Source organism: Chiloscyllium plagiosum, unplaced genomic scaffold (assembly GCF_037043375.1).
Source record: "Chiloscyllium plagiosum isolate Xiang-an unplaced genomic scaffold, Cpla_swu_hap1 HiC_scaffold_2, whole genome shotgun sequence".
NCBI classification, from domain to species: domain Eukaryota; kingdom Metazoa; phylum Chordata; class Chondrichthyes; order Orectolobiformes; family Hemiscylliidae; genus Chiloscyllium; species Chiloscyllium plagiosum.
Window position 1 is genome coordinate 164,510,916 of NW_028270140.1, and position 576,716 is coordinate 165,087,631.

Here is a 576,716-nt window from a genome sequence, read left to right on the forward strand (position 1 = left end):
AAGCTTTCTGTAGGTATTTAAGAAATAAAGATTAGGGCCAATCAAAGATAGTAGTGGGAAGTTGTGTGTGGAGTCAGAAGAGATAGGGGAAGCACTTAATGAATATTGTTTTGACAGTATTCACTCTAGAAAATGACAATGTTGTCGAGGAGAATACTGAGATACAGGCTACTAGACTGGATGTGATTGAGGTTCACAAGGAAGGGGTATTAGAAATCCTGCAGTGTGTGAAAATAGATAAGTCCCCTGGGGCAGATGGGATTTATCCCAGGATCCTCTGGGAAGCCAGGGAGGAGATTGCCGAGCCTTTGGCATTGATCTTTAAATCGTCATTGTCTACAGGAATAGTGCCAGAAGACTGGAGGATAGCAAATGTGGTTCCCCTGTTCAAGAAGGGGAGTAGAGACAACCCTGGTAATTATAGATCAGTGAGCCTTACTTCAGCTGTTGGTAAAGTGTTGGAAAAGGTTATAAGAGATAGGATTTATAATCATCTAGAAAAGAATAATTTGATTAGGGATAGTCAGCAGTTTTGTGAAGGGTAGGTCGTGCCTCACAAACCTTATTGAGTTCTTTGAGAAGGTGACCAAACAGGTAGATGAGAGTAAACCGGTTGAAGTGGAGTATATGGATTTCAGCAAGGCGTTCGATAAGGTTCCCCACAGTAGGCTATTGTACAAAATGCGGAGGAATGGGATTGTGGGAGATATAGCAGTTTGGATCAGTAATTGGCTTGCTGAAAGAAGACAGAGGGTGGTGGTTGATGGGAAATGTTCATCCTGTAGTCCAGTTACCAGTGGTGTACCGCAAGGGTCGGCGTTGGGTCCACTGCTGTTCGTCATTTTTATAAACGACCTGGATAAGGGCGTAGAAGGGTGGGTTAGTAAATTTGCAGACAACACTAAGGTCGGTGCAGTTGTAAATAGTGACGAAGGATGTTGTAGGTTACAGAGAGACATAGATAAGCTGCAGAGCTGGGCTGAGAGGTGGCCAATGGAGTTTAATGCGGACAAGTGTGAGGTGATTCACTTTGGTCGGAGTAACCGGAATGCAAAGTACTGGGCTAATGGTAAGATTCTTGGTAGTTTACATGAGTAGAGAGATCTCGGTGTATAGGTACACAGATCCTTGAAAGTTGCCACCCAGGTTGACAGGGTTGTTAAGAAGGCATACAGTGTTTTGGCTTTTATTAATAGAGGGATCGAGTTCCAGAACCATGAGGTTATGCTGCAGCTGTACAAAACTCTGGTGCGGCCGCACTTGGAGTATTGTATACAGTTCTGGTCACCGCATTATAAGAAGGATGTGGAAGCTTTGGAAAGGGTGCAGAGGAGATTTACTAGGATGTTGCCTGATATGGAAGGAAGGTCTTAAGAGGAAAGGCTGAGGGACTTGAGGCTGTTTTCATTAGAGAGAAAAAGGTTGAGAGGTGACTTAATATAAGATAATGAGAGGGTTAGATAGGGTGGACAGGGGGAGCCTTTTTCCAAGTATGGTGACGGCGAGCACGAGGGGGCATAGCTTTAAATTGAGGGGTGATAGGTATAGGACAGATGTCAGAGGTAGTTTCATTATTCAGAGAGTAGTAAGGTATGGAATGCTTTGCCTGCAACGGTAGTAGATTCGCCAACTTTAAGCATATTTAAGTTGTCATTGGACAAGCATATGGACGTACATGGACTAGTGTAGGTGGGATGGGCTTCAGATTGGTCTGACAAGTCGACGCAACATCGAGGGCCGAAGGGCCTGTACTGCGCTGTAATGTTCTATGTTCTATGTTAAGTTCAAATCACTGCTATGATGGGATTCAAACACATGTCCCGAGAACATTGACCTGGATTTCTCGATCACTGTTGCAGTGATTTACTCCCCCCCTTCCACCACACACATGGCCATTCCTTTAGTATCACTTGTTGAAACTCTGTAATGTGCTCCCCAAGGGCATTGTGGGTTTGCGTACACACGTGGACTGCAGTGATTCAAGAAGGCAGCTCACTACCACCTTGTCAAGGGGCAACTAGGGACGGGCAATAAACGCTGGCCCAGCCAATAACACACATATTCCCTGAATTAGTTTAAAATGTTTCTCTGTTCCTGTGTGTAATTTAAAATTAAACATTTCTGTTGCCATTGCCTCTCCTAAATGTTTGCATTTAGTTAAATCCCTTCACATTTCTCTGCATCAGATTTCATCAGTAATTTTGCCACATCTTCCTTGCCTGTTTGTTATTGCTCTTTATATCATGGTAACTATTTATTATTATTCATTGCTCTCAGACTTAAGTGCTTTTGACAATCTCAAGTCCATGGTTTCCATTGCCCCCTTAATCCCTTTCCTTCAGGACTGCTAACTAATCTTTTGGGTTAAAGTTTGACATTTCTCTTGGAAGTTGATAGGGGCAACATTGACTGTGTGTCCGTCAGCATGTGGATGGATGTGCATGGATACAGGATTGGCTAACCAAGAGAAGACAGAGAGTTAGGATAAGTTGGGGGGGGGGGGTGCGGGGAGCATTTTCAGGATGATAACCTGTAACTAGTGATGTGCCACAGGGATCAGTGCTGGGGCTATAATTATTTACATATTAATAATCTGGATGAGGTAAGTGTTGGTACTCTAGTCAAATCTCCTCTCAGTCGTTTACTGCCCGAGGAGAACTGTCCCAACATCTTCCATCTATCCCCATAACTGAATATCCTCATTCCAGGAGCCACCTTCAATGACCTGAACACACATTTCTCTCTGTCTCTCTGCCCCTTCAAATGCTTTTGAACAGCATCCCATTTTATATTGTCTTACAATGTTCTTAATGGGACCTAATTTTAGGAATTGGTATCCTCTGCCATGAAGATTGATGCTTTGTACGTATTCAACTCTTAGAAACAGACTATAAGAGCAGGAATATGCCATTCAGCCCATCAAGCCTGCATTGCCATTCATCATGATCATGGCTGATCATCCAACTCAATAGCCTGTCCCTGCCTTTCCCACATATCCTTTGATCCTTGTAGACCCAAGTATTAGATCCAACCCTTTCTTGAAATGTTTTGGCATTAATTGCTTTCTGTAGAGCATTAGTCATTGGGGATTCCATAGTCAGGGGGACAGACAGGAGGTTCTGTGAGAATGAGAAAGACTCCCAGTTAGCGTGTTACCTCCCAGGTGCCAGGGTCCGTGATGTCTCAGATCGTGTTTTCGGGATCCTTGTGGGAGAGAGGGAGCAGCCCCAAATCATAGGTACCAATGACATAGGTAGGAAAAGGGATAGGGATTTAAGGCAGAAATTCAGGGAGCTAGGTTGGAAGCTTAGAGCTAGAACAAACAGAGTTGTTATCTCTGGTTTGTTGCCTGTGCCACGTGCTAGCGGGGCGAGGAATAGAGGGAGAGAGGAGTTGAACACGTGGCTACAGGGATCATGCAGGATGGAGGGTTTTGGATTCTTGGATAATTGGGGCTCTTTCTGGGGAAGGTGGGATTTCCACAAACAGGACGGTCTTCACCTGAACCAGAGCGCTACCAATATCCTGGGGGGAAATTTGCTAATGCTCTTTGGGTGGGTTTAAACTAAATCAGCGGGAGGATGGGAACCAAAATTGTAGTTCCAGTGTCCAGGAGGTTGAGTAGTGAGGTCAGAAATATGGTTGCAAGAGTTCACCCGCAAGCCGGAGGTCTACTTCAATGCCAGGAGCATCCAGAATAAGGTGAGTGAACTTGCAGCATGCGTTAGTACCTGGGACTTTGACTTTGATGTTCAGAGACATGGATAGAGCAGGGACAGGAATGGTTGTTACAGGTTCTGGAATTTAGATGTTCCAGTGAGAACAGAGAAGGTGGTAAAAGATGGGGAGGTGGGGCATTGTTAGTCAAGAACAGTATTGCAGTGGGAGAAAGGACTTTTGACGTCTCGTCTACTAAGGTAGTATTGGCTGAGGTTAGAAACAGGAAAGGTGAGGTCACCCTGTTGGGAGTTTTCTATAGGCCTCTGAATAGTTCCAGAGATGTAGAGGAAAGAATAGCAAAAAGAGGGTCATGTCGTTTTGTGGCTAGTTGATGTTAATTAGAAGCCTTACATACAGATAAGGAAGGACACTACTTCGACTAGGACAACACATCCATCCTTGGACCAGCCAAACAGAGACACTCACGAGAATTCCTAGAAGCGTGGCATTTGAACTGGAACTCTATCAACAAACACATCGAGTTAGACCCCACCTACCACTCCCTGAGAAAAAGAATAGTAAATTACATCACCACAGGAAATAACATCACCACCGGAAATGACATCACCAACCCAAAGAAACCCAAACATATAAATAGAAAGTAGGAATCATCAGTAGTGCTTCGCTCAGAGGCCCACTGAAGATGTTACCTAGTATGGTGACAAAACATCTGGAAATGAACCTTCTAGCTCAGCGAGCAAACCTACATCCAGAACCTCAACCTAAGCTACAAATCTTCTCAAAACTCGCTAAGAAAGGAGATGCTGTGAGTGGCGCATGAGCTACCACTTAGAGGTCATTTAGGAGCGAGGAAAACACAGGCTAAAATACAAAGACATTGTTACTGGCCTGGACTACACAAAGATGGAGTTGAATTTTGCCAGATGTGTCATACATGTCAGCTAATCAGAACACCACAGGTACTAATAAAACCTGCACCTTTAATACCTATTCCAGCATTTGAGGAACATTTCACAAGAGTCTTGATTGATTGTGTAGGTCCCCTACCTCAAACAAAAAGTGGGAGTCAGTATTTATTAACAATAATGGACATGTCGACCAGATTTCCAGAGGCAATCCCATTACACAACATCACAGGGTTGTAGAAGAATTAATTAAATATTTTACTAGATACGGACTGCCAATAGAAATCCAGTCAGATCAAGGATCCAACTTCAGATCCAAACTATTCCAGGAGGTTATGGATAACCTGGGAATAAAGCAATTCAAACCTACTGTGTACCATCCGGAATCGCAGAGAGTGCTAGAGAGATGACATCAAACACTAAAGACCATGTTGAGGGTTTATGGTCAGGATTATCCCGATGATTGGGATAAGGGAATTCTGTTTGTATTTTTTGCGATCAGAGATGCACCAAAAAAATCAACCAGATTCAGTCCATTTGGATTAAACTTTGGGCATGAAGTAAGAGGATCGTTAAAATTGATGAAGGAGAAATTAATAAATCAGAATTCAGGGATCACCCATTTGGACGATGTGTCACATTTTAGAGAATGATTAAACAGAGCTGGAGAGTTGGCTGGACAGCATTTAAAAGTATCACAGCATACAATGAAACAGGAAGTGGATAAGAAATCACAAATTCACAACTTTGCAACTGGGGATAAGGTATTGGTGTTATTTCCAGTAACAGGTAAGCTTTTAAAAGCAAGGTTTAGTGGACTGTATCACATTGAGAAGAATTTGAGTGAGGGGTGAACTACTTGATAAGGACTCCAGACGGAAAGAAGTCTCACAGAGTGTGTCATGGAGGTCATGTGATGGCTGTACAGGACATTGGTTAGGTCACTGTTGGAATATTGCGTGCAATTCTGGTCTCCTTCCTATCGGAAAGATGTTGTGAAACTTGAAAGGGTTCAGAAAATATTTACATGGCTGTTGCCAGGGTTGGAGAGTTTGAGCTACAGGGAGAGGCTGAACCGGCTGGGGCTGTTTTCTCTGGAACATCGGAGGTTGTGAAGTGACCCTATAGAGGTTTACAAAATTATGAGGGGCATGGATAGGATAAATAGGCAAAGTCTTTTCCCTGGGGTGGGGGAGTCCAGAACTAGAGAGCATAGGTTTAGGGTGAGAGGGGAAAGATATAAAAGAAACCTAAGGGGCAACTTTTTCACACAGAGGGTGGTACGTGTATGGAATGAGCTGCCAGAGGAAGTGATGGAGGCTGGTACAAATGCAACATTTAAGAGGCATTTGGATGGGTATATGAATAGGAAGGGTTTGGAGGGATGTGGGGCAGGTGCTGGCAGGTGGGACTAGCTTGGGTTGGGATATCTGGTTGGCATGGACGGGTTGGACCGAATGGTCTGTTTCCATGCTGTACAATTCTATGACTCTATGTGAATATGCTCAAAAGGTATTTTGAGAGGGAAGGAAAGCAAGAGAAGAAGGTGTTAATGATGACAGCACAAAAGGAAGAACCAAGCTCAGAGGATTCTGAATTGGACATTCCTCAAATCAAATTGGACAGTGAGGAAGTTGTCAAAAATTGTGATAATTATTGACTTCCCTTCCACAAGAAAATCAAAATGACTTGAAAGAGTTATTACTATCACATGGGGAGACATGTGAAAATAAACTGGGAGGTACTAACCTAATTGTACATGATATAGATATTGGAGATGCTGTTTCAATTAAGCAACATCCTTATAGACATAACCCCCTAAAGTTAGCACAGGTTCAGAAGGAGATAGAGTGCATGCTCCAAGATGGCATAATCGCAGTGAGTTACAGTGACTGGAGCTCATCCACAGTCATGGTGCCAAAGCCAGATGGTACCCAACGGTTATGTGTGGACTATCGCAAAGTCAGCACCGTTACAGAGACAGATGCATATCCAATTCCACGGTTGGAGGTCTGTGTCGAAAAGGTGGGACAAGTAACTTACATTTCTAAGTTGGACTTGCTCAGAGGCTACTGACAAGTCCGTCTGTCAGAGAGAGTGAAGGCAATTTCAGCTTTCGGAACGCCACATGGACTATATCAGTTCAAAGTCATGCCATTTGGTAGGAAAAACGCTCCAGCCACATTTCAGTGACTGACTAATAAGGTCATTGTGCGATTACCCAACTGTGTGGTATATATTGATTACCTGGTGATTTTTAGTCACTCATGGAAGCAACATTTACAGCATTTATCGGACTGGTTTGATCGACTTCGGAAGGCAGGTTTGGTGGTAAAGCTAGATAGAAGTGAATTTGGGCTGAAAATGTGTTGCTGGAGAAGCGCAGCAGGTCAGGCAGCATCCAGGGAACAGGAGAATCGACGTTTCGGGCATAAGCCCTTCTTCAGGAAAGAGAAGTGAATTTGCCAAAGCCCAAGTCACCTTCCTGGGCCATGTTATTGGACATTGACAAATAGCTCCACAGGATGCCAAAATGAAAGTACTTGGGGAATTTCCCACGCCATCGACAAAAAAAGCAGTACTATGGTTCCTGGGATTGAGTGGATTTTACTGAAGGTTTGTGCCGAACTTTAGCAGTGTGGCTGCTCCACTCGCTGAATTGTTAAAAAAGGGCAAGAAGTTTCAGTGGACAGCGGACTATCAAAAGGCATTTGACAGCCTAAAGACTGTGTTAACCATTGCCCTAGTATTAGCCACACCGGATTACATGAAGCCTTTCAAGGTGGCTATCGATGCCAGTGATGTAGTGATGCCAGTGCCAGTGCGGTGCTCCTGCAGCAGGATGACGAGGGAATAGAAAGACCCATTGGGTATTTTTCCAGGAAGTTGTACGTTCATTAACAGAAATATTCAATGGTGGAAAAAGAGACTTTGAGATTTCAGTGTTTATATTACCAGCAATGTACCTGAGACAATCGTACACACTGATCACAACCAATTGACATTTGTCGAAAATTTTAAGGACAAAAACACCAGCCTGTTTAGACGGAACTTGTTGTTACAGCTGTTCACTTTGACAATTGTACACGTGGCTGGTCGTGGAAACGTGATTGACGATCCATTATCGAGACTCGAATGCGATACGGAGGTGTTCGGTGGTGGGTGTACCGCGACCTGAATTTGCATGTGGTTGAACATGTTTGCATGTTTATAGATAGTATAGTGTACATGTGTGTTTAGACTACTAACCGGGTTTTGAAGGGTTAAAACTGAAGCCATCTTTTGGTATTGATGGTTCATTTTTTTAAGGGGGGTGTGTCACAAAGCTAGTCCCTTTTTTTTCTAAAAGCTGTTCCTTGGCTCAAGGAGACTCTGTCCTTGGTATTTTCTCAGAGGGATAATAAACCAGGCTGGGCTCCGATCAGACTGGTTTGGGACAGAGATAAAAAGGATTTTGAGAGGCCTTTTGTTTATGTGTAAACAGATGAGACTTCAGGCCAAAGTGGTCATGTTTTAGAAGTGACCTGTATAATGGAAGGGGAGTGGTCAGCTCTCTAGCTGAGCTGAGCATTTTTCATTCAGTCTTGAACTGGGAAATTCAACAGGGAGCTGAGTGGAAACTCTCTCTTTCTCTCTCTGTCCTTCAATTTCAACCTGTACGTGCTCCATTTATACTGGGTTTTAAAGAGAGTTTGCTTATTGGGACTGTTGTCTATATTCAGAACAGCATCATTTCGTCTGGCTGGATAGGTTGAGTTCTGTAAGGGTTGTTTATTCTGTTCTTTGTGTTTCATTGTGTAACTTTGGGAAGACATTTTTGTCTGCTTTAAAATCAGTAGTCAACCTAGCTAACGTAATCCGGGCAATTTTCATTGTACACTTACCGAAACAAATTGCAAAGTTAAGATCTGGGGCTGCCTACTTAAGAATGCTTTGAGTGGTCTGGTTTAGTCCATAACAGTACGACCTGGTTGGTCAATGGGAGGAATGAATCCAGTTGGTGGCAGGGAGCAGTGGAAGGGAGGGGGAGGGGCTGGGAAGGGAGTCAGGGGATGGGAAGGAAGATTATTTGAAATTGAAGAACTCAATATTGAGTCCTCCGGGCTGTACGATGTCCAGGCGGAAGATGAGGTGTTGTTCCTCAATTTGCAGTTTGGTTCGTTGCGGCAATGGAGGAGGCCGAGGATGGTCATGTCAGAGAGGGAGTGGGAAGGGGAATTAAAATAGGCAGTGACTGGGAGGTCCAGTTGGCCCCTGCAGACCCAACTGAGATGATTGGGAAACCGTTCCCTAAGTTTGGTCTCCCGATGTAGAGAAGACCACACCGGGAGCACCTGATGCAGTAAACTCGGTTGGAGGAGAGGCAGGTGAACTTCTGTCTCACCTGGAAGGGCTGTTTGGAGCCCCGAATGGAGGTGAGGGGGTTGGTGTGCTGGCAGGTTTTGCATCTTTTCTGTTTGTAGGGGAAGGTTCCTGGGGGTTTGGGGAGGGGGTTGGGGGGGGATAGTGGCACAAACCAAAGATTGGCAAAGGGAATGATCCTTGCAGAATGAAGAGAGGGGTGGGGAGGGGAAGATGTTCTTGGTGGGGCCTAGTTGGAGATCGCGGAAATGTTTAAGGATGATGTGTTGTATGTGGAGACTGTGTGGGATGGTAGGGGAGGACAAGGGGGACTCTGTCTTTATTGTATTTGTGGGTGAAGGGTTTAGAGCATGGAATGGAGAATAGAGACAGTGTGGTGGAGGGCTGTTTGGATGACCGAGGAGGGGGAAGCACATTGTTCAAAATAGGTGGACATCTAGGATGCTTGGGAGTGGAATGTCTCCCTGTCCGAGCACATGAGCAGGAGGTGGGGGAATTGGGAGAACAGGATGGAGTTCTTGCATGATACTGATACCACCAATACCCTTCTCTGCCTCACTGAACCAGTGCTCACCCTTACTAACTTTTCCTTTAACTCCTCCCATTTCCTCCAAATCCAGGGGGTGGCCATTGGCGACCTTAGTTGAGAAACTGCACACAGTACCCCAGGTGTGGCCTCACCAGCACCCTGTACAGCTGTAACATAACCTCCCTGCTTTTAAACTCAATCCCTTCAGCAATGAAGGACAAAATTCCACTTGCTTTCCTAATTACCTGTTGTACCTGCAGACCAACCTTCTGTGATTCATGCACAAGGACACCCAGGGTCCCTCTGCATAGCAGCATGCTGCAACTTTTTACCATTCAAGTAATAATCCTTTTTACTGTTACTCCTACCAAAATGGATGACTTCACATTTATCAACATTGTATTCCATCTGCCAGACCTTTGCCCAATCACTTAAACCATCTATATTCTCTGCAAAGTTTCACAGTTCCCTACCTCCCAGTCGTAACCAACTTGTAACCATGTTTCTGTAATGTTTACTAAATCATATTCATTCACAAAGATTTGTGCCATTAACTCATCAATCTTGTTTCAAATACTACAAGCATTCAAATAAAGTGCCTTCATGCTAGTATTAATACCTTCTTATTTAAGTCTAACATCTACATTAATAATATCTCCTGAGTTTTCCTTCCTTTAACTTCTTTCATAGACTTTGATGTAGTTAAACCCTCCTGCACATGTTAATCTGCTGCTTTCTTTTCTATTTGCCATTATACTTCCTGTTGTTTTCCCCTTCCTTCCCTCCAATTCACTAGTTTAAAGTGTCAGTTGCCATCTACATAATTTACCTTCCTGAATACCTGCTGCACCTACATCCTTACCTTCAGTGAGTGGTGTACCAGGATACCCACATTCCTCTCTCTCAATTTATAGCCATTCAGATAATAACCTGCCCTCCTGTTTTTCTACACAAGGTTTTCAAATAAGGGTGCTACACTGGCAATTTTCTGATCCTCTGGGTCTTATCCAGAATCTAAGGATTCTTGGACACTTACTATCATTACATTGACTATCTCTGTAGCCACTTCCTTTAATATCCAGGGGACTTATTGGCTATTAGTCCCATTAGTTTCCCCTCACAGTTTTTCTCTTGTGATAGTTATTGTTATTTTTCCTCTCCTTTTGTTGTCCCTTTGATTATTTAGGAGTGAAGGATAGAGTTGAATCAGTCACGGAATGTCAAGGAGAAGGTGGCTATTCAGATCATTGTAAACACATATCTCACCTTTGTTCATATTGTACTGCCTTGCATTTACCCACTCCCTCAGCCTGTCCAAATCACACTGAAGTGTTTCTGCATCCTCCTCACAGCTCACCCTCCTTCACACCTTTGTGTCATCCACAAACTTGGAGATATTATATTTAGTTCCCTCACCTAAATCATTAATAAATATTGTGAACAGGTGGGGACCTCGCAGTGACCCTTGTGGTACTGTACTCGTCACTGCCTGCCATTTGGAGAAAGACCTGTTTATTCCTACTCTTTGTTTCCTGTCGACCAACAAGTTTTCTATCCACCTCAATATATAACACACAGTCCCATGTGCTTTAATTTGTCAAAATCTTTCTGAAAATCCAAATAAACCACATCCATCAACTGTATTAGCTGCATCCCCAAATAATTCCAGTACATTTGTCAAAGCATGATTTCCCTTTCATCAATCCATGCTGATTCTGTCGGAGCCTGGCCACTGCTTTCCAAGTGCTCATCTATTAATTTTTTTATAATGGATTCTAACATTTTCCCATGTGCCAACATTGCCATTTCCTGGTTCCCTATTATCATTTCCCCTGCATCATTTTCCAAGGGCGCTATGTCCACATTTTTCTGCCTCATCCTTTTTATATATTTTAAAACAATCTTCTTGTCCATTTTGGTATCACTTGTAAGTTTACCCTAAATGTTTATCTTTACCCTCTTTATATTTTTTAGTCATCTTTGTTGATTCTTAAAACATTACTGATCCTTTTGTTTATCACTAATCTTTCCATTCCACATTGCATTTTTTTCTTTCAATTTGATGCAATCCTTAATTTTTCTGGTTAAATTCTGCCATGTTATGGTCACTGTTTCCTCGGGGATCTTTTACTTTGACTCATTTATTAAACCGGCCTCATTACACATCAGCTGATCCAAAATAACCCGATCTCTGGTTGAATCCATCACATACTGTTCTGGGAAACTGCTCTATGAATTCTTCTTCATGGCTACCTCGACTAATCTGAATATCCAAATCTATACGATGATTTGAGTAACCCCTGATTAGTGCACTGACTTTTTTTTACATGCTTTCATTATCTCTTGATTTATTCTCTGTCTATCATATAGCTGCTATTAGGAGTACTATAGTCTACACCTACCACTGGGTTTTTCACCTTGTTGTTGTTAACCTTCACAATTATGGATTCTACAAGCTCTTATGCAAGACCTTGAAATACTGAATATAATGCAAGATCTTACTGCAATAGAGTTAGTCTTTCCCTCTTCTTCTTGTTACCCTCCACTAATCCTCTATTCCTTGCTTGACATCGGCTGGGGGTTTCTGTAGAAGTGTATTTTTAGTAGAACACAAAGGCAAACTACCAAAAACTAACATAAAAATGGAAAAGCTCCAATATGTATTTAAAAAGGAAATGTTTGGTTTGATGTAATGTTTTAACTATTATCAGAATTAGGGAACTGTATCATGAATAATAGTGAAATGGCAGAGAAACTCAATGATTACTTTGTACCTGCTTTTGCAGAGGAAGACCCAACAAATCTCCCAAAATTAGAGACCCAAGAGAATAAGGAGAATGTGGTGTTGAAAGAAATTAGTTGAAAGAAATAAATAAGGTTGTGCTGGGGAAATTAATGGAGCTGAGGGTTAATAAGTCTTCGGGAAATTGTAACCTACATCACAGAAGGTTGAAGGAAGTGGCTGTACACATAATTGATACTTTGGTTATTACCTTCCAAAATTACATAGATTTTGGAATAATTCCTGCAGATAGAAATTTCAAATGTCACCACTATTTAAGAAAGAAGCAAGGTAATAAAAACTTAACTGCAGACTTGTCAGTCAACGGGAAAATGCTGGAATCTATCATAAAGAATGTGATAAATGGTCACTTGGCTAAAACGTGATCTGATTGGGCACAGGCAGCGTGGATTTGTGAATGGGATATTTCATTTAACAACTTTATTCGAATTTTCTAAGGATGTTAGGAGCAAAATTGGTAAAGGAGAATCAATGGATATGGTATATTTAGGTCTTCAGAAAGTTTTTGATCAGGTCCCTTGCAGGAGGTTAGTTAGCAAAACTAAAGCAGATGATATAAGAGGAAATGTACCGGCATGGATTAATGATTGCTAATCGACAGAAAACTGACAGTAGGAATAAATGGGTCATTCTCGCATTGGCAGGCTGTGACCAGTGCAGTACAACTGGATCAGTACTCGAGCCTTTGCTGCTCTCTCTCTATATTTTTTTTAAAAAATGATTTGAAGGTGGGTCAAAAGGTAATATTTACAAATTTTTAGATGATTCAAATCTAAGTGGGAATGTATGTTGTTAGGAAGATGTCAAGTGGCTTCAGGAGAATTTGGACAGGCTTGGTGATTGGTCCAGAATATGGTCACCATACTATCAGAAGGATATGAAGACTTTGGATAGGGTATATATACAGGACATAGAAGAAAATATGGAGCGGGGGCGGGGTGGGGTGTCGTTGGTAACTTTATGGGTGACAGAAAGATTTGCCGAGTGGATGACAGTGAGAAAGAAGGTTTTAGGTTGCAGCAGGTTATTAGTTGGTCAGATAGACAGCTCAAAGGCAGATGGAATTAAACCTGGAGAAATGTGAGGGGATGCACTTTGGAAGAAGGAACAAGACAAGGGAATACTCTGAATGACAGGACACCAGGAAGTTCAAATAGTTTGGATGTAACAGTTTCTGTCAGGTGTGTCCAGGAAGGGTTCCTGATGCAATATGTAGATAGGCTGACTAGAGGGGAGGCCATATTGGATTTGGTGCTTGGCAATGAACCTTGCCAGGTGTCAGATCTCTCAGTGGTAGAGCATTTCGGTGATAGTGATCACAACTCCCTGACCTTTACTATTCCAATGGAGAGGGATAGGAGCAAATGGTATGGGAAAGTATTTCATTGGCGGAGGGGAAATTACAATAATTTTGGGGAGGAACTGGGGCATCTAAATTGGGACAGATATTCTCAGGAAAATGCACAACAGAACTGTGGAGTTTGCTTAGGAAGCACTTGCTGTGAATGCTGAGGTATGAGGTAAGGAAGGGAGGGTAGAGTGAAGAAACCATGTTTCTTGGGTGACGATGGGTGTGGAACATCTAATCAAGAGGAAGAAGGAAACTTACTTAAGGTAGAGGAAACAGGGATCAGACAGGGCTCTAAAGGATTACAAGGTAGCCAGGAAGGAACTGAAGAATGGACTTAGGAAAGCTAGAAGAGGCAGGAAAAAGCTTAAGCAGGTGGAAAACCCTAAGGCATTCTACACTTAGGAGGAACAAGAGGATGGCCAGAATGAGGGTAGGGCTGATCAGGGAGAGTGAAGGGAACTTGTGCCTGAATGTGGCAAAAGTAGGGGAGACCTTTAATAAATACTTTGCGTCAGTATTCACTACTAAGAGGGACCTTGATGTTTCTGAGGACAGCATGAAACAGACTGATATGCTTGAACAGGTTGATGTTAGGAAAGTGAATGTGCTGAAAATTTTGAAAAACCTAAAGATAGGTAAGTCCCCTAGACCAAACAGGATATATCCTAAGTTAATACCAAAAGCGAGGGAAGAGATTGCTGTGCCTTTGGCAATGATCTTTGCATCCTCACTGACCACTGGAGTAGGGCCAGATGATTGTAGGGTGGCAAATGTTATTCTCTTGTTCAAGAAAGGGAATAGGGATAATCCTGGGAATTAGAGACCAGTCAGTCTTCCATCTGTGGTGTGCAAATTATTGAAGAGGACTCTGAGAGACAGGATTTATGCTTACTTGGAAAACCACAGTTCATTAGAGATAGTCAGTGTGGCTTTGTGAGGGGCAGGTCCTGTCTTACAAACTTTATTGAATTCTTTGAGGATGTGACAAAACACATTGATGAAGGTAGAGCAGTGGATGTGATGTACATTGATTTTAGCAAGGCGTTTGATAAGGTTCCCCATGGTAGGCTCATTCAGAAAGTAAGGAGGCATGGGATACAGGGAAACCTGTCTGTCTGGATACAGAATTGGCTGGCCCATATGTCACAAAGCTAGTCCTTTTTTTCCTAAAAGCTGTTCCTTGGCTCAGGGAGACTCTGTCCTTGATTTTTATTAAACCAGGCCGGCTCCGATCAGACAAAGATGAAAAGGCCTTTAGTTTATATGTAAATAGATGAGACTTCAGGCCAAATTGGTCATGTTTTAGAAGTGACCTATATAATGAAAGGGGAGCTGAGCAGTTTTAGTTCAGTCTTGAACTGGGAAGTTCAAGAGGGAGCTGAGTAGCAACTCTCTCTCTCTCTGCCCTTCAACTTCAACTGTAAGCATGTGTTCCATTTATACTGGGTTTTAAAGGGAGTTTGCTTATTGGGACTGTTGTGTATATTCAGAACAGCATCATTGTCTGGCTGGATAGACTGGGTTCTGTAGGGGTTCATTATTCTGTTCTTTGTGTTTCATTGTGTAACTTTGTGAATAAATTTTCTGTCTGTTTTAAAACCTAGTCGTCAACCTAGTTACCTTAATCGGGTAATTTTCACTATACTCTTGCTGAAACAAATTGTAAAGTTAGATCTTGGGCTGCCTGCTTAAGAGTGTCTATAACACATAGAAGACAGAGGGTGGTAGTAAATGGAAAGTATTCAGCCTGGAGCTCGGTGACCAGTGGTGTTCTGCAGGGATCTCTTCTGGGACCTCTGCTCTTTGTGATGTTTATAAATGACTTTGATGAGGAAGTGGAAGGGTGGGTTAGTAAGTTTGCCGATGACACAAAGGTTGGTGAAGTTGTGAAAGTCTGTTGAAGTTGCAATGGGACATTGACAGGGTGCAGAACTGGGCTGATAAAATGGCAGATGGAGTTGAACCTGGAAAAGTTCATTTTGGAACGTGGAGTTTGAGAGAATACAGGGTTAAATGCAGAATTCTTGGCAGTGTGGTAGAACAGAGGGATCTTGGTGCCCATGGCCATAGATCCCTCAAAGTTTCCAGCCAAGTTGATAGGGTTGTTAAGAAGGTGTACGGTGTGTTTGTTTACATTAGCAGCGGGATTGAGTGTAAGGGCTGCAAGGTTATGCTGCAGCTCTGTCGAGCCCTGGTTAGACTACATTTGGAATATTGTGTTCTGTTCTGGTCGCCTCATTATAGGAAATATGTGGAAGCTTTATTGAGGGTGCAGAGGAGATGTCCCAGAATGCTGCCTGGACTGGAGGGCATGTGTTATGAAGAAAAGTTAAGGGAGCTAGGGCTTTTCTCATTGGAGCAAAGATGGTTGAGAGGTGGCCTGATAGAGATGTACAAAAGGCTTATAATGGATAGCTAGAGACTTTTTCCCATGGCGGAAATGGCTATCATGCAGGGGCATCATTTTAAGGTGATTGGAGGAAGGTTTAGGGAAGATGTTAGGGGTAGGTTCTTTACACAGAGTGTGGTGGATGTGTGGAATGCACTGCCAGTAGTGTCAGTAGAGTCAGAGACATTAGGGATATTTAAGCGACTCTTGGATAGGCAGATGGAAGATAGTACAATGAAGGGTATGTAGGTTAGTCTGGTCTTAGAGCAGGATAGATGGCTGGCAAAACATCAAGGGCCGAACCGCCTGTACTGTACTGTACTGTTCTATGTTCTAGCTACAGGGCCACCCTATCCATTTTACTTGTTCGGTCTTTGAAGAACTCCAGCAAATTAGTCAAGCACGATGTATCCTTTATAAAACCACGCTGACTCTGACGGTGAAATAACTCTCCAAACACTGGTATCCCATCACCAAGTCACCCTTTATTCACACATGAACACACCCAGAGACTTGTAACCACACTGCCATACATCAAAGACATCTCAGAGATGACTACCAGACTACTCCGGCCCCTTAGCATCATGGTATCCACAAACCTACCAACACACTGAAACAGCTCCTGATGATCAACCAGCAAAATGAATGTCATTTATAAAATGCCCTGCAGGACTGTAATAAACACTACATCGGACAGACAGGCAGAAAACTAGCCACCAGGATATACCAACACCAACTAGCCATCAAAAGACATGACCCACTCTCACTAGTATCCTTACACACAGACAAAGAAGGACACCACTTAGACTGGGACAACACATCCATCCTGGGGCAGGCTAAACAGAGACACACATGAGAATTCCTAATGGCCTGGCATTTAAACTGGACTTCCATCAATAAACACATCGCGTTGGACACCACTTACCAACCTCTGAGAAAAAGAACCAGAAATAATATCACCTACCTTCAGAGACCAAGACACATAAATAGAAAGTGGGAGATAACACCAGCGCTTCACTGGAGGCTCACTGATGATGTTACCTAGCATGGTAATAAAATGTCTGAGAACAAACTTGCCAACTCAGTGAGCAAACTTACGACCTGAACCTCAACCTGAACTACAAATCTCCTCAAAAATTGTCGTGTCTTTCATCTCCACAGGAGCAAAGACTAGAAAATTCACAGTCATACTGACTCACTCAGCAGTGGGGGGGGTAGATATAGGACTGAAGTTAGGGGTAGGTTCTTCACTCAGCGAGTCGTAAGTTCATGGAATGCCCTGCCAGTAGCAGTGGTGGACTCTCCCTCTTTATGGGCATTTAAGCGGGCATTGGATAGGTATATGGAGGATAGTGGGTTAGTATAGGTTAGGTGGGCTTGGATCGGCGCAACATCGAGGGCCAAAGGGCCTGTACTGCGCTGTATTCTTCTATGTTCTATATTCTTCTTCAGTGCTGATTTACTGACATTAGTTTTTTTCAAATTAATTCTCAGCTGTATCTAAGGCAAGGTGCTCCTTTCAAATGCCAAGGTTCATGTGCAGATTTTTATGGTTTCTGCTTCCAAATTGAAAGTAACTGCCAGAATTCACACGTTTCTCAAATGATGGCTGATTCATGTAATAGCATGAAAATCGGTGTTTTCAAGTCATACTAAGTCATGGGGATGGCACAGTGGCTCAGTAGTTAGCTGTGGTCAGGGATTCGATTCCAGCCACAGGTAACTGTGTGGAGTTTGCACATTCTCCCCCTGACTGTGTGCATTTTCTCCAGGTGCTCCAGTTTCCTCCCATGGTCCAAAGATGTGCAGGTTAGGTGTATTGGCCATGCTAAATTACCCATAGTCTTCAGGAATGTGTTGGTTAGGTGCATTAGTCTGGGGTAAATATAGAGTAATAGGGTAGGGGAATGGACCTGGGTGGGTTGGTCTTTGGAGAGTTGGTGTGGACGTGTTGGGCAGAAGGGCCTGTTTCCACAGTGGCGGGATTCTAAGATAGGCATTGGAAACAGATCCAATAGTAGCCAAAAGAGAACTGGATAAAGATTTGAAGGTGGTACGGGGGGAGGAATTACAGGGCCACTGGGAAAGCACAGGAGAATGGAATTAATCTGTTAATTAATTCAGTAGTTCCAAAGAATCAACACAAGCCTGACAGACTGAATATCCATCTGTAATATATCGACTTTTCTATGATTTCATCATTCCCTAAGTCCAGTGTACTTGCTCATCCTGTAAATGGCTGTGATTCTGTGGATGGCACAGTGAGAGTGATTGCAATGATCACCCATGGCTAACTAGTACTCAGAGCACTTTACTGTTTAATTCACGTGAGGTATAAAGGGTGTGAACACAGTCTGATTGTACTCTGGCTTTTCTCTGACCTTTGTTTTTCAGTTGATTCAGACAAGTCTCACGGGCTTGGGCACTCCCTAACCAGCTGAAAGAGTTGAGTTTGGGATAATGTAAGGAAGATCCTTTTACACAAATACTGAGGTGGGACTCTCTCACATTGCAAAATAATCTGATTCCCACTAAAGCCAGAACTTTATTTGAACAGATCAGGACTGCTTTTCATCTTTAAATTAAAGGCCTTCAGTGAATCCTTTGTGATTTAGGACATACAATAAGAACAGATTAAAACATGTCAATATAAAAGCAGCTTTGGAGTTTAAGAAATAAAAATGCAAACACAAACTGGGTGTTTTATGCACAGAGACTGAAAGTCATCAGTGAGATGCCAAAGGGAGGAATTACCGAGAATGATCAAAGCTGATGTGAATAGGTGAGAAAATGAACAATGAATCTAAATAGTGATCTGATATCATCATTGCATTTCACAGTCACAGACTGTAGCTCATTTCAGGAGTTTGATAATTCACAGAGTCTTCTCTAAAAGAAATACAGAGACTGCACTGTAAACAAGAAACATGGTCTCAGAGAAACATGGAAACGTAGAAACCAGGAGCAGGCCACTCTGCCATTCAATATACTCCCCTCACTCCCATACTCCATGATGCCTTTAATGTCTAGAAATCTATCAATTTCTGTCTTAAATACATTCAGTGACTTGACCCCACAGTTTTCTGAGGTAGAGAATGCCACTGGCTCATCACTTCCTCTGGAAGGTCATTCCACACGTGAACCATGTTTAAATGTAACAAGTCTGGACAACATCTCAGGGAAAATGAGGACAGCAGATGCTGAAGATTAGAGTCAAAATGGGTAGCACTGGAAAAGCACAGCCGTTCAGGCAGCATCCAAGGAGCAGGAGAATCAACGTTTTGGGCATAAGCCCTTCATCAGGAATGTGGGGTGGGGGATGCCAAGGGGGCTGAGAGCTAAATAGGAGAAGCGGGGTGGAGCTGTGGGAAAGATAATTGGAATAAAATAAGTGAATGAAGGTGGAGGTGATGGTGATAGATCAGAGAGGACGGTAGAGCAGATATGTGGGAAGGAAGATGGACAGGTAGGTCAGTTCGAGAGAGTGGTGCCGAGTTGGAGGGTTGGATTTTGGGCGGCACGGTGGCACAGTGGTTAGCACTGCTGCCTCACAGCGCCAGAGACCCGGGTTCAATTCCCGCCTCAGGCAACTGTCTGTGTGGAGTTTGCACATTCTCCCCGTGTCTGCGTGGGTTTCCTCCGGGTGCTCCGGTTTCCTCCCACAATCCAAAAATGTGCAGGTCAGGTGAATTGGCCATGCTAAATTGCCCGTAGTGTTAGGTGAAGGGGTAAATGTAGGGGAATGGGTCTGGGTGGGTTACACTTCAGCGGGTCGGTGTGGACTTGTTGGGCCGAAGGGCCTGTTTCCACACTGTAAGTAATCTAATCTAATCTAATCATAAAGTGGGGGGAGGGGAGATGACGAAACTGGTGAAATCGAGATTGATTCCGTGTGGTTGGAGGTTCCCAAGGTGGAAGATGAGGTGTCGGGTGGCTAAGATTTGGCAATGGAGGAGGCCCAGGACTTGCATGTCCTCGGCAGAGTGGGTGGGGGAGTTACAGTGTTCGGCCACAGGGCAGTGGGGTTGTTGAGTGTAGGTGTCCCAGAAATGTTCCCTGAAACATTCCACAAGTTGGCGTCCTGAGTCCCCAATATAGAGGAGACCACATCGGAGCAATGGACACAGTAGATGATGTGTGTGGAAGTAAAGGTAAATCTCTGTTGGATGTGGAAGGATCCTTTGGGGCCTTGGATGGAGGTGAGGTGGGGGAACGTGTAAAACTTGGGCCCACACTTCTCCCCTCAACCTCCAACCACACAGATTTAATGTCAATTTCATCAGTTTCCTCATCTCCCGTTCTTCCACTTATCTCAGATCCAACTCTCCAACTCAGCACCATCCCCTTGAACTGTCCTACCTGTCCGTCTTCCTTCCCACCGATCTGCTCCACCCTCCTCTCCAAACTATCATCTTCACCCTCACTTTCACCTATCACATTCCCAGTTACTTTCCCCCCCCAGCCCCATCTTCTTCCTATTTATCTTCCACCTCTCCTTGCCCACATTCCTGATTATGCTCCTGCTCCTCGGATGCTGCCTGGCCTGCTGTGCTTTTCCAACATCACACTCTCGGCTCTAAGCTCCAGCATCTGCAATCCTCACTTTTGCTTACCATCCAAGATACAGCAGTCACTCGATTGGCACCACATCCACAAACATTCACTCCCTCCACCACCGACGCTCAGTAGCAGCAGTGTGTACTATCTGCAAGATGCAGAAACTCACCAAAGATCCTCAGGCAGCACCTTCCAAACGCATGACCACTCCCATCCAGAAGGACAAGGACAACAGATACATGGGAACACCATTCCCTGCAAGTTCCTCTCTAAGCCACTCAACACCCTGACTTGGAAATTTATCATCATTCCTTCACTGTCACTGGGTCAAAATTCTGGAATTTCCTCCCTAATGGACTGTATCGGTTCAAGAAGTCAGCTCATAGGAGAAAGTGAGGAATCCAAACCCTAACCCTTTCAAGGGGCAACTAGGGACAGGCATTAAATGCTGGCCAACCAGCGATGCCCAAATCTCACGAGTCAATATAAAACAAATCCTGGAGAGTGGTGAGCTTGTGGAAGTTGCTACCACAGAAAGAAGCCAACCCTTTAAATGCTTTCCAGAAGAAGTTAGTTCTAGCTCTTGGGACTAAAGGGACCGAAAGGTAATAGGTTGGAAATGGGCACTGAATTGGATGATCAGACATGATTGTATTGAATGACAGAACAGGCTTTTGGGCTGAATGGACTTCTCTTGTTCCTATTTTCTATACTTCTATGCAATGAAGGCCACATACCATTTGCCTTCCTGTTTGCTGTACCTGCATGAATGCTTTCAGTGACCACCCCAGCTCCCTTTGTCAATTTAACACAATGTAAATATTACTGTCATTTCGGTTTTTCCCACAGAAGTGGATAACTTTACATACACCCGTGTTACGCTGCATCTGCCATGTTTTGCCCTTTCATTCTTTAGATCCTTCTCACCAATCACACTCCCGTCAAGTTTTGGGTTGTCACCAAACCCAAGCCTTAGGGTTACTTCACTGGTCGCCACCTTTCACTCCAAAAATGACCCAATTATTCCTGCTCTCTGTTTCTTATCTGCAAACCAGTTCTCAGTAGCTGCTGTAAGTTATCACCATGTACGTTAGTTTTCACCTAATATCTTATGTGGATTTTTATTAAAATCTTCCTGAAAATCTATATCCATCATATCCACTAGTTCTCCCTTACCTGTTCTACTCGTGACATCCTCAAAAACTCCAGTAGATTTGACTCACTAAAACCTTATACAACTGCAGTAAGATTTGAGTAAAGGGCTGGAATAAGGATTGGAGTCTTAGTTCAAACATGAACGAAACAGCTGAATTCTGAAGGTGATGTGTAACTGACAACCCTTGACCTCAACGTCATATTCAACTGAGTGTAGCATCAAGGAGCCCTGGCAAAACTGGAGTCAATGGGAATCAGGGACAACTCACCACTGGTTGGAGTCTTATCTGGAACAAAGGAGCTGTAATTTTGCATTTGGAGGCCAGTCATTTCAGCTCCAGGACATCTCTGCAGGAGCTCCTCAGGGTAGTGTCCAAGGCCAAACCATCTTCAGTTGCTTCATCAATGACCTTCCCTCCATCATAAGGTCAGAAGTGGGAATGTTCATAGAATCATAGAGTTCAGAAAGGCCCCTACGACCCATCAAGTCTGCACTAATACGTGAGAAAATCTGACCTTCAACCTAATCCCATTTTCCAGCACTTGACCCATAGCTTTGAATATTATGATCTGCCAAGGTCTCATCCAGGCACTTTTTAAATAATGTAAGGCAATTTGCTACAGGACTACTACAGTCCAAAGATGTGCAGGTTAGGTGGATTGGCGATGGGGAATGCAGGGTTACAGGGAGAGGGTGGGATGGTCTTTGGAGGAACAGACTTCTTCATCTCATCATATTCCGAGAATGTTCCTCCAACAGGGACCTCTTGTGCTTTACCAGTCAATTTTTTTGACATGGGCAAAACAATCCAATCTGTTTTTGGCCACCTCATCTGCATCACTCTCTTCTCAAATGATGTCAAAATACTTCCACATCCTTCTCTTCACATTTTGACAAAGTCTGCGCAACATTAAACATCATATGACTGAACAGCGGATTATGACTAGGAATTTCCTCTTCTAAGTCTTCCCAATCATCTGGTTTAACTTGACTAAGCTGCATCATTTTTCATTTAAATTCCCTTCTTCCTTTCTCACTTCCTATTTTCCTGTCTTTTTCTTTCTCTTTTATCTTTTTCTTTTGTTTTTTGTCCTGCCCTTTGGAATTCTAGTTTTTAAGCTTTAATTCCATTTGAAACTCCATCATTAATTTTCTCATTTCTGTTTGTCTGGACTCAGAGTTCATTAATGCATCCAATGAACTGTCCATACTATCTAGCCTCTCTATTTCCACAAAACCCAAACATTTCATTCTTAAATCTATAACGTCTTAGCTTGCTCTGGCAACTTTATTTTCAATCTTCTGGGTAATTCTGCTAGTTTATCTATGCTCATATCCTAGAACAGCACCAGGGAAATTTCTGATGTTCAACAATGCTTAAATAATTTCCAGTGCCGTCTTAAGTCTGAGTACAAACCTAGTGTCTGGTTATCCACTCTAAATACCAGAATCCAATTCCAGACTTATGTTGTCTATGTTTCAAGATTCTGGACTAGCCCCTAGTTATGTTATGACTCAGAAACACTCAGCCAAACCAAATCAGCCATTCTACATCTGAATTCACAACACGGTAAATTGAAACCTCAAAAGATTCTCAAAATTGAATCAACAGCTTCAAACCAGACTTTTTGAATAACCAATCCCAGACATCGTGAGTAATCAATTGTCAACACCAGGTTTGTAGCTTAAACAAAAGACTTAACAATTTACTAACAATACAATAACTCCAACAGAACAAAAATAAAACAACAAAGATATTTAATTGCTCTATGCTTTAAATTCAATGGCATTTGTTTTCAGCTCCATTCACATAAAAGACAGACAGACAGACAGACACAGGTAAGGCAGCCAGATTCACTTTGATGTCTCTCTTTTTATATATTTAAAGAAACTATTATCTAGATGATGGAACTGTGGTTATTGTTGCGAGGTTTGCAGGTGACACAAACTTAGGTGGGGGGACAGGTCGTGTTGAGGAAGCAGGGAGGATGCAGAAGGACTTGGACAAGCTGGGAGTGTGGGCAAAGAAACAGCAGATGGAATACAATGTGGGAAATATAAAGTTATGCACTTTGTTAGGAAGACTTAAGAGTCCTCATTCTGGATTCTCTGAAGGTTAACATGCAGGTTCAGTTGGCAGTTAGGGAGGCAAATGTGACGTTGACGCGTATTTCAAGAGCGTTAAAATAAGGGATCCAAGATGGCAGTGATCCAAGAGGACTGCTTTGTTGAGCTTTGCATCTCAGTTCAGGCAAAGTAGCACTCTCACCTCCCCACTTAAGTTATTTCTATGAAAGTTCAGCATTTAAAAGAACTGTAGAACTTAGAGACTTACACAATTTTTTTTAACAAATTCTGTTTTATTAAGGAAACATGACAAAAGGTAAAGGTTCCAGCAAGTCCCAACACACGGGACACTCACCTGAGAAGTCGGTCACTTCAACGGCTGCAGCTATAGCTCCTTCCACTCGTCCATCGGAGTTGCTCACCCACCAGGCCCTGGTTACGGAGTTTGCGAAACTGCGAGATACGATCGAGTCGGTGATTGAGGAGAAGTTCCGTGTTAGGCTGGACCTGCTTGCAGCTATGCTCCAGAATCACAAGGAGCAGCTGGAAGGCCTTGGACACCGAGTGGAGGAGGTTGAAAGAAGGACCGCAGCTTGGAAACTGAGATTGACTCTTTACAGGAACGAATTTGACCTCTCGAGAAGCAGGTAATTCTTACTGGAACATGTTGTTGACCACGATGTCTGCATCGTGGGGCTGCCAGAGGGAGTAGTAGGCCACCAGCCAGCAAGTTTCTTTGAGAGCTGCCAGCCACGATTTCTTAGTCTGGTGGCCATGTCAGACTAGGTGAAAGGTGAAAGGGCCCATCGGGTTGCATGCGCAGGCCCAGCTCGGACCAGCGCCCCATACGGTCCTAGTGCGACTCCACAACTGCAGGGACAAAGTTAAAATTATGGAGGCCTCCTGAATAAAGAGAAAGGATCCACAGGCCTTAACTTACAAAGGTTCCAGGATAATGTTGTTTCAGGACTTCTCTGCAGCTGTAACTCATAAAAGGAAGACCTTTGATGAAGACAAGAGAGACCTTGGGATCCAGTAATCCCTGAGGTATCCAGTGGTGCTTTGCTTCATGTTCCATGGGTCTGTGTGCTCTTCAGAAAAAGTGAAAACATTTTGAACACTTTAAAATAGATGGGATAACTTAAAGGATGGGGACAATAGTGTTTCTGTTTTCTTTTTCTCTCTCCTGTTCTTTAAGAAATTGTTGCTGATTTTATTCTGATATTAATGGGTGTTAATGTATATTTGGGGATGGGTAGAGTATCTACTTTTAATTTTCTTGTTAATATTATATTTTTTCTCTCTCCTTTTCTGGCCTGGGCCTGGGATGCGGCTCAAGCTAGGAGGAGGTATGAAGGTATAAAAGCAAATTACTGCGGATGCTGGAATCTGAAACCAAAAGAGAAAATGCTGGAAAATCTCAGCAGGTCTGGCAGCATCTGTAAGGAGAGAAAATAGCTGTCGTTTCAAGTCTAACTGACCCTCACATTTTTGATAGATGCATTCTCCAAATTGATGGCTCTTGCACCGCGGCAGATTATTATAGGGGGAGACTTTAATTGCCTCATGGATCCCGCGGTGGATAGAATTCCTACAGGCCCCTCGACATGTTCTTCACAACCTAATCAACTAATGGACTTATGTGCAGAATTGGGATTGGTGGGTGTCTGGAGGCATCTCCACCCCAAGGGTATGGACTTTACATTCTTTTCTAATCCGCACAAATGTCATACTAGGATTGATCTTTTCCTAAGCCCTGTGTTACCCTTGGATTCAGTAAGATCCTGCATTATTGGAAGTGTCACTGTTTTGGATCACGCTGCAGTATATTTAGAGATTGAAGTTGAAGGTAATGCTACAGGCTCTTGGCACTGGCGAATGGATCCCTTTATTAAGGGCAAAGAATTTACAAGCATACTGTCGGGACCAATGTTAGATTTACTGTATAATTTTAATGTGTTGGGTTTCTGAGAACCCCCCCCCAGTCTGTCAGGTTGGCATAAGCTTACCGTGGAACATATCCCTCTGGACGTTTTTACAAATATGGTCCACCGGAAAACTGAAAACCTTTATAGAATATGGCAGCCCATTTTGGACTATCTGGATGTAGATTTATCTGCCGTTTTAACTAGGGCTTTTGTGTAGACATGATGGTTTGATCTAGTGTACTTGATGTTCTTGAAGGAAACATTTCAAAGAAATTCATGCATAAAAATCAATTAGTTGGGAACTAATGTTTTGTTGTGCTGAGCTGTTTTATTTATTTATATTACCTTTATTAATTTTCTTATTTTGCACATGAGTATGGTTGTTTTTTTTCATTGTTATGTACATATAATGTTTTTTGTTGTTGGTTTGTTGGTGCTGTAATTTTTTGTAATTTTATAAAGTATCTTTCTTCCAATAAAAATATCTATTTAAATAGAAAGAGCTAAAATAACAGAGCAGAGATGTGGTGCTGAGGCTGTATAACGCTCTGGTCTGACCGCATTCAGAATGTTGTGAGCAGTTCTGGGCCCTGAATCCAAGGAAGGGTTTACAAGAATGATCCCAAGGATGAAGGGCTTGTCATCTGAGGAGCTGTTGAGGACTCTGGGTCTACACAAGATGGAGTTCAGAAGAATGGGGGAGGATCTCAATGAATACCAAGAGGCCTGGATAGATTGCACATGGAGATGTTTCAACTGGTAGAAAAGACTAGGACCCGAGGGCACAGCCTCAGATGAAAGGACAACCCATTAGAACTGAGGTAAGGAGCAAATTCTTCAGTCAGAGGGTGGGGAATCTGTGTAACTCATTGCTGCAGAAGGCTGAAGAGGCCAAGTCACGTAGTGTATTTAAGACCGAGATAGAGAGATTCTTGATTAGTAAAGGGATCAAGGATGATGAGGAGAAGGGGACTGAAAAAGCTATCAGCCATGAGTGAATGACAGAGCAAACCCATGGGTTGAGTGGTCTAATTTCTACTCCTATAGCTTATCGTCTTATTGTCGGTTTTTAAATTCCTCGCTATTTTGCCTTTTAGCTTATTTTCTCTGTTTTTATCATCTTTTTAGTCTTCCTTTGCTGGATTCTGATATTATCCCTGTCTTTGGGGCTATGACTAACATTGGCCTCCCTACATGCTTTTGCTTTCAACTTAATACTTTCAGGACAGATACAGCATGGGGTTAGATACAAGGTCAAGCTCTCTATACACTGTCCCATTAAAAATAGGGAAGGAGGATGCGAGTATCGAATTCAAGAAGATGGCCTGCAAGGTTTTGAGCAGATTGATAGAAAAAGTGAGGAGGAATTGGAGGTTTCGATGGGTTTAAAGGTGAACAAATCCCTAGGTCTGGATGAGTTGGCTCTCAGACTGCAGTTGGGAACTTCAAGAAGGAAAGCTCACCTCCAGAGTGAGACACAGCCTGAGAGAGTGCATATTTCTGGGATTTTAGTGGGAATTTGGTGCTGAGGGAAAGGGGTGTTTTTGCTTGCAATTTTAGTTCATAGTTTGCATGATCATTTAAAAAAGATAAATTGTAACCCAGGCTCAGGGGGCCAGCACAAAACAGAAGGTAACTTCACAGTAAAACCACATGTTCATTGGTTGATAATAGCTATTTGACTATTATATTTGACTTTCAGATCAAAGCAACAAGAAAAAGAAGAAACATTATGCAGATTAAAAACTGTAAGACCAGTAGGAAATTTAAAAAGCAAACAAATTAAGAACTAAGAAAATAAAATAGATGCAGAGCCAAGTGATATTGTGCCTAGATGATGTGGGGACAGATGGACCCCACTGTGGTTAATATTGACCCTGCGTTTCAGGAGGCAGTCACACTCTTTAGATTAATGACTTTGAAATTTAGTCAGTAGAGAGGGACAGGAGGGTGTGACTATGAGTGAGGCAGATAGAGGGATCCAGGAGATAGTGTTGAAGAAGCCTCAGCCCTTGAGCTTGTCTAACAGCTTTGAGATTCTTGCTCCCCGTGTGGACGAGAGAGGGGACTATAGGGAAGTTGAATAAATTGACATTAGAACCATGGTACAGGGAGCAATTCAGGGGGGTGCAGAGAAAAGAGAAATATATTTGTAATTGAGGATAGTATAGTCAAAGGAAGAGACACTGTTCTCTGTTAGTGAGTTCTAGGAAGATTTGTAGCTCAGGTTTACGTTCTGGATGTAAGTTTACTCACTGAGCTGGAAAGTTCATTTTCAGACATTTCGTCATCATACTGGGTAACATCATCAGTGAGCCTCCAGTGAAGCGCTGGTGTTATAGCTTTAGGTTTAGGTTTCCTTGGGTTGATGATGTCATTTCCTATTCTTTGTGGCCAGGATTGAGATTCCTAAAGACTATGCTGTTTGCCTGTGCCTGGGGAGGGGAATGATACAACTATCTTGGTCCAAGTGGGTACCAATATCATCTCAGTAGGATGAGAAAAAAGGTTCTGCTGAAAGCTACGGGCTAAATTATAAACCACAATAAAAAAGGTAGTAATCGCCAGATTATGACCTGAGCTACAAGCTAATTGGTACAGGGTCAACAAAATTAAAGTAGTAAATACAAGGCTCAGTGATTGGAAGGAGGAAGTGTTCTAATGAGACATGCTCCAGCTGAATCATGCTTAGACCAGAGTCTAGGTGAATAACATAATCAGAGCTTTAATGTAAATAACTTGGTGGGGGTGGGGTATTGTAGTTATTTGGAAAATTGGAACATCAAAGGCAAAGAAGTTGGGATTGCAGGTCAGTGATGGGGCTGATTGTTATCAGAAAATAAAAGGGACAGAATATGTGAATGACATGTTGCATCAAGGAACCACAAAAGTCATAGAAACAGACCCTTCAGCTCACCATGTCCACACCAATTAATAAACATCAAACTATATTAATCCCATTTACCTGAACTTCATCCATATCCTACTCATTTCATACAGTGCAGAAAAGGCCCTTCAACTCTGCACCACCAATAACTATCACTAAAAGTTTTTAATCCCAATTTCCTGCACTTGTCCCATGTCCTTGAATGTTATGACATTTCAATTACTCATCCAAATATTTTTTAAAGACTGTAAGGTTGCCAGCCTCCACTAGCTTCCCAAGCAGTGCTTTCCCGCTATCCCCCACCAGCTGAGTGAAAATGTTTTTTCCCCAAATCCCCTTGCCTTTACCCTAAAATTCTGTCCTCTTGTGATTCACCCCTCAACTAAGTTGACCTACTGCTCTCTCGTCACTCTGTCCATACCCCTCATAATCTTTCACACCTTAGGCATGTCCCCTTTAGCCTTCTCTACTCTAAAGAAAACAATACAAGTTTATCTAGCCTCTCCTTTTAGCTCAGTTTTTCCATCCCAGGCAATATCCTGGTCAACCTCCTTTGCTTCTCCTATAGTGCCATCACATCCTTTCTGTAGTGAGGTGACCAGAACTGCACACAGCACTCCAGTTGTAGCCTGACCAATGCTCTGGACAACTCTAACATTATCTCCTTGCTCTATACTCCATGCCATGACTGATGAAAGCAAGTGTCCCATACGCCACCTTAACATGTGTTTTGCTGACTTCAGGGGTCTGTGATTAGATTAGATTAGATTAGATTAGATTAGATTACTTACAGGGTGGAAACAGGCCCTTCGGCCCAACAAGTCCACACTGACCCGCCGAAGCGCAACCCACCCATACCCCTACATTTACCCCTTTAACCTAACACTATGGGCAATTTAGCATGGCCAATTCACCTGACCTGCACATCTTTAGACTGTGGGAGGGAACCGGAGCACCCGGAGGAAACCCACGCAGACACGGGGAGAACGTGCAAACTCCACACAGTCAGTCGCCTGAGTCGGGAATTGAACCCGGGTCTCTGGCGCTGTGAGGCAGCAGTGCTAACCACTGTGCCACCGTGCCGCCCACCAAGGTCCCTCTGTTCCTCTAACCTACCCAGTGTCCTGCCATTCATCTTGTTTCTTCTTCCAAAGTGCAGCATCTCACACTTAACTGGATGAACTACCATCTGCCACTGGTCTGCCCATCTGACAAACCCATCTACATCTTCCTGTAACCTACTACCATCTTCTTCGCTATTAACCACACGACCAATCTTGGTGTTGTCTGCAAATTTGCTGAACATTACTCCCACTTGTTTTTTCTATATCTACAAGTACTGATCCTTCTGGTACACCACTGGATATAAGTCTCTGGTCACTCAAACAGCCTTCGTGTCCTATCATGGGGGAAGTATCTATCTGATACTTCCCCCATGATGAGAGAATTAAAACTTTGTGTCAGCGCCCCTGCAATTTCCTGCCTTGCGTCCGGCAGCAGCCTGGGATGCAATTCATCTGAGCCGGAGATTTGTCTGTTTTAAAGCCCCACAGAGCCTCCAATACCTTCCCATTTCCAATACCAAATCGTGCAAGTTCCTCACAGATCCCCTTTCCTGAATTAGAGAAGTATCCATTCAACACCCTTCCAGTATCCTGAGGTTGTCCCAGTGGCCCCTCGATAACCTCTTCTCTTTAAAGATTCTCCCTAATCCTGTTCACAAGTCCTTTTTCATGCCAGCATTTTGCTCTTCTAATTGCTTTCTTAAGTTCTCTCCTGAACTTTCTGTATTCTTCTCAAGCCGCAGCTGAGTTGTTCTCTTTGGACTTGCTAAAATCTCTACTCTTCTTTATCTAGTCCTGAATTGTCCTGGAGATCCAAGGTTCTCTAAATTTATTTCTTCCACATTTCTCTCGAAAGGCTACGTGTTGGACCTGTGCTCTCCCCAGCTCCTTTTTGAGTGCCCCCCCCACCATTGCTCTGCTATGGATGTTCATTCAAGACGCTTACCCCTAAGTCAACTGTGACAAGATCATGCTTTATTTTAGTACTGTGTTATGGTTGCTAATGCTAAAATATTCCCCCATTGCAACAGCGAACACATGTCTGGCTTCTTTCTCCAGAACCAGAGATACTTCCCTGCTGTCCCTTGTTGGGCCTTCTACATATTGATACAAAATGTTCCTCTGGATACATTTCAAGAAATCTGCCTCCTAAACCCTTAACACTACGCCTACCCCAATTTATGTTGGGAAAGTTGAAATCCCCGAGTATAATTACCTGATTATGATTCTCTCACACTCCTGTGAACTGTCTACATACTTGCTTTTCTATTTCCCACTGACTCTTTGGGGCCTATAATATACTCCCAGTAAAGTCGCTACCCCATTAATGTTCCTATGTTCTATCTACAAGGCCTTGTTTGAGGACCCTTCCAAGATATCATTAATTCATCAGTCTTACCGTTTACACTCCTAGAATTAAAGACCATCCAGCCTTGCTTTACTGTCTCAACACTCTACATAGCTGAACTCACTTCCTTTGCTGTAGCATGATGTGTCTGTTTTGTCAACATTCTGTTTCCCCTCCCTCTCCCATCAGTACTATCAAACCTATCATTGGAGAAAAGAAGGTTTAGGGGTGACTTGATAGAGGTGTACAAGATGATTAGGGGTTTAGATAGGGTTGACCATGAGAATCTTTTTCCACGTATGGAGTCAGCTATTACAAGGGGGCATAGCTTTAAATTAAGGGGGGGTAGGTATAGGACAGATGTTAGGGGTAGGTTCTATACTCAGCGAGTCGTGAGTTCATGGAATGCCCTGCCAGTAGCAGTGGTGGACTCTCCCTCTTTATGGGCATTTAAACGGGCATTGGATAGGCATATAGAGGATAGTGGGCTAGTGTAGGTTAGGTGGGCTTGGATCGGCGCAACATCGAGGGCCGAAGGGCCTGTACTGCGCTGTATTCTTCTAAGTTCTATGTTCTACCTGTAGGATGTTGCTCCCAAAGTGATTCAGGTACAGACTGTCCTATTTTTTGCAGGTCCTATCTTCCCCAAAAATGGTCCCAGTGATCCAGGAATCTAAAACCCTCCCGCTTGCACCGATTCTTGAGCTATGCATTTACCTGTCCTATTTTCCTATTTATAAACTTGCTAGCATATGACACTGGGAGTAATCCAGAGATTACTATCATTGAGGTCCTGTTTTTTAATCTACCAGCTGGCTCCCTGAATTCTTGATGATAGACCTAATTTCTCACTTTGCCCATATCATTGGTACCAACATTTACTATGACCTCTAACTCATCACCCTCCCATTTCAGGATGCCCTGCAACTGTTTTTGGCCGTGTCTCCCCTTCTGCTCCCCTGACTGAAGTATCCCTAATTATTGTTGCTCTTCTTTTCTTTTCTAGCCCTGCAGTCAAGCTGCTTGTGGTGCCAGAAGTTTGGCTCTGACTGCATTCCTCTGAGGTACCAGCTTCCCAAATGGAATACCGGTTAATGAATAGGACCCCAGGGGACTCCTGTATACCTGCCTGTTCTTTCTGGACTGTCTGGTGGTCCCCCATTCCTTTCTTCCCTCTGGTTCCTTGATCTGCTGTATGACCACCTCTCTAAACATACTATCCACATAACTCTCAGCTTTGTTCATGCGCCAAAATCTCCAACTGCTGTTTAAGCTCCGAGTCCTGGAGAGTGGTGACACTATTCAACACTATTCATTGTATTTTGTAACAAAATATATGACAATAAATAAATTAATCAAATCAAATCACAATCTGGTGGAGACAATTTTCCTCAAACCCCCTTTAAAGCACATTCTTCTCATTTTAATCTTATGCCTTCCGGTCTTAGACACATCTGCCATGGGAAGAAGATTCTCACGGTCTATGCCTGTTATAATTTTGTGGAGCCCAATCATATTTCCTCTCACAGCTGTCCAGTCTGTCCTCATAACTAAGAATTTTCATCCCAGGCAGCATTCTGGTGAATCTCCTCTGCACCCTCTCCAGTGCCATTATGTCTGTCTGACAGTGTAGCCACCAGATCTGAAACTAACATTTCATCTATGGCCTAACCAATGTTTATAAAGTTACAAGACTTCCCCGATCCTCAATATTATGCCCCTGCTAACGAAGAAAACTATTCCGTATGCCTTCTTCACCACCCTACCTACGCAGTTACACCTTTTGGAGATTCCAGAAAGGTGTTGAAAAACTTGATAATAGGACAAACTTAAAGGCTTTGTATCGTAATGCACAAACCATTCAGAATTAGATGATTTGCACCATCCTTTCAGCTAAGGTTAATCTTGTAGTCATTATAGAGATATGGTAACATGGAGATCAAAATTTGGAACTTAATATTTGGAGAAATTTCTCTTTTTGGAGGGTTAGAATGGATGAAAGGCCATTGGGGTAGCATTATTGATAAGAAATTAAGTGAGGACAGTTGTGAGAGACGGTCTACGCTCAGATGAAATAGAGTCCATTTGGGCTGAGATGAAAAACTTCAAAGGAGAAATGACATTGGTAGCAGAGTACAGACCATCAGAGAGTCGCCAATCTGCGAAAGGCTATAAATTAACAAAATATAGGGTCATTTCAGAAGAATAGAGCAATAATTGTGGGTGACATGAATCTTCATGTTGATTGGGTTAATCAAATTTGAAAGGGGGTAGCTAGAACAGAAAATTGATGGAGTGCGCTCAGGATAGTTTCCTAGAGAAACATAACACGGAGCCAAGCAGGGGGCAGGCTAAGTTAGTTGAAACTTTATTGCTGGAACAGCACAGCAGGTCAGGCAGCATCCAGGGAACAGGAGATTCGACGTTTCGGGCACAGGCCCTTCTTCAGGAATGAGCAGAGAGTGTTCAGCAGGAGAAGATAAAAGGTAGGGAGGAGGGACTTGGAGGAGGGGCGTTGGAAATGTGATAGGTGGAAAGAGGTCAAGGTGAGGGTGATAGGTCGGAGTAGGGTGGAGGCGGAGAGGTCAAGAAGAAGACTGCAGGTCAGGAAGGCGGTGCCAGGCTGGAGGGATCCGGCTGAGACAAGGTGGGGGGAGGGGGGGATGAAGAAACTGGTGAAGTCCAAGTTCATCCCCTGCGGTTGGAGGGTTCCCAGTCGGAAGATAAGACGCTCCTCCTCCGACCGTCGGGTTGTTGTGGTTTGGCGGTGGATGAGTCCAATGACCTGCATATCCTCGGTGGAGTGGGAGGGGGAGTTGAAATGCTGTGCTACAGGTTGGTTGGGTTGGTTCGTCCGGGTGGCCCAGAGGTGCTCTCTGAATCGCTCCGCAAGTAGGCGGCCTGTCTCCCCAATATAGAGGAGGCCACACCGGCTGCAGCGGATGCAGTAGATGATGTGGGTGGAGGTGCAGGTGAATCTGTGGCGGATATGGAAGTTTCCTTTGGGGCCTTGGAGAGAAGTGAGGGGGGAGGTGTGGGCGCAAGTGTTGCACCTCCTGCGGTTGCAAGGGAAGGTGCCGGGAGTGGTGGTTGGGTCGGTGGGGGGTGTGGATCTGACAAGGGAGTCGCGGAGGGAGTGGTCTCTACGGAAAGCTGATAGGGGAGGGGAGGGAAATATATCCTTGGTGCTGGGGTCTGTTTGGAGGTGGCGGAAGTGACGGCGGATGATGCGCTGTACATGGAGATTGGTGGGGTGGTAGGTGAGGACCAGTGGGGTTCTGTCCTGGTGGCGGTTGGAGGGGCGGGGCTCAAGGGCGGAGGAGCGGGAAGTGGAGGAGATGCGGTGGAGGGCACCGTCGACCACGTCGGGGGGGAAATTGCGGTCCTTGAAGAAGGAGGCCATCTGTGTTGTACGTATTTTGAACTGGTCCTCCTGGGAGCAGATGCGGCGGAGACGAAGGAATTGGGAGAATGGGATGGCGTTTTTACAGGGGGCAGGATGGGAGGAGGTGTAGTCCAGGTAGATGTGGGAGTCGGTTGGTTTGTAGTAGATGTCCGTGTTGATTTGGTCGCCTGAGATAGAAACAGAAAGGTCTAGGAAGGGGAGGGAGGAGTCCGAGACTGTCCAGGTGAATTTGAGGTCGGGGTGGAAGGTGTTAGTAATTTGAGGTCGGGGTAACACCTTCCACCCCGACCTCAAATTCACCTGGACAGTCTCGGACTCCTCCCTCCCCTTCCTAGACCTTTCTGTTTCTATCTCAGGCGACCAAATCAACACGGACATCTACTACAAACCTACCGACTCCCACAGCTACCTGGACTACACCTCCTCCCATCCTGCCCCCTGTAAAAACGCCATCCCATTCTCCCAATTCCTTTGTCTCCGCCGCATCTGCTCCCAGGAGGACCAGTTCAAAATACGTACAACCCAGATGGCCTCCTTCTTCAAGGACCGCAATTTCCCCCCCGACGTGGTCGACGGTGCCCTCCACCGCATCTCCTCCACTTCCCGCTCCTCCGCCCTTGAGCCCCGCCCCTCCAACCGCCACCAGGACAGAACCCCACTGGTCCTCACCTACCACCCCACCAATCTCCATGTACAGCGCATCATCCGCCGTCACTTCTGCCACCTCCAAACAGACCCCAGCACCAAGGATATATTTCCCTCCCCTCCCCTATCAGCTTTCCATAGAGACCACTCCCTCCGCGACTCCCTTGTCAGATCCACACCCCCCACCGACCCAACCTCCACTCCCGGCACCTTCCCTTGCAACCGCAGGAGGTGCAACACTTGCGCCCACACCTCCCCCCTCACTTCTCTCCAAGGCCCCAAAGGAAACTTCCATATCCGCCACAGATTCACCTGCACCTCCACCCACATCATCTACTGCATCCGCTGCAGCCGGTGTGGCCTCCTCTATATTGGGGAGACAGGCCGCCTACTTGCGGAGCGATTCAGAGAGCACCTCTGGGCCACCCGGACGAACCAACCCAACCAACCTGTAGCACAGCATTTCAACTCCCCCTCCCACTCCACCGAGGATATGCAGGTCATTGGACTCATCCACCGCCAAACCACAACAACCCGACGGTCGGAGGAGGAGCGTCTTATCTTCCGACTGGGAACCCTCCAACCACAGGGGATGAACTTGGACTTCACCAGTTTCTTCATCCCCCCTCCCCCCACCTTGTCTCAGCCGGATCCCTCCAGCCTGGCACCGCCTTCCTGACCTGCAGTCTTCTTCTTGACCTCTCCGCCTCCATCCTACTCCGACCTATCACCCTCACCTTGACCTCTTTCCACCTATCACATTTCCAACGCCCCTCCTCCAAGTCCCTCCTCCCTACCTTTTATCTTCTCCTGCTGAACACTCTCTGCTCATTCCTGAAGGGGGGCCTGTGCCCGAAACGTCGAATCTCCTGTTCCCTGGATGCTGCCTGACCTGCTGTGCTGTTCCAGCAATAAAGTTTCAACTTTGATCTCCAGCATCTGCAGACCTCACTTTCTCCTCGCAGGCTAAGTTAGATTTGGTAATGAGTAATGAATAAACTCAGAGTAAAAGATGCCTTAGGAAGTAGCGATCATAACGTAAGAGAATTTAATATTCAGTTTGAGAGTGAGGAACTTCGGTCAGCAACATCTGTATTTAATTTAAATGGAGTTACAATGGAATGAAGATAGATTAGATTAGATTACTTACAGTGTGGAAACAGGCCCTTCGGCCCAACAAGTCCATACCGACCCGCCGAAGCGTAACCCACCCATTCCCGTACATTTACTCCTTTACCTAACACTACGGGCAATTTAGCATGGCCAATTCACCTGACCTGCACATCTTTGGACTGTGGGAGGAAACCGGAGCACCCGGAGGAAACCCACACAGACACGGGGAGAATGTGCAAACTCCACACAGTCAGTCGCCTGAGTCAGGAATTGAACCCGGGTCTCTGGCTCTGTGAGGCAGCAGTGCTAACCACTGTGCCGCCATAGAGTGAGCTGAAGTGAACTGGGTGGACATGTGAGCAGGAATGACAGTAAGCAAGTCGTGTAGATAATTCATGACTCTCAGGAAAAATATATCGGAGTACGGCGGGAAGATTCTAAGAGAGGGATAAACCAACCATAGTTAACCAAGAAAATTATGGAGGGTATTAACTTGAAAGAAAACACATATAAAGAAATAAAAGTTACGATAACTCCAAAGACTGGGATACATTCAAAATCCAACAAAGGAAAGCTAAAAGGATAACAAAGTCAGAGAAAATAACCACAAGGGCAAAGTAGTGAGCAGTATAAACACAGGAAATAAGAGCTTCGTTAAATATAGAGAGGGCAAAGTGAATGTAGGCCCTTTTAATAAAAAATGAATCTGGGGAGATTGTTGGGGAGACAAAGAAATGGTAAAGGAGTTAAATAGATATTTTGTATCTGTCTTTCCAGTGGAAGATACTTCAAACATCCCATAATGCTAAAGAATATGGGGAAGGAATTAAGTGCCATCATTAGAGAAGCACTAAAAGGCAAACTAATGGGGTCAAAAGGTGAATATGTTCCCTGGATCTGATGGCTCACAACCTAGGATCCTAAGAGAAGTAAGCTACAGCGATAGTGAATGAATTGATCAAAGTGACCAATTTTACATAAACTCTTGGTGCAGGTTCACAGTTCCTTGAAAGTAGAGTCCCAGGTAGACAGGATAGTGAAGGCGGCATTTGGTATGCTTGCCTGTATTGGTCAGTGAATTGAGTATAGGAGTTGGGAGGTCATGTTGCAGCTGTACAGGACTTTGGTTAGGCCACTGTTGGAATATGGGGTGCAATTCTGGTCTCCTTTCTAATAGGTAAGGTGACGCACTTTATAAAAAATTAACAAGAAAAGGAGTACTGAATGAATGATAGGACACCATCAGAGGAATAGAGAGACCTTGGGGAGCTCGTCCACGGATACCTGAAGATGACTGGACAGTTAAGAAGGCATATGGGATGTGTTATAATATTGAAGGCATGCACTGTTCCTTTGAGAGCTATTCTGAACTGAGAGATTATAAGCACCTGGCAGTCCCTGGGTGTCCTGGAAAGTTGAAAATATGTAATATTTGGCTGTGAAATGGATACCTGAGTTTTGGTTGCTGTTTTGAGAACAATCTGAATTTAACCAGTTTAAATTATGCCCCAGGGATACTAAACCCCAAATGAGTTTGAACTTATTGATTTGCCAACATCGAACCAATGAGATGATCCGATGTTGGGGGTATAAAACACAGACCGTTTGAAAATTGGTCAGAGAGAGCAACTGCCACCGAGACAGATAAGCCTGGGGATCTAACATCTTGCTCTCCAAGAAATGAGGAAACACTCTCTATCAAAGGAACCTTCTCCTATGAAATGTATTTCGCTGTAAAAAACAAGACGATGACCCAGGGAGATCTTCAGCCAGAAGACAGACAGACACAGAAGATAATAGCGGCTGTGTGGTTTTGAAATTCATGTGGTGTAATGTTAATGTGCCTTGTTGGAACAGCATGTTGTTATACAGTTGGAGGCAGATAATAAGCAGTTAGAGAAAAGGGGGCTTAGAACTGTGAATAGTTGTTTAATGTTCACTTTTAGAGTTAAAAAATAAATTGATGTGATTTTCTTTAAACAGTGGAATTTGTGAGTTCTCTGTCACTCATACTTTAACAAGGCGAGGCGAGCTTTTCTGGGTGTTCGGTTTAATTAACAGAGGGGTTTACCGCCGTGTCATAACAGTTTGGGGGGCTCAGGTCTGAGATTTGTGTCAGTAAGGATGTTGTTGATAATGTTGTAAGTTTCCTCTAATTTGTTCCGTTTCATGATGTCAAAGGTGTCATCCACATGGTGGACCCACAGTTTTTTGTTCGAGTCTCTCTAGTAACCTCACCTTCAATGCAAGACCAACAAATAAGTCAATAGGACACTCAAAGGGATCACCAATATCAGGATTCTTAGCAGAAGCAGTAATGCAGAGCCCTTTCCACGATCCAACCCAACCCATCACAAAATGAAATTAGAGGAAATCTACAATATCTTTAACAACATCCTTACTGACATAAATTTCACCAAAGAGAAAGAGAATAATAACAGACTCCCATTCCTAGATGTTATAGTAGAACAAACAGTTAATGGAGAACTGCAGACCGGCGTCTACAGGAAAGCAACACACACACACCAGATACTTAACTACAGGAGCAATCATCCCAACACCCACAAACAGAGCTGCATCAGGACATTATTTAAACGGGCCACAACACACTGCAGTACCGAGGAACCACGAGCAGCAGAAGAAAAATACCTATACGGCATATTCAAGAACAATGAGTACCCGATAAACACAGTCTGCCAATTCTTAAATAGCAAACCCAAACAAGAAGACACAACACACCCAGAAACTCGAGCCACAATTCCATACATCTCGGAGATGATTACCAGAATACCCCAACCCCTTGGCATCATGGTAGCCCACAAACTTACCAACAGACTGAAACAGCTCCTGATGAACCTAAAGGACCCTGTACCAATAACCAACAAATCGAACGTCATTTACAAGATACTGTGCAAGGACTCTAACAAACACTGCATCGGACAGACAGGCAGGAAACGAGCCACCAGGATACACGAACACCAACTAGCCACTGAAAGACAAGACCAGCTATCACAAGTATCCTTACATACAGATAGAGGAGGACACCACTTCGACTGGGACAACACATCCATCCTGGGGCAGGCTAAACAGAGACACACGCGAGAATTCCTAGAGGCCTGGCATTCAAACTGGAACTCCATCAATAAACACATTGATTTGGACCCCATTTACCAACCTCTGGAAACAGAACTGGAAATGATATCACCCACCGTAACAGACCAAGACACACAAATACAAAAAGGGACAGAACACCAGTGCTTCACCGGAGGCTCACTGATGTTACCTGGCATGGTGACGAAACATCTGAGAACAACCCTACTGACTCAGTGAACAAACTTACATCCTGAGATTTGAACAGATTCGGGGTACAAAAGATTCCAGAGAATTTAAACACTTGTCGATTAGTGTCCATGATCTTTAAATAAAACGTTGGTGGGAAAATTTGTTTAATTTTGGTTAGTTGTGGCTCATTAAATTAAAAGTGAGGGAAATAGCTTTTAAGATTGCTGAAGAGGTTCTGGAGTTTGAAGATGCTTCTCAAATTTGTCAAGTAAGTTTAGAAAAATAGAGGAAAGACTTAGGTTAGAATTGGGTTTAACCAGGGACAAAAGGAAAGCTGAAATTGTAATGGGAGTCGGTCAAGCACTTAGGTGTATCAGAGAAACAGACAAGTGCAGTAGAGTTAGAAAACCTGAAATTACAATTTAGGCAAATGGATTTAGAAGATAAAGAAAGGGAAAGAAGAGCCATGTTAGAGGGAAAAGAAAGGGAGAGAAGGTTCTTAGCTGAGCAAAGAAAAAAAGAGAGAAAAGAAAGAGAAAGGGAGAGAATTTGAACTTCAGACATTGCGAATTAGTCAGGAAAGTCAGTTTATCAGGATGGAAATGAAGAGACAATATAGTGATGTACACAAATATGTTAAAACATTGCCACATTTTGATGAAAAAGATGTTGAAGCCTTCTTTATTTTATTTGAAAAATTGGCTAGGCAGATGAAGTGGCCAGAGAATTTGAGAGTAATGCCTGTTCAGGCTAAGCTGGTAGGCAGAGCCAGTGAGGTATTTGCAGTGCTGTCAGATGAGGGGGGAGCAGAGATTATGCAGATGTCAAACAGGCTATTTTGAGTGTCTATGAATTGGTACCAGACGCGTATAGACAGCGGTTCAGAAACATAAAGAAGTAACCAGGTCAGACTCACGTTGTGTTCAAAAGAATTAAACATATTAATTTTGATAGATTTGAGTGCCTTAAAAATAGATAAGACCTATGAGACTCTGAGAGATTATTCTGCTGGAGGAGCTTAAAAACTCCCAGAGATGATAAGAATTCATGTGGATGAACAGAAAGCTCAAAAATTGAGAAGTGTAGCAGAGACGGCAGATAAATATTCATTGGTGCGTAAGGTGAAATTTAGCTACTGACAGGAATTTAATCCTGCGAGGGATAGAAATTCGGAGAAAGGAAGGTCCCACACTACAAAGTGTAGGCCACACTGGAAATAATTTACCACAGGTGGAAAAAGCAGCCCAAGAGGCTGAAAAAGAGGTAAAAGGCCTCAGGTGTTTTCATTGTGGTAACGTGGGGACATGAAGTGCTAGTCATTGAAGAAAGGCATTGTGGGAAAAGATGTGGGAAAAGAAGTTAAGCCAGTGGGAATAGTGGAAGTAGTCAAGGACTTAACAGAAGACTTAAACAATCCAGGTCTTTTTCAACATATAATTTCTGTTACGTCACACTGTAAACTTTTGCTATAAATTCTGTGTCTTACAATTGTGTCCTCCACAACCACCTGATGAAGGAGCAGCGCTCGGAAAGCTAGTGCTTCCAAAAAAATCTGTTGGACTATAACCTAGTGTTGTGTATTTTATAACTTTACACCCCAGTCCAACACCGGCGTCTCCAAATGCAGGAGAGTGCACAGTCTAGGCAGGGGCTGGGTATTAAATTAGTGCCCCACCTCTAATAAAGACTTAACCTCTGTGGGTAAAGTTTACTCAGGAAAAACAGGGGGAGAAGGGAAAAAAGTTACAATTTTGAGAGATACGGGAGCTAATCAGTCTCTAATAGTAAGAGATGAATGTATTTGCACTCTTTCTGACATGTTACCTGAGAGACTGGTAATTTGTGGAATAGATGGACAAACATTTAGCATTGGAGAGCTAAATCAAAACTAGTGAAGTAACAGTGGGTGATTGACAGTGTAAGTTCCAGGAATACAGATTGTTCTTGGGAACGATTTAGCGAGATCCAAGGTGGGAGTGACACCCCTTGTTGTAGAGAAGCCAAAGGAAGACCAGGAAATTGAGGAGTTCAAAGAAAAATACCCTGGGAATTTTCCAGACTGTGTTGTAACAAGATCCCACTGTTGTATGTCACAGCAAGAAGCAAAAACTAAACAGAAAGATGAAGGGATTGAGGTTTAGCTAGCTGACACCCTGTTTGATGTAATGGTATAGGAAAACCCTAAACAGGTGGAGGGTCAAGGCTAATGGACTTATAACAGAAAGGTGAGACTATATAGTCAGAAAATGAATCAGAATGCATCCCTGAGGGACTCACAGCTGGTGTGTTGCATCCCAGGTGCCAGGGTTTGTGATGTCTCTGATCTTGTTTCCGGTATCATTGAGGGGGAGGGGGAACAAGTTGCAATCCAGATAGTCACCAACGACATAGATAGGAAAAGGGATGGGGATTTAAGGCAGAAATTCAGGGAGCTAGGAAGGAGGCTTAGAGCTAGAACAAACAGTTATCATCTCTGGTTCGTTGCCCGTGCCTCATGCTAGTGAGGCGAGGGATAGGGAGAGGGGAGTTGAACACGTGGCTCCAGGGAGGAAGGGGTTTGGATTCCGGGATAATTGGGGCTCTTTCTGAGATAGGTGGGACCTCTACAAACAGGACGGTCTTCAATTGAATCAGAGAGGTACCGGGGCTGGATTTGCTAATGCTCGTCAGGTGGGTTTAAACTAATTCAGCGGAGAACCTAAATTGTGGATCAAGTATACAGGAGATTGAGAGGAGTGAGGTCAGAACTAAGGTTTCAAGGTTGCAAGAAGGCACCAGCAAGCAAGAAGTTGGTTTGAAGTGTCTCTACTTCAACGCCACGAGCATCCGGAATAAGGTAGGTGAACTTGCAGCATGGGTTGGTACCTGGGTCTTCGATGTTGTGGCCATTTTGGACATATGGACAGAGCAGGGACAGGAATGGCTGTTGCAGGTTCCGGGATTTAGATGTTTCAGTAAGAACAGAGAAGATGGTAAAAGAAGGGGAGGTGTGGCATTGTTAATCAAGGACAGCATTACAGTGGCAGAAAGGACGTTTGAGGACTCGTCTACTGAGGGAGTACGGATTGAGATTAGAAACAGGAATGGAGAGGTCACCCTATTGGGAGCTTTCTATAGGGCTCTGAATAGGTCCAGAGATGTAGAGGACAGGATAGCAAAGATGATTCTTGATAGGAGCGGGAGTAACAGGATAGCTGTTATGGGGCGCTTTAACTTCCCAAATATTGACTGGGAATACTATAGTTTGAGTAATTTAGATGGGTCAGTTTTTATCCAATGTGTGCAGGAATGTTTCCTGACAGTAAGTAGATAGGCCAACAAGGGGCAAGGCCACTTGGATTTGGTAAAGTGTAATGAATCAGGCATGGTGTTAGATTTGGAGGTAGGTGAGCACTTTGGTTATGTTTACTTTAGCAATGGAAAAGGTGAGAGTTATAGCTGGGGGAAAGGAAATTATGATGCAATTAGGCAAGATTTAGGACACATAGGATGGGGAAGGAAACTGCAGGGGTTGGAATCTGGAGCTTATTCAAGGAACAGCTACTGCAGGTCCTTAATAAGTATATAACTGTCAGGCAGGGAGGAAGTGGTCGTGTGAGGGACCGTGGTTTACTAAGGAAGTTGAATCTCGTCAAGAGGAAGAAGGCTAGGAATGATGACATCAGCTTGTACGAGGGGGCATAACTACAAATTGAGGGGTGATAGATTTAAGACAGATGTCAGAGGCAAGTTCTTTACGCAGAGAGTGGTAAGGGCGTGGAATGCCCTACATGCTAATGTAGTCAACTCAGCCACATTAGGGAGATTTAAACACTCCTTAGATAAGTTCATGGACGATTTTGGGATAGTGTAGGGGGACAAGAATAGTTCACAGGTTGGCGCAACATTGAGGGCCGAAGGACCTGTTCTACGCTGTATTGTTCAATGTTCTAAGGCGGCTTATGTTATTTTCAGACGTGAAGGCTCAGTTAGGGCACTTGAGAGTTACACGTTAGCCATGAAAGACTTAAAGAGAGAGGAGAACCTTATCAAATGCCTTACTGAAATCCATATCAATAAGGGGACATGAGAAATCGCTGGCAGATAGGATCAAGGAAAACCCTAAGGCTTTCTACAGGTACATCAGGAATAAAAGAATGACTAGAGTAAGACTAGGACAGTAGTAGGAAGTTGTGTGTGGAGTCAGAGGACATAGGGGAAGAGCTAAATGAATATTTTTCGTCAGTATTCACACTGGAAAAAGAGATGTCACGGAGAACACTGAGATACAAGCTACTAGACTAGATGGGATTGAAGTTCACAAGGAGGAGGTGTTAACAATTCTGGAAAGTGTAAAAATAGATAAACCCTTGGGCTGGATGGGATTTATCCTTGGATTCTCTGGGAAGCCAGGGAGGAGATTGCAGAGCCTTAGGTTTTGATCTTTATGTTGTCATTGTCTACAGGAATAGTGCCAGAAGATTGAAGGATAGCAAATGCTGTTCCCTTGTTCAAGAAGGGGAGTTGAGAAAACTCTGGTAATTATCGACCAGTGAGCCTTACTTCGGTTGTGGGTAAAGTGTTGGAAAAGGTTATAAGAGATAGGATTTATAATCATCTCGAGGGGAATAAGTTGGTTAGGGATAGTCAACATGGGTTTGTGAAGGGTAGGTCGTACCTCACGAACCTTATTGAGTTCTTTGAGAAGGTGATAAAACAGGTGGATGAGGGTAAAGCAGTTGGTGTGGCGTATATGGATTTTAGTAAGGTATTTGATAAGGTTCTCCAAGGTAGGCTATTGCATAAAATACAGAGGCATGGGATTGAAGGTGATTTAGCGGTTTGGACTAGAAATTGACCAGCTGAAAGACAAAGATTTTTAGATTAGATTCCCTAGGGTGGTGGTTGATGGGAAATGTTCATCCTGGAGTTCAGTTGCTAACAGTGGACAGCAAGGATCTGTCTTGGGGCCACTGCTGTATGTCATTTTTATAAATGACCTGGATGAGAGCGGAGAAGGATGAGTTAGTAAATTTGTGGATGACACTAAGATCGGTGGAGTTGTGGACAATGCCGAAGGATGTTGTGGGTTACAGAGGGATATATATGAGCTGCAGAGCCAGGCTGAGAGGTGGCAAAATTCTGGTGCTGCCACACTTGGGAGTATTGCGTACAGTTCTGGTCACCACATTATAGGAAGGATGTGGAAACTTTGGAAAGGATTCAGAGGAGATTTACTAGGATGTTGCCTGGTATGGAGGGAAAGTCTTACAAGGAAAGTCTGAGGGACTTGAGGCTCTTTTCGTTGGAGAGAAGGTTGAGAGGTGACGTAATTGAGAAATATAAGATAATCAAAGGGTTAGATAGGGTGGACAGTGAGAGCCTTTTTCCTCGGATGGTGATGGCTAGCACAAGGGGACAGAGCTTTAAATTGAGGGGTGATAGATATAGGACAGATGTCGGAGGTAGCTTCTTTACTGAGATAGTAGTAGGGCATTGAACGCTCTGCCTGCAACAGTAGTAGACTTGCCAACTTTAAGGGCATTTAAATAGTCATTGGATAAACAACTGGATGAAAATGGAATAGTGTAGGATGGATAGGCTTCAGATTGGTTTCACAGGTCGGCACAATATTGAGAACTGAAGGGCCTGTACTGAGCTGTAACATTCTATGTTCAACGAAATAGAGACAGGGAACTGGAGAAGCAGGTGTTAGTTACTGCCCTGTCGAGTGAGGAATCAAATCCAGGTGTCATGGAGTTTGATGTGCCTCAAAATACGTTAAACAATGATGAAGTCCTTGAGGAGTGGGACAGGTTCGTGAGCTGTCTCAGGAGCAAAGAACAGAATTGAAAGGTTTGTGGCAACCATATGAGGACATATGCAGGAATAAGATGGGGAGGGCTAATACTATTGTGCATGAGGTGGAAGTATAAAACATCACCCCTACAGGCTTAATCTTCTCAGAGCCACGCAGATCCAGAAGGAAGTGGATGCGAGATTCAATGAAGACATCATCGAACCAAGTCAGATCGCGTTAGTTCCCAAGCGTAACAGGACTCAACGATTTCGTGTTGATTATCAGAAGGTCAATGCCATACAAGATCAGACTCATACCAAGATTGGAGGACTGTATAGATAACGTTGGACAAGCCACTTACATCACCAAGTTGGACTTACTGCATGGTTATTGGCAGGTACCTTTACCAGAGAAAGCGAAAGTTTCTGCATTCGTAACCCCAAATGGGATAGGTCAATTCAAAGTGATGCCCTTTGGAATGAAGAATGCACCAGCCACATTGCAAAGATGCACCAACAGAGTTGTGGCTGAATTAACAAACTGGGCAGTTTATCTGGATGATGTAGTGATCTTTAGCAAGTCATGGAAAGATCACATGGTACAATCAGCACTTTGAACGATTAAGAGAAGCAAAACTGGTAACAAACTGAAAGAAAACAGAATTCTCAAGGTCAGAGGTGATGTTCTTGGGACAAAACATTGGGCATGGAAGGTTGACCCCAAGGAACGTGAAGGCAAAGGCCAATAAGGAATTTGCACGACCAACGTGAAAGAAAGAGGTGCTTCTATGTTTGGGACTAAGCGGATTCTACCAGACATTTGTTCCAAACTTCAGCAGTGTGGTGACATCGCTAACAGATTTACTAAATGAACAACACAAATTTTCAGTGGACAAACAATGCGAGGAAGCATTTGCGAATTTAGAAGCAGTATTAACCACCACACCAGGTTTAGCTGCACCTAATTTTGTGAAATCCTTCAAAGTTGCAAACGATGCTAGTGATATAGGAGTTGGAGCTGTACAGTTCCAGGAAGATGATGATGGATTTGAACAGCCAATTGGCTACTTTTCAAAGAAACTCAACACCTATCAGAGAAAATTCTCTACCATCAATAAAGAATTATTGAGTTTGGTACCGGCCTTACAATATTTTAGTGTTTATATGACGAACAATGTTTTGGAGACAGTTGTGTACACTGACCATAGTTCTCTTACATTTTTGGAAATATTTAAAGACAAAAATGAGACTATTCATTGGAGTCTTATGTTACAGACTTTTAATTTACAAATCATACATGTTGCGGGTCGTAAAAATGTGACAGCAGATACATTATTTGTGTTTAAGAAAAAGTGTAGATAAGATTTGACAGATTCCAATGTTATATGTGTGCAGAAACTAATATGAAAAGTATAATTTAGCTTAATGACCTATTATTTCATCTTAATGGGATTAAGAATTAGAATTAAAAAAGCAATATTTTCATTATGGATGGTTCTTTTCTTCTCAAGGAGGAAAATGTTATGAAGTTGAAGGAGTGTATTGTACCTTTAAGAGAGAATGAATGCTGTTCTGAACTGACAGCTTCCAAGCACCTGTTATTATGACAAGATGGCAGTTCCAGAGTGTACTGGAAAATTAAAAATATGTAACCATTGGCTGTGAAATGGATACCTGAGTTTTGGTTGCTGCTTTGATTAAATTCAAATTGTTGTCAATAAGTTTAAATTATGCCCCAGGATACTAAAACCCAATCGAGTTTGAATTTATTGTTTGCCAACATCGAACCAATGAGGTCATCTGATGTTGAGGGGGATATAAAATGCAGACCATTTGAAAATTGGTCAGAGAGAGCAACAGCCATCAAGACAGATAAGCCTGGGGATCTAACATCTTGCTCTCCAAGAAATTAGGAAACACTCTCTATCAATGGTATATTTTCCTATGAAACATACTCGCAGTAAGAAGAAAGACGAGAAGCCAGGGAATTCAGCAGCTTGAAGAGTGAAGTCACAGAAGACGAGAACGGCTATATGGTTTGAAATTAAGGTGATGTAATTTTAATAAGTGTCTTATTGGAACAGCATATTGTTATAGAGTTGGAGGCAGATAATAAGCAGTCCAGAGAAAGGGGGGCTTGGAGTTGTTAATAGTTGTTTAATGTTCACTTTTAGAGTTAAAAAGTAAATTTAAGTAGTGGAATTTGTGAGTTCTCTGACACTAATATTTTAGCAAATTACAAGGCAAGATTAGTGGGCGGCACGGTGGCACAGTGGTTAGCACTGCTGCCTCGCAGCGCCAGAGACCCGGGTTCAATTCCCGCCTCAGGCGACTGACTGTGTGGAGTTTGCACATTCTCCCCGTGTCTGCGTGGGTTTCCTCCGGGTGCTCCGGTTTCCTCCCACACTCCAAAGATGTGCAAGTCAGGTGAATTGGCCATGCTAAATTGCCCGTAGTGTTAGGTAAAGGGGTAAATGTAGGGGTATGGGTGGGTTACGCTTCGGCGGGTCGGTGTGGACTTGTTGGGCCGAAGGGCCTGTTTCCACACTGTAAGTAATCTAATCTAAAAAAAAAAAAAATTAGCTTTTCTGGATGTTTGGTTCAACTAACAGAGGGGTTAACCTTAACAGATGCTTATCTTTATCTGTTAAGGTACAGGTTAGAAGAGCAGAGAGATTATGTTGGTGCTCTCCAGCAATCTGGCTAGGATAACTGTGCACGGTTATAGTCAGCACATTGTAGGGAGGATGTGACCGGACTGGTGCTTTGGGAGGTGAGGGGTTGGTGTAGAAGGCTGCCTCAGTTGGAGCATTTTAACTACAAGAAAGGCTGGATCAGCTCAGATTGTTTACTTTGAAGCAAAGGAGGTTGAAGGGTGAGACCTGGGTGTGATAGTGTGAATAGAGAGCAACTGTTCCCCTCAGTTGAAGTGCCAAGATCAAGAGGAGAAGTGCAATGTAGGAGGTTTGGAGGGGATTTGAGGAAATACTTTGCCAGCCAGAGTGGACCGGGGGACTGGTACACACTGCCTGGGAGGATGGTTGAGGCGAGAAACCTCACCACCTTTAAAAAGTACTTGGATAAGCCCTTGAAATATCATAATATTCAAGGCTGTGGGCCTAGTGTGGGAATGCGTGACTAGTGTAGATTGTCGTGGATTTTTGGCATTACAGATTGATGGGCATTTTTGGTCTATAAGATGATATGACAGGTTCACAGTATAGGTACAGCAAGAGGTTGATATAGAATAAGACTCCCTCTAAACTGTGTTTAGGACAGGACATTGATACAGCAGAACAGGATTGTGCTCCCATATTTCTGTAAAATGAAGCTTGTTTTTCCTTGGTGGTAAACCTATTGGCAACAAAGTCCTATCCTGCAGCATGTAAGAGTGCAAGAGAGCAGTTGTCTAAATATGTGTCTGACTGTGAGAGAGATTGAATCAGTGCCCTTGATTAAAACCAAACAATGTCAAACCCACTCCTGAAATAATCCAATTATACCTTTATTCAGTTTCTCATCTGCAAAGTACTTTACATTAAAACAATGAAATAATTTGTGTATCAAATACATAAAAACAAGTGTATTGAAAAGGACATTCTCCCTGGTGCAGTATCTTAAATGCAACAAGGTTAGTTTTATGTAACAAGGTGAATTTCTTCTTTGCAAGGAATTCTCAATAATATCCCTGAAACAGGAGGGCTCATTAAGTCCCTGTTATTAAGCTGTGTTATTCCAGATAAACTGCTCAATATCAGAGTCCATCTGACTGTGATCAACATGTTCAGACTGAACACTTCAACTTCTAGAAGGGAAATAGAAATTAATTTGAAGGCCAAACACGTATTAGATGACAGTGAGGACCTAAGGAATAAGCACAGAAAACTGAAATATAATAGTATAGGGACATATGTATGTATGTGAAGGGAAAGGATCAATGGAGGCGGTCCAGTTTAGCCTGCAATGATTTGAAATTTCCAATTGTTGCCTGTAAGGTATTGGTTGGGCTCATAGACTGAAGTTCAACAAGGAACCGGCCGACTGCATCCAAGCAACTATTGGTGAATTGCCGTCTGTAACAAAAGAAGACTTTGTAAGATCCAGTTGTCACACTCAGAGTAAGCTTCTCAACATTTATGTAACACTCTAAAATACTCTGCATTTCACGAGAGGAATAAAACTCACCTCTCATGGGCTGGAACTTTATTGGGTTCCTGCACATAGGCACTGAGAAGGACATGAATGCACTCGAGCAAATGAAGAGGCTTTTTGACCCGCTGCCAGTAAGGATCCTAAACAGACAGCATACGAGAAAGTCAGAAATAGCAGCTGCAACCACAGCCTCTCAAAACCATGACCCGCAGCACCGAAAATAGGCACATGCACATTGACAAATACAAACGTAAACACACAAGCTAACGTCACATGGAACACAACCACTCACTCGTAAATACTTCATAGGGGTAAAACAAAAATATCGACATACATTTGACTCCCTTGGACACTGCTGATATGGAGGTGGTGGCACAGTGGTCATGTCATAGAATTCGTAATGCAGAAGGCTAACATTCTAGCAGCATTGATTCAAATTCCACAATGGTCTCACTGTCAACAAAACAGCTGATTTTTCTGTCATTAGCAAAATGACTGTCAACCCCCATCATATTCTTATCTACAAACAATAAGGGACCCTTTGGTACGTCACTAGATATTGGCTTCCAGTCACACAAACAGCCTTCTACCACCACCGTCTGTCATCCTTAGCTGACCTGGCCTACATGTGCCTTCAGGCTCACAGCAATGTTGGTTGACTCTTAACTGCCCTCTGGACGATTAAGATGGACAGTAGATGCTTTTTTAGTCAGCAAAGCCCGCCTCCTAATGAATAAATAGAAAATTATTCTCCAATTCAGCCTTACCCGCGTCTTGAAGAGCTGATTATACACCTGAAGCAGTCTGGGTAAAGTTATTCCAATCTCTTGCATGGTGAAGGTGACAAAACCAGTGTCCCAATTGAGCACACAGGACTGCTGTTCCAGGTACTGAACCAAAAACTCTAGAAAAGGAATGAGAACAACCATGTATAATCCACCAACTCCAGTTCACTCCAGACACTTTCTTCAATTCTCCAGCTCCAAAAGTAGCTTCCCATCCCAACCATAGCTTGTTATAGGATTCCAGCTATTTAATACGTGTCCATGCATGAGATTGGAAGCGGAGAGAGTCAGGGTTGGAGAAGAGATGAGGTTAGGAGACTGTCCTGAGAGAGACAATATCTCTATCAGAGACGAAGGATCTCCATCTGTACTGTGACAAATATAGTGCCTCCATTTAATAACACATACATACCCAATGGAAAATAGCGAGGAGTCCCTGCATAAAGTTTTCCCAAAGACACAAGCTTCATACTCAGGGTCTGCATCCGGTCCATGCAACTCATCAACCTGCTGTCAGCCAATTCTGAAAACACAAGAACAGAAAGAATCAGAGGAACAGAAAAGAAAGATGGAAAGGCTGGAGATTTGAGCTTTCCCACAACACTCACCTTTCTCAATTATTTCTTGCCAAAGGGTTTGCACAAGGATGGTGTCTGAGTGACCTGCACAATGGATGATAGCCAGCTTACACTCCGAGAGACGGAAATGGTCAGCAAACTCTCCATACAACTGAGAAAAGCAGAGGAGAGAATCAACACAATGTTATCATACAGGACTGGGGAAAAGTATTTGGTTGTGAAAGAACTTCCCTTTGTCCTATTCTTCATTCTGCCCTTTCATAGAGTAAAAAACACCTGAGGAATAAATGGGGAGTCCAGGCTGGTGGACATGTATATGGACTGGCGATAGGTGGGCGAAGGTAGGTGATTGTGATAGGTCGGTGTCAAGTGTGAAGTGGATGGTGGGACAGGTACATCAGGTCAACAGAGCGCTGCTGAGTCAGAGAGGTTGGATTTGGGATGGAATGGTGGGGAGAGAAGGTTTGGAAACTGGTGAATTCAATGTTCGGGCCATGTGGTTGTTGACTCCTGAGGCGGAAAATGAGGGGGAAGGTAGCTGAGCATGCGATAGGAATATGAAAGTGGGGGAGAAGGTGATAGATCAGAGAGGAGGGTGGAGCAGATAGGTGGGAAGGAAGATGGACAAGTAGGACAGCTCAAGAAGGCGGTGCTGAGTTGCAAGGTTGGATCTGGATAAGGTAGGGGGAGTTAAAATGTTTGGCCACAGGGCGGTGTGGTTGTTTAGTGCATGTCCCCCAGAAATGTTCTCTGAAACGATCCTCAATTTGGCATCCTGTCTCCCCAATGTAGAGGAGACCACATCAGGTGCAATGGGTACAATCTCAGATGGCGACGAAACAGATTTTAGACAGGAGATGGAAGACCTGGAAAAATGGTGCACTGAGAACAACCGAGCTCTCAATGCCAGCAAAACCAAGGAACTCAATATTGACTTTTGGCGGGATGTTACTCAGACCACCCCCCCCACACATTAACAGCACAGAGGTGGAACGAGTGAAGAGTGTCAAGCTCCTGGGAGTGGTTATCCACAACAAGCTTTGTTGGACTCACGTGGACGCACTGGTTACAAAGGCCCAACAAAGTCTCTTCTTCCTCAGAAAGCTGAAGAAATTTGGCATGATGGTGAATACCCTTGCCAACTTTTATAGGTGCACCATTGAGAGCATTCTGTCTGGATGTATCACTACCTGGTATGGCAACTGTACCATTCAGGATTAGAGACAGTTACAGAGAGTGGTGAACTCGGCCCGGACAATTACAAAGGCCAACCTCCCATCTCCAGAATCCATCTACCAGGCCCACTGTCAGGGAAAGGCCGCCGGCATTCTCAAAGATCCACCCCACCCTGGCAATGTTTTTCTACAACCTCTACCATCGGGGAGAAGGTACAGAAACCTGAACACACGCACCAGCCGGTTTCTAAACAGTTTCTACCCTACTGTTGTTAGAATACTGAGTGCACCCAACAAGCTCTAACATTCGCCTGTCCCTGTGTTTTTGTTTTTGCCGCTGTTTACCTATTATTTACTATCTATGCTACTTTGTTATCTGCCTGTATTGCTCGCAAGACAAAGCTTTTCACTGTGCCTCGGTACACGTGACAATAAATTCAACTCAATTCAAGTACAGGTAAATTTCTGTCGGATGTGGAGGATTCTTTGGGGCCTTGGACGGAGGTGAGGAGGTGGTGTGGGAGCAGGTTTTGCACTTGTGGCTGTGTTTTACAGGTGCTGCTCTTTTACCTGTTACCCACATTCCAAAGCATCAAGAAATTGACAGATTCAGGCACTTATTGTTCCTTCTTAATTGTCCTCAAGAAGGTGGTGATATGTCCCTATCGTGAAGCAGTGCAATCCATCTGATTCAGGTGCTCCAACAACACTCAGAGACAGAGCCAAGACAAATGGGTGACAGGGACTAGACAAATGGGGGACAGGGTTGAGAAAGGGTATCAGACAGAATGCTGTTAAGCCATTTTATGACTGAGATTGTTTAAATAAACACAAGATTAACTTGCTTACCCAAGTCCTCCTGCGGTCTTTGTAGTAAGAAATAACATGCTACCAGCTCACCATGACCTTCTCAAAGAGAACTAGGGATGGCCCATACATCAAAACCTACATTCCATGAATGAATAAAAAAAAAAACTGTCCTTGACATCAATGTTGTTACTATCGTTGAATTCCCCATATCAACACCCTGTGGGTTTCAATCACCCAAAATCTTAACTGCCACAGCCTCAGACATACTATGGCTATAACAGCAGGTTATATGCTAGAAGGTAACACCTCCCGAATTCTCAAAGTTCAAAAGTATGATGGAATACTCCCCACATACCGAGATGGGCCTGGCTAGAACAATACTCAAAAAACTTAACCCTAACCAGGGAGCTGAGCCGATCGTTGTGAGGGTGATACCAGGGAGCCGAGCCGATCGTTGTGACGGTGACACCAGGGAGCCGAGCCGATCGTTGTGACGGTGACACCAGGGAGCCGAGCCGATCGTTGTGAGGGTAATACCAGGGAGCCGAGCCGATCGTTGTGACGGTGATACCAGGGAGCCGAGCCGATCGTTGTGACGGTGATACCAGGGAGCCGAGCCGATCGTTGTGACGGTGACACCAGGGAGCCGAGCCGATCGTTGTGACGGTGATACCAGGGAGCCGAGCCGATCGTTGTGACGGTGACACCAGGGAGCCGAGCCGATCGTTGTGACGGTGATACCAGGGAGCCGAGCCGATCGTTGTGACGGTGACACCAGGGAACCGAGCCGATCGTTGTGACGGTGACACCAGGGAGCCGAGCCGATCGTTGTGACGGTGACACCAGGGAGCCGAGCCGATCGTTGTGACGGTGACACCAGGGAGCCGAGCCGATTGTTGTGAGGGTGATACCAGGGAGCCGAGCCGATCGTTGTGACGGTGATACCAGGAAGCCGAGCCGATCGTTGTGACGGTGACACCAGGGAGCCGAGCCGATCGTTGTGAGGGTGATACCAGGGAGCTGAGCCGATCGTTGTGAGGGTGATACCAGGGAGCTGAGCCGATCGTTGTGACGGTGATACCAGGGAGCCGAGCCGATCGTTGTGACGGTGACACCAGGGAGCCGAGCCGATCGTTGTGAGGGTGATACCAGGGAGCCGAGCCGATCGTTGTGACGGTGATACCAGGAAGCCGAGCCGATCGTTGTGACGGTGACACCAGGGAGCCGAGCCGATCGTTGTGAGGGTGATACCAGGGAGCCGAGCCGATCGTTGTGACGGTGATACCAGGGAGCTGAGCCGATCGTTGTGACGGTGATACCAGGGAGCTGAGCCGATCGTTGTGAGGGTGACACCAGGGAGCTGAGCCGATCGTTGTGACGGTGATACCAGGGAGCTGAGCCGATCGTTGTGACGGTGATACCAGGGAGCTGAGCCGATCGTTGTGAGGGTGATACCAGGGAGCTGAGCCGATCGTTGTGACGGTGATACCAGGGAGCTGAGCCGATCGTTGTGACGGTGATACCAGGGAGCTGAGCCGATCGTTGTGACGGTGATACCAGGGAGCTGAGCCGATCGTTGTGACGGTGATACCAGGGAGCTGAGCCGATCGTTGTGAGGGTGATACCAGGGAGCCGAGCCGATCGTTGTGAGGGTGATACCAGGGAGCTGAGCCGATCGTTGTGACGGTGATACCAGGGAGCCGAGCCGATCGTTGTGAGGGTGATACCAGGGAGCTGAGCCGATCGTTGTGACGGTGACACCAGGGAGCCGAGCCGATCGTTGTGAGGGTGATACCAGTCAGTCACTTTACCACCATGTTCACATCTACAAGATGCCGTGCAGACAACCCTTAGGCAGCACCTTCAAAACACATGATCATTTCCATCCAGAAGGACAAGGGGAGTAAATCCATAATACCATGACAGCAAGTTTCCTCTAAGTCACTCATCATCCTGACTTGGAAATATAACCATTCCTTCACCGTCAATTGGTCAAAATCCTGGAATTGCCTCCCTTGTTTCAGTGTGGGTCTACTGACAGTTCATGAATTGCAGTGATTCAAGGCAGCACTCACCATCACCTTCTCAAGGGCAACTGGGACAGGCAATTACTGCTGGCCCAGCATTACCGAAAGCAATAGGTCCATGGCAGATGGCATCCGCCAGGAATATCTGGATAATGACACCTATGTCAGACTCCTAGTTATTGACTTTAGCTCAACCTTCAACATGATAATTCCCACCAAACTCATCTCCAAACTCATCTCCAAACTCATCTCCAAAATCCGAGAATCTGATCCTCCTTTTCAATTGGATTCTCAACATCTAGACACAGACTGTAATCAGTGAGGAGAAGTGACAGCCAGCACCCTCTCCACAATAACCCTCAACACCAGGGTCCCAGAAGGCTACCTACTCAGCCCCTTACTATATCCTTATACATTCACAACTGGATGGCCAAATTCTGCTCCAACTCCATTTACATGTTTGCCAATGACATCATCTTGGTGAGTCAACTCTCAAATAATGAGACAGAGACCAGGAGGAAGACAGCTCAGTGGCATGGTATAAGCAATCTTGCCCTCTATGTTTGCAAAATAAAGGAGCTGGTCATTGACTTCAGGAAGTGGATGGAGGACACACCCCTGACTGTATCAATGCTGAGATAGAGGAGGTTGAGAGTTTCAAGTTCCTAGGAATAAATATCACCTACAATCTATCCTAGTCCATCCATGTCAATAATACAGTCAAAAAAGCACACCAACATCTCTATTTTGACAGAAGGCGAAGAAAATTTGGCATGTCCACAATAACGCTTACAAGTTTTATATGTGCACAATAGAAAGCATCCTAACCAGATGCACCACAGCTTGGTAGGCAACTGCTCTGGCCTGCAAGAAATTACAGAGTTGTGAACGCAGCCCAGTCCACCACAAAAACCAGCCTTCCTGCCACTGACTCCGCCCACACTTCCTGCTGCCTCAGGAAAGAAACCAACATCATCAAAGACCACTCCTACCCCAGTTATAGTGTCTTCTATTGGACAGAAGACACAAAGATTTGAAAAGACAGACAGATTCAAGAACAGCTTCTTTCCTGCTGTTAGCAGACTTATGAACAGATTCTCATGTACTAGAGTTGATCTTTCTCTGCCAGTTCTCTGCCACTGTATCACCATATTTTATGCTCTGTTCTATTATCCTCATGTACTGATGTAAGGTATGATTTGTCGGGTTAGCATGCAAAACAATACTTGTCACTGTATCTTGTGACATGCAACAATAATAAAACAAATGAAATTAGCCAATGACATGTACATCCCATGAATGAACAAAATCAGATTTAGGATATTCTTCTTTCTATGTCTCCATATGATAAAAGGAAACACCCAGGATGAACTACCCTGTGATAAACACAAGCAAGACAATGTACACAATTATGCTAACGATCCGCATCCACGAACATCAACTAGCCACGAAACGACACGACCAGCTATCCCTAGTAGCCACACATGCAGACGACAAGCAACATGAATTTGACTGGGACAACACTACCATTATAGGGCAAGCCAAACAAAGAACAGCCAGGGAATTCCTAGAAGCATGGCACTCATCCACAAACTCCATCAACAAACACATCGACCTGGACCCAATATACCGGCCACTACAGCGGACAGCTGAAACTGACAACCGGAAGTGGCAGGGACAGGCCACTATAAATGCCGGAGGAAACACCACAGAAGCGCTTCACAGGAGGATCCCAAGCACTGAGGATGTCACCTAGACAGGGGACGAAACGTTTGCAACAAAAACTTCCAGCTCGGCGAACAGAACCACAGCAACGAGCACCCGAGCTACAAAGCTTCTCACAAACTTTGAATCTTCTGGAATATTTTGAGGATGTGACCAGCAGAGTGGACAAGGGTGAATCAGTGGATGTTGTGTATCTGAACTTTCAAAAGACTTTTGATAAGAGCTCATGCAAGAGATTAGATTAGATTAGATTAGATTACTTACAGTGTGGAAACAGGCCCTTCGGCCCAACAAGTCCACACCGACCCGCCGAAGCGTAACCCACCCATACCCCTACATTTACCCCTTTACCTAACACTACGGGCAATTTAGCATGGCCAATTCACCTGACCTGCACATCTTTGGACTGTGGGAGGAAACCGGAGCCCCCGGAGGAAACCCACGCAGACACGGGGAGAACGTGCAAACTCCACACAGTCAGTCGCCTGAGTCGGGAATTGAACCCGGATCTCTGGCGCTGCGAGGCAGCAGTGCTAACCACTGTGCCACCGTGCCGCCCACTAGTTGGCAAAATTAAAGCTCATGGTATTGGACGTAATGTACTGACATGGGTAGAGAACTGGTTGGTAGGCCGCAGGGTTCAGTGCTGAGACCCCAGCTGTTTCCAATATATATTAATGACTTGATGAAGAAATTGAAAGCAATATTTCCAAATTTGCACTGCAGAAATTCACCAAAGATCCTACGACAGCACCTTCCAAACCCCCGACCACTTCTATCTAGAAGGACAAGGGCAACAGGTACTTGGGAACACCACAACCTGCAAGCTCACCACCAAGCCACTCACCGTCCTGACTTGGAAATATACCGCTGTTCCTTCATAGCTGTTGGGCCAAAATCTTGGAATTCCCTCTCTACCGTCATTGTGGGTCAATCCACAGCAAATGGACTACAGTGATTCAAGAAGGCAGCTCACCACCACCTTCTCAAGGGGCAAATAGGGATGGTCTATCAATGCTGGCCCAGCCAGCGACACCCAAATCCCAGAAATGAATAAGAAAAAGTTAATACTTTACAATTAACATGGCTTTGTCAAGGACAGGTCATGTCTGACAAATTTAATTGAGTTCTTAGACAAAGTAACAGATGCAGTGGTTGAGAGTAGTGCTGTGGATTTCATATAAAACGGGATGAGCTGGGTTTGTTTTTTGGGAGCCAGTGTAGACATGATGGGTCAAATGGCCTCCTTCTACAGTGATATTGGTTCTATTTGCCTTTTTGATTATGTACTGGACCTGCAGACCAAGAGTTTGAGATTCATGCACTGGAAACCTAAATCCCTCCGCATTTTGGGATTCTGCAGTTGTTTCCTATTTAACTAACATGCTGTTTCTTTTATTCTTACTGATCTGTCCCCCTAATCTAGCATCCGAGTTTACTTCAGCTGGCTCAGCTTAAAAGAATGGTGAAGGCAGTAAATGGGAAACCTGCCTTTAAATCAGTCAAGGTTTAGATCATAAATACATTGACGTTATGTTGGAACTGGACAGAACATTGGTTGGGCCACAGCTGGATACCCTGTGCAGTTCTGGTTACCGCACTACATGAAGTATATAATTGCATTAGAGGAAATTAACCAGAATGTTGCCTGCGATGGGGTAGTTTAGTTGTGAAGAGAGACTAGATAAACTTTTGTTTTCTTTGGAGCTGAGCAGATTTTGAGGTGGGGGGCAGGAACCACCTGACTGAGGAACATAGAATATGATGAGGGACACAGACAGGGTGGAATGAAAACAGCTGCTCCCCTGAAATATCACTAATTAGAGTCATAATTTTAAGGTGAAAGGCAGGAAGTTTCATTGGGATTTGAGGAAGCATTCTTTCGCACAGAGTGATACTCACAAGGTTCAGTGACTGGGATAAGCAACTCTCTGATACTCAGTGGTCAGTGACCAGGATAAATTTCTCTCTCTTTGATTAACAGTGAAGAAGATAACAAAGAGATCTTGAATAATTAGGCCAACGGGCCAAAGATTGACAGATGAAAGTTTAATTTGGATAAATACGAGATATTGCATTTTGTTAAACGGACAAGGGCAGGACTTACACAGTTAATGACAGAGCCATGGGTAGTGCTGTCAAGCAGGGAGCTGAAAATGTGTTGCTGGAAAAGCGCAGCAGGTCAGGCAGCATCCAGGGAACAGGAGAATCGACGTTTCGGGAATAAGCCCTTCTTCAGGAATGAGGAAAGTTTGTCCAGCAGGCTAAGATAAAAGGTAGGGAGGAGGGACTTGGGGGAGGGGCGTCGGAAATGTGATAGGTGGAAAGAGGTCAAGGTGAGGGTGATAGGTCAGACTGGGGTGGGGGCGGAGAGGTCAGGAAGAAGATTGCAGGTTAGGAAGGAGGTGCTGAGTTCGATGGATTTGACTGAGACAAGGTGCGGGGAGGGGAAATGAGGAAACTGATGAAATCCGAGTTCATCCCTTGTGGTTGGAGGGTTCCTAGGCGGAAGATGAGGCGCTCTTCCTCCAACCGTCGTGTTGTTGTGGTCTGGCGATGGAGGAGTCCAAAGACCTGCATATCCTTGGTGGAGTGGGAGGGGGAGTTGAAGTGTTGAGCCACAGGGTGGTTGGGTTGGTTGGTCCGGGTGTCCCAGAGGTGTTCTCTGAAACGCTCCCCAAGTAGCCGGCCTGTCTCCCCAATATAGAGGAGGCCACATCGGGTGCAGAGGATGCAATAGATGATGTGTGTGGAGGTGCAGGTGAATCTGTGGCGGATATGGAAGTTTCCTTTGGGGCCTTGGAGGGAGGTGAGGGGGGAGGTGTGGGCGCAGTCTTGCACCTCCTGCGGTTGCAGGGGAAGGTGCCGGGAGTGGAGGTTGGGTTGGCAGGGAGACCTAGGGTTTCAGATACATAGTTTTTTCAAAAGGTGGACAGGGTGGTTAAGGCAGTTTTTGGGCATGCTTGCCTTCATTGCTCAGACAATTGAGTTGGGGACGTCATGTTGAGGTTGTATAGGTCATTGGTGAGGCCACTTTTGGAGTACTGTGTACAGTTCTGGTTATCCTGCTATAGGAAGGATATTATTAAATTGGAGAGGGTTCAGAAAAGATTTCCCAGGATGTTGCTGGGACTGGAGGGTTTGAATTATAAGGAGAGGCTGGATAGGCAGGGATCTTTTTCACTGGAGCAGAGGATGCTGAGGGATAACCTTGTAGAGGTTTATAAAATCATTAGGGGCTTAGATAAGGTGAATAGCAAAAGTCTTTTCCCTGGGATGGGTGATTTCAAAACTAGGGTGCATATTTTTAAGGTGAGAGGAGAAAGATTTAAGGAGGATCTTTGAGGCAACATTTTCACACAGAGGGAAGCTCGTATGTGGTACAAATTGTCAGACAAAGTGGTAGTTGTAGGTACAGTTACAACACTTAAAAGACATTCGGACAGGTACATAAAAGGGTTTACAGGTATCCGGGCCAAATGCAGGCAACTGGAACTAGTTTAGTTTGGGAAACTTGGTCGTCGTGGATGAGTTAGACCAAAGGGTCTGTTTCCGTGTTGCATGACTCTACTCATAGGAACCAGTGACAAGGGATAGATCTTCTTCCGATACTTCCAGACAACAGTGACGGGGAATATATCTCCCTGCTGCACACAAAGGAAGCACTGGCGTTGCAGTTGTAAAACTCACTTGTCAGCCATGCAACAGTTTAAAGTTATATGAATTCCATTGAGAATTTGAAATAGATTCTGAATCTTGGACAAGGCAGTGCAAGTGGTCTGTGATTTGGTGTTCCCTAGAGTAGTCTTTTCCTATCAGAGGTAGACTCATACACTTACCTTGGTGATATCCATGAGCTCCACATCAAGTTGGGAGATTGCTTCCTGCACAGAGGGATGTTGAGAATAATTGCGTGTTAAAGTGTCCTGAATCTGCAGCTGGATCCTGGCCACCTGTTGAGGGTGAAGGACAGAGGGATAGTTAGTCAGGAACATTTTTACAAAAGCAAAATTCTTGAGTACGCAATAAATCTGAATTAAGATCAGAAAATGCTGGAAATAGTCAGCAGATGAGGCAGCACTATGGAGACAAAATAGTTACAACTTCAGGTTGATTACCTTTCGTCGAAACCATTATCAGTGTAGCGGGGGCAAACCTTCTGCTGATCTACAAAGCATAAGTCAGGCATGGGATTGTTTACTCCCCACCTGCTTGGATGTGTGCCGCTCAAAAAACTTGATACCATTCAGAACAATGACGTGTTTGAAGAGATCTGGAGGTATTGGTCTTTGGAATGCTAAAAGGGGAAGGAAAGTTTCATTGGCACCAGATGTACAAACATCTACTCCCTCCCCCATTGATGTTCAATAGCAGCAATATTCTGTACAAGGTGCACTGCAGAAACTTGCAAAGAATCCTTGGACAGCACTTGAGAAATCCACGACCACTTCCACCTAGAAGGACAAGGGAAACAGAAACATGGGAATGCCAGCATCTACAAGTTTGCCTGCAAGCCACTCACCATCTCGACTAGGAAATATATAATGCTGTTCCTTCACTGTCACTGGGTCAAAATCCTGGAATTCTCTCCCTAACAGCATTGTAGGTCAACCCACAGCATGTGGACTGCAGCAGTTTAAAGGTGGCTGCTCACAATCACCTCATCAAAGGTAACTGCAGGAATAGTGCCAGAAGAGGAATAGATAGAGTAGACAGTCAGAAACTTTTTCCCCGGGTACAACAGAGTGTTACAAGGGGACATAAATTTAAGGTGAAGGGTGGAAGGTATAGGGGAGATGTCAGGGGTGGGTTCTTTACCCAGAGAGTGGTGGGGGCATGGAATGCGCTGCCCGTGGGAGTGGTAGAGTCGGAATCATTGGCGACCTTTAAGCGGCATTTGGATAGGTACATGGATGGGTACTTAATCTAGGTTAGAAGTTCGGCACAACATCGTGGGCCGAAGGGCCTGTTCTGTGCTGTATTGTTCTATGTTCTAAGACTGGAGGATAGCAAATGTGGGTCCCCTGTTCAAGAAGGGGAGTAGAGACAATCCTGGTAATTATAGACCAGTGAGCCTTAATTCAGCTGTTGGTAAAGTGCTGGAAAAGGTTATAAGAAATAGGATTTATAATCATCTAGAAAAGAATAATTTGATTAGGCATAGTCAGCACGGATTTGTGAAGGGTAGGTTGTGCCTCACAAACCTTATTGAGTTCTTTGAGAAGGTGACCAAACAGGTAGATGAGAGTAAACCGGTTGATGTGGTTTATATGGATTTCAGCAAGGCTTTCGATAAGGTTCCCCACAGTCGGCTATTGTATAAAATGCGGAGGAATGAGATTGTGGGAGATATAGCAGTTTGGATCAGTAATTGGCTTGCTGAAAGAAGGCAGAGGGTGGTGGTTGATGGGAAATGTTCATCCTGGAGTCCAGTTACCAGTGGTGTACCGCAAGGGTCGGTGTTGGGTCCACTGCTGTTCGTCATTTTTATAAACGACCTGGATGAGGACGTAGAAGGGTGGGGTAGTAAATTTGCAGATGACACTAAGGTCGGTGGAGTTGTGGATAGTGACGAAGGATGTTGTAGGTTACAGAGAGACATAGATAAGCTGCAGAGCTGGGCTGAGAGGTGGCAAATGGAGTTTAATGTGGACAAGTGTGAGGTGATTCACTTTGGTCGGAGTAACCGGAATGCAAAGTACTGGGCTAATGGTAAGATTCTTGGTAGTTTACATGAGCAGAGAGATCTCGGTGTCCAGGTACACAGATCCTTGAAAGTTGCCACCTAGGTTGACAGGGTTGTTAAGAAGGCATACAGTGTTTTAGCTTTTATTAATAGAGGGATCGAGTTCCAGAACCATGAGGTTATGCTACAGCTGTACAAAACTCTGGTGCGGCCGCATTTGGAGTATTGTGTACAGTTCTGGTCACCGCATTATAAGAAGGATGTGGAAGCTTTGGAAAGGGTGCAGAGGAGATTTACTAGGATGTTGCCTGGTATGGAGGGAAGGTCTTACGAGGAAAGGCTGAGGGACTTGAGGCTGTTTTCATTAGAGAGAAGAAGGTTGAGAGGTGACTTAACAGAGACATATAAGATAATCAGAGGGTTAGATAGGGTGGACAGGGAGAGCCTTTTTCAAAGTATGGTGACAGTGAGCACGAGGGGGCATAGCTTTAAATTGAGGGGTGATAGATATAGGACAGATGTCAGAGGTCGTTTCTTTACTCAAAGAGTAGTAAGGGTATGGATTGCTTTGCCTGCAACGGTAGAAGATTTGCCAACTTTAAGTATATTTAAGTTGTCATTGGACAAGCATATGGACGTACATGGAATAGTGTAGGTTAGATTAGATTAGATTAGATTACAGTGTGGAAACAGGCCCTTCGACCCAACAAGTCCACACCAACCCGCCGAAGCGCAACCCACCCATGCCCCTACATTTACCCCTTACCTAACACTACGGACAATTTAGCATGGCCAATTCACCTGACCTGCACATCTTTGGACTTCAGATTGGTATGACAGGTCAGGGCAACATAGAGGGCTGAAGGGCCTGTACTGCGCTGTAATGTTCTATGTTACTATGGGCAGGCAATAAATGCTGGCTCAGCCATTAATACCCTTGTCCCACAAATAAATTTAAAAACAAACTTGAGATGGAACAGAGTTCAAGCAAGCAGAGTAGGAAAAAATGAAGAACAAAAGAGAAGAAATGTTATCATGTGGAAGGCAGACGTGTTTTAAACTACCCCCTTTTAATATTCCGAAAAACATCACCTCCAGATCTCTTCAAACACCTCAGCAACTCTCTTCTCTTCCAAACCTGTTGACCTCAAATATTACTTGTAGAGAAAAATGACTTCATCCTTAATGAAATAAAATAAAGAATTGTGTATGTTGGAGATCTGAAACAAAAACAGAAACTGCTGGTGAAACTCAGAACTCTGGTATCAGAACTCTGAAAATGAGTCAGTGGATTCAAAATGTTAACTTTGCTTTCTTCTAACAGCTACTGCCAGACCTGCTAAGTTTTTGCAGCAATTTCTGGTTTTGTTCCTCATCCTTACTGATGTGCCAGCTATATCCTGAACAGTTTTGGAAACATTTCTTGTCTTCACATTGAGAACGCCCTCCAGTATGTTGTGTTGCACTAATTCAAACTGGGACAGAATTCGAACAGATGTTGCAACTCAAGAATGAGGCGCTGAGAGCCATCAACAGCAGAATATACTCCATAACAATCTGATCCTCACAGCCCAGCATATCCCTCAATCAGCCATTACAATCAAGTCAGGGGATCAATCCTGGTTCAATGGAGAGTGCAGGAGGGCATGCCAGGAGCAGCACCAGGCATACCTGAAAATGAGGTGGTAACCTGGTGAAGATGCCAAACATCATTAGTAGCAAGTGATAAATGTGTTAAGCAATCCCACAAACAATGGATCAGATCCAAGCTCTGCAGTCCATGTCACATCGTGTTACAAATGGTGGTCAATTAAACAACTCACTGGAGGAGGGTCCAAAGACATTCCCATTAGAAGTGATGATACATCCCTGCACTTCAGTGCAAAAGATAAGGCCAAATCATTCGCAGCAATCTTCAATCAGAACCAAGTGGATGGTTCACCTTGGCCTACTCCGTGGTCCCCAGCATCCCAGATGCCAGTCTTCAGCCTGTTCAATTCACTCAACATATTACCAAGAAACGTTTGGAGGTATTGGACACTGCAAAGGCTACGGTACCCTGACAACATTCTGGTAATACGCTGAAGACTTATGCTCCAGAATTTGTTGCGCTCCGAGTCAAGCTGTTCCAGTACACAGTCACAACACTGGCTACTACCAAATTGGAAAACTCCCCAGCCTGTGTCCTCCATACCAGAAACACAACAAACCCAACCCAGACAATTACTGCCCCATCAGTCCAATACTGATCATCAGTAAACTGTTGGAGGGTGCCATCAACAGTGCTGTCAAGCAGCACTTGCTTGGAAATAACCTGCTCCCAGTTTGGGTTCCACCAAGGCCACTCACCTCCAGACCTCATTAGAGCCTTTGTTCAAACATGGACAAATATGAGAGGTGAGATGAAAGTGACAGCCATTGACATGAAGGCCACATTCAACTCAATGTGGCGAAAAGCCTTAGGAAAACTGGGGCCAGTGGGAATCAGGGAGCAAATCCTCCACTAGTTGGAGTCATATCTGTCACATAGGAAGAGAGATATGGTTATTGGATGTCAGTCATCTCAGCTCCAGGACATCGCTCCAGATATTGCACATATCTGAAACAGATGGAACTTCAACATGGGTCTTTTGGCTCAAAGGTAGGGATGGTAGGGTAGTTTTCCCAGGTTTACTTGATGCCACATTCAGTCAAATGCAGCCCTCAAGTCAATTGCTGTTTGAACTGAGGCAACTATGCCAGAAGAACTCCAAATTCTTCAGGGTAATATCCTTGGCCTAAATATCTTCAGCTGCTTCAATGGCCTTCCCTCCATCATAAAGTCAGAAGTGGGGATGTTCACCAATGATTGCATGACGTTCAGCACCACTTACAACTCCACAGATAGTGAAGTGGTCTACACACAAGTGCAACAAGATCTGGACAATATCCAGACACACTTGGCAAGTAATATTTGCACCACATAAACGCCAGGCAATGACCATCTTCAATAAGGGACAACATAGCAACATGTTATCTAACAGTGTTACTATTACTGAATCCCCACTATCAACATCCCAGGGGTTACTATTGAGCAGAAACTGAACTGGACTTGTCACATAAACACTGTGACCACATGGGCAGGTCAGAGGCTAAGAATAGTGTGGCGAGTAACTCACCTTCTGACTCCCACTATCTACAGGGAACATGGACTGTAACAGTTCAAGAAGGCCTCTCACGACCACCTTCTCAAGGGTAACTAGAGGCAGGCAATAAATGCTTGCCAGTCAGCAAAGTCCATATTCCACAACTGATTTAAAAGAAACCATCAATGCAAGTTTACTTGTTTGAATATAGTGTGCTGAATTTACTGTTTACAATGCAGTTCTGTCTACCTGAGGGAGACTAAACACAAGCTTGTTGACCATTTTGTAGAACCACCTTTGTTCAGTGTCAAGGTGGCTCTTACTTTCCAGTCACCTGTTGTTATTTCAATTCTCAACTCCCTGTGATCTGTTGTTAGCCTCCTGCAATCATAGTGGGCTCAAGAAACACTGCCTCAGATTGTGGCCTGCAAGGTTCAGTAACAGAAAATATTGCAAACACTCAGCAGGACTAGCAGCATCTGTGGAGACAGAAACAAATCCGACCTTTTCAGATCAATGACTTTTCTTAAAACTTTTCAGATCGACAGTCAAATATTAACTCTGCTTTTCTCCACTGATGCTGCCAGTCCTGCTGATTTTTCTAGTATGTTCTGTTTTTATTTCAGAGTCATCTGTATTTTGCCTTTGCTTTGGATTCAAATTTCAAATCCAAATATCTCCAGTTTTTTTTGAGGGACAGCTGTTAATGATGCCACTCTCTTCCTCTAGTCCTATCTTTCATTTCTTCATTTCTCTCCATGACCTTCTCTTTTCCCTTGCACTAATGTTCTGTCATTTAATCACTCCTGCCTTTCACAGACCCTTCTCACATGTTTATTTTGTTTCCAACTGCTCCCACTTTGCTTGTTTCTGAAATTGTCACGTGGCTAACTTTTTCCAGTTATGATCAAAGATCACAGCCTGAAATGTTAATTCTGTCTCTCTCCACTGATGCTGCCAGACCTGCTAGGTTTCATACAACAGCAAAACTTGGTTGTGAAGTGCTTTCAGATGTCCTCAGGTCATGAAGGACTCAAGCGAAACCTAATTTCTCCATTTGTTGGACACATTTCAGGAAGATTTCCCAGCAGCATACCCTTGTCTTCTTTCACTGAGTGACTCACCTCCATTTTCTCCTCGAGCTCATGTAAAAACTCGCCATCAGCAGCCTGTGATGATGTTGCAGTGGAGCTTTTTGCACTGAGGATGGCCCGAGATATGTATTCGATCCTTTGCTGTAGTGAGATCTCGGTGCTGATTTAAGGGGGGAAAGAAATCATTACCATCAAAGTACTGAATAACCCACAAAATACACACTACTGAACAAACTGGAAAGTCTTAGCATTGTGATTGGTCAATTCCCTGAAGAAACCTCAAGCAAAGCTGTTCTAATGGAGCTATAATACTGGCATCAATGTGTCAAATTGCACAACAATACCCTGCTCGAGTTAGGTGAGAAATCCTATCCTAGCCTACCAGATGCCACCCATCAGTCAGTAATGGAAGTGAGACAAAAGACATAGGAGCAGAAATTAGGCCATTCAGCCCATCGAGTCTGCTCCACCATTCAATCATGGCTGATAAGTTTCTCAACTCCATTCTTCTGCTTTCTCCCTGTCACTCTTGATCCCCTTAACAATCAAGAACTTATACATCTCAGTCTTAAATATACTAAATGACCTGGTCTCCTCAGCCTTCTGTGGCAATGAATTCCATAGGTTCACCACTCTCTGGCTGAAGAAGTTTCTCCATATCTACGTTCTAAAAGGTCTTCCCTTTACTCTAAGGCTGTGCCCTTGGGTCCTAATCTCTCCTACCAATGGAATCATCTTCCCAACATCCATTCTGTCTAGGGCATTCAATATTCTACATGTTTCAATTAGATCCCCCCTCATCTTTCTAAACTCCGAGTATAGATCCAGCTTCCTCAAACATTCCTTAGATGTTAAGCTTTTCATTCCTCGGAGCCTTCTTACAAACCTCCTCTGAACACACTCCAGGGCCAGTACATCCTTCCTGAGATATGGGGCCCAAAACTGTGCACAATACTCCAAATGTGGTCTAACCAGAACCTTATAGAGCCCCAGAAATACATCCCTGCTTTTAGATTCAAGTCCTCTCAAGATAAATGCAATCATTGCATTTGTCTTCCTAACTACTGACTCAAAGTGCAAGGTTACGTTGAGAGAATCCTGGACGAGAATTCCCAAATCTCTTTGCACTTCAGACTTCTGAATTTTCTCCCCATTTAGAAAATAGTCTATGCTCCTATTTTTCCTATCAAAGTGCATGACCTCACACTTTCCCACATTGTACTCCATCTGCCACTTTACCCACTCTCTGAAACTGTCTAAATCCATCTGCAAGGGGACTGCAGATATTGGATTAGAGTCAAGATTAGAGTGGTGCTGGAAAAGCGCAGCAGGTCAGGCAGCATCAGAAGAGCAGGAAAATAGACGTTTTGTCTATGATGAAGGGCCTTTGCGTCGATTTTCCTGCTTCTCTGATGCTGTCTGACCTGCTGTGCTTTTCCAGCACCCACTTTAATTTTGACTCAAATCCTTCTGCAGCCTCCCCAATACTACCTGCCCCTCCACCTATCTTTGTATCACATGCAAATGTAGGCAGAATGCCCTCAGTTCTTTCATCTAGATCATTAATGTATAAAGTGGAAAGTGCAGTGCCAACACTGACCCTTGTGAAACACTTGTCACCAGCTGCCATCCTGAGAAGGACCCTTTCATTGCCACTCTGCTTTCTCAGAGACAGCCAAGCTTCTATCCATGTTGTCAAATGAGGCACTTAGCAATTTTGTAGTCATTTTGGGGCGACAGTGGCATGGTAATGAGATTGTTAGACCAGTAACCCAGAAATCCAGGCTAATTTTCAAATCCCTTCCCCCACCAAAGCGCAAATCTGGAATTGAAAGCCCTCGATCTCAGTAATAGTGATTGTTTTAAAAACGCATCTGGCTCAGAAACATCCTTTAGGAAAGGAAATCTGTTCACCTACTCATGATTTTAAATGCATAGCAAGGTGGTTGACTCTGAAATCATTTAACAATTCACTCATTTTAAGGGCAATCATAAACTGAAAACAAATGTTTACCATATCTGCGATGCCCAAATCTAATGAGAGGTGGCATCTTCCAGCGCCACTTCCTACCTGATTTGATTTGGTTCTGAAGAGTCATGGGTCTCGAATGCTAAGTTTATTTCTTTGTCCACAGATACTGCCAGGTCTGCTGAGTTTCTCCAGCATTTCAGCTTTTATTTCAGCGATCATTATAGCCTTGCTCCAAACACAGACAAAAGAGCAGAACGCAGGAGATGTGATGTGGGTGATTGCTCTTCACATCAAAAGTAGCATTTGATCAGGTATCGCATCAAAGAGTTCTACCAAAACTGGAATGAATTGGAACAGGGGAAAGCTCTTTGCTGTTTAGAATCATACCTGGCTCAAACAAAGATGGTTGTAGTTATTGGAGGTCATCTCAGCTCTCGGACACCTCTGCAGGAGATCCACAGGGTAATGTCCCATCCCCAACTATCTACAGCTGATCACCAAAGACATTCCTCCATCATAGAGTCAGAAATGGCGATGTTCGCTGATGATTGCACAATATTCAGTGCCATTCATGACTGCTCAGATTCTGAAGCAGACCATGTCTAAACACAGCAAGAACTGGACAACATATAGGGCTTGGGCTGATAAGCAGTAAGTCACATCTGAGCCATAAAAATGCCAGGCAAAGAGATGGTCTAAGCATGAAGCTTTAACAGTCAACAGTGTTGCCATCAGTGAATCCTTCCACTATCAACATTCTGGAGGTTACTACTGACCAGAAACTGAACTGGTCTAGCCATATAAAAGTTGTGACTGCAGGAGCAGTTCAGAGTCAAGGAACCTGGCAACAAATAACTCACATCCTGCCTCCTCAGAGTAAAGGCACAAGTCAGGAGTGTGTTGGAATACTCCCCACTTGCCTGGATGAATGGAGCTTCAACAATACTTAAGGACATTAGGGATATTTAAGCGACTCTTGGGTAAGCACATGGATGATGGTAAAATGAAGGGTAAGTAGGTTAGTTTGATCTTATAGGATAAAAGGTCAACACAATGTCGAGGGCCGAAGGGCCTGTACTATTTTGCGTTCTGACACTTAGATCCTGTGCAAACTAACTGGCGGAGGTATTCACTGACATCTTCAACCTCTCCCTCCTACAAAGCGAAATCACCACCTGCATCATCCCTGTATCAAAGAAAGTACATGCAATGTGCCTTAATGACTACTGCCCAGGGTCTCTGACCTCCATAATCATGAAGTGCTTTGAGAGGCTGGTCATGGCCCACATAAGCTCTAGCTTCCCAGCCTGCCTTGATTTGACATAATAGGTCATTAGCCCTGCCCATCCACGTCAGGGTCATACTCAATGACTACAGCTCTGCCTTCAATGCCACAATCGCTTCCAGACCAATCACAAAACTGAGACCGAGGTCTCTGCTATGCCCCCTGCAATTGGAACCTCAGCTTTCCGACCCACAAACCGCAACCAGTGAAGATAGGCAACTGTACCCCCTCCACAATAACTGTCAACACTGAAGCGCCCCAAGGATGCGCTCTCAGCCCCCTATTTTACTCCCTGTACGTCCACGACTGGTAACAGCGAACACTGCCCAGACAAGTCAACCTTCCATCCATTGACTCCATCTATACTTCTCGTTGCCACAGAAAGGCAGCCAACACCATTAAAGATCCCTCCCACAGTTTAAAATCTCTTGTAACCTAAGGGACTGTGTTTAAAAGCAGGGAGCTTATGTTACAGCTGCACAGGGTGCTGGTGAGGCTACACCTGGAGAAAGTGAGGACTGCAGATGCTAGAGATCAGAGTCAAAGAGTGGAGCTGGAAAAGCACAGTGGGTCAGGCAACATCCGAAAAGCAGGAGAGTCGACGTTTCGAGCATAAACCGTTGATCAGGAACAAGACTTTTGGGCTAGGGATGCTGAGAGATAAATGGGAGGATGGTGGGGCTGGGGGGAAGGTAGCTGGGAATGTGATAGATAGATGAAGTAGGGGGTGAACGTGATACGTCGGAGAGGAGGGTGGAACGGATAGATGGGAAGGCAGATGGACTGGTAGGACAGCTCAAGTGGACAATGCTGAGTTGGAAGGCTGGATCTGGGATAAGGTGGGGGGGGGGGAGGGGAAATGAGGAAACTGATGAAATCCACATTGATCCAGTGTGCCTGGAGGGCCGAATGCAGAAGATGAGGTGTTCTTCCTCCAGGCATTGGGTGGTCAGGGTTTGGTGGTGGAGGGGACCCAGAACATGCATGTTCTTGGCAGAATGGGAGGGAGAGTTAAAGTGTTCGGCCATGGAGTGATGGGGTTTTACTACTACCCTACTACAAACCCACCGACTCTCATAGCTACCTGAATACAACTCCTCCCACCCTAACTCCCCTAAAAATGATATCTCTTATCCCCTATTCCTCTGCCTCCGCTGCATCTGTTCCCAGGATGGCGAATTCCACCGCAGAACATCCCAGATGGCCTCTTTCTTCAAAGACCACAAATTCCCCTCCCACGTGGTTCACTATGTCCTCCAGCACATCTCATCCACTGCGTGCACCTCTGCCCATGAACTCCACCCCTCCAATCGCAATAAGAACAGAACTCCCCTGGTCCTTACCTCCACCCTACACCTCTCTTCCACCTTGGACCCAACAAGCACATTGGATCAATGTGGATTTCACCAGTTTCTTCATTTCCCCTCCCCCCATCGTATCCCAGTTCCAACCTTCCAACTTGGCACCGTTCTCTTGATCTATCCATCTTCCTTCCCACCAATCTGCTCCACCCTCCTCTCTGACCTATCACCTTCTCTCTCACCTTCATCTACCTATCACATTCCCAGGTACCTTCCCCGCCCTACCCCAGCCCCATCACCCTTCCATTTATCTCACAGCCCCCTTGGGCCACAAGCCTCATTCCTGATGAAGGACTTATGCTCGAAATGTCGATTCTCCTGCTCCTCGGATGTTGCCTGACCATTGTGCTTTTCCAGCACCACACCCCTTGACTACTCTATGATTTTTGTATATTATGATCTGCCTGTACTGCATACAAAATGAAACGTTTCACTGTACTGTGGTATATGAGATAATAATAAATCAAACCCTAACGACAATGTCGATCTACCTACAGCACACAAACTGCTATGGTTCAAGATGGCAGTTTACCACCAACTACTCAAAGGCAACTAGGGACATGCTTGAAATTCTGACCCAGCCAGTGAGTGAATAGAAAAGAACACCACCATCTTCTCAATCTGTTGCACCTCCAAAACTCCAAGTTAACTTGGCCCAAATGTTTCTTTCTCAAAGTTTCCCAATGCTGAATTTAAACTCACTGGCTTAAAATTTGCTGGGATGATCTTTACATGCTTTTGAACAAGGATGTAACATTTACAATTCTCCAATCTATTGGTACTACAAATGGAAAACTTATAGTCAGTGCCTTCATAATTTCCATGATTAGATGCAGCCAATATGGATTTATGAAGAGAAGTCATGTTTGACAAAACCAGTAGATCTTTTTGAGAATGATGTCAGCATAGTTGCTGAGGGGGAACCAGTCAATGTAATGTATTTGGATTTTCAGAGTCTGTGTTACCATAGACTGAAGATTGGTTAAGAAGTGAAAAGCAGGGAGCAGGGAGCAGGAACATTTCATCATTCTCAAGATGGCTGGCTGCAACCGGGGGCATAACACAAGGATCGGTGTTTGGACCTAAGCCATTCACATTCTATTTGAATAATGTGGATACAGAGACCAACTGAAATGTACCTAAGATTTTAGATCACACAAAACTTAGCAGGAATGAGAATTTTGAGGATTTCAAACATGTAACAGGTCTTAACCACAGTCGTAGCACAGTATGCCATCTTGACAAAATGCCCAATCAGTCAAATACTTGTCAAGGGCTGTTACAATCACTTTGCCTCGTCCTATCACCTCACCTTTAGGAGGCATCGACTCTGTAGACTTACAATTGGTGAACCTTACCCTGAACAGACAAGGTTCAATGGAGGTTAAGTATCCTTTGCTCCCTACCTGTGCATGTCTGCAAGGCGAGCTAGAATTCTTGCAGCATTGCTGAAATTGCGATTCTTCTCATAATATCTCCAAAGCAAGTCCATGTAACGAACTTTGTTCTGATCTTGCTTTGCCATTCGGACCAAATATGGCTCAAGAAATGGAGAATTAACCTGCAACAAAACGCTGACTGTATTAAATCTTCACTTATGTTGAGGTTCAGTTCTTGAAAAATACAAATTTAGGTGAAGCAATTTTAAATGAATCGTAGGTTGCCATAGAAATCACTGCTAAAATTGGACTAAAATTGATTTTTAACTTTGTACACCCCAGTATCTCCAAATCAAAACTGGACCTGACAGTGTCAAGTTTTAATGTCATTTAGCTAGTAATCCAGTGAACCAGGAAAATGCTCAGAGAACAAGTTCAAATCCCATCATAGCAGCTGTGCAATACAAACTAAAGTAATAAATTTGTAATATAAATTCTTGAATGGTGATCACAAAATCTTTTGATTGGAGTAAAAATGCATTGAATTCACAATTGTCCTTTAAGAAAAGAAATCTGCCTACATGTTACCCTGGGCACACAACAATGGGGTTGACTTTTAACCGCTCTCTGAAATGGCCCAATCACTCAGGACATTTGGGGATTGGCAACAAATACCCATATCTCATAAAAGAATAAAGAATGCCCCTCACACCCAGAAATTATTGGCAAAGGTTAACCCCTTTCCCAAATTACACACATATTCCTAAACATACAACCCCAGACACAGAGTGAAGGTAACCGGAACAAGAAGCATGGTTACATGAACAAACTTTACTGTAAACGCAGGAACTGACAATGATCTTGAAACTACTGGAACTTTTTGAGGATGTAACTAGTACAGTTGATGAGGGGGAACCAGTAAATGTGGTTTACTTGGACTTTAATAAGGCTTTTGATAAGATTTGATTTGATAAGCGGTTAGTATGTAAAACTGAAGTGCATGGGACTGGGGATAATGTAACAACATAGATAGGGAAGACAGTCAAGATGAGAGTGGTGTTGGAAAAGCACAGCAGGCCAGGCAGCATCCGAGGAGCAGGAAAATCGATGTTTTGGGCAAAAGCCCTTCATCAGGAATGAAGCTGATGAAGGGCTTTTTATCTGAAATGCTGATTTTTCCTGTTCCTCGGATGCTGCCTGGCCTGCTATGCTTTTCCAGCACCACTCTCATCTTCAGCATCTGCAGTACCCACTTTTGCCCTGGATAGAGAACAAACAGGCAAACAAGCAGCAAAGAATGAGACTAAGTGGATCTTTTTCACAGTGGCAGACCGGGACTAGTGGGGTACTGCAGGGATTGGTGCTACGTCGCCAGGTATTCATGATATATATTAATGATTTAGGTGAGAGAATTAAGTGATTTTACTAAATGTGCACATGGCACAAAACTGGGCAGGTGAGCGCATGTGTGTCGGGGTGGGAGGGAAGTGAGGTGTACTGTGAGGAGGATGCAGACATGTTTCATTGTGATTTGAACAAACTCAGAGGGAAAATACATGGCAGATGGAATGTGACATCAGTGATTGGAAAATTACTGGCAAAGATTCTGAAGGAAGGATAGGCAAAAACTCTTGGAAAAGCAGGGAGAGACAGCATGGATTTGTTAGAGGGAGATCCAGTCTGATTAACTTAAATGAATTTTTGGAAAAGATGATGAGTTAATGTGGTTTACATAGACTTCAATAAGGCCTTTAAATGTCCCACTCGGAAACCTGGTTCAAAAGGTAGGAGCTCATAGGATCCAAGGCAAGCTGGCAAACTGGATCGAAAACTAGCTTGCAAAAGGTAGACCAAGGGTGATGAGGGAGGGATGTTTCTGTGATTGGAAGCCTGTGACATGCAGCATACCACAGGGATCGGTGCTGGGATCCTTTCTGTTTGTTATGCACATGAATGACATGGATTTGAATGTACAGGGTGTAATTAGGAAATTTGCAGATGACACAAAAAAGGAATGTTGCTAATCATGAGGAGGAAGGTCTTATGCTATAATTGGATATTGATCAGCTGATAAATTAGGCAGTTAGAATTTAATCCTGACAAATGCAAGATGAAGCATTTTGGGAGGTCTTATAAGATAAGGATATAAACAATGAATGATAGGTGTCCACAGAATACTGAGGAACTAGTTCATAAACCTTAGGTGTCAGCATATTCCTGAAGAAGGGCTTATGCCCGTAACGTCGACTCTGCTGCTCCTCGGATGCTGCCTGACCTGCTGTGCTTTTCCAGCATCACACTCTTTGACTCTGATCTCCAGCATCTGCAGTCTTCACTTTCTCATGTCAGCACAGGTAGACAGGTTGCTGAAGGTGGTATACGGGATGCGTGCTTTCACCAGCCAGGAGGTCTTATTACAACTTTAGGAAACATTGATTAGGCCACAGGTAGAATACTGCGTGCCGTTCTGCTGGCTACACTACCTTAAGGATGTGAGTGCACTGGGAAGGATAAAGAGATTCACCATGGTGATGTCTGGGAGTAAAAGTCTCAGTTATGAGGAGAGGGTGGATAGGCTGGGCTTGGTTTCCTTGGACTAATGGAGGATCTGAATGAGGTATACAAAATTATGAGACACAGACAGATTGTGAGAATCTTTTTCCCAATGCAGATGTGTCTAAGACCAGAGGGTGAAGAGCAAGAAGGTTATAGATATAGGGAATGTGCTGCCTGAGAGGGTGATGGAGGCAGTATTCTCACGTTTAACCAGCATCTGGGTGAGAACTTAAAATACTGGGGCATAGCAGGCTATGGACTAAGTGCAGACAAATGAGATTTGTGTAGCGTAGATATTGGGGAGACTATGGCTTAGTGGAAATATAATTGGACTTTTAATCCAGAGATCCAGACAATGTTCTGGGGACCTGAGTTTCAATCCCACTGTGGCAGATGGTGCAATTTGAATTCAAGAGATGACCATGAATCTATTGGCAAATGCGGGAATAACCCACCTGTTTCACGAACGTCCTTTAGAGAAGGAAACTGCCATCCTTACCTGGTCTGGCCTACGTGTGGCTCCAGACCCACAGCAATGAGGTCAACTCAACTGCTCTCTGGGCAATTAAGGATGAGCAATAAATACTGCCTAGCCAGCGAAACCTTCATCCCGTGAATGAATTTAGAAAATGGTGGGCCAAAGGGCCTGGTTCTATGCTGTATGACTGTCCAAACTATAATGTGAATATAAGATGAAGTAGAAGGATAAATATGAGGTTATCCATTTTCAACCAAAAACAGGAAGACAGGTGAATATCTATCTAAATAGCTATAAATTTAGAGAGACGAATATGCAATGAGACCTGGGTGTCTTTGTACACCAGTCACTGAAGGTAAGCATGTAGGTGCTGTAGGCCTTCAAGAAGGTAAATAATATGCTGACCTCCATAGTGAGGGCATCTGAGTACAGGAACAGGCATGTCGCACTGTAATTGTACACGGCTTTGGTGAGACCAGACATAGAATACTGTGTGTGCAGTTTTGATCTCATTACCTGAAGAAGAATGTTCTTGGGGTGCAGCAGAAGTTTTCCAGACTGATATATTGGATGGGTGGACTGATGTATGAAACAGTCAGTTAGGATTATATTCAAGTTCAGAAGAATGAGGAGGGATCTCATGGAAGCCTATAAAATTCTAACTGGACCAGGCAGGGTAAACGCAGGAAGGATGTTCCAGGTGGCCGGGGAGTCCAGAACCAGGGGTCACCGTTTAATGATATGGAGTAGGTCATTTAGGGTTGCAATGCGGAGAAATTTCTTCACCCAGAGAGTGGTGAGCTTGCGGAATGCTTTGCACAGAAAGAGGTTGAGGTCAAAACACTTAACATTTTCAAGGCATTACATACAGTTCTTCAGGATAAAGGGATCAAAGGTCATTGAGAGAAAATGAGAACAGGGTCCTAAGTTGGATGATCTGCCATGATCATATGAAATGGTTGAGCAGGCTTGAAGGGCTGAATGGCCTTTTCCTGCTCCTGTTTTCCAAAGTTCAATGAGTTAGACTGTATCTTGCCTCCTCAAATGATAATATTAAAAAAGACCAGAAGATACTGTTAGATAATGAAGGCAGGGTGGTAGATTTGATCTATATGGACTTTGGTAAGGTGTTCGAAAAGGTTCCCCATGAGAGACTGATTAGCAAGGTTAGATCTCATGGAATACAGGGAGGCCTAACCATTTGGATACAGAACTGGCTCAAAGGTAGAAGACAGAGGGTGGTGGTGGAGGGTTGTTTTTCAGACTGGAGGCCTGTGACCAGTGGAGTGCCACAAGGAACGATGCTGGGTCCTCTACTTTTTGTCATTTAAATAAATGATTTCAATGTCAGCATAAGAGGTACAGTTAGTAAGTTTGCTGATGACACCAAAATTGGTGGTGTAGGTTACCTCAGATTACAACAGGATCTTGACCAGATGGGCCAATGGGCTGAGAAGTGGCAGGTGGAGTTTAATTCAGATAAATGTGAGGTGCTGCATTTTGGGAAAGCAAATCTTAGCAGGACTTATACACTTAATGATAAGGTCATAGGGAGTGTTGCTGAACAAAGAGACCTTGGAGTGCAGGTTCATAGCTCCTTGAAAGTGGAGTCGCAGGTAGATAGGATAGTGAAGAAGGCGTTTAGTATGCTTTCCTTTATTGGTCAGAGTATTGAGTACAGGAGTTGGGAGGTCATGTTGTGTCTGTGCAGGACATTTATTAGGCCACTGTTGGAATACTGTGTGCATTTCTGGTCTCCTTCCTATTGGGAAGATATTGTGAAACTTGAAAGGGATCAGAAAAGATTTACAAGGATGTTGCCAGGGTTGGAGGATCTGAGCTATAGGGAGAGGCTGAACGGGCTGGGGCTGTTTTCCTTGGAGCATCGGTGGCTGAGGGGTGACCTTATAGAAGTTTACAAAATTATGAGGGGCATGGATAGGATAAATAGACAAGGTCTTTTCCCTGGGGTTGGGGAATCCAGAATTAGAAGGTCAACATGGATGGGTTGGCCCAAGGGTCTGTTTCTGTGCTGTACATCTCTATGACTATTTTGTCAAAAACTCCAAATGTAACACAAGATATTCTTATTTCTTCACACTGGAAATTGTTACGATATGAAATTTACTGTCTGAATGGGTGATGGGAGCAGAATCAACACTTATGGTGAAAAACAAGTTGAATAATTACTTGAATTATACGGCTGTGGGGGTCAAGCAGTGCAACAATTTGAAGAATAGTTTCAAAGAACTTAGATCAGACTGAGAGGCCTTCCTTTCTGTTATTCCATTTTACAGACTGAGGCATAGAGACAGATGATGCAATATCTGTTGATGGAAATCTTTACAAAGAGGGTTGGTTAGTTGGTTAGAGGGCTTATTGTCAGAGGTGGTGTTAGTCAGAAATATGAGGAGGGGGATCTATTTTGGAATTGTTGGGTGGGTGGTCAGAGCTGTTCAGGTGGGGGATGAGTCGGGTAAAAGGAAGTGGAGCTTTGGGCAGGGGTGAGGTGGCATCCAGAGTCGGAGGTGGATGAAGCTGTTGTACAGAACGCTAAGGATTAGAAGGAGGCTCACAGAGAAATAATTGTGATGCTGTAAATCAGAAACAAAAACTGAAATTGCTGGAAAAGCTCAGTAGGTCTGGCAGCATTTGTGAAGTCAAAGCAGAGTTAACATTTTGGGAAGTGACCCTTCCACAGAACACAGAGGAAGGTTCACCAGACCCAAAATGTTAACTCTGATTTCTCTTCATAGATGCTGTCAGACCTGCTGAGCTTTTCCAGCAATTTCTGTTCCTTGTTTCTGATGGTAACATAACGATGGCTCCATGGACAGTTCAGAATTTGATGGAGAGAAACAAAGTCAAATGTTGCACAAAGAGCAGCCATGGTCAGTTAAGTTAGTTAGTATTTCTGACCAGGCATATAAGGAGCCGACATGGTCATGAACTTGGATCAAGTGATCATTTCGTTACACTTTCGATCTGGACTACAGTTACCAGCTCATTCGCACTTTGCCTCAGTTGCTTGACTTACCTCCAGCAGCTTGTCCATCAGGTCAGCCTGGATCAGCCAATTAAATAAAGCGATGTTGAAGAGTTCGTCTGTTGACCTTTGAGCAAGCTTCAACATTTGCTCAAACTGTGACAAAGTGAAGAAACAAAGTAATATCTTAATACCACACACAGATATCCATACACCCGTATACCAAAACACACTAAAACCAACTACCATCACTACTGAATACCAATTTGTGTACACATAATCTCCAAATCAGACACCAACGCGGGATGCATACAATACACCACATACACATGTGCTTTTAATTAGATATTCATATAACCAGACATTTCAGCTCAGAAGACTGCCCATGAGAGTGTGAGACAACTAAATAGAAAGGTGCTCAGATTAGGGATTTTACAAACTGGGATAGATAATGTCTGCTGCAGCCACAAACTCAAGGCCCAAAGGATGTGCAACCTACCCAATATCAGGTTTGTGAGAGAAGAATTTTAAAAATGTAATAAATTATGTTGGGTGGTCCATGTTTTCACAAACAACATAGGCAGGAACAGGGAGGAGGCCCTGCTGAGCAAATATCACCACTTGGGAATTCAAGTAAAAAGCATGATCTGAGAATTACAGCCTGAACAATGTGTGAATTGTCACAGAGAAACAAATCACATTGAATCAACATGTGGCTAAAGGACTGGTGTCAGAAAGAACATAGAACAATACAGCACAGAACAGGCCCTTCGGCCCACGATCTTGTGCCGAACATTTGTCCTAGCTTAAACTCCTATCCATGTACCTATCCAATTGCTGCTTAAAGGTCACCAATGATTCTGACTCTGCCACTCCCACAGGCAGCGCATTCCATGCCCCCACCACTCTCTGGGTAAAGAACCTACCCCTGACATCCCCCCCTATATCTTCCACCCTTCACCTTAAATTTATGTCCACATAAATACCAGTTAAACTGATTTACAGTCACGGACTTCTCGACCTGGCTGTGCTCTCCAGCTAGACTGAATATAATGAGGCCCCCATTTGCAGATCGATCACTCGTCAGCAAATCGCTGTGAGACTTATAGTCAGGGTCAGGGTGATAGTGACGCACTAAGTGTGACAGGGTCAGGGTGACAGTGACGCAGCAAGTGTGAGGGGGTAAGGGTGATAGTGACGCAGTAGGTGTGACAGGGTTAGGGTGACAGTGACGCAGCAAGTGTGAGGGGGTCGGCGTAAATTTATGTTAAGAGTTTAGCAACATAGGAACAGACCACTGAGACCCTCCAGTCTGTACCACTGCACAAGAGATCATGACTAATGTGCAATCTTATTCCAAATGTCTGTTTGGGTTCTGCTGTTTAGCATGCAACTCGTAAAGCAGACACTGTATGTAATGTACAGAACCATGTGATTGTACAACCAGTAAATCTGATTGAATACTTTACAGTCTGGCAAACATTAATGACAACTACATAACTCACTGGAGGAGTCTCAATAAATAACCCCATCCTCAGTGCAAAAGATAAGGCTCAAGCATTTTCAGCCAGAAACATTGACTGCATCTCCACAGGCTTCCAGCATCTCAGATGCCAGCCACAGAATTTCAGAGGTACGAAGATGAAGGAGGAGGCCATTTGCCCCATTGTGTCTGTTCTGGCTCTTGAATTGAGCATCTTGACTTAATGACAATTCTCCCTTCTCCCTTTACCTACCACATTGATTCTGTTCAAATAATCCTCTTGAATGTTTCAAATGAATCTGCCATACTTCCAAGCAATACATTCCAAACTCTATTTATGGAATAAAAAGTTCCCTCACTTCACATTTCCTTCTTCTTCAAATCTGTGCCCTCTTCATCTTAATAATTTGTCAAATTACTCTCCCCATTTATTCTATCCAGCCTGCACCATTTTGAAAAATCACAAACTCTCAAATCTACCCTCATAAGTGGAATTTCTCATTCCAGGAATGATTCTTGAAAATCAGAACAGCAATATATTTCCAACTCAGGATGGTGAGTGGCCTGGAGTGAAGCTTGCAGATGGTGGCAGCTCCATCTATCTGCTGTCCTTGTCCTTCTAAATGGAAGTGTCACGGCTTTGGAAGATGCTGAAGGAGCCTTGGAGAATTTCTGCAGTGCATCTTATAGAAAGTACACAGTACTGCAATTGAGTGTTGGTGGTGGAGTGACTGAATGATTCTTGATGGGATGCTTTAATCAGGCTGCGTTGTCCTGGATGGTGTCTTGTTATACCCATCCATACAAGGGGAGACTATTCTATTATACCATTGACTTGAGCCTTGTAGATGATGGACAAGCTTTGGGCAATCAAGAGGTGATTAACTCACTGCAGTATTTGTAGTCTCTGACCTCCTCTTGTAGCCACCATGTTTATATGGTGAGTCTAGCTGAGTGTTTGATCAATCGTAATTGCCACTATCTTAATAGTGGGGGATTCAGTGATGGTAACACCATCAAATGTCAAGGTGCTGTGATAAGATTAGATTAGATTAGATTACTTACAGTGTGGAAACAGGCCCTTCCTTCAACAAGTCCACACTGACCTGCCAAAGCGCAACCCACCCAGACCCATTCCCCTACATTTACCCTTTCACCTAACACTACGGGCAATTTAGCATGGTCAATTCACCTAACCTGCACATTTTTGGATTGTGGGAGGAAACTGGAGCACCCGGAGGAAACCCACGCAGACACGGGGAGAATGTGCAAACTCCACACAGAGAGTCGCCTGAGGCGGGAATTGAACCCGGGTCTCTGCCGCTGTGAGGCAGCAGTGCTAACCACTGTACCACCATGCTGCCCATGGAAATGGTCATGGCCTGACAATTGTGTGGTGCGAGCATTACTTGACACTTGTCAACACAAACCGAGATGTTATCCAGATCTTGCTGCATTTGAACAGAAACAGCTTCAGTATCGAAGAATTCTCAAATGGTGATGGACAATGTGCAATCATTAGCGAACGTCCCCACTTATGATCTTACGACGGATGCAAGATCGTTTGGACCAAAGACACTACCCTGAGGAACTCTGGCAGAGATGCCCTGGAGCTGAGATGACTGACCCCCAACAACCACAACCATCTTATTATACACCAGATATAATGCCAACCAGCAATTCATTTGCCACTTTAAAACTATTGATTCCAGTCTTGCTTGGGCACCTTAATACCATAGTCAGTCATAAACCCCCTTGATGTCAAGGGCTGCCATTCTCACCTCCGCTCTGGAAGTCAACTCTTTTGCCCATGTTTGAACCAAGTTTGTAAATGAGGACAAGAGCTAAGTGGCCTTAATGGAATCCAAACTATGCATCAGTGAACAAAACCATTTGTTTCTCAATTACATATCTGATGCAATTATATGCATAACACACACATTGTACGCACTCATACAGCTCACACAAATCCTAGTTCAATTGACAAGAGAAATGCACACACAATACCCAGATACTAACATGCTGCGTTGCCTCTTCATTACTCAACATGTTGGGGTCAGATGACAGGACTGGAGGACCTGGTAGCTTGGGGACACTGGGAGATTGTGGAGCAGCTTTACTCTGGTTCACCAGTTCTTGCAGTGTGTCCGAGATACATTTATAACAGTTCAGCCTGTAGAACACAACACAACTCAGGTTTAGCTATTAGGCAAAGAATGAATTCAGCAGGGTTTGAGTTTGGGGTCAAGCAGATCAGAGTAAGGTTTCCAAGATAAGGAAAGAGACATCATATTTAGAGTGAAACATATAGTTTGGGGATGAAGGGGTTGTTACATAGAAAATTATGGAAAAAGCAGAAAGGTAGGGAAGGACTCAGCAGAGATTATTACAGTTTCCAGAACAAGTAATAGCTTAGACAGTCTAGAAACGGTCAAGAATCTAACTTTGGGCACAACAGATCAGGGGACAACTATGAGAAAGGAGCAGTCATCGCAGGACTGAGGCAGTTGTACTCAGATACACGCAGTGATGAAAGGAAGTAATTGAGCTTGAGGCACAGATTGAAAAGTGATGGGAATGATGTTGTGAGTATCACAGAGACATTGCTGTAAGGAGATCAAGGCTGCAAACTAAATATCCAAGGATACGAGTCCTATCGAAAGACAGGCAGGTGGTCGCCTTGTTAATAAGAAATGAAATTAAATCGATAGCAAGCAGTGATATGGGGTCGGAAGGCGAAGAAAGTGTGCGTGCGTAGATTTGAAAAACCGCAAAGGAACCTGATGGGTATTATGTACAGGCCTTCCGAGCAGTAGTCACAGTCATACAGCAAGGAAACAGACCCTTCGGTCCAATTAGTCCATACCGACCGTGCTCCCAAACTAAACTAGTCCCATCTGCCTGCCTTTGGCCCACGTTCCTTCAAACCTTTCCTATTCATACACTTACCCAAATGCCTTTTAAACATCGAACTGTATGTGCATCCACCATTTCCTCTGGCAGTTCATTCCATACACTAAACACTCTAAAATGTTGGCCCTCAGGTCCTTCTCAATTCTTCCTCCTCTCACCTTGAAGCCCATGAGCTTTGAACTCCCCTCCTAAGGGAAAAGACCCTCGTTATTCATTCATCTGTACCTCTCATGATTTTTAAATGTCTATAAGATCACTCCACAACCTCATACATTCCAGTCATGGGGAGGCAATGGACCCGTGGTATTACCGCTGGTCTGTAAATGCAAAGGAGGGCTCCTGAAGAAGGGCTAATGCCCGAAACGTCGATTCTCCTGTTCCCTGGATGCTGCCTGACCTGCTGCGCTTCTCCAGCAACACATTTCCATCTCTGATCTCCAGCATCTGCAGACCTCATTTTCTCTGTAAATGCAAAGGCTCAGGTAAAGTTCTGGGGACCCAGGTGGTGGAATTTGAATTCGATAAATATCTGGAATTAAGAGTCTAATTATGACCACAAATCCATTGTCGATTGTCAGGAAAAACCCATCTGATTCACAAACGTCCTTCAGGGAAGGAAAGTGTCATCATCTTCTGGTCTGATCTGCATGTGACACCAGATCCACAGCAATGTGGCTGACTTTGAACTGCCCTCTGGATAATAAGGGATGGGCAATAGATGCTTGGCTAGCCAGAGACGCCCTCATCCCATGAATGACGAAAGAAAAAAAAAGTCCCACCCTATATTTATAAATCAAACCCTCCATTCTCAGCAACATGCTGGTAACTCTTTTATAAATCCTCTCCAACTTAATAATATCCTTCTGATAGCAGAGTGACCAGAATTGCACACAGTACTGGGTAAGAGCCCTCGCTAACATCCTGTACATCCTCAATGTGACAACTCAACTCCTGTACTCAAAGGTCTGAGCAATGACCTATTACAGCTATTACAAGGGGGCATAGTTTTAAATTAAGGGGGAGTAGGTATAGGACAGATGTTAGGGGTAGGTTCTTTACTCAGCGAGTCGTGAGTTCATGGAATGCCCTGCCAGTAGCAGTGGTGGACTCTCCCTCATTATGGGCATTTAAGCGGGCATTGGATAGGCATATGGAGGATAGTGGGCTAATGTAGGTTAGGTGGGCTTGGATCGGTGCAACATCGAGGGCCGAAGGGCCTGTACTGTGCTGTATTCTTCTATGTTCTATGTAAGTGTGTTAAGTGCCTTCTTAACCACCCTGTCTACCTGTGACACAAACTTCAAAAGTATTATGAAGCTGAACCCCTCGGTCTCTCTGTTCTACAACACTATCCAGGGCCCTACCATTCACTGTGTAACTCCTGCCCTTGTTTGTTTTACCAAAATGTATAACCTCGCATTTATCCAAATTAAACACCATCTGCCACTTCTCAGCCCATTGACCCAATTGATCAAAATCACTTTGCAATCTTAGATAACCTTTTGCACTCTTCACCAGACTACCAATTTTGGTGTCATTCGCAAACTTACTAACCATGTCTCCTACATTCTCATCCAAATAATTTATTTAAATGACAAACAATGGTGGATGTGGGCAAGAAAATAAATCAGGAGATAGGAAAGGCATGTAAGGAAGGTACAGGTAGACGAGCCTTTATCTGAAATCTGAAGGTTTTTTTTGTGAACTGCTTTCTCATTGTTTGTTTGGCATACAAACAGCTAACCCAAGTCGACACCCACTCGATGCGTGTCACTCAGACGTGATGTACGTCTGAGTGCGTGTGGGGGCATGGCCCAGCACTGGCAGGCCTGGATTCTCTCTCCTGGCCTGTTTTAGTTCGTAAGTCTGTCCTCCGGTAAGATGTTTTAAAATTTCACTATCAAACTGACACTTATTCTGAAATTTGAAAAAAGTCTGAATTCTAAAAAAAAGCTGGTCCCGATAATTTCGGATAAAGCATTGTCTACCTGTACTAATACAATAATCATGGGGGACTTCAATATGCAGGTGGACTGGGAAAATCTGGCTGGCAGTGGATCCCAAGAGAAAGAATTTGTGGAATTCTATGAGATAGTTTTTTTGGAGCAAATTGTGGAACAGACAATTCTGGATTTAGTGATATTTAATGAGGGAGACTTGGTTAGTAAGCTTAAGGGAAAAGAATCCCAGGTGGGCAGTGACCATACCATGACAGAACTCACCCTGCAGTTTGAGTGGGAGAAGCTAGAATCGGCTGTAACGGTATTGCAATGGAGTAAAAGGTAACTACAAAAACATGAGGGAGGAGCTGGTCAGAGTTGATTGTAATGGGAGCCTTGCAGGGAAGACAGTGGAGCAGCAATGGCAAGTGTTTCTGGGGGTAATTCGGGAGGCACAGCAGGAAGAAGAAACCCATGGCGGGGAGGATGAGGCAACTACGACTGACAAGGGAAGTTAGCGACAGCATAAAAGCAAAAGAAAAAGCATAGGAGAGACTGGGAAGCCTTTAAAAACTAGCAGAGGGTAATGAAAAATACATTGGGGGCAGGGAGTAGGGGCGGTTGACTGCGAGGAAGAAGAATGAAGTAGGAGGTTCAGTTAACTAGTAATATATAAAAAGACTGCAGATATACCAAGGGTAAGACAGAGGCAAGACTGGATATTAGACCAGCGAGAAATGAAACTAATGAAGTAGTAATGGTGGGAGAACTGAACTGTAGTTTGCATCAGTCTTCACAGTGAAAGACACCGACAGCATACCAGAACTTCGAGAACGTCAGGGGCAGAGGTTAGTGTGGTGGCCATCACTGGGGAGGGTGCTGGAGCAGTTGAAAGGTTTGAAGACAGATTCATCACCTGGGTTGGATTGATTACACCCCAGAGTTCTGAAGGAAATAGCTAAGGAGATGGTAGGGGCATTGATGGTAATCTTTCAGGAATCACTGCAGTCAGGGAGGGTCCCAAAAGGACTGGAAAGTGACTAACATACCACTCCCATTTAAGAGGGGAGGGAGGCAGAAGACAGGAAATTATAGCCTGATTTTGGTCATTGGTAAGATTTTAAAGTTCATTAGTGTTTGGTAAAATAGGGCTGAGTGAGCATAGGAGAAAGTGAGGACTGCAGATGCTGGAGTACCAGAGTTGAAAAATATGGTGCTGGAAAAACACAGCAGGCCATGCAGCATCCAAGGAGCAGGAGAATCGACGCTTCGGGCATAAGCCCTTCTTCAGGGCTTATGCCCGAAACGTCGATTCTCCTGCTCCTCGGATGCTGCCTGGCCTGCTGTGTTTTTCCAGCACCATATTTTTCAACTGAGTGAGCATAGCTTCATCAAGGAGAAATCAAGCTTGAAAAATCAGTTAGAATTCTCTGAAGAGCTAACGAGCAACTTAGACAAAAGGAGTGCCAATGGAAGCCAGAATCATAGAGATGGAAATTGACTCTTCAGTCCAACTCACCTGTGCCAAACAGACATCCCAATCTGACCTAGTCCCATTTGCCAGCATTTGGCCTAATTCCTCTAAACATTTCTATTTATATACCCTTCCAGATGCCTTTTGAATGTTATTGTACCATCCTCCACCACTTCCTCTGGCACCTCATTCCATTCACGTACCACCCTCTGCATGAATATGTTGCCCTCTAAGATCCCTGTTATATCTTTCCCCTCTTATCCTAAATCTTTGCCCTCTAGTTCTGGACTCCCCGATCCTGGGGAAAAAGATTTTGTCTATTCACCCTATCCATGCCCCTCATGATTTTATAAACTTCTATAAGGTCATCCCTCAGCCTCCAATGCTCAAGGGAAAATAACCGCAGCCTATTCAGCCCCTTCCCGTTGCAGGGAGACCAGAATTGGACACGGTATTCTAAAAGTGGCCGATTCAATGTCCTGTGCAGCCACAAAATGATCTCCCAACTCCTCTCCTCAATGCACTGACCAATAAAGGGGAGCATACCAAATGCCGCCTTCACTACCTTGTTTACCTGCAACTCTGCTTTCAAGAAACTATGAATCTGCATAACCCTCACCACCACCCTCTGTCTTCTACCTTCGAACCAGTTCTGTATCCAAATGGCTAGTTCTCCCTGCAGTCGATGTGATCTAACCTTGCTGACCAGTCTACCATGTGGAATCCTGTTGAATGCCTGACTGAAGATTATATCGATCACATCCGCCATTCTGCTTTCATCAGTCCTGTGTTACATCTTCAAAAAACTCAATTAAGGTAGTGAGACACAATTTCCCAAACACACAGCTATGTTGACTATCCCTAATCAGTCCTTGCCTTTCCAAATTCATATAAATCCTATCCCTCAGGATTCATCCAATATCATGCTCACTGACGTCAGGCTCACCAATCTACAGTTGCCTGGCTTGTCCTTACCACCTTTCTTAAACAATGGCACCATGATCGCCAAGCTCCAGTCCTCCAGCACTCACCTGTGGCTGTTGATGATACAAATATCTCAGCAAGGGCCCAGCAATCACTTCCCCAGCTCCCCACAAAACTCTAGGGTACACCTGATCAGGTCTGAGGGATTTATTCACCTCTATGCATTTTAAGACGTCCAGTACCACCTCCTTTCTAATGATGAAAATTTTTCAAGATGTTGCTATTTATTTCCCCAAGTTTGTGAGCTTCCATATCCTTCTCCAAAGTAAACACTGATGCAAAATACTCATTTAGTAATGCCCCCATCTCCTGCGGTTCCACACAAAGGCAGCACTTGCTGATCTTTAAGGGGCCTTATACTCTTCCTAGTTGCCCTTGATCTATTTGGATTTCCAGAGGGCCTTTGACAAGGTGCTGCACAGGAGGCTGCTAAAGACGACAAGAGTCCACGGTGCCAGGGGCAAGGCACTGGCGTGGGTAGAGGATTGCTGACTGGCAAAAAGCAGAGTAAGTCAAATGGGACAAGGGCTCCTGGGTCAGACAGGGCGTGTGTTCAGGGTCAGGTGTCGTCGCACTTCAGGAAAGCCAAGCAGAATTGAGGGGTGAGACTTCATGTTAAACAGGACAACAAATCTGGATTGCAACCTGAAGGTGAAACATCCAGACGGAGCATGAGCTCACCTCTCCTGGAAGGCTTGCTGTCCCACTGGATCCTCTTCTGGCTCTCCATTCTTATAATAATGAAGACCCAGTCCCTGTGGATCCTTTTTATCAGCAGCGGAGAGGCTCAACTCAGCCACAGCCTCATAGCAACGCACTGGAAAAACAGAGGGAACAGGAGCATTATCAAATCTTGCCAGAATTACTACTGTAAACATTCACATCCAGATAACATAGGAGAAAGTGAGGACTGCAGATGCTGGAGAATCAGAATTGATAGAGTGTGGAGCTGAAGAAAGCACAGGCCACCTTGTCTGAACAGCCTTGTAAACCAATGCTCTCACCTTGTCTGAACTGTGCACAGACACTGGGAAGGTCAACTTGGTGCCCGATCTCCTGATACAGGCACAGTGATTCTCTTAATGCTTTCTCTTTCTCTGCCTTGTTCTGAACCTGTCGTGCACTCTGCAACAGCTCATTTGCCTGGAAAATAAGCCAATCAGAAATACATAAGTAATAATAATTATTCAGTAAAACAGAATGGTCAATAATGGCCAACATCATTCACAAAGCCTCAGATGCCGAATAAGTCCATGTCCAAAAGATGCAAGTCCTGCTCAATAGCCTGGATTAGAGTGAAAAGTGAAGAGTAATGGCTATCTCCAAAAAGACATACTCCCAGTTTGCCTGGATGGGGGCAGCTCCAACAACACTTAAGAAGCTTGATGCCATCCAGGACGAAGCAGCCACTTGATTAGCACCACATCCACTCCCTCCATCATTGACACTCAGTAGCAGCAGTGCGCACAATCTATAAGATGCACTGCAGAAATTCACCAACGCTCTTTTACATACCACCTTCCCATCCTAAAACCACAGCCATCGTAAAAGCAACGGCACAAGATGTGTGGGAACAAATCCACCTGCAAGTTTTTCTCCAGGCCACCCACCTCCCTGACATGGAAATATATAACCATTTCATCACTGTCACTGGGTCAAATACTGGAACTCCCTTTCGAGCAGCCCAAGGACTGAATTTCAAGAAGGCAGTTCACCACCAAGTTCCCCAGTGAAGTTCGAGCCAGGAGTAAATGCTGGCCCAGCCAACAACACGCACATCCCTGTGATTGGAAGAGGATAGTCAGCTAATGGCTAGGCTGTCTACAGGGAGTGGAAGCATTCACATCTGTTGCTTCTTTAGCTCTGATTTTCATTACCTGTAAAATTCTGCCTTTAGTTTTAAGTTTCAGTGAAGCTTTGTTGGGAGGGAGCACAGTCCTCAGGATGAGGGACATTGATCAGTTCAGGGATTACTTGTCAGATAGACTGCACTGCTATTCACCAAGATAGCAAAATAGACACCCTGTACCATAACTGAGCCCATGCCTTCCAGATTCTTAAGCCATCCCCTAACTGACTGTACCTTGGAACAGACTGCATCGTCGTTGCTGTAGAGCAGGGGGCAAGTGTCCCTCAGGTGTTTACTGATGGCATCTACCGACGCATTGTCCCCAATGTATCGGTTAATGAGTGAAGTAATGAGTGCCCCACATAACTCCTTCCCTCGGATAACCAAGTCCCGGAACGGAGTTGATTTCAACTGTTCCTGGAGCTCCTGCAAAAAGGAAAACATGCTCAGGGTTGGTGCTCAAATTTCACGATGGATTTTATCCCGAGAAGGTTTAAAACAATTTCTAGGTTTTGCACCAATCTATTCATATTTTTCAATGGGAACAAATGCATTAGGTTTAGGGTTAGGATTAGGATTGGCAGACAGTTATAAATCACTTAATAAAGTGGGATCATAAGAATCATAAGAAAGCAGGAAACTATGGGCCTGTTAGCTCAACGTTTACCATCAAAACATACCAACAGGACTCCCAACACACAGTGTGTCAAGCCTGCTATGCCATTCTATTACATCAGGGCTGATTCTTTATCTCAAAGCCACATTCCTGCATTCCTTCAATGTCTTTAGTTCCCAGAAACCAACTGCCAACTTCGCACAATGTCTCTTGAACATTTACAATGAGCTTCCTCTGAGGTAGAGAATTCCAAATACTCCCATCCTCAGTCTTAAATGGCCTACCGATATCCTGATCCCTGGTTTCAGATTCACCAGCTGGGGAAAACCAATTTATCTACGCCCACTCGATCAACCCTTTCAGAGTTTGATAAGTTTCAAAGAGGCCATTCTTCAAAGCACTAGAGAGTACAAACCCAGTTTCCTCAATTTTTCCTCATAAGAAAATCCTGACATCCGTGGGATCAGTTTGGTGAACTTCAGTGTACTCCCTCATGAAACTACCTCCAAGTTTGCAGATGAAGTAGTGCTGGGTGGGAGGGTGAGCTGTGACTGGGACAAGTTAACTAACTGGGCAAAACACAATGGATAAAGTTTAATGTAGATAAATGAGTTTAATTGTATTGGCAGCAAAAACAGGAAGGCAGATTATCTGAATAGCGAAAAAGTGAAGAGAGGAATATGCAACAAGATCTCAGTGTCCTCGTACAACAGTAACTGAAGATAAGCATGCAGATGCAGTAGGCATTCAAGAAGGCAAATGGTATGTTGGCCTTCATGGTGACAGGATTAGAGTACAGGAACAAAGATCTCATGCTGCAATGGTACAGGGTCGTATCATGACTATATCTAGAATAGAAATAAAACATAGAACATTACAGCGCAGTACAGGCCCTTCGGCCCTCGATGTTGCGCTGACCTGTGGAACCAATCTGAAGCCCATCTAACTTATACTATTTCATTTTCATCTAGATGTTTGTCCAATGACCATTTAAATGCCTTAAAAGATGGCGAGTCTACTACTGTTACAGGCTGGGCATTCCACTCCCATAGTACTCTCTGAGTAAGGAACCTACCTCTGACATCTGTCCGATATCCATCACCTCTTGATTTAAAGCTATGTCCCTTTGTGCTAGCCATCAACATCCCAGGAATAAGGATTTCACTGTCCAAGCTATCTAATCCTCTGATTATCTTATATGTCCCTATTAAGTCTCTATTAACAAAGAGACCTTGGAGTACGGGTTCATAGTTCCTTGAAAGTGGAGTTGCAGGTAGATAGGATAGTGAAGTCAGCGTTCGGTATGCTTTCCTTTATTGGTCAGAGTATTGAGTACAGGAGTTGGCAGGTCATGTTGCGGCTGTACAGGACATTGGTTAGGCTACTGTTGGAATATTGCGTGCAATTCTGGTCTCCTTCCTATCAGAAAGATGTTGTGAAACTTGAAAGGGTTCAGAAAAGATTTACAAGCATGTTGCCAGGGTTGGAGGATCTGAGCTACAGGGAGGGGCTGAACAGGCTGGGGCTGTTTTCCCTGGAGCGTCGGAGGCTGAGGGGTGACCTTATAGAGGCTTACAAAATTATGAGGGGCATGGATATGATAAATAGACAAAGTCTTTTCCCTGGGATCGGGGAGTCCAGAACTATAGGGCATAGGTTTAGGGTGAGAGGGGAAAGGTATAAAAGAGACCTAAGGGGCAACTTTTTCACGCAGAGGGTGGTACGTGTATGGAATGAGCTGCCAGAGGATGTGGTGGAGGCTGGTATAATTGCAACATTTAAGAGGCATTTGGATGGGTATATGAATAGGAAGGGTTTGGAGGGATATGGGCCGGGTGCTAGCAGGTGGGATTAGATTGGGTTGGGATATCTGGTCGACATGGACAGGTTGGACCCAAGGGTCTGTTTCCATGCTGTATATCTCTATGACTGTAAGTCATCACTCAACCTTCTTCTCTTGAACGAAAACAGTCTAAAATCATTCAGCCTTTCCTCATAAGACCTTCCCTCCATACCAGGCAACATCTTGGTAAATCTCCTCTGCACCCTTTCCAAAGCTTCCACATCCTTTCTATAATGCAGTGACCAGAACTGTATGCAATACTGCATGTGCGGCCGCAACAGAGTTTTGTACAGCTACAGCATGACCTCATGGCGCCAAAACTCAATCCCTCTACCAATAAAAGCTAACACACCTTATGCCTTCTTAAAAACTCAATCAGCCTGTGTGGCAACCTTCAGGACACCAACATCTCTCTGCTCATCCACACGACCAACAATCTTAATATTAGCCCAGTATACTTTATTCCTGTTACTCCTCTGAAAGTGAATCACCTCACATTTTTCCACATTAAACTCCATTTGCCACCTCTCAGCCCAGCTATACAGCTTATCTATGTCCCTCTGCAACCTGCAACATCCTTCAGTACTGTTCACAACTCCACTGACCTTAGTATCATCTGCAAATTTACAAACCCATCCTTCTATGTCTTCAACCAGGTCATTTATAAAATTGAAGAACAGTGGCCCCAAAACATATCCTTGTGATACATCACAAGTGACTGGAGTCAGGCCTCAGGCGACTGACTGTGTGGAGTTTGCACGTTCTCCCCGTGTCTGCGTGGGTTTCCTCCGGGTGCTCCGGTTTCCTCCCACAGTCCAAAGATGTGCAGGTCAGGTGAATTGGCCATGCTAAATTGCCCGTAGTGTTAGGTAAGGGGTAAATGTAGGGGTATGGGTGGGTTTCGCTTCGGCGGGTCGGTGTAGACTTGTTGGGCCGAAGGGCCTGTTTCCACACTGTAATGTAGTCTAATCTAAGTCCAGGATTAACATTTCCCATCAACCACCCTCTGTCTCCTTTTGCTAGCCAATTTCTGACCCAAACCGTTGAATTGCCCTCAATCCCATGCCTCTGTATTTTGTGCAATAGGCTAGTGTGGGGAGCGCTATTAAATGCTTTAGTGAAATCCATATTCACCACATCAACTGCTTTAGCCTATTGCACAGTTTGGTCATCTTCTCAAAGAACTCAATAGGGTTGTGAGACATGACCTATCCTTCACAAAACCGTGTTGACTATCCCGAATCAAATTATTCCTTTCCAGATGATTATAAATCCTATCACTCAACACTACCCACAACTGGTCTATAATTACCAGAGTTGTCTCTACTTCCCTTTTTGAACAATGGGACAACACTTGCTATCCTCCAGTCTTCTGACACTATTCCTGTAGACAATGATGACATAAAGATCAAAGCCAAAGGCTCATCAATCTCCGCCCTGGCTTCCCAGAGAATCCTAGGATAAATCCCATCCAGCCTAGGGGACTAATCTATTTTCCCACTTTCCAAAATTGCTAATACCTCAATCTCATCTCGTCTAGTAGCGTGTATCTCAGTACTCTCCTCGTCAACATTGTCTTTTTCTAGTGTGAATACTGACAAGAAATATTCGTTTAGCCCCTCTCCCATCTCTTCAGACTCCACATACAACTTCCCACTGCTGTCCTTGACTGGCTCTAATTATTCCTGATATACCTATTGACAGCTTGATCCTACCCACCAAAGACTTCTCATGTCCCCTCCTGGCTCCCTCTTTAGGCCGTTCCTGGCTAACTTGTAACTCTCAAGCGCCCGAACTGAGCCTTCATGTCTCATCCTCATATAAGCCGACTCCTTCCCCTTGACAAGAGATTAAACTTCTTTGGTAAACCATGGCTGCCTCGCTTGACCACTTCCTCCCTGCCTGACAGGTACATACTTATCAAGGTCACGCAATAGCTGTTCCTTGAATAAGCTCCACATTTCAATTGTGCTCATCCCCTGCAGTTTCCTTCCCCATTCTATATATCCTAACTCTTGCCTAAACGCATCATAATTGCCCTTCCCCCAACCATAACTCTTGCCCTGCGGTATATACCTACACCTTTCCATCACTAAAGTAAACATAACTGAGTTGTGGATACTATCACCAAAGTGCTCACCTGCCTCCAAATCGAACACCCGGCCTGATTCATAACCCAGTACCAAATCCAATGTGGCCTCGCCCCTTGTTGGCCTGTCTACATACTGTATCAGGAAACCCTCCTGCACACACTGGACAAAAACTGACCCATATAAAATACTTGAACTACTGCATTTCCAGTCAACATTTGGAAAGTTAAAGTTCCCCATAACAACTACCCTGTCACTCTCGCTCCTATCCAGAAGCATCTTTGCAATCCCTTCCTCTACATCTTAGGAACTATTTGGAGGCCTATAGAAAACTCCCAATAGAGTGACCTCCCCTTTCCTATTTCTAACCTCAGCCCATATTACTTCAGTAGATGAGTCCTCATCAAACGTCCTTTCTGCTACTGTAATACTGTCCTTGATTAACAATGCCTCACCTCTCCCTCTTTTACCATCTTCTCTGTTCTGACTGAAACATCTAAATCCTGGAACCTGCAACAACCATTCCTGTCCCTGCTCTATCCATGTCTCCGAAATGGCCACAACATTGAAATCCCAGGTACCAACCCATGCTGCAAGCTCACCCACATTATTCCGGATGCTCCTGATGTTGAAGTAGACACACTTCAAACTACCTTCCTGCATGCCACTACACTCTTGCGACCTTGAAATCTTATTTATAACCTCACTCCTCTCATCCTCATGGACACTGGAGCTACACTTCAGGCTCCCATCTCCCTGCTGAATTAATTTAAATCTTCCCGAAGAGCAGTAATAATTTTACCTCCCAGGATATTGGTACCCCTGTGGTTCTGGTCTAGACCATCTTGTTTGTTGAGGTACCACCTACCCAAGAAAGAGCCCTAAGTATCCAGGTATCCAAATCCCTCCCTGCACCATCCCTGTCATCACATGTTCAACTGGAATGTGGGCGCAGGTTTGGTGCCCTTGTCTGAGGAAGAATGTTCAGGCTGTGAAGGATGATCAAGAAAGGATTCTTGAAAAAATCCAACAGGACTGGACAGGGAGATGCAGCAAGGGTATTCTGATTGCGGGGGAGATGGAACCGGGGTCACAATCTAAGGATACAGGGTAAACCATTTAGGATTAAAGTAAGGAGAAATTTCTTCACCTTGAGTGTGATGAGTATGTGGAATTCACAACCAAAAAAAGCAGGCAAGGCCAAATCATTAATATTTATACATGGAACTGGATATAGCACTTGAAGCTAAAGGGATCAAAGGATATGAGGGAAATGTAGGTACAGTCTATTGACTTGAAATATCAGCTACGATTACAAGGAATGGTCTAGCAGGCTCAAAGGGCTGAATAGCTTCCTTCTGCTTCTTTTTCCAATGTTTCCTATAGACATCTACAAAGTTCTAACAGGGCTACATACAGTAAACCATAGGAAGGGTGTTCCTGACGACCTGGGAGTCTGGAACTAGGAGCCACCATCTTAAGGATATGAGATAGGCAATTTATGACTGACATGAGGACACTTCTTTTCCATTCAGAAAGCAGTGAGCCTGTGGAATTCTTTGTCACAGAAAGCAAAGAGGCCAAAACATGAAATTTTTTTCAAGAAGTTAGATGTAGTTCTCAGGGCTAAAGTGCTAAAAGAGTATTTGGAGAAAGCGGGAACAGAGTACTGAATTGGATGATCAGCAGTGATGGAGCAGGTTCAAAGCGCCAAATGGTCAATCCTGATCTGACTGTCAATGTAACTTCAGAGAAAAAAAAAGTGCTTTTGACACGTGTCAGATAAAAAAACACAATGTAGAATGAACAAGAATGTCCAAGGTATGGCGACAGGAGAAAAGGGGAACAAAAGAATCAAACAGGAACTCTGAGAAAAGATTAGCAGCTAACACAAAAGAAGTCTTCTGTAAACATAAAAATATTAAGAGAGGTTAAAGGAGGAATAAGGCCAATCAGAGAATAGTAGTGTTGACACATGGAGGCATGGGGCCGAACTCAAATATTAAATAGACACCTTGCATGTGTCTTTACAGAAGAGGAATTTGGTGACAGAGAAAGGAACATGGGTGTTGGAGGTTGGGGCGAGGTGTGAAGGAAATTAGAAAACCCAAAGTTAAAGGAGGTAGTAAGAGTGCTGGTTAGGAATATGGCAGATGGTTACGAGACAATAAAGGTGAGGGACAGAATAGGTGAATGTTTTTATGCACAAAGGAATTATAAAAAAGTAGGGAAATTTACCAGCAGAACAAATTTAAAAGCTTTGCATCTAAGTACACAAGGAGAAAGTGAGGTCTGCAGATGCTGGAGATCAAAGTTGAAACTTTATTGCTGGAACAGCACAGCAGGTCAGGCAGCATCCAGGGAACAGGAGATTCGACGTTTCGGGCACAGGCCCTTCTTCAGGAATGAGCAGAGAGTGTTCAGCAGAAGATAAAAGGTAGGGAGGAGGGACTTGGAGGAGGGGCGTTGGAAATGTGATAGGTGTCTAAGTACACAAAGCATTCAAAACAAAATTGATGAGTTAATGGCACAAATAGAACATAGAACATTACAGCGCAGTACAGGCCTTTCAGCCCTCGATGTTGCGCCGACCTGTCATACCAATCTGAAGCCCATCTAACCTACACTATTCCATATATGTCCATATGCTTGTCCAATGACGACTTAAATGCACTTCAAGTTGGCAAAGCATTCCATACCCTTAATACTCTCTGAGTAAAGAAACTACCTCTCACATCTGCCCAATATCTATCACAAAAAGGAACAAAGGGCACAATTTGGTAGCAATTCCAAAAAGGAAGAAAGATCCTAGGAGGTGGCATGGGTGGCTGTGGCTGACAAGGGAAGTTAAGAAACATATAAAGTTTAAAGAGAAAAAGTATAACATAGCTAAGATAAGTGGGAAAACGGAGGACTGGGAAGCTTTTAAAGAACAACAGAGGATTACTAAGAAGTAAATACGCAGAAAAAAAATGAGGTACGAAGGTAAACTGGCCAATAATATAAAGGAGGATAGTAAAAGCTTTTTTAGATTAGATTAGATTACTTACAGTGTGGAAACAGGCCCTTCGGCCCAACAAGTCCACACCGACCCGCCGAAGCGCAACCCACCATACCCCTACATTTACCCCTTTAACCTAACAATACAGGCAATTTAGCATGGCCAATTCACCTGACGCGCACATCTTTGTGACTGTGGGAGGAAACCGGAGCACCCGGAGGAAACCCACGCAGACACGGGGAGAATGTGCAAACTCCACACAGTCAGTCGCCTGAGTCGGGAATTGAACCCAGGTCTCTGGCGCTGTGAGGCAGCAGTGCTAACCACTGTGCGCTAACCACTGTGCCACCGTGCCGCCCACGTGAAAAGGTATGTGAAAAGCAAAAAAATGGTTCAGACTAAAATTGGGCCCTTGAAGACAGAAACAGGGGAATATATTACAGGGAACAAAGAAATGGCAGAAGAATTGAATTGGTACTTCAGATCTGTGTTCACTGGGGAAGACACAAGCAATCTCCCTGAGGTAACAGTGGCTGAAGGACCTGAACTTAAGGGAATTTATATTTGCCAGGAATTGGTGTTGGAGAGACTGTTAGGTCTGAAGGTTGATAAGTCCCCGGGGCCTGATGGTCTACATCCCAGGGTACTGAAGGAGGTTGCTCGAGTAATCGTGGATGCGTTGGTGATTATTTTTCAGAGTTCGATAGATTCGGGATCAGTTCCTGCGGATTGGAGGGTGGCTAATGTTGTACCAGTTTTTAAGAAAGGTGGGAGAGTGAAAGCAGGAAATTATAGACCAGTTAGTCTGACCTCAGTGGTGGGAAAGATGCTGGAGTCAATTATTTGTGGGCGGCATGGTGGCACAGTGGCTAGCACTGCTGCCTCACAGCGCCGGAGTCCCGAGTTCAATTCCCGCCTCAGGCGACTGACTGTGTGGAGTTTGCACGTTCTCCCCGTGTCTGCGTGGGTTTCCTCCGGGTGCTCCGGTTTCCTCCCACAGTCCAAAGATGCGCAGGTCAGGTGAATTGGCTATGCTAAATTGCCCATAGTGTTAGGTAAGGGGTAAATGTAGGGGTATGGGTGGGTTGCACCTCGGCGGGTCGGTGTGGACTTGTTGGGCCGAAGGGCCTGTTTCCACACTGTAATGTAATCTAATCTATTCTATAAAGGATGAAATTATGACACATCTGGATAGTAGAAACTGAATAGGTCAGAGTCAGCATGGATTTATGAAGGGGAAATCATGCTTGACTAATCTTCTGGAATTTTTTGAGGATGTAACTCTGAAGGACGAGGGAGATCCAGTAGATATAGTGTACCTGGACTTACAGAAAGCTTTTGATAAAGTCCCACATAGGAGGTTAGTGAGCAAAATTAGGGCGCATGGTATTGGGGGCAAAGTACTAACTTGGATTGAAAGTTGGTTGACTGACAGGAAACAAAGAGTAGTGATAAACGGCTCCATTTCGGATTGGCAGGCAGTGACCAGTGGGGTACCGCAGAGATCAGTGCTGGGACCGCAGCTTTTTACAATATATGTTAATGATATAGAAGAAGGTATTAGTAAGTGATATTAAGCTGGATGGCAGGGTGAAATATGAGGAGGATGTTTGGAGATTACAGGGTGACCTGGATAGGTTAGGTGAGTGGTCAGATGCAGTTTAATGTGGATAAATGTATGGTTATCCACTTTGGTGGCAAGAACAGGAAGGCAGATTACTACCTAAATGGAATCAATTTAGGTAAAGGGGCAGTACAAAGAGATCTGGGTGTTCTTGTACACCAGTCAATGAAGGTAAGCATGCAGGTACAGCAGGTAGTGAAGGCTAATACCATGCTGGCCTTCATAACAAGAGGGATTGAGTATAGAAGCAATGAGGTTCTTCTGCAGCTGTACAGGGCCCTGGTGAGACCACACCTGGAGTACTGTGTGCAGTTCTGGTCTCCAAATTTGAGGAAAGACATTCTGGCTATTGAGGGAGTGCAGCGTAGGTTCACGAGGTCAATTCCTGGAATGGCGGGACTACCTTACGCTGAAAGACAGGAGCGACTGGACTTGTATACCCTTGAGTTTAGAAGACTGAGAGGGGATCTGACTGAGACATATAAGATTATTAAAGGATTGGACACGCTGGAGGCAGGAAACATGTTTCCGCTGATGGGTGAGTGCCGAACCAGAGGACACAGCTTAAAAATACGGGGTAGACCATTTAGGACAGAGATGAGGAGAAACTTCTTCACCCAGAGAGTGGTGGCTGTGTGGAATGCTCTGCCCTAGAGGGCAGTGGAGGCCCAGTCTCTGGATTCATTTAAGAAAGAGTTGGATGGAGCTCTCAAGGAGAGTGGAATCAAGGGTTATGGAGATAAGGCAGGAAAAGTATACTGATTAAGGATGATCAGCCATGATCATATTGAATGGTGGTGCAGGCTTAAAGGGCAGAATGGCCTACTCCTGCACCTATTGCCTATTGTCAATTACTGCGACATGGTTACAAGGAGACCAGTTCTGGAAATTGAATATCCCAGAGTACTCAGCATTTTGGAAAGGTAAGGGAAACAATGTTGAATTTGTACAGGATCACTTCATAAGAAAGAAGTGAATGTATTGGGGAAAGTGCAGAAGAGATTTACAAGAATGGTTTCAGGGATGAGAAAATTCAGTCATGAGGATAGACTGAAGAAGTTGGGACCATACTCCAGTAAGAGAAGACTTGAAGAAGAAAAGAACTTGAGAGGAGATTTGATAGAGGCATCCAAAATCATGTGTGATCTGGATAGAGGAGGATGTAATAACAGAACATTTGCAAGTACATAACATAATCAGGCAGAATCAGCAAAGCCTTTTGGCTAAACTATTAGAATTCTTGAGGAGGTAAAAGCAGGATAACTAAAGGGGAACCAGAAGATCCAAGACATTTGGATTTCCAGAAGACATTTGGTGAGAAACCAATCACCAGATTACTTAAGAGATTCAAAGTTCAAGGTGCTGGGGATAGTTTATGGTCCTTGGATAACATCTTCCAAACTCATAAGCATACCACCTGCCCAACCACCTAGGACAGCAGATACACAGGAACATCCTCATCTGCAAGTCCCCCTCCGCCACCTTGACTTGGAAATACATTGCTGTTCCTTCAATGGGTGCAAATCCTGGAATGCCTCCCTAATGACATTGTGGGTTTACCTCAGCCAATGGACTACAGCAAGAAGCTGTTCACCACCACCTTTAGGGCAGTTAGGGACAGGTAATAAATGCCCCCACATACCTGAATGAATAAAAATGATTCAACTTAATCAGCTCCACTCAAAACATGGCTTACTTATGCTTCTTCAAAGCAACAAACGTTCGTAAGCAGGGATCATTCTATACAAACAAAAGAAAATTTTCAATCTTCATACCTTTGTGGAGGTTGCTAGGAATTTGGGAGTCTATTGTTCCCTGTTGCTTTGTCATCACAACGATCTGATAAATTAAAACTGATTTACAAATATTGGAAGCTTTTCCTCTTCTTGTATTAGATGTTATCATTTGAAATTTGACATTTATGCATTTGCCCTGATCAGCGTAAGACAAAAAGTTTTGATAACATGTCATGTTTTTCAGGAATCTTCTAGACGAACTGTTCTCAAGTATGGTTGATCTGATTCTTCACTGTCAAATCCTGAAATTAGCCTCGTAGTATGGCTAGACTATTAATCCTGAGACCCAGGTAATGTTCTGGGAACCCGGATTCAAATCCCATTATGGCAGCTGGTGAAGTTTGAATTCAGAACAAGAAAATCTAGAATTAAGAGTCTAATGATGACTATGAGACCATTGTTGATTACTGGAAAGAACATAAAATAAAAGCAAATTACTGCGGATGCTGGAATCTGAAACCAAAAGAGAAAATGCTGGAAAATCTCAGCAGGTCTGGCAGCATCTGTCAGGAGAGAAAAGAGCTGACGTTTTGGATCTAACTGACCCTTTGTCAAAGCTGGAAAGAACGCGTTCATTAATGCCCTTTTGGGAAGGAAACTACTATCCTTACCGGTCAGAGACAGCCACAGTGAATTTTTAAAAAATTGTGATCAAGAATGGCCATTTTAGAATATTGATAGGGGGAGCTTTTGCTACGATATTGCTGTTGAACATTCAAATATATACCAAGATATCATTCTCAACAAGATGGAAGCTAACTGCTTGATATTTTTTTATTATGGTTGTTGGAATCAATTATCTAACTTAGGACAAAGCTGTAGGAATGCCTCACGGTTGAGTCCTTAACCAAACTATCTTCAATTGACATGCTCTCCAACATCATCGATACCTAAAATGTTCAGTAGCAGTCTGCAACATTGTACAAGACTCAGAATTTAGGCCTTCCCTAATAACTGGCAGGAAACATTTGCAAAACACAAGTGCAGTCAAAAACCACCCCCAATAAAAAGAAAGCAAATTATTTCTCAACAGTATTACCATCAGTGAATCTAACACCACCATCTTCATGGCAGCTCTCCATGAACAGAACTTAACGAGACCAACACACACAGACTTCTTGTAGAGAAGCATATTAAAGTCTCCTTTGACAATGCCTTCCAAACTAACAACCTCCACCATCTGAAAGAATAAAGGCAGCAAAATCACGGCAGGAGTATCACCTGCACTTTTTCCTGTAAGTCCCACAGCTTCCTCACCTCAAACCGTACTGCTGTCTTTCCATTATATTTGGGTCAAAATCCTGGAACTCCCTAACAGGAGCATGATATACCTTCATGGCATGGACCCTGGTGATTTAACAAAATAGCTTGCCACATTAAGCAATTAGGATGAGCAATACATTTTGGCCTTCTGTAACTCTCATACTCCATGAATGAATTAAAAATACCTTCTGTAAATCTGCAATGATAACGCCAAACTGGTGATCGCAGAGCATCTTCCAAAGAGTTAGAGTCTGACAGGTGTAATGGATCAGCTGCTGTATACCCTGTAGTGACAGCTTCTCATAAGCCTGTGCTTCGGCTGAGGAAAGAAGGAGCAGGTTAGTCCTGAGATCAGGTTTGAAGACTGCGAAGTTTAGAAATGAATGATATCACACAATCACAGATGTACACATAGAAACATTAGCAGGCTATTCAGCCCATTGAGCCTGCTCCACCATTCAATACCATCACGGGTGATCAAACACTTCAGTGCATTTATTCACCTCATTCAACTGATAATCAGAAATCAATCCCTACCTAAAACAAACTCAGAGACTGAGGTTCCACAGCTCTGTGGCTGAGAATTCCAAATATTCACAACCTTCTGCGTAAAAAAAATTCTTACCCTCAACTTAAATGTTACCCTTTTATTTTTAAATTGTGTCCCCTGGTTTTAAACCTTCCAATCTGGGAGAAGAATCATAATAGATTTTATTATTTATTATTTAGTATTACAGCTGTGGAAAGGACGATGGATGAAGACTCGCCATCTGAGGTAGTTTGGGTTGAGGTTAGGAATAGGAAAGGTGAGGTCACCCTGTTAGGAGTTTTTTACAGGCCTCCTAATAGTCCTAGAAACATAGAAGAAAGGATTGCGAGGATGATTCAAGAGAAGAGTGAAAGTAATAGGGTGGTTGTTATGGGGGACTTTAACTTTCCTGATATTAATTGGGAAAGCTATAGCTCAAGTTCGTAAGATGGGTCAGTGTTTGTCCAATGTGTGCAGGAGGGTTTCCTGACACAATATGTAGATAGGCCAACAAGAGGTGAGGCCATACTGGATTTGGTTCTGGGTAATGAACCAGGCCAGGTGTTAGAATTAGAGGTAGGTGAGCACTTTGGGGATAGTGACCACAATTCGGTGACCTTTACTCTAGTGATGGAGAGGGATAAATGTGCACTACAGGGCAAGAGTTATAGATGGGGGCAGGGAAATTATGATGCTGTGAGGCATGACTTAGGATGTGAGGCCTGGAAAAGTAAGCTTCAAGGCAAGGGCACAATTGATATGTGGAGCTTGTTCAAGGAGCAACTATTGAGTGTCCTTGATAAGTATGTGCCCGTCAGGCAGGGAGGAAAGGGTCGTGTGAGGGAGCCGTGGTTTAATAAGGAATTGGAATCCCTTGTTAAATGGAAGAGGGTGGCCTATGTAAAGATGAGGCGTGAAGGTTCAATTGGGGCGATTGAGAGTTATAAGGTAGCCAGGAAGGACCTGAAGAGAGAGCTAAGAGCAGCAAGGAGGGGACATGAAAGGTCCTTAGTTGGTAGGATTAGGGAAAACCCTAAGGCTTTCTATAGGTATGTCAGGAATAAAAGAATGACTAGGGTAGGAATAGGTCCAGTCAAGGATAGTAGTGGGAAGTTGCGTGTGGAGGCTGAAGAGATTGGGGAGACACTGAATGAATACTTTTCGTCAGTATTCAATCAGGAACAGGACATTGTTGTCAATGTGAGTACTGAGTCACAATTAAGTAGAATGGATGGCTTTGAGGTATGCAGAGAAGAGGTGTTGGAAATTCTGGAAAGGGTGAAAATAGATAAGTCCCCTGGGCCTGATGGCATTTATCCTAGGATTCTCTGGGAAGCAAGGGAGGAGATTGCAGAGCCATTGGCCTTGATTTTTATGTCCTCATTGTCTACAGGAGTAGTGCCAGAAGATTGGAGGCTAGCAAATGTGGTTCCCTTGTTCAAGAAGGGGAGTAGGGATAACCCTAGTAACTATAGGCCAGTGAGTCTCACTTCTGTTGTGGGCAAAATCTTAGAGAGAATTGTAAGGGATAGGATTTATGAACATCTGGATAGGAATAATGTGATCAAGGATAGTCAGCATGGTTTTGTGAAGGGCAGGTCGTGCCTCACAAACCTTATTGAATTCTTTGAGAAGTTGACTAAGGAGGTGGACGAGGGGAAAGCAGTAGATGTGGTGTATATGGATTTTAGTAAGGCGTTTGATAAGGTTCCCCATGGTAGACTACTGCAAAAAATACGGAAGTATGGCATTGAGGGTGAGTTGGAGGTTTGGATTAGGAGTTGGCTGGCTGGAAGAAGACAGAGGGTAGTAGTTGATGGCAAAGGTTCATCTTGGAGTGCCGTCACAAGCGGTGTTCCGCAAGGATCTGTTTTGGGACCATTGCTGTTTGTCATTTTTATAAATGACCTGGAGGAGGGGTTAGAAAGTTGGGTGAGCAAGTTTGCGGATGATACGAAAGTCGGAGGAGTTGTAGACAGTGAGGAAGGATGTGGCAGGTTACAGCGGGATATAGATATGCTGCAGAACTGGGCAGAAAGGTGGCAAATGGAGTTCAATGTAGCTAAGTGTGAGGTGATTCACTTTGGTAAGAGTAATAAAAAGATGGGGTACTGGGCTAACGGTCGGATACTTGGTAGTGTGGATGAGCAGAGGGATCTTGGTGTCCATGTACACAAATCTTTGAAAGTTGCCACCCAGGTAAATAGTGCGGTGAAGAAGGCATATGGCGTACTGGCTTTTATTGGTAGAGGAATTGAGTTCCGGAGTACTGAGGTCATGTTGCAGTTGTATAAGACTCTGGTGCGGCCGCATCTGGAATATTGTGTGCAGTTTTGGTCGCCATACTATAGGAAGGATGTGGAGGCACTGGAACGGGTGCAGAGGAGGTTTACCAGGATGTTGCCTGGTATGGTAGAAAGATCGTATGAGGAAAGGCTGAGGCACTTGGGGTTGTTTTCATTGGAGAAAAGAAGGTTTAGGGGAGACTTGATAGAGGTGTATAAGATGATTAGGGGTTTAGATAGGGTCGACAGTGAGAATCTTTTTCCTCGTATGGAGTCAGCTATTACAAGGGGGCATAGCTTTAAATTAAGGGGGGGTAGGTATAGGACAGATGTTAGGGGTAGGTTCTTTACTCAGCGAGTCGTGAGTTCATGGAATGCCCTGCCAATAGCAGTGGTGGACTCTCCCTCATTATGGGCATTTAAGCGGGCATTGGATAGGCATATGGAGGATAGTGGGCTAGTGTAGGTTAGGTGGGCTTGGATCGGCGCAACATCGAGGGCCGAAGGGCCTGTACTGCGCTGTATTCTTCTATGTTCTATAGATTTAAAATTATTGTCAGAGAGGAGGTTCTGAATGGTCTGGCAGACTTATAAGTTGATAAATGGAGAAAAACATGAGAAAGGTGCAAAACAAAAGGCTTTGGGAACACTTGTGCATGAAATGCAGAAAGCTGGCAAACGATGCAGCAGGTAATCAGCAAAGCTATTAGAATATTGACTTTTACTTCAGGGCGATTGGATTATAAGAGTAAGGAAGTCACTCCAACTGTACAAGATCCTGTTGAGATCACATCTGGAGCACAGAGGAGCTTTGGTTCACTTACTTTAGGAAATATATCATTTCAAAGGAAATACTAGAGAAAAGATTTACTAGGATTATCCCTCATTTGGGTGAATTGTCTTATGAGCAAAGGCTATGCAGGTTGGGAATCTAAGTTGAGAAGAATGAGAGGTGGTCTCATTGATTCTTAAAGGGTTTGACATGGTAAATGCTGGGGGAGGTGATGACCTAGTGATGTTATTGCTGAACTGTTAATCCAGAGACCGAGGTAATGTTCTGGGGACCTGGGTTCAAATCCTGCCTGCTCAGATGGTGCAATTTGAATTCAATAAAATTCTAGAATTAAGAGGCTAATGATGACTACAAATCCATTGTCGATTGTCAGAATAACCCAACTGCTTCACAAATGTCTTTTAGAAAAGGAAATTGCCACCCCTATCTGATCTGGTCTACATGTGACTCCAGACCGACAGCAATGTGGTTGACTCTGAACTGCTCTCTGGGCAATTAGGTATGGGCATTAAATGCTGGCTGAGCCAGCAACACCCTCATCCTGAGAGCGAATTTAAAAAAAGTCTCCCTCACTGTCTCAGAATAAAGAGGTACAAATCTAAGGCAGAGATGAGAAAGAACGATCTCTCTGCGATTTGAGCCTTTGGAACTCCTTGCTATAGAGAGTTGTGTGCAATTAAGGCTAAGATAGTTAGATTTTTGAACAGAAGGGGAATCAAGGGTTGTGGGTGTGAGGAATATCAAGTCAGCCATGATCTTATTGATTGACAGAGGAGGCTCAAGAGACCAAAAGGCCTACTTTTGTACCTTTACTGATGGAGTCATAAAGTTACACAACATAGGAACAGGACCTTCATTCCACCATGTCTATGCCAACTAATGGAGACCAAACTGATCCCATTTACCTGCATTTGGTCCATCACCAACAACATCCTGGCATTTTAAATGTTCGTCCAAGTGCTTCTTAAATGTTGCGAAAGTACTTGCTTACACCACCATGTCAGGCAGTCCGTTCCATATTTACTCCACCTTCTGGGTGGAAAAAAACTCTTCCTCAGACTTCCTCTAAATCATTTACTCCTCACCTTAATCTTAGGTCCTCTCGTCTTATAAATCTCCAGAGCTGGATGACATGCATCCCAAGCATTTGAGTGAGGCAAGACAGGAACTTTTAGGAGTACTGACAATATTTTTCAATTCCTGTAAGGCCATAGAAAAGGGGCCAAGGGACTTGAGGACAGCAATTATGGCATAATTACTCATCAAAAGTACAAAGGATAAATCTGGAAACTATAGACCAATCAATCCAACCTTAGTGGTGGGGAAACTATTGGAAGGAATTCTGAGGGATAGAAATAACCTGCGCTTGAACAGACAGGGAGTAATCAACAGTCAGCACGGGAGGTCATGGATGACCAACTTGATTTAATTTTCCGAAGAGGTGACCAGGTGAGTGGATGAGGACAATGCATTCAACATTGTCCACTTGGAGTTCCACAGGCTTTTCATAAGGTCCAACATGGGAGACTGATAGTGAAGCTTAAGACCCCATGAGATCCAAGGAAATCTGGTTACTTGGATCCAGAATTAGCTGACCAGCAGGAAACAGAGGGAGATGGTCAAGTGATGTTGATGTGACTGGAAGCCTGTCTACAGTAGGGTTCTACAGTGATCACTGTCAGAGTTCTTGCTGTTTCTGATCATATAAATGATTAAAACTTGAAAGTCGGGTGGTTGATCACTAAGTTTGCAGATGATACAACTTGATAGGGTGATAAACAGGGGTTCGCCTTATATGACTGGAGTATATAGATGCTGGTCAGATGGGCAATCTATGGCAAATGGAATGTAATCTGGATAAGTGTGAGGTGATGTACTTAGGCAGGACAATCAATCCAGGGAATACACGTGGAATGGAAGGACCATGGGAAGCACTGAGGAACAGATGGACCTTGGTGTGTATGTCCACTGGCCCTTTAAAGGAGCGGGACAGGGAGATGAAGTGATCAAGTCAAAGAGGATACTTGCCTTTATTAGCCGAGGCTTTAAGAGCAGAGAGGGTGTGTATTGGAACTCAGCCAATGTTCTAGGGACCTGGGTTCAAACGACACCACAGCAGATGGTGGAATTTGAATTCAATTAAAAAAAACTGGAATTAAAAGTCTTAAGGTGATGATGAAACCATTGCTGATTGTCAAAAAAACCAATGTGATTCATTAATGCTCTGTCGGGAAGGAAAATTGCCATCCTCACCCAGCCTGGCCCACATGTGATTTCACATCCGTAACAATGTTGTCGACTCTTAAATCCCCACAAAATGGTCCAGCAAGCCACTGAGTTGTAACAATTTCAACCAAATCTCAACAAAGAAATTAAACAGAATGGACGAACTGGAATCAACCTCAGCACGGGAAAAGACAACAGCAAGAAACAGTCTTAGATTAGATTAGATTACTTACAGTGTGGAAACAGGCCCTTCGGCCCAACAAGTCCACACCGACCCGCCGAAGCGCAACCCACCCATTCCCCTACATTTACCCCTTTTACCGAACACTACGGGCAATTTAGCATGGCCAATTCACCTGACCTGCACATCTTTGGACTGTGGGAGGAAACCGGAGCACCCGGAGGAAACCCACGCAGACACGGGGAGAATGTGCAAACTCCACACAGTCAGTCGCCCGAGTCGGGAATTGAACCCGGGTCTCTGGCGCTGTGAGGCAGCAGTGCTCACCACTGTGCCACCGTGCAAAGTCCTTCTTACTAACATCTGTGGATTGGTACCAAAATTGCGAGTGCTGTCTCAAAGACTACTCAAGCAACAGCATGGCATTGTGTAGTCATATTCACGGAACCATGCCTTATACACAGCTCTAACTCATTGGAGAAGGTAGTTCCACAAATATCCTCAACTGCTAGGAAAGGGGAGCCAAGCACGTGACACACCTTGGCCTCCTCCAGGGATGTCCAGCATCACAAATACCAGTCTTCAGACAATTTCATTCACTCCAATGTGATACCAAGAAACGGTTGGAGACACTGGATACAGCAAAGGCTATGGATCTGGACAACATTCCAGCAATGCTATTGAAGACTTGTGCTTCAGAACTTGGCGCACTCTCAGCCAAGTTATTTCAATACAGTTACAACACTGGCATCTACCTGACAATGTGGAACATATCCCAGTTATGTCCTGGACACACAGAGCAGGACAAATTCAACCTGGCCAATTACTGCCCCAGCACTTTACTACTGATCCCGAGAAAAGTGACAGAAGGAATCATCAGCTAGCAAGCAGCAGCTGCTCAGCGACACCCAGTTTGGGTATGGCCAGGGTGCCTCAGGTCCTGGCCTCATTAACAGCCTTGTTTCAAAATTGGGCTAAAGAGCTGAATTCCAGAGGAGAGGGGAGAGTGACTAACCTTGAGATCAAGGTCATCATTGCACCAAATGCGATCTTGGGGAAGTTGGGACCTCTACAAACAGGATGGTCTTCAATTGAACCAGAGGGGTACGAATATCCTGGGTGGGAAATTTGCTGGTGCTATTCAGGTGAGTTTAAACTAGTTCAGCAGGGGGAATAGAAACCTGAGGTGTAGTTCCAGTGCACAGGAGGATGAGAGTAGGGAGGACATGGTCAGGATTTCATGGTCACAAGAACGCGCTGGCAGACAGCAAGCTGGTTTGAAGTGTGTCTACTTCAATGCCTGGAGTATCCGAAAGAAGGTAGGTGAGCTTGCAGCATGGATAGGTAGCTGGGATTTTGATGTTGTGGCCATTTCGGAGACATGGATAGAGCAGGGTCAGGAATGAATGTTGCAGGTTCCAGGGTTTAGATCTTTCATTAAGAACAGGGAAGGCGGTAAAAGAGGGGGAGGTGTGGCCTTGTTAGTCAAGGACAGTATAACGGTGGCTGAAAGAATTTTGATGAGGGCTCATCTACTGAAGTGGTATGGGCTGAGGTTAGAAACAGGGGAGGAGAGGTCCTTTTATAGGCCTCTGCAGAGTTCCAGGGATGGGGATGAAAGGATTGACAAAATGATTATTATGGGGGATTTTAACTTCCCGAACATATAACTCAAGTACATCGGATAGATCAGTTTTTGTCCAATATATGCAGGAGGGTGTCCTGACACAGTACGTCGAAGGGCTGACAAGAGGGGAGACCACACTGGATCTGGTGCTTGGAAATGAACCAGGCCAGGTGTTTGATTTAGTTGTAGTCGAGCACTTTGGAGAGAGGGACCATAATTCGGTCATGTTTAATTTAGTGATGGAAAGGGATAGGTAAATGCTGCAGATCAAGAGTTATCGATGGGGCAAGGGCAATTATAATGCGATTAGGCAAGACTTAGGATGCAGAGAATGGGGTAGCAAAATGCAAGGGATGGGGACAATCAAAACGTGGAGCTGTTTTAAGAAACAGATATTGCGTGTCTTTGATAGGTATGTCCCTGTCAGGCAGGTAGGAAGCGATAAGGTAAGGGAACCATGATTTACAACAGAAACTGCATCTCTTGTTAAGTGGAAGACCGAGGCTTGTGTGGCGCCAAGACGAGATAGTTCAGATGAGGCGATAGAGAGTTACAGAATAGCTCGGAAGGATGTAAAGAGATAGTTAAGAAGAGCAAAGAGAGGACATGAGCAGTCTTTAGCAGGTAGAATAAAGGAGAACCCTAAAGCTTTCTATAGGTATATGAGGAATAAAAGAACAGGGAGGGTGGAAAAAGAGGAGGGGGTGTAGCATTGCTAATCAGAGAGTGCATCACAGCTACAGAAACGAAGGTTGTTGAGGAAGGTTTGTCTTCTGAGTCAGTATGGGTGGGAGTTAGAAACAGAAAGGGAACAGCCACCTCATTGGAGGTCTTCTCCAGATCCCCTAATAGCAGTAGGGAGATTGAAGAACTCATAGGTGGACAGCTTTTGGAAAAATGCAGATGGAGCAAGGTTACTGTTATGGATGACTTCAACTTTCCCCATATTGACTGGAGGAGAAAGTGAGGTCTGCAGATGCTGGAGATCAAAGTTGAAACTTTATTGCTGGAACAGCACAGCAGGTCAGGCAGCATCCAGGGAACAGGAGATTCCTGAAGAAGGGCCTGTGCCCGAAACGTCGAATCTCCTGTTCCCTGGATGCTGCCTGACCTGCTGTGCTGTTCCAGCAATAAAGTTTCAACCCATATTGACTGGAACCTCCTTAGTGCAGATGGTTTGGATGGTGCCGTTTTTGTCAGGCGTGTTCAGGAGGGTTTCCTTCCTCAGTATGTAGACAGATGGACGAGGGGAGAGGCCATTTTGGATTTGGTGCTTGGCAATGAGCCAGGACAGGTGTCAGATCTCGCCGTGGGAGAACACTTTGGGGACAGTGACCACAACTGCCTCACATTTACCATAACTTTGGAGATGGAAAGGAGCAGTTACCAAGGGAAGATATTTAATTGGGGAATAGGAAATTATGACGCTATCAGACAGGAGTTGGGAAGTACAGACTGGGAGCAATTGTTCCACAGAAAGACCACATCAAACATGTGGAAACTGTTCAAGAAGCAGTTATTGCGAGTGATGCACATATTTGTTCCTCTGAGACAGGTAAGAAGGGGTAAGATTAAGGAGCCTTGGATGACATGAACAGAGGAACTTCTCGTCCAAAGGAAGAAGGCAACTTATGTAAGGTGAAGGAAGTAAGGATTTAGAACAGCTTTAGAGGATTACAGGCTTATGAGAAAGGAGCTCAGAACTGAACTGAGGAGAACCAGGAGGGGGCATCACAAAGGCCTGGCAGGAAGGATTAGGGAGTCCCCAAAAGCATTTTACTCATATGTGAGGAATAACAGAATGATCAGGGAGAAGGTAGGGCCGATCAGGGATAGCATAGGGGACTTGTGCATGGAGTCTGAGCAGATAGGGGAAGCCCTCAATTAGTGTTTTGCTTTGGTTTTCAGTATGGAAAGGGACCTTGTTGTGAATCAGATCTTTGAGGAGCTGGGAAACAGGCTTAAACAGATCAAGATTGATGAAGTTGAAGTCCTGGAAATGTTGGCAAACATTAAGATTGATAAGTCCCCAGGGCCAGACCAGATTTATCCTAGGCTGCTCCGGGAAGTGAGAAAGGAAGTTGCTCCGCCACTGGCGAAGATCTTTGCCTCCTCACTCTCCACATGAGTTGGACCAGACGATTGGAAGGAGGTAAACGTTATTCCTGTTTTCAAGAAGGGGAATAGGGAAATCCCTGGCAATTACAGACTAGTCAGGCTTACGTCAGTGGTCAGCAAAGTTTTAAAAAGAATTTTGAGGGATAGGGTTTATAAGTATTTGAAAAAGCATAGCGTGATTAAAGGCAGTCAGTATGGCTTTGTGAGGGGCAGGACATGCCTCACAAATCTTATTGAGTTCTTTGAGGTGGTGACATGACAGGTCGATGACAGTCGAGCAGTGGATGTGGTGTATATGGACTTCAGCAAGGCATTTGATAAGGTTCCCCACAGTAGGCTCATTCATAAAGTCAGGAAGTATGGGATACAGGGAGATTTGGCTATCTGGATTCAGAATTGGTTGGCTGACTGAAGGCAGAGATTAGTTGTAGACGGAAGGTATTCTGCCTGGTGGTCAGTGGTGAGTGGTGTCCTGCAGGGCCTCTGCTCTTTGTAGTTTTTATAATTGACTTGGATGAGGAGGTTGAGGGGTGGTTTAGTAAATTTGCCAATGACACAAAGGTTGGAGGTGCCGTTGGTAGTATCGAGGGCTATTGCAGGCCGCAGCACGACATAGATAGGATGCAGAGCTGGGCTGAGAAATGGCAGATGGAGTTCAACCTGGATAATGCGAAGTGATGCAGTTTGGAAGGTTGAACTTGAATGCTGAATATAGGATTAAAGACAGGATTTTTGGCATAAACAGAGGGATCTTGGTGTTCAAGTGCATTGATCCCTCAAAGTTGCCACCCAAGTGGATACGGTTGTTAAGAAAGTATATGGCATTTTGGCTTTCATTAACAGGGGTATTGAGTTTAAGAGCCATGAGGTTTTGCCACAGCTCTACAAGACACTGTGAGACCACACTTGGAATATTGTGTCCAGTTCTGGTCACCCATTATAAAGAAGGTTTACCTGGAGGGCTTGTCTTTCGAAGAAAGGTTGACTAAGCTTGGACTTTTCTCTTTGGAGAGGAGGAGTAAAAGAGGCAACCTGATCGAGTTATCCAAGATATTGAGAGGAATGGATAGAGTCAATCGGAATTGGGGCAAACTCTCCGCTGATTGGGACCAAAGATCTTGGTACATCGAAAGATGGTTGTGGTTGCTGGAGGTCAGTCATCTCAGCAGGAGTTCCTCAGGGTAGTGTCCTCAGCCCAAACATCTCTAGCTACTTCAATAATAACCTTCCCTTCATCATAAGGTCAGATATGAGGAAGTTTGGTGAGTCCCAGTCTTTCCAGATCTCAAGTCTGGACGGCAAGGCATGGTGGCACAGTGGTTAGCACTGCTACTTCACAGCACCAGAGACCCGGGTTCAATTCCCGCCTCAGGTGACTGACTGTGTGGAGTTTGCACATTCTCCCCGTGTCTGCGTGGGTTTTCTCTGGGTGCTCCGGTTTCCTCCCACAGTCCAAAGATGTGCAGGTTAGGTGAATTGGCCATGCTAAATTGCCCATAGTGTTAGGTGAAGGGGTAAATGTAGGGGAATGGGTCTGGGTGGATTGCGCTTCAGTGGGTCGGTGTGGACTTGTTGGGCCAAAGGGCCTGTTTCCACACTGTAAGTAATCTAATCTAATCTAATCTAAAACAAAAGTCCTCCACTCCCAGCAACACCCTGGTAAACGTTTTCTATATGTTCTCCAGTTCAGTAAAGTATTCCAGTAGAGGCCTCACCAATGCCCTATGCAACCTCAACATGATATACTAATTCCTATACTCAAAGGTCTGAGGAATGAAGTCAAACATGCCAAATGTCTTCTCCACCACCCTGTCTACCTGCGACGCAAATTTCAAAGCATTATGTACTTAAATCCCTAAGTGTCTCTGTTCCATAACAATAAGTAGGGCCCTACAATTTATTGCACAATTCCTATCATGAACTATTTCTGAAATAGATGTCATTTTTCAATCATGTTTTCTGCTAAATTCCTTTCTGTCCACACCAGCCAACTATGTCATCATTGCTTTTTCATTACCCTGAAGTTTAGCAGAATTGTTTCCAACGTTTCTATTCTGTAACCATTTGATGATTGCAGTTTAAGTGAATCTATAAACTACTCACTGTGGTATTTCCTTTGTAGCTCCTGTTGAACTTGCTGTGAACCTCCGTCAGGACGTATGAAACCCAGCAGCCGCTGTGGTACATTGGAAGCACTAAAGCTGCAAAAGTAAATGTTAGCCAGTTCAGAAAACCAATGCTATCAATATGGGGTAACATTCTGACCAGATAGCATGGGGTAACAATCACTGCCTAGGTGCCACAGGGCAACATTCACCATAAAATGCAGGAGCAAAAATAAGTCATTCAGCCCATTGAGTCTGCTCTGCTATTCAATGAGATAATGGCTGACCTGATAATCCCCAACTTCATGTTGCTGCTCCTTCCCCATAATCCTTGACTCCCTTAATGATTAACAATCTGTCCATCTCAGCCTCAACAGCCCTGTGTGATAAACACTGTCACAGATTCAAGTCATCAACTTGATCCAATGGGACAACACTCACGGATTGCAGTGTGTGGGGAACACCCACTGACTGTTGAAAATGCTCACTGAGTGAGCTGTCTGACAAGGTAAAGGTATCAAATTTCCAGTTCTAAAGAACATCAGTGAACCTGATGTGCTTTTACAACAATGGTCAATATAAGACTGACAACCCCATACTGACTGCAGCGTGCTGGACATCATGTACTGATCATACAATGCAGAATGTTGCACATTGCCCGCACAGTGCAGGATTTCGCTGCTTGACTGCATAGTGTGGGAAGTTGAAAACTGAACACCGAATAGTGTCCCTCACTAACTGAGGGGTTTGGTGTTGGCATTACCTTCACTTCTGTTGCCCATTAATCTTACCTTGCATTTCCCAGAGTTCCAGATCCAAACTGGGAGTTTCTATCAAGGAATTCCCGCAATCCATTAAGTTCAAGCAGAATGCTCGCCAGACATTTTGCAGCAACACTGCTCTCAAACTGCAGGAAATCATGAATGAACCAGCATCAGCAAATTGCAAACTCAGTCCACTAAACACACCGTGACAGTTCGCAACACCTAAGAAAGGAGCTCACGTCAGCCCTGGCCACAAGACAGAGCTTCACAGGCCGGGGGACAGAGGGTCAGAGACCGGCGGACAGAGGTTTGGTTGATGAACAAAGGATTTTTGTCTAGCACAGGTCAGCAGACTGGGGGTTTCAAAACGACTATCCCAAGGGAGCATTAGCCTTACTGGGTGCCAGGGATTTTGCTGGGGCCAAAGGTCAGCTGTAACCAGGGCTGGAGGAGCTGTACATAGGAACATATGAAACAGAGGCAGAAGCAGACCAATCAGCCCCCAAAGCCTGTTCTGTTCTTGCATAAAATCATGGCCAATGTGTTGTTTTGATTTCTACATTTCCATCTATTGCAATAATCCTTGATTCCTTCATCATCTTACAAAAAATTTAACAGTCCTATCCCACCACCTGAGTGTACCAAAGTTGCGTAACCCTCTTCGGAAGGGTGGCCTTGGACTGAAGGATAGATGGGCTTGTCAGATGGGCAGTTATTTGGGTAGTTAAGGCAGCCTATGGGACTCTTTTGCCTTTATCAGGTGAAGCATACAGAGCAGTGAGATCATGTTGGAACTCAAGCCTTTGATTAGGAGTACGGTGGACTGGTTCGTGCATTCTCAAAAGGATGTGATTGTACTGAAGGGGCTGCAAAGTAGGCTCACCAGGATGTTACCGGGGAAGAGCATTTAAACTGTGAAGAGGCACTGAATAAGCAAGGGTGGTTTTCTTTGGAGCAGAGAAGGTTGAATGGGGACCTGACAGAACTAAGATAGATATAACATTATGAGGCGCATGGTCATTATGGATAGAAGGCAGCTGTTCCCCTTAGTTGAAGGGTCAGGAATAAGGTGGTGTATTGAGTCGGAAGAGATAGGAGAGGTCTTGAATGAGTACATTTCTTCAGTATTTACAAATGAGAGGGACCATATTGTTGAAGAGGAGAGTATGAAACGGCCTGGTAAGCGAGAGGAGATACTTGTTAGGAAGGAAGATGTGTTGGGCATTTTGAAAAACTTGAGGATAGACAGGTCCCCCGGACCTGACGGGATAATATCCTGGGATTATGTGGGAAGCAAGAGAGGAAATTGCAGAACCGTTGGCAATGATCTTTTCGTCTTCACTGTCAACGGGGGTGGTACCAGGGGACTGGAGAGTGGAGAATTTTGTGCCCCTGTTCAAAAAAGGGAATAGGGATAACCCCGGGAATTACAGGCCAGTTAGTTGCCCTCTGTTGGTCTTTATAAGCTTCAAAATCCTCTGGTTTCCCACTGTCGTTCATCAAATTATATGTTTTTTCTTTGCTTTTATGCTATCCCTGACTTACCTGGTCAGCCATGGTTGTCTCATCCTCCCTGTATCAGGCCTCGTTTTCCTCGAATGAATCTCTGCTTTGTCTCCTGAATTACTCCCAGAAACTCCTGCCATTGCTGTTCCACTGTCTTTCCTGCAAGGCTCCTCTCCCAGTCAATTCTACCCAGCTTCTCTGTTATGCCTCTGTAGTTGCCTTTCTTAAGCTGTAATACCGTTAGCTCTGATTCTATCTTCTCCCTCTCAAATTTCACAGTAAGTTCAATCATATTATGATCACTGCCTCCCAAGGGTTCTTTCATCTTAAGCTCGTTATCAATTCAGCCTCATTGCACAACAATAAATCCAGTATTGCCTATTCCCTAATGGGCTCCACCACAAGTCTTTCCTACACATCTTTTGTATCTCTTGGTGTATCCTGACTACAGTTTGGAGACCTGAACTATGTTTTTTTTTAATCTTTGCCACTTATTTTGTGCCAACTGCAAACTTTGAAATATTACATTTGGACCCTATCAATATTAGTGTGCACTCACTATTTCTACTTGTAAAAGTGTAAAGTGTTCAAGTGTGTCCACTCACGAGAATTTGCTGAAATGTTGTAGTCTATAACAATGCATGCACTCACCAGTACTGTCTGTTGCCTTAAATGAGGGACAGTCTCTTCCACTGCTATACTGCTGTCCCAGATATTCCTGCAAAACAAAATATACTCCTGCTTTACTTTTATCACAGCTCCCTATTTCAATACACCAGAAATTTAGCTGTTGTATAAAGAATCATCACACTCCTAATTTAAGACATAATTGAGATGCAAGATTATCCATTATGTATATCATAGTAGTTGCCACACTCCCACCTTAATGCTCAGGAAATAGGTATTTGCAGCCAATAGTCTGAAGCTCAACAAAATGGTCACTCCATTGACCAGACTGGATTATTATTACCATAATACAGTGGAAAAAGCTAATTCACAGAATCTGACAGCCCAGCAGTACAGAAAGAGACCACTCTACCCATTATGACTGCACTGGCTCTGCATGAGCATTTCATTTAAGACAATTCTCTAGACTTCTTCCCTTAACCCTGCATTTTGCTTTTCAAATCCTACTCATTGACTACAGTTCAGCCTTCAACATTATTATCCTCTGGGAACTGATGACTTGATCTCGGACTAAGCTCCACTCTCTGCAACTGGATCCTCAGTTTCCTGACCCACAGGCCACAATCAGTGAAGATTGGGGACAATATTTTATGCTCACTAACACTCAACACTGGAGTCCCCCAGAGATGCGTACTCAGCCCCCCTACTGTACTCACTGTATACCCATGACTGCGTCGCCAAATACCAGACTAATGACATTTACAAGTTTGCTGGTGACACCACCATAGTCAGTCGAATCTCAGATGGCGACGAAACAGACTATAGACAGGAGGTGGAAGACCTGAAAAAATGGTGCACTGAGAACAACCTAGCTCTCAATGCCGGCAAAACCAAGGAACTCAATATTGACTTTTGGCGGGATATTACTCAAGCCCCCCCCCCCACACATTAACAGCACAGAGGTGGAAGGAGTGGAAAGTGTCAAGCTCCTGGGAGTGGTCATCACCAACAAGCTTTCTTGGACTCTTCATGTGGACGCACTGGTTACAAAGGGCCAACAACGTCTCTTCTTCCTCAGGCAGCTGAGGAAATTTGGCATGACGGTGAATACCCTTGCCAACTTTTATAGATGTGCCATTGAGAACATTTTGTCTGGATGTATCACTACCTGGTATGGCAGCTGTACCATTCAGGATCGGAGACGGTTACAGAGATGGTGAACTCGGCCCGGACAATTACAAAGGCCAACCTCCCATCTGTAGAATCCATCTACCAGGTCCGCTGTCAAAGAAAGGCCGCCAGCGTTGATGAACAGAGAGATCTCAGTGCCCAGGTGCACAAATCCATCGAGGACAGGCATCTCAGTACCTCACTTCAACTCAAACCCATGGATAACCTCACGGTGGTGCACTTCTCTAGATTCCACCCTAAACACATTAAAACAGCCACCCACAACGGACAAGCCCTACGCGCACACAAAATCTGTTCAGATGCGGAGTGTTAGCCTTCATCGGTAGGAGGATTGAGTTTTGGAGCCATGAGGTCATGCTTCAGCAGTTCAAGACACTGATAAGGCTGCGCCTGGAATATTGCGTGCAGTTCTGGTCACCACATTTTAGGAAGGATGTGGTAGCTTTGGAAAGGGTTCAGAGAAGATTTATATGGATAATAATGGAATAGTTTAGTTTAGATGGGCATCAGATTAATTTCATAGATCAGCACAACATCAAGGGCCAAAGGACTTGTACTGCGCTGTACCGTTTTATGTTCTATGTACTTGAACTATAGTATTCCCAGAAAATATTTGGAAAGTTGAAGTCTCCCATAGCAACTACCCTGTCACTCTCGCTCCTATCGAGGATTATCTTTGCTATCGTATCCTCTATATCTCTGGAACTATTCGGAGACCTATAGAAAGCTCCCAACAGGTTGACCTCTCCTTTCCTGTTTTGAACCTCTGCCCATACTACCTCAGGAGACAAATTCTCAAGCGTCCTTTCTGCAACCGTAAAATAACCTAACCTACGCACCCCTCAATTCACTGCTATCCATTTGCATGTCCAGCAGTTGGTTCAATGTCCCTAATGACTTCGCTTCCACCACCACCGCTGGGAATGCATCTGCGTAAAGAACCTTCCTCTGACGTCCCCTCTATACTTTCCTCCGAATATCTCAAAACTTGGACCCCTCGTACCAGTCAATCCTGCCATGGGGGAGAAGTCTCTGGCTATTGACTCTATCCAAGCTTCTCACTACCTTGTACACTTCGATCAGGTCGCCTCTCTTCCTCCTTCTCTCCAGCGAGAAGAGTCCGAGCTTAGTCAACCTCTCTTCATAAGACAAGCCCTCAAGTGCAGGCAGCATCCTGATAAACCTTCTTTGCACCCTCTCCAAAGCCTCTGTATCTTTCCTATAATAGGTAGGCATAGTTGTGGATAGTTGGGAAGGATGCTGTGGGCTACAGAGAGACATAGATAAAATGCAGAGCTGATCTGAAAAGTGACAAATGGAGTTTAATGCAGAAAAGTGTGAGGCAGTTCACTTTGGAAGTAGTAACATGAATACAGAGTACTGGGCTAATGGTAAAAATCTTGGCAGTGTTGATGAACAGAGAGATCTCAGGGTCCAGGTGCATAAATCCCTGAAAGTTGCCACCCAGTTTGATAAGATTGTTAAGGCGGCATAAGGTGCATTGGTGTTTATTGGGAGAGGGATTGGCTTCGGAGCCACTAGGTCATGCTTCAGCTGTACAAAACTCTGGTGTGGCCACACCTGGGGTAATGCGTGCAGTTCTAGTCACCGCAATATAGAAAGGATGTGGAAGCTTTGGAAAGGGTTCAGAGGAGATTTACTAGGATGTTGCCTTGTATGGAGGGAAGGTCTTACGAGGAAAGGCTGAGGGAACGGAGGCTGTTTTTGTTAGAGAGAAGAAGGTTGAGAGGTGACTTAATCAAGATGTATAAGATAATCAGAGGGTTGGATAGAATGGACAGTGAGAACCTTTTTCTTCGAAGGGTGAAGGCTAACATGAGGGGACATAACTTTAAAGTGAGGGAGTAATTGATTTTGGACAGATATCAGGGGCAGCTTCTTTACTTAGAGAGAAGTAGGGGTGTGGAATGGCCTGCCTGCAACAGTAGCAGACTCACTGACGTTAACAGCATTTAAACGGGCACTGGACATACACATGGATAATAATGGAATGGTGTAGTCAGAGGGGCATCAGATTAATTTCGCAGATCGGTGCAACATCGAGGGCCGAAGGGCTGTATTGCGCTATACTGTTCGAGGTTCTAAAAAGACAATGTTGTCAAGAAAAATAATGAGATACAGGCTACTAGACTGGATGGGATTGAGATTCACAGGGAGGAGGTGTTAGCAACTCTGAAAAGTTAAAAGTAGATAAGTCCCCTGGGCTGGATGGGATTTAATCTTGCATTCCGTGGGAAGACAGGGAAGAGACTGCAGAGCCTTTGGCTTTGATCTTTTTGTCATCATTGTCTACTATTTTGGATACTGTGGGGGGGGGGGAATGACTTACCAGGGGAAAGCAATGGGGCACCTGCTGCTCAAAAGGGAAGGGGGACGAGGAGTAGAGCAGTAGTCATTGGGGACTCGATAGTTAGGGGGATAGATAGGAGGTTCTGTGGGGACGAGAGAGACTCACGGTTGGTGTGCTGCCTCCCGGGTGCCAAGGTCCGTGATGTCTCTGAGCGTGTTTTTGGGATCCTTAGGGGGGAGGGGGAGCAGCTCCAAGTCGTGGTCCATATTGGCACCAACGATATAGGTCGGAAGAGAGATGGGGACTTGAGGCAGAAATTCAGGGAGCTGGGATGGAAGCTTAGAGCTAGGACAAACAGAGTTGTTTTCTCTGGTTTGCTGCCCGTGCCACGTGCTAGTGAGGTGAGGAATAGGGAGAGAAAGGAGTTGAACATGTGGCTACAGGGATGGTGCAGGAGGGAGGGTTTCGGGTTTTTGGATAATTGGAGCTCTTTCTGGGGTAGGTGGGACCTCTACAAGCAGGATGGTCTTCATCTAAACCAGAGGGGTACCAATATTATGGGTGGGAAATTCGCTAAAGCTATTAAGGTGGATTTAAACTAATACAGCAGGGGGATGGGAACCAAAATTGTAGGACAGGTACAGAAGAGGTTGAGAGTAGGGAGCTCCAAAATCAAGTATCTGACACTGGCAAGCGAGAACCTGGTTTGAAGTGTGTACTTCAACGCGAGGAGCATCCGAAATAAAGTGGGTGAACTGGCAGGGTGGGTTGGTACCTGGGACTTTGATGTTGTGGCCATTACGGAGACATGGATAGAGCAGGGACAGGAATGGCTCTTGCCGGTTCCGGGATTCAGATGTTTCAGTAAGAACAGAGAAGTTGATAAAAGAGGGGTAGGTGTGGTATTGTTGATCAGGGACAATATTACAGTTGTAGAAAGGATGTTTGGGGACTCATTAACTGAGGGAGTATGGGCTGAGGTTAGAAATAGGAAAGGAGAAGTCACCATGCTGGGAGTTGTCTATAGGCCTCCGAACAGTCCCAGAGATGTAGTGGAAAGGATAGCAAAGATTATTCTCAATAGGAGTGAGAGAGGCAGGGTAGTTGTCATGGGGGACTTCAACTATCCAAATATTGACTGGGATCACTACAGTATGAGTACTATAGATGGGTCAGTTTTTGTCCAGTGTGTGCAGGAGGGCTTCCTGACACAGTATGTAGACAGGCCTACAAGGGGCGAAGCCACATTAGATTTAGTACTGGGTAACAAGCCTGGCCAGGTGTTAGAATTGTAAGTAGGTGAGCACTTTGGAGACAGTGATCACAATTCTGTCAGGTTTACTTGAGTGATGGAAAGGGATAGGTGTACTCCACCGAGCAAGAGTTACAGCTGGGGGAAGGGAAATTACGATGCAATTAGGCAAGATTTAGGAAGCGCAGAATGGGGAATGAAATTGCAGGGGATGAGCACATTAAAAATGTGGAACTTATTCAAGGAAAAGCTCCTGTGTGTCCTAGATAAGTATGTACCTGTCTACCTGTCTATAGAACGCATGAGCCGTGGTTTACTAAGGAAGTGGAATGTGTTGCTGGAAAAGTGCAGCAGGTCAGGCAGCATCCAAGGAGCAGGAAAATCGATGCTGCCTGACCTGCTGCGCTTTTCCAGCAAGACATTTTTCAGCTCTGATCTCCAGCATCTGCAGTCCTCACTTTCTCCGAAGGAAGTGGAATCCTTGGGAAAGAAGAAGGCGGCGGCTGATGTTAGGACAAAATGTGAAAACTCAGTTAGGGAGCTTCAGGGTTACAAGGAAGTCAGGAAAGACCTCAAGAGAGAGCTCAGAAGAGCCAGGAGGAGACATGAGAAGTTGTTGGTGGATAGGGCGGCACGGTGGCACAGTGGTTAGCACTGTTGCCTCACAGCGCCAGAGACCCGGGTTCAATTCCTGCCTCAGGCGACTGACTGTGTGGAGTTTGCACGTTCTCCCCGTGTCTGCGTGGGTTTCCTCCGGGTGCTCCGGTTTCCTCCCACAATCCAAAAAAATGTGCAGGTTAGGCAAATTGGCCATGCTAAATTGCCCGTAGTGTTAGATGAAGGGGTAAATATAGGGGAATGGGTCTGGGTGGGTTACGCTTCAGCGGGTCGGTGTGGACTTGTTGGGCCGAAGGGCCTGTTTCCACACTGTAAGTAATCTAATCTAATCTAAAAAAAAAGGATCAGGGTTAACCCTAAGGCTTTCCATAGGTATGTCAGGAATAAAAGAATGACAAGAGTTAAATTAGGGCCAATCAAGGATAATAGTGGGAGGTTGTGTGTGGACTCAGAGGAGATAGGGGAAGCACTAAATAAATATTTTTAGACAGTGTTCACTAGAGAAAATGTTGGTGAGGACTTGCATCTAGACTAGAAGAGATTAAGGTTCACAAGGAAGAGGTATTAGAAATCCTGCAGAGTATGAAAACAGACAAGTCCCCTGGGCAAGATGGGATCTATCCTGGGATCCTCTGGGAAGCAAGGGAAGAGATTGCCGAGCCTTTGGCATTGATCTTCAAATCATCATTGTCTACAGGAATAGTGCCCGAGGACTGGAGGATAGCAAATGTGGTTCCCTTGTTCAGAAAGGGTAGTAGAGACAACCCTAGTAATTATAGACCAGTGAGTTTCACTTCAGTTGTTGGTAAAGTGTTGGAAAAGGTTCTAAGAGATAGGATTTATAACCATCTGGAAAAGAATAATCTGATCAGGGACAGTCAGCGCAGTTTTGTGAAGGGTAGGTCGTGCCTAACGAATCTTATTGACTTTTTTGACAAAGTGACCAAACAGGTAGATGAGAGGAAACTGGTTGAAGTGGTGTACATGGATTTCAGCAAGGAATTCGATAAGGTTCCTCACAATAGGCTATTATACAAAATGCGGAGGAATAGGATTGTGGGAGACATAGCAGTTTGAATCAGTAATTGGCTTGCTGAAAGAAAACAGAGGGTTGTAGTTGATGGAACATGTTCATCTTGGTGTCCAGTTACTAGCGGCGTACCGCAAGGGTCGGTGTTGGGTCCGCTACTGTTCGTCATTTTTATAAATGACCTGGATGAGGGCTTAGAAGGGTGGGTTAGTAAATTTGCGGACGACACTAAGGTCGGTGGAGTTGCGGATAGTGACGAAGGATGTAGTAGGTTGCAGAGAGACATAGATAGGATGCAGAGCTGGGCTGAGAGGTGGCAAATGGAGTTTAATGTGGACAAGTGTGAGGTGATACACTTTGGACGGAGTAATCGGAATGCAAAGTACTGGGCTAATGGTAAGATTCTTGGGAGTGCAGATGAGCAGAGAGATCTCGGTGTCCATGTACACAGATCCCTGAAAGTTCCCACCCACATTGACAGGGTTGTTAAGGAGGCATAGAGTGTTTTGGCCTTTATTAATAGAGGGATTGAGTTCTGGAATCAGGAGGTTATGCTGCAGCTGTACAAAGCTCTGGTACGGCCACACTTGGAGTATTGTGTACAGTTCTGGTCACCGCATTATAAGAAGGATGTGGAAGCTTTGGAAAGGGTGCAGAGGAGATTTACTAGGATGTTGCCTGCTATGGAAGGAATGTCTTACAAGGAAAGGCTGAAGGACTTGAGGCTATTCTCGTTAGAGAGAAGAAGGTGACTTAATAGAGACATATAACATAATCAGAGGGTTAGATAGGGTGGACAGGGAGAGCCTTTTTCCAAGTATGTGGACGGCAAACACGAGGGGACACAACTTTAAAGTGAGGGGAGATAGGTATAAGACAGGTGTCAGAGGTAGTTTCTTTACTCAGAGAGTAGTAAGGGTATGGAATGCTTTGCCTGCATCGGTAGTAGATTTGCCAAATTTAAGTGCATTTAAGTCGTCATTGGACAGGCATAAGGACGTACATGGAATAGTGTAGGTGGGATGGGCTTCAGATTAGTATGACAGGGCGGCGCAACATCGAGGGCCGAAGGGCCTGTTCTGTGCTGTATTGTTCTATGTTCTATATCTCAGTGTCCAGGTACATAGATCCTTCAAAGTCGTCACCCAGGCTGATAGGGTCGTTAAGAAGGCAATGGTGTGTTAGCTTTTATTGGGAGAGGGATTGCGTTGTGTGTTCAGTTCTGATTACCACATTTTAGGAAGGATGTGGAAGCTCTGGAAAGGGTTCAGGGGAGATTTACTAGGATGTTGCCTGTATGGAGGGAAGTTATCATGAGGAAATGCTGAGGGACTTGAGGCTGTTTCAATAGAGAGATGAAGGTTGAGAGGTGACTTAATTGAGACATATAAGATATTCAGTGGGTTAGATAGCTCGGACAGTGAGAGCCTTTTTCATCCGATGGCGATGGCTAGCACAAGGGGAGTAGGGACGTGGAACGCACTGCTTGCAACTGTAGTAGACTCGCCAACTTTAAGGGCATTTAAATGGCCATTGGCTCGGACTAGAATAAAACAGTGCAGGTTAGATGGGCTTCGGATTGGTTTCACAGGTCAGCACTACATCGTGGGCGGAAGGATCTGTACTAAGCTGCAATGTTCTATGTTCTAATTTTACAGTGGAAGACGTAGCAACATAGCAGAATGCAAGAGAGTCAGGGACAGAAGTGAGTGTAATGACCATCACTGAGGTGGTGGTGCAGGGGAAGCTGAAAGGTCTGAAGGCGGATTCATCACCTGGGCTGGATTGACTATACTCTACAGTGCTTCAGGAGATTGCTGAGGAGATGACAGAGGCATTGGTGGTGATCTTTCAGGAATCACTGGAGTCAGGAAGGATCTCAAAGGATCTTAAAGTGACTGATGAAACACCCCTATTAAAGAAGGGAGTGAGGCATAAGGCAGGGAAGACTGGTTAGCCTGACCTTGGCATTGGTAATATTTTAGAATTTATTCAGGAGGGGATAGTAGAGTACTGAGAAGTGCACGACAAATTACAGCTGCGACAGCACAGCTTCATCAAAGGGAGGTCATGCCTGTAAAATCGATTACAATTCTTTGAATAGGTAATGAGCAAATTAGATAAAGGAGAGCAAATGGATATGCCTCTTCACATTTCCAGAAACCTTTCACAGGCCTTTTACACAGAAAGCTGGTAAATATGAAAAGGGCCCATGGTGTCAGGTGCAAGGTATTGGCATTATAGAGGATTGGTTGACATGGCAGAAGATGGAGAATAGGGACAATGGGGTCTTTTTCAGGATGGTCGGCAGTGACAACAGAGTTCTGCAGGGGTCAGTGTTGGGATTCATGTTGTATGTTTATATTTTACATGAACAATCTGCATGAAGGAACGGACGACATTGTTGCTAATCACACAAAGATATGTAGAAGGACAGGTAGCACTGAGGAAGTGGAGAGACTGCAGAAGGACTTGAACAGGCTCAGCAGAGGCAGATTGAATACCATGTGCGTCAGCATTTCCTGTCTAATCTGGCCTAGCCAGTGAAGTTCACATCCCACAGACAAATAATTTTTAATAATTCAATGTTTGGTCTAGATTTTCCCCATTTGAAACCTGTACCGGTTGTTCATTGTCATGGAGCATTCCTGATGAAGGGCTTTTGCCCGAAACATTGATTCTCCTGCTCCTCGGATGCTGCCTGACCTGCTGTGCTTTTCCAGCACCACTCTAATCTTGATATCAATTGATTTGTCAGCTTGGCAGTGCGGTGGCAACTGGAATTCAACCTGAAAAAGTGAGAGGTAATGCACTTGGGAAGGATTAACAAGGCAGGGTTTGTACCTGGAATGGTAGGAACCTAGAAAGCACTGAAGATCAGGGGAACCTTGCAGTCCGCAGAACTCTGAAGAGAGCAGCACATAAGGTGTTTTCAAAGGCACATAGAAAACAGTTGTTTTTATTAGCCAGGGCATGGTGTAAAAAAGCACAGAGGTTATGTTAGAATTATATAAAATGCTGGTTAGGTCACGCTGAGTGCTGCATACAGTTCTGGTTGCACTAGAGAGGGTGCAGATGTGATTCACTAGGATGACACCTGGGCTGGAGTGATTACATAGGAGAGAGAGAGAGATCAGCTGGGGTTGTTTTCCTTGGAGAGTGAAGGTTGAGAGGCAACTGATAGAGGTGTGTAAGCATATGAGGAGCCAAGATATGGTGGACAGGAGGGCACTTTTGCCATTAATAGAAAGGTATCATAACCATGGGCTGCAGATTTTACGAACTGCCAGAGGAAGTGATAAAGGCAAGTACAATTCCAATATTTAAAAAGATATTTGGACAGGTACATTCATAGGAATGGACATGGGCCAAATGCAGGCAAATGGGATGAGTTCAGTTCAGAAAACGTGGTCAGTATGGATGAGTTAGGCTGAAGGGTTAGTTTCAAGCTGTATGACTCCATTTAAGTGACATAGATTCGAAGAAGAGAATGGAAGAGAATTTTGGAGAATGTACGGAGTCTGGAATTTTCTGCTTAAAAAGATTGGTAGACTCAAAAGATCTTGTACATGAAACCAATATTTAGACATTCACTTGCATTGCCACAGCCTCCATGGCTATGGGCCAGAAGCTGGAAGACAGGTTAATGTTGTCAAAGTTTTATTGATTGTATGGATACATTCGTCCAAGACATCACTTTTAGTGCTGTAACCATCTATGAGTCCCTGCTGGCTGAATCTATACCTAGCTGTAGTTGTTGGATGTCTCTATCCATAGCGCGTTATTCCTTCGAAGAAGTCAAATAAATGTGTTGACCACGATTCCCTTTTAACAAGGTGACATTTCCTGATTACCTCGAGTTCTGTGAAGTGTACAGCTTTAATGATCAATTCTCTCACCTTTCTCACAACAGACTTCAAGCAAACTAACTTGCCTGTACAGCAGTTTCCTGTATGCTGCCTCCCTCTTCTTGAATAAATGGGTTATAGTTGTCACTTTGCATTGTACAGAACCTTTCAAGAATCAAGTAAATTTTGGAAAATTACCACCAATGCATCTACGGCCTCAGCAGCAACGTGTCTTAAGGCCTTGGGATAAAGTCCTGCTGGTCCCAGAGATTTGGCAAGCTACAGCTGCATCAGGTTGTTTCTCTGGTGATTGTAATATCATTAGGTTCCCCGCTTTCTCTGAACTTCTAATTTTACAGCTGGTACTGGAATGTATTTTGGATTCATGCAAAGAAAGAAGCAAAATATTTGTCCATATCCTACCCAATTCCTTATTATCTTCTGTTAATTCTACGTTCTCAGTTCGCAGAGGACAAACACTCATTTCCTTTTTGTTTGTTAAATACCTGGACAAATTCTTGCTGTTTTTACACTGCTACTGTGCATTTTCTTGGATTCTAATTTCTTCTTCCTGATGAACGTTTTACTAATTCGCTGCCTTATATTCTGACCAGCCATTGATCACATATCTAAAACAGTTTTATGCTTTTTCCTTCAGTTTGATGCTTTCCTACTTCCTATATTAAGTCATAGGTGGCCGGGTGACTCACCCATTATAATTTTTCATTATCACAGCAATTATCTGAAGTATTCTGAAATATTTCATAAAATATCTGCCACAGTGTCTCCATTGCTCGATCTCCAGTTCACTTCAGCCAGCGGAGCTTTCACGCCCACATAATTGCCTTTATTCACATTTAAATACAAGTCTTTGACCTACTTTGCTCTTCAAATTGGATGTAAACTTCAATCACACTGTGTTGCTGTTACCTTGGAGTACCTTCACTCGGAGGTCAACAATTAATTAGATTAGATTACATTAGATTACATTACAGTGTGGAAACAGGCCCTTCGGCCCAACAAGTCCACACCGACCCACCGAAGCGCAACCCACCCATACCCCTACATTTACCCCTTACCTAACACTACGGGCAATTTAGCATGGCCAATTCACCTGACCTGCACATCTTTGGACTGTGGGAGGAAACCGGAGCATCCGGAGGAAACCCACGCAGACACGGGGAGAACTTGCAAACTCCACACAGTCAGTCGCCTGAGGCGGGAATTGAACCCGGGTCTCTGGCGCTATGAGGCAGCAGTGCTAACCACTGTGCCACCGTGCCGCCCACTTAACTTTGAGTCAGGTGATCAGGATGTCATCTCTAACTATTGCACAAATGCCATCCTTAATTAACAATGCTCCCTCTGCATCTTTATTGAGCTGCTAATTCTACTTCAAGGTCAGCCACCTCTCTACTCCAGCCCCAATCCTGATTGGTGTTACATCCACAAGCATCCACTTCCTCCATCCATCATCAATACTCAGCAGGGTGCAACATGCAGTACAAAATGCACTGCAGACATTCACCAAAAATCCTTAGACAGCATCTTCCAAACTCTCTCACTTCCATCTAGAAAATCAACAGCAACAGATACATGGGAACATCTGCACATCAAGAATGTTAAAGGAAATTTGAAGGGCTCAATGGTCTCCTCATTGTACTCTTCAAAATACCAAATCCTTTCATATATGAATTGTTATACTATTATGTTATTTAGTTTTATTTCGTTAATTTATATATATTTTAACTCCTCTGGAATTCCTAGTTATACCTTTTACAAATACACTGGTCCCAGCAAGGTTCAAATGTGAGTAGAAACCCAAAACCCAGGCTCCTGTTCTGAGGACATGGGCTTGAATCTCACCGTGGCAGACAATGAAATCTGAATTAAATTGCAACAAGCTAGTCTAATGGCAAACATATAGCCAATGTCCATTGTTGTAAAGACCCATCGAGTTCATTATCATTCTGTATTAATGCCATCTTTATCAGTTTCATGTTCAAGTGACTCCAGACCCATAGCAATTGCCCTCTGGGCAATTATGAATGGACAATAAATGCTCTCCTCACCAGTGGTGCCCACACAAGAACCACCATCGCTAACCATTACAGATACTATTGCTCCTAACCTCCATGTCCCGTTATACCTCACTTACAGACACAGCTTCCCATCCTGATCAAACCCTCTTCAAAATGGTGTGACTCTTTTTTTTAGCACAAAGACTCCAAGTAACTTACTCCTTTCCCTGATGCATCCAGCATCTGGAGCTCAATCTCCAGCTCAAATTCTGAGAAGAAGTGCAAAGCTGAACCAAAACAGCAAGTTACAACCACAAAACAGGGCATAGAGTTTCTGCACTGAACAGTCATGGTGTGTTAAACGGAATCATGCATTGAGTTTCAAGCTTGGAAACTTACCCCAGGATCCTGGTAAAATAGATGCAGATGCCGTTATGCTTTCCAGAAAAGACCACCTCTGGTCCAGACATTGTCGTGACTGGAGGCAGAGGGGCCCCGCCATAGACTCCAGGACTTCCAGGGGAGAACAGAGGTGTTGACATGCCAACAGGCTTCAAACCTGAAGGGTGGGTTGGGGAAGAGAATTGAGTAGAGGGACAGAAAGGAAAGAGAAATAAAAGGGGGGAGAAGGGCAGAAGAGATTGTACAGAGAGAATGAAAAGGGAGACAGAGAGAGAGAGAGAAGAGTGTAATAGATAGGAAGAGAAAGCAAGAGAGAGAAGAGAGCAAGAGGAGAGAGAAAATTGAAAGGAGAGAAGGGGAGGAGAAGCGAGAGAGCGAAAGAATCAGGAGGGACAATAGAGAGAAAGACGAAGTGTGGATGGGGATGCAATCAGGGGGATTGGGAGAGAGAGAGAAAAAAAAAGTCAGAAATACAAACCCACAATACAGTTCGCCAGAAATTGGGTAACACATGGTAGGTGGGGGAGCAGAAAGCAAATCGCACATGTGACATCAGGAAAGTGGGGGACATGATATGCAACCTGCCACATGGTAAGAACAGTGTAAAATCAGTATCTTTAATTAGCAATACCTGACACTGGAATAGCCGACATACTGGGACTGGAGAAGGGGCTACCATAAGGCATCAAGGGCACTGCAGCAAAGAGAGAGCAGGTCACAAATGCTAGTTAGTGTCCAAGAAATGAACATTTGCTCTCATAATATACAACTATAACTCCTGTATCTTGCAGACTGAATAAATACGATCAGCAGGAACCCAATTCCCCAGTTTAACAGACACTAGGAGTCAGTGCTTAACTTATCTTTTCATTAGGAGAAAGTGAGGACTGCAGATGCTGGAGATCAGAGCTGAAAATGTATTGCTGGAAAAGTGCAGCAGGTCAGGCAGCATCCAAGGAGCAGGAGAATCGACGTTTCCTGAAGAAGGGCTCATGCCCGAAATGTCGATTCTCCTGCTCCTTGGATGCTGCCTGACCTGCTGCACTTATCTTTTCATTAGTGCATTAAAGTGAGACACTACATTTCAGTTCCCAAAAACACTGCCCAATCTCTTTGTCTCTTTCATCCCTGATTCTTCCTGTTATCCATTTTAACAGCAAGAGCAGCATAATTTCTCATTTAAATCTTAATAGCTGTAAAGTTTTGAAATGTTGCTATTTAAATTACATTGGTATACTCCCTGAAAGAAAACTGCAAGCTAGAGGTTAAATACTAATCAATCAAGAATTGAAAGGTTGTCAGCTTTTATTGCAAAGCAATTTTGTTACAAGTATAAGGCAGTCTTGCTGCTGTGGGTTTCCAGATTATTGGTCTCTTCACTAATCCACTCACAAGTGCTTTATGTTTACTCATTCATAACTTCTTACTATAATTTAGTCTCATTCATCCATTCACAATACCGCGGTTCGGTAATATATTTTACTATTGCAAAATAGACCAAATTAGGGTGGCACGGTGGCTAGCACTGCTGCCTCTCAGCACCAGAGTCCCAGGTTCGGTTCCAGCCTCGGACGACTGTCTGTGTGGAGTTTGCATATTCTCCCAGTGTCTGCGTGGGTTTCCTCCGGGTGCTCCAGCTTCCTCCCACAGTCACAAAGATGTGCAGGTGAGGTGAATTGGCCATGCTAAATTGCCCACAGTGCTGGGTGCATTAGTCAAAGGGAAATGGGTGGGTTACTTTTCAGAGGGTCGGTGTGGACTGGTTGGGCCGAAGGGTCTGTTTCCACACTGTAGGAAATCGAATCTAATCTAAAACAACCCATTATTGCAGTTGTGGGGTTCAGCAGAAACACACAGGGCAGGAAAGAATAAAAGGGCAGAATTGATTGAATGAGGGAAATGTCATTTGAGCAGAATCAATGTTTCCAGTGGCAACAACAGTGATAAAAAGGGAACTGAAGAGAGCAGGTAGGCTTGACCATCTAACATAGTTAAAGCCCTCGAGAGCACAACAGGAGGCAACCGCAGAGCATTTACATTTGATCTAAACCACTTAACTGAACAGACAATTCTCAAGTACCTGTCTGAATGGGTCCGTTTCAAGTACTTTACAGATAAAACAAACAAACCGTCTAAATCACAGAAAGGAGAGTTATTTCAATAAACTGATAACTGCACCCTGTAAATATTAGGCACATTAATAATACGTAAACTGTATCCTGTAAATGTTGAAGCTATGCATTTTGGGAAAGCAAATCTTAGCAGGACTTATACACTTAATGGTAAGGTCTTAGGGAGTGTTCCTGAACAAAGAGACCTTGGAGTGCAGGTTCATAGCTCCTTGAAAGTGGAGTCACAGGTAGATAGGATAGCGAAGAAGATGTTTGATATGCTTTCCTTTATTGGTCAGAGTATTCAGAACAGGAGTTGGGAGGTCATGTTGCAGCTGTACAGGACATTGGTTCGGCCACTGTTGGAATATTGTGTGCAATTCTGGTCTCTTTCCTATCGGAAAGATGTTGTGAAACTTGAAAGGGTTCAGAAAAGATTTACAAGGATGTTTCCAGGGTTGGAGGATCTGAGCTATAGGGAGAGCCTGAACAGGCTGGGGCTGTTTTCTCTGGAGCGTCGGAGGCTGAAGGGTGACCTTATAGAGGTTTTATAAAATTATGAGGGGCATGGATAGGATAAATAGGCAAAGTCTTTTCCCTGGGGTCGGAGAGTCCAGAACTAGAGGGCATAGGTTTAGGGTGAGAGGGGAAAGATATAAAAGAGACCTAAGGGGCAACTTTTTCATGCAGAGGGTGGTATGTGTATGGAATGAGCTGCCAGAGGATGTGGTGGAGGCTGGTACAATTGCAACATTTAAGAGGCATTTGGTTGGGTATATGAATAGGAAAGGTTTGGAGGGATATGGGCAGGGTGCTGGCAGGTGGGACTAGATTGGATTGGGATATTTGGTCGGCATAGACGGGTTGGACCGAAGGGTTTGTTTCCATGCTGTACATCTCTATGACTCTATTAATGTATTCATACTTGTATCCTGAAAATGTTGTTATCCTATTAATGAATGGTCTGTGAATGATATGGATTGGTATAAGAAAATCCATTTCCACTCAATGTTGCAGCTTCAGCTCAAACAGCAAGTTCCCCGAATAAAGACAACTGAATGTTATTTGATCACCTGTCTCACCCTGGCTCGTGGTCTAGAAAGAACCTGACACTGCTATTATACAAAGGCCTAATCCTGCTCCTATACCTTATGGTCACATCCAGCTCCTTCACAAACTTTCACGTGCTAATGAGCTGAACCTTCATTCTTTGAAGGTCTCAAGAATATAGATCTCCATATGTACTCAACCTCTTACCTTAGGACAGCCTTATCAATCCAGGGACCATTCGAGTGAACTAAAATGGCCCCTCGATGAGACCAGACTGCAGTCTTCTCCATATTTAAGGACAATGGGAGTTCAGTAGAATGGTCCCTGGATTGATACAGCATTCTTAAAATGAGGAGTTGAGAATGTATAAAGATCTATATTTGATTCCTTAAAAGAATGAGTATTCAGCTCACTGGAACTTCGAAGATACTGAAGGGGCTGGATATGACCACAAGATATAGGAGCAGATGGAATTATGAAATCCATGTTCACTCATCAACTACACTAACCTGATGTACTCTCCCTCCTTATCATTGAAAATTTAAACAAAATCAATTTGTTTTTCATCAGCCAAGCAGCTTGTTGTGGGTCTGGAGTCACATGTAGACCAGGCCAGGTCAGGATGGCAGTTGCCTCCCCTGAAGGACATTAGTGAATAAAATATGTTTTTTCCAACAATGGATTCATGATCATTGACAGACTCTTACTTGTAGATTTTCTCTTAATTCTGCATTTTGGGAAAACAAATCTTAGCAGGACTTATACACTTAATGGTAAGGTCCTAGGGAGTGTTGCTCAACAAAGAGACCTTGGCGTGCAGGTTCATAGCTCCTTGAAAGTGGAGTCGCAGGTAGATAGGATAGTGAAGAAGGCGTTTGGTATGCTTTCCTTTATTAGTCAGAGTACTGAGTATAGGAGTTGGGAGGTCATGTTGCAGCTGTACAGGATATTGGTTAGGCCACTGTTGGAATATTGCGTGCAATTCTGGTCTCCTTCTTATCGGAAAGATGTTGTGAAACTTGAAAGGGTTCAGAAAGGATTTACAAGGATGTTGCCAGGGTTGGAGGATCTGAGCTACAGGGAAAGGCTGAACAGGCCGGGGCTGTATTACCTGGAGCGTCGGAGGCTGAGGGGTGACCTTATAGAGGTTTACAAAATTATGAGGGGCATGGATAGGATAAATAGGCAAAGTCTTTTCCCTGGGGTCGGGGAGTCCAGAACTAGAGGGCATGGGTTTAGGGTGAGAGGGGAAAGATATAAAAGAGACCTAAGAGGCAACCTTTTCACGCAGAGGGTGGTACATGTACGGAATGAGCTGCCAGAGGATGTGGTGGAGGCTGGTACAATTGCAACATTTAAGAGGCATTTGGATGGGTATATGAATAGGAAGGGTTTGGAGGGACATGGGCCAGGTGCTGGCAGGTGGGACTAGATTGGGTTGGGATATCTGGTCGGTGTGGGCGGGTTGGATCGAAGGGTCTGTTTCCATGCTGTACATCTCTATGACTCTATGACTCTAATTAGGCTTTTCAGGACATCAAGTCTGCTCTGCCATTCTATCTCAGCTAATATGTCTGATAACCCCATTCTCCTGCCTTATCCCTGTAACCTTTGATCCTCCTACTACTCATAAACCTATCGAACTCTGCCTTAAATACACTAAATGACTTGGCTTCCACAGCCTTCTTGCACAATGAGTTCCACAGCATCACCATGTTCTGGCTGGAGAAATGCTTCTCATCTCAGTTGTGAAGTGTTGCCCTTTACTCTAGTTGTCCTACTCTTTCTAGTCTTTCCTACTCGTGGAAAGATCTTCCCCATACCCAGTCTCTTCAGGCCTCTCAATAATCTCCAAGTTTCAGTCAGATCTCCTTTCATCCTTCTAAATTTCATTAAGTACAGATCCAGAGCACTCAAACTTATCCTCCAAGTGCCACCAATCATCTCAGCCTATGTTCCTTAGGGAAGTGTGAGGGGCCAAACTATCTTCAGTCACCTTCCCTCTATCATAAGGCCAGAAATGGGGAAGCTCACTGACAACTGCACCATGTCAGCACCTCCTCAGATACTGAAGCATTCATGTCCAAATGCAGCAAGATCTCCAGGACCGCAATTTCCCTTCCCACGTGGTTAAAGATACCCTCCAACGCATCTCGTCCACATCCCGCACCTCCGCCCTCAGACCCCACCCCTCCAATCGTAACAAGAACAGAATGCCCCGATGCTCACCTTCCACCCTACCAACCTTCGCATAAACCAAATCATCCGCCGACATTTCCGCCACCTCCAAACAGACCCCACCACCAGGGATATTTCCCTCCCCACCCCTTTCCGCCTTCCACAAAGACCGTTCCCTCCGTGACTACCTGGTCAGATCCACGCCCCCCCTACGACCCACCCTCCCATCCTGGCACTTTCCCCTGCCACCGCAGGAACTGTAAAACCTGTGCCCACACCTCCTCCCTCACATTCATCCAAGGCCCTAAAGGAGCCTTCCACATCCATCAAAGTTTTATCTGCACATCCACCAATATCATTTATTGTATCCGTTGTTCCCGATGTGGTCTCCTCTACATTGGGGAGACTGGGCACCTCCTAGCAGAGTGCTTGAGGGAACATCTCTGGGACACCCGCACCAATCAACCACACCGCTCCGTGGCCCAACATTTCAACTCCCCTTGCCACTCTGCCGAGGACATGGAGGTCCTGGGCCTCCTTCACCGCAGCTCCCTCACCACCCGACGCCTGGAGAAAGAACGCCTCATCTTTCGCCTCGGAACACTTCAACCCCAGGGCATCGATGTGGACTTCAACAGTTTCCTCATTCCCCTTCCCCCACCTCACCCTGGTTCCAAACTTCCAGCTCAGCACTGTCCCCATGACTTGTCCTACTTGCCTATCTTCTTTTCCACCTATTCATTCAGCCCTCCTCCCTGACCTATCACCTGCATCCCCTCCCCCAAGCACCTATTGTACTCTATGCTACTTTCTCCCCACCCCCACCCTCCTCTCATTTCTCTCTCCACCCTTCAGGCATTCTGCCTGCATTCCTGATGAAGGGCTTTTGCCCGAAACGCCGATTTTACTGCTCCTCGGATGCTGCCTCAACTGCTGTGCTTTTCTAGCACCACTAATCCAAGATCTCCATTACATCCAGGCTTGGCTGACAACTGGAACATTACATTCATATCACATGAAGTGTCAGGCAAAGATTGTCTCCAACAACAGAGAAACTCACTATTCTTCCTTGACATTCAATGGTGTTAGTATCACAATCTCCCAGCGATCAATATCCTGGGGTTACCAATTGACCAGAAAGTGAACGAGATTAGTCATATAACTACAGTGGCTATGAGAACAGATCAAAGTCTAGGAAAACTGCAGCAAGTAACTCACCTCCTGACTCCCAAGAGCCTGTTCACCATCTACAGAGCCCAAGTCAGGAGTATAATGGAATACTCACCACTTCCCTGTTAGCCACTCTTGTCAAAAGGTTTCTTAAAATGTCACTTTGAAATTGCACTGCCTTTAACCACTTAGTACCTAGAAAGTACCCTAATCTAACCTTTTCCAGTCCAAAGTGGATCATCTCATACTTGCTTAGTGAAATCCATTTGCCACAGTTTTGTCTATTCATTTAGTCTATTGATGTTGCTTTATAATCTTATGCTATCATCTACACTGTTTACAGTGCTGCCTAACTTTGTGTCATCAGTAAATGCTATTATATGACTTTCCATGCCATTACAGTTGATTCTGCTAATAACATGAGTTTCTTCAGCACAACCTGGCTATAACATGATTGAAAAATTTAGACCAATATTAGTAGAACGTGAACGTTCTTTTCCTGTATTGGCCATAACACAATTCCCGCCCCATTAGATTAAATGGTGCTGCTATTAGACACTTTTCTTGTAACACAGGATTGCACAGGAATGGAACTATCGTGTTATAACAGAACAGACTATATTCAAGTCATAAATAAATAACGTGGAAAATCTAGAAACTAACAACATCAGTGTTTTTTTTATTTATATCGTTTTATCACATTTGGTTTGGAGCTGTGAATTGAGAACTCAAGATGACCTTTGGACTGACTGTGAGCAACAGCGTTTTAAACAAAAGGAGATAAACAAACTAAGTGCTTGTTTCTGAGGCTAGGCCTTGAAGTTAATTGCAGACTGATGTTATTCAAAGTACTCGACAGACATGTCAATTCCGGGGAGGCATTATGATCAGATAGCAGATGTTTTAATGTTTACAAGGGACTCTCAGTCTTAATTGGCACCCCTTGATTCTGAGACTATGCCCTCCAGTCCTAGATTCTACCACGAAGGGAAACATCCTCTCGGTACTGACTTGTCCAGCTCTATATGAATCCAATATGCTTCCATGAGATCACCTATCATCCTTCTAAAATCCAGTAAGTAGTGTCCCAATCTGTTTAACCTTTGCTATCCTTCCATATGAGGGATAATCCAAATGAACCTTCACTGATCTGCTTCCAACGAAACAGCATCTTGCCTTAAATAAGGCGACCAAAACAGCTCATCATACCCTGGATATAGTTAAAAATCACACAACACCAGGTTATAGTCGGAAGCACACTAGCATTCGGAGTGACGCTTCTTCATCAGGTGATTGAAGGAGCGTCACTCCGAAAGCTAGTGTGCTTCCAATTAAACCTGTTGGACTATAACCTGGTGTTGTGTGATTTTTAACTTTGTACATCCCAGTCCAACACCGGCATCTCCAAATCATACCCTGGATATGGTCTCAGCAGCACCTTTAAGTTGCAGAAAAACATCCCGACTCTTATCCTCTGACCCCATCAAATAAGGGGCAACATTCCAATAGCCTTCCTGATGAGCTGCAGTATTTATGTGCTAGCTGTGCTTGTGTATAAGTACCCCAAGTTCTTTCGAGTTTTCTGCATTTAAACAATGTTCTGTTCTTTTGCTCTTCTTTCTAAAGTGGTCAACTATGCATTTTTCCACTTTATACTTGATTGTTTTGCCCATTTACATAACCAATCAATATATCTCTGTAAACTGTTTATATCCCTCTCGCAATTTGCCTTGCCACCAATTTCAGCAACAGGCAAAGGACAGTGAGAGAGTTTCAAGTCAGGATGGTGACTGATTTCAAGGAGAACGCCCAGGTGTTTGCCATGTATCTGCTGCTCTTGTCCTGAGAAAAGGAGTTGAGACGGTCGAGTCTGTGGGGAGCAGTTTGAAGGTGGGGTCGCAGCAGCAGCACGGAGTGAGTATAAAACTCACTGAGCTTGGGGAGTGCGGCCTAATCATACATTGCCACTGCAAAAATTACTAGAGTGACATCACAGGGAAGCTGTGACCTAATTGGCTGGTAGGAAATCTGTAGCAAGTTTGAAAAAGAGAATAGCAGAGAAGTATTAGAAATTAATTAACTCAAATTTATATAAATTGATAAAGTAATTAAGTAGAGATGCCTGGGCAGGGGAAGTGCTGCAGCTATATGATGTGGGAGCTGGTTGATCCCATTATGAATTGCAGTAACCTGCACCAGGTGTTGGTTACTGGAGGAACTCCGACTCAGAATTGATGAGCTGGAATCTGACATTCAAACACTGCGGCGCTTTGTTTCAGGAGACGGTCACACCTGGTGGATTAAGTAATTCAAATTCAGTCAGTGATCAGGATAGCAGGGTGTGATTGCAAGTGAGGCAGATAAGGCGATCCTGAGTTCAGGAATGGAGGAGCCTCAGCTTGTGACCTTATCCAACAGGTATGAGGTACTTGCTCCCTGTGTAGATGAGGAAACGGACAGTGGACAGGATGAGCCAGCTGACCACATCACTATGGTGCAGAAGGCCATTCAAGAGGGGGGAGCAAGAAGACAGGTGGTAGTTGTAGGGGATTCTATAATTAGGGGGATAAATAGTATCCTTTGCAAACCGGATCGGGAGTCCCGCATGATGTGTTGCCTGCCAGTGTGCAGGACATCTCTGATTGGCTTGAACGAATATTGGAGCAGGAGGTGGAGGATCCAGTTGTTGTGGTCCATGTTGGGACTAACAACATAGGCTAGGAAGGAAGTCCTGTTTTGTGGATTATCAAACACTAGATATAAATCAAGGAACAGGTCCTCAAGGGTTATAATCTCCAGATTACTGCCCGAGCCACATGTAAATTGACCTAGGAATAAGAAAATTAGGGAAGTAAACACGTGGCTAAGGGAGTGGTGTGGGAAAGAGGAGCTCCATTTCATGGAGCATTGATATCAGTTTTGGAACAGAAGGGATCTGTACCAATGGGACGGTCTCCACCTGAACTGATCTGGAACCAGAGTTCTAGCAAAAAGGATAATACGGTGGTCACTACAACTTTAAAGTTGTAACTCGGAGGTGGGGGGGGGGGAAGAGAAGGAAAAGGGAAAGGGAAAGTGGCAGGACATATGATGATTAACAAAAAGGTAAGTAGTAGGTTAGCATGTGTGCCGGAGGGTTTAATTACAAGGCAGTTGAAACTTTATTGCTGGAACAGCACAGCAGGTCAGGCAGCATCCAGGGAACAGGAGATTCGACGTTTCGGGCACAGGCCCTTCTTCAGGAATTACAAGGCAGACTATGAAAGAAGTAAAAGGGAAGGATAACTCAGGAGATATTATTAGGCCACCCAATAGCAGCAGAGATGTGGAGGAACAGATTGGGAAACAGATTTTGGAAAGGTGCAGAAGCCTCAGGGTCGTAGTCATGGGCGACTTCAACTTCCCAAATATTGATTGGAAGCTCTTTAGATCAAGTAGATTGGATGGGGCGGTGTTTGTGCAGTGTGTCCAGGAAGCTTTTCTAACGCAGTATGTCGATTGTCCAACCAGAGGGGAGGCCATATTGGATTTGGTACTCGGTAATGAACCGGGACAAGTGGTGGGCTTGTTAGTGGGTGAACATTTTGGTGATGGTGACCACAATTCTGTGGCTTTCACCTTGGTTATGGAGAGAGATAGGTGCGCACAACAAGGTAGATTTTATAATTGGGGGAAGGGAAATTACGATGCTGTAAGGCAGGATTTGAGGAGCATACATTGGGAGCATAGGCTGTCAGGGAAGGATGTGGTGGAAATGTGGAACTTTTTCAAAGAGCAGATACGACGTGTCCATGATATGTATGTACCTATCAGGCAGGAAAGAAATGGTCGTGTGAGGGAGCCTTGGTTGACGAGAGAGGTTGAATGTCTGGTAAAGAGGAAGAAGGAGGCTTACATAAGGTTGAGGAAACAGGATTCAGACAGAGCAGTGGAGGGATACAGGATAGCCAGAAGGGACCTGAAGAAAGGGATTAGGAGAGCTAAGAGAGGGCATGAAAAATCGTTGGTAGTTAGGATCAAGGATAACCCCAAGGCATTTTATGCGTATGTGAGAAACCTGAGAATGACGAGAACGAGGGTAGGTGCGATCAAGGACAGTAGTGGGAGACTGTGTATTGAGTCGGAAGAGATAGGAGAGGTCTTGAACAAGTACTTCTCTTCAGTATTTACGAACGAGAGGGACCGTATTGTAGAAGAGGAGAGTGTGAAATGGACTGGTAAGCTAGAAGAGATACCTGTTAGGAAGGAAGATGTGTTGGACATTTTGAACAACTTGAGGATAGACAAGTCCCCCGGGCCTGACGGGATATATCCTAGGATTATGTGGGAAGCAAGAGAGGAAATTGCAGTACCGTTGGCAATGATCTTCTCGTCTTCACTGGCAACGGGGGTGGTACCAGGGGACTGGAGAGTAGCGAATGTTGTGCCCCTGTTCAAAAAAGGGAATAGGGATAACCCCGGGAATTACAGGCCTGTTAGTCTTACTTCTGTGGTAGGCAAAGTAATGGAAAGGGTACTGAGGGATAGGATTTATGAGTATCTGGAAAGACACTGCTTGATTAGGGACAGCCAGCACGGATTTGTGAAGGGTAGGTCTTGCCTTACAAGTCTTATTGAATTCTTCGAGGAGGTGACCAAGCATGTGGATGAGGGTAGAGCAGTGGATGTAGTGTACATGGATTTTAGTAAGGCATTTGATAAGGTTCCCCATGGTAGGCTTATGCGGAAAGTCAGGAGGCATGGGATAGAGGGAAATTTGGCCAATTGGAGAGAAAACTGGCTAACCGGTCGAAGGCAGAGAGTGGTGGTAGATGGTAAATATTCAGCCTGGAGCCCAGTTACAAGTGGAGTTCCGCAGGGATCAGTTCTGGGTCCTCTGCTGTTTGTAATTTTTATTAATGGCTTAGATGAGGGAGTCGAAGGGTGGGTCAGTAAATTTGCAGATGATACGAAGATAGGTGGAGTTGTGGACAGTGAGGAGGGCTGTTGTTGGCTGCAGAGGGACTTAGATATGATGCAGAGCTGGGCTGAGGAGTGGCAGATGGAGTTCAACCCTGCCAAGTGTGAGGTTGTCCATTTTGGAAGAACAAATAAGAATGCGGAATACAGGGTTAATGGTAGGGTTCTTAGTCAGGTGGAGGAACAGAGGGATCTTGGGGTCTATGTACATAGATCTTTGAAGGTTGCCACTCAGGTGGATAGAGTTTGTAAGAAGGCCTATGGAGTATTATCATTCATTAGCAGAGGGATTGAATTCAAGAGTTGTGAAGTGATGTTGCAGCTGTACAGGACTTTGGTTAGGCCACATTTGGAGTACTGTGTGCAGTTCTGGTCGCCTCACTTTAGGAAAGATGTGGAAGCTTTGGAAAGGGTGCAGAGAAGATTTACCAGGATGTTGCCTGGAATGGAGAGGAAGTCGTACGAGGATAGGTTGAGAGTTCTCGGCCTTTTCTCGTTGGAACGGCGAAGGATGAGGGGTGACTTGATAGAGGTTTATAAGATGATCAGAGGAATAGATAGAGTAGACAGTCAGAAACTTTTTCCCCGGGTGCAACAGAGTGTTACAAGGGGACATAAATTTAAGGTGAAGGGTGGAAGGTATAGGGTAGATGTCAGGGGTGGGTTCTTTACCCAGAGAGTGGTGGGAGCATGGAATGTGCTGCCCGTGGGAGTGGTAGAGTCGGAATCATTGGCGACCTTTAAGCGGCATTTGGATAGGTACATGGATGGGTACTTAATCTAGGTTAGAAGTTCGGCACAACATCGTGGGCCGAAGGGCCTGTTCTGTGCTGTATTGTTCTATGTTCTATGTTCTAGATGTTGGAAATCGTGAGGGTATGAAAACTAGCATTAGGACACTTTCCCTGAATGCTCGCAGCATTCGTAACAAGATTGATGAGTTAATGGTACAAATCTTCGTGAAAGAATATGAGTTAGTATCCATTACAGAGACATGGTTACAAGATGGTCACGACTGGGAGGTAAATATCCAGGAGTACCAGACCATTCAGAAGGACAGACAGGAAGGTAAGGGAAGTGGACACTCTGATATTCAAGGACGACATCAGGGCAGTACTCAAGAGATGATATAGGTTCTATGGAGAATAAGGTTGAATCCATTTGGGTGGAAATTAGAACTTCTAATAATAAAAAGTCACTGACAGGTATAGTCTATAGACGCCCGAATAATAACATCACTCTGGGACAGACAATAAACAAAGAAATAACTAGTGCCTGTAAAGATGGTACAGCAATTATCATGGGGGATTTTAATCTGCATGTTGATTGGTTGAACCAGGTTAGGGTAGCCTTGAGGAGGAGTTTGTTGAGTGCATCCGTGACAGTTTTCTTGCACAGTATGAAATGGGAGCGATAAGGGAGCAAACTATTCTAGATCTGGTTCTGTGTAATGAGACAGGAATAATTAATGACTTCATGGTTAGGGATCCTCTTGGAAGGAGCAATGACTATATGGTTGAATTTGGAATACAGGCGGAGAGTGTGAAGATAAAATTCAAGATAAAGTCCAAAAAAAGATTAAGTCCTAAAACAAGGGAGACGACAAGAGGCGGAGAGAGGAGTTGGCTCAAGTAGACTGGAAACAAAAACTTTTTGGTCTGTTGACAAGCAGTGGAGGACTATTAAAGCAATTTTTATCAAGTACTCAGCAAGAGTATATTCCAGAAAAAAGGAAGGACAAGAAAAGGGATAATCTGCCATGGGTAAAAATCAACAAGAAAAAAGTGAGGACTGCAGACGCTGGAGATCAGAGTTGGAAGTGTGGTGCTGGAAAAGCACAGCCGGTCAAGCAGCATCTGAGGAGCAGGAGAATTGACGTTTCAGGCATAAGCCCTTCATCAGGAATGAGGCTTGTGGGCTGGGGGGGGTTGAGAGATAAATGGGAGGGGGTGGGGCTGGGGGAAAGATAGTTGGGAATGCGATAGGTAGACGAAGGTGGGGGTGAAAACGATAGGTCAGAGAGGAGGGTAGAGCAGACAGGTGGGAAGGAAGATGGACAGGTAGGACAGGTCAAGGGGGCAAAGGATCCTTCAACATCTGACAGAAATTTACCTGTACTCACACACACGTCATCTACAGTATCTCCTCTACATCAGGGAGACAGGATGTCAACTTGCGGATCGTTTCAGAGAACAGCTCTGGGACACCCCCACACTGACCAACCCCACTGCCCTGTGGTTGAATACTTCAACTCCCCCTCCCCCAAGGACATGCAGGTCCTGGACCTCCTCCATTGCCAAACCCTAACCATCCAATGCCTGGAGGAACAACACCTCATCTTCTGCCTTGGGACCCTCCAACCACACGGGATCAAGTGGATTTCACCAGTTTCCCGATTTCCCTTTGCCCCCACCTTATCCCAGTCCCAACCATCCAACATGGTACCATCCCCTCGACATGTCCACCTTCCTACCCACCTATCGACTCCACCCTCCTCTCTGACGTTTCACTTTCACCCCCACTTTCATCTCCCAATCACATTCTCAGCTACCTTCCCCCCCCAGCCTCAACACTCTCCCACTCATCTCTTATCCCCCTTGGCCAACTAGCCTCATTCCTCATGAAGGGCTTATGCCTGAAACGTTGACACTCCTATTCCACAGATGCTGCCTGATCGGCTGTGCTTATTCTACCATGGGTATCCAAGGAAATAAGGGAGGCTATCAAACTGAAAGAGAAGAATACAATGTGGCCAAGATCAGCAGGAAATTAGTAGCTTTAAAGGTCAACAGAAACCCACAAAAAAAGCTATAAAATAAAAGAAAGATAGAACATGAAACTAGCACAGAACATAAAGACAGATAGCAAAAGTTTCTAGAAATATACAAAGCAAAAAAGTGTGGCTCAAGTAAACATTGGTTCTTTCGAGGATGACAAGGGGCATTTGGTCATGGGATACGATGAAGTGGCCGAGGCATTGATTAAGTATTTTGTATCAGAGTGGAGGACATGAATAACTTGCCAGTAATTGACAAAGCAATGAAGGTAGGTGAGGACCTGGAAACAACCATTATCATTGAAGAGGTAGTGTTAGGCAAGATAATGGAACTGAAGACAGACAAGTCTCCTGGCCCTGATGGAATGCATCCCAGGGTACTAAAAGAGATGGTGAGAGAAATAGCAAGTGCATTTGTGGTAATTTTTTAAAATTCAATGGTCTCTGGGGCAGTTCCAGCCGATTGGAAAACAGCAAACTTGACGCCTCTGTTTAAAAAGGGCAGTTTACAAAAGATGGGGAATTATTGACTGGCGAGCTTAACTTCTGTAGTGGGGAAGATGCTTGAGTCTATGATCAAGGAAGAAAAAGCAAGGCATCTAGATAGAAATTGTCCCGTTGGGCAGAAGCAGCATGAATTCATGAAGGGCAGGCCATGCTTAACTAATCTTTTGGAATTCTATGAAGACATTATGAGCAGGTGGACAATGGGGACCCAGCAAATGTGTATCTAGATTTCCAAAAGGCCTTCGACAAGGTGCTGCACAAAAGGCTGCTACATAAGATAAAGATGCATGGCATTACGGGTGAAGTATTAGCATGGATACAGGATTGGTTGACGAACAGGAAGCAAAGATGGAGGTAAATGAGTGCTAGTCTGGTTGGCAATTATTCACAATTTACACAGATGGTTCGGAGTTGGGGACCACGTGTAGTGTGTCAGAGTTTGCAGATGACACTAAGATGAGTGGCAGAGCAAAGTGTGCAGGGAACTGTGAAACTTTGCAGAGGAACATAGATACTTTGAGTGGGCAAAGGTCTGGCAGATGGAATACAATGTTGATAAATGTGAAGTCATCCATTTTGGTAGGAGTAACAGTAAAAAGGATTGTTATTTGAATGGTAAAACGTTGCAGCATGCTGCTATGCAGAGGGACCCTGGGTGTCCTTGTGCATGAATCACAGAAGGTTGGTCTGCAGGTACAACAGGTAATTAGGAAAGCAAGTGGAATTTAGTCCTTCATTGCTGAAGGGATTGAGTTTAAAAGCAGGAAGGTTAATGTTCCAGCTGTACAAGGTGCTGGTGAGGCCATGCCTGGAGTACTGTGTGCAGTTTTGGTTTCCTCACTTGAGAAAAATGTACTGGCACTGGAGGGGGTGCAGAGGAGGGTCACTGGGTCACTGGGTTGATTCCAGAATTGAGGAGGTTGACTTATGAGGAGAGACTGAGTAGATTAGGATCACATTCACTGGAATTTGGAAGAATGAGAGGGGATCTTATAGAATTATGAAGGGAATAGATAAGATAGAGAGGATATTTCCACTGGCAGGTGAAACTAGGACAAGAGGGCATAGCCTCAAAATTAGGGGGAGCAGATTTACGACTGAATTGAGAAGGAACTTCTTCACCCAGAGGGTTGTGAATGTGTGGAAGTCCCTGCCCAGTGAAGTAGTTGATGCTACTTCGGTAAATGCTTTTAACGCTGAGAGGTTTTTTTTGCACAATAAAGGAATCAAGGGTTGTGATGACGGGACAGGTAAGTAGAGCTGAGGCCGTGATCTTACTGAACTGTGGAGCAGGCTTGTAGGGCCAGGTGGCCCACTCCTGGTTCTTGTATTGATATTAAACATTGGCCTGTGCTGTCATAGGAAATGGAGCTGTTGCTGAGCAATTTATTGACAGACCACAACAACTAAACAGTTGTATGGATTATCTCCAACCACTGATCACAAAGTTAGCAAAACACACCTATGGCAGCTGTCTAAAAGTCCTTCATACGAAGACAAGAAAGGACACTAACCTGGGTGTGGAGTGCTGAAGATGGGCCCCACATTCACTGGCTGCTGAATGGCTGCAGGAAACCGCATTTGTGCTTCTCCACCATACCTGAAAGAAAGGCACCATAAATTAAACTGTGCACAGGGCTGAACAAACCCTTGCCCAGAACTCATCTCTGCGCCAAAGCTTTTCAGCACCTCAAGTGGCATACATTTTCATTTGTGTGCACTCAGTGGCAGTCAGTACTCCATCACAGAAAGCATCATGTCCAAGTCTAAATGGCCATTCACCCACCACTAGAAGTTGTTAAATTACCACAATGCTAATGGAACTCCATTTAACCCAAAGACACTGATCACACTTTCAACACCTACCATAGTTCAGCTGATTCGCAGCATGAACAACACATCAACCCTCAGTCTTGAGGAGCTCAAAACTCCCATTATTCAAATCTCCAAATGCAAATTTATTGGTGTCTGTAGCAGCCCCAAACCATGATGTGATCTGGACAGAGTGCCAGGACAGGGACGGACGCGGCCCAGGGACGGACGCGGCCCAGGGACGGACGCGGCCCAGGGACGGACGCGGCCCAGGGACGGACGCGGCCCAGGGACGGACGCGGCCCAGGGACGGACGCGGCCCAGGGACGGACGCGGCCCAGGGACGGACGCGGCCCAGGGACGGACGCGGCCCAGGGACGGACGCGGCCCAGGGACGGACACGGCCCAGGGACGGACACGGCCCAGGGACGGACACGGCCCAGGGACGGACACGGCCCAGGGACGGACACGGCCCAGGGACGGACACGGCCCAGGGACGGACACGGCCCAGGGACGGACACGGCCCAGGGACGGACACGGCCCAGGGACGGACACAGCCCAGGGACGGACACAGCCCAGGGACGGACACAGCCCAGGGACGGACACAGCCCAGGGACGGACACAGCCCAGGGACGGACACAGCCCAGGGACGGACACAGCCCAGGGACGGACACAGCCCAGGGACGGACACAGCCCAGGGACGGACACAGCCCAGGGACGGACACAGCCCAGGGACGGACACAGCCCAGGGACGGGAAGCCAGGACAGGTACGGACACAGCCCTGGGACGGGAAGCCAGGACAGGGACGGACACAGCCCTGGGACGGGAAGCCAGGACAGGGACGGACACAGCCCCGGGACAGAAGGCTGGGACAGGGATGGACATGGCCTGGGATTGGAATGGACACAGCCCTGGGACAGATGGCTGGGGATGGACGGGCCAGGGATTGGAATGGACACAGCCCTGGGACAGAAGGCTGGGGATGGACGGGCCAGGGACAGCTAACTAGGTGCGGACATGGCTCAGAAATGCAAATTGGATAGTGATACTACCTGACACAACAGAAAATGGCCTGAGACAACAGACTGGGGACAGATATGGCCTGGTAAAAGCAAAACATTACGGATGCCTGAAATCTGAAATATAAATGGAAAATGCTGGAGAAACACTGCATATCTGGGGGCATCTGTGCCGAAAGAAACAACATTAACATTGAGATTGATTCAGCTCTTTTCTTTAAAATGGACACCAGTCTGTAGTTCTCAAGAAAGGACCATATTCAACTTGAAATGTTAACTAGTAGAAAGTGAGGACTGCAGAGATCAGAGTTTTTGACTTTGAAATGTTAACTGTCTGTTTCTACAGTTGCTGCCAGATCTGATGGGTTTCGAATGAGCTTTATTTTACTGTGAATATTGCCCAACACTAAACTAAACTCTGATACAGAATCTGGTCTCTAGATAGCAGTTCCCAGTCATGATCAATGTGAAAATTTGTTCAGGTTTATCTCATCAGGAACATGTAACCCTAACAGGGGAAAAGGATGGAGAAAAGCAGAAATAGTGTTGAAAGGAAGAATAACAAAGTGAAAAAATGAAAAGGAAGACTATTTACGCAACAGGTTCTTCGTTATGTACCTGAAAAAAGCACGAGTTGCCCAGGCTGAAACTTCCCGATCATTTGCTGCTGTTGAACAGGCAAGAATGAGACATGAAGCACATGCCTGTTCCTCCTGAGTAGAAAAGGCATAATTAATCATTAAGTGAGCAGTTATCAATAAGCTGAAATTTGAGGAAATGCAAACAAACTGTCTTCAGTTTGACCAGTAAATCAAGTCTAGCTGAAATGGTTGAAAGCATCCCAGAGTTCTTGCTGAAAAACAACAGTTCAAGGACAGTACACCACTAAAGAGAAGCTGCTGGCCATGTCATTCTGGAATATTTTTGCAAACGGATAAAGTTATTCTACAAGCACTTCAGTGAAGGTTCACTTCACTGATCCTTGAGGTGAAGGATTCATTTTTTGAAGAAAGGTTGACCAGGTTAGGCCGATATCCTGTATAGTTGACAAGAACGAGTGGAGCAATTGTTACACAATATCGTGAGAGAAAATGGCAGGATGGACACTGGGTAGATTTTTCTTCTTGAGGGGGAAATTCAAACCAAAGAAGATGGTTGAAAACTAAGAGGTTGCTCTTTTAAGACGAAATGTTATATTTTACCCCTTCGTGTCGTTTGTGTCGAATTCTCTTTCGTAGAAAGTAGTAAAGAGTGATCTTATTCAAGGTTGTGTTAGGCAGACTTTTGAAAGACAAGGAGTTTAAAGGTGATAGTGTACGGAAACAAAATGGAACTGAGATCACAAGCACATTAGCCATCGTTCTACTGAATGTGGAAGTAGATTGGAGGGCCAAACAGCCCACTAATGTTCCTGTGTTCCTCTGGTCACCAGAGAAAAAATACTTGGTAAATAAAACAATCAGTTAGGGTATTGAATAATATGGGTGTTGGAGGGAATAGACAAGTACGGACACAGGATTGGCATCATTTTTTATTCACTCATGGGATGTGGGCATCGCTGCCCAGGCCAACATGTGTTGCCCATACCATATTGCCCAGAGAACAGTTAAGAGAACCACGTTGCTGTCGGCCAGCCCAGTTAAAGACAGCAATTACCTTCTCTAAAGGACAAGATTGGACCAGATGGGTTTTGTCCAATATGTAACAATGGTCATCATTAGACTCTTACTTCCAGACTTTTTAAATTGAATCCAAACTCCACCATCTACCACGGTCCACGGAACATGACCTGGGTCTCTGATTAATAATCTACCACGTCTTCAGCAAACTAACTAATCGAACACAGACAGTTGGGAGAAGGTGGGGTTTTCAGGATGGCAATGTGACATCAGTGAATGGATCTCTAATTTCCTATTTGATACAATCCCCAACCTCAACTACTGTTTGGTGGTCTGTTCACAACTCCCACTATATATATTTTTTTTAACCTTTGGTGTTCAGCTCGACATACACAGATTCCACATCATCCGGGCTAATGCCCTTCTTTCCTGTTGTGCTAATCGCCTCCTCAAACAGCAATGCTACCCCACCCCCCTTTCTTTTCTGTCTATCTTTCCAGAAAATTGAATACCCTGGACATTGAGTTCCCACCTTTGGTCACCCTGGTCTCTCTGATCCCATCTCCATTATATCCATTAACAATGGTCTGTGCAGTTCATTCATCCACCTTCGTGCAAATGCTCTTCGCATGGAGAGACAAAGCCTTATGGCTCTTTGTTGTTTTTTGATGGCCCTTTTGGAGTTATGTTGTATGTGACCCTTTCTGATTTGTGTCTTTGGTTTCTTTGCCTTTCACTTTCACGCATTTTGTCTTTTGTTTCTGTCCCCACTTTACTTCCCTCCAACCTCCTGCATTGGTTCCCATTCCCCTGTTATATCAGTTTAAACTCTCCCCAACAGCATTAGCAAACACTCCCCCCAGGACATTCGTTTGAGTCTTGCCCGGCTGCAGGCTGTCTGGTTTGTAATAGTCCCACCTCTCACAGAAACAGTCCCAGTGTCGCAGGAATTTGAATCCCTGTGTCTTGCACCATCCCTCAAGCCACATATTCATCTTAGCTATCCTACTATTCCTACTCTGACTGGCATGCGGTGTTGGTCGCAGTCCCGAGATTACTACATTTAAGGACCTACTTTTTAGTTTAACTCCCAATTGCCTAAATTCAGCTTCTTGGGCTTCATCCCATTTTTTTAAACCAATATCGTTGGTGCCTATATGCACCATTCTCCAGAATACCCCGCAGCTGCTCTGAGACTTTCTTGACCCTTGCACCAGAGAGGCAATATACCATCATGGACTCTCGTTTACAGCTGCAGAAATGCCTATCTATTCCCCATGCAATTGAATTCTCCTATACTCCAGCTCAGCCACTCTTTTTCCTGCCCTGTTGTGTAGCAGAGCCAGGCACAGTGCCATGAACCCAGCTGCTGCCGCCTTCCACAGGTGAGCCATCTCCCCAAACAGTATCCAAAACAGCCCATCTGTTTCAGAGGGAGATGACCACAAGGAACCCCTGAACTGCCTTATCCATTCCTCCTCTGTCTGGTGGTCACCATTTCCCATCTTCCTCAGTAATATTTATCTGTGGTGTGACCAATTTGCTGAACGTGCTATCCACGATTCCCTAAATCTCGCAGATGCTCTAAAGTGAATTCAGCCGCAGCTCCAGAGCCATCAAACAGTCAAACAGGAGCTGCAGCTGAACACACTTCCTGTACGTGAATGAGTCAGAGACATCAGAAGGGTTCCTTCAACTCTCATCCATTTTCCAGCACTTGGCCTGTAGCCTTGTATATGATCACACTTCAAGTGAGCATCAAAATACTTAACTGCTGTTTTGTTTCCTGCTGTTACAACCCTGCATTTTTAACCATTTTATCTGCCTGTTCCGCTACCTTGAGACACCAGTGGACATGCACGCCCATGTCCCCCTGATTCACCATGTTCTCCAGGGTTTTACCATTCATCATGTATTCCATTGCACTTTGGGAAGACAAACAAATCACCACCATGTGCCAGGATTTGAGGAAAAAAATATAGTGTCAAAAGAAAAGCAAAGATGGACAACAAAGGCAAAGCCAACAAGATGACACCAAAACACATGGATATCATTATGAGTGCTTCAAGAAAAGTAGATGAGTTACCTTGGTGACAACCTGTCATGGTCCATCAGTCACAAACCAACCTGAGCTTTAAGTTTTGCATAACTTTACTGCTTTTGTACACAATGCCTTTTTGAATGACATCCTGTATCGAGTTTGGCCTCTCCATACACATTGGCACTGTCAAAAGACCAATGCACATGAACCACACCGACAGTGCCTCTATCTCTGTATACCCCTTAAAATTGTTGCATTTAGTCAATACTGGTCCTCCTTTTCAATTTGCCATAATGCATCCGCTCATATTTCTCTGGATTACTTTCTATTTGTGAGTATTTATCAAAAGAGTCCTAAAAGCACAGTATCATCCACACTTGATTCCTAACTTCTGATGCACACAGGACCATCCATACTTGACATGCAGTGTCTGACACACACAGCAATGTTCACACAATACTATATGCCTTGCGAATACAACAATGCATTACCCGATGTAGTTTGAAGAATCGCTCAATATCCTCTCCCTCTCCACCTGCGCTGCTTACAAGGAGATGACGCAGTTGGTCCACAGGACGTAGTTTCTGGAAAAAATGGCTGCCCTGCAATGAGAGAGAACTTAGAAGAGGAGTCAAGAATGAGGAGGTATTGAAAATAGAAGTAGAGGGAGATGACAGAAGGGACATGAATCAAAGTGGGACAGGAAGACACAGTGCTTGGATTGCTGAGGCAGGGCAGATGGTTAGATGAACGCAGAATAGGTGGGAGCACATGGGGTGGATGTGGAGCATGAGACAGACAAGAGGAGGACAACCAACAGACTGGCTCTCTGGGAATGCTGGAATCACAGACAACATAGATCTTGTCATGTATGTTCTGATATGGCAATGTGTATGGCTGGTGAGGGTGAATCACGATCCAGCAAGGCACCAAGTCAAGAAGAGTGTGTCCTGGCAATCTGAGCTGAGGAGGGAGACTTGGTGGCACTTCTCTAGCTGGAGCTTTGTCAAGAACCCATGCATAGTTGGTCCCCAGGATGTCTCAGAACAGTTTGCCTGAGGAACTGCACAGACAGATCATTCAGCTCCCAAAGACTTGACTCTTGAGAGCCGATGAGATAACACTCCCCAAACACACAATCACTTCCCTCAAGAAGGACAAGGACAGCAGATATGTGGGAACAACACCACCACATGTGCCAAGTTCCCCTCCAAACCACTCACATCCTGACCTGGAAATGTAACACCATTTCTTTAATGTCCTTGAGTCAAAATATGAGAACTTCTGTTCTAAGAGCGTTGTGGGCCTACAGCTTGTGCACTGTTCAAGAAGGCAGTTCACCACTATCTTCTCAAATGACAGAGAGCATGAGAGTGAGAGCGTGCGTGTGTGACACACACACACACACACAGTAAGAGAGAAAAACCAACAGAATCACATTTTTCAATTTCTTCATGCATGACAGCATCGCTGGCTACACCAACATTTAGTGCCCATCCTAATTATCCAGAGAGTAATTAAGCGTCAATCGTATGTTGTGGGGTCATATGGAGGCCAGACATGGTAAGGATCATCGATTTCCTTCCCTCAAAGGCATTCAGGAGCCAGATTGTTTTTTAAATACATTCAATGTAGACTGAGAGACACAAAGAGAAACCCAGAGGCAGGGGAGAAAAAAAAGAGGAGAGAGAAAGGGAATTAGAGACAGAAAGAGAGTCAATGATAGAGAGATATACAGACCAATCACTGAATTAATTCCCACCACCTTCCCAATACATACCTGTGCTGTGAGCAGAATAAATCTTTTGGGAGGTGCCAAATGCTGGACTATTACAACTGGTGGATCGGTGAGGGGGACACGGTCTTTGTTGAGTGGAGTAACAATCTTTTGAAGCTGGGAGTGGTCAATGGAAGACAGAGCCCATGAGTGACCATCAATGTTTGCTGTCATCTGGAAGACAAATTGCATCAACTTAGCATGAGGAACATGCAAGATCTGAAAGATGAACCCCACGTTGACCCCAGCCAAAGTTCAGGCCCCAACCCTCACTTCAGGTCCGGAATCATCCCTGGTACCTTCCCGAGTTCTATCTCTGTCCCCAGGTCTGGAACCAGCCTCGTTCGCAGGTTTGGCCCCGGCCCCATCCCCACCTCAAGGCCTGGACTCAGACCAGCCGCGGATCCGGGTTTGTACTCAACCAAACTATATGAAACCTGGAAGCATTTCAAATTACAGAAATGGTAAAAGGGAACCTGAAATGGATGAAGATAAAGAGTCAATAAAATGGACGGAAATGTGCCGCATGAAATTCAACATAAAGAGTTACAGAATCATAATGTAGAGATCCTTTGGCCCATTAAGCCTACATGATAAACACAGCAGCATCCATATTTATTACCTAGCTTCTGATGCACACATTCCAGCACCTGCATGGAGTGCAACGGGATTAGTTTTTGTAGGAAAACAATAGAAAACAAAAAGGTACAATTCTAAAGGAGGTACATGAGAACGAAGCCCTGGGTGTATCTGTGCCCAGATCATTGAAGATGGCCAAAAATGTTGAGAGAGTAATTTGTAAAGCATACAGTGTCCTCAAGCTTTATTAATAGGGGCATAGATGACAAAAGAGGGCAGGTTATACTGAACTTCTTTAAGACACAAGCTTAACCTCAGCTGGAGCAATTTGCCCATTTTTGAGTGTTACATGGAACACAGAACAGTACAGTACAGTACAGGCCCTTCGTCCACAATGTTGTACCAAACATTTATCTTAATCTAAAATCAACCTAACCTTCACACCCCTCAATTTACGGCCGTCCAGCATGTGCTCGTCCAGCAGTCACTTAAATGTCCCTAATGTTTCTGACTCTACTACCACCGCTGGCAGTGCATTCCACTCACCCACCACTCTCTGTGTAAAAAACCTATCTCTGACATCTCTCCTATTACCTTCCTTCAATCACCCTAAAATTACGAACCCCTTGTGACAGCCATTTCTGCCCTGGGAAAAGTCTCTGGCTATCTACTCTGTCTATGCCTGTCATTACCCTGTACATCTCTATCAAGTCACCTCTCTTCCTTCGTCTCTCCAGTGTTAAAGCCCGAGCTCACTCAATCTCTCTTTACAAGACAAGCCCTCCAATCCAGGCAGCATCCTGGTAAATCTCCTCTGCACTCTCTCTAAAGCATCTACACATCCTTCCTCTGATGAGGCGACCAGAACACAATATTCAACTGTGGTCTAACCGGGTTTTATAGAGCTGCAGCAAAACCTCGCGGCTCTTAAACTCAATCCCCCCTGTTACTGAAAGACAAAACACCATACGCCTTCTTAACAACCCTATCAACTTGAGTGGAAAATGTGAGGGATCTATGTATGTGGACCCCAAGATCCCGCTGTTCCTCCACACTGCCAAGAATCCTGTCTTTAATGCTGTATTCAGCATTCAAATTTGACCTTGCAAAATGAATTACTTCGCATTTATGTCCAGGTTGAACTCCATCTGCTACTTCTCAGCCCAGCTCTGCATTCTGTCAATGTCTTGTTGTTGCCTGCAACAGACCTCAACACTATCGACAACTCCACCAACCTTCGTGTCATCAGTAAACAATAGACAATAGGTGCAGGAGTAGGCCATTCTGCCCTTCGAACCTGCACCACCATTCATTATGATCATGGCTGATCATCCTCAATCAGTATCCTGTTCCTGCCTTATCTCCATAACCCTTGATTCCACTATCCTTGAGAGCCCTATCCAACTCTTTCTTAAATGGATCTAGAGAATGGGCCTCCACTACCTTCTGGGGCAGAGCATTCCACACAACCACCACTCTCTGGGTGAAGAAGTTTCTCCTCATCTCTGTCCTAAATGGCCTACCCCTTATTTTTAAGCTGTGTCCTCTGGTGCTGGACTCACCCATCAGCGGAAACATGTTTCCTGCCTCCAGAGTGACCAATCCTTTAATAATCTTATATGTCTCAATCAGATCCCCTCTCAGTCTTCTAAACTCAAGGGTATACAAGCCCACTCGCTCTAGTCTTTCAACATAAGATAGTCCCGCCATTCCAGGAATTGACCTCGTGAACCTACGCTGTACTCACTCAATAGCCAGAATGTCTTTCCTCAAATTTGGAGACCAAACCTGCACACAGTACTCCAGGTGTGGTCTCACCAGGGCCCTTTACAGCTGCAGAAGCACCTCTTTGCTTCTATACTCAATCCCTCTTGTTATGAAGGCCAGCATGCTATTAACCTTCTTCACTGCCTGCTGTACCTGCATGCTTGCCTTCATTGACTGGTGTACAAGAACAACCAGATCTCGTTGTACTGCCCCTTTACCTAAATTGACTCCATTTAGGTAGTAATCTGCCTTCCTGTTCTTGCCACCAAAGTGGATAACCATACATTTATCCGCATTAAACTGCAAACTTACTAACCCAGCCTTCTACTTTCATCCAAGCTACATTATAGGATGAATGGGAAGGCATTGAGGAGTGCACAAACAAAGTTACAAAAACACATTGAACTACTGAGGAACTTCAGTTATGTGGCTAGATTAGAGAAAACAGGACACTTTTCTTTGGAGAAGAGAATGCTGGGAGGAAGATGTGACCAAGGTGTTGAAACTCATCAGTGGTCTGTGCCATGTAGATTAAGAAAGACTGTCCGCAAACCTAACAAGATTGAGCACACAAGGTCAAAGATTTAAACTAAAAACAAAGTCCTGAAAAAAACCTAGCAGGACTGGTAGTATCTGAGGAGATACAAACACTTATTATTTTGAGTTCAAAATGATTCTTCTTCAGTGCTTGACAAGAGGTGGAAATATATAAAGAAGGAGGAGTGAGGTGTGAGAGGAAAAGGGAACATTGGGCAATGATTAGAAGTCAAGAATGATTAGAGATCAAAGGTGTCACAAAGAACACAGTAGAGTAATGGTGTGAATAAGGGACAACACATTTGCTGAGATTGAGTATTAAGAACAAAATAAAGACTATCATTAATAGGAAGCAAAAACATGAAAAGCACATACATAATGCAGAGTCATAGAGATGTACAGCATGCAAACAGACCCTTCAGTCCAACCCGTCCATGCCGACCAGATATCCCAACCCAATCTAGTCCCACCTGTCAGCACCCGGCCCATATCCCTCCAAACCCTTCCTATTCATATAACCATCCAAATGCCTTTTAACTGTTGCAATTGTACCAGCCTCCGCCACATCCTCTGGCAGCTCATTCCATACACGTACCACCCTCTGCGTGAAAATGATGCCCCTTAGGTCCCTTTTATATCTTTCCCCTTTCACCCCAAACCTATGCCCTCTAGTTCTTGACTTCCCGAACCCAGGGAAAAGACTTTGTCTATTTATCCTATCCATGCCCCTCATGATTTTGTAAACCTCTATAAGGTCCCCCCTCAGCCTCCGATGCTCCAGGGAAAACAGCCCCAGCCTGTTCAGCCTCTCCTTATAGCTCAAATCCTCTAACCCTGCAACATCCTTGTAAATCTTTTCTGAACCCTTTCAAGTTTTACAACATCTTTCTGATAGGAAGGAGACCAAAATTGCATGCAATATTCCAACAATGTTCTAACCAATGTCCTGTACAGCCGCAACATGACCTCCCAACTCCTGTACTCAATACTCTGACCAATAAAAGAAATCATACCAAACGCCTTCTTCACTATCCTATCTACCTGCAACTCCACTTTCAAGGAGCTATAACCCTGCACTCCAAGGTCTCTTTGTTCAGCAACACTCACTAGGACCTCACCATTAAGTGTATAAGTCCTGCTAAGATTTGTTTTCCCAAAATACAGCACCTCGCATTTATCTGAATTAAACTCCATCTGCCACTTCTCAGCCCATTGGCCCATCTGGTCAAGATCCTGTTGTAATCTGAGGAACCCTCTTCGCTATCCACTACACTTCCAATTTTGATGTCATCTGCAAACTTACTAACTGTACCTCTTTTGCTCGCATCCAAATCATTAATGTAAATGACAAAAAGTAGAGGCCCCAGCACCGATCCTTGTGGCACTCCACTGGTCACAGACCTCCAATCTGAAAAACAACCCTCCACCACCAACCTCTGTCTTCTATCTTTGAGCCAGTTCTGTATCCAAATGGCTAGTTCTCCCTTATTCCATGAGATCTAACCTTGCTAATCAGTCTCCCAAGGGGAACCTTGTCGAACGCCTTACTGAGGTTCATATAGATCACATCTACTGCTCTGCCCTCATCAACCCTCTTTGTTACTTCTTCAAAACACTCAATCAAGTTTGTGAGATATGATTTCCCACGCACAAAGCCATGTTGACTATCCCTAATCAGTCCTTTCCTTTCTAAATACATGAACATCCTGTCCCCCAGGGTTCCCTCCAACAACTTGCCCACCACCGACATTACGCTCACTGGCCTATAGTTCCCTGGCTTGTCCTTACCACCCTTCTTAAATAGTGCCACCACATTTGCCAACCTCCAGTCTTCCAGCACCTCACCTGTGACTATCGATGATACAAATATCTCAGCAAGAAGCCCAGCCATCACTTCTCTAGCTTCCCACAGAGTTCTAGGGTACACCTGATCAGAATATTTATGCTTTTCAACACATCCAGCACTTCCTCCTCTGTAATCTGGACATTTTGCAAGGTGTCACCATCAATTCCCTACATTCTATACCTTCCATATCCTTTTCCACAGTAAATATCTCCCCCATTTTCTGTGGCTCCACACAAAGGCTGCCTTGCTGATCTTTGAGGGGCCATATTCTCTTCCTAGTTACCCTTTAGTCCTTAATATATTTGTAAAAACCCTTTGGATTCTCCTTAATTCTGTTTGCCAAAGCTATCTCATGTCCCCGTTTTGCCCTCCTGATTTCCCTCTTAAGTATACTCCTACTTCCTTTATACTCTTCTAAGGATTCACTCGATCTATCCTGTCTATACCTTACATATGTTTCCTTCTTTTTCTTAACCAAACCCTCAATTTCTTTAATCATCCAGCATTCCGTATACCTACCAGCCTTTCCTTTCACCTTAACAGGAATATACTTTCTCTGGATTCTCGTTATCTCATTTCTGAAGACTTCCCATTTTCCAGCCGTCCCTTTATCTACAAACATCTGCCCCCAATCAGCTTTTGAAAGTTCTTGCCTAATAACGTCAAATTGGCCTTTCTCCAATTTAGAACTTCAACTTTTAGATCTGGTCTATCCTTTTCCGTCACTATTTTAAATCTAATAGAATTATGGTCACTGGTCCCAAAGTATTCCCCCATTGACACCTCAGTGACCTGCCCTGCCTTATTTCCCAAGAGTAGGTCAAGTTTTGCACCATCTCTAGTAGGTACATCCACATACTGAATCAGAAAATTGTCTTGTACACACTTAACAAATTCCTCTCCGTCTAAACCTTTAACACTATGGCTGTCCCAGTTTATATTTGGAAAAGTTAAAAATCCCCTGAAAAGAAACTAAAATGGAGGACATAGTTCATGACATTGCTAAACTCAGTGCTGAATCCAGCAAGTTTAAACCAAATTGTAAAATGCTAAAAAAAAAGGCCTAATTAGAAAGTGAGGTGCTGTTCCTCCAGCCTGGAACAAACAGTGCAGCAGGCAGGGACAGAAATACAAGTCAATGTGCAAGGTAGTGGATTGAAATGGCAAAGTGAGCAGAAGGCTGGGATCGTACTTGAGGCCGAGCACACGTGTTCTCCAATATCTGTGGAGTTACCTGAATTTGGAAGAGACCACATTGTGGGCAGTGAATACAACAAACTATTTAAGTCAATTGCTGACTCATCCAGTGAAGCCTTGGACAGTGAGGAGAGGAGTTGTAAAAGGCTAAGTGTTACATCTCCTTGTGATTGTGTTAGAAGGGAGCATGGGAAGGGGAAATGAGAAGTTGAGTGTGACAGACGAGTGGACCAGGCTATCACAGGTATGGTCCCCACGGAATACTTGTAATTACTTCCACTAAAATTAATGTGGAGCCCAGTTGCAGCAGCAGTTGGAGAGGTGAGCAGTGGCGTAAACCTGGGGGTGAATCACAGCAGCAGGAGCTTCTGGTTAAAAAACTTAAGAAAGGCCCAGATCGAGCAAGAGTAGAGCAGTAGCACGAAAGGAGCAGAGCAAACCCGAACGTGGAGCTCCAGAGCTGACATCAGACAAAGGGATGTGGAGCAAGGGAATAAGCTGCTTGGGAACCTTTTTGAGAGACTGAGTAATACGAGGAGAGGGATAGTGTCTTTGATTTTTGTTGTTTGTAGTTTGGTAGGAATAGAGAGACAGAGAGAATCAAATAAAACTGCTTTGGCTAGTCGTGGCGAAGGTTGAGTAACTGGTGCCAAGTTTACTTTCCATAATTGATAAGGAGGACTTGGCCCAGTGAAATGGTCGTCCTGCAGTATGTGGGAATTCAGGAACACTTCCAGTATCCATGGTGACCATGTGTGCAAAAAGTGTGTTCAGCTGCAGCTCCTGATTGACTGCATAGTCTGGCAGGAGCAGTGGACTGACTCACTATGGAGCATCCAAGATGGGGAGGACACTGTGGATAACATGATTAATGTAGGGTTAAAATCAACTTGGTAAAAATAATGACTGCAGATGCTGGAAACTAGATTCTGGATTAGTGGTGCTGGAAGAGCACAGCAGTTCAGGCATCATCCGAGGAGCAGTAAAATCGACGTTTCAGGCAAAAGGGCTTTTGCCCGAAACGTCAATTTTACTGCTATTTGGATGCTGACTGAACTGCTGTGCTTTTCCAGCACCACTAATCCAGAACATGTTAATGAGCTGGTCACACCATCAGTAAGAGCTATACAAGCAGAAAGAAATTGGGTGATCACCAGGGAGAGAGGTATGCGTGGGTAGGCAGTGCAGCAGTCCACTGTGGTTATCACCCTTTCAAACAAATATAACACTGTGGATACTGATGTGTACGTGTGTGCGGTCTCTCTGGGGAAAGCAGCAACAGCCAAGTTTTTGGTACCGAGGCTGCTTTGCTGTGAAGCAGGGGAGGAAAAAGTCAGAGCTTTAATGATGGGGACTCAACCGGATGGTAAACTGACAGGCAGTTCTGTGGCAACAAAGGAGACTCTCAAATGCTTCCCTGATTCCAGAGTTGGGATGCCTCAATGCAACCGCTGAGCATTCTGAATGAGGAGGGTGAATAGCCAATAGTCATGGTGCATATTAGTACCAACAAAATGGGTCAAATAAGGACTCGTGGTCCTGCAGCAAGAATTTAGTGAGTTAGGTGGCAGATTTTAAAAAAAGACTACTAAATCTGCCATTTCCAGATTATTTTCATCAAGAGACATGTGTTAATGAGTAAGGAGGAAGGTCTGATGAACATGTGGCTAAAGACAAGAATCAGCACAGATCGAATGAATCTTCATCATTCACTCCTGATGAAAGGCTTATGCCTGATACATTGATTCTCCTGCTCCTCGGATGCTGCCTGACCTGCTGTAATTTTCCAGCGCCACACTCTCGACTCTGATCTCCAGCATCTACAGTCCTCACCTTCTCCTAGTTGATTTGAACCCTACTGCGAAGCATCTTACAAAGATGCTTACTTTGAAGTAGTTCTCCTCCGCTCTCTACAAAGATCTGCGAATCTCTCTCTCTCACTAGGTCATCTCCTTTGCCCTGAAGCTCTTCAGCCACATTCTGAAGTCGATTCGCTACCACAGCCACATCTCCTTCCTCAGTGCCTGCTTACAGAACCGACCTATCCCACATAACATTATGTCAGGTCTTGGATAGAATACTGTGTACAGTTCTGGCCATAACACAATTGGAAAGAGGGTACAGAGTAGATTGACCAGAATGTTGACAGGGATGGAAAGTCTCAATTAGGAGGAGAAACAGGAAGGGCCTGGGTTTTTCTTTGACCAGAGGAGGCTGATGGGGGATCTGAGGTATATAAAATATGAGGCATAAACTGGTAGATCATGATAATCTCTTTCCCATGGCAGTAGTGACTAAGACCATAAGTTTAAGATGAAGAGTAAGTGATTTCGAAGAGATCTGAAAAAAGAAATTCCACCCAAAGAGTGATAGATTTATAAAACATTCTGTCTAAGAGGTGGTGGAGAAAGGTACTCTTGCAACATTTAAGAAGCACTGGATGACGCCAGGTCACAGTAAGCTATGGAACAAGTGCAGATAATATGATTAGTGTAACTTGCAGTTTGTAGGTCATAGTAGAGAAATGAGCTGAAAAGCCCGTTTCCAGGCTGTATGCCTCTGTGATTCTGTAACCCTTACAAACATAGTCAGTTCCAACAGCAGCCCAGTCATAACCCTCACAAGCAGAGTCAGTCTCACCTGCACTTCCATGAGGGGTCTCTGGAATGGAAAGGAGTCATGATTAATACACCAGAGGACATCATTGTCATCATTCTCAGAGGCAGCCAGCAGCAGAATACCTGTGACAACAGATATTGGATCATATTAGTTTTTCTGCCTTACAATAGCATACAGCATGCCTACTCTCAGGTAAAAACTGAATGATATATGCAGTTCAATCAGGCAGGCACTGCCTGACTGGGATGGAAAATAATTGCACCAGCTCAGCATGAGGCAATTACAGACCATTGCACCATCTAAAAAAATGCTCTCTCTGGGACATTCCTGTGTGGGGGTAAATCTCTTCCTGGAGCCTGTGAATGTCGTTTAGTTCAATTCAAAAATGTACTTCATTAAGCAACAAACAAAGGTAACATGCAGTTTCAGGACTCGAGGAGTTAACGGTATTAGACTTGCATGGATTGAAGCTGGTTTTTTGTGGGCATGAAATAGGGAGCAGAGATAAACGGGCATTTGCAAGCTGTCAGGCTCCTTTATTCTTTCAAGGAATGGTAAAGCTGTGGGGAAGGTGGTTGCTAATCCCTTATCGTGAAAAACAGTCAGAATGGGCTTAAAACAGTGACTCGCTCTCTCCACAGACACTGACAGACCTGGGGAGGTTTGGAATCTTTTGCGAATGTTCAGCAGCAGAAAACAAACAGCCAATATTAGAAGAGACAGGGAGTGAGGAAGGTATAGACATTTTTGGCTGGTTAAGGCACAAGGGAGTTTGGCAAGATTGGATGTTAATTATCTTTATGCAAAGAGTCTGATGAACAAATCAGATGAGCTGAGGGTACAAATTAAAACATGAGAGTATGGTGTCATTGTTATCACTAAAACATGGTTGATAGTGGGGCAAGACTGGCATCTCCATATTCCAGGACAAAGGGTCTTTAATCAGGCAGGGAAGAGGGTAAAATGGGAGGGGTGTTGCAATTTTAATCAGGGAACCTATTAGAGCAGTAAGGATGGATGACATGTTCAGAGGCTACTCAAATGAAGCCATATGGGTTGAATTTACAAACTGAAACCATTGCTGGGAGTGTACTTTCGGCCCCTGACAGTCTGAAAGAATTGCAATAGCGAATATGTACATACATTTCGGGAAAATGTACAAGTAATAAGGTAGTGAGAATAGTGGATTGCAATTTCCCCAACATTAACTGGAGTGATCACAGTGTGAAAGGTTTAGAGGGAGCAGAATTCGTTAAATGCATCCATGAGAAGTTTCTAAGCCAGTATATAGAAGGCCTTACAAGTCAGGGGGTGGTCCTGCACTTAATTTTAGGTATTGAAGCTGGTAAAGTGGGGTAGTACTTTGGAGACAGCGACCAACTCTGTTAGATTCAAGATTGTAATAAAAAGGGCAAGGATAGGCCTGAAATCAAAGTTCTAAACTGGGATACGGCTGATTTTAACAGAATCAGGTATAATTTGGCCACAGTGGACGAGGAATCTATATTTTCAAGTAAAGCCATCTCAGAACAGTGGGATGCATTCAGAAGGAAATATGGCAAGTAGAACCAACATGATCCAATAAACTAAAAGGGGAAGACACTGGGGAAGACACGAGCAGTCTCCCAGATGTAATAGTGGCTGAAGGACTTGAACTGAAAGGAATTAATATTAGGCAGGAAATGGTGTTGGAGAGACTGTGAGGTCTGAAGGCTGATAAGTCCCCGGGACCTGATGGTCTACATCCCAGGGTACTGAGGGAGGTGGCTCTAGAATTCGTGGATGCATTGGTGATCATTTTCCAATGTTCTATAGATTCAGGAACAGTTCCTTCGGATTGGAGGGTGGATAATGTTGTACCACTTTTTAAGAAAGGAGGGAGAGAGAAAGCAGGAAATTATAGACCAGTTAGTCTGACCTCAGTGGTGGGAAAGATGCTGGAGTCAATTATAAAGGACGAAATTACTGTTAGCAGTAACAGGATAGGTCAGAGTCAGCATGGATTTATGAAGGGGAAATCATGCTTGACTAATCTTCTGGAATTTTTTGAGGATGTAGCTCTGAAGATGGACAAGGGAGATCCAGTGGATGTAGTGTACCTGGACTTTCAGAAAGCCTTTGATAAAGTCCCACATAGGAGGTTAGTGAGCAAAATTAGGGTGCATGATATTGGGGGCAAAATACTGACATGGATTGAAAATTGATTGGCTGACAGGAAACAAAGAGTAGTGATAAACGGCTCCATTTCAGAATGGCAGCCAGTGGTGTGCCACAGGGGTCAGTGCTGGGACCGCAGCTTTTTTACAATATACATTAATGGTATAGATGAAGGTATTAAAAGTAACATTAGCAAATTTGCTGATGACACCAAACTGGGTGGCAGGGTGAAATGTGAGGAGGATGTTAGGAGAATACAGGGTGACCTGGATAAGTTAGGTGAGTGGACAGATGCATGGCAGATGCAGTTTAATGTGGATAAATGTGTGGTTATCCACTTTGGCGGCAAGTACAGGAAGGCAGATTACTACCTAAATGGAGTCAAGTTAGGTAAAGGGGCAGAACAATGAGACCTAGATGTTCTTGTACATCAATCAATGAAAGCAAGCATGCAGGTACAGCAGGCAGTGAAGATAGGTAATAGCATGCTGGCCTTCGTAACAAGAGGAATTGAGCATAGAAGCAAAGAGGTCCTTCTGAGCTGTACAGGGCCCTGGTGAGACCGCACCTGGAATAGTGTGTGCAGTTTTGGTCTCCAAATCGGAGGAAAGAAATTTTGGCTATTGAGGGAGTGCAGCGTAGGGTCACGAGGTCAATTGCCGGAATGGCAGGACTGTCTTACACTGAAAGACTGGAGCGACTGGGCTTGTATATGCTTGAGTTTAGAAGACTGAGAAGGGATCTGATTGAGACGTATAAGATTATTAAAGGATTGGACATTCTGGATGCAGGAAGCATGTTTCCGCTGATGAACGAGTCCCGAACCAGAGGACACATCTTAAAAATAAGGGGTAGGCCATTTAAGACAGAGTTGAGGAGAAACATCTTCGCCCAGAGAGTGGTGGGTGTATGGAATGCTCTGCCCCAGAGGGCAGTGGAGGCCCAGTCTCTGGATACTTTCAAGAAAGAGTTGGATAGAGCTCTTAAGGATAGTGGGATGAAGGGTTATGGGGATAAGGCAGGAACAGGATACTGATTTAGGATGATCAGCCATGATCATAATGAATGGTGGTGCTGGCTCGAAGGGCAGAATGGCCTACTCCTGCCACTGTCTATTGTCATAAAAGAGTGGAACCATCAAATTCTGTGAACTCTAAATAAAGAGTGATATTCAGCATCAGATTAAGAGAAAATGGAGCATAACGTCTGATAGCGAGCGCTCAAAACAGCAGAAGCCCTAGACAAGTGTTCAATGTGCAAAAATGAACTTAAAAAGATTAGGACAGTGAAAAAAAACAGAAAATGACACTGGCAGGTAAAATGAAGGAACATCCTAAATTGTTTTACAGGTACATTAAGGGTAAACACAACATCGGTCAACACAACATCGTGGGCTGAAGGGCCGGTTCTGTGCTGTACCATTCTATGTTCTATGTAAAGGTTAATGAGGAGAGAAAGATGGCCCAGTAGGAACCACAGAAAGCACTTTGTAGAGCCAGAGTGTCTTTGTCGGTTTCAAAATGCATGTTCTGGGTTGATGTTCACTGATAGAACATTACAGCGCAGTACAGGCCCTTCAGCCCTCGATGTTGCGCCGACATGTCATACCAATCTGAAGCCCATCTAACCTACACTATTCCATGTACGTCCATATCGGAGGACAAAATGAGTAAACAAATCAGGGATAAGTTCAGTGCTACAAGTAAAGAAATGACCAGAGACAGAAAGGAGCTTGAGTGGTCTGACAGCCTTAAACGTTGATAAATATGCAGAGCCAGATGAAGCGTATCCCTGATTGTTCAGTGAGCCAAGGGAGGAATTAGCACCGGCCCTTGCAAAAACATCGAATTCCTCTCTGGTCATAGGAGATGTCCCAGAGGACAGGAGGACGGCCAATGCAGTTCCCATTATTCAAGAAGGGAGCAAGGGATAAACCAGGAAACTATAGGCCAGTCAGCCTAACCTGAATGGTGGGGAAATTACTGGAAGCAATTCTGATGGACAGAATTAAGTATAGGGAATGCTGGATGACTAAAGAAATTGAGGGTTTGGTTAAGAAAAAGAGGAAGCATATGTGAGGAATAGACAGCATAGATCAAGTGAATGCTTAGAATAGTAAAAAGGAAGTAGGAGTTTACTTAAGAGGGAAATCAGGAGGGCAAAAAGGGAACATGAGATAGCTTCGGCAAATAGAATTAAGGAGAATCCAAAGGGTTTTTACAACTATATTAAGGACAAAAGGGTAACTAGGGAGAGAATATGGCACCTCAAAGATCAGCAAGGCGGTCTTTGTGTGGAGCCACAGAAAATGGGGGAGATACTAAATGAGTATTTTGCATCAGTATTTACTGTGGAAAAGGATATGGAAGATATAGACTGTAGGGAAATAGATGGTGACACCTTGCAAAATGTCCAGATTACAGAGGAGGTAGTGCTGGATGTCTCAAAAAGCATAAAGGTGGATAAATCTCCAGGATCTAATCAGGTGTACCCGAGAACTCTGTGAGAAGCTGGAGAAGTGATTGCTAGGCCTCTTGCTGAGATATTTGTATCATCGATAGCCACAGGCGAGGTGCCGGAAGACTGGAGGTTGGCTAACATGGTGCCACTGTTTAAGAAGGACGGTAAGGACAAGCCAGGGAACTACAGACTGGTGAGCCTGACCTCAGTGGTGGGCAAGTTGTTGGAGGGAATCCTGGGGGACAGGATGTAAATGTATTTGGAAAGGCAAGGACTGATTAGGGATAGTCAACATGGCTTTGTGCGTGGGAAATCATGTCTCACAAACTTGATTGAGTTTTTTGAAGAAGTAACAAAGAGGATTGATGAGGGCTGAGCAGTAGATGTGATCTATATGGACTTCAGTAAGGCATTCAAAAAGGTTCCCCATGGGAGACTGATTAGCAAGGTTAGATCTCATGGAATACAGGGAGAACTAGCCATTTGGATACAGAACTGGCTCAAAGGTAGAAGACAGAGGGTGGTGGTGGAGGGTTGTTTTTCAGACTGGAGGCCTGTGACCAGTGGAGTGCCACAAGGATCGGTGCTGGATCCTCTACTTTTTGTCATTTACCTAAGTGATTTGGATGCGAGCATAAGAGGTACAGTTAGTAAGTTTGCAGATGACACCAAAATTGGAAGTGTAGTGGACAGCGAAGAGGATTACCTCAGATTACAACAGGATCTTGACCAGATGGGCCAATGGGCTGAGAAGTGGTAGATGGAGTTTAATTCAGATAAATGCAAAGTGCTACATTTCGGGGAAGCAAATCTTAGCAGGACTTATACACTTAATGGTAAGATCCTAGGGGATGTTGCTGAACAAAGTGACCTTGGAGTGCAGGTTCATAGTTCCTTGAAAGTGGAGTTGCAGGTAGATAGGATAGTGAAGGAGACATTTGGTATGCTTTCCTTTATCGGTCAGAGTATTGAGTACAGGAGTTGGGAGGTCATGTTGCGGCTGTACATGATATTCGTTAGGCCACTTTTGGAATATTGCGTGCAATTCTGGTCTCCTTCCTATCGGAAAGATGTTGTGGAACTTGAAAGGGTTCAGAAAAGATTTACAAGGATGTTGCCAGGGTTGGAGGATCTGAGCTATAGGGAGAGGATGAACCGGCTGGGGCTGTTTTCCCTGGAGCGTTGGAGGCTGAGGGGTGACCTTGTCCACGTTTATAAAATCATGTGGAGCATGGATAAGATAAATAGACAAAGTCTCTTCCCTGGGGTCGGGGAGTCCAGAACTAGAGGGCATAGGTTTAGGGTGAGAGGGGAAAAGATATAAAAGGGACCGAAGGGGCAACATTTTCACGCAGAGGATGATCCATGTATGGAATGAGCTGCCAGAGGAAGTGGTGGAGACATTTAAAAGGCATCTGGATGGGTATATGAATAGGAAGTGCTGGCAAATGGGACTAGATTAGGTTAGGATATCTGGTCGGCATGGACGAGGTGGTCGGAAATGTCTGTTTCCGTGCTGTACAGTTCCATGACTCAAAGTAGAGGATGTACCATAGAGGTCAGTGTTGGGACTTTTGCAGTTTGCGATGTATACAAATGATTTAGGCTGAAATGTAAGAGTGTTGATCAGAAAGCTTGTGGATTATACAAAAATTGGTAGGATGGCAAATAATGAGGGGGAGAGCCTTAGATTACAGGAGGACGACAGGATTAGATGGGCTGGAGTGACAGGCTTAGATGGGCTGGAGTGATAGGCTGATCAGTGCCAAATGGAATTTAATCCAGATATATGAGGTGATGCATCTGGGTCATAGAAACAAGGAGATAGTGAGGATTGAAGATGCTGGAAAAGTCAGACTCGATAAAGTGTCACGCTAAAAAAAGCACACCAAGTCAGGCAGTATCTGAGAAGCAACAGAGTAGACATTTCAGGCTTAACCCTTTATCAGGGCTGTGGAGGGGGCTGGGAAATCGGTGGGGGGAGTGGGGGGGGTGAGGCTAACAAAGGAAGTTGGAATGGCAATAGTTGGGTGAAGTTAGTAAGTTATTGTGATAGGAACTATGGAGTGGATAGGTGGCAGGGAAGAGGGACAGGCAGGAAATGTCAAGAGACCAGAGGTTGGAACTGAGAGGGGGTGGGGAGGGGCGATTTGGAAACTGGTGAATTCAACGTTGAGGCAGTTGTCGGCTCCCAAGGCGGAAGATGAGGTGCTCCTCTTCCAGTTTACAGCTAGCCATGTTTCTGCTGTGGAGGAGGCCCAGAATGGATGTCACTGGGGGGAGAGGGGGAGGTGCGATGGGCAGGGGTTTGAAATGGTTGGCCACTGGAAGGCGGGGTTGGTTGGTGTGTATGGACAAGAGACATTCCCTGAACTATTCCAGAAGTTTGCACTCGGTCCCTCCAATGTAGAGGAGACCACATTGAGAGCAACGGATCGGAATGCATAATAAATGGTAGGACCCTGGAAACCAATTCTGGTCACCACACTGAAGGAAGAATGTGACTGAAATGGAGAGGTTGCAAAGGCGAGTTACCTGGATGATGCCTGGTACGGAGTATTTCAGCCACGAGGAGAGGCTATTTCTCCTTGGAGCAGAGAAGTGTAGGAGAATCTCATACACTTCAATCTTTGATGCCTGAGGGGCATGGATTAGATTTAGGCTTAGAGTTAACTTCTGTCTCCCTTCAGTGAAAGGTCATTAGCAAGAGGGCATAATTTTCATAGGCGGGTGGTTCACAGGAAATTTGAGGAAAACTGATTTCACCCAATGGGTGACCGATGTTTGGAATGCACTTCCTGGAAGGGTAATCGATGCAGGAAATTTCACAACCTTTAAAGAGGACTTGGATGAATATCTATGGGATGAGTGTGACAAAGTAGGACAAGTCCCATCACCAAACCATCATCTCCCAGACCATGTACACAACCTCATCACCTCAGGGGATCTCCCACCCACTGCTTCCAACCTCATAGTTCGGGAACCCCACACCACACGGTTCTACCTCCTACCCAAGATTCACAAGCCTGACTGCCCCTGCCGACCTAATGTCTCGGCCTGCTCCTGCCCCACCAACCTCATCTCCACATACCTTGATACTGTCCTTTCTCCTCTGGTCCAGGAACTTTCCACATATGTTCGGGACACCACCTACGCCCTCCAACTCCTCCAAGACTTTCGCTTCCCTGGCCCCCAAAGCCTTATCTTCACAATGGACATCCAGTCCCTATACACCTCTATCACTATGATGTGGGCCTCCAAGACTTCCATTTCTTCCTCTCCCAACTTCCCCATCAGTACCCTTCCACCAACAATCTCATTCGTTTCGCCGAACTGATACTCACCCTCAATAATTTCTCCTTTGAATCCTCCCACTTCCTCCAAACCAAAGGGGTAGCCATGGGCATCTGCCTCAGCTACGCCTGTTTTTTTTGGTCAGTCACCCCTCCCCCATTTATCTCTCCACCCCCCTTGGCTCACAAGCCTTATTCCTGATGAAGGGCTTTTTGCCTGAAATATCGGTTCTTCTGCTCCTCAGGTGCTGCCTGACCTGCTGTGCTTTTCCAGCACCACACTCTCGACTCAAGTCTAGGTACGTCTGGTGGAACAGACTCAAAGGAGTGAAAGGGCTATTCTGTACTGTGATTCTTTGACCACTGGTTAGACTAGCATCTTCTACCGATCCCTAATTGCCCAGAAGGCAGTTAAGAGTCATTACATTGGAAGTCACATGAGAAGCAGAAGGGAAAGGGGAGCTGAGGCAGAAGATCAGCCATGATCACAATCAATGGCAGAGCAGATTCCAGATATCTGTTTATGCTCTTAACTGAGATCCATGCCACTGCACCAATTCAATGACCTTCAACTATCATCATACAGAGATCCAAAAGCAATGTCAATGTCAGAATGTGCAGTCTGTTTGCAGGATTGATAAAGATAACCTACTCACAGCAACTGACATCAGATATCAGTTCAGAATCCCAACATACTAACCACACAATATCCATTTCAGACTGACCCTACAGGCTATGATGACCCTTTGGCAAGGCGCAAGTATCACTCTGGTTTTGGAAAATGTTCTACACAGCAGATAATTAACAGAGGACACTGCTGTAGTTTCACCTGTGACAGACATACCTTTGGTGTAAAGAGCTTTGTGAACTTTGGAGGGCCTCTGAGGAGTAGCTGAGGCAGAAAATCCTGGAGGCAGACGGACATGTACAAGCACCAGTACACTGGGCCGTACACCTGGGTGCTTGAAGGGCATAGTGCTGAAATACAGTCGAACACCTGGACCCAAGAAAAGACAACAGTCAGTGCAGTTAGACAACAGATTACTATGGAGAGAGAGCAGTCAGTGCAGCTAAACAATGGAATATTGCTGGACAGCAGGCATTGTCACGTCACAGTACTACTGACCAGCTTCCTTTGGTTGGGGAGTTTCGAAGCAGGGGGACATTTAAAAATATGGGGGATAGCACTTAAGTCCAAGATGAAGACAATTTATTTTTACTCATGATGGCTGTAAACCTTAGGAATTCTGTAGCACAGAGAACTATGGAAGCTCAGTCTTTGACTATACTTAATGTAGAGATTGAGATTTCTGAGCACCAATGTGCAGAGGGTTGTGGGAATGGGGTGTGTAAAGGCATTCGAAAAGTTCAATGAGCCATGATAATAGTGAATGGCCTACTCCTGTTTCTATTTTGCTATGTTCCTATGTCAGTGCAGTTAGATGTGGACAAACAGAGACAGTAATCTGCATGGCTTGATGATAGACTCATCTAAAGGCAGCAGTGAACCAAATGTAGAGACAGCAGCCTGTGAATTAGACTATGGATCAATGCAGAGGCATCACGACAAGAAAGGAGGTCATACATTTTGTATAAAACTAAAACAGAACGCTTACAAAGTGGCCAGAAATAGTTATTATACAATGGACATCATGGCTGTACCACAAAAAAAATGAATTCCTACACTGGCCCCACTTTCCCACAATGGGCTCACAGTTTGAATGTTATGACAAAAAATCTTAAGAATGGGAAATATTAAAACAACAGCAAAAGAGGACCAAGAAACTGGTAAGGAAGAAATTGTTTCTTATCTCAGTTCTAAATGGCCGACACTGATCCTTAAAGGACTACTCCTATTTCTGGACTCCCTGGTCATTGAGAACATTCTTCCTGCATTGACCCTGTTTGGTTCTGTTTGAAGTTTATTGCTTCCTATGAAGATTCCCCCAACCCATTCTTCTGAACTCCAGATCAAATCTTTCGCCTGCCATCCCAGCCTGATAAACTTTTGTTGCATTCCCTCCATACCTAGGTTTAACTTGGAGGTCTGATTGTCCTGTATTACAATCAGCAGCGATCATTATAATACTAAGGTGAGATCAGCAATTCTCTCTTCCTCTGACATCCCCCATAAGCTTAAGGAAGACAAGAAAATTATGCCAGCACCTTGACTATATTCCTTCAAGTCACTCAGCATTCTCACCTAGATGCATCTCATCTGGTAAAGATCAGCAAGTCTGGCAGCATCTATGGAGAGTAATCAGAGTTAATACTTTGGCTCAAAAGACCCTTCCTCAGAACACCTCTGCACAAGAGTCATTTGACCTGAAACATTAACGCTGATTTCTCTCCATAGATGCTGCCAGATCTGCAGAGCTTTTCCAACAACTTCGATTTTTGTTTCTGATTGACAGCATCTGGAGTTCTTTAGTTTGCATCTCATCTGGTTTTGGTGACTTTAAACAAAGTACAGACAAACTTATCTCATACATTCCCCTTTATCAATTTTTAGCCCATTCTGTATTGCAACACTCTCTCCTTTCAACTCTTCCACAATGACTTAAACAATATCTCCATCCTTGCTCAAGAAAAATGCAAAGCACTCATTTGATACCTCAATAATTTCCACTACCTCCATTAGGGAAATTCATTTTTTTCTTCTCAGTTCAATCCACTCTGCCTTCGCCACATTTTCACTACTCAGATAGTGTTCCCACCTCTCTTTATAGGATTGTCTACAAATTTATTCATGATTTCAATCACCTCTATCAAGTATTTTTAAAAACTTACTCTGCTCTCAGGAGAACAATTATTGTTTATTCAGTATATCTACGTAACTAAAGAATTTATTGATTGAACTATTCAGTAAACTATTTTGCACGCTCTCCAAGGTGTTCACACCATTTGGTTGCAGAATGAAACATAGCACAGTCCCTACTGATCAGTTTTGGTGATTTCAAACATAACTACATTCACTGTGAAAACATCACCCACTCTCTTTAAATAATGGCAATCTGGCATCAAAAACTCAGTACTCCCTCATTATTGTATCTCAGAGGCATCATAATTTACTCAATTCCTGAACATGAGCACTACACTCAATGAATTAACCAATGTTGCACTGAACACCAGTAAAAACACTAGTACACAGGGCAGCACGATGACTCTGGTTAACACTGATGCTTCACAGTTCCAGAGACCCAAGTTCAATTCCACCCTTGGGTGACTGTCTGTGTGAGTTGTTTGCACATTCCCAGTGTCTGCTTGGGTTTCCGCTGGGTGCTCCGGTTTCCTCTCACAGTTCAAAGATGTGCAGATTAGATGGATTCGCTGTGAAAAATTGCCCACATAGGTATCTAGAATTGAGCAAGCTAGGTGGATTAGCCATGGGAAATGCAAGGTTACAGGGGTAGGGATAGTAGGGGTGGGATTAGATGGGATGCTGTTTGGATGGTCAGTACAGACTCAATGGCCCATTTCCATACTGTAGGAATTCTATGATTCTACTACATTCCACAAATTAACCAACTCTATCTTCTCACCTGCATGTGTCACAGCTAGCAGGTGGCAATCCACGGACTCTGAGCTCTCAATAACTGCTATGTGAACAATCGGTTTGAACACAGCTCGATCGATGGTTCTGAGAAAAACAAAAGGATCATTGAGAAGAAATAGCAACACTGTATTTCTAAAGCAAGAATATCCCAGAGACTGATGGGATACTCACATCACAAATCCCAGAGTGTTAGAATATGCATCCATCATAAATATCCCAGAAATTACATATAGACACGCAGAAATATCCCAGAAAGTATAAATGCACACACACAGGGATATTCCAAAAAGTATTAGGCATAATGCGCGAATGCCTCATAAAGTGTGAAGGGAGTTCTGCAAGTACAGGTCATTCTGCTATAAAGCCCACTTCATTAACGCGAAATCGCTGTCATGCAACTGACCAATTGGGGACACTGTTTCCATGGTGTATCTATTAAAACGAGTGTTGGCTGTGACTCGATTACATCACCAACACTTTAAGCCCTGCTTCTAAACCATGATTTTTCTATAATGTGGAGTTGCACAAGAACGCAGCCATTGTGTTATAGAAGAACCACCTGTTATAGAGAGTAGAACCCAGAAACACCTCAGTGAAGGGACAGCCTGTTGGAACGGAGATTAGGAGGAATGTTTTCAGCCAAAGGGTGGTGAATCTGTGGAACTCATTGCCACAGAAGGCTATGAACACCACGTGATTGAGTGTATTGAAGACAGACACAGATAGGTGTGTGTGTGTCTGTGTGAGAGAGGGAGAGAGAGAAATATCCCAGATAGTACATTCACACACACAGGCATATCCCAACAAGGATTTGCACACACATAGGAATACTCAACAGTGTGCACATACATACCAACTCAAATAAACTAGAGAAGGGAGATAAAACAAGTGCAGGTCATTCAGCCTATCAGACTTTGTCATTTAATATGATCAAAGCTCATCATCCACTTCAATGTCTTTTTATCAAATAACAAGGTCATAAAAGAAGGAAAAGGAGGATAACATGGTGAGGTCGGCTCACTAATAAGAGATGAAATGACTAGCAAGATACTAAGAAGCTCAGAGGAACAGAGGAACTTTGTTGTGCTTGACCACAGGCCCTTGGAGGCAACAGGCCAGGTTAATTGAAAAATTAAGACACTTAGAAGATATTTTCCTTTATCAGAGAGAAAGTGAGGACAGCAGATACTGGAGATCAGAGTTGTGATAGGTCAGAGGGGAGTGGATAGGCAGGAAGGAAGATGGACAGGTAGGACAGTTCAAGAGGGTGGTGACAAGTTGGAAGTCTGGATCTGCAATGAGGTGGGGGATGGGGAAATTGGTAAAGTCAACGCTGATGCCATATGGTTGGAGGGTACAAAGATGAGGCATTCTTCCTCCAGTCGATAAAGTCAATGTATGCCTCGTAAGTCAAAGCATACATTATAAGTGCTGGAAGGTTATGCTGAAGTTGTACTGGATTTAGATTAGGCTACAGCTGGACTACTATGTGCAGTTCTGGTCATTACACTGTAGGAAGGGTGTGATTATACTGAGCGGTGTTCAGAAAAGGATCACTGGGATGCTGCCTCGGATGGAGCAGTTTAGCTATGGTCAGAGTCATGTTGCTTTCTTCAGAGCAGAAAAGGCTGATTGAACATAGAACAGCACAGCACAATACAGGCCCTTCAGCCTTCAGTGGTGTGCTGACCTTTTATCCTACTTGAAGGTCAAACTAACCGACATACCCTTCATCGTATTATCATCTATATACCCATCCAAGAGTCGAGTTTAAATCTCCCTCATGTATCTGACTCTACTACAACCAAAGGCAGTGCATTCCACACACTGTGCAAAGAACTGACATCTCTCCTAAACCTCCCTCCAATCACCTTAAAATTATGCCCCTTCGTGATAATCATTTCTGCCCTGGGAAAAAGTCTCTGGCTATCCACTCTATGCCTCTCATCATCATGTACACCTTTATCAAGTAATCTCTCATCCTTTTTCACTCCAATGAGAAAAGCCCTTGTTTCCTCAACCTTTCTTCATAAGACATACTTTCCAGTCCAGGCAGCATCCTGGTAAATCTCCTCTGCACCCTGTCTAAACCTTCCACATCCTTCCTATAATGAGGTGACCAGAACTGAACACAATATTCCAAGTGTGGTCTAATCAGGTCTCCACAGAGCTGCAGGGTAACCTCACGGGTTCTTAAACTCAATCTCCCTGAGCATGAAAGCCAACACATCATACAACTTCTGAACAAACCTATCAACTTGGGTGGCAACTTTGAGAGTTCTATGGACATGGACCCCAAGATCCCTCTGGAAAGGGAGCGTACATAAGGTCTAGGCAGCTAAAAACAGTTTGGGCCCTGGAGGAATATCGGAAGAGTAGGACAAGTCTTCAACAAGGAATCAAGTGGGCTAAAAGGGGTCATGAAATAGCTTTAGCGAGCAGAATTAAGGAGAATCCCAATTCATTTTATTCTTATATAAGAAGCAAGAGGGGAACTAGAGAAAGGATTGGTTCACAAAAGGATAAGGAAGGAAGGCTGTGTGTCAAACCTGAGAGAATGGGTGAGATTCTGAATGATTACTTTGCATCAGTGTTCACTGAGGAGAGGGACATGATGAATGTTGAGATTAGAGATAGAAGTTTGATTAGTCTGGATCACGTTGATATAGATAGGGAAGATGTGTTGGGTAGAGGTTATTAAGGTGGACAAACCCCCAGGACCAGAGGATAGACAAGTCCCCCGGGCCTGACGGGATATATCCTAGGATTATGTGGGAAGCAAGAGAGGAAATTGCAGTACCGTTGGCAATGATCTTCTCGTCTTCACTGGCAACGGGGGTGGTACCAGGGGACTGGAGAGTAGCGAATGTTGTGCCCCTGTTCAAAAAAGGGAATAGGGATAACCCCGGGAATTACAGGCCTGTTAGTCTTACTTCTGTGGTAGGCAAAGTAATGGAAAGGGTACTGAGGGATAGGATTTATGAGTATCTGGAAAGACACTGCTTGATTAGGGACAGCCAGCACGGATTTGTGAAGGGTAGGTCTTGCCTTACAAGTCTTATTGAATTCTTCAAGGAGGTGACCAAGCATGTGGATGAGGGTAGAGCAGTGGATGTAGTGTACATGGATTTTAGTAAGGCATTTGATAAGGTTCCCCATGGTAGGCTTATGCGGAAAGTCAGGAGGCATGGGATAGAGGGAAATTTGGCCAATTGGATAGAAAACTGGCTAACCGGTCGAAGGCAGAGAGTGGTGGTAGATGGTAAATATTCAGCCTGGAGCCCAGTTACAAGTGGAGTTCCGCAGGGATCAGTTCTGGGTCCTCTGCTGTTTGTAATTTTTATTAATGACTTAGATGAGGGAGTCGAAGGGTGGATCAGTAAATTTGCAGATGATACGAAGATAGGTGGAGTTGTGGACAGTGAGGAGGGCTGTTGTCGGCTGCAGAGGGACTTAGATATGATGCAGAGCTGGGCTGAGGAGTGGCAGATGGAGTTCAACCCTGCCAAGTGTGAGGTTGTCCATTTTGGAAGAACAAATAAGAATGCGGAATACAGGGTTAATGGTAGGGTTCTTAGTCAGGTGGAGGAACAGAGGGATCTTGGGGTCTATGTACATAGATCTTTGAAGGTTGCCACTCAGGTGGATAGAGTTTGTAAGAAGGCCTATGGAGTATTATCGTTCATGAGCAGAGGGATTGAATTCAAGAGTCGTGAAGTGATGTTGCAGCTGTACAGGACTTTGGTTAGGCCACAGTTGGAGTACTGTGTGCAGTTCTGGTCGCCTCACTTTAGGAAAGATGTGGAAGCTTTGGAGAGGGTGCAGAGAAGATTTACCAGGATGTTGCCTGGAATGGAGAGGAAGTCGTACGAGGATAGGTTGAGAGTTCTCGGCCTTTTCTCGTTGGAACGGCGAAGGATGAGGGGTGACTTGATAGAGGTTTATAAGATGATCAGAGGAATAGATAGAGTAGACAGTCAGAAACTTTTTCCCCGGGTACAACAGAGTGTTACAAGGGGACATAAATTTAAGGTGAAGGGTGGAAGGTATAGGGGAGATGTCAGGGGTGGGTTCTTTACCCAGAGAGTGGTGGGGGCATGGAATGCGCTGCCCGTGGGAGTGGTAGAGTCGGAATCATTGGCGACCTTTAAGCGGCATTTGGATAGGTACATGGATGGGTACTTAATCTAGGTTAGAAGTTCGGCACAACATCGTGGGCCGAAGGGCCTGTTCTGTGCTGTATTGTTCTATGTTCAATGAATCTATCCTCGGTAGCTGAGGGAGGAGAGCGAGGAAATAGCTGGGGCCCTGACAGATATCTTTGCGGCATCCTTAAATACAGGTGAGGTGGCGGAGGACTGCGAAGTTGCTCATGTTGTACAAGAAGGGTAGTAGGGATATTCTGGGTAACTACAGACCAGTGAGCCTGACGTCAGTGGTGGGAAAGTTGCTGGAGAAGGGACTGAGGGATAAGGTCTATCTATATTTGGAAAAGAATGGGCTTATCAGTGATAGGCAACATGGTTTTGTGTCTTACCAACTTAATAGAGTTCTTCGAGGAAGTGATCAAGTTGATTGATGAAGGAAGGGCTGTTGATGTCATATACATGGACTTTAGTAAGGCATTTGATAAGGTTCCCCATGGTAAACTAATAGAGAAAAAGTCAGGATGGTGTGCAGGATGTTCTAGCTAGGTGGATAAGGAACTGGTTGAGCAACAGGAGACAGAGAGTAGTAGTTGAACGTAGTTTCTCGAAATGGAGAAAGGTAACCAGTGGTGTTCCACAGGGGTCAGTGTTGGGGCCACTGTTGTTTGTAATATACATAAATGATCGAGAAGAGGGCACTGCTGGTATGATCAGCAAGTTTGCAGATGACATGAAGATTAGTGGAGTAGCAGAAAGCATTAGGGACTGTCAAAGAATACAGGAGGGTATAGATAGCCTGGAGAGTTGGGCGGAGAAGGAGGAATTCAATCCAGGCAAATGTGAGGTGATGCATTTAGGAAAGTAATTCTAGAGCGAATTATACAATGAACGGAAGAGCCTTGGGAAAAGTTGATGGGCAGAGAGATCTGGGAGTGCAGGTCCATTGTACCCTGAAGGTTGCTGCACAGATGGATAGTCTGGTCAAGAAGGCATATGGTATGCTTGCCTTCATCGGACGGGGTATTGAGTATAAGGGCTGGCAAATCATGTTAAAATTGTACAAGACATTGGTTCAGTCGCATTTAGAATACTGTGTACAGTTCTGATTGCCACATTACCAAAAGGACATGGACACTTTGGAGAGGGTGCTGAGAAGGTTTACGAGGATGTTGCCTGGTATGGAAGGTGCTAGCTATGAAGAGAGGTTGAGTAGGTTAGAATCGTTTTCATTAGAAAAAAGGAGATTGAGGGGGGAGATTGAGGTTTACAAAATCATGCATGGTATAAGCAGGGTGGATAGAAATAAGCTTTTTCCCAGGGTGAAGGATTCCATCACGAGAGGTCATGCTTTCAAGGTGAGAGGTGAAAAGTTTAAGGGGGATATACACGGCAAGAGGGTGGTGGTCGTTTGGAACGTGTTGCCAGCAGATGTGGTAGAGGCAGACACGATAGATTCATTTCAGATGCATCTGGACAGATGCATGAGTAGGTGGAGAGCAGAGGGATACAGATGCTTAGGAATTGGGCAACAGGTTTAGACAATAGATTTGGATCGGCTCAGGTTTGGAGGGCCAAAGGGCCTGTTCCTGGGCTGTAAATTTTCTTTGTTCTCCATACTGCCAAGAAACCTGCCTTTAACCCTGTATTATGCATTCAAATTCGACTTTCCAAAGTGAATCACTTCACACTTTTCCAGGTTCAACTCCATCTGCCACTTCTCAGCCCAGTTCTACATCCTGTCAATGTCCCACTGCAACCTACAACAGCCCTCCACACTATCCACAACTCCACCAACCTTCATGTCATCGGCAAACTTACGAACCCACCCGTCTACTTCCTCACCCAAGTCATTTACAAAAGTCACAAACAGCAGAGGTCCCAGAACAGATCCCTGCAGAACACGACTGGTCACCGAGCTCCAGGCTGGACACTTGCCATCTACTACCACCCTCTGTCTTCTATTGGCTAGTCAATTCTGTATCCAGACACGAGCTGAAAATGTGTTGCTGGAAAGGCGCAGCAGGTCAGGCAGCATCGAGGGAACAGGAGAATCGACATTTCGGGCATAAGCCCTTCTTCAGGAATAAGGAAAGTTTGTCCAGCAGGCTAAGATAAAAGGTAGGGAGGAGGAACTTAGGGGAGGGGCGTCGGAAATGCAATAGGTGGAAAGAGGTCAAGGTGAGGGTGATAGGTCAGACTGGGGTGGGGGCGGAGAGGTCAGGAAGAAGATTGCAGGTTAGGAAGGCGGTGCTGAGTTCGATGGATTTGACTGAGACAAGGTGGGGGGAGGGGAAACGAGGAAACTGGTGAAATCCGAGTTCATCCCTTGTGGTTGGAGGGTTCCTAGGCGGAAGATGAGGTGCTCTTCCTCCAACCATCGTGTTGTTGTAGTCTGGCGATTTGGAAGAATACTGAAACAAACTATTAAGCACCTTCCCTACCTCCTCAGACTCCAGGCACAAGTTCCCTCCACTATACCTGATCAGCTTACTCTCATTCTGGCCATCCTCTTGCTCCTAAGTGTAGAATGCCTTCGGGTTTTCCTTAATTCCACCTGCTAAAGTTTGTTCATGCCCCCTTCTAGCTCTCCGAAGTGCATTCTTCAGTTCCTTCCTGGTTACCTTGTAACTCTTTAGAGCCCTGACTGATCCTTGCCTCCACAAGCTTCCTTCTTGCTCTTGACTAGATGTTCCACATCCTTTGCCATCTAAGGTTCCTTCATCATAGAACATAGAACAATACAGCACAGAACAGGCCCTTCGGCCCACGATGTTGTGCCGAACATTTGTCCTAGCTTAAGCACCCATCCATGTACCTATCCAATTGCCGCTTAAAGGTCATCCTCCTATCCCGTCCTGGCATCAGTGGGACAAACCTATCCAGCATTACCAGCAAGTGTTCCCTAAACTACTTCCAAATTTCTGTTGTGCATTTCCCTGAGCACATCTGTTCCCAATTTAGGTGCCCAGTTCCTGCCTAATAGCATTGTAATTCCCCCTCCCCCACATTAAATACTTTAGCACATTGCCTGCTCCTATCCCTCTCCATCACTATAGTAAAGGTCAGGGAGTTATGATCATGATCATCCAAATGCTCTCCCAACAAGAGACTGGACACCGGGTCTGGTTCGTTGCCAAGCACCAAATCCAGTATGGTCTCCCCTCGACTTGGTCTTCCTATATACTGAGTCAGGAATTCTTTCTGGACACACCTGACAAAAACTGCACCATTCAAAGGTGGACACAGTTAAAAATCTCACATCAGTTTATAGACCAACAGGTTTATTTTGAAGTACAAGCTTTGGGAGCACTGCTCCTTCGTCAGGTAGCTAATAGGTCAGGATCATAGGACACAGAATTTATAGTAAAAGATCAAAGTGTCAGACAACTGATGCCATGTACCGAACAAACCTAGATGCCATTAGGTCTTCAATCACTTAGAATGGGAATGCAGGTTTTGATTGATTAATCTGTAAATCCCAGAACTTCTTTCAAGTCACAGTCCCGAGTTAACTAATGTTTCATCAGTAAAACCAAAAAGGGTGACATCTCAGCTCAGACAATGCATTAAAGGTGCGAGGTTAGAGTCTGTCTGTATCCCAAAGTTGAGTTGGACTGGTTCAATTTCCAAAGTAGGAATTTATAAAATGTCACATTTTATGAGGGAACAAGGTTTGTGTGTGTGCGAGGGGGAGTGAGATCATATGTGTGTACACGGACTTGTTAGAGTGTGTGCACGAGTGTGACGGAATATATGTCTGTGCGAGGGTATGTAGGAGTGTGATCATGTGTAAAGAGTGTGTGTATGTGTGTTTGTGTGTGAGAGTGTTTATAGTATTGTGGGGTCAGCTGAAGTGTGGCATGAACCCAAGATCCCAGTTGAGGCCATCCTCATGGGTACCAAACTTGGCTATCTCTCAGAGCACAGCACTCTCTCAGCACTGTCTGGCACTTCGGCATTCCCTCAATACTTCTCTGTTTTACATGTTCAAGTGTTACAATGGCAATTGAAACCAAAGGATTTTGACCACTCTACCATGGCTTATAATGTTCCACATTGCACATGGAGTGCTTGTGACGCCCACCACCTTTCAAAATTTTTATTAAAAAGTACACTCAGTGCAGACAATGCATTACACAGAACAGACATGAGCTCAGAGTTGATACCGTCAGAATTTTCACTCACCGGGCTATGTTACCTGCTGCAGAGACTATGGAATTCTGGGATAAGGAAGCCACTCTGCCCATTCCCTGGCCATCAGCACCTAAGTCACACACCTGAAAATCAGAGAGAACCTATCACCACCACCAACTAGTAAAATAGAAGGCACATAGTCAAACAGGTGACCTGCATTAGAAACAAACAGATCCCTTTTAACAGCAGTTTCCTCAGATGACAAAGGAGATTTATAAAAATTAGACAGAAAGAGGGGTTATGACAGGTGTGAAGCAAAATAAGTAATTGAGAATCAACAGAAGTATCTCTGCTTTTTTTTGGGGGGGGTGATAAAGCAAATCAAAGAAGCAAACAGAAACTATGAGAAAAGTCTAACAGCTGACAGAAAAGGGAATCCCAAAAGTTTTAACAGGCATCTAAACAAAGAGAAAGCTAAAAGAGGAGTTAGGCAGATTGGACCAAAAAAGGGATTTATACATGGAGGCAGCAGGTATAACTGAAGTGTGAAATGAATATTTTGTACCCATCTTTATAGAAGAGGACCTCAGCCATGGTGCACAAGGGGAAACTCTCACTCAAAGGGTTCAAAAATCAATAAAGTAGTCATCGTGGATCGACTGTTGGTACTTAAGCTTGACAAGGCATAGAGATCAGCTGACATCGTCCAAGGTTTTTGAACAAAGTGAGGGTAGAAATTGCAGGGTCATTGGGCACAATCTTGCAGCCTTCCATGGATTCAGGGGGCTGCCATAACTGGCAAACTGACAACATTACAGCCTTATTCAAAAAGATTCTAAGACCATTCCTGGCAATTCCAGACCAGTAACTTTAACTTCAGTGGCGAGGAAGCTTTCAGAAACAACTATTTTGGACAGAATTAGTATTCACATGGAAAAAGGAAGGTTGATTAGGAAGATTCACATGAATTTCTAAACTGAAAGCTTTGTTCAACTAAATTCTTGGAGTGTTTGTGATGAGATAACAAAGAAGCTTGATGCAAATGATCTGGATCTTGGTGTGCAGGGGACAATTTTCAATTTTTCAGATGACACTAAACATGAAAGAGTTGTAAATTGTGAGGAGAGTGCAGAACTCCCAAAGGATATTGACATGTTCGTGGAACAGGTTGATAGATGGCCGATGGGGCTCTGTGCAGACAAGTGTGGAATGATGCAATATGGTACGAAGAAGATTAAACGACAACGTAAAAAGTGGGTATATTTATAAAAGTTTGCAGGATTTCAGGAACCAGAGTGTATATATGCACAGATTATTGAAGGTGGCAGCACAGATGGAGAGAGCAGTAAATAAAGCATATAGTGTTCTTAGCTTTATGAATGGGGCACATAAGAGCAAGGGGATAATGTTGAATTTGCACAAGACACTTGTTAGGCTTCTGCTGTAATATTGTGCAATTGTGGGCGCCACATTACAGAAAGGATGCAAATGTATTGGAAAGGGTACAGAAACAATATGCAAGAATGGTTCCAGGAATGGTTCAGTGAATAGCATCGACTGAAGAGTTAGGAATGTTCTCTGTGGAGAGAAGGCACCTGTGGGGAAATTTGATTGATGTTGTCAACATCACGAGGGAGCTGGATAAGCAGATAGGGAGAAGGTGTTCCTGCTCAGAAAAGGAAGAGGGCACAGATGAAAGTGATGTACAAACAAAGCGAAGGTGATGCAAGAAAATAACTTTTTCACACAGGGAATAGTTAAGACATTGATGAAGGCAGGTTCCATTGAGGCATCCAAGAAGGCATTGGATAATTATTTAGATAGTGATAGAGCACATGGCTATTGGAGACTAGCACTAAGTAATAATGCTGGTTTGAAGAGCCAGTACAGGTACTGAGTGGAAAGGTGCTTGTTGCATCGGAACAATTCTATGATTATGTGATACAACAGAAACAATGCAGAATGGCAGAGATAATCACACGAAGGAGAATTATCAAAACGTCTGCAAGCATTTCAGTGCTGACCAATTGGCAGTCACGAGTGGATCGAGAAGGGCAGCCTGAAGAGTAATCAGGCTTTTTCGATCATGATGAGACTGCAAATAGGTGTCAGTGTCACACAGCAACTGGATGTTAGCTGCACTGCGATGAAGCAAAGGATGTCAAGATTATGCAGTGAATGGGTGCAGTGTCACTGTAACGTAGCAATTGGTTGTCAGTGTAATCATAACACAAAAAGACCTACCTGTAGCACACCCTTTTCTGAGCGTGTGTACAAGATGCTCCTCGAGTTGTCAATGGCAATCTGAACAATTGGGTCTGGGTGAAAAATACGGAAACCATTAGCAAATGACATGGAAAGACAAAACAAAGGGCGAAGCAAGCCACTCAGTCTAGCTAATCCACTATTGACAAATCAAAAAATAAATCATCTGATTCCTCTGGAATCGCACTCTGCACGTCAAGTGTCAATGTCACTTCCAATGTCATAATCGTCTTACTAAAATCTGGCAGTTTGTGCCAAATTCAGGAGAACTGGTCCACAGACCAGTGAAGCAGCCACTGCACAGGGAGGCAACAGCCTAGTGGTATCACCACTAAGCTATTCATCCAGAGACCCAGGTAATGTTCTGAGGCCCTGCATTTGAATGTCGCCAGAGCAGACTGAAACCTGGAATTGAGGGTCCAATGATGTTGATTGCTACAAGAAACTTCCTGGATCAGTAAAATCCTTTAGAGAAGGGAGTCTGCTGTCCTTAATTAAATTAAACAAAGATACTGGCGATCTGAAACAAACAAAAACTGAAAATGCTAGAAAATCTCAGACAAAGCAGATGTGACATTTTAAGACCAGTGACTCTTCTTCAGAATTGACAGCAACTAGGAAACAGCTGATAATGGGGTGGGAAGCGTGTGGGCCAGTGTGTGTGTTATGGGGTGGAAACAGAGTCCGGAGATGAAGAGAAAAAGGTTCGGCAGTCAAAGGGATTGTTGATAGTAAGGCAGAGAAGAAAAGAAGCTAGGCAGGTGATAATAGGGACAATGAGTGGATGAAAATGGACTGCCTATGCTGAAAGCAACTCAATTTCACTACAAGACCTGTGGTAAGAAGTTGGTCAAAGATGTGGAGGAGATGTTACAGTTCTAAATTGATTTAACTCCTGAAGGTTCCAAAGTTCCCGAAGCAGAATATGAGGTGTTGTTCTTCCAGCTTGTGTTAAGACTCTCTTAAGCACTGTATTTGGACTCGGACAGAAATGCTGGGCAGTGGAGCACAGTGTTAGGTCGAAGCTGCAGGCAACTGGAAGTCTCGAGTCACTCTTGCAGAAGTAGGTGTTTCATGTCTTCAATGTACAGGAGGTCCCATTGTGAGCATAACTTCACTCACCCTTCCCTTCCTACTTTGACTTAGTTATTTTACAATGTGTCACCTGCTGCTTAATAAATTTACAAAATACTTCCTAATAGCAGATTCTGACCAGCCAATGAGTTTTGTTGGGAGTCACTTTTTTTTTCCCCAAACAACGGCAGGTGTCCCTTGAGGCAAAGTATCAGCATGGACAGGGTTGGAAAGACTGACATTCTGAACTTTTACCTTCTTGCTTTTTCTAATTCATTCCTATGGCCCACAATGATGGACTACCTGTTTCTTTACTTGTCTCATTTTTTTTTTGTTTCCAAAGAATTTGATCTATAACAAAAGCACAGCAGGTCAGGCAGCACCCGAGGAGCAGGAAAATCAATGTTTCGGGCAAAAGCCCTTCATCAGGAATGAAGGCAGAGAGCCTTCAGGGTGCAGAGATAAATGGGGGGAGTGAGGCTGGGGAGAAGGTAGCAAAGAGTACAATGTACCTAGTACAGAGTACCTTTGTAACTAAGATGGCACTGTAATGCGGCGACAATAGACAATAGGTGCAGGAGTAGGCCATTCTGCCCTTCGAGCCTGCACCACCATTCATTATGATCATGGCTGATCATCCTCAATCAGTATCCTGTTCCGGCCTTATCTCCATAACCCTTGATTCCACTATCCTTCGAGAGCTCTATCCAACTAACATGTATCCAGCAATGTCCATATGCCCAGTTATGCCCTGAACACAGAAAAGAGGAAAAATCTAACCCAGTCAATTACCACTCCATCAGTCTATTCTTGATCATTGTTAAAGTAATGGAAGGAGTCATCAACAGTGCTATCAAGCAGCAGCTGTTCAGCAAGTATCTAGTCTGATGCCCAGTTGGGGTTCTCCCAGGGCCACTCAGCTCCTGACCTCATTCCAGACTTGGTTGAAACACGGACAGAAGAGCTGAATTCCACAGGGGATGTGAGAGTGACAGCCCTTGACATCCAAGCCAAATTTGACAGACATCAAAGAGGCTGCACAGAATTGGGAATCAGGGGAAAACTCTCCACTGATTGAAGTCATAATTGGTAGTTTGGAAGATGGTTGTGGCTGTTGGAGGTCAGCCATCTCAGGTCCAGGACATCTCTGCAGAGTTCCTCGGGTTAATGTCCTCCACCCAACTTCAGCTGGTTCAATGACATAATTTCAGAAGTGGGGAAGTTGGCTAATGTACAATATTCAGCACTGTTTGCAACTCCTCAGATACTAAAGCAGTCTATGTCCAACTGGCACGAGAGGCTGAAAAGTGCCAAGTAACATTCGTGCCTTCCAAGTACCAGGAAATGGCCTTCTCCAACAACAGAGAATCCAACCATCATCCCTTGACATTCAATGGCATTATCATCATTGATAGTGAGGCATTCAATGTCCTCTGCATTACTATTGACCAGAAACTGAATTAGACTACACCACAAGAGCAAGTCAGGGGTGAGGAATCCTACAGCAAGCACCTCTTCCTTTGAATCCTCAAAGCCTATAAGGCACAAGTCATTCACAAACAATATGGATAAGTCAGATGAATGGCAGATGAAGTTTAACTTGGATATCTATTTTAGTTGGAAGAATAAATAGGCAAACTATCTGAATAACAACAGAAGCTTCTGTTTTTGCTATCTGAAGAGAAAAAGCCCAGTGAGGACAAATGTAGGTCCCTTACAGTTAGAATCAGTTGAATTCATAAAACTTTGGATCTGTCTTCACTAAGGGGGACACAAATGACCTTCTGGAACTCCTTGGGGACAGATGGTCAAGCTTGAAGGAGGAACTGAAGGAAATCCTTATTATTCAGAAATAAAGTGATGTTACATCTCTACAAATCATTGGTCAGCGCACATCTGGGGTATTATGTTCAGCTCTGGGCATTTTATTCAAGGAAGGATGAAGCAGCCCTAGAGAGAGTTCAAAGATGATTTGTTCGAATGATGTCAGGAATGAAGGATTTTAGATACAATGAAAAATTAGAGAAATTGGGCTTACTCTCTTTACAGCAGAGAAGATTAAGAGGTGACCTTAATGAGATGTTCAAAGTTATGAACAATTTTGACTGGGGAAAGGAGAACAACCTGTTTCCACCAGTTGGCATGTCAGTAATTAAGCGGCAATTTCAAGACTACCAGCAAGACAGCAAGGAATGAGATGAAGAAGAACTTATTTTCCCAGAGTTGTTAGGATTTGGAATGCGCTGCCTGGAAGAGTGGGAGAGGCGGATTCCATAGGATTTGAAAGGAGAACTGAATATGTATTTGAAAGTGATGAATTTAGAGTGCAACAGAGATTGTGCTAGAGAATGGTACAAACTGGAGAACTCTTTCAGGAGCTGACACAGACAAATTGGGCTGAATAGCCTCTTTGTGGACAGTAAATTCTATGATTTCATGTAACGTAGTTGCTGTTTACACTCTACTTACTTCATTATGGGATGCTGGCTTCAGTGGCTGAGCCAGTGGTTTTCACTGGTACTCGAGTGACACTGGGTCAAAATGCCTCCCAAATTATATTGGGAGGAATAAATAAAATGCAGCAATTGAGAATCACAAAGGGCAGCTAGGGATGGGAAATGAACACTGTTCCAGCCAGCAAAGCCTCATCCTCAGAATGAAGAAAATGATAAGAAAACTAATGGCTGTTTCTCAGGTTGGAATAAAGTTTAGAAGGATAGAAGGAGAGTAGAATGAGGGGTGATCGTTCAAAAACCTTTAAGATTCTGACAGGACAAGACAGGATAAATGCAGGAAGGATGTTTCCAATAACCGAGGAGTCCAGAAGTAGGGGTCACAGTCTAAAGATACAGGGATGAGGAGAAATTTCTTCACCCAGAGAGTTCGGAGTCTGGGGAATTCTCTACCACAGAAAGCAGTTGAGACACAAATTCACAATGCTTTCAAGGAGGAGTTATAGTCCTTTTGGCTAAAGGGATCCAAGGGTATGGGGGAACCAGGTACTTGGTCAAACAATCATGATCATTATTAACTGCTACTTTCTTGGAAAATTTATACGCCCCTTGCTGAGTTCCAATACAAACTCTAACATTCCTTCTTAACTCGGTCGGGCCATCTTTCCCATTTTATTTTTGTGCTCAACAGGAATGAGCAATTAGTACAGTTCCTCTATATGCCTTTTAAATGTTTGCCATTGCCTGTTCACCATCATCTTCAAGTAATGCTCTTCAATCCATCACAGCCAACTCACATCACACACCATCACAGTTTCCTTTATTTAGATTCAGGACCCTCTTCTCAGAATCAACTATATTAACTCAATTTTCATGGAAAATTCTACATTCTGCTCACTTTTCCCCCCCCCAAAGGGTCTTGGACAGCTAGCTTGTCAATTATTCTTTTCTCATTTCACAGCACTCAGGGCGGCATGTTTTCTGGTTGGTTCTTCAAAGTATTGGTTCAGAAAACCATCCTGTCCACATTTTAGGAATTCCTCCTCAACGGCACTGGTACGGATTTGGTTTGTCCAAACAATATGTAGATCATTTTTCAGACTGGAGACAGATAACTAGTGATTTCCACAGAGATCAGTCTTAGGTCCCCTGTTGTTTGCAGTATATATAAGTGATCTGGAGGAAAATATGAGTGGTCTGATTAGTAAGTTTGCAGGAGACTCAAACATTGGTGGAATTGTTGCCCGTGCTGACAACTAAAAGGATACAACAGAATATAGATAGATTAGCGACTTGGGCACAGAAGTAGCGGATGGAGTTTAATCCAGATAAATGCAATGTGATGCATTTGAATATCATTTGTGAATTATACTGTAAATGGCAGAACCCTTAGGAACGTTAATATACAGACAGATCTGGGCATGCAGCTACACGGGTTCCCTAAAAGTGGCCACACAGGTGGCCAAGGTGATCAAGAAGGTATATGGCACGCTTGCCTTCATTGGCAGGAGCATGGAGTACAAGAGTTCATAGAATCATAGAATCCCAACAGTGAGAAAACAGGCCCTTTGGCCCAACAAGTCCACACCAACCCGCCGAAGAGCAACCCCACCCAGACTCATTCCACTGCCCTATTATCCAACATTTCCCCTGCCTAATGCACCTACACCTAACCTACATATCCCTGAAGACGATGGGGCATGGCCAATCGTCTAACTTGCACATCTTGGAATTGTTGGAGGAAACTCGAGCATCCTGAGAAAGCCCACGCAGACACAAGGAGAATGTTCAAGCTCCACACAGACAGTTGCCAGAGGCTGGAATTGAATGTAGGTCCCTGATGCTGTGAGACAGCAGTGCTAATCACTGAGCCATCATGCCGTCCATGTTGTAATCTATATAAAACCCCTTGTTCGGCTGCATTTACAATACTGTGCGCAGTTTTGGTCACCACACTTCCAGAAGGATATGGAAGCTTTGGGGAGAATGCAGAGAAGGTTCACCAGGATGTTGCCTGGTCTGGAGGGCACAGGCTTTGAGGAAAGGTTAAAAAGACAAGGATTGATTTCACTGGGAAGAGAGGAGTGAGACAAGACCTGACAGAGGTCGACAAAGTTATGAGAGGCCTAGATAAGATGAATAGTCAGAGGCTTTTTCCCAGGGTTGAAGTTTCAATTACAAGGGGGCACAGGTGCAAGGTGAGAGGGACAAAGTTTAAGGGTGACAAGCGAGGGAAGTTTTTCACACAGAGTGGTAGGAGTCTGGAAGGCACTGCCAGAAGAGGTGGTGGAGTTAAGCACATTGGCAACATTTCAGAGATATCTGGATGGTTTCGCTCTTTTATTCAAGTCAACGACAATTACTGTGTCTTTCTTGTGCCACTATATTCCTATTTAATGCCTTCCCCGATATTATGACAACAGTTTGAACAATCTATATGCAACATCTATTATCACTTTCTGCCCCAAGGTTTCTAAGTTCCAACCACACAGATGTTACTTCACTGGAGCTGATACTCTTCCTCACTATTCTGTGAAGTGCCTTCTTTTGCCAACAGTGTTGTCGCACCTCTCCTCTCTTCTGTCCATCTTTGCTAACAACTAAATACATTTGGATAATCAGTTCCAATCCCTGGCTACCCAACAGCCTTGTCTCCGTTTTCTCAATCATACCAGATCTGTTTCTATCTATTGTGGAAGTACTTCAGTTTTTTTTATCATGAAATTCTTTTTTAATTAATTCAGAGATTGTGGACATTGCTGGCTAATCCAGTATTTATTGCCCAGAGGGCAGTTAAGAGTCAACCACATTTCTGTGGGTCACAGGTAAACCAGACCAGATGAGGCCAGCAATTTTCTTCCTTAAAGGACATTACGTGAAACAGATGGGTTTTTCTGAATGCTTCATGCACTAAAGCTTTCTATATTAAGGCTGGTCTTCAACATTGTTAAATTCACTTGAATTATTTTGTATAGTGGCCATGATGTACACCTTAGTACGCAAGCAACAACTACAGAATTTGCAGATGATGCAAAACTGAGCTGTGAGGAGGACAGTGTAGAACTTCAAAAGGACAGAGACAAGTTGACAAAGGGATCAGAAAGGTGGCAGATGAACTTCAACGGGGAGAAGTTGAGATGATGCATTTTATAACAAAGACAGACATATTAAAAAATGGGGTACAAAGCTCAAGGGGCTGCTGGAGCACAGGACCTGTGTGTATTTACGTATAGGTCACTGACCAAGGCAAGTGCAGAGAGCAATTAATACAGTATGAAGTGTGCTGAGCTTTATTCTGAAGTAAAAAAAGCAAGGAAGTTATGCTGAACTATGCAGGACACTTGTTAGACCTCAGCTGGAGCACGATGTATCCTAGTGGCACAGTAAAGTAAGGGTGTTAACACATTGGAGTGAATGCAATACAGAGTCAGGTGAGATATTCAAAAGGACATCAGCTGATTATTTAAATTGACGCAATGGACAAGGGTAGGGGAAAAAGTCAGGAGAGTGGCATTAAATCATAAAGCAACATGGGTGACCACCAGACAGAGCATGAGGGCTAAGCAGGCAATGCAGGAATCTCCTGTGGCTTTTCCCCTGCAGAACAGATACACTGTTGTTGACACTGTTGAGGGGAATGGATAACAGCAGCAGCCAAATTCATGGCACCATGGTTGGTTCTGCTGCAAAGGGAGGGAAAGATAGGCACAGAAATGCTATAGTCATAGGGGATTCAATCACAAGGGGAAACGATAGGCATATCTGTGGCTGCAAACGAGAGTCCAGGATGGTGTGTTGCCTCTCCTCTCTTGTTTCTAACTTCAGCCCATACCACCTCAGTAGACGAGTCCTTGTTAAAAGTTCTTTCAGCCACCGTTATACTATCCTTAACTAACAAGGCCACACCTCCCCTCTTTTACTGCCTTGCCTGTTCTTAATGAAAGATCTAAACCCTGGAACCTGCAACATCCATTCCTCACCCTTATTTCGGAAACTTCTGGCATTGAAGTAGACACACTTCAAACCAGTTTGTTGTCTGCCAGCACATTTCTGTGACCGTTAAATCCTGTCCACGCCCACAGAAAATGAGGAAGAAAGTTGAAATGTAGAACCTCAAAAGGTAGTTATCACAGGATTACTATAGTATCACGAGCTCATCAGGGTAGAAACAGCAGGATATATCGGATGAACCTGTGGCTGAAAAGATGGTGCAAGGGGAAGGGCATTCACATCTGTAGGGCATTCAGGTCTGTTCTGGGGCAGGTGAGACATATACAAACTGGACAGGTGACACCCGAGCATGAGTGGGACTGATGTCCTTTGGAGGATATTTGGTACAGTGGTTGGGGAGGGTTTAAACTAGTGCGGCAGGGGGAGGGTAGGCTAGCAGATGCAGAAATTGAGGGAGAGGTAGAAACCAGTGCACACATTACTAAAAACAAGAGCATGCAGGGAAACGGTGCTGCAAACAGCAAAGGAAGCAGTTAGAAATACATGTGCTTCAATACAAGAAGTATAGTAGGCAAGGTAGATTAGCTTAGCTTTGGTTAGTATTTGGAAAAAGACAGTACTGTGATTAGAGATTTGGCTGAAAGAGGGACAAGAGCTGAAAATGTGTTGCTGGAAAAGCGCAGCAGGTCAGGCAGCATCCAAGGAACAGGAGAATCGACGTTTCGGGCATAAGCCCTTCTTCAGGAATGAGAAAAGTGTGTCCAGCAGGCTAAGATAAAAGGTAGGGAGGAGGGACTTGTGGGAGGAGCGTTGGAAATGCGATAGATGGAAGGAGGTCAAGGTGAGGCCGGAGTGGGGTGGGGGCGGAGAGGTCAGGAAGAAGATTGCAGGTTAGGAAGGCGGTGCTGAATTCGAGGGATTTGACTGAGACAAGGTGGGGGGAGGGGAAATGAGGAAACTGGAGAAATCTGAGTTCTGCATCTGCAGTCCTCACTTTCTCCGGAAAGAGGGACAAGACTGGCAGCTGAATGTGTCAGGTTTTAGATGTTTCAGATGTGATAGAAAGTGAGGTAAAAGAGGTGGGGGAGTTGCATTACTGGTAAAGGACTATCTCACAGTTATATTGAGGGAGGATACATTAGAGGACTCGTGCAACGAGACAGTATGGGTAGAACTTGGGAATGGGAAAAGGTGAAATTACAATGCTGGGGTATACCACAGGCCTCCCATCAGCCAGCAGGAAATACAGGAGAGAATCTGTAGATAGATTTTGGAAAGATGTAAAATCAGCTGGGTTGTTGTGGTGGGTAATTTTTAACTCCCCCTATATTGACTCAGATTCACTATGTGCTCGGGCTTGGAATTTGTAGAGACCAATTCAGGAGGGACTCTGGACACAATACCTAAACAGTCCAACGAGGGAAGGAGTTATACTGGACCTGGTGTTGGGAAATAGGCCCTGCAAGGTGAGTGAAGTTTCAGTGGAGGAGCATTTCGGGGGGAGTGAGCACAATAACGTGAGTTTTAAGATACTCACAGATAAGGATAAAAGCAATCCTCAGGTGAAGGTGTTAAACTGGGGGAAGGCAAACCACAACAATATTGGGCAGGAAGAGGAGAATCTTGATTGGAGGCTGTTGCTTGAGGGTAAATCCATATCAGACATTGGGGAGTACTTAAATCAGCAGTTGATAAAGGGTGCCTGAGAGAATGAAGGATACGTATGGCAGATTAACTGAACCTTATATGACCAGTAACGCTATGAACTTGGTCAGAGAGAAAAAAGAAGCATATGTAAGGTCAAAGAGGATGGAAACTGGTGAAGTGCTTAAAGTAGACAAGGAAAGTAGGAACAAACTTAATTAGAAGGGCTAAAAGGCATCAGGAAAATTGTTAGTAAACAGGATTAAAGAGAATCCCAAGGTATTTTATACAGATATAAAAAGCAAGATGGTTGCCAGGGAAAGGGCTGGCCCATTCAAGGACAAAGGAGATCATCTATGTGTGGAGCCAGAAGAGGTAGGTGAGGTCCGAAGTGAATAAGGATAGCAAAGATGATTCTCGATAGGAGTGAGAGAGGCAGGGTGGTTGTCACGGGGGACTTCAACTTTCCAAATATTGACTGGGATCACTACAGTACGAGTACTATAGATGGGTCAAGTTTCTGTCCAGTGTGTGCAGGAGTGTTTCCTGACACAGTATGTAGACAGGCCTACAAGGGGCGAAGCCACATTAGATTTAGTGTTGGATAACAAGCCTGGCCAGGTGTTAGATTTGGAAGTAGGTGAGCACTTTGGAGACAGCGATCACAATTCTGTCAGGTTTACTTGAGTGATGGAAAGCGATGGGTGTACTCCACTGAGCAAGAGTTACAGCTGGGGGAAGGGAAATTACGATGCAATTAGGAAAGATTTAGGAAGCGTAGAATGGGGAAGGAAACTTCAGGGGATGAGCACATTAAAAATGTGGAGCTTATTCAAGGAAAAGCTCCTGTGTGTCCTAGATAAGTATGTACCTGTCAGGCAGAGAGGAAGATATAGAACGCGTGAGCTGTGGTTTACTAAGGAAGTGGAATCCCTGGTCAAGAAGAAGGAGGCGGCTGATGTTAGGGCAAAATGTGAAAACTCAGTTAGGGCGCTTGAGGGCTACAAGGAAGTCAGGAAAGACCTAAAAAGAGAGCTCATAAGAGGCAGGAGGCGACATGAGAAGTTGTTTACGGATAGGATCAGGGTAAACCCTAAGGCTTTCCATACGTATGTCAGGAATAAAAAAATGACGAGAGTTAAATTAGGGCCAATCAAGGATAATAGTGGGAAGTTGTGTGTGGACTCAGAGGAGATAGGGGAAGCACTAAATAAATATTTTTCAACAGTGTTCACTATAGAAAACGAAAATGTTGGCGAGGAAGATACAGAGATACTTGCATCTAGACTAGAAGAGATTGAGGATTAGTGGTGCTGGAAGAGCACAGCAGTTCAGGCAGCATCCAAGGAGCTTCGAAATCGACATTTCAGGCAAAAGCCCTTCATCAGGAAGGGCTTTTGCCTGAAACGTCAATTTCAAAGCTCCTTGGATGCTGCCTGAACTGCTGTGCTCTTCCAGCACCACTAATCCTCAATCTGGTTTCCAGCATCTGCAGTCATTGTTTTTACCTAAAAGAGATTGAGGTTCACAAGGAAGAGGTATTAGAAATACTGCAGAGTATGAAAACAGACAAGTCCCCTGGGCCGGATGGGATCTATCCTGGGATCCTCTGGGAAGCAACTGGAAGCTGGAGTTGGATGAACTTCGGATCATTCGGGAGGCAGAGGGGGTCATAGATCAGAGTTATAGGGAAGTAGTAACTCCAAAGATGGCAGATAGATGGGTGACAGTGAGGGGGACTGGGAGGAAACAGCCAGTGCAGGGACCCCCTGCGGCCGTTCCTCTCAAGAACAAGTATACCGTTTTGGATACTTGTGGGGGGGGGATGACTTACCAGGGGTAAGTAACGGGGCTCAGGTCTCTGGCACGGAGCCTGTCCCCGTTACTCAGAAGGGAAGGGTGAAGAAGAGCAGAGCAGTAGTAATTGGGGACTCGATAGTTCGGGGCACAGCTAGGCGGTTTTGTGGGAACGAGAGAGACTCACGTTTGGTATGTTGCCTTCCAGGTGCAAGGGTACGTGATGTCTCTGATCGTGTTTTCCGGGTCCTGGAGGGGGAGGGGGAGCAGCCCGAAGTCGTGGTCCATATTGGCACCAACGACATAGGTAGGAGGAGTGCCGAGGATGTTAGACAGGCTTTCAGGGAGCTAGGTTGGAAGCTCAGAGTTAGAACGAACAGAGTTGTTGTCTCTGGTTTGTTATCCGTGCCACGTGATAGAGATTCGAGGAATAGGGAAAGAGAACACTTAAATGCGTGGCTACAGGGATGGTGCAGGAGGGAGGGATTCCGGTTTTTGGATAACTGGGGTTCTTTCTGGGGACAGTGGGACCTCTATAAACAGGATGGTCTACACCTGAACCTGAGGGGCACCAGTATCCTTGGGGGGAGGTTTGCTAGTGCTCTTGGGGGGGGTTTAAACTAACTCTGCAGGGGCATGGGAACCCAGATTGTAGCTTCAGGGTGCAGGGCCTGGAGTGTAGGGAGGTTAGGAACATGGCATCAATTTCAAAGGAGGGTGCCTGTAAACAGGAAAGTGGTTTGAAGTGTGTATACTTCAATGCAAGAAGTATACGAAATAAGGTAGGTGAACTTGCAGCGTGGGTTGGTACCTGGGACTTCGATGTTGTGGCTATTACGGAGACATGGCTAGAACAGGGACAGGATTGGCATTTGCAGGTTCCAGGATTTAAATGTTTTAGTCGGGTCAGAGGTGGGGGTAAAAGAGGGGGAGGTGTGGCATTGCTTGTCAAAGATAGTATTTCAGTGGTGGAAAGGATGATGGATGAGGACTTGCCATCTGAGGTAGTTTGGGCTGAGGTTAGGAATAGGAAAGGTGAGGTCACCCTGTTAGGAGTCTTTTACAGGCCTCCTAATAGTCCTAGAATCATTGAAGAAAGGATAGGGAAGGTGATTCAGGAGATGAGTGACAGTAATAGGGTGGTTGTTATGGGGGACTTTAACTTTCCTGATATTGATTGGGAAAGCTATAGCTCAAGTTCGTTAGATGGGTCAGTGTTTGTTCAATGTGTGCAGGAGAGTTTCCTGACACAATATGTAGACAGGCCAACAAGAGGTGAGGCCATACTGGATTTGGTTCTGGGTAACGAACCAGGCCAGGTGTTAGAATTAGAGGTAGGTGAGCACTTTGGGGATAGTGACCATAATTCGGTGATTTTTACTCTCATGATGGAGAGGGATAAGTGTGTACTACAGGGCAAGAGTTATAGCTGGGGTCAGGGAAATTATGATGCGGTGAGGCATGACTTAGGATGTGTGGCTTGGAAAAGTAGACTCCAAGGCAAGAGTGTAAATGATATGTGGAGCTTGTTCAAGGAGCAACTATTGAGTGTCCTTGATAATTATGTACCTGTCAGGCATGGAGGAAAGGGTCGTGCGAGGGAGCCGTGGTTTAATAAGGAATTGGAATCCCTTGTTAAATGGAAGAGGGCGGCCTATCTCAAGATGAGACGTGAAGGTTCAATTGGGGCGATTGAGAGTTATAGGGTAGCCAGGAAGGACCTGAAGAGAGAGCTAAGAGCAGCAAGGAGGGGACATGAAAGGTCCTTAGTCGGTAGGATTAGGGAAAACCCTAAGGCTTTCTATAGGTATGTTAGGAATAAAAGAATGACTAGGGTAGGAATAGGTCCAGTCAAGGATAGTAGTGGGAAGTTGCGTGTGGAGGCGGAAGAGATTGGGGAGACACTGAATGAATACTTTTCTTCAGTATTTACTCAGGAACAGGGCATTGTCGTCGATGTGAATACTGAGTCACAAATAAGTAGAATGGATGGCTTTGAGGTATGTAGAGAAGAGGTGTTGGAAATCCTGGAAAAGGTGAAAATAGATAAGTCCCCTGGGCCTGATGACATTTATCCTAGGATTCTCTGGGAAGCAAGGGAGGAGATTGCAGAGCCATTGGCCTTGATTTTTATGTCCTCTTTGTCTACAGGAGTAGTGCCAGAAGACTGGAGGATAGCAAATGTGGTTCCCTTGTTCAAAAAGGGGAGTAGGGATAACCCTAGTAACTATAGGCCGGTGAGTCTCACTTCTGTTGTGGGCAAAGTCTTAGAGAGAATTGTAAGGGATAGGATTTATGCACATCTGGATAGGAATAATGTGATCAAGGAGAGTCAGCATGGTTTTGTGAAGGGCAGGTCGTGCCTCACAAACCTTATTGAATTCTTTGAAAAGGTGACGAAGGAGGTTGATGAGGGGAAAGCGGTAGATGTGGTATATATGGATTTTAGTAAGGCGTTTGATAAGGTTCCCCATGGTAGGCTACTGCAGAAAATACGGAGATATGGCATTGAGGGTGAGTTGGAGGTTTGGATTAGGAATTGGCTGGATGGAAGAAGACAGAGGGTAGTAGTTGATGGCAAAGTTTCTTCATGGAGTGCAGTCACTAGCGGTGTTCCGCAAGGATCTGTTTTGGGACCATTGCTGTTTGTCATTTTTATAAATGACCTGGAAGAGGGGTTAGAAGGTTGGGTGAGCAAGTTTGCGGATGATACGAAAGTCGGAGGAGTTGTTGACAGTGAGGAAGGATGTGGCAGGTTACAGCAGGATATAGAGAAGCTGCAGAGCTGGGCAGAAAGGTGGCAAATGGAATTCAATGTAGCTAAGTGTGAGGTGATTCACTTTGGGAAGAATAACAAAAAGATGGGGTACTGGGCTAATGGTCGGATACTTGGTAGTGTGGATGAGCAGAGGGATCTTGGTGTCCATGTACACAGATCTCTGAAAGTTGCCACCCAGGTAAATAGTGCGGTGAGGAAGGCATATGGCGTACTGGCTTTTATTGGTAGAGGAATTGAGTTCCGGAGTCCTGAGGTCATGATGCAGTTGTATAAGACTCTGGTGCGGCCGCATCTGGAATATTGTGTGCAGTTTTGGTCGCCATACTATAGGAAGGATGTGGAGGCACTGGAACGGGTGCAGAGGAGGTTTACCAGGATGTTGCCTGGTATGGAAGGAAGATCGTATGAGGAAAGACTGAGACACTTGGGGCTGTTTTCATTAGAGAAAAGAAGGTTTAGGGGTGACTTGATTGAGGTGTACAAGATGATTAGGGGGTTAGATAGGGTTGACAGTGTGAACCTTTTCCCGCGTATGGAGTCGGGTATTACAAGGGGGCATAGCTTTAAATTAAGGGGGGGGTAGATATAGGACTGAAGTTAGGGGTAGGTTCTTCACTCAGCGAGTCGTAAGTTCATGGAATGCCCTGCCAGTAGCAGTGGTGGACTCTTCCTCTTTATGGGCATTTAAGCGGGCATTGGATAGGTATATGGAGGATAGTGGGTTAGTATAGGTTAGGTGGGCTTGGATCGGCGCAACATCGAGGGCCAAAGGGCCTGTACTGCGCTGTATTCTTCTATGTTCTATGTTCTAAGAGATTGCCGAGCCTTTGGCATTGATCTTCAAATCATCATTGTATACAGGAATAGTGCCAGAAGATTGGAGGATAGCAAATGTGGTTCCCTTGTTCAGAAAGGGTAGTAGAGACAACGCTGGTAATTACAGACCAGTGAGTCTCACTTCAGTTGTTGGTAAAGTGTTGGAAAAGGTTATAAGAGATAGGATTTATAACCATCTAGAAAAGAATAATCTGATCAGGGACAGTCAGCGCAGTTTTGTGAAGGGTAGGTCGTGCCTAACGAATCTTATTGAGTTTTTTGACAAAGTGACCAAACAGGTAGATGAGGGTAAACCGGTTGAAGTGGTGTAAATGGATTTCAGCAAGGAATTCGATAAGGTTCCTCACAATAGGCTATTATACAAAATGCAGAGGAATGGGATTGTGGGAGACACAGCAGTTTGGATCAGTAATTGGCTTGCTGAAAGAAAACAGAGGGTTATAGTTGATGGAACATGTTCATCTTGGTGTCCAGTTACTAGCAGCGTACCGCAAGAGTCGGTGTTGGGTCCACTGCGGTTCGTCATTTTTATAAATGACCTGGATGAGGGCTTAAAAGGGTGGGTTAGTAAATTTGCAGACGACACTAAGGTCGGTGGAGTTGTGGATAGTGACGAAGGATGTCGTAGGTTGCAGAGAGACATTGATAGGATGCAGAGCTGGGCTGAGAGGTGGCAAATGGAGTTTAATGTGGACAAGTGTGAGGTGATACACTTTGGACGGAGTAATCGGAATGCAAAGTACTGGGCTAATGGTAGGATTCTTGGGAGTGCAGATGAGCAAAGAGATCTCGGTGTCCATGTTCACAGATCCCTGAAAATTGCCACCCAGATTGACAGGGTTGTTAAGGAGGCATACAGTGTTTTGGCCTTTATTAATAGAGGGATTGAGTTCTGGAATCAGGAGGTTATGCTGCAGCTGTACAAAGCTCTGGTACGGCCGCACTTGGAGTATTGTGTACAGTTCTGGTCACCGCATTATGAGGAGGATGTAGAAGCTTTGGAAACGGTGCAGAGGAGATTTACTAGGATGTTGCCCGGTATGGAAGGAATGTCTTACGAGGAAAGGCTGAGGGACTTGAGGCTATTTTCGTTAGAGAGAAGAAGGTTGAGAGGTGACTTAATAGAGACATATAAGATAATCAGAGGGTTAGATAGGGTGGACAGGGAGAGGCTTTTTCCAAGTATGGGGACGGCAAACACGAGGGGACACAACTTTAAAGTGAGGGGAGATAGGTATAAGACAGATGTCAGAGGTAGTTTCTTTACTCAGAGAGTAGTAAGGGCATGGAATGCTTTGCCTGCAACAGTAGTAGATTTGCCAAGTTTAAGTGCATTTAAGTCGTCATTGGACAGGCATATGGACATACATGGAATAGTGCAGGTGGGATGGGCTTCAGATTAGTATGACAGGGCGGCGCAGCATCGAGGGCCGAAGGGCCTGTACTGTGCTGTAATGTTCTATGTTAATACTTTGTGTCGGTATTCACCAAGAGAAGGTAGAGTATGGTCTCAGGGAAGAGAGCGTTGAGTTTCTAAGACAAGTTGCTATTAAAAAAGAAGAGGTGCTGTCTGTCTTAAAATGTATTAAGATAGTTAAGTCCCTTGGTCCTGTTGGGATCTATCCCAGTATATTGAGGAAGGCATAAAAACACATTACTTCACAGACACCGTTGCATCCATGATGGCCACAGGTGAGGTCCCAGAGGACAGGAGAATTCTCAATGTTGGCCCATTGTTTAAAAAGGTTAGCAGGGATAATCTGAGAAATTATAGGCCTGTGAGACGCTCAGTGGTGGTGAAATTATTAGAAAAGATTCTCAGGGACAAGGTCTGTACGCATTTCGAAGTGAATTGACTTATTAGCGATAGACAACATGGTTTGTGCAGGGGACGTCGTGCCTCACTAACGATCAAGTTTTGTGGAGGTGATGAAGACGACTGAAGAAGTAAAAGTGGCTGTTCTTGTCTACATGGACTTCAGTAAAGCCTTCGACAGGTCTCTCATGGCAGATTATAAAAAAGATGAAGTCACCTGGTATCGAGGTGAGCTGGCAAGATGGATACAGAACTGGTTTAGTGATAGGAGACAGAAAATAACAGTGGAAGGATGCTTTTTGGAATGGAGGGTTTATAGAGTCATAGAGATGCACAGCACAGAAACAGACTCTTTGGTTCAACTTGTCCATGCCAACCAGATATCCTGAGGTAATCTAGACCCATTTGCCAGCACCTGGCCCATACCCCTCTAAACCCTACCTATTTCATATACCCATCCAGATGTCTTGTAAATACCGTAATTGTACCAGTTGCCACCACTTCCTATGGCAGTTCATTCCATCTACACATCACCCTCTGCGTGAAAAAGTTGCCCCTTCGGTGTCCTTTTTATATCTGTTCCTTCTGTTCCTTTGTAGGCGGCACGGTGGCACAGTGGTTAGCACTGCTGCCTCACAGCGCCAGAGACCCGGGTTCAATTCCCGCCTCAGGCAACTGACTGTGTGGAGTTTGCACGTTCTCGCTGTGTCTGCGTGGGTTTCCTCCGGGTGCTCCGGTTTCCTCCCACAGTCCAAAGATGTGCAGGTCAGTTGAATTGGCCGTGCTAAATTGCCCTAGTGTTAGGTAAGGGGTAAATGTAGGGGTATGGGTGGGTTGCGCTTCGGCGGGTCGGTGTGGATTTGTTGGGCCGAAGGGCCTGTTTCCACACAGTAATGTAATCTAATTCTCACCCGAAACCTATGTCCTTTAGTTCTGGACTCCACCGGGGAAAAGAACTTGCCTATTTATCCTATCCATGTCCCTCACGATTTTATAAACCTCTACAAGGTCACCCCTCAGCCTCCAATGCTCCAGGGAAAATAGTCCCACCCTTTCAGCCTCTCCCTGTAGCTTAAATCCTCCAACCCTGGCAACATCATTGTAAATCTTCTCTGAAACCTTTCAACTTTCACAACATCCCTCTGATAGGAAGGAGACCAGAATTGCACGCAATATTCCAACAGTAGCCTAACCAATGTCCTAAACTACCACAACACGACCTCCCCCAACTCCTATACTCAATGCTCTGACCAATAAAGGAAAGTATACCAAACAACTTCTTCACTACCCTTTCTACCTGCAACTTGTCATTGAAGGAGCTATGAATCTGCACTCCAAGGTCTCTTAATTCAGCAACACTACTCAGGACCTTACCATTAAGTGGAAACGTCCTGCTAAGATTTGGTTTTCCAAAATGCTGCAACTCACACTTAGCAAGATTAAACTCCACTCCCTGGCCTGTCTGATCAAGATCCCGTTGTACTCTGAGGTAAACTTCTTCGCTGTCCACTATATCTCCAATTTTGGTGTCATCTGCAAAGTTACTAGCTATATTTCTCAGCACATCAAAATCATTTATATAAATGACCAATAGTTGTGGACCCAGCACTGATCCTTGTGGCACACCACTGGTCACAGGCCTCCAGTCTAAAAAGCAACCCTCCACCACCACCCTCTGTATCCAAATGGCTAGTTCTCCCTGTCTTCCAGGAGATCTACCCTTGCTAACCAGTCTCCCATGAGGAACCTTGTCGAACACCTTAATGAACTCCATATAGATCACACCTACAGCTCTGCCCTCATCAATCCTATTTGTTTCTGGATCTCTGCCCTCATCAATCCTATTTGTTTCTAGATCAGTGGTGCTGGAAGAGCACAGCAATTCAGGCAGCATCATTTTGCGGCTTGTCGGATGCTGCCTGAATTGCTGTGCTCTTCCAGCACCACTAATCCAGAATCTGGTTTCCAGCATCTGCAGTCATTATTTTTACCGAATCCTATTTGTTACTTGCTCAAAAAACTCAATCAAGTTTGTGAGATATGATTCCCTACGGACAAAGCCATGTTGACTATCCCTGATCAGTCCTTGCCTTTCCAAGTACATGTAAATCCTGTCCCTCAGATTCCGCCAACAACTTGCCCACCACTGACGTCAGGCTCATCGGTCTATTAATTCCCTGCCTTGTCCTTATCACCTTTCTTAAATAGGGACACCATGCTAGCCAACCTCCGGTCTTCCAACACCTCACCTGTGACTATCGATGATACAAATATCTCAGCAAAGGGGCCAGCAATCACTTCCCTAGCTTCCCACAGAAACTGATCATTTATCCACCTTTTTGTGTTTCAAGACATCCAGCAATTCCTCCTCTGTAATATGGTCATTTTTCAAGATGTCACCATCTATTTCCCCACATTCCATATCTTTCATGTTCTTCTCCATAGTAAACACTGATGCAAAATATTTGTTTAGTATCTCCTCTATCTCCTATCTCACATAGGGGCCCTCTTCTCTCCCCAGTTACCCTTTTGTCCTTAATGCCATTTTAAAAACCCTTCGGAGGTTTGCCTTAACCCTATTTGCCAAAGCTATCTCATGTCCCCTTTCTGCCCTCCTGATTTTCCTCTTAGGTGTACCCGTAATGCCTTTGTTCTGTAAGGATTCATCGGTCTCTCCTGTCTGCACCAGACATGTGCTTCCTTCTTTTCCTTAACCAAAACCTCAATTTCTCTTGTCATCCAGCATTCCCAAATGTGCCAGCCTTTCCTTTCACCCGAACAGGAATGTACTGTCTCTGCATTCTCGTTATCTCATTTCTCAAGGCTTCCTATTTTTCAGCCATCCCTTCACCTGCGAACATTTGCCCCCAGTTTTTGTAACTTCTTGCATAATTCTGTCAAAATTAGCCGAATACCATGAATTCCACCGGGGTCAGCGCTGGGACGTCTGCCATTTGTGGTCTACATAAATGACTAAGAAGAAAACGTGGCTGGTCTAACTGGTAAGTTTGTAAAAGAAACACAGTCTGGTGGAGTTGCAGTTAGTGTGGAGAACTGTCAGAGGATACAGCAGGATATAGATCAGTTGGAGGCATGGGTAGAAAAAAAGTGGATACAGTTTAATCCAGACAAATGTGAGGTAATGAACTTAGGAAGGTCAAGTACAGGTGGAAATTATACAGCAAATGCCAGAACCTTTAGGAGTATTGATATGAAGAGGGATCCACAAATCACTAAAGGTGGCAACACAAGTAGGTAAATAAGGGAGTAAAAAAGGCTTCTGGCATAATTGCCTTCATTGGAAGAGGCACTGAGTAGAAGGATAGATCAGTTATGCTGCAGCTTTACAGAACTCTAGTTAGGCCACACTTTGAACATTGCGTACAGTTCTGGTCAAATTACTAGAAGGACGTGGATGCTTTAGAAAGGGTACAGAAAAGGTTGACCAGGAGGAGTTTAACCAAGAAAGGTTGGATAGACTGGGTTTTCACGAGAATGCAGGAGGTGAGGGGTGACCTAATAGAAGTTCATAAGATTGTGAATGGCATGGAGAGAATGGAAAGTATGAGGCTTTTTCCCAGGGTGAAGGCGTCAATTACTAGGGGACAAAGGTACCTGGACAAATGTATGAATAGGAAGGGAAGAGAGGTATTCACATCCTGTAAATAAAGACAGTTTTAGTACGCAAAGGCAAATTGTGGCACCACAGGCTTGGAGTGCCAAAAAGGCTGTTCCTATGCTGTATTATTCTTTGTAAAGGTTAGGGTTAGAAGAGCCAGTGCAGTCACAAAGGGCAAACAGTCATCTTCTGATCCATAACACTTCCACGATTCTGAGATCACAGGGCAACAAGTGAAAGGGATGCCTCCTCATATTTTGGTATCCAGCCTTTCCAATATGAGATATATCACCCACACAATACAATTCCTTGTGGATTGTTACTGCTCCACCACACGGTGCTTACTTGATCCAACTCAACAGTGACAGTCTCCACCTGATTTGCAAGTCAAAGTCAGGTTATGGTTGGCTTCCATCATGTGACTTGGAGGCGGTGAAGTCAACGGACAAGCTCTGTACAGAGAGATATAACTAACTATTCGGTATTGCCCTCTAGCCCATGGTGATTTTTTTGCATTTTACTTACCATCTTCAGAGAAGGTGAACTGCAGAAATGAGGGAACAAGGAAGGAAAGAGAACTCTTTGAGTGATTTATCTTCCTACATCGCTGGCTAAACCAGCCAGCCTCAGCCTGCAAAATCAAGGATATCAGATTGTTAAACAAAAACTAAACTCAAACTTTTCCATCACAACCACTGTCATCATCTCTTTTTTTCATTTACAAGATGTCGGTACTGTTGGCTGGGCTGGCATTTATGACCCTTTCCTATTTGCTGTTAGCAAGGTGGTTGTGAGCTGCTTTCTCGAACTGTTACACACCAACAATACTGTGGGATCAGAGGATTTTGAGCCACCCACAGTGAAGGATCAGTGATTTACTTCCAAGTATCACGATATAGAGGTTGAACCCCTCTGCTAGTTCAAAGTAACATCACAGAAAAGTTCGCCTCGCCTTGTAATCTTGTAAAAGTGTGAGTGAGTGAAAGAAAATCCCTGATTTCCACTGTTCAAAAAAAATACACTATTTATTTTCCTAACTCTAACAGTGAGCACTAAACAGAAGCTATTAACAAATCCGAGCCCCATTTTTGTGAACTAATCACTACCTGGCCCCAATTCTTTGGGAATGCTGCTCCAATTATACAATTATTAAACATTAAATCAACTTAATCTCTCAAAGTCCATACACTCTCTTATATTGTCTTCATTCTGTCCTTTCAATTCTACTGTCTTCTCCCTGGGTCATTGTCTTAGGTTTTTCTGCGAATGCCTTTGTATACAATTTCTTGATACCTTTAATAGATTATGCCTTCCAAGAGATTTATTTTGAGAGCAAGATGTTTATTTCTTCGGGTGGCAGTTGGCTCTGACTAATCTTCGTTTTTACAACCCAACATTGTACCCTTGCATTGGTCCGATGCTGTCAGTACAATAAAATCCAAATTCAATTGATTTTTTGGTATTCTGGGCATTTAATTCAATTGGTTAAATTCAAATCCGGTTGCCTTAACATCAAAACACAATCCCAAGCTAATGGTTACATTCTCAGCACACTCTGCACATGTCAATTAGTCTCAGACACGTGTGCTGCCACAATCTTTCAACTTCATAACACAAGTCAGATGGTGAGTGTTTTGGAGAGGAACTAGCAGGTTATGATGACCTGTGTATCTGCTGTCCTTACTATGCCAATGTAGTACTTCACGTCAAAGGTTTGAAAACTGCTAATGTGGAGCCTTGACGAATTGCAGCAGTGCACCTTTTAGACAACACAGAGTGATGTGCTGACTACCATAACAATCACAATGATTTAAGGCAGTGGATAAGGTGTGAATCAAGCTTCATGGGTATCATCGAAGCTGCACACTCCCAGGCAAGTGAGGAGTATTCTACCAAACCTCTTACTTGTGCTTTGTAGATGACAGACCAGCTTTGGAGAATCAGGGGGGAAGTGTCACACAGCAGGATTACTCGCCTCTGACCTGTTGTCAGAAGCTTATGAATTCAGAGGAGGAGAAGAAAACTAAACCCCTCATGTGTCCCACAAAGGATGAAATTGAGAGAATACTAAAAGGTCTGATAGCTCCTCGAAGGTAGATTACTCCCCAAATGCCTGTAAATTGGGAGAGGGGAGTGTGCAGCAGGACGCGGGTGCCCTTATGTACCAGTCACTGAAGGAAGGTATGCAGGTGCAGTAGACAGTCAAGAAGGCAAATGATATGTTAACATAGAACATTACAGTGCAGTACAGGTCCTTCGGTATTCAATGTTGCGCCGACATGTGAAACCAATCTGAAGCCCATCTAATCTGCACTATTCCATTATCATCCATATGTTTATCCAATGACCATTTAAATGCCTTTAAAGCTGGGAAGTCGACTATTGTTGCAGGCTGTGCGTTCCATGCCCTTACTACTCTGAGTAAAGAACCTACTTCGGACATCTGTCCTATATCTATCACCCCTCAAATTAAAGCGAAATCCCTTGGTGTTAGCCATCACCACCCTGTCTAACCCTCTGATTATCTTATGTGTCTCTGTTAAGTCACATCTTAACCCTGTTCTCTCCAACGAAAACAGCCTAAAGCCCCTCAGCCTCTCCTCATAAGACCTTCCCTCCATACCAGGCAACATCCTGGTAAATCTGTACCCTTTCCAATGCATCCACATTCTTCCATGCAGTGACCAGAACTGTACGTTGTACTCCAAATGCGGCTGCACCAGAGTTCTGAAGAGCTGCAACATGACCTCACGGCTCTGAAACTCAATCTCGCTACCAATAAAACCTAACATACCGTACGCCTTCTAAACAACCCGATCAACCTGGGTGGCAACTTTGAGGGATTGATGCACATGGACACCAACTCAATAGCCTAATTCTGCATTGTCCCCATAACCTTTGGTCCCATTTGCCCCAAATGCTCTATCTAGCCAGCCCTTGAATATATTCAATGTTTTGGCATCAACTACCTCCTGTAGCAATGAATTCCACAGGCTCACCGCTCTTTGGGTGAAGAAATGTCTCCTCGTGTCTGTCCTAAAGGATCCACCCTGAATCCCCAGAGTGTGGGGAGGAAAGGGTTGTGTGAGGGAGCCGTGGTTTAATAAGGAATTGGAATCCCTTGTTAAATGGAAGAGGGCGGCCTATGTAAAGATGAGGCGTGAAGGTTCAATTGGGGCGATTGAGAGTTATAAGGTAGCCAGGAAGGACCTGAAGAGAGAGCTAAGAGCAGCAAGGAGGGGACATGAAAGGGCCTTAGTTGGTAGGATTAGGGAAAACCCTAAGGCTTTCTATAGGTATGTCAGGAATAAAAGAATGACTAGGGTAGGAATAGGTCCAGTCAAGGATAGTAGTGGGAAGTTGCGTGTGGAGGCTGAAGAGATTGGGGAGACACTGAATGAATACTTTTCGTCAGTATTCAATCAGGAACAAGACATTGTTGTCAATGTGAATACTGAGTCACAATTAAGTAGAATGGATGGCTTTGAGGTATGTAGAGAAGAGGTGTTGGAAATTCTGGAAAGGGTGAAAATAGATAAGTCCCCTGAGCCTGATGGCATTTATCCTAGGATTCTCTGGGAAGCAAGGGAGGAGATTGCAGAGCCATTGGCCTTGATTTTTATGTCCTCGTTGTCTACAGGAGTAGTGCCAGAAGATTGGAGGCTAGCAAATGTGGTTCCCTTGTTCAAGAAGGGGAGTAGGGATAACCCTAGTAACTATAGGCCGGTGAATCTCACTTCTGTTGTGGGCAAAGTCTTAGAGAGAATTGTAAGGGATAGGATTTATGAACATCTGGATAGGAATAATGTGATCAAGGATAGTCAGCATGGTTTTGTGAAGGGCAGGTCGTGCCTCACAAACCTTATTGAATTCTTTGAGAAGGTGACTAAGGAGGTGGACGAGGGGAAAGCGGTAGATGTGGTGTATATGGATTTTAGTAAGGTGTTTGATAAGGTTCCCCATGGTAGACTACTGCAAAAAATATGGAGGTATGGCATTGAGGGTGAGTTGGAGGTTTGGATTAGGAGTTGGCTGGCTGGAAGAAGACAGAGGGTAGTAGTTGATGGCAAAGGTTCATCTTGGAGTGCCATCACTAGCGGTGTTCCGCAAGGATCTGTTTTGGGACCATTGCTGTTTGTCATTTTTATAAATGACCTGGAGGAGGGGTTAGAAGGTTGGGTGAGCAAGTTTGTGGATGATACGAAAGTCGGAGGAGTTGTAGACAGTGAGGAAGGATGTGGCAGGTTACAGCGGGATATAGATAAGCTGCAGAACTGGGCAGAAAGGTGGCAAATGGAGTTCAATGTAGCTAAGTGTGAGGTGATTCACTTTGGTAAGAGTAACAAAAAGATGGGGTACTGGGCTAATGGTCGGATACTTGGTAGTGTGGATGAGCACAGAGATCTTGGTGTCCATGTACACAGATCTTTGAAAGTTGCCACCCAGGTGAATAGTGCGGTGAAGAAGGTATATGGCGTACTGGCTTTTATTGGTAGAGGAATTGAGTTCCGGAGTCCTGAGGTCATGTTGCAGTTGTATAAGACTCTGGTGCGGCCGCATCTGGAGTATTGTGTGCAGTTTTGGTCGCCATACTGTAGGAAGGATGTGGAAGCACTGGAACGGGTGCAGAGGAGGTTTACCAGGATGGTAGAAAGATCGTATGAGGAAAGGCTGAGGCACTTGGGGTTGTTTTCATTGGAGAAAAGAAGGTTTAGGGGTGACTTGATAGAGGTGTACAAGATGATTAGGGTTTAGATAGGGTCGACAGTGAGAATCTTTTTCCACGTATGGAGTCAGCTATTACAAGGGGGCATAGCTTTAAATTAAGGGGGGGGTAGGTATAGGACAGATGTTAGGGGTAGGTTCTTTACTCAGCGAGTCGTGAGTTCATGGAATGCCCTGCCAGTAGCAGTGGTGGACTTTCCCTCATTATGGGCATTTAAGCGGGCATTGGATAGGCATATGGAGGATAGTGGGCTAGTGTAGGTTAGGTGGGCTTGGATCGGCGCAACATCGAGGACGGAAGGGCCTGTACTGCGCTGTATTCTTCTATGTTCTATGTGACCCCTAGCTCTTGCAGACCATCGGGAACCACCCAACTGCGTCCCTCCCCATCCCTCCATCACACCACTGCCACAAGGTAACCTGTCGAGTCCTGTTAGAATTTAATAGGTTTTTGAGAACCCCTTATTTGTTTGAACCCCAGCAAAAACAATCCTCGCCTCATCAATCTTTCCTCATACATCAGTCTCTCCCACACTAACAAGAATCTCACCATTAACCCAGTACTCTTCATCCCTGTTGCTCCTTCCAAAATGAATCACCTCACACTTTTCCACATTAAACTCCATTTGCCGCCTCTCAGCCCAGCTCTGCAGCTTATCTCTGTCCCTCTGTAATCTGCACCATCTTTCCTCATTATCTACAACTCTACCAACCTCAGTGTCATCCACAAATTTACTAACCCAGCCTTCTATGCTCTTGTTCAGGTCATTTATAAAATGACAAACAGCAGTGGCCACAAAACAGATCCTTGCACTACACCACCACTAACTGAACTCCTGGATGAACATTTCCCATTAACCACCAACCTCTGTCTTCTTACAGCAAGTTAATTTCTGTTCCAAACCACTAAATCACCCTCAATCCCACACCTCCATAGTTTCTGCACGAGCCTAGCATGGGGAACCTGATCAAACGCTTTACTGAAATGTTGGCCTTCACTGTGACAGGTTTCAAGTACAGGAGCAGGGATGTGTTTTTGCAAATACACAGGGCCTTGGAGAACCCACACCTAGAATATTTTGCCCAGTTTTGGTCTCCTTTTCAAAGGAAAGATACTGTTGCTCTTGAGGGAGCGCAGTGAAGATTTACCAGGTTGAATCCGGGACTGTGGGACGAATGCATGAGGAGAGATTAATGAGGTTAGGATTGTTTTTGCTGGGGTTCAAATGAATGAGGGGGAATCTCAAAAATTTACCTGCGGCAGCAGCGGTGGAGGTGTGGGGGGTTCCCTGATGGTCCGCAAGAATCAGGGGTCACAGTCTGAGGATTTGGGGTGGATCATTTAGGACAGACACGAGGAGACATTTCTTCACTCAAAGAGCGGTGAGCCTGTGGAATTCATTGCTGCAGGAAGCAGTTGATGCCAAAACATTGAATATATTCAAGGGGCGGCTAGATAGAGCATTTGGGGCAAATGGGACCAAAGCTTATGAGGAGATTGCAGAATTAGGCTATTGAGTTGGTCACTCAGCCAGGATCGTGATGAATGGCAGAGCTACATTTTGCTTTTCCATACTCTAACTGCCTTCACTTACAGGATGTTTATCTCTCTACTCCCTTCCTATTCATGTATTCGTCCAAGAGCTTCTTGAATGTTGTGATTGTGTCTGCTCCCACTTCATCGGGTAGTGCGTCCCAGGTACACACCACCCTTTGTGTGAAAGACTTGTCTTGCACATCTCTTTTAAACTTCCCCCCCCAACGCACCTTGAACCTGTGTCCCTTAGAAACTGACCCCTCCACCCTGGGAAAAAGCCTCATGCTTGTCACTATATCCATGCCATTCACAATCTTATCCACTTCCATTAGGTCACCCCTCAACATCCTGCATTTTAGTGAAAACAAACCCAGTCTATCCAACCTTACTCAAGAGCTAAAATCCCCCAAACCAGGCAATATCCTGGTAAACCTTTTCTGTACACTCACAAAAGCATCCGTATCATTCCTGTAATGTGGTGACCAGAACTGAATGCAATATTTCAAGTGTGGCCTCACTAAAGTTCTGTAAAGCTGCAGCATAACTTGCTATCCTTATACTTAATGCTCCTTCCAATGAAGGCAAGCATGTCATCAGCCTTTTTTATGACCTTATCTACCGGTGATGCCACCTTCACTGATCTGTTGACATGAAGAGGGATCTGTGGACCTACACACCCAGATCCCTCTTCATATCAACACTCCGAAAGGTTCTGCCATTCACTGTGTAATTTCCATCTGTACTTGACATTCCAAAATGCATCACCTCACATCTATCCAGATTAAACTCCATCTGCCATTTTTCTGCCTATGCTCTGTATCTGTAACTGATCTGTATTCCACTGTGTCCTTTGACAATCCTCCACGCTATCCGCAACTCCACCAATCTTTGTATCTTACGCAAATTTACTAATTAGACCAGTTATGTTTTACATAGATCAATACAGTGCAGAACAGGTCCTTTGGCCTTTGATGTTGCGCTGACCTGTGAACTAATCTAAGCCCATCCCCCAACACCATCCCATCATCATCCACGGGCTTATCCAAGGACTGTTTAAATGCCCCTAATGTGGCTGAGTTAACGACATTGGCAGGTAGGGCATTCCACACCCTTACCACTCTCTGCGTAAAGAACCTGCCTCTGACATCTGTCTTAAATGTCTCACCCCTCAATTTGTAGTTATGCCCCCTCGTACAAGCAGATGTCATCATCCCAAGGAAAAGACTCTCACTGTCCACCCTATCTAATCCTGTGATCATCTTGTACGTCTTTATTAAATCGCCTCTTAGCCTTCTTCTTTCCAATGAGAACAGAACAGACCCAAGTCCCTCAGCTTTTCCTCATAAGGTTTTTGCTTCAGACCAGGCAACATCCTGGTAAATCTCCTCTGCACCTTTTTCAATGCTTCCACATCCTTCCTGTATTGGGGCGACCAGAACTGTACACAATACTCCAAGTGAGGCCGCAGTAGCGTTTTCATACAGTTGCAGCATGACATCATGGCTCTGGAACTCCATCCCTCTACCAATGAAACCTAACACACCGTATGCCTTCTTAACAGCACTATCCACCTGGGTGGCAACTTTCAGGGATCTATGTGCATGGACGCCAAGATCCTTCTGAACATCCATACTACCAAGAATCTTTCCATTGACCCAGTACTCTACCTTCCTGTTATTCTCCTCAAAGTGAAGCATCTCACATTTAGTTGCATTGAACTCCATTTGGCACCTCTCAGCCCAGTTCTGCAGTTTATCCAAGTCTACCTACTGCCTGCAACATTCTTCCACCCTGTCCACTACTCCACCGACCTTAGTGTCATCTGCAAACTTACTAACCCATCCACTTATGACTGCGTCCAAGCCATTTCTGAAACATCCAAGTCATTTTCCTCGAAATCATTTGTGTCGACCATGCACAGCAGAGGTCCAACCACTGATCCCTGTGGAACACCACCAGTCACAATCCTCCATTCCAAAATGCATCCTTCCAGCACTATCCTCTGTCTCCCACGACGTAGCCAGTCATAGAGGTCGACAGCATGGAAACAGGTCCTTCCAGCCAACTTGCCCACGAGACCCCATTTTAATACAATTAATCTAGAGGAAGAGAGCTCGGATTTCACCAGTTTCCTCATTTCCCCTCCCCCCACCCTGTCTCAGTCAAATCCATCAAATTCAGCACCGCCTTCCTAACCTGAGATCCTTTTCCCGACCTCTCCGCCCCCACCCCAGTCTGACCTATCACCCTCACCTTGACCTCTTTCCACCTATCACATTTCCGACGCCCCTCCCCCAAGTCCCTCCTCCCTACCTTTTATCTTAGCCTGCTGGACAAACTTTCCTCATTCCTGAAGAAGGGCTTATGCCCGAAACGTCGATTCTCCTGTTCCCTGGATGCTGTCTGACCTGCTGCGCTTTTCCAGCAACACATTTCCAGCTACAATTAATCTAGCCCCATTTGCCTGCGTTTGGTCCACATCCTTCTGTACCTATCTCACCCATGTCGCTGTCCAAATGTTTCTTAAATCAAAAAACTGTACCCTCTCCAACACTACCTCGAGTAACCCATTTCAGACAGTCACCACCCTCTCTTTGAAAACAAAACTGCCCCTCTGGACCCTACTGTGTATCTCTCCCTCTCACCTTAAACCCATGCCCTATAGTTTTAGATGCCCCTATCATGGGGGAAAAGCTGTTTGCTATCTACATTATCTAGGCCACTCCTGCTGTTACACACCTCTGTGAGGTCACACCTCAGTCAAAATCTGATTGGTAGTGGGCCTTCTGCTGGAGTTTGTTCAATGCGGATGCTAGTGGGATGAAAAGTGAGGACGAAGGGAACCAATCAAGCTGTTGTGAGTGACAGCAAGGGACAAAGGCAGAAGCACGGGCAATAAGTCGGATGTGGTCGACAGCCCTGTCAGCCACAGTTTGCTCCGGGACAATCCCCGTCCATTTCCCTCATTCCCCCATCTGTATTTCACAGCGATCGTTCCCTCCGTGACACCCTACTCCTTTTCACAACCACCACCAACCCCCGCTCCTTGGCAACTTCCCATGTAACCACAGAAGGTGCATCACCTGCTGCTTCACCTATTCCCCGCTCATCGTCCAAGGGTCTAAACAGGCCTTTCCAGATGATGCAGCCTTTCACCTGTACCGCCTCCAATCCTGTCTTCTGTATGTGCTGCACCCAACGCGGCCTCCTCTACATTGCAGAAACCGACGCAGACTGGGTGACCTCTTTGCATAACATGTCCAGTCTGTGTGCAAGCAGGACCCTGACCTTCCTGCAGCCATTTTAACACAGCGTCCTGTTCGCAGGCCACATTTGTCCTTGGCAAGCTGCAGTGTTCCAGTGAACAGCATAAACTGGAGGAACAACAAGTCATCTTCAGACTAAGCACTTTACAGCCTTCTGGGACTTAATACTGAGTTCAACACCTTCACATTGTGAACCATTTCTGATTAAGACCTAGACTCGAAACGTTAGCTTGCTCTCTCTCCTTGGATGCTGCCTGAACCACTGCGATCTCCAGCATTTGTTGCTTTCAGTCTAGATGCCAGCATGTGCAGTAGTTTGCTCCCACCACTGGTCCCTGTAGAATACCACTGGTCACAGATCTCCAATCAGAAAAACATCCTTCTACTGTTACTGTCTTCTCTGAATGATCCGTCTTACCAGCTCACTGCAAGTTAGCCAGTCAAATTTCTTGCTAAAGTAGAGGCGGTACGGTGGCTCAGTGGTTAGCACTGCTGCCTCACAGCACCAGGGTCCCAGGTTCGATTCAAGCCTCAGGCAACTGTCTGTGTGGAGTTTGCACGTTCTCCCCGTGTCTGCGTGGGTTTCCTCTGGGTGCTCCGGTTTCCTCCCACAGTCCAAAGATGTGCTGGTCAGGTGAATTGGCCATGCTAAATTATCCAAAGCGTTAGGTGCATTAGTCAGAGGGAAATGGGTCTGGGTGGGTTACTCTTCAGAGGGTCGGTGTGGACTGGTTGGGCCGAAGGGCCTGTTTTCACATTGTAAGGAATCTAATCTAACATCCATTCCTCTGCTCTCGATCATCTTTCTCACCACCTCAATCAACTTGGTGAGACATGATCTTCCCTGCTTTTAAACTCCATCCCTTTAGCAATGAAGGACCATATTCCATTTGCCTTCTTTATTTCCTACTGCATCTACAACCAATCTATTTTGTGGTTATCCCTACCAAAATGGATGAAAACACATTTACCAACATTGTACTCCATCTGTCAGACCTTTGCCCACTCACTTATTGATATCCCTCTGAAGACCTTCAATGGCTTCTGCACACTTGGCTCTACCACTCACGTTAGTATCATCTGCAAACTTTGATGCACTGTACTTCGTCCCAAACTTGGGAGATCATGTTGCGGCTGCACAGAATGTTTGTTAGGCCACTTTTGTAATATTGCGTGCAATTCTGGTCTCCTTCCTATCGGAAAGATGTTGTGAAACTTGAAAGGGTTCAGAAAAGATTTACAAGGATGTTGCCAGGGTTGGAGGATCTGAGCTATAGGGAGAGGCTGAACAGGCTGGGGCTGTTTTCCCTGGAGCGTCGGAGACTGAGGGGTGACCTTAAAGAAGTTAAAAAACAATTAGGGGCATGGATAGGGTAAATAGACAAGGTCTTTTCCCTAGGGTGGGTAATGCAGACCTGGAGGAACAGGTTTAGAGTGAAAGGGGAAAGATTTAAAAAGGACCTAAGGGGCAATTTTTCACACAAAGAGTTGTGTGTGAATGTAATGAGCTGCCAGAGGAATTACAGCATTTAAAAAAACGTCTGGATGGGTATATGAATAGGGAGGGTTTGGAGGGACATGGGCCAAGTACTGGTAAATGGGACTAGATTGGGTTGGGATTTCTGGTTGGTTATACCGAAAGGTCCGCTTCTGCATTGTACATCTCCATGACTCTTATGTAAATTGTAAACAATTGCAGTCCCAACATTGATCCATGAGGCACACCACTCGTCACTGATTGCTAACCAGAAAAACACCCATTTATCCCCACTCTTTGTTTTCTGTTAGCAAGCCAATCCCCTATCCATGCTAATACGTTGCCCATAACGCGATGCACCTTTATCTTATGCAGCAACTTGTTGAATGCCTTCTGTAAATCCAGATAAACCATACCAAACAGTTCCCCATTGTCCATCGAGCTCATAATGTCTGCAAAGAATTCCTGTAAATTAATTAAACGTGACCTGCCTTTCAGGAAACCATACTGCCTCTGCCCAATGGGACAATTTCTATCCATATGTCTCGCTATTTCTTCCTTGAAGACAGATTCAAGCATTTTCCCCACTACAGAAGTTCAGCTAACAGGCTTACAGTTACCCATCTTTTGTCTGCCTCCTTTTTAAACATTGATGTCACATTTGCTGTTTTCCAATCTGCTGGAACTGCCCAGGAATCCAGAGGTTTTGGTAAATTACCACAAGTGCACTTGCTATTTCTCCCACTATCTCTTTTAGTACCCTACCCTATTCCATCAGGGCTAGGAAACCTGCCTATCTTTGGCCCCACAGGCTTGTCCAATAATACCTCTTTCATGGTAATGACAGCTTCTAGATCTTCACGCATTATAGCCTCCCTTTCAATTACTGCAGCATTATTTGCGTCCCCTTCACTGTGAAGACCAACACAAAATACCTATTCACTACATGGGCTATTTCCTCATTTCCCACTCTTAAATGCCCCTTCACATCCTCTGAAGGACCTATTACCTAAGCTACTCTTTTTCATTTTATATATTTGGAAAAACTTTTGTTTTAATAGCCTGAGCTAGTTTACTTTCATAATCTATCTTACCTTTATTGCTTTTATCATGGCTTTCTGTTGATCTTTAAAGCTTTCCCAATCCTCTAATTTCCCACTAGTCTTCACCACTCTGTATGCATTTGCTTTCAATTTGATAATTTATTTCCTGTCTTTCCTTATTCATCCGTGGCTCATGATCCCTTTTCCTGCTGTCCTTCCTTCTCATTGGTATATACTTCTGCTCAGCACTGTGAAAAATGACTTTGAAAGTCCTCCACAATTGTTAATTTGGTTCCAGTCTACATTAGCCAAATCCTTCCTCATCCTGTTGTATTCTCCCTTGTTTTAAGCACAGGACCCTGGTATTGGATTTTAACTTCTCACCTTCCAACTGTATTCTAAATTCAACCATTCTGTGACCACTCCTTCTGAGGACCCCTAACTATGAGAATCATTAATTATTCCTGTTACATCGCACAGAACCAGATCGAGAATAGCTTGCTCCCTCATCGGTTCCATGACATATTGTTGGAAGAAACTATCTTGGATACAATTCTATGAACTCAAGGTCACCTTGGCAGACTTGGTTTGACCAATCAATGTGTGATTAAACTCCCCCAACATAACTGCTGTACCATTTTTACATCCATCAGTTATTTGCTTTTTTTGCACACCCCACCGTGATGTTATTATTTGGTAACCTGTAGACTACACTTGTCAGTAACTTTTCACCCTTACTATCACTAATTTTCACTCACACTGATTCAATCTTTTTCTTCAGGGAACCTCGATCATCTCTCACTAATACCCTGATGTCTCCCTTAAATATCAGAGCTTCACCACCTCCCTTTCCTTCCTGTCTGTCCTTCTAAATAGTCTAGAGTGTGGTGCTGGAAAAGCACAGCCAGTCAGGCAGCATCTGAGGAGCAGGAGAATCAACGTTTCGGCCATAAGCCCTTCATCAGGAATGAGGCTGGTTGGCCGGGGATGCAGAGAGATAAATGGGAAGGGGGTGGGGCGAGGAGGAAGGTATCTGAGAATGCAATAGTTTAAAGTTTCAACTCAACTTGTCCTGATTCCATGCCTCTGCCCCTATATCTCTTCTTGCTATCAATTTCATTTCATTTCTTATTAATAAGACAGCGGTGAGTAGTGTCTACAAGATGAAGGTAAGGGAGGAGGTGATAGGTCAGAGTGGGGGGTGGAGTGGATGGATGGGAATGGTGATGGACAGGTCAGGAGGGCAGTGCCGAGTTGGAGACTTGAGGAAACTGTTGAAATCTGCTCCACCCTCCTCTCCGACCTACCACCTTCTCTGTGACCTTCACTGACCTATTACATTTTTAGCTACCTTCCCCCTTCGGCCCACAAGCCTCATTCCCGATGAAGGGCTTATGCCTGAAATGTCGATCCTCCTGTTCCTCAGATGTTGTCTGACCACGCTCAGCTCTGATCTCCAGCATCTGCAGTCCTCGCTTTCTACTGTCCTACTAAATAGACTGATACCTCTGGGTATTTAACACCCAGTGGTGGCCACCCTGCAACCATGTGTCTGTAATGGCCATTAAATAATACCCATGCACAGTGATTTGCACCATCAATTCATTTACCTTGTTTCAAATGCTACACGCATTCAGATGAAGTGCCCTTCTTTTGGAATCCTAACCCCTCCACCAGAAGACCATTGTTTTTAAACAGTCTTTTTCTGTCACTACCTGATTTCCACTCATCTGCTTCTTGCTTGTTATTTACTATCTTGATTTGCTTTTCCCTGAAGCCCTCATCCACTGCAGCTAACTCAGCCTCCCCTTAGGTTCCCATCCCCCTGCCAAACTAGTTTAAAGTTTCAACTCTACTTGTCCTGATTCCATGCCTCTGCCCCTATATCTCTTCTTGCTATCGATTTCATTTCATTTCTTATTAATAAGACAGCGGTGAGTAGTGTCTACAAGATGCAACATAGAAATTCACTGAAGGTCCTTAGATGGTGCCTTCCAAACCCACGACCATTTCCATCCAGGAGGATGAGGGCAGCAGGTAGAGGGGAACACCACCAACTGCAAGTTCCCGTCCAAGCCACTTACCATCCTAACTTGCAAATGCATCTTCGTCCCTTCACTGTTACTGGGTCAAAGTCCTGGAATTGCCTTCCTCAGGGCATTGTGGATCAACCCACAGCATGTGGCCTGCAGCAACGCAAGAAGGCAGCACACCACCTTCTCAAGGGCAATTAAGCAAGGTCATGAAATGCTCGCCAGCCAGCAACATCCACATCCTATGAATGAATTTTTTAAAAATTAAAGCTGCTTCTCTTAGCAGAACTTCTGATCCATATTACTGGTACCGATATGGACGAGAACAACTGGATCTTTTGCCTCCCATCTGCAACCCAGATGAGTCCTGAACACAGCCTTCAGGACTCTTGATCCTGGTCTCAGAGAACAGTTTTCATTCCCCTCAGTACACTGTCCCAGTTACAACTACATTTCTCTTCCCTCTTGAATGGTTCCCTGTACCACGTTTCTATGGTCAGTTTGCTCATCTACCTGACAGCTCCCAATCATACCCACACAGGCAGCAAGAATCCCAAACTGCTCAATACTGCTTCCAGGACCCTTCTACCTGCCTCACTGGCAGTCACACCCTCCTGTCCCAGACTACTAACCAAATTCAAATTAGTTCATCTAAGGGGTGACACCACCTCATGAAACACACCGGCCAGGTTACTCTCTCCTGTATGTGTCAAATATTCAAAGCTTTGTGGGCGACACGGTGGCACAGTGGTTAGCACTGCTGCCTCACAGCGCCAGAGACCCGGGTTCAATTCCCGCCTCAGGCGACTGTGTGGAGTTTGCACATTCTCCCCGTGTCTGCGTGGGTTTCCTCCGGGTGCTCCGGTTTCCTCCCACACTCCAAAGATGTGCAGGTCAGGTGAATTGGCCATGCTAAATTGCCCGTAGTGTTAGGTGCAGGACTAAATGTAGGGGAATAGGTCTGGGTGGGTTGCCCTTCGGCGGGTCGGTGTGGACTTGTTGGGCCGAAGGGCCTGTTTCCACACTGTAAAGTAATCTAATCTAATCTCTGAGCCAGACTTCCTCAAACAACTAACACTTACGATAGACGTGATGACTATGAAGCACAATAGAGTCGAGCAGCTCCCACACCATGCAGGTACAACACATCACCTGACCTTCCATCTGTGATATTAAAGAGTTAACTTGCTCTGCTGACTTGCAGGAAATTGGATGTCCTGAGGCTAGGGTGGAATGCCTCTGACTTATAGATATGTTGTAAGAAAATTACATTATCATCTGTTATTCACAGCTATTTACATGGCCATTCCCTTGCCATGTGTTGAGAGTGTGGTGCTGGAAAAGCACAGCAGGTCAGGCAGCATCAGAGAAGCAGGAGAATCAACATTTCGAGCAGGAGCCCTTCATCAGACATGTTTCCTGATGAATGGCTCCGGCCCGAAACATAGATTCTCCTGCTCCTTGGATGCTGCCTGACCTGCTGTGATTTTCCAGCATCACACTCTCGACTCTGAGCTCCAGAATCTGCAGACCTCACCCATTCCCTTGCCATTCAGAGTCATTTGCATCATCATCCCCTATTCAGAAATCAATAAGAACATTAGAGTTGGAATTTGACTCCTCCCCTATAGTTACAAAAACAAAACTCACATCAGATGTGGCCATTGAAGGATGATTTGCATGACATTGTTTGTAGAGGTGAGGTGGTCACTGCACTGAGTCTTGAGTGGCATGTGACTGTGAGGGAGTGGCTCGGGGCTGTCTTGTGGACATTACTGACTGTTGTAAAGTTTTTGTATAAAGGAAGAACTGTTTCCTTGTTCAGAGAGACCTTTCGACATATTTCACAAGCATGGCGAAGAGTGTTAAGAGTTTCTCCACAGCTTGTATTGTGCTGTGCTTAATAAATTTTGCTTGTTCACACAAGTTGGTGTGTTGCAGTTATATCAAGTGTGTAAGGTTCTCAGAAAAAAAGAACTTAACCATTCTTATTTTATTCAGAGTCCTTAATTTGTTATTAAAAATTTGCTACAGGTCTTTTTGTTTGTAACCTGTAAATATTAATCTGATTTAACCAATCTAAAAGTAACCTATTACTTATCATTTTATGAGCAGTTATTACTAACGAACTCACAGCTATCCTGCAACGTCCCTTTGTTTTCTGTTAGACCCTCAAAGCAAAAAGTGTCTCTTCCCCTTACACCAAGTTCCCACGGTGCCTTTCAAATCCCCAAACTATATTCTCATTTGGACTGTGCCTCATTCAGAATTGGAGCTCTTCTTCTTGGCTGTGCAAAGCTTACTGATTATGTGCTCTCAACAGACCATCTCTTAAACAGACCTGATATGAGTTGAGATGACTCACAGCAGTTAAGCCTCAAGAGCGATCAAAACCTATTGAGGATCTCTTCAGACTCCAGGTGATTAACCAATAATTGTCCATTGGTCAGGTGTGTCGGCTATCTTACTAACCTTTTAACTTGACTACTGAATATCAAACTTTTAAAAGATAATTCCGTACATTATAAGAAGTTGAGCCATGCATATGAATGTGAGTGCATAGCACTTATTACATCTTGCTAACAAGCATCATATCCACTTATGCCTACTCTTTTTATTCTGTTCATGATCCAAAATTCTACCTATGCCAATATGTTACCTCTTGAGTCTGTAGTTTCTGCATCAACTTCTGATGTGGTACATTACCTTAAAGACATCCAAAGTACAGTGCATTGAGTGGGTTATCCACAGCACATATTACTTGGTCGAAGAACTTCTCAGCATGATTTCCCTTTTACTAATAACATTAACTGCCTGATTACCTTGCATTTATCTCAGTGCCCTGCTTTAATCTCTTTGATAATAGGTTTGAACAGTTTTCCCACAACAGACAGTAAACCAACTGGTCTCTAGTCTCCTGATTTGTGTCTACACTCTTTTGTAAACCAAGTATGCTGCCCATCCCAAGTTACCCTTAGAACATTGAACAATACAGCGCAGAACAGGCCCTTTGGCCCTCGATGTTGCGCAAACTTGTGAACTAATCTAAGTCCATCCCCCTACACTATCCCATCATCATCCATGTGCTTATCCAAGGACTGTTTAAATGCCCCTAATGTGGCTGAGTTAACTACATTGGCAGGTAGGGCATTCCACACCCTTGCCACTCTCTGAATAAAGAACCTGCCCCTGACATCTGTCTTAAATCCATCACCCCTCAAATTGTAGCTATGACCCCTCCCACACGCTGACGTCATCATCCGAAGAAAAAGACTCTCACTGTCCACCCTATCTAATCCTCTGATCATCTTGCATGTCTTTATCAATCCCCTCTTAGCCTTCTTCTCTCCGATGAGAACAGACCCAAGTCTCTTAGCCTTTCCTCATCAGATCTTCCCTCCAGACCAGGCAACATCCTGGTAAATCCTCTGCACCTTTTCCAATGCTTCCACATCCTCCCTGTAAAGAGGTGACCAAAACTGTATACAATATTCCAAATGAGGCTGTACAAGCGTTTTGTACAGTTGCAGCATAACATTACGGCTCCAGAACTCAATTCCTCTACCAATAAAATCTAACACACCATATGCCTTCTTAACAGCACTATCAACCTGGGTGGCACCTTTCAGGGATCTATTTACATGAACACCAAGATCCCTCCGCACATCCACACCATCAAGAATTTTTTCCCAAAGTGAATCACCTCACATTTGTCTGCACTGAACGCCAATTGCCACCTCTCAGCCCAATTCTGCTTACCCTTGGACTGAGCAGGTTGCTCGGTCATTTCCAAGGTAACATGGAACATAAAACAATATAGCACAGGAACAGGCCTTTCGCCCATAGTGCTGTGCCAAACATGACACCAAATTAAACTAATTCCTTCTGCTTTATCTTGTTCCATACTTCCATTCTTTGAATATGCCTTTGCTTATCTAAACACTCCTATCTTACCCGCCTCCATCACCACCCCTAGCATCAGGTTCCAGACTCCAACATTCTGTCTAAAAGAATTTGTCCCGTCATCTCCTTTGAATTTGCTCCCTCTCAGCTTAAATGCATGTCCTCTAGTTTTAGACATTTCAATTCTGGGAAAAAGATTCTGACCATCAACGTTATCTGCACATTTCATCACTTTTATAGATTTCTATCAAGTCATCCCTTAGCCTCGGGCGCTCCAGAGAAAACAACCTGAGCTTTTCTAGATTCTCGTTATAGCTCATATCCTCTAATCCAGGCAGCATCCTGATAAACCTCTTCTGAACCCTCTCCAAAGCAGCCACATCCTTTCTGTCGTGTGGCAATCAGAATTCAGTGCAATAGTCTTAAGGGCAGCCGAACCACAGTCTAATAAATGCTGCAGAATGACATACTGACTTTTGTACTCAATTTCCCCAATCAATAAAAGCAAACAAGGCATATGCCTTCTTTACCATCTAACACCTGCATGGTCACTTTCAGGGAGCTATGGACTTGAACCCTAAAATCCTCCTGTACATCAATGCTGTTCAGAGTCCTGCCATTAACTGTATACTTGCCCTTAACATTGAACTCCCAAAGTGCAGCACCTTACAGTTGCCTGGATTAAACTTCACCTGCCATTTCTCGGACCATATTTGTAATTGATCGAGATCCTGCTATATCCTTTGATAACTTTCTACATTATCCACAACTCCACCAATCTTTATATTGTCGGCAAACTTATTCACCTACTCAACTCCATTTGATCCAAGTTATTTACATATATCACAAACAGCAGAGGTCCCAGTATGAATCCCTGCAGAACATCACTAATCACAGACCTCTAGCCAGAAAAACACCCTTCTACCATTACCCTCTGCTTTCTATTGGCAAGCCAGTTCTGAATCCATACAGTCACGTCACCGTTGATCCCATGCATCTTAATCTTCTGGATGAGCCTATCTAGAAGGACCTTGTTGAAAGCCAAACTAAAATCCATCTGGACAACACCCACTGGCTCTACCCGCATGAATCACCTTCATCCTCTCTTCAAAAATTTCAATCAAGTTAATAAGAATGACCTGCCCCACATAAAGTCATGCTGACTGTCCCGAATTGGGCCATGCTTTTCCAAATGCACGTAAATCCTATCCCCATGAATTCTCTCCAATAGCTTCCCAATCACCAGGAAGTTACAACTCTACCACCTTGCTGAGAACCTGGAATGACACGTAGGCCGACCACCCAAGACAGCAGATCTCCTTTCCTAAAGAACATTAGTGAAGCAGGTGGGTTTCTTCAACAACCAATGATAGTAACGTGCCATAAAACTGAGCCTAGCTTTATACTCCAGAATGTTTTTGAATTCAAAAACATGAAGATCTTAATTAATTGAATTGAAATCCCACTAGCTGACATCATGGGATTCAAACATGTTTTTGTCATATGAGCCTGTGCCTCTTGACTACTTGACCAGTGACATTCCCATGATGCCACTGCCTCCCTCTATCGTCAGTCCAGATTCTGTTCAGTTATTGGTCAATGGTAACCCCCAGGCTTGTGATAGTGGGAAACTCAGAGATAATTATGTCATTAATATCAAAGGAAGATAGTTAGATAACTTCTTGAAATTGGTCAGGACCTGCCATGAGTAGGACAAATTTTTATTTGTTTTTCAATCCTTGATACAAACTTACGAAATAGGAGCAGAAGTCAGCCATTTGATCCCTTAAGTCTCTCCATCATTCACAGAGATCATGACGAGTTTGACTGTACTCCACATTCCAATCTCCGCCTAATTACCTTCGATTGCCAAACAAGAATTTATCCACTCCCCATGTTAAAAATATCCAAGTCTCACCTTCAGAAGCTTGAGGTAGAGCTCCAATATTCACATGACCTTTGGAGAAACAATTTCCTGGTCTTTGTCTTAAAAGTACATACTTCAATTATTTCTGAACTTACCCACAAGTCAAAACATCCCTTCCCTGACCACCTTGACAAGGCCATTCAAGATTTTCTCAACTTTAATCAAATCATCCCCTATTCTCCTTAACTCTAGCGAATAGGCCCGGCTTTGTCCAATGTTTCCTAATCAGAAAACCCACTCATTCTATGTGTTAACCTAGTAAAACCCATCTGCACAGCCTCAATTCTTTATTTAAATAACGAAACTACATCCAGATTCAAGATGTCACCTCACCAATGCTCTATATAACTGCAGGATAAAATCCTTACTTTTATGTAAAACTTCCACCATAATAAAGGCTAGTATCCCATTCACCTTCTTGATTACATGAAGCATTCACAAACTAACGTTTTGTGACTCAAATGAAAACATCCAGATCCCAGTACACCTCATAAACATTAAAGAGTTTTGTTTTTATTCTTCCCACTCAAGTGAACAAGTGCACATTTTACTTCATCAATCAGATTTTTGCCCATTCACTGAACTTGTTTATGTCGGTCTTTGGCTGTGTTATGTCAATTTCACAACACAGTTTCCAACTTATCTTTGCATCATATATCAATTAAACCACTCTACCTTCAATCTCCTCAACCAAGTTATGGCTATAAATTGTAAAAAGTTAAAAGCCCAGCTCCAACCATTTGCTGAATGCTGCCAATCTGAAATAACTCCATTTATGTGTACTCGCTTTTCTGCCAGTCATCCTTACTTTTAGCAACAGAAATGGAATACAGAAGTACATTCATTTGCGACACTTGTTTAGGGCATCAGTGAGATTATATCTGGCTTTGTGCAGTTTTGGTATATTTTTAAGAACAGACAATAGTAGATCAGAAGAGAACTGTAGGATACTGCAGGTTATCTTCGGAGGAAAGGCTGTACAGGCTGAGCCTGCATCTACTGGAGTTTAGAAAAACGAGAACTGCTCTTATTGAGACATACAAGATCCTGAGGGAACCCGACAGAGTGGATTCTAAAAGAATGTTTCCTTTCATTGGATGGCCAAGGACAAAGGGGCAAACTAAAGCATAAGAGGTCTCCCTTATAAGATAGAGGGGAATGTTCTTCTCCAAACCTTAGTTATCTGTGGAAGTCTCTTCCTCAGAAAACAGTGCAAGTTGAGTCACTGAATATATCCAAGGCTGAATTTGATAAAAATTTCGATAGGCAAGGGAGTCTGAATTGGGCCTGTTGGGCCAACGGAGTTGAAAACATAACCAAATCAGCCAAGATTGCAATGAATGGCGGAGTGGGCACCAAGAGCGGAATTGTTTACTCCTGCTCCCATGTATCATCAGTATTGTAGCACACAAGGACTTATCAGCCTTACATTCTTCTACTTTTCTCACTTTTGTCGCATTTTCCCTGGTGCTGGCAATTGTTTCAGACTTTTTAAATGTATCGGATTCTTATGGCTTTGACAGGGTAAATGCTGAGAGGATATTACCGTTATGGGAGAGCCTTGAATCAGAAGGCACAGTCTCAGGATAAAGGGGCACCAATATAAGTCTAAGGTGAGGAGGAACCTCTCTCCGAGGGTTGAGTCTTTACAGTTCCTTGTTCAGAGACCTGTGGGGACAAAGCCCTTGAGAATATTTCAGTCTGTAATAGATAGATTCTTGATCAGTAGGGGAATCAAGGATGACAGGGAATGGATTGTAAAATGGAGGAGAAGGCCCAAGAGGTCAAATGGCCCAATCCTGTATCTATTTCTTCTGGTTTAAGTTTCTCTCTTCCCTTTTACTTCATAACGTTTAAGTATTCTTGGTGCATTACTGGTTCTTTAAACATGAAGGCAGACACAAAGTCTGTTCACTCCTTAGTTTCATGATTAATTCCCCAGCCTTAATCTCTATGAGGCCAATACACACTTAAGTCCTGCAGCACAGTGAGGCCCTTCAGCCCAAACTGGTCCATGCCGACCAAAATCGCTATCTACGCTAATGGCATTTCACTGCACTTGACCAGTGTCCTTCTCAACCTTTCCTATCCACGTAATTGTCCAAATGCCTTTTTAATGCTGTTAATATACTTGCCTCAACCACTTCTGCTGGCAGCTCATTTCATATGCGTACCACCCTCTGTGTAAGAGAGTTGCCCCTCAGGTTCCCTTTTACTCTTTCCCCTCTAACCTTTAACTGATGCCCACTAGTCTTCGATTCCCCATCCTGGGAAAAGCAGAGTGCATTCACCCTATCTGGGCCTCTCATGATTTTTATATGCTTCTAAGACTCTAAGACTCTCCCCCCACCCCCCCACCCCCGCCACCCTCAGTCTCCTATGCTTGAAAGAAAAAAACGTCCTCGCTTGTCCAACCTCTCCCTATAACTGAAACCACTGAGTCCTGGCAATATCCTTGTAAATTTCTTCTGCACTCTTTCTAGTTTAATAACATCCTTCCTACAGCAAGGAGACCAAAACTGAACACAATACTCCAAGTGCGGCCTCACCAAAGTCCTGTACAACTGCAACATAACTTCCCAACTTCTATAGTCAATGCCCTGACTGATGAAGTCCAGTGTGCAAAAAGCCTTCATCACTGCCCTGTCTGGGAGAAAGTGAGGACTGCAGATGCTGGAGTACCAGAGCTAAAAAATGTGGTGCTGGCAATCATGAAAAATGTCGTGCTGGAAAAACACAGCAGGCCAGGCAGCATCCGAGAAGCAGGAGAATTGATGTTTCGGGTATAAGCCCCTCTTCAAGAATGAGGCTGGTGTGCCAAGCGGGCTGAGATAAAGGGGAGGGGACTTGGGGAAGGGGCGTTGGGAATGCAATAGGTGAAGGAGGTGAGGGTGAGAGGCCGGAGAGGGGGTGGGGGCGGAGAGGTCGGGAAGAAGATTGCAGGTCAAGAGGGCAGTGCTGAATCCGGGGATTGAGACTGAGATAAGGTGGGGGGAGGGGAAATGAGGAAGCTGGAGAAATCTACGGGATCAAAGTAGATTTCTCCAGCTTCCTCATTTCCCCTCTCCCCACCTTATCTCAGTCCCAACCCCCGGATTCAGCACCGCCCTCTTGACCTGCAATCTTCTTCCCGACCTCTCCGGCCTATCACCCTCACCCTCACCTCCTTCCATTTACCATTTTCCTACGCCCCTCCCCCGTATTCCCAGCGCCCCTCCCCCAAATTCCCTCCCCCGTACCCTTTATCTCGGCCCGCTTGGCACACCAGCCTCATTCCCGAAGAAGGGCTTATGCCCAAAACATCGATTCTCCTGCTTCTCGGATGCTGCCTGGCCTGCTGTGTTTTTCCAGCACGACATTTTTCATGATTGCCCTGTCTACCTGGGACTCCACTTTCAGAGAACTGTGAACCTGAAATCCAAGTTCCCTCTGTTCCATGACACTCCTTAAGGCCCTACCATTCACCATGAAACTCCAATCTTGATTTGACTCTCCAAAATGCAAGACCTCATCCTTAGCTGTATTAAACTCCACTTGCATTTCTCAGTGCACTTGTCCATCCTTTTGCAATTTCTAATAACCTTCCTCACTATCCATGATAGCACCTATTTTCGTATCATTTGCAATTATAAACTACAATGTAGCAATGGCTGAGAGCAACAAGAAAAAAAAATTACCTGATAGGCAACTTCGTACAGACAACCATCTTTTCCAGCCAGGAATATACGGCCAGTATCTGTGGCAGTGATTGCCAGCAGATAGGTATTGTCTGTGGGAATGGAGTACAGAGGATCTGGCAGGAGTTGCATCCCTCCACATACGTTGTCACTTAGGATTCCCAGCCCTAAAGAAAACAACAAGTGAATAATTGCAGATATAATAAAATATCATTTTAGCTTTGCTTTCCACAAAGCCACACTAATAGCCACATTATAGAAGGGTTGAGATAGCAGTGAAGAGGGTGCCAAAGAGATTTACCAGGATGTTGCCTCAACAGTTTTAGTTACAGACAGAGATTGGACAAACAGTTCTGACGAAGATTCACTGGATCCTAAACATTGACTTTGCTTTCATTCCACAGATGCTACCAGATTTGCTGAGTCACAGAGGCCTGACAATGCAGAATGAGGCCCATCGGGTCTGCACCAATCTTCCGAACAGCATCCCACCCAGACCTAGCCCATGATCTTATTCCTGCAACTCCACATTTACCTTGGCCAATACTGTACACCAAACGATCACATCTTTGGACTGTGGCAAATAAATCAGAGTGCCCGGAGCAAACCCATGCAGATACGGAGAGAACACGCAAACTTCCCAAGGCTGGAATTGAACCTGGGACCCTGGTACTTTGAGGCAGCAGTGATAACCACTGAGCCACCATGATGTCCCTCATAGTGACAGAGTTTCTCCAGCAATTTCTGTTTCCATTTTAGACATACTGGGATTGCCTTCCTAAAACAAAAGAGATTGAGAGGAGACCCTATTGAAATGTATAACATTAAAAGGCATAAATAGGGTAAATAGGAAGAAACTTTATCCTTTGATGGGGGGAATCAATGACCAGCGGCACATATTTAAGGTAAGGGACAGAAGGCTTAGAAGAGACATGCCGAAAAACGTTTTCACCCGGGAAATATTTACATGTGCACTTGTGGTGCCAAGGCTATGGTTCAAGTGCTGGAAAATGTGATTAGAATTGCTGGGTGTTTTTTTTTGACTGGTGCACAACAGGCCAAAGGTCATTTTCTTTGCTGTAGCTCTCCCTGACTCTATGACCCAAGGCAAACAGGTAATTACTGGTGCACGACATGTCCAGAGAGCTCTGCATCTCGAGTTCTTAAACAGAACCCAACAGCCCACAGTGATTCCCTTTCAATAATCTAAAGTTTAGAACAGAAGAGTGGCCATTTAGTCCTCCTGAGTGTGTTTTCCTATTCATGGTTGATCTGCAGCTAACTCCACACATCAACCCGGCCTTCGATATTTTTGGAAAATAGAAACCCATCAATATCAGTCTTCAAGTTTAACAACTAATCATTCTGCTGTAAGGTACAATTAAAATATATGGTAATATTATACATTTCAGATGTTTGGATTTTGAGGAAGTGGCACATGGATTCTCTAAGAGGTTTAATGATTAACTTGGAAGTATCTCTATAGCCATGGTGATTTACTTTAACGGTTTTGGAGACACACAATAATTAGAGTAATTGGGTTTTATTTATATTGTCTGTGATTGTATGAAGTAAATAGTACACTGCATTAGACTTTCAATTTAAAGATTATGAAATTGTTTCTTTTTGAGTTTGGAGAAACACCCATTTCTGGGTAAAAATTCTTTAGTTTCAGTTTTGGGCAATTTGCAAAAGTCTTGGCTGAACCAGGATGTGTAAAACAGTTGCTCCTGAGAAAGGGGAAGTGGTTTCGGACTACCAAGAGAAGTGTTATTTCATTATTGGGAGTTGTTTTAAAGTTCCTGACTGGATATGCATCGTATCTGAATGTCCAATAAACATATCAGCTGTAATTATCGATTGCCGTTCACAGCAAAGTGCCATACTTCAACCACTACAAGTATGTGTCAAATGTTTCCAAACTTCACTTTGGGAAGATCTGCTTATAATTTTTAAACACCACTCCATAAACGACATCACCAACCCAAGGAAACCTAAACACATCAATAAAAAGCAGGCCATACCACCAGTGCTCACCGATGATGTTACCTAGTTACCTGGTGATGAAACATCTGAAAACAAACCTTCCAGCTCAGCGAGCAAACTTACATTCAGAACCTCAACCTGAGCTACAAATCTTCTCAAAACTCACGAACAACGGTTTTTCAGGCTCCTGCTCCTCTAATGCTGCCTGACCTGCTGTGCTTTACCAGCACCATACTCTCGACCAATGGATTCATGGTCATCATTTGACTCTTAATTCCAGATTTCCATTCAGCTGAAATTCCACTCTCTGCAGTGGTGGGATTTGAACTCAGAAACCCAGAGCATCACCTGGGTCTCCGGATTAACAGTCAAATGTTAATACCATTACGCCACCGGCTCTCCCAAGCTTAACTAGAGGTTTTTTAATAGCTGACTCAGAGGATTACAGAAGTTACAGGAGACCATTCAGCCCATCTCCTTTGCAGCTCTCTGCAAAAGGAGTGCAGTTGCTTTCATTCCTCAGCCTTTTCCACTGAGCTCTGCAAGTAGTTTTCCCCTTCAGATAATGATCTTATTTCCATTTGAACCTATCTGTCAAGCAGTGCATTCTAGGCTCTAACCATGGACTATGGAAAAGTTTTTTTTCTCCTGTTGCTGTTCCTCTAACCAACAATGATCTTAAATTGCTTTTGTCTGCTTCTAGATCCTTCCAACAATAGGAACAGTTTCTTCCCAAGAATTCTGCCTGGATCCCTCATGATTTTGAATCAAATCTCCTTCTCTGCAGAGGTCTGTCCCTGCTTCCGCAATCAGTCCACAGAACCGAAATTGTTCACCTTAGAACCATTCTGGTGAATATCCTCTGCATTTTGTTTAATACCTTAAATGCAGTGTTCAGAACTGAATGAAGTTAAAGATTAGAATACAAAAGCCAGTGCTCCATTGAAAGATTAGAAATGATTTGTGCACCTGTCTGAGAATTGGTGAAGCTGACGCCAAGAATCACAATGTCAACAGGAGTGGTCAGTACAAGTAGCTGGCGGATGTGAGGCTGGAATATACCTAGAAACAAAAATTAGAATTCTCATTACAATGCTGAATAGAGGCAATGGACCTAATGTCAGGATCTCCAGCATCTAAAAGAGATTATTTCAAGTATATTCACAGCAAATCATCAAACTGGATCCACTTCTGTCACAGATTTCATCACAAGCAGCAGTGTTCAGTCCATTGCTCTGTCCTGAGCAGCGATCTCCAGTTGTACCCATAAATAGGAACATACTCAACATCACCATAGAAGGAGGGTAATAAACTCTCAACCCATGCTTCTGTGACAGAGTTACATAGAATCAACTCAGACTCCAGGTAAACAACTGTTCTGGTTGTGGATTACAAACATGACAAGCAGTTTTCTGATATCTGCTGTGCTCCTCAGAATCTGGGATCAGAACAGGTGACTTACCTCTTTTGGGTTTTACTAGTCCCACCGAGAGAATCGTTTCACTCAGTCCATCAAAATAAGCTAAATCACCCCTGAAAATAAAGCAATAAATGAACTTGAAGATAAAGAAACATATTGATAGACAAAGCCACACAACACCATTATTTCATGCAAATGCTTTTGCTGCACATAGACCTCCACCTCCTACAGTTGCCCTGTCCCAGCACGACCACAAAGCTGTCAGCCTACCTAAACCAAATGGCTGGAGTGTCAGAGAACAGTTCACTTGAGGAAGTGGCCTAAGAAGTAATGGATGTGTTGCTGGTCTTCTTTCAAGATTCTACAGACTCTGCAGTTCCCATGGTTTGGAAAGTAACCAATGTATTTGCACTACTTTAAAATAATTTTAGAATAGAAAATGAATGATAAATTAGGCAGTCTGACATTGGTAACGGGCAAAACTCTGGAGTCTGTCAAAAAGATTCAATAGCAGAGCATTTAGAAAACAGTGACTGGATTGGACAAAAAAAGCATGAATTTACTTCAGGAAATTATGTTTGCCAAATCAACTGGAATTTTGTGAGGCTACAATTCATGGAGTTGATTTGGATGGGGAGAGGAGCAGATGTGGTTTATTTAGACATTCAATAAAGGATTCAATAAAGTCCCACATAAGAGATAAGCATGTACAATGGTAGCTCATGAGATTGGAGGCCAAGGGTGAAATAGACTGCGAATTAACTGGGAGACAGGAAACAGTGTAGGAATGAACATGTTACTTGTTAAGTGGCAGCCAGTGACCAATGGGTAATGCAGTGCTTGGACCCTGACTGTCCACAAAATGAGGAAATGAAATGCAATATCTTCACATCTGAAGATGACACAAAGCTGGGTGGGAGGATGAACTATGAAGACGATGCAGAGGTGCTTTCAGATTTGGATACAAAAGAACAAAAGGGAAGTACAGTACAGGAACAGGCCCTTCAGCACAGAAGTCTCTACCGATCATTATGCCCTAACTAAACAACAAACTTTCTGCCCTTATTCGGTCCATAATCCCTCTATTCCCTCCCTATTCATGTAACTATTTTAAATGTCGCCAGCATGCTTGCTTCCACCACCTCTTCTGGCAATACGTTCCAGGCTTCTACCAATATATGTGAAAACCTTCTGTCGCACATCTCCCTCAAACTTTACCCCTCTCACCTTGAATCTGTGCCCCATTGTAATTGAAACTTCAACCCTGGGAAAAAGCTGCTGAGTATCTAGCCTAGCTCGGCCTCTCATAATTTTATAGATCTCTGGTTGCAAGTTTGCTTGCTGAGCTAGTGGATTTGTTCTCAGGCATGTTGTTACAATGCTAGGTAAATTCATCAGTGAACCTCTGGTGAAGTGTTTGTGTTCTGTCCCACTTTCTATTTACGTGTCTTGGTTTGTTGTGGTAAGTGATATCATTTCCAGTTTTGTTTCTGAGATGTTGATAAATGGGGTCCAAATCGATGTGTTTGTTGATGGAGTTCCGGTTTGAATGCCAGGCCTCTAGGAATTCCCGCCATGTCTTGGTTTAGCCTGCCCCAGTCAAACTGCTGTCCCTGTCCATCTGTATGTATGGATATCAGTGATAGTTGGTCATGTTTTTTGGTGGCTAGTTTCCTGCCAGTCTGTGCAATGTAATGTTTGTTGCAGTCCTTGCTGGGTATTTTGTGTATGACATTCATTCTGCTGGTATGGGTTTGCTTTGCAGTTCCTTTGCTAGCCTTATGGTTGGTGTGCCAGAAAGTGAGACTATGGGTCTGAGGGGGGGGGGGCCCTTAATTATGTACCTTTGGTAAACCATAGAAACAGGGTGTGCTGGATCCTTCAGGTTTCATTCTTTGAAGGTTTGTCTTGTTAATTTCACCTGTCTTGTGTAGTTGCCTCAGGGCTGCTGTAATGTGGTTTACTAACTGTGGAATCAGGTCCAATGCCACCTATTGGGAGGTGTCGGCAATGGTTGTATGAGACAACTCCCGTATCTGTGGGTCCGGTTACCGGAGTTTCAGTTACCCGCTGTTACTGCAACCTGTATATATAAAAGGGAATGTTCTAGGGACCAGGAGGCTGCCGAGGAGACACGTTTCCCATTTAAATGAATGGGTTGGCACTCATTAGCAGTAGGTTCTGTAATGTATCCCCCAAGACTACGTGGGGGGGTTACTGTAGTATGTTTGCTTTTTCAATGTACTGTGTTCTGTTCAGGGCAGCAGTCATATGTCATTTGTCTGCCAGTAGGTTTACAATATTTCTGTCTTTTCCAGGGCTTTCCTTTCCAGTGTGTTGAGGGTGTTGCCTTCTTTCTTACTGTTTAGTATTGGTGCTCCTGAGTATTGGTACTGTCTGATGGCCTGCTGGGTTTCTTCCCTAAGTCCATTGTCTTTCAGGATGGATGTCTGTGCTGCTAGGAAATCCTTTTAATTCACATCCCCGTGGTTGAAAAAAAGTTCATCCCTCATACTCGAATGGCTGTTTCAATGTCTGAGAGTGGGTGGTCAAACAGTTCTTTATCCAAGTCTCAGAGTTGCACATGTCATTGCTGTGAGAGAGCTTGGATAGTTTTTCTTGTCGGACTAGTCTTTTCTTCATCTTGGTCACACACACTGACCAGATACTCAACTACAAGAGCAACCATCACAACATCCACAACTGAAGCTGCATCAGGTCATAATTTAAATGAAGCCACAATACAATGCAACACCCAGGAACTAAGAAGCCAAGGAAAGCACCTATAGAGTGTAATCAGGAACAACAGTTAACCAAGTCTATCGATTTCTGCAAGGGACACCTCAACAGGAAGACGCAACATGCCCAGAGATTGTAGTCACCCGACCATACATTAAAGACATCTCAGATGAAGACCGGATTACACCAGCCCCGAAGCATCATGGTGGCCCAACTTACCACCACACTAAAACAGCTGATGAAGACTAGACAACATCCTGATGAACCTTCTCTGCACTCTCTCCAAAGCTTCCACATCCTTCTCATGGTGTGGCAACCAAAACTGCACACAATGCTCCAAATGCAGCCTAACAAGGGTTTTATATCGCTGCAACATGGCTCGCCTAGTCATGTACTCCATGCCCCAGCCGAAGAAGGCAAATGCCTTCTAAATCACCTTGGCCACCTGTGTGGTTACTTTTAGGCACACCTCGATCCATCTATACGCTAATGTTCCAAAGGTTCAGCCATTTACAGTATAATTCACACCTAATTTTGATCCTCCAAAACACATCACCTCACATTTATCTGGATTAAACTCCATGTGCCATTTCTGTATCCAAGTCGCCAATCTATCTATATTCTGTTGTATCCTCTCACAATCGTCAGCACTCCACTAATCTTCATGTCACTTGCAAGCTTACTAATCAGACCACATTTTCCTCCAGATCATCATTTATATATACTACAAATAGAGAACCTAAGACTAAACCCTGTGGAACACCACTGCAGGTAGTTCTTCTGTAATATGCGTCTTGTCAGCAAAAATTGGCAACAACAAGATTGACGAATTGTGGATGTTGTTTGCATAACGCAAACTTTCTGCTGAATGGGTATATCTGTGTTCCACAGCACAATCTTCTACAGCTGTTTCCCATAGCTCAATTTTGCAGAGGAACACCACTGTCTCATGGTAGTAGAACGACCTGTAGTTACCGGTCTCCATTCTGAAAAACACCCTTCCACCGCTACACTTTGTCTTCTCTGACTAAGCCAGTACTGTATGCATCTAGCTAGCTCACCCCGAATCCCATGTGATTTTAGTTTTCGTACTATGTGGGACTTCATCAAATGCCGTACTAAATTCCATATAAACTACATCACAACCCTTCCCTCATCAATTATCTTTGTCAGCTCTTCAAAAATTTCAGTCATGTTGGTGACATGTGACCTTCCCCATAGAAAATTACACTGCCTGTCACTAACTAGTCAATTTTCTTCCAAGCGTGCACATATCTTCTACAAGAGCTTCCCCACCACAGATGTCAGGCTCACTGGCCTATAATTTCCTGCTTCTTTTCTTAAACTCAGAGACTATACACATCTGCCATGCATGTGCCCAATGTGGATGAATGCAAGGTCAGAACAAAGAACAGTACAGCACGAATAGGCTATTCTGCCCAAGTCGGTGCCGATACACGACACCTTTCTAAACTAAAAAGTTTTTGCCTCCACGCAATCCGTACACCTCTATTCCCTGCCTCTTCACGATTTGGAAATTTCCAAATAAACCTGTCGGACTATAACCTGGTGTTGTGTGATTTTCAACTCTGCCTATTCATGTACCTCTCAAAATATCTCTTAAGTGTTGCTTTGTGTTGCCTCTCCCACCTTATCTGGCTGTACATTCCAGGTACTTAGTATCCTCTGCAAATAAAAACTTGCCTCTCATATGTTCTTGAATCTTTCCTTTTTTATCTTAAACCTATGTCCCCTAGTAATTGGCATTTCTACCCTGTGAAAAAAACTCAAATTATCTATTTTAACTATTTCTCCCATAATTTTGCAAACTTCTATCCGGTCACACCTTATCATTAACATTCAAGTGAAAACAAACCAAGTTTGTCCAATTTCTCCTAATTGCCTGTGTTTGGAAGGTATTAGCAACATTGTGGTAAACCATTGCTGCCCCCTCTCCAAAGCATTCACATGCTTCTAGTAGCATGACAACCAGAACTGTAGGAGAAAGTGAGGGTTGCAGTTGCTGGAGATCAGAGCCGAAAATGTGTTGCTGGAAAAGCGCAGCAGGTCAGGCAGCATCCAAGGAGCAGGAGAATCGACGTTTCGGGCATGAGATTTCCTGAAGAAGGGCTCATACCCGAAACGTCGATTCTCCTGCTCCTTGGATGCTGCCTGACATGCTGCGCTTTTCCAGCAACACATTTTCGGACCAGAACTGTACACAACATTCTAACTATGTCTAAACCAATGTTCTACAGAGCTGCAATATAACTTGGTTCTGGATCAGTGGTGCTGGAAGAGCACAGCAGTTCAGGCAGCATCCGAGGAGCTTCAGCAAAATCGACGTTTCGGGCAAAAGCCCTTCATCAGGAATAAAGGCAGAGAGCCTGAAGCGTGGAGAGATAAGCTAGAGGAGGGTGGGAGTGGGGATAGAGTGGCATAGAGTACAATAGGTCAGTGGGGGAGGAGATGAAGGTGATAGGTCAGGGAGGAGAGGGTGGAGTGGAAAAGGAGTGGGTGGAAAAGGAGCTGGGCAGGTCGGACAAGTCCGGACAAGTCAAGGGGACTGGAAGTTTGAAACTAGGATGAGGTGGGGGCAGGGGAAATGAGGAAGCTGTTGAAGTCCACATTGATGCTGTTGAAGTGTTCCGAGGCGGAAGATGAGGCGTTCTTCCTCCATGCGTCTGGTGGTGAGGGAGCGGCGGTGAAGGAGGCCCAGGACCTCCATGTCCTCGGCAGAGGGGGAGGGGGAGTTGAAATGTTGGGCCATGGGGCGGTTTGGTTGATTGGTGCGGGTGTCTCAGAGATGTTCCCTAAAGCGCTCTGCTAGGAGACGCCCAGTCTCCCCAATGTAGAGGAGACCGCATCGGGAGCAACGGATACAATAAATGATATTAGTGGATGTGCAGGTAAAATTTTGATGGATATGAAAGGCTCCTTTAGGGCCTTGGATAGAGGTGAGGGAGGAGGTGTGGGCACAGGTTTTACAGTTCCTGCGGTGGCAGGGGAAAGTGCCAGGATGGGAGGGTGGGTCATAGGGGGGTGTGGACCTGACCAGGTAGTCACGGAGGGAACGGTCTTTGCGGAAGGCGGAAAGGGGTGGGAAGGGAAATATATCCCTGGTGGTGGGGTCTGTTTGGAGGTGGCGGAAATGTCGGCGGATGATTTGGTTTATGCGAAGGTTGGTAGGGTGGAAGGTGAGCACCAGGGGCGTTCTGTCCTTGTTACGGTTGGAGGGGTGGGGTCTGAGGGCAGAGGTGCGGGATGTGGACGAGATGCGTTGGAGGGCATCTTTAACCACGTGGGAAGGGAAATTGCGGTCTCTAAAGGAGGAGGCCATCTGGTGTGTTCTGTGGTGGAACTGGTCCTCCTGGGAGCAGATACGGCGGAGGCGGAGGAATTTTTTACCTTGCAATATAACTTGTCAATTCTTCTTCCCAATGCGTCTATCAATGAAAGCAAGCATGCCATATGCCTTCTTGACCATCTTATCCAGTTATGTTGTCACTTTTGGGGAACTGTGGACCTGTACGCATAGATCTTTCAGTATGTTCATGTTTCTAAACATTTTACTGTATACTTGCCTCCTGCATCAGACCTTTCAAAATTTATTGCCCTGTATTTATCTGGATTAAATTCCACCTGCCATTTCTCCACCACTGTTTTTAACCTGTCTTTCTCCTGCTGTATCCTCTGACAATCGGTCGCTATCTGCAACTCCCTCCAACTTCTTATCATCTACAAATTTACAAGCCACATACATTCTCATTCAAACCAGTTATATGTATTACAAACAACACGGGTCTCAACATTGATCCCTGCAGATTATCAGTGGTAACAGATCCTGTCAGAAAAACACTCTTCCAACGCCACTGTCTTCTATGACTAAGCCAGTTCTGTATCCATCTTACCAGCTTCACTGCAGATTTCGTGTGACTTCACCTTTTGTATTGGCTTGTGAAAGGCCTTTCTAAAATCCACGTGGACAACATTCACCATTCTGCGCTCAATCATTTTTGTCACTTGTTCAAACAACTCAATCAAGTTAGAGTCACAACCTCCGCAATACAAAGCCAAGCTACTATGTCACGACTCAGTCCATGTTTTTCCAAATCTGAAAAAACCCTGTCTCTAAGAATCTTCTCCAATAACCTCACTACCAGTGACCAAAGGCACAACAAGACCTCAGCAATTTCCCCTCTCAGTATTCTGAGATAAATCCCTTTAGGATGTGGGGACCTGTCTACCTTGATGTGTTTCAAACCACCCAACAACAGGACTGTCTTCTTTGGGAGTAATAACAGGAAGGAATACTATCTTGTGGCAATAGATTGGAAAGGGGGACATACAACAAGACTTTAGATTCCTCACACACCTGTCACTAACAATAAGCATGCAGGTGCAACAGGTGGTGAGGAAACAAAGTGACGTGCTGGCCTTCATAGCATGGCAGTTCGAGTACAGCAGCAGGGCTCTCTTTCTGAAATTGTACTGCTTATTGTGGATTATTCCAACTCCAATACAAACATTATATCATCTCCATGGCTTTCATTCCTTTGTGATTTGTGACTCGAGCTACCCAACAAAGCCCACAGACAGGCCATTCTTGTTGAGGGCTCTACTTACCCATCCTCATAATTCCACATGAAGATGTCACTATCAATAGTGAGCCAAGCCTTGCCAATTTCAGGGAAAACCCCCATCATACAATTGCATTGCATATCTGCAATAGATGTAAGGAACTGACTAAATCACCAAGATGCAGAAGACAAAAACATGAGTGCCCAGGAGTGACACTGAACCCCAAGAGTGACCGAGGGTGACACGTGACAGAGTGCATGCACTAGAGTGAAAGATCGCATGGGCAAGACAGAAGGGGGTTTGGGTGGGCAGAAAGAGCACATGGTGGGGGAGAAAAAGACAACACGAGCGCAGGAGAGAGCAAGCGCCTGCAGGGGGAAGAGAGGGAGGGCACATGCAGGAAAGGAAGTCAGATAGGTCAACAGCACAGAAACAGGGCATTCGACGCAGATTGTGCATGTTGAACAGGTTTCCTGAACAGAACTGGTCCCAAATGCCTGAGTTTGGCCCATTTCACCCAAACCTTTCCTTTCCATGTACCTGTCCAAATCTCTTTAAAGTGTTACACTCAGACCGTAAGTGCACCTCGCTGTGAAAACGTTGCCTTTCATATCCCTTTTTAATCTTTCTCCTCTCACCTTCTATCTATGTCCTCTAGTTTTGGAAATGCCCTAGACAAAAAACCTGTCTATTCACCTTATCTAAGCCCTTCATGATTTTATAAATCTCTATAAGGTCACCGCTCAGCCTCCTATGTTCCAAGGAGAAAAGTCCAAGCCTATCCAGTTTCTCCTTATAACTCAAAGCTTCCAGTCTCAGTTACATTCTTGCGCCTTTTCCATTTTAATAACATAGAGCAAGGTGACCAGAATTGCATGCATGCTCCAAATTGGAGGGAGGGATTCCGGTATTTGGATAACTGGGGTTCTTTCTGGGGAAGGTGGGACCTCTATAAACAGGATGGTCTACACCTGAACCTGAGGGGCACCAGTATCCTTGGGGGGAGGTTTACTAGTGCTCTTGGGGGGGGTTTAAACGAACTGCAGGGGCATGGGAACCTAGACTGTAGCTTTAGGGTGCAGGACCTGGAGTGTAGGGAGGTTAGGAACATGGCATCAATCTCAAAGGAGGGTGCCTGTAAACAGGAAAGTGGCTTGAAGTGATGTTGTGGCTATTACGGAGACATGGGTAGAACAGGGACAGGATTGGCTGTTGCAGGTTCCAGGGTTTAAATGTTTTAGTAGGGTCAGAGGTTGGGGTAAAAGAGGGGGAGGTGTGGCATTGCTTGTCAAAGATAGTATTACAGCGGTGGAAAGGACGATGGATGAAGACTCGCCATCTGAGGTAGTTTGGGCTGAGGTTAGGAATAGGAAAGGTGAGCTCACCCTGTTAGGAGTTTTTTTACAGGCCTCCTAATAGTCCTAGAGACGTAGAAGAAAGGATTGCGAGGATTATTCAGGAGAAGAGTGAAAGTAATAGGGTGGTTGTTATGAGGGACTTTAACTTTCCAGATATTGACTGGGAAAGCTATAGCTCGAGTTCGTTAGATGGGTCGGTGTTTGTCCAATGTGTGCAGGAGGGTTTCCTGACACAATATGTAGACAGGCCAACAAGAGGTGAGGCCATACTGGATTTGGTTCTGGGTAACGAACCAGACCAGGTGTTAGAATTGGAGGTAGGTGAGCACTTTGGGGACAGTGACCATAATTCGGTGACTTTTACTCTAGTGATGGAGAGGGATAAGTGTGCACTACAGGGCAAGAATTATAGCTGGGGGCAGGGAAATTATGATGCAGTGAGGCACGACCTAGGATGCGTGGCTTGGAAAAGTAGGCTTCAAGGCATGGGCACAATTGATATGTGGAGCTTGTTCAAGGAGCAACTATTGAGTGTCCTTGATAAGTATGTACCTGTCAGCCAGGGAGGAAAGGGTCGTGTGAGGGAGCCGTGGTTTAATAAGGAATTGGAATCCCTTATTAAATGGAAGAGGGAGGCCTATGTAAAGATGAGGCGTGAAGGTTCAATTGGGGCGATTGAGAGTTATAAGGTAGCCAGAAAGGACCTGAAGAGAGAGCTAAGAGCAGCAAGGAGGGGACATGAAAGGTCCTTAGTTGGTAGGATTAGGGAAAACCCTAAGGCTTTCTATAGGTATGTCAGGAATAAAAGAATGACTAGGGTAGGAATAGGTCCAGTCAAGGATAGTAGTGGGATGTTGCGTGTGGAGGCTGAAGAGATTGGGGAGACACTGAATGAATACTTTTCGTCAGTATTCACTCAGGAACAGGACATTGTTGTCAATGTGAATATTGAGTCACAATTAATTAGAATGGACGGCTTTGAGGTATATAGGGAAGAGGTGTTGGAAATTCTGGAAAGGATGAAAATAGATAAGTCCCCTGGGCCTGATGGCATTTATCCTAGGATTTTCTGGGAAGCAAGGGAGGAGATTGCAGAGCCATTCGCCTTGATTTTTATGTCCTCGTTGTCTACAGGAGTAGTGCCAGAAGATTGGAGGCTAGCAAATGTGGTTCCCTTGTTCAAGAAGGGGAGTAGGGATAACCCTAGTAACTATAGGCCGGTGAGTCTCACTTCTGTTGTGGGCAAAGTCTTAGAGAGAATTGTAAGGGATAGGATTTATGAACACCTGGATAGGAATAATGTGATCAAGGATAGTCAGCATGGTTTTGTGAAGGGCAGGTCGTGCCTCACAAACCTTATTGAATTCTTTGAGAAGGTGACTAAGGAGGTGGACGAGGGTAAAGTGGTAGATGTGGTGTATATGGATTTTAGTAAGGCGTTTGATAAGGTTCCCCATGGTAGACTACTGCAAAAAATATGGAGGTATGGCATTGAGGGTGAGTTGGAGGTTTGGATTAGGAATTGGCTGGTTGGAAGAAGACAGAGGGTAGTAGTTGATGGTAAAGGTTCATCCTGGAGTGCAGTTACTAGCGGTGTTCCGCAAGGTTCTGTTTTGGGACCATTGCTGTTTGTCATTTTTATAAATGACCTGGAGGAGGGGTTAGAAGGTTGGGTGAGCAAGTTTGCGGATGATACGAAAGTTGGTGGAGTTGTTGACGGTGAGGAAGGATGTGTCAGGTTACAGCGGGATATAGATAAGTTGCAGAGCTGGGCAGAAAGGTGGCAGATGGAGTTCAATGTGGGTAAGTGTGAGGTGATTCACTTTGGTAAGAGTAACAAAAAGACGGGGTACTTGGTAGTGTGGATGAGCAGAGGGATCTTGGTGTTCATGTACACAGATCTCTGAAAGTTGCCACTCAGGTAAATAGTGTGGTGAAGAAGGCATATGGCGTACTGGCTTTTATCGGTAGAGGAATTGAGTTCCGGAGTCCTGAGATCATGTTGCAGTTATATAAGACTCTGGTGCGGCCGCATCTGGAATATTGTGTGCAGTTTTGGTCGCCATACAATAGGAAGGATGTGGAGGCACTGGAACGGGTGCAGAGGAGGTTTACCAGGATGTTGCCTGGTACGGTAGAAGATCGTATGAGGAAAGGCTGAGGCACTTGGGGCTGTTTTCATTAGAGAAAAGAAGGTTTAGGGGTGACTTGATTGAGGTGTACAAGATGATTAGGGGGTTAGATAGGGTTGACCATGAGAACCTTTTTCCATGTATGGAGTCAGCTATTACGAGGGGGCATAGCTTTAAATTAAGGGGTGGTAGGTATAGGATAGATGTTAGGGGTAGGTTCTTTACTCAGCGAGTCGTGAGTTCATGGAATGCCCTGCCAGTAGCAGTGGTGGACTCTCCCTCTTTATGGGCATTTAAGCGGGCATTGGATAGGCATATGGAGGATAGTGGGCTAGTGTATGTTAGGTGGGCATGAACCGGCGCAACATCGAAAGCCAAAGGGCCTGTACTGCGCTGTATTTTTCTATGTTCTAAATGTGGCCTTACCAATATGTTGTACAGCCGTAATATGACAATCTAACTCTTGTACTCAGTGCTCTGACCAATGAAGACAAGTGTGCCAAATGCCTTCTTCACCATCTTATCTGTCTGTGACACCACTTTCAAGGAACTATGTACTTGTATCCTGAAGCCTCTCTCTTTGGCGACACTGCCTAATCATTAACTGTGTGTCTGCCATGCATTGTCTTACCAAATTACAACGACTAACATTAAACTCCATCTGCCATTCCTCCGCCCACTGGTCCAGTTGATCAAGACCAAGTTGTACTCATAGACTTCTTTACTGCCCACTACAACACCAACTTTAGTATCAATCGCAAATTTGCTAACCATGCCTCCTATAGTCTCATCCAAATCATTTATATTAATGACAATTCAAGTACAAGAGAAAGAGCGTGCACAGGAGAGAGGGAGCATGTGACACCTGGTGAGGTAAAGAACGAGTGCAAAGTCAAGCATTGAAAGATGAAGCAGAAGGACAAGCTGCTACTACGGATGATTGACAGCCAGTGCAGCTTACACACACACACACACACACACACACACAAATTATTAATCTTTGCACATTATTACTATACACCAGCAGCAGTGCAAATGCCACATCGTGCTTCACTCCCTGACCGACAAACACAAAAAGATACGTCCAAACTGTTCCACCAATTCTGGGGGCAGGGGGACTCTCCGAATAGGGCTGATCTCTGGGAGGCTGGGGAGCGACAGCAGTCCAGGTCCTTGGAGAGGATAATCCATGTCAGCCATCCCAGACACAGATGGATTGTCTGTAATCGAAGAGAAAATGGTAAGAAAAACATCAAACACTTCAGCCGATATCATTCCACACAACAATTAATCCCAATTGTCAGAGTGCTCAGTGTTTTTTTCTGAATATCATAAAATCTTTGTTCGTCCTGGCCAAACGCATGTTTCTAGCAAGACATCAGCCATGATCTCATTGAATAATGGAACAGGCTTGAGGGGCTGAATGGTCTGCTTCTGTTCCTGTGTTCCCTGGGGAAGATTCACCAGGGAAGTGGGAGAGGCAAACAAGGAGGCACAGGGGCTGGCCATTCAGGAGCAGTGGTTGATCAGAGAGGAGAGGAGCCTATTTAGAGATGAGAAAGGCCTGGTCATAGTCAACTCATCCATGCCAACCAGATATCCAACCTAATCTGGTCCCATTTGCCAGCACATGGCCCATACCCCTCCAAACCCTTCCTATTCATATACCCATCCAGAGTGTGGTGGTGGAGGGTGACCTTTCAGACTGGAGGCCTGTGAACAGTGAAGTGCCACAAGGAGCGATGCTGGGTTCACTACTTTTTGTCATTTATATAAATGACGTGGATATGAATATAGGAGGTATAGTGAGTAAGTTTGCAGATGACATGAAAATTGAAGGTGCAGTGGACAGCGAAGAAGGTTATCTGTGAGTACAACAGGATCTTGATCAGATGGACCAATGTGCTGAGGATTGGTAGAACGACTTTAAGTCAGATAAATGCGGTGCTGCAATTTGGAAAAGAAAATCAGAGCAGGACTTGTACATGTAATTTAAGGTCCTGGGGAGTGTTGCTGAACAAGGAGACCTTGGAGTGCAGGTTCATAGTTCCTTGAAAGTGGAGTCGCAGGTAGATAGGATAGTGAAGAAGGCGTTTGGTATGCTTTCTTTTATTGGTCAGAGTATTGAGTACAGGAGTTGGGGGGTCATGTTGTGGCTGTACAGGACCTTGGTTAGGCCACTGTTGGAATGTTGCATGCAGTTCTGGTCTCCTTCCTATCGGAAAGATGTTGTGAAACTTGAAAGGGTTCAGAAAAGGAAATTATGATGCTATCAAACAGGAGTTGGGAAGTACAGGATGGATGTGTTGTCCCAGTCGAAGTGGTGTCTTTCCTCATCTGTATATAAGGATACTAGTGAGAGGGGGGTCATGTCTTTTTGTGGCGAGTTAGTGCTCAGGTATCCTGGTGGCTAGTTTTCTGTCTGTTTATCCAATGTAGTGTTTGTTCCAGTCCTTGCATGGTATTTTGTAAATGACATTCGTTTTGCTTGTTGTCTGTATAGGGTCTTTCAAGTTCATTAGCTGCTGTTTTAGTGTTGTGGGATATAGGTAAAACAGTGTTACTTCGGCAACCATAATTGCTTATTAACATCAGCAACCATAATTGCTTATTAACATCAGTATATAATTGTTTCAGCAAAGAGCTGAGTTAGCTAAAATGTGCATACACGAATGAAGACTATGTAAAGGGATACAGTTTCTTCTGAGCTAGCTAAAATGTGCATACAAGAATGAAACGTGCCTGCAAACAATGGAAGATGTTACAGATAAATAGATAAGGTGAAAAAGAACATCAAGATATGCCAAGCTCTGCAAATGTCCCTCATGTCGGCACTGAAGCGACCCAAGTCACTTATAGAGGGGAGGGTCGCCTGGCTTGGAATAGGGGGAGAAGTAAACAAGGGCGGAGCACAGCTGGGCAGGGGCAGAACACAGTAAGGAATATTGATAGGTTTGAAGGCCAATGAGGTAAACGGTGAAGTACCAAGAATTAAACTGTATAAATTGTAGAATAATTTGTGGATCGGGGTGCCTACTTGATAGACGCCCCTTCTTGCAAGACCATTTCAATAAAATTCGCTGCTTCAGAATTTAACTCGGACTGAAATTTATTATATTGTGAGCTTTGTTTCTCACAGTGTGTTGGTGGGTTTGTGGGCTACCATGATACAAAAAGATTTCCATCCAAGGACAAGCCAAACAGAGACATGCACTAAAATTCCTAGAAGCATGGCATTCCAACCGGAACTCTATCAACAAACACAGAGTTTGACCCCATCTACCAGCCTCTGAGAAAAAGAACAGGAAGTGACTTCACCACAGGAAATAACATCCCCAACCCAAAGAAACGCAAACATTTAAAAGAAAGCTGGAACTCTCAGCAGTGTTTCACCTGAGGCCCACTGAAGTTACCTAGTAGGGTGAATAACCATCTGGAAATGAACCTTCCAGCTCAGCGAGCAAACCCACATCCAGAACCTCAACCTGAGCTCCAAATCTTCTCAAAACTCATATTTTACTCAAACATGATGGATGAGGAGAAGGTAGGGCCGATCAGGGATAGCGTCGGGAACTTGTGCGTGGAGTCTGAGCGGATAGGGGAAGCCCTAAATTAGTGTTTTTGTTTTGGTTTTCACTAAGAAAAGGGATCTTGTTGTGAATGAGAACTTTGAGGAGCTGGGAAACAGGCTTGAACAGATCAAGGTTGAAACTTTATTGCTGGAACAGCACAGCAGGTCAGGCAGCATCCAGGGAACAGGAGATTCGACGTTTCGGGCACAGGCCCTTCTTCAGGAATGGGAAGGCTGAATCTCCTGTTCCCTGGATGCTGCCTGACCTGCTGTGCTGTTCCAGCAATAAAGTTTCAACTTTGATCTCCAGCATCTGCAGACCTCACTTTCTCCTTGAACAGATCAAGACTGATGAAGTTGATGTGCTGGAAATTTTAGCAATCAATAAGACTGACATGACCCCAGGGCTAGACCAGATTTATCCTATGCTACTCCAGGAAGCGAGAAAGGAAGTTGCTAAGCCGCTGGCAAAGGTCTTTGCTTCCTCACTCTCCATGGGAATTGTACCAGACGATTGGAAGGAGGCGAATGTTGTTCCTCTTTTCAAGAAAGGGAATAGGGAAATCCCTGGCAATCACAGGCTAGTCAGTCTTACGTCTGTGGTCAGCAAGGTTTTGGAGTGAACTCTGAGGGATAGGATTTAGGACTATTTGGAAAAGCATAGTGTGATTAAAGGCAGTCAGCATGGCTTTGTGAGGGGCAGGTCATGCCTCACAAATCTTATTGAGCTCTTTGAGACACGTCGACGATGGTCGAGCAGTGGATGTGGTGTATACGTACTTCAGCAAGGCAATTGATAAGGTTCCCAAGGGAAGGCTGATTCATAAAGTCAGGAGGTATGGGATACAGGGAGATTTGGGTATCTGGATTCAGAATTGGCTGGCTGATAGAAGGCAGAGTGGTTGTAGATGGGAAGTATTCTGCCTGGAGGTCAGTGGTGAGTGGGGTCCCGCAGGGCTCTGTTCTTAGGCCTCTACTCTTTGTAATTTTTATAAATGACTTGGACGAGGAGGTTGAGGGGTGGGTTAGTAAATTTGCCGATGACACAAAGGTTGGAGGTTCCGTTGACAGTATTGAGGGCGACTGCAGGCTGCAGCGCGACATAGACAGGATGCAGAGCTGGGTTGAGAAATAACAGATGGAGTTCAGCCTGGATAAATGTGAAGTGATGCATTTTGCAAAGAAGGTTTAGCAGGATGCTGCCTGGACTGGAGGGCTTGCCTTACGAAGAAAGATTGAATAAGCTCAGACTTTTTCCTCTGGAGAGAAGGAGGAAGAGAGGAGACCTGATCGAGGTATACAAGGTAATGAGAGGCTTGGATAGAGTCAACAGCCAGAGACTTTTCCCCAGGGCAGGATTGATTGGCACGAAGGGTCATCGTTTTAAAATATTAGGATGAAGGTATGGAGGAGACGTCAGTGGAAGGTTCTTTACGCAGAGATTTGTGAATGCATTGCCAGCGGTGGTGGTGGAAGCAGTGGTGGAGTCCAGAACTAGAGGGCATAGGTTTAGGGACATTTAAGCGAATGCTGTACATGCACATGGATAGCAGTGAATTGAGGAGTGCGTAGGTTAAGTTATTATATTTTACATTAGGATTAATCCTCAGCACAACATTGTGGGCCGAAGGGCCTGTTCTGTGCTGTAATTTTCTACGTTCTAAAAGATTTACAAGGATGTTGCCAGGGTTGGAGGATTTGAGCTATAGGAAGAGGCTGAATAGCCTGGGTTTGTTTTCCCTGGAGTGTCGGTGGCTGATGGATGACATATAGAAGTTTATAAAATCATGACGGACACTGATAGGGTAAATAGACAAGGTCCTTTCCCTGGGGTGGGGAGTCCAGAACTAGAGGGCATAGGTTTAGGGTGAGAGGGGAAAGATAGGAGAGATTAAAGTGCAACTTTTTCCACATGGTGGGTCGTACGTGTAATGCCAGAGGAAGTGATGGAGACGACTACAGCATTTAAAGGGCATCTTGATAAATAGTTGAATGGGAAGGATTTGGATGGATATGAATTGGGTGCTGGCAGGTGGGACTAGATTGGGTTGGTATATCTGGTCAGCATGGACCGAAGGGTCTGTTCAGTGCTGTACATCTCTATGACTCTATGAATGATGACCATAAATCCATTGTGGAAAAACCCATTTGGTTCACTAATCTTCTTTCGGAAGGAAACAGCCAATCCTTACCTGGTCTGGACTATGCGATTCCAGATCCCCAGTGGCTGACTCAAACTGCCTTTTGAGCAATTAAGGGATGGCCTAGCCAGCACGCCTTCACCTTCATCAATGATTTTTACAGAGCGGCGAGGAGAGAAGCGAGGGCTGCCAGGTAGGGTAAGTTTTCCCCCTTTTCCTGTCCGGGAGCAGCGGGAGACACAGCGGAGATGGAAACCAGGAGAGCACCAGGAAGGTAAGGAATTAGTATATATTTGGGCAGCGGCTAAACCAGAGGTACTACACATCTAGTATCTCCATCCCGCCCCCCTCCTCTGACCGGAAGAAAAAGACTCTATAAGGTAAGGCTTATATTCTTTCTTTTTCATATATTTAAGTGCATTGTTTGGTTTTAGTTAGGTGATATAAAGCTAAGCTGACAATGGCAGGGGATCTCAGACCCGTGGCATGTGCATCTTACACTTGCAAGAAGTGTGTCCAGTTGCAGCTGTTGTTTGACCATATGACGGCTCTGGAGCTGTGGATGGACTCACTGTGGAGCATCCGCGGTGCTGAGGAGGTCGTGGATAGCACGTTTAGTGAACTGGTCACACCGCAGGTTAGAATTGTGGAGGGAGGCAGTGAATGGTGACCAAAAGGCAGAAAAAGAATACGAAGGCAGTGTAGGTGTCCCCTGTGGTCATCTCCCTCCAAAACAGGTACACCGTTTTGGATACTGTCAGGGTGATGGCTCACCAGGGGAGGGCAGCAGGTGCCAAGGTCATGGCACCGTGGCAGGCACTGCTGTTCAGAAGGGCGGGAAAAAGGGCCATAGTCATGGGGATTCTATTGTAAGGGGAGTAGATAGGCAGTTGTGTGGCCAAAAATGGGACTCCCGGGTGTATGTTGCCTCCCAGGTGCTCGGGTCAGGGATGTCACCGATTGGCTGCAGAGCATTCTAAAAGGGGAGGGTGAACAGCCAGTTGTCTTGGTGCATATAGGCACCAACGATATAAGTAGAAAAATGAGATGAGGTCCTGAAAGAAGAATTCAATTAGCTCGGAGAGAAGTTAAAGTGGAGGGCCTCAAAGGTAGTGATCTCGGGATTACTACCAGTGCCACATGCTAGCCAGCGTAGAAATGAAAATATAGGCAGGATGAACACGTGACTTGAGAGATGGTGTAGGAGGGAGGACTTCAGATTTGTTGGACATTGGGACAAGTTCTGGGGAAGGTGGGACTATTAGAAAATGGATGGCCTACATCTGAACCAGAACTGAAAATGTGTTGCTGGAAAAGCGCAGCAGGTCAGACAGCATCCAAGGAGCAGGAGAATCGACGTTTCGGGCATGAGCCCTTCTTCAGGAAATCTCATGCCCGAAACGTTGATTCTCCTGCTCCTTGGATGCTGCCTGACCTGCTGCGCTTTTCCAGCAATACATTTTCAGCTCTGATCTCCAGCATCTGCAGTTCTCACTTTCTTCTACACCTGAACCAGATCGGAACCAATGTCCTTTGGGGAGATTTTGCTATTGCTGTTGGGGAGGTTTTAAACTAATGTGGCAGGGGACTGGGAACCAGAAGAGAAGACAAGTAGACAGCGAGGTGGAAACTAGAGACTCTAAGAGTCATGAAATTAGCATTAATAAGGGGAAGAGTAGGCAGAGAGAGGATGAATACAAAAGAACTGTTGGCTTGAAGTGCATCTACTTTAATGCAAGGAGCAAAGTGGGTAAGGCAGATGAACTTAGGGCTTGGATTGGTGCCTGGGAGTATGACGTTATTGCAATCACAGAGACTTGGTTGAAGGAAGGGCATGATTGGCAACTAAATGTTCCAGGATATAGATGCTTCAATTCAGGACAGGGAGGGAAGTAAAAGCAGGAAGGTTGAATTGCTGGTCAGGGATGATATCATGGCTGTGCTAAAGGAGGACATTATGGAGGGCTTGGGTAGTGAGGCATTATGGGTTAGCTGAGAAATAAGAAGGGTGCAGCTACATTGTTGGGGCTGTATTATATGCCTCCCAACAGTGAACATGAGATAGAAAAACAAATATGTAAGCAGATTATGGAAAGTTGTAGAGGTAACAGGGTAGTGGTGATGGGAGATTTTAATTTTCCCAACATTGACTGGGATATACTTAGCATCAGAGGTCTGGATCGGGCAGGATTTCTAAGAAGCGTCCAGGAGAGTTTTCTGGAGCAGCATATCAATCGCCCGACGAGGGAAGGGGCCATATTGGACCTGGTGTTGGGGAATGAGCCAGGCCAGGTGGTAGAGGTTGTGGTGGGGGATTTTTTTGGGAACAGTGACCACAATTCTGTAAGTTTTAGAATACTCGTAGACAAAGATGAGAGTGGTCCTAAGGAAGGAGTACTAAACTGGGCCAAAGCCAATTATATCAAAATGAGGCAGGAGCTGGGAAATGTGGATTGGACACAGCTATTTGAAGGGAAGTCCACATTTGATATGTGGGACACTTTCAAAGATAGGAAAAAAATAGTGCAGGATAGGCATGTCCCATTGAAGGCAAAGGATAGGAAAGGCAAGATTCATGAACCGTGGATGACAGGAGAAATCGTACAACAAGCCAAGAGGAAAAGGGAAGCATACATAAGCTAAGAACAGAATGGGCCCTGGAGGAATATCGGAAGAGTCGGACCAGTCTTAAACGAGGAATCAAGCAGGCTAAAAGGGGTCATGAAATAGCTTTAGCGAGCAGAATTAAGGAGAATCCCAAAGCATTTTATTCTTATATAAGAAGCAAGGGGGTAACTAGAGAAAAGGTTGGTCCACTAAAGGATAAGGAAGGAAAGCTGTGTGTCGAACCTGAGAAAATGGGTGAGATTCTGAATGATTACTTTGCATCAGTGTTTGAGGAGAGGGACATGATGAATGTTGAGATTAGAGATAGAAGTTTGATTAGTCTGGATCACGTTGACATAAGTAGGGAAGATGTGTTGGGTAGGCTAGAGGTTATTAAGGTGGACAAATCCCCAGGACCAGATGGAATCTATCCCAGGTTGCTGAGGGAGACGGGAGAGGAAATAGCTGGGGCCTGATAGATACCTTTGTGGCATCCTTAAACAAAGGTGAGGTGCTGGAGGACTGGAGGGTTGCTCATGTTGTCCCCCTGTGCAAGAAGGGCAGTAGGGATATTCCGGGTAACTACAGACCAGTAAGTCTGATATCGGTGGAAGGAAAGTTGCTGGAGAAGGTACAGAGGGATAGGATCTATTTATACTTAGAAAATAATGGGCTTATCAGTGATAGGCACCATGGTTTTGTGCAGGGGGGTGTGGGAGAGATCGTGCCTTACCAACTTAATAGAGTTATTTGATGAAGTGACCAAGTTGAGAAATGAAGGAAGGGCTGTTGATGTCATACACATGGACTTCAGTAAGGTGTTTGATAAGGTTCCCCATGGTAAACTAATGGAGCAAGTGAAGTCACATGGTGTGCAGGGTGTTCTAGCTAGGTGGATAAAGATCTGGATGAGCAACAGGAGACAGACAGTAGTAGTTGAAGGGAGTATCTCGAAATGGAGAAAGGTGACCAGTGGTGTTCCACAGGGGTCAGTGTTGGGGCCACTGTTGTTTGTGATATACATAAATGATCTGGGAGAGGGCACTGTTGGTATGATCAGCAAGTTTGCTGAGGACATGAAGGTTGGTGGAGTTGCAGAAAGTATAAGGGACTGTCAAAAAATACAGGAGGATATAGATAGACTGGAAAGTTGGGCGGAAAAGTGGCAGATGGAGTTCAATCCGGGCAAATGTGAGGTGATGCATTTTGGGAAGTCTAATCCTAGAGCAAATTACACCATGAACGGAAGAGCCTTGGAAAAAGTTGATGAGCAGAGAGATCTGGGAGTCCAGGTCCATTGTACCCAGAAGGTGGCTGCACAGGTCGATAGAGTGGTCAAGAAGGCATACAGAACATAGAACAGTACAGCCAGAGAACAGCACAGAACAGGCCCTTCAGCCCATGATGTTGTGCTGACCACTGATCCTCATGTATTCACCCTCAAATTTCTGTGACCATATGCATGTCCAGGAGTCTCTTAAATATCCCCAATGACCTCGCCCCCACAACTGCTGCTGGCAACACATTCCATGCTCTTACAACTCTCTGCGTAAAGAACCCGCCTCTGACATCCCCTCTGTACTTTCCGCTTAAAACTATGACCCCTCTGGTTAACAATTTCTGCCCTGGGAAATCGTCTCTGGCTATCAACTCGATCTATGCCTCTCATTACCTTGTATACCTCAATTAAGTCCCCTCTTCTCCTCCTTTTCTCCAATGATAAAAGTCCGAGCTCAGTCAACCTCTCTTCGTAAGATAAGCCCTCCATTCCAGGCAGCATCCTGGTAAACCTCCTCTGAACCCTCTCCAAAGCATCCACATCTTTCCTATTATTGGGCGACCAGAACTGGACGCAGTATTCCAAGTGCGGTCTAATCAAAATTTTATAGAGCTGCAACAAGATCTCACGACTCTTAAACTCAATACCCCTGTTGATGAAAGCCAAAACACCATATGCTTCCTTAACAACCCTGTCCACTTGGGTGGCAATTTTAAGGGATCTATATACTTGCACACCAAGATCCCTCTGTTCCTCCACTCTGCCAAGAATCCTGTCTTTAATCATGTATTCAACTTTCAAGTTCAATCTTCCAAAATGCATCACTTCACATTTATCCAGGTTGATCTCCATCTGCCACCTCCCAGCCCATCTCTGCATCCTGTCAATGTTACGCTGCAGCCTACAACAGTCCTCTATACTGTCAACCTTTGTGTCGTCTGCAAACTTGCTGACCCATCCTTCAATCTCCTCATCCAAGTCATTAATAAAAATTACAAAGGGTAGAGGCCCAAGAACAGAGCCCTGTGGAACACCACTCGCCACTGACTTCCAGGCAGAATACTTTCCTTCCACTACCACTCACTGTCTTCTGTCGACCAGCCAATTCTGTATCCAGACAGCTAAATTTCCCTGTATCCCATTCCTCCTGACCTTTTGATAAGCCTACCATGGGGAACCTTATCAAATGCCTTGCTGAAGTCTATATACACCACATCCACAGCTCGACCCTCATCAACTTTCCTAGTCATATCCTCAAAGAACTCGATAAGGTTTGTGAGGCATGACCTGCCCCTCACAAAGCCATGCTGACTGCATTTAATCAAGCCATGCTCTTCCAGATGGTCATAAATCCTATCCCTCAGAATCCTTTCTAACACCTTGCAGACGACAGACGTGAGACTGACTGGTCTGTAATTGCCGGGGATTTCCCTATTTCCTTTCTTGAAGAGAGGAATTACATTTGCCTCTCTCCAGTCCTCAGGTACGACTCCAGTGGAGAGCGAGGATGCAAAGATCTTCGCAAGCGGCAAAGCAATCACATTTCTCGTTTCCCAAAGGAACCAAAGACAAATCTGGTCTGGCCCTGGCGGCTTGACAATCTTAATGTTTGTCAAAATTTTCAGCACATCAGTTTCCTCAATCTCTATCCATTCCAGCATGCTTACCTGCTCCTCAATGGTTTCATTCACTACAAGGTCCTTTTCTTTAGTAAAGACAGAAGCAAAAAACTCATTTATGACTTCCCCTACCTCCTCAGACTCTATACACAAGTTCCCTATGCTATCCCTGATCGGCCCTACTCTTTCTTTGATCATTCTCTTATTCATCACATATGTGTAAAATGCCTGGATTCTCCCTAATCCTTCCTGCCAAGCCTTTTTCTTGCCCTCGCCTGCCTGTAATCCTCTAGAGCTGAGCAAGACCCTTGCTTCCTCCACCTTACATAAGCTGCCTTCTTTCTTTTGACGAGAAGCTCCTCCGCTCTCGTCATCCAAGGTTCCTTTATCTTACCACTTCTGGCCTGTCTCAGAGGGATATATTTATTCATCACTTGAAACAACTGTTCCGTAAACAGTCTCCACATGTCTATAGTGCCTTTACCATGGAACAATTGCTCCCAGTCCATGCTTCCCAACTCCCATCTGATAGCATCATAGTTTCCTTTTCCCCAATTAAGTAACCTCCCATTGTGCCTGCTTCTCTCCTTCTCCATAGCTATGTAGAATGTGAGGCGGTTGTGGTCACTATCACCAAAATGCTCTCCCACCACAAGATCTGATACCTGCCCCGGCTCATTTCCGAACACCAAGTCTAGAATGGCCTCTCCCCTCGTTGGCCTGTCAACATACTGAGTTAGGAAACCCTCCTGAACACACCTTACAAAAACAGCTCCTTCCAAACCATCTGCTCGAAGGAGGTTCCAATCAATATTGGGAAAGTTAAAATCATCCATTACAACAACCCTACTACATTCACACTTTTCCAAAAACTGCCGACCTATGCTTTCTTCCATCTCCCTGCTGCTATTGGGGGGGCCTGTCGTAAACTCCTAACGAGGTGACTGCTCCCTTGCTGTTCCTAATTTCCACCCGTACTGACTCGGTAGGCAGACCCTCCTCAACAACAGTAACTTCTGTAGCTGTGATACCCTCTCTGATCAGCAGTGCTACAACCCCTCCTCTTTTCCCCCCTCCCTATTCTTTTTAAATGTTCTCAACCCTGGAACATCCAGCAACCATTCCTGCCCCTGAGAAACCCACGTCTCTGTTATGGCCACAACACCATAGCACCAGGTACTGATCCATGCTCTAAGCTCATCGCTTTTATTTCTGATACTCCTTGCGTTAAAGCAAACACACTTTAACCGATCCCTTGGTTCTTTCCCAGGAAATTCCTTCCCACTAGCTGGTCTACCTCTTGCTATTGCCTCATCTGCATCAACTCTCACCACCTGTGTACAGCTCAGGTTCCCACCCCCCTGCCATACTAGTTTAAACCCTCCTGAACCACTCAAGCAAACCTTCCACCCAGGACATTGGTCCCCTTCCAGTTCAGATGCAACCCGTCCTTCTTGTACAGGTTCCACCTTCCCCAGAAGGCATCCCAATTATCTACATATCTGAAGCCCTCCCTCCTACACCAGCTGCGCAGCCACGTGTTAAGCTGCGCCCGCTCCCTGTTCCTTGCCTCGCTATCTCATAGCACCGGTAGTAAACTAGAGAACACTACTCTGTTCGTCCTGCTCTGCAGCTTCCACCCTAACTCCCTGAAATCACTTTTTATATCCTCAATTCTTTTCCTGGCTATATCATTATTGCCAATATGTAACACGATTTCTGACTGTTCTCCCTCCCCTTTCAGAATCTTATACACTCGATTGGAGACGTCCCAGACCCTGGCACCAGGGAGGCAACATACCTTTAAGGAATCCCGATCCTGACCACAGAATCTCCTGTCAATTCTCCTAACAATCGAGTCTCCTACCACTGGCGCTTTTCTATTCTGTCCCCTTCCTTTCTGGGCCACAGTGTCAGGCTCAGTGCCAGAGAACTGACTGGTATGGCTTTCCTCTGGTAGGTCATCCCCCCCAGCAGTATCCAAAACGAAATACTTATTGCTGAGGGGAATGTCCACAGGGGATCTCTACACTGTCTGTCTGTCCCCTTTCCTCCCCCTGACTGTAACCCATCTGTCCTTACCCTGAGCCTCAGGAGTGACCAACTGCCGGTAACTTCTCTCAATTACCCCCTTGCCTTCAATGGATGGGGTATTGAGTAAAAGAGCTGGCAGGTCATGTTAAAATTGTACAAGACATTGGTTCGGCTGCATTTAGAATACTGTGTACAGTTCTGGTTGCCACATTACCAAAAGGATGTGGACGCTTTGGAGAGGGTGCAGAGAAGGTTTATGAGGATGTTGAGGAGAAAGTGAGGTCTGCAGATGCTGGAGATCAGAGCTGAAAATGTGTTGCTGGAAAAGCGCAGCAGGTCAGGCAGCATCCAGGGAACAGGAGAATCGACGTTTCGGGCAGAAGCCCTTCTTCAGGAATTATGAGGATGTTGCCTGGTATGGAAGGTGCTAGCTATGGAGAGAGGTTTAATAGGTTTAGTTTGGTTTCACGAGAAAAAAGGAGATGGGGGGGGGGGGTGGACCTGATTGAGGTTTACAAAATCATGAAGGGTATAGACAGGGTGGATAGAGACAAGCTTTTTCCCAGGGTGAAGGATTCAATAACGAGAGGTCACGTTTTCAAGGTGAGAGGTGGAAAGTTTAAGGGGGATACACTTGGTAAGTACTTTACACAGAGGGTGGTGGGTGTCTGGAACGCGTTGCCAGCAGAGGTGGTTGAGGCAGGCATAGTAGATACATTTAAGATGCATCTGGACAGATGCAGGAGTAGGTGGGGAGCAGAGGAACGTAGATGCTTAGGAATTGAGCGATAGGTTTAGACAGTAGATTGGATCAGCTCAGGCTTGGAGGGCCAAAGGGCCTGTTCCTGGGCTGTAAATTTGGTTTCTTTGGATTGGGGATGCAGCATCGGGAGCGGTGCAGGCTAGATGGATTAGCCATGTCAATTTGGGGCTGCATGGATAGTGGCGGGTCTGGGTGGGATGCTCTTCGGAGGATTGATGCAGACTCAATGGGCTGAATGGTCTTAACCTGCCCATTCCTGAAAAAGAGCTTATGCCCGAAACATCGATTCTCCTGCTCCTCGGATGCTGCCTGGCCTGCTGTGTTTTTCCAGCACCACATATTTCAACTCTGGTACTCCAGCATCTGCAGTCCTCACTTTCTCCTACTTAATCTGCACATGACAAGATTCTATGTCTCTGATGACAGTGAAGCCCACAATATGGCAAACATTTAGGACTTAGGCGAGGTAAAACTTCATCACCCAGAAGGAAGTGAAAGTAGCCAAGGTTTCATCTGCACCTTTCAATGCACGAACGCATCATTCTGGAAGCCGCAGCTGCAGACGGATTGAGGACATCCATGCAGAAGAAAAGAATACAAGAGAGCATGCAGCTGTTGAGATTTGGTTAAGATAACAGACAGATTTTTAATCTGCAAGGGAACAAATGGTTTTGTGGAAAAGGCAGCAAAGCGTAGTTGAGCATTATTAGATCAGCCATGAACTCTCAGAATGGTGCTGCAGGTTTGATGGGTTAATTCTGCTACTGCGTATAATGGGCTTACAGCTGATTCCAGTAACAAGAGACACCATCACCCTGACCCTGGGGCGAGATAAAAGCAGAACTCACTGAAACTGGGGACATTGAGCAGCTCGGCCAGATCCGGGTAGAGGCGATCATCCAACAAGTGTTTGTCGATCAATCTGCCCGCATTCTCCAGTGAATCGATTGTCGTTGTCCCAGGGCTGTTGGGGCAGATCACAGGCGGCATCCTGCAACAAAACAGAGACTCAAACTAACAAACATTATCAGACACAGACGCAGGAGGGGAGGAAGCAGGAGCATTTAGTCGAGCAAAGAATGGAGAGAGGAGAAAGAAGTGAATACAGGGAGGGGGGGGGAGGGGGGGGGAGGGGGGGGAGGGGGGGGGGAGGGGGGGGAGGGGGGAGGGGGGGGGAGGGGGGGGGGGAGAGAGGGGGGGGGGAGAGGGGGGGGGAGGGGGGGGAAGGGGGTTTGTTCCGGGGGGGGGGTGAAGGAGGGTATTTTCTCACTTGCTCGGGTTCACGCTCCGGCTCTTCACCGCGCGCCGAGCTCCACAGGTCAAGGTTCAGCGCTAACAAGTGCACTCCAGGAGACAAGAGGGACCGCGGCAAACCACCGCCCCCTCCAGCCTTGGAGGAGGAACTGCAGCCTCCAACTGGAACTCCTCACACTGACTGTGGGAGAAGTCAAATAGAACTGTGAACAAACTGGGGAATTAGAAATGTAAAACCGGGTTATAGAGTTCTCACTTTACAATTCAGGTTTCTTCTTCACTTTAGCTAATTTATTTTAGAGTCATAGAGATGTACAGAATGGAAACAGACCCTTCAGTCCAACTCGTCGATGCCGACCGGATATCCTGAATTAATTGAGCCCCATTTGCCACGACTTCGCCAATCTCCCTCCAAACCCTTCCTATTCATATACCCATCCAGATGCCTTTTAAATGTTGTCATTGTACTAACCTCCACCACTTCCTCCGGCACCTAATGGTGACAAATATCAGACAATCACAAGAGAGGTTGGGCAAAAGCCGATTGTAACTGACTGCATTTTCCAACAGAGTTCCAGACAGTTAAGAAATGCCGATGAAATGGGATTGTCAGCTTAATTAACTGGACATGTTTTTTGATAATGCAGCATCCTATACTACAACCCACTGTGAAGAAATTAGATATCGGAAGTTCATAAAAATAAGGTCAGAATAGGTACCTCGTGACTCCACCTTCTCATTTGCTCTTCTGATAGAACTATACTGTTAAGACAGACATGTTCTGTGCTATTTCTCTTGCAGAGAGACAGTGGCACAATTTTGAGCTCAGTGTCTTAAAATTAGACAGAAAAAGCATAAATGGGTAGAATCAGGCTCACACAATCTGAGGTCTTAGTTTTACTTTCAGCTGGGAGTTGGAGTTGGCTGTTGAAGCTGATACTTATCTCACTCTACTATAGCAAAAAGAAAGCAGACTTAGACACCGATAAATGTGAGTGCAGTGATTGGAACAAGGTTGATCAGGTGGATCTAATTTAGTATGAGTTCCCTGATTAGGGCTATTAACCTGAGCCAATTAGGGAGTCCTGGCTAACAGACATAAACAGAAGTCTTGCCTGCCCCTCTTCCGCGGTTATGTTAGAGCCCGGGTGTCCTTGGAGAAGGAGCACGCGGTGTCCACCAACACCCTGGAGTTGTTCAGGGAGAGGTGGGCGCCGCAGGGAGTGGAGTGCATCATTTCTCCCTCCAACTCTATTTTGATTTAGTCCCTACCCACCCCTTCACTGTTTTGATCACACAGCACTGCCCTTTGATGCGAAGGGCAGTGTTTGTCACTGGCCACCCGGGTGTTTTCCTATCTTCCTGGTGGTGGAAATTGAATAAAAGATTGGTGCACTTTGTGTCTTTCACTGTGTCTCACACCTGCACACACACACCATGGGTGCTGGGGATAAAATAAGCACTACCGCACTTAGGCGGTAGTGTGGGGGTTAAAAAAAAAGAAAAAAAAAATAAACAGAAGTCTCCCCTTGCTGTGAAGGGCAGTGTTTGTCACTGGCCACCCGGGTGTTTTCCTATCTTCCTGGTGGTGGAAATTGAATAAAGATTGGTGCACTTTGTGTCTTTCACTGTGTCTCACACCTGCACACACACACCATGGGTGCTGGGGATAAAATAAGCACTACTGCACTTAGGTGGTAGTGTGGGGGTTAAATAAAACACAAAATAGAAAAAAAAAGGAAAAAAAAAAGAAAAAAAAAATATAATAAAATGGTTGACCATCTCCCAGAGCCATCCTGTGCGATAAGTGAATACCTCATGACTCTTCAATTCAACATGGCCCAGAAGCAGCAGACACAGTCATGAATGTGTTCACCCAATCCTTGAAGCAATAGATGAGGTCAAAGAGGAAGTCTACCCCAGCACTGATCAGTCACTCTCCTATATCACAGAGTGATGAATGAATTCTCTTTGGTAATTTCAAAGTCAGAACTCAAATACAAACCTCTGGAAAGACTTACTTGGCCAGGAAGATTTAAGAAAGTCTAACAGCAATGGAGTCATCCTCCTGATAAAAAAAAATAAATAAATAAACAGAAGTCTCCCCTTGCTGTGAAGGGCAGTGTTTGTCACTGGCCACCCGGGTGTTTTCCTATCTTCCTGGTGGTGGAAATTGAATAAAGATTGGTGCACTTTGTGTCTTTCACTGTGTCTCACACCTGCACACACGCACCATGGGTGCTGGGGAAAAAATAAGCACTACCGCACTTAGGTGGGAGTGTGGGGGTTAAAAGAAAATAAACAGGAGTGTCAACATGATGTTCTGGCTTAGTTGAAAAAAAAATATATCCAGGAAAGTACTGGGGAAAAAATAAGCACTACCGCACTTAGGTGGTAGTGTGGGGGTTAAAGGGGAAAAAAGAAAAGAAAAAGGGAAAAAAAAAATAAATAAACAGAAGTCTCCCCTTGCTGTGAAGGGCAGTGTTTGTCACTGGCCACCCGGGTGTTTTCCTATCTTCCTGGTGGTGGAAATTGAATAAAGATTGGTGCACTTTGTGTCTTTCACTGTGTCTCACACCTGCACACACACACCATGGATGCTGGGGATAAAATAAGCACTACCGCACTTAGGGGGTAGTGTGGTGGTTTTAAAAAATATATATATATATATAAAAAAAAAAGAAAAGAAACAGGGGAAAAAAAACAAAAAAAAAGAAAAAAAAAATAAACAGAAGTCTCAGGGATTGTCTTCATTCCAAGGAAAGGCTCTGAGTTAGCTCATCAGAGTCCATGTTCTGTGCATGGGTAAGTAAAGGGTGACTTAGTGACAGAATACCAGCCTCCATTGAGTTACTTGAGTGGCAATGAGAGAAAACAGTATGCTTCTGAAGAAAATTTGTTCCTGGCAGTTGTCTTTGAGGTGGGCTAAGTATTTCTGGCATCTTGCCTTTATTTGGGAAGCTTAGAGTCATAGAATGTACAGCATGGAAACAGACCCTTCGGTCCAACCCGGCTATGCCGACCAGATATCCCAACCCAATCTAGTCCCACCTGCCAGCACCCGGCCCATATCCCTCCAAACCCTTCCTATTCATATACCCATCCAAATGCCTCTTAAATGTTGTAATTGTACCAGCCTCCACCATTTCCTCTGGCAGCTCATTCCATACACGAACCACCCTCTGCGTGAAAAGGTTGCCCCTTAGGTCTCTTTTATATCTTTCCCCTCTCACCCGAAACCAATGCCGTCTAGTTCTGGACTCCCCAATCCCACAGAAAAGACTTTGTCTATTTATCCTATCCATGCCCCTCATAATTTTGTAAACCTCTATTATGTCACCCCCTCAGCCTCCGACGCTCCAGGGAAAACAGCCCCAGCCTGTTCAGCCTCTCCCTGTAGCTCAGATCCTCCAATCCTTGTAATCTTTTCTTAACCCTTTCAAGTTTCACAACATCTTTCCGGTAGGAAGGAGACCAGAATTGCACGCAATATTCCAAAAGTGGCCTGACCAATGTCCTGTACAGCCGCAGCATGACCTTCCAACTCCTGTACTCAACACTCTGACCAATAATGGAAAGCATACCAAACGCCTTCTTCACTATCTCCCTGCGACTCCACTTTCAAGGAGCTATGAACCTGCACTCCAAGGTCTCTTTGTTCAGCAACACTCCCTATGTCCTTACCATTAAGTGTATAAGTCCTGCTAAGATTTGCTTTCCCAAAATGCAGCATCTCGCATTTATCTGAATTAAACTCCATCTGCCACTTCTCAGCCCATTGGCCCATCTGGTCCAGATCCTGTTGTAATCTGAGGTAACCCTCTTCGCTGTCCACTACACCTCCAATTTTGTTGTCACCTGCAAACTTACTAACTGTATCTCTTATGCTCACATCCAAATCATTTATGTAAATGACAAAAAGTAGAGGACCCAGCACCGATCCTTGTGGCACTCCACTGGTCACAGGCCTCCAGTCTGAAAAACAACCCTCTACCTCTGTCTTCTATCTTTGAGCCAGTTCTGTATCCAAATGGCTAGTTCTCTCTGTATTCCATGAGATCTAACCTTGCTAATCAGTCTCCCATGGGGAACCTTGTCAAATGCCTTACTGAAGTCCAAAGATCACATCTACTGCTCTGCCCTCATTAATCTTCTTTGTTACTTCTTCAAAAAACTCAATCAAGTTTGTGAGACTTGATTTCCCACGCACAAAAGCCATGATGACTATCCCTAATCAGTCCTTGCCTTTCCAAATACATGTACATCCTGTCCCTCTGGATTCCCTCCAACAAGTTGCCCACCACCAAGGTCAGGCTCACCGGTCTATAGTTCACTGGCTTGTCTTTACCGCCCTTCTTAAACAGTGGCACCACGTTTGCCAACCTCCAGTCTTCCAGCATCTCACCTGTGACTATCGATGATACAAATAACTGAGCAAGAGGCCAGCAATCAGCTTTCGAAAGTTCTTGCCAAATACCATAAAAATTGGCCTTTCTCCAATTTAGGACTTCAACTTTTAGATCGGGTCTATCCTTTTCCATCACTATTTTAAAACAAATAGAATTATGGTCACTGGCCCCAAAGTGCTCCCCCACTGACACCTCAGTCACCTGCCCTGCCTTGTTTCCCAAGAGTAGGTCAAGATTTGCACTTTCTCTAGTCGGTACATCCACATACTGAATCAGAAAATTGTCTTGTACACACTTAAGATATTCCTCTCCACCTAAACCTTTAACACAATGGCAGTCCCAGTCGATGTTTGGAAAGTTAAAATCCCCTACCGTAACTACCCTATTATTCTTACAGATAGCTGAGATCTCCTTACAAGTTTGTTTCTCAATTTCCCTCTGACTATTGGGGGGTCTATAATACAATCCCAATAAGGTGATCATCCCTTTCTTATTTCTCAGTTCCACCCAAATAACTTCCCTGGATGTATTTCCGGGAATATCCTCCCTCAGCACAGCTGTAATGCTATCCCTTATCAAAAATGCCACTCCCCTTCCTCTCTTGCCTCCCTTTCTATCCTTCCTGTAGCATTTGTATCCTGGAACATTAAGCTGCCAGTCCTGCCCATCCATGAGGAGAAAGTGAGGACTGCAGATGCTGGAGATCAGAGCTTAAAAATGTGTTGCTGGAAAAGCGCAACAGGTCAGGCAGCATCAAAGGAGCAGGAGAATCGATGTTTCGGACATAAGTCCTTCTTCAGGAATGAGGAGAGTGTGCCAAGCAGGCTAAGATAAAAGTTATGGAGGAGGGACTTGGGGGAGGGGCGTTGGGAATGCGATAGGTGGAAGGAGGTTAAGGTGAGAGTGATAGGCCGGAGAGGGGGTGGGGGCGGAGAGGTCAGGAAGAAGATTGCAGATCAAGAAGGCGGTGCTCAGTCTGAGGGTTGGGACTGAGATAAGGTGGGGGGAGGGGAAATGAGGAAGCTGGAGAAATCTGCATTCATCCCTTGTGGTTGGAGGGTTCCTAGGTGGAAGATGAGGCGTTCTTCCTCCAGGCGTCGTGTTGCTATGGTCTGGCGATGGAGGAGGCCAAGGACCTGCATGTCCTTGGCGAAGTGGGAAGGGGAGTTAAAGTGTTCAGCCACAGGGTAGTTGGGTTGGTTGGTCTGGGTGTCCCAGAGGTGTTCTCTGAAACATTATGCAAGTAGGCGGCCTGTCTCCCCAATATAGAGGAGGCCACATCGGGTGCAGTAAATGATGTGTGTGGAGATGCAGGTGAATTTGTGGTGGATATGGAAGGATCCCTTGGGGCCTTGGAGGGAGGTGAGGGGGGAGGTGTGGGCGCAAGTTTTACATTTCTTGCGGTTGCAGGGGAAGGTGCCAGGAGTGGAGGTTGGGTTGGTGGGGGGTGTGGACCTGACGAGGGAGTCACGGAGGGAGTGGTCTTTTCGGAATGCTGATAGGGGAGGGGAGGGAAATATATCCCTGGTGGTGGGGTCCGTTTGGAGGTGGCGGAAATGCCGACGGATGATACAATGTATATGGAGGTTGGTGGGTGGTAGGTGAGGACCAGTGGGGTTCTGTCCTGGTGGCGATTGGAGGGGCGGGGTTCAAGGGCAGAGGAGCGGGAAGTGGAGGAGATGCGGTGGAGAGTATCGTCGATCACGTCTGAGGGGAAATTGCGGTCTTTGAAGAGGGAGGCCATCTGGGTTGTTCGGTATTGGAATTGGTCCTCCTGGGAAGCCTGCAATCTTCTTCCCGACCTCTCCGCCCCCAACCCCTCTCCGGCCTATCACCCTCACCTTAACCTCCTTCCACCTATCGCATTCCCAACGCCTCTCCACCAAGTCCCTCCTCCCTACCTTTTATCTTAGTCTGCTTGGCACACCCTCCTCATTCCTGAAGAAGGACTCATGTCCTTCCCTGAGCCATGTTTCTCTAATTGCTATGATATCCCAGTCCCATGTTCCTAACCATGTCCTGAGTTCATCTGCCTTCCCTATTAGGCCCCTTGCATTGAAATAAATGCAGTTTAATTTATTCGTCCTACCTTGTCCCTGCCTGCCCTGACTGTTTGATTCACTTCCATTCTCAGCTGTACCCGTCTCAGATTGATCTCTTTCCTCACTATCTCCCTGGGTCCCATCCTCACTATCTCCCTGGGTCCCACCCACCCCCCACCTTACTAGTTTAAAACCTCCCAAGCAGTTCTAGCAAATTTCCCTGCCAGTATATTAGTCCCCTTCCAATTTCAGTGCAATCCGTCCTTCTTGTACAGGTCACTTCTACCCCAAAAGAGATTCCAATGATCCAAAAATGAGAATCCTTCTCCCATACACCAGCTCCTCAGACATGCATTCATCTGCTCTATCCTCCTATTCCTGCCCTCACTAGCTCGAAGCACTGGGAGTAATCCAGATATTACTCCCCTTAAGGACCTCCTTTTTAAATTTCTGCCTAACTCTCTGTAATCTCCCTTCAGAACCTCAACCTTTTCCGTTCCAATGTCGTTGGTTCTAATGTGGACAATGACCTCCTGCTGGCCCCTCTCCCCCGTGAGAACATTCCGCACCCTCTCTGAGATATCCTTGATCCTGGCACCAGGGAAACAACTCACCATTCTGCTTTTTCTCTGCTGGCCACAGAAACGTCTGTCTGTACCTCTGACTACAGAATCCCCTAACACAATTGATCTCTTGGAAGCCGACGTACCCCTCGTTGCATTGAGCCAGTCTGGCACAGTGATTAGCACTGCTGCCTCACAGCGCCAGAGACCCGGGTTCAATTCCCGCCTCAGGCGACTGACTGTGTGGAGTTTGCACGTTCTCCCCGTGTCTGCGTGGGTTTCCTCCGGGTGCTCCGGTTTCCTCCCACAGTCCAAAGATGTGCAGGCCAGGTGAATTGGGCATGCTAAATTGCCCGTAGTGTTAGGTAAGGGGTAAATGTAGGGGTATGGGTGGGTTGCGATTCGGCGGGGCGGTGTGGACTTGTTGGGCCGAAGGGCCTGTTTCCACACTGTAAGTAATCTAATCTAATCAATACCAGAAACTTGGCTGTTCGTGCTACGTTCCCCTGAGAATCCATCACCCCCTACATTTTCCAAAACAGCATACCTGTTTGAAATGGGTATATCCACAAAAGACCCCTGCACTAGCTGCCTACCTCTCTTACCCTTCCTGGAGTTAACCCATCTATGTGACTGTACCTGAGACATTTCCCCCCTTCCTATAACTGCCATCCATCACATACTGTTGCTGTTGCAAATTCCTCATTGCTTCTATCTGTCTCTCCAAGCGATAAGATTTGCACCCAACAGCATTTATGGCTGAAATGTTCTTCAGGATCCAGGCAACCAGCCATTGTAGTTGCAGCTGGTACACGGACACGAGATGGCAATGAGGCCTGACTTTATTAAGAGAACTCAAAGGCCAGTATCCAGGAGAGTGCACATCCTGGGAAGTCCATCTACAGCTGGTTTGGAATCATTAAACGGCCATCAGGTTGTAATGGAAGTCGATACCCGCACAGCTGTATCAGTAATTACAGAAACAGTCATTAACAAAATTTGCTCTGGATTCCAACCCTTAAGTTTGGGTCACACCCAGCCTGAGAACCTATACTTGGGACTCTACACAAGTTAAGGGTACAACTTTGTTTCTGGTCTCTTATAGGAAGCAGTTGGTCTAGTTGGCACTAATTGTAGTAAAAGGCTCAGGCCCAATCTTGATGGGGCAGAATTGTTTGAGAAAGATAACCCTAGATTGGCTCAACAATTTTCAGTTAGAAAACGGCTGCCAGTGAAGTCCTAATTAAATACCCGTACGTTTTTCAGGAAGGTCAAGGGACTATCAGAGGAGCTAAGGCCACTTTACATGTTGACCTGGAAGCAATTCCATGATTTTGCAAGTGCCACCCAGTGCCATTTGCCTTACGGGCAAAAGTCGACGCAGAAATCAGGAAGCTGGAAAGCAAAGGAATTATCAAACCACTACAGTTTGCAGAATGGGTAACACTGGGTGTACCGATTATGAAGCCTGACGGGTCAATTTGCCTTTGTGGGGATTTTAAACAAACATCCAGTTCCTGCACCAGTGACAGTCAGTAGCAGCAGTATGTAGCACCTATGAGATGCACTGCTGAAATTCACCAAGGTTCCTCAGGCAGCACCTTTCAAAGCTACTGTTATGAAGATACAGGTGTGTACTATACCTTTAAGAGAAAGAGGAAGCTAGCAAGGACTGACTGAAAGCACATTGTGTGCTGAACAACTTAAAAATGTGACATTTGCTTGAAACAATTAGCTGGAGTTGTGTTGCTATGGAACAAAAATAAACTCAAATTTGGCCAATCAGTCTAAATTATGTCTGTTTGGGATGACATCAAACCAATGAAATGATCCGATGTTTTGAGGTATAACATTGGATATTTTGAACAATTAGGGGGAGAACTGCAAAGAGCAGCCAAGCAAAATATCTCTCTAAAAGATTCCTGTCCATAAGAAATTTGTGCAGCAGAAGACCGAAGCTGACCTCGAGAAATGTACAGAGAAAGTTTGACATCGAAGATGACAATTGGGTTTGAAAGTGATTTGCCATCAATTTAAGAGGGAATTTTTCAGGCCAGTATTGTCGAGTTGGAGTTAAAATATAGGTTTAAGAGAAAGGAGTTGTAAATAGTTGTTTAATGTTTTTTTTGGACTTAAGAATAAAATTGTTAATTTTTATGTTAAATAGTGAGATCTGGGATGGTTCTTTACCTCTTGACATTTAAGAGATTACGGTGCGAGGTCAGCTTCTCTGTGTCTCGGGTTTAAATTAGCAGAGGGGTTTACCCCATTCAATAGCACTTCTCCTCATCCTGACTTGGAATATATCAACGTTCTTTCACTGTCACTGGGTCAAAATCCTGGAAGTCCCTCCCAAAGAACATTGTGGGTCTACCTCCAGCAGGTGGTTCGCAATGCTTCGAGAACGTGGTTCAAAATGAAGCTCAGCACTGCTTTCTCAAGAACAAATAGGGATGAACAAGAAATGTTTACTTTCCAGTGATGTCCATGTCCTACATGTGAATAAAAAAAAGGTCAGGGTCAGAGTATTGAGTACAGGAGTTGGGAGGTCATGTTGCACTGTACAGGACATTGGTTAGGCCACTTTTGGAATAATGCACACAGTTCTGGTCTCCTTCCTATCGGAAAGGTGTTGTGAATCTTGAAAGGGTTCAGAAAAGATTTACAAGGATGTTGCCAGGGTTGGAGGATTTGAGCTACAGGGAGAGGCTGAACAGGCTGGGGCTGTTTTCCCTGGAGCGTCGGAGGCTGAGGGGTGACCTTATAAAATCATTAGGGACATGGATAGGATAAATGGGTTCAGGGAGTCCAGAACTAGAGGGCATAGGTTTAGGGTGAGAGGAGAAAGATATAAAAGAAACCTAAGGGGCAACATTTTCACGCAGAGGGTGGTACGTGCATGGAATGAGCTGCCAGAGGAAGTGGTGGAGGCTGATACAATTGCAACATTTAAAAGGCATCTGAATGGGTATATGAATAGGAAGGGTTTGGAGGGATATGAGCCAGGTGCTGACAGGTGGGACTAGATTGGGTTGGGATATCTGGTCGGCACGGATGTGTTGGACCGAGCTGTTTCGATGCTGTACATCTCTAGAACTCTCTGAATTTTGAATTCAATCAAAAATCAGAAATTAAAAGTCTCCTGATGACCATGGTCTATTGTTGTAAAAACCCACTTGGTTAATTAATGTCATAGGAATATAGGAATTAGAACATAGAACATAGAAGAATACAGCGCAGTACAGGCCCTTCGGCCCTCGATGTTGCGCCGATCCAAGCCCACCTAACCTACACTAGCCCACTATCCTCCATATGCCTATCCAATGCCCGCTTAAATGCCCATAATGAGGGAGAGTCCACCACTGCTACTGGCAGGGCATTCCATGAACTCACGACTCGCTGAGTAAAGAACCTACCCCTAACATCTGTCCTATTACCTACCCCCCCTTAATTTAAAGCTATGCCCCCTTGTAATAGCTGACTCCATTCGTGGAAAACGATTCTCACTGTCGACCCTATCTAAACCCCTAATCATCTTATACACCTCTATCAAGTCACCCCTAAACCTTCTTTTCTCCAATGAAAACAACCCCAAGTGCCTCAGCCTTTCCTCATACGATCTTTCTACCATACCAGGCAACATCCTGGTAAACCTCCTCTGCACCCGTTCCAGTGCCTCCACATCCTTCCTATAGTATGGCGACCAAAACTGCACACAATATTCCAGATGCGGCCGCACCAGAGTCTTATACAACTGCAACATGACCTCAGTACTCCGGAACTCAATTCCTCTACCAATAAAAGCCAGTACGCCATATGCCTTCTTCACCGCACTATTTACCTGGGTGGCAACTTTCAAGGATTTGTGTGCATGGACACCAAGATCCCTCTGCTCATCCACACTACCAAGTATCCGACCGTTAGCCCAGTACCCCATCTTTTTATTACTCTTACCAAAGTGAATCACCTCACACTTAGCTACATTGAACTCCATTTGCCACCTTTCTGCCCAGTTCTGCAGCTTATCTATATCCCGCTGTAACCTGCCACATCCTTCCTCACTGTCTACAACTCCTCCGACTTTCGTATCATCCGCAAACTTACTCACCCAACCTTCTAACCCCTCCTCCAGGTCATTTATAAAAATGACAAACAACAATGGTCCCAAAACAGATCCTTGCGGAACACCGCTAGTGACGGCACTCCAAGATGAACCTTTGCCATCAACTACGACCCTCTGTCTTCTTCCAGCCAGCCAACTCCTAATCCAAACCTCCAACTCACCCTCAATGCCATACCTCCGTATTTTTTGCAGTAGTCTACCATGGGAAACCTTATCAAACGCCTTACTAAAATCCATATACACCACATCTACTGCTTTCCCCTCGTCCACCTCCTTAGTCGCCTTCTCAAAGAATTCAATAAGGTTTGTGAGGCACGACCTGCCCTTCACAAAACCATGCTGACTATCCTTGATCACATTATTCCTATCCAGATGTTCATAAATCCTATCCCTTACAATTCTCTCTAAGATTTTGCCCACAACAGAAGTGAGACTCAACGGCCTATAGTTACTAGGGTTATCCCTACTCCCCTTCTTGAACAAGGGAACCACATTTGCTAGCCTCCAATCTTCTGGCACTACTCCTGTAGACAACGAGGACATAAAAATCAAGGCGAATGGCTCTGCAATCTCCTCCCTTGCTTCCCGGAGAATCCGAGGATAAATGCCATCAGGCCCAGGGGACGTATCTATTTTCACCCTTTCCAGAATTTCCAACACCTCTTCTCTACATACCTCAAAGCCATCCATTCTACTTAATTGTGACTCAGTACTCACATTGACAACAATGTCCTGTTCCTGATTGAATACTGACGAAAAGTATTCATTCAGTGTCTCCCCAATCTCTTCAGCCTCCACACGCAACTTCCCACTACTATCCTTGACTGGACCTATTCCTACCCTAGTCATTCTTTTATTCCTGACATACCTATAGAAAGCCTTAGGGTTTTCCCTAATCCTACCAACTAAGGACCTTTCATGACCCCTCCTTGCTGCTCTTAGCTCTCTCTTCAGGTCCTTCCTGGCTACCTTATAACTCTCAATCGCCCCAATTGAACCTTCACGCCTCATCTTTACATAGGCCGCCCTCTTCCATTTAACAAGGGATTCCAATTCCTTATTAAACCACGGCTCCCTCACACGACCCTTTCCTCCCTGCCTGACGGGCACATACTTATCAAGGACACTCAATATTTGCTCCTTGAACAAGCTCCACATATCAATTACACCCTTGCCTTGAAGCTTACCTTTCCAGGCCACACATCCTAAGTCATGCCTCACAGCATCATAATTTCCCTGCCCCCATCTATAACTCTTGCCCTATAGTGCACACTTATCCCTCTCCATCACTAGAGTAAAGGTCACCGAATTGTGGTTACTGTCCCCAAAGTGCTCACCTACCTCTAATTCTAACACCTGGCCTGGTTCATTACCCAGAACCAAATCCAGTATGGCCTCACCTCTTGTTGGCCTATCTACATATTGTGTCAGGAAACCCTCCTGCACACATTGGACAAACACTGACCCATCTAACGAACTTGAGCTATAGCTTTCCCAATTAATATCAGGAAAGTTAAAGTCCCCCATAACAACCACCCTATTACTTTCACTCTTCTCTTGAATCATCCTCGCAATCCTTTCTTCTACGTTTCTAGGACTATTAGGGGGCCTGTAAAAAACTCCTAACAGGGTGACCTCACCTTTCCTATTCCTAACCTCAGCCCAAACTACCTCAGATGGAGCTGATGTAAGCAATTCAGCCATTCAAAGCAGCTCTGCCATTTAACATAATCAAGGCTGATATTATCCTGGTCTCATTCCCACTTTCCTGCCTGCTCCCTACAGCTCTTTATCCCACTTTTCATCAGAAACATATCCATTTCTTTCTTGAATCTGCTGATTGATTCTGCTTCCACTGCACTCTGAAGTAGACAAGCAGGAGGCTAGAAGAACACAGCAAGCCAGGCAGCATCAGGAGGTGGAGAAGTCGATGTTTCAGGTGTAACCCTTCTTCAGGACTGGGGGTGGGTGTAGGGGGAGCTACAGATAACGAGGGTGGCAGAGGCATGTGAAGTAGAGATAAGTGAACACAAGCAGAGGGTACGACATGTTGGTCAATGGGAGGAATGAATCCAGTAGGTGGCTGGCAGGAGTGGATGAGAGGGTGAGGGGCTGGGAAGGGAGGTTATTTGAAATTGAAGAACTCAATGTTGAGTCCTCTGGAGTTGGAAGGAGAACTAAAATGAGCGGTGACTGGAAGGTCCGGTCGCCCTCTGCAGGCCCGGCTGAGATGCTTGGCGAAATGTTCCCCAAGTTTACGTCTGGTCTCCCCGATGTAGAGAAGATCACTCAGAAGCACTGGATACAGTTAGCTACGTTGGAAGAGAATCAGGTGAATCTCTGTCTCACCTGGAAGGACTGTTTGGGGCCCTGGTTGGAGGGGAGGGGGATTGTGTATCGGCAGGTTTTGTATCTTTTTATAGTTGCAGAGGAAGGTCCTTGGGCATTTGGGGGTTGGTGGTGAGATTGGCGCAGACCAAGTACTGTTGAAGGGAATGGTCCTTGCAGAAGGCAGAGAGAGGGGTGGGAGGTGAAGATGTTCTTGGTGGTGGGGTCTAGTTGGAGATGGTGGAAGTGTTTAAGGATGGTGCGTTGGATGCAGAGACTGGTGGGGTGGTAGCTGAGGACAAAGGGGACTCTGTCTTTATTGTGTTTGGCCGGGGGGAGTTTAGAGCAGTGGAATGGGAATGGAGGTGGTACGGTGGAGGGCTTTCTGGATGATAGATGGGGGAAAGCATGTTGTTCGAAATAGATGAAATAGCCTGGGCACCCGACAGCCTGGAGGATTCAACATTGAGTTCTCCAATTTGAAGTAACCTCCCTCCCCATGCCCTGACTACTGTCCCAGCCCCTCCCCCTCCCTTCCACTCCTCCCAGCCAACTACCGGATTCATTCCTCCCATTGACCAACCAGGCTGTACCCTCCACCTGTCTTCATCTGTTCCCACTTCACCACCCTGCCCTTGCCATGTCCTTTATCTGCAGCTCCCCTTACACTCACCCCAAGTCATGAAGAAGTGTAACAATTCTCCGCCTCCTGCCTAGCTTGCTGTGTTCTTTCAGCCTCCTGCCTGTCTACCTTGGATTCCAGCATCTGCAGTCATGTTGTCTTCTCTGCAGTCTGGGGCAGTGAGTTCCACAGATTCATAACCCTCTGAGAGAAGTAGTTTCTCCTCATCTCAGTTTTGAGCTGCCTCCTCTCATTGTTATATCTGTGACCTCTTGTTCAAGACTGAACAGATGATCCCCTGGTGGGATAATGTCCACCTTATCAATTCCCTTTAGTCTTTTATATACCTTAATCAGATACCGTCCTCTTTCTTCTGAACTCCGAGTAAGTACAAGCCCAAGGTTTTCAACATGTCTTTGTGCAAAAGCCTTTTTATCCCTGGAATCAGCGTGGTGAACCTCATCTGAACTGCTTCCATTGCCATCACGTCCTTCCTCGAGTCAGGAGATAAAAACTGGATACAATATTTCCAGGTGTGGTCTCACCAGTGCTTCTATAATTGTAACAACATTTCTTTATTTTTATAATCCAGGCCTTTTGCAATAAAAGCCAGGATTCCAAGTGCCTTTCTTATTAGATGCCACAATGCAGACCCACTTACTGTGACTAATGTGCAATGATGACCAGATCCCTCTGAACTGATACATTTTGAATCTGTTTCAAAGGAAAAGGATGGGAACTGCTTTCTTTACCTGGTCTGGCTCCCATGTAACTTCATACCCTTGGGGCAATTACAGCCCACAGCTCACACAATTAATTACACCAAATATTTGTTTATTGTTTGAAAGCATAAATGCAACTCACTATCTTCCTTCACCAATACTTAAATCAATTAATCGCTTTGGGTATTTCAGCTTTTTGTCATTTTTTTGAACTTATTAAATCTAAAAATGGACATTGCAGAAATTGGGCAGGTGTCAGGAGATGATGAGAGTTTGGGTGAAATGTCACCAGTCCTCCCTGCCGCAGGAGGGCGCTCAGGGCCGTCCCGACCGGAAGTGAAAACTTTGGCCTCGTTCTTCCGGGTCAGAGCATCTACCAGCGGGGGAAAGAAAATCGGTAAAGAACAGGGAAAGGTGAGATATTGGGGGGGATGGGGGATGGGGGATGGGGGATGGGGGATGGGGGATGGGGGATGGGGGATGGGGGAAGGGGGAAGGGGGATGGGGGAAGGGGGATGGGGGATGGGGGATGGGGGATGGGGGATGGGGGAAGGGGGATGGGGGAAGGGGGATGGGGGAAGGGGGATGGGGGAAGGGGGATGGGGGATGGGGGATGGGGGATGGGGGAAGGGGGATGGGGGATGGGGGATGGGGGAAGGGGGAAGGGGGATGGGGGATGGGGGAAGGGGGATGGGGGATGGGGATGGGGGATGGGGGATGGGGGATGGGGGATGGGGGATGGGGGAAGGGGGATGGGGGATGGGGGATGGGGGAAGGGGGATGGGGGAAGGGGGAAGGGGGATGGGGGAAGGGGGATGGGGGATGGGGATGCCGGTCCCTGCTCAGGGATGTGGATCACACAGTGACAGGGTCAGAGAGGTGTCGAGCACAGACTCACCCCAGTGTGGTGCCAGCTGCCAGCGCCCGGCCCATGCCCCCCCCCCCCCCCCGGCCCATGTCCCCCCGGCCCATGTCCCCCCCCCCTCACGGCCCCTCCCCCCCCTCATATACCACCCTGTGGAGGGGCTGCTGTTGGACTAACATCACACAACACCAGGTTTAATTGGAAGCACTGGCCCTCTGAGCACTGCCCCTTCATCAGGTAGTTGTGGAGGACACAATTATAAGACAGAGAATTTAGAGCAAATGTTTACAGTGTGATATAACAGGAGGTATACATGAAGGAGCGACGCTCTGAAAACTATCACTTCCAATTAAACCTGTTGTGTGTTTTTTTAAACTTTATTCATAAACCCATCTAAATGCCTTTTTAATGCTGTAATTGTACCAGCCTCCACCACTTCCTCTGGCAGCTCATTCCATACACGTACCACCCTCTGCATGAAAAAGTTGACCCTTAGGTTCCTTTTAAATGTTCAAAGTTTGTGCGAAGATTTGTAGCTCGGGTGCTCGTTGTTGTGGTTCTGTTCGCCGAGCTGGAAGTTTTTGTTGCAAACGTTTCGTCCCCTGGCTAGGCGACATCATCAGTGCTTGGGAGCCTCCTGCGAAGCGCATCTTTGATGTTTCCTCCGGTGTTTATAGTGGTCTGTCCCTGCCGCTTCCGGTTGTCAGTTTCAGCTGTCCGCTGTAGTGGTTGGTATATTGGGTCCAGGTCGATGTGTTTGTTGATGGAGTTTGTGGATGAATGCCATGCCTCTAGGAATTCCCTGGCTGTTCTCTGTCTGGCTTGCCCTATGATAGTAGTGTTGTCCCAGTCGAATTCATGTTGCTTGTTGTCTGCGTGTGTGGCTACTAAGGATAGCTGGTCATGTTGTTTCGTGGCTAGTTGATGTTCATGTATGCGGATTGTTAGCTGTCTTCCTGTTTGTCCTATATAGTGTTTTGTGCAGTCCTTGCATGGTATTTTGTACACTACATTCGTCTTGCTCATGTTGGGTATCGGGTCCTTCGTTCTGGTGAGTTGTTGTCTGAGCGTGGCTGTTGGTTTGTGTGCCGTTATGAGTCCTAGGGGTCGCAGTAGTCTGGCTGTCAGTTCTGATGTAGTGTAGCAAAACTAATGTAGGCACAGGGATCCCAGCAGGAGTCAGGGCGTGGGCAGAAAATAAATCAGCAGAAAGCAAATGCAAATTAAAAAAGCACTATTCCAATAATCATTGGAGATTTCTATATACAGGTGGACTGAGCAAATCAAGTTGTTAGCATTTCCAAAGAAAAGGAATTTCTAGAATGTTTCCAAGATTATTTTTTTGGAACAGCTTGTGGTAAAGGAGTTCTGGTTTCAGTGATGTGAAATGAAGCAGAATTGATTGGGGAGCTTAAGGTGAAGGAGCCCCTTGGTGGAAGTAACCATAACATTTCGAGAAGTATGGACTGATTTGGGACAGGCAGCATGGCTTTGTTCAGGGAAAATCAGCCTTATCAACTTGGGTTTTTTTGAGGTGGTGAGAAAGATGATTGAGAGCAGAGCAATGGATATTGTCTATTTGACTTCTTGACTGGCTAACTTGCAGTGAGCTGCTGAGATGGATCATTCAGAGAAGACGATAACCGTGGAAGAATGTTTTTCTGATTGGAGATCTGTGACCAGTGGTGGGAGCAAATTACTGCACATGCTGGCATCTGGACTGAAAGCAACAAATGCTGGAGATCGCAGTGGTTCAGGCAGCATCCAAGGAGAGAGAGCAAGCTAACGTTTAGGGACAAGGTCTTAATCAGAGCGGAAGTGAAGTGTGGAGGGGGCAGCATTTATGCTGTCGTTTGGGAGTTGGTGGTGGTGGAAAAAAGGTGTTAGTAATTTCCATAAAGTGATCAGAATGTGAGAATGGCAGAACGGTGGTGTGTCAGATTTGAAAGGACGTAAGTGGGATAAGGGAGGGGAGGACACGATAAGCTAAAAGAAAGGAAAGAAATGGTTCACAATGTGAAGGTGTTGAACTCAGTATTAAGTCCCAGAAGGCTGTAAAGTGCTTGGTCTGAAGATGACTTGTTGTTCCTCCAGTTTATGCTGTTCACTGGAACACTGCAACTTGCCAAGGACAAACGTGGCCTGCGAACAGGACGCTGTGTTAAAATGACTGGCTGCAGGAAGGTCAGGGTCCTGCTTGCACACAGACTGGACATGTTATGCAAAGAGGTCACCCAGTCTGCGTCGGTTTCTGCAATGTAGAGGAGGCCGCGTTGGGTGCAGCACATACAGAAGACAGGATTGGAGGCGGTACAGGTGAAGGGCTGCATCATCTGGAAAGGCCTGTTTAGACCCTTGGATGATGAGCGGGGAATAGGTGAAGCAGCAGGTGATGCACCTTCTGTGGTTACATGGGAAGTTGCCAAGGAGCGGGGGTGGATCATTTAGGACAGACACGAGGAGACATTTCTTCACTCAAAGAGCGGTGAGCCTGTGGAATTCATTGCTACAGGAGGTAGTTGATGCCAAAACATTGAATATATTCAAGGGGTGGCTAGATAGAGCATTTGGGGCAAATGGGACCAAAGGTTATGGGGACAATGCAGAATTAGGCTCTTGAGTTGGTGTCCATGTGCATCAATCCCTCAAAGTTGCCACCCAGGTTGATCGGGTTGTTTAGAAGGCGTACGGTGTGTTAGGTTTTATTGGTAAAGGGTTTGAGTTTCAGTGCCACAAGATCATGTTGCAGCTGTATAAAACTCTGGTGCGGTCACACTTGGAATATTGCGTACAGTTCTGGTCACCACATTATAGGAAGAATGTGGAGGCATTGGAAAGGGTACAAGAGAGATTTACCAGAATGTTGCCTGGTGTGGAGAGAAGGTCGTATGAGCAAAGACTGAGGTACTTGAGGCTGTTTTCATTAGAGAGAAGAAGGTTTAGAGGTGACTTAATAGAGTCAAACAAGAGGTTCAGAGGATTAGATAGGGTGGACAGTGAGTGCCGGCACACCATCCCTCTCACCTCCATCCACGGCCCAAAGCTGACCTTAGAGTTGAGACAGAGGTTCACCAACCTCAGTTCCAATTTAGTTTACCATATCCGGTGCTCCCGATGTGGTCTTCTCTACATCATTGAGTCTAAACATAAACTCAGGGCATGTTTCACTGAGCATCTCAGCCAGGCACATCGGGGCCAACTGGACCTCTCAGTCACCGTCCATTTTATTTCCCATTTCCACTCCCTTTCTGACATGACCATCCTTGCCTTCTCCATTGTCACAGCGAATCGGATCGCAAATTGGATGAACAATACCTCATTTTCTGCCTGGGCACCCTCCAGCCCAGAGGACTCAACACTGAGTTCTCCAATGTCAAATAACCTCCCTTCCCAACCCCTCCCCCTCCCTTCCATTCCTCTCATTGACCCTTTCTTCCATCCAGCTGCCAACCAGATCATACCCTCTACCTGTGTTTACCTATCCTGACCTCACCACCCCGCCCACTCCAAACCCTTTTATCTGCAGCCCAACATCCGCCCCCAGTCCTAAAGAAGGCTGACACCCGAAGCATTGACTTCTCCAGCTCCTGACGTTGCCTGGCTTGCTGTGTTCTTCCAGCCTCCTGCTTCAAAAAGTGACGCTGGAAAAACGCAGCGGGTCAAGCAACATCCGAGAAGCAGGAGAGGCGACATTTCGGGCAGAAACCCTTCTTCAGGAATTCAGGCATATGCCCGAAACATTGCCTCTCCTTGGATGCTGCCTGACCTGCTGTGCTTTTCCGGCGACACACTTTTTGACTCCATCATCTGCAGTTCTCACTTTCTCCCTGCGTCCTGCTTGTCTACCTTGACATGTATTTAGGATGTCTTTCTTTGACAGGCCAGAAGCTGCCTACTTCTGAAGCTTTCTTCTCACTGACTTCTAAGGAACTCAGGACCTCTTCCAGCCCTGACTGTTTGGAGACTGCTAATGACAGCATTTCTGCTGTTATGCTCTACCCTGGAGTGAATCTGTTTCCCTTTCTGTCTCTTGGGTGGTTTTAAACCTCAAGTAATCAAAGACCCCTGCAATTATCATCCCAGGTGGGGCACTGGTCATTTAGCTAAAATCCTATGAATTCTGTTAAGTGCTGTTTTGAACCAGAAAGCTAAAATCCAGTTTACCCCCACTTAAGAATTCAAGTTCCCGAACAATAATCATATATTATCATTCTTTGTAACACCCTACAAAAGTAGTAAAACTTCCCAGATGACAGCGATGGGATAGGAGGAAGATTGAAAGAGAAATCGAGGAAAGCAGAAGAGTGAGAAATTGAGGAGGAGTAAACAGGGAATAGGGTGGGGGGCCCAGGGGAAATGATCTGCCTGAACCCAGGACCAGGATCATACTTTTCGAACTCTTATCAGGCTGGGAAACATCGATGCAATGGTGTTCAGGGGATGATTAAAGGATGGAAGTGTTGTGTGCAAAAGGAATGGTGGGGAGATTGAGAGCAGTTCTCAGTGAGTGGTGGCATTCCTTGATTTGAACTCTTTGTTTTTAGGTTTCAGCTAACATTGAAATGACTGATCCTGACGTTGGGGCCGTAATGGGTTTCTCCGGCTTTGGTAAGTGGTGGTAAATGACATTAGTGGTAGGTGAAGGGATTAGATACAGAGTAAAGCTGTCTCTACACTTTTAAATTGAAAAGAAAGTTCTCTCAAAAGTGTCCACATCAAACACTCCCAAGGTCAGGCACAGCATGGCTTAGATAACAGAAGTTATACTTGCTCTATTCTTATAAACTGAAAGTGAAGCTTCCTTGATAGTGTCCATGAAACACTCCCAGGACAGGGACAGCAAAGGGTTAGATGCAGAGTAAATTCCCTTGACTTCTTGAGAATTGAAGTAAGCCTTCCTTTCCACGGTCCCCATCAAACACTGCCAAGAACAACACAATGCAGAGTTAGGCACAGAGTAAAACTATCTCTGTGTGAAAGTGACAGAAAGATGAAACTGGGTATGTATGACATTTGAGTTGAAAATACAAGAAAGGATCATGTGTTATAATCCCAGTTTATGTTATGACTGAACAAATTAGATCCCAGAATGAAATGTGGCTATATATGTTTGGTTATGGTTTTCTCAAAACATTGTCTCAAGAAACTTGTGTGAAATGTTACTGCTTTAATTGTTAAAATGAAACAGAAATATATTTTATTCATTTTATGTTACAAAACTAATGAAGATAAGGTAGGATAAATTAAACTAATTACACACAACACAAGTTTAATGGTATTGAAGCACCCTGTTGCCTGTCTATGAGAGACAACAGCTGAAAAATGTGTTGCTGGAAAAGTGCAGCAAGTCAGGCAGCATCCAAGGAGCAGGAGAATCGACGTTTCGGGCATAAGCCCTTCAGGATACCCTGGGTTCTGTAACAAATGGTGGGCGGCACAGTGGTTAGCACTGCTGCCTCACAGCGCCAGAGACCCGGGTTCAATTCCCGCCTCAGGCGACTGACTGTGTGGAGTTTGCACGTTCTCCCCGTGTCTGCGTGGGTTTCCTCCGGGTGCTCCGGTTTCCTCCCACAGTCCAAAGATGTGCAGGGTCAGGTGAATTGGCCATGCTAAATTGCCCGTAGTGTTAGGTAAGGGGTAAATGTAGGGGCGTGGGTGGGTTGCGCTTCGGCGGGTCGGTGTGGACTTGTTGGGCCGAAGGGCCTGTTTCCATACTGTAATGTAATGTAATGTAAAAACCCGAAATGTTATTGCCCAGGAGAGTTGGCAGTTGACCAGGCTGGAACTCTTCTCAGTGTCTTCAGTCCACTTCCTGACGTAGGGTACCCCTTTGTTATTCTTCAAAGTTCTGCTGTACAAAGGAACTTTCTCTGGCTCTTTATATACAGGTTTCTGTGCCAAGTGTATGTCTTCGTGCACATGACCAGTCCTGAATGTTTTGTCCAAATGCATGCCTTACTGATTTCTTGCAATCTTAGCTTTTAGCAGCCCTGAATTCAGCATAATTCCACTCATAGCAGCACGTTGTAAAATCTCTTATCAGTTCCGGTTATCTTCAGCCTTATCCGATATCCCTTCCCTTTTGATCCAAACGTTTGTGTGAGTATAGTCCCTCCTGGGTGTACTACATCCTCCAGGGCACCTCCAGACAGTGGTGAGCATTACCTTCTTAAAGCAATGTATTCTCAATAAAGCATGACTTTGTTTGTATTGTTTGAACTGCCATTTTGATCATTGTACTTAAACCATAATCATAAGTGTAATCCGAGTTCCAAATCAGTTTATGATATCTTACTGATTTTCCTTTTGTTCTGCAGCAACAATATTATATGCTTTTTGCATCTTGCAAGATACACAGAATATCAATATAAATGAACGATTCGTAAGAAATACCATGAACTAGCTATGTCTATGTTATTGTTACCCTATAATAACTAACTCTTACATATGAGCTATCTTTTGGTATCAAAGACCAATCCCTGTTGTGAGTCGCCTCCAATTCTTTCCGTTTCAACAAAACTAAATAAGATGATTACAACAATAAGTATAAAAAGTTGCAGTACAACCATCATGTGAGAGACAATTCTGATCCATGGATGGACCTCAATTCCAAGTTTTACTCCAGAAACTTGGAGCCTGTTAAGTCCCTCTCTGCTTCTTCTCTGTGAGTTTTAACCTCCTCATGAATAGCTCATTCATGGGTGACTTCCCTTACCTCAGAAATGATCTTCATCCAGTCTTCAGTGAAGCGTAGAACATGTGGAGGTTTTGTAGCTACGGACTGCTATAAATTTTCGTCTGTGGACGATTAAAGTCATGTGTAGTTTGTCATCAGGTTCTGGCTTAAACAGAATTTGGTCGTGAAAGGTTAAGGTGCTAATGTGCGGTGCTGCATTTTGGAAAGGCAAATCAGGGCAGGACTTATACACCTTAATGGTAAGGTCCTGGGGAGTGTTGCTGAACAAAGAGACCTTGGAGTGCTGGTTCATGGCTCCTTGAAAGTAGAGTGGCAGGTAGACAAAATAGTGAAGAAGGCATTTGGCCTTTTTTGGTCAGAGTATTGAGTTTAGGAGTTGGGAGGTCATGTTGCAACTGTACAGGACATTGATTGGGCCATTTTTGGAATATTGTGTGCATTTCTGGTCTCCTTCCCATCAGAAAGATGTTGTGAAACTTGAAAGGGTTCAGAAAAGATTTACAAGGATGTTGCCAGGATTGGAGGTTTGAGCTACAGGGAGAGGTTCAAAAGGCTGGGGCTGTTTTCCCTGGAGCATGAGAGGCTGAGGGGGTGACCTTATAGAGGTTTATAAAATCATGAGGGGCATAGGTTCGGTGAATAATCAAGGTCTTTTCCCCAGGTGTCCAAAACTAAGTTAAGGAGAGAGGGGAAAGATATAAAAGGGTACGAAGGGGCAACTTTTTCATGCAGAGGGTGGTGCGTGTTCAGAATGAGCTGCCAGAGGAAGTCGTGGAGATTGGTACAATCACACCATTTAAAAGGCATCTAGATGGTTATATGAATAGGAAGGGTTTAGAGGGATATGGGCTAAATGCTGGCAAATGGGACTAGATGAATTTCATAGAACACAGATAGAATATAGAACAATACAGCACAGAACAGAATAAGTATACCATTTTGGATACTGTTGAGAGGAGCAACAGGACCTACCAAGGGAAAGCCACAGCGGCCAGGTTTCTGGCACTAAGCCTGGTGTTAGGTTCTTTTCCTGAGATCTGAGGGGGGCTCCTGGTTTGGGAATTTTGGGAACATTAAGCAGGAAAAAGGAAGGAAACACACTTGACACACAAGAAAGGAAAGCTCGTGAAAGACTTAAAAAATTGTTATCCTATCTGCAGACCAAGGATGCTGGACAGTCCTTTTAAATCAAAGAGACCACATTGAGGAAGCAAACACACTACTTACAGGTACCAACACTAAGCAACAAATGGTGATAGACCCTACCCCACAACTAGAGAACCGAATCACAGCCCTACTCAAAAAATGTCAGAAATCTGGAGAAATAAATAAGATCAACTTCCAAAAAATGAAACCAGACGGATCCAACCCACCACGCTTCTTTGGATTCCCCAAAATTCACAAACCAGGAACCCCCTCAGTCCCATAGTCTTACTACCTGGAACACCAACTTACAGAGTGGCCAAGGAGCTAGACCAAAGATTAAAACACTCACGCCAGTCCGTCCACTCCACCCAAGTATTCCTGAAGACCATCAAAGACACTAAGATCGAAGAGAATGAAATAATGGTCTCCTTTGATGTAACAGCCCTGTTCACATCCATCAACATCAACCTGGCTAAGGAAACACTGACTACACTATTAGAAGAACCAAATACACATGTACCAAACACCCCCAACTTCATCATCAAGGAGAATATCATCATGCTAGTGGACCTCTGCCTTACCACATACTTCACTTTCAACAACAAAACCTACAGACAAACCAACGGAACGCCCATGGGATATCCGATATCAGGGTTCTTAGCAGAGGCAGTCATGCAGAGACTTGAACAAACACCTCTGCCAACTATCCAACCCAAACTTTGGGTCTGTTATGTGGATGAACCTTTGTCATCACTAAGCGAAACAAATTAGAGGAAACCTTCCAGACCATTAATAATAACCATTGCAGGCATAGAATTTACTGAAAAGGAGGAAAACAACAGCAAACTGCCATTCTGAGGTGTTGCAGTAGAGCGAACAACCAATGGGAAACTTCAAACCAGCGTCTACAGGAAAACAACGCATATGGACCAAATACTGAACTACAGAAGAGGTCATCCCAACACCAACTAATGAAACTGCATTAGAACATTATTCAAACAAGCCACCACACACTGCAGCACAGAGGAGCTACGAAGAGCAGAGGGGAATCACCTAGACAGTGTATTTAAAAAAAAGAGTACCCGATGAACATAGTCTGCCAATTTCAGAACAATAGACCCAAACAAGCAAACAAAACACATCCAGAAACCCGAGCCACTCTCCCCTGCATCAAAGACATCTCTGAAATGACTGCCAGACTACTTGCCCCTTGGCATCATGGTAGCCCACAAACCCACCAACACACTAAAACAGCAGCTAATGAACTTGAAAGACCCCTTACGGACAAGCAAAACTAATGTCATTTACAAAATACCGTGCAAGAATTATAACAAACGCTACATTGGATAAACAGGCAGAAAACTAGCCACCAGGATACATAAACACCAACTAACCACAAAAAGACATGACCCACTCTCACTAGTATCCTCACATACAGATGAGGAAGGACACCACTTCATCTTGGGACAAGATATCCATCCTACAACAAGCCAAACAGCGGCGAGAATTCCTAGAAGCATAGCATTCCAACCGGAACTCTATCAACAAACACATGGACGTGGATCCCATTTACTACCCCCGAAGAAAAAGAACAGGAAATGACATCACCAACCCAAAAAAACCCAAGCACGTAAATAGAAAGCAGGCTACACCTCTAGTGCTTCATCCGGAGGTTCACTGAAGATGTTACCTAGTATGGTGACAAAATGTCTGAAAGCGCACCTTCCAGCTCAGTGAGCAAAGCTGCATCCAGAACCTCAACCTGAGCTACACATCTTCTCAAAACTCACTAATTCTCAGGGAAATTCACAACAGAAATGTGGAGGTTTATTAGGGAGCACTTGTTGCAAATGCAAAATAGGTTTGTCCCACTGAGGCAAGCAAGGGACGATACGGTAAAGAAACCTTGAATGACAAGAGATGTGGAACATCTAGTCAATAGGAAGAAGGCAGCTTACTTAGGTTGAGGAAGCAAGGAACAGGCAGGGCTTTAGAGGGTTACAAGGTAGCCAGGAAGGAATTGAAGAATGGACTTGGGCGAGTTAGAAGGGGGCATGGAAAAGCCTTGGCTAGGATTAAGGATGGGATTTATCCGAGGTTCTCTGGGAAGCTAGGGAGGAGATAGCAGAGCCTTTGGCTTTGATATTTGAGTCATCATTGTCTATGGGTTTAGTACCTGAGGACTGGAGGATTGCAAATGTGCCCTTGTTCAAGAAGGGCAATAGAGATGACCCAGGTAATTATAGACCAGTGAGCCTTACTTCTGTTGTCGGAAAGGTTTTGGAAAGGATTATGAGAGATAAGATTTATAATCATTGAGCAAGCAACAATTTGATTTCAGATAGTCAACATGGCTTCGTCAAGGGCAGGCCGTGTCTCTCAAACCTCAAGTTTTTTGAGAAGGTGACCAAGCATGTAGATGAGGGTAGGGCAGTTGATGTGGTATACTTGGACTTCAGTAAAGCCTTTAATAAGGTTCCACATGGTAGACTGTTGGAGAAAATGCAGAGGTATGGAATTGAGGGTAATTTAGCAGTTTGGATTAGAAACTGGCTTTCTGTAAGAAGGCAGTGAGTGGTGGTTGATGGAAAATATTCAGCCTGGAGACCGGTTACTATTGGTGTTCCACAAGGATCTGTTTTGGGACCACTGCTGTTTGTCATTTTTATAAATTACTTAGACGCAGGCAGAGGTGGATGGATTAGTAAATTTGCAGACGACACTAAAGTCGGTGGAGTAGTGGACAGTGTGGAAGAATGTTACAAGTTGCAGGGGGATTTGGATAAACTGCAGAATTGGGCTGAGAGATGGCAAATGGAGTTCAATGCAGCTAAATGTGAGGTGATGCACTTTGGAAAGAATAACAGGAAGACAGAGTACTGGGTCGATGGAAAGATTCTTGGTAGTGTGGATGTGCTGAGGGATCTTGGAGTCTATGTACATAGATCCCTGAAAGTTGCTACCCAGGTGGATAGTGCTGTTAAGAAGGCATACGGTGTGTTAGGTTTCATTGGTAGAGGGATGGAGTTCCGGAGCCACAATATCATGCTACAACTATACAAAACACTAGTGCGGCCATACTTGGAATATTGTGTACAGTTCTGGTCCTCATATTTCGGGAAGGATGTGGAAGCATTGGAAAAGGTGCAGAGGAGATTTACCAGGATGTTCCCTGGTCTGGAGGGAAGGTCGTATGAGGAAAGTTTGGGAGACTTGGGTCTTTTCTCATTGGAAAGAAGGCGGCTAAGGGGGGATTTGATAGAGACATTCAAGATGATCAGAGGATTAGATAGGGTCGACAGAGAAAGACTTTTTCCTAGGATGATGACGTCAGCTTGTACGAGAGGGCATAGCTACAAATTGAGGGGTGATAGATTTAAGACCCTATGTCAGAGGCAAATTCTTTCCGCAGAGAGTGGTAAGGGCGTGGAATGCCCTATCTGCTGAGGTAGACAACTCAGCCACATTAGGGAGATTTAAACAATTCTTTTTAGATAAGCTCATGGATGATTTTGGGATAGTGTAGGGGGACTAGCTGAGAATAGTCCACAGGTCAGCACAACATCGAGGGCCGAAGGGCCTGTTCTGCACTGTATTGTTCTATGTTCTAAACCCCGAGGTGTTCAGCACTTAGGTGGATGGTGAGAGTATGGGTAGGGCCGATCAAGGATAATGGAGGGAACTTGTGCCTCGAGTTGGAAGAGGTAGGAGACGTCCTGAATGAATACTTTGTTTCAGTATTCACTAGTGAGAGGACCCTTGTCGTTTGTGAGAACAGCATAAGACAGGCTGTTACATTTGAACAGGTTGATGTTAAGGAGGAGGATGTCCTGGAAATTTTGAAAAACGTAAGAATAGATAAGTCCACTGGGCCAGACAGGATATACCCAAGGTTACTACGGGAAGCGAGGGAAGAAATTGTTGCCCCTTTGGTGATGATTTTTGTGTACTCACTGTCCACCGGAGTTGTACCAGATCATTGGAGTGTGGCAAATGTTTATTCCGTTGTCGCGAAAGGGAATAGGGATAATCTTGGGAATTACAGTCCAGTCAGTCTGACGTCAGTGGTAGGCAAATTATTGGAGAGGATTTTGAGAGACAGGACTTGGAAAAGCATAGCATGATTAGAGATCGTCAGCGTGGCTTTGTGAGGGGAAGGTCATGCCTCAGAAGCCTTATTGAATTCTTTGAGGATGTGACAAAACACATTGATGGTAGAGCAGTGGATGTGGTGTACATGGACTTAAGCAAGGCTCGTTGAGAAAGTAAGGAGGCATGGGATACAGGGAAATTTGGCTGTCTGGATACAGAATTGGCTGGCCCGTAGAAGGCAGAGTATGGTGGTTGATGGAATGACCTGGTACTCATCCTGGAGCTTGATGACCAGTGGTGTTCCTCAGGGATCTGTTCTTGGAGCTCTGATCTTTGTGATTTTTATAAATGACTTGGATGAAGAAGTGGAAGGGTGGGTTAGTAAGTTTGCCAATGACACAACCTTACAGAAGGTTGGTGGAGTTGTGATTAGTATGGAGGGCTGTTTAAGGTTGCAACGGGACATTGACAGGATGTAGAGCTGGGCTGAGAAGTGGCAGATGGAATTCAACATGGAAAAGTGTGAAGTGATTCACTTTGGAAAGCCGAATTTGAATGCAGATAACAGGGTTAAAAACGGGATTCTTGGCAGTGTGGAGGAACATCGGGATCTTTGGGTTTATGTCCATGGATCCATCAAAGTTGCCACCCAAGTTGATAGGGTTGTTAAGGCATACAGTATGTTGGCTTTCATTAGTAGAGAGGGCAAAGATATAAAAGAGACCTACGGGGCAACCTTTTCACAGGGTGGTACGTGTATGGAATGAGCTGCCAGAGGAGGTGGTGGAGGCTGGTACAATTGCAACATTTAAAAGGCATTTGGATGGGTATATGAATAGGAAGGGTTTGGAGGGATATGCTTCAGTTGTTGGAAAAGTGTTGGAAAAGATTATAAGAGATAGGATTTATAATCATCTAGAAAAGAATAATTTGATTAGGGATAGTCAGCACGGTTTTGTGAAGGGTAGTCATGCCTCACAAACCTTATTGAGTTCTTTGAGAAGGTGACCAAACAGGTAGATGAGAGTAAACCGGTTGATGTGGTGTATATGGATTTTAGCAAGGAGTTCGATAAGGTTCCCCACTAGGCTATTGTACAAAATATGCAGGAATTAGATTGTGGGAGATATAGCAGTTTGGATCAGTAATTGGCTTGCTGAAAGAGGATAGAGGGTGGTGGTTGATGGGAAATGTTCATCCTGTAGTCCAGTTACTAGTGGTGTACCACAAGGGTCGGTGTTGGGTCCACTGCTGTTCGTCATTTTTATAAACTACCTGGATGAGGGCATAGAAGAGTGGATTAGTAAATTTGCAGACGACACTAAGGTCGATGGAGTTGTGGATAGTGATGAAGGATGTTGCAGGTTACAGAGAGACATAGATAAGCTGCAGAGCTGGGCTGAGAGGTGGCTAGTGGAGTTTAATGCGGACAAGTGTGAGGTGATTCACTTTGGTCGGAGTAACCGGAATGCAAAGTACTGGGCTAATGGTAAGATTCTTGGTAGTGTAGATGAGCAGAGAGATCTCGGTGTATAGGTACACAGATCCTTGAAAGTTGCCACCCAGGTTGAGACGGTTGTTAAGAAGGCATACAGTGTTTTAGCTTTTATTAATAGAGGGATCGAGTTCCGGAACCATGAGGTTATGCTACAGCTGTACAAAACTCTGGTGCGGCCGCACTTGGAGTATTGTGTACAGTTCTCGGCACTGCATTATAAGAAGGATGTGGAAGTTTTGGAAAGGGTGCAGAGTAGATTTACTAAGATGTTGCCTGGTATGGAAGGAAGGTCTTACGAGGAAAGGCTGAGGGACTTGAGGCTGTTTTCATTAGAGAGAAGAAGGTTGAGAGGTGACTTAACAGAGACATATAAGATAATCAGAGGGTTAGATAGGGTGGACAAAGAAAGCCTTTTTCCAAAACTGGTGACAGCAAGCACGAGGGGGCATAGCTTTAAATTGAGGGGTGGTAGATATAGGACAGATGTCAGAGGTAGTTTCTTTACTCAGAGAGTAGTAAGGGTATGGAATGCTTTGCCTGCAACGGAAGTAGATTCGCCAACTTTAAGTACATTTAAGTCATCATTGGACAAGCATATGGACGTACATAGAATAGTGTAGGTTAGATGGGCTTCAGATTGGTATGCCAGGTTGGCGCAGCATCGAGGTCCGAAGGGCCTGTACTGCGCTGTAATGTTCTATGTTTTATGAAGGGTTTGAAGGGACATGGGCCGGGTGCTGGCAGGTGGGACTAGATTGGGTTGAAATATCTGGTCAGCATGGACGGATTGGACTGAAGGGTCTGTTTCCATGCTGTACATCTCTATGACTCTTATCAATTGCATTTGAAAGCCACGAGGTTATGCTGCAGTTGTATAAAGCCCTGGTTAAACCACAGTTGGAATATTGTGTTCAATTCTGGTCATGTTATTATCGAAAGGATTTGGAAGCTCTGGAGACGGTGCAAAGGAGATTTACCAGAATGCTGCCTTGACTGGAGGGGAGGTCTATGGAGAAAGGTTGACTGAGCTAGGGCTTTTCTCATTGGAGTGAAGAAGGATGAGAGGTGATTTGATAGAGGTGTACAAGATGAGAGGGAAAGATAGGGTGAATAGCCAGAGACTTTTTCCCAGGATGGAAATGGCTATCGTGGGGGGGCATAATTTTAAGGTGATTGGAGAAAGGTTTAGGGGAGATGTCAGAGGTAGGTTCTTCGCTCAGAGAGTGGTGAGTGCAGGGAATGCACTGCCAGCAATGGTAGTAGAGTCAGATACATTAGGGACATTTAAGCAACACTTATATAGTCACATGGATGATAGTAAAATGAAAGGTAAGTTTGATCTTTGAACAGCACAGGCCCTTAGGCCCTTGATGTTATTCTATGTTCTATATTCTAAGGTACAACATGTCCTTCTGTTTTGGTATCCTGGGTTGTCATGACAATATAGTCTATGTCTCCCACTAAGGCATACTTAAATGTTTGGTTATTCATCAGCAGGATAGACAATGAGCAGTGCTCATAAGAGGCAAATTCACACTAAGTTAGCCCTTTTTCGATCATTTCTTCTCGACAGACCCAGTGGTTTCCCAAAATGAGGGTAACTATCTCTTCTGATTCTTCTAAAACCAAACCAATTTCCCTGTATCTCTCGGAGATTTGCTACACTGTGGCTCTGAGGTAGACCCATAGGTTGTGATAGTGGTAGTTGGTGTGCTATCTTTGTACAATATGAAAGGTCCCGGAATGTAAGTTTGCTCGCTGAGCTGGAAGATTTTCAGCTAACGAGCAAACTTCCATACAGAGCCTCAACCTGAGCTACAAATCTTCTCAAACTCGCTAATGAGAGGTTCCAGCCCATGGTACCTATCTAAACTGTCCCCATACTTTATGGAGAAAGTGAGGGCTGCAGATGCTGGAGATCAGAGCTGAAAATGTGTTGCTGGAAAAGCGCAGCAGGTCAGGCAGCATCCAAGGAACAGGAGAATCGACGTTTCGGGCATAAGCCCTTCTTCAGAAATAAGGAAAGTGTGTCCAGCAGGCTAAGATAAAAGGTAGGGAGGAGGGACTTGGGGGAGGGGCTTTGGAAATGCGATAGGTGGAGGGAGGTCAAGGTGAGGGTGATAGGCTGGAGTGGGGTGGGGGCGGAGAGGTCAGGAAGATGATTGCAAGTTAGGAAGGCGGTGCTGAGTTCGAAGGATTTTCCGGAGACAAGGTGGGGGGGAGGGGAAATGAGGAAACTGGAGAAATCTGAGTTCATCCCTTGTGGTTGGAGGGTTCCCAGGCAGAAGATGAGGCGCTTTTCCTCCAACCGTCGTGTTAGCGGACAACCCAGATGGCCTCCTTCAAGGACCGCAATTTCCCACCAGACGTAGTCGACGATGCCCTCCACCGCATCTCTTCCACTTCCCGCTCCTCCGCCCTTCAGCCCCGCCCCTCCAACCGCCACCAGGACAGAACCCCACTGGTCCTCACCTACCACCTCACCAACCTCCATGTACAACTTATCATCCGCCGTCATTTCTGCCACCTCCAAACAGACCCCACCACCAGTGATATATTTCCCTCCCCTCCCCTATCAGCGTTCCGAAAAGACCACTCCCTCCGTGACTCCCTCGTCAGGTCCACACCCCCCACCAACCCAACCTCCACTCCTGGCACCTTCCCCTGCAACCGCAAGAAATGCAAAACTTGCGCCCACACCTCCCCCCTTATTTCAATCCAAGGCCCCAAGGGACACTTCCATATCCACCAGAAATTCACCTGCACCTCCACACACACCATCTATTGCATCCTCTGCACCCGATGTGGCCGCCTCTATATTGGGGAGACAGGCCGCCTACTTGCGGAACGTTTCAGAGAACACCTCTGAGACACCCGGACCAACCAACCCAACCGCCCCGTAGCCCAACACTTTAACTCCCCCTCCCACTCCACCAAGGACATGCAGGTCCTTGGACTCCTCCATCGCCAGACCATGGCAACACGACTTATGTGTACACTTGGCTTTGTAGTAAGCATGGGCTTGCACTAGAATCCATTCGACTGAGCCATCAAATACTGTAGGTCTCCAATCCTTAAGATTTGTCTCAGACCACATAAAAAGTATCACCATCCTTTTGCCTGGCAGAGCTGTTCCCTGAAGGAAGGAGTGGGTCCCAAATGTTTGATTTAACAAAACATCTCTTATCCCAACACGCAGTTGTTACTGTGACGTTTGTTCAAATTCTTAAAGCTTTATGCTTGCAGTCAGTCGCTGCCAACCCCTTGTCTTGATACAAGAAGTCTGTCAGCTGCCAGTGCCAATATCTCACACTGATACTAATCTCAATTCCAAGGAAGACGACGATGATCATCAGTTCTCTTGACTCTTCCTCTGTTCTATAATATTGTCTTAGTTTTCTGCAAAAAACAGCATAGATTCCAGTCTTACAGTTTATTCTATGCCTTTTATTATATTGAGAGTGCTAATCTCCGCACCCTGGCAACTAATTCGTGTACGTGAAGGGCTGGTTCTAACCCTGCATCCCTTCCCCTCATTCATTTCGGTTGGAGGGTGGCTATTTCATCCATTGTGTACCCCTTTTTTATTTCCTTTATTTTTATTTCCATTGGTGAGCCTGAGGAGTCCATCTGTTCACTAATAGTTTGGGAGATACAGTGCACCTGCTGGTTCTGCATTTTGCTCTGGTCTTGCGATTCCCTGGTCTGGATTCAAACGTCAGTCCCACTCTTTAAGTTCCCTAACTTTGGGGCATCACATTCTTCCAACATTACATGTAAGTGATGATAATTATCTTGCCCTGTGTCTCCCCCCTCTTTCCCCTCCCCCCAACCCCCCCACCCCCCCAAAAATGGTTCTAACTGATTAAAATGATACAACCCCCTCTTGTTTGGTGCTGTTAGCACCTTGTATACTGATGGACTTGCTTTGTCTCTCACTTTATATGGTCCTGCAAATCTAGGGACCAGGAAAGAAGTTGTTTCATGTTGCCCCACCTGCAGCTCCATTGGCTTTGTCTTGGATTATTGGGTATCTTCCTTCCTGTATTATCTGCGGCCACGTAATTGACTGCTTTTACATTCTCAACCAGCTGTTGTTGCCACTTTATCTTTCATTATTCCATCTACTTCCGGCTCAGGTAGGTCTAATCCTAGCAGTAGTTCCAGGCTACACATCTCTTGGTCTGTCATCAAGTTCAAGAGGTAAATCCTGGAGAGGAAGCTACAGATCTTATTATTATTGCCAGGACATTAAGAAGCACCATTAGCCAAGTGGTTTTGTGCTGCTGCATCATTTTGGCCAGGATATTCCATTAGTGGGTGGCACGGTGGCTCAGTGGTTAGCACTGCTGTCTCACAGCGCCAGAGACCCGGGTTCAATTCCCGACTCAGGCGACTGACTGTGTGGAGTTTGCACATTCTCCCCGTGTCTGCGTGGGTTTCCTCCGGGTGCTCCGGTTTCCTCCCACAATCCAAAAGATGTGCAGGTCAGGTGAATTGGCCATGCTAAATTACCTGTAGTGTTAGGTAAAGGGGTAAATGTAGGGGAATGGGTGGGTTGCGCTTCGGCGGGTCGGTGTGGACTTGTTGGGCCAAAGGGCCTGTTTCCACACTGTAAGTAATCTAATCTAATCTAATCTAATCTCATCCTTTCAGGATGCAGGGTTAGAACCAGCCCTTCATGTACACGAATTGGTTGCCAGGGTGTGGAGATTAGCACTCTCAATATAATGAATTGAAAGTTCAATTCATCCTTTCAACTATCCCGCTGGTTTGGGGCCTATAGGATATGTGAAAACTTTCTTTTATCTCTAATAGTGTCATTGACATTCTGCTTCACCTGGGCTGGAACATTTTGTCCCTTGATCTGATTCACTACTTCTTGGTAAAGCCGATTGAATAAAAACCTTTTCGAACAGGACCTTTGCTGTGATTTTAGTGGAATCAGTTCAAGTGGGAAAAGCGTCTGCCCATTTGGGGAAGGTATCTACTTTAATCAGGGTATAATTATGTCATGCCATGTTGGGGGTAGTAGACCCACAAAATCAATTTGAAGATTTGCCCAAGGCCCCTGTGCTGGCCTTGTGTGTCTAAGGACTCCCTTCTTCACATTTTTGTTGAGATTACTTTGGGCACATATCAGACAATTTTTCACAAAATGTCGCAAATGCCCTTTCATTTGTGACCACTAATATACATTGTAGTAAACCTACAGTGAAGGTAAAATGTGGAACTGCCCAGAACCACCAATAAGTGGTTTTCACATGCCATACTGACATGAGCATGCGAGGCAAAGGCTACTAGTCTCAACTGGCTATGCAACTCTTGCGGTAAGTCAGCTGATATTGTGGAGACTGGTGCAGCCACCTCCAAGGAGAATGGTTCAGCTGGATTTGGGATTTCTGAGGCAGGAGCACTAAGGCAGGCAAGCTCATTTCCAAAGTTGCTATTGCTTATGTGTGTTCTGGTTTCCATGGAGTATGTTTCTTTAGTCACATCATTAGTCGTAGAGATGTACACTACAGAAACAGACCCTTCGGTCCATCTCATTCATGCCAACCAGATATACTAATGTAATCTAGTCCCATTTTGCTGCATGTGGGCATGGATTGCTCAATATTTTTGAGACAAAGGTAGACAGATTCTTAGCAGGTCTGGCTGCACTTGGCCCATATGCCTCTCAACCCTTATTTATGTACCCATCCCAATGCCTTTTAAATGCTGTAATTGTACCAGCCTCCATACTTCCTCTAGCAACTCATTCCACCACCTTCTGCATGAAAAAGTTACCCTTAGCTCCCTTTCAAATCTTTCCCCTTTCACCCTAAACCTATGCCCTCTCGATCTGGACTCTCCCACCCCAGGGAAAAGACTTGGTCTATTTATCCTATCCATGCCTGTCATGATTTTAGAAATCTCTGTAAGGTCACCCCTCAGCATCTGCTGCTCCAGCCTCAGCATCTCCTTATAGCTCAAACCCTCCAATCCTGGCAACATCCTTGTAAATCTTTTCTGAACCCTTTCCCATTTCACAACATCCTTCCTATAGGACAGAGACCAGAATTGAACAGTATTCCAAAAGTGGTCTAACTAATGTCTTTTATAGCCACAACAAGACCTCCCAACTCCTATATTCACTGCTCTCACCAATAAAGGAAAGCATACTAAATGCCGCCTTCACTATCCTATGTACCTGAGACTCTACTTTCAAGGAACAAGGGCACTCCAAGGTCTCTTTGTTCAGCAACACTTCCGAGACCTTAGCATTATATATGAATCCTGTCTTGATTTGCCTTTCCAAAATACAGCACCATTCTATTAGATCCAAAAGGACGTTGTAGAAACATATAAAATTATGATGGGAATAGATAAGAGAGGTGTTTCCACTGCCAGGTGAAACTAGAACTGGGGAAATAAAAGGGTGTTCTGGATTAGTGGTGCTGGAAGAGCACAGCATCCAAGGAGGAGCGAAATCGACGTTTCGGGCAAAAGCCCTTCATCAGGAATAAAGGCAGTGAGCTTGAAGCGTGGAGAGATAAGCTAGAGGAGGGTGGGGGTGGGGAGAAAATAGCATAGAGTACAATAGGTCAGTGGGGGAGGGGATGAAGGTGGTCGGTCAGGGAGGAGAGGGTGGAGTGGATAGGTGGAAAAGGAGATAGGCAGGTAGGACAAGTCCCGACAAGTCATGACGACAGGGCTAAGCTGGAAGTTTGGAACTAGGGTGAGGTGGGGGAAGGGTAAATGAGGAAACTGTTGAAGTCCACATTGATGCCCTGGGGTTGAAGTGTTCTGAGGCGGAAGATGAGGCGTTCTTCCTCCAGGCGTCTGGTGGTGAGGGAGTGGCGGTGAAGGAGGCCCAGGACCTCCATGCCCTCGGCAGAGTGGGAGGGGGAGTTGAAATGTTGGGCCACGGGCCGGTGTGGTTGATTGGTGCGGGTGTCCCGGACCAATAAAAGGGCACAAGAGTCTGGAAGGAAGGTTACATCCGAAACATTGACTTCTCCACCTCCTGATGCTGCTTGGCTTGCTGTGTTCTTCCAGCCTCCTGCCTGTCTACTCAAAATAAAGAGGAGCAAATTTAGGACTGAGTTGAGGAGGAACTTCTTCACCTCAAGGGTAATGGATCTGTGGAATTCCGTAATTATACCCTTTAGCTTTTTGAAAGGAAGTCACCATGGCTACGGAAATGCATACAAGAAAAAGTCACTGATTTAATATCCAAATATAAATTAAATGATAGTAAAAATATTTGTAGATTACAGTCTATATCACACATGCTAAACATAAAAAGTTCAAAGTTCAACAGAATACATGACAATATAATGACAATGAAGAAAAAAAGAGCCCCAAGTTTCTATAAATATGTCAGTAATTCATAATCAAATCAGAGGACTGCATCCTATGACACAAAATTCTCAGATAATCTTTTGACTCCATGATGTGTCCCAGTGCCTGCGGTTTGGCCTTCAGTTTCATGAGACAAATGTACAAACACAAGAAATAGGAACAAGCTGCTATTTGGAACATTAAGCTTGCTCCATTATGCAAAAAGATCACAAGTGAGACTGTTTGAGATTCCATATTCTTGCCTACCCCCAATAACCCTTCATCCTTCTGCCTAGCAGAAATCAATGCACCCAAATAAAAGCAAAATACTGCTGATGCTGAATGTAAAATAAAAACATAAAGCATTGGACAATGTCAGCCAATCTGGTCACATCAATGGAAAGAGAAACAGTTTTAACGTTTTGAGTCTGTCATGTCAAATTAAAATTGTTAACTTTTTAACTTCACGAATGCTGCCAGACCTGCTAAGAATCTGTCTACCTTTGTCTCCAAAATATTGAGCAATCCATGCCCACATGCAGCAAGATGTTGACAAATGGCAAGTAAGATTCATTGGACGCAAGTACCAGGCACCAAGAGAGAAGCTAACTATATCTCCTTGATGTTTAATGATATCATGATTCAAGAATGAATCTCCAATGTCAGCATCCCGGGGATTACTGTTGACCGGAAACTGAACTGAACTAACCATGCAAAGTTTGTGAAGGTTTGTAGCTCAGGTTGAGGTTTAGGGTGTAGGTTTGCTCACTGAGCTGTAGGTTTGATATCCAGACGTTTCATTACCTGGCTGGGTAACATCATCAGTGGTGACCTCCAAGTGAAGCGAAGCTGCTGTCTCCTGCTTTCTATTTATATGTTGTCCTGGATGGGGTTCCTGGGCTTTGTGGTGATGTCATTTCCGTTCCTTATATGAACTAACCATATAAATAGTGGCTCCAAGAGCAGGTCAGGGGTTCAGAATTATTCAGCAAGTAATGCCTGCTGACTGCCCAAGTCTTGTCATGGCGTTCCACAGCAAAGAAAAAGGCCCTTTGGCCCATTGAGTCTGCATCGGTCAAGAGCAACTACCTTACTATCCTAATCCCATTTTCTAGTACTTTGCCCCCTGCCCTCGTATTGCAAGTCTACGTGTAAATGCTTCTTAATCATTGAGTTTTCTGCCTTGACCAGCCTTCTCGGCAGAGATTCCCAGATTCCCTCCCCTCTTATTTCCTCTACACCTCCATCCGCCATGACCAGGGCCTCCAAGCCCTCTGTTTTTTCCTCTCCCGAGGTCCCAACAGTACCCTTCCACCGACACACTCGGTCGTTTGGCCGAACTGGTCCTCACCCTGAACAATTTCTCCTTCGAATCCTCCCACTTCCTCCAGACCAAAGGGGTAGCCATGGGCACATGTATGGGCCCCAGCTATGCCTGTCTCTTTGTTGGCTACATAGAACAGTCAGTCTTCCGTAATTACACCGGCACCACTCCCCACCTCTTCTTCCGCTACATTGATGACTGCATTGGCGGCACCTCGTGCTCCCGCGAGGATGTTGAGCAATTCATCAACTTCACCAACACATTCCACCCTGACCTTAAATTTACCTGGACCATCTCTGACACCTCCCTCCCCTTCCTGGACGACCGACTTGACACTGACATTTTTTACAAACCCACCGACTCCCACAGCTACCTGGATTACACCTCTTCCCACCCTACCTCCTGCAAAAATGCCATCCCGTATTCCCAATTCCTCCGCCTCCGCCTCTTCCATTGAGGAGAACAAGGGCAGCAGATGTAAGTTTCCCACCAAGCCAGTCCCCATCCTGACTTGGGAATTATATCACAATTCCTTCAGTGTTGCTGTGTCAAAATCCTGAAACTGTCTTCCAAGCAGCATTGTTGGTCAACCTACAGCAGCTGGACTGCAGTGATTCAAGAAAATATTTAATTACAAAATAGAAGAGAAAATGTGGACAGAAATCAGAGTTAAAGTTTTGTGTTCAATGATCCTTCGTTCAGTTCTGAGGAAGGGTCACTGAACCCAAAACGTTAACTGTGATTTCTCTCCACAGATGCTGCCAGATCGACTGAACCTTTCCAGCAATTTCTGTTCTTGTTTGATTTTCAGCATCCTCAGTTCTTTCATTTTTTATTTTATAACATGTTATGTTAAAATGTTATTAAATAAGCAAAACTTTCTTTTCTCAGGAAAGAAAGCTAGAACTTTTGACTTGGAGGCGATATTTGAACAGACTCGTCGGACTGCAATTGAGAGGAGCAGAAAAGTGCTGGGTAAGACCAGTATTCCGGCCAGTGTTGGGGGCATGTTTACAAATGAGAGGTAGAGTAAATAGTCGGACTTTTTCTGAGGGCAGAAATGGCTATCAATTTTAAGGTAATTGCAACAAGGTTTAGGGGAGATGTCAGAGGTTGGTTCTTTACACAGTGGTGGCTGCATGGAATGCACTGCCAGCGGCGGTAGTCAAGTCAGATATATTAGGGACATTTAAGTGACTCTTGGATAGGCACATGGATAGAGTCATAGAGATGTACAGCATGGAAACAGACCCTTTGGTCTAACCTGTCCATGCCGACCAGTTATCCCAACCCAATCGAGTCCCACCTGCCAGCATCCGGCTCTTATCCCACCAAACCCTTCCTATTCATATACCCATCCAAGTGCCTCTTAAATGTTCCAATTGTACCAGCCTCCACCACTTCCTTTGGCAGCTCATTCCATACACATACCACTCTCTGTGTGAAAACTTTGCCCCACAGGTCTCTTTTATATCTTTCCCCTCTCACCCTAAACCTATGCCCTCTAGTTCTGGACTCCCCGACCCCAGGGAAAAGACTTTGCCTATTAACCCTATCCATGCCCCTCATAATTTTGTAAACCTCTATAAGGTCACCCCTCAGCCTCCCACACTCCAGGGAAAACAGCCCCAGCCTGTTCAGCCTCTCCCTGTGGCTCAAATCCTCCAACCCTGGCAACATCCTTGTAAATCTTTTCTGAACCCTTTCAGGTTTCACGGCATCTTTCCGATGGGAAGGAGACCAGAATTGCACGGAATATTCCAACAGTGGCCTAACCAATGTCCTGTACAGCCGCAATATGACCTCCCAACTCCTGTATTCAATACTCTGACCAACGGGATGGCACCGTGGGGTGGAGGGGGTGCGACACAGTGGCTCAGCGGTTAGCACTGCTGCCTCACAGCGCCAGGGACGAGGTTCAGTTCATGCATCAGGATGATAGTAAACTAGAGGGTATGTAGGTTAGTTTGATCTTCGAGTAGGATAAAAAGTTGGCACAGTATCAAGGGCCGTAGGGCCTGTATTATGCTGTACTGTTCTGTGTTCCAAGTCTTTCAAAATGTTTTCAAGTCAGGATGTAGGTTTGCTCACTGAGCTGGAAACTAGCCACCAGGATACATGAACACCAACTAGCCACAACACAACATGACCCTCACTCACTAGTATCCTCACACACGGATGAGGAAGGACACCCCTTCGACTGGGCCAATCCATCCATCCATCCTGGGACAAGGCAAACAAAGACACGCACGAGTATTCCAACCAGAACTCTATCAACAAACACATGGAGTTAGACCTCATCTACCACCCCCTGAGAAAAAGATCAAGAAATGACATCACCAAACCAAGGAAACCCAAACATATATATAGAAAGTGAGCCTTACCACCAGTGCTTCATCTGGAAGCTCACTAATGATGTCACATAGTATGGTGACGCAACGTCTGAAAATGAAACTTCCAGCTCAGTGAGCAAACTGATAACCAGAACCTCAATCTGAGCTACAAATCTTCTCAAAATTCACTGTTTTCAAGTCAGTTAGTCTGGAGTCTTAACTCAGTCATTAAGATACTTGGTTTTCCTTATTCTTTATTTTTGCTGAATATTTGATGTTTATGCCAACAGAGCAGGAGAGAAGTGTGGAGAGGCCCTCCGATCCAACAAGCTGCGCTGGGAGGTCAGGCCATGCTGGAGATTCAACCAGGTAGCAGCCAAATAGCTGGGTTCTCCCTGCTTGTGCAGACTGTGTGTGTGTGTGTGTGTGTGTGTGTGTGTGTGTGTGTGTGTGTGTGTGTGTGTTTGTGTATCAGAGGAATGGCATATGTACACCTTTGTTAAGTATGTGTACATTTGCGTGTGTGGCGTAAGAGCAAGGGAGGAGCCTTTTCCTGCATGAGGGGATTCTGTGGTACTTCAGATGGATGTGTGAAACAAGTGTAAATATTGAAATAAACCAAGAACTGCCTGTTGAAGGGATACTGGATCTGAAGTGTTAATTTCTCTCCACAGATGTTGCCAGACCTGCTGCAGCAATTTATGAATTTGTTTTGTGTTAGCTGTGAAAAGGAGAAAAAAGGTTCATTTTGTTTAGAATGAAGCCAACAAGGCATGGCTGGGGGTGGGTGGGGATGTGAGAAAAATGGAGGGCAGAGGACATCGTCTGAAGTTGTGACACTCGAGATGTTGAGCACCAGATGTTGTAAAGTGATGAAGTGGAATAAATTCAACTAGGAACAACCTATCATTTGAGTCATCAAGACCTATAGAACAGAAAATGGCCATCTCATCATGTCCATGCCAGTCAAAAACAACAGCCTAATTATTCTAATCCCATTTTCCAGCAATTGGCCCATAATCCTTGTATGCCTTTACATCACAAGTGCATATCTAAATACTTCGTCAAAATTATGAAGGATTCTGCCTCGAACACCCTTGCATGCAGTGAGTTTCAGATTCCCACCACCTTTTGGGTTAAAATGTTGTCCCTCACATCCCTAAATGGGGAGGGGATGATCTTGTGGTATTATCACTGGACTGTTAATCCAGAGACCGAGGTAATGCTTTGGGAACCCGGGTTTGAATTGCTCCATGGCAGTTGGTGGAATTAGAATTCAACAAAAAAAATCTGGAATGAAGAGTGTAATCTTGACCATGAAACCATTGTTGGAAAAAAAACATCTGGCTCACTCATGTCCTTTCGGGAAAGAGATTGTCTTTGGTACTTGGTCTGGACTGTATATGACTCCAAACCCACAGCAATGTAGTTGATATTTAACTGCCCTCTGGGATGTGCAATAAATGCTGGTCTAGCCAGCAACACTGTCATCTTGTGAATGATTTAAAAATCTTCTTCTTCTTAGCTTCAACCTATGCTCCTTGGTCATTGATTCCCTCCATCAAGGGTGCAAATTTCTTCCTGTCTACTCTATCCACGCGCCACATAATTTTGTTCAATTCATTTGTGTCCTGTCTTAATCTCCTCTTCTCCAATGAAGAGAATCCCAGTCCATCCAAATTTTCCTCATAACTGAAACTCTCCAGCCGAAGCAACATCTTGTATATCTCTTCTGCATCTTCTCCAGTGCTGTTACATTTCTCTTATAATGTGGATTCCAAAATTGCTCACTGTATCATTGCTGTGGCCTAACCAAACTTGTATGCACTTCCCTTCTCTTACACTCCATGCCTCGGCTAATAAAGGCAAGTATCCTATACGCCTCCTTTACCACTTTCTTCACCTATCCTGATATTTTAAAGGGACCATTGTGTACTCCCTTGCCTTGTTTGACCTGTCCAAGTGCATCGTCTCACATTTATCCAAATTGAATTCCATTTGTTGTTGACCAGCCCAGGCTATCCTCCTCAGTATTTACCACGCCATTAATTTCAGGTTTTGTTTCTGTGAGCTTACTGATAACCCCTCCTATGTTCAAGTCTGTATTATTTATATAAATCACAACAGCAAGGACCCAAGTACTGATGCCTGTGGGATCCTCCAGGACGCAGACAACTAGTCCGAAAATCTCCACTCAACTATTACCCTCTGCTTCCTGCTAGTCAGTACTTTGTGGATCCAATTTGCCAAATGTCCATGGATCATATGGGCTCTTAGCTTTGCTGCCAGTCTCTTATGTTTTAATGAAGGCTAAATAAACTACATCAGGAATACTGTCCTCATCCACTCAGCTGGTCACTTGTTAGAAACATAGAAAATAGGAGCAGGAGTAGGCCATTCGGCCCTTCAAGCATGTGCCACCATTCAATATGAACATGGCTGATGGTGCAATTTCAGTAACCCATTCCCGCTTTCTCTCCATACCCCTTGGTCCCTTTAGCTGCAAGGGCCACATCCAGCTCCCTCTTGAATATATCGAATGAACTGTCCCCAGCAGCTTCCTGTGGGAGAGAATTCCACAGGTTCCCAACTCTGAGTGAAGACATTCTTCCTTATCTCAGTCCTGAATGGCTTGCCCTGTATTCTTAGACTGTGACCCCTTGTTCTGGACTTACCCAACATTGGGAACATTCTTCCTGCATCTAGTTTGTCAGGATTTTATGTGTTTCTGAGAGCCCCCTCATTCTTTTAATTTCCAGTGAGTACAACCCCAGTTTTTCCAGTCTTTCCTCAGTCTTTCCTCATATATCAGTCCTGCTATCCTGCAAATTATTCTGGCGAACCTTCGCTGGTCTTCCTCAATAGTAAGAATGTCCCTGCTGTGCTGTTCCAGCAATAAAGTTTCAACTTTGATCTCCAGCATCTGCAGACTCACTTTCTCCTCTAAGAATGTCCTTCCTCAGAGTAGGAGACCAAAACCTGCACGCAATATTCAAGGTGTGGTCTCACCAAGGCCCTGTTTAACTGCTGGAAGACAGCCTTACTACTCACATCCTCTTGTTACGAAGGCCAGTATGCTATTAGCTTCATTGTTTGCTTCAGCATTTTTCAACCTCTGATAGTCAAGATTGAGTCTGACGGTTCAGTATATAATCTTTGTTCTCCATTTTTCTTACATCCCCACATTCCCATGGCTGTATCTTGTAAGCATCACTGATGCTCCTTTTGTGACACTTATCTCTCTCTCACTCCTTTACCACTATTAGCACTCCCTTTTTTTTTTGCTGTGGGCACTCTCAGAATCTATTTGACTTGCTCTATCAGCAGCAGAAGAATCACCAGAAAAAAAAAAGTCATATTGGACTCAAAATGTTAACTTTTTTTTTCTCTTTCTAATGATGCTACCAGGTCTTCTGAGATTTTCCAGTACTTTATGATTTTACATAAAATTTCCAGCGTCCAAAGTATGTTGCTTTGATTTTTCTTCAGAATCTTTTTTATTTTTATGAGATCATCACGCATTAATCTAAACTCCAGAGAATCCTGACCCAATTTACTTAGTCTCTTAGCATCATTGGATAACCATGTCATCCCAGGACCCAATCTGGTTAACCCTTGTCATGCAGCCTCAAATGCAAGTGCATTTTCCTTAAAAATGGAGGTCAAAATTGCACACACAGCCTTATATAATTATATCAAGTCTTTGTTAGTCTGTATTCCAATCCCCTTGCAATAAAGGCCAATGTATCATTTGGCCTATTTGTTGTTTGTTGTGCCTGCATGTTATTCCTTGTATTATCGCACCCAGGTCTCTTTCAATAAAGACAAGTTTCATGCCTTTTTAAAAAATGTTCCATTCTACAATTTATGTAATAAAACATCACCGTACCGCACTGAAGTACCGTGTTCAGTTTTGATCACCTTTTTATAGGAAGGACATTATTAAACTGGAAAGAGTGCAGAAGGAATTTACAAGGATGTTGCTTGGATTCAGTAGTCCAAATTATAGAACTGAATAAGGTCATGACAGGCATGGATAGGATGAGTGCACTCAGTCTTTTTCCCAGAGTTGGGGAATCAAGGACTTGAGGGCATCAGTTTAAGGTTAAAGGGGAAAAAATGAAAGGGAACCTGGGGGGCAACTGTTTTACACAGAGGGTGGTAGGCATGTGGAATGAGCTGCCAGCAGAAGTGGTTGAAGCAAGTACATTAACAACATTTAAAAGGCATTTGGACAAATACATGATAGGAAAGGATTCGAAGGTTATGTGCCAAGTGCAGGGAAATGGAGTTAGCATAGATGGACATTTTGGTTGGCAGAGACCAGTTTGGGCCAAAGGGCCTGTCTTCATGCTGTCGGACTCTGTGATTCTGCCCAAATTGTACTAGATTTGCCATCTTGTTCACTACTCACTGAACTGTTTCTATCTCTTTGCAGCTTCTTTGTTGCATTCTCACAGCACATAGCATATAAATTAGGAATAGAAGTATGCTATTCAGACCCTCGAACCAGTTCCGTCTTTCAATAACCTTGTGGCTGATCTGATTATGGTCGAAACACTTTTTCCCCCATAACTCTTGAATCCCTTGTAGATCAAAATATCTGCCAAGCCTTATCATAAATGTTTGATGACCACATTCCCATGTGAAGAGAACTCCCATGTGAGGGAGTTGCAGAGAAGAAATATTGCCTCATTGCAATCTGAAATGAGAGACTTCTTATTTTGAAGCTGTGGCTCTCAGCTCTAGATTCCTCATGAAGGAAAATATTATATCCTTGCAAGCCCGCTCAAAGTCTTACGTTTTCTTGAGATCCCACCGTACTTAAGGAAGTAGCCATAGAAATAGTAGATGCATTGGTGGTCATCTCCAAGATCCTGTCCAGAAATATTCCTACAGATTGGAAGGTAGCGAATGTAACTTCTCCATTTAAAAAGGGAGGTCAAGAGAAAACAGGGAACTTGAGACCAATGAGTCTAAAGTTAGTATTGGAGAGGATGCTAGTGTATATTATCAAGGATTTTGCAGCAGCGCACTTGGAAAACGATGGTAGAATCAGATATACTCAGACTTACAAAAGGGAAATCATTGACAAATCTACGGGAATTCTTAGACGATATAACTGTTAGGGTTCATCACGGAGAGGATAAAGTGAAGACTGCAGACGCTGGAAATCAGAGTCAAAAAGTGTGGTACTGGAAAAGCGCAGCTGGTCCGGCAGCATCCAAGGAGCAGGAGCGTCGACTTTTCGATTGAGGTTATGCTGGAAACTTCGACTCTCCTGCTTCTCAGTGCTGCCTGACTGGCTATGCTTTTTCAGCACCACACTTTTTACTTTGATCACAGGGAGCCACTGTTAGACACTTTCTCCTATTCTAAATAAATCACATCCAATATGAAGCATAATGGAGTCCATCAGCTCCCACATTATGCAGGTATAACATGTCGCCTGGCCCTGTATGTCTATTTTATTTTTAAACATTTGTAATCTGTAAATGTTTCTCCTATTTATCTTGCATCTGAAAGTAACCTATTATAGTCAAATTAGCTATTGCCCATCAGTGAATATAGTTTTCTTTTGATGTCACTATTTGTTTTGTGCTGGTCCTCCAATCCTGGGCTTCAACTTATCCTGTTTAAAAAAAAAGCCTAACAAACAATGAACCAAATGAGTAAGCAAGACGCACCTCTTCCCCTCTGCACCAAATTCCCTCACTGCTCCAAAATCCCGATTCTTAGGAAGGGTCAGCCAATCCAAAGCATTACCTCTGATTTCTCACCACAGATGCTACCAGACCTGCTAAGTTTTTCCAGTAATTTCTGTTTTTGTCCTTATATATTTACTCAGACTATGTCTCGGTTTGGATGTGATCTCTCCTTCGTGACTGTGTAAAGCTTACTGATGCCCATGTGAGCCAGCTCAGCCAGACCTGCCTGTATACCTCCAATACTTCCCCACGCACTGTATCCATTTGGTCAAGAACCTCACTGTCCGTCATAGGATAGAATCATAAAATTCCTTCAGTGTTGAAGCATGCCATTCTGTCCATCTCAATACACCAACCCTCCAAAGAGTACCCTACCCGTCCCTGTAACCCTGCATTTCGCATGGTGAATCCAGTGAGCCTGCACATCCCTTGCCAATATGAGCAATTTAGCATGGCTAATCCACCTAACCAGCACATTAGATTAGATTACTTACAGTGTGGAAACAGGCCCTTCGGCCCAACAAGTCCACACCGCCCCGCCGAAGCGCAACCCACCCATACTCCTACATTTACCCCTTACCTAACACTACGGGCAATTTAGCATGGCCAATTCACCTGGCCTGCACATCTTTGGACTGTGGGAGGAAACCGGAGCACCCGGAGGAAACCCACGCAGTCACGGGGAGAACGTGCAAACTCCACACAGTCAGTCGCCTGAGGCGGGAATTGAACCCGGGTCTCTGGCGCAGTGAGGCAGCAGTGCTAACCACTGTGCCACCGTGCCGCCCCATTTTTGGACTGTGGTAGGAAACCGACCAGACACATGGAGATTGACCTAACTCCACACTGAGAGCCACCTGAGGGTGAAATGGAATCTCTAATCTTGGCACTGTGAGGCAGTAGTGCTAACCACCCAACATATGGACATTCTCCTCCTGAGTATAGATTGATGTGAAGGACTCATTTAACACTTCACCAATGTCCTTTGGCTCCAGAAACAAATTTCCCTCTTGATCTGTCCTTGACACTCCTCTTTCACTGGCTTTTTTTAGCATATTGTGATTACTTTTACCTTGAGGACTTTTTACTCTAAGATGATTGTATAATCTTGACTTATTATTTATTACAAGCCCTACAAAAGCCTTTTCTGTGTGGCCAAAGCATCCTGTTCTTAGAAGGTACTTTGAATGTATGAACTCATCCTCAAGGCGAACTTGGGTTAGTTTGAATTAATCAATAAGAAGAATAAAATTGCTCGTAATTGTTGTAATTTGTTTCTTACAAACCATTTTTTAAAATAATGTTTTTAGCAGTGTACCTGAAAGTTGAGCTGTCTTTGTGCTGCACATCTCACTGTCGTTTATCTCTTTGGCAGATCACCTGTTAACAGTGAAAGTGGAAGTGATGACAGTGACAATGAAAGTGAAAAAACTGGACCCACTTTACCGTCACAGATGAGTAGATTGGATGTTGAGGGGGAGAGTGCTATGGGTCCCCCTCTACCCCAGGGATACGGCAAACAGCAATGTGAGACAGACGAAGAGGATGATGATGAGGAGGAGGAGGATGAAGATGAAGTGAGTGAGATTTCTATTTGAGGATTTGAGAACCAAGATGTGGATGTTTCATTTCATACTTTCCAAATGGATTTTAATGATGGTTTTAAAAGGGGCCACAGAATTCATGTTTTGGGCAGGATGAAAAGAAGAATATTTTTGTGCAGTGAGTGGTGAATGGATAGCTCTGTTGGCTGAATGGTTTGTGATGCAGAGTGACACCAACAGCATGAGTTCAATCTCCACACCAACTGAGGCTACCGTGAGAGAGACTCGTACTCACCCTCTCTCCTGACGAAAACATTTGGGAAGACAAAGGAATGGGTAAAGGTCAGCCTAGGAGATTGAATAGCTGCTAATGGGGACCATTACTGGCTGACAGTGGGTAGTTTGTGGTAGCAACCTGGTATTGACAGGGTAGTTGGAGATAAGCTTTCTCCCAGGGCGAATGATTCAGGAATGAGAGGTCACGCTTTCAAGGTGAAAGGTGAAAAGTTTAAAGGGGATACACGCGGCACATGCTTTACACAGAGGGTGGTTTGGAATACGTTGCCAGCAGAGGTAGTAAAGGCAGGCGCGGTAGATTCATTTAAGGTGCATCTGGACAGATGCATGAGTAGGTGGGGAGCAGAGGGATACAGATGCTTAGGAATTGGGTGACAGGTTTAGACAGTGGATTTGAATCGGCTCAGGCTTGGAGGGCCGTAGGGCCTGTTCCTGGGCTGTAAATTTTCTTTATTCTTTGTTCAGCCGATGTGATGACAAGTCTTGGTGTGTGAGCATTGGGGTAAGGACATTTTGGGCGGCACGGTGGCACAGTGGTTAGCACTGCTGCCTCAGCGCTAGAGACCCGGGTTCAATTCCCGACTCAGGCGACTGACTGTGTGGAGTTTGCACGTTCTCCCCGTGTCTGCGTGGGTTTCCTCCGGGTGCTCCGGTTTCCTCCCACAGTCCAAAGATGTGCAGGTCAGGTGAATTGGCCATGCTATATTGCCCGTAGTGTTAGGTTAAAGGGGTAAATGTAGGGGTATGGGTGGGTTGCGCTTCGGCGGGTCGGTGTGGACTTGTTGGGCCGAAGGGCCTGTTTCCACACTAAGTAATCTAATCTAATCTGACATGGCAAAAGGTGCCGAAGGTCTAAAATTGTACAAGTTAATATTGAGTCCAGAAAGCTGCAGGGTCCCAAGCAGAGAATGAGATGCTGTTCTTCCAGCTTGCGTTAAGCTTCACTAGAGCACTGCAGCAAGCCTGAAACAGAGATATTGGCCAGGGAATATGACGGTGTGTTACAATAGCATGCAATTTGAAGCTCAAGATCATTTTTGCAGACAGAAAGTAGGTGTTCTGTAAAGCAGTCACCCAGTCTGCACTTTGTTTCCCTTCTGTAGAGGAGACCACATTGTGAGCAGCAAGTCCAGTTGACCAGATTGAATCTCTGCTTCACCTGGAAGGTGTGTCTGGGGCCTTGGATTCTGAGGAGGGAGGAAGTAAACAAGTTAAACTTCTGTGATTGCAGGCGAAGGTGCCATGGTGGTGTGAGGTGTTATTGGGAGTGGAGGAGGAGTGGACCAGAGTATTCTGGAGGGAATGATCCCTGGAGATGGCTAACAAGGGAGGGAGGGGAATATGTGTCTGATGGTAACATCCTGCTGGAGATGTTGGAAATGACAGCCTATGCTCCTTTGAATGTCAATGCTGGTGGGATGGTAGGTGAGCATAAGGGGCCCCTATCGCTGTGGGAGAGAAGAGAGGAGTTGAGGGCCCAAGTGCAAGAGATGGGTGGGATCCAGCTGAGAACTTGTCAACCATATGCTGGGGGGTCTTTGATTGAAGATGATGATGAATATTTCCAAGGCACACTTGTAGAAGCTGGCATCATCATACCATACATGATAGAAACAGAGGAAGTGGGAGAATAGAATAAAGTCTTTACAGGAAGTAAGGTGTGAGAATATATAGTCAAAGTAACTGTGGGAATCAGTTGGTTTGTCGTGAATATTTGTGGCCAGCCTATCCCTGGAAATGGAAACAGAGATGTTGAGGAAGGGAATGGAGGAGTCAGGGATGGACCAGGTGAAATTGAGAGCAGGTTGGAAATTGGGCATGAAATAGATAAACTTTTCCAACTCCGAATGAGAGAAGGCAGCATCACAGATGATGGCATCGATGTTGCAAAGAAAGAGATGTGGTTGGGGACTGGATTAGGACTGTTCCACATAACCCACAAAGAGACAGTCGTCACTGCAGCCCATTCTGTTGCCCATGGCCACCTCTTTGACCTGAGAAAGTTGGAAAAGTTAAAGGAAAGGTTATAGCGTTATATAGCACGGAAACAGATGCTTCGTTCCAACCCGCCCATGCGACCAGATATCCTAAACTGATCTTGTCCCATTTGCCAGCATTTGGACCATATCCCCCTCAGCCCTGTTCATGTCCTCATCCAGATGCCTTTTCAATGTTGTAATTGCACCAGCTTCCACAATGTTCTCTCCATACACGCACCACTTTTTGTGTGAAAAAGTTGCCCCTCAATTCCCTTTTAAATCTTTCCCCCTCCCCTTAAACCTGTGCCTATTTGTTTTAGACTGCCCTATCCTTGGAAAAAGACATTGGCTATTCACCTTATCCATGCTCCTGATGATTTTATAAATCTCTATAACGTCACCCCTCAGCTTCCGATGCCCCAGGGAAAGCAGCCCCTGCCTATTCATCCTTTGCCTGTAGCTCAAATCCTCCAATCACAGCAACATGTTTGAAATTTGTTGTGAACTCTTTCAAGTTTAATACCTTTCATGTAGCAAGGAGACCAGAAAGTTGTTCAAAGTGAGGATAAGCTCAGCCAGGCAGACAAGGTTGGTGGTAGATGGGCACAATTCAAGCTTTTTTTCCTTATGGACAATGGACTTGTAAAGGGACTGCATGTGCATGGTAAAGAGGAGGCAGCTGAAGCCCATGAACCAGAAATTCTGAAACTGACATACACTGTCAGAAGAATTGCAGATTAAGTGGAAAAGAACTGGACAAGAGGTGAAAAAAATAGACTTGAGGTAGGAAGAAATGAGTTCTGAGGCCAGAGTGAGCAGAAGCTTAGAGTCGTACAGTACAGAAACAGATCCTTTGGTCCAACTCGTCCATGCTGACCAGATATGCTGTATAAATCTCGCAGACCTGGTATAAATCTCACCATCCCCTGTATGAAAAATTACCCCTCATGGACTCTTTTATATCTCTTCCCTCTCACCTTAACCTGATGCCCTCTAGTTTTAGACTCTCCGACTATGGAATAAAGCTGTTGGCTATCTATCTTATCTATGCTTCTCATGATTTTGTAGACCTTTATTAAGGTCATCCCTCAGTCTTCTATGTTCCAGGGTAAAATTGACTTCACTAGTTTCCAAATCTCCTCTCCCCTCCCTCATCCCAGATCCAAACCTCCAACTCGACACCACTCTCTTGACCTATCCTACCTGTCCATTTTCCTTCCCACCTATCTGACCAACTAACCCCACCAACCTACCACAAATGTCCCCCAAGTGCATCTACCTATCGCCTTCCTAGCTAGTCCCCCCCTCCCCCCAGCCCCACCGCCACCCCTCTATTTATTTCTCAGCCCCCTTCCTCCTCTATATTCCTGATGAAGGGCATAAGGCGGAAACATCGACTCTCTTGTTCCTCAAATGATGCCTGACCTGCTATGCTTTCCAGCACCACACGTTTCGACTCCAGGTTAAAGTTCCCTGCCTATCCAAGCTCTCCTCTTAACTCAAACCTTCCAGTCCAGGTAGCATCCTATTAACTCTTTTCTGCACTTTTCCTATTTTAATAATATTCTTTCTATAGTAGGGTGACCAGAACTGCGTGCACTACTCCAAAAACGGCCTCACCAACAGCTGCATCAAGTCACTCAGTGCTCTGACTGATGAGAGCAAGCATGCTGAAAGTGGCCTTCACTACCCTGTTTGCCTGTGCCTCCACTTTCAAGGCGCTATGAAACTGTGCCCTGAGATCTCTGTCCTTTTTGTGGATTTTGGGAGGGAGGTTAGACTGGTATGTTTGGGGTTGGGAGACAATGAGCTTGGAAGCAGTTGGGGTGAGATCACTCGATGAATTGAAATTAGTGACCATTATGGACACAGTAGCCTGATGTTCCATCATGGGATCATGGTGTAGGGGGAGATAGTAGGTGGTATATCAGAGCTGACGCTCAGCGCTTGGCAATGTAGAAGTCAGAACACCAAACAACAGCGAGAACTGTCAACGTGACATTGATAATTCTTGATGAAGGGCATTTGCCCGAAACGTCGATTTTCGTGCTCCTCAGATGCTGCCTGACCTGCTGCACTTTTCCAGCACCACACTCTCATGTCAGATATCATAGGCAGCAAGTGATCGAGTTAAGCAATTTCACAACCAACAAATCAGACTGAACCTCTGCTGTCCTGCCACATCCAGTTGTGAATGATGGTGAACAATTGAACAACTAACTGGAGGAGGAGGCTCCATAAATATCCACATCCTAAATAAGGGAAGAGCCCACCTCATCAGTGCAAAAGATAAGGCTGAAGCTTTGCAACAATCTTCAACCAGAATTGCTGAGTGAATGACCTATCTCAGCCTCCTCCCAACTGATCTCCAGCATCATGGAGACCAGTCTTCAACTAATTTGTTTCACTCCATGTGATATCACAAAATGGTTGGGGACACTACATCCTGCAAAGGCCTGATAACATTTCTGAAATGGTGCTGCAGACTGCTCCTTCAGAACTTGGAACAGGACAAATCCAACCTGACAAATTGCCATTCCATTGATGGAAGATACCAACAACAGTGCTACCAAGCAACACCTGCTTCGCAACAACCTGCTCATTGACGTCCAGTCTGGGTTTCAGCGTAGCCACTTAATTTCTAACCTCATTACAGCCTTGGTTCAAACATGGACAAGAGGTAAATTCCAAAGGTAAGTGTGACAGCCTCTGATATCCAGGTTGCATTCAACACAGTGTGGCATCAAAAAGTCCTAATAAAACTGCAATCAGTGGATATCAAGGGAGAAAATTTCCTCTTGGTTGGAGTCATACCTGGTACAAAGGAAGATGGTTGTGGTTGTTGGTCAGTTATCTCAGCTCCAGGTCATCTCTACAGGAGTTCCTCAGGTAGGTGAGGTAGGCACAACTATTTTCAGCTGTTTCCATCAATGCCCTTCCCTCCATTGTAAGGTCAGAAGTGGAGATTGCACAATGATTGGTGCCATTTGTGACTCCTCAGGTACTGAAGCAGTCCATGTTCAAATGCAATGAGATCTGGACAATATCCAGGTTTGCCCCTTGACATTCAATGACACTGCCATCAGTTATTTCCCCTCTATTAACGTCCTTGGGGTTACATTGATCAAAAACTGAACTGGATTCACCATATTAATACAGTGGCAATTAGAGCAGATCAGAGGCTTGGAATATTACACTGAGTAACTCACCACCTGGCACCTCAAAGTCTGTCCACAGTCAGCAGTGTGACAGAATAATCCCCACTCAGTTGTGTGAATGCAACTTTAACAGCACTCAAGAAATTTGACATTATCTGGGTCAAAGCAACCTGCTCGATAATACTGGTTGGGGAGAAGTGGATACGATGCCAGTCTTAGCTTCCAACACTGTAGGGAATCTAAGACTGGCATTGTATCCACTTCTCCCCAACCAATCCTCAGTAGCAGCAGTAAGTATTATCTACACGATGTACTGCAGAAATTCACCAAAGATCCTTAACACCTTCCAAAACGACAATCACTTTAGTCTCAAAGTACAAGGGCAGGAGATACATGGGAACACCACAATCTGCAAGTTGCCCTCAAAGCCACTCACCATCCTGACTTGGAAATATATCACTGTTCCTTCATTGTTGCTAGGTGAAAATTTTGGAACACCCTCTGTAGGGATATCGTAGGTCTACCAACAACACATGGACTGCAACATTTCAAGAAGGCACCTCATCACAAGCATCTCAAGAGCACTTTGGGATGGGATAAAAATGTTTGCACAACCAGCATGTCCACATCCCACAAGTGACAGAGAAAAAAAGGGTGATAGAGGGCACAAGCCCTCAAGACATGCAAGAAGAATTTAGATGAAGACAAAAATGCCAAGGCATACAAGGCTGTGGGCCACATGCATAAAAATGGATCGGAATAGATGGATGTTTGATGTCCAGCATGGACACAATGGCTGAAGAGCCTCTATCCGTACTGTAAAAAGTCTGACTCTTGCTGTCTCAATTGAGGATAATAGAAATGACTGGAAATGTTAACTTTCTCTTTCCTTCGGTCCTGCCAGACCAGTTGAGTTTCTCCAACACCTGTTTTATTTTAGCTGTATAATCCAGATTTATTCATAGAATTCACATTTCACCAATTACGGTGATAGGATTTGGATGCATGTCCCCACTACATTAGGGAGAAAGTGAGGTCTGCAGATGCTGGAGATCAGAGATGGAAATGTGTTGCTGGAAAAGCGCAGCAGGTCAGGCAGCATCTAGGGAACAGGAGAATCGACGTTTCGGGCATTAGCTCATTCCTGAAGAAGTGCTAATGCCCGAAACGTCGATTCTCCTGTTCCCTAGATGCTGCCTGACCTGTTGTGCTTTTCCAGCAACACATTTCCATCCCAGTACATTAGGCCCTGCTTTTGATTGGACCGGTTCTGATTCCACTACAATAGACAATAGGTGCAGGAGTAGGCCATTCTGTCCTTCGAGCCAGCACCACCAATCATTATGATCATGGCTGATCATCCTCAATCAGTATCCTATTCCTGCTTATCCCTATAACCCTTGATTCCACTATCTTTAAGAGCTCTATCCAACTCTTTCTTGAAAGTATCTAGAGACTTGGCCTCCACAGCCTTCTGGGGCAGAGCATTCCACACACCCACCTCTCTCTGGGTGAAGAAGTTTCTCCTCAACTCTGTTCTAAATGGCCTACCCCTTATTTTTAAACTGTGTCCTCTGGTTTGGGGCTCATCCATCAGCGGAAACATGTTTCCTGCCTCCAGAGTGTCCAATCCTTTAATAATCTCATATGTCTCAATCAGATCCCCTCTCGGCCTTCTAAACTCAAGTGTATACAAGCCCAGTTGCTCCAATCTTTCAACATAAGATAGTCCCACCGTTCCAGGAATTGACCTCGTGAACCTACGCTGCACTCCCTCAATAGCCAGAATGTCTTTCTTCAAGTTTGGAGACCAAAACTGCACACAATATTCCAGGTGCAATCTCACCAGGGCCCTGTACAGCTGCAGAAGGACCTCTTTGCTTCTGTACGCTACCATCTCCCGTCACTGTACCATTTGTAGATGACTTGCAGATAGGTTGGAGGCTATGTGGTAAAGATGAAATAGCAAGGCTGCAGACAAATATGGATACATGAACTGATCAAAAATCTGACAGATTGATTGCTTGATTATTGTTGTCACATGTACCAAGAGCTGAAAATGTGTTGCTGGAAAAGCGCAGCAGGTCAGGCAGCATCGAGGGAACAGGAGAATCGACGTTTCGGGCATATGCCCTTCTTCAGGAACCAAGAACATGTACCAAGATACAATGGAAAGTTTGTTTTGCATGCTAGCCAGGCAGATCATACAACACAGTGTGTGTCAGGGTAGCAGAACAGAGTGCAGAACACAGTGTTACAGATTGATTAAGCTGTAGGAAATGTGAAGTTGTTTATTTTGGCAGGAAGAATACAAGAGCAGATATAATTTAAATGGAGAATGACTGCTGAATTCCAAGATGTAGAGAAATCTAGATGTTCTAATTTTGTGTGTCACAAAGGAGTAGTTTGCAGATACATAAAGTGATTTAAAAGGCCAAAGAGAAAGATAGAAAAGTACAAAGCAAAAATGGAAGGCAGAGGAAACGAGGGCTCATGGCAAATGGAGGAAGGAAAGTAGAAAAATGTCAAAACAAAAATTTTTTCCAACATGCGATATCTGAAAGCATGACACATTTACAATAAGTTAAATGAATTATCAACACAAATGGTTACGAATGGATAGCAAATGATAGCAATGACAAAAACGTAATGTCAGTTTGACTATACAAGTTGAAGTGCTGATCGAAGCTGAATAACCGTGTTCCTTTTATCTTTCTCTAGAACCCATTAAAACGGATTCCAGACTCGCATGAAATCACACTAACCCATGGCAAAAAAACGGTGAGTGAGGGTTTTGTTCAGCCTTGACAGTGTGCAGGCTGTAGAAGTACTTATTTTGTAAAGACCGTACCTTTATTTCTCAGTATGTTTGGTTGTGGACTGAAATGGGAAAATAACTGTTGTAAAAGCCAAGGATTGTGGAAAGATTTCTTGTGGCTGCAGGTGTCAGCACTGGGACTGGATCCTTCGGGGGCACGACTTGTCACTGGGGGCTACGATTACGAGGTGAAGCTCTGGGACTTTGCAGGAATGGATGCCTCATTACAGGCATTTCGATCATTACAGCCCTGTGAGTGGTGAGTGGCTACGCTGTGAACTCCTCTGTATTTCAGGACAATTACTTCCCTCCCCCACCTCTTTCCTGACCAACAACTGATAGCATTCCCAGTCCACCTCCAATCCTTCCTTAACTTTCCAAACACTAATCCCACAGAACCTCTTCAAACTTCTCAAAAGACTATCCTAAATCCCCTCCTAATCACTCTTAACCCCGAATGCCACTTACTGCTGAGTTGGATGCAGTGGCAGTGAGCAAGACAGGCGAAGGGCAGTGTTAGAACCATGGGGCATTCCAGAAGTGGTGTGGATAGCACAGGCTGTTGGATGCTGTGTTTTTTAGTTTTGTTTTTTTTTCATTGTAGCCATCAGATTAAGTCATTGCAGTACAGCTCAACAGGAGATGTGATTCTGTGCGTGGCTGGAAGTGCCCAGGCCAAGGTGTTGGACCGTGATGGCTTTCAGGTGATGGAGTGTGTAAAAGGCGACCAATACATTGTTGATCAAGCTAAGACCAAGGTACCAGAGCGCTTTATGTTAATACTTGAGTTCCATGTCTCCTAGTACCTGGCAGCCTCTCTTGCTAACATTGCTGGCTCTTCTTTTAAGGAAATGTTTTACTGAATGAATAATCTAGAGGCTTTGAGAAATCAGCTGAGATACCACAATGGCCTCCAGAGGAATCTAAATTCAAAATTTAAATCTGGAATAATTTTTTTTGTCTTGTTGATAATTATCATGAACCTGACTAGATTCTGACGAAAAACTTACCCAATTCACCAATGTCCTTCAGAGAATGAGATCTGTTGTCCTGATCCATTTTGGTTGATGTATGATTCCAGACCCACAGCCATGTGGTTACCTCTTACTGTCTTCTGAAATGACTGAGCAAGACCCTGAAATGTTCTAATTCTGCCAGGGGTTTGTTTGAAACAAGCTTGAGCAACAGCATCTTAACTTGCAATTCTGGATTTAAAGATTGAGCTCAACAATTTCAGACCCATAATGGTTATGCTCTGCCATTTGGCAGTTTGCATCTTGGTTTTTGGGCATAGTGGTTTATTATGGTACATTTAGTTTGGGTCAGTGCCATGTCTGTTTACTACAGCCATGAAGACTCCAACTGCACCTTACTTATTTAATCTCTGTCCTCTAATCTGTCTCATACCTTTCTCTCGTTCTTCCCCTGTCTCCACTGATTCGGCAAACAAAATCCATCACACTTCTACCTTCCTTCAGTTCTGAAGAAATTATTTTTGAATTGGAGTGTTGACTCTTATTTTCTCTTCTCCAAAGGAACAGCTGCTGAGTTTTTCCAACACTTTATGGTTTTGTGTTTGGTCCTTCGCCTGGTCTTGGTCACAAGTGCAAACAGGATTTCAACATTTAACCATCAAACTAGTCCATCGTGTTTGAGATGTCTATGTCTGAATCACAGAATGTTTTCCGTAAGGGAGTGATCCTGGACATATTGGATGCATTAGTCATCATCTTTCATAATTCTATAGACACAGGAATAGATTGGAGGGTGGCAAATATAACTGCACTATTTAAAAAGGGAGAGAAAAACAGAGCTGCAAACCAGTTAGGGTAACATCAGCAATGGGGCACCTGCTGAAGTCTATGTAAAAGATGTGATAACAGAATATTTCAAAAGCATTAATGAGATTGGACAAAGCCACCATGGATTTATGAATGGTAAATAACTCTTACCAAATTGACTAGAGATTTCTGAGTGTGTAACTATAAGAATAGGTAAGGGAGAATCAGTGGATGTGGTGTACACTCTATTCTGATATAACGCGATAGTTTGGTTGCTGTGCGATCTTACCTTATAAGAAAATCATGCAATAGACTTGCCATTTAAGCTAATGGGGCTGGAATCATATTATACAACTTAGAACTACAGCGCAGGTCAGGCTCTTCAGCCCTCGATGTTGTGTTGACCTGTGAAACCAATCTGAAGCCCATTTAACCTACACTATTCCATTTTCATCCATATATTTATCCAGTGACCATTTAAGTGCTCTTAAAGTTGGCGAGTCTACTGCTGTTACAACCTGCACATTCCACGCTCCTACTACTCTCTGACTAAAGAAACTATCTCTGATATCTGTCCAATATCTATCACCCCTCAATTTAAAGCTATGTCCCCTCAAGTTAGACAGTACTAGCCTCAGAAAACGGCTCTCACAGTCCACCCTATCTAACCCTCTGATTATCTTATGTCTCAATTTGTCACCTCTCAACCTTCTTCTCTCCAATGAAAACAGCCTTAAGTCCCTCAGCCTTTTCTCATAAGACCATCCCTCCAGACCAGGCAACATCCTAGAAAATCTCCTCTGCACTTTTTCCAAAGCTTCCAAATCCTTCCTATAATGTGATGACCAGAACTATATGCAGTGCTCCAAGTGCGGTTGCACCAGAGCTTTGCACAGCTGCAAGTCGGTCTCATGGCTCCGAAACTCAATCCCTCTACCAATAAAAGCTAACATACTCTATGCCTTCTTAACAACCCTATCAATCTGGGTGGCAACTTTCAGGAATCTATGAACATGAGCACCGAGGTAGATCTGCTTATCTACACTACCAAGAATCTTACCATTCACCGAGTGCTCTGCATTCCTGTTACTCCTTCCAAAGTGAATCACCTCACACTTTTTTGCATTAAACTCCATTTTCCACCTCTCAGCCCAGCTCTGCAGCTTATAAATATCCCTCTGTAACCTGCAATATCCTTCAGCACAATCCACAACTCCAAGTGTCATGTGGAAAGTTACTAACCCATCCTTCTACCCCCAAATCCAGGTAATTTATAAAAATGACAAACAGCAGTGGCCTCAAAACAGATCCTTGTGGTACACCACTCAGAACTGAACTCCAGGATGAATACTTCCGATGAACCACCACCCTCTGTCTTCTTTCAACGAGCCAATTTCTCATCCAAACCGCCAAATCACCTTCAATCACATGCCTCTGTGTTTTCTACAATAGCCTACTTTGGGTTACCTTATCAAGCACCTTAGTGTAATCTATATGCACCACATCAACTACTTTATCCTCATCCATCTGTTTGGTCATCTTCTGAAAGAACTGAATAAAGTTTGCGAGGCACAAGCTACTCTTCGCAAAACTTGATTGACTATCCCTAATCAAATTCTGGCACTATTCCTGTAGACAATAACGACGTAAAGATCAAAGCCAAAGGCTCTGCAAACTCCTCCCTGGTTTCCCAGAGAATCCCAGGATAAATCCCATCCAGCCCAGGTGACTTATTCTATTTTCACACTTTCCAGAATTGCTAACACCTCCTCCTTGTGAACCTCAATCCCATCTAGTCTCGTAGCCTGTATCTTGGTATTCTCCTTGACAGTGTGAATACAGATGAAAAATATTCATTTAATGCTTCTTCTATCTTCTTGGACACCATGCGCAACTTCCCACGGCTGTCCTTGATTGGCCCTCATCTTTCTCTAGTCATTCTTTTATTCCTGACATTCCTATAGACAGCTTTAGGTTTTTCCTTGATCCTACCTGCCAACAACTTCTCATGTCCCCTTCTGGCTCTCCTTAGCTCTCTCTTTAAGTCTTTCCTGACCAACTTGTAACACGAACTGAGCCCTCACGCATCATCCTAACATAAGCCTTCTTCTTCCTCTTGACAAGAGATTCAACTTCTTCAGTAAACCACAGTCCCACGCTCGACCACTTCTTCCCTGCCTGACAGGTACATACTTAGCAAGGACACGCAGTAGCTGTTCCTTGAATAAGCTCCACATTTCAATTGAGGCCATTCCCTGCATCCCAAATCTTGCCTAATCACATCATAGTTGCCTTTCCCCCAGCTATAACTCTTGCCCTGCGGTATATACTTATCCCTTTCCATCGCTAAAGTGAAAATAACCAAATCGTGGTCACTACCACCAACGTGTTCACCAACCTCCAAATCTAACACCAACCTCCAAATCTAATTGGCCGGGTTCATTCCCCAGTACCAAATCCAATGTGGCCTAGCCCCTTGTTGGCCTGTCTACATACTGTGTCAGGAAACCCTCCTGCACACTGGACAAAAACTGACCCATCTAAAGTACTCAAACTACGGTATTCCCAGTCAATATTTGGGAAGTTAAAGTCACCCATAACAACTACCCTGTCACACTCACTCCTATCCAGGAATACCTCTGCTATCCTTTCCTCTACATCTCTGGAACTATTTGGAGGCCAAGAGCAAACTCACAACAGGGTGACCTCTTCTTTCCTGTTTGTAACCTCAGCCAGTGCAGGTAAGGAAAGTTCACATTCTACAAATAATAGTCTAAATTCTTCAATCATGTTAAAGTCACTTCGCATTGAAGAAACATGCCTGATAGCAGAACCTACGGTATTTGAATTTTTGTAAGTCTTTTGATGAGGTGAACTATAAGAAGTTAGTAGGCACAATTAAAGCCCATGGAACAGCGATCGTATATTGGCATGAATTGAGATTTGTTGACAGACAGGAAACAGATAGATCATAGAATCCCAACAGTGTGGAAACAGGCCCATTGGCCCAGCAAGTCCACACTGACCCTTCGAAGAGAAACCCACCCAATCTATTCCCTGAACCTATTACTCTACATTTATCCCTAACTAATGCACCTGACCTACACATCCCTGAACACGATGGGCAACTTAGCATAGCTGGTTCACCTAACCTGCACATCTTTGGATTGTGGGAGGAAACCAGAGCACCTGGAGGAAACCCAAGCACACACGGAGAGAACGTGTCTCCACACAGACAGTCACCCGAGGCTAGAATCGAACCTGGGACCCTGGTGCTGTGAGGCAGCAGTGCTAACCACTGAGCCACCGTGCCACTACAGCAAGGGAAAATCAATGGGTCTTTTTCTGAGTGGAAGGCAGTAATGAGTGGTGTACTGCAAGGATCACTGCTTGGGCCTCAGCTGTTTGCAACATTTCTATAAATGAAATGGGAAGTGTCATGGGAAATCACGTGTGGGAAATCGTGCCTCAATAACATAATTGAGTTTTTTGCAAAAATAACCAAAAGGATTGATGAAGGCAGAGCGGCAGACGTGATCTATGTGGACTTCAGTAAGGCATTTGACAAGATTCCGCATGGTAGACTGGTAAGCAAGATTGGATCATTTGGAGTACAGGGAGACCTAGACATTTGGATACAGAACTAACTCAAAGGTAGAAGACAGAGGGTGGTGGTGGAGGGTTTATTTTCAGACTGAAGGCCTGTGACCAGCTGTGTGCCACAAGAATCAGTCCTGGGCCCACTGATTTTTGTTATTTATACAAATGATTTGGTTATGAACATAGCAGGTATAGTTAATAAGTTTGCAGGTGACACTAAAATTAGATATGTAGTGGACTGCGAAGAAGGTTACCTCAAAGCTCAACAGGACCTTGATCCTTTGGGTTGAGAAGTGGCAGATGCTTAATTTAGATAAATGTGAAATTCTGCATTTTGGAAAGGCAAATCAGGGCAGGACTTATACACGTGTACCGAGACACAGTGAAAAGCTTTGTCTTGTGAGCAATACAGGCAGATCACAGAGTTAAGTAGCATAGATAGTAAATAATAGGTAAACAGCAGCAAAAACAAAAACACAGGTACAGGCGAATGTTAAGAGTTTGTGAGTCCATTCAGTATTCTAACAACAGTAGGGTAGAAACTGTTTAGAAACCGGCTGGTGCGTGTGTTCAGGTTTCTGTACCTTCTCCCCGATGGTAGAGGTTGTAGAAAACCATTGCCAGGGTGGGATGGATCTTTGAGAATGCCGGCGGCCTTTCCTTGACACCAGGCCTGGTAGATGAAATCTATAGATGGGAGGTTGTAATTGTCCGGGCCGAGTTCACCACTCTCTGTAACCGTCTCCGATTCTGAATGGTACAGTTGCCATACCAGGTAGTGATACATCCAGACAGAATGCTCTTGACGGCGCATCTATAAAAGTTGGTAAGGGTATTCACCGTCATGCCAAATTTCCTCAGCTGCCTGAGGAAGAAGAGACTTTGTTGGGCCTTTATAACCAGTGTGTCCACATGAAAAGTCCAAGAAAGCTTGTTCTGGATGACCATTCCCAGGAGCTTGACACTTTCCACTCGTTCCACCTCTGCGCTGTGAATGTGTAGGGGGGCAAGAGTACCATCCAAAAGTCAATATTGAGTTCCTTGGTTTTGCCGGCATTGAGAGCTAGGTTATTGTCAGTGGACCATATTTCCAAGTCTTCCACCTCCTGTCTGTAGTCTGTTTTTTCACCATCTGAGATTCGACTGACTATGGTGGTGTTATCAGCGAACCTGTAACTGGCGTTAGTCTGGTATTTGGCAACACAGTCATAGGTATATAGTGAGGACAGTAGGGGGCTGAGTACGCAACCCTGGGAGGCTCGAGTGTTGAGTGTTCGTGAGGCTGTTCTTGGAGTCGAGATGTTTCAGGAAGGAGTGAAGGGCAAGTGATGCAGCATCTAACGTGGATCTGTTGGTCCGATAGGCAAATTGAAGTGGGTCAAGAATAGCTGGAGCTGATTAATGCCATGATCAGCCTTTCAAAGCACTTCATGACCACCACAGTTAGGGCCACTGGGCGGTAGTCATTGAGACATGTTGCATGAGCCACCTTAGGCACAGGGATGATGTTGGCCCTCTTGAAACAGGCAGGCACAGTGGCCTGATGCAGGGAAAGGTTGAAGATGTCTGAGAAGACCTCTGCTAGTTGATCTGTGAATGCTCTGAGTGGTACTGGTACTCCATCTGGTCCTGTCACTTTCCTTGGATTCACACAAAAAGAAAACTGATCTGACTCTAATGCAATGACTGTTTGGATAGGTTCGTCAGGACTTGTCGGAATAGGTGTTACCCCTCCACCGAAATACTGCTCAAAGCGAGCATATAAGGCATTGAGACAATCTGGGAGGGATATGTCATCGTCTGCTACCTTGCACACACTCTTTTTAGAACCTGTGATGTCATTCAGTCCTTGCCATAGTCGCCGGGTGTCTGGGTCTCTAGTTTGGATCGGTATTGGTCCTTGGCTGTCTTAATGGCTCTGCGAAGGTCATACTTGGATTCCTTGTATTTGAGTTGGTCTCCTGATCTGAAGGCCTCGTGCCTGGCTTTTTAGCAGGTTCTATATGTCCTGGTTCATCCAGGGTTTCCTGTTGGGGAACACCCGGATTGACTTCCTTGTTATGCAGTGCTCCACACACTTGCTGATAAAGGCTGTGAAGGTGGTAGCGTACTCGTCCAAGGTACCTGCGGCCTGTTTGAACACGGCCCAGTCAGCCGATTCCAGACATCACCGGAGTTGATCCTCTGCCTCCTCCGACCAGCACTGGACCTGTATCTGCGGGGGGCGTCTCTTATTAAGCTACTGGCTGTAAGCTGAGAGAAGAAACACTGCATTTGCAAGGCTCTGGGAGTGTTGCTGAACAAAGTGACGTTGGACTGCAGGTTCATTGTTCCTTGAAAGTAGAATCACAGATAGAAAGGAGAGTGAAGAAGGCGTTTGATATGCTTGCCTTTATTGCTCAGAGCTTTGAGTATAGGAGTTGGGAGCTCATATTGCAGTTGTACAGGAATTTGGTTAGGCCACTTTTGGAATACTGCAATCAATTCTGGTCTCACTGCTATAGAAAGGATGTGTGAAACATGAAAGGGTTCAGAAAGGATTTACAAGAATGTGCCAGGTTGGGAGGGTTGTGCTACAAGGAGAGGCTGAATAGTGTGTGGCTGTTTTACCTGGAGGGTTGGAGGATGAGCAGTGACTTTATAGAGATTTATAAAATCATGAGGGGCATGGAGACGATGAATAGCCAAGGTCTTTTAGTTTCAGGAGGCTTGTTGGGAATTTAGAACAGTGAGAATGGAGGTTAGGGCAGTTGAATGTTCCTCATGTAGAATGTGGGAGATAAGGGTCACCACTAGTGTCCCTGCTGACTGTATCTGTGGGAAGTGCACCCAACTCCGGCTCCTCGAAAACCATGTTAGGGAGCTGGAGCTGGATGAACTGCGGATCGTTCGGGTTATTGAGAGGAGTTACAGGGAGGTAGTCATACCTCAGGTACAAGAAGAAGGGAGATGGGTTACCACAAGGGAACGGAAAGGGAACTGGCAGGCAGTGCATGGATCCCCTGTGGCTGTTCCCCTCAACAAGTATACCGTTTTGGATACTGTTGGGGGGGATGACTTTCCAGGGGTAAGCAGTGGGGCACAGGTCTCTGGCACAGAGTCTGTCAGAAGGGAAGGGGGAAGATGAGCAGAGCACTAGTCATTGGGGACTCCAAAGTTAGGAGGACAGATAGGAGGTTCTGTGGGAACGAGAGAGACTCACATTTGGTGTGTTGCCTCCTAGGTGCCAGGGTTCGTGATGTCTCTGATCATGTTTTCGGGATCCTTGCGGGGGAGGTGTATCAGCCCCAAGTAATGGTCCATGTAGGCACTTACAACATAGGTAGGAAAAGGGATGGGGATTTAAGGCAAAAATTCAGGGAGCTAGGGTGGAAGCTTAGAGCTAGGACGAACAGAGTTGTTATTTCTGGTTTGTTGCCTGTGCCACGTGCTAGTGAGGCGAGGAATAGGGAGAGAGAGGAGTTGAACACATGGCTACAGGGATGGTGCAGGAGGGAGGGTTTTGGATTCCTGGATAATTGGGGCTCTTTCTGGGGTAGGTGGGACCTCTACAAGCAGGATGGTCTTCACCTGAACCAGAGGGGTACCAATATCCTGGGGGGGAATTTGCTAATGCTCTTTGGGTGGGTTTAAACTAATTCAGCAGGGGGATAAGACCAAAAGATAGAGGAGTGGAAGCAAGGCCATTCGGCCCATCGAATTGAACCTAAATTGTAGTTCAGTATAGAGGAGGTTGAGAGGAGGAGGAGGGAGGTCCGAAATAAGGTTTCAGGTCACAGGGCACCGGCAAGCAAGACGTTATTTTGGATTGTCTATTTCAGTGCCTGGAGTACCCGGAATAAGGTGGATGAACTTGTAGCATGTGTTAGTACCTGGGATTTCAATGTTATGGCCATTTCAGAGACATGGATAGAACAGGGACAAGGATGGTTGTTGCATGTTCCAGGATTTAGATGTTTCAGTAAGAAGAGAGAAGATGATAAAAGTGGGGATGGTGTGGCATTGTTAGTCAAGGACAGTATTATGGCTGCAGAAAGGACATTGGAGGACTCGTCAACTGAGGTAGTATGGGTTGAGGTTAGAAACAGGAAAGGAGAGGTCACCCTGTTGGGAATTTTTGAGGCCTTCGAATAGTTCTAGAGATTTAGAGGAAAGGATAGCAAAGATAATTCTGGATAGGAGTGAGAGTGACAGGGTAGTTGTTATGTCAACGGCACGGTGGCACAGTGGTTAGCACTGCTGCCTCACAGCGCCAGAGACCTGGGTTCAATTCCCGCCTCTGGGTATTGGTAGAGGAATTCTATTGGTAGAGGAATTGAGTTCCGGAGTCCTGAGGTCACGATGCAGTTGTATAAGACTCTGGTGCGGCCGCATCTGGAATATTGTGTGCAGTTTCGGTCGCCATACTATAGGAAGGATGTGGAGGCACTGGAACGGGTGCAGAGGAGGTTTACCAGGATGTTGCCTGGTATGGAAGGAAGATCGTATGAGGAAAGACTGAGACACTTGGGGCTGTTTTCATTAGAGAAAAGAAGGTTTAGGGGTGACTTGATTGAGGTGTACAAGATGATTAGGGGGTTAGATAGGGTTGACAGTGTGAACCTTTTCCCGCGTATGGAGTCGGGTATTACAAGAGGGCATAGCTTTAAATTAAGGGGGGGGGTAGATATAGGACTGAAGTTAGGGGTAGGTTCTTCACTCAGCGAGTCGTAAGTTCATGGAATGCCCTGCCAGCAGCAGTGGTGGACTCTCCCTCTTTATGGGCATTTAAGCGGGCATTGGATAGGTATATGGAGGATAGTGGGTTAGTATAGGTTAGGTGGGCTTGGATCGGCGCAACATCGAGGGCCAAAGGGCCTGTACTGCGCTGTATTCTTCTATGTTCTATGTTCTAACTGTCTGCATGGAGTTTGCACATTCTCCCCGTGTCTGCGTGGGTTTCCTCCAGGTGCTCCAGTTTCCTCCCACAATCCAAAGATGTGCAGGTTAGGTGAATTGGCCATGCTAAATTGCCTGTAGTGTCAGGTGAAGGGGTAAATGTAGAGGGTGGGTTGCTGTTCGCAGGGTCAGTGTGGACTTATTGGCCCGAAGGACCTGTTTCCACACTGTAAGTAATCTAATCTAAACTTCCCAAATACTGACTGGGAATATTATAGTTCAAGTATTTTAGGTGGGTCGGTTTTTGTCTAATGTGTGCAGGAGGGTTTCCTGACACAGTATTTAGACAGACCAACAAGGGGCAATGCCACATTAGATTTGGTACTGGGGAATGAACACTTTAATGATAGTTGGGTGAACACTTTAATGATAGTGACCACAATTCCGTTATGTTGACTTTAGTGATAGAAAGGGAGGGTGTATACCGAAGGGCAAGAGTTACACCCGAGTGAAAGGTAATTATGATGCAATTAGACAAGATTACGGATGCATACGATGGGGAAGAAAACAGCAGGGGATGGGCACAAATGAAATGTGGAACTTATTCAAGGAACAGCTACTGCATGCCCTTGATAAGTATGTACTGGTCAGGCAGGGAGGAAATTGTCGAGCGCAGGAGCCATGGTTTACTAAAGAAATTGAATCTCTTGTCAAGAGTAAGAAGGCAGCTTATCTTAGGATGAGATGTGAAGGCTCAGTTAGGGCGCTTGAAATTTACAAGCTAGCCAGGAAAGACCTAAAGAGAGAGCTAAGGCGAGCAAGAAGGGGACATGAGAAGATGTTGGCGGATAGATCAGGGAAAACACTAAAGTTTTCTATAGGTATATGAGGTATAAAAGAATGACTTGAATAAGGTTAGGGCTAATCAATTACAATAGTGGGAAGTTGTGTGTGGAGTCAGAGGAGATGGGGAAGTGCTAAATGAATATTTTTTGTCAGTATTCACATTGGAAAAAGACAATGTTGTCAAGGAGAATACTGAGATACAGGCTACTAGACTGGATGGGATTGAGGTTCTCAAGGTGGAGGTGTTAGACATTCTGGAAAGTGTGAAAATAGATAAATCCCCGGGCCAAATGTGATTTATCCTAGGATTCGCTGGGAAGCCAGGGAGGAGATTGCTGAGCCTTTGGCTTTGATCTTTATGTTGTCATTGTGTACAGGACTAGTGCCAGAAGACTGGAGGGTAGCAAATGTCCTCTTGTTCAAGAAAGGGAGTAGAGACAGTCCTGGTAATTAAAGACCAGTGCGCCTTACTTCGGTTGTGGGTAATGTGTTGGAAAAGGTGATAAGAGATAGAATTTATAATCATCTAGAAAGGAATAAGTAGATTAGGGATAGTCAACACGGTTTTGTGAAGAGTAGGTCATACCTCACAAATGCATTGAGTTCTTTGAGAAGGTGACCAAAGAGACAGATGAGGCTAAAGATGATGTGCTGTATATGGATTTCAGTAAGGCATTTGATAAGGCTCCCCATGGTAGGCTATTGCAGAAAATACAAAGGCATGGGATTGAGGACGATTTAGCGGTTTGGATCGGAAATTGGTTAGCTGAAAGAAGACAGGATGGTGGTTGATGTGAAATGTACATCCTGGAGTTCACTAGGTGTACCACAAGGATGTGTTTTGGGACCACCGTCGGTGTTTATCATTTTTAAAATGACCTAGATGAGGGCATAGAAGGATGGGTTAGTAAATTTGCGGATGATATTCAGGTCGGTTCAATTGTGGATAGTGCTGAAGGATGTTGTAGATTACAGAAGGGCATAGATAAGCTGCAGAGCTGGGATGAAAGATGGCAAATGGAGTTTAATGCAGAAAAGTGTGAGATGATTCAGTTTGGAAGGAGTACCAGGAATGCAGAGTATTGGGCTAATGCTAAGATTCTTGTTAGTGTAGATGAGCAGAGAGATCTCAGTGCCCAGGTGCATAGATCCCTGAAAGTTGCCATCTCGGTTGATAGAGCTGTTAAGAAGGCATATGGTGTATTAGCTTTTATTGGTAGAGGGATTGAGTTTTGGAGCCATGAGGTCATGTAGCTGTACAAAACTCTGGTGCGGCCACGCTTGGAGTATTGCGTACAGTTCTGGTCACCGCATTGTAGGAAAGATGTGGAAGCTTTGGAAAGGGCTCAGAGGAGATTTACCAGGATGTTGCCTGGTATGATGGGAAGGTCTTATGAGGAAAAGCTTAGGGACTTAAGGCTGTTTTCGTTCGAGAGAAGAAGGTTGAGAGGTGACTTAATTGAGACTTATAAGATAATGAGAGGGTTAGACAGGGTGGACAGGGAGAGCCTTTTTCCTATGTTACGTAACTGGGTAAACCATCCTGCTTAATTTAAACCAGCAACACAAAAGTTGTATTCCATGCAGTAATCATTGAAAATTCAAGAGGCCAAGAACCAGTTAAAGTTAAAATTAACAACTATTTGTTAAAGTATAACAGAATAATAAACTAACAACATAGAACATGGAACAATAGACCAATACAGCGCAGAACAGGGCCTTCAACCCTCAATGTTGCGGTGACCTTTAAACTAATCTAAGCTCATCCCCCTACACTATCCCATCATTATCCATGTGCTTATTCAAGGATTGTTTAAATCTCCCTAATGTGGCTGAGATAACTACATTGGCAGGTAGGGCATTCCACTGCCCTTACCACTCTCTGAGTAAAGAACCTGCCTCTGACATCTGTCTTAAATCTATCACCCCTCAATTTGTAGTTATGACCCCTTGTACAAGCAGGCGCCATCATCCTAGGAAAAAGACTTTCACTGTCTACCCTATCTAATCCTCTGATCACCTTGTATGTCTCTATCAAATCCCCTCTTAGCCGCCGCCTTTCCAATGAGAACAGACCCAAGTCTCTCAGCTGCTCTTCATAATAGCTTCCCTCCAGACCAGGCAACATCCAGGTAAATCTCCTCTGCACCTTTTCCACGTCCTTCCTGTAATGGGGTGACCAGAACTGTACACAATATTTCAATTGCGGCTGCATGAGCGTTTTGTATAGTTGCATCGTGACATTACAGCTCCGGAAGTCAATCCCTCTCCTAATGAAATCTAACATACCTTGTGCCTTCTTAACAGCACTATCCACCTGGGTGGCAACTTTCAGGGATCTATGTACATGGACTCCAAGATCCCTCTGCACATCCACACTACCAAGAATCTTTCCATCGACCCAGTACTCTGCCTTCCTGTTATTCTTCCCAAAGTGCATCACCTCACATTTAGCTGGATTAAACTCCATTTGCCATCTCTCAGCCCAATTCTGCAGTTTATCCAAGTCCCCTTGCAACCTGTAACATTCTTCCACACTGTCCACTACTCCACCGACTTTAGTGTCATCTGCAAACTTACTAACCCATCCATCTATGCCTGTGTCTAAGTCATTTATAAAAATGACAAACAGCAGTGGTCCCAAAACAGATCCTTGTGGCACACTGCCAGTCACCGGACTCCAGACTGAATATTTTCCATCAACCACCACTCGTTGCCTTCTTCCAGAAAGCCAGTTTCTAATCTTAACTGCTAAATCACCCTCAATCCCATGCCTCTGCATTTTCTCCAACAGCCTACCATGTGGAACCTTATCAAACGCTTTACTGAAGTCCAAGTACACCACGTCAACTGCCCTACCCTCATCTACATGCTTGGTCGCCTTCTCATAAACCTCAATGAGGTTCGTGAGGCACGACCACCCTTGACAAAACCATGTTGACTATCTAAACTCAATTGTTGCTTGCTAGATGATTATAAATCTTATCTCTTATAATCCATTCCAAAACTTTTCCTACAACAGAAATAAGGCTCACTGGTATATAATTACATGGGTCATCTCTCCTGCCCTTCTTGAACAAGGGCACAACATTTGCAATCCTCTAGTCCTCTGGTACTAAACCTGTCGACAATGACGACTCAAACATCAAAGTCAAAGGCTCCACTATCTTCTCCCTAGCTTCCCAGAGAATCCTCAGATAAATCCCATCTGGCCCAAGAGACTTATCTACTTTCACTCCTTCTAGAATTGATAACAGTTCTTCACAACTAACCTCTATCCTTTCTAGTCTAATATCTCGTATCTCATTCTTCTCCTCTACAATATTCTCCTTTTCCTGAGCGAAAACCAATGAGAAATGTTCATTTAGTACCTCTCCAATCTCCACAGGATCCACATTCAACTTCCCACTTCTGTCTTTGACTGGTCCTCTACCTGCCCCACTCATCCTTTTATTCCTCATATACCTATTGAAAGCTTTAGGATTCTACTTTATTCTACCTGCTTAAGACTGCTCATGTCCTCTCTTTGTTCTTAACTCTGTCTTTAAATCCTTCCTAGCTAATCGGTAACTCTCCATCGCCTCATCTGAACCATCTTGTCTCATCAACATATAAGCCTTCTTCTGCTTAACAAGAGATGCAATTTCTGTAGTAAACCACGGTTACTTACCTTATCACTTCCTCCCTGCCTGACCAGGACGTACCTATCAAGGACACGCAATATCTGTTCCTTAAACCAGCTCCACATTTCCATTGTCCCCATCCCCTGCATTTTGCTACTCCGTTCTATGCATCCTAATTGCCCTTGCCCCATCAATAACTCTTGCCCTGTGGCATATAGCTATCCCTTTCCATCGCTAAACGTAACTGAATATGGTCACTCTCTCCAAAGTGCTCACATACAACTAAATCAAATACCTGGCTTGGTTCATTACCAAGCACCAGATCCAGTGTGGCCTCCCCTCTAGTGGGCCTACGACATACTGTGTCAGGAAACCACCTGTACACATTGGACAAAAACTGATCCATCCGACATACTAGAGTTACAGCATTTGTAGTCAATGTTGGGGAAGTCAAAGTCCCCCACAATGACCACCCTGTTCCTTTCACTCCTACCCAGAATCATTTTGCCAGTCCTCTCTTCCATCTCTCCCTGGAACTCTGCGGAGGCCTATAAAAAACTCCCAGCAGTGTGACCTCTCCTCTCCTGTTTCTAATCTCAGCCCACACTACCTCAGTAAACGAATCCTTGTCAAAAGTTCTCTCAGCCACCGTGAAACTATCCTTGACTAACAAGGCCACACCTCCCCCTCTTTTACTGCCTTACCTATTCTTAATGAAAGATCTAAACCCTGGAACCTGCAACATCCATTCCTCACCCTGCTCCATCCACGTCTCCAAAATGACCATAACATCGAAGTCCCAGGTACCTATCCATGCTGCAAGCTCACCTACCTTATTTCGGATACTCCTGGCGTTGAAGGAGACACACTTCAAACCAGCTTGCTGTCTGCCAGCACATTCCTGTGACCATGAAATCCTGTCCATGCCCTCCCTACTCTCATCCTCCTGTGCGCTGCAACTGCACCTCAGGTTCCCATCCCCCTGCTGAGCTCATTTAAACCTACCCGAATAAACTATTTACTAAGGCTATTGGGGTGGGTTTAAACTAATCCAACAGGGGGATGGGAGCCAAAAGTGTAATTAGAGTATAGTAAAGGTTGAGGGTATGGAGGTCCAAAATCAAGTTTCAGGGACACAAGATGGCACCGGCAAGCAGGAAGGTGGTTTGAAGTGTGTCTACTTCAACACCAGGAGCATCCAGAATAAGGTGGGTGAAATTGCAGCATGGGTTGGTACCTGGGACTTCGATGTTGTGGCCATTTCAGAGACATGGATAGAGCAGGAACAGGAATGGTTGTTGCAGGTTCCAGGATTTAGGTGTTTCAGTAAGAACAGAGAAGATGGGAAAAGGAGGGGTGGGGGGGAGGGGGAGGGTGGCATTGTTGGTCAAGGACAGTATTGCAGTTGCAGGAAGGATGTTTAGGAACTCGTCAACTGAGGTAGTATGGGCTGAGATTAGAAACAGGAAAGGAGGTCACCCTGTTGGGAGTTTTCTATAAACCTCCGAATAGTTCGAGATATAGAGGAAAGGATAGCAAAGATGATTCTTGTTAGGAGTGCGAGAGATAGGGTAGTTGTCATGGGGGACTTCAACTTTCCAAATATTGACTGGAAACACTATAGTACGAGTACTAAAGATGGGTCAGTTTTTGTCCAGTGTGTGCAGGAGGGCTTCCTGACACAGTATGTAGACAGGCCAACAAGGGGCGAAGCCACATTACATTTGGTACTGGGTAATGAGCCCGGCCAGGTGTTAGACTTGGAAATAGGTGAGCGCTTTGGTGATAGCGATCACAATTCTGTTATGTTTACTTTGGTGATAGAAAGGGATAGGTGTATACCACTGGGCAAGAGTTACAGCTGGGGGAAAGGCAATTACGATGTGATTAGGCAAGATTTAGGAAGCATTGGATGGGGAAGGAAACTGCAGGGGATGGGCACATTAGAAATGTGGAGCTTATCCAAGGAAAAGCACCTGTGTGTCCTAGATAAGTATGTACCTGTCAGGCAGGGCGGGAGCTGTGGTTTACGAAGGAAGTGGAATCTCTGGTTAAGAGGAGGAAGAAGAAGGCTTAAGTTAGGATGAGATGTAAAGGCTCAATTACGGTGCTTGACAGTTACAAGGTTGCAAGAAAGACCGAAAGAGAGAGTTCAGAAGAGCCAGGAGGAGACATGAGAAGCTGTTGACGGATAGGATCAGGGTAAACCCTAAGGCTTTCTATAGGTATTTAAGGAATAAAAGAATGACGAGAGTAAGATTAGGGCCAATCAAGGATAGTAGTGGGAAGTTGTGTGTGGAGTCAGAAGAGATAGGGGAAGCACTTAATGAATATTTTTTTGACAGTGTTCACTCTAGAAAACGACAATGTTGTCGAGGAGAATACTGAGATACAGGCTCCTAGACTGGATGTGATTGAGGTTCACAAGGAAGGGGTATTAGAAATCCTGCAGTGTGTGAAAATAGATAAGTCCCCTGGGCCAGATGGGATTTATCCTAGGATCCTCTGGGAAGTCAGGGAGGAGATTGCCGAGCCTTTGGCATTGATCTTTAAATCATCATTTTCTACAAGAATTGTGCCAGAAGACTGGAGGATAGTAAATATAATACCGCTGTTCAAGAAGGAGAGTAGAGACAACCCTGGTAATTATAGACCAGTGAGCCTTATTTTCAGTTGTTGGTAAAGTGTTAGAAAAGGTTATAAGAGATAGGATTTATAATCATCGAGAAAAGAATAATTTGATTAGCGATAGTCAGCACGGTTTTGTGAAGGGTAGGTTGTGCCTCACAAACCTTATTGAGTTCTTTGAGAAGGTGACCAAACAGGTAGATGAGAGTAAACCGGTTGAAGTGGAGTATATGGATTTTAGCAAGGCGTTCGATAAGGTTCCCCACTAGGCTATTGTACAAAATATGGAGGAATGGGATTGTGGGAGATATAGCAGTTTGGATCAGTAATTGGCTTGCTGAAAGAAGACAGAGGGTGGTGGTTGATGGGAAATGTTCATCCTGTAGTCCAGTTACCAGTGGTGTACCGCAAGGGTCGGTGTTGGGTCCACTGCTGTTCGTCATTTTTATAAACGACCTGGATGAGGGCGTAGAAGGGTGGGTTAGTAAATTTGCAGACAACACTAAGGTCGGTGGAGTTGTGGATAGTGATGAAGGATGTTGCAGGTTACAGAGAGACATAGATAAGCTGCAGAGCTGGGCTGAGAGGTGGCTAGTGGAGTTTAATGTGGACAAGTGTGAGGTGATCCACTTTTGGTCAGAGTAACCGGGATGCAAAGTACTGGGATAATGGTAAGATTCTTGGTAGTGTAGATGAGCAGAGAGATCTCTGTGTCTAGGTACACAGATCCTTGAAAGTTGCCACCCAGGTTGTGGACAAACTTTCCTCATTCCTGAAGAAGGGCTTATGCCCGAAACGTCGATTCTCCTGTTCCCTAGATGCTGCCTGACCTGCTGCGCTTTTCCAGCAACACATTTTCAGCTCTGATCTCCAGCATCTGCAGACCTTACTTTCTCCTCAAGGGTTGTTAAGAAGGCATACAGTGTTTTAGCTTTTATTAACAGAGGGATCGAGTTCCGGAACCATGAGGTTATGCTACAGCTGTACAAAACTCTGGTGCGGCCGCACTTGGAGTATTGTGTACAGTTCTGGTCACCGCATTATAAGAAGGATGTGGAAGCTTTGGAAAGGATGCAGAGGAGATTTACGAGGATATTGCCTGGTATGGAAGGAAGGTCTTACGAAGAAAGGCTGAGGGACTTGAGGCTGTTTTTGTTAGAGAAGAAGGTTGAGAGGTGACTTAATAGAGACATATAAGATATTCAGAGGGTTAGATAGGGTTCAAGGTTTGTGCGAAGATTTGTAGCTCGGGTGCTCGTTGTTGTGGTTCTGTTCGCCGAGCTGGAAGTTTTTGTTGCAAACGTTTCGTCCCCTGGCTAGGCGACATCATCAGTGCTTGGGAGCCTCCTGCGAAGCGCTTCTTTGATGTTTCCTCCGGTGTTTATAGTGGGGTCTGTCCCTGCCGCTTCTGGTTGTCAGTTTCAGCTGTCCGCTGTAGTGGTTGGTATATTGGGTCCAGGTCGATGTGTTTGTTGATGGAGTTTGTGGATGAATGCCATGCCTCTAGGAATTCCCTGGCTGTTCTCTGTCTGGCTTGCCCTATGATAGTAGTGTTGTCCCAGTCAAATTCATGTTGCTTGTTGTCTGCGTGTGTGGCTACTAAGGATAGCTGGTCATGTCATTTCGTGGCTAGTTGATGTTCATGTCTGCGGATTGTTAGCTGTCTTCCTGTTTGTCCTATATAGTGTTTAGTGCAGTCCTTGCATGGTATTTTGTACACTACATTCGTCTTGCTCATGTTGGGTATCGGGTCCTTCGTTCTGGTGAGTTGTTGTCTGAGCATGTCTGTTGGTTTGTGTGCCGTTATGAGTCCTAGGGGTCTCAGTAGTCTGGCAGTCAGTTCCGAGATGCTCCTGATGTATGGTAGTGTGGCTAGTCCTTTTGGTTTTGGTATGTCCTCGTTCCGTGGTCTTTCTCTTAGGCATCTGCTGATGAAGTTGCGCGGGTATCCGTTTTTGGCGAATACCTTGTACAGGTGTTCCTCTTCTTCTTTTTGCAGTCCTGGTGTACTGCAGTGTGTTGTGGCCCTTTTGAATAGTGTCCTGATGCAGCTTCGTTTGTGTGTGTTGGGGTGGTTACTTTCATAGTTTAGGACTTGGTCTGTGTGTGTGTTAGATAGGGTGGACAGTGCGAGCCTTTTTCCAAAAATGGTGACAGCGAGCACGAGCGGGCATAGCTTTAAATTGAGGGGTGATAGATATTGGACAGATGTGAGAGGTAGTTTCTTTACTCCGAGAGTAGTAAGGGTATGGAATGCTTTGCCTGCAACGGTAGTAGATTCGCCAACTTTAAGAACATTTATGTCGTCATTGGACAAGCATATGAACGTAGATGGAATAGTGTAGGTTAGATGGGCTTCAGATTGGTATGACTGGTCGGCGCAACATCGAGGGCCGAAGGGCCTGTACTGCGCTGTAATGTTCTATGTAACTGCTTCCTCTAACCTATCTTTTCCTTTCTCTTCTACAGTACTAGTCTGATAAAATCCCTAATTAAGATTTACCAAAATTCAAATTTTCAAAATCAACCAGATGTTGAATCTTCTCTTTACTTCTTCCTTTTCTTCTTTTTCTTTGGGATTTCTGTTTCACAGGTTACTGATCAATAAAGGTACCTTTAAGAGAGCTATTCTCCGGGCAGCCTGCATTGGTTGGTGGCTTGGCAGTTCTCCTCCAAACCGTTCACTTTTCCCCGGTCTTATGCCAGCAAAGTATCGGATTGTGTCATTGGCTTTTCAGATCGTCAATAAACAAAATGCAAACTTCATTGGAGTTTGGTATTTTTCAGGGTATAATTTAAATTGATTGGCCTAATTCAAATTTGTTTTGTCATCTCCAGGCAACCAACTAATTGAGTTGTTCGACCAAATATTACATTACATCTTGTTCAGAACACTTGGCGCTGTGTTAGATAGTTCTGCTAGCTTTTAACTCTCTTAAAGGTACAGTACACACACTTCTTCATAACACCTAGGATGGTGATAGCTATCATGACCGGGCATAGCTTCAAATTGAAGGTGACAGATATAGGACAGATGTCAGAGATAGTTCCTTTACTCAGAGAGTAGTGCCTCATGGAACGCACTACCTGCAACAATAGTAGATTCACCAACTTTAAGGGCATTTAAATGGTCATTGGTTAAGAGTATGGATGAGAATGGAATAGTGCAGGTTAGATGGGTTTCAGATTCGTTTCACAGGTTGGCGCAACATTGAGGATCGAAGGACCTGTACTGTGCTGTAATGTTCTGTGTTCTATATGTTTTCCCTGGTGTGAGGGAATCCAAAACTAGAGGGCATAAGTTTTAGGTGAGAGGGGAAAGATTTAAAAGGGAGCTGAAAGACAACATTTTCACACAGAAGGTGGTGCATGTCTGGAATGAGCTGCCAGAGGAAGTGGTGGAGGCTGGTACAATAAAACATTGAAACAGCATCTGGCATGGGGATGGAAACAAACTGAGGACGTTAGTTGACAGGAAGGAGGTAGCAACTAAAGCCTGTAAAGAAACAGATAATGAAGTCAGCATGACTAAGGGGAAGAGTAGGCAAGGAGCAAATGATGAATGCAAAGGGACTGGTGGTCTCAGGCGCATTTGTTTAATGAAAGAAGTGTATTAGGTAAGGCAGATGAACTTAGGGCTTGGATTAGTACCTGGGAGTATAATGTTATTGCTGTTATTGAGACTCAGTTGAGTGAAGGGCATGATTGGCAACTAAATATCTTAGGATATTGATGCTTCAGGCGGGATAGAGAAGGAGGTAAAAGGGTTGGAGGAGTTGCCTTTCTGGTCAAAGACGATATCACAGCTGTGCTGAAGGAGGGCAATATGGAGGACTCTGGCAGTGAGGCAATAAGGGCAGAGCTCAGAAATAGGAAGAGGGCGGTAACAATGTTGGGGCTGTACTACAGGCCTTCCAACAGCAAGCGTGAGAGATAGAGATACAAATATGTAAACAGACTATGGAAAGACGTAGGAGCAACAGGATGGTGGTGATAGGAGATTTTAATGTTCTCAATATTGACTGGGATTCATTTAGTGTTCGAGGTCTAGATGGACTAGAATTTGTAAGGAGCATTCAGGAGGGTTTTCCAGAGCAGTATGTAAATACTCCATGTCTGGAAAGGGCCATACAGAACATGGTGTTGGGGAATGAGCCCGGCCAGGTGATTGAAGTTTCAGTGGGGGATTACTTTGGGAATAGTGATCACAATTCCATAAGTTGTGGAATACTCATGGACAAAGACAAGAGTGGTTCTTAAGGAAGAGTGCTAAATTGGGAGAAGGCCAACGTTACCAAAATTCGGCAGGAGATGGGAATATAGATTGGGAGCAGCTGTTGAAGGAAAATCCACATTCGATATGTGGGAAGCTTTTTAAAAGAGATTGATGTAGTGTTCAGGAAAGATACATTCCTGTGAAAATGAGGGATAGAAATGGCAAGATTAGGGAACCATGGATGACAGGTGAAATTGTGAGAATTGCTCAGAGGAAAAAGGATGCATACATGAGGTCTAGGCGACTGAAGACAGATTATAGGGGTTAAGATAGGGTTGACCATGAGAACCTTTTTCCATGTATGGAGTCAGCTATTACGAGGGGGCATAGCTTTAAATTAAGGGGTGGTAGGTATAGGACAGATGTTAGGGGTAGATTCTTTACTCAGCGAGTCGTGAGTTCATGGAATGCCCTGCCAGTAGCAGTGGTGGACTCTCCCTCTTTATGGGCATTTAAACGGGCATTGGATAGGCATATGGAGGATAGTGGGCTAGTGTAGGTTAGGTGGGCTTGGATCGGCACAACATCGAGGGCCGAAGGGCCTGTACTGCACTGTCTTCTATGTTCTATGAAGCTTTGGAAGAATATCGGGAATGTAGGACCAATCTGAAATGAGGTTTTATGAGGGCTAAAAGGGATCAGAAGATATCCTTAGTGAGCAGGGTTAGGAAAATCCCAAAGCCGTTTTTTATATATAAGGAGCAAGAGGGTAACTAGGGAAAGAGTTAGCCCACTCAAGGACAAAGGAGAAACGTTATGCGTGGAGTCAGAGAAAAAGGTGAGATTCTTAATGAGTACTTTGCATCGGTGTTCACCGAGGAGAGGGACATGATAGATATTGGGGTTAGGAATAGATTTTTGATTGCTCGAGGTCAAGTCAGCATAAGGAGGCAGGAAGTATTGTGTATTCTAAAAGGCATTAAGGTGGACAAGACTCCAGGTCCGGATGGGGTCTATTCCAGGTTACTGAGGGAAGTGAGAGAGGAAATAGCTGGGGCTTTAACAGATATTTTAGGCAGCATCCATAAAAACAGGGGAGGTCACAGAGGACTGGAAGATTGCTAATGTCCCCTTGTTTAAGAAGGGTAGCAGGGATAATCCAGTTAATTACAAACATATGAGTCTGACGTCCGTGGTAGGGAAGCTACTCGAGAAAATACTGAGGGATAGGATCTATTCCCATTTGGAAGAAAATGGGTTTATCAGTGATAGGCAGCACGGTGTTGTGCAGGGAAGGTCACGTCTTACAAACCTAATAGAATTCTGTGAAGAGGTGACAAAGTTGATTAATGAGGGAAGGGCTGTAGATGTCATATACATGGACTTTAGTAAGGCATTTGATAAGGTTCCTCATGGTAGGCTGATGAAGAAGGTGAAGTTGCATGGGGTGCAGGGTGTTGTAGATAGATGAATAGAGAACTGGTTGGGCAACAGGAGACAGAGTAGTAGTGGAAGGGAGCTTCTCAAAATGGAGACCGATGACCAGTGATGCCCCACAGGGATCCGTGCTAGGTCCATTGTTGTTTGTGATATGCATAAATGATTTGGAGGAAGGTGTAGTTTGCTTCATTAGCAAGTTTGCAGAGATGCTAAAATAGGTGGAGTAACAGATAGTGAAGGGGACTGTCAGAGAATACAGCAGAATATGGATAGATTGGAGAGTTGGGCAGAGAAATGGCAGATAGAGTTCAGTCCGGACAAATGCGAGGTGATGCATTTTGAAAAATGCAACTCCAGAGCCAACTATACAGTAAATTGAAAAGTCTTGGGAAAATTGATGTACAGAGAGGTTCAGGTCCCTTCTTCCCTGAAGGCGGAAACGCAGGTCAGTAAAGTAGTCAAGAAGGCATACGGCATGTTTTCCCTCATCGGACAGGGTATTGAGTACAAGAGTTGGCAGGTCATGTTCCAGTTGTATCAGACTTTGGTTCGGCCACATTTAGAATACTGTGTACAGTTCTGGTTGCCACATTACCAAAAGGATGTGGATGCTTTGGAGAAGGTGCAGAGGAGGTTCACCAGGATGTTGCCTGGTATGGACGGTGCTGGCCATGAAGAGAGGTTGAATAGGTTAGATTACTTTCATTGGAAAGAAGGAGGTTGAGGGGGGACCTGATTGAGGCCCACAAAATTTTGAGAGCTGGAGACAGGGTGGATAGCAAGAAATATTTTTCCCAGAGTGGGGGACTCAATTACTCGGGTTCACGAGTTCAAAGTGAGAGGGGAAAAGTTTAGGGGAGATATACATGGAAAGGATGGTGGATGCCTGGAACACGTTGACCACGAAGATGGTAGAGGCAGCTACAATAACATCATTTAAGATGTATCTAGACAGATACATGAATGGACAGGGAGCAGTGGGATACAGATCCTTAGAAAATAGGCGGCAGATTTAGTTCGAGGATCTGGATCGGCACAGGCTTGGAGGGCCGAAGGACCTGTTCCTGTGCTGGAATGTTCTTTGTACTCTTTGGATGGGTGTATGAAAAGAAAGGGTTTAGAGGGATATGGGCCAAATGCTGGCAAATGGAACTGGATTTATGTAAGATATCTGGTCAGCATGGACGAGTTAGACCAAAGTGTCTGTTTCCGTGCTGTACATCTCTATGACTCCATGGCTCAGATGAGGAAACTAAATGCAGCAGTTCCAAGTTTTCTGATGATAGAACTGGGTAGGAGTGTGAAGAGGATGCAAGGAGGCTTTAAAGTGATTTAGACAGGTAAAGGGGTTGGGCAAATTCATGGCAGATGCAGTACAATGTGCTAAATGTGGAATTATACACTTCAAATGAAAAGGAAGAGTATTATTTACATGGTGATATATTGGGAATCGTGGATGTACAAAGGGATCTGAGTGTCCTTGTATACCAGTAAATGAAATTAGACAGTGAGGTGCAGCAAGCAATTCATAATGCAGTGCAAGAGAAATTTACTTCAGAAGTAAGGATGTCTTACTGCAGACATACAGGGCCTTGGTGAGACCACACCAGAGCAGCCATGAGCATATTAAATGATGGAGCAGGGTTGAAGAGGTGACTGGCCTACTCCTGCTCTTCAGTTCTATGTTTCTCATGCAGATAGAGGCCAGCTCTCCATAAATGCAATTCACCTCGTCACACTCCCCCACCTTCTCACCATAGTGCTGCAGATTCTTTCTTTTCAGGAAGCCAGTACTCTCTTGAATCTGTCTCTACCACACTCACTTTCAGTGGATCTAGACCTTAACCACTCACTGCTTAAAAGAGTTCCTTCTCTTGTCACCTTTGTTTCTTTTGCTAATTACTTTGTCTGTGCCCGCTTGTTCTCATTCCTTTCACTAATTGAAACACTATCTACTTTGCTCAGAGCCCCTATGATTTTTAACACTTGTATCAAATCTCTCGACCTTCTTCACGGAAAATGCTCCGAACTTCTACAATCTCTCCATGTCACTGAAGTTCCTCATCCCTGGGACCATGCATTCTTACCAATGCCTTCACGTCATTCTTAAACATAGCATCGAAAACTGAGAGCAATACTCTGAGGGTGAACCAGTGTTCTATGTAAGTTATCACTATATCTTTATCTTTATTTCCCATGCAGCATTAATAGAACAAATAATATAATATGATTTATTAGCTGCACTTTGAACCTGGCCCAGTCACCCTCGTCAATGATTTATGCACGTATACACCAAGGTTCCTCAGTTCCTGCACATGTTCCATCAGATCAACTCAAGTCTTCCTTGCCCGAAATGTCGACTTGCTTGCTCTTCGGATGCTGTCTAGACCCACACCCTATCCCCGTAACCCCACATTTATATGGCTAACCCACCTATTCTGCACAACCCTGAACACTATGGGCAGTTTAGTATGGCCAATCCACATCTTTGTACTGTGGGAGGAAATCCACACAGACACGGGGACAATGTGCAAACTCCACACAAATAGTCCAAGGCTGAAATTGATCCCAAGTCTCTGGTGCTGTAAGGCAGTTGCGCTACCCACTGAGCCATCATGCTGCTCTCCTACCTCCAGATTCTTAACATACAGATCATGAGCAGGAGAGACTATCTGTCACACTGAGTGTGATGCCCCATTCTATCTGATGATGGCTAATTCCACTTTCTAGTCTGCTTCACATATCCCTCAATTCCTTTAGAGATGAAAACGTTTTCTGTCTCAGCCTTAACTATATTTAGTAATGTGCTCAAACTGGAGATCTGTCACTGAGACGAGGCATACAATCACAGAGTGATACATCACAGAACAGCCCTTTTGCCCTATCAAATCTGCGCTTATCCACATCATTCTCACTTTTCAACACTTTCATAGATTTATAGAATCATAGAATCCTTACAGTGTGGAAGTACTGCATTTGCACCATCCAGTCCACACTGACCCTCCAAAGAGCATCCCAACCAAAACCACTCCCTTTCCACGCAACCCTGCATTTCCCATGGCTAATTCACTTAGCCTGCATGTCCCTGGACACTGAACAATTATTTAGCATGGCAAATTCACCTAACCTGCACACATCCTTGGAATGTGGGAGGAAACTGGAGCACTGGGAAAAAACCCACATAGAGACCGGGAGAATGTACAAACTCCACACAGTCAGTCGCCCGAGGATGAAAATGAACCCGGGTCCCAGTTCTTTCGGCTTTGCAGTGCTAACCACTGAATCACTGTCCTGCCCACTTGCCGTAACATACAATGTTATGGGCCTTTTCAATTGCTCATCCATACCTTTTAAAGGCTGAGAATTTCTAATCTCAACCATCCCTTTCCAGGCAATGCATTCCAGCTTCCCACCACCCTCTGGTGAAAAGATATTTCCTCAAATCCCCTCTAAAGCTCCTGCCTCTCACCTTAAGATAATGGCCCCTTGCTATTGACCTTTCAACTTAAGGGAACAGCTGTTTTCTGATCACACTGTCCATGCCCCTCAAAATCCTAAACACCTCAGTCAGGTCCCCTCTCAACCCCTGCGTTGTAGAAAATAACCTGAGCCTATCAACCTCTCAAAAAATGTTTTATACAGCTCCATCATCACCTCCCTGCTCTTATAATTTGTGCCACGGCTGATAAAGATGAGTGTCCCAAATTCTTAACTACTCTGCTCACCTTCAGGGACCTGTGGATAAGCACCCCATAATCTCTCTATTCCTTTGAACATCTTACTATCCTGCTATTCATTGAGTGCTCACTTGTCATTTTACTTCCAAACTGCTTCACCTCAAAGCACTCAAACAACAGATATTGTCATACTCAAGGAATCTTATCTTAAAGACAATGTCCGACATGCCGCCATCATCATCATCTCTGTCATGTCACATACTATCGGCAGGACAGATCTACCTGCTGTGGTGGCACAGTGGTCAACAGGCGGGATGGAGTGGCCCTGGGAGACCTCATCATTGATCAAAGTTTGTGCGAAGATTTGTAGCTCGGTTGTTGTGGTTCTGTTCGCCGAGCTGGAAGTTTTTGTTGCAAACGTTTCGTCCCCTGGCTAGGCGACATCATCAGTGCTTGGGAACCTCCTGCGAAGCGCTTCTTTGATGTTTCCTCCGGTATTTATAGTGGTCTGTCCCTGCCGCTTCCGGTTGTCAGTTTCAGCTGTCCGCTGTAGTGGTTGGTATATTGGGTCCAGGTCGATGTGTTTGTTGATGGAGTTTGTGGATGAATGCCATGCCTCTAGGAATTCCCTGGCTGTTCTCTGTCTGGCTTGCCCTATGATAGTAGTGTTGTCCCAGTCGAATTCATGTTGCTTGTTGTCTGCGTGTGTGGCTACTAAGGATAGCTGGTCGTGTCGTTTCATGGCTAGTTGATGTTCATGTATGCGGATTGTTAGCTGTCTTCCTGTTTGTCCTATATAGTGATTTGTGCAGTCCTTGCATGGTATTTTGTACACTACATTCGTCTTGCTCATGTTGGGTATCGGGTCCTTCGTTCTGGTGAGTTGTTGTCTGAGCGTGGCTGTTGGTTTGTGTGCCGTTATGAGTCCTAGGGGTTGCAGTAGTCTGGCTGTCAGTTCCGAGATGCTCCTGATGTATGGTAGTGTGGCTAGTCCTTTTGGTTGTGGTATGTCCTCGTTCCGTGGTCTTTCTCTTAGGCATCTGTTGATGAAGTTGCGCGGGTATCCGTTTTTGGCGAATACCTTGTATAGGTGTTCCTCTTCTTCTTTTTGCAGTTCTGGTGTACTGCAGTGTGTTATGGCCCTTTTGAATAGTGTCCTGTTGCAGCTTCGTTTGTGTGTGTTGGGGTGGTTACTTTCATAGTTTAGGACTTGGTTTGTGTGTGTGGCTTTCCTGTATACCCTTGTAGTGAATTCTCCGTTTGGTGTTCTCTGTACCATCACGTCTTGGAATGGGAGTTGGCTATCCTTTTCTTGTTCCCTCGTGAATCGGATTCCTGTGAGTGTGGCGTTGATGATCCGGTGTGTTTTTTCTATTTCCGTGTTTCTAATGATTACAAACGTGTCATCGACATATCTGACCCAGAGTTTGGGTTGAATTTGTGGTCGGACTGTTTGTTCTAACCTTTGCATAACTGCCTCTGCTATGAGTCCCGAGATTGGTGATCCCATGGGGTGTCCCAATATACCAATCACTACAGCGGACAGCTGAAACTGACAACCGGAAGCGGCAGGGATAGACCACTATAAACACCGGAGGAAACATCAAAGAAGCGCTTCGCAGGAGGCTCCCAAGCACTGAGGATGTCGCCTAGCCAGGGGACGAAACGTTTGCAACAAAAACTTCCAGCTCGGCGAACAGAACCACAACACCTCATCATTGACTCCAGACACTATAAGATCTCAGGCAATCAGGTTACTATGATCAATTCTACTATGTTTCAAGACATTGAACACAAACCAGCACGCACATGATAAATTTATCAAAAAAAATGTACACTTATAATCCTCACCTTTTGATCTAACGCAACCTTGAACTTCCTTTGTTTGCCACTGTTGACTCATGTTTCCGCTGGAGTTTTGTGTCTTAAAGGAATATATGTTTTTTGTAAATCTTGTATTAAATCTTTGAATACCAGCTTTTGCTTGTCTGCCATTATATTTTTGAATACATTTTCCCAACATACCAGAACCAACTTGGCCATTACTCTTTCATAGATAAAAATCTCACAACAGCAGGTTATCGTCCAACAGGTTTAATTGGAAGCACACTAGCTTTCAGAGCGACGCTCCTTCATCTGGTGGTAGAGGAGGGCTCAATCCTAACACACAGAATTTATGGCAAAAATTTACAGTGTGATGTAACTGCGATAGGGAACCCTAACCCTAACCCTAACCATAACCACTACCACCTGATGGAGCGTCACTCCGAAAGCTAGTGCTTCCAATTAAACCTGTTGGACGATAACCTGCTGTTGTGAGATTTTTAACTTTGTACATCCTAGTCCAACACCGGCATCTCCGAATCATGTCTTTCGTGGATATCTTTGTTTCAATTTAAGACCCTAGTTTTGGATTGAACTACATTGTTTTCAAACGTAATGGAAAATTCAGTGATATTTTTAGCACTTTGAAGGGAGACAATGGTGCAGTTATGATGTCACTGAAGAGGTATTCCAGAACTCCAGATTAATTTTCTGGGAGGATGGGTTCAAATCCCATCATGGCAAGCACAATGATCACACATTCAAGTAGAATAAAATTCTGGAATTAAAAGCTATCTTAAAAGTTGCCGAGTAACCACTGTTGATTGATATAAAAACTCATTGGTTCATCGATGTCCTTTTGGGAAGGAAACTGCCATCCTTAACTGATCTGGTTGTCTTGTGACTCCAGACCTACAGTGATATTGTTGACTCTTAACTGCCCTATGGGTAAATAGGGATGGGCAATGAATACTGGATGTCTGATTTTTAAAAAATTCTCCAAAGATTCTTTAACAATATGACTAATTAGTGATTTCTCATACAGGGACACACAGCCATGCTGAATAGTGGAGTCTGGCATCCAAAAATCAAGGAGGAATTTGTTACTTGTTCAAATGACGGGTAAGAATCTGGAAATCTCTTAAGAGGGGGGAGGTAATGGCCTACTGGTAATATTGCTGTGCTGTTAATCTAGTGACCCAGATAGTATTTTGGTGGGCGGCACGGTGGCACAGTGGTTAGCACTGCTGCCTCGCAGCGCCAGAGACCCGGGTTCAATTCCCGACTCAGGCGACTGACTGTGTGGAGTTTGCACGTTCTCCCCGTGTCTGCGTGGGTTTCCTCCGGGTGCTCCGGTTTCCTCCCACAGTCCAAAGATGTGCAGGTCAGGTGAATTGGCCATGCTAAATTGCCCGTAGTGTTAGGTATAGGGGTATGGGTGGGTTGCGCTTCGGCGGGTCGTTGTGGACTTGTTGGGCCGAAGGGCCTGTTTCCATACTGTAATGTAATCTAATCTAATCTATGGTGGTTCAGTCATCAGCTGCAAAGAGAACAAGGAAATAAGCTCGAAACTAAAGTTGCTTTTTCTCTTTGCAAGTGTTGCTATTTGGCTGCTAAATGTGGTATAGGACAAAACATGGAATAAATCTGTCCTATTCATTCATGGAATGTGGATATTGTTGACAAAAGGGCAGCAATTGGTATTAAAGACAGAAAGAACTGGAGATGCTGTAAATCTGAAACAAAAATAAAAGTTGCTCGAAAAGCTCAGCAGGTCTGCAGCATCTCTGGAGAGAAATCAGAGCTAACTTTCAGGTCCAGTGAACTTCCCTCAGAACTGGTGTTATTGAGTCACTGCTTTAAGCAGCTGGAGTCTGTGTGATGATTGTGCTACCCCTTCGTATTGTTTAGAGTAAATTCTAACTTTTCTAACAATCTTAAGCCAAAATTAAGGAACAACAATATTGTTCCAAGTCAGAATAGTGTGCAACTTGAAGGGAAAAATTGCAGGTCCTGGTGTTTCCATGTTTCCGTTTGCCTGAGATTTTGCAAATTAAAGAGTGACTTATTGATATTTTCATGATTTGGAGGTGCAGGTGTTGAACTGGGGCGGACAAAGTTAAAAATCACACAACACCAGGTTATAGTCCAACAGGTTTATTTGGAAGCACTAGCTTTCAGAGTGCCGCTGCTTCATCAGGTAGTTGTGAAGGTTAAGATCATGTTCACAGAATTTATAGCCAAAGGTGTCCAGTGTCATGGAAGTGTAATAAAATAAATAATCTTAGATTAAAACTTTCGCCTTTTATAATGGGATATGCTGGTTTCTGTTCTTTGATATATGAAGCCCATGACTTCTTTTAAATTACATTCTCAAGATAGCTCAGCTTTTTAAACAATAGGTATGAAGTCTGTCTGTGTCCCAATGCTACATCAAACTGACAAACCCTCTGTATAGTTTTACAGACTTGGAGCTGCCGGTGTTGGACTGGGGTGGACAAAAGTTAAAAATCACACAATACCAGGTTATAGTCCAGCAGATCCACCTGGAAGCGCTAGCCCTCGGAGTACCACTCCTCCATCTCCCTGATCATCAAGTGGCGCTCCAAAAGCCAGTGCCTCCAAACAAACCTGCTGGACTACAACCTGGTGCTGTGTGACTTTAAACTTAGTTTAGCAGAGTTTTACATGGCTTCATGCAATTTTGAGCTAAATAAAATGTATTTCTGCAAAAACAATTCACCCCAAAAGCTTATATATGTGCACATGAAGGAGGGATAGATTGAGTCTACATTTGAGTGTGTGCGTGTGGGTATTAGTACATGTGATAGAGTGTATATATTTGTGTGTTTGTGTAAACTTGGTTAAGTGTGAGTATGATGGGTTATGTATGAGAGGGTGTGTGGGTCAGTGTGGGGGTTAGTTGTGTGTGTATATGAGGATGTCTGTCGTGCAGTGGGGTCACCTATTGAGTGACATGAACCCAAGGTCCAGGTTGAGGCCATTACCATGGGTACTGAACTTGGATATCAGCTTCTGCTTGGCCACTTTTCATTATTGCTTGTCTCAAAGGCCACCTTGGAGAATGGTCACCGGAAGGTCTGAGGCCGAATGTCCCAGACCACTGAAGTGTTCCCTGACTGCGAGGGAACACTCCTGCCTGGTGATTGTTACGTGGTGTTCATTAATCCGTTGTCGTAGCGCTTGCTGGTCTCGCCCACATACCATGCCTCAGGACATCCTTGCCTGCAGTGTATGAGATAGACCACGTTGGCCGAGTCACACGAGTACTTGCCGCATGCATGGTTCCGAGGGCTGGTGCTTCCAGATAGACCTATTGGACTAACTTTTGAAATGCTGCTTCTTCATCAGCCACCTGTTGGACTATAACCTGGTATTGTGTGATTTGTGAACCCCAGTCCAACACTGGCCATTCCAAATCTGTAAAACTATATGGAGGGTTTGTCAATCTGACATAGCATTGAGACACAGACAGACTTCACATCTACTGTTTGAAAACCTGAGCTATCTTGAGAATATAATTTAAAATAAGTTCTGGGATTTACATATCAAAGAACAGAAACCAGTATATCCCATTATATTATTTTCAAGATACTGAGGGGAACAGGCAGACGAGAGAGAGACAGAAATTACCTCTATTCGTTTAAAAGTCTTAGATGAGAGGGATGATTTGGAGGTCCTGATGAGAGGGCACAGTCTAAACATGAATTTACCAGCAGACGCGATGACCTGGGGCCATTATTGCTGGACTATTAAATCAAAGAACCTCGTCATCTTCTGGAGGCATGTGTTTGAATGCTGCACAGCAGATGGTGGAATTTGAATTCAATAAAAATCTGGAAGTAAGGGTCTCATGATGACCATGAATCCATTGCTGATTGTCAAGAAAATCTATCTAGTTCACTAATGTCCTTATCTGGTATGGTCTGGCCTACATGTCACTTCAGAACCGTAGCAATATGGTTGACTCTTAACTGCCATCTGGGCAATTAGGGACAGACAGGAAATGCTGGCTGAGCCAGTGGTGCCCTTATCCTGTCGCTGAATATTAAAAAAAGAGATCCAGAGCTTTCAGGAGTGAAATAAGAAAACAAGTATACAATAGTGGCAGACATGTGGAGCTATCGTGCACAAAGAGCAATCGTTGTAAGATTAGTTAATTTTAGAGAATCAGAGTCATAATTGTTATGGTGCAGAAAGGAGGCCATTCAGCCAGTGTGTCTGCATCAGTTGTATTAGCTAGTTCCAAACTCAACACCATTTCTATCCAAATATTCATCTGCATGACATTTCCAGGCAGTGCATTCCATATCCTAACTACTCACTCAATGAAAAACTTTTTCTCACATTACGCTTACTTTTTCCTTACATCATTTAAAATCTGCGCTGTTTCATTCTTTTTTTCTTTTTATAAGTGATAATAGCTTCACCTTTTTCTATTTTTGCCAGCCCACTCATGATTTTGAAAACCTCTGTCAAAACTCCTCTCTGCTGCCTTCTCTCTAAGGAAGAGTGCCAACTTCTTCAATCTACCCTCATCTCTGAAATTTCTCATTTCTGGAACTAACCTTGGAAATCTCTTCTGCACTCTCTCCATTGCACAGAACCAGAGGAACACTGAAAATACGAGCAAGAGTATGTCTTTTAGCCTTTCAAGCCTACTCTGTCATTCATGATGATCGTGGATGATCACCTAATGCAATGGCTTAATCGCACTTTTCCCTTATACCCTTTGACCCCTTTAGTGCCAACTGCTAAATCCAATGCGTTGAAATCTTACATTGCTTTCTGTGGTAGCGAATTCCTCAGGCTCACTACTCTCTAAGGTGAAGAAATTTTTCATCATCTCAGACTGGAATGATTTACCCCCATCTTTCGACTGTGACCTATGGTTCTGGACTCTCTTGCTATCAGGAACATCCTTCCTGCATCTACCATGTCCACTCTCATTAGAATTTTATAGGTTTCTATGGATTCCCGCTTCCCCCTCCCTCTCCCCCTCTTCCTGCATACTAACCAACAAATCATTATCTTACATAAGTACATCAGGGTAATAGAACAGAATGCAGAATGTAGTGTTACAGATATAGAGAATGGGCAGAGAAAGATCAACACTAATATATGAGAGGTTTGTTCACAAGTCTGACAACAGCAGGGAAGAAGCTGTTCTTGAATCTGTTGATATGTGCTTTCAAATTATTGTATTTTCTGCTCAATGGAAGAGAGTGTAACCAAGATGGGAGTGGTCTTTGATTATATTGTCTTCTTTCCCAAGGCAGCTGGAAGTATAGACGGAGTCAATGGAAGGAAAGCTGGGTTTGTGATGGACTAGGCTGCCTTCACAACTCTCTGTAATTTCTTGTGGTCTTGGCTTTAGCAGTTGCCAAACCAAACGGGATAGGATGCTTTCTATGGTGCATCTCTAAAAATTGGTAAGAGTGCCAAATTTCCTTAGCCTTCTGAGGAAGGAGAAGTGTTGGTGTACTTTCTTGACTGTGGTGTCAGTGTGGATGGACCAGGACAGATTGTTGGTCATCCTAGGAACGTAAAGCTGTTGACCACCACGACCTCAGTTCGATGTAGTATTTTTAAGCAAAATGCATGGATCAGAGTTTCAAGAGTTTGAGATCTAGGGATAGGATTTATGAACATCTGGATAGGAATAATGTGATCAAGGATAGTCAGCATGGTTTTGTGAAGGGCAGGTCGTGCCTCACAAACCTTATTGAATTCTTTGAGAAGGTGACTAAGGAGGTGGACGAGGGGAAAGCGGTAGATGTGGTGTATATGGATTTTAGTAAGGCGTTTGATAAGGTTCCCCATGGTGGACTACTGCAAAAAATATGGAGGTATGGCATTGAGGGTGAGTTGGAGGTTTGGATTAGGAATTGGCTGGCTGGAAGAAGACAGAGGGTAGTAGTTGATGGTAAAGGTTCATCTTGGAGTGCAGTTACTAGCGGTGTTCCGCAAGGATCTGTTTTGGGACCATTGCTGTTTGTCATTTTTATAAATGACCTGGAGGAGGGGCTAGAAGGTTGGGTGAGCAAGTTTGCGGATGATACGAAAGTCGGTGGAGTTGTTGACAGTGAGGAAGGATGTGTCAGATTACAGCAGGATATAGATAAGTTGCAGAGCTGGGCAGAAAGGTGGCAAATGGAGTTCAATGTAGGTAAGTGTGAGGTGATTCACTTTGGTAAGAGTAACAAAAAGACGGGGTACTGGGCTAATGGTCGGATACTTGGTAGTGTGGATGAGCAGAGGGATCTTGGTGTCCATGTACACAGATCTCTGAAAGTTGCCACCCAGGTAAATAGTGCGGTGAAGAAGGCATATGGCGTACTGGCTTTTATCGGTAGAGGAATTGAGTTCCGGAGCCCTGAGGTCATGTTGCAGTTGTATAAGACTCTGGTGCGGCCGCATCTGGAGTATTGTGTGCAGTTTTGGTCGCCATACTATAGGAAGGATGTGGAGGCACTGGAACGGGTGCAGAGGAGGTTTACCAGGATGTTGTCTGGTATGGTAGGAAGATCGTATGAGGAAAGGCTGAGGCACTTGGGGTTGTTTTCATTGGAGAAAAGAAGGTTTGGGGTGACTTGATAGAGGTGTACAAGATGATTAGGGGTTTAGATAGGGTTGACCATGAGAACCTTTTTCCACGTATGGAGTCAGCTATTACGAGGGGGCATAGCTTTAAATTAAGGGGTGGTAGGTACAGGATAGATGTTAGGGGTAGATTCTTTACTCAGCGAGTTGTGAGTTCATGGAATGCCCTGCCAGTAGCAGTGGTGGACTCTCCCTATTTATGGGCATTTAAACGGGCATTGGATAGGCATATGGAGGATAGTGGGCTAGTGTAGGTTAGGTGGGCTTGGATCGGTGCAACATCGAGGGCCGAAGGGCCTATACTGCGCTGTATTTTTCTATGTTCTATGAAGCCAACTTGAATGAGATGAAACAAGAAAATGTCCTCAGCAAACTGAGAAAATCTGCTGATGGGTAGAAGAGCTGATGAACAGTGGAGGATATTTATAGAAACATTTAATACATACAAAGCCAGTTTATACCCCTGAAGGGAGTGGCTCCACTTCAAGCAAAAACAGCCATGGACAATGAAAGAGTTAAGGGACAGCTTAAAACTAAAAGGAATGGCTTACAAAAATGCAAAAAAAGCACAGATCCTGCTCGATGAAAAAGATACAAACTCCAGCAAAGGGCCACAAAGCAGCTTATGGAAGTAAATAAAAGGATTTTGGAAAGAAGCTTGTCAGGAAATATCAGTCAGGAAGAAGAAATTTCATATGTAAACGGAAAGTCGATGGTCAGGAGCAATGTTGGCCAACTAAAGGCTGAAAGTGGGGATATTGTCAGTGACTATGGGGAAAATGGCAGACATGTTGAGTAATTACTTTGCTTCAGTATTTACAGTGGAGGAGGAGGAGGTCCTGAGGAAATTGATAGTCTGTTGGGGCAGGAGCTTGAATAAAATTAGTGTAAGTAAAACATTATAGCATGGTAACGGGGAAATGAAAGGAATTAAAGGGTGACAAATTCCCAGGACCTGACAGTTTTTAGTAAGGGTGTAAAATGAAGTCGGGTAGAAGATTGTAGACACCCTAACTATAATCTTTGAGAGTTCTCCAGTTACAGGAGTCATCCCTCTGAACTGGAAAATTGCACGTTATTGCATTTTTTAAGAAGGGCAGAAGAGGAAAACTAGGGAATTACAGACTTGTTCATCCAACATCTGAATTGGGGAAGTTGTTGGAGTCTGTAATCAAGGATGGAATATGTGAACATGTTGAAAACTTGCAGTTGACTGGGGGAGAGTAAGCATGGATTTATGACAGGTAGGTCATGCCTGACAAATGTCATTGAAATGTTTGAAGATGTGACTAACATCATGGACAGGGTAATGTCTCTCGGTACTGTTTTTAGGGACTTTCAAAAAGAATTTTCATTGAAGTTCCACGTTAAAAATACTGTTAACTATGATAGAAGGCCATGTAATTGAGGCCACTCTACTGACATGACTGAGAAATTAGTTGCGTATCAGGTGACAGAAAGTAGAAATTACGGGTAGGCACTCAAATTGACAGGATGTGACCAGTGGTGTCCGCTAAGGATCTGGTTTTCGGCCTCAATTATTTTCGCTATTTATTGATGGCTTGGATAATGGCATGGAAGATTAGATTAGCGTCTAAAGCCCATCTAACCGACACTATTCCATTTTCGTCCATATGTCTATCCAATGATCATTTAAATGTCCTTCAAGTTGACGAGTGTACTACTGTTCCACACCCCTACTACTCTGAGTAAAGCAACTACCTCTGACATCTATCTTATATCTATCATCCCTCAATTTAAAGCTATGTCCCCTCGTGCTAGCCATTGCCATCTGATGAGGCTACTCCCTGGCTGGTCATAGTGCCACGTCCTCAGGATGGTTTCTTTCTGGCTCCCCTTCTCTTGTTTGGGTTGTACCTGACAATTTTGGCACTATGACACACTCACTTACACCCATGGTACTGGGCTTCTCGAGTCCAACACGCTGACCTCTTGTAGCCTCGCAGCGCCAGGACCTAAGTTCGATTCCAGCCTCAGATGACTATCTGTGTGGAGTTTGCCTATTCTTCCTGTGGCTGCGTGGGTTTCCTCTGTGTGAGGTTTCCTCTCACAATCCAAAGATGTGCAGGTTAGATTAATTGGCCATGCTTTAAATTGCCCATCGTGTTCAAGGATGTGTAGGTTAGGTGCATTAATCAGGGGTAAATGTAGAGTAATGGGGAATGGGTTTGGATGGGATGTGTTGGGCTGAAGGGCCTGTTTGCACATTGTAGGGATTCTGTAAATAAAGAACCCTCCGAATTTGCATAATTCTGTTCACCTATTTAAGGTGGCCACAAATTGGACGACGGACTTTCCTTCATGCTGTACCTGTTTTTAAAAACAGAAATGTTCAGTGATCACCAGCGGTTTGGGTGTGAAATCATTTCCTAACATTTTGCCTAGCTGTTAGAATGTCTCCTCCACTGGTTTCTCTGGTTGTATCAGATTCCTTCGGTTTTGCTGCTGATGGTACTGTAAAACGAAATGGTCTGCTGATATCCTGTACCACTTTCTTTGCCTTCTGTGCATCAAATCCAATTTTCTGACTTTATCAAACAGTATCTAGCGGTGTTCCGCAAGGATCTGTTTTGGGACCATTGCTGTTTGTCATTTTTATAAATGACCTGGAAGAGGGGTTAGAAGGTTGGGTGAGCAAGTTTGCGGATGATACGAAAGTCGGAGGAGTTGTTGACAGTGAGGAAGGATGTGGCAGGTTACAGCAGGATATAGAGAAGCTGCAGAGCTGGGCAGAAAGGTGGCAAATGGAATTCAATGTAGCTAAATGTGAGGTGATTCACTTTGGGAAGAATAACAAAAAGATGGGGTACTGGGCTAATGGTCGGATACTTGGTAGTGTGGATGAGCAGAGGGATCTTGGTGTCCATGTACACAGATCTCTGAAAGTTGCCACCCAGGTAAATAGTGCGGTGAGGAAGGCATATGGCGTACTGGCTTTTATTGGTAGAGGAATTGAGTTCCGGAGTCCTGAGGTCATGATGCAGTTGTATAAAACTCTGGTGCGGCCGCATCTGGAATATTGTGTGCAGTTTTGGTCGCCATACTATAGGAAGGATGTGGAGGCACTGGAACGGGTGCAGAGGAGGTTTACCAGGATGTTGCCTGGTATGGAAGGAAGATCGTATGAGGATAGACTGAGACACTTGGGGCTGTTTTCATTAGAGAAAAGAAGGTTTAGGGGTGACTTGATTGAGGTGTACAAGATGATTAGGGGGTTAGATAGGGTTGACAGTGTGAACCTTTTCCCGCGTATGGAGTTGGGTATTACAAGGGGGCATAGCTTTAAATTAAGGGGGGGTGGATATAGGACTGAAGTTAGGGGTAGGTTCTTCACTCAGCGAGTCGTAAGTTCATGGAATGCCCTGCCAGCAGCAGTGGTGGACTCTCCCTCTTTATGGGCATTTAAGCGGGCATTGGATAGGTATATGGAGGATAGTGGGTTAGTGTAGGTTAGGTGGGCTTGGATCGGCGCAACATCGAGGGCCAAAGGGCCTGTACTGCGCTGTATTCTTCTATGTTCTATGTTCTATCATTACTTCAAATTGCCTGCCATTTTGTTTTCCTGCTGGCGGGAATTCTACTTGCCACTCAAGTCTAGTTTCTCTTTGCAGCCCGAATCCAACAGTGAACACTTTCTGCATCGGTTGCATCTTCACCAACGGACTCCTCCTTGGTATCGCCAACAGCTTGAGTCGCCTCACGACTGCTCTCTGTGACGACTTCAGTAGCTCCTCCTGGGTGTGTACTCCCTTCTTCAGTCTCCACTCTTGGCCCATATCCCGATGAGACCCTTCTTTCCTGGCACTGACCGCGACCGGAGTCCTCTGAGACCAGTTCCCTCGATGTTACCTCCTTCAAGCATTTCCAAAGTCTGAGCAATGTCTTCTCTGGACAAAATCAAAAGGTGTTTGTGGACTGGATCCCATTCTTGTTACCATTTGGATCCTGGAATAATAAACTAAGTAGACACTTAATAAATATGAATAGGAACACTTTACTGACAATACTCACACCTCCAGAGCTGGTTCCATAATGGTCCTAAGCTCGTGCCCCAACTGCATACATAAGTGTCTGTCAGCATCACTAATGTGTCTGATGCTACTTTAGCATATCTTCGACCATAAAGACTAATGCAAAATATCTATTTAACTTCTCTGAAAATCAGGGCGGCACAGTGGCTCAGTGGTTAACATTGGTGCCTCACAGCACCAGGGACCTGGGTTCAATTCCAGCCTCAGGAATTGTGGAGTTTGCACATTTTCCTCGTGTCTGTGTGGGTTTTCTCCCACAGTCCAAAGATATGCATATCAGGAGAATTGGTGGTTAGCACTGCTGCCTCACAGCGCCAGTGGAGTTTGCACGTTCTCCCCTGTGTGGAGTTTGCACGTTCTCCCCGTGTCTGCGTGGGTTTCCTCCCACAGTCCAAAGATGTGCAGGTCAGATGAATTGGCCATGCTAAATTGCCCGTAGTGTTAGGTAAGGGGTAAATGTAGGGGTATGGGTGGGTTGCGCTTCGGCGGGGCGGTGTGGACTTGTTGGGCCGAAGGGCCTGTTTCCACGTTGTAAGTAATCTAATCTAATCTAAAAAAAAAGATAGAGCAGATAGCCAGCGACTTTTCCCCAGGACCTAAATGGCTGTCAGGAGGGGTCGTAATTTTAGGGTGATTGGAGAAAGCTATAGGGGAGATGTCAGAGGTAGGTTCTTTACAAAGAGTGGTGGGTGAGTGGAATGCACTGCCAGTGGTGGTAATAGATTGAGAGACATTAGGGACATTTAAGGGTCTGCTGGACAAGCACATAGATGGCAGTAAATTGAGGGGTATGTCGGTTAGGTTGATCTGAGGTTAAGATAAATGCTCAGTACAACATCGTGGATCAAAGGGCCTGTACTGTGCTGTACTGATCTATGTTCTGTGGTGTGACACTGTATCAACCTACGCAGATTAATAAGTTTGCAAATGCCACTAAAATAGGCAGTGTCGTGGACAGTGACAAAGCTTATCAGAAATTGTGGCAGGTCGTTGATCAGTAAGGGAAATAGGTCGAGATATGGCAAATGGAGATTAAAAAAGAGAAGTGTGAGCTCTTGCATTTTGGAAAGTCAAATCAAGATTGGAGTTTCATGGTGAATGGTAGGGCCTTAAGGAATGTAGTGGAACAGAAGAATCTTGGAGTTCAGGTTCACAGTTTACTGAAAGTGGTGTCCCAGGTAGACAGGGCAATGAAGAAGGCTTTTGGCACACTGGCCTTCATCAGTCAGGGCACTGAGTATAGAAGTTGGGAAGTTATGTTGCTGTTGTACAGGCCATTGGTGAGGCCGCACTTGGACTATTGTGTTCAGTTTTGGTCACCTTGCTATAAGAAGGATGTTATTAAACTAGAAAGAGTGCAGAAGAAACTTACAAGGATGTTGCCAGGATCAAGAGTTATAGGGAGAATTTGGACAAGCTTGGACTTTTTTCTTCAGAGAGGAGGAGACTGAGGGGGATCTTCTATAAGTGAATAAGATCATGAGACATGGATAGGTGAATGTACTCCATCTTTTTCCCAGGGTTGGGGAATCGAGGACTAGAAGGCATCAGTTTAAGGTTAGAACGAAAAGAATAAAAGGGAACCTGAGGGGCAACTGTTTTACACAGAGGGTGGTACGCATATGCAATGAGCTGCCAGCAGAAGTGGTCAAGGTGGGTACATTAACAGCATTTAAAGGGTGTTTGGACAAATACATGGATAGGAAAGGTTTAGAAGAATGTGGGCCAATTGCAGGGAAATGGGGTTAGTGTCAATGGACATTTTGGTCAGTTTAGGCTGAAGGGCCTGTCTCTGTGCTGTAGGACTCTATGACACAGGGAGAATGTGCACATTCCACATAGACAGTCACCTGAGGGTGAAATCGAGCCAGGGTCCCTGTGAGGCAGCAATGCCAACCGCTGAGCCATTGTGCCACCCAATACGTATCATTATCTTAATTGAGCCTTTCTGTTACGTCTTCAAAAATCACCAGCAAGTTAGTTAAACAATTGCCTCTTTATGCTGACTCTTCCTATCAATCCATCTTTTTTCTGTAACTACTAATTCTCACTTTCTCATTTGCATGATTGTTTCTAGAAACTTCCATACCACAAGGTGAAACTGACTGTTCTGGATTATCCTGACAACCTTTCTTGAACAAGGCCATAATTCTGGTAATTCTGCAGTTCTTCTGGCACCTCTTCCAAGTTTGAAAGAGTTTGGAAGACTGAAAGGTTATGGTCAGTGTCCTTACAATTTCTCTCCCCTTATTTCTTTCAAAACCTTGAGTGCATCTTATTTGATCTTGGTGGTTTGTCAGCTTGAATTACAAACAATTTATCCAAGTCTATTTCAGTATTAATTTCATTGGAGGCAGTTTAGGGAAGGTCCACCAGGATGATATGGAGGGATTGTCTTGTGAGTGAAGGCTAAACAGGTTGGGACTTGACAACTGGAGTTTAGGAGAATGAGAGGGATCTTGTTCTTAAGGGGCTTGACAGGGTCAATGGGGAAAGGATGTTGCCTCGCGTGAGAGTGTCTCCAACCAAAGGGCATGGTCTCCGAATAAAAAAACTAGGCGACACGGTAGCTCAGTGGTTAGCACTGTTGCCTCACAGTGCCATGGACCTGGGTTCGATTCCAGACTCAGGTGACTGTCTGTGTGGAATATGCACATTCTCCCTGTGTCTGCGTGGGTTTTCTCCGGGTGCTCCAGTTTTCTCCCACTGTCCAAAGATGTGCACGTTAGGAGAATTGGCCATGCTAACTTGCCCATGGCATTCAGGAATGTCTTGGTTCGGTGCATTTGTTCAAGTGAATGTAAAGTAATAGAATAGGGGATCTACTCTTCGGAGGATCGGTGTGGACTTGTTGGGCCAAAGGGCCTGTTTCCACACTGTAGGGATTCTATGATTCTTTAACTGCCAATGTAAGACTGAGATAAGTAGGAATTTCTTCTCAGTTGTGAGCCTTTACAACTCCTCGCCACAGAAAGCTGAGGGGTATTTTTAAGGCTGAGATGGATTCTTGACCAGGAGAAGAATGAAGAGGGAGGGAAGGAAAATGGATATAAAGAATATTGGATCAGCTATGATCCTACTGAATGGTGGTGCAGGCTCAGGCATTGATCAACCTCCTCCTGTTCCACTTTTGAATGGTCTGAATTGAACAAGAGAATATGCTTGGCGGTCTAAATGGCCTGGTCCTGTTCTTCTGTTCCCTTTACAAGTTGCTGCAACTTCTTTGAAAGCATGTCTATCAAGACAGTTCCTGTCAAGAAAGCAAGTTTTGAGGAATATACAGACCTGGATTTTCATCCTGGAGGTGGGAAATCAGGAATTGGCCATTTCTTGCCATTGTGATACTGCCTCCTTCTTGGTAATGCCTGCTTCCAATCTTTTCATGATGGAGAGACAGGAACAGGCTGGAGCTGGGACCACTGCTTCCTGAGGCAGGTGTGCTCTGGAAACACAGGCAGCTGGATGCCAAGGCCAGAAAACTAGAAGCTCAACTGTGTTTGATAGGAGATCATCCCGGTTCAGTAGATGACTGTGAGGCCCCTAATCATCAGCATTTCCCCCCCTATCCCTTCCTCTTCTGGCTTAGCTATTGAATTATTCAAATTTATTGTCACACTGACACTGGGCTTTCTCCACCACACCACCTCTTGTTTACTGAGATCTCTTAATGAAATCTTGGTGCATAATTACACCTGGTTGCTTCTTAATCTCGAACCCAAATATTGTGAATATGCATATAGGCATAGAATCTTGAAGCAGAAGCAGGCCTTTTATCCTTGTGCACCAACCCTTCCATTTGATATGCATAGCTGATTTGATAGCGGCCATGACTTTCCTGTTTAGCCCTTGTATTCTTTGATCCTTTGGGAGGATGATCATATTTCCCAAGTCTCAATTCTTTGAAGTGAGATCCGAACCCGTGACCCTTGACTCCAAGGTGAGATTGCTACTCAACAAGCATTTGCTGAAAGTCATGTTGTTTTGCCATTTCACTGAATAACTCCTTTTTGTTTAAATTCATTTATGGGATTTGGGTGTCACTGGCTAGACCAGCATTTATTGCCCTAATTTCCCAGAGGGTGGTTAAGAGTCAACCGCATTGCTGTGTGTTTGGAGTGACATGTAGGCTAGACCAGGTAGAGTTGACAGATTTCCTTCTCTAAAGGACATTAGTGAACCAGATGGGTTTCCCCTGACAATCAGAAATGGTTACATGCTCATGGGTAGATTCATAATTGCAGATTATTATTGATTTCAAGTTCCACTATCTGCCACGGCAGGATTCAGACCTGGCTCTCCAGCTTAATATTCTAGTGATAATAACACTTGGCCATCACCTATGCAGTATCCGTCAGTATGGTCCAGCTGCCATAAGTACATTGGAACCTCACATGGCATTCCTACTCTCAGCTTCTGGTCAGTATGAGTCAGGGACATTAATGCTATTGTCATTGCCCAGTGGAGTAGTGTCACAGTATTCATGCTAATATCAATGCCGCAGTAGAATGAGGAAGGAGATGTGACTAACTTTTCCTTCTTTGTTATCAGAACGGTGCGCACTTGGGATATGAACAACGAGAAGAAACATAAGAGTGTTTTCAAGCCACGCTCCATGCAAGGGAAGCGGGTCATTCCCACCACATGTGTGTACAGCAGGGATGGCAAATTAATTGCTGCAGCATGTCAGGATGGCTCTATTCAGATTTGGGACCGAACAGTAAATGTGAGTGTGGCTTTGTCCAACAGCAGTCACTTCATGTGGTCAGGGGCATAGGAGAGCTCTTTCTGTTACATAGAAATCTCATTATTATGTGGAAAATGTGAGTGATGCACAGTGGCAGATAGAAAAGAGGAGCTGAATATTATTTAAATGGAGAAAGACGACAGAAAAATACCAAACACGGATTTGGGAATCTTTGTTCAGGAGTCACAAAAAGCTAACATCCAAATTCAGTGGGTAATAGCGAAGGCAAATGGAAGGTTAGCTTTTATTTCAAATGAATGGGGTATAAAAGTCAGGATATTTTGCAAAACTTGTACAAAACATGCCCATGCCTCCAACTGATCCGTATCCTGCTGTATCTTCTGACAATCTTCCTCACTATCGGCAACTCCACCTATCTTTGCATTGTCCGCAAACTTTCTAATTAGACCAGCTATGTTTCATCCAAATCATTTATAAGGACCACAAACAGCAGTGATCCCTGTGTCACAAGCACTTGTCACAACCCTCCATTCTGAAAAGCATCCTTCCAATCCCTACCCTCTGACTCCTATCACTAAGCCAGTTCTGTATCTATCTTACCAGCTCACCCCTGATACCACGTGACTTCACCTTTTGTACCAGTCTGCCGTGAGGGACCTTGTCAAAGGCTTTTCCCTCCTCAGTCATCGTCATCACCTCTTCAAAAAACTCGATCAAGTTAATGAGGCACAATCTCTCCCACACAAAATCGTGCTGTCTATCGCTAATAAGTCCATTTGCTTCTAAATGCATATAGATCTTGTCCCTGAGAAACTTTCCCAATAATTTTCCTGTCACTGATGTGAGAGTCTCAGGCTTGTATCTTCCTGAATTATCCCTGCTACCCTTCTTAAACAATGGGACAACATTGACTATTCTCCAGTCCTCTGGGACCCCACCTGTGGCCAAAGAGGATACAGAGATGTGTATTAGTGCTCCAGCAATTTATTCTCTTGCCTCCCTCAATATTCTGGGATAGATCCCATCAGAGGCTTGGACTACTTTCTAAATGGGGAGAAAATTCAGAAATCTCTCATGCAAAGGGACTTGGGCGTTCCAGTCTAGGATTCTCTGAAGGTTAATTTGCAGTCACTAGTTAGAGTCAGTAGTTAAAAGGGCAAATACAGTGTTGTCATTTATCCCGAGAGGACTAGAATTTAAAGCAAGGATGTACTTCTGAGGCTTTATAAGTCTCAGCTCAGACCACATTTAGAATATCGTGAGCAATTTTAGGCACCTACCTCAGGAAAGATGCATTGGCCCTGGAGCAGGTCCAGAGGAGGTTTATGAGAATGATCCCAGGAATGAAAGACTTAACATATGAGGAACATTTGAGGACTCTGGGACGATACTTGATGGAGTTTAGAAGGATGAGGGGGCATCTGATTGAAACTTTCAGAATACTGAATGGCCTGGACGGAGTGGATGTTGTGAAGATGTTTCCATTGGCAGGAGAGATGAGGACCCAAGGCCACAGCCTTAGAATAAAGGGAAGACCTTAGAAGAGATATGGAGAAACTTCATTAGCCAAAGAGCGGTAAACTTATGGGATTCATTATCACAGAAGGCTATGAAGGCCAGGTCATTGAGTATATTTAAAACAAAGGAAGATAAGTTCTTGATTGCCAAGGGAATCTAAGATTAGGGGGCGAAAGTGAAAAATTGGGGTCGAAAAGCCTACCAGCCGTGATTGAATGGCGGAGTAGACTTGATGGGCCAAATGGCCTAATTTTCTGCTCCTATGTCTTATGGACCTGGGGACTTATCTACCTTAATGCTTTTTTAAGGTGCACAATACCTCTTTCTTTTTAATAGCAACTTGTCTTAGACACTCGACACTCTCTTCCCTGTGACCATACTCCACCAATTCCTTCTCTTGGTGAATACCGACGCAAAGTATTCATTTAGGACCTCACTTTCCTCTTCTGGCTCCACACATAGATGCTCTCCTTTGTCCTTGAATGGGCCAGCCCTTTCCCAGGCTACCCTTTGGCTTTATATATATATGTAAAAAATTTTGGAATTCTCCTTAATCCTGTTTGTTAATGATTTTTCATGACTTTTTTAGCCCTTCTAATTTTTTGTTTAAGTTATTTCCTACTCCAAGGGCTTTATCAGTTGCCCTCCTCCTAGACCTTATATATGCTTCCTTTTTCTTTTTGATCAAGGTCATAACATCACTGGTCATCCAAGATTCACAAAACGTGCCATACCTATCCTTCATTCTCGCAGGAATGTGCTGCTCCTGAACCCTTAACAACTGCCACTTGAAAGACTGCCACATGTCTGATATGGTTTCACCCTCAAACAGCTGCTTCCAATCAAAGTTCCTCAGTTCCTGCCCAATATTCTTGTGGTTTGCCTTCCTCCAGTTTAACACCTTCACCTGAGGATTGCTGTTATTCCTGTCCATGAATATCTTACTGCTCACGTTATTATGGTCACTAATCCAGAAATTGAGGGTTATGAGGACAAAGCACGAAAGTGAAGATTATTGAATGGCAGAGCAGACTCAATGAACTTAATGGGAGGAAGTGAAGACTGCATACTGGAGATCAGAGTTGAATGTGTGGTGCTGGAAAAGCACAGCCGGTCAGGCAGCATCCAAGGAGCAGGAGAATCAATGTTTCTGGTCCTGATGAAGGGCTTATGCCGAAAACATCGATTCTCCTGCTCTTGGATGCTGCCTGACCTGTGCTTTTCCATCACCACACTCTCAACTCAATTGCCTGAATGGTCTGTTTTTGTTCCTACGCCTTATGGTCGTGGATTTCTCAGTAGTAGCACTTTGACCTGAACCAAGAAGCTTAAATGTTTAAATTTGACTGCATAGGGTCACTGTTGGAAAGTTAGTACTTTGGGAGCGCTGCCCTGTTGGTGAGTCAGCGCTGAGGAATTGCTGCAGTGTCAGAGGGTCACTGTTGAGGGAGTGCCACATTATCACAAGTTTTAAGATGAGAAGGGAGATATGCAAATGGGTTCAGAGGGGTAATTTTTTTCATACAGAAGGTGGTGAGTGTCTGGAATGAGCTGCCAGAGGTAGTGGTGGAGGAGAGTACAATTAGGTTATTTAAAAAATATTTGGACAGCTCCATGGATGGGACAGGAATGGAGAGATATGGACCAAAACAGACAAATGGCACTAGATTAATTGGGCAGTGTGGACAAGTTGGGCTGAAGGGCCTGTTGCCAACCTGTAAACTCTTTGTTTGTAAGTGCTGAAATTTGGTTGCAACATTGAACTGAGACCCAATACAGACGTAAAATCTCATAATCTAAACTCTTTCCTGCCTTCACCAGGAGACTGCATTTTCCTTGAGCTTTTTCCAAGCTCCTAGTTTCAAAGAGACTAACCTCCTTCATCCTAAGCCCTATTGCCATTGCATTATCGATTACCAAGTTTCCTTTTCTGCTCACTGTGATAATGGACATTATTCATTGTTCTCACGTGTCAGGCCTTGTCATTCTTTCCTTTACATCCGTTGGCATTCAGACTATTCCTTGTTAAAAAAAACAACTTTGGACCTCACTGTCAATTACTGATCCATCTCTAATTTCCCTTTCTTTTCTAAAGTCTTTGAATGTATTGTCACCACCCGGATCTGTTCATATCTTCCATGTTTGAACCAAGAATTCCATGTCAGATTTCCGTTTCAGCCACACCACTGAAACAGCTCTTGCCAAAGCCACAATTCCACCTGTGAAAGCTTGGTATGTCTGCAACCTTCAACGCACTTGACCATGTCAGCCCCTTCAGCGCCTCTCCATCATTGTTTAGCTTGGTGGTACAGTTCGCTCTTGCTTTCATTGTTATCTCTCAAATGATAGCCACAGAATTATTTGCAGTGGCTTCATTTCCTGCTCCTGCACTATCACCTTTGGTCTCCCAAATTTTCTGGCTTTGGCATTGGTTTTTACAGTCATTAATAAGCAACTATGTCTCTGTCTCCATTAGTGCATCTCTGTCTTTATCCTTAATTGGTTCAATCAGTCTTTTGACAACTCTTGCACTCTTCACCTTTGGATTCACTTTTGTATGAAGCACCATTTGGAACTTTTCAGACTGAGCTTCTCAGTACGAATGCAGAGTTTTCCAACTTTTGACAGGAGAAATGGGCTAGTTATTGAACTCCACTATTCATGAACCCTCGCAAAACTGCAAATGTATTATTTATGCATCAAAGTGGTGAGTTCGATTCTCTTTATTCCTGTTAGTGAGAACAAAAGAGATTTTCACCAGGGTTCTTCAATGAACTCAAAAATAACTAGTTTATTTAGAACAAGCTTATTCTTAAAAAAATGATAAAATGGGGTACTGTCCAGACTTAAAATATTTTGTTTCCCCTTTACCACTTGACTCCCTAACTGTGGGATCATGGAGAAAAGGCAGGAATGTGAAGTTGAAGATTGAGATCAGCTCTGATTACATTGAACAGTGGAGTGAACTCTATGAGCTGAATGATCTACTTCTGCTCTGACATCTTATATCCACAGACACATTCATGAATTGACAAGACAACACAGGCTTGCAGAGATATTGTGAGGTTGAACTAAAAAGAAGCAACACCCCTCTATGTTAAGGGTCAAATTTAGCATGCAGATGTGTTGACCTCTCAGGATTTCTTTGATTTCCTGTCAACAAGATCTGATTGCTAGCATCCCAGGAGCAGGAAAGTCAACGTTTCCGTCTGAAACGTTGACTTTCTTTCTCGTCATGTGCTGTCTGACCTGCTGTTCTTTTCCAGTTTTATGTCTCTTGACTCTGGATTCCAGCATCTGCACTGCTTACTGTTTCCAAGATCTGATTACTGACAATTGCAGAATCCTGGGCAATCTTCAGAGTAGAATTCAGGTTCAAATGGGAAATTGAATTTCTGATAAGTGAAACAAGTTTTTAAAAATGATTTCACAAGAGGAAAAGCTTCCTCACTAGTTTTGCTTTAAAGGTTGTTTCCTTACTGACTATGAAAGAGAGAGAGAGAGAGAGCATGAGAGAAACTACTGCTTCTCCTTGCAAGCTTCACTCCAACTGCCACATCTAGGTGTGTTTGGAAAAAGCAGTTTATGTTCGTGATGTGTTGCAAGGCAACCTTCAACACAGATCCAAGCCTTCTCCAAATCGGTTTTCTGTGCGATTAAGCCATAAAATTCCATCTCTGTTATTTGCATTTTGTTGTGCATATTTCCAAAATGATTTATTTTTCCAGTAAATAGCAAACAATCCAGTGTCCTTGAAACGTGACTTCTTGTAATCAAGATAAATCTCTCTTCCACCCAGTAATATCCAAGCAGTTCTGAATTCTAGTTTCTCATAGTCCATGCACATATATCACACAAAGGGTACAACCATAGGTTACAGCACAGAAGAGTCCATCATATCTGATGGGTGGCAAGTGGTTAGCACTGCTGCCTCACAGCGCCAGAAACCCGGGTTCAATTCCTGCCTCAGGCGACTGACTGTGTGGAGTTTGCACATTCTCTCCGTGTCTGCGTGGGTTTCCTCCGGGTGCTCCGGTTTCCTCCCACAGTCCAAAAATGTGCAGGTTAGGTGAATTGACCATGCTAAATTACCTGTAGTGTGAGGTGAAGAGGTAAATGTAGGGGAATGGGTCTGGGTGGGTTGCGCTTCGGCGGGTCGGTGTGGACTTGTTGGGCTGAAGGGCCTGTTTCCACACTGTAAGTAATCTAATCTAAAAGGTATCTGTGTACAGTTGAATAAACGAGCTGGCTCATCGAATTCCACTTCCCCACACCTGGTCTGTAGCCTTGTAAGTTTCAGTGCTTCAGGTGCATATCTGGGTTCCTTTAAACATGCTGATGGTTTCTGCTTCTATCACACGACCATAAGACATAGCAACTGATGTAGGCTATTCAACCCATAGTTGATCTATTAACCCATAAATCCACTTTATCGTCTTCTCCCTGTAATGATTAAAATCTATCTACCTTATCCTGCAATATGCTTACTGATGCTGCCTTGACAGCTCTTTGCGGTAAAGAATTCCAATGATTCACTGCACTCCGAGAGAAAAAAAGCCTTCTCCTCCCTAACAAACACAAAGAATGCTGGGACTTTGGCGATTTTACCTTTATAATCTGAAATAGAGAAAGTTATAGTAGAGAACAAAGAGATGGCAGTCAAATTAGACAGATGTTTTGGTTCTGTCTTCACAAATAATGCCTCAAAAATGGTCTAGTGAGATAGCGGCACTGAAGGAAATCACAGTTAGAGTCAGCTTGGATTCTTGAAGCGTTGGTCATGCCTGACAAACCTGAGAGTTTTTTGAAGAAGTGACAAAGGTCATGTGGATAGAGGTAGGTTGATGGTGTTGTATATCTTCAAGAAGGTGCTTGATGAAGTCCCATACGAGAGACTACTAGCTAAGGTGGAAGCCACACCCAGTTGATGGCCTATTACTGACATGAATAGAAACTTGTTTGAGAGGCAGAAACAGAGATTTGGAAGAATGACTAGGTACTCAGGTTGGCAGAATGTGATTAGTGGTGTCCTGCAAAGATATCTGTTGGGGCCTCAATTATTCAGAATATTCATTAACAATTTGGATAATAGCATAAAAAGCTTCAAGACTGACCATTTATAGACAGTGATGATGAGAGCATAAAATTGCAATAGGATATTGGCAGATTAGGTAATTAGGTAAAGCTGTGGCAGATGGAATTTAACATAAGCAAATGTGAAGTTATCCATGTTGACCCAATAAACAATAGTTTAGGGCAATTTTTAGCAGGCACACTGTTTAATACAGTGAATGTCAAACAAAAGTTTGAGATCAGCTTGTACAGCTTTTCAAAGTGCTATGACCAGGTGCAGAAAATAGTCAAGAAGTCTAATGGAATGTTGTCCTTCACGTTTAAAGGGCTGGATTATAAGGATATCAGCGTTATGCTGCAGTTATGCAAAACTCTTGTTCAACTCCACTTAGAGTAGATCTGGGCACCACACCTCAGGAGCGATGTTTGGAGGGAGCTAATGCAGCTTTACAAAAATGGACCTCAGAGATTAAGTTATGAGGAAAGGTTGGACAAATTAGACCTTTATTCTCTAGAATTTAGTATGTTACAGGATGATCTAATTGAGCTCTTCCGGATGTTAAACGGAAAGACGGCATAGTTTAAAAATAAACTATTTTCACTAAATGAATATTGTAGAATTGGGGCATGGCCTAAGAATTAGAACCAAGGCAGTCAGAAGAGATGTTAGAAAGCACTTCAATATGAAAAGAGTAGTGCAGGTTTGAAACTCTGTGCCTCAAATGCAGTCGATGCTAATTCAATTATTAAATTTAAATCTAAAATAGACAAATTTTTATTCAGCAAAAGTATCAAGGGATAAAATCAAAGCAGGCATATTGAGCTAGGCCACAGGTCAGTCATCAGCTTATTGATTGGCGGAGCAGGCTCAAGGGGCTGAATGGCCTACTCCTGTTCCTGTGTTCTGTAAGGGGGAGCCAGTGGATATGGTAGACTTGGACTTTCCGAAGACATTTGATAATCTCCTGTATACATGATTAACGTGTAAAATTGAAGGGTATGGGTTTTGGGGTAGCACATTGACATGGATAGAGAACTGGTTGACAGGCAGAAAATGAAGAGTAGCAATAGATGTATCATTTTTTAAGTGGCAGGGAGCAACCAGTAGGTACCACAGACATCAGTACTTGTACCCTAGCTTTTCACAAGATATAATAATAATTTGGATGAGTGAACAAAATGCAATGTCTGCAAGCTGAGTACAAAGTTGAGTGGAAGTGTGAGCTGCGAGGAGGATGCAGAACGAACACAATTGGCGAACTCCACTCTCTCTGACTTGCTTCAATGATATCTTTGTTGAGCAGCACATCCACTTCCTTCAGGACCTGTGTGGCTTTGAAACAATTAAGCCTGTAGGGGTGTTGTTTTATCAGAACAGCATTCCCTACTTCTACCTCATGCACAGCAGCATTAATCCTTCCCATCTTATTCCTGCATATATCCTTTACTGCTGCAACAAACCTTTCAACTGGGTTCTTTGCTCCTGAGGCAGATAGTTTACTAACCTATCCCATTCCTCAAGAAGTTCCTCATTGTTGAACGTACTTTGAGGCATATCAAACTGCACAACATCTGGGTTTGATTCCTCACTCTGTGGGGCAGTAACTAACACTTGTTTCTCCAGGTCCTTCTCTCTATTATAATAAGGTTTCAACATGTTCATGTGGCATACCAGAGTTTTTTTCCTAACTGGCATCTTTACCAGATAGTTTACCTGACTCAATTTTTTCTCAATTTGATAAGTAACCCTAAACCTGGCTTTAAAGGAATTTCCTACCACTGGAAACAGTACTGATACATCATCCCCATGGAAAACCATCCAAATTTTACAGTTTTTAATTTGCCACCTGTTTAATTCTATGCTGTGCCCTCTTCAGGTGCTGTTTAGCTAACTCACCTACCCGATTTAATCTTTCCCTAACCTCTGATACATAATCCAAGTGTGAAATCTCTGATTTTGGTCCTGTCAATTTCTCTTCAATTAGTTTCCAAAGGCCTTTCAGTTCACATCCGAATATTGACACAAAAGGGGTAAACTGAGTAGATTCATTTGGGGCATCTCTAATGGTAAACAATTTGAATAGGATACCTTTATCTCAGTCATTCGGGTAATCCTGACAGTATGGTCTTCAGAGTCTGATGCCATCTTTCTAAAGCTCCCTGGGCTTCAAGATGATATGCACTGGATTTAAAGTGCTGTATACCTAAGCTGTCCATGACTTCCTTAAACAGCCGAGCAGTAAAATTAGACCCTTGGTCTGACTGAATCTCTTTGGGTAGCCCATACCGTGTGAAGAAAGCTACTAACTCCTCTACCACCTTTTTTGTCTTAATACTCCATAATGGAATTGACTCTGGAAATCTGGTAGATGCATCCTTTATGGTTAACAAGTTCTGTTTCCCACTTTTAGTTCTTGGGAGGGGACATACACAATAAATCATAAACCGCATGAAAGGTTCTTTGAATACAGGAATTGGCAACAAAGGGGCTGGTTTTGTTAGCACCTGTGGCTTACCTTTCATTTGGCATGTATGTCATGTACGGCAAAAGTTAACCACATCCTTGTGCATTCCAGGCCAATAGAAATGTTTTTGTACCTCAGCCTGAGTCTTTTATACCCCTACGTGTCCTCCTACTGGTAATTCATGTGCTACCCATAACACCACCTGTCTGTATGCTACCGGCAACACAATCTGATGCACTTTGGCCCATTTCTGCTCTGCACTAACCTGCCGTGGTCTCCAATTCCGTCTGAGGATTCTAGCTTTAAGGTAATTACCCTCAGGAATATTCTCTACCTCCTTTTCTGAGAATGTGTCAATGCAAGATCTTTTATTGTCTCGTCTTTCAGACGAAACACTTCTCTCTGACCCTCTGCCTGTTCAGGGTTTTCCTGCACCATTACGTCAAACAGGGTTTCCGCTAACTGAATCTCAACTCCTTCATATCTCTCTTTATTTTTCATTTCGTGCTGTGACTTAGGATAGTGGATCTTGTTACTACACAGTCTGCGATCATTCCCGGGGTATTTTTCTTTTAACTCAGCTCCCTGGTCTTCCTTGGGCTTCTCCACAACAAGGGGTGTCACTCCCACCTTGGACCCTGCTAAATCATTCCCGAGAAAAAACTGGATTCCTGGAACTGACACAGTCAATCACTCCCACTGTTACTTCCCCAGTCTTGAGTTGGTACTCCGTGATCTTACATAGGGGAACACTAAATTTCTGTCCATCTATCCCACAAATTACCACTCTGTTGCGTATCAGGTCAGAAAGAGTGCAAATACTTTCACCTCTTACAATTCGAAGCTGGTTAGATCCTGTATCTCTCAAAATTAAAATTTCTTTCCCTTTTCCCCTGTTCTTTCTGAGTAAGCTTTACCCACAGAGATGAATTCTTGTAGAGATTACGCTCTAACTCCATACCCAGCCCTTGCCTAGGCTGTGCACTCTCCTGCAGCTCCTCGACATTTCTTGGGGTTTCCTTTACTACTTTCACTAATACCACTGGAATAGCTTCTTTTCCCACAGTGCCTTTCTTTAATGACTCGCACTGTGACTTTGTGTCCTACCTTCTGGCAGTGAAAATACCTTTTCCCAGTGCCCTTCTTAAAACACCGACACTGTAATTTCCTGTGTCCCACTCCATTAGAGTGAAAGCACCTGAGGCCTCTCACCTCTTTTTCCCCTTCTTGGGCTTATCTATAGTTTGTTTCATAGTGTAGGATCTCCCCTTCTTTGAATTTCTATCCCTCACAGGATGAAATTCTTGCCGTAAGCTAATGAATTTTTATCATCTCTGGAAGGAATTTTTAAACTTCTCCAACAGAATAATCTCTCTTTGAGCCTCATAGGTCTTATCTATTTTTAAGGCCCACACCCATCTTTCAAAATTATCATGTTTAATTCTTTCAAACTCCGCGTAAGTCTGACCAGGTTCCTCCTTTATCTTTCTGAACCACTGTCTATATGCTTCTGGTACCAATTCATAGACACTCAAAATAGCCTGTTTGACATCTGCATAATCTCTGCTCCCCCCTCATCTAACAGCGCTGCAAATACCTCACTAGCTCTGCCTACCAGCTTAGCCCGAACTAGCATTACCCACAAGTAATACCTCAGTTGTCAAAACAACTGAGGTATCATGTTTACAGCCAAATGTTACATATTTTCAATTTTCCAGAATACACTGAGACTGCTAGTCAGTCGCGTGACAGTTGCCTGCAAACTCACTGCCAAAACATCTTGCAGTCCCTCTTAATGATATAGTACATGCCTTCAACATCCAAACAAGAGAGTAGGGATAAAGAGGCCTTTTTCAGGATGGCAGCCGGTGAACCAGTGGAGTTCTGTAGGTGTCAGTGTTGGGACCACAATATTTTTGTGGTATACATTAACAATCTGAACAAAGGAACTCAGAGTATTGTTACCAAGTGTGAATATGTTCACAAAAATAAGTGGAGGGTCAGGTCATGTTAAGAACATGGAGAGACTACAGAAGGACTTGCACAACCTAGGAGGGTGGCCAAAGAAATGACAGATGGAATACAATGTGGGAAAGTATGACACTATGCACTTTGGTAGGAAGAAAAGAGGTGTGGATTATTTTCTAAACTGAGAAAGGCTTCGGTAATCTGAAACACAAAGGGATTTGGGCGTCTCAGTTCAGGATTCTCATATGATTAATATGCAAGTTCGGTTGGCAGTCGAGAAGTGAAATACAAATAGATCGTAGAACAACACAGCCCACTGTGTTGTGCCAAACATGATGCCAGACTAATTGCTTCTGCTTGCCCTTGGTCCATATCCCTCTGTTCCTTCCTTATCCAAAAGCACCTTAAGTGCCCCTATCATATTTCCCTCCACCACTACCCCTGGCAGTTCATTCCAGACAGTGCAAAAATACTTACCTTCAAGGAACTGTGTACCTGAACCTCTTGGTCTCTCTTTTCAATAAAACTCCCCAGGACCTGACTGTTAACTGTGAAAGTCCTGCCCTTTTTTTCTTACTAAAATGCAACATCTCGTATTTATGTAAATTAAAATCCATTTGCCACTCCTCAATCCATTGACCCAGATGATCAAGATCCTTTTGTACCATTAGATAACCTTCTTCACTGTCGACCTAACCACCAATTTCGGTGTCATTGACAAATTTACTAATCATACTTCCCATATTGTCATCTAAATTGTCTAAATCCTGTCCTTGTTTGTATTAAATCCAAATTAAATTCCATCTACTACTTCTCAGCCCATTGACCCAATTGATCAAGATCTCTTTGTAATCTTAGATATCCTTCTTCACTGTCCACTATACCACCAATTTTGGTGTCATCTGCAAACTTACTTGCCATGTTTCCTCTATCTATCCAAATTATTTATATAAGTGACAAACAACAGTGGACTGAGCACCAATCCCTGTGGATACCAAGAAGCTTGGATACAGTGGACACGGAGATGATGTTTCTGCTGATAGGCGAGATTAAGCATTGGTGAAGGAATGACCTTTTAGAACTGAGATGAGGAGGAATTTCTTCAGCTGGAGGGTGGTGACTCTGAGGAATTCATTGCCACACAGGCCAAGTCATTGAGTGCATTTAAGAAGAGATAGATAGGTTTCAAGTTAGTTAGTGAATTAAGGCTGAAAATGTGCTGCTGGAAAAGCGCAGCAGGTCAGGCAGCATCCAGGAACAGGAGAATCGACGTTTCGGGCATAAGCCCTTCGTCAGGAAGGGCTTATGCCCGAAACGTCGATTCTCCTGTTCCCTGGATGCTGCCTGACCTGCTGCGCTTTTCCAGCAACACATTTTCAGCTCTGATCTCCAGCATCTGCAGACCTCACTTTCTCCTCCTTAGTGAATTAAGGGTCAAGGGTAGAAGGCAGGACAGTGGGGTTGAATAACATGTCAGCCATGATTGAATGGAGGAGCAGACTTGATAGGCTCAATGGCCTAATTCTGTTTCTATACCTTAGATTTTATGCAATCTTACTAGACAGCTTCCTATGCAGCACCTTGTCAAAGGCCTTGGAAATCCAAATAGTTCACACCCACTGGCTCTCCTAGGAGAACCTCTCTATCCAGGTCTCTCAGTATTCTGTAAGTGTCAATAAGATATAATGTACCCCTTAACCTTCTAAACTCCATTGCATATAGACTCAGAATCCTCAATCACTTCTCATAAGTCGGTCTCTTCATCCCTGGGATCATTCTTGTAAACTCCTCTGGACCCTTTCCAAGGCCAACATTTTAATGACTTCCCTACATCCTGCTGAACCTGGATACTAGTTTTTCATGATTCATGGATGGGGACCTGCAAATACCTCTGTTTTTATGCAGTTTTTCCCCATTTATATAATATTCAGCTCTTCTATTGGATTTGTAGAAGATGTAACCAGGTGTGTAACTGAAAGCAATGCCTTTGATGCAGTCTAGTTGGACTCCAAAAAGATAGGGCCCCACATGGAAGACTAATAGCAAAGGTAAGCACCCATTAGACCAAAGGAAATTTGACAAATTGGATCCGTAGTTGCTGAGTGGCAGGAAGCAGAGAGTGATGTTTGAAGGGTGTTTTCTGACTAGAAGTTTGTGTTCACTGAGGTCCCACAGGATGCAGTGTTGGTATCCTTGTTGTTTGTGGTTTATATTCATGATTTAGAGCAGAGAACAGTAAAGCATACGAACAGGCTGGTCAACCCACCATGTCTGTGTCGCCCACAACACCATTCTAAACTATCCCATCTGCCTGCACCTGGTCTTTGTCTGTCTCTTCCCTGCCTATCCATGTGTCTGTGTAAATGTCTATTCAACGTTCCAATCATATCTGCTTCTCCCAATCTCTGGCATCATTCCTGAAGAAGGGCTTATGCCCGAAACATCGATTCTCCTGCTCCTTGGATGCTGCCTGGCCTGCTGTGTTTTTCCAACACACATTTTTCAACTATAGTGTTACAGGCACCACTGTGTAAAAATAAAAGCTTGCTTCTCACATCTTCTTTAAAATTTCCTTCAGTCAGCTTAAATCTTATGCTCCCTAGTATTTGACAGTTCCACCCTGGAAAAAAGCTTCCAACTATCCACCTATCTATGCCTCTCATAATTTTATACAGTTGAATCAGATTACCCCTCAGCTTTTGATGCTGTAGTGAAAAATATCCAAGTTTGTCCAGTCTGTCCTTATGGAGAATACCTTCCAATCCAGGCAACATTCTGGTATACTTTTTGCACTCTGTCCAAAACCTTCGCATCCTCTCTATAGTATGGCAACCAGAACTGCACACATTACTCCAATGTGGCCGAACTGTGACTTGAATACAAGAGGGTTGGTTAGTAAGTTCACAAATGATACAAAAAGTTGGTAGGATGGTAAATAGTGAAGAGGATAGCCTTAAATTTGGGAGGCTGGTCAGATGGGCTGATCTGTAACCAATGGAATTCAGTCCAGACAAATGTGAAATGATGCACGTTTGCAGGACAAAGCAGACAAGGGAATACATGATGAAGCACCGATGATCTGAGGGACCTGGTGTGCATGTACAGCAGTCCTTTAAGTTGTCAGGACAGGTGGCTAAAGTGGTTAAGAAAGCAATGAATAAAATTGCCTTTATTAGTTGAGGCAAAAAGTCAAAGAGCTGGAACTGCATAAAACATTGGTTCAGCTTCACCTGGAGAATTGTGCACACATCTGGAATCCACATTATTGGAAGGGATGTGATAGCATTAGAGAGGGTACAGAGGAACTTTGCCAGAATGTTGATTAGGCTGAAAGTTTTATTTATGAAGAGAGATTGGACAGACTTGGGTTGTTTCCTTAGAGCAGAGGAGATTGAGGGAGGGACTTGATTGACATGTATCAAATAATGAGGGGTGACAAGATGAAGAGATCATTGACCAAACAGCACTTAAGGTAAGGGGCAGGAAGATTAGAGGAGATGCGAGGACAAGCCTGACACCCGGGTTGGTGGGAATCCGGGACTCACTATCTGTAACGATGGTCGAGACAAAAATCCTCAAAGCATTTCAGAAATATTTAGGTGTGCAGTTGTGATGTCAAAACACGAGGCTATGGGCAAGAGCTGGATTATGAGATTAGAACAGTTCGGTTGTTGTTTTTGACTGCTGCAGACGTGGTGGGCTGAAGGACCACAATCTGGTCTGTAGATCTTTGTGATTTTATTACTCAATTCTTCCTGTCTAAAGTGCATAATCTCACATTTTCCCACATTATATTCCATCTGCCAAGTTTTTGCCCACTTGCCTTACCTTTCTATATTCCTCTGCAAACTGTTTGTTTCATCCTCACCATTTGTCTTCCATCTATTTTTGTCAGAAGTCACATGACACCAGGTTATAGTCCAACAGGTTTATTTGAAATCGCAAGCTCCCTCGTCAGGTGAAGTGTCAACGTGACAAAAGAGCAGTGCTCCAAAAGCTTGTGATTTCAAATAAACCTGTTGGACGATAACCTGGTATCATGTGACTTCTAACTTTGTCCATGCCAGTCCAACACCGGCACTTCCACATCAACCTATTTTTGTGACAGCTGCACAGTAACTTGCAGAGGCTGACCACCATGCTCGTTTTATCATTCCCTCTAACCTTCCTACTACTCACTTCATTTCTGTGTCCCCAGCAATTGACTTCTCCATGAGGGGAAATATGCCCTCCCTGTCCACTCTTTCCAAACCTGTCATTATTTTGTACAGCCCAATTAAGTCAGGTCTCACAATCCTAGCCTATCAAGTCAACCTCTTGTACATGTTCTCTGTATTCTCTAGATCAGTTGTTTCCTTCGTGTAATGTAGTGACTGGAACTGTGCACAGAACCCCAGCTGTGGCAGAACCAGTGTATTATATGGTTCCACTATAAAATCCCTCCTCTTGTAGTCACTTCGTCACCCAATGAAGGGAAGTATCATGGGTGTATTTTTTAAATCACCTTGCCTGTCTGTCCTGCTAACTTCAGGGACCTATGGACACGCACTCCAAGGTTTCTCGCTTCTTCTACCCTTTGATTTAAGTGCATGGGATTGAGGATGATTTAGCGATCTGGATTAGAGATTGGCAAGCTGAAAGAAGACCAATGATGGTGGTTGATGGGAAATGTTCATCCTGGAGCTCAGTTACTATTGGTGTACCACAGGATCTGCTTTGGGGCCACTGCTGTTTGTCATTTTTATAAATGACCTGGATGAAGGCATAGAAGGATGGGTTAGTAAATTTGCAGATGACACTAAGACTGGTGGAGTTGTGGATAGTGACGAAGGATGTTGTACGTTACAGAAGGACATAGGTAAGCTGCAGGGCTGGGCTGAGTAGTGGCAAATGGAATTTAATGAGGAAAATGTCAGGTGATTCACTTTGGAAGGAGTAACAGGAATGCAGAGTGCTGGGTTAATGGTAAGATTCTTGGTCGTGTGGATGAGCAGAGAGATCTCGGTGTCCAGGTACATAGATCGTTGAAAGTTGCCACCCAGGTTGATAGGGTTGTTAAGAAGGCATACAGTGTGTTAGCTTTTATTGGTAGAGGGATTGAGTTTCAGAGCCATTCGATCATTTATTAGCTGTACAAACCTCTGGTGCGGCCACACTTGGAGTATTGCATACAGTTCTGCTCACCGCATGATAGGAAGGATGCGGCACCTTTGGAAAGGATGCAGAGGAGATTTACTAGGATGTTGCCTGGTATGGAGGGACAGTTACGAGGAAAGGCTGAGGGACTTAATAGAATAGAATAGAATAGAGTAGAACAATACAGCACAGAACAGGCCCTTCGGCCCACGATGTTGTGCCGAACATTTGTCCTCGTTTAAGCACCCATCCATGTACCTATCCAATTGCCGCTTAAAGGTCACCAAAGATTCTGACTCTACCACTCCCACAGGCAGCGCATTCCATGCCCCCACCACTCTCTGGGTAAAGAACCTACCCCTGACATCTCCCCTATACCTTCCACCCTTCACCTTAAATTTATGTCCCTTTGTAACACTCTGTTGTACCCGGGGAAAAAGTTTCTGACTGTCTACTCTATCTATTCCTCTGATCATCTTATACACCTCTAACAGGTCACCCCTCATCCTTCGCCGTTCCAATGAGAAAAGGCCTAGCACGCTCAACCTATCCTCGTACGACCTATTCTCCATTCCAGGCAACATCCTGGTAAATCTTCTCTGCACCCTCTCCAAAGCTTCCACATCTTTCCTAAAGTGAGGCGACCAGAACTGCACACATTACTCCAAATGTGGCCTAACCAAAGTCCTGTACAGCTGTAACATCACTTCACGACTCTTGAATTCAATCCCTCTGCTAATGAACGCTAATACACCATAGGCTTTCTTACAAGCTCTATCCACCTGAGTGGCAACTTTCAAAGACCTATGAACATAGACCCCAAGATCCCTCTGTTCCTCCACCTCACTAAGAACCCTACTGTTAACCCTGTATTCTGCATTCTTATTTGTCTTTCCAAAATGGCAGGGTTGAACTCCATCTGCCACTCCTCAGCCCAGCTCTGCATCATATCCAAGTCCCTTTGCAGCCGACAAGAGCCCTCCTCACTATCCACAACTCCACCAACCTTCGTATCATCTGCAAATTTACTGACCCACCCTTCGACTCCCTCATCCAAGTCATTAATAAAAATTACGAACAGCAGAGGACCCGGAACTGATCCCTGCGGAACTCCACTTGTAACTGGGCTCCAGGCTGAATATTTACCAACTACTACCACTCTCTGACTTCGACCGGTTAGCCAGTTTTCTATCCAATTGGCCAAATTTCCCTCTATCCCATGCCTCCTGACTTTCCGCAAAAGCCTACAATGGGGAACCTTATCAAATGCCTTACTAAAATCCATGTATACTACATCCACTGCTCTACCCTCATCCACATGCTTGGTCACCTCCTCAAAGAATTCAATCAGACTTGTAAGGCAAGATCTACCCTTCACAAATCCATGCTGGCTATCCCTATTCAAGCAGTGCCTTTCCAGATACTCATAAATCCTATCCCTCAGTACCCTTTCCATTAATTTACCTCCCACCGAAGTAAGACTAACTGGCCTGTAATTCCCGGGGTTATCCCTATTCCCTTTTTTAAACAGGGGCACAACATTCGCCACTCTCCAGTCCCCTGGTACCACCCCCGTTGACAGTGAAAATGAAAAGATCATTGCCAACGGTACTGCAATTTCCTCTCTTGCTTCCCACATAATCTTAGGATATATCCCATCAGGCCCGGGGGACTTGTCTATCCTCAAGTTGTTCAAAATATCCAACACATCTTCCTTCCTAACATGTATCTCCTCTAGCTTACCAGTCCGTTTCACACTCTCCTCTTCAACAATACGGTTCCTCTCATTCGTAAATACTGAAGAAAAGTACCTCTCCTATCTCTTCCGACTCAATACACAGTCTCCCACTACTGTCCTTGATCAGACCTACCCTCGTTCTCGTCATTCTCATGTTTCTCACAGACGCATAAAAAGCCTTTGGGTTATCCTTGATCCTATCTGCCAAAGATTTTTCATGCCCTCTCTTAGCTCTCCTAATCCCTTTCTTCAGGTCCTTTCTGGCTATCCTGTATCCCTCCACTGCTCTGTCTGAACCCTGTTTCCTCAACCTTATGTAAGCCTCCTTCTTCCTCTTTACAAGACATTCAACCTCCCTCGTCAACCAAGGTTCCCTCACACGACCATTTCTTTCCTGCCTGACCGGTACATACATATCAAGGACACGTCGTATCTGTTCCTTGAAAAAGTTCCACATTTCCACGACATCCTTCCCCGACAGCCTATGCTCCCAACTTATGCTCCTCAGATCCTGTCTTACAGCATCGTAATTACCCTTCCCCCAATTGTAAAACCTACCCTGTTGCACGCACCTATCTCTCTCCATAACCAAGGTGAAAGTCACAGAATTGTGGTCACCATCACCAAATTGTTCACCCACTAACAAGCCCATCACTTGTCCCGGTTCATTACTAAGTACCAAATCCAATATGGCCTCCCCTCTGGTCGGACAATCTACATACTGTGTTAGAAAAGCTTCCTGGACACACTGCACAAACACCGCCCCATCCAATCTACTAGATCTAAAGAGCTTCCAATCAATATTTGGGAAGTTGAAATCACCCATGACTACTACCCTGTGGCTTCTGCACCTTTCCAAAATCTGTTTTCCAGTCTGTTTCTCCACATCTCTGCTGCTATTGGGGGCCTATAGGAAACACCCAACAAGGTGACTGCACCTTTCCTATTTCTGACTTCAGCCCATACTACCTCCAAAGGCAGATCCCCCTCGAACTGCCTTTCTGCAGCCATTATACCATTTCTAATTAGCAACGCCACCCCCCTCCTTATTTACCACCCTCCCTAATCTTACTGAAACATCTGTAACCAGGAACCTCCAACAACCATTCCTGTCCCTCTTCTATTCACGTTTCCGTGATGGCCACAACATCGTAGTCCCAGGTACCTATCCACGCCTTAAGTTCACCGACCTTATTTCTGATACTCCTTGCGTTGAAGTGTACACTCTTGAACCCATCTCTGTGTCCACAAGTATTCCCTGTCAGTGCTACCTTCTTCACAGCCTCCCCACACACTTGAACATCCTGACAAACAGCTAGCCTACTTGCTGGACTACAAGTCCGGATCCCATCCCCCTGCCAAATTAGTTTAAATCCCCCCGAAGATAGCTAGCAAACCTACCCCCCAGGATATTGGTGCCCTTCTGGTTCAGGTGCAACCCGTCCTGCTTGTACAGGTCCCACCTTCCCCAGAATGCAGTCCAATTGTCCAAATACCTGAAGCCCTCCCTCCTACACCATCCTTGCAGCCACGTGTTCAACTTCAGTCTCTCCCTATTCCTTGCCTCATTGTCTCGTGGCATCGGCAACAACCCAGAGATGACGACTCTGTCCGTCCTAGCTTTCAGCTTCCAGCCTAACTCCCTGAGCTCTTGAATGACCTCCCCACTCCTCTTCCTACCTATGTCATTGGTGCCAACGTGCACCACGACTTCTGGCTGCACACCCTCCCCATTAAGGATTCTGAAGACACGTTCCGAGACGTCTCGGACCCGGGAGGCAACAAACCATCCGAGAGTCTCGCCCATGTCCACAGAATCGCCTGTCCGTCCCTCTAACTAAAGAGTCTCCTATAACTAGCGCTCTCCTCCTCTCCCCCTTTCCCTTCTGAGTCTCAGAGCCAGACCTCACGCCACAGACCCGGTCACTGCAGCTTACCCCTGCTAGGCCGTCCCCCCCACCAGTATCCAAAGTGGTATACCTATTGTTTAGGGGAATGACCACAGGGGATCCCTGCATTGCCTGCTTCCTCCCCTTCCCACCCCTACCTGTTACCCAGCTACCTCTGTTCTCTGGCGTAACTACGTCCCTGTAGCTTCTATCTATCACCTTCTCAGCCTCTCGAATAATCCTCAGTTCATCCAACTCCAGTTCCAGTTCCCTAACTCGTTCTGTGAGGAGCAGGATCTGACTGCATTTCCTGCAGATGAAGTCGGCAGGAGTATCGGTGGTCACCCCTACCTCGAACATCCTGCAGGAGGAACATTCCACTGCCTGCGCTGCCATTACTCTACACCTCGTCTCCGAAAACAAGAACACTGAGTAGCTTACCTGTGGACTTTAAAATTAGGTTAGAGGAGGAGGATGGGAGGGAGGCCCTACTATATAGGGCCTGTGGTCTAGAACACACCCACTCAAATATCAATCACTTACCTTCCCGACCAGCTCTGCGTTCCAACCTCACTTCCGCCCAGCTCGCGCCACTCTCTGCTGAGAAAAGGACTTAAGGCTGTTTTCGTTAGAGAAAAAGGTTGAGAGGTGACTAAATTGAGACGTATAAGATAATCGGAGGTTTAGATAGGGTGGACAGTGAGAGCCTTTTCCCTCGGATGGTGATGGCTAGCGCAAGGGGACATAACTATAAATTGAGGGGTGATAGATATAGGACAGGTGTGAGAGGTAGTTTCTCTACTCAGAGTAATAGAGGTGTGGAACAGCCTTCCTGCAACAGTAGTAGAGTCGCTAACTTTAAGGGCATTTTAATGGTAATTGGATAGACGTATGGATGAAAATGGAATAGTGTAGGTTATTGGGCTTCAGATTGATTTCACAGGTCGGTGCGACATTGAGGGCTGAAGGGTCTGTACTGCGCTGTAATGGTCTACGTTCTAAGTGTCATTTGAATTAAAATTCCATTAACCACAAACAACGAAGTAGCTGATAAGCCCAATCCAGATGTCTTTTGTCTTCATTCATATGACATGTGTGGCGCTGGCTGGGCCAGCTTACATTGCCTGTGCTGTTTTGGCCTTGAGAAGGTGGTGGTGAGCTGCCTTCTTGAACCAATGCAATCCATGAGCTGTAGGTTGACTTAATGTGCAGTTTACAAAGAAGTTCCAGGTTTTTTGACCTAGTGAGGAGCAGTGATATATTTCTAAGTCAGGGTGATGTGTTTTGGAGGGGATTTTGCAAGTGGTGATGTTCCTGAAATCTACTGCCCTTGTCCTTTTAGATGGAGTTAGTTGTGGGCTGGAAAGGTGCTGTCTTTGTTAGATGTCTGCAATGCATCTTGTAGACAGTATACACTGCTGCTGCTGAGCATCGGTGGTGGAGGGACTGGATGCTTATGTGTATGGTGTCAATCAAGCAATCTACTTTGTCTTGGATGGTGTCAGGCTTCTTAAGTGTTTTTGGGGATGGACTAATCCAGTTAAGTAGGAGAAAGTGAGGACTGCAGATGCTGGACATCAGAGCTGAAAATGTGTTGCTGGAAAAGCGCAGCAGGTCAGGCAGCATCCAAGGAGCAGGAGAATCGGCGTTTCGGACATGAGGAAGGGCTCATGCCTGAAACGTCGATTTTCCTGCTCCTTGGATGCTGCCTGACCTGTTGCGCTTTTCAGGCAACACATTTTCAGCTCTAATCCAGTTAAGTGGGGAATATCCATCACACGGTGGACTTCTGCCTTGTAGATGGTGGATTTTGGGGAGTCGGGGTGAATTGAAAGCTTGGCTAGGTTGTTTGTTTGAAACATTCAGACCAATAAGTCAGACAAGCCAGCTTGAGTTTCACAGAGTGATCTCCTGGGGATGCCTCTGTCGGACATTGCTGTTTGAGCATGAAGGAAATCTCGGGTATGATGCCTCTGATCGTGTACAGTCATGTTTGAAGCAGATGTTGAGCAGACAGCTGTGGCTGATGTTCTGATTATGTTCTGTTAATCTTTGTTCATTCATACCATAGGTTCATACGAAGTTTCATAATCGACAGGCACATGCTCCTGGCAGTGACACCTCCTGTCTTAGCTTCTCATACGATGGCAACACCCTGGCCTCACGTGGTGGTATGTGTCTGTTTCTGTACATATAAATATGTGCCTCGTAAGTACTGCGCAAGTGTTGCGAATAGTTGCAAATCAACATTCAACACTGAGATCTTGTCACATCTATGGATATATGCCTTCTTAAGGACCATTGCCAAATTTCATCTGGAATATCAGCGTTCCTGATTTTCTATTTGCCAAAACCTGCTTTCATGGCCACATCTCATTCCTTAGTGACTGCCTCTGGCTCAGTCTTAACCCCTATGGATTCCAGCTAAGTTTCATCCTTTGTGTTTTTTAGATCCACCCAGGATCACCAATATCTCTGTGACTTACAGCACTCCTCAGGGAGCTAGTCTCACTATATCCTGAGATCCACACTCTATGCATGTGGCACTCTTGGGACTATCTTCACTACAGTCTACAGCAACCGTGCCTCATGCTATCTCAAAGCTGCCCATCCCCTCCAATTCCATTTCATTCTTTTTGTTTTAACAAGAAATATTTTTTCTCTTCCTTTCCTGGGCTAAAGGAACCTATGTCATCCTGCCATGACTTGATTTTCTTTCTCCTTGTCCAGTCCTTTCCTACTTACATCCATGACTTGAATGATGCTTTACGTTGGTTTCAAAAGATGCCCCTTTTTCACATACAATCCCTCGACATGTCCATCCTCTTTTTGGCAGATGGTCCTTTGCTGCTTCCTTGAAAGAAAGCCTGAACTATTCCCAACCACTACCTTTTCCTCAGCTTTAAGTGGAGACAGAGCCCACAGACAGAAAAAACAGTTAGGAAGGCAAAAGAATGGATGATGGTAAGCCATGGAAAAGGACAAGCTGACAATTAGGATTATACCTCAGTGAAAAAGATTTGGCTGTGCTGAAAGCAGCCTGTTTCATGATAAGACCATGAGATAGAGGAGCTGAGTGAAGCCATTCATCCCAACTTGTCTGCTTCGCCTTCCAATCATAGCTGATACATTTCTCAAACCGAGTCTCGTCCCTTTGCTCCTTAACCCTTGATCCCCCTGCTAATTGAGAATCCGTCTGTCTCTGTCATAATTGCACTCAATGACTTGGCCTCCACAGCCCTCTGCAGCAATGAGTTCCACAGATTCCCCACCCTCTGCCTGAAGGAATTCCTCCTCATCTCAGTTCCAAAGGGTTATCCCTTAACTCAGACTGTGACCCTGCATCCTAGTCCCTCCAATGAGTGGAAACATTTTTTCCAAATCCACTCTATTAAGGATTCTGTACATGTCAATGAGATCCCCCTTATCCTTCTTAAACTCAGTTGAATATAGATACAGAGTCTTCAACTGCTTCTCAACTGACAAGCCCTTCATCCCTGAGATCATTCTAATAAAACCCATCTGGACCCCTTCCAAGGTAAGCACATCCTTCTTTAGATATGGGGCACAAAGCTGCTCACAATATTCCAGGTGGTGGTCAAGCTGTTGGAGGGAGTCCTGAGGGACAGGATGTACATGTATTTGGAAAGGCAAGGGATAGTCAACATGGCTTTGTGCGTGGGAAATCATGTCTCACAAACTTTTTTGAAGAAGTAACAAGGAGGATTGATGAGGGCAAAGCAGTAGATGTGATCTATATGGCCTTCAGTAAGGTGTTAGACAAGGTTCCCCATGGGAGACTGGTGAGCAAGATTAGATCTCACGGAATAGAGGGAGAACTAGCTAATTGGATAGAGAGCTGGCTGAAAGGTAGAAGACAGAGTGTGGTGGTGGAGGGTTGTTTTTCAGACTGGAGGCCTGTGACCAGTGGAATGCCACAAGGTTCGGTGCTGGGTCCACTACTTTTCGTTATTTGTATAAATGATTTGGACGTGAGCATAAGAAGTATACTTAGTAAGTTTGCAGATGACACCAAAATTGGAGGTGTAGTGGACAGTGAAGAAGGTTACCTCAGATTACAACAGGATCTTGATCAGATGGGCCAATGGGCTGAGAAGTGGCAGATGGAGTTTAATTCAGATAAATGCGAGGTGCTGCATTTTGGTAAACCAAATCTTAGCAGGATGTATGTACTTAATGGTAAGGTCCGAGGGAGTGTTGCTGAACAAAGATACCTTGGAGTGCAGGTTCATAGCTCCTTGAAAGTGGAGTCGCGGGTAGATAGAATAGTGAAGAAGGCGTTTGGTATGCTTTTCTTTATTGGTCAGAGTATTGAGTACAAGAGTTGGGAGGTCATGTTGCGGCTGTACAGGACATTGGTTAGACCACTGTTGGAATATTGCGTGCAGTTCTGGTCTCCTTCCTATCAGAAGGATGTTGTGAAACTTGAAAGGGTTCAGAAAAGATTTACAAGGATGTTGCCAGGTTTGGGGGATTTGAGCTATAGGGAGAGGTTGAACAGGCTGGGGCTGTTTTCCCTGGAGCATCAGAGGCTGAGGGGTGATCTTGTAGAGGTTTACAAAGTTATGAGGGGCATGGATAGGGTAAATAGGCAAAGTCTTTTCCCTGGGATCGGGGAGTCCAAAACTAGAGGGCATAGGTTTAGGGTGAGAGGGGAAATATATAAAAGAGACTTAAGAGACTCTGTTTTTCACGCAGAGGGTGGCACGTGTATGGAATGAACTGCCAGAGGATGTGGTGGAGGCTGGTACAATTGCAACATTTAAAAGGCATTTGGATGAGTATATGAATAGGAAGGGTTTGGAGGGATATGGACCGGGTGCTGACAGGTGGGACGAGATTGGGTTGAAATATCTGGTCAGGTTGGACCGAAGGGTCTGTTTCTGTGCTATACGTTTCTATGACTCTGACTCTCAATGCTGTCTGACCAGATCCTTAGTACATCTCTGTTCTTATATTCTAGCCCTGTTGAAATGAATGCAAACATCACATTTTGCCTTCCTCGTTACCAACTAAACCTGCATGTTAACCTTAAGAGAATCCTGAACAGGAACTCTCAAGTCAATTCATACTTGCCTGCATTGTATTCCACCTGCGACTTCTTTGCCCATTCTCTTAGCCTGTCCAAGTCTTCTACAGCCTTCTTGTTTGCTCAACAATACTTGTCCCTCCAACTATCTTTGTGTCATGTGCAAACATAGAAAAAAATGCCCTCAGTTCCTTAGTCCACATCATTAATGTATGTCATGAATAGGTAGGTCCCAACGCAGACCCCTATATGACTAAAAATGTCACTGGCTGCCATTCCAACTTTGTGACTTCTGCCAGTCAGCCATTTCTCTATCCATGCTGGTGGTATCTTGCCCCTAACACCATGGACTCCTATCTAATTTACCAGTCTTCTATGCAGTATTGAATTGAATTTATTGATACGTGTACCGAGGCACAGTGAAAAGCTTTGTCTTGCGAGTGAAGTAGCATAGATAAGTAAAAAGTAGATAAACAGCGGCAAAAACAAAAACACAGGTACAGGCGAATATTAAGAGTTTGAGAGTCCATTCAGTATTCTAACAACAGTAGGGTAGAAACTGTTTTGAAACTGGCTGGTGCGTGTGTTCAGGTTTCTGTACCTTCTCCCCGATGGTAGAGGTTGTAGAAAAGCATTGCCAGGGTGAGATGGATCTTTGAGAATGCTGGTGGCCTTTCCTTGACACCAGGCCTGGTAGATGGATTCTGTAGATGGGAGGTTGGCCTTTGCGATTGTCCGGGGCGAGTTCACCACTCTCTGTAACCGTCTCCGATCCTGAATGGTACAGTTGCCATACCAGGTAGTGATACATCCAGACAGAATGCTGTCAATGGTGCACCTAAAAGTTGGCAAGGGTATTCACCATCATGCCAAATTTCTTCAGCTTTCTGAGGAAGAAGAGACTTTGTTGGGCCTTTATAACCAGTGCGTCCACATGAAGAGTCCAAGAAAGCTTGTTGTGGATGACCACTCCCAGGAACTTGACACAATCTACTCGTTCCACCTCTGTGCTGTTAATGTGTAGGGCGGCATGAGTAACATCAATAATGAGTTCCTTGGTTTTGCTGGCATTGAGAGCTAGGTTGCTGTCAGTGCACCATTTTTCCAGGTCTTCCACCTCCCATCTGTAGTCTGTTTCGTCGCCGTCTGAGATTCGATCGATTATGGTGGTGTCATCAGCGAACTTGTAAATGTCATTAGTCTGGTATTTGGTAACGCAGTCATAGGTATACAATGAGTACAATAGGAGGCCGAGTACACACCCCTGGCGGTCCAGTGTTAATGAGGATGAAATATTGTCCCCAATCTTCACTGATTGTGGCCCGTGGATCAGGAAACTGAGGAGCCAATTGCAGAGAGTGGGGCTTAGTCTGAGATCACTAAGTTTAATAATCAGTCTTGAGGGGGTAATAGTGTTGAAAGCTGAACTGTAGTCAATGAGTAGCATTGTTACATAGCTGTCCTTGGTGTCAAGATGTTCTAGGGAGGAGAGAAGGGCAAGTAATATGGCATCTGATATGGATCTGTTGGTCCGATAGGCAAATTGGAGTGGGTCAAGCGTAGTGGGGAGGCTGGAATTGATTAATGCCATTACCAGCCATTCAAAGCACTTCATGACCACCGAAGTTAGGGCCACTGGAAGGTAATCATTGAGACATGCTGCATGAGCCACCTTAGGATGATGTTGGCCCTATTGAAACAGGCAGGCACAGTGGCCTGCTGCAGGGAGACGTTGAAGATGTCGAAGAAGACCTCCACTTGCTGATTTGCGCATGCTCTGAGTGCACAGCCTGGTACTTCATCTGGTCCCGTCACTTTCCTTTGATTCACACAAAGGAAAACTGATCTGATGTCTGATGCAGTGACTGTTGGAATAGGTTCGTCAGGACTTGTCACAATAGATGTTACTTCTCTGCTGAAATTTTGCTCAAAGCGAACATAGAAGGCATTGAGATGATCGGGGAGGGATGTGTCATCATCTGCTACCTTACACTGTCTCTTTTTAGAACCTCTTTTTAGTATCTTGTCAGAAGACTTTTGGAAATCCAAATAGATCATGTCCACTGGCTCTCCTTTGTCAAACTTGGTCATTACCTCCTCTACGAATCCAAACCAATTCATCAGGCATGAACTTCTCTGATTCTGCAATCCATGTACTCCACATCTCATCCTTGATCATGAACTCTAAAAGTTTTCTAAAGTTTCCTTCTGCCTCTCTCCCTTCTTAAACAGGGGTGTTACATTAGCCATTTTCCAATCCTCTTGGACCTTCCTTGACTCCAGTGATTCACCAACAAAGCCTTTACAATCTCCTCAACAGTCTCCTTGAAAACTCTAGTGTGTAGTCCATTTGTTCCAGATAATTTATGCACCTTTAGACCTTTCATATTCCCCAGCACCTCCTCCTCAGTGATGGCCATTCTACTCACCTCTGCCCTCGACTGCTAGAAGTTCTGATATGCCGCTGGTGTCTTCCAGTGTGAAAAGTGATGCAGAATACTAATTCATTTCCTGTTTATTGGGGAGGGATGCCAAAGAGGAGCCTGAAGTTCTGTCTTTAGCAGTACAAACAACCTTTCTTCAGAGATGTTTGTAGGGGATATGTCGGGGAGACCAGAGAATCCACCTTTCACGTGGAGCTCAGTTGCCCTCTTAATTAGGGCTCAGATCAGAGGAGAAGTCAATGACACTTTAACTTGCTCATTGAATACAGTATTCTTATACATTTCTCATTACAATAATTACATGCAACATTAATGTCATTGTTCCATTCCACTGAAATTGCCATGCTATTGCCATCACAGATTCATCATTGAGAGAGGGGCAGGACTGGCAACCTCAGTCAGGGAAAGGTGCAAAAGTGGAGATGGTGTTGCATTATTAGGGAATCAGTTACTGCAATAAGGAGGGCTTTTAGCTTGGAAGGGTCACCAAATGTGGCTTTTTGGGTGGAGTTTAAGAATAAAAAGGGGGCAGTCATATTTTTAGGAGTGGACTATAGGTCCCTGAATTGTCAATGGGCAATTGAGGAGCAGGTATGTTGGCAATTCACTAAGGCATGTAAAAGTAATAGTTGGGTAATTATATATGGGGATTTCAACTACCCCAGCATTAATTTGGGTGATGATAGTTTAAAGGCTTAGAGGGGGATGATTTCTTGAAATGTATACAAGGAGCTTTTTGTATCAACATGTGAACAGTCCAAGAACAGATGGTGCAGTGCTGGACCTAATTCTGGGGAGTGAAGCTGGACAGGTGCTCACGGTGACATTGCAAGAGTATTTTAGCGATAGTGACCACAACACTGTATATTTTAAAAACAGAAATTGCTGGAGAAACTCAGCAGGTGTTACAACATCTGTGGAAGGGTCACTGGACTTGGAATGTAAACTCTGCTTTCTCTTCACAGATGCTGCCAGACCTACTGAGTTTCTTTTTTTTCAATAGATATTTTTATTGAAAGTTTAACATGTTTTTACAAGTTTACTAATAAAAAACCCAAGTATAAACATTGATATACAATTAAATCTTAAATAAATAATAGCCAAAATCTATTAAACAAAAGAAGAGATACTGAAAAGAAAAAAAAAGAAAAAACTCAACTAACTACTAATCTAACCTACAACTAACCAGAGTGTATGATTAAATCTCTTACATTATTCAAGAAAAGAAAAAAACGATGGATAACACAGAAATTTAGTAAAGTACATGCTCGGAATGTGTTAACATCAGATCATAACAAAACCCGTATTCATGCGGGATTCCTCTCCCAAGGGGCCCTGGACCAGCCAGGGTCGTTGTCTCAATTAGATAAAAGCCCTTGATAGAATAGGCGAAATATCTGTATCTGTAATTCAAGAAGGGCTGCCATATTTTACAGAATAATTCATTTTTTTGGTGCACCATGTTTATAAGGAAGTCAAGGGGAATATATTCCATGATTATGCTGTGCCAATTTGAGAGTCCAGGAGGGCCCTCAGCCACCCAATTTACCAAAATAGTTTTCCTTGCACAGAAAGAGAGAATGGAAAATAATCTCTTCCCATGCACATCCAGGGAAGGCAAGCCCAAAAGGAGAGATACTGGATCCACTCTAATTTCCGTTCCTGTTTTCCGTTCCAATATTTACGGATCTTATGACAAGTCCATAAGCAGTGTACAAGAGTGCCCACCTCTGTTTTACATTTGGGAGACATTGGAGATGCTCCTGCCTTAAATTTTGCCAATCGGTCCAGTGCTATATGGGCCCTATGAAGTATCTTCAGCCGAATGGCCTGGGTTTTGTTGCAGATGGAGATTTTTCTGGCATTTTCCCAAATGTCATTCCACATTTCTATGGAGATTTCCTGCCCCAAATCCTGATCCCATGTTTTAAGCAGATTGTCCATATCTTCTGATACTTCATCATGTAATAAATGATCAAGAGTGCTGACCGAAGGTACCCCCATTGGCCATAACACTCTACGTTCTCTGTCTGATTTATGAAGACTATCTAATAGCATAGTTGTCTTCTGTATGTAATCTCGAATTTGGAAGTATCGAAAGAGGTCTCCATTAGGTAATCCAAATTTCTTTGCAACTGTTCAAAAGACATCAGGACCCCTTCCTTAAACAGGTCCCCTAAACAGGAGATACCCCTGGATCTCCAAGTTTGAATATGGCATCTGTAAACCCCGGTTGAAACCCCCATGCCCCCACTATCGGAATATAGGGGGATGTTTTATGTGAATTGCCTTCATTTTGCCACATTATATTCCAAGCTTTAATTGTATTTAGTATTATAGGGTTTTTGCAGTGAGCCATGATGATTTTCCTCTTGTCTGAAAATAAGACATTAATAAGTGGGCATTTTACTTGAGAAGCCTCGATGTCCAACCAGATTGATTGCGGGTCAGACAAGACCCAATCGGCTATGTAGCTTAACAGGGAACTTAACTGATATTTCCTAAAATCTGGAAAATCCAGTCCTCCCCTTGCCTGTGGAAGCTGTTGCTTCCTCAGCTTAATGAGGGGCTGTCTATGATTCCAGATGAAGGAACCCAGCCAGCCATACAATTTGCGTAGTGCCAGTCTCGGCAGCATCACCGGAAGCATTCTCATAGGGTATAGGAGACAGGGCAGGACATTCATTTTGATTAGTGCTATTCTGCCTAACCAGGAAATTGGAAGGTCTCCCCATCGCTGGAGGTCCTGCCTTATCCTCTCCTGTAAATGCACAAAGTTAGCCTTGTATAATTGACCAAATACTGGGGTGATAAAAATGCCTAAATATAAGAAACCCTCCAGGGACCACCGAAAGGGAAAGTGGGATCCGTCCACTAAGTGGGGTATCATAGCAAGGCCGCCCATTGGCATAGCCTCCGATTTTGAAAAATTAATTTTATAGCCTGAGAATGCGCTAAATGTATTAATAACTTGGATTAAGCGAGGCGCGGACATCAGGGGATTACTGAGGAATAGGAGAACATCATCTGCATAAAGGGTAATTTTATGTTTACCTGTACCAATCCTCGGGGCCGTTATATTAGGGTCAGCCCGTATAGCTTCTGCTAGTGGCTCAATTATTAGCGTAAATTGCAATGGTGAGAGAGGACATCCCTGACGGCAGCCCCTACCCACACTGAAGCTATTCGAGCCGAGTCCATTGGTAATCACAACTGCTTTGGGATCACTATACAATGTTGAGACCCATTTGGCAAACACCTTTCCAATGCCAAACCTTTCCAATGTGTAATACAAATATGACCATTCAACCCTATCAAATGCCTTTTCTGCATCTAATGAAACTATTACTCCCGGTATGTTTCCCGATGGCAGGCTTGAATCACATTCAAAACCCTTCTAACATTATTGGATGATCTATGGCCCTTAATAAACCCCGTCTGATCCTCCTTTATAATATGTGGCAATACCCTTTCTAGCCTCAATGCTAACGTTTTAGAAAGGGTTTTAAAATCTACATTTAGCAAGGATATTGGTCTGTATGACACATAATCGTCTGGGTCCTTTCCTTTTTTTGAGAATAAGTGAGCTATTCGCCTCTTTCAGCGAAGGCGGGAGACAGCCCTGACTGTATGAGTAGTTATCCATGTCCATAAGTGGACCAGCCAATATTCCTGTAAATTCTTTGTAGAATTCAGCTTGAAAGCCATCTGGGCCCAGTGCCTTACTGTTCTGAAGTTGCTTGATTTGCGTCAAGTATTTCTTGGATTGTTAGGGGAACATTCAGGACCGATACCTGTTATGGGGTTAGGTCCGGAAAGGTCAAGTTTTTTAAAAATGACTGCATCCTCCTCACCTATCCTCACAATTCTGCGATTTATATAAATCAGAATAAAATTTTCTAAAGATTGCGTTAATCCTTTTGTGGTCATGAGTCAAGAGTACCACACTTTCCTTGATAGACGTGATAGTTTGAGGGGCCTTTTTTTTTTGCAAGAAATGCTAAGTATCTACCAGGTTTATCGCCAGATTCATATTTGTCTTTGTTTTGCAAATAATATTTCCCTCTTAGCCGTTTCGGTAAGCGTGGTATTCAGAGCTGTCCTAAGGGCCGTAATCCTTTGTAATTTGATAATAGAAGGTCTGTAAGCGTATGCTGTTTCAGCTGCTGTTAAGCGAACTTCAAGCAGACGCTGTTGTTCTCCCTTCAATTTTTTCTGGGTCGCAGAGTATGAAATAATTCAAACCTCGCACATAAGTTTTGATGGTCTCCCACATCATTGATGGGTTGCTAGCCGTACCTGAATTAATTTCCAAAAAAGTTTTAAATTCTTGAGAGAAGTACTTTACAAATTTACTATCTTTCATCAGGAAGGAATCCATACGCCAATGCCGAGGGGATGTCCCATTGTTCCTCGCCTTTATTTCCATATATACAACAGCGTGATCAGAAATTGTTATACTACCTATTTTACAGAATGATATGGAATTTTAAAAAATCGAGGGGGCAAAATACATAAGATTCTGGTGTGACATTTATGTGGATTGGAGTAAAAAGAAAAATCTCTGCCTTGTGGGTGAAGGCATCTCCATACATCTACTAATCCTAATTCTTTGTTCAATTCTACCAATTGTCTGGATCTGGGAGATACTCCTGCAGTACTCTCGGGAATCCTATCTATTTCCAGATCCATAATACAATTAAAGTCTCCCCCTATAATTGTATGACGAGCACTGAGAGCCATCAATTTGGAGAAGGCTTCCGTTATAAATTTAAAAGGATGTGCCGGGGGACAATACAGATTTAAGATCCAATATTCCTCTCCATTTATAAGGGTTTTAATTAGAATATATTGTCCAGATTCATCTTTTATCTGATTTCGGATTTTGAAAGGGAGATTCTTCTGAATAAGGGTAACAACTCCCCTACCTTTTGAGCTGAAGGAAGAAAAGAAGGCCTGATCAAATCCACCCTGTCGTAATTTCAAGTGTTCTTTATCCAATGAGTGTGTCTCCTGTAGGAGAGCTATATCAACCCTTTCTTTCTTGAGATTTGATAATTTTTTCTTCCTTTTAACTGGCGAATTACTCCCTTTGACATTCCAGGTGCACCATTTAATCGACTGATTAATCATAATCGTCTGGGCAAGTCCGAGACCCCTGGAGAGAAGAAACCCCATCCAAAACATCCCGAGCATAGAACATATAAAATTCACAAAAATAGAGGTTCTTTAATACACTCACATCAATATAATAAAAAACTATTTCTAAATAAAAACATATTTAAATGGAGATTTTCCCCTTGTTTCCAGGGGGCATCACTTCCTTTCCAAAAACCCATCATATTCTCTCCCAACCAGTGCCCCACCCTTGACCCCCATGATAGAATAAAGAAAATTCAAATATACTACAATGCTAGAGTTAACAGTGAGTACCCTACCCGCCCCCTACCCACACCAACACCTGGTTTTGGTAATGTTAATACCATGTATGAACATATATAACTATAAAATTACAGTCTCAACAAATAATAATTAAGTATAGTAATACAAAATAGCAGGGGAAAACAGCCCCGCTCTTAAAGACAGAGATAAAATAGGATAAGGTAACCACCTCCCCCCACCTACGTTAACTAGACCACCCGGCTATATTAAAAGAAATGGGGGGGAATCGCTAAGTGAAAAACAAATAAATAAACCCCTCTCCCCACCCCCAGGAGATAATATTAAATAGTAAGGTAATAAAAAGGAAAAAAAAAAGGGGTGAACCGGGGTGGGGGGAGGGCAGAACAACGTCATTCACCACTTGAACTAACTCTTATAATTTATCTAAGAGAGTCCAGAAATTCCTTGGCCTTCTCCGGCGATCCAAAGTTGTACACGGACCCTTCATGGTTAAAACGTAGCGTCGCTGGGTAGCGCAGGGAGTACTGGATGTTTAAGTTCTTTAAACGCTTCTTTGCTTCGTCAAATGCCTTCCTATTTTGGACCAAAGCTGGGGAGAAGTACTGAAATAGCATAATCTTGGATCCTTTGTAAATCATGGCTTGGGGATCTTTCCCAAGGTTTCTGGAAACTTCTAAGATCATCTGCCTCTCCTTGTAGCTCTGCAGCCAGAACAGGACCGGGCGGGGGAGCTGGTTCGAGCCGGGCCTGTGCATTGCAATCCGGTAGGCCCATTCCACCCTTTCCTGGCCTGATCCAGCCTCCAGATTTAACAGCTGTGGAAGCCACTACTCGAGGAATGCTGTAAGCTGGCCTTCCTCTTCCCGTTTGGGAAGGCCCAGCAAACGAATAGTTTTTCGACGACCTCGAGAATCGAGGTCGTCGATGTGATTTTCTGTGGTCCGGACTCGCTGTTCAAGAGTCCGGACCAGAACCATGGCCGGTTCTGCGGTAGTCTCGGAGGCCCCGGCCTCTAGCTCCGCCCCTCCGATTCGGCGCTCGATTTCCTCAATGTCTCGGTCGTGCTTTTGTAGCGCGGCCGAGAGTGAATTCCATCTGCTCTGGGACTCTTTGATGAAGGCGTCGATCTTTGCGTCAAGTTTGGAAATTACTTCCACGCGGCTCGCCACCGTAGGTAAGTCCCCTGGGGCGGCTGTGGGTGCCTCTGCTGCAGTTGGGGAGGGTGGGGGAGGGGCTCCTGTGCGCTGAGAACTGTGGGCACCTTTCCCCTTGGTCATTTTTGCTGGAGACTAGACTGTTTAAATTTAGTACAGAGCAACTAATTATATTAAATAAAAACTATTTTAAATGATTTGGTAGGTGTGGTGGAGGCAGGTGGCCCACTTTGCCCAAGTCTTGGGAGCTGCACTTATAGACTCAGACTTGATGGGTCACCGCCATCTTGGATCTCCCCCCTACTGAGTTTCTTAAGCAATTTCTATTTTTGTTTCAGATTTCCAGAATCCATAGTTTATTGTTTTTTTTGTTTACATTGTAAATTTGTTATGGAAAAGGACAAATATGGTCTGCAAGAAAGAATTTTGGTTTGGGGTAAGGCAGATTTTATGGAAGTAAGGCAAGATCTGGCCAAAACAGACTGCATACAGCTACTTTAGGGTAACTGTGCAATGGAACAGTGGGAGGCATTGAGAAAGGTACAGACCCAACAAGTTCCCTTTGGGGTGAAATATAGAAGCGCAAGTCCAGAGACCCTTGGACTGAAAAGAAAGAAGAGAGACGTATAACAGGTACAAAGGGAGCAAATTAACAGAAAGTGAGGAGTGGATTCTATGAATGCAGTTATGAGAGCAAAGAAGGCACATGAGAAAATGCTGATGGGCAAGATGAGGGAGTATCCCAGGATATATTGTAAGAATATCAAGGGGAAGAGAATAACCAGGGAAAGAGTAGGGCCTATTTGGTCCAGTCTGTGCATGAAGGCAGAAGACATTGAGCAGATATTGTGTGAGGCATAGAGTAATACAACATGGAAACGGGCACTTAGGCCCAAACTGGTCCATGCTGACCATACTGCCCACTCAGCTAGTTTCAATTGCCTGTATTTGGTCCACATTCCTCTCAATCCTTCCCATCCGTGTACATATCCAAATGTTTTTCAAAGGTTGTTATTGTACCTGCCTCAACAGCTTTGTCTGGTAGCCCATTCTGTATACTCATCACTCTCTGCATGAAAATGTTGCCCCTCAGGCCCTCCTTAAATCTTTCCCCTCTCACCTTAAACCTATGCGCCCTCGTTTTCAATTCACCACCCCTGAGAAAAAGACTATATACATTCATTCTGTCTGTGCTCCTCTTTATTATTAACACCCCTCATTCCTCTACTCTTCAAGGAATAAAGTCCTAGCCTGGCCAACCTCTCCCTATAACTGCCTTTACTTGGGAGACAGAAGATGCAGATACAGTTCAAGAATATTGAAGTTTTTAAGCAGATTAATATGAGAAAGGACGTTTGCACAGTGAACAAAAGCCCGGTTCCAGATGAGTCATAGAATAGAAATAGGCTATTTGGTCCACCATGTTTTTACTGAGCGACCAGCACCAAACTGTACTCATCTCATTTACCTGTACTTGGTACATAGCCCCATACAGCCTGGCATTTTTAGTGCATGTCCAGCTGTTTCTTAAATCTTGAGAGAATACCTGCCTCTATCACCCCCTCAGACAGCACATTCCATATTTTTACCACACTCTGGGTGAAAATGATTTTTCTCAGATCCCCTTCAAACCACATACTCCTCGAACTAAACCCATTCCCATGGGCCATGGATGCATTTGACATGGGTGAATGATTCTCAAGATCTACCCTACCTAAGCCTGTCTTAATTTAGTATATCTAAATCAGAGCCCCCATTGCTTCCTTTCAGGGAAAACAAACCCAGCCTATCTTGTCTCTCCTAATAATAGAATTTCATCCCAGGTAACAACCTGGTGAATCTGCTCTGCATCTTCTCCAGTTCAGTCACGACTGTCTGATAGTATAGAAACAACTAAACTGCACACAGTATTCCACCTATGGTCTAGCCAATGTCCTATAACGTTGTATCAAAACTTCTCTGCTCCAATATTCTGTACTCCAATGAAGGCAAACATTCCATTTGTTCGCTTCACCACCCCATGCACCTATGGTCATGCCTTCAAGGATTTAAAGACTAGTTTGCCAAGGTCATTTTGTTCCTCGGTGCTCTCTCGGGATCTGCAATTCATTGTCTGAATCCTTTTCACGTCAGACCTTCCAAAATACATCACTGCATACTTATTAAGATTTAATTACAATATATATTAATGACTTGAGTGAAGGAAGTGTATTTAATATAGCCAAATATGCAGGCAACACAAAAATTGGATGCAAGAAAGATTGTGAGAGGGATGCAAACAATTTACAGAGGGATATTCATACATCAAGTGGGCAAGAAGTTGGCAAATGAAGTGCAATCTAAGAAACTGCAAAGTTGTTGAAGAACAGAACATTATTTAAATAAAGAATAACTCTGGAAAGCTGCATCACAAAGGGACTTTGGGATACTGGTGCATGAAATACAAGAAGTTAGCACACCAGCTGTAGCAAGAAATCAGGAAAGCTAATGGAGTGCTGGCCTTTATTTCAGGAGGTTGTAGCATATGAGTAGGGAAGGTTGTTGCAATTATAAAAGGTGCTGGTGGAGTACTGTGAGCAGCGTTTGTTCCCTTATTTAAGCAAAGATATTTCATTGGAGATAGTTCAGACAAGGTTCATGAGGATGATGCCTGGTAACGAGAGATTGTGTTATGAACAAAGGCTAAATAGGTTGGGGCTATGCTCATTGGAGTTTAGAAGAATGAGTGTTGAACTCATTGAAACATGTAGGATTCTTAAAGGACTTGACAGGGTGAGTGCTGAAAGAATGGTAGAGTCGAGGACCAGAGGGCATAGTCTCAATAAAAGGGCACCAATTGAAAGCTGAGTAAGAAGGATTTTCTTCTCTTTGGGTTCAGAGTCTTTGGAACTCTTTGTCACAGAGAGCTGTGGGGACAGAGTCTTTGTGTATATTTAAGACTGATATAGACGGTTTCTTGATCAGTAGGGGATTCAAGGGTTAAGAGGAAAGGTCACGAAAGTGGACAAAACAGTGTTGCATTAGCCATTATCATTTTGAATGGCAGAATAGGCTTGAGGGGCCAAATAGCCTACATCCATTGCTTATCGTCTTAAGGTAAGTTTCATCTGCCATTGCTCTGGAAAATTTTACGGCTGATCAATATCAGACTGTAGCCTAAGACCATCCTCCTATCAGCAGCTCCATCAATTTTCATGTCATCTTACTAGTGATGCCTTATATATTCACATCCAAGTTTTTAATGTGCATAACAAACAGCAAGGGTCCCAGCACCAATCCCTGCTGGTTACAGGGTTCCAATCGCAAAAACAACCCTGTACCATCACCCTTTGTCTCCTATTTACAAGCCAGTTTTGGATCTGGTTTGGCAACTTGCCTTGGATCACATGATCTCTGACCTTTTTGATTAGTCTTCCACGTGGGACTTTATTAAAGGTCAGACTGAAGTCCATGTAAATCTCTTCAGCTGCATTTCATCACTTTTGAAAACACTCAAAATGGCCAGGCAGGATCTTCTTTGAACAAGTCCATGCTGGCTGTCCCTGATCACTCTCTACCTTTTCAAGGGTTGATTAACCCTGTCCCTCACAGGTTTTTCCAATAATTCCCTGACCGCTGACATCAAAGTACCTGGTCTGCAATTACCTCGCCTATCCCTGCTGCCTTTCCTGAACAAAGGAACCACATATTGTGCAGCAGCATCCCATTGGGTGTCCTGCTGCCATCCCTGAGAAATCATCTCACCCAACAGTATCTAGAATAGCACATCTGTTATAAAGGGACAGCAACAGAGGTCTCCTGTACTAATTGTCATCCTTCACTCTGCTGATGGTTACCCATTCCCTTTCTACCAGTTCAGTCTTCATTTTCAGGGTGACCACATTGCTGAATGTACTTTGTATGACATGCTGAGCATCGAAAATGCTGGGCAGTGAATTCATCCACAACTCACCTCCAGAATGCAGAATGGCGGTAGATGTAGCTGGACACAGCTTCTGCACATACACTTGGTAGGAACACAGGAAGTGCCCAGACCTTTTTCCATTGGGTGATACGAGCATAACCCGGACGTTGCATTTCATGACTTCTGTTTTAATAAAGCTTGGAAGAATGCTCATTCTGCTGGGGACCTTACCACATTCCAAACACTCCAACTGCAATGCAAAATTCCTGCCTTCAGTCTTTGAAGATATTAGTTTAAATCTTAACTTTATTTAGAGTCATATAGATATATAACAGGGAAACAAACCCTTTGGTCATAGAGATGTACAGCATGGAAACAGACCCTTCGGTCCAACCCGTCCATGCCGACCAGATATCCCAACCCATCTAGTCCCACCTGCCAGCACCAGGCCCACATCCCTCCAAACCCTTCCTATTCATATACCCATCCAAATGCCTCTTAAATGTTGCAATTGTACCAGCCTCCACCACTTCCTCTGGCAGTTCATTCCATACACGTACCACCCTCTGTGTGAAAACGTTGCCCCTTGGGTTTCTTTTATATCTTTCCCCTCTCGCCCTAAACCTATACCCTCTCGTTCTGGACTCCCTGACCCCAAGGAAAAGACTTTGTCTATTTATCCTATCCATGCCCCTCATAATTTTGTAAACCTCTTTAAGGTCACCCCTCAGGCCTCTGAACTTGAGGAAAACAGCCCCAGCCTGTTCAGCCTCTCCCTATAGCTCAAATTCTCCAATCCTGGCAACATTCTTGTTAAATCTTTTCTTCAGCCTCTCAAGTTTCATAACATCTTTCCACAGCAGGGAGCCCAGTATACATTATTCCAAAAGTGGCCTAACCAATGTCCGAAACAACTGCAAACTGTCATCTCAATTCCTTGACTCTTTGCACTGACAAATAAAGGCAAGTGTATCAAATGCCTTCTTCACTACCTTGTCTACCTGTGACTCCACTTTCAAGCACTGCGAACCTGCACCCCAAGGTCTCTTTGTTCGACAACACTCCCCAGGACATTACCATTAAGTGTATAAGCCTTGCCCCAACATGCCTTACTAAAATGCAACATCTCGCATTTATCTAAATTAAACTCCATCTGCCACTCCTCGGCCCATCTGATCGCAGTCACGTTGTATTCTGATGTAACCTTCTTCACAGTCCACTACACAACAAATTTTGGTCTCATCCACAAACTTGTAACCATTCCTTCTATATTCAAATCCAAATCATTTTTATGAATGAAAAAAAGCAGTAGATCCAGCACTGATCCTTGTGGCACACCACTGGTCACATGGCTCCAGTCTGAAAATCAACCCTCCACCATCACCCCCTGTTCCTACCTTCAAGTCAATTTTGTATTCGGATGGCTATCTCTCCGTCAATACCATGTGATCTAACCTTGCTAACCAGTTTACCACGGGGAATATTGTTGAACGCCTTGTTGAAGTACATGTGCAAGTCCACCATTCTGCCTTCATCAAATTTCTTTATAACTGTATCAAAAAACTCAAGTCAAGTTAGTGAAACACAATTTCCCGTGTACAAAGCTATGTTGGCTGTCCCTAATCAGTCCTTGCCTTTCCAAACACATGTAAATACTGTCCTTCAGCATCCCCTCCAATGGTGGGCATGGTGGCACAGTGATTAGCACTGCTGCCTCACACTGCCAGAGACCTGGATTCAATTCCCGCCTCAGGCGACTGACTGTGTGGAGTTTGCACATTCTCCCTGTGTCTGCGTGGGTTTCCTCCAGGTGCTCCGGTTTCCTCCCACGATCCAAAAATGTGCAGGTTAGGTGAATTGGCCAGGCTAAATTGTCCGTAGTATTAGGTGCAAGGTAAATGGAGGGGAATGGGTCTGGGTGGGTGCGCTTCAGCGGGTCGGTGAGGACTTATTGGGCCGAAGGGCCTGTTTCCACACTAAGTAATCTAATCTAATCTAATCTAAACTGACTCATCACTGATGTCAGGCTCACTGTCGATAGTTCTCTGGCTTTTCCTTACCACTTTTCTTAATTTGGAGGAGCCGGTGTTGTCTGGGGTGGATCAAGTTAAAAATCATACAACACCAGGTTATATTCCAACAAGTGGCTGATGAAGAAACAGGGTTTTAAAAGCTAGTGCTTCCAAATAAACCTGTTGGACTATAACCTGGTTGTTGTTTGATTTTTAACTTTATACACGTTTCCTAAATAATGGCACCACATTAGCCACCCTCTAGTCTTCTGCACCTTACCCATGGCTATCGATGATACAAATATCTCAGCAAGGAGCCCAACAATCATTTCTCTCGCTGCCCACAAAGTTCTGGGGTATACATGATCAGGTCCTGGGGTTTATCCACCTTTATGCATTTTAAGACATCCAGCACCACCACCTCTGTAATATGGGCACTTCTCAAGTTATGATTATTTATTTCTCCACGTTCTCCAGCTTCCATATCCTTCTCCACTCTAAATACTGACACAAAATGCTCATTTAGTATCTTAGCTATCTCCTCAGCTCCACACATAAAAGACTATATTCTGTTCCTACTTATTCTTTTGTCTTTATGTATTTGTAGAATCTCTTATGATTACCCTTAACCCTATCACATGTCCCCTTTTTCTCCACTTTAATTCCCTCTTGAGTATATTCCTATTGCCATTATATGCCCTGAGGCATTGACTTGATCCCAGTTGTCTATACCTGCCATCTGCTGCCTTCTTTATCTTGACCAGAGCCTCAATTTCTCCAGTCATCCAGCATTCTCCACACCTACCAGCCTTGCCCTTCACATTAATACGAACATACTGTCTCTGGATTCTCGTTATCTCATTTTTGAAGGTCTCCCACTTTCCGACCACCTGTTTATCTGCAAATAGCCTTTTCTAATCAGCTTTTGAAAGTTCTCGTCCAATACCAACATAATTGGCCTTATGCCAATTAGAACTTGAACTTTTCGATCAGGTCTGTCCTTTTCCACAACTATTTTAAAACTAATAGAATTATAATCACAGGCCCCAAAATGCTCCTGCACTGACACCTCAGTCACTTACCCTGCCATATTTTCCAACAGAAGGTCAAGCTTTGCTCCTTCTCTAATTGGTATATCCTCATACTAAATAAGAAAATTCTCTTGTACACACTTAACAAATTTTTCTCCATCCAAGCCCTTAACACTATGGCAATCCCAGTCTATGTTTGAAAAGTTAAAATCCTTTACTATTACTCTTACAGATCACTGAGTTCTCCTTGCAAATTTGCTTCTCAACAACTTGCTGCCGAATAGGGGGCCTATTGTACTAGGAGGAGAAAGTGAGGACTGCAGATGCTGGAGATCAGAGCTGAAAATGTGTTGCTGGAAAAGCGCAGCAGGTCAGGCAGCATCCAGGGAACAGGAGAATCGACGTTTCGGGCATACCGAAACGTCGATTCTCCTGTTCCCTGGATGCTGCCTGACCTGCTGCGCTTTTCCAGCAACACATTTTCAGGCCTATTGTACTATCCCAATAAGGTTATTTGTTATTTCTCAGCTCCACCTATATAACTTGACTCGATGTATTCCCAAGAATGTCCTCCCTAAGTACAGCCATAATGTTAGCCATAACCAAAAATGCCATTCCTCCTGCTCTTCTGCCCCAGTTTCTTTCCTCCTATGGTATCTATGGCTACCAGTCCTGCCCTTGCCTGAGCCACATTTCTGTAATAGCTGTGATATCCTAGTCCCATGTTCCCAACCATGCCCTGAGTTCATCAGTCTTACCTGTCAGGCCTCCTGCATTGCAATAAATGCATTTTAATTTATTAGTCTTAATTCTCTTAGGTTAGTTTTATTACCTTATTATATTGGCCTGAACTTTCCCAGTTAGATCCAAGTACAGATACTTGTTTTTAAAATATACATTTTTCTAACTTATGGCAATTTGTCTACAAATGTAATTGCAGTTTCTTGACAATAAGCTTGCAGTTTTTCTCTCGTGTCACACAGCTAACTTGGAAACTGACCATAAAACCTTCAATAAATACATGAGGAGAAAGGATTAGTAAAGACACATGTCAGCTCATTGCAGTCTTGAAAATTGTGATGAGGAATGAAGAAATGGCAGAAGAATTGAACCCATACTTCGGTTTTGTTGTCTTAAGGGAGGCACAAATTATCTGCCAGAAATGTTTGCAATCAAAGGGAGCAATTGAAGGAAATATTTACCAGTAAGAAAATTTTGCTGGGAAAATGGCTGACAAATCCCCAGGACCTGATCATCTACATCCCAGAGTATTCAAAGAAATGGCACAGGAAATATTGGATGCTTTGTTGGTCATCTGCCAAATTTCTGTCGTCTCCCACAGATTGTAAGGTGGAAAATGTAACCTATTTGAAGACAAAGTGAGAGAAAAACAATTACAGACCACTTAACCTATCATAATTGTGGGGCAAATGCTAGATTCTGTTGTAACAGACATGATAACAGAACACTTGGAAAGCACAAGTTTGGACAAAGCCAGCATGGATTTATGGAAGACAAAACTTGCTCAATACATCTACTGAAGTTTTTTGAGGATGTGATAAGTAGAAAAGATAAAGGAGAGCCAGTGGATTTGGTGTTTTTGGAGTTTCAGAAAGTCTTTGATAAGGTCCCCAAGAGAGGGTTAGTAGATAACAAAGTACATGGAATGGGGGCAATGGTATGAAATGAGAATTAGTTGATATTCAGGAAACTGAGTGTGGGAATAAATGGGTCTTTTTCCAAGTCACAGGCTTTAACCCCCTTGTTCACGATGTGTAGAAATCATCTAATGTGGGGACCAAATGCAACATTTGCTGCTGACATAAAATTTGGTGGCATTTTGAGCTGTGAGCAGGAAGCAAGGAGGTATCAAGGGGATTTAGACAGGTTGAGCGAGTGGATTAACAGATGGCAGATGCAATACGTTGTTGTTAAATGTGAACTTATACACTTTGGTGTGAAAAACAATAATCAAGAGTATTATTTAAATGATGTACCATGAAGAATGGATGTGTAAGGGGATCTGGAGGTCCTTGTATACCAGGCGACTGACTGTGTGGAGTTTGCACGTTCTCCCCATGTCTGCGTGGGTTTCCTCCGGGTGCTCCGGTTTCCTCCCACAGTCCAAAGATGTGCAGGTCAGGTGAATTGGCCATGCTAAATTGCCCGTAATGTTAGGTAAGGGGTAAATGTAGGGGTATGGGGGGTTACGCTTCGGCGGGTCGGTGTGGACTTGTTGGGTCGAAGGGCCTGTTTCCACACTGTAATGTAATCTAATCTAATGCAATCTAAAAAAAAATCTAAATAAACATAAAATTTGCTGGAGAAAGCCGCATCTGGCAGCATCTGTGGAGAGAAAAGTAAAGTTAATGTTTTGAGTCCAGTATTTATCTTCAACTTAGGAAAAGGTATCTGAGAGATTGGTTTGACTGGGCTTGTATTCACTAAAGTTTAGGAAGATGTAAGGGGATCTGAATGCAACACACACAATTCTAACAGCACTGGACAGACTCAATGCAGGGAGGACGTTTTTTTCTGTTTCTGTAGTCCAGAACTCAGGAACACAGTCTCAGGATATGAGGGAGACCATTTAGGACTGAGATGAGGGAATATTGTCTCACTCAGATAGTGGTGATCCTGTGGAATTTTGTACAAGTCATAATTTTAGATTTTAAAGATATCAAGCAGTATGAGAAGAACACAGGATTATTGCATTGTGATAGAGAATCGGTCATGATCGTATTGATTGGCAGTACAGGCTTGAAGAGACAAATGGCCTGCTCTTACTCCTTGGTCCTGTATTCCTATATGACAGACGCCAAACATAGGGAGTTGTTGGGATGGACAGAAAGACGAGGAAAGTGGCTCAGTGATCCCTGTCTGCAGGGTTTGCTGGGATTATCCTTTTAGCTTGTTAGAACACATTCCTTCACTACTTTCCTTCTCCAAATGCTTTCACTTGGTTGCAGGAGGCAGAGAACGATTGGTTCACACCGATCGAAAAGTCTCTGACCTAGGTTAAAAGCCATAGCTTGCAGAAGTGGTGAGACTTTCTTAAAACTTAAGATGTTTTTACTTCAGATAAAAGGGCAACTTCTTACTTTCTGGAGATCCGAAGGATTCTGCCCAAACGTTGTCAGCTACAGTCTGTTCAGCTACCCAGGAATTGTCAAGCAGAAGGTCTTTGCCATCAACAACTGGCCACCACCCTCTCATTCCTGATGAAGAGCTTATGCACAAAACGTCAACTCTCCTGCTCCTCAGATGTTGCCTGACCTGCTGTATATTTCCAGTGCCACACTTTTGACTCCCACCACCCCACAGCTCTCTCACCACAATCTGACTAAAAAAAAAATTCTTCTTTACAATCCTTAACTTTGTCAGCCATGATAATTGCTATAGTTTTTTAAACACTGACCGTTGCCAGTGTAGACTTTTAATGTATTTCCTCAATCCAGCTCAGCCAAATTAAAGCTTATGCTTTCTTAATTTACCTTAGTCAAATTTAACACTCTTGTTTCAGATTGAACTTGCTCACTTTCAACGGTATTGCAAACTTCAATCATACTGTGGTGTCTCATCCCCAAAAGTCTTTTACAGTAAAATTATTAATTAACCTTCATTATTCCATAGTACTGGACTCTAGTTTTGCTTGGGCTCCTTTATAGCAGTCTCCGTTAAATGCTGCCTTAATGTTAACAATCATAGTTGATTGTATGTCGCAGTTACTCTCCGCTCACCTCTGCGGTTCAGTCTTTTAACCATGTTTGGGCCAAGTCTGTAACGAGGTCATGACGAAGTGGCCCTGATAGAACCAACTTTTAAGATTAAAATGTTGCTTACATTTGTTTTCTAGGAGATGACACCATTAAAACCTGGGATATGAGGAATTTTCGGAATCCTTTGAATGTGGCATCGGGTCTGCCCAACATCTTTCCAATGTGAGTTTCTGCAGCACTGTATAAAAATATCTGACATTAATCAATACTGTTCCTTTCTTTACCACCAGAACTTTACAACGAATCAAGTACTTTTCAAGTGTTTGTCACTGTTGTAAAGAAGTAATGTAAAACTAACATGGAAATATAAGAGCTAGTCATTGGGTAAATGCCATTATTACCATTTGTTGCCACTCCCATCAAGAAGAGAGAGAAAGTGAGGGCTGCAGATGCTGGAGATCAGAGCTGAAAATGTGTTGCTGGAAAAGCACAGCAGGTCAGGCAGCATCCAAGGAGCACCACCTTCTTCAGAAGGGCTCATGCCTGAAATGTCGATTCTCCTGCTCCTTGGATGCTGCCTGACCTGCTACGCTTTTCCAGCAACACATTTCAACTCTCTTCAAGAAGTCTGCTTTCAAGGCCAGTCGTGTATCAGTAGCCACACTGAAATATGTCATCTACTTGCTGTCTAGGTTGGCCCCCCTTCTTGTTGCCTTCTACTTGTTCTCGAGGAGGGATATCTGAAGCTTTCAGCTCTGAGCAAATGGCCAAAATACTGACTATTTGTTTCTGGATCTCATCTTTGAAGTTTCTTTCAAAGGCATGACCCACTCTCACTAGTATCCTTAGATACAGATGAGGAAGGACACCATTTTGTCTGGGACAATACATCCATCCTAGGACAAACAGAGACATGCAGAGAATTTCCAGAACCATGGCATTCTAACCAGAACGCCATCAAGAAACACATGGATTTGAAACCCATCTATACCCTCTGTGAAAAAGAACTGGAAATGACATCACCAACCCAAGGAAATCTAAACTCACAAATAGAAAGCCCTTCACTGGAGGCTCACTCGTATGGTGATGAAATGTCTGAAAACGAACCTTACAGCTCAGCGAGCAAACCTACATCCAGTGGCTAGAAAGTCTTGGGTTGTTTTCTCTGAAGTGGCAGAGTCTGAGGGGAGACCTTATAGAAGTGTATAAAATTATGAGTTGCATAGGTTGACGGTTAGTTTCATTTTAGCAAAGTTGAAATATCTAAAACTAGGGGACGTGCAGTTAAAGTGAGAGGGGCAGGACTTTTACTCTGCAATATGCTGCCAGGGGTGGTGGTGGAGGCAGATACGATAGGCGTGCTTAAGGGCTTTTAGATAAGCACGTGAATATGGACCAAGGGCTGGCAGAAGGAATTAGTTTAATTTGGCGTCATGTTCAGCACAACATCAAGGGCTGAAAGGCCTATTCCTGTGCTGTTCTGTTCTATGTTCTGTGGCCTTCCCTGCACAAAGTCATGCTGCCTATTGTTAATAAGTGAATAAATCCTATCCCGAAGAGTCTTCTTGAATAAGTTCTGTACCACTGACTCATCAGTCTGGAATTTTCTGGATTATCCGTAGTGTCCTCCTTATTCAAATGGACTTTGGCTATTCTCCAGTCCTCTGGGACCTCTTCTGTGATTCAAGAGGATACAAAGATTTCGTACACGGTCCCAGCAATTTCCTCACTTGCTTCGTTCAGCATTCTGGGATAGATCCTAACCCAGGCTGAGTGAGTGGCCAAAAACTTCACAGGTGGAATATAATGTGGGAAAATGTCAAGTCATGTGTTTTGGCAGGAAGGATAGTGGCACTAAATGATGTTTAAATGGGGAAGACTGCAGAAAGCTACATCATAAAGAAATTTGGGAGGCCTTGCACCTGAATCACAAAAAGCTAGCATCCAAGCTCAGTAGTAACCAGGGGTGACAAATGCATTATTGGCCATGAATTGAATTTATTGTCACATGTACCGAGGCACAGAGAAAAACTTTGTCTTGCGAGCAATACAGGCAGATCACAGAGTTAAGTAGCAAAGATAGTAAATAATAGGTAAACAGTGGCAAAAGCAAAAGAGAGTTATTAGTAATTTTTAAACACATGCTATTAGTTTAAAGAGTTTAGAACGATTGTAGGAAACAGGAAACTTAGAAATGCACGCGAGAGCTCGCAAGGAGTCAAACATGTCCAGCTCCATCTTGCTCCATGGAAAGTTATTTCAAAGGAAATAAGGAGGTCTTGTTAAGACAATACAAGGCACTAGTTAGACCACAATTGGAATGCCATGAACAGTTATATTCCCATTAAAGATATGCTAGCATTGGAGTCAGTCCAGAGTATTTTCACTAGCCTGATTCTCTGGTATGGAGGGATTTTCTCATGAGGTTAAGTAGGTTGGATCCAGAGTCTTCAGAATTTAGAAGACTGAGATTTACAACATTCTTTGAGGCCCCAACAGGGTAAATGTGGAAATATTGTTTCCCCTTGTGGAAATGTCAAGGACCAGAGTGTGTAATCACAAAATAAGGGGGCTGCCCATTTAAAACAGAGATGAAAATAAATTTCTTCCCTTTAAAATTCGCAAATCTGTGGAGTCATAGAATCCCTATTGTGTGGAAACAGACTCTTCGGCCCAACAAGGCCACACCGACACTTCAAAGAGTAACCCACCCAGATCCACATCCCTACCGTACTATCCTATATTTACCCCTGACTAATGCACCTAACCTACACATACCTGAACATTATGGGTAATTTAGCATGGCCGATTCACCTAACCTGTACATCTCTAGATTGGTGCAGGAAACTGGAGCACCTGAAGGAAACCCATGCAGACACAGGGAGAATGTGCAAACTCCACACAGTCACCCGGGGCTGGAATCAAACTTGGGTCCCTGGTGCTGTGAGGCAGCAGTGCACATCACTGAGCCACCGTGCTGCTCGATTTTTAAAAAATATTTTTAAAATCTGGAATTGTTTAAAGGGTGAACCAGAAGGGCACCAATATCCTGAGGGGTAGGTTTGCTAGCATTCTTCGGGGGGGGGGGTTTAAACTAATTTGGCAGGGGGATGGCATCCGGACTTGTAGTCCAGCAAGTAGGTTAGCTGTTTTTCAGGATGTCCAAGAATGTAGGGAGGCTGTGGAGAAGGTAGCACTGACAGGGAATACTTGCGGTCACAGAGATGGGCTCAAGTGTGTATACTTCAACGCAAGGAGTATCAGAAATAAGGTGGGTGAACTTAAGACGTGGGTCGTTACTTGGGACTATGATGTTGTGGCCATCACGGAAATGTGGATAAAAGAGGGACAGGAATGGTTGTTGGAGGTTCCTGGTTACAGATGTTTCAGTAAGATTAAGGAGGGTGGTAAAAAAGGAGGGAGGGTGGCGTTGCTAATTAGAAATGGTATAACGGCTGCAGAAAGGCAGTTCAAGGGGGACCTGCCTTTGGAGGTAGTATGGGCTGAAGTCAGAAATAAGAAAGAAGCAGTCATCTTGTTGGGTGTTTACTATAGGCCCCCCAATAGCAGCAGAGATGTGGAGAAACAGATTGGGAAACAGATTTTGGAAAGGTGCAGAAGCCACAGAGTAGTAGTCATGGGCGATTTCAACTTCCCACATATTGATTGGAAGCTCTTTAGATCAAGTAGATTGAACGGGGCGGTGTTTGTGCAGTGTGTCCAGGAAGCTTTTCTAACTCAGTATGTAGATTGTCCGACCAGAGGGGAGGCCATATTGGATTTGGTACTTGGTAACGAACCGGGACAAGTGATGGGCTTGTTAGTGGGTGAGCATTTTGGTGATGGTGACCACAATTCTGTGACTTTCACCTTGGTTATGGAGAGAGATAGGTGCGTGCAACAGGGTAGGTTTTACAATTGGGGGAAGGGTAAATACGATGCTGCAAGACAGGATCTGAGGAGCATAAATTGGGAGCATAGGCTGTCAGGGAAGGATGTCATTGAAATGTGGAACTTTTTCAAGGAACAGATGCGACGTGTCTTTGATATGTATGTACCTGTCAGGCAGGAAAGAGATGGTCATGTGAGGGAACCTTGGTTGACGAGGGAGGTTGAATGTCTTGCAAGGAGGAAGAAGGAGGCTTACATAAGGTTGAGGAAACAGGGTTCAGACAGAGCAGTGGAGGGATACAGGATAGCCAGAAGGGACCTGAAGAAAGGGATTAGGAGAGCTAAGAGAGGGCATGAAAAATCTTTGGCAAGTAGGATCAAGGATAACCCTAAGGTCTTTTATGCGTCTGTGAGAAACATGAGAATGACGAGAACAAGGGTAGGTCCAATCAAGGACAGTAGTGGGAGACTGTGTATTGAGTCGGAAGAATTAGGAGAGGTCTTGAATGAGTACTTTTCTTCAGTATTTACAAATGAGAGGGACCGTATTGTTGAAGAGGAGAGTATGAAACGGACTGGTAAGCGAGAGGAGATACTTGTTAGGAAGGAAGATGTGTTGGGCATTTTGAAAAACTTGAGGATAGACAGGTCCCCCGAGCCTGACGGGAAATATCCTAGGATTATGTGGGAAGCAAGAGAGGAAATTGCAGAACCGTTGGCAATGATCTTTTCGTCTTCACTGTCAACGGGGGTGGTACCAGGGGACTGGAGAGTGGCGAATGTTGTGCCCCTGTTCAAAAAAGGGAATAGGGACAACCCCGGGAATTACAGGCCAGTTAGTCTTACTTCGGTGGTAGGTAAAGTAATGGAAAGGGTACTGAGGGATAGGATTTATAAGTATTTGGAAAGGCACTGCTTGATTAGGGACAGCCAGCATGGATTTGTGAGGGGTAGGTCTTGCCTTACAAGTCTTATTGAATTCTTTGAGGAGGTGACCAAGCATGTGGATGAGGGTAGAGCAGTGGATGTAGTGTACATGGATTTTAGTAAGGCATTTGATAAGGTTCCCCATGGTAGGCTTATGCGGAAAGTCAGGAGGCATGGGATTGAGGGAAATTTGGCCAGTTGGATAGAGAACTGGCTAACCGGTCAAAGTCAGAGAGTGGTGGTAGATGATAAATATTTAGCCAGGAGCCCAGTTACAAGTGGAGTTCTGCAGGGATCAGTTCTGGGTCCTGTGCTGTTTGTAACTTTTATTAATGATTTGGAAGAGGGAGTCGAAGGGTGGGTCAGTAAATTTGCAGACGATACGTAGATTGGTGGAGTTGTGGATAGTGAGGAGGGCTGTTGTCGGCTGCAAAGGGACTTAGATATGATGTAGAGCTGGGCTGAGGAGTGGCAGATGGAGTTCAACCCTGTCAAGTGTGAGGTTGTCCATTTTGGAAGGACAAATAAGAATGCGGAATACAGGGTTAACGGTATAGGGTTAACGATGAGTGGTGCTGGAAGAGCACAGCAATTCAGGTAGGGTTCTTAGCAAGGTGGAGAAGCAGAGGGATCTTGGGTCTATGTTCATAGCTCTATGAAAGTTGCCACTCAGGTGGATAGAGCTTGTAAGAAGGCCTATGGTGTATTAGCGTTCATTAGCAGAGGGATTGAATTCAAGAGTCGTGAGGTGATGTTGCAACTGTATAGGACCTTGGTAAGGCCACATTTGGAGTACTGTGTGCAGTTCTGGTCGCCTCACTTTAGGAAAGATGTAGAAGCTTTGGAGAGGGTGCAGAGGAGATTTACCAGGATGTTGCCTGGAATGGAGAATAGGTCATATGAGGATAGGTTGAGAGTGCTAGGCCTTTTCTCGTTGGAACAGCGAAGGATGAGCTGTTAGAGGTTTATAAGATGATCAGGGGAATAGATAGAGTAGACAGTCAGAAACTTTTTCCCCGGGTACAACAGAGTGTTACAAGGGGACATAAATTTAAGGTGAAGGGTGGAAGGTATAGGGGAGATGTCAGGGGTAGGTTCTTTACCCAGAGAGTGGTGGGGGCATGGAATGCGCTGCCTGTGGGAGTGGCAGAGGCAGAATCTTTGGTGACCTTTAAGCGGCAATTGGATAGGTACATGGATGGGTGCTTAAGCTAGGACAAGTGTTCAGCACAACATCGTGTTCTGTGCTGTTATGCTCTATGTGTTGAGAATGGCTCACTGAGTATATTTAAGAGTGATTGAGTATCCATAGACAGTATGTTTTTCAATCAGCAAGAGAATCAAGCATTATGATGAGAACATTATCAGATCAGCTGTGATCTCATTAAATGGCAGAACAGACACAATGGGTTGAATGGTCTACTTCTGCTCCAGTGTCTAATGGTCTCCAAATTTCTCCCGAGCTTCAAAACCCTCAAAGATTTTGTACTCCTCTAGTTCTGAGGAAGTCATATTGTACTCAAGACATGAACTCTGTTTTCAGTCACAGGTGTTGCCAGAGCTGCTGAGTTTTCTCCAGCACTTTAATTTTATTTCACATTCTGGCATCTGCAGTAATCTTGCTTTTATCTGATTTAATTTCTATACCATTGCCTTCAGCTCTGGAAAGTCCTCCATACAATTTCTGTAAAGCTCTTGTCCTTCATTAAGGACCATTCTCCATGGGAGACTGATTAGCAAGGTTAGGATTTCACGGAATGCAGGGAGAACTAGCCATTTGGATACAGAACTGGCTCAAAGGTAGAAGACAGAGGGTGGTGGTGGAGGGTTGTTTTTCAGACTGGAGGCCTGTGACCAGTGGAGTGCCACAAGGATTGGTGCTGGGTCCTCGTATTTTTTGTCATTTACATAAATGATTTGGATGCGAGCATAAGAGGTACAATTAGTAAGTTTGCAGATGACACCAAAATTGGAGGTGTAGTGGACAGTGAAGAGGGTTACCTCAGATTACAACAGAATCTGGACTGGATGGGCCAATGGGCTGAGAAGTGGCAGATGGAGTTTAATTCAGTTAAATGTGAGGTGCTGCGTTTTGGGGAAGCAAATCTTAGCAGGACTTATACACTTAATGGTCTCACATTCCTTGTAATCTTTGGTGATCTTGGTGCGAACCATCATTGTTCTTCCCTCAGGCTGATGTGTCCCATCTTCCTAAATGGTGAGCCTGAACAGGCTGGGGCTGTTTTCCCTGGAGCGTCGGAGGCTGAGGGGTGACCTTATAGAGGCTTACAAAATTATGAGGGGCATGGATAGGATATATAGATAAAGTCTTTTCCCTGGGTTCGGGGAGTCCAGAACTAGAGGGCATGGGTTTAGGGTGAGAGGGGAAAGATATAAAAGAGATCTAAGGGTCAACGTTTTCATGCAGAGGGTGGTATGTATATGAATAGGAAGGGTTTAGAGGGATATGGGCCGGGTGCTGGCAGGTGGGACTAGATTGGGTTGGGAGATCTGGTCGGCATGGATGGGTTGGACCGAAGGGTCTGTTTCCGTGCTGTACATCTCTTTGACTCTATTAAGGTTCCCCTTAAAAGCCTAAGATTTTAGCAATCTGCTCTCATCCTACCTTAGTTGTCACATTATCAAATTTGCTTCATAATACTTTGTGAAATGCTTTGTGACTTTTATGTCAAGGCTCAGTATGAATGCTTTATGTTTGCCTTGTAGACTTGGTGAGGAATGAGCCTTCCACAATGTTATTGTTCTCTCCTTCAGGACGGATTGCTGCTTCAGCCCGGATGATAAGCTGCTGGTAACTGGAACATCAGTGAAGAGAGGACAGGAGAACGGAAAGCTGCTGTTCTTTGACAGAGAGACATTTCAAAAATTGTATGAGATTGAGGTCACTGATGCAGTGAGTCAACTATTTAATAATTTATCTTTCATAGTTCCCAAAGGGAGCCGAGAGGACTTTGTGATATCTGAGCTTATGTTATTCCCTGCATTCATCCCTGCTCTGCTGCACTCCCAGTCTGAGAGGTAAATGTCACAAATCTATTCAGAAAGCAGGGTCGCATGATGCTGGCAGCTGGAAGCTGGTGACCAAACATTTGTAACTGGGAAATTGCTATAATCCATTGATAAAGGAAGTATCCAAAGGATAATTGTGTTGATTTTAGGGGGGGGTTCGTGATCACACGTATCTAATATAGGCAGATGACGATTTATTGCTGGTAGCCTATGAGAAGCAGCAGTTTCGATGTGGAACATTAATTAATTAGGCAAAGAAAGGTCCTTTATGATCCTTGACAATGAGAATGCTTTCCAGATTCTGGAACCATTCTGTAGAATGGAGGATAAAATCAGTCTAGATCTATGTCCCAGTGGTGTCACATTCCTTGTATTCTTTGGTGATCTTGGTGCGAATTGTCATTGTTCTTCCCTCAGGCTGATGTGTCCCATCTCCTGAAATGGTCTTGCCCCTCCCTTCTCTCCTGACCCTATTGACATACCTTATTTTGGGGGCTGGCCATCAATAGAGTTTTTTGAGAAGGTGACCAAGCATGTCGATGAGGGTAGGGCAGTTGACGTGGTGCACATGGACTTCAGTAAAGCCTTTGATAAGGTTCCACATGGTAGGCTGTTAGAGAAAATGCAGAAGCATGGGATTAAGGGTGATTTAACAGTTTGGATTAGAAACTGGCTTTCTGTAAGAAGGCAGCAAGTGGTGGTTGATGGAAAATATTCAGCCTGGAGTCCAGTTACTAGTGGTGTGCCACAAGGATTTGTTTTGGGACCACTGCTGTTTGTCATTTTTATAAATGACTTAGACGCAGGCATAACATAGGTGGATGGATTAGTAAGATTGTGGATGACACTAAAGCGGTGCACAGTGTGGAAGAATGTTGCAGGGAGACCTGGATAAATTGCAGAACTGGCTGAGAGGTGGCAATTGGAATTCAATGCAGCTAAATGTGAGGTGATTCACTTTGGGAAGAATAACAGGAAGGCAGAGTACTGGGTCAATAGAAAGATTCTTAGTAGTGTGCAGAGGAATCTTGGAGTCCATGTACATAGATCCATAAAAGTTACCACCCAGGTTGATAGTGCTGCTAAGAAGGCATACGGTGTGTTAGGTTTTAGTGGTAGAGGGATTGAGTTCCGAAGCCGTAATGTCATGCTGCATCCATACAAAATGGTCGTGTGGCCTTACTTGGAATATTGTGTACAATTCTGGTCACCCCATTACAGGAAGGATGTGGAAGCATCGGAAAAGGTGCAGAGGAGATTTACCAAGAGGTTGTCTGGTCTGAAGGGAAGCTTTTCTGAGGAAAAGCTGAGGGACTTGGGTCTGTAAGGCTAAGAGGCGATTTAATAGAGACATAGAAGATGGGCAAAGGATTAGATAGGGTGGACAGTGAGACTCTTTTCCCTAGGATGAAGACATCTGCTTGTACGAGGAGGCATAGCTGTAAATTGAGGGGTGATAGATTTAAGACAGATGTCAGAGGCAGGTTCTTTATGCAGGGAATGGTAAGGGCATGGAATGCCCTGTCTGCCAATGTAGTTAACTCAGCCACATTAGGGGCATTTAAACAGTCCTTGGATAAACATGTGGATGATGTTGGGAGAGTTTGGGGGATGGGCTGAGATGAGTTCACAGGTCGGTGCAACGTCAAGGACTGAAAGGCCTGCTCTGCGCTGTATTGTCCTACATTCTATGCTATGACAGTCACCAGCTACTCAGGAGTCAGATGAGCATTGACCCCTTGCCCATCTCCATTTGAAGGTTGCTTTCATTCCTTCTAAGAGACAAAAACCTGCAGAAGCTGGATTCCAAGATAGACAAACAGGAGGCTGGAAGAACACAGCATCAGGAGGCGGAGACGTCAATGTTTCAGGTGTAACTCTTCTTCAGGACTACATCAGTACAACATCCTACATCCAGGCTGAGCTGGAGCAGTTCAACTTCACCCACACGTCTTCCCCGCCCTCAAATTCACTTGGTCCAACTTGGACACCTCCCTCCCCTTTCATGACTTCCCCATTTCAAAATCCGGCAATGGTCTACAGACGGACATTTACTATAAGCCCACAGACATTCGCAACTACCTGGACTACACCTCCTCCCACCCAGTATCCTGCAAGAACTCCAGCCCGTTCTACCAGTTCCTCCACCTCCACCGCATCTGTTCGGGGGAGGAGACATTCCACTCCCAAGCATCCTAGGTATCCACTTATTTTGAATAATGCGCTTTCTCCCTCTCTGTCTTCCAGACAGCCCTCCACCACACTGCCTCCATTCCACGTTCCACTGCTCTAACCCCCTCAAATGCAATAAGGGCTATATCTCCCTTGTCCTCACCTACCACCTTACCCGTCTCTGGCAGTCCTGAAGAAGGGTTAACCCAAAATGTTGACTTCTCCACCTTCTGATGATCCCTGGCTTGCTGCGTTCTTCCAGCCTCCTGCTTGTCTACCTTCAATCCTTCTAAGACCAAAATCATCTTATTTTCGTGATATTGATAATAGTGCATGAGTCAAAACCTTGATGATTCTCATAACTTCTCTGTTTTCAAGAAGAGGTTAGTTTATGTTTGCAGGTTAGTCACAACTGTGACAGTTAGATGAAGTCTTGTGTTACACAGGGAATACCAAATATGAAAGCTCATTTAACACAGATATAAGTAAACCTTAATTCTCAACAATTGGAAAATCATGAATCAAAATGGTTTTAAGTAATAAATAAGAGGAGGGCAACATTCAGTCCGTCAAGCCTGCCCTGCTGTTCATTAAGGGTGTGCCTGATCTTGCATTCAACTTAACATTTCCATGTGTTTTCATGTGCCTTGATTTCTGAAGACATTAAAAAAGCTGTCCACCCCAGCCTGTAACACATCCAGTAATGGGGACGCCATAAGCCTTTTGGGCAGAGAATTCCAAACATTTGCAATCCTTCAAATGAAGAAATCTCTCCTCATCTCAGCCCTAGATGATCTGCTCTTTATCCTGAGGCTCTTTCCCCTGTGTTTTAGATTCCCTGACCGGCGAAAACAATCTCTGTGTTTACTCTGTCAAGCTCCTTCAGATTCTTATATGTGGCATGCCTGAGATCGTGTCTCATTTTGCTAAACTTGAGAGATTACAAACCCAATTTGCTCAGGCTCTCCTCCAACAAGAACCACCTGATTCCAAGATCTGATTTTGTGAACTTTCACTGCACCACTTCCAACGTTAGTACTTCCTTCCATAAATGTCTTCTTCCTCTTGACAAGAGATTCAACGTCTTTAGTAAACCACAGTTCCTGCACTCGACCACTTCCTCCCTGCCTGACAGTTACATACTTATCAAGTAGCTGTTCCTTGAATAAATTCCACATTTCAATTGTGCCCATCCCCTGCAGTTTCCTTCCCCATCCTATGCATCCTACATCTTGTCTAATCACATCATAATTTCCTTTCCCCCAGCAATAACTCTTGCCCTGTGATATATCCCTAACACTTTCCATCACTCATAAGTGAAGCACTTTCAATTTTTGAATTGTTGTGCTGGGTTTTCAGTTATCTACAATCTACTTTGAAAACTTGGAGCAATGTACAGAGTTATGTATCTTGTTTTGCTGATTTACAAAGCAAGATACAAAAATGGGGATGACACAAACATGCTACACAGATATAACAAGTTGAGCAGACAAGATGGCAAATGGGCTATACCACAGGGAAGCATAAAGTGATTGAAATTTGTCATAAGAATAGAAAACAGATTTTGCTTTTCAAATGTGCAGAAATCCCAAGATGTCCAGAGAGACTTGGCTACACTTGTATGAGGACTACAGAAAGCTAGTATGCAGGTACACCAAACAACTGGGAAGGCAAATGGTATGCTGGTCTTTATCACAGGGGGTTTGGAGAGCTAGGATTAAAGTCTTTTTAAAATTGCCAAGAGCACACCTGGAGCACCGTATGTCGCTTTGGTTTCTACATTTATGGAAGGAAGTACAAACGTTGGAGGTGGTACAGTGAAAGTTCACAAAATCAAATCTTGGAATCAGGAGGTTCTTGTTGGAGGAGAGCCTGAGCAAATTGGGTTTGTAATCTCTCAAGTTTAGCAAAATGAGACACGATCTCAGGCATGCCACATATAAGAATCTGAAGGAGCTTGACAGAGTAAACACAGAGATTGTGAGGATGAGACGTGAAGGCTCAGTTAGGGTACTTGAGAGTTATAAGTTAGCCAGGAAAGACCTAAAGAGAAAGCTAAGAAGAGCCAGGAGGAGACATGAGAAGTTGTTGGCCGATAGGATCAAGGGATATCCTAAAGCTTCCTCTATATGTATCAGGAATAAAAGAATGACTAGAGAAAGATTAGGGCTGAAAATGTGTTGCTGGAAAAGCGCAGCAGGTCAGGCAGCATCCAGGGAACATCCAGAGAAAGATTAGGGCCAATCAAGGATAATATGGGGAACTTGTGTTTTAGTCCGAGGAGAAAGGTAAAGCACTAAATGAATATTTTTCGTTGGTATTCACACTGGAAAAAGACAATGTTGTCGAGGAGAATACTGAGAAACAGGCTACTAGTTTAGATGGCATTGAAGTTCACAAGGAAGAGGTGTTAGCAATTCTGGAAAGTGTAAAAATAGGTAAGTCCCCTGGGCCAGATGGGATTTATCTTTGGATTCTCTGGGAAGCCAGGGAGAAGATTGCAGAGCCTTACACTGTGATCTTTATGTTGTCATTGTCTACTGGAATAGTGCCAGAAGACTGGACAATAGCAAATGTTGTCCCTTTGCTCAAGAAGGAGAGTAGAGACAACTCTGGTAATTATAGACCAATAAGCCTTACTTCAGTTGTGGGTAAAGTGTTGGAAAAGCTTATAAGAGAGAGAATTTATAATCATCTAGAGAGGAATAAGTTGATTAGGAATAGTCAACACAGTTTTGTGAAGGCTCGATCGTGCTTCACAAACCTTATTGAGTTATTTAAGATGGTGACCAAACAGGCGGATGAGGCTAAAGCGGTTGATGTGGTGTATATGGATTTCAGTAAGGTGTTTGATAAGGTTCCCCAAGGTAGGTTTTTGCAGAAAATACAGGGGCATGGGATTGAGGTCGATTTAATGGTTTGGATCAGACATTGGCTTGCTGAAAGAAGACAGAGGGTGGTGGTTGATGATAAATATTCATCTTGGAGTTCAGTTACTAGTGGTGTACTGCAAGGATCTGTTTTGGGGCCACTGCTGTTGTTCATTTTTATAAATGACCTGGATGTGGGCGTAGGAGGATGGGTAGTGAATTTGTGGATGACACTAAGGTCGGTGGAGTCGTGGATAGTGCCGAAGGACGTTGTGTATTACAGAGACATAGATAAGCTGCAGAGCTGGGCTGAGAGGTGGCAAATGGAGTTTAATGCGGAAAAGTGTGAGGTGATTCACTTTGGAAGGAGCAAAAGGAATAAAGAGAACTGGGTGAATGGTAAGATTCTTGGTAGTGTAGATGAACAGAAAGATCTCGGTGTCTAGGTACATAGATCCTTGAAAGTTGCCACTCAGGTTGATAGGGTTATTAAGAAGGCATACAGTGTGTTAGCTTTTATGGATAGAGGGATTGAGTTTTGGAGCCACGAAGTCATGCTGCAACTGTACAAAACTCTGGTGCGGCCGCATTTGGAGTATTGCATACCGTTCTGGCCACCGTATTATAGGAAGGATGTGAAAGCTTTGCAAAGGGTGCAGAGGAGATTTACTAGGATGTTGCCTGGTACGGAGGGAAGGTCTTACGAGAAAAGGCTGAGGGACTTGAGGCTGTTTTTGTTAGAGAGAAGAAGGTTGAGAGGTAATTTAATTGAGACATATAAGATAATCAGAGGGTTAGACAGGGTGGACAGGGAGAACCTTTTTCCTCAGATGGTGATGGCTAGCATGAGGGGACACAGCTTTAAATTGAGGGGTGATAGATTTGGACAGATGTCAGAGGTAGTTTCTTTACTCAGAGTAATAGTGGCATTGAATACCCTGCCTGCAACAGTAGTAGACTCACCAACTTTGAGGGCACTTAAATGGTCATTGGATAAACATATGGATGATAATGAAATAGTGTAGGTGAAATGGGCTTCAGATTGGTTCCACAGGTCGGCGCAACATTGAGGGCTGAAGGGCCTGTACTGAGCTATAATGTTCTATGTTCTTATGACTGCAGTCTCATTTTTGTCCATTAATCAATCCTTTATTTATGCGAGCATAAACTTGAGTAACACCTAACTTGAGTATTTAATTGACTTTTGGACATTCAGGTATCCTGTACACACTGATGCCCTTGAAGGCCAACATGTCTTTCCTCATTTACGGGGCCCAAAACTGCTTATAAAATTCCAAATGCTGTCAGACTAAAGCCTTATACAGCTTCAGCAGTACTTCTCTGCTCTTGTATTCCAGCTCTTTTGAAATGATAACATTGTATTTGCCTTCCAAGTTACCAACTGAACCTTGCACATTAACTTGAAGAGAATCCTGAACTAGGGTCTCCTAAGAGCCTTTATGCTTCAGACTTTCAAAGCCCTTCCCCATTTCAAAAATAGTCTGCATCTCTGTTATTTCTACAAAAGTGCATAATCTTATACTTCCTCACATTATATGCTAACTACCATATATTTGCCCGCCTCCTCAACACTACCTCTCCCTCTACCTATTTCTGTGTCATCCGCAAACATAGCAACAATGCCCCCAGTTCCTTCATCCAGAACGTTAATGTATAACATAAATAGTTGTGGTCCCACACTAACCCCACTTGTCACCAGTTACCATTCCTTAAAAAGATTCCTTTATCCCACGTTCTGCCTCTGCAAGTCAGCCAATCCTGTATGCATGCCCCAACACCATGGATTTTTGCCTTATTTTGCAGTTTCCTGTGTGACAAAGGCCTTCTGGAAATCCAAATAGATTTTGTCCACTGGATCTCCTTTGTCTAACTTAATTTTTACCTCCTTAAAGAATTCTAACAGATTTGTCAGGCATGACCTTCCATTGACGAAGCTGTGCTGACTCAGCCCTAGTTAAATATTCACTTCCAAGTACTCCCTAATCTCTTCTTTAAGAATGAACTCTGACATATTACCAATGACCGAGGTCAGGCTAACTAACCTATAATTTCCTGTTTTCTGCCTCCCTTCCTTCTTTAACAGGGGTGTTACACCACCAATTTTCCAATTCTCTGGCACCCTCCCTGACTCCAGTGATTCCTGAAAGATCATCATCAATGCCTTCTCAGCTTGGATAGTCAGAAACTTTTTCCCAGGTTTGAAGTTTCAGTTACAAGGGTTACAGGTTCAGGATGAGAGGGGGAAAGTTTAAGGAAGATGCATAAGGAAAGTTTTTCCAGCAGAGAATGTTAGGAGCCTGGAGAGAACTGCCAGAAGAGGCGCTGGAAGCAGGCACGCTGGCGACATTTAAGAGGTATCTGGATGTTTACATGAATAGAGAGGGATAGAGGGATACCGACCGAATAAGGGCAAAAGGTTTATTTTTTACTTTAGCTAGGGCATGATGATCAGCACAGACTTGGAGAGCTGAAGGGTCTGTACTTGTGCTGTACTTCTCTTTTGTTCCTGTTGTTGCTATCTCTTTCAGAACCTGGGGAGTAGTCAAAGAACAAAGAACATTACAGCACTGGAACAGGCCCTTCAGCCCTCCAAGACTGCGCTGATACATATTCTCGATCTAAATCTGCCGCCTATTTTCTTAAGATCTGTATCCCACTGCTCCTGTCCATTCATGTATCTGTCTAGATACATCTTAATTGATGCTATTGTGGCTGCCTCTACTATCTCCGCTGGCAACGTCTTCCAGGCACCCACGACCCTCTGTGTAAAGAACCTTCTGTGTATATCTCCTATAAACTTTTCCCCTCCTACTTTGAATTCATGACCCCTAGTAATTCGGTCCTCTACTCTGGGAAAAAGCTTCTTGCTATAGAACATAGAACAGTACAGCACAGAACAGGCCCTTCAGCCCACGATGTTGTGCCGACCACTGATCCCCATGTATGCACCCTCAAATTTCTGTGACCGTATGCATGTCCAGGAGTCTCTTAAATGTCCCCAATGACCCTGCCTCCACAACTGCTGCTGGTAACGCATTCCATGCTCTCTCAACTCTCTGTGTAAAGAACACGCCTCTGACATCCCCTCTATACTTTCCTCCAACCATCTTAAAACTATGACCCCTCGTGTTAGTCATTTCTGCCCTGGGAAATAGTCTCTGGCTATCGACTCTATCTATGCCTCTCATTATCTTGTATACCTCAATTAGGTCCGCTCTCCTCCTCCTTTTCTCCAATGAAAAAAGTCCAAGCTCAGTCAACCTCTCCTCATAAGATAAGCCCTCCAGTCCAGGCAGCATTCTGGTAAACCTCCTCTGAACCCTCTCCAAAGCTATCTAACCTGTCTACACCTCTCATGATTTTGTAGTCCTCAATCAGGTCCAACGTCAACCTTCTTCTTTCCAATGAAAATAATCCTAATCTACTCAACCCTTCTTCGTAGCTAGCACCTTCCATACCAGGCAACATCCTGGTGAACATCCTCTGCACCCTCTCCAAAGCATCCACATCTTTTTGGTAATGTGGCGAACAGGACTGTATTCTAAATGTGGACGAACCAAAGTTTTATACAACTGTAACATGACCTGCCAACTCTTGTACTCAATACCCTGTCCGATGAGGGAAAGCATGCCATACGCAGCCTTGACCACTCTACTGACCTGCGTTGCCACCTTCAGGGAACAATAGACCTGATCTCTCTGTACATCTATTTTCCATTTACTGTATGGTTCGCTCTTGAATTGCATCTTCAAAAGTCCTTCTGGTCCAGGTAATTTATCCACTTTCACACCTTTCAGTTTCTCTAGCACCTCCCCTAGATAAATCAGCTGGGGAATGGTGACATGGAAGATGAATTTGTAAAATGCATCAGGGTTTTTTTTTAGAGCAGTCCATTTCAGAGCCCATCCAAGAATAGGTAGTTTGGATGTAGTAGTGTGTAATGATGGAAAGCTAATAAGACTAAGCCAGGACCCAATGACCTGCATCCAAGAGTTTTAAAGGAATTGGCTGCAGTGATAATGGAGACAGAGACAATGGATAAATGTCTCCATTTCAAAATGTCCCAAAACTACTTGGGTTCCAGGAGATGGATTTGAAAACTACAAATGAGGGCCCCTGTTCAGGAAGGGTGCAAGACAATGCAGAATGCTGTAGGCTAATTAGCCTAAGATCAATCATTGGGAAATTGCGAGAATACATTGTTAAAGAAGAAATAGCAGAACATTTCGAAAAGCTTTACACTATCTCAACATGTTTGACAAACTTGAGTTCTTGACATAAAAAGCAGACATGATAAAAGGAACTAATCGAGGTAGCGTATTTAAATTTTCAGAAGACATTTGATAACGTCACATAAAGTGTTATTACACAAAATAGGAGCTCACAGTATTGGGGTTGATGGAATAGCATGGATTGACATATATTCTAAACTTAAGCAGAATTGCAACTTAATACATATGGAGAATAGAAATTAGATTCTCACTTTAGGTAAACAATTATGAACTCTATACAATGCAGTACAGCTTAGTTACAGGCCCTTCAGCTGACCAAGTCTGCGACGATACCAAAACCTTATTTAGATCCACCACTTATTGCCCATTTGTAACGATACACCTTAAATGTTGCTAAAGTGCCTACTTCCACATGTGGTAGGTAAGTTAGTTGAGAAGATTTTGAGGGATATAGATATATATACATTTGGAAAGACAGGGTTTGGTTAGGAGCATTCAGCATGCCTTTGCGCGTGGGAAATCATGCCTCAAATTTGGAGTTCTTTGATGAAGTGACCAGGAAGGTTGACATACTCTATTTGGATTTCAGTAAGGCCGTTGATAAGGCTCCACAAGATAGGCTGCTCTGGAAGGTTAGATTGCATGGAATCCAGGGAGAGCTAGCAAATTGGAACACAATTGGCTTAATGGTAGGAAGCAGAAGGTAACAGTCAAAGGCTGCTTGTTGGGCTGGCGGCCTGTGACTAGTGAAGTGCCTTACGGGTCGGTGCTCAGCCCATTGCTTTTTGTTATCTATATCAATGATTTGGATGAGAATGTACAAGGCATGATTGGTAAATTTGCAATAAATAGGTAGCATTGTGGACAGTGGGGAAGGTTATCAGAAATTGCAGCAAGATCCTGATCAGCTGGCGAAGTGGGTTGAGAAATGGCAAATGGAGTTTAACATCGATAGGCATGTGGTGTTGCATTTTGGAAAGTCGAATCAAGGTAGAAGTTTCATGGTGAATGGTAGGGCCTTAAGGTAATGTAGTGGAACAGAGGGACCTTGGAGTTCAGGTGCACAGTTCTCTGAAAGTGGAGTCACAGGTAGACAGGACAATGAGGAAGGCTTTTGGCACACTGGCCATCATCAGTCAGGGCATTGAGGATAGAAGTTGGGGAATTATGTTGCAGTATTGTGTTCAGTTTTGGTCACCTTGCGAGAGGAAGGATGCTATTAAAGTAGAAAGAATGCAGAAGAAATTTACAAAGATATTTCCAGAACTCAAGGGATTGAGTTTTGGGAGAAGTTGCACAAGCTAGGATGTTTTTTTCTTTTGAGCACAGGAGACTGAGGCGGGAATCTTACAGAAGTATATCAGATCATGAGAGGCATGGATAAGGTAAATGCATGCAGTCTTTTTCTCAGGGTTGGGGAATCAAGGACGAGAGGGCAACAGTTTAAGGTTAGAGGGGAAAGAATAAAACGGAACCTAAGAGGCAACTTTCTTACGCAGAGGGTGGTACGCATGTGGAATGAGTTGCCAGCGGAAGTGGTTGAGGTGGGTACATTAGCAACATTTAAAAGGCATTTGGACAAATACATGGATAGGAAAGGTTGAGAAGAATATGGGCCAAGTGCAGGGAAATGGGGTTACCGTTGATGAACATTTTGGTCAGCATAGACCAGTTTGGGCCAAAGGGCAAGTCTCTGTGCTGTAGGACTATGAATCTGTGACCACCTCTACTGGCCGTGCATTCTAGTCATCCACCACCCTCTGTGAAAGATTTTCCCCACTCTTCTCTCCCAAAATGTTGCCCCTCACCTTAAACTTCTGCCCTCTTGAATTGACATTTCCACTTTGGGAAAAAGCCTCTGACTGTCCATCCTACCTATACCTGTCAGCATTTTGTAGATTTCTGTCAGGTTGCCCTTCAGCCTCTGTCTTTCCAGTGCAAACAATCCAAGCTTATGCAATCTCTCCTCATAACTAAAATCAGAGAAGACTTCACCTGATGAAGGAGCAGCTCTCCAAAACCTTGTGATTCCAAATAAACTGTTGGTCTCTCACCTGGTGTTGTGTGACTTCTGATTTTGTCCACTCCAGTCCAACACCAGCATGTCCACATCATGAAATCCTTCAAACCAGGAAATATCCTGGTAAACCTTCTGTGCACCCTCTTCAACGCATCCACACACTTTTGATATTGTGGCGATCAGAGCTGCCCACAATATTCCAAATATGGCCGAGCTAAAGTTTTATACAGCTAGGCCATATGTGGAATATTGTGTGCAGCTCTGGTCGCAACACTACCAGAAGGGTGTGGATATTTCCTGGTTTGGAGGGTTTCATGATGTGAATGTGCTGGTATTGGACTGGAGTGGACAAAGTCAGAAGTCGCACAACACTATGAAGTCTTCTCTGATTTTAGTTTGAGGAGAGGTTGGATAAACTTGGATTAGATCAATGACCTGTGAACCTGTTGGGGCCAGTTTGTTACATATATTCAAGGGGGAGCTCATCCCTGGAGCTAAAGGGATCAGGGGGTATGGAGAGAAAGCGGGAGTGGAATATTGAAATAGCATGATCAACCATGATCATATTGAATGGTGATGCAGGCTCAAAGGGCTGAATGGCCTACAACTGCACCATTGTTCTATGTTTCTATGCCTGTATTGTAGCTGTATTGAAAAGGGTGGCTAGTGGATTGGCAAGTTCTTCTTTGTTCTTCTGGAGCACAACGCTTCACTACTATTGCCACAATGTTGTCAGGGCCCATAGCCTTTTCAGTATCCAACAACAGTTTCTTGATGTCACATGGAGTTTACATGGACTTCAACCAAGCCATTGACAAGATCCCACATGAAATGCTTGTCCAAAAAATAAGAGCCCGTGGGATCCAAGGCAAGTTGGCAAACTGGATCCAAAATTGGCTTGCAAATAGCAAGCAGTGAGGGGGGTAGAACTTTTGATTGGAAGTCTGTGAGCAATGGTGTACCACAGGAAATGGTACTGGGATCTTTGCTGTTTGTGTGTACATTAACGATTTGGATGTCAATGTAGAAGATATAATTAGTAAGTTTCCAGATGATGCAAAAATTGGTGGTGTTATTGATTGTGAGGAAGATGGTCTTAGGCCACAGTTTCATATCAATCAGCTGGAAAATTGGACAGAACCATGGCAGATGGAATTTAATCCTGATATGTGCAATGTGATGCATTTCAGGAGGTCTGATAAGGGAAGGATATACACAGTGCATGATAGGTCCCTCGGGAGTACTGAGGAACAAAGGGACTTTAGTGTACAAGTCCGTAGATGCCTGAAGATGTCAGCACAGCTAGATGGTGGTGAGATGCATATAAGATGCTTGTCTTCATTAGCCAGGGCATAAAATATTGGAGCAAGAAAGTCCTCTTGCAACTTTATAACACATTGATAAGGCCACAGCTGAAATACTGTGTGAAGTTTTGGTTGCCTCACTATTGTAAGGACACGATTAGACTGGAGAGGGGGCAGAGAAGCCTCACCAGGGTGTCACCAGATTGTAAACTCTCATGAGGAGAGTCTGGATAGGCTAAGAGCAAGTATTCCCTGCTTGTAAGAGGGAGAGCATGAGGGAGAGAAAGCAAGGAAGAGCGTATGGAAGGGAGAGAGGGAGGATGCGTGTGGTGAAGAGGATGAGGGATGGAGTGTGCACAAGGGCAGGTGAGGTAGTGAGAGCATGCTTGGGAGATTGGAGAGGTGGAAGGGGAAGGAGGAAGCAGGAGAGTGAGCACAAGACAGAGAGCATGCAAGAAGTGGAGTAGAATCACAGAAGAGTGAGAAGAAGCATGAGCACATGAGGGAGCTCAAGAGGAAGCGAGAGCAAGAGGGATCATTTGTGTGAGTGATGGACAGGTTGTGTATGAGAGCACAAGCAAGGGACCGCACTCTTTAGACAAAGTAAAAGAGGGTCCCGGACCAGAGGAGAATGAGTGGGAACACCCATGCAGAAGGGAGAGGGAGAGTGAGAGAAAGGGTACATGTGCGCGAGAGACGGAGAGCTTTGAGGGGTCACACACCTGAGGAGGAGAGTGTGAGGGACAGTACGTGCCAAACAGACAGAGACAGAGCATGTGCAAACTGAGCATGGGAACAAGTACGAGGTGGAGAGGGAGCATGTGTGTGTGAGGGAAATGGCGAGGAAGGGAGTGAGAATGCACGTGAGCAAGGTGAAAAGGAGTGTAGGGGAAGAGTGCATGTGAACATGGGAGGGAGGGAGGGAAGTAGATAGAGGCAGACAGAACGTGCAAGTGAGAGAGCAAACAAGCAAGGACCACATGAGAGCAAGCGAGGGACTGAGCAGGTGCAATAGAAAATGAGGGAGTGAGTACAAAGGGGAGCAAGGGAGTGTGCACAATAGAGAGAGTGAGGGAGCACGTGCACATGTGAGAGAGAGAATGAGGGGGCATGTGCACGTGTGAGAGGGAGAGTGAATGTGTGGGAGCACGTGCCATGTGAGAGGGGGAGAGAGAGTGAGGGAGCACGTGCACGTGTGAGAGGGAGGGAGAGAGAGTGAGGGAGCATGTGTGAGAGGGAGAGAGTGAGGAGCACACGTGAGAGGGAGAGAGAGTGAGGGAGTACGTGCACGTGTGAGAGAGAGAGAGAACGTGTGAGAGGGAGAGAGAGAGTGAGGGAGCACGCGTGAGAGGGAGAGAGAGAGAGAGTGAGCATGTGTGATAGGGAGAGAGTGAGGGAGCACGTGCACGTGTGATAGGGAGAGAGTGAGGAGCACATGTGAGAGGGAGAGAGAGTGAGGGAGCACGTGCACGTGTGTTAGAGAGAGAGAGAGAGAGAGAGAACGTGGGAGAGGGAGAGGGAGAGTGAGGGAGCACGCGTGAGAGGGAGAGAGAGTGAGGGAGCACGTGCACGTGTGATAGGGAGAGAGTGAGGGAGCACGTGCACGTGTGAGAGGGAGAGAGAGTGAGGGAGCACGTGCACGTGTGAGAGGGAGAGAGAGTGAGGGAGCACGTGTGAGAGGGAGAGAGAGTGAGGGAGCACGTGTGAGAGGGAGAGAGAGTGAGGGAGCACGTGTGAGAGGGAGAGAGAGTGAGGGAGCACGTGTGAGAGGGAGAGAGAGTGAGGGAGCACGTGTGAGAGGGAGAGAGAGTGAGGGAGCACGTGTGAGAGGGAGAGAGAGTGAGGGAGCACGTGTGAGAGGGAGAGAGAGTGAGGGAGCACGTGTGAGAGGGAGAGAGAGTGAGGGAGCACGTGTGAGAGGGAGAGAGAGTGAGGGAGCACGTGTGAGAGGGAGAGAGAGTGAGGGAGCACGTGTGAGAGGGAGAGAGAGTGAGGGAGCACGTGTGAGAGGGAGAGAGAGTGAGGGAGCACGTGTGAGAGGGAGAGAGAGTGAGGGAGCACGTGTGAGAGGGAGAGAGAGTGAGGGAGCACGTGTGAGAGGGAGAGAGAGTGAGGGAGCACGTGTGAGAGGGAGAGAGAGTGAGGGAGCACGTGTGAGAGGGAGAGAGAGTGAGGGAGCACGTGTGAGAGGGAGAGAGAGTGAGGGAGCACGTGTGAGAGGGAGAGAGAGTGAGGGAGCACGTGTGAGAGGGAGAGAGAGTGAGGGAGCACGTGTGAGAGGGAGAGAGAGTGAGGGAGCACGTGTGAGAGGGAGAGAGAGTGAGGGAGCACGTGTGAGAGGGAGAGAGAGTGAGGGAGCACGTGTGAGAGGGAGAGAGAGTGAGGGAGCACGTGTGAGAGGGAGAGAGAGTGAGGGAGCACGTGTGAGAGGGAGAGAGAGAGGGAGAGAGCACGTGTGAGAGGGAGAGTGAGAGGGAGAGAGAGTGAGGGAGCACGTGCACGTGTGATAGGGAGAGAGAGTGAGGGAGCACGTGCACGTGTGATAGGGAGAGAGAGTGAGGGAGCACGTGCACGTGTGATAGGGAGAGAGTGAGGGAGCACGTGCACGTGTGAGAGGGAGAGAGAGTGAGGAGCATGTGCACGTGTGAGAAGGAGAGAGTGAGGGAGCACGTGTGAGAGGGCGAGAGAGTGAGGGAGCACGTGTGATAGGGAGAGAGTGAGGGAGCACGTGTGATAGGGAGAGAGTGAGGGAGCACGTGTGATAGGGAGAGAGTGAGGGAGCACGTGCACGTGTGATAGGGAGAGAGAGAGTGAGGGAGCACGTGCACGTGTGATAGGGAGAGAGTGAGGGAGCACGTGCACGTGTGAGAGGGAGAGAGAGTGAGGAGCATATGCACGTGTGAGAAGGAGAGAGTGAGGGAGCACGTGTGAGAGGGCGAGAGAGTGAGGGAGCACGTGTGAGAGGGCGAGAGAGTGAGGGAGCACGTGTGATAGGGAGAGAGTGAGGGAGCACGTGTGATAGGGAGAGAGTGAGGGAGCACGTGCACGTGTGATAGGGAGAGAGTGAGGGAGCACGTGCACGTGTGAAAAGGAGAGAGTGAGGGAGCACGTGCACGTGTGATAGGGAGAGAGTGAGGGAGCACGTGCACGTGTGATAGGGAGAGTGAGGGAGCACGTGCACGTGTGATAGGGAGAGTGAGGGAGCACATGCACGTGTGATAGGGAGAGAGTGAGGGAGCACGTGCACGTGTGATAGGGAGAGAGTGAGGGAGCACGTGCACGTGTGAGAGGGAGAGAGAGTGAGGGAGCACGTGCACGTGTGATAGGGAGAGAGTGAGGGAGCACGTGCATGTGTGAGAGGGAGAGAGAGTGAGGGAACACTTGCATGTGTGAGAGAGTGAGGGAGCACGTGCATGTGTGAGAGGGAGAGAGAATGAGGGAGCACGTGCACGTGTGAGAGAGAGAGAGAGAGAATGTGTGAGAGGGAGAGAGAGTGAGGGAGCACGTGCACGTGTGATAGGGAGAGAGTGAGAGAGCACGTGCATGTGTGAGAGGGAGAGAGAGTGAGGGAGCACGTGTGAGAGGGAGAGAGGGTGAGGGAGCACGTGTGAGAGGGAGAGAGAGTGAGGGAGCACGTGTGAGAGGGAGAGAGAGTGAGGGAGCACGTGTGAGAGGGAGAGAGAGTGAGGGAGCACGTGTGAGAGGGAGAGAGAGTGAGGGAGCACGTGTGAGAGGGAGAGAGAGTGAGGGAGCACGTGTGAGAGGGAGAGAGAGTGAGGGAGCACGTGTGAGAGGGAGAGAGAGTGAGGGAGCACGTGTGAGAGGGAGAGAGAGTGAGGGAGCACGTGTGAGAGGGAGAGAGAGTGAGGGAGCACGTGTGAGAGGGAGAGAGAGTGAGGGAGCACGTGTGAGAGGGAGAGAGAGTGAGGGAGCACGTGTGAGAGGGAGAGAGAGTGAGGGAGCACGTGTGAGAGGGAGAGAGAGTGAGGGAGCACGTGTGAGAGGGAGAGAGAGTGAGGGAGCACGTGTGAGAGGGAGAGAGAGTGAGGGAGCACGTGTGAGAGGGAGAGAGAGTGAGGGAGCACGTGCACGTGTGAGAGAGAGAGAGTGAGGGAGCACGTGTGAGAGGGAGAGAGAGTGAGGGGCATGTGCACGTGAGAGAGGGAGAGAGAGTGAGGGAGCACGTGTGAGAGGGCGAGAGAGTGAGGGAGCACGTGTGACAGGGCGAGAGAGTGAGGGAGCACGTGCACGTGTGATAGGGAGAGAGTGAGGGAGCACGTGCATGTGTGAGAGGGAGAGAGAGTGAGGGAGCACGTGCATGTGTGAGAGGGAGAGAGAGTGAGGGAGCACGTGCTTTTGTGAAAGGGAGAGAGAGTGAGGGAGCACGTGCACGTGTGAGAGGGAGAGAGAGTGAGGGAGCACGTGCACGTGTAAGAGGGAGAGAGAGTGTGAGGGAGCACGTGTGAGAGAGAGAGAGTGTGAGGGAGCACGTGTGAGAGGGAGAGTGAGTGAGGGAGCACGTGTGAGAGGGAGAGAGAGTGAGGGAGTGTTGTTAATGTGGCTCTCCTATACAAAAAGGGGATTAGGAATATTCCAGATATTACAGACCAATGAGCCTGACGTTAGTGGTGGGAAAGTTGCTGGAGAAAGTACTGAGGGATAAAATCTATTTATATTTGGAAAATAATGGGCTCATCAGTGATAGGCAACATGATTTTGTGTGGGGGAGATCGTGCCTTACCAACTTAATAAAGTTCTTTGAGGAAGTGACCAAGTTGTTAGATGAAGGAAGGGCTGTTGATGTCATATACATGAACTTTAGTAAGGTGTTTGATAAGGTTCCCCATGGTAGACTAATGGAGAAAGTGCAGTCACATGGTGTGCAGGGTGTTCTAGCTAGGTAAATAAAGCATTGGTTGAACAACAAGAGACAGAGAGTAGTAGTTGAAGGGAGTATCTCGAAATGAAGAAAGGTGACCAGTGATGTTCCACAGGGGTCAGTGCTGGGGCCACTGTTGTTTTTGATTTACATAAATAATCTGGAAGAGGGCACTGTTGGTATGATCAGTAAATTTGCAGATGACAGGAAGATTGGTGGAGTAGCAGAAAGCATAAGGGACTGTCAAAGAATGCAGGAGGATAGAGACAGACTGGGGAGTTGGGCGGAGAAGTGGCAGATGGAGTTCAATCCAGACAAATGTGAGGTGATGCATTTTGGGAAGTCTAATTCTAGAGCGAACTGTACTGTAAACGGAAGAGCCTTGGGAAAAGTTGATGGGCAGAGAGATCTGGGAGTGCAGGTCCATTGTACCCTGAATGTGGCTGCACAGGTGGATAGAGTGGTCAAGAAGGCATATGGTATGCTTGACTTCATTAGACGGGGTATTGAGTATAAAAGCTGGCAGGTCATGTTAAAATTGTACAAGACTTTGGTTCGGTTGCATTTAGAATACTGTGTACAGTTCTGGTCGCCACATTACCAAAAGGATGTGGACGCTTTGGAGAGGGTGCAGAGAAGGATGTTGCCTGGTATGGAAGGTGCAAGCTATGAAGAGAGGTTGAGTAGGTTAGGATTGTTTTCATTCGAGAAAAGGAGATTGAGGGGTGATCTGATTGAGGTCTACAAAATCATGAAGATTATACACAGGGTGATTAGACAAAGAACAAAGAAAATTTACAGCCCAGGAACAGGCCCTTCAGCCCTCCAAGCCTGAGCCGATCCAAATCTACTGTCTAAACCTGTCGCCCAATTCCTAAGCATCTGTATCCCTCTGCTCCCCACCTACTCATGCATCTATCTAGACGGATCTTAAATGAATCTACCGTACCTGCCTCTACCACCTCTGCTGGTAATGCGTTCCAAATGCCCACCACCCTCTGTTTGAAGTACTGACCACGTGTATCCCCCTTAAACTTTCCACCTCTCACTTTGAAAGCATAAGCTTTCTCCCAGGGTGACGGATTCACTAACGAGAGGTTACGCATGCAAGGTGAGAGGTGAAAAGTTTAAGAGGGATACATGCAGAAAATACTTTACACAGAGGGTGGTAGATGCCTGGAATGCTTTGCCAGCAGAGGTGGGAGAGGCAGGCACGGTAGATTCATTTACGGTGCATCTGGACAGATGTATGAGTAGGTGGGGAGCAGAGGGATACAGATGCTTAGGAAATGGACAATAAGTTGAGACAGTGGATTTGGATCGGCTCAGGCTTGGAGGGCCAGAGGGCCTGTTCTTGGGCCCTCGTGAGACCACACCTGGAGTACTGTGTGCAGTTCTGGTCTCCAAATTTGAGAAAAGACATTCTTGCTATTAAGGGAGTGCAGCATAGGTTCACGAGGTCAATTCCTGGAATGGCGGGACTACCTTACGCTGAAAGACTGAAGTGACTGGGCTTGTATACCCTTGAGTTTAGAAGACTGAGAGGGGATCTGATTGAGACGTAAAAGATTATTAAAGGATTAGACACTCTGGAGGCAGGAAACATGTTTCTGCTGATGGGTGAGTCCAGAACCAGAGGACACAGCTTAAAAATACGGGGTAGACCATTTAGGACAGAGATGAGGAGAAACTTCTTCAATCAGAGAGTGGTGGGTGTGTGGAATGCTCTGCCCCAGAGGGCAGTGGAGGCCCAGTCTCTGGATTCATTTAAGAAAGAGTTGGATAGAGCTCTCAGGGATAGTGGAATCAAGGGTTATGGAGATAAGGCAGGAACAGGATACTGATTAAGGATGATCAGCCATGATCATAATGAATGGTGGTGCAGGCTCAAAGGGCAGAATGGCCTACTCCTGCACTTATTGTCTATAAATTCTCTTTGTTCTTTGAGTGCTTGTGAGAGAGATAGAGAGACTAGGTGTGACAGTGTGAGTGTAAATGAGAGTGGGACATTGAGGATGCATGTGTTCAAGTAGGAAGAGAGTGTGAGTGTGGTTCAGTAAGAGTATGAATGTGAGAATGTGTGTTAAGGTCAGACTCTGGTATCGAATAGAATCAGTCAGATGTACAGCATGGAAACAGACCCTTTGGTCGAACTCATCCGTGCCAACCAGATACCCTAAGTTAATCTCATCCCATTTATGAGCACTACTCCCATATCCCTCTAAACCCTTCCTATTTATAATGGCAAAAGTGAAGATTGGAGATCAGTCGTGAATGTGGTGCTGGAAACGCACAGCAGATCAGGCAGCATCCAAGGAGCAGGAGAATCGACGTTTGGGGCAAAAGCCCTTCATCAGGAATGCTGCCTCACCTGTGCGTTTCCAGCACCACAATCTCAGCCCCTTCCTATTTATATACCATATCCTTTTAAATGTTGTAATTGTACCAGCCTCCGTCGCTTCCTCTGGCAGCTCATTCCATACGTGCATCACGCTCTGGTCCCTTTTAAATGTTTCCCCGTCACCCTAAACCTATGCCCTTTAGTTCTGGACTCCGCCACTCCAGGGAAAAGACCTTGTCTATTTACACTGTCCATGCCCGTCATCTGACTGATTATATAAACCTCTATAAGGTCATCCCTTAACCTCTGATGAAATGTGAGAGTTGAGGGTGAGAATGGATGTGCAAAGTTTGAGGTGAGGAAGAGACTGATTGTGCGTGCAAGAGAAAGAGAGAATGTGAATAAGAGTGAATGTTTTACTCCAAAGCATATCCAGTGCTACCTGGTACAACTGTAGGGTGCCTCTCTGCTCTGTAGAAACTGTTACATATGCATTTAATCCCTTCTCATTTTTCAGAGTGTTATCCGATGCTTGTGGCACCCAAAGCTGAACCAGATCATGGTAGGGACAGGAAATGGATTAGCAAAAGTCTACTATCATCCAGTCAAGAGTCAAAGGTAAAAGGTGACAGTACAAATGGCTTTCAGACTGTCTTTTGTATTCTCAGTTTGCAAGTTATTACTGATGTGCTCAGAGAAGATTTTGTGATTTTCCTTTAAGCTAGTTGTCAGTCCTTTTTACAAAATCTCTTCTTGCTTCTCTGATGTTTTTTCACTTCTATTAATGAAGCCTCCATTTTCAGCTTGGTTCTCAATTGTATTTTCTAACTGACATCTGTGATGAACACTTTTTCTTCTTCAATTCAATTTCTATTTTCCTGCATAAGATGAAGTCAGTGGATGTGGTTTGCATTGACTTTCTGAAGACTTTCAACAAAGTCCCACTTCACAGATGAATGTATAAAATAAATCACATGGCACTAGGGGTAATGTACTGATATGGATAGAAAACTGTTTCCTGACAGAAAATGAAAGGAGAAATTTAACACTTTATTTTCTGTTCGACCTGCCAAGACATGGGTTCCTTTGGTTAAACATTTATTCATGCCTGCAAGGGAAATATACATATCCAGAAATGGAGTACAGCTCAAGTCTTTATTACACAAAGAAAGGTTTCATGTTTTTACAGATAAGAAACTTCCAATCAACTATTTTTACAGATAATTCCAATCAAAAGGTTGCACATTTACTCATTCATATATCCATCCAACCATGTTCACACAGTTGACATACAAATTTAATAAACGACTATATTATCCAATTATTTTTAATATAGATATTTTTATTAGAAATTTAACATTTTTACAAGTTTACAAAAATAAACAAAACTCTCAAATATAAACATTGAATATACAATTAAATCAAATATACAATAGCCAAAATTTAACAAGAGAAAAAAAAAATACCGAAAAAGAAAAAAAAACAAAACTCAACTATCCACTAATCTAACCTACAACTAACCAGAGTGTATATTTAAGTCTCTTACATGCTCGGAATGTGTTAACATCAGATGTAATAAAACCCGTATTCGTGCGGGATTCCTCTCCTAAGGGGCCCTGGACCAGCCAGGTTTGTAATCTCAATTAAATAAAAGCCCTTGTTAGGATAGCCGAAATATCTGTATTTATGTAATTCAAGAAGGGCTGCCATATTTTATAAAATAATTCGGTTTTTCGGTGCACCACGTTTGTAAGGAAGTCAAGGGGAATACATTCCATAATTAGTCTGTGCCAATTTGAAAGTCCAGGGGGGGCCTCAGCCACCCAGTTCATCAAAATATTTTTCCTTGCACAGAAAGAAAGAATAGAAAATAGTCTCTTCCCGTACATGTCCAGGGAGTGAAAGTTCGAAAAGCCCAAAAGGAGAGATACAGGGTCCACTTTAATTTCCGTTCCTAAAATTTCTGTCAGGGTACTTGCTACTTTAGTCCAATATCTACGGATCTTATGACAGGTCCATAGGCAATGTACAAGAATGCCCACCTCTATTTTGCATTTGGGACACATTGGAGATGCTCCTGCCTTAAATTTTGCCAATCGAACCGGTGCTATATGGGCCCTATGAAGTATCTTCAGCTGGATAGCCTGAGTTCTGTTACAGATAGTAATTCTTCTAGCGTTTTCCCAAATATCATTCCACGTTTCTATAGAGATTTCTAGTCCCAAATCCTGATCCCATGTTTTAAGCAGATTATCCATATCTCCCGATACTTCATCATGTAGTAAATGATAAATAGTACTGACGGAAGAGACCCCCACTGGTCGTAGGACACTACATTCTCTATCTGATTTATAAAGACTATCTAATAACGTAGTCTTCTTCTGTATATAATCTCGAATTTGGAAGTATCGAAAGAGTTCTCCATTAGGTAATCCGAATTTCTGACGCAGCTGTTCAAAAGGCATCAGGACCCCATCCTTAAATAAGTTCCCTAGACATGAGATACCCCTGGATCTCCAGAGTTTAAAAGTGGCATCTGTAAACCCCGGTTGAATTCCCCATGCTCCCACTATCGGTGCATAGGGGGATGTTTTATGTGAATTGCCCTCATTTTGCCGCATTATATTCCAAGCCTTAATTGTGTTTAGTATTATAGGGTTTTTACAGTAATCTGTAATGATTTTCCTCTTGTCTGAAAATAAAAGGTTAATAAGTGGGTATTTTACTTGAGAGGCCTCGATGTCCAACCAGATTGATTGTGGAGAAAGTGAGGTCTGCAGATGCTGGAGATCAGAGCTGAAAATGTGTTGCTGGAAAAGCGCAGCAGGTCAGGCAGCATCCAGAGAACAGGAGAATCGACGTTTTGGGCATAAGCCCCTCTTCAAATTGATTGTGGATCAGACAAGACCCAATCTGCTATGTAACTTAATAGGGAACTTAACTGATATTTCCTAAAGTCTGGGAAGTCCAATCCTTCCCTTGTCTGTGGAAGCTGTAGCTTCTTCAGCTTAATGAGGGGCCATTTATGATTCCAGATAAAGGAACCCAACCAGCCATATAATTTACATAGAGCCGTCCTCGGCAGCATCACCGGGAGCATTCTCATAGGGTATAGGAGACGGGGCAGGACATTCATTTTGATTAGTGCTATTCTACCCAGCCAGGAAATTGGAAGGTCTCCACATTGCTGGAGGTCCTGCCTTATCCTTTCCTGTAAATGCACAAAATTAGCCTTATACAACTGACCAAATACTGGAGTAATAAAAATGCCTAAATATAAGAAACCCTCCAGGGACCAACGAAAGGGAAAAAGGGATCCGTCCACTAAGTGGGGTATCATAGCAAGGCCACCCATTGGCATAGCCTCCGATTTTGAGGTATTAATTTTATAGCCTGAGAATGCGCTAAATGTATTAATAACTTGGATTAAGCGAGGCGAGGACATCAGAGGATTACTGAGGAATAGAAGAACATCATCTGCGTAAAGGGTAATTTTATGTTTACCTGTACCAATCCTCGGGGCCGTTATATTAGGATCAGCCTGTATAGCTTCTGCTAGTGGTTCAATTATTAGCGTAAATAACAATGGCGAGAGAGGACATCCCTGACGGCAGCCCCTACCCACACTGAAGCTATTCGAACCTAATCCATTGGTAACCACAACTGCTTTGGGATCACTATACAGTGTTGAGACCCATTTGGTAAACACCTTTCCAACGCCAAACCTTTCCAATGTGTAAAACAGATATGACCATTCAACCCTATCGAATGCCTTTTCCGCGTCTAATGAAACTACTACTCCTGGTATCTTTCCCTGATGGCAGGCTTGAATCATATTCAAAACCCTTCTAATATTATTGGATGATCTACGGCCCTTAATAAACCCCGTCTGATCCTCCTTTATAATATGTGGCAGTACCCTTTTTAGTCTCAATGCTAACGTTTTAGAAAGGATTTTAAAATCTACATTTAGCAAGGATATTGGTCTGTATGACGTACAATCTTCTGGATCGTTTCCTTTTTTAAGGAAAAGAGAGATATTTGCCTCTTTCAGCGAAGGCGGGAGACAGCCCTGACTATATGCATAGTTATACATGTCCATAAGTGGACCAGCATATATTTCTGTAAATTCTTTATAGAATTCAGCTTGAAAACCATCTGGGCCTGGTGCCTTACCGCTCTGAAGTTGCCTATTTGGGAGATACTCCTGCAGTACTCTTGGGAATCCTATCTATTTCCGGATCCATAATACAATTAAAGTCTCCCCCTGTAATTGTATGACCGGCACCAAAAGCCATCAATTTTGAGAAGGTTTCCGTTATAAATTTAAAGGGGTGTGCCGGGGGGCAGTACAAATTGAAAATCCCATATTCCTCTCCATTTATGAGGGCTTTAATCAAAATATATCGTCCAGATTCGTCTTCTATCTGCTTTAGGATTTTGAAAGGGAAATTCTTCCGAACAAGAATAACAACTCCCCTGCTTTTTGAGCTAAAAGAAGAAAAAAAGGCCTGATCAAATCCACCCTGTCATAATTTCAAGTGTTCTTTATCCGACAGGTGTGTCTCCTGTAGGAGAGCTATATCAACTCTTTCCTTCTTAAGATTTGATAATATTTTCTTCCTTTTGATTGGCGAATTACTCCCCTTGACATTCCAGGTGCACCACTTAACCGACTGATCAACCATAATCATCTGGGCAAATCCGAGACCCCTCGGGAGGGGAAACCCTATCCAGAACATCCCGAGCATAGAGCATATAAAATTTACAAAAATAAAGCCTCTCTAATACACTCACACCATTACAATAAAAAACTATTTCTAAATAAAAAAAAACATATCTAAGTGGACATTTTCCCCCTTGTTCCCAGGGGGTGTCACTTCCTCTCCAAAAGTCCATCATATCCTCTCCCAACCAATGCCCCACCCTTGACCCAGGCCCATTCTACCCTTACCTGGCCTGATCCAGCCTCCGGATTTAAAAGCTGTGGCAGCCACTTCTCGAGGAACGCTGTAAGCTGGCCTTCCTCTTCCCGTTCGGGAAGGCCCAGCAAACGAATATTTTTTCAATGACCTCGATTATCGAGGTCGTCAATGTGATTCTCTAAGGTCCGGACTCGCTGTTCGAGAGTCCGGACCTGATCCACAGCCAATTGCGCTGTAGTTTCGGAGGTCGCGGTCTTTAGCTCCGCCCCTCCGACTCGGCGCTCGATCTCCTTAATGTCTCGGTCGTGCTTTTGCAGCGAGGCCGAGAGTGAGTCCCATCGATTTCGGGACTCCTCGATAAAAGCGTCGATCTTCGTATCCAGCTTGGAGATCATTTCCACAAGGCTTGTCACTGTAGGTAAGTCCCCCAGGGCGGCTGTGGACGCCTCAGCTGCAGCTGGAGAGGGTGGGGGAGGGGTTCCTGCTTGCTGAGAGCTGCGGGCACCCTTCCCTTTGGTCATTTTTACTAAAGATTAGATTGTTTAAATGTAATACTAAGCAACTAATTAAATTAAACAGCTATTATGAATGATTTGGTGAGTGTGATGGGGGTGGGTGACCCACTTTACCCAAGTCTTGGGAAGAGCACTATAGACTCAGACTTGCTGGGTCGCTGCCATCTTGGATACCCCCCAATTGGAAACTTTGAGGAGGACAGTGTGGGACATTGACCATTTGGTAGGTGGGCAGATAGGTGGCAAATGAGATTCAATGCAGAAAAGTGAGGTAATGCACTTGGGTACGAAAACATTGAAAGACAATACAAAGGGTAGAATTTGAAAGAGGGCACAAGAGCAGACAGAGCTGGATATATATGTGCATAGATCATTGAAGATGGCAAGACAGGTAGAGCAGTGAATGAAACAATCAGTATTCTCAGCTCTATTGGTAGGGGCATAGATACGTTGTAAAAGATACTTCTTCGACCTCAGCTGGAGTATTGTGCAGTGTTGATGCCACATTATGAGAAGGTTGTGAACGCATTGGAGACACTGCAGAAACAATGATTTCCAACAATGATCCCAGGAATGAAAAACTTAGTTATGAGAGTAGATTGAAGAAGTTGGAACTGAAGAGTTTTCCTCATAGAGAAGAATGCTAAAGGAGACTGGATAGGAGTTTTTAAAAACCATACATGGGCTAGATAGAAGATATAACAGGAATATGTTGTTGCTTGTAAAAAGGAACAAGAACTGAGGGCATAGATTTCAAGAGATTTGCAAAACAAGCAAGGGTGATGTGAGAAAGACTTCTTCAATGGATGTAGGTTAGCTCGCTGAGCTGGAAGGTTTGTTTTTGACGTTTCATCACCATGACAAGGAACCATCAGTGAAAGCCTCTAGTGAAGTGCTGGTGGGAGAACACAAATCCTAGCACAAGCCAAACACAGACATGCAGGAGAATTCCTAGAAGCCTGGCATTCTAACTGGAACTCCATCAATAAACATATCAACTTAGACCCCATCTACTTTCCGTTGAAAAAAAGAACCGGAAATGACATCACCCACCTTAAGAAATCTATAAATAGGGAGGTCGGACTTAACACCAGCACTTCACCAGAGGCTCTCACTGATGGTGTTCTCTAGTCACGGCGACGAAATGTCTGAAAACAAACCTTCCAACTCAGTGAGCTAACTTACATCCATATCATCAACCTGAGCTACAAATCTTCTCAAGAATCGTTAACCTTTCTTCAGTGCCTCTGGGTCAAAATCCTTGAACTTGCATCTTTACAACATTGTGGGTCAACCTACAGCATATAGATCACAGTAGTTCAAAAAGGCAGCTCACTATCACCTGAAAGGCAACTAGGATAGACCATAAATGCTGGCCAACCAGCGATAACTACATATTCTGAGGGATTTTTAAAAAGCTAACCTACATCCATAGAAATACATAGAAAATTGCTGTTTTGGGCAGAGAGTTTAGAAAAAAAACTGCAATGAAACAGTCCAATACCAGCAGTCCATAGGGTTTGATATAATGTTTGTTTTGCTTCTGAAAACCCTCTGCTCTTTGATCCCCCTTTTTCCAGCTTCAGAGACATAAAAAAGTAAGACTCTGAGTTGGATACTGTTGGAGGAGATGACTGTACAGGGGAAAGCAGTGGGAACCAACTTCATGGCACCATGAGTGGTTCTGCTACACAAAAAGGAAAGAAGGGTGGATAGAGACCAGCTTTTTCCCAGGGTGAAGGATTCAATAACGAGAGGTCACGCTTTCAAGGTGAGAGATGGAAAGTTTAAGGGGGATACATGCGGCAAGTACTTTACACAGAGGGTGGTGTGTGCCTGGAACGTGTTGCCAGCAGAGGTGGTAGAGGCAGGCACGGTAGATTCATTTAAGATGCGTCTGGTCAGATGCATGAGCAGGTGGGGAGCAGAGGGATACAGATGCTTAGGAATTGGGCAACAGGTTTAGACAGTGGATTTGGATCGGCTCAGGCTTGGAGGGCTGAAGGGCCTGTTCCTGGGCTGTAAATTTTCTTTGTTCTCTTTGTTCTTTGAAGATTAACAGCAGGGTTATAGTAGTAGGGGATTCAATTGTAAGGAGAACAGAAAGGCTCCCACTGATGTTACCTAAGCATGGTGACAAAACATCAAAAGCAAATCTTCCAGCTCAGCGAGTTAACTTACATCCATTGAAGAAAAGTCTTTCTCACACCACCCTTGCTTGTTTTGCAAATCTCTTGAAATCTATGCCTTCATTTCTAGTTCCTTTCAGATTTCAAAATGGCATGTTGCCTCCCTGATACCAGGTCAGAAGTCACACAAAATCAAGGTTTGTTGCTTCTTCTTTAGGTGAATTTAAATAAAAAATTAGAAAGCTAGGAAGTAGATTAAAGAGCAGGACCCAAAAAGTTGTAATCTCTGGATACCAGTGCTACATACTAGTGGGTCTAGAAGTAGAATGTTAGTCCAGATGACAGGTTAAAGGTAGGATTCTTGGCATAGAACATAGAAGAATACAGCGCAGTACAGGCCCTTCGGCCCTCGATGTTGTGCCGATCCAAACCCACCTAACCTACACTAGCCCACTATCCTCCATATGCCTATCTAATGCCCGTTTAAATGCCCATAAAGAGGGAGAGTCCACCACTGCTACTGGCAGGGCATTCCATGAACTCACGACTCACTGAGTAAAGAATCTACCCCTAACATCTGTCCTATACCTACCCCCCCTTAATTTAAAGCTATGCTCCCTCATGATAGCTGACTCCATACGTGGAAAAAGGTTCTCATGGTCAACCCTATCTAAACCCCTAATCATCTTGTACACCTCTATCAAGTCACCCCTAAACCTTCTTTTCTCTAAGAAGGCAGTGTTGAGGAACAGAAGGATCTTGGGGTGCATGTCCATAGATCCCCCAAAGTTGCCAACCAAGTTGATAGGGTTGTTAAAAAGCATATGGTGTGTTGGCTTTCATTAGCAAAGGGATTGAGTTTAAGAGTCATGAGGTTATGCTGCAGCTGTATAGAATATTGTGTTCAGTTCTGGTTGCATTATTACAGGAAAGATGTGGAAGTTTTAGAGAGAGTGCAGAGGAGGTTTACTAGGATGCTGCCTGGACTGGAGGGCATGTCTTATGAAGAAAGGTTGAGGAAGCGAGGGCTTTTCTCATTGAAGCGAAGAAGGATGAAAGATGACTTGGTAGAGGTGTACAAGATATTGAGAAGCAAAGATAGAGTGGGTAGCCAGAGACCTTTTCCCAGGGTGAAAATGTCTATCACAAGGGGACATAATTTCAAGGTGATTGAAGGAAGATGTAGGGGGATGTCAGGTAAGTTCTTTGCACAGAGTGGTGGGTGTGTGGAATGCACTGTCAGTGGTGGAGCAGGGTCAGAGACATGAGGGACATTTAAGCGACTCCTGGACAGGCACATGGACGAGAGTAAAATGAAGGGTTTACAGGTTAGATTGATCTCAGAGTAGAATAAAAGGTCGGCACAACATCAAGGGCCGAGGGTCTGTCCTGTTTTGTACCGTCTATGAAAAGAGTTTGGGCAGGCTGGCGATGTTTTCATTGGAAGAGAGGAAACTGAGGGAGGGGAAGTTATTGTGATGTATAAAATTTTACGGTGCACAGACAAATCTTTTCCCTTAATGGAGCATAAATTGAAGGGCAGAGGCAGGATATTTATAAGGATTGTGAGGAAATGTTTTTTACCCAGTGGGTGTTGGGAATCTGGAACTCACTGGTGGGAAAGGCAGAAATGCTAATAACATTTAACAAGTATTTAGATGTACGTTTGTCATGCCAAGGCATATGGGAATTTGGACTAAGTGCTATAAGATGTGATTAGAATTGTTAGATGGTTATTTTTGACTGGTGCAGATTCATTGGGTCAAAGACTCTTTTTCTGTGCTGTACACTTCTGAATAGGTCATTGAGCTGTTGGAGCTTAGTCCACCCTTTGTTATGATCTTGACTGGTCACACAACGAATAGCTTTTCCTCCAAATCCTTTGATCCCTTTAGCCCCAAGTGTTATATCCAACTCCTCTTGAAATCATATTATGTTTGGGCCTTGACTACTTTTTGTGGTAGCAAATTTCACTCTCTGCTTTACCCCAAATGCTTAGAAGGTGACTCCTGGTTCTGGATTCCCCCAAAATCAGAAACATCCTTCTTGCATCTTCATTGTCAATTCCTGTTAGAATTTTATAGGTGCCTGTAGTACTCCTCAATCTTCTGCACTCTAACAGCAGGGGAACAGGCCCTTTAGCCCACAATACTGTGTCGCACATGATGCAAATTAATCTACTCCCATCTGCCTGCCCATTGTCTGTATCCCTCCATTCCTTGTTAAAGTGCTGTGAAAGATCATGCCATTAACTGTATAGTTTCCCTCATCATTTGATCTCCCAAAGTGCAACACCTCTCACTTGTCAGTATGAAATACCATCTGCCATTTCTCTACCCATTTCTGCAACTGATCTACATCCCACTGTATCCTTTGACAACCTTCTTCTACATGATCCACAGTTCCCCTGATCTTTAGGTCTTATGCAAACTTCCATCTAGAAAAACAGGATAGCAGATATACGGGGACACCACTACCTTGCAAGTTCACCATCAGGCCATTCACCGTTCTGACTTGGAAATATATTTGTTTCTTCAGTTTTGTTGGGTCAAAAACCTGGAATTCCCTTCCTTAGAGTGTTGTGGGTCAACCCACAGCATGTGGACTGCAGTGATTCAAGAAGGCAGAGTACCATAACATATTACAAGCAATTAGGAGCAGGCAGTAAATGTTGGCCCAGCAACTGATGCCACGTGCCACGTATAAATAAAACCAAAAAAAAGGAGACCGAAACTGCTGATAGTACTCCATTTGTGATATCACCAAGGTTCTGCATAATTCCTGATGAAGGGCTTATGCCGGAAACATTGATCCTTCTGCTCCTCAGATACTGCCTGACCTGCTGTGCTTTCCCAGCACCACACTCTCGATTCCTCTGTATAATTGCTGCAAGACATCTCTGGTCCTGTACACAAATCATCTCATTATGAAAGCCAACATATCAGCTGCCTGCCTACAGCGCCTGTGATACAGTTAAAGTTAGCTTATCTTCATTGACTGATGTATGAGGACACCCTAGTCTCCTACATTCCTCTTCTCAATTTATAGCTATCCAGATAATAATCTGCCTTCCTGTTTTGCTCCCTTATTTATTCACATCATATTGCATCTGCTGTGCAATTGCCCACTGACCATGTCCAACTTGAACTGAAATATCTCTGCATCCTCCTAACACTCTCCCACCCAGCTTCGTGTCATCTGCAAATTTGACAATACACGTCAAATGCACATTTTGTCAATACAAATTCACTATAACGTGATTGACGAATTGGAGATGCTGTTTCTACTGTGCAAACTTTTGAAATGTGTGTTGTCTATAATGCGATTACATCACCAGCATGTTAAGTACCGTTTCAAAAGTGCAATTTTTGTAGAATGCAGGATTGCCCAAGAACACAACCATTGCATCATAGAAGAACTGACTGTATTACATTTAGTTTTCCCATCTAAATTATTAATATATACGATGAATAGCTGGGGTCCGAGCACTGATCCCTGTGTTACCCCTTTAGTCACAGCCTGCCATTCAGAAAAAGACCCATTTATTTCGACTCGTTTCCTTTGTGTCAGCCAGTTTTCTATCCATTTTAATACGCTAACCTCCCCCCAGTCCCGTGTGCTTTAATTTTACACCGTATTCTACACAGAGCGATCCATTTGGGACCGAGAAAGGATAGATCAAGCTACTATCCAGATGCTATTAGATTAAGTACACTGGATGTTCAAAGGGATTTGGGGTTCAGGTGCACAGATATTTTAAAATGATACAAACAGATGAAGAAAATAATCAAGGCTGCTCATGAAATTCTGATCTTTATATCTAGAGGACTGCAGTGTAAGGATACAGAAATTATGCTGCAGTTATACAAAACCCTGGGTAGACCCTGCTTGCAGTATAAGAACAGATCTGGGCACCACACTTTAGGAGGCCTTGGAGGGAGTACAACATATGTTTACAAGAATGATACCAGGACTTCAAGGGTTTAGTTATGAGAAGAGATTGTACAAATTAAGCCGTCTTTACTTGAATTTAGAAGGTTAAAGGATGATTTGACCAAAATATTCAAGATATTAAAAGGAAAAGATGGGATAGATAAAGATAAACTATTTCCACTGTTTGGAGAATATAAACTTTGCAGTCTAAAAATAGGGCGATTTCAACTTCCCAAATATTGATTGGAAGCTCTTTAGATCAAGTAGATTGGACGGGGCGGTGTTTGTGCAGTGTGTCCAGGAAGCTTTTCTAACTCAGTATGTAGATTGTCCGACCAGAGGGGAGGCCATATTGGATTTGGTACTTGGTAATGAACCGGGACAAGTGATGGGCTTGTTAGTGGGTGAACATTTTGGTGATGGTGACCACAATTCTGTGACTTTCACCTTGGTTATGGAGAGAGAGAGGTGCATGCAACATGGTAGGTTTTACAATTGGGGGAAGGGTAAATACGATGCTGCAAGACAGGATCTGAGGAGCATACGTTGGGAGCATAGGCTGTCAGGGAAGGATGTCATTGAAATGAGGAACTTTTTCAAGGGACAGATATGACGTGTCCTTGATATGTATGTACCTGTCAGGCAGGAAAGAGATGGTCGTGTGAGGGAACCTTGGTTGACGAGGGAGGTTGAATGTCTAGTAAAGAGGAAGAAGGAGGCTTACATAAAGTTGAGGAAACCAGGTTCAGACAGAGCGTTGGAGGGATACAGGATAGCCAGGAGGGAGTTGAAGAAAGGGATTAGGAGAGCTAAGAGAGGGCATAAAAAATCTTTGGCAGGTAGGATCAAGGATAACCCCAAAGCCTTTTATATGTATGTGAGAAACATGAGAATGACGAGAACGAGGGTAGGTCCGATCAAGGACAGTAGTGGGAGACTGTGTATTGAGTCGAAAGAATTAGGAGAGGTCTTGAATGAGTACTTTTCTTCAGTATTTACAAATGAGAGGGACCGTATTGTTGAAGAGGAGAGTGTGAAACGGACTGGTAAGCTAGAGGAGATACTTGTTAAGAAGGAAGATGTGTTGGGCATTTTGAAAAACTTGAGGATAGACAAGTCCCCCGGGCCTGACGGGATATATCCTAGGATTATGTGGGAAGCAAGAGAGGAAATTGAAGAGCCGTTGGCAATGATCTTTTCGTCTTCACTGTCAACGGGGGTGGTGCCAGGGGACTGGAGAGTGGCGAATGTTGTGCCCCTGTTCAAAAAAGGGAATAGGGATAACCCCGGGAATTACAGGCCAGTTAGTCTTTCTTTGGTGGTAGGCAAAGTAATGGAAAGGGTACTGAGGGATAGGATTTATGAGTATCTGGAAAGACACTGCTTGATTAGGGAGCCAGCACGGATTTGTGAGGGGTAGGTCTTGCCTTACAAGTCTTATTGAATTCTTTGAGGAGGTGACCAAGCATGTGGATGAGGGTAGAGCAGTGGATGTAGTGTACATGGATTTTAGTAAGGCATTTGATAAGGTTCCCCATGGTAGGCTTATGCGGAAAGTCAGGAGGCATGGGATAGTGGGAGGTTTGGCCAATTGGATAGAGAATTGGCTAACCGGTCGAAGTCAGAGAGTGGTGGTAGATGGTAAATATTCAGCCTGGAGCCCAGTTACAAGTGGATGTCCACAGGGATCAGTTCTGGGTCCTCTGCTGTTTGTAATTTTTATTAATGACTTGGAAGAGGGAGTCGAAGGGTGGGTCAGTAAATTTGCAGACGATACGAAGATTGGTGGAGTTGTGGATAGTGAGGAGGGCTGTTGTCGGCTGCAAAGGGACTTAGATATGATGCAGAGCTGGGCTGAGGAGTGGCAGATGGAGTTCAACCCTGTCAAGTGTGAGGTTGTCCATTTTGGAAGGACAAGTAAGAATGCGGAATACAGGGTTAACGGTAGGGTTCTTAGTGAGGTGGAGGAGCAGAGGGATCTTGGGGTCTATGTTCATAGCTCTTTGAAAGTTGTCACTCAGGTGGATCGAGCTTGTAAGAAGGCCTATGGTGTATTAGCATTCATTAGCAGAGGGATTGAATTCAAGAGTCGTGAGGTGATGTTGCAGCTGTATAGGACCTTGGTAAGGCCACATTTGGAGTACTGTGTGCAGTTCTGGTCGCCTCACTTTAGGAAAGATGTGGAAGCTTTGGAGAGGGTGCAGAGGAGATTTACCAGGATGTTGCCTGGAATGGAGAATAGGTCGTACGAGGATAGGTTGAGAGTGCTAGGCCTTTTCTCATTGGAACGGTGAAGGATGAGGGGAGACTTGATAGAGGTTTATAAGATGATCAGGGGAATAGATAGAGTAGACAGTCAGAGACTTTTTCCCCGGGTACGACAGAGTGTTACAAGGGGACATAAATTTAAGGTGAATGGTGGAAGGTATAGGGGGGATGTCAGGGGTAGGTTCTTTACCCAGAGAGTGGTGGGGGCATGGAATGCGCTGCTTGTGGGAGTGGCAGAGTCAGAATCATTGGTGACCTTTAAGCGGCAATTGGATAGGTACATGGATGGGTGCTTAAGCTTGGACAGATGTTCGGCACAACATCGTGGGCCGAAGGGTCTGTTCTGTGCTGTATTGTTCTATGTTCTTTAACCCTCATCTATTCTGCTAGTTGCATACTCAAAGAATTTCAGTAGATTTGCCTCGCATGATTTTATTTTCATAAATCTATGCTGCCTCTGTCAATCCCTCTACTGTTTTCTAAGTGCTCAGCTGTTAATTCCTTTGTTGTGGATTCTAGCATTTTCCAACAACCAACATCAGCCTTGACTAGGTCTATAATTCCTGGTTTTCTCTCTGCCTCCCTTTTAAAATAGAGGAATAACATTAGCTACCCTTCAATCTGTAGGAACTGTTCCAGAATCTATAGAATCTTGGAAGATGACCACTAATGCATCCACTATTTAGAACACAGAACAGTACAGCCTAATACAGGCCCTTCGGCCCATGATGTTGTGCCGAGCATTTATCTTTATCTAAGATCAACCTAACCTACAAACCCCTTAGTTTACTGTCGTCCATGTGCTTGCCCAGCAGTTGCTTAAATGTCCCTAATGTCTCTGACTTGCTTAAATGTCCCTAAAGTCTTGAGCCACTTTCTGGGATGTAGATTATTAGGCCTGTCTGCCATTAATTCCAGAAATTTCCCTAATGCCATTTTACAACTAATGCTGATTTCCATCAGTTCCTCATTCTCACTAAACCCAGTGTTTCCCAATATTATAGACTAGTTAGCTTAATGTCTGTAGTGGGGAAGATGCTTGAGTCTATTATCAAGGAAGAAAAACCAAGGCATCTCAATAGAAATTGTCCCATTGGGCAGACGCGACATGGGTTCATGAAAGTGTTATGGACTAGACCAGACCAATTAAAACGTTCTTAAGCAGGCAACCCAGACCATAACTTTGAAATTTGTTTTGATAAATGTACAGTGAAAATTACCTGGATTATGTTCGCGAGGTTGACTACCAGGTTACAAAATTACACAATGGGAAAACTAAGAACAGAATAAAGAACACCTGCAGAACTCAGTCTATCCAAACTAGACTTAAGTATGCTGATTTGAATATACACAGCAGTCCCAATAAGCTAACCCCCTGTAAAACACAGTACAAAAAAGAATCAGATGCTTACAGGTTGAAGTTAGAAGGGCAGAAGAGAGAATTTCCACACAGCTCACTGTTGAACTCCCAACCAGCTCCTGGACTGGACTAAACTACCCAGCTAGAGAGCTGACCACTCCCCTTTCATTCTACAGGTCACTTCTAAAACATGACCACTTTGGCCTCAAGTCTGATCTGTTTATATATAAACAAAAGGCCTCTCAAAATCCATTTCATCTCTGTACCAAACCAATCTGATCGGAGGCTGGCCTGGTTTATTACTCCTCTGAAAAAAATCAAGGACAGAGTCTCCATGAGTCAAGGAACAGCTTTTAGAAAAAAAGGACGAGCCTTATGACAAAAGGCAGGCCATGCTTAACAAATCTTTTGGAATTCTATGAAGACATTATGAGCAGGTGGACAAGGGGACCCAGTGGATGTGGTGTGTCTAGATTTCCAAAGGCCTTCGACAAGGTGCTGCACAAAAGGCTGCTGCATAAGATAAAATTGCATGGTATTACGGATGAAGTATTAGCATGGATACAGGATTGGTTGACGAACAGGAAGCAAAGATGGGGATAAATAAGTGTTATTCTGGCTGGCAGTCAGTGACAATTGGTGTGCCTCAGGGATCACTGTGCGAACCACAATTATTCACAATTTATTTAGATGATTTGGAGTTGGGGACCACTTGTAGTGTGTCAAAGTTTGCAGATGACACTAAAAGTGAGTGGCAGAGCAAAGTGTGCAGGACACTGTGAAACTTTGCAGAGGAACATAGATACTTTGAGTGGGCAAAGGTCTGGCAGATAGAATACAATGTTAATAAATGTGAAGTCGTCCATTTTGGTAGGAGTAACAGTAAAAAGGATTGTTATTTGAATGGTAAAACGTTGCAGCACGCTGCTATGCAGAGGGACCCTGGGTGTCCTTTTGCATGAATCACAGAAGGTTGGTCTGCAGGTACAACAGGTAATTAGGAAAGGAAGTGGAATTTAGTCCTTCATTGCTGAAGGGATTGAGTTTAAAAGCAGGAAGGGTTATGATACAGCTGTACAGGTCACACCTGGAGTACTGTGTGCAGTTTTGGTCTCCTTCCTTGAGAAAGGATATACTGGCACTGGAGGGAGTACAGAGGAGGTTCACTAGGTTGATTCCAGAGTTGAGGGGTATTGGTTTATGAGGAGAGATTGAGTAGACTGGAATTATAGTCATTGGAATTTAGAAAAATGAGGGACGATCTTATAGAAACATAAAATTATGAAGGGAATAGATAAGATAGAAGTAGCAAGCATGTTTCACTGGGAGGTGAAACTAGGGCGAGAGGGCATAGCCTCAAGATTAGAGGGAGCAGATTTCTGAATGAATTGAGAAGGAATTTCTTCACCCAGAGGGTTATGAATCCATGGAATTCCCTGTCCAGTGAAGTAGTTGACACTACTTCAGTGAAGGTTTTTAAAGCTAAGGTAGATTTTTTTTTAGAAAAATAAAGGAGTTAAGTTATATGGTGAGAGGGCGGGTAAGTGGATCTGAGTCCACGGAAAGATCAGCCGTGATCTTCTTGAATGGTGGAGCTGGCTCAAAGGGTCAGATGGCCTACTCCAGCTCCTAGTTCTTATTTTTATGTTATGTATATTACAGTATATTATTTGTCCTCCTTAGTGTATACAGAACCAAAATATGTATTTAGTTAGTCAGCCATTTCTTTGTTTTCCATTATAAATGTCCATGTTTCTGACTGTAAGGAACCAACATTTACCTTCACTACTCTTTCTCTCTTCACACAACCACAGTTAGTTTGTAATGTTCCTTTGCAAGGTTACTCTTGGACTCATATTCTCCATTTCTTATGTCTTTGTCCTCCTTTGGTCAATTCTAAATTGCTCCCACTCCTCAGGTCTGTTGTTTTTACTGGCCAATTTGTGTGCCTCTTCCTAGGATCTAACATCTTTCACTTACCTTGTAAACAATGGTTCAATCACCTTTCCTGCTTTACTTTTGTACCAGACAGGAATGAACACATACAGAAATTGCTGGAGAAATTCAGCGGGTCTGGCAGCATATGACGACAAAGTTAAAAAAAATCTCACAACACCCAGGTTATAGTTCAACAAGTTTATTTGGAAGCAGGCAGTTGAAGGAGCAGCGCTGCAAAAGCTAGTGCTTCCAAATAAACTAGTTGGACTATAACCTGGTGTTATGAGATTTTTAACTTTGTCAACCCTAGTCCAATACCAGCTCCTCCACATCATGGCATATGAGGAGAGAAAGCAGAGTTATGTTTCAATTCCACGTGACTCTTGTTGAGAACTGAAATAAACTATTGTTGCCAGTCACCCATGCACTCTTTGAATGCTTGCATAGACAACACGTGCCTTATGTCATCAAAGTTTCTTCTGTTTAATTTCTGGATCCTAAGTCTCAAAATCAATGACATCATTTTCCATCTTGATGAGGAGTTAGATGAATTATGGTTGCTCAATCCCAAGGGTCCCCACTCAACTGGATTTCTAACTGCTCCCTTATCATTCCACAATACCCAGTCTCTAGTTGGTTCCTCAATGTATTGGTCTAGAAAGCCATCCAGGAATTCCTCCTCGATTGTATTGATTTGCCCAATCTAGATTCAGATTAAAGTAAACTATGCTTACAGGCATTCCTTTATTACAAGCCTGACATCAGTGGTGGGCAAATTGTTGGAGGGAGTTCTGAGGGACAAAATTTACACATCTTTGGAAAGGCAAGGATTGATTATGGACAGTCAGCATGCTTTGTTCATGGAAAATCATGTCCCAAACTTGATTGAGTTTTTTGAAGTAACAAAAAGGATTGTTGCGGGCATGATCGATATGGATTTCAGTAAGGCATTCAACAAAGTTCCCCATGGGAGACTAGTTAGCAAGGTTGTGTTCAGAAAAGATTTACGAGGATGTTGCCAGGGTTGGGGGATTTGAGCTATAGGGAGAGGCTGAACAGGCTGGGGCTGTTTTCCCTGGAGCGTCGGAGGCTGAGGGGTGACCTTATAGAGGTTTACAAAATTATGAGGGGCACGGATAGGGTAAATAGGCAAAGTCTTTTCCCTGGGATCGGGGAGTCCAGAACTAGAGGGCATAGGTTTAGGGTGAGAGGGGAAAGATATAAAAGAGACCTAAGGGGCAATGTTTTCACATAGAGGATGGTACAAGTATGGAATGAGCTGCCAGAGGATGTGGTGGAGGCTGGTACAATTGCAACATTTAAGAGGCATTTGTATTGGTATATGAATAGGAAGGGTTTGGAGGGATATGGGCCGGGTGCTGGCAGGTGGGACTAGATTGGGTTGGGATATCTGGTCAGCATGGACGGGTTGGACCAAAGGGTCTGTTTCCATGCTGTACATCTCTATGACTCTATAACTAGCCATTTAGATACAGAGCTGGTTCAAAGATTGAAGACAGTGGGTGATGGTGGAGGGTTGCTTTTCAGACTGGAGGCCTGCGACCAGTGGAATGCCACAAGGATCAGTGCTGGGTTCTCTCACTTTTTGTCATTTACATAAATGATTGGGATGTTAAAATAGGAGGTATAGTTTATAAAGTCATGAGGGGCATGGATAGGATAAATAGACAGTCATTTCTGAATGAATTGAATTTATTGTCACATGTACCAAGGCACAGTGAAAAGCTTTGTCTTGCAAGCAATACAGGCAGATCACAGAGTTAAGTAGCAAAGATAATCAATAATAGGTAAACAGCAGCAAAAACAAAAACACAGGTACAGGCGAATGTTAAGAGCTTGAGAGTCCATTCAGTATTCTAACGACAGTAGGATAGAAATTGTTGCGAAACTGGCTGGTGCGTGTGTTCAGGTTTCTGTACCTTCTCCCCGATGGTGAGGTTGTAGAAAAGCATTGCCAGGGTGGGATGGATCTTTGAGAATGCTGGCGGCCTTTCCTTCACAGCGGGCCTGGGAGATGGATTCTATAGATGGGAGGTTGGCCTTTGTGATTGTCTGGGCCTAGTTCACCACTCTCTGTAACCGTCTCTGATCTTGAATGGTACAGTTGCCATACCAGGTAGTGATACATCCAGACAGAATGCTCTCGATGGTGCATCTCTCAAAGTTGGTAAGGGTATTCGCCGTCATGCCACATTTCCTCAGCTGCCTGAGGTAGAAGAGACTTTGTTGGGTCTTTGTAACCAGTGCATCCACATGAAAGAAGAAAGCTTGTTGTGGATAACCACTCCCAGAAGCTTGACACTCTCCACTTGTTCCACCTCTGTGCTGTTAATATATAGGGGAGCATGAGTAACATCTCGTCGAAAGTCAATAATGAGTTCCTTGGTTTTGTCGGCATTAAGAGCTGGGGTGGGGGAGTCCAGAACTAGAGGGCAAAGGTTTAGGGTGATAGGGGAAAGATATAAGAGGGACCAAAGTGGCAATTATTTTATGCCGAGGATAATGCATATATGGAATGAGCTACCAGAGAAAGTGGTGGAAGCTGGTACAATTACAGCATTTAAAAGGCATCTGGATGGATGAATGAATAAGAAAGGCTTAGAGGGATATTGGCCAAGTGCTGGCAAATGGGACTCGATTAGGTTAGGATAGCTAGTTGGCCTGGGTGAGTAGGACCGAAGGCTCTGTTTCCTTGCTGTTCATCTCTTTGACTCTATAATGCCATTCCCAATATCACTCCTACAGTTTTGGGGTCATTATACAACTTCCACTAATGTTTTTGACTTGTTTGCAAGAGGCATTGGGTGATTAGTACATTAATTGCAAAGTCTTGATTATTGGTTTAAGGCAACAGCTTTCAGCAAATGGAGGGAGAAAACAACTGGCTTCTTCAAGCTTCAGGAGCTTTTACTGCAGAGATTAAACAACACTGCTCGTCCAGTAGTCTGGAGGCTTCTCACTGTCTGTTGTAAGGAGCCAAACCAAGCAGCTGTCAGGCTGATGACTTATGACATCCACAACTGCATTTGTGCAAGCCAATTAGTAGCCTGTAGCTGGCTGAATCATACTCTGTACTGCTAGCCTTTGCTGAGCCATCTTATCCCACCTCCCCTAACTTTTGCAAAGCGATAGTATAAACAATTCACAATGAGTTCCAGGAATCTCTCTTCAAAAATGCAGCAACTGCTTCTCCCGTCTTTGGTTTGAAAGACCGTCCTTTTCTAATTTAGTCTACAATTAAAAAAAGTAAAATGATGCAGTCTTGACATGGTCTCTTCAAGAAGAGAAAACCTCTGAGTGCAGCAGGTGCTAAACTGGAGAGGTACCAATACCTTTGCAGGGAGTTTTGCTGGTGCCATTTGGAGGGTTTAAACTGGTGTGGTCCGGGGGTGGGAAACAAAGCAGTAGGTAAGCATATAGAGTGATTGAGGCCAAGATAGAGGTTAAGTCAAGTCAGTCTAATAGGAAGAACAGGCAGGATCAGGTTAATAAACACCGCGGGACAGGCAGTCTGAAGTTTATTAATTTCAGTGTAAGGAGTATAGCAGGTCAGGCAAATGAGCTTCGAGCCTGGATTAGTAAGTGGAACTATGATGTTTATAGAAACTTGATTGAGAGAAGAGCAGGACTGGCAGCTCCACAACCCAGAGTTTAGATGTTTTAGGTGTAATAAGAGAGGGATATAAAAGGCTGGGGCAGTTTCATTGCTAGTTAAGGAGAATGTCACAACTGTACTGAGAGAAGACTTGGAGGCATCATCCAGCAAGGCAATCTGGGTAGAAATCAGGAATAGGAAAAGTACAGTCACTGTGATGATGTTATAACTATAGGCCTTCCAATAGCCAGTGGGAGATAGAGGAACAGCTATGTAAGCAGATCATGGAAAAATGGCCTAATCAAAGTCTTATCAAGCTACAATATGGCATCCGGACTCTTGTACTCAATTCACTGACCAATAAAGGCAGGCATGCCATCCACCTCCTTTGTCATGATATCTACTTGTGTGGCTACTTTCAGGGACCTATGTAATTGAGTCCCAAGGTTCCTCTGTACGTCAATGCTGTTCAGGGTCCTCCCATTAACTGTATAATTTTCCTTAACATTTGAGGAAATGTTAAGGAAGCACCTCACACTTATCTGGATTAAACTCCACCTGCCATTTCTGTACCCATTTCTGCAAATGATCTATATCTTACTGTATAGTTTGACAACCTTCTATGCTATCCACAACTCCACCGATCTTTGTCTTGCCTGCAAACTTACCAACCCATCCATTTACATTTACATCTAAGTTGTTTATATATATATATTACAAACAGCAGAGGTCCCGGTACAGATTTGAATGAAAATATTGGTGGTCTGAATCGTAAATTTGTAGATGATGCAAAAATTAGTGGAGTTGTGGTTAGTGAGGAAGGTTGTCAAAGGATACAACAGGATGTAGATTAGTTAGGAAGTTGGGCAGAGAAATTACAGGTGGAGGTTAACTCGGACAAGTGAGGTGATGCATTTTAGGAGGTCAAGTGCAAGAGGAAAGTAGACAACAAATGGCATGACGCTTAGGAGCATTGATATACAGAGGGATATTGGGGTGCAAGTCTGTACCTCTGTGAAAATAGCAACACAAGTTGATAAGGTGGTGAAGAAAGCGTATGGCATGCTTGTCCTCATTGGTCAAGGCATGGCGTATAAAAATTGCAAAGTTATGTTGCAGCTGTATAAAACTATATTTCAGCCACGTTTTGAAATATGCAGTTCTGTGGAAGGATGTAGAGGCTTTGGAGAGGATACAAAAGAGGCTTAGCAGGATTGGAATGTATTAGCTATAAGGAGAGTTTGGACAAACTTGGATTGTTTTTGCAAGAGAATTGGAGGCTGTGAGGCAACCTGACAAAGTGTATAAATTATGAAAGGCATGAATTGTCGGAATATTTTCCCCAGGATGGAACTGTCAAATACTAGGGAGCTTAGTTTTAAGGTGAGAGGGATAACGTTTAAAGGAGATGTCTGAGGCAAGGTTTTGATGCAAATGGTGGTAGATACCTGGAACATGCTGCTGGGGAGGTGGTGGAAGCAGGCACAATAGTAAAGATGTCTTGAGGTTTAATGTCAGTAGAGTCATAGAGATGTACAGCACAGAAACAGACTCTTCAGTCCAATTCATCCATGCTGACCAGATATCCTAAATTAATCTAGTTCCATTTGCCAGCACCTGGCCCATATCCCTCTAAACCCTTCCTATTCATATATACCCATCCAGATGCCTTTGAAATGTTGTAATTGTACCGGCCTGCACCACTTCCTCTGGCAGCTCATTTCATGCACACAGTGTGAAAAAGTTGCCCTTTAGGTCCCTTTTAAATCTTTCCCTTCTACCCTAAATTTATGCCCTCTAATCTGCACCAAATAAATGCCAGCATTGCATTTGCCTTCCTAACTACTGACTCAATCTGGAAGTTTACCTTCAGAGAAATCTGGATTAGGACTCCCAAGTCCCTTTGCACTTCATATTTCTGAATTTTCTCCCCATTTAGAAAATATACTTCTATTCTTCCAACCAAAGTATAGCCTCTTACTTTCCCACATGGTATTCCATCTGCTACTTCTTTGCCCACTCTCCTGACCTGTCTAAATTCTTCCACAGCCTCCCCACCTCCTCAATACTACCTGCCCCTCCACCTGTCTTTGTATCACCTGAAAACCTAGCCAGAATGCCCTCAGTTCCTTCATCTAGATCATTAATGTATAAAGTGAAAAGATATGGTTCCAACACTGAGCCCTGCGGAACTCCACTAGTCTCCGGCTGCCAACCTGAGAAGGACCCTTTTATCCTCCCTCTCTGCTTTCTACCAGACAGCCAAGCTTCAATCCATGCTATCACCTTGCCTGTAATACCGTTGGCACTCATCTTACTCAGCAGCCTCATGTACCTTGTCAAAGGCCTTCTAGAAGTCAAGTAGATAACATCCACTGGCTTTCTTTGGTCTAACCCGCTCATTACCTCCTCGAAGAATTTTCGTAGATTTGTCAGGCACGGCCTCCCCTTGATGAAGCTGTGCTGACTTTGCCCTATTTTACCATACACTTCCAAGTATTCAGAAATCTCATCCTTCACAATGGACTCCAAAATCTTACCAATGAATGAAGTCAGGCTAATCGGCCTATGATCTCACGTCTTTTGCCTTGCTCCCTTCTTAAACAGCTGGGTAATATTAGCGATTTTTCAGCTCTCTGGAACCCTCCCTGAATCTAGCAATTCCTGAAAGATCGCCACTAATGCCTCCACTATCTCTTCAGCTATCTCCTTCAGAATGCTGTGGTGTAGTCCATCTGGTCCAGGTGATTTATCCACCTTCAGACCTTTCAGTTTGTTCTAGCACCTTCTCCTTGCAGATGGCCACCATTCTCACCTCTACCCTGACTCTCTTGAATTTTTGGGATGTTACTCATGTTTTCCATCGTGAAGACTGTCACAAAGTACTTGTTTAGTTCCTCCGCAGGTTCCTTGTTTCCTATTACTACTTCTCCAGCATCATTTTCCAATGGTCCAAGGTCCACTTTTGTGTCTCTTTTATCCTTTATATATCTAAAGAAACTCTTGCAATCTTCTGGCTAGCTTAGCCTCATATTTAATCTTCTTCCTCCTCCTTTCTTTTTTAGTTGTCCTCTGCTGGTCTTTGTAGGCGTCCCATTGCCGTTTGCTGCATGAGATACTTTCTCTTTTGCTTTTATGCCATCCCTAACTTCTTTTGTCAGCCACGGTTGCCTCATCCTCCCTGTACCATGCTCCTTTTTCCTCGGGATGAATCTCTGCTGTGTCTCCTGAATTACTCCCAGAAACTCCTGCCATTGCTGTTCCCCTGTCTCCTGCTAGGCTCCTCTCCCAGTCAGTTCCAGCCAGCTTCTCCTTCATTCCTCTATAGTTACCTTTATTCAACTGTAATACCGTAACCTCTGATTCCACCTTCTCCCTGTCAAATTGCAAAGTAAATTCTATCATATTATGGTCACTGCTTCCTAAGGTTTTCTTTGGCTTAAGTTCCCTTATCAAGTCTGCCTCATTATACAACACTAAATACAGTATTGTCTGTTCCCTCATGGGATCCACCACAAACTGTTCCAAAAAGCCATCTCATAAACATTCCACAAATGCCTTTTCTTGCGATCCACTACTAACCTGATTTTCCCAATCCACCTGCACATTGATCACTGTAACCTACCCTTTCGGACGCATCTTTTCTGTTTCCTGGTGTATTTTGTGCCCAGAATACTATTTGGAGGCCTATGCTTAACTCCCATTGTGGTTTTTTAATCTTTGCGGATTTTATGTCATCTGACCCTATGTCGTTTCTTGCTATCGATTTAATTTAATTTCTTAATAATAAGGCAACCCTACCCCCTCTGCCCACCTGCCTGTATTTTCGATCCTTGGATATTTAGCTCCTAGTCCTGATCCCCTTGCAGCCATGTCTCCACATGATGCCCACCATATCATACCTGCCAATTTCAATCTTATTTTGTATTCTGCATGCATTCAGATACAACATTTTCAGCCTGTATTAACCATCCCTCTTCTCATTGTCATCCCTTTATGCGATGTGTTTGAAGTTAGATTCCTATCCTTTTCCAAACACACTGCCCTTTTTTATGTTCTGGAGATTTTAATAATCTGTTCTGAGTTCTCTTATCCTTTCAGATTTTTTCATATTTTTCCATACAGTTGAGTCCTCCCCTGCATGCTAACCTACTGTTTTCCTCCCCCGACCCCCTACTTTCTAGTTTAAATCCTGTTGACCACTCTATTGGAGATTTTTTCCTTTTTCTGTGTAATAAACATTGTTTTTTCATTAAGTGTGTTGGCAGCCTCTTGAGAATTAGTGACTGATCATCACAGGAACAAAATTGTAAAGATTAAAATTTAACAGTATTTCAAGTCAGATTTCACTCTGGGGTGCACTCTAGACCCCAGCTCAAGTACAGAAGCCCAGTTGAATTAAACAGACTACAAACCTCAAATAACATTGAGTTCACTCACCAGAGCTTTGTGTTTTCTAGAGGGGCTAAACTCTGTGTCGTGAAAACAAAGCGAAAAGCAAAGCAGAGTCAGACTGTTACGCAGGAATACGTCATCACACGTAAGTACAGAGCCCTTCCAGGTAATCAGCCATTCTCCCAGACTCCAGAAATTACACACGCAGACCGAATCCCTGTCATAAACCCTTGTTGATGGCAATTGATTTGGTCATACATTTTTGCCCAAAAAGCATCCTAATATAACTCAACCTTCACTGTAACACTGATATTTCCCACACCCCTCACTGTAACATTCTGATATAGTAACAGACATAGAAGCATATAAATTGGATACAAGAGCAGGCCATTTGGCCCTTTGAGACTGTACCAACGTTCGATATGATCGTGGCTGTTTCAGTAACCCAACTACCACATTCCCTCTATACTCCTTGATCCCTTTAGCTGCAAGGGCCACGTCCAGTTCTAACGAACTGGCCCCAACAGCTTTCAGTTGGACAGAATTCCACAGGATCACAACTCTGAGTGAAGCAGTCTTCCTCATTTCGATCCTGATTGGCTCACCCTTATTCTTAAATGTGACCCCTAGTTCTGGACGTCCCAACATTGGGAACATTCTTCCCACATTTAATCCCATCATGATTTTACATGTTTCTATGAGATTCCCTGTCCCCCAACATACTTCTAAATTCCAGTGAATACAAGCCCAGTCAATCCAGTCTTTCTTCATGTATCAGTCCTGCCAATCCAGGAATTAGTCTGGTGAACCTTTGTTGGATGCCCTCAATAGTAAGAATGTTCTTCCTCAGACTAGGAGACCAAAATTGCATACAGTTTTCAAGTTGTGGCCTCATCAAGACTGAAGCAAGACATTCCTACTCTTGTACTCAAATATCACCTGTATCCTTCACTGGAGCACTCAACACCCAACACCTCTCACTGTAACACTTGGATAGCACCCACACTCTCATTTTAAGAGTGACATGGACATGCATCACATTCCTCACTTTAACACACTGATATACCCCACATCCCTCACTGTAAGACTCTGATATACTCAGATGACTTAGAACTTTAAGGCTGTTATAAACAATATAATAATTGTTTATTTATCCGTTTGTTTTACATGCTTGCAGCGCATGCTCTGCCCATGTTCCGGGAACCCAGGCAGAAGAGCACCAGGAAACAGTTGGAGAAAGATCGCCTTGATCCTGTGAAATCCCACAAACCAGAACCTCCAGTATCCGGACCAGGTACTGTCGGCGTTATAGTTTCATCATCACTATTGTGAGCTGTTGGGCGCTGCTGGATCTGAAAACTATATGTTGGCTTGTGCTCTGAGTTACTGCGTGAGGTGTAATTTGAGCATCACTTTGGGATATTTATGTCAGAGTTTCTGTTGCAGGGCGTGGTGGACGTGTTGGTACTCATGGTGGAACGTTATCATCATTTATTGTGAAAAACATTGCTCTGGATAAAACGGATGACAGCAACCCACGGGAAGCTATCTTACGTCACGCAAAAGAAGCCGAACAAAATCCATACTGGGTGGCTCCGGCCTATGTGAAGTGAGTCTGATCAGTGTCTATCATTAAGAGTTTGTGACCTCACAGATTATGAAGTGGCAGGGCCAATAAATCTCTCTTGCATTTTTCTACAGCCCATCAGCCAGGGATTTCATCTCAAAGGCTTCTTTACCTTCTGTGCTCATTGCTTCCTCCACAGAATCATGAAACAAAACAGAAGTCTCAGTCTTCTGTACACAGTCTTCTGAATACAATCTTCAATTGTATTCAGCTGTGAAAAACAAGATATAGCATTGTGTACAAGAAAAACAGAAATTGCTGGAGACACTCAGCAAGTCTGACAGCATCTGTGGGGTGAAAACAGAGACAATATTTCAAGTCAGACGACTCTTCATGTGTTTGATGAAGAATCACTGGACCCAAACTTTTGACTCCATTTGCACATGGATAGTAGTGAGTTGAGGGATGCGTAGGTGAAGTTACTGTATTTTACATTAGGATTAAATCTCGGCACAACATCGTGGGCCAAAGGGCCTGTTCTGTGCTGTAGTTTTCTATGTTCTATGCTGCCAAACCCTCTGAGTTTCTCCAGCAATTTCTGTTTTTGTTTCAGATCTACTGTCCTTGTCCTTCTAGATGGAAATGGGCCGTGGAAAGGTGCTGTCTGAGGATCTTTGGTGAATTTCTGCAGTGCATCTATTAGGTAGTACATACTGAGCGTCAGTGGTAGAGAGGGTAGATATGGTGCCAATCAAGTGGCTGCTTTGTCCTGGTTGGTGTCAAGCTTCTGGAGTGTTGTTGGAACTATACCAATTCATGTAAGTGGGGAGTATTCCATCACCTTCCTGACTTGTGCCTTGTAGATGGTGGACAGAAATGGAATTGCTGCAGTATTCCTAGTCTCTGGATGCTCCTATAGCCACTTGTTTATGTAACAGGTCCGGTTGATTGTGGTGGATTCAGTGAAGGAAGCTCTGTTGAAAGTCAGGGCGCAGTGATGAGATTTTCTCTTATTGGAGATGGTCTTTGCCTGGTATTTGTGTGGTACGAATGTCACTTGCCAGTTGTCAGCCCAAGACTGGATGTTGCATTTTAACATGGACAGCTTCAGTATCTGAGGAGTTGTAAATGGTCCTGAATGTTGTGCAATCATTAGCAAACATCCACACTTCTGACTTTACAATGGAGGTAAAGTCATTGATGAAGCAGCTGAAGGTGGTCGCGCTTAGGACACTATATTGAGGAACTCCTGCAGAGATGTCCTGGAGCTGTGATGACTGAACTCCTATATAGTAGGTATGACTCCAACCAGCAGAGAGTTTGCCTCACTATACCCATTGATTCAAGTTTTGCTCAGGCTCGGTCGAATATGGCTTTGATGTCAACGGCTAACACTTTCACTCATCTCTCGAATTTAACTCTTTCATCGACGTTTGAACCAAGGCTGTAATGAGGTCGGGGCTGAGTGGCACTGGAGAAACCCAAACTGCGCGTCGCTGAGCAGATGCTGCCTGAAAGTACTGCTGGTGGCACCTCCCATCTCTGAATTGATGATCAAGAGTAGACTGATGGGGCAGTGATTGGCTTTGTCCTTTTTGTCCACATTGTCTGGTAAATACCAGTTTTGTTGCTATACTGGAACAGCTTGGTTAGGGGAGCAGCACGTTCTGGAGCGCTGGTCTCCAGTACTATTGCCAGAATGTTAGGACCCAAAGGCTTTGCAGTGTCCAGTGCCTCCAACTATTCTTGATATCACATGGAGTGAATCAATTTGACTGAAAACTATTCCCTGTGTTGTCGGGGACTGCTAGAAGAGGCTGAGATGTATCATCCACTCAGCACTTCTGGCTGAAGATTATTCAAATGCTTCAATCTTATCTTTTACACGGGGCTCCTCTATCATAGAGGCTGGGAATCATTGTGGAGCCAGCTCCTCTAGTGATGTTTAATTGTGAGGATCATTCAGGACCAAGTGTGGCAGGACTGCGCAGCTTAGGACTGATCCATAGCTCTGTCACTTGCTGCTTATGCTGTTTGGAAATGCAAGTGATTCTGTTTGGTAACTTCACCAGGTTGACTCATTTTTCGATATGCCCTCCTGCACTCTTAGTTAAATCAGATTTGAGCCTTGGCTTGATGTTAATGGTGGAGTGGCAGGATATGCCAGGCCATGAGGTTATGGATTGTTTTTTGGAGTACGCTTCTGATGACCCATATGGATGGCCAGTTTTCAGTTGCTGGATCTCTGCGAAGTCTGTCCCCTTCAACACACTGACAATGTCACGCAACACAATAGAGGGTATTCTTAATGTGAAGGCAGGTCTTCATCGCCCCAGGACTGTGCAGTGGTCACTCGGACCGATATTGTCATGGACAGGTGTACCTATGCCAAATGGCAGATTGGTGAGACTGAGGTCAAATATGCTTTTCATTCTTATTGATTCTCTCACCACCTGCTGCAGTCCCACTGTAATTGCAATGTCCTGTAGGACCTAATCAGCTCAATCAGTAGTGTTGTTGCCAAGCCACTCTTGATGATGGATATTGAAATTCCCCACCCAAAAAACACTGTGCCCTTGCCATCCTCAGTGCTTCCTCCAAGTATTGTTCAACATGGTGCAATACTGATTCATTAGCTGAGGAGAGTGGTACATGGTAATCAGCAGGTTTCCTTGCCCATACTTGATCTGATGCCATGAGAGTTCATTGATTCTGGAGTCAATGCTGCGGGCTCCCAGCGCAACTCTCTCCTGACTGTGATTGGTCTAATGTGCCGATGGGACAGGATATATCCAGGATGGTGATTGTGGTGTCTGGGGGGACATTGTCTATAAGGTATGATTCTGTGAGTGTGACTGTGCCAGGCTATTGCTTGACTAGTCTGTGAGACAGCTCTCCCCAAGTTGGCGCTAGCCCCCAGATGTTACTAAGCAAGACTTTGCAGTATCAATAGGACTGTTTTGGTCATTGTCATTTCTGATGTCTGGGTTAACGCCAGGTGATCAGTTTGGCTTCAGTTTTTTATCAAGACTTCATAGAAATTGATACAACGAAGTGGCTTGCTAATATGAATTTCTACCTCCTTAGCCAGCTAGGGAACTCTGCAGTTTTTTTCCTAGCTTTTGCATGAGAAAGAATATATCTTTTCACTGTACCTGCAACACCTGCTCCTTGAGGTGTTGTTCAGTCATTGATTTCCAATCCTGTCCTTGCTCCATTGAAGATTGTTGTCTGTCAAATGGTCCCCCAATAACATTTGATCCATTTGGCTCGTGTTATTTCCAAAAGCCAGGTCTAACAATGCATTTTTCCTTGTTAGGCTGGGCATATACTGCTGTAGGAAACTCACTGAACACAATCCAGGAACACCTGCCTCTCATTGCGCCTATCCTTCAAATATCTCAGCTCATATGTAATTGAAGTTCCCATTATGCCGACTGTATAATGCTGACAACTCCCTGTAATTTCCCTGCAAATTTGTTCCTCTACATCTTTTGTGGTCTGTAGACTGCACCTAGAAATGTAATTGTACACTTTTTATTCAGTACCTGAGCCAAATTGCCACTGTCTTTGAACTCTGAGACATCCTCCTTCTCCAGAATTACAATTGTTCCTTAAGTGACACTGCTATTTCTCCTTTCCTTTCTTTTCTGACTTTCATGATCAACTTTTATCCAGGAATATTTAGCACCCAGTTTTGCCTTTCTTTGCCTGTGACCAGTGGTGTTCCACTGGAATCCGTCTGGAACCACTGTTGTTTGTGATATATGTAAATGATTTGGAGGAAGGTATCGGTTGCCTGATTAGCAAGTTTGCAGATGACACTAAGATTGGTGGAGTAGCAGATAGTGAAAGGGACTGTCAGAGCATACAGCAGAATATAGATAGACTGGAGAGATGGGCAGAGAAATAGCAGATGGAGTTCAATCCGGGCAAATGCGAGGGGATGCATTTTGGAAGATGCAATTCCAGAACAGATTATACAGTAAATTGAAAAGTCCTGAGGAAAATTGACTTACAGAGAGATCTTCGAGGAGAAAATGAGGACTGCAGATGCTGGAGATCAGAGCTGAAAATGTGTTGCTGGAAAAGCGCAGCAGGTCAGGCAGCATCCAAGGAGCAGGAGAATCGACGTTTCAGGCATGAGCCCTTCTTCAGGAATGAGGAAAGTGTGCCCAGCAGGCTAAGAGAAAAGGTAGGGAGGAGGGACTTGGGGGAGGGGCGTTGGAAATGCGATAGGTGGAAGGAGGTCAAGGTGAGGGTGATAGGCCGGAGTGGGGGTGGGGGCGGAGAGGTCAGGAAGAAGATTGCAGGTTAGGAAGGCGGTGCTGAGTTCGAGGGTTGGGACTGAGACAAAGTGGGGGGAGGAGAAATGAGGAAACTGGAGAAATCTGAGTTCATCCCTTGTGTTTGGAGGGTTCCTAGGCGGAAGATGAGGCGCTCTTCCTCCAGCCGTCGTGTTGCTATGGTCTGGCGATGGAGGAGTCCAAGGACCTGCATGTCCTTGGTGAAGTGGGAGGGGGAGTTGAAGTGTTGAGCCACGGGGTGGTTCGGTTGGTTGGTCCGGGTGTCCCGGACGTGTTCTCTGAAACGTTCCGCAAGTAGGCGGCCTGTCTCCCCGATATAGAGGAGGCCACATTGGGTGCAGCGGATGCAGTAAATGATGTGTGTGGAGGTGCAGTGAATTTGTGGCGGATATGGAAGTATCCCTTGGGGCCTTGGAGGGAAGTGAGGGGGGAGGTGTGGGCGCAAGTTTTGCATTTCTTGCGGTTGCGGGGGAAGGTGCCGGGAGTGGAGGTTGGGTTGGTGGGGGGTGTGGACCTGACGAGGGAGTGACGGAGGGAGTGGTCTTTTCGGAACGCTGATAGGGGAGGGGAGGGAAATATATCCCTGGTCGTGGGGTCCATTTGGAGAAGGCTGAAATGACGACGGATGATACACTGTATATGGAGGTTGGTGGGGTGGTAGGTGAGGACCAGTGGGGTTCTGTCCTGGTGGCGATTGGAGGGGCGGGGCTCAAGGGCGGAGGAGCGGGAAGTGGAGGAGATGCGGTGGAGAGCATCGTCGATCACGTCTGGGGGGAAATTGCGGTCTTTGAAGAAGGAGGCCATCTGGGTTGTACGGGTATTGGAATTGGTCCTCCTGGGAGCATTTGCGGAAGGAATTGTGAGTATGGGATGGCGTTTTTGCAGGGGGGCAGGGTGGGAGGAGGTGTAGTCGAGATAGCTGTGGGAGTCGGTCGGTTTGGAGTAAATGTCCATGTTGATTCGTTCACCCGTGATAGAAATGGAAAGGTCTAGGAAGGGGAGGGAGGAGTCTGAGACGGTCCAGGTAAATTTGAGGTTGGGGTGAAAGGTGTTGGTAAAGTGGATGAACTGTTCAACCTCCTCGTGGGAGCACGAGGCAGCGCCGATACAGTCATCGATGTAGCGGAGGAAAAGGTGGGGGGTGGTGCTAGTGTAGCTACGGAAGATGGACTGTTCCACATATCCTACGAAGAGGCAGGCATAGCTGGGGCCCATGCGGGTGCCCATGGCTACTCCTTTGGTTTGGAGGAAGTGGGAGGATTGGAAAGAGAAGTTCTTCAGGGTGAGGACCAGTTCAGTCAGTCGAAGGTGGGTGTCAGTGGAAGGGTACTGGTTGGTACAGCGGGAAAGGAAGAGGCGGAGGGCTTTGAGCCCTTCATGATGGGGGATGGAGGTGTACAGGGATTGGATGTCCATGGTGAAGATAAGGCGTTGGGGACCGGGGAAGTGAAAATCATGGAGGAGGTGGAGGGCGTGGGTGGTGTCCCGAACGTAGGTGGGGAGTTCTTGGACTAAGGGGGACAGGACCGTGTCAAGGTATGCAGAGATGAGTTTGGTGGGGCAGGAGATCTGGGTGTTCAGGTCCATTGTTCCCTAAAGGTGGCAATGCAGGTCAGTAAAGTGGTCAAAAAGGCATTGAGCCTGCTTCCCTTAATTGGACGGGGTATTGAGTACAAGAGTCAGCAGGTCATGTTACAGTCGTATAGGACTTTGGTTTGGCTGTATTTGGAATACTGCGTACTGTTCTGGTCGCCACATTACCAAAAGGATGTAGATGCTTTGGCGAGGGTGCAGAGGAGGTTCACCAGGATGGTGCCTGGTATGAAGGGCACCAGCTATGAAGAGAGGTTGAATAGATTAGGATTATTTTCATTAGAAAGACTGAGGTTGAAGGGGGACCTGATTGAGGTCTACAAAATCATGAGAGGTATAGACAAAGTGGATAGCAAGAAGCTTTTTCCCAGAGTAGGGGAACTCAATTACTAGGGGCCAAAAGTTCAAAGTGAGAGAGGAAATGTTTAAGGGAGATATGTGTGGAAGGTTCTTTACGCAGAGGGTGGTGGGGGCATGGAAGGTGTTGCCAGCGGAGGTGATAGAGACTGGAACGATATCGCTTCATTTAAGATGTATCCAGACAGATACATGAATGGACAGGGAGCAGAGGGATATGGATCCTTAGAAAATGGGTGACAGGTTTAGCTAGAGGATCTGGATCGGCGTAGGTTTGGAGGGCCTAAGGGCCTGTTCCTGTGCTGGAATGTTCTTTGTTCTTTGAGCTAGATCTCTGTCACTGCTGCAGCATCATAATCCCACACTGTAAGCTGCTTCAGTAATATCCCAGCCTTCCTTACTGTATTCAGTGCATGTATGTACATGCTTGTTAACCCTGTTTTGGACTTAATTTCTTTCTCCCCTTCTCTGACTTTACCTATTTTCTTACTGTTTTTCTCTGCAAATGCCAGCTGTATCCCTAAGTATTTGGCGTGTCCTGCTAATTTCCTCTAATATTCTCTTTTAGCTCCCACATCCCTTCCAAGTTAGTTTAATGCCCTCTCAATTGAAGTAGCAAAATACCTTACAAAGATCTCAGTTCCAACTCTGTTTAGCTGCAACCTGTCTAGCTTGCACATCTTCCTCAGGACCAGAGCCAAGCCCAGTCTCCCAGGAATCTAAAGCCCTTCTTCTGCACCATCTTTCCAACCAAGAGTTTATCCTCTTAATACCTGGAGTACTGCGTGCAGTTTTGGTCTCCAAATTTGAGGAAGGACGTTCTGGCTATTGAGGGAGTGCAGCGTAGGTTCACGAGGTCAATTTCCGGAATGGCAGGACCTATCATATGTGGAAAGATTGGAGCGACTGGGCTTGTATACACTTGAGTTTAGAAGGATGAGAGGAGATCTGATTGAGACGTATAAGATTATTAAAGGATTGGACACTCTGGAGGCAGGAAGCATGTTTCCGCTGATGGGTGAGTGCCGAACCAGAGGACACAGTTTAAAAATAAGGGGTAGGCCATTTAGGACAGAGTTGAGGAGAAACTTCTTCACCCAGAGAGTGGTGGGTGTGTGGAATGCTCTGCCTCAGAAGGCAGTGGAGGCCAAGTCTCTGGATACTTTCAAGAAAGAGTTGGATAGAGCTCTTAAGGATAGTGGAATCAAGGGTTATAGGGATAAGGCAGGAGCAGGATACTGATTGTGGATGATCAGCCATGATCAAAATGAATGGTTTTCATTTGGCTTGAAGGGCCGAATGGCCTACTCCTGCACCTATTGTCTATTTCTGTACTTACTTGTGCATAGCACTGGGAGTAATCCAGAGATAACTACATTTTTGATCCTGCCTGTCCTCCATCTACAAGGCAGAAATGTGATGGAATATCCCCCAACTGCCTTAATGAATGCAGTTTAAATAACACTTAAGAAATTTGACACCATCAGAGATAACAACAGCCCTCTTGAATAATTCCACATCCACCAAATATTTATTCCCTCCACCACTGATGTTTAGAAGCAGCAGTGTGTACTACCTACAGGTTGCACTGCAGAAATTTACCAAGGTTCCTTTGTTAGCACCTTCCAAGCCTACAACCGCTTTCATCTACAACGATAAGGGCAACAAATACATGGGAACACCACCACCTACAAGTTCCCCTCCAAGCCGCTCACCATCCTGGCTTGGAAAGATATTGCCATTTCTTTATGTCGCTGTGTCAAAATCCTGAACTACTTTAAAAGTAAAATACTGTAGATACTGGAACTCTGAAGCAAACACAAAAATGGAGAAAGTCAGCTAGTTTGGCAGCAACTATGTATTGAGAAAGAGTTAATGTTTTCAGGATGGTATGGCTCTTCAGAAACCTGAAAGGATAGTAGAGGCAGAACCGTATTAAAAGGGTATCTGAATATACACCTGATGTTCCATTATTTTGAGGTAGGTTGGAGCATGGAGTAATCAGATAAATCATGATCTCATTTAATGGAAGAGCAGTCTCAAGAGGCCCAGCTGACCTCCTCCATCCCTTCTATATTGAGGTGACCATAACAAATAGGAAAGGGACGAGGTGGTTCAATCTCTCAAGCCTGCTTTGCTATTTAAGAGGGTCATGGATGATTCAACATTCCTAATCTCCACACTCCTGCCTTTTCCTCTTAACCCTTGATTCCCAAGATGTCAAGAATCTATCTTAGCCTTAAATAAACACTGAGCAAAGAAATTCCTTTTTATCTCAGCCTTAAATTACTGTCCTTTTCTGCTGAGACTAAGCAGTCTTGCCCTGGACTCTCCAATGAGGGGAAAATGTTCCAACATAATTTCTCAGCTCTTACATTCTACACCTTAGCTAATAAAGGATTTTACTCTGAGGAAGGGTCACTGGACCCTAAACGTTGACTCTGATTTCTCTTCACAGATGCTGCCGACCTGCTGAGCTTTTCCAGCCTTTTCTGTTTTTGTTTCTGATTTCTAGCATCCACAGTTCTTTCAGTTTTTGTAAAGGATTTTAAATCACCCTACCAACCTGTCATGCTACCTTCAGGGATCTGTGGACATTCACCCTTACTTCCTATACACCTCTCAGTACTCTCTCATTAACTAAGGCAAAGAAATCCCCAACAATTAATCTCCCAAATGTCTCATTTCACTCTTCTCCAGATTAAATTCTGTTTGCCACTGCCCCAGCCACTGACCAGTTCATTGAAATCTTCCTGCCATATCCACTCCCCTCTTCACTGTCACACATCAAACTTCTTGATCATAGCTCTTGCATTTAAGTCCAAATTGTTATTTATACTAGAAAGAGCAAAGGACCTAATGCTGAATATTGTGGCTGACAAAGGAAGTCAGGAAATCTATCAAAGAAAAAGAGAGATCCTATAAAGTGGCCAAGAGCACTGGGAAATCAGAAGATTGGGAAGGCTACAAAAACAAACAGAGGATAACAAAGAGAGAAATAAGGAAGGAGAGGATCAAATATGAAGGTAGACTAGCCAGTAATATTAGAAATGATAGTAAAAGTTTCTTTCAATACATAAGAAACAAACGACAGGCAAGAGTAGGCATTGGGCCACTTCAAACTGATGCTGGAAGCCTAGTGATGGGAGATAAGGAAATAGCAGGAGAACTTAATAAGTACTTTGCATCAGTCTTCACAGTGGAAGACATGAGTAATATCCCAACAATTAAAGGGAGTCAGGGGGCTGAGTTGAGTATGGTTGCCATTACAAAAGAGAAAGTGCTAGACAACCTAAAAGGTCTTAAAATTGATAAATCTACTGGCCCTGATGGGCTACATCCTAGAGTTCCGAGGAGGTAGCTGAGGAAATAGCGGAGGCGTTGGTTGAGATCTTTCAAAAGTCACTGGAGTCGGGGGAAGTCCCGGATGATTGGAAGATCGCTGTTGTAACCCCCTTGTTCAAGAAAGGATCAAGGCAAAAGATGGAAAATTATAGGCCAATTACCCTAACCTCGGTTGTCGGTAAAATTCTAGAATCCATCATGAAGGACGAGGTTTCTAAATTCTTGGAAGAGCAGGGTCGGATTAGAACAAGTCAACATGGATTTAGTAAGGGGAGGTCGTGCCTGACAAACCTGTTGGAGTTCTTTGAAGAGGTGACAAGTAGGTTAGACTGGGGAAACCCAGTGGATGTGGTCTACCTAGACTTTCAAAAGGCCTTTGATAAGGTGCCACACGGGAGGCTGCTGAGCAAGGTGAGGGCCCATGGTGTTCGAGGTGAGCTACTGGTATGGATTGAGGATTGGCTGTCTGACAGAAGACAGAGAGTTGGGATAAAAGGTTCTTTTTCGGAATGGCAGCCGGTGACAAGCGGTGTCCTGCAGGGTTCAGTGTTGGGGCCGCAGCTGTTCACATTATATATTAATGGTCTGGATGAAGGGACTGGGGGCATTCTAGTGAAGTTTGCCAATGATGCAAAGTTAGGTGGACAGGCAGGTAGTACTGAGGAAATGGGGAGGCTGTAGAAGGATCTAGACAGTTTGGAAGAGTGGTCCAGGAAATGGCTGATGGAATTCAATGTGAGCAAATGCGAGGTCTTGCACTTTGGAAAAAAGAATACAAGCATGGACTACTTTCTAAACGGTGAGAAAGTTCGTAAAGCCAAAGTTCAGAGGGATCTGGGAGTGCTAGTTGAGGATTCTCCAAAAGTAAACATGCAGGTTGAGTCCGTGATTAAGAAAACGAATGCAATGTTGTCAATTATCTCAAGAGGGTTGGAATATAAAAGCACCGTTGTGCTACTGAGACTTTATAAAGCTCTGGTTAGGCCCCATTTGGAGTACTGTGTCCAGTTTTGGTCCCCAGACCTCAGGAAGGACATACTAGCACTGGAGCGTGTCCAGCGAAGATTCACACAGATGATCCCTGGAATGGTAGGTCTAAAATATGAGGAACGGCTGAGAATCCTGGGATTGTACTCATTGGAGTTTAGAAGATTAAGGGGAGATCTAATAGAAACTTACAAGATAATACATGGCTTGGAAAGGGTGGACGCTAGGAAATTGTTTCCGTTAGGCGAGGAGACTAGGACCCGTGGGCACAGCCTTAGAATTAGAGGGGGTAAATTCAGAACAGAAATGCGGAGACATTTCTTCAGCCAGAGAGTGGTGGGCATGTGGAATTCATTGCCACAGAGTGCAGTGGAGGCTGGGACGCTAAATGTCTTCAAGGCAGAAATTGATAAATTCTTGATGTCACAAGGAATTAAGGGCTATGGGGAGAATGCGGGTAAGTGGAGTTGAAATGCCCATCAGCCATGATTGAATGGCGGAGTGGACTCGATGGGCCGAATGGCCTTACTTCCGCTCCTATGTGTTTGGTCTCATGGTCTAACTCCACTGGAACTAGCCTTCCAGTTACAAAATGAGCAGTAAACTGCACACATCATCCTTTCTTGGTACCTTAGTTCTCATGAAGGCTTTTGATCTTGTCAGCAGAAAGTGACTCTGAAACTACTGCATAAAATCAGCAGTCTACCTGGACTTTGTTTCGTCTTTGCATGAGAACCTGCATAGTTTCCTCAGTTATAATTGAGCAGCATCAGTCACTGCCCAGATGAGAAGTTGGGGAAAGCTGGACTGCACCTTGCTGCCCACATTCTTTGGCATATTTTCCTCTACCCTTGACCATAAGAAGTAGGGACAGGAGTAGGGAAATGGGAACAGGAGTAAGCCATTTGGCCCCTGGAGCCTGCTGTGCTATTCAGTTTGATCATTGCTGATCCAGCTGTTCTCATGTGCTACCCTTCAACTGTAACTCTTGATTCCCCTATTGATGAGGAATCTATCTATCTTAGCCTTAAATATACACAAGGACTCTGCCCCACAGCTCTCTGTGGCAGGGAATTCCAGTGACGCTCAAGATTCTGAGAGAAGAAATTCCTCATCATGCTCAGTCTTAGATTGGTGCCCCTTAATTCTGAGACTAGGCCCCCTCTGGTCCAACCCTTGCCCATGCAGGGAACATCCTTTCAGTGTTTGCCCTGTCAGGTCCCTTAAGAATCCTGCATGTTTCAGTATGTCACCCCTCATTCTTCTAAATTTCAATGAGTGACGTCCCAACCTGTATAATCTTTGCTCATAAGAAAGTCCCTCCATGCTGAGAATCATCCTAGTGAACCTTCTCTGAATTGTCCCCAATGAAATTATATCTTTCCTTAAATAAGGGAACCCAAACTGCTCAGGTACTCCAGATGTGATCTCAGTATCACTGTGCACAGTGAAGACTACCATACTTAGGAATGATGAAGGGCTTTTGCCCAAAACGTCGATTTTCCTGCTTCTCGGATGCTACCTGACCTGCTGTGCTTTTCCCGCACCACACTCATCTCGACTCTGATTTCCAGCATCTGCAGTACCCTCTTCTGCCACAGGATTAGGCCATTCAGCCCTTTGAGCCTGCCCCACCATTCAATAAGATCATGTCTGATCATGCAACCTCAGACTGCAGCGATTCAAGAAGACAGCTGGCCAGCCAGTAACACCCAAGTCCCACAAATGGAGAAAAAAAGTATCACATTCCTAGTTTCTCCCCTAGATCTCTTTAGCTACAAGGGCCACATCTTGCTCCCTCCTGAACATATGTAATGAACTGGCTCTGACTGCTTTCTGTGGTAGAGAATTCCAAAGGTTTAGAACCCCACTGTCACTGATTATCGACCTGCAAAAGAGCTCCTCATCCCCATTCGCTGTTTCCTCCCCATTGAACAATCGACCTGTAGTTCCCTCCTTTTTGCCTCTTTCCCTTTTTGGATAAGGGTATTAACATATTTAGTTTTCCAGTCCTCCGGTACTGCTTTAGAATCCAAGGATTTTTGGAATATCATCTACCACTGGATGATGAGCGATGTTTGGGGCATTTGGAATTCTCTGCCCTAGTAGGCTTTGGATTCTCCATTGAGGACTTTAAATGGTCAGTTAGGGAATAGAGAGTTATAGGAATGTGGAGTTCATGTTTAAAAAAAAACAGCCTTGATTATATTGGAGAGCAAAACAGGCTCGATGGCTCCTCATGGTCCTGCATTCCACTTAGAGCACGTTTTCAGATGGTGTTCCAGATTTCACATGTGCCTTGTGCTCCCTTCACTCTTGTTAACCTCTCCGTCTGCACCTTCACTCATCCTCTGGCCTCTGTGTTGTCCTCACCCTCATTTTCTCATTTTGGATTTCAGGACCCAGCCACATGCTGTGTTTGCAGCCCCAGAGACCGAGGAAGAGTTGGAGGATGATGAGCCTGAGTGGAAGAAACGCAAACTGTGAGCACAGTATGGACCAATGAGATTGGCAGCAGCTTGGCTAGTTTCACATCTCTGTTACTTCTTTCTATGGTTGGCAGAGCACAGGGATTGTTGGGGTCATCAGTTGAGGGAGATGGATAATGAATGAGTGAGTACAGGATACTGAGGTGTATGGATTATATCTGGTGAAGGAGTGGGTTTTAGAGGGTTAGATGAATGAGTTGACATGGGCAGGATCAATAGGTGAGGGGAACAGAGGAGATTAATATACTGTCCTTTTCTCTTTGCAACTGTGTCACGTGTCCTGTTGTTAAAGATTAATATTTTCTGATGTTCTTATTTTATGTTAATAAAATCTGATGCTGAAAGATCCAGCCTCTGAGCTTAAACTAAATACTGTTCTTTTTGTGGTTCTCATTCCTGATGAAGGGCTTATGCCCGAAATGTTGATTCTCCTGCTCCTCGGATGCTGCCTGACCAGCTGTACTTTTCCAGCATCACACACTCGATTCTGTGTGAGTGGTTCAATTACAACTTGTCCTGGCCTTGAGGATGATATATGCCTTGATTGAGTGAAAAATGCCACTTTCGGAGCATGGCAAAGAGCCAATATTCAAAGATCAAATTATTTTTACCCATTTTCAGTGCAGAGAAAGGGCATTCAGCCTGTTGCGTCTCCAATCATTCCACAAAAATCTGATGTGTTTTCCAGCTCATGGTACACAGCCCTGAAGGCTATAGCAGTGCAAGTGAATAACTAATTACTGGTTCAATATGATAAGAACTCTAACTCAACTACCCTTTCTTTTAAGCACTGAGTTTCAACTCTCATCACAGTCAGTTTAAAACTTCTCCTCAACTCTCCTGTTAGCCTCTACCCTCCTGCCTTCAATCTATTGCTCCTGGTTAGAGATCTCTCTACAAATAAAAAAATGTGCCTTCCTGTCCACTCTGTCTATTCCCTTACTAACCTTAAACACTTCTATCAGTTTCTTTCTCAACCTTTGCTGTTCAAAGGAAAACTACTCGAGCCTATGCAAACTTTCCTCACTGCTTAGACCCTCCAGCCCTGACAGCACCCTAGTAAATCTCTCCTGCATCCTCTCTTGTACAATCATTTCCTTCCTATTAGAACAGAAATGGCCATGCTAAATTGCCCGTAGTGTTAGGTGCATTAGTCAGGGGTGAATATCGGGGAATGGGTCTGGGTAGGTTCCTCTTTGGAGGGTTGGTGTGGACTTTTTTGGGCGGCACAGTGGTTAGCACTCCTGCCTCACAGCGCCAGAGACCCAGGTTCAATTCCCGCCTCGGGCAACTGTCTATGTGGAGTTTGCACGTTCTCCCCGTGTCTGCATGGGTTTCTTCTGGGTGCTCCGGTTTCCTCCCACAGTCCAAAGATGTGCAGATCAGGTGAATTGGCCATGCTAAATTGCCCATAGTGTTAGGTGAAGGGGTAAATGTGGGAGTAGGGGTAAATGTGGGAGTATGGGTGGGTTGCTCTTCAGAGGGTCGGTGTGGACTTGTTGGGCCGAAGGGCCTGTTTCCACACTGTAAGTAATCTAATCTAAACAGTACAGCACAGGAACAGGCCCTTCGGCCCACCATGTCCATATCAGCCATGTTGCCATTTCATATCAATTCCATCTGTCTGCACACAGTTCATATCCCACTATTCTTTGCCTATTCACATATCTGCCCAAATGCCTCTTAAATGTTGCTGTCCTATCTGCTTCTACCTCCACCCCTGGCAGCAGGTTCTAGGCACCTACCATCCTTTGCATAAAATATTTGCCTTGCACATCTCTTTTAAACTTTCCCCTCTCACTCTACCATCATTTTATATATTTCTTTCAGGTCACCCCTCAGTCTCTGATACTGTAGCAGAAACAATCCAAGTTTGTCTAATCTGTCCTTATAGTCAATACAGTCCAATCCTGGCAACCCCTGAACCAGGGGACCAATATCCTTTGGGGGGGACATTTGCTAATGCTCTTCAGGTGGGTTTAAACTAATGCAGCAGGGGGATGGGAACCAAAATTATAGTTCGAGTAGACAGGGGGATGCGAGTAGTGAAGTCAGAATTAAGATTTCAAGAGCAGAAGAAGGCACTAGCAAGCAGGAAGGTGGTTTTAAGTGTGTCTACTTCAACACCAGGATCATCCAGAATAAGGTGGGTGAACTTGCAGCATGGGTTTGTACCTGGGATTTCGATGTTGTGGCCATTTCGAAGACATGGATACAGCAGGGACAGGAATGGTTGTTGCAGGTTCTGGGATGTAGATGTTTAAAATGGTAGAAGATGGTAAAAGAGAAGGAGGTGTTAGTCAAGGACAGCATTACAGTGACAGAAAGGACGTTTGAGGACTCATCTACTAAGGAAGTATGGGCTGAGATTAGAAACAGGAAAGGCAAGGTCACCCTGTTGGGAGTTTTCTATCGGCCTCTGAATCATTCCCAGGATGTAAAGGAAAAGATAGCAAAGGTGACCCTCGATAGAAGCGAGAGTAACAGGGTAGTTGTTATGGGGGACTTTAACTTTCCAAATATTGACTGGGAAGACTATAGTTCAAGTACTTTAGATGGGTCAGTTTTTGTCCAGTGTGTGCAAGAGGATTTCCTGACACAGTATGTAAACAGGCCAACAAGGGGCAAGGCCACATTGGATTTGTTAGTGGGTAATGAACCCAGCCAGGTGATAGATTTGTAGGTAGGTGAACACTTTGGTGATAGTAACCACAATTCAGTTATGTTTACATTAGTGATGGAAAGGGATAGGAAGATACAGCAGGGCAAGTGTTCTAGCTGGGGAAAAGGCAATCATCATGCGATTAGGCAAGATTTAGCATGCATAGGATGGGGAAGGAAACTGCAGGGGATGGGCACAATTGAAATGTAGAGCTTATTCAGGACCAGCTCCTGCAATGGGAAGTTGTGTGTGGAGTTAGGGTAGATAGGGGAAGCACTAAATAAATACTTTTCGTCAGTATTCACACAAGAAAAAAACAATTTGGTCGAGGAGAATACTGAGAAACAGGCTACTAGACTAGATGGGATTGAGGTTCACAAGGAGGAGGTGTTAGCAATTCTGGAAAGTGGGCTGGATTGCATTTATCCTAGAATATCTGGGAAGCCAGGGAGGAGATTGCCAATCCTTTGGCTTTGATCTTTATGTTATCATTGTCTACAGGAATAGTGCCAGAAGATTGGAGGATAGCAAATGTTGCTTCCCTGTTCAAGAGACAACCCTGAAAATTATAGACCTGTGAGCCTTACTTCGGTTGTGGGTAAAGTGTTGGAAAAGATTATAAGGAATAAGATGTATAATCATTTAGAAACATGGTTTTGCCAAGGGCAGGTCATGTCTCACAAACCTCATTGAGTTTTTTGAGAAGGTGACCAAGCACGTAGATAAGGGTAGGGATGATGTCACCTTGTACAAAGGGACATAACCACAAATTGAGAGGTGATAGATTTAAGAAAAATGTCAGAGGCAGGTTCTTTATGGAGAGAGAGGTAAGGGCGTGGAATGCCCTACCTGCTAATGTAGTCAACTCAGCCACATTAGGGAGATTTAAACAATCCTTAGGTAAGCACATGGATGATGATGGGATAGTGTAGAGGGACTAGCTGAGAATAGTTCACAGGTTGGCACAACATTGAGGGCCGAAGGGCCTGTTCTGCGCTGTATTGTTCTATGTTCTAATAAGTTGATTAAGGATAGTCAACACGGTTTTGTGAAGGGTAGGTCATGCCTCACAAACCTTATTGAGTTCTTTGAGATGGTGACCAAACGGGTGGATGAGGGTAAAGCGGTTGATGTGGTTTATATGGATTTCAGTAAGGCGTTTGAAAGGTTCACCACAGTAGGCTATTGCACAAAATATGGAGGCATGGGATTGAGAGTGATTTATCGGTTTGGATCAGAAATATGTTAGCTGAAAGAAGACAGAGGGTGGTGGTTGATGGGAAATATTCATCCTGGAGTTCAGTTATTAGTGGGTTACCACAAGGATCTGTTTTGGGTCCACTGTTGTTTGTCATTTATATAAATAATGTGGGTGAAGGCATAGAGGGATGGGTTAGTAAATTTGCAGGTGACACTAAGGTCGGTAGAGTTGTGGATAGTGATGAAGTATGTTGTGGGTTACAGAGGGACATAGATAAGCTGCAGAGCTGGGCTGAGAGGTGGCAAATGGAGTTTAATGTGGAAAAGTGTGAGATGATTCACTTTGGAAGGAGTAACAGGAATGGAGAGTACTGGGCTAATGGTGAGATTCTTGGTAGTGTTGATGAGCAGAGGGATCTCGGTTTCCAGGTACGTAGACCTTTGAAAGTTGCCACCCAGGTTGATAGGGTTGTTAGGAACGTATACAGTGTGTTAACTTTTATTGGTAGAGGGATTGAGTTTCGGAGCCATGAGATCATGCTGCAGCTGTACAAAACTCTGGTGTGGCCACATGTGGAGTATTGCATACAGTTCTGGTAACCGCATTGCAGGAAAGATGTGAAAGCGCTGGAAAGAGTGCAGATGATATTTACTAGGATGTTGCCTGATATGGAGGGAAGGTCTTATGAGGAAAGGCTGAGGGACTTGAGGCTGTTTCATTACAGAGAAGAAGGTTAAGAGGTAACTTAATTAAGACATATCAGATAATCAGAGGACGAGATAAGGTGGTGAGTGAGATCCTTTTTCCTCAGTGGTGATGGCTAGCACAAGGGAACATAGCTTTAAATTGAGCGTGATAGATATGGACAGTTTCTTTACTCTGTGTCCTGGGACGTCCTGCCTGCAACAGTAGTAGACTCACCAACATTTAGGGCATTTAAATGGTCATTGGATAATAATGGAACAGTGTAGGATAGGACAAAGAACAAAAAATTTACAGCCCAAGAACAGGCCCTTCGGCCCTCGAAGTCTGTGCCGATCTAAATGTACTGTCTAAACCTGTCGGTTAATTCCTAAGGATCTGCATCCCTCTGCTCCCCACCTACTCATGCATCTGTCCAGACCCACCTTAAATGAGTCTACCGTGCCTGCCTCTACTACCTCTGCTGCCAACACATTCCAGACACCCCCCCACCCTCTGTGTACTTTCTGCGTGTATCCCCCTTAAACATTTCATCTCTCACCTTGAATGCGTGACCTATCGTTATTGAATCCTTCTTCCTGGGAAAAAGCTTGTCTCTATCCACCCTGTCTATACCCTTCATGATTTTGTAAACCTCAATCAGGTTCCCCTCTCAATCTCCTTTCATCTAATGAAAACAAACCTAACCTACTCAACCTCTCTTCATAGCTAGCACCTTCCATACCAGGCAACATCCTCGTAAACCTTCTCTGTACCCTCTCCAAAGCGTCCACATCCTTTTGATAATGTGGCGACCAGAACTGTACACAGTATTCTAAATGTGGCCGAACCAATGTCTTGTACAATTTTAACATGACATGCCAGCTCTTACACTCAATACCCTATCCGATGAAGGCAAGCACACCATATGCCTTCTTGACCACTCTATCCACCTGTGCAGCCACATTCAGGACACAATGAACTTGAACTTCTAGATCTCGCTGTTTATCAATTTTTCCCGAGGCTCTTCAGTTTACTGTATAATTCGCTCTAGAATTAGACTTCACATCACCTCACATTTGCCTGGATTGAACTCCGTCTGCCACTTATCCGCCCAACTCTCCAGTCTATCTATATCTTCCTATAATCTTTGACAGTCCCCTACGCTTTCTGCTACTCCACCACTCTTCATGTCATCTGCAAACTTACTGATCATACCAACAGTGCCCTCTTCCAGATCATTTATGTATATTACAAACAACAGTGGCCCCAGCACTGATCTCTGTGGAACACCACTGGTCACCTTTCTCCATTTCAAGAAACTCCCTTCAACTACTACTCTCTGCCTCCTGTTGCTCATCCAGATCTTTATCCACCTAGCTAGAATACCCTGCACACCATGTGACTTCACTTTCTCTATTGGTTTACAATGGGGAACCTTATCAAACACCTTACGGAGTCCATGTATATAACGTCAACAGCCCTTCTTTCATCTATCAACATGGCCACTTCCTCAAAGAACTCTAATAAGTTGGTAAGGCACGATCTCCCCCACATAAAACCATGTTGCCTATCACTGATGAGCCCATTATTTTCCAAATATAAATAGATTGTATCCCTCAGTACCTTCTCCAGGCTCACTGGTCTGTAGTTACCTGGAATATCCCTACCACCCTTCTTGTACAGGGGGACAACATGAGCAACCCTCCAGTCCTCTGGCACCTCACCTGTGTTTAAGGATGCTACAAAGATATCTGTCAGGGCCCCAGCTATTTCCTCTCTCGCCTGCCTCAGCATCCTGGGATAGATCCCATCTGGTCCTGGGGACTTGTCCACCTTAATATCCTTTAGCCTATCCAACACATCTTCTCTACTTGCGTCAATGTGATCCAGACTAATCAAACTTCTACCTCTAATCTCAACATTCATCATGTTCCTCTCTTCAGTGAACACTGATGCAAAGTAATCATTCAGAATCTCACCATTCGCTCAGGTTCGGCACTCAACCTTCCTTCCTTATCCTTTAGTGGACCAACCCTTTCTCTAGTTACCCTCTTGCTTCTTATGTATGAATAAAAGACCTTGGGAATCTCCTTAATTTTACTCACTAAAGTTGTCATGACCCCTGTTAGTCCACTTAATTCCTTGTTTAAGATTGATTCTACTCTCCCAATATTCCTCCAAGACCCGTTCTGTTCTTAGCTGCCTGGACCTTATGTATGAACCTCAGTAAGACTGAGACTACACGATTTCAAGACCCTCCCCCTTCCTAGCTTACTCCGAGCAAATGTACAATCTCTGGAGAACAAGGTGGATGAACTCAGATCACAGCTCAGCTTCCAGCGTGAACTGTGGGACTGCTGTGCACTCTGCTTCACAGAAACCTGGCTAAACCCATCCATTACCCACTGCGCACTTCAAGCTGATGGTCTTTCTATCCATCGTATGAACCATACAGCATCCTCGGGTAAGACAAAGGATGGAGTTGCTTTTTAATCAACAACTTGTGGTGCATGGACATTGCAACCCTGGGCAGCCATTGCTCCCCAAACCTTGAACTCCTCACCATCAAATGCCGCCCCTTCTATCTACCACAGGAATTTCCCGCTGCTATACTAACTGCTGTGTACATACCGCCACAAGCAAAGGTTGAGGAAGCTCTGGAGGTGCTATACTCCACCACTAACACCCTGGAGATGGAACACCCCAAGGCCCTGTTTATTGTAACTGGCGACTTCAATCAAGCCAATCTAAGGAAGGTGTTGCCCAAGTACCACCAGAACATTACCTGACCCACAAGGGGCCCGAACATTTTAGACCACTGCTATACCACTGTGAAAGATGCCTACTGCTCCATCCCTGGTCCTCATTTCGGGAACTCTGACCACAATGTCGTGTTTCTCTCCCGGCTTACAGGCAAAAGCTCAAGCAGGAGACCCCCTCAAGGATACAGGTCTAGTGCTGGTCGGAGGAGGCAGGGGATCAATTCCGGTGCTGTCTGGAATCGGCTGATTGGGCAGTGTTCAAACAGGCTGCAAGTACCTTGGACGAATACGCCACCACCTTCACAGCCTTTATCAGCAAGTGTTTGGAGCACTGCGTACCGAGGAAGTCAATCCGGGTGTTCCCCAACAGGAAACCCTGGATGAACCAGGACATATAGAACCTGCTAAAAAAAACAGGCACGAGGCCTTCAGATCAGGAGAGCCACTCAAATACAAGGAATCCCAGTATGATCTTCGCAGAGCCATTAAGACAGCCAAGGACCAATACCGATCCAAACACGAGACCCAGACAGACATCCGGAGACTATGGCAAGGACGGAATGACTTCACAGGTTCTAAAAAGAGACAGTGCAAGATAGCAGACGATGACATATCCCTCCCAGATCGTCTCAATGCCTTCTATGCTCGTTTTGAGCAGAATTTCGGCGGAGAAGTAACACCTATTCTGACAAGTCCTGACGAACCTATCCCAACAGTCAAGGAAAGCGATGGGACAGATGGAGTCCCAGTCCATGCACTCAGAGCATGCGCAGATTAACTGTCTTCTGGGACATCTTCAACCTCTCCCTGCAGCAGGCCACTCTCCCTGCCTGTTTTCAAGAGGGCCAACATCATCCCTGTGCCTAAGGTGGCTCATGCAGCATATCTCAATGACTACCGCCCAGTGGCCCTAACTGCGGTGGTCATGAAGTGCTTTGAAAGGTTGGTCATGGCATTAAACAACTCCAGCCTCCCCCACTACTCTTGACCCACTCCAATTTGCCTATCAGACTAACAGATCCACGTCAAATGCTGTATCACTTGCCCTTCCCTCCTCTCGAGAACATCTTGACACTAAGAACATCTACCTAAGAATCCTTCTCACTGACTACAGTTCAGCCTTCAACACTATTATCCCCTCGAGACTGATTACTAAACTTAGTGATCAAGGGCTAAGCCCCATTCTCTGCAAATGGATCCTCATTTTCCTGACCCACTGGCCACAATCAGTGAAGATTGGGGACAATATTTCATCCTCACTAACACTCAACACAGGAGCCCCCCCCCAGATGTGCATACTCAGCCCCCTACTGTACTCACTGTATACCCATGACTGCATCGCCAAATACCAGACTAATGCCATTTACAACTTCGCTGATGACACCACCATAGTCAGTCGAATCTCAGATGGCGACAAAACAGACTATAGATGGGAGGTGGAAGACCTGGAAAAATGGTGCACTGAGAACAACCTAGCTCTCAATGCCGGCAAAACCAAGGAACTCATTATTGACATTCGGCGGGATGTTACTCATGCCCCCCCCTACACATTAACAGCACAGAGGTGGAAGGAGTGGAGAGTGTCAAGCTCCTGGGAGTGGTCATCCACAACAAGCTTTCTTGGACTCTTCATGTGGACGCACTGGTTACAAAGGCCCAACAACATTTCTTCCTCAGGCAGCTGAGGAAATTTGGGGCATGACGGTGAATACCCTTACCAACTTGTCTCGGTGTGCCATCGAGAGCGTTCTATCTGGATTATCACTATCTGGTAGTGATACATTGCTGATGTCACACGCTCAGTGACTTCCACCCCCCCACTCCTGTGTTCACCACCACTTCCACCCCCACTAATGCCACTCACCTGCATACTGCCGACACGCCCCTCATGGATCCCACTGTCACCATCCCCGCCCTCCAGAACCCTGAGGGGAACATCACCTCTGCTCATGACTCCACTCCCAACCCCCCTACCACCATGCCCACTCCAGTTACAGGCTCCACCCCCCACCCCCCATTCCCAGCTCCCCACCCTGCCAAGTTTTCACCATTCCCTCACCGAGGACAAACAATCAGTTCTCAGCAAAGGCCTCACCTTTATCCCCCTCCGTCCACGCATCAATTAATTTAATACACGCTGTGATGTTGAACACTTCTTCCACCGCCTCCGCTTCTGAGCTTACTTTTTCGATCAGGACTCCCTCCCACCTTCTGAGGGCCTCTTCACTCGCCTCCAACACATTCCATCCACCTGGACACCCCGCGCTGGCCTATTACCTGCCCTCAATCTCTTCATTTCCAACTGCCGCTGAGACATTAACCGCCTCAAACTGTCTACCCGCCTCCCACTCCAACCTCTCACCCTCAACACGCAGCCCTCCTCTGCTCCAGGCCCAACCTCCCCATCGAGCCAGCAGATAAAGGGGGTGCACTGGGAGTGTGGCGCACTGACCACTACACCGCTGAACCCAGACGCCAACTTGAAGACACCTCCTCCTACCTCCCCCTCGACCATGACCCCACCCCACATCACCAAACTATCATCTCCCAGACCATACATAACCTCAGCACCTCAGGAGACCTCCCACCCACAACTTCCAATCTCATAGTTCAGGAACCACCTGATTCTACCTCCTTCCCAACATCCACAAGCCTGACCACCCCGGCCAACCCATTGTCTCAACCTGCTCCTGCTCCATTGAACTCATCTCTACCTACCTCGATACAATGTGTCAGGAAGGCTTTTTATGGCCAGTGTGGTTAACTTAGCGACATTAGGGAGAGTTAAACAATTCTTGAATAAGCACATGGATGATGATGGGTCAGACAGAGAGGCGATTTGAATTGCTCCCGATCCCATCCCGAAATCACTGGTAATTCTTGTGTGACACACCGGGTTTGTCAATACAGGGGTTGGGGAGGCAGAGTGCATTTTTCTGTGTGGTAGGGGATGGGCTGAGATGAGCTCACAGGTCAGCGCAACAGAGGGCCGAAGGGCCTGTTCTGCGCTAGATTGTTCTATGTTCTAAACTGTTTTTCTAAGCCACACTCTCTGGCACCAGAGGTTTCTCTAAAAGCCGAACCCGAGACTCCAGGCACCCAGTGCAAGGGATTCTGACAGAGGGTACCACACAGAAAAATGCACTCTGCCTCCCCAACCCCTGTATTGACAAACCCGGTGTGTCACACAAGAATTACCAGTGATTTCGGGATGGGATCGGGAGCAATTCAAATCGCCTCTCTGTCTGACACATGCCTGCAAGCTGCCCCCTCCTTTCACCCACTTGCTAGAAAACCCTTTTAGTTTCCATATCTTCCAGTGCAGCGGATTCCTTGCGGGTCATGATCTCCCTGAAAAGCACTACAGGGCAACCCTGGAAAAGCTGACAGACAGCGGAGGCTTAACTCACAAGAACCAGCATTGCAGAGTATCTGGTACCCTTTTTGTCCTTTCACTGCAGTGGAGGCAAGATGGTTTATCCTCCTCAAACCCGGACCCATACCTTGCATATTCCAACTAAAAACAGCGTTTGAACGTGACACAAATTGTATTATGTCATCATGATAGAATTGACAGGTATATTTGGTATGCCCATCATAAGGCCATACATCTCTAGTTGCTGTCATTGGCAGGCTGAGGCGGCCCAGGAATTGCACCCACAGGGTTTTCATCATTCACTGTAGTAGTTGCTGAGTTGGTGGCGTTATGTATTTTACAGTTATTTACATGCGCCCACTCCTTTACCTCCTTCAGGTGGTCAGTAACGCTTCTTCCGTCCCTTCCATCTATGAGAGAGAGAGAGCCTTTGTTAAAAGACAATGTACACTAAATGGCCAGGTCAAAAAGGGTGTATGTTTGACCCACGGGGTTTGGCATGGTCTCTATTACCTTTGAATGGTTTGTCTAGGCTGCTTCGCTCAGAGTTTGGGTGTATTGTTGGGTTTTCTCATCTACCCCCATCAGGGTTATATCCGATGTAGACAGAGGGGGTCAGGTACCAGTCTTCCCATTAGAGTTTCTATTAACCTGGTTTCAGAGAGTGTGCAGGGTAATAGGCAAGCCTTTAGGCCACTTTAGTCCAGTTTCCTGGCAAGTCTTTGTGAGGGTATTTTTTAGCATCCCATTGTTCATTCTACTATTCCCGAGGACTGGGGTTGATCGGGAAGATGAACCTTCTGTACAAATCCCAATATTCCACACAGTGCTGTTACTATTTTCCCACAAAGGTAGATATCCCTGTCACTATTCATTTGTCTTGATATTCCAAATCGGAAGATTATATCTTTCATAAGACATTTCACTACTGTTCGGGCATCATTCCTTCTGCTGGGAAATGCCTCTATTCATTAGAGAACATATCAACTATGGCCAGCATGTATTTAAACCCTCCTGAGGGAGACATATGGACAAAATCAATCTGCAGGTTCCCAAATGGCCCTTGAATGATTGGTAGGTGATCAAAACAGGCAGGTGTTCTTCCTCTGTTGAAATGTTGACAAATAACGCAAGTTTCAACTATTTTAAAATAGTAGATATGCTGAGAGCAAACCATTGTTGGGCAATTTGATGTAGAGTCATAGAGATGTACAATGTGGAAACAGACCCTTCGGTCCAACCTGTCCATGCCGACCAGATATCCCAACCCAATCTCGTCCCACCTGCCAGCACCCGGCCCATATCCCTCCAAACCCCTCCTATTCATATACTCATCCAAATGCCTCTTAAATGTTGCAATTGTACCAGCCTCCACCACGTCCTCTAGCAGCTCATTCCATACACGTACCACCCTCTGCGTGAAAACGTTGCTCTTAGCAGCCCTCCTTTTCCTACATGCCCCCACCCATGCGCCAGCCAGACAAGGGCATGGAAGAGAGTACGCAGACAGACCACCCTACTATCAGGATGCCTCCAAAGACCAGAGACATCGGGGATCATACAGTACAAGCCCAGAACCCACGCTCCGTCCTGCACCTGGAGAGTTATTGTAATGTGGACGGTGGAGGGGACCATGACCACAAACGTCCAAGCTGCCTCGGCGGAGGCAGTATCTGTAGCAGCATTGCAATGCAACACCTCATCCTTAGAGCTAGTATGAGCTTCACATTTGACAACCATGACACGTGCAGGTTAATACACTGCCTGCGGGAGATTCAAGATGGCGGTGACCCAGCAAGTCTGAGTCTGTAGTGCTCTGCCTAAGACTTGGGCAAAGTGGGGCATCTGCCTTCACCTCACCCTTTAAATCATTTAAGATAACTTTTGCCCAGCATAGTTAGTCATTTTACATCAAACTTGGATAGTTTGGTGTTGTTTCTAAAATGACTAAGGGCCAAAATTCCCACAGCTTGCAACAGGCAGAGACCCCTCCCCCACCCCCTCCCACAGCAGCAGAGACGTCCGCAGCCACTTCGGGGGACTTACCTGCGGCGGCGAGCCTGATCTCCGGGATCAACAAGCTGCAGGAGAAGATCAACATTCTTATTGAGGAGTCCAGGTCCAGGTGGGAGTCAATCTCAGTCATGCTGCAGAGAAACAATGCCTGGGTCGAGGGCAGGGCCCGAGCGAGGAGAGTTTACGGTGGGGTTGTCAATAGGTAGTTATGTCCCTTGGGAGCAAAGGGCAAAGTCTCCTTTCAAATATGTTTTGCATTTTTTTAAATTAGGAATAGTTTTTCATGGTGTTGGTTTAAACGTTTTAAAGAATTTTTGTATTTGTGAATTTCCTATGTTTTTATTCAAGGTTTTCTGAGTGGGGTTCTTCTTCCTGGGGGGTCTCGGGCTTGCCTGGATGATCATGGCTGGCCATTTGCTTAAGGTGGTGCACCTGGAATGTCAAGGGGAGTAATTCAGACAGGTAAAAACAATGACTGCAGATGCTGGAAACCAGATTCTGGATTAGTGGTGCTGGAATAGCACAACAGTTCAGGCAGCATCCAAGGAGCTTCGAAATCAACGTTTCGGGCAAAAGCCCTTCATCTGATTTATTCCTGATGAAGGGCTTTTGCCCGAAACGTCAATTTCGAAGCTCCTTGGATGCTGCCTGAACTGCTGTGCTCTTCCAGCACCACTAATCCAGAAAGGGGAGTAATTCACCAATCAAAAGGAAAAAGATATTATCAAGTATCAAAAAGAAAAGGGTTGATGTAGCTCTCTTACAGGAGACACATCTACTTGACAAAGAACATTTAAAGCTACAACAGGTTGGATTTGATCAGGGTTTTTTCTCATCTTTCAGTTCAAAAAGTAGGGGAGTAGCCATTCTTATTCAGAAGAATCTTCCTTTCAAGATGTTAAACCAGATAAAAAAATGAGTCTGGATGGTATATATTGATCAAAAACCTAATACATGGAGAGGAATATGGGATTTTGAATCTTTATCGCCCCCCCCCCCCCCCGGCGCATCCCTTTAAATTCGTAATGGAAGCGTTCTCCAGGTTAATGGCTTTTGGGGTCTGCCATGCAATTATAGGGGAGATTTTAACTGTATTATGGACCCAGAGACAGATAGGATACCTAAGAGCACTGCAGGTGTATCTCTGAGATCTAGACAACTGGCGGATCTGAATAAGGAGCTCGGGCTAGTAGATATATGCAGAGTAGAGACCCCCAGGGTAGAGACTTTCTATTCTAACCCACACAAGTGCCATACCAGAATTAATACGTTCTTTGCTTCCCTCAACCCTTTTGAATTCCATACTGTCTTGTAAAATAGGTAATATAGCTATTTCTGATCATGCCGCAGTATATATGGAAGTCAAGACTAGGGATGATGGGATAGGCCCTCGACATTGGTGTATGGATCCCTTCTTATTGAAGGGTAGCAAATTTATAAAGTATTTTTTGCAGGAATTCAAAATCTTCTGTGAAATTAATTCAGGCCAGTAACCCGGCGATGATGTGGGAGACCACTAAGGCATATGCGCGAGGCTTGATTATCTCATATTCTGCATCTTGGAAAAGACAAAAGGGAGAGCAACAGCACCTGCTTGAGGCTCGCTTGAAGGCAGCTGAGACGGCGTATCTTAACAGGCCTCCCATTACTAAGCTACAGAGGATCACAACCCTAGGGCAGCCTTGAAAACTGCAGTTACCCAAACAGCAAAGAGGGAAATACTATTCGCAAAGCAGAAATTATTTGAATATGGCGACAAGCCTGGCAGATACCTTACTAGAAAGAAAAAGGCTCCTCAAGCCATTACGTCCATTAGAGAAAGTGCTGCTACTCTGACTTGTGATCGTAAAAAGATCAGTGCAGCCTTTAGAAAGTTCTATTTTGAACTGTATAAATCGCAGGACTGTGAGGATAGAACTGAGAAGATGGAATCCTTCTTTAAAAATTTGGCCCTTCCGGGCTTGAATGCCCCCTGATAACCCAGGAAATACTCGACGAGGTTAGGCAGCTTCAGAGTGGCAAAGCGCCTGGACCAGACGGAGTCCAGGTTGAGTTCTATAAAGAATTTATAGGGGAACTGGCCGGGCCACTCATAAATATGTATAATTACTCACACATTCAGGGTTGCCTCCTGCCTTTTCTGAGAGAAGCAAATATTTCTCTCATTCTTAAAAAGGGAAAGGCCCCAGAAGATTGCTCATCATATAGACCCATATCTTTACTAAATGTGGATATCAAACTTCTTTCTAAAATGTTAGCATTACGATTGGAGAGGGTCTTACAATGCATCATAAAAGAGGACCAGATGGTGTTTATAAAGGGCTGCAGATCAACTAATAATATTAGAAAGATCTTAAATATGATACAAGCCTGTCAACAGGGTCTAGCTGTCTCCTTGGACGCAGAGAAGGCATTTGATTGGGTAGAATGGCCATATGTTTTTTATGCACTGGAAAGGTATGGGGGAGGTATTTACTAAATGGGTTTCAGTATTATCTAATGATCCCAAAGCAGCGGTGAGCACCAATGGTTTAAGTTCGGATAGCTTTAGTGTTGGCAGGGGCTGTTGTCAGGGATGTCCTTCTTCACCGTTACTATTCACGCTAGTGATTGAACCACTGGCGGAAGCTGTACGAGCTGACCCTAACATAATGGCTCCGAGGGTTGGATCGGGCAAACATTAAATCACTCTCTATATGGATGATGTCCTCCTCTTCTTAAGTGATCCTTTGATATCCGTGCCCCGTCTAATCCAAGTGATCAATTTATTTGGGATGTTCTCAGGCTATAAAATCAATTTTGTGAAACCTGAGGCCATGCCGTTGGGAGGTCTTGCCAGTGTATCCAATTTACTGGACGGATCTTGCTTTCCCTTTCAGTGGTCACTAAAAGGTTTCTGTACTTAGGTATTTTTATCACCCCAGTATTTGGTGAGCTGAATAAAGCTAATTTTGTGCACCTATTAGAGAAAATAAGGCAGGACCTTCAACACTGGGGCGATCTCCCAATATCCTGGTTAGGCAGAGTAGCCCTAGCGAAGATGAATATTCTACCTCGTCTTCTATATCCTATGAGACTGCATCCTCTGATGTTGCCGAGACAGGCGTTACGCAAGCTCTACGGCTGGCTTGGTTCATTTATTTGGAATGATAGACGGCCCCTTATCAAATTAGAAAAGCTGCAGCTCCCACAAGCAAGGGGGGGATTGGACTTGCCAGATTTTAGGAGGTATCAGTTGAGCCCTTTATTATCTTATGTAGCTGATTGTGGGTCACAAGAGACCCAATCAATCTGGTTGGATATTGAGACCTCCCAAGCTAAGTGTCCCCTCATCAATCTTTTGTTTATGGACAAGATGAGAGCTGTTATGGACTATTGTAAAAACCCAGTTGTATTAAATGCAATTAAAGTGTAGAGGATAATGGGACAACATGAGGGTAACCTGCAATAAACCTCCCCTTATACTCCTATCATGAGAGCACTGGAATTTCAGCCAAGGATGACAGATGCTACATTTAAAACTTGGGAGTCCAGAAGTATCTCTTGCTTGGGGATCTGTTCAACGGGGAGGTTATGATGTCCTTTGAGCAGTTGCACCAGAAGTTTGGACTGCCTAACAGGGACCTTTTTCGGTGTTTCCAAATAAGAGATTATATACAAAAGAAGACCACACTGATAGTCAATCCCTACAAATCAGATAGGGAAAGGAGAGTGCTATGGCCAATAAGGCCGCCCTCAGTTAGTACACTTTATCATTCTTATATAATAAAGTATCCAAGGACATGGAACGATTATTTAAAACCTGGAATCAAGAATTAGGGTTGGAAGTCTCATTAGAAATGTGGGCGGACATCTGGGAAATGCCAGAAAGATCTCTATTTGTAATAGAACTCAGGCTATTCAATTAAAGATACTCCATAGGGCTCATTTGGCACCTGAATGACTCAGAAAATTCAAGGCAGGAGCATCCCCAATGTGTCCTAAATGTAAAATAGAAGTTGGCACTCTCACGCATTGTCTATGGACATGCCATAAGATCCACAGGTATTGGGATAGAATAGCGAATGCCTTGATAGAGATCTTGGGTATGGAGATTGGATGGGATCCAGTGTCCCTGCTTTTGGGCTCTTCAGACCTCCCCTACCTGGACATGCACGAGAGGACATTATTTACCATTCTTTCTTTCTGTACAAGGAAACATATTTTAGTGAATTGGGTAGCTGAAGGCCCTCCAGGACTTTTGAACTGGCACAGGTTAGTCATGGAATATACCCCTCTTGACTTCCTCACAAATATGGTGCACCAAAAAATGGAATTATTCTATAAAACATGGCAGCCCTTTTTGAACTACATCAACACAGATACTTCGGCCAAACTGTCCAGGGCTTTTGTCTGGCTGTGGTAATGGTTCTGGCTGGTTCGGTGACCCCCGGGAGGAGGAATCCCGTATAAATACGGGTTTTATTATGACTTGATGTAAATCTGTTTTGAGCATGTATCTAGTTATTTAATTATTTCGTTGTTTATTGCTAGTAATGTATGATATTCTATTTTATATTTTGGTTGTTTGTAGGATAGATTAGTGGTTAGTTGGGTTTTTCTTTCTCTTTTTTTTGGTTATTATTTATTTAATTTTATATTGATGTTTATACTTGTTTGTATTACTTTTGTAATTTTGTAAAAAAAAATCTTTAAAATTTTCTTTTTTCAATCCTATAGTACAGAACCAAGCTGGATGGAAGCACTCAGGCCCAAGGGACTGAAAGAAACTCGCCGATTGAATTGCAGAGATGCTGACTGACCTAAACAAGGAGCTGTGAGGCTTGCACATCAATCAGGGACTGGACAGTGGGTAAAAAGGGCTGTGCTGTGGGTTGTTTCAGGAGAGCAGGATGTAAGGAGGAGGTGATGGGAAAAGCTTGAGCAGGGATCAGTGCTTCCTTCTAGATCTGCTATCAGGGGCCACGAGAGATTCAACAGGATTGTTTTGTTGTTGCCAGGAGTACAATACAGCCTGTGTCACAGGGTCAGAGCACTGCATCAGCAAACTCAGGGCCTGCACCACAGAGAGATCCAAGAACAGTGGATCAAAGCACCGGGTGTTCACCAGGGCTTGGCCACCCAACAGGCAAACAGGTGAATTCTTGTTAATGACAAATAACTCCTCTACAATAGACAATAGGTGCAGGAGTAGGCCATTCTGCCCTTTGAGCCTGCACCACCATTCAATATGATCATGGCTGATCATCCTTAATCAGTATCCTGTTCCTGCCTTATCTCCATAACCCTTGATTCCACTATCCTTGAGAGCTCTGTCCAACTGTTTCTTAAATGAATCCAGAGACTGGGCCTCCACTGCCCTCTGGGGCAGAGCATTCCACACAGCCACCACTCTCTGGGTGAAGAAGTTTCTCCTCAACTCTGTCCTAAATGGTCTACCCCTTATTTTTAAGCTGTGTCCTCTGGTTCGGCACTCACCCGTCAGCGGAAACATGTTTCCTGCCTCCAGAGTGTCCAATCCTTTAATAATCTTATACATCTCAATCAGATCCCCTCTCAGCCTTCTAAACTCAAGGGTATACAAGCCCAGTCGCTCCAGTCTTTCAGTGTAAGGTAATCCCGCCATTCCAGGAATTGACCTCGTGAACCTACGCTGCACTCCGTCAATAGCCAGAATGTCTTTCCTCAAATTTGGAGACCAGAACTGCACACAATATTCCAGGTGTGGTCTCACCAGGGCCCTGTACAGCTGCAGAAGAACCTCTTTGCTTCTATACTCAATCCCTCTTGTTATGAAGGCCAGCATGCTATTAGCCTTCACTACCTGCTGTACTTGCATGCCTTACCTTCATTGACTGGTGTACAAGAACACCCAGATCTCTCTGTACTGCCCCTTTACCTAACTTGACTCCATTTAGGTAGTAATCTGCCTTCCTGTTCTTGCCACCAAAGTGGATAACCATACATTTATCCACATTAAACTGCATCTGCCATGCATCTGCCCACTCACCTAACTTGTCCAGGTCACCTTGTAATCTCCTAACATCCTCATCACATTTCACCCTGCCACCCAGCTTAGTATCATCAGCAAATTTGCTAATGTTATTGCTAATACCTTCTTCTATATCATTAATATACATTGTAAAAAGCTGCAGTCCCAGTACTGATCCCTGCGGTACCCCACTGGTCACTGCCTGCCATTCTGAAATTGAGCCATTTATCACTACCCTTTGTTTCCTATCAGCTAACCAACTTTCAAACCAAGTTGGCAGGCAATACTTTGCCCCCAATACCATGCTCCCTAATTTTGCTCACTAACCTCCTATATGGGACTTTATCAAAAGCTTTCTGAAAGTCCAGGTACGCTACATCTACTGGATCTCCCTCGTCCATCTTCAGAGTTACATCCTCAAAAAATTCCAGAAGATTAGTCAAGCATGATTTCCCCTTCATAAATCCATGCTGACTCTGACCTATTCTGTTACTCCTATCCAGATGTGTCGTAATTTCATCCTTTATAATAGACTTCAGCATCTTTCCCATCACTGAGGTCAGACTAACTGGTCTATAATTTCCTGCTTTCTCTCTCCCACCTTTCTTAAAAAGTGGTACAACATTAGCCACCCTCCAATCCGCAGGAACTGATCCTGAATCTATCGAACTCTGGAAAATAATCACCAACGCATCCATGATTTCTCGAGCCACCTCCTTCAGTACCCTGGGATGTAGACCATCAGGCCCTGGGGACTTATCAACCTTCAGATCTAACAGTCTCTCCAACACCAATTCCTGGCAAATATAAATTCCCTTAAGTTCAGGTTCTTCAGCCACTGTTACCTCAGGGAGATTGATTGTGTCTTCCCCAGTGAACACAGATCTGAAGTACCAATTCAATTCTTCTGCCATTTCTTTGTTCCCCGTAATATATTCCCCCTGTTTCTGTCTTCAAGGGCCCAGTTTTAGTCTTAACCATTTTTTTGCCTTGCACATACCTAAAAAAGCTTTTACTATCCTCCTTTGTATTATTGGCCAGTTTACCTTCGTACCTCATTTTTCCTCTGCGTATTTCCTTCTTAGTAATCCTCTGTTGCTCTTTAAAAGCTTCCCAGTCCTCTGTTTTCCCACTTATCTTTGCTATGTTATACTTTTTCTCTTCTAACTTTATATGTTTCTTAACTTCCCTCGTCAGCCACAGCCACCCATGCCTCCTCCTAGGATCTTTCTTCCTTTTTGGAATGAACTGATCCTGCAACTTCTGCATTATACACAGAAATATCTGCCATTGTTCCTCCACTGTCATCCCTGCTAAGGTATTGCACCATTGAACTTTAGCCAGCTCCTCCCTCATAGCTCCATAGTTCCCTTTATTCAACAGAAATATTATCACTTCCGACTGTACCCTCTCCCTCTCAAATTGCAGATTGAAGCTTATTGTATTATGGTCACTACTTCCCAATGGCTCCTTCACTTCGAGGTCTCTGACCAATTCTGATTCGTTACACAATATCAGATCCAGAATTGCCTTCTCCCTGGTCGGCTCCAGCACCAGCTGTTCTAAGAATCCATCTCTGAGGCACTCCACAAAGTCTCTTTCTTGAGGTCCAATACCATCCTGATTCTCCCAGTCTACCTGCATGTTGAAATCCCCCATAACAACTGTAGTAACATCTTTGCGACAGGCCAATTTCAGCTCCTGATTCAACTTACATCCGACATCCACACTACTGTTTGGAGGCCTGTAGATGACTTCCAAGAGGGTCTTTGTACCCTTAGTATTTCTCAGCTCTATCCACACTGACTCTACTTCCCCTGATTCTAGGTCCCCCTGCGCAAGGGACTGAATATCATCCCTTACCAACATGGCCACCCCACCCCCTCTGCCCGTCAGTCTGTCCTTACGATAGCATGTGTAGCCTTGAATAATCATTTCCCAGGCCCTGTCCACTTGAAGCCACGTCTCAGTTATCCCCACAATATCGTATCTGCCAATATTGTACCTGGAGCTGACCTATCAGAATGGGAACAGGTTTGGAGAGTGATTCCACCACGGGAATTCCAGCTATACCAGCGTTGAAGACAATTTCGGTACCTATCAGAAGTTCCACGGAAGAGGGTACAGACAAAATAGTCATGCTGGAGTCAACTAAAACTTTAGTACACTTTTCCTGAACATTAACGTCCATCATTGGGTCTTTGAGAGGTGAAGAAGGTAGCTGGATCAAGGCAGCCTGTACCAATAATCCCTCGGGACACCCTGATTGTGTCACCTGGAAGGAGTCAGTGAGTGTAAATGTTGGAACAGGCACAGAGAGCTGAATTCCTGCAGTTACAGGGGGAACAGCCAACTGCACCCGACAATCTCTAACCCAGTGACCTTCCAAACATGCCAATGTCAAATGCCACTATCCTTGGACCAAACCAGCCCGTGCTCCCCATCTAACTGAGGTGGGCAATTTCTCTGGGTCCTTTTGTTATAAGATTGGTGATATTGGACAAACTGATCCTTGGGAACTGTCAGACCTCACATTGAATAGACCTTGTTGATCCATATCAGTGAGGGAGGTAATTACAACACCCCCACACCCCCCCCCCCCAATTCTGCTGTTCCCGGTGAGGTTGGTAAACTTGAAAGTCTGAGCTATCTGGGACTCAACACAAGTTAACAGAGCCTGTACCCCCAGAGGATCATTCCTTCTAGAGGCACTCCCACAGATGATTACCATGTGTCCTTAAAACGGGCTAAGAAATCAACAGTGGGTTCCCCTTTCTTCTGAAGGCATGGAGTGACCTCCCCAGAGTCACTGTGCTGCCTGTCCCCATGTGAAATAACCTGCAGAGCTTGGTTCTGGAGCCACTCATCCCAGGGAATATTTCCCTGACCCTGCTGCTCCTCTGTGGGTTCCTTGATCCAATCCCCATTTTCCCTGGCCAGGACTGAAAAGGAATCCCCCAGAAGGTGCCATCTGCAGCTTTAAGTTGGAGAAGAACATCCCTGGGCAAGGGGTTATAGGTTTGGCAGGTTTGGACCAGCCAGTTATGGAAGGGGATTGGCTTCTTTAATTGGGTTAGGGGCCTCATTGATCATGCTTCTAACCTCAGAGGGAGATCAAGGCTTCAGGACTGCTATATCGCTGACCATCAGTCGGGGAGGTTCGGTGATGGGTGGGCTGGAACTAGAAGATTTATTTGCATCAGAGGGCGGAGGGTGTCTCAGATGCCATATCCAGGTGACACATTTCAGTCTGACTGAGAGTCCACATCAGAGTGGGTTGGGTAGAATCAGGTGGGGCTATAGGCAGGCCAGTAATATGGACTACATCCTGGTCGTGTGGAGGTTGACGAGGCCGGGGCTGCTGTTCTCGCACAGTCGCTGCCAGGAGAATGTTCTCTGTAACTGTATCTTCCTGAGATTCAAGCCACGGCTTTAGCCCCATCGCAGCACTGGAAGGTGCCTCCTTCTGTGCAGCAGCATCTTTCTTAGGTTTCACTTTGGGAGGTTGATGATGCTTAGCAACTGGGAGAAAGTGAGGACTGCAAATGCTGGAGATCAGAGTCAAAAAGGTGTGGTGCCTGAAAACGACAGCAGGTCAGGCAGCATCCAAGGAGCAGGAGGACATTCCTGAAGAAGGGCTAGTGCCCGAAACATTGACTTTTCTGCTCCTCGGATGCTGCCTGACCTGCTGTCCTTTTCTAGCAACATACGTTTTGATGCCTAGCAACCTCTAACCACTTAACAAAACAATGCATCATATAGCATTTGTCCCAATTGGGATCTCCAACTCCTTCCTGAGTAATTTCTTGCCATTCCTTAATTTTACTGAAGTCAAAAGCCAATGGCCCTGAGACCAGCCATAAAGATGGTTCAAAGTTTGTGCGAAGATTTGTAGCTCGGGTGCTCGTTGTGGTTCTGTTCGCCGAGCTGGAAGTTTTTGTTGCAAACGTTTCGTCCCCTGGCTAGGCGACATCATCAGTGCTTGGGAGCCTCCTGCGAAGCGCTTCTTTGATGTTTCCTCCGGTGTTTATAGTGGTCTGTCCCTGCCGCTTCCGGTTGTCAGTGTCAGCTGTCCGCTGTAGTGGTTGGTATATTGGGTCCAGGTCGATGTGTTTGTTGATGGAGTTTGTGGATGAATGCCATGCCTCTAGGAATTCCCTGGCTGTTCTCTGTCTGGCTTGCCCTATGATAGTAGTGTTGTCCCAGTCGAATTCATGTTGCTTGTTGTCTGCGTGTGTGGCTACTAAGGATAGCTGGTCGTGTCGTTTCGTGGCTAGTTGATGTTCATGTATGCGGATTGTTAGCTGTCTTCCTGTTTGTCCTATATAGTGTTTTGTGCAGTCCTTGCATGGTATTTTGTACACTACATTCGTCTTGCTCATGTTGGGTATCGGGTCCTTCGTTCTGGTGAGTTGTTGTCTGAGCGTGGCTAGCCACACTACCATACATCAGGAGCATCTCGGAACTGACTGCCAGACTACTGCGACCCCTAGGACTCATAATGGCACACAAACCAACAGCCACGCTCAGACAACAACTCACCAGAACGAAGGACCCGATACCCAACATGAGCAAGACGAATGTAGTGTACAAAATACCATGCATAGGGCAAGCCAGACAGAGAACAGCCAGGGAATTCCTAGAGGCATGGCATTCATCCACAAACTCCATCAACAAACACATCGACCTGGACCCAATATACCAACCACTACAGCGGACAGCTGAAACTGACAACCGGAAGCGGCAGGGACAGACCACTATAAACACCGGAGGAAACATCAAAGAAGCGCTTCGCAGGAGGCTCCCAAGCACTGATGATGTCGCCTAGCCAGGGGACGAAACGTTTGCAACAAAGACTTCCAGCTCGGCGAACAGAACCACAACATAAAGATGGTTATAAAGAGGAATGACGTTCCTGGAATCTCATGTTCCATGGAGCACCGTATCAGTCAGTGATCCCAATGGAACAATGGGATCTCCTACCTGTTGCCGTGATCTTATTGCCTCACAATGTCTTTGTTTTGTTCATTTTTCCATCTTTGTGCCATATTCTGGGTGCTTCACATCCATGATTGCGGACAGACACTGACTGCTGGCTTGATTTCACATTTCCGTAATCTAGACTGAGACATCTCCCACCAAGGAAGGAAAAGGACAGAGAATACTTGCACCCGTATGCACGAATCTACTCTCAGCACTCTGCCTTATTTCTCTTCTCTCCACAAAGTCTTAAAGTCTCGAGCTTATTCCGACTGGGTAGCTGTCTCTTATTAGTCTCTCTCACTGCTCAGGCACATTCAGCCTTCTCCACGATGCTGCCACAACCTTTCAATAGTCTTGGCTCAGCTGGAGTCCCCAGTCAGTCAGTCTCTACACTCCCCCCACCCCGAGGGGGAGCACAAGGCCCAGTCCCCCTTTCAGCCAAGACTCACCCACGCACCATTTCCTCCTTTACTTTTGTTTTTTCAATTAATTGGGATCCTGCCAATGACGCCAGATTCTGTTGAGGAAATTACTTAGTCTGAGACGTAGAGTCATAGAGATGAACAGTACGGAAACAGACCCTTCAGTCCAACTTGTCCATGCCGACCAGGTCTCTTTTATATCTTTCCCCCCTCACCCTAAACCTATACCCTCTAGTTTGTACTCCCCCACCCCAGGGAAAAGACCATGTCTGTTTACTTTATTCATGCCCCTTATAATTTTATGAACCTCTATAAGGTCACCCCTCAGCCTCTGACACTCCAGAGAAAACAGCCCCAGCCTATTCAGCCTCTCCCTATAACTGAAATCCTCCAACTCTGGCAATATCCTTATAAATCTTTTCTGAACCCTTTCAAGTTGTTCAAGGACAGAGAAGTTAACGAGCTCAGGAAGCACCCCCATTAAGCCTCTGATATACTCCCTATATTTCATCAAATTATAATTACACAACCTCAATCTTTATCGCCAGCAGCATTTTCCCAGTAAAGCAAGAGGCTGAGAGCCAAGGTACCTTTGACCTTGATCAAGTATCCCATCATGCAGCAGTATGCCAAGTCTTTCGTACTTTCACATCGGGTTCGGATAGAGCTGGTGGGTCTGGTTTGAATAATCTTTGGAAGGTTGGTGTGGCCTGTTTTCACACTACAGGGATTCTATGATTCTGTGAAAGGTTCAGGGGGATACTGATGTAAGTGCAATAAAATTCACCATGTCTCCTTTCAGAATGGTTTAGTCCGAGGTGCCTGAACATAGCTGCAAGAGAATACTCTATTTAAGTATATCAAGTCAGCACAATTGCCCAAAGGAGAAAGTGAGGTCTGCAGATGCTGGAGATCAAAGTTGAAACTTTATTGCTGGAACAGCACAGCAGGTCAGGCAGCATCCAGGGAACAGGAGATTCGATGTTTCGGGCACAGGCCCTTCTTCAGGACCCTAAACATTGACTCTGATTTCTCTTCACAGATGCTGCCAGACCTGCTGAGCTTTTCCAGCCTTTTCTGTTTTTGTTTCTGATTTCTAGCATCCACAGTTCTTTCAGTTTTTGTAAAGGATTTTTAATCACCCTACCAACCTGTCATGCTACCTTCAGGGATCTGTGGACATTCACCCTTACTTCCTATACACCTCTCAGTACTCTCTCATTAACTAAGGCAAAGAAATCCCCAACAATTAATCTCCCAAATGTCTCATTTCACTCTTCTCCAGATTAAATTCTGTTTGCCACTGCCCCAGCCACTGACCAGTTCATTGAAATCTTCCTGCCATATCCACTCCCCTCTTCACTGTCACACATCAAACTTCTTGATCATAGCTCTTGCATTTAAGTCCAAATTGTTATTTATACTAGAAAGAGCAAAGGACCTAATGCTGAATATTGTGGCTGACAAAGGAAGTCAGGAAATCTATCAAAGAAAAAGAGAGATCCTATAAAGTGGCCAAGAGCACTGGGAAATCAGAAGATTGGGAAGGCTACAAAAACAAACAGAGGATAACAAAGAGAAAAATAAGGAAGGAGAGGATCAAATATGAAGGTAGACTAGCCAGTAATATTAGAAATGATAGTAAAAGTTTCTTTCAATACATAAGAAACAAACGACAGGCAAGAGTAGACATTGGGCCACTTCAAACTGATGCTGGAAGCCTAGTGATGGGAGATAAGGAAATAGCAGGAGAACTTAATAAGTACTTTGCATCAGTCTTCACAGTGGAAGACATGAGTAATATCCCAACAATTAAAGGGAGTCAGGGGGCTGAGTTGAGTATGGTTGCCATTACAAAAGAGAAAGTGCTAGAAAACCTAAAAGGTCTTAAAATTGATAAATCTACTGGCCCTGATGGGCTACATCCTAGAGTTCTGAGGGAGGTGGCTGAGGAAATAGCGGAGGCGTTGGTTGAGATCTTTCAAAAGTCACTGGAGTCGGGGAAAGTCCCGGATGATTGGAAGATCGCTGTTGTAACCCCCTTGTTCAAGAAAGGATCAAGGCAAAAGATGGAAAATTATAGGCCAATTAGCCTAACCTCGGTTGTCGGTAAAATTCTAGAATCCATCATTAAGGACGAGATTTCTAAATTCTTGGAAGAGCAGGGTCGGATTAGAACAAGTCAACATGGATTTAGTAAGGGGAGGTCGTGCCTGACAAACCTGTTGGAGTTCTTTGAAGAAGTGACAAGTAGGTTAGACTGGGGAAACCCAGTGGATGTGGTCTACCTAGACTTTCAAAAGGCCTTTGATAAGGTGCCACACGGGAGGCTGCTGAGCAAGGTGAGGGCCCATGGTGTTCGAGGTGAGCTACTGGTATGGATTGAGGATTGGCTGTCTGACAGAAGGCAGAGAGTTGGGATAAAAGGTTCTTTTTCGGAATGGCAGCCGGTGACAAGCGGTATCCTGCAGGGTTCAGTGTTGGGGCCGCAGCTGTTCACATTATATATTAATGATCTGGATGAAGGGACTGGGGGCATTCTAGCGAAGTTTGACGATGATACAAAGTTAGGTGGACAGGCAGGTAGCACTGAGGAAGTGGGGAGGCTGCAGAAGGATCTAGACAGTTTGGGAGAGTGGTCCAAGAAATTGCTGATGGAATTCAGTGTGAGCAAATGCGAGGTCTTGCACTTTGGAAAAAAGAATACAAGCATGGACTACTTTCTAAACGGTGAGAAAGTTCGTAAAGCCAAAGTACAGAGGGATCTGGGAGTGCTAGTTGAGGATTCTCTAAAGGTAAACATGCAGGTTGAGTCCGTGATTAAGAAAACAAATGCAATGTTGTCAATTATCTCAAGAGGGTTGGAATATAAAAGCACCGTTGTGCTACTGAGACTTTATAAAGCTCTGGTTAGGCCCCATTTGGAATACTGTGTCCAGTTTTGGTCCCCAGACCTCAGGAAGGACATACTGGCACTGGAGCGTGTCCAGCGGAGATTCACACGGATGATCCCTGGAATAGTAGGTCTAACATATGAGGAACGGCTGAGGATCCTGGGATTGTACTCATTGGAGTTTAGAAGATTAAGGGGAGATCTAATAGAAACTTACAAGATAATACATGGCTTGGAAAGGGTGGACGCTAGGAAATTGTTTCCGTTAGGCGAGGAGACTAGGACCCGTGGACACAGCCTTAGAATTAGAGGGGGTAAATTCAGACCAGAAATGCGGAGACATTTCTTCAGCCAGAGAGTGGTGGGCCTGTGGAATTCATTGCCACAGAGTGCAGTGGAGGCTGGGACGCTAAATGTCTTCAAGGCAGAAATTGATAAATTCTTGATGTCACAACGAATTAAGGGCTATGGGGAGAATGAGGGTAAGTGTAGTTGAAATGCCCATCAGCCATGATTGAATGGCGGAGTGGACTCGATGGGCCGAATGGCCTTACTTCCACTCCTATGTCTTATGGTCTTATGGAAAAAGACCTGGATTGTTTGCTAAGTATCTCAGTTTTTAGAATGAATACGTTGGTTTCGGTTCTTTCATATGTAAATCGTAGAACATTTAAAAGTTAAATTTTAAAGCGAACTTTACCAATTTGTGTCATGTCGGCCCAGATAATGTATTGAAGGTGTGAACTGCCCTGTGTGAGACTGTCTGTGCCACAATGGTCAGACTGATTCTAATCTAAAAAATGGATTTACAGAATCTTACACGGATTCATGCAATTTTTGAGCAAAGTGAAATGTAATTCTGCAAGTACAAATTCACCTCACAAACTTATACGTGTATGTGTACATGTGTGCGCGGGCGGGGTTTATGAGTGTCTGTGTGAGAGAGAATGTGTGTGTGTTTGAGTATCTGTGAGAGAGAGTGTGTATACATGTGTGTATGTGTGAGTGTAAAGGGTATAAGTCTGTGAGAGGGTGCATATGTGAGTGTGGGAGAGTATGTGTGAGCATATGAGAGAGGGGCTGTGTGAGTGTGTGTGTCTGTGTATGTCCATGTGTATGTCCCGTTTGTGTGTGTGTGTGCAGGAGTGAGTGTATAGTGCAGTGGGGTCACCTGTAGTGTGACATGAACCCAAGGTCCTGGTTGAGGCCATCCCCTTGGGTACCAAACTTGGCTATCAGCCTCTGCTCGGCCACTTTTGCATTGTTGCCTTGGAGGATGGTCACCTGAAGTTCCAAAGTTGAATGTGTTCTCCGACTGGGAGGGAACACTCCTGTCAGTTGATTATTGCGCGGTGTCCATTCATCCATTGCCGTAGCCTTTGCTCAGTTTCACCAATGAACCATGCCTCAGGGCATCCTTACCTGCAGCGTATGAGATAGACAATGTTGGCTGAGTCACATGAGTACCTGCCAAGTACATGGTGGGAGGTGTCCCCACGAGCAATGGTGGTGTCCGAGAAAATGCTCGGAACTCCTGAGGAGACAAACACAAGCTGCAACCGACAGGGTACCCTTCATTGTCCAGTACTTCCTGGGAGCCAAGAAACTGTGGGTGGCATGGTGGCACAATGGTTAGCACTGCTGCCTCACAGCACCAGAGACCCGGATTCAATTCCCACCTCAGGCAACTGTCTGTGTGGAGTTTGCACACTATCCCCATGTCTGTGTGGGTTTCCTCCGGGGTGCTCCAGTTTCCTCCCACAGTCCAAAAATGTGCAGGTCAGGTGAATTGGCCATGCTAAATTGCCCGCAGTGTTAGGTGAAGGGGTAAACGTAGGGGAAGGGGTCTGGGTGGATTGCTCTTCAGAGGGTCGGTGTGGACTTGTTGGGCCAAAGGGCGTGTTTCCACATTGTAATTAATCTAAAAAAAAACTACACCATGTTCTCCACAGCCTATAACACATTATCAATGAGGATGAGCACCTCGCCAGACCTTCCCCACACCTCCACTTCTTGCCTTTAAACAACCAGACCTCAAACAGATTAAACTGCCCGGCTTTCTGGACAACACCATAAAACCCTGTCATGGTGGACCCTGCAAGACATGTCAAGAGTGTTGACTTGGACACCACCATTACACACGGGGACACCTCCCACCATGTACTTGGCAGGTACTCATGCAACGCAGCCAATATTGTCTATATCATATGCTGCAGGCAAGGATGCCCTGAGGCATGGTTCATTGGTGAGACTGAGCAGAGGCTACGGCAATGGATGAATGGACACTGCACAACAATCAACAGACAGGAGGGTTCCCTCCCAGTTGAGGAACACTTCAGCGGTCCGGGAAGTTCGACCTCAGACCTTCGGGTGACCATTCTCCAAGGCAGACTTCGGGACAGGTAGCAGCGAAAAGTGGCCAAGCAGAGGCTGATAGCCAAGTTCGGTACCCATAGGGAGGGCCTCAACCGCGACCTTGGGTTCATGTCACGTTACAGGTGACCCCATTGCACTATACACACACACACACTGATACACACTCCTGCAGACACATACACTCCCACACTCACCTTTTCACAGACTTATACCCCTTTACACTCACACACTCACACTCATATGTCCTCCCCCTCCACCACACACATGCGCACACACATACACATACAAGTTTGTGGGGTGAACTTGAACTTGCAGAATTACATTTCACTTTGCTCAAAAACTTCATGAATCCAAGTAAGATTCTGTAAATCCATTTTTTAGATTAGAATCAGTCTGACCATTGTGGCACAGACAGACACAGTCTCACACAGGGAAGCTCACACCTTCAATACATTATCTGGACCGACATGACACCAATTGTTAAAGTTCACTTGAGAATGTAACTTTTAAATGTTCTACGATTTACACATGAAAGAACCGAAACCAACATATTCATTCTAAAAGATGAGACTTAAACAGTCCAGATATTTTCCAATATCTAAGTTCAGTTGCATCACATTATGAACTTCTGTTATAAATTCTGTGTCTAACAATCTTGTACTCCACAACCACCTGATGAAGGAGCAGCGCTCTGAAAGCTAGTGCTTCCAATTAAACCTATAACCTGGTGTTGTGTGATTTTTAACTTTGTATACCCCAGTCCAACACCAGCATCTCCAAATCATTTGTGAACCTGAGCATGTTTCACTCTGAGGAGCATCAGTATAATTGCAATCCTCTCCACACCAGCATAATGTGTGTGTGTTACTGCTGATACTGCTGAGAGTTACTCTTTCAGACTGAACCCCAGATGATTTTCACCCTCCACTGTCCCATGGGGTATTGTATCACATTAAACACAGAGGGAGCAATCTGGTGAGAGATACAGAACTTTCTCTCTCTCCCTTTCTCTGTATGTTACAGCTTTTCTACCTGTGTGTCCGTACACTTGTACGTCTGTGTGTTTGTGTCAGTATGTGTGCATGTTTCAATGTGTCTGTGTGTGTACATATCTGTGTGTGTCAGTGTCTCAGTGTGTGCCTGTGTCTGTTAGTTTCTGCATTTGTCTGTGTTGGTGTTTCTGTTTCCGTAAGTGTTTTTATCTGTCGAACTGTGTGCTTGTAGCTGAGTCTGTGTGCTGATATACATGAGTGTAAGCATTTGTGTGTGTCTATATGTTTGTATGTGTGTGTGTAAGCGCACGCCTGTGTCTCTGTGCAATGGTTTCTCTGTTCTCTTCGGGGTGAATCCATTGAAATGGTTTCACCCCTTTCCCCTTTTTGTCTCTTGAGTTTAAGGTGATACAACACTGATGGTCATGTTCATGTGTGTTTGCCACTGCAACACAGGTGTGTTTAAACTAAGAAGTGGGGCAGAGGGAACAGTCTGGAAATTTCAGAAGGAAGTTTAAAGGGGAAGTGAGAATAAGAGAAGTTAAGAAAGACAACAGAATCAATGGAGCAGAAACTCAAGAAAGGATCATACAGTATATCATCCTGAAGAAGGGCTTATGCCCGAAACGTCGATTCTCCTGCTCCTTGGATGCTGCCTGACCTGCTGCGCTTTTCCAGCAACACATTTTTAAGCTCTGATCTCCAGCATCTGCAGTCCTCACTTTATCATACAGTATAGTCAAGTGAAATAGGATTGATAGGAAGGTGAGGGGAGTTACAAATTAAAAATATATATAAATGCATGAAGCGTAAGAAATATGGTGCATGAGTTTGAGGCTCAGTTGGAAATTGGCAGGTACAATGTTGTGGGGATAACTGGGACGTGGCTTCAAGTGGGCCTGGGAAATGAATATTCAAGGCTATACATGCTATCGAAAGGACAGATTGACGGGCAGAGGGGGTAGGGTGTCCCTGTTGGTGAGGAATGATATTCAGTCCCTTGTGGAGGGGGACATAGAATCAGGAGATGTAGAGTCAATATGGATAGAGCTGAGAAATTCTAAGGGTAGAAAGACCCTAATGGAAGTTATCTGCAGGGCCCCCAAACAGTAGTCTGGATATAGGGTGTAAGTTGAATAAGGAATTGAAATTGGTCTGTCCCAAAGATATTACTACAGTTGTTATGGGGGATTTCAACATGCAGGTAGACTGGGAGAATCAGGATGGTACTGGACCCCAAGAAAGGGAGTTTGTGGAGTGCCTCCAAGATGGATTCTTAGAACAGCTTGTGCTGGAGCCGACCAGGGAGAAGGCAAACCTGGATCTGGTGTGTGCAACGAGCTGGATTTGATCAGGGACCTCGAAGTAAAGGAGCCATTAGGAGGTAGCGACCATAATATGACAAGTTTTAATCTGTAATTTGAGAGGGAGAAGGGAGAATTGGGAGTGTAGTATTGCAGTTGAACAACTGGAACTATGGAGCTATGAGGGAGGAGTTGGCCAAAGTTCAATGGTGCAATACCATAGCAGGGATGGCAGTGGAGGAACAATGGCAGGTATTTCTGGATATAATGCAGAAGGTGCAGGATCAGTTCATTCCAAAGAAGAAAGATCCTAAGGGGAAGCAGGGTTAGCCGTCGCTGACGAGGGAAGGTAACGACTGTATAAAGATAAAAGAGAAGAAGAATAACATTGCAAAGATGAGTGGGAAATCGGAGGACTGGGAAACTTTTAAAGAGCAACAGAGGATAACTAAAAAAGGCAATACACAGAAAAAAAAGAGGGACGAAGGCAAACTGACCAAAAATATAAAGGAGGATAGTAAAAGCTTTTTTTAGATGTGAAAAGAAAAAAAATGGTTAAGACTAAAATTGGGCCCTTGAAGACAGAAACAGGGGAATTTATTATGGGGAACAAGGAAATGACAGAAGAGTTGAATAGGTACTTTGGATCTGTCTTCACTGGGGAAGACACAAGCAATCTCCCAGATATAATAGTGGCTGAAGGACCAAGGGTAATGGATGAACTGAAGGGAATTTATATTAGGCAGGAAATGGTGTTGGATAGACGGTTAGATCTGAAGGCTGATAAGTCCCCAGGACCTGATGGTCTGCATCCCAGGGTACTTAAGGTGACGCTAGAAATTGTGGACGTATTGGTAATCATTTTCCAATATTCTATAGATTCAGAATTAGTTCCTGTGGATTAGAGGGTGGCTACTGTTGTCCCACGTTTCAAGAAAGAGAGAAAAAATAGGAAATTATAGACCGGTTAGCCTGACTTCAGTGGTGGGAAAGATGCTGGAGTCAATTATAAAAGATGAAATTACGACACATCTGGATAGTAGTAACAGGATAGGTCAGAGTCAGCATGGAATTGTGAAGGGGAAATCATGCTTGACTAATCTTCTGGAATATTTTGAGGATGTAGCAGGCAGTGAAGAATGCTAATAGCATGCTGGCCTTCATAACAAGAGGAATTGAGTATAGGAACAAAGAGGACCTTCTGCAGCTGTACAGGGCCCTGGTGAGACCACAATTGGAGTATTGTGTGCAGTTTTGGTCACCAAATTTGAGGAAGGACATTCTGGCTATTGAGGGAGTGCAGCGTCGGTTCACAAGGTCAATTCCCGGAATGGCGGGACTATCATATGTTGAAAGATTGGAGCGACTGGGCTTATATACACTTGAGTTTAGAAGGATGAGAGGGCATCTGCTTAAGATGTATAAGATTATTGAAGGATTGGACACTCTAGAGGCAGGAAGCATGTTTCTGCTGATGGGTGAGTCCAGCACCACAGGACACAGTTTAAAAATAAGGGGTAGCCCATTTAGAACAGAGTTGAGGAGAAACCTCTTCACCCAGAGAGTGATGGGTGTATGGAATGCTCTGCCCCAGAAGGCAGTGGACGCCAAGTCTCTTTGAAGAAAGAGATAGGTAGAGCTCTTAAGTATAGCGGAATCAAGGGTTATGGGGATAAGGCAGGAACAGGATACTGATTGTGGATGGAGGAGAAAGGACTGCAGATGCTGGAGATCAGAGCTGAAAATGTGTTGCTGGAAAAGCACAGCAGGTCAGGCAGCATCCAAGGAGCAGGAGAATCAACGTTTCGGGCATGAGCCCTTCTTCAGGAATGAGGAAAGTGTGCCCAGCAGGCTAAGATAAAAGGTAGGGAGGAGGGACTTGGGGGAGGGGCGTTGGAAATGCGATAGGTGGAAGGAGGTTAAGGTGAGAGTGAGAGGCCGGAGTGGAGATGGGGGCGGAGAGGTCAGGAAGAAGATTGCAGGTTAGGAAGGCGGTGTTGAGTTCGAGGGTTGGGACTGAGACAAGGTGTGGGGAGAGGAAATGAGGAAGCTGGAGAAATCTGAGTTCATCCCTTGTTGGAGGGTTACTAGACGGAAGATGAGGCGTTCTTCCTCCAGCCGTCGTGTTGCTATGGTCTGGCGCTGGAGGAGTCCAAGGAACTGCATGTCCTTGGTGGAGTGGGAGGGGAGTTGAAGTGTTGAGCCACGGGGTGGTTGGGTTGGTTGGTCCGGGTGTCCCAGAGGTGTTCTCTGAAAAGTTCTGCAAGTAGGCAGTCTATCTCCCCAATGTAGAGGAGGCCACATCGGGTGCAGAGGATGCAGTAAATGATGTGTGTGGAGGTGCAGGTGAATTTGTGACAGATATGGAAGTATCCCTTGGGGCCTTGGAGGGAAGTGAGGGGGGAGATGTGGGCGCAAGTTTTGCATTTCTTGCAGTTGCAGGGGAAGGTGCCGGGAGTGGAGGTTGGGTTGGTGGGGGGTGTGGACCTGACGAGGGAGTCACGGAGGGAGTGGTCTTTATGGAACACTGATAGGGGAGGGGAGGGAAATATATCCCTGGTGGTGGGGTCTGTTTGGAGATGGCGGAAATGATGATGGATTGTACGATGTATATGGAGGTTGGTGGAGTGGTAGGTGAGGACCAGTGGGGTTCTGTCCTGGTGGTGGTTGGAGGGGCGGGGCTCAAGGGCAGAGGAGCAGGAAGTGGAGGAGATGCGGTGGAGAGCATCGTCGATCACGTCTGGGGGGAAATTGCGGTCACCACGCCTAACCCCGCCCCCACACCGACCTCCGTCCCCACCCCGATTCCCACGCCTAACCCCGCCCCCACTCCCAGCTCCAGCCCCACACCAGGTCCTAGCTCCCAGCCCTGCCGTGTTTTCACCATCCCTCCAGAACTACCCCTCGCTGAGGATGAAAGATCAATCCTCAGCAGAGGCCTCACCTTCATTCCCCTACGCTCTGGGATTAACGAGTTCAACACGCGGCGTGACATCGAACAATTCTTCCGCCGCCTTCGCCTCCACGCCTACTTCTCCAACCAGGACTCCCGCCCACCCTCTGACGACCCCTTCTCCCGACTCCAACACACCCCATCCACCTGGACACCCCGTGCTGGCCTCTTACCCGCCCTCGATCTCTTCATAGCCACCTGCCGCCACGACATTAACCGCCTCAACCTGTCCACCCCTCTCACCCACTCCAACCTCTCAGCATCGGAACATATAGCCCTCCACTCCCTCCGTTCCAGCCACAACCTCACTATCAAACCAGGAGACAAGGGAGGCGCGGTAGTAGTTTGGTGCACAGACCTTTACATCGCTGAGGCTAAACACCAACTCGCGGACACCTCCTCCTACTGCCCCCTTGACCATGACCCCATCCCCACCACCAAACCATCATCTCCCAGACCATCCATAACCTCATCACCTCAGGGGATCTCCCATTCACCGCCTCCCACCTCATAGTCCCACAACCCCGCACCGCCCATTTCTACCTCCTGCCCAAAATCCACAAACCTGACTGCCCCGGCCGACCCATTGTCTCAGCCTGCTCCTGCCCCACTGAACTCATCTCTGCATACCTCGACACGGTCCTGTCCCCCTTAGTCCAAGAACTCCCCACCTATGTTTGGGACACCACCCATGCCCTCCACCTCCTCCATGATTTTCGCTCCCCCGGTCCCCAAAGCCTTATCTTCACCATGCACATCCAGTCCCTGTACACCTCCATCCCCCCATCATGAAGGACTAAAAGCCCTCCGCTTCTTCCTTTCCCGCCGTACTAACCAGTACCCTTCCACTGACACCCTCCTTCGACTGACTGAACTGGTCCTCACTCTTAACAACTTCTCCTTCCAATCCTCCCACTTCCTCCAAACCAAAGGAGTAGCCATGGGCACCCGCATGGGCCCCAGCTATGCCTGCCTCTTCGTAGGATATGTGGAACAGTCCATCTTCCGCAGCTACACTGGCACCACCCCGCACCTTTTCCTCTGCTACATCGATGACTGTATCGGCACAGCCTCATGCTCCCACGAGGAGGTTGAACAGTTCATCCACTTTATCAACACCTTCCACCCCAACCTCAAATTTACCTGGACCGTCTCAGACTCGTCCCTCCCCTTCCTAGACCTCTCCATTTCTATCTCAGGCGACCAAATCAACACAGACATTTACTATAAACCGACCGACTCCCACTGCTACCTAGACTACATCTCCTCCCACCCCGCCCCCTGTAAAAACGCAATCCCATACTCCCAATTCCTTCGTCTACGCCCCATCTGCTCCAGGAGGACCAGTTCCAATACCGTACAACCCAGATGGCCTCCTTCTTCAAAGACCGCAATTTCCCACCAGGCGTGATTGACGATGCTCTCCACCGCATCTCCTCCACTTCCCGCTCCTCCGCCCTTGAACCCCACCCCTCCAATCACCACCAGGACAGAACCCCACTGGTCCTCACCTACCACCCACCAACCTCCATATACAGCGTATCATCCGTCGGCATTTCCGCCACCTCCAAACGGACCCCACCACCAGGGATATATTTCCCTCCCCTCCCCTATCAGCATTCCGAAAAGACCACTCCCTCCGTGACTCCCTCGTCAGGTCTACACCACCCACTAACCCAACCTCCACTCCCGGCACCTTCCCCTGCAACTGCAAGAAATGCAAAACTTGCGCCCACACCACCCCTCTTACTTCCCTCCAAGGCCCCAAGGGATCCTTCCATATCCGTCACAAATTCACCTGCACCTTCACACACATCATTTACTGCATCCGCCGCACCCGATGTGGCCTCCTCTATATTGGGGAGACAGGCCGCCTACTTGCGGAACGTTTCAGAGAACACCTCTGGGATACCAGCACCAACCAACCCAACCACCCTGTGGCTCAACACTTCAACTCCCCCTCCCACTCCACCAAGGACATGCAGGTCCTTGGACTCCTCCATCGTCAGGCCACAGCAACACGACAGCTGGAGGAAGAGCGCCTCATCTTCCGCCTAGGAACCCTCCAACAACAAGGGATGAATTCAGATTTCTCCAGTTTCCTCATTTCCCCTCCCCCCACCTTGTCTCAGTCCCAACCCTCGAACTCAGCACCACCTTCCTAACCTGCAATCATCTTCCTGACCTCTCCGCCCCCACCCCCACCCCCACTCCGGCCTATCTTCCTCATCTTAACTTCCTTCCACCTACTGATTGTGGATGATCAGCCATGATCATAATGAATGGTGGTGCTGGCTCGAAGGGCCGAATGGCCTACTCCTACACCTATTGTCTATTGTGTGTCCCCTATGTGTTTGTGTCTGTGGGTTTATCTCTGGCTGCAATGAGACTCACTGGAGGGAAGGTTGAATGAATGGATTATAAAATGAGAGTCAGAATCTCTGTCCCCTACTCCATCTTGTGTTTTAAATGATACAATGCCCCCCTCTGGTGGCCTCCCCATGCCCCAGGCTGCACAATTGGCAGATTCCTTTTTGGAGAAAGCACCAAAGCCTATGAATTTCTCAGGTTGTACATTTGTTTCCTTCTTCAAACAATGTCTTTGGAGACACAGAGCAGTTTTGTTTAATCAGTGTTGCCCCTGAGACATTAGCAGAAGTAGATAAACAAACTGATCTTACGCCCTCCAGTTTTCAATTTGTTTTTCACTTAGAAACAGAAAGTAGGTTACAAAACTTGAGAAATTATGAGGGAGGTGATGGCCTAATGGTATTATTGCTCGACTATTAATCCAGAAATTTAGAATTATGTTATGGGGACATGGATTCGAATCCCACCACAGCAGATGGTGGAATTTGAATTCAGTTTTAAAAATCTTGAATTAAGGGTCGACTGATGACCATGAAACCATTGTCAATTGTCAGAAAGATACACCTGGTTCACTAATGCCCTTTAGGGAAGGAAATCTGCCATCCTTACCTGGTCTGGCCTACGTGTGACTCCAGACCCACAGCGATGTGGTTGACTCTCAGCTGCCCTCTGAAATGGCCCTGCAAGCCATTCAGTTGTATCAATCGCTAGAAAGTCACAACGTAGAAATGAAACCACTTGGCATCGATGTTGGAACCAGAGATAACACCAAAAATACAAACTGCCCTGTTGACCATACAATGTCTTCCTTACCAACATCTGGGGGCTAGTGCTGAAATTGGGAGAGCTGTTTCACAGACTAGTCAAGCAACAACCTGACATGCTCATTCTTACGGAATCCTACCTTACACATAACACCCCAGACACAACCATTACCATCCCTGGAAATGTCCTGTCCCATTGGCATGACAGACCCAGCAGAGGTGGTGGCACCGTGGGATACAGTCAGGAGGGAGTTGCCCTGGGTATCCTTGACATCGACTCCAGACTCCATGAAGTCTCATGGCTTCAGGTTAAACGTGGGCAACCATACCGTTTTCCCATGGCTGATGAATCAGTATCGCTGCACAGTCCTCATGGAGACAAAGTCCCACCTTCACATTGTGAATAATCTCCATTATGTTGTGTGGCACAATCACCATGCTAAATGGGACAGACTTTGAACCAAGTTAGCAGCTCAGGTTTGGGCATCCATGAGGCGCTGTGGGCCAACAGCAGAACTATACTCCAGCACAATCTGTAACCTCATGGCCCAGCATATCCCCCACTCAACCATTACCATCAAGCCAGAGGATCAACCCTGGTTCAATGGAAAGTGCAAGAGGAGAGAACTGAATGGACTCAAACTCTTTTTTTGCAAATATTTTTTATTGAAAAAATATTAAGTTTTTCTTTACAAGATTACAATGCCAATATAAAATTGTGTAACTTTTTCATGTAATAGCAATAACAGGAAACAAACTACTACTCTACTCCATAAACTACTGAAACATGAGAAAAAGAAAGCAAAAACTACAAATCAATAAATAATCATGAAAAAAAATAAAATTAACAAAATTAAATTCAACAGAGTTATACCACAGCAACTTAAATTCTATTCAATTAAATCCCAGCGAAGCTCCCCATCACCGGGAGCAATAGCAAGCAAACTCTGTTTGCTCAGGATTCTTCCCCCACCCCCCACCAAGGGGCCCTCGGACTCCCAGGCACAACCCTAATGGCTACACAAAGGCCCTGATCAGTATAGCTGACAAGTCTGCATCAATATAATTCAGAAAGGGTCGCCACGTTCTGTAAAACAGTTCAGTTTTCTGGTGCACCATACTCGTAAGGAAGTCAAGGGGAATGTGTTCCATAAGTAACTTACACCAGCCCGAAAGTCCCAGGGGACTTTCTCAGACACCCAGCTGATTAGCATGTTCTTTCTTGCACAGAACAAAAGAATATGAAACAATTTTTTTCCATGTACATCCAAAGAAGGGATATTTCGAAGACTGGAAAGGAGGGACACTGGACCCAGCTCAACCTCAGTTCCCAAAACACTCACTATGGCATTCCAAAACCTCCAAAGCCTGTGGCATGACCACAGGCAATGGGTAAGAGTGCCACCTCTATTTTACACTTGGGGCACATTGGGGACACTCCTGTCTTGAATTTCACAAGCAGTTCCGGTGCCAAGTGAGCCCCGTGGAGTAACTTCAGTTGGAAAGCCTGAGTCCTATTACAAATTAAGATCTTCCTAACATCATCCCAGATATCCTCCCACATTTCTGACGAGATTTCCACCCCCAATTCTTGAGTCCAGGTTCTGCATAGCCACTCAATGTCCTTCGAAACTTCGACTTCCTGAGAGTGCTAACCGAGAGGGCACCTGTAGACCGGAGCACACTCCTCTCCATGTCCAACTTGTGGGGACTAACCAACAATTTTTTGTATGAAGTCTCTAACCTGGAAGTAACAAAAGAGATCTCTCTAAGGTAGTTCAAATTTCTGACTTAGCCACTCGAAGGACTTCAAGACCTCCCCATCAAATAGATCTCCCAGACAGGAAATTCCTCTAGACTCCCATAAATTAAAGCCAAAGTCCATGGGATTCAACATTCCCACTATGGGAGTGAAAGGGGGCTTTTGTTGCAAATTCCCCTTGCCCTGCTTTGACTGTGTTTAGAACAATCGGATTTCTGCATTGATCCATAATAGTTCTCATCTTGTCTATCAACAACAAACTAATGAGGGGGCATTTTGTTTGGGAGGCCTGAATGTCCAACCAGATTGGACCTGCCAGGACATGCAGTCAGTCAGCCACATAAGATAGTAAGGAGTTCAATTGGTATTTGTTAAAGTCCGGAAAATCCAGTCCTCCCCTCTCCTGCGGAAGCTGCAAATTATCCCGTTTAATAAGAGGCTGCCGATGATGCCAGATGAAAGATCCAAGCCAGCTGTAAAGCCTCCATAGTACTTGCATTCCCAAAGGATATAATAAACATGGAAGAACATTGATTTTGACCAGAGCTATCCTACCCAACCAGGATATCAAAAGATCCTCCTAGTGCCGAAGGTCCTGTCTTATCTTTTCTAGCAACTGCACAAAGTTAGCTCTATATGACTGATCGAAAACCAAGGTAATAAAAATGCCTAAATACAGGAAACCTCCCTGCAACCACCAGAAAGGAGGACGGGTTCCATCCCCAAACTTAGGCAAACTAACAAGGCACCCCACATTCTCTGCACCCTCTCCAAAGTGTCCACATCCTTTTGGTAATGTGGCGACCAGAACTGAACACAGTATTCCAAATGCAGCTGAACCAACGTCTTGTACAATGTTAACAATGACTTGCCAGCTCTTATACTCAAAGATGATCAAGCAGTACTAGTGGATGTCACCATATAGTTTGAGAATGAAAACACCTCTTTGGAGCTAGCATGGGAGAAGATACAGAAGTATCAACACCTAAAGAAGGAAATACTGGCCCTAACTAAGGAACCATTGTATCCTTTTATGGTTTTGTGATAGGAGCAAAGGGCAAATAGTACGATAAGAACAATGAATTGATGAAGACTTTAGGAATTAAACATTACAAGGTATTTGCCAGAGAAACAACTAATCTTACAATTTCTCTGACTGAGTTCCTTCGTATTTTTATGGACTCTTAACGGACTTCCTCTGGGCCCTCTAATTTTAGTCATACATTTTAATTATATATATTTTAATGTTTGTTTTAATAATTTTAATATTTTAAATTTAATTTTAGTAATAAAGTTTAGAATTTTATATCACAATTAAGGTGGAGGGTAATTGGGTGATAAATAAATTTTTCGTTAAATACAACAAATGATGAGAGTAAGAGGCAACTAATCTGTTGGCTTTACAACCCTTGCTCAATGCTCACTTGATGTAATCGAAACAAAGATAGGAACCATCCCCCTAACATCTGGCTGTGTTGAAGCTATATAGGGATTTTCTTCTGCGTCGATGAGCGACGATAACAAACCTCGAAACAGACAACTCACTGGAATGGATGGTGAATGTTCATGCTAGCCATCGCCATCCAAGGAAAACGGCTCTCACTGTCTACTCTATCTAACCCTTTGATCATCATATGTTTCAATTAAGTCACCTCTCAACCTCCTTCTTTCTAATGAAAACAGCCTCAAATCCCTCAACCTTTCCGCTTAAGACCTTCCCTCCAGACCAGTCAACATCCTCGTAAATCTCCTCTGCACCTTTTCTGATGCTTCCACATCCTTCCTATAATGCGGCAACCAGAACTGTACGCAATACTCCAAGTGCAGCCACACCAGAGTTTTGTACAGCTGCAGCATGACCTCATGGTTCCAACACACAATCCCTCTACTAATAAAAGCTAACACACTTTTTAACACGCCTTCTTAACAACCTTATCAACCCGAGTGAAAACTTTCATGGATCTATGTACATGGACACAGATCTCTCTCTACTCATCTGCACTGCCAAGAATCTTACCATTAACCCACTACTCTGCATTCCTGTTACTCTTTCCAAAGTGAATTATTTCATATTTTTCTGCATTAAATTCCATTTGCCAATTCTCAGCCCAGCTCTGCAGCTTAGCTATGTCCCTCTGAAAGGCAATTATGATGCGATTAGGCAAGATTTGGGATGCATCGGATGGAGAAGGAAACTGCAGGGGATAGACACTTGAAAAGTGGTGCTTATTCAAGGAATAGCTACTGCGGGTCTTTGATGAGTATATACCTATCAGGCAGGGAGGTAGTTGTCGAGACAGAGAGGGCCATGGTTTACTAAAGAAGCTGAAGCTCTTGTCAAGAGGAAGGCGGCGGTTTATGTGAGGATAAGGTGTGAAGGCTCAGGGGGATTGGGAGTTATAATTTAGCCAGAAAAGATCGAAGGAAAGGGCTAAGAGGAACCAGGAGGGGTCATGAAAAGTTATTCGTGGATCGGATCAAAGAAAGCCCAAAGGCCTTCTATAGCTATATCAGGAATAAAAAAAAAAGACTAGAGTAAGATTAGGGCCCAAAGATAGTAGTGGGAAGTTGTGTGTGGAATCTGAGGACATAGGGGAAGTGCTTAATGAATACTTTTTTTCAATATTCACCATGGAAAAGGGCAATGTTAGTGAGAGTACGGAGATACAGGCTACTCGATTAGTTGGGATTGAGGTCAACAAAGAGGAGGTTTTAGCAATTTTGGAAAATCTGTAAACAGAGAAGACCCCTGGGCCGGATTTGATTTACCATCAGATTCTCTGGGAAGCCAGGGAGGAGATGGTAAATCAAAGCCTTTGGCTTTGATCTTTATGTCATCATTGTCGGCAGTAGTCCCAGAAGACTGGAGGATAGCAAATGTTGTTCCCTTGTTTAAGAAGGGGAGTCGGGACAACCCTGGTAATTATAGGCCAGTAAGCCTTACTTTGGTTGTGCGTAATGTGTTGGAAAAGATAAGAGAAAGGATTTATAATAATTTGGAAAGAATTATTTGATTAGGGATAGTCAACAGTTTTGTGAAGGGTAGGTCATGCCTCACTAACCTTATTCAGTTCTTTGAGAAGGTGACAAATCAGGTGGATGAGGGTAAAGCAGTTGATGTGGTGTATATGGATTTCAGTAAGGCGTTTGATTAGGTTCCACATGGTAGGCTACTGCACAAAATACTGAGTTTTGGGATTGAAGGCGATTTAGCGGTTTGGATCAGAAATTGGCTAGCTGAAAAAAGACAGAGTGGTGGTTGATGTGAAATGTTCAACCTGGAGCTCAGTTACCAGTGCTGAAAGAATCTGTTTTGGGGCCACTGCTGTTTGTCATTTTTATAAACTATCTGGAGGTGGGCATAGAAGGATGGCTTAGTAAATTTGCAGATGACACTAAGGTAGGCAGAGTTGTGGACAGTGCCGAAGGATGTTGAGGGTAACAGAAGGACATAGATAAGATGCAGAGCTGGGCTGAGAGGTGGCAAATGGAGTTTAATGTAGAAAAGTGTGAGGTAGTTCACTTTGGAAGGAGTAACAGGAATGCAGAGTACTGGGCTAATGGTAAAATACTTGGCAGTGTAGATGAACAGAGATCTTGATGTCCAGGTGCATAAATCTCTGAAAGTTGCCACCCAGGTTGATAAGATTGTTAAGAAGGCATATGGTGTGTTAGCGTTTATTGTTAGAGAATTGAGTTTCGGTGCCAGGAGGTCATGCTTCAGCTGTACAAGACACTGGTAAGGCCACACCTGGAGTATTGTGTGAAGTTCTGGTCACCACATTATAGGAAGGATGTGGAAGCTTTGGAAAGGGTTCAGAGGAGATTTACTTGGATGTTAACTGGTATGGAAGGAAGGTCTTATGAGGAAAGGCTGAGGGAACTGAGGCTGTTTTTGTTGGAGAGAAGAAGGTTGAGAGGTGACTTAATAGAAACGTATAAGATAATCAGAGGGTTAGATAGGGTGGGCAATGCGAGTCTTTTTCCTTGAATGGTGAAGGCTAACATGAGGGGACATAGCTTTAAATTGAGGGGTGGTAGATTTAAGAGAGAGATCAGGGGTAGTTTCTTTACTCAGAGTAGTAGGGGTGTGGAACAGCCTGCCTGCAACAGTAGTAGGAAGGGGTGTGGAACAGCCTGCCTGCAACAGTAGTAGGAAGGGGTGTGGAACAGCCTGCCTGCAACAGTAGTAGACTCAACGACATTAAGGACGTTCAAATGGGCATTGGACATACAGATGGATAATGATGGAATAGTATAGGTTAGATGGGCAGCAGATTATTTCACAGGTCAATGCAACATCGAGGGCCAAAAGGCCTGGACTGCGCTGTTACGTTGTATGCTTTACGTTCTGATGATTTTAAGTGACAATATGGATATTTCACAGATTCCCTGATGGACAGGCAAACCGAACATTCCTGACTTGCTGTAACTCAGACCCTTAACAACATCCCTGCACCATGGACATGAGACAGTGCAAAAAGGTTAGTACGGACTGAATATACAGTCCTCAGATTGCTAGACAGCAGTTCCTGGTGCCTCCAATAGGGGGAATGATAGTTACCCAACAGAGAAACAGAGAGAATTACAGACTGACCAGACTATCCGGATGGTATTTCTAGATGTATCCAATAGAGGGCATGGCAAAGCACAAATATGGGAACCAAGGACGAAACAACTAACACAAACACTCAGGTGGCAATTCCACATTTCTCCAAAAGGGGGGCTGACAGCACACCAACAGGAGAACAGGGAGGATTTCATCCAGACACCCAAGAGAGAAACGATTTGGAGATGCGAGAGGCACCACAACCTTGAAATTAAGATGGAGTCCACGCTCTCATCCTGCGCTCAGGATACAGCATTACAATTACCCGACATTGCCAAACAGAAAAGGCAACAAAACTACACAACTTACACGCACACCAAGAACAAAAATCTGGAGAAACTTGGCATTCTCACCAGTAGTAGCAAAGCCCGCCCTGGCACCACAGTAAGTAACATTACCACTGTGGGGAAGTCTATTATCAACTTATCGGAACACACCCTTCGATTGGAAGAGATAGAAGTCCTGAGCAGGGGTCTCAACTTCTGTCCCACCGCCAAAATGGACCCTTTGTTTCTTGCAGCAGCCACGGAGGAGTTCATCAGACGAATGACACTCCAGGAATTCTTTCAAGGTGCAGCAGTGATCCCAATGAGCCCACTGAACTGGTACAGTCATCACAGGGATCTGTAGAGGAGCGACCAAAGGTGTCAACTTGGACCCCACTGGAGGGCCGCTGCCCTGGGCTTGACATGTATGCTCAAACTGTCAGGAAATATATAAATGCCAGATTCATCAGCCGTACCCACAAGGTAGAGCAAAATATCACCCGCTCACAACTCAATGCCTTCCAGGCTCTCAAAACCAATCACAACATTGTCATCAAACCAGCAGATAGAGGAAGAGCCATTGTCATTCAGAATAGAACAGATTACTGCAAGGAAGTGTACCGACAACTGAACAACCAGGAACACTACAGGCAACTACCGGCCGATCCGACCAAAGAACACACCCATGAATTAAACACACTGATCAGAATTTTGGAGCCAGTCCTTCAGAGTTCCCTATGTGCCCTCATCCCACGTACTTCTCGTGTAGGCGACTTAGAGTCATAGAGATGTACAGCATGGAAACAGACCCTTCGATCCAACCTGTCCACGCCGACTAGATATCCCAACCCAATCTAGTCCCACCTGCCAGCTCCCTTCCTATTCATATACCCATCCAAATGCCTCTTAAATGTTGCAATTGTACTAGCCTCCACCACATCCTCTGGCAGCTCATTCCATACACGTACCACCCTCTGCGTGAAAAAGTTGCCCCTTAGGTCTTTGAGGGGGAAGTGACGACGACCAGAGGGGCAGCCGAGACCCGGAAGCAGTTAGTGTAAGCTTACCTGGGTAGGTTTTTTCCCCCTTTAAAAGCGCGAAGGAGAGGAACCCGAGGCACTACACGGGTAGTGCCTCCCACCCACCCTCCTCCTCTAACCTAATAATAACACCTGTTGTGGTAAGTAGGTCAGTGCTGAATTTTGCTTGTTGTATTCTTTAGAACCAGTTTTTTTTAAAATAAAAGTTAGCTTTAGAGGGATGGCAGTGAAGGCAGTGCAATGTTCCTCCTGCAACATGTATGAGGTGAGGGATGCCATCGACGTCCCTGCTGATTACACTTGCAGGAAGTGCACCCATCTCCAGCTCCTCCAAGACCGTGTTAGGGAACTGGAGCTGGAGTTGGATGAACTTCGGATCATTCGGGAGGCAGAGGGGGTCATAGATCAGAGTTATAGAGAAGTAGTAACTCCAAAGATGGCAGATAGATGGGTGACAGTGAGGGGGACTGGGAGGAAGCAGCCAGTGCAGGGACCCCCTGCGGCCGTTCCCCTCAAGAACAAGTATACCGTTTTGGATGCTTGTGGGGGGGATGACTTACCAGGGGTAAGTAACGGGGCTCAGGTCTCTGGCACGGAGCCTGTCCCCGTTACTCAGAAGGGAAGGGTGAAGAAGAGCAGAGCAGTAGTAATTGGGGACTCGCTAGTTCGGGGCACAGATAGGAGATTTTGTGGGAACGAGAGAGACTCACGTTTGGTATATTGCCTCCCAGGTGCAAGGGTACGTGATGTCTCTGATCGTGTTTTCCGGGTCCTGGAGGGGGAGGGGGAGCAGCCCGAAGTCGTGGTCCATATTGGCACCAATGACATAGGTAGGAGGAGTGCCGAGGATGTTAGACAGGCTTTCAGGGAGCTAGGTTGGAAGCTCAGAGTTAGAACGAACAGAGTTGTTGTCTCTGGTTTGTTACCCGTGCCACGTGATAGAGAGTCGAGGAATAGGGAAAGAGAACACTTAAATGCGTGGCTACAGGGATGGTGCAGGAGGGAGGGATTCCGGTTTTTGGATAACTGGGGTTCTTTCTGGGGACGGTGGGACCTCTATAAACAGGATGGTCTACACCTGAACCTGAGGGGCACCAGTATCCTTGGGCGGAGGTTTGCTAGTGCTCTTGGGGGGGGTTTAAACTAACTCTGCAGGGGCATGGGAACCCAGATTGTAGCTTCAGGGTGCAGGGCCTGGAGTGTAGGGAGGTTAGGAACATGGCATCAATCTCAAAGGAGGGTGCCTCTAAACAGGAAAGTGGCTTGAAGTGTGTATACTTCAATGCAAGAAGTATACGAAATAAGGTAGGTGAACTTGCAGCGTGGGTTGGTACCTGGGACTTCGATGTTGTGGCTATTACGGAGACATGGCTAGAACAGGGACAGGATTGGCTGTTGCAGGTTCCAGGATTTAAATGTTTTAGTAGGGTCAGAGGTGGGGGTAAAAGAGGGGGAGGTGTGGCATTGCTTGTCAAAGATAGTATTACAGTGGTGGAAAGGACGATGGATGAGGACTTGCCATCTGAGGTAGTTTGGGCTGAGGTTAGGAATAGGAAAGGTGAGGTCACCCTGTTAGGAGTCTTTTACAGGCCTCCTAATAGTCCTAGAATCATTGAAGAAAGGATAGGGAAGGTGATTCAGGAGATGAGTGACAGTAATAGGGTGGTTGTTATGGGGGACTTTAACTTTCCTGATATTGATTGGGAAAGCTATAGCTCAAGTTCGTTAGATGGGTCAGTGTTTGTCCAATGTGTGCAGGAGAGTTTCCTGACACAATATGTAGACAGGCCAACAAGAGGTGAGGCCATACTGGATTTGGTTCTGGGTAATGAACCAGGCCAGGTGTTAGAATTAGAGGTAGGTGAGCACTTTGGGGATAGTGACCATAATTCGGTGATTTTTACTCTCGTGATGGAGAGGGATAAGTGTGTACTACAGGGCAAGAGTTATAGCTGGGGTCAGGGAAATTATGATGCGGTGAGGCATGACTTAGGATGTGTGGATTGGAAAAGTAGACTCCAAGGCAAGAGTGTAAATGATATGTGGAGCTTGTTCAAGGAGCAACTATTGAGTGTCCTTGATAATTATGTACCTGTCAGGCAGGGAGGAAAGGGTCGTGCGAGGGAGCCGTGGTTTAATAAGGAATTGGAATCCCTTGTTAAATGAAAGAGGGCGGCCTATCTCAAGATGAGACGTGAAGGTTCAATTGGGGCAATTGAGAGTTATAGGGTAGCCAGGAAGGACCTGAAGAGAGAGCTAAGAGCAGCAAGGAGGGGACATGAAAGGTCCTTAGTCGGTAGGATTAGGGAAAACCCTAAGGCTTTCTATAGGTATGTTAGGAATAAAAGAATGACTAGGGTAGGAATAGGTCCAGTCAAGGATAGTAGTGGGAAGTTGCATGTGGAGGCGGAAGAGATTGGGGAGACACTGAATGAATACTTTTCGTCAGTATTTACTCAGGAACAGGGCATTGTCGTCGATGTGAATACTGAGTCACAAATAAGTAGAATGGATGGCTTTGAGGTATGTAGAGAAGAGGTGTTGGAAATCCTGGAAAAGGTGAAAATAGATAAGTCCCCTGGGCCTGATGGCATTTATCCTAGGATTCTCTGGGAAGCAAGGGCGGAGATTGCAGAGCCATTGGCCTTGATGTTTATGTCCTCTTTGTCTACAGGAGTAGTGCCAGAAGACTGGAGGATAGCAAATGTGGTTCCCTTGTTCAAAAAGGGGAGTAGGGATAACCCTAGTAACTATAGGCCGGTGAGTCTCACCTCTGTTGTGTGCAAAGTCTTAGAGAGAATTGTAAGGGATAGGATTTATGCACATCTGGATAGGAATAATGTGATCAAGGATAGTCAGCATGGTTTTGTGAAGGGCAGGTCGTGCCTCACAAACCTTATTGAATTCTTTGAAATGGTGACGAAGGAGGTTGATGAGGGGAAAGCGGTAGATGTGGTATATATGGATTTTAGTAAGGCGTTTGATAAGGTTCCCCATGGTAGGCTACTGCAGAAAATACGGAGATATGGCATTGAGGGTGAGTTGGAGGTTTGGATTAGGAATTGGCTGGATGGAAGAAGACAGAGGGTAGTAGTTGATGGCAAAGTTTCTTCATGGAGTGCCGTCACTAGTGGTGTTCCGCAAGGATCTGTTTTGGGACCATTGCTGTTTGTCATTTTTATAAATGACCTGGAGGAGGGGTTAGAAGGTTGGGTGAGCAAGTTTGCGGATGATACGAAAGTCGGAGGAGTTGTTGACAGTGAGGAAGGATGTGGCAGGTTACAGCAGGATATAGAGAAGCTGCAGAGCTGGGCAGAAAGGTGGCAAATGGAATTCAATGTAGCTAAGTGTGAGGTGATTCACTTTGGGAAGAATAACAAAAAGATGGGGTACTGGGCTAATGGTCGGATACTTGGTAGTGTGGATGAGCAGAGGGATCTTGGTGTCCATGTACACAGATCTCTGAAAGTTGCCACCCAGGTAAATAGTGCGGTGAGGAAGGCATATGGCGTACTGGCTTTTATTGGTAGAGGAATTGAGTTCCGGAGTCCTGAGGTCATGATGCAGTTGTATAAGACTCTGGTGCGGCCGCATCTGGAATATTGTGTGCAGTTTTGGTCGCCATACTATAGGAAGGACGTGGAGGCACTGGAACGGGTGCAGAGGAGGTTTACCAGGATGTTGCCTGGTATGGAAGGAAGATCGTATGAGGAAAGACTGAGACACTTGGGGCTGTTTTCATTAGAGAAAAGAAGGTTTAGGGGTGACTTGATTGAGGTGTACAAGATGATTAGGGGGTTAGATAGGGTTGACAGTGTGAACCTTTTCCCGTGTATGGAGTCGGGTATTACAAGGGGGCATAGCTTTAAATTAAGGGGGGGTAGATATAGGACTCAAGTTAGGGGTAGGTTCTTCACTCAGCGAGTCGTAAGTTCATGGAATGCCCTGCCAGTAGCAGTGGTGGACTCTCCCTCTTTATGGGCATTTAAGCGGGCATTGGATAGGTATATGGAGGATAGTGGGTTAGTATAGGTTAGGTGGGCTTGGATCGGCGCAACATCGAGGGCCAAAGGGCCTGTACTGCGCTGTATTCTTCTATGTTCTATGTCTCTTTTATATCTTTCCCCTCTCACCCTAAACCTAGGCCCTCTAGTTCTGGACACCCCAATCCCAGGGAAAAGACTTTGTCTATTTATCCTATCCATGCCCCTCATAATTTTGTAAGCCTCTATAAGGTCACCCCTCAGCTTCCGACACTCCAGAGACAACAGCCCCAGCCTCTCCCTGTAGCTCAGATCCTCCAACCCTGGCAACATCCTTGTAAATCTTTTCTGAACCCTTTCAAGTTTCACGACATCTTTTCGATAGGAAGGAGACCAGAATTGCACGCAATATTCCAACAGTGGCCTAACCAATGTCCTGTACAGCCACAACATGACCTCCCAACTCCTGTACTCAATACTCTGACCAATAAAGGAGCTGGAGTTGGATGAATTTCAGATCATTCGGGAGGCAGAGGGGGTTATTGACAGGACTTAGAGAAGTAGTCACTCCCCAGATAAAAGAAAAAGACAGATGGGTGACAGTTAGGGGACAAAAAGGGAACCGGCAGGCAGTGCAGGGATCCCATGTAGCCATTCCTCTCAACAATAAGTATACTATTTTGGATACTATTGGGGGTGATGACTTACCAGGGAAAAGCAGTGGGGCACCTGCTGCTCAGAAGGGAAGGGGGAAGAGGAGCAGAGCAGTAGTCATTGGGGACTCGATAGTTAGGGGGACAGATAGGAGGTTCTGTGGGGACGAGAGAGACTCACGGTTGGTGTGCTGCCTCCCGGGTGCCAGGGTCCGTGATGTCTCTGATCGTGTATTTGGGATCCTTCGGGGGGAGGGAGAGCAGCCCCAAGTCGTGGTCCACATTGGCGCCAACGACATAGGTCGGAAGAGAGATGGGGACTTGAGACAGAAATTCAGGGAGCTGGGATGGAAGCTTAGAGCTAGGACAAACAGAGTTGTTTTCCCTGGTTTGCTGCCCGTGCCACGTGCTAGTGAGGTGAGGAATAGGGAGAGAAAGGAGTTGAACACGTGGCTACAGGGATGGTGCAGGAGGGAGGGTTTTGGGTTTTTGGATAATTGGAGCTCTTTCTGGGGTAGGTGGGACCTCTACAAGCAGGATGGTCTTCATCTAAACCAGAGGGGTGGGAAATTCGCTAAAGCTATTAAGGTGGATTTAAAATAATACAGCAGGGGGATGGGAACCAAAATTGTAGGACAGGTACAGAAGAGGTTGAGAGTAGGGAGCTCCCAAATCAAGTATCTGACACTGGCAAGCGAGAACCTGGTTTGAAGTGTGTGTACTTCAACGCGAGGAGCATCCAAAATAAAGTGGGTGAACTGGCAGGGTGGGTTGGTACCTGGGACTTCGATGTTGTGGCCAATACGGAGACATGGATAGAGCAGGGACAGGAATGGCTGTTGCAGGTTCCCGGATTCAGATGTTTCAGTAAGAACAGAGAAGATGGTAAACGAGGGGGAGGTGTGGCATTGTTGATCAGGGACAGTATTACAGTTGTAGAAAGGATGTTTAGGGACTTGTTAACTGAGGTAGTTTGGGCTGAGGTTAGAAACAGGAAAGGAGAGGTCACCCTGTTGGGAGTTTTCTATAGGCCTCTGAATAGTCCCAGAGATGTAGAGGAAAGGATAGCAAAGATGATTCTCGATAGGAGTGAGAGAGGTAGATGGTTGTCACGGGGGACTTCAACTATCCAAATATTGACTGGGAACACTACAGTACGAGTACTATAGATGGGTCAGTTTTTGTCCAGTGTGTGCAGGAGGGCTTCCTGACACAGTATGTAGACAGGCCTACAAGGGGTGAAGCCACATTAGATTTAGTGTTGGATAACGAGCCTTTGGAGACAGCGATCACAATTCTGTCAGGTTTACTTTAGTGATGGAAAGCGATGGGTGTACTCCACCGAGCAAGAGTTACAGCTGGGGGGAAGGGAAATTACGATGCAATTAGGAAAGATTTAGGAAGCGTACAATGGGAAAGGAAACTGCAGGGGATGAGCACATTAAAAATGTGGAGCTTATTCAAGGAAAAGCTCCTGTGTGTCCTAGATAAGTATGTACCTGTCAGGCAGGGAGGAAGATATAGAACGCGTGAGCTGTGGTTTACTAAGGAAGTGGAATCCCTGGTCAAGAAGAAGGCGGCGGCTGATGTTAGGACAAAATGTGAAAACTCAGGGCGCTTGAAGGTTACAAGGAAGTCAGAAAAGACCTAAAAAGAGAGCTCAGAAGAGCCAGGAGGAGACATGAGAAGTTGTTGGCAGATAGGATCAGGGTTAACCCCAAGGCTTTCCATAGGTATGTCAGGAATAAAAGAATGATGAGAGTTAAATTAGGGCCAATCAAGGATAATAGTGGGAAGTTGTGTATGGAGTCAGAGGAGATAGGGGAAGCACTAAATAAATATTTTTCGACAGTGTTCACTATAGAAAATGAAAATGTTGGCGAGGAAGATACAGAGACACTTGCATCTAGACTAGAAGAGATTGAGGTTCACAAGGAAGAGGTATTAAAAATACTGCAGAGTGTGAAAACAGACAAGTCCCCTGGGCCGGATGGGATCTATCCTGGGATCCTCTGGGAAGCAAGGGAAGAGATTGCCGAGCCTTTGGCATTGATCTTCAAACCATCATTGTCTACAGGAATAGTGCCTGAGGACTGGAGGATAGCAAATGTGGTTCCCTTGTTCAAAAAGGGTAGTAGAGACAACCCTAGTAATTATAGACCAGTGAGTTTCACTTCAGTTGTTGGTAAAGTGTTGGAAAAGGTTCTAAGAGATAGGATTTACAACCATCTGGAAAAGAATAATCTGATCAGGGACAGTCAGCGCAGTTTTGTGAAGGGTAGGTCGTGCCTAACAAATCTTATTGACTTTTTTGACAAAGTGACCAAATAAGTAGATGAGAGGAAACTGGTTGATGTGGTGTATATGGATTTCAACAAGGAATTCGATAAGGTTCCCCACAGAGGAATGGGATTGTGGGAGACATAGCAGTTTGGATCAGTAATTGGCTTGCTGAAAGAAAACAGAGGGTTGTAGTTGATGGAACATGTTCATCTTGGTGTCCAGTTACTAGCAGCGTACCGCAAGGGTTGGTGTTGGGTCCACTGCTGTTCATCATTTTTATAAATGACCTGGATGAGGGCTTAAAAGGGTGGGTTAGTAAATTTGCAGACGACACTAAGTCGGTGGAGTTGTGGATAGTGACGAAGGATGTAGTAGGTTGCAGAGAGACATAGACAGGATGCAGAGCTGGGCTGAGGTGTGGCAAATGGAGTTTAATGAGGACAAGTGTGAGATGATACACTTTGGACGGAGTAATCGGAATGCAAAGTACTGGGCTAATGGTAGGATTCTTGGGAGTGCAGATGAGCAAAGAGATCTCGGTATCCATGTACACAGATCCCTGAAAGTTGCCACCCAGATTGACAGGGTTGTTAAGAAGGCATACAGTGTTTTGGCCTTTACTAATAGAGGGATTGAGTTCTGGAGTTAGGATGTTATGCTGCAGCTGTACAAAGCTCTGGTACGGCCACACATGGAGTATTGTGTACAGTTCTGGTCACCGTATTATAAGAAGGATGTGGAAGCTTTGGAAAGAGTGCAGAGGAGATTTACTAGGATGTTGCCTGGTATGGAGGGAAGGTCTTACGAGGAAAGGCTGAGGGACTTGAGGCTGTTTTCATTGGAGAGGAGGTGGTTGAGAGATGACTTAGTAGAGACATACAAGATAATCAGAGGGTTAGATAGGGTGGACAGGGAGAGGCTTTTTCCAAGTATGGGGATGGCAAACACGAGGGGACACAACTTTAAAGTGAGAGGGGATAGGTATAAGACAGATGTCAGAGGTAGTTTCTTTACTCAGAGTAGTAAGGGTATGGAATGCTTTGCCTGCAATGGTAGTAGATTCGCCAAGTTTAAGTGCATTTAAGTCGTCATTGGACAGGCAAATGGACATACATGGAATAGTGTAGGTGGGATGGGCTTCAGATTAGTATGACAGGGCGACGCAGCATCAAGGGCCGAAGGGCCTGTACTGCAATTTAATGTTCTATGTTCTATGTCCTGCAATACAGTATCAATGAGGATGAGCATCTCACTAAGACCTCCCCCACAACTCCACTGCTTGCCTTTAAATAACCACCAAACCTTAAACAGATCATTGTTCGTAGCAAGCCGCCCAAGTTTCAGGACAACTCCATACAACCCTGTCATGGCAGGCACTGCAAGACGTGTCAGAGTGTGGACATAGATGCCACCATTACGCATGGGGACACCTCCCACCTTGTACATGACAAGTACTCATGTGACTCAGCCAATGTTATCTATCTTATACGTTGCAAGCAAGAATGCCCGGAGGCATGGTACATTGGGGAAACCGAGCAAAGGCTACGGCAACGGCTGAATGGGCACTGCACAACAATCAACAGACAGGAGGGTTCCCTCCCAGTTGGGGAACACTTCAGTGATCCAGGACATTCAGCCTCAGACCTTCGGGTGACAATCCTCCAATGCGGACTTTGGGACAGGCTGCAGCGAAAAGTGGCCGAGCAGAGACTGATATCTAAGTTCGCTACCCATAGGGAGGGCCTCAACCGGGACCTTGGGTTCATGGCACACTACAGGTGACCACCATTGCACTATACATACGCACAGACACTCCTACACACACACTCCCACAAACATGCATCCTCTTAGACCACTCTACACTCACGTGCACACATATACACTCTCTCTCAGACACTCACAACCCCCCACCCCAGAGACACACGCTCCCACACTCATACATGCACCCCCTCACAGACTTAAAGACACTCTACACACACATATACATTCTCTCTCACTCACAACCCCCAACCCAGACACACACAGACACAAAGACCTACATTGTTACAGTTAACCTGAGATTGCAACTTTTCTTAAAAAAAAGTTTTGCAATTTACACATGAAAGAAGTGAAACTACCATGGTATTCGAACAGATGAAAGTCTCAACAGACAAGATATTTTTCAATGTATAATTTCAGTTACATCACACTGTAAATTTTTGCTATAAATTCTGTGCCTTACAATTGTGTATTCCACAACCACCTGATGAAGGAGCAGCACTCCGAAAGCTAGTGCTTCCAATTAAACCTGTTGGACTATAACCTGGTGTTGTGATTTTTAACCCAGAAAGGATTCAGACCCTCTGTTTGGTACCTGTTTGACCGATGCACTGATTCAGTGATCCAAGTGTTGAAATAGCTCCTGACAGCCAGACAAGACAAGGTGTAACTGTTTCTGATATATCAAAACTCAAATGGATCTTACTTCTTCCTGATAAAGGAGCAACAATCCAACAGCTCGTCCTTCCCAATAAACCTGTGAGCTCAACTCTCCTGCTCCGCAGATGCTGCCTGACCAGCTGAGAGTTTTCAGCACCACATGTTTTGACTCTGATCTCCAATATCTGGGTTCACATTTTTTCCCCTAAATAACCTGCTGTTGTGTGATTTTTAACTTTGTCCACCCCAGTCCTACACTGGCACCACCACATCACAACTGTATTCCTGTTCATGTTGATACAATTCGAAGTTGGTTAAATCCTTCAAAGGTCCAGGACTACGTGTTGAGGGACGCGCTGAAGCATGGGGCAGCTGCCGCCAAGGAGTGGTGGGGAAAGACCACCGTGTAACGTCTGCCTACCTAACGAAGAACAGGGGGCCCACGCAGTAATTGGGCTCTGCTGATGCCTCAGCTAAATATATGAATGGTAAATGTACAGACCTGTATATACGAATGATTAATTCCGTTCTCTGAATGTAAAGAAATGCAAGGTGCGCCTATGAATGGCACCACCAATTGTACAGATCAAAATATTTTATGAATACAGTATATCTTTGAAGTAAAATAAAATATCTACTGCCTACTGGATTTCCCCAGCGCTGGGTATTTCGATGTGACCTTCAGGAGCGTGAAGCAGTGTGAGCAGCTCCTGAAGGTATTCAAGGAGAAGGAGGGGGAGCCTCTGTTCTCCATCCTGTCTGCGGTGCCATTGATTGTGCTTCCTGCACAGAGGAGTCAGGTTGTTACAATCCACATGTACAACCCCTACGTGCCAGCAGCTGATGTCCTGACCTTCCTGAGAGGGTACGTCCAGTTGGAAGGAGACATCACTGATGTAGTGGAGCCATTCCGAATCTGGACCAGCAAGCGGCAGGTCAAGGTAACCCTGAGGGTGGACCCCCCAGTGGGAACATCCTCCACCCAGATTTCAGCTTCGCAATCGGAGGGAGCAGGGGCTACCTCACACATGCAGGGCAGCTTAAAGTGTGCCGAACCTGCAGGAGGTCAGGACACATGGCAGTGGGCTGTAAGGTAACACAGAACATAGTATAGAACATAGAACATTACAGAGCAGTACAGGCCCTTCGGCCCTCGATGTTGCTCCGACCTGTCATACCAATCTGAAGCCCATCTAACCTACACTATTCCATATACGTCCATATGCCTGTCCAATGACGACCGAAATGTACTTAAAGTTGGCAAAGCATTCCATACCCTTACTACTCTGAGTAAAGAAACTACCTCTGACATCTGTCCTATATCTATCACCCCTCAATTTAAAACTATGCCCCCTCGTGCTCGCCGTCACCATACTTTGAAAAAGGCTCTCTGTGTCCACCCTATCTAACCCTCTGATTATCTTATATGTCTCTATTAAGTCACCTCTCAACCTTCTTCTCTCCAATGAAAACAGCCTCAAGGCCCTCAGCCTTTCCTCGTAAGACCTTCCCTCCATACCAGGCAACATCTTAGTAAATCTCCTCTGCACCCTTTCCAAAGCTTCCACATCCTTCTTATAATGCGGTGACCAGAACTGTACACAATACTCTAAGTGCGGCCACACTAGAGTTTTGTACAGCTGCAGCATAACATCATGGCTCCGGAACTCGATCCCTCTGTTAATAAAAGCTAAAACACTGTATGCCTTCTTAACAACCCTGTCAACCAGAGTGGCAACTTTCAAGGATCTGTGTACATGGACACCGAGATCTCTCTGCTCATTTACACTACCAAGAATCTTACCATTAGTCATCTGCAGGAACTGTAAGCAGGAGGGTCACCCGACCAAGGACTGTAAGGAGGCTAAGAACTGTAACCTGTGTGGAGAGGTGGGTCACATGTACAAGACCTGCCCAAGACGAGGGGCTGCCACCTACACACAGATGGCCAGAGGTGGCAATGTGAGCCGTAGGCCCCCAAAGACCAGCAAGATCCACCCAGACAGCAGGGAAACGGAGTCTGGGGGCACCCAGAAGGAAGGACAGGCTGAGGCGGAGCAGACAGCAGCCAGCGGAGAGGTACAGCTGCTGACCTAAGCTCCAGCTGGACAGACAGAGGCAATGGAGGAGGAGGGAACCAAGGAGGCAGAGGAGTAGATACCTATGAAAAACAGGAAAAGGAAAACCTAACAGGTCCCCAAAACCTCCCAACAAAGGGGGAAACAGCAGCTGCACGGGGAGGATACAGGCAGCTCTTTGGACGGTGAAGACGGGTGCAAGGAGGGTCATCACCAGAAAAAGAGACAGAGTGCTACGGGGAAAAAGGAGGGTGGCACTAGACCCTCCGAGGGAACTGGTAAAGCTCACATCCCACCTGCTGAGATGGGGGTACGCACTGACCCATAGTTCCAGGTAACTGAGAGCAGCGACTCTGACAGCCCCGCTCTCAGATACAGAATTGGACTGTAAGGACCCTGATCCCGGCCCGATGACACCAGAGCGGGGAAATGACCGGAGTGAGGAGCCGAACAGCTACCTCAGCCCTGCGAGAGTCCAACAGTTCGCCTTCACCATGGGGATTGGCAAACAGACACTGGTAACATTATACACTGTAAAACAGGGGTTAAAATTGCGTCGCGTTAAATCTTCTATGTGATTTATTTCTAAGTTGGCCTTCTTGCCAATGTTAAAATTGATGTCCTGTTTCTGCAGGAGTGTGGGATACTGCACCGCAGTACTGGAGATGGTCGAGCTTGTGGGCACATGAGCCATCAGTTTGGTCAGGGGGTAATAATAACCGCTCCTGTTATGCCTAACAGGTAAGAGAGAACAGTTGGCCGTCCTACAGCAGCTTCCACTGTTGCTGGCTACGTCCAGGCTGGTCATTCTGGCCGGAGACATCAACTGTATCATTGATGCAGACGGACGATCCAGCAGGGGGGGGGGGGGAAACAGTAAACTGGACGCCACGTCCACAGCCCTGATGGAAATGGTCAAAGATGCCAAGCTGCACGAAGTCTTCAGCACCCCTGCAGACGGAGCGCAGCGTAGATACACCTGGTCACGGGCAGACGGGTCTATCTGCTCAAGGATAGATTACCTGTTTGTGTCCAGAACGCTCTCGGTCAGATCCACCAACATCAAGCCGGTGTTCTTCTCTGACCACTGCCTCCTGCTGGCCGACTGTCACCTACAGGACGAGCAGCGGGCTGGTAAGGGAACGTGGAAGCTGAACACCAAGCTGTTGACCCCGGAAACATCGAGGAGCTCAAGAGGGACTACGCAGGTTGGAGAACCATGAAGCCCCTCTTTGAGTCTCCAGCGGACTGGTGGGAAACAATAAAAAGGAACATCAAGAGGTTCTTCATCCTCAAAGGTGTTCAGGAGCCGAGAGAGAGGCGGGGAAACTGTCCCAGCTCCAGGAAATTATGCAGAACCTGCTCCTGCTGCAGACGATGAGGGTCGATGTCACGGAGGACCTCCAGGAGGTGAAGGGCCAGCAGGCCTCGCTCTTTGCCTCGGAGGCATCCAAGATAATCTTCCGGTCCAGGGTCCGCTCCGTGGGGCAAGACGAAATGTGCTCATGTTTCTTCATCCAGAAGGTGCACAAAGAGAGCTCCGTGCTCAGCAGCCTGAAGGAAGATGGCTCAGTAACGTCATCTCAGGCTGACATCATGAGGATCAGCAAATCCTTCTATACCAGTCTGTATGACTCGAAGCCAACCGACAGCGCGACCTCCAAGTCGTTCCTGTCCTCTATCACGGAGGTCCTAGACGACGGAACACGAGAGAGTCTGGACCAGCCACTATCTCTGGATGAGCTGACCAAGGCCCTCGAGTCCTTCGAAAAGAATAAAACTCCCGGAAGCGACGACTTATCGGTCGAGATCTATTCCACTCTGTGGGACTTGATTGGCCCGGTCCTACTGGAGGTGTATGTCAGTATGCTTCGGACAGGTACCATGAGTGAATCCATGTGGAAAGTGAGTGAGTTCTATTTAAGTACTTACATCACAGCCAGCGGTCCTTTTTTGCAGCACAAAGCATCGGGTTGCTGGGCTGAAGTGAGGTCAGAGCAGAGGCTATTGGAAAGGTTAGTGAGTGCTATTTAAAGTAGGTGTGTTCTAGGCCCCAGGTTCTACACAGTCGGGCCTCCCTCCCACCCTCCTCCTCTAACCTAATTAAGAGTCCACAGACTCACAGGAAAAAAGGGGTCGAGGGAGATGTCTAGTGAGAAAAGTGAGAGTCTTTGGCTCACGCCACAGACTCAGGAGATTATGCCACAGTTGAAGAGGGTGAAGACACGACTGCCAAGCTGATTCAGTGTGCTGCGTCCATGATGTGGGACATCAGGGACACTGATGGTGTCTCTGGCTCCTATAGCTGTGGAAAGTATGTACACATTCAGCTTCTGAAGGAGCATGTTACAGCACTGAAGAAAGAACTGGACGACCTCAGGTTCATCCGAGAGAACAAGAATTTTCTGGACAGGACCATCAGCGAGGTCATTACACCGAGCACACCAGAAGAGAGAAGAGAGATGACAATGAGGATGGAAGAGATGATTCAAGTACAAGAGACCCTGGGGGAAGTATCTCTTGTGAACAAGTTGAATATCTTGGAAACTGTTGAGACCCGACGACACTGCCAGTCTGAGGGGCAGACAGGTCTGCCAATCGAACATTGGCGTGGAGGCAGAGCCGGGGAGTCCAATATCATGCAGAGCCATGATAATAGGGGCCTCCATAGTGAGAGGGACTGAAAGGGGCGTCTGCAGCAACAGGCAGGATTTGAGGATGGTGTGTTGCCTTCCTGGCGGCAGGATCCAGGACATCACTGACAGAAAACAGGGAATCCCCAAGGGCAAAGGGGAAGATCCAGAGGTGGTGGTACATAGAACATAGAACATAGAAGAATACAGCGCAGTACAGGCCCTTTGGCCCTCGATGTTGTGCCGATCCAAGCCCACCTAACCTATACTAACCCACTATCCTCCATATACCTATCCAATGCCCACTTAAATGCCCATAAAGAGGGAGAGTCCACCACTGCTACTGGCAGGGCATTCCATGAACTTACGACTTAAGAACCTACCCCTAACTTCAGTCCTATATCTACCCCCCCTTAATTTAAAGCTATGCCCCCTTGTAATACCCGACTCCATACGCGGGAAAAGGTTCACATGTTGGAACAAATGACGTCAGGAAGAGGAGGAGGAATATTCTACAGCAGGACTTCAGAGAACTTGGAAGAAGGCTGAAAAGGAGGACTTCCAGGGTGGTTATCTCTGGTTTGCTTCCAGTTCCTTGGGCTAGAGAGGGCAGGAACAGGGAGATAATGGATTTGAATGTGGGGCTGAGGAACTGGTTCAGGAAGCAAGGATTTAAATTCTTGGATCATTGGAGTATGTTTTGTGTTGAGGATAAATTATACAAGAGGAACGGGTTGCACCTTAATAGGTGGGGGACCAGCATTCTGGCACACGGGTTTGCCACTGCAGCACAGGGGACAAACAGGAAGTTCAAGGAGGAAGTTAAAGGGAAAGTGAGAATAAGAGAAGGGAAGAAACACAACAGAATCAACGGAACAGAAAACTCAAGAAGGGACCATACAGTATGGTCAAGTGAAGTAGGGATTGATAGGAAGGGAGATATAGAGTCAGTATGGATAAAGCAGAGAAATTCTAAAGGTAGAATGACCCTAATGGGAGTTATCTACAGGCTCCCAAACAGTACTGTGCTTTTCCAGCACCACTCTAATCTAAACTCTGGTTTCCAGCATCTGTAGTCCTCACTTTTGCCCCAAATGGTAGTCTGAATGAAAGGTGTAACTTGAATAAGGAGCTGAAATTGCCCTGTCCCAAAGATATTACTACAGCTGTTATGGGAGATTTCAACATGCAGATAGACTGGGAGAATCAGGATGGTACTGGACCCCAAGAAAGGGAGTTTGTGGAGTGCCTCCAAGATGGATTCTTACAACAGCTTGTACTGGAGTCTACCAGGGAGAAAGTAATTCTGGATCTGGTGTTGTGCAAAAACCAGATTTGATCAGGGAACTCGAAGTAAAGGATGTAGTGACCATAATATGATAAGTTTTAATCTGCAAATTGAGAGGGAGAAGGGAGAATTGGGAGTGTAGTATTGCATTTGAACAAAGGGAAACTATGGAGCTATGACGGAGGAGCTGGCCAAAGTTCAATGGTGCAATACCTCAGCAGGGATGGCAGTGGAGGAACAATGGCAGGTATTTCTGGGTATAATACAGAAGATGCAGGATCAGTTCATTCCAAAGAGGAAGAAAGATCCTAAGAGGAGGCAGGGTTGGCTGTGGCTGACGAGTAAAGGAAACAACTGTACAAAGATAAAAGAGAAGCATAACATAGCAAAGATGAGCGAGAAATCAGAGGACTGGGAAACTTTTAAAGAGCAACAGAGGATAACTAAGAAGACAATACGGGGAGAGAAAAAAATGGTAGAAAAGCGAACTGGCCAAAAATATAAAGGAGGATGGTAAAAGCTTCTTTTAGGTATGCGAAAAGAAAAAAATGGTCAAGACTAAAATTGGGCCCTTGAAGACAGAAACAGGTTAATTTATTATGGGGTACAAGGAAATGGCAGAAGAGTTGAATAGGTACTTTGGATCTGTCTTCACTGGGGAAGACAAGCAATCTCCCAGATATAATAGTGGCTGAAGGACCAAGGGTAATGGATGAACTGAAGGGAATTTATATTAGACAGGAAATGGTGTTGGAGAGACTGTGAGGTCTGAAGGTTGATAAGTCCCCAGGGCCTGATGGTCTACATCCCAGGGTACTGAAGGAGGTGGCTCTAGAAATCGTGGATGCGTTGGTGATCATTTTCCAATGTTCTATAGATTCAGGATCAGTTCCTGCAGATTGGAGGGTGGATAATGTTGTCCCACATTTTACGAAAGGAGGGAGAGAGTAAACAGGGAATTATAGACCAGTTAGTCTGACCTCAGTGATGGGAAAGATGCAGGAGTCAATTATAAAAGATGAAATTACAAGTCATTTGGATAGCAGTAACAGGATAGGTCAGAGTCAACATCGATTTACGAAGGGGAAATCCTGCTTGACTAATCTTCTGAAATGTTTTGAGGATGTAACTATGAAGATGGACAAGGGAGAGCCAGTGGATGTCGTGTACCTGGACTTTCAGAAAGCCTTTGATAAAGTCCCACACAGGAAATTAGTGAGCAAAATTAGGGCACCTGGTATTGGGGACAAAATACGGACTTGGACTGAAAATTGGCTGGCTAACAGGAAGCAAAGAGTAGTGATAAACGGGTCCCTTTCAGAATGGCAGGCGGTGACCAGTGGGGTACCACAAGGTGCAGTGCTGGGACCGCAGGTGTTTACAATATACATCAATGATATTGATGAAGGTATTAAAAGTAATATTAGCAAATTTGCTGATGACACAAAGCTGGGCGGCAGGGTAAAGTGTGAGGAGGATGTTAGGAGAATATAGGGTGACTTGGACAGGCTAGGTGAGTGGGCGGATGCATGGCAGATACAGTTTAATGTGGAATAAATGTGTGGTTATCCACTTTGGTGGCAAGAACAGCAAGGCAGATTACTATCTAATTCGAGTCAAGTTGGGTAAAGGAGAAGTACAACGAGATCTGGGTGTTCTTGTATATCAATCAATGAAAGCAAGCATACAGGTACAGCAGGCAGTGAAGAAAGCTAATGGCATGCTGGCCTTCATAGCAAGTGGAATTAAGTATAGGAGCAAAGAGGTTCTTCTGCAGCTGTACAGGGCCTTGGTGAGACCACAATTGGAGTATTGCGTGCAGTTTTGGTCTCCAAATTTGAGGAAAGTCATTCTGGCTATTGAGGGAGTGCAGCGTCGGTTCACAAGGTCAATTCCTGGAATGGCAGGACTATCATATGTTGAGACATTGGAGCGACTGGGCTTGTATACACTTGAATTTAGAAAGATGAGAGGGCATCTGCTTGAGATGTATAAGATTATTGAAGGATTGGACACTCTGGAGGCAGGAAGCATGTTTCCGCTGATGGGTGAGTCCCGAACCAGAGGACACAGTTTAAAAATAAGGGGTAGGCCATTTAGAACAGAGTTGAGAAGAAACTTCTTCACCCAGAGAGTGGTGGGTGTGTGGAATGCTCTGCCCCAGAGGACAGTGGAGGCCAAGTCTCCGGATACTGTCAAGAAAGAGATGGATCGAGATCTAAAAGATAGTGGAATCAAGGGTTATAGGGATAAGGCAGGAGCAGGATACTGATTGTGGATGATCAGCCATGATCATAATGAATGGTGGTGCTGGCTCGAAGGGCTGAATGGCCTACTCCTGCACCGATTGTCTATTGAAAGACATCACCCTCATCTACAAGCAGAAGGGGGAGAGGGAGGTAATTAGAAATTGGTGACCAATCTCATTGGTAAATGTAGATTACAAAAACTTGTCAAAGGTCAATGGTCACCACCAACCAGGTCAGGTCTGCTCTAAGATCGATGATTCACCCTGACCAAACCTGCGCTGTACTGGGCAGGAAGATCACCTCGAGTCTCGTAATCCTCAGGGATACAATCGCGTACATGCAGGACAAGGGGGTGGACAGCTGCCTGATCAGCCTGGACCAGGAGAAAGCCTTTGACAGGATATCGCACAAGTACATGAGAGATTTTGTCTCCAAATTGGGCTTTGGAGGGAATCTGCAATTGGATCAGACTGCTCTACGCCAACATTGTCAGTGCAGTCTCAATCAATGGGTGGGAATCAGATAGCTTCCCAGTCAGATCTGGAGTCAGGCAGGGCTGCCATCTCTCTCCTGCCTTGTTTGTGTTCTGCATAGAGCCATTTGCCGAGTCCATCAGGAAGGATGCGAGCCGGAGAGGGGTGACTATTCCTGGCAGCAGGGGCCTGCAGGTTAAGGCCTCCCTGTACATGGATCCCCTGCTGTCTGCTCAGATCCGCTGTCCGTGCACAGACTCATGTGCATATTTGACCAGTTCGAGCAGGTCTCGGGGGCCAAGGGAAACCGAGGCAAGAGCGAGGCCATGCTCTTCGGGTACTGGGCCGACCAATCCTTGATCCCCTTCACTGTCAAGACTGACCACCCGAAGGTGCTAGATAATTACTTCGGAGAGGCTGGGGCGTGCGCCAAGACTTGGAAGGAACATGTCACTAAATTAATGTAGAAACTGAGCAGATGGGAACAACGCTCACTCTCCATCATGGGTACAAACTTGGACGTGAGGTACTGTCAGTTTTGTTATATGTGGCACAGGTCTGGCCTGTCCCCAGAACCTGTGCCGCTGCAGTCACCCAGGCATCTTCCACTTCATGTGGAGATCAAAAGATGGACCGGGCCCGGAGGGACTTGATGTATGAAGATCTCGGCAACGGGGGGGAAAAACAGGCCCAATGCCACCCTCACCCTGATGGCCACCTTAGTGTGTGGCAGCATCAAGCTATGCAAACACCTACAGTCACCACGTACTGAGGTTCTACCTGTCCCCGGTGTTGCGAAGGATGCGCATGGCCTTGCTGCTGCGGAACGCTCCGAATAGTTGGACCGTTCCGTATCACCTGTCCTTTGTGGAGAAGTTTATGAAGAAAAACACCTTTGACCACAAGTCCATCCTCTAGACCCTTTGGGAAAAGGAGAGGGCGAATCCTATCGAGTGGTTCCCTGAGCAGACTGTCAAAGTCATTTGGCAGAATGCCTCATCGCCAGAACTTTCCAACAAGCACCAAGACATGGCTTGGCTGGTGGTGAGAAGGGCTCTCTCTGCCTGTGAGATCCTTTATGCACGCCCGGACTCCCTGCCGCACCGCACACTGCCCTCGAAGCAGCTGCGGAGGGGACGAGACTGCCACACACCTGCTTCTGGAATGTGCCTATGCAGAGGAAATCTGGAGAGGAATGCAGTGGTGTTTGTCGAGGTTCGTACCGAGCAGCGCCGTGACGCGGGACTCCGTGCTGTACGGTCTGATCCCCGGGACGCACACCAAGACGAACATTAATTGTGCCTGGAGGATCATCAACTTGGTGAAAGACGCTGTTTGGTCTGCCCGACACCTGTTGATCTTCCAGCTGAAGGAGTTGACCCCGACTGAGTGTTGCAGACTGGCACATTCCAAGGTCCAGGACAAATAACGTCCCTTGTTGAGGGATGCGCGGCCGGGAAAGACCACCATATATGGTCCTTCTCCTGAAGGATAATGGAGTCTATTGAGTAATTGGGCTCCGCTGACACCTCAGCTAAAGGCCAAGAGGTTGACTGTAAATATAGAGAATGGTGATAACGAGGGACAGGATTTATTCACATTCGGAAGCAAATGGACTTGTTAGAGATAAGCAGCATGGGTCTGTGCTGAGAAGGTCATGTCTCACCAACTTGACAGGAGTGACAAAAATGATTGATGAGGGAAGGACAGTCAATGTTGTCTATATGGACTTTAGTAAGACATTTGATAAGGTACCTCATGTCAGGTTGGTATATGAAGTTAGAGTCATGGGATCCAGGGTTAGCAGTCTGGATTTATACAGAACTGCCTTGGTCATAGACGATAGTAGTGGTAAAAGCGTGATTTTCAGAATGGAGCTCAGTAACTAGATGTTTCACAGGGATCAGTGCTGGGACCTTCATTTGTAATATACACCAACATTGTTCCTAGTTATGATTAGCTCCTAATATTATTTTCTTAATTTTGAGAGTTCATGTTTAACTTTTTTAATTCATTAAAAGAAAATGTAATTAAGGGTGGTGTATAATTGCAACATCAGGGACAAATGATGTACATTCTTTCCTCCTGTGTCCCCCCCCCGAGTAGGACCAGAGCCTTGGGGATACAGCAGGACCTGCCATGGCCAAAGTCCACTGACCCCCAGGACAAGCTGGAGGACTGCAAGGATGGCAGCACAGGTACTGTAACCCTTACTGGGCCATCAGGTAGAGGAGAGGGGGAAGGTGTTTTCCTCACTCCAACCCCTGCCCTTTATATACTGCCTTTTTGCTAAAAATCAGCTCTATCATTGGTCCAACCAGAGATATCTTGATTGATACACTGGACCATAGACTATTGATGAGAAAGTGAGGTCTGCAGATGCTGGAGATCAGAGATGGAAATGTGTTGCTGGAAAAGCGCAGCAGGTCAGACAGCACCTAGGGAACAGGAGAATCGACGTTTCGGGCATTAGCCCTTCTTAAGAAGGGCTAATGCCCGAAACGTCGATTCTCCTGTTCCCTAGATGCTGCCTGACCTGCTGCGCTTTTCCAGCAACACATTTCCATCATAGACTATTGATCTCTAACTGGCTTAATCGAAATAAAAAAAGTGTGGTCCAAGACTGAGTCAACATGTGGACGTCGCCAAATTTTTCCGAAGTGTTTTGGATTGCAGGCTTTAAAATGAAAAAAAGTCATGGATCACGATCCTACAATGGTGCAGCATTAAAGTTACCCGTATAATCATCAAAGCATTTGAACCTCTCTAGTAAAGTTTAAGCTGGAAAAGAAAGAAACTATAACTTCCTATTGCATTTTTCCAAAAGGTTGAAAAACAAACCATGTCCACTATCATCATTATCTGCTGCTTCTCCAGCTTTGCCATTCGAGGTAGACAAGCAGGAGGCTGGAATAACACAGCAAGTCAGGCAGCATCAGGAGGTGGAGAAGTTAATGTTTCAGGTGTAACCCTTCTTCAGGTTAAGAGGTGCCAGGATCAGCCGAAGCAGATGATCCTCCTTCTGACAACTTCTCATCACAAAGTCAATAGCCTAACAATGTCAATGTCTACATCATGACCTCACTTCATCTCATTGTAAGCACTGTATCATCATCACATCATATCATCGCAGCAACAATAAAGAACAGAGATGATGAGGAGTACCCACAAAAGGCTAAAAATTAAGAAATAAATGTTAAAAAGTCATTTAAAAATGTATTTAAACCATGCGTACAAGCCATTTTTCATTGTTTCATCACCCCTTGAGGGTTAAGCAAAAACGTCAGAATCCCGACTGGCAAAGAGCGGAGTAAAGTAATCCACAGCCTGCCCAATGGGAAGGCGCCAGGATTGGATGGCATTCCATCAGAGGCCAGAGGCCATCAGGTGCACAAAGGGTGTCCTGTTAAACCACCTACATGAACTACTGCGCCAGTGCTGGAAAAAGAGAGCAATGCTGCAAGACATGAGAGACTAACATTGTCACCCTATATAAGAATAAAGGGGATAGAAGTGTCTGTAACAACTACAGGGGTATCTCTTTGCTGAGCATCGTTGGGAAGGTACTCGCCCGCATGGTCCTGAACAGACTGCAGAAAATCACCAAAAGGGGATATCTAGAGTCTCAGTGCGGTTTCAGGTCAGAACGCTCCACAATAGAGAGCTACAATGAGAAATACACAGAGCAAAGACAACCACTCTACGTTGCCTTCATTGAACTCACAAAAACCTTCCACCTTGTAAGCAGAGACGGCCTGTTCAAAATCCTCGCCAGGATTGGTTGTCCCTGAGGCTCCTCAGGATAGTTCAGTCATTCCACACAGACATGAAGGGCGGCGTTCAGTTTGACAGCTCTTCGACATTTGCAGCGGTGTGAGGCAGGGTTGTGTGCTCACTCCCACCCTGTCTGGCATCTTCTTCGCAGACATGCTGAAGCACGCCTTTGGAACATCAACTGATGGTGTCTACCTCCACACCAGATCGTTTGGGAGGCTGTTCAGTCTGTCCTGGCTGAGGGAGAAAACCAAGGTTCATGAAGTACTCATCAGGAACATGTTGTTTACAGACGACACGGCACTGGCAACACATTTTGAAGAACAACTGCAACACCTCATAGAGCCTGCCAGGACTTCAGCTTGACCATCAGCCTGAAGACCAAGGTGCCATCTCAAAGCATTGAGCACTCCCTGAGCCATTACCATCAACAGCTACGAGCTGGAGGTAGTCCATGAGTTTACATACCTTGGCTCTACCATCACTGACAGATCGAGCAGACAAGCAGCCTCAACATTAATCAGGCTGACAGAGTGAGAGAACAAAACTGATGATGCACACCAAGGTTGCAGTCTACAGGGCCTGCACCCTCAGCACGCAGCTGAACGGCAGTGAGACCTGGAGCCTCTACTCCAGACAGGAGCGACGTCTCAAAGCCTTCAACCTTCACAGCCTGAGACGCATCCTGGACATCAAGTGCACTGACTGAGTCACCAACAATGAGGTTCTGGCCGGGCCCAGGGACCCAACCTCTTCACCTTGCTCCAACAACACTTTGGTGAGCAAGCAGAACATTTTTCACTATACCTCTGTACATGTGACAGGAGTAAATCAAATCAAGAAGGAACACCTTAGAAACATAGCCCTGTATAAATCTTTCCCAGTGTACTTTACTTATTCACTAATATTATGGCAAAAAGGCTTCATTCTCATCAGTATTAATCTCAGACAGAACAGGTTTCCAGCAGTGATCCCAGGTTGGAATGAAAACAGCAATCCTGGTGATCATCCATGGTGCCAAAAGAAACAAATGGATCTCACAGCTGTATCTATGGACATGGTGCGAACATTCAACACAATAGGACAGAGAATGTTAACTAGGGCACTTCAATAGGTACACTTAAAAATAAACCTATAAAACAGTATGATTATTGAAGGAAACTATTTAAAAATCAATCCAAGAATAATCAGAGGGGAGGAAGGAAGGGGGATTCACCATCTCCTATTCTAGTTCGGAGCAGCTGCTGTTTTGGGTCTACTTTCTAGAGGAAGCTGAGGCAGGAGTAACACTGTCGCTAGATGACAGAAGAATAAACTGCCCCACTGAGCGATTCACATGCTGGGGTGAGGAGGAACCTTGAGATTAACCAGATATTTTGCGAGAAAACTAGAATTTTCATCAACATCTCAAAAACCAAACAAAGTTCATATTATTTATAAAGATTAAGACTTTTCTATATAAAAAAGACTTTGACGAATGCTGGAAACTCAAGGGGGACAAGATCAAATCTGACCACAAGTAACTGACTTAATCTAAAAAGCTAAGACCTAAAAATGGTTATAAAATTGAAAGTACCCGGATGCATAATGTTAGAACTGCCATGGTATTCATTTCCAATTTGGGATATCTGACCAAAGTAATGCTGACCTGTGTTCCTGTGGGATACCACACCTCCACAGCCACAGAAAATGATGATCCACGGGTAACTGATTTGATCAGGAGGCAATGATAGCCAGTCCTTTGGCCTGAGTATTCCATTGTAGGCAGACCCCTTTCACTTCAGTTAAACAGGCAGTGGGAAGTCTGATATTTCAAAAACTTCAGCAAGTCTCATTCTCTGCCTCGTCAGCCTCCAAGGTGTGATCGATGAAGCATGGGAGAGATACTTGCGTTTCTAACTTCACTTGGGCAGTGGGTTTCTCATCCAGTTCAGAAAATTTAAGAATCACATTGCTGTGCGTCTGGAATCACATGTGGGCCAGGTGAGGATGACAAATTTCCTGACCCAGAAATGGACGTTTGTAAATTGCACCATTACAAAAATTAACTTTATATTCCAGCTTCATTGAAATGAATTTAAATTCATAGCAGGTCCAACAGCTTCAATGGGAAATGTTCGTCCTGGTTCATTTACTAGTGGTATACCGCAAGGATCTGTTTTGGGGCCACTGCTGCTTGTCATTTATAAAAGTGACTATGAGGGCTTGGAAGGATGGTTTAGTAACTTTGTGGATGACATGAAGGTCAGTAGAGAGTTGTGGATAGTGATGAAGGATGTTGTAGGTTACAAAGGGACATAGATAAGCTGCAGAGCTGGCCTGAGAGGTGGCAAATGGAGTTTAATGTGGACAAGTGTGTGGTGATTCACTCTGGAAGGAGTAACAGGAATGCAGAGTACTAGGCTAATGGTAAGATTCTTGGTAGTGTAGATGAGCAGAGAGATCTGTGTCCATGTGCAGAGAGATCTGTGTCCATGTACATAGATCCCTGAAAGTTCCACCCAGATTGATAAGGTTGTGAAGAAGGCAGACAGTGTGTTAGCTTTTATTGGTAGAGAGATTGAGTTTCAGAGCCATGAGGTCATGCTGCAGCTGTGCAAAACTCTGCAATGGCTGCACATGGGGGTTTGCATGCAGTTCTGGACACCGCATTGTAGGAAGGATGTGGGAGGTTTGGAAAGGGTTCAGAGATTTACGAGGATGTTGCCAGGTATGCCGGGGGAAGGTCTTATGAAGTAAGGGTGAAGGACTTGAGGCTATTTTAACTTGATAGAAGATTGAGAGGTGACTTCATTGAGGCATACAAGATAATCAGAGGATCAGATAGGGTGGACAGTGAGAGCCTTCTTCCTCAGATGGTGATGGCTAGCACGAGGGGACATAGCTTTAAATTGAGGGGTGATAGATATAGGACAGATGTCAGAGGTAGTTTCTTTACTCAAGAGGTAGGGATGTGGAACGTACAGCCTGCAACAGTAGTAGACTCGCCAACTTTAAAGGAAATTTAAATGGTCATTGGATAAACACGAATGAAAATGGAATAATATAGGATAAATTGGTTCCACAGGTTGACACAACTTTGGATCATTCGGGAAGCAGAGGGGGTTATTGACAGGACTTACAGAGAGGTAGTCACTCCCTGGATAAAAGAAAAAGACAGATGGGTGACAGTTAGGGGACTAAAAGGGAACCGGCAGGCAGTGCAGGGATCCCCTGTGGCCATTCCCCTCAACAATAAGTATACTGTTTTGGATAGTATTGGGGGGGGGAATGACTTACCAGGGGAAAGCAATGGGGCACCTGCTGCTCAGAAGGGAAGGAGGAAGAGGAGCAGAGCAGTAGTCATTGGGGACTCGATAGTTAGGGGGACAGATAGGAGGTTCTGTGGGGATGAGAGAGACTCACGGTTAGTGTGTTGCCTCCCGGGTGCCAGGGTCCGTGATGTCTCTGATCGTATTTTTGGGATCCTTTGGGGGGAGGGAGAGCAGCCCCAAGTTGCGGTCCACATTGGCACCAACGATATAGGTCGGAAGAGAGATGGGGACTTGAGGCAGAAATTCAGGGAGCTGGGATGGAAGCTTAGAGCTAGGACAAACAGAGTTGTTTTCCCTGGTTTGCTACCCGTGCCACGTGCTAGTGAGGTGAGGAATAGGGAGAGAAAGGAGTTGAACACGTGGCTACAGGGATGGTGCAGGAGGGAGGGTTTTGGGTTTTTGGATAATTGGAGCTTTCTGGGGTAGGTGGGACCTCTACAAGCAGGATGCTCTTCATCTAAACCAGAGGGGTACCAATATCCTGGGTGGGAAATTCGCTAAAACTATGAAGGTGGATTTAAACTAATACAGCAGGGGGGTGGGAACCAAAATTGTAGGACAGGTACAGAAGAGGTTGAGAGTAGGGAGCTCCAAAATCAAGTATCTGACACTGGCAAGCGAGAACCTGGTTTGAAGTGTGTGTACTTCAACGCGAGGAGCATCCAAAATAAAGTGGGTGAACTGGCAGCGTGGGTTGGGACTTCGATGTTGTGGCCATTATGGAGACATGGATAGAGCAGGGACAGGAATGGCTGTTGCAGGTTCCGGGATTTAAAGGTTTCAATAAGAACAGAGAAGATGGTAAACGAGGGGAAGGTGTGGCATTGTTGATGAGGGACAATATTACAGTTGTAGAAAGGATGTTTGGGGACTCGTTAACTGAGGTAGTTTGGGCTGAGGTTAGAAATAGGAAAGGAGAGGTCACCCTGTTGGGAGTTTTCTATAGGCCTCCGAACAGTCCCAGAGATGTAGTGGAAAGGATAGCAAAGATGATTCTTGATAGGAGTGAGAGAGGCAGGGTAGTTGTCATGGGGGACTTCAACTATCCAAATATTGACTGGGAACACTACAGTATGAGTACTATAGATGGGTCAGTTTTTGTCCAGTGTGTGCAGGAGGGCTTCATGACACAGTATGTAGACAGGCCTACAAGGGGCGAAGCCACTTTAGATATAGTACTGGGTAACAAGCCTGGCCAGGTGTTAGATTTGTAAGTAGGTGAGCACTTTGGAGACAGCGATCACAATTCTGTCAGGTTTACTTGAGTGATGGAAAGGGATGGGTGTACTCCACCGAGCAAGAGTTACAGCTGGGGGAAGGGAAATTACGATGCAATTAGGAAAGATTTAGGAAGTGTAGAATGGGAAAGGAAACTGCAGGGGATGAACACATTAAAAATGTGGAGCTTATTCAAGGAAAAGCTCCTGTGTGTCCTAGATAAGTATGTACCTGTCAGGCAAGGAGGAAGATATAGAACGCGTGAGCTGTGGTTTACTAAGGAAGTGGAATCCCTGGTCAAGAAGAAGAAGGCGGCTGATGTTAGGGCAAAATGTGAAAACTCAGTTAGGGCGCTTGAGGGTTACAACGAAGTCAGGAAAGACCTAAAAAGAAAGCTCAGAAGAGCCAGGAGGAGACATGAGAAGTTGTTGGCGGATAGGATCAGGGTAAACCCTAAGGCTTTCCATAGGTATGTCAGGAATAAAAGAATGACGAGAGTTAAATTAGGGCCAATCAAGGATAATAGTGGGAAGTTGTGTGTGGAGTCAGATGAGATAGGGGAAGCACTAAATAAATATTTTTCGACAGTGTTCACTATAGAAAATGAAAATGTTGGCGAGGAAGATACAGAGACACTTGCATCTAGACTAGAAGAGATTGAGGTTCACAAGGAAGAGGTATTAGAAATACTGCAGAGTGTGAAAACAGACAAGTCCCCTGGGCAAGATGGGATCTATCCTGGGATCCTCTGGGAAGCAAGGGAAGAGATTGCCGAGCCTTTGGCATTGATCTTCAAATCATCATTGTCTACAGGAATAGTGCCTGAGGACTGGAGGATAGCAAATGTGGTTCCCTTGTTCAAAAAGGGTAGTAGAGACAACCCTAGTAATTATAGACCAGTGAGTTTCACTTCAGTTGTTGGTAAAGTGTTGGAAAAGGTTCTAAGAGATAGGATTTACAACCATCTGGAAAAGAATAATCTGATCAGGGACAGTCAGCGCAGTTTTGTGAAGGGTAGGTCGTGCCTAACGAATCTTATTGACTTTTTTGACAAAGTGACCAAACAGGTAGATGAGAGGAAACTGGTTGAAGTGGTGTACATGGATTTCAGCAAGGAATTCGATAAGGTTCCTCACAATAGGCTATTATACAAAATGCGGAGGAATAGGATTGTGGGAGACATAGCAGTTTGAATCAGTAATTGGCTTGCTGAAAGAAAACAGAGGGTTGTAGTTGATGGAACATGTTCATCTTGGTGTCCAGTTACTAGCGGCGTACCGCAAGGGTCGGTGTTGGGTCCACTGCTGTTCATCATTTTTATAAATGACCTGGATGAGGGCTTAAAAGGGTGGGTTAGTAAATTTGCAGACGACACTAAGTCGGTGGAGTTGTGGATAGTGACGATGGATGTAGTAGGTTGCAGAGAGACATAGATAAGCTGCAGAGCTGGGCTGAGGTGTGGCAAATGGAGTTTAATGAGGACAAGTGTGAGGTGATACACTTTGGACGGAGTAATCGGAATGCAAAGTACTGGGCTAATGGTAGGATTCTTGGGAGTGCAGATGAGCAGAGAGATCTCGGTGTCCATGTACACAGATCCCTGAAAGTTGCCACCCAGATTGACAGGGTTGTTAAGAAGGCATACAGTGTTTTGGCCTTTATTAATAGAGGGATTGATTTCTGGAGCTAGGACGTTATGCTGCAGCTGTACAAAGCTCTGGTACAGCCATACTTGGAGTATTGTGTACAGTTCTGGTCACCGCATTATGAGAAGGATGTGGAAGCTTTGGAAAGGGTGCAGAGGAGATTTACTAGGATGTTGCCTGGTATGGAAGGAATGTCTTATGAGGAAAGGCTGAGGGACTTGAGTCTGTTCTCGTTAGAGAGGAGGAGGTTGAGAGATGACTTAGTAGAGACATACAAGATAATCAGAGGGTTAGATAGGGTGGACAGGGAGAGCTTTTTTCCAAGAATGGGGACGGAAAACACGAGGGGACATAACTTTAAAGTGAGGGGAGATAGGTATAAGACAGATGTCAGAGGTAGTTTCTTTACTCAGAGAGTAGTAAGGGTATGGAATGCTTTGCCTACAACGGTAGTAGATTCGCCAAGTTTAAGTGCATTTAAGTCGTCATTGGACCGGCATATGGACGTACATGGAATAGTGTAGGTGGGATGGGCTTCAGATTAGTATGACAGGGCAGCGCAACATTGAGGGCCGAAGGGCCTGTACTGCAATGTAATGTTCTATGTGCTATAATTGACTAAAATGGGCTGCGTTGGGCATCCCCCAAGTTCCTGAGGCTCAGGGAGAATCCCTCCATAATACAGTGTTCAGGAAATAGCTCACAAGGCTAATGCCAAAAAGCATCCAAAATACTCCTTCAGCAAAGTCAGGAAAGGAAATGCAGACACAGACTCTGACCCACAAGACCAGGCCTGTGTGCAGTTAACCCTACATACTAGTATTTTCCAAAGCCAAAGTCAGTGGGGTCCCTATCAACTGACAAAGAGTCATCAATATTAATATCTAATTCATACTTGACCACAGCTCGATCAGCAAGTTCGCTTCCCAGAGTTTCAATATTTATGACAGCTTCAGGGGGTGGGGAGAAGTGAATGGCCTGACTGGATCTCAGGTTGACAAACGAACTTTGGAATATAAACTCACTTAACCCTCAAAAAAAAGTGAAGGCAGTGGAAGCTACTGTGTGCATAAAGTTTAAACTCTGGAGGGGTCAGGGAGGGTACCATTTACTAAAACTATAGCTAATAGACCAAACTCTTGCTGGATGATGTCTGACTTATGCGAGTTTTGGGGCTGCTTGCCCATAGATCCCTGAAGGCAGATTAATACCATAATTGAGAAGGCATAGAAGTCACTTGCGTTTATCAACCATGGTAGTGAGTATAAAGATCAGGGAGGCTCTGTTGGAGCTGTCCAGGACTAGTTAGGCCAGAGCTGGAGTACTGTGTGCAGTTCTGGTCACCACACTATAGGAAGAAAGTAATTGACTGGAAGGCGTACACAGGACATCCACTAGGGTGTTTCCTGGGATGGAGCATTTCAGCTATAAAGGAGGCAGGATTAGCTCAGGCTGTTTTTGTTGGAGCAGTGAGAGTGATCTATAGAGATCAAAGGTCGAGGGGAATGGACTGATAGAAAACAGCTTTCCACCTTAGTAGAACATCATGGCAGCACAGCACAGCTCGCAGCGGCCTCTTCAAGACTGTTTTGAGTGCACTGACTGGTGTGTGTGTGTGTGTGTGTGTGTGTGTGTGTGTGTTCAGGGATGGCAGACCCAACCCACGTAAGGCTGCTGGACCAGATAACATCCCTGGGAGAGTGCTCAAAGGATGCTCTGATGTACTGGGGGATGTTCTCACAGACATCTTTAACATTTTCCTGAGGTGCACCATAGTTCCAATGTGCTTCAAGGCAGCTACCATTGTCCCTGTGCCAAAGTAGTCTCCAGTGTCCTGCCTCAATGACTACTGCCCTATTGCGCTAATTCCCATCTTGAAGTTTTTCAAGGGGCTTGTGATGAGGTATTTTAAGACCCTGCTGCCCCCTTCACTGGACACCCTGCAGTTCATGCATTGTCCCAACTGCTCAACAGATGCCATGTCCATCACCCTCAATCTGACTCTCACCCACCTGGAGAAGGACACCTACATCAGATTATTGTTCATACACTTCAGCTCTGTATTTAACACTACCATTCCTCAGCACCTGATTGGAAATCTGAGTCTGCTGGGCCTAAATACCCCCCTCTGTAACTGGATCCTGGACTTCCTGACTGGGAGACCTCAGTCAGTGCAGATTGGGAACAGCCTCTCCATCACACCATCACACTGAGCACGGGGATCCCCCCCAGGGCTGTGTGCTCAGGCCACTGCTGTTCACCTGCTGACACACAACTGTGCAGTGATGCACAGCTCGAATCACATCAGGTTCACTTATCACACGCCTATAGGTGGGTCTCATTAGCAGGAACGATGAGTCAGCATAGAGAGAGGAGGGGCAGCGGCTAACAGATGGGTGCAGAGACAACAACCCGCCTCTGAACGTGGACACAATGAAACAGATGGTTGTCGACTTCAGAAGGGCATGAAGTGATTGCTCTCTGCTGGACATTGACTTCACTATCTCCCCCATGGAGACAGTAAAGAGCACCACATTTCTTGGCATACACCTGGTAGAGAATCTCAGCTGCACCTGCAAGACCAACTCCATAACCAAGAACGCCGAGCAAAGTCTCTACTTCCTGCACAGGCTGAGGGAAGCCCACCTCCCACCCCACATCCTCACTACATTCTGCAGAGGGTTCATTGAGAGTACCCTGAGCTGCTGCATCACTGCCTGGTTTGGGAATGAGAAGATCATCGCGGTCTCTCTCCCCTCCATTACAGACATTTACAACCACACACTACATCAACAAGGCTAACAGCATTGTGTAAGACCCCATAGACCCCTCACTAACTCTTCTCCCTTCTGCCATCTGGTCAAAGGTACCGGAGCATTTGTTCTCACAGGCCAGACTGTGCAAGTTTCTTCCCCAGGCCATTCGGCTCCTTAACACTGTATGATTGGACTCTTTCCCATCTGAAATTTTTTGTGCAACTTCAAATTGCTGTCAGAAAATGTTTATTATTTATCATTCTTCTATTACACTGTAACTTGTGTTTTGCACTTTATCATTGCATCACAGATACAGAAACAAAGGTTGTTGAGAAGGTTTGTCTACTGAGTCAGTATGGGTGGAAGTTAGGAACAACAAGGGAGCAGCCACCTCATTGGGGCTTTTCTACAGACCAGCTCATAGCAATAGGGAGATCGAAGAACTGATACTTGGGCAGATTTTGGAAAAATGCAAATATAGCAGGATTGTTGTTATGGGTGATTTCACCTTTCCCAATATCAACTGGAATCTCTAAGTGCAGATGGTTTGGATGGAGCTGTTTTTGTCAGGTGTGTTCAGGAGGATTTCCTTTACTCAGTATGTACACAGGCCAATGAGGGGAGAGGCCATTTTGGATTTGGTGCTCGGCAATGAGCCAGGACAGGTATCAGATCTCACTGTGGGAGAGCACTTTGGTGAAAGTCATCACAACTGCCTCACATTTAGCATAGTCTCGGAGAGTGAAAGGAGCAGTTACTGAGGGAAGAATATTTAACTGGGGAAAAGGAAATTATGACGCTATCAGACAGGAGTTGGGAAGTACAGACTGGGGAGCAATTGTTCCACAGAAAGGGCACAGCAGACATGTGGAGACTATTTAAGGAGCAGTTGTTGCGAGTGATGTAAGAATTTGTTCCTCTGAGACAGGTAAGAAGGGGTAAGACTAAGGAGCCTTGGATGACGAGAACAGAGGAGCTTCTCATCAAAAGGAAGAAGGCAGCTTACGTAAGGTGGAGGAAGCAAGGATCTAGCACAGCTTCAGAATATTACAGGCTTGTTAGAAAGGAGCTCAGAAATGGACTGAGGAGAGCCAGGAGGGGGTCACGACAAAGGCTTGGTAAGAAGGATTAGGGATAACCCAAAGGCATTTTACTCATACATGAGGAATAAGAGAATGCTCAGGGAGAAGGTAGGGCCGATCAGGGATAGCGGAGGAAACTTGTGCATGGAGGCTGAGCATAAAGGGGAAGCCCTAAATGAGTTTTTTTGCTTCGGTTTTCACCAAGGAAAGGGAACTTGTTGTAAATGAAAACTTAGAGGAGCTGGGATACAGTCTAGACCAGATCAAGATTGATGAAGTTGATGTGCTAGAAATTTTGGAAAACATTAAGATTGATAAGTCCCCAGGGCCAGACCAGATTTATCCTAGGCTGCTCCGGGAAGCGAGAAAGGAGGTTGCTAAGCCGTTGGCGAGGATCTTTGCCTCCTCACTCTCCACAGGAGTTGTACTGGAGGATTGGAAGGAGGTGAATGTTGTTCCTCTTTCCAAGAAGGATAATAGGGAATCCCTGGCAATTACAGACCGGTCAGTCTTAAGTCTGTAGTCAGCAAAAGTTTGGAAACAATTCTGAGGGATAGGATTTATGACTATTTGGCAAAGCATAGTATGATTAAAGGCAGTCAGCATGGCTTTGTGAGGGGCAGGTCATGTGTCACAAATCTTAGAGTCCTTTGAGGTGTCAAGACAGGTCGACGAAGGTAGAGCATTGGATGTGGTGTATATGGACTTCAGATTGGCATTTGTTCTTGGGCCTCTGCTCTTTATAAATGACTTGGATGAGGAAGTTAAGGGGTGGGTTAGTAAATTTGCAGATGACACAAAGGTTGGAGGTGTCGTCGATAGTATCGAGGGCTACTGCAGGCTGCAGCGCGACATAGACAGGATGCAGAGCTGGGCTGAGAAATGGCAGATGGAGTTCAGCCTGGATAAATGTGAAGTGATGCATTTTGGAAGGTCAAACTCAAATGCTGAATCTAGGATTAAAGACAGGATTCTTGGCAGTGTGGAGAATCAGAGGGATCTGGGTGTGCAAGTACATAGATCCCTCAAAGTTGCCACCCAAGTGGACAGGATTGTTAAGAAAGCATATAGTGTTTTGGCTTTCATTAACAGGGGGATCGAGTTTAAGAGAGGCGAGGTTTTGATGCAGCTCTACAAGTCCCTGGTGAGACTACACTTGGAATATTGTGTCCAGTGCTGGTCACCCTACTATAGGAAAGATACAGAGGCTTTGGAGAGGGTGCAAAGAAGGTTTACCAGGATGCTGCCCGGACTGGAGCACTTGCCTTATGAAGAAAGGTTGAATAAGCTCGGACTTTTCTCTCTGGAGAGAAGGAGGAAGAGAGGAGACCTGATCGAGGTGTACAAAATAATGAGAGGAATAGATAGAGTCATTTCCCCAGGGTAGGATTGACTGGTACGAGAAATCATAGTTTGAAGATATTAGGAGGAAGGTACAAAAGAGACATGTGGTAGGCTCTTTACGCAGAGAGTTGAGAAAGTATGGAATGCGTTGCCAGCTGTGGTGGTGGAAGCAGAGGCATTGGGGACATTTAAGTGTCTGCTGGACATGCACATGGATAGCAGCGAATTGAGGGGTATGTAGATTAAGTTACTATATTTTACATTAGGATTAAATCTCAGCACAACATCGTGGGCCGAAGGGCCTGTTCTATGCTGTACTTTTCTATACTCTATGAAAGTGATGGGACCAGACAGAGTAACGGGCCATGCACTCAGCATATGCAGATTAACTGAGGTCTTCTCTCTGCAGTAGGCCACTCTCCCTTCCTGTTTCAAGAGGGCCAACATCATCCCTGTGCCTAAGGTGGCTCATGCAGCATCTCTCAATGACTACCACCCAGTGGCCCTAACTGCGGTGGTCATGAAGTGCTTTGAAAGGCTGGTCATTAATCAACTCCAGCCTCCCCATTACTCTTGACCCACTCCAATTTGCCTATCAGATCAACAGATCTACATCAGATGCCATATCACTTGCCCTTCATTCCTCCCTAGAACATCTTGACACCAAGAACAGCTACCTAAGAATCCTAGTTCAGCCTTCAACACAATTATACCCTCGAAACTGATCACTAAACTTAGTGATCTCAGACTAAGCCCCACTCTCTGCAACTGGATCGTCAGTTTCCTGACCCACAGTCCACAATCAATGAAGATTGGGGATAATATTTCATCCTTACCAGCGCTCAACACTGGTGCCCCCCAGGGGTGTGTACTCAGCCCCCCTACTGTAATCACTGTATACCCATAACTGCATCGCCAAGTACCAAACTGATGCCATTTACAAGTTCACTGATAACACCAGCAGTCTGTCAAATCTCAGATGGCGACAAAACAGACTACATAGAACACCCAAGCTCTCAATGGAACTCATTATTGACTTTCAGCAAGATGTTACTCATGCCCCCCTACACGTTAACAGCACAGAGGTAGAACAAGTGGAGTGTGTCAAGCTCTTGGGAGTGCTCATCCACAACAAGTTTTCTTGGACTCATGTAGACGCACGGATTACGAAGGCCCAACAATGTCTTAGAGTCATAGAGATGTACAGCACGGAAACAGACCCTTCGGTCCAACCCGTCTATGCCGACCAGATATCCCAACCCAATCAAGTCCCACATGCCAGCGCCCAGCCCATATCCCTCCAAATCCTTCCTATTCATATACCCATCCAAGTGCCTCTTAAATGTTGCAATTGTACCAGCCTCCATCACATCCTCTGGCAGCTCATTCCACACACGTACCACCCTCTGCGTGAAAATGTTGCCCCTTAGGTCTCTTATATCTTTCCCCTCTCACCCTAAACCTATGCCCTCTAGTTCTGGACTCCCTGACCCCAGGGAAAAGACTTTGTCTATTTATCCTATCCATGCCCCTCAATTTCGTAAACCTCTATAAGGTCACTCCTCAGCCTCCGACACTCCAGGGAGAACAGCCCCAGCCTGTTCAGCCTCTCCCTGTAGCTCAGATCCTTCAACCCTGGCAACATCCTTGTGAATCTTTTCTGAACCCTTTCATGTTTCACAACATCTTTCCGATAGGAAGGAGACCAGAATTGGACGCAATATTCCAACAGTGGCCTAACCAATGTCCTGAACAGCCGCAACATGACCTCCCAACGCCTGTACTCAATACTCTGACCAATAAAGGAAAGCATACCAAACCCCTCTTCACTATCCTATCTACCTGCAATTCCACTTTCAAGGAGCTATGAACCTGCGCTCCAAGGTCTCTATTCAACAACACTCCCTAGGACTTTACCATTAAGTGTATAAATCCTGCTAAGATTTGCTTTCCCAAAATGCAGCACCTCGCATTTATCTGAATTAAACTCCATTTGCCACTTCTCAGCCAATTGGCCCATCCGGTCCAGATCCTGTTGTAATCTGAGGTAACCCTTTAGGGTGTAGGTTTGGTATCCAGACGTTTCATTACCTGGCTGGGTAACATCATCAGTGGCGACCTCCAAGTGAAGCGAAGCAGTTATCTCCTGCTTTCTATTTATGTTTGTCCTGGATGGTCTTCCTGAGGTTTGTGCTGATGTCATTTCCTGTTCGTTTCCTGAGGGATTGATAGATGGTATCCAGATCTATGTTTTTGTTTATGATGTTGTGGTTGGAGTGCCAGGCCTCTAGGAATTCCCTGGCATGTCTTTGCTTAGCCTGTCCCAGGACAGATGTGTTGTCCCAGTCGAAGTGGTGGTTTTTTTCATCCGTGTGTAGGGCTACGAGGGAGAGAGGGTCGTGTCTTTTTGTGGCTAGCTGGTGTTCGTGTATCCTGGTGGCTAACTTTCTTCCTGTTTGTCCTACGTAGATATGTTGATGACACCTTTGTAATCATTAAAAACACAGAAATAGAGAAAACACACCGGATCATCAACGCCACACTCACAGGAATCCGATTCACAAGAGAAGAAGAAAAGGATAACCAACTCCCATTCCTAGACGTGATGGTACAGAGAACACCGAACGGAGAATTCACCACAAAGGTATACAGGAAAGCCACACACACAGACCAAGTCCTGAACTATGAAAGCAACCACCCCAACACACACAAATGAAGTTGCATCAAGACACGATTCAAAAAGGGCCACAACACACGGCAGCACACCAGAACTGCAAAAAGAGGAAGAGGAACTCCTATACAAGATATTTGCCAAAAACGGATACCCGCGCAATTTCATCAACATGTGCCTAAGAGAAAGACAACGGAACGAGGACATGCCGCAACCCAAAGGACTAGCCACACTACCATACATCAGGAGCATTTCAGAAATGACAGCCAGACTACTGCGACCACTAGGACTTATAATAGCACACAAACCAACAGCCACTCTCAGACAACAACTCACCAGAACGAAGGACCAGATACCCAGCATGAGCAAAACTAATGTAGTGTACAAAATCCCATGCAAGGACTGCACAAAACACTATATAGGACAAACAGGAAGACAGCTAACGATCCGCATCCATGAACATCAACTAGCCACGAAACGACACGACCAGCTATCCATAGTAGCCACACACGCAGATGACAAGCAACATGAGTTCGACTGGGACAACACTACTATTATAGGACAAGCCAAACAGAACAGCCAGGGAATTCCTAAAGGCATGGCACTCATCCACAGATTCTATCAACAAACACATCGACCTTTCAAGTAAAAACAATGACTGCAGATGCTGGAAACCAGATTCTGGATCAGTGATGCTGGAAGAGCACAGCAATTCAGGCAGCATCCGACGAGCAGCCAAAATCGACGTTTCGGGCAAAAGCCCTTCATCAGAAATAAAGGCAGAGAGCCTGAAGCGTGGAGAGATAAGCTAGGGGAGGGTGGGGGTGGGGAGAGAGGAGCATAGAGTTCAATAGGTGAGTGGGGGAGGAGATGAAGGTGATAGGTCAGGGAGGAGAGGGTGGAGTGGATAGGTGGAAAAGGAGCTAGGCAGGTCGGACAAGTCCGGACAAGTCAAGGGGACTGGAAGTTTGAAACTAGGATGAGGTGGGGGAAGGGGAAATGAGGAAGCTGTTGAAGTCCACATTGATGCCCTGGGGTTGAAGTGTTCCGAGGCGGAAGATGAGGCGTTCTTCCTCCAGGCGTCTGGCGGTGAGGGAGCGGCGGTGAAGGAGGCCCAGGACCTCCATATCCTCGGCAGAGTGGGAGGGGGAGTTGAAATGTTGGGCCACGGGGCAGTTTGGTTGATTGGTGTGAGTATCTCGGAGATGTTCCCTAAAGCGCTCTGCTAGGAGGCGCCCAGTCTCCCCAATGTAGAGGAGACCGCATCGGGAGCAACGGATACAATAAATGATATTAGTGGATGTGCAGGTAAAACGTTGATGGATGTGGAAGGCTCCTTTAGGGCCTTGGATAGAGGTGAGGGAGGAGGTGTGGGCCCAGGTTTTACAGTTCCTGCGGTGGCTGGGGAAAGTGCCAGGATGGGAGGGTGGGTCGTAGGGGGGGGAACGTGGACCTGACCAGGTAGTCACGGAGGTAACGGTCTTTGCGGAAGGCGGAAAGGGATGGGGAGGGAAATATATCCCTAGTGGTGGGGTCTGTTTGGAGGTGGCGGAAATGTCGGCGGATGATTTGGTTTATGCGGAGGTTTGTAGGGTGGAAGGTGAGCACCAGGGGCGTTCTGTTCTTGTTACGGTTGGAGGGGTGGGGTCTGAGGGCGGAGGTGAGGGATGTGGACGAGATGCGTAGGAGGGTATCTTTAACCACGTGGGAAGGGAAATTGCGGTCAGACCACCTGAAGTGCATTTGACATTTGTACTTTAAGCTCAGTTTTTTGAACTGACAGTACAATTTTGTCAATGCAACATCTTACCCAAGTGACTGAATTATAGAGAGATTGGACAAGCCAGGCTGTTTTTCTTTACAGCACAAGAGACTGAAGGGGAATCTTAGAAATCTGTGAGAGGCATGGATATGGTGAATGCAGTCTTTTTCTCCAGGGTTCGGGAAACCAAGGACTAGAGGGCATCAGTTTAAGGTAAGGTGAAAGAATAAATGGGAACCAGAGGAGAAATTTCTTTTCAGACAGAGGGTGGTACACATATGGAATGAGCTGCCAACCAAAGTGGTGGATATTAACATTTAAAAAGACATTGGACAAGTACGTGGGTAAGAATGATTTAAAAGGATACGGGCTAACTGCAGGTAAACGGGGTGAGTGTGGACAGACATTTTGGTCAGCATGAACCAGTTTGGGCCAAAGGGCATCTCAGCGCCTTCACCATCTCCGAGGTTAAGGAGGTGGTGGGCGGGCGCCTCCTCGTCGCCGACATCATGTACAGGAATGTTCCCCTAAGACTGATTAATGTGAATGCCCCAGTGGGTAAGAGTGAACGGTTGGCCGTCCTGCAGCAGCTTCCACTGTTACTGGCTACGTCCAGGCCAGTCATTCTGGCCGGAGACTTCAACTGTATCATTGATGCAGATGGACGATCCGGCGGGGGGGACAGTAAACTGGACACCACGTCCAGAGCCCTGATGGACACGGTAAAAGATGCCAAGCTGCACGACGTCTTCAGCGCCCCTGCAGACGGAGCGCAGCGTAGATACACCTGGTCACGGGCAGACGGGTCTATCCGCTCAAGGATAGATTACCTGTTTGTGTCCCGATCGCTCTCGGTCAGATCCACCGACGTCAAGCCAGTGTTCTTCTCCGACCACTGCCTCCTGCTGGCCGACTGTCACCTACAGGACGAGCAGCGGGCTGGTAAGGGAACGTGGAAGCTGAACACAAAGCTCTTAACCCCGTGAAACATTGGAGGAGCTCAACAGGGACTACGCAGGTTGGAGAACCGTGAAGCCCCTCTTTGAGTCCCCAGCGGACTGGTGGGAAACAGTAAAAGGGAACATCAAGAGGTGCTTCATCCTCAAAGGTGTTCAGGAGGCGAGAGAGAGGCGGGGAAAACTGTCCCAGCTCCAGGAAAGTATGCAGAATCTGCTCCTGCTGCAGATGATGGGGTTCGCTGTCACGGAGGACCTCCAGGAGGTGAAGGGCCAGCAAGCCTCGCTCTTTGCTTTGGAGGCCTCCAAGATAATCTTCCGGTCCAGGGTCCGCTCGGTGGAGCAGGACGAGACGTGCTCACGTTTCTTCTTCCAGAAGGTGCACAAAGAGAGCTCTGTGCTCAGCAGCCTGAAGGAAGAAGATGGCTCGGTAACGTCATCTCAGGCTGACGTCATGAGGATAAGTAAATCCTTCTACGCCAGTCTGTATGACGCGAAGCCGACCGACAGCGCGGCCTCCCAGTCATTCCTGTCCTCTATCACGGAGCTCTTAGATGACAGAACACGGGAGAGGCTAGACCAGCCGCCATCTCTGGACGAGTTGACCAAGGCCCTAGAGTCCTTCGAAAAGAATAAAACTCCCGGAAGCGACGGATTACCGGTCGAGCTCTATTCCGCTCTGTGGGACTTGATTGGCCAGGACCTGCTGGAGGTGTACGTCAGTATGCTTCGGGCAGGTACCATGAGTGAATCCATGAGGAAAGGCATCATCACCCTCGTCTACAAGCGGAAGGGGGAGAGGGACGAACTCAAAAATTGGAGACCAATCTCACTGTTGAATGTGGATTACAAAATTCTGTCAAAGGTAATCGCCAACCGGGTCAGGTCTGCTCTAGAGTCGGTGATTCACCCTGACCAAACCTGTGCTGTGCTGGGCAGGAAGATCGCTGAGAGTCTCGCACTCCTCAGGGATACGATCGCCTACGTGCAGGACAGAGGGTTGGATGCCTGCCTGATCAGCCTGGACCAGGAGAAAGCCTTTGACAGGATATCACACACATATGAGAGATGTTCTCTCCAAAATGGGCTTTGGGGAGGGAATCTGCATTTGGATCAGACTGCTCTACACCAACATTGTCAGTGCAGTCTCAATCAACGGGTGGGAATCAGATAGCTTCCCAGTCAGATCTGGAGTCAGGCAGGGCTGCCCCCTCTCTCCTGCCTTGTTTGTGTGCTGCATAGAGCCATTTGCCGAGTCCATCAGGAAGGATGCGAGCCTGAGAGGGGTGACTATTCCTGGCAGCGGGGGCCTGCAGGTTAAGGCCTCCCTGTACATGGATGACGTCGCCGTTTTCTGCTCGGATCCGCTGTCCGTGCACAGACTCATGTGCATCTGTGACCAGTTCGAACGGGCCTCGGGGGCCAAGGTAAACCAAGGCAAGAGCGAGGCCATGCTCTTCGGGAACTGGGCCTGCCAATCCTCGATCCCCTTCACCGTCAGGACCGACCACCTGAAGGTGCTGGGTATTTGGTTCGGAGGGGTTGGGGCGTGCGCCAAGTCTTGGGTGGAGCGTATCAGCAAAGTGAGGCAGAAACTGGGCAGATGGAAGCAATGGTCGCTCTCCATCGCAGGAAAAAACCTGGTCATCAGGTGTGAGGCTCTGTCATTGCTGTTATACTTGGCACAAGTCTGGCCTATTCCCAGAACCTGTGCCGCTGCAGTCACCCAGGCCATCTTCCAGTTTATATGGAGGTCAAACATGGACCAGGTCCGAAGGGACTCACTGTATAAAGATCTGGGCAACGGGGGAAAAAATACACTCGATGCCACCCTCACCCTGTTGGCCACCTTTGTGTGTGGCTGCATCAAGCTGTGCGTGGATTCCCGGTATGCAAACACCAAGTGTCACTACGTACTGAGGTTCTACCTGTCCCCGGTGTTGCGAAGGATGGGCCTGGCCTCGTTGCCGCGGAACGCTCCGAGTAGTTGGACCGTTCCGTATCACCTGTCCTTCGTGGAGAAATTTATGAAGAAAAACACCTTTGACCACAAGTCCATCAGGAAGTGGTCAGCACGTAGTGTCCTTGAGACCCTTCGGGAAAAGGAGAGGGCGGATCCTATCGAGCGGTTCCCTGAGCAGACTGTCAAAGCCATTTGGCAGAATGCCTCATCGCCAGAACTTCCCAACAAGCACCAAGACATGGCTTGGCTGGTGGTGAGAAGGGCTCTGCCTGTGAGATCCTTTATGCACGCCCGACTCTCAGCCGCACCGCACGCTGCCCTCAAAGCGGCTGCGGGGGGGACGAGACTGTCACACACCTCCTTCTGGAATGTGCCAATGCAGAAGAAGTCTGGAGAGGAATGCAGTGGTGTTTGTCGAGGTTCGTCCCAAGCAGCGCCGTGACGCGGGACTCCGTGCTCTACGATCTGTTTCCCGGGACGCACACCGAGACGAACATCAACTGTGCCTGGAGGATCATCAACTCTGTAAAGGACCCTCCCTTGGTGGTCCGAAACCTGCTGATCTTTCAGCTGAAGGAGTTGACCCCGACTGAGTGTTGCAGACTGGCACATTCCATGGTCCAGGACTACGTGTTGTGGGACGCGCTGAAGCTTGGGGCAGCTGCCGCCAAGGCGCGGTGGGGAAAGACCATTGTGTAAAGTCTGCCTGCCTAACGAAGAACAGGGGGCCCATGCAGTCATTTGGGCTCTGCTGACGCGTCAGGTAATTATATGGGCATATGATCAAAGAAATGTACAGACCTGTATAAAAATGATAAGTTTTGATCTCTGTATGTAAATGTTTACATACGTATGGCATGACCAATTGTACAGACCATCAAATTATTTATGAATAAAGTATGTTTTTGGAAAAAAAGAATTTTAAAAATCTCTGCGCCTTTTGGCTCAGATCAAGTGTCTGTTCTTATCAGGACAGGGGTCGAGTTGCGAGTCATCAGAGCTAGTGGCGATCATCGCTGGATCGTGATTGGACATTGGAGGATCGTTTGGTTGTGCTGACCTGCCATTGGTGGATCTTCATGCTGGCTTTGGCCTAACGCCAATTCAGGGACCAGCCAACCTCAGAGCTATGGCCTCAACAGCTGCGCGCAGCCCTGGGCAGGGGATTCGAAACACCGTCCGGGTGTCTGTCAAGAAGGTGGAGGAGTGTACACCAGTCGATCGGACGGTGTTCGTCAAGAAGGTGCTGTTCGAGTGCTGTGGATTCGCCGCAGCAGACGTGTACTGCCTGCAGGATTTCCCTGGGGCAGGCTATTTTGACGTCACCTTCAGGAGCGTGAAGCAATGTGAGCAGCTCCTGAAGGTCTTCAAGGAAAAGGAAGGGGAGCTGCTGTTCTCCATCTTGTCGGCGGTCCCCTTGTGTGTGCTTCCTGCACAGAGGAGTCGGGTTGTTACAATCCACATGTACAACCCCTACGTGCCAGCAACCGATGTCCTGACGTTCCTGGGAAGGTATGTGCAGGTCGAGGGACAAAGCACCGATGTGGTTGACCCTTTTGGGATCTGGACCAGCAAACGACAGGTCAAGATAACCCTGAGGGTTGACGCCAGTGGGAATATCCTCCACCCACCCTCCAGCTTTGCTATCGGATGGAGCAGAGGGTACCTGACTTATGCAGGGCAGCCGAAAGTGTGCCGAACCTGTGGGAGGTCAGGCCACATGGCGGCGGACTGCAAGGTCACGATCTGTCAGAACTGCAAAAAGGAGGGTCACCCGACCAAAGACTGCAAGGAGGAAAAGAACTGCAATCTGTGCGGGGAGGCGGGCCACATGTACAGGGCCTGCCCAAGACGAGGGGCCGCCACCTACGCGCAGATGGCCAGAGGTGGGCTACAAAAGGACAGCAAGGCACCGCAAACCGGCAAGGGAATGGTGTCTGGGGGCACGCGACAGGAAGGACAGGCCAGAGCAGAGCAGATGACAGCTACTGGAGAGGTACAGCTGCCGAGCGAAGCTCCGACAGGACAGGCGGAGGAGATGGAGAAGGGAAAGAAGGAGGCAGAGGAATGGACCGTGATGCAAAACAGGAAGAGGAAAACCCCCCGGTCACTAAGACCTCCCAGAAAAAGGGGAAAAGGCAGCTGCACGGGGAAGACTCGGACAGCTGTTCGGAGGGTGAGGACGGAAGAAAGGAGAGTCGTCACCAAAAGAAGAGGCAGAGCGCTGCGAGGAGAAAGGAGAGCAGCAACTGCCAACCAAGGGATGAACCTCCTGAGGAAATGGGAAACCACCACCCCCCACCAGGTGAAAGCCAGGAGGGTCCCACCGCCACACAGCTCCAGGTCACTGGGAGCAGCGACCCTCTGACAGCCCCGCTGTCAGATATAGAAACAGACAGCGTGGACCCTGGTCTCGGCCCGATGACACCGAAGCGGGCAAATGGGCCGAGTGAGGAACTGGACAGCTACCTCAGCCCAGCGAGGGTCCAGCAGTTCGTGTTCTGCATGGGGATGCAGACAGCTACCCCAGAGGGGCAGGACCAGTGACAATCGGACATGGGTAACTCTACAACCTGTTAAAAAAATGGGGTTAAAAATTGCAACTATTAATGTGCTCAGCATAAAATCTGCTGCGCGATGTGTTTCAACTGGCCTTCCTGTCCAACGTGAAAGCCGATGTCCTGTTCCTACAGGAGTGTGGGATACCACACCTCAGCAGTTACAGGAGATGGTTGAGCTTGTGGGCCCATGGTCCGTCAGTGTGGTCGGGGGGCAACGATAACCGCTCCTCAGGCCTGGGTATCCTGTTGAGGGGAGGCAACTTCACCATCTCCGAGGTTAAGGAGGTGGTGGGCGGGCGCCTCCTCGTAGCTGATGTGACATACAGAAACGCTCCCGTGAGAGTAATCAACGTGTACGCCCCAGCGGGCAAGAGTGAACGGTTGGCTGTCCTGCAACAGGTTCCACTGTTGCTGGCTACGTCCAGGCCGGTCATTCTGGCCGGAGACTTCAACTGCATCATTGATGCAGAAGGACGATCCGGCAAGGGGGGAGGGGGAACAGTAAACTGGACGCCACATCCAGAGCCCTGATGGACACGGTCAAAGATGCCAAGCTTCACGACGTCTTCAGCACCCCTGCAGACGGATCGCAGCGTAGATACACCTGGTCACGGGCAGACGGGTCTATCCGCTCAAGGATAGATTACCTGTTTGTGTCCCGAACGCTCTCGGTCAGATCCACAGACGTCAAGCCGGTGTTCTTCTCTGACCACTGCCTCCTGCTGGCCGACTGTCACCTCAGGACAAGCAGCGGGCTGGTAAGGGAACGTGGAAACTGAACTCAAGCTGTTGACCCCGGGAAACATCAAGGAGCTCAAGAGGGATTACGCAGGTTGGAGAACCGTGAAGCCCCTCTTTGAGTCCCCAGCGGACTGGTGGGAAAAAGTAAAGGGAACATCAAGAGGTTCTTCATCCTCAAAGGTGTTCAGGAGGCGAGAGAGAGGCGGGGAAAACTGTCCCAGCTCCAGGAAAGTATGCAGAATCTGCTCCTGCTGCAGACGATGGGGGTCGATGTCACGGAGGACCTCAAGGAGGTGAAGGGCCAGCAAGCCTTGTTGTTTGCTTTGGAGGCCTCCAAGATAATCTTCCGGTCCAGAGTCCGCTCTGTGGAGCAGGACGAGACGTGCTCACGTTTCTTCTTCCAGAAGGTGCACAAAGAGAGCTCCGTGCTCAGCAGCCTGAAGGAAGAAGATGGCTCGGTAACGTCATCTCAGGCTGACATCATGAGGATCAGCAAATCCTTCTATGCCAGTCTGTATGACTCGAAGCCAACCGCCAGCGCAGCCTCCAAGTCGTTCCTGTCCACTATCACGGAGGTCTTAGATGACAGAACACGGGAGAGGCTGGACCAGCCACCATCTCTGGATGAGCTGACCAAGGCCCTCGAGTCCTTCGAAAAGAATAAAACTGCCGGAAGCGACGGCTTACCGGTCGAGCTCTATTCCGCTCTTTGGGACTTGACTGGCCGGGACCTGCTGGAGGTGTATGTCAGTATGCTTCGGGCAGGTACCATGAGTGAATCCATGAGGAAAGGCATCATCACCCTCATCTACAAGCAGAAGGGGGAGAGGGAGGAAATTAGAAATTGGAGACCGATCTCACTGTTAAACACAGACTACAAAATCTTGTCAAAGATCATAGCCAACCGGGTCAGGTCTGCTCTGGGATCGGTGATTCACCCTGACCAAACCTGTGCTGCACCGGACAGGAAGATCGCTGAGAGTCTCGCACTCCTCAGGGATACGATTGCCTACATGCAGGACAGGGTGGTGGACACCTGCCTGATCAGCCTGGACCAGGAGAAAGCCTTTGACAGGATATCGCATACATATATGAGGGATGTCCTCTCCAAAATGGGCACTGGGGAGGGAATCTGCAATTAGATCAGATTGCTCTACACCAACATTGTCAGTGCAGTCTCAATCAATGGGTGGGAATCAGTTATCTTCCCAGTCAGATCTGGAGTCAGGCAGGGCTGCCCTCTCTCTCCTGCCTTGTTTGTGTGCTGCATAGAGCCATTTGCCGAGTCCATCAGGAAGGATGCGAGCCGGAGAGGGGTGACTATTCCTGGCAGCGGGGGTCTGCAGGTTAAAGCCTCCCTGTACATGGATGACGTCGCCGTTTTCTGCTCAGATCCGCTGTCCGTGCACAGACTCATGTGCATCTGTGACCAGTTGGAACGGGCCTCGGGGGCCAAGGTAAACCGAGGCAAGAGCGAAGCCATGCTCTTCGGGAACTGGGCCGACCAATCCTCCATCCCCTTCACCGTCAGGACTGACCACCTGAAGGTGCTGGGTATTTGGTTCAGGGGGGGGCTGGGGCGTGCGCCAAGGCCTGGGAGGAGCGGATCAGGAAGGTGAGACAGAAACTGGGCAGATGGGAGCAACGGTCACTCTCCATCGCGGGTAAAAACCTGGTCATCAGGTGTAAGGTACTCTCAGTATTGTTATACGTGGCACAGGTGTGGCCTATCCCCAGAACCTGTGCCGCCGCAGTCACCCGGGCCATCTTCCACTTCGTGTGGAGATCAAACATGGGCCAGGTCCAAAGCGATGTAATGTACAAAGACCGGTGCAATGGGGGAAAAACACACCCAATGCCACCCTCACCCTGATGGCCACCTTTGTGTGTGGCTGCATCAAGCTGTGCGTGGATCCCCAGTACGCAAACACCAAGTGTCACTACGTACTGAGGTTCTACCTGTCCCCGGTGTTGCGAAGGATGGGCCTGGCCTCGTTGCCGCGGAACGCTCAGAGTAGTTGGACCGTTCCGTACCACCTGTCCTTCGTGGAGAAATTTATGAAGAAAAACACCTTTGACCAAAAGTCCATCAGGAAGTGGTTAGCACGTAGTGTCCTTGAGACCCTTCGGGAAAAGGAGAGGGCGGATCCTGTCAAGCGGTTTCCTGACCAGACGGTCAAAGCCATTTGGCAGATTGCCTCATCGCCAGAACTTCCCAACAAGCACCAAGACATGGCTTGGCTGGTGGTGAGAAGGGCTCTGCCTGTGAGATCCTTTATGCACGCCCGGACTCTCTGCCGCACCGCACGCTTCCCTCGAAGCGGCTGCGGGGGGGGGGGGGGGGGGAAACGAGACTGTCACACACCTCCTTCTGGAATGTGCCTATGCAGAGGAAGTCTGGAGAGAAATGCAGTGGTGTTTGTCGAGGTTCGTCCCGAGCAGCGCTGTGATGCGGGACTCCGTGCTCTACGGCCTGTTCCCCGGGACGCACACCGAGATGAACATCAACTGCGCCTGGAGGATCATCAACTCGGTGAAGGACGCTCTCTTGGTGGTCCGAAACCTGCGAATCTTCCAGCTGAAGGAGTTGACCCCGACTGAGTGTTGCAGACTGGCACATTCCAAGGTCCAGGACTACGTGTTGAGGGACGCGCTGAAGCTTGGGGCAGCTGCTGCCAAGGCGTGGTGGGGAAAGACCACCGTGTAACATCTGCCTGCCTAAAAAGAACAGGGGGCCCACGCAGTCATTTGGGCTCCGCTGGCGCCTCAGCTCAATGTAATCGCACCAACCTGTGAATAGGAATGATTACCCTGTTTCGATACACAAAGAAATGGAATGTTTACAGAAGGATGGCATGTCCAATTGTATAGATCAAATATTTATGAATAAAGTATATTTTTAAAACATAAAAAAATCTGTGCTGCAGACTGTCAAAGCCATTTGGCAGAATGCCTCAATGCCAGAACTTTCCAACAAGCACCAAGACCTGGCTTGGCTGGTGGTGAGAAGGGCTCGGCCTGTGAGATCCTTTATGCACGCCCGGACTTTCTCCCGCACCGCACGCTGCCTTCGAAGCGGCCCTGGGCGGGGGGGGGGGGGGGATGAGACTGTCACACACCTCCTTCTGGAATGTGCCTATGCATGGAAGTCTGGAGAGGAATGCAGTGGTGTTTGTCGAGGTTCGTCCTGAGCAGCGCTGTGATGCGGGACTCCGTGGTTTACGGCCTGTTCCCCGGGACGCACACCGAGACAAACATCAACTGTGCCTGGAGGATCATCAACTCGGTGAAGGACCCTCTCTGGGTGGTCCGAAACCTGTTGATCTTCCAGCTGAAGGAGTTGACCCTGACTGAGCGTTGTAGACCGGCACATTCCAAGGTCCAGGACTACGTGTTGAGGGACGCGCTGAAGCTTGGGGCAACTGCCGCCAAAGCATGGTGGGGAAAGACCACCGTCTAACATCTGCCTGCCTAAGCAGAACAGGGGGCCCACGCAGTCATTTGGGCTCTGCTGGCGCCTCAGCTAAACATATGGACATAGGATTGATAAACGTACAGACCTGTATATAAAAATGATAAATTCTGATCTCTGTATGTAAATGTTTACGTATGTATGGCGTGACCAAATGTATAGATCATCAAATTATTTTATGAATAAAGTATATTTTTGAAATAAAAAAAATCTGTGCTGTAGGACTGACCCAAACCCAGGAAAGGAGACGAGAAAAATGGTGAAGATGTTTAAAAAGAAATCTATTATTCAGACCTGGACAGAAGGGATGGTTAGCAGCTTAAATAAATAAATTTGTTACTTGCAAACATGTCACAAGAATATTGCTAATTGATGCATAGGATTGTGGTACTAGTGTAATGGAACTCTCTATGCTTTAGAGAAGAAGTACACTCCAACAGTTGATGTGCAACACCATCCAGGACTAGATAAACTGTTATAGCATGCACTTCAAGTGATGCAGTACAGACTTTTCCAGCATTTGTATTATGCATTGCAGGTCAGAGTGTAATTCACAGACCGCTTGGGTATCCAAAACACAAAAGGAGTTGCCCAAAATATTTACCAGAACCATTTCAGAGGGTGTCAAATATACATCTTCGGATAAGTGGAATGAGACAAAACCTTTGAAATGGTTTTGATTCAGACTCAAAGGGGATTATGGAGGAGCATCTTGCAATAGTCGCAATCAGCTGAACATGAGCAGTGTCCCTTTGTCAGCCAGAAGTCCTTGTGGGCAACATGCAAAACGATGGCAAAGTAACCCATAATTTCCAATTCATAAACTGACTCCAGACCCATAGCAAAGTGATTTGACAGTTAAGAGGGCAGTTAAGAGTGGGTAATAAATGCTGGCTTGGCCAGTGACATCTACAGCCCATGATTGATTTTTACTAAATCCCAAATTAGATTAGATTAGACTACCCACAGCACAGAAACAGGCCCTTCGGCCCAACAAGCCCACACCGACCCGCCGAAGCGCAACCCACCCACTCCCGTACACCCACCCCCCTACCCAACACTACAGGCAATTCAGCATGGCCAATTTACCTGACGTGCACATCTTTGGACTGTGGGAGGAAACCGGAGCACCCGGAGGAAACCCATGCAGACACGGGGAGAATGTGCAAACTCCACACAGTCAGTCGCCTGAGTTGGGAATTGAACCCGGGTCTCTGGCGCTGTGAGGCAGCAGTGCTAACCACTGTGCCACCATGCCGCCCAAATGATGTGTATGTGATCAATTCGACTTTATTGGAACCTACATCTTTTCATTTCCACGCCTCCAGTTATTCACAGGCATTGGAGAAGGTGAAAACTGGGTCCTATGTCATCCATTTCTTCTGGTGTTTTTGAAAGATCAGGAGAAACAAATTCAAGACAGACTACACTATGATGGTTTCCAGCATTGTTACAACTAAAATAATCACTGTATTGGGAGAAATCCTTCTAGAGATATTTTGATAGCCTTACTGGGATGACTAGAGTGGCCACATCCTGTCTATTGTTTAGATTTTTGAATGCATTTCTGTCCTCAGGTCTTGTGACATTGATGCCTGCAATGGGTCTGAACCATGAGAGAATGTATTGCAGACACCACCTTAAAACCAGTATCCACGGGGTCAGATGAGAGACTCTGCTTTTCATACAAGTGATAGAAATGCCACTTTCCCCTATATATTGAAGCACATATCAACTAAGACACTTGTGACATCTTTGTCTCTTCTATGCAGTTTTGGGTGGTCAGCCTTTTTTATGCTGTCCCCTTAGTTTGTTACTGCCTACCCCCAAGCTGGAATCTGTAGAACCTTATCCATGGAATGTTGCTGGCAAGGTCAGCATTTAAGATTTTTTTCTCATCTCCCCTTACACTTGTGTTGCAGGAATTGTTAATCCATGTCAGAGGACAGTCAACCACATTGCTGTAGGACACACAGACCAGACCAAATAAAGCCATGCCCTCTTTAAAAAAAGGGTCATTGGTGAACCAGATGGGTCTTTTCACTTAAAAATAAAGTGTTCAGGACATCATCATTAGGATTAGCTTTCAATTTCCACCAGCTGTCATTGTTATATTTGAACCAGTGTCCCCAGACAAAAACCTTGAGTTAGATTAGTCTAAATGGAATTTAGTAATTAATGAACCAAAATCTGCGACTCATTCTAAAAGTGAAATCTAAGTTTGGTCAATGTATCTTTTCAGTTGTATGACACTAATCTTTTGCTATAGATTCTGTGTCTTATGATTCTGCTCCACAGTTACCTGATGGAGCAGCAAAAGCTGCTACTACCAAATAAGCCTGTTGGGCTATAACCTGGTGTTGTCTGACTTTTAACTAGCCTAGTTGCCAAACGCTTGTGACATTAACACAAGGTTGAGTGGGCAAACATCATCTTATGTATTTCACTTTAAAACCCCAAATTTTCTTATTATAACTAGGACAGAATAGTGTCATATCCTAGAATGAGACAAAGTCCTGTCTCCCCAGCCTTTTGCTCTTGCTTGTGGCCAGTTTTCATTACCAACACAATTTTATGAGAAATATTATTTCAAATCAGAGTACTGAACTCCACTAGTTGCAGTAAAAGCCAGCTTTTGTAAAAAGGTGATACATTAAACTGGGGGTCAGGCTTAAGTGGGTGGGATCTAGAACATAGAACAGTACAGCACAGAACAGGCCCTTCAGCCCACGATGTTGTGCTGACCATGAATCCTCATGTATTCACCCTCAAATTTCTGTGACCATATGTATGTCCAGCAGTCTCTTAAATGTCCCCAATGATCTTGCTTCCACAACTGCTTCTGGCAACACATTCCATGCTCTCACAACTCTCTGTGTAAAGAACCCGCCTCTGACATCTCTATACTTTCCTCCAACCAGCTTAAAACTATGACCTCTCGTGTTAGCCATTTCTGCCCTGGGAAATAGTCTCTGGCTATCTCTTGTTGAGTTTTAAAAACTGTCCTAAGTTCAGCTAACTACAGCATTATTGGGTCACATAAAGAGTCTCTATATCAATATACAAATCTTCTCAAAACTCACTATCAATAGAAGCCTGTGAATTTTCAGTAGATAACATTGAAACTACCTATCACAAGTTTCTTCTCCCCCCCCCATGTTGTCACATTAAAGCAGAATCAATTCAGTGAATTTCTCAACTTCCCAACAGTTTCAGTATTTTCCCTCCCACTCAAGTCATACAGGACTATAGCAACCACGAGGCCATTCAGCCCCTCGGCTTTGTCTTTGAGAAGGGTGTCCCACTGCGGACCTGCCCCTGAAAAGTTTAACGGCTTCAAGGCAGTTCCTGGTTCCTTTCTCAGATATTTATGACCTTTCTCCTGGCAGTGTCCTGTTTTGTTGCAGTCAAGAGTCGCTGAAATGGGGATTTGTTTCCCGTGTCTGACCGCAGAGAGTACTCGTTTTGGGGGATTTTTCAGGGGGTTAGCCCCCAAACTCCAGCCCCCAGCCTCTCCAGCGCCGTTCCCGCTCGGGGATACGTTTTGCTTCAAAATTTGTCTTTTTCTGGCGGCCACACGCCGCCTTTCCCCAGGCCCCACCCTCTTTGTTTAATTTAATCTCTACTTTTTAAATCTCTCTGTCTCCCGCACGGGGCCGTCTCTGGGGAAAGGGCGTCACCGGCCGCGCCTTAAATACCCGCCGCCGGTTCGTGGCGGGAGTTGCCATGGAGACGGGATCTGACGGTTGGTCTTGGCGCTAAAATTAAAGTCGCGAGCGCTCGGGTGATCAATGGGAGGCCATAGAGGAGACAAGGGTGAGTACTCAGAGAGTCAGGGGGAGAATAAAGCACCAACCAGAAATGTGGGGCCCACGGGAAGAAAATTAATTGGAAAAGCGATGCCCAGCACTTGTAATGTCAGGGAGGCTGTGGGACATTTCAATGTTAACCACCAAGAATGGCTTGGCAGCAACACCACTTACTGAGCTGACCCTAAGGCACATAGCTTCCTCCTTCTGGATCAGTGGTGCTGGAAGAGCACAGCAATTCAGGCAGCATCCGAAAAGCTTCGAAATCGACGTTTCGGGCAAAAGCCCTTCATCCGGAATAAAGGCAGAGAGCCTGAAGCATGGAGAGATAAGCTAGAGGAGGGTGGGGGTGGGGATAGAGTAGCATAGAGTACAATAGGTCAGTGGGGGAGGAGATGAAGGTGATAGGTCAGGGAGGAGAGGGTGGAGTGGATAGGTGGAAAAGGAGCTGGGCAGGTCGGACAAGTCCGGACAAGTCAAGGGGATCATGTTGCTGGAGGTTAGAAACTAGGATGAGGTGGGGGAAGGGGAAATGAGGAAGCTGTTGAAATCCACATTGATGCCCTGGGGTTGAAGTGTTCCGAGGCGGAAGATGAGGCGTTCTTCCTCCAGGCGTCTAGTGGTGAGGGAGCGGCGGTGAAGGAGGTCCAGGACCTCCATATCCTCGGCAGAGTGGGAGGGGGAGTTGAAATGTTGAGCCACGGGGCGATTTGGTTGATTGGTGCGGGTGTCTTGGAGATGTTCCCTAAAGCGCTCTGCTAGGAGGCGCCCAGTCTCCCCAATGTAGAGGAGACCGCATCGGGAGCAACGGATACAATAAATGATATGAGTGGATGTGCAGGTAAAACTTTGATGGATGTGGAAGGCTCCTTTAGGGCCTTGGATAGAGGTGAGGGAGGAGGTGTGGGCGCAGGCTTTACAGTTCCTGCGGTGGCAGGGGAAAGTGCCAGGATGGGAGGGTGGGTTGTAGGGGGACGTGGACCTGACCAGGTAGTCACGGAGGGAACGGTCTTTGCGGAAAGGGGTGGGGAGGGAAATATATCCCTGGTGGTGGGTCTTTTTGGAGGTGGCGGAAATGTCGATGGATGATTTGGTTTATGCGGAGGTTTGTAGGGTGGAAGGTGAGCACCAGGGGCTTTCTGTCCTTGTTACGGTTGGAGGGGTGGGGTCTGAGGGCGGAGGTGCGTGATGTGGACGAGATGCGTTGGAGGGCATCTTTAACCACGTGGGAAGGGAAATTGCGGTCTCTAAAGAAGGAGGCCATCTGGTGTGTTCTATGGTGGAACTGGTCCTCCTGGGAGCAGATACGGCGGAGGCGGAGGAATTGGGAATACGGGATGGCATTTTTGCAAGAGGTAGGGTGGGAAGAGGTGTAATCCAGGTAGCTGTGGGAGTCGGTGGGTTTGTAAAAAATGTCAGTGTCAAGTCGGTCGTCACTAATGGAGATGGAGAGGTCCAGGAAGGGGAGGGAGGTGTCAGAGATGGTCCAGGTAAATTTAAGCTGAAAATGTGTTGCTGGAAAAGCGCAGCAGGTGAGGCAGCATCCAGGGAACAGGGACGTTTTGGGCATAAGCCCTTCTTCAGGAATTATGCCCGAAACATCCCTGTTCCCTGGATGCTGCCTGACCTGCTGCGCTTTTCCAGCAACACATTTTCAGCTCTGATCTCCAGCATCTGCAGACCTCACTTTCTCCTCCAGGTAAATTTAAGGTCAGGGTGGAAGTTGATGAATTGCTCAACCTCCTCGCGGGAGCACGAGGTGCCGCCAATGCAGTCATCAATGTAGCGGAAGAAGAGGTGGGGAGTGGTGCCGGTGTAATTACGGAAGATCAACTGTTCTACGTAGCCAACAAAGAGACAGGCATAGCTGGGGCCCATACGTGTGCCCATGGCTACCCCTTCGGTCTGGAGGAAGTGGGAGGATTCAAAGGAGAAATTGTTAAGGGTGAGGACCAGTTCGGCCAAACGAATGAGAGTGTCGGTGGAAGGGTACTGTTGGGGACGTCTGGAGAGGAAAAAACGGAGGCCTTGGAGGCCCTGGTCATGGCGGATGGAGGTGTAGAGGGATTGGATATCCATGGTGAAGATGAGGCGTCGGGGAAACGGAAGTCTTGGAGGAGGTGGAGGGCGTGGGTGGTGTCTTGAACGTGTGTGGGGAGTTCCTGGACTAAGGGGGATAGGACAGTGTCGAGGTAGATAGAGATGAGTTCAGTGGGGCAGGAGCATGCTGAGACAATGGGTCGGCCAGGATGGTCAGGCTTGTGGATCTTGGGAAGGAGGTAGAACCGGGCAGTGCGGGGTTCCCGGAATTGCTGTGCTCTTCCAGCACCACTGATCCAGAACAGACCCTTCAGTCTAACTCACCCATGCCAACCAGATATCCTAATCTAATCTAGTCCCATTTGCCAGCACTTGGCCCATATCCCTCTAAACCCTTCCTGTTCATATACCCATCCAGATGCCTTTTGAATGTCATTGTATCAGCCTCCACTACTTCCTCTGGCAGCTCATTCCATACACACAACACCCTGTGTGGGAAAAGGTTCCCCCTTATACCCCTTTTAAGACTTTCCCCTCTCACCCTAAACCTATGTCCTCTAGTTGTGGACCCACCCACCCTGTGGAAAAGACCTTGTCTATTTACTCTTTCCATGTCCCTCGTGATTTTATAAGGACACCCTTCAGCCTCTGACACTCCTGGGAAAACAGTCCCAGTCTATTCAGCCTTTCCCTGTAGCTCAAACCCTGCAATCCTGGCAACAACCTTGTAAATCTTTTCTGAACCCTTTCAAGTTTCACAACATCCTTCTGATAGGAGGGAGACCAGAATTGCACACAATGATAGACAGGGCCAAGTGACTTCACAACCAACAGTTCACACCTAAGCTCTGAACTTTGCTATGTCTGGTCATGAATAGAGGCAGACAACTAAACAACTCCCTGGAGGAGAAGGTTGTACAAATATCTCCATCCTCAATTGTGGAGGACCCTAGCACATCAGTGCAAAGATAAGGCTAAGCATTTATGACAGTCTGCAGTCAAAAGTACCAAGTGAAAGGGTTTAGACTGGGTGATTTCTTGGAATGTAATCCAGGAGAGTTTTTTTGTAGCAACATAGGACAGTACAGTGCTGCCTCTGATTCTGGGGAAAGAAGCTGGATGAGTGTTTGATGTAGCAGTGGGGAAACATTTTCGTGATAGTGAAAACAACATGGTTCAAATTATTTAAGGACAAGTGAAAAGATGGCTTGCAAAAGACGCTTTGGATGGGGGGAGGCATATTTTACTGGCCAAAGTGGACTGGGAACAGTTCCTTGCACAGGAGAAAGTGAGGACTGCAGATGCTGGAGATCAGAGCTGAAAAATGTGTTGCTGGAAAAGCGCAACCGGTCAGGTACCATCCAAGCAGCAGGAGAATCGACGTTTCAGGCATAAGCCCTTCTTCAGGAATGTGAAGGGTGTGCCAAGCAGGCTAAGATAAAAGGTAGGGAGGAGGGACTTGGGGGAGGGGCATTGGGAATGCGATAGGTGGAAGGAGGTTAAGGTGAGAGTGATAGGCCGGAGAGGAGAAAGTGAGGTCTGCAGATGCTGGAGATCAGAGCTGAAAATGTGTTGCTGGAAAAGCGCAGCAGGTCAGGCAGCATCCAGGGAACAGGAGAATCGATGTTTCGGGCATAAGCCCTTCTTCAGGAATGAGGAAAGTTTGTCCAGCAGGCTAAGATAAAAGGTAGGGAGGAGGGACTTGGGGGAGGGGCGTCAGAAATGTGATAGGTGGAAAGAGGTCAAGGTGAGGGTGATAGGTCAGACTGGGGTGGGGGCGGAGAGGTCGGGAAGAAGATTGCAGGTTAGGAAGGCGGTGCTGAATTCGATGGATTAGACTGAGACAAGGTGGGGGGAGGGGAAATGAGGAAACTGATGAAATCTGAGTTCATCCCTTGTGGTTGGAGGGTTCCTAGGTGGAAGATGAGGCGCTCTTCCTCCAACCGTCGTTTTGTTGTGGTCTGGCGATGGAGGAGTCCAAAGACCTGCATATCCTTGGTGGAGTGGGAGGGGGAATTGAAATGTTGAGCCACAGGGTGGTTGGGTTGGTTGGTCCGGGTGTCCCAGAGGTGTTCTCTGAAACGCTCCGCAAGTAGGCGGCCTGTCTCCCCAATATAGAGGAGGCCACATCGGGTGCAGAGGATGCAATAGATGATGTGTGTGGAGGTGCAGGTGAATCGATAGGCCGGAGAGGTTGGGAAGAAGATTGCAGGTCAAGAAGGCGGTGCTGAGTCCGAGGGTTGGGACTGAGAAAAGGGGGGAATGGGGAAATGAGGAAGCTACATTCATTCCGTGTGGTTGGAGGGCTCCTAGGCGGAAGATGAGGCGCTCTTCCTCCAGGCGTCGTGTTGCCATGGTCTGGCGATGGAGGAGGCCAAGGACCTGCATGTCCTTGGCGGAGTGGGAGGGGGAGTAAAAGTGTTCAGCCACGGGGCAGTTGGGTTGGTTGGTGCGGGTGTCCCAGAAGTGTTCTCTGAAACATTCTGCAAGTACGCGGCCTGTCTCCCCAATGTAGAGGAGGCCACATGGGGTGTAGCGGATGCAGCAAATGATGTGTGTGGAGGTGCAGGTGAATTTGTGACAGATATGGAAGGATCCCTTGGGGCCTTGGAGGGAAGTGAGGAGGGAAGTGTGGCTACAAGCTTTGCATTTCTTGCGGTTGCAGGGGAAGGTGCCAGATATGGAGGTTGGGTTGGTGGGGGGTGTGGACCTGACGAGGGACTTGGGGGAAGGAGTGGTCTTTCCGGAATGCTGATAGGGGAGGGGAGGGAAATAAATCCCTCGTGGTGGGGTCTGTTTGGAGGTGGCGGAAATGACGGATGATGATAAGATGTATCTGGAGGTTGGTGGGGTGGTAGATGAGGACCAGTGGGGTTCTGTCCAGGTGGCGATTGGAGGGGCAGGGTTCAAGGGCGGAGGAGCAGGAAGTGGAGGAGATGCGGTGGAGAGTATCGTCAACCACGTCTGAGGGAAAATTGTGGTCTTTGAAGAAGGAGGCCATCTGGGTTGTTTGGTATTGGAATTGGTCCTCCTGAGGGCAGATGTGGCGGAGGCGAAGGAATTGGGAATATGGGATGGCGTTTTTACAAGGGGCAGGGTGGGAGGAGGTGTAATCTAGGTCGCTGTGGGAGTCAGTCGGTTTATAATAAACGTCCGTGTTGTGTCGGTCGCCCGTGATAGAAATGGAGAGGTATCGGAAGGGGAGGGAGGAGTCTGAGATGGTCCAGGTAAATTTGAGGTTGGGGTGGAAGGTGTTAGGAAAGTGGATGAACTGTTCAACCTCCTCGTGATAGCATGAGGCTGCGCCAATACAGTCATCGATGTAGCGGAGGAAACGGTGGGAGATGGTGCCAGTGTAGCTGCGGAAGATGGACTGGTGCACATATCCGTCGAAGAGGCAGGCATGGTGGCACAGTGGTTAGCACTGCTGTCTCACAGTGCCAGAGACCCGGGTTCAATTCCCGCCTCAGACGACTCTCTGCGTGGAGTTTGCACATTCTCCCCGTGTCTGCGTGGGTTTCCTCCGGGTGCTCCAATTTCCTCCCACAGTCCAAAGATGTGCAGGTTAGGTGAATTGGCCATGCTAAATTGCCCGTAGTGTTAGGTGAAGGGGTAAATGTAGGTGCATGGGTCAGGGTGAGTTGCGCTTCGGCAGGTCGGTGTGGACTTGTTGGGCCGAAGGGCCTGTTTCCACACTAAGTAATTTAATCTAATCATAATTGGGGCCCATGCAGGTGCCCATGGCTACGCCTTTGGTTTGGAGGAAGTGTGAGGATTGGAAAGAGAAATTGTTCAGAGTGAGGACCAGTTCAGTCAGTTGAAGGAGGGTGTCAGTGGAAGGGTACTTGTTGGTTCGGCGGGAAAGGAAGAAGCGGAGGGCTTTGAGACCTTCGTGATGGGGGATGGAGGTGTACAGGGATGGATGTCCATGGTGAAGATAAGGCGTTGGGGGCCGGAGAAGCGAAAATCATGGAGGAGGTGGAGGGTGTGGGTGGTGTCCCAAACGTAGGTGGGAAGTTCTTGGACTAAGGGGGACAGGACCGTGTCAAGGTATGCGGAGATCAGTTCGGTGGGGCAGGAGCAGGCGGAGACAGTGGGTCGGCCGGGGCAGTCAGGTTTGTGGATTTTGGGCAGGAGGTAGAAACGGGCGGTGCGGGGTTGTGGGACTATGAGGTGGGAGGCGGTGGATGGGAGATCCCCTGAGGTGATGAGGTTATGGATGGTCTGGGAGATGATGGTTTGGTGGTGGGAGGTGGGGTCATGGTCAAGGGGGCAGTAGGAGGAGGTGTCCGCGAGCTGGCATTTAGCCTCAGCAGTGTAAAGGTCTGTGCACCAAACTACTACCGCGCCTCCCTTGTCTCCCGGTTTGATAGTGAGGTTGTGGCTGGAACGGAGAGAGTGAAGGGCTGTACATGTGAGGTTGAGAGGTTGGAGTGGGTGAGAGCAGTATAGAGGTTGAGGCGACAGTTGGCTATGAAGAGATCGAGGGCAGGTAAGAGGCCAGCACAGGTGTCCAGGTGGATGGGGTGTGTTGGGAGGCGGGAGAAGGGGTTGTCAGAGGGTGGGCGGGAGTCCTGGTTGGAGAAGTAGGCGTGGAAGTGAAGGCAGTGGAAGAATTGTTCAATGTCTCGCCGTGTGTTGAACTCGTTAATCTGGGAGCGTAAGGGGATGAAGGTGAGCCCTCTGAAGAAGGGCTCATGCCCGAAACGTCGATTCTCCTGCTCCTTTGATGCTGCCTGACCTGCTGCGCTTTTCCAGCAAAACATTTTTCAGACACACACACACACGCAGACAGAGAAAGACCCATATGCACACATATATTTTGTGGGGTGAATTTGTACTTGTAGGGTTACATTGTACTTTGCTCAAAAACTAGATGCATTCATGTAGAACTCTGAGCTCAAAAACTGCATGAATTTATGTAAAACTCCGTTATCTGACTTTTTAGATTAGAATCAATCTAAACATCATGGCATAGACAGAGAACACTGGGGCCAACACCTTCAACATATTGTCTAGCTATCACCCATTGTTACCAGCTAACCCGGGAATGCAACTTTTTTAAAAAAAGGTTTTGTGATTTACACATGAAAGAAGTGAAACTATCACTGTATTCCAACAGATGAAAGGCTTAACAGATAATCAATTTTTCAATGTATAATTTCAGTTACACCACACTGTAAATATTTGCTATAAATTCTGTGTTAGGATTGAGCCCTCCACGACCACCTGATGAAGGAGCGTCGCTCCAAAAGCTAGTGTGCTTCCAATTAAACCTGTTGGACTATAACCTGGTGTTGCGTGATTTTTTAACTTTGTACACACCAGTCCAACACCGGCATCTCCAAATCATATCCTATCCATGTCCCTCATAATTTTGTATACCTCTATAAGGTCACCCCTCAGCCTCCAACGCTCCAGGGAAAACAGCCGCAGCCTGTTCAGCCTCTCCCTGTAGCTCAAATCCTCCAACTCTGGCAACATCCTTGTAAATCTTTTCTGAACCCTTTCAAGTTTCACAACATCTTTCCGATGGGAAGGTGACCAGATTTGCACGCAATATTCCAACAGTGGCCTAACCAATGTCCTGTACAGCCCACATGACCTCCCAACTCCTGTACTCAATACTCTGACCAATAAAGGAAAGCATACAAAACCATCTTCACTATCATATCTCCCTGCGACTCCACTTTCAAGGAGCTATGAACCTGCACTCCAAGGTCTCTTTGTTCACTCCCTAGGATCTTACCATTAATTGTATAAGTCCTGCTAAGAATTGCTTTCCCAAAATGCAGCACCTCGCATTTATCTGAATTAAACTCCATCTGCCATTTCTCAGCCCATTGGCCCATCTGGTCCAGATCCTGTTGTAATCTGAGGTAACCTTCTTCGCTGTCCAGTACACCTCCAATTTTGGTGTCATCTGCAAACTTACTAACTGTACCTCTTATGCTCGCATCCAAATCATTTATGTAAATGACAAAACGTAGAGGACCTAGCACCAAATCATTTATGTAAATGACAAAACGTAGAGGACCTAGCACCAATCCTTGTGGCACTGCACTGGTCACAGGCCTCCAGTCTGAAAAACAACCCTCCACCACCACCCTCTGTCTTCTACCTTTGAGCCAGTTCTGTATCCAAATAGCTAGTTCTCCCTGTATTCCATGAGATCTAACCTTGCTAATCAGTCTCTCATGGGGAACCTTGTTGAATGCCTTACTGAAGTCCATATAGATCACATCTACTGCTCAGCCCTCATCAATCCTCTTTGTTACTTCTTCAAAAAACTCAATCAAGTTTGTGAGACATGATTTCCCACGCACAAAGCCATGATGACTATCCCGAATAAATCCTTGCCTTTCCAAATACATGCACATCCTATCCCTCAGGATTCCCTCCAACAAGTTGCCCACCACCGAGGTCAGGCTCACTGGTCTGTAGTTCCCTGGCTTGTCCTTACCACTCTTCTTAAACAGTGGCACCACATTTGCCAACCTCCAGTCTTCCGGCACCTCACCTGTGACTATCGATGAGACAAATATCTCAGCAAGAGGCCCAGCAATCACTTCTCTAGCTTCCCACAGAGTTCTCGGGTATACCTGATCAGGTCCTGGGGATTTATCCACCTTTAACCGTTTCAAGACATCCAGCATTTCCTCCTCTGTAATCTGGACATTTTGCAAGATGTCACCATCTATTTCCTTACAGTCTATATCTTCCATATCCTTTTCCACAGTAAATACTGATGCAAATTATTCATTTAGTATCTCCCCCATTTTCTGTGGCTCCACACAAAGGCCGCCTTGCTGATCTTTGAGGGGCCCTATTCTCTCCCTAGTTACCCTTTTGTCCTTAATATATTTGTCAAACCCCTTTGGATTCTCCTTAACTGTATTTGCCAAAGCTATCTCATGTCCCCGTTTTGCCCTCCTGATTTCCCTCTTAAGTATACTCCTACTTCCTTTATACTCTTCGAAGGATTCACTCGATCTACCCTGTCTGTACCTGACATATGCTTCCTTCTTTTTCTTAACCAAACCCTCAATTTCTTTAGTCATCCAGCATTCCCTATAGTTACCAGCTTTCCCTTTCACCCTGACAGGAATATACTTTCTCTGGATTCTTGTTATCTCATTTCTGAAGGCTTCCCATTTTCCAGCCGTCCCTTTACCTGCAAACATCTGCCTCTAATCAGCTTTTGAAAGTTCTTGCCTAATACCATCAAAATTGGCCTTTCTCTAATTTAGAACTTCAACTTTTAGATCGGGTCTATCCTTTTCCATCACTATTTTAAAACGAATAGAATTATCGTCACTGGCCCCAAAGTGCTCCCCCACTGACACCTCAGTCACCTGCCCTGCCTTATTTCCCAAGAGTAGGTCAAGATTTGCACTTTCTCTAGTCGGTACATCCACATACTGAATCAGAAAATTGTCTTGTACACACTTAAGATATTCCTCTCCATTTAAACCTTTAACACTATAGCAGTCCCAGTCGATGTTTGGAAAATTAAAATCCCCGACCATAACTACCCTATTATTCTTACAGATAGCTGAGATCTCCTTACAAGTTTGTTTCTCAATTTCCCTCTGACTACTGGGGGTCTATAATACAATCCCAATAATGAAAGGTGGCAAATGGAATTCAATGTAGCTAAGTGTGAGGTGATTCACTTTGGGAAGAATAACAAAAAGATGGGGTACTGGGCTAATGGTCGGATACTTGGTAGTGTGGATGAGCAGAGGGATCTTGGTGTCCATGTACACAGATCTCTGAAAGTTGCCACCCAGGTAAATAGTGCGGTGAGGAAGGCATATGGCGTACTGGCTTTTATTGGTAGAGGAATTGAGTTCTGGAGTCCTGAGGTCATGATGCAGTTGTATAAGACTCTGGTGCGGCCGCATCTGGAATATTGTGTGCAGTTTTGGTCGCCATACTATAGGAAGGATGTGGAGGCACTGGAACGGGTGCAGAGGAGGTTTACCAGGATGTTGCCTGGTATGGAAGGAAGATCGTATGAGGAAAGACTGAGACACTTGGGGCTGTTTTCATTAGAGAAAAGAAGGTTTAGGGGTGACTTGATTGAGGTGTACAAGATGATTAGGGGGTTAGATAGGGTTGACAGTGTGAACCTTTTCCCGCGTATGGAGTCGGGTATTACAAGGGGGCATAGCTTTAAATTAAGGGGGGGTAGATATAGGACTGAAGTTAGGGGTAGGTTCTTCACTCAGCGAGTCGTAAGTTCATGGAATGCCCTGCCAGTAGCAGTGGTGGACTCTCCCTCTTTATGGGCATTTAAGCGGGCATTGGATAGGTATATGGAGGATAGTGGGTTAGTATAGGTTAGGTGGGCTTGGATCGGCGCAACATCGAGGGCCAAAGGGCCTGTACTGCGCTGTATTCTTCTATGTTCTATGTTCTATCATCCCTTTCTTATTTCTCAGTTCCACCCAAATAACTTCCCTGGATGTATTTCCGGGAATATCCTCCCTCAGCACAGCTGTAATGCTATCCCTTATCAAAAATGCCACTCCCCCTCCTCTCTTGCCTCCCTTTCTATCCTTCCTGTAGCATTTGTATCCTGGAACATTAAGCTGCCAGTCCTGCCTATCCCTGAGCCATGTTTCCGTAATTGCTATGATATCCAAGTCCCATGTTCCTTACCATGCCCTGAGTTCATCTGCCTTCCCTGTTAGGCCCCTTGCATTGAAATAAATGCAGTTCAATTTATTAGTCCTACCTTGTCCCTGCCTGCCCTGACTGTTTGATTCACTTCTGTTCTCAGCTGTACCCATCTCAGATTGATCTATTTCCTCACTATCTCCCTGGGTCCCACCCCCCCCACCTTACTAGTTTAAATCCTCCCAAGCAGTTCTAGCAAATTTCCCTGCCAGTATATTAGTCCCCTTCCAATTTCGGTGCAATCCGTCCTTCTTGTACAGGTCACTTCTACCCCAAAAGAGATTCCAATGATCTAAAAATGTGAATCATTCTCCCATACACCAGCTCCTCAGACATGCATTCATCTGCTCTATCCTCTTATTCCTGCCCTCACTAGCTCGTAGCACTGGGAGTAATCCAGATATTACTACCCTTGAGGACCTCCTTTTTAAATTTCTGCCTAACTCTCTGTAATCTCCCTTCAGAACCTCAACCTTTTCCCTTCCTATGTAATTGGTTCTAATGTGGACAATGACCTCCTGCTGGCCCCTCTCCCCCGTGAGAATATTCTGCACCCTCTCTGAGACATCCTTGATCCTGGCACCAGGGAAGCAACTCACCATTCTGCTTTTTCTCTGATGGCCACAGAAACGTCTGTCTGTACCTCTGACTACAGAATCCCCTCACACAATTGATCTCTTGGAAGCCGACGTACCCCTCGTTGCATTAGAGCCAGTCTTAATACCAGAGACTTGGCTGTTGGTGCTACGTTCCCCTGAGAATCCATCACCCCCTACATTTTCCAAAACAGCATACCTGTTTGAAATGGGTATATCCACAAAAGACTCCTGCTCGAGCTGCCTACCTCTCTTACCCTTCCTGGAGTTAACCCATCTATGTGACTGTATCTGAGACTTCCCCCCTTCCTATAACTGCCATCCATCACATACTGTTGCTGTTGCAAATTCCTCATCGCTTCTATCTGTCTCTCCAACCGATCTACTTGATCTGATAAGATTCGCATCCAACAGCATTTATGGCAGATATAGTCCGCAGTAACCCTTAAACTCTCTTTAAACTCCCACATCTGACAAGAAGTACGTATCACTGCAAAGGTCATTTTTGCTCCTTCACAATCTACAGACCCAGAAAATAACACCGTCTTATTCCTCTACAAACACTGCCCCAGGTTAAATTAATAGCTATGGCTTATATTTTAAGTTTAATCAAGAGACTTATCTCCAAAAACATATAATCAAGAAAGAATCCACTGTACTCACTACTGTAGCCTTTCTCTTGGACAGACTTAAAACAACAATTAACTTATCTTATTCTGTGCTGTGAACTTCACCCAACAGATCCTCCAAGATTAGTTGTGAAATTCACTGTATGTTAATTTTCCCAGATGCACTCCGATGTCCAGCGATACACGAATTCAAACAGCAAAGGCAGTAACTGTGCAGGTTCTCTCTCTCTCTCCTGAACTGACCTCACCATGTGCTTCCTTTGTCTGCTCTTCTCCCTTTTAAAACTGCTGTTGTTTTGACTTTTTTTTCCCAAAGTTCCAAAACAATGCAACAGCATATAAAACAGAAATTGCTGCCCCTGGAATTCGAGGAAATCACCTCCAGCACCTAAAATACCTCAAAAAAAGGAGCAGCTCTTACAGCCAGAGATTTTTCCCGTCCTCCATCTTGGATTACCCAGAATCCTATATCAAACCATCTCCCAATAAGAAGAGCGACTCCTCGGTCCATCCTCAGGGCCTGGGCCTGAGCTGGTTCTGGGGCTGGGAGGAGAGTGAGGGAGCATCCTCCTGAGGGATCCACCTCCTGAGAAATCTACCTCCTCAATGGATCTACCTCTTGGAAGGATCCACCTCCCTCAGGATAATCCTCCTGAGGGATCCATTTCCTTGATAGAATAAAATCTCAAGGGATCAACCTCTTTGAGGAATCAATCCTCATAAGGGATTGACCTCCTTGAGGAATCTTCCCTTGGGAGGGATCAGTTGTGAACTCTCTGTTCCTGACATTTCTCTGTTGCCTACAGTAACCCTGATTGATTGATTGTTTTTCCAGTTCTTGGAGCAGGTGGCTGTACTTTCTGATTCGCTGCAGAAGATCCAGGACCGAGTGTGGAATCCACCAGGAATACCCAGTGTCTCTGAGAGAATCCAAGAACAGATCGAGGAAAACCGACTGATCTTTGAGAAGCTGGGCAGTTTGCGGAGAGCTCTGGATAATGTCACTGCCCAGAGGAAGGAGCTGCTGGCAAACAACCAGTGCCCATCAACTGATGCCAGGAACAGAGGCAAGTTAACAACACAAACCCTCTGTCACTGAGGAGCAAAGGGAGGACGAGGATGGAAGGGGATAGGGTGCTGAAGGAGGGTCTGAGGAGGACAACATAGGGGAAGTGGCTGAAAACATGACAGAGGGTAAGGACAGAGAACACAATAAGACCTAAAGTCCAGAGGAGCAAAAGGGTCTGAGTTCAGCAATTTGCAGGAGGGCATCATCAGGACAGAGAGAGGTGGGAGACCGAAAGAGAGAGAGAGGCCGAATGGACAGACACACAGAAACATAGAAAATAGGTGCAGGATGAAGTGGTATATTTTGTTAAGTGAAGTACTGGTAGAAATTATACAGTGAATGGCAGAACTCTTAGGAGTATCGACATGCAGCGGGATCATGGTGT

At 45.1% G+C, this 576,716-nt stretch overlaps 3 protein-coding genes across 3 annotated transcripts; 2 read left to right on the forward strand and 1 right to left on the reverse strand.

Moving 5' to 3' along the window:
• The first annotated feature begins 38,459 nt into the window (after window positions 1–38,459).
• Window positions 38,460–46,613, forward strand: LOC148152047 (uncharacterized). The gene is made up of 2 exons (XM_087994187.1): window positions 38,460–39,206; window positions 46,068–46,613. The coding sequence occupies exons 1-2, from the start codon at window positions 38,550–38,552 to the stop codon at window positions 46,611–46,613; spliced, it is 1,203 nt and encodes a 400-aa protein (XP_087850313.1). The 5' UTR covers window positions 38,460–38,549.
• A 2,127-nt stretch (window positions 46,614–48,740) lies between these two features.
• On the reverse strand, window positions 48,741–255,435 carry nup155 (nucleoporin 155). The gene is made up of 36 exons (XM_087975422.1): window positions 255,372–255,435; window positions 254,950–255,092; window positions 241,170–241,307; window positions 236,643–236,739; window positions 229,320–229,390; window positions 228,827–228,919; window positions 225,872–226,038; window positions 202,809–202,914; window positions 182,293–182,366; window positions 180,100–180,191; window positions 171,753–171,850; window positions 169,055–169,207; window positions 160,322–160,422; window positions 151,759–151,929; window positions 150,470–150,580; window positions 146,937–147,031; window positions 145,001–145,086; window positions 129,367–129,429; window positions 128,733–128,892; window positions 116,087–116,153; window positions 113,957–114,072; window positions 113,164–113,261; window positions 101,487–101,620; window positions 89,303–89,494; window positions 88,224–88,362; window positions 87,901–88,036; window positions 81,928–82,081; window positions 78,477–78,581; window positions 72,433–72,587; window positions 66,439–66,568; window positions 60,343–60,456; window positions 50,797–50,917; window positions 50,601–50,711; window positions 50,171–50,307; window positions 49,437–49,543; window positions 48,741–49,324 (listed from the first exon to the last, which is right to left on the reverse strand). Exons 2-36 carry the CDS (start codon window positions 255,089–255,091, stop codon window positions 49,186–49,188), a joined length of 4,173 nt encoding a protein of 1,390 aa, XP_087831548.1. The 5' UTR covers window position 255,092; window positions 255,372–255,435; the 3' UTR covers window positions 48,741–49,185.
• Window positions 255,436–270,517: 15,082 nt separating this feature from the next.
• Window positions 270,518–467,122, forward strand: wdr70 (WD repeat domain 70). Its single transcript, XM_087975431.1, has 18 exons — window positions 270,518–270,578; window positions 275,574–275,637; window positions 294,004–294,087; window positions 295,736–295,814; window positions 302,529–302,730; window positions 310,853–310,912; window positions 311,075–311,208; window positions 311,554–311,707; window positions 340,508–340,584; window positions 354,687–354,861; window positions 376,702–376,801; window positions 399,485–399,569; window positions 406,941–407,079; window positions 427,552–427,652; window positions 452,179–452,258; window positions 453,291–453,407; window positions 453,560–453,722; window positions 466,669–467,122. Exons 2-18 carry the CDS (start codon window positions 275,592–275,594, stop codon window positions 466,754–466,756), a joined length of 1,884 nt encoding a protein of 627 aa, XP_087831557.1. The 5' UTR covers window positions 270,518–270,578; window positions 275,574–275,591; the 3' UTR covers window positions 466,757–467,122.
• Window positions 467,123–576,716: the final 109,594 nt, after the last annotated feature.

Bases quoted from the DNA above. Each gene is read 5' to 3' on its own strand.
- LOC148152047 (XM_087994187.1), top strand. From the start codon at position 38,550: ATGAAATTAGAGGAAATCTACAATATCTTTAACAACATCCTTACTGAC. The intron at 39,207-46,067 runs GTATCCTTACAT...GGATTCTACCAG, and splicing joins GACAAGACCAGCTATCACAA to ACATTTGTTCCAAACTTCAG.
- nup155 (XM_087975422.1), bottom strand. From the start codon at position 255,091: ATGCCGCCTGTGATCTGCCCCAACAGCCCTGGGACAACGACAATCGAT. The intron at 202,915-225,871 runs GTAATTTTTTTT...TTGATTTTGCAG, and splicing joins TGTACGAAGTTGCCTATCAG to GCTGAGGCTGGCTGGTTTAG. The intron at 145,087-146,936 runs GTACATAACGAA...CCTTTCTTTCAG, and splicing joins GCAACTCGTGCTTTTTTCAG to GTATGGTGGAGAAGCACAAA.
- wdr70 (XM_087975431.1), top strand. From the start codon at position 275,592: ATGACTGATCCTGACGTTGGGGCCGTAATGGGTTTCTCCGGCTTTG. The intron at 275,638-294,003 runs GTAAGTGGTGGT...TTCTTTTCTCAG, and splicing joins AATGGGTTTCTCCGGCTTTG to GAAAGAAAGCTAGAACTTTT. The intron at 399,570-406,940 runs GTGAGTTTCTGC...TCTCTCCTTCAG, and splicing joins CTGCCCAACATCTTTCCAAT to GACGGATTGCTGCTTCAGCC.